General features: G+C 43.0%; 1 protein-coding gene and 2 pseudogenes across 1 annotated transcript; 2 read left to right on the top strand and 1 right to left on the bottom strand.

Annotated features, from left to right (window-relative positions):
• The first annotated feature begins 94,274 nt into the window (after positions 1 to 94,274).
• LOC126417046 (uncharacterized) lies at positions 94,275 to 422,096 on the top strand. Its single transcript, XM_050084937.1, has 3 exons — positions 94,275 to 94,473; positions 417,239 to 417,385; positions 422,080 to 422,096. The coding sequence occupies exons 1-3, from the start codon at positions 94,275 to 94,277 to the stop codon at positions 422,094 to 422,096; spliced, it is 363 nt and encodes a 120-aa protein (XP_049940894.1).
• LOC126417375 (5S ribosomal RNA) lies at positions 109,939 to 110,056 on the bottom strand (annotated as a pseudogene).
• A 33,277-nt stretch (positions 422,097 to 455,373) lies between the features above and the next one.
• LOC126417449 (5S ribosomal RNA) lies at positions 455,374 to 455,490 on the top strand (annotated as a pseudogene).
• The last annotated feature ends 121,226 nt before the right edge of the window (positions 455,491 to 576,716 follow it).

Genomic DNA, 576,716 nt, shown 5'->3' with positions numbered 1-576,716 from the left:
TGCAACCGGTTGCACCCAGTTCACTCGTTAGCCGCCAGCAGGGTCTCCTCCAAATCACGGATGAGACCTCCCGGTAAACATACCGAAGGCACACTGGAATCTTTCCCGCCTTGCCTGCCAAATCCCTCAGTGGCTCCATCACCCACCTAACATTGGAGCCCCCAATGACAAGCATATCCACCCTGTGTACTTCTTCGGACTGGGAAGGAAAACCGACCGCTGGCCCCCCAACTGGACAGGCCTTGCTGGCTCAGAGTTATCATCAAGACCGTGTAGCACCTCGTACCTGTTGTTAAGACGTAGGGGGCCCGCCACACAACCTGCTATCTCTTTCGCCTCCTCCCACCCCCCCCCACCCCAGGGACACGAAAAGCCACCACTGTCTGCCACCTACTCTGGAGTGAGGACGGACCGGTCAGATGTTGTGTAGCAGAAGCCGCGGCGATGTCCGTGTCACCAGGGAATTCTAGTGTCACCAGAGGTGTCGCAGGTCTCGTCACTGGCCTCCTGACGTCACCGCTACCTTGAGCATCAGCTAAAAGCTTGTCGACAGTAGCCCATGCTGCTTCCAGCTGTTTACGGATAGCAGCCAACTCTCCTTGTAACTGCTCACAACAAGCACAGTCCCTAGTCATATCGTACTGTGTATAAAATAGATATAAGGTCTCAAATGGCACTACTGAGTTATAAAATATACCAAAGGAGGATAAAGTAACACTAAACGTTGCTGTGATGCTTTCTCACTGTACTCTGAGACCGCAAGCTTTTAAACAGAAATAAATTTCTCTACTGAAATTAATGTATTTACAGATACCTGTTATTAGAAACCCTGTTTGCCGAAAAGTTACTGCACGAGAGAAATATTGAAACTAAAATACCCTTATCTAAACTGTATACAGTCTGCTACCACAAAATTAAAACTTAGTGACGTGACGGTGTTTGTGGTGACGGGAAAATTTACAGTAGGAAGCCGCCCAACATAATAATATTCGCAAGACTTACAGAGCAACAAAATCTAAGATAAATTTCTAACCACCAGTCTACACAGTAAATTACACGCGTACAGTTCACTTCTTTGCAGAAGCACGTGAAAAAAAACACTTAATTAATTTACAGTTTATCAGGCAAGTGCTGCTGTTGCTCTGCTGCGCGTACTCTCGGGCCGGCTGCTGGTGCTGGACGCATGGCACATTCCGTTTCGAATATCGTTATGGAATACAGTATTCCGATATCCACAGTGACAAGAGTATAACAGACACTGGACGGCTTACTTACGTTGTAGCAAATTTTATCAGTGTTCGTTAACTCAGTCGGTACTGAACATTTAGTTTCCTAGGATTTGTTTCTGCGCTTCGCCGAAAGACCGAAACTGCAAAACACCTACGCAGTCTCATGAAGAACATAACGCAGACCTTTTCTGAGCTGTGAGAGGAACTAGATGACGTGTCTGTAGACGAAGGAAAACCACCACTCATGTAGCAAATATGTTAAGTTCATAGACATCATGCATGCCTCTTTATTTGTGAGAAACAGCATAAATTGATTCCCGTGGTAGTTCAAGGTCTTCTGCCATTCTTCAGCACAACAAACATTCTGCACTACATTAATACTAACAATGTGGATTAATATTAATAATATCGACAATTCGTTATCAGAAGGACCTTTGGGACATATTTCCACCAAAATAAGTTACATTACTTTTAGGACTTGTAACACTGCCGCTGAACAACAGATTTATTCTTTTATTTCTGGTGTATTAAAACTTTGCTGTAATTGTGCTGACTTTTCAACCAAACCTGAATCTGGCGCAAAGGAAAAAACGAGTGATGTAAATGATAAAGGGTGACACTGTGCATTAAGAAGTTCGTCGGACCATGATTGTCCCCACACATTCATGGATGCAGTTTCTGATATTATACACTCGATAACGAAGAGTACAAGGTTGACGAAAATGAATACGTAGCGTAGAAGTTTGTGTGCTCTAAAATAAAATAGCTGAAGTGAGGGCAGAGTCGTTAGATCACTGTATATTTCTTATAGATTTTTAACACCACTGGTTTTAAACCGATTCCTTAATAAAGGTAATAAATAAATAAAACACTTTTGTATTCCACGTTGTCATTTAAATCATTTATTTACTTCAGCCCTGCACATAGTTTTAGTGCTCACTCTGCTCTTTTTCTGTTACCCTGCTCATGTTGTAAGCTTATATTCTTGTAGGTGCCCATGATGTTTGCGACTTAATATGGCTGGCTCTGAGCACTACGGGACTTAACATCTGAGGTCATCAGTCCCCTATACCTTAGAACTACTTAAACCTAACTAACCTAAGGACATTACACACATCCATGCCCGAGGCAGGATTCGAACCGGCGACCATAGGCGACTTAATACCAAACCTTTATGTAATAAGAGGCGTTAGTGGAAACAGATTCACATAAAACACATCTGCTTGTGACTCAAGTTTACAGCCTGAATCCCAATTAAAAATACACACATCAAAAAAAGTTTTTCATCACCCCGGTTCCCAGAACTCCTGAAGATAGACGTTGACTCTTTATATTGTACCACAGACACAGTCGCTTTGACTGTTCAGAGATGAGCCGGCCGATATGTCTGAGCGGTTCTAGGAGCTTCAGTCTGGAACCGAGCGACCGCTACGGTCGCAGGTTCGAATCCTGCCTCAGGCATGGCTGTGTGTGATTTCCTTGGGTTAGTCAGGTATAAGTAGTTCTAAGTTTGATGGGACTGATGACCTCAGATGTTAAGTCCCATAGTGCTCAGAGCCATTTGAACCATTTGTTCAGAGATGTACTGAACCCGCCCAAAGATGTAAACAACCATGAATGAGCAACGCCTATTAGACGGAGGGCGTCCGACAGCAGATCAAATGCTTCAAACGGCTCTGAGCACTATGGAACTTAGCAGACTGAAGCACCTAGAACCACTCGGCCACACTGGCTGGCGACAGCAGATCAGTTCCAGTCATTGCATCAGGAAGGAGGTACACTGCTCGTGTTGTCTGTAGTTGAACCATGTCTAGACGATCAATACCGCGGTTCGGTGGCTTCCGCATTGTTACTCTGTGCCAGGAAGGGCTCACAACAAGGAAAGCGTCCAGACTTCTCGGATTGAACCAAAGCGATGTTGTTCGGACATGGAGGAGATACAAAAAGACAGGAAATGTCGATGACATGCATCGCTGAGGCCTCCCAAGGGCTACTACTGCAGTGGATGACAGCTACCTACGGATTATGGCTCGGAGGAACCCTTACAACAACGCCACCATGTTGAATAATGCTTTTCGTGCAGCCACAGGACGTCGTGTTACGACTAAAACAGTGCGCAATAGGCTGCATGATGAGCAACTTCACTCCCGACGTCCATGGCGACGTCCGTCTTTGGAACCATGACACCATGCAGTGCGATACAGATAGGCCCAACAATGTATCAAATTTATCGCTCAGGATTGGCATCATGTTCTCTTCGCCGATGAGTGTCGCATATGCCTTCAACCAGACAATCGTCAGAGATGTGTTTGGAGGCAACCCAGTCAGGCTGAACGCCTTAGACACACTGTCCAGCGAGTACAGCAAGGCCGAGGTTCCATGCTGTCATTGGGTGGCATTATGTGGGGCCGACGTACGTCGCTGGTGGTCATGGAAGGCGCCGTAGCGGCTGTACGATATGTGAATGCCATCTTCCGACCGATATTGCAACCATATCGGCAGCATATTGGCGAGGCATTCGTCTTCATGGACGACAATTCGCGCCCCACCGTGCATATCTTGTGAATGACTTCCTTCACGATAACGACATCGCTTGACTAGACTGCGCAGAGTCCATGAACCCTATTGAGCATGCCGGGGATAGATTGAAAAGGGCTGTTTGTGGACGACGTGACCCACCAACCACTCTGAGAGATGTGCGCCGAAACGCCGTTGAGGAGTGGGACAATCTGGGCCAACAGCGCCTTGACGAACTTGTGGATACAGGCATGCATCAATGCAAGAGCTCGTGCTACTAGGTATTAGAGGTACCGGTGTGTACAGCAATCTGGACCACCACCTCTGAAGGTCTCGCTGTATGGTGGTACAACATGCAGTTGTGGCTTTCATGAGCAATAAAAAGGGTGGAAATGATGTTTATGTTGATCTCCATTCCAGTTTTCTGTAGAGTTTCCGGAAGTGTCGGTACCGAGGTGATGCATTTTTTTATGTTTTTTATATCTGCAGCATTCCCAAGCTGTTTGAAACTAGGTGCAGATGCACGAATAATATCTCACAGCCGACGTTGTTGGTTAGCTAGATTTACCTGTGTTTCTGAAATGTTTCGTTTTCATATTTCTTTATTTCAAATAATTAGAAAAAGAATACAGTCAGTATAGAGCTGTCTTTCAGCTTCAATACCTCACCTTCTGGTCGTACCAGTGGTGTTCAAAATGGTCACTATACACCGTCAGTTAAAAAGTTTCGAGACTGGATTAATAAAAATGGAGAATCATTGGTTGTTTTAATTTTTCAAGTGTTCCACACGGTATCCCTCCACTTCAGCTCAACGCAAAGAACGTTCGCAGAAACGTGTCATTGCTTGGGATAGTGTTCAATTCGCACGTCACATTGGTTTTAATGTTGATTACTTAGTCAAAGCGCTGGCCCTTCATTTGAGTTTGTGCGCTTTCATGTTTTGTGGAAGGTTCGTATCGACAACACCTTGACCATTTATGTGAACTTTTGCACTTCGATATTTTGTAGAAGTTTCGTGTTGATAGCACCGAGTTTCGTCACCCGTGATGATTTTTTCCAGAAAAGAATTTTCTACATTTTCAAGAAAGTTGCGGCAGGCGTCTACGTGTCGATATTTCTGTCCTGTAATCAAGTTTTGCACCACAGACTTTGTACTCACTTTTATCTTCTTGGAAACAATTCGGACAACGTCCTGATCACTTGATTTAGAGATATTCTCCCAACACTATTTATGACACAACAGTGTTGACACGTTACGTTGATACGTCCACTACTTAACACTGCCTGCTCACAGCTTGCTTGTCGAACGCTGTTTACAATTGTTGGTTCAAGGTGCCACCGTAGTTACTCCGCTAATGTCGCGAATAAGACTGGTCTCGGAGCTTTTTGTTCGAAAATTGTATTTCTTTGGTGTCTAGTGCCAGTAGTTTCTGCATAGAGTGTGCCATCATTTATGTACCCTGGAATGAATGAGAAAATCTGAAACTGTTTTACATTTACGTAAAGCAGTAGTGCGTCTCCTCAATGCCCTTGCCGCAGTGGTTCCCATTAGACCACCAAAGTAAAGCGCTGTCGGGGTTGCCTAGGACTTGGATGTGTCACCTTCCGGGTGTACCGAGTGCTTTTGGCAAGCGGGGTGCACTCGGCCATTGTGAGGCCAATTGAGGAGGTTCTTGATTGAGAAGTGGCAGCACCGTTCAGGAAAACTGACAACAGCTGGGAGAGAGGTGTGCTGACCACATGCCCATCTGTAGCCGCATCCGGTGTTGCCTAAGGGCTCAGGATGTCTCGTCAGCCGGCCACTAATGCAGGGCCTTCAAGGCTTGTTTGGACAGCGTTTTTTTTCTTTCTCTTATTAGTGTGTCTTAGATTACTGTTTCTTTCGACTACACTGTTTAAACAATCTACAATAGATGTTGTGATGGAAGGAATATGATTTCTTTACATTTTATAGATCGTTTTCCAATATTTATTAGCAAGGCCCCAGTCCTGGGGCATCAACATGTCGGAACGTAATATTACCGTCACAGCCAGCAAAGGATCTTTAGGCAATTCTCTTGAATCTATCATTAACAGTTCATACATGAGTAACAGATACGCAGCTGATCAGTGCATATCTCTGTCGGAACGAATCACACCAATGAATGTTGAAAAAGAAACGTGACTGGGGCCGAAAAAGGATTATTTTATGAATAGTTTTCTTATCTCCGCTAATGGTTCATACACACCAGTTTTCAAAAAAAAATGGTTCAAATGGCTCTGAGCACTATGGGACTTAGCATCTGAGGTCATGAGTCCCCTAGAACTTAGAACTACTTAAACCTAACTAACCTAAGGAGATCACACACATCCATGCCCTAGGCAGGATTCATACCTGTGACCGCAGCGGTCGCGCGGTTCCAGACTGAAGCAACTAGAACCGCTTGGCCACACCGGCTGGCACATCAGTTTTCAATTTAGGATTTAATGACTATTACGTTGGACAATTAGCTTGCAAAAAAGGTTTTTCCCTACCACAGTAATTCCACTCGAAACGGAAACAAAGCTCTTAGTGCCGTCAGACGGCTGTCCTAATAACACAGCAGTAGTTTTAAAATCCTCACGAGGGTTCCACTGGTGTCTTGCGTTGGTTACACCGGTATAGCGCAGCATATTGTTGTGTTTCCTATACGTACTAATGGCTTCGCTTGCGTCAGGCGGTCGTCGAAGTGTTTCAGTGTGCTCTTCCTGTTCAAGTACGTGCCTTTTAACGCCGTATGGCTGTTAGACAGCTTTTAGTGCTGACACCGGCACATTTCTGCCACTTTGGGAGAATTAAGTCCGAAGATTCTTGGTGGATTTTAGGTGTTTCCTGAAGATGTTCCCTCATAGAGAAACTAGTCATGGCGCAATAAACGTAACTGAGATACAGCTGAGGTGGTTTCAATTAATTTTTATTTGTTCTTTTTATTTATTTAACCTGATCTGATTAGGTCCATGAAGCCTTCTCTTACACTGGAGCGGGTTGTCATACGTACAGTACCTTTTTTACACCGGAGTTTCCTAAGAAGTAACAATTTTAATATGAAAAATAATATTAAAACGGTTTGTGCGTCTCAAGCGGCAATGTGACTATATAACAATGATTGTAAACTAATAAAGTTAGTACTTGGAGTACTTCACAACAGCAGCTGCTGCCACTAATAGTAGTAACAGTAATAATAATGATAATAATAATAATAATAAATCCCGTGGAGGCCCGGGAAAAGAATAGGCCTCCGGTATGTTCTGCCAGTCGTAAAAGGCGACGAAAAGAACAGACCACTAATAGGGCTAACCCCCCTTTTAGAGTGATTAGTTGGTTCATGACAGAACTAAAGAAGCCTCGGACAAGCGCCGTCATGGTCGGGGACGACACTTGAACCCTATGCCCGTCCACAATGGTAACGACACTGCTAGCCAACTGGAAAATGATTCAAATCCAAATAGAGGTGTTTTGCAGGATATGCTTCCTGCAACCACCCTAGAAGGAAAACAAAGACAGAGGGTGAGATGGTCAGATGAAGTTAATCGACACCTCATGTTCTGTTATTACCAAGCAACAAACCTAGGAACCAACACAACTGGATACAGATCACAAGTATACACAACATTTATTACCAGATACCCAGAATTAAAATTTTTAACAGAACAACGACTAGCTGATCAGATCCGTGTAATAATTAAAAATAACGGGATACCCCAGTGAGAATTAGAAAACATCAAACAACAAGTACAACAAATACTGGAACAAAATAATGTGCAATCAGAAGAAGAAGAAAATACAGTAATGGACTCAAATATCCCAGAGCAAACAAACAAAGAACAAGACGCATCAATTAAACAGTCAGAGGAAAACGAAATCTTAAGACAGCCACCAGAACAAGCACAAATAGAACACGAAGTGACACGCATATTAGATATAGAAGAAAAATTTCAGCTGACATATATAGAATACAAAGACACAAATACAGACATTAGACCATTCTTGAATAGACCGCCAAATAACCCACAAGTCGAAACAACAATAAAAACTATCAACACAATCATACACAACAAAATAAATGAAAACACAACTATGGAAGAGTTACAACTACTGGTTTATATAGGAGCACTCACTACACTAAATATACACACTAGGCAGAGATCAGAACCAACCAACACACAGAAGAAACCCACAAAACCAGCATGGCAACACAGGCTACAGATCAGAATAGAAAAACTGAGAAAAGACATTGGACAGCTAACACAATTTATAAGAAATGAAATGTCGGAAAAAAAACGAAAAAGGTTAGGTAAAATCTCACAACAAGAAGTGATAGAGCAATTAGATGAAAAGAGGCAGAAATTACAAGCATTGGCCAAACGACTTAGAAGATACAAAAAAAAGTGAAAATAGAAGGAAACAAAACCAAACATTCAACACAAACCAAAAGAAATTTTATCAGACAATAGATAACACACACATTAAAATATACAATCCACCAAACATAACAAACATGGAACACTTCTGGAGCAACAAATGGTCAAACCCGGTACAACATAACAGGAATGCACGGTGGATACAAGCAGAACCAGAAACGTACAAGATAATACCACAAATGCCTGAAGTGATAAATTTGCAAAATGAAGTCACTCAAGCAATTAATTCTACTCACGATTGGAAAGCCCCTGGAAAAGATAATATAGCAAATTTCTGGCTAAAGAAATTCACCTCAACACATTCACATCTAACTAAATTATTTAACAGTTACATTGCAGACCCATACACATTCCCTGATACACTTACACATGGAATAACTTATCTGAAACCTAAAGATCAAGCAGACACAGCAAACCCAGCCAAATATCGCCCCATAACATGCCTCCCAACAATATACAAAATATTAACTTCAGTCATTACACAGAAATTAATGACACATACAACACAGAACAAAATTATCAATGAAGAACAAAAAGGCTGTTGCAAAGGAGTACGAGGATGTAAAGAGCAACTGATAATAGATGCAGAGGTGCCATATCAAGCTAAAACTAAACAAAGGTCGCTACACTATCCATACATTGATTACCAAAATGCTTTTGATAGTGTACCCCACTGATGGTTACTACAAATATTGGAAATATACAAAGTAGATCCTAAATTGATACAGTTCCTAAACATAGTAATGAAAAATTGGAAAACCACACTTAATATACAAACAAATTCAAATAATATCACATTACAGCCAATACAGATTAAGCGTGGAATATACCAAGGAGACTCATTAAGTCCTTTCTGGTTCTGCCTTGCTCTGAACCCACTATCCAACATGCTAAATAATACAAATTATGGTTACAATATTACTGGAACATACCCACACAAAATCACACATCTGCTATACATGGATGATCTAAAACTACTGGCAGCAACAAATCAACAACTCAACCAATTACTAAAGATAACAGAAGTATTCAGCAACGACATAAATATGGCTTTTGGAACAGACAAATGTAAGAAAAATAGCATAGTCAAGGGAAAACACACTAAAAAAGAAGATTACGTATTGGATAACCACAGCGACTGCATAGAAGCGAAGGAAAAAACAGATGCCTATAAATATCTAGGATACAGACAAAAAATAGGAATAGAAAATACAAATATTAAAGAAGAACTAAAAGAAAAATATAGACAAAGACTAACAAAAATACTGAAAACAGAACTGACAGCAAGAAACATGACTAAAGCTATAAATATTTATGCTCTACCAATATTGACCTACTCATTTGGAGTAGTGAAATGGAGTAACACAGACCTAGAAGCACTCAATACACTTACACGATCACAATGCCACAAATATAGAATACATCACATACATTCAGCAACAGAAAGATTCACATTAAGCAGAAAGGAAGGAGGAAGGGGATTTATCGACATAACAAACCTACATTATGGACAGGTAGACAATTTAAGAAAATTCTTTATAGAACGAGCAGAAACTAGCAAAATACACAAAGCAATCACTCATATAAATACATCGGCTACACCACTGCAATTTCATAACCACTTCTACAACCTTTTAGATCACATAACATCAACAGATACGACGAAAGTAAATTGGAAAAAGAAAACACTACATGGTAAGCACCCGTATCATCTAACACAGCCACACATCGATCAAGACGCATCCAACACATGGCTAAGAAAAGGCAATATATAAAGTGAGATGGAAGGATTCATGATTGCAATACAGGATCAAACAATAAACACCAGATATTACAGCAAGCATATTATTAAAGATCCCAATACCACAACAGATAAATGCAGACTTTGCAAACAACAAATAGAAACAGTAGATCACATCACAAGTGGATGTACAATACTAGCAAATACAGTATACCCCAGAAGACATGACAATGTAGCAAAAATAATACATCAACAGCTTGCCTTACAACATAAACTTATAAAACAACATGTTTCCACATACAAGTATGCACCACAAAATGTACTGGAGAACGATGAATACAAATTATACTGGAACAGAACCATTATAACAGATAAAACAACACCACATAACAAACCTGACATCATACTCACCAATAAAAAGAAGAAATTAACACAATTAATCGAAATATCCATACCCAATACAACAAATATACAAAAGAAAACAGGAGAAAAAATTGAAAAATACATCCAACTGGCTGAGGAAGTCAAGGACATGTGGCATCAGGATAAAGTTGACATTATACCAATTATACTATCAACTACAGGAGTCATACCACACAATATCCACCAGTACATCAATGCAATACAGCTACATCCAAACTTATACATACAACTACAGAAATTTTGTAATTATTGACACTTGTTCAATTATCCGAAAGTTCCTAAGTGCAGTGTAACATATACCGTACAGTTAAAAGGAAGACACGCTTGATCAAGGTCCGCATCACCTTCCATTTTTAACCAGACATAACGTCTGAGACAAGAAAGAAATAATAATAATAATAATAATAAAACCCGTGGAGGCCCAGGAAAAGAATAGGCCTCCAGTAAATTTTGCCAGTCGTAAAAGGTGACGAAGAGAACAAACCACTAATAGAGCGAACCCCCTTTTTGTGTGATTAGTTGGTTCAGGATAGAACTAACGATGCCTTGGACAAGCGCTGTCATGGTCGAGGAGGACGCTTGAACCCTATGCCCGTCCACAATGGTAACGACGCTGCTAGCCACATGGAAAATGATTTAAATCCAAATAGAGGTGTTTTGCAGGATATGCTTTCTGCAACCACTCTAGAAGGAAAACAAAGACAGAGGATGAGATGGTCAGATGCAGTTAACCGGCACATCATGTTCTGTTATTACCAAGCAACAAACTGAGGAACCAACACAACTGGATACAGATCACAAGTATACACAACATTTATTATCAGATACCCAGAATTAAAACTTTTAACAGAACAACGACTAGCTGATCAGATCCGTGTAATAATTAAAAATAACGGGACACCCCAGTGAGAATTAGAAAACATCAAACAACAAGTACAACAAATACTGGAACAAAATAATGTGCAATCAGAAGAAGAAGAAAATACAGTAATGGACTCAAATATCCCAGAGCAAACAAACAAAGAATAAGATGCATCAATTAAACAATCAGAGGAAAATGAAATCTTAAGACAGCCACCAGAACAAGCACAAATGGAACACGAAGTGACACACATGTTAGATATAGAAGAAAAATTTCAGCTGACATATATAGAATACAAAGACACAAATACAGACATTAGACCATTTTTGCATAGGCCACCAAATAATCCACAAGTCGAAACAACAATTACAACTATCAACACAATCATACGCAAAAAATAAATGAAAATACAACTATGGAAGAGTTACAACTACTGGTTTATATAGGAACACTAACTGCACTAAAAAATACACACTAGGCAGAGATCAGAACCAACCGACACACAGAAGAAACCCACAAAACCAGCATGGCAACACTGGCTACAGATCAGAATAGAAAAACTGAGAAAAGACTTTGGACAGCTAACACAATTCATAAGAAATTAAATATCAGACAAAAAACGAAAAAGTTTAGGTAAAATCTTACAAGAAGCGATAGAGCAATCAGATGAAAAGAAGCAGAAATTACAAGAATTGGCCAAACGACTTAGAAGATACAAAAAAAGTGAAAATAGAGGGAAACAAAACCAAGCATTCGACACAAACCAAAAGAAATTTTACCAGACAGTAGATAACACACACATTAAAATAGACAATCCACCAAACATAACAGACATGGAACACTTCTGGAGCAACATATGGTCAAACCCAGTACAACGTAACAGACATGCACGGTGGATACAAGCAGAACCAGAAACGTACAAGATGATACCACAAATGCCTGAAGTGGTAATTTTGCAACATAAGTCTCTCGAGCAATTAATTCTACGCAATATTGGAAAGCCCCTGGAAAAGATAATATAGCAAATTTCTGGCTAAAGAAGTTCACCTCAACACACTCACATCTATGTAAATTATTTAACAGTTACACTGCAGACCCATACACAGTTCCTGATACACTTACACAAGGAATGACTTATCTGAAACCTAAAGATCAAGCAGACACAGCAAACCCAGCTAAATATCGCCCCATAATATGCCTCCCAACAATATACAAAATATTAACTTCAGTCATTACACAGAAATTAATGACACATACAACACAGAACAAAATTATCAATGAAGAACAAAAAGTCTGCTGCAAAGGAGCACGAGGATGTAAAGAGCAACTGATAATAGATGCCGAGGTGACATATGAAGCTAAAAATAAACAAAGGTCACTACACTACGCAAACATTGATTACCAAAAAGCTTTTGATAGTGTACCCCACTGATTGTTACTACAAATATTGGAAATACACAAAGTAGATCCTAAATTGTTACAGTTCCTACACATAGTAATGAAAAATTGGAAAACCACACTTAATACACAAACAAATTCAAATAATATCACATCACAGCCAATACAGATTAAGTGTGGAATATACCAAGGAGACTCATTAAGTCCTTTCTGGTTCTGCCTTGCTCTGAACCCACTATCCAACATGCTAAATAATACAAATTATGGATACAATATTACTGGAACATATCAACACAAAATCACACATTTGTTATACATGGATGATCTAAAACTACTGGCAGCAACAAATCAACAACTCAACCAATTACTAAAGAGAACAGAAGTATTCAGCAATGATATAAATATGACTTTTGGAACAGACAAATGTAAGAAAAATAGCATAGTCAAGGGAAAACACACTAAACAAGAAGATTACATATTGGATAACCACAGCGACTGCATAGAAGCGATGGAAAAAACAGATGCCTATAAATATCTAGGATACAGACAAAAATAGTAATAGATAATACTAATATTAAAGAAGAACTAAAAGAAAATATAGACAAAGACTAACAAAAATATTAAAAACAGAATTGACAGCAAAAACATGACAAAAGGTATAAATACTTATGCTCTACCAATATTGACCTACTCATTTGGAGTAGTGAAATGGAGTAACACAGACCTAGAAGCACTCAATACACTTACACGATCACAATGCCACAAATATAGAATACATCACATACATTCAGCAACAGAAAGATTCACATTAAGCAGAAAGGAAGGAGGAAGGGGATTTATCGACATAACAAACCTACATTATGGACAGGTAGACAATTTAAGAAAATTCTTTATAGAATGAGCAGAAACTAGCAAAATACACAAAGCAATCACTCATATAAATACATCGGCTACATCACTGCAATTTCATAATCACTTCTACAACCCTTTAGATCACATAACATCAACATATATGAAGAAAGTAAATTTGAAAGATAAAACACTACATGGCAAGCACCCGTATCATTTAACACAGCCACACATGGAACAAGACGCATCCAATACATGGCTAAGAAAAGGCAATATATACAGTGAGACAGAAGGTTTCATGATTGCAATACAGGATCAAACAATAAACACCAGATATTACAGCAAGCATATTATTAAAGGTCCCTATACCACAACACATAAATGCAGACTTTGCAAACAACAAACAGAAACAGCAGATTACATCACAAGCGGATGGACCATACTAGCAAATACAGAATACACCAGAAGACATGACAATGTAGCAAAAATAATACATCAACAACTTGTCATACAACATAAACTAATAAAACAACACGTTCCCACATATAAGTTTGCACCACAAAATGTACTGGAGAATGATGAATACAAATTATACTGGAACAGAACCATTATAACAGATAAAACAACACCACATAACAAACTGGACATCATAATCACTAATAAAAAGAAGAAATTAACACAATTAATCGAAATATCCATACCCAATACAACAAATATACAGAAGATAACAGGAGACTAAACTGAAAAATAGATCCAACTGGCTGAGGAAGTCAAGGACATGTGGCATCAGGATAAAGTTGACATTATACCAATTATACTATCAACTACAGGAGTCATACCATGCAATATCCACCAGTACATCAACGCAATACAGCTCCATTCAAATGTATATATACAACTACAGAAATCTGTAATTATTGATACATGTTTAATTACCTGAAAGTTCCTAAATGCAATGTAACATATACCGTACAGTTAAGAGGAAGTCACGCTTGATCAAGGTCCGCGTCACTTTCCATTTTTAACCAGGCATAACGACTAAGAAAGGAAAGATGATAATAGTAATAATCATAATGGCAGTAATGATGACAACAATGATATCATCATATATAAAAAGAATCTCTAGGTGAACAAGGTAGATGTTTTCTGACATAACGAGTTCTGAGAAAAGGAAATTTAAGGGGTCTGCACCTGCTAAGGAACACTGATTGGAAATGAGGATGTACGAGTGTAACAAAGGAGTACAGGCAAAATGATAGTCCTTATTGTTACTTTATTAGACATGTCATTAAATATTTTCTGAAGCTGGAAATGTTATTCAGTTCTCTAATATAATGTAACACGCTTACACTGAAATATTCTGGTGACACTGCTCACCATCGTTTACATGATCACAGTTTGCCGCCAAGAAACGATAGTGTCACTGCAGAAAGTGGGCTTTCGGTCATGACACAAGTATAAAAATAGTGAGGACCCGAGTGATGGACAGATGGCTGGGCAAATTCAACGTGAATTGACGAGCAGACGAAAGCGTTCCGATAACGATGAGCATGTTCATGTTGCCTGACAAGGTAGTCGCGCTGTTGTATGATTTTGTAATGAAAGATTTCTGTTTTATGTGGTAAACATGTACAGCAAATATGTCCAGTAACTGAATAGTAATGAAATTTCTTGGATGACAAAATAGAATTTTTGTAAAACATGGGTCCTATTTCAAATATGGATCAGCTCTTATTAGTCAGTGTACAGAAAACAGTAAACTACATCAGACATAAACTACCAATAAACAGTACCGGTATGTAGAACATAGGAGTAAAAGAGATTATGATAAAGGATGGAATGTCGCTGCAGCAGTAGCCTTAATCACTAACTGAAGCTGCCAATAAAAGCAAATAAACTGTGCATTGCCACATGTTCTTGTATTGTATGACTGTGTAGTGCCACACAATTACAGTAGCACATATTGATATTTCAGGTTGTTCTCTTCTGTTATCAAATTTCAACTGTACACGTGTATCGTGATATTGTACAGTGTACAGTCACTGCACCAACTCTGTGAAGTGGAAACGATATAAAATGCAAATGCATCAAGTCAGTCACAGATTATTCATATTTGGTATGGACTAATTACCAGTTTTCTTGAAAAGAGCTTACAAGATGAATATCAAGAAAAATAAAACCAGAATAACGCAGTGCATTCGAATTAAATGTTAGGATTCTGCGAGAATTAGACCAGGAAAAGAGAGGTAAAAGTAGTAAATGAGTTTGCCTATTTTGGCAGCAGATTTCTTGTAACGGCCGAAGTAGAAGGAATGTAAAATGCAGTCTGACAACAGGAAGATATGCTGAAACATGGGCGATAAGGAGTTTCGACACAGAGAGAATAGAAGCTTAAGAAATGGGGTGCTACAGAAGAACGCTAGCGTTAGATGAGTACATCGAATAATTAGTGTGGAAATACTGAATGGGGAAAAAGATATTAATGGCTCGATTTGACTAAAAGAAGTTATCAATTGATTGAACACGTATCTAGGCATCAGTATTAGTCAATTTGGTGACTAAGCGAAGTGTGGGGGATAAAAGTTGTAATGGAGGACTTAGGCATGAATAGAATACAGTAAGCAGGTTCAAGTGAATGTAGGTTGCAGTAGAGACTGATAGGTGGAGATGTTTGCAATGGATAGACTAGCGTGAAGAGCTGCATGAGACCAACCTTGAGACTCCAGATCACAACAACAACAGTGATGACGACGGCGACGACGATTGGCGACGACGACAATATTTTCTTTTCTTTATTGGGAAGGGCCCCTGTGGCTAACACCAGAGGATATTTTGCTTGTATTATTCAAAATAATTGTCGTGGTTACGAAACCACGTAACAGATGCCACATTTGATCTAAGAAAATGAATCTTGTTGTTTTGTGCACTGTAAATCTAAGTCCTCGATATAGTTTTTGATATTCGTTACAAACGCTCAATACGTGCGCTCATTGTCAACAGAAACACAGCTGCACGATAGTATAACTCTTCCCACATGCACACCTCAGTATGTCAGTGGCGACATCTAGAAAGCCGACTCGACTGCGCTACTACATTACAACAATTCTTCCGGAATATTCGCCGGTAGAATAAGGACATATATTTGATCCTTAACGCACCCTACACGAAAAAAATCCCACGGTGTCCGGACCAGTGAACATGATGGTCAGGATAAAAGTATATGATCACTGTCCGTCTCGCGTCCAATCAATCGCTCTGGTAGATGTTGGTCTAGAAAGGCTTTACCTCTTTGTGGAAACGAGGTTGTGAACAATCCTATTGCAGTACAGGATCGTCACTATCTTCACTCAACTGCGGTAACAGCCACTCTGGAAGCGTGTTCTGTGGCGGCAGCCCAGACACTGCCTGTTCAACACAGCTTCTGTGGATTGTTCAACGCTTGGTCGTTTACATAACCAACCGACGTAAACAATTTAGTATACCATCTGCGAAGAGAGTAATCGGAGGGAGTGTCTTACACTGGCCCTGTTCTGAGAAAACGGACTTGGTGACATTCAAAATACTTTTCCCTTATCGCTAGCCGACATCTTGTAAACACGCTGCTATAACTGCCATCTGACGGGAAGTGAGGTAACCATAATCGATACAGAGCAAGATTTCGACTATCCTTCTCTGCTACGACAAAAAATCGTATGTTCTTCATTGCTTCTAAAAAATCACTGATCATACAAATACATACACTCAAAGACAAACAAAAGAAGCAGCGCAAAGGCATTATCGGAATGGAACGAAAATCGGTAAATGTGATGTACATGTGGAGACAAACAAAAGATTACTGTTTGAGAAAAATTGGATGATTTATGCGAGAGGAAAAGATTCACAAATTCAGCACGTCAACAATATGCTGGTCGACCTTTGGCTCTTATCAAAGTAGTTCTTTGCGTTGGCATTGACGTCTTCATGACGAATATAGTACCACATTCTGTTCCACTGGTGCGTTAGATGGACAAAAGCCCGAGCTGGTTCAACGGGGCTGCCCATAATGCTAAAAACGTTCTCAATTGAGGAGAGATCCGGCGACCTTTCTGACTAAAGCAATGTTTGGCAAAAACGAAGACAAGCAGTGGTATCTCTAACCATGTGCAGATGGGCATTATGTTGCTGAAATGTAAGCCCAGGATGGCTTGTCATGAAGGGCAACAAAACGTGGTGTAGAATAACGTCGACGTATGCCTGTGCTGTAAGAGTGTCGCAGATGGCGCAAATTGGTCCTGCTATGAAGTGAAATGGTACTACAGACCATCACTCCTGGCTGTTGGGCCTTATGGAAGGTGACAATCAGGTTAGTATCCCACCCCTGCCCAGGGCGTCCCCAGACACGTTTTCACTGGTCATTGTGGCTCACAATGGGCTTGTCGGTGTACAGAGACCAGTGGTAGTCGGTGTATGGGACGCCGTGAGCTCGACCCCCCCTCCCCCCCACCCTCGTTCCTGTATGTTTGCTGTTTATGGTCCTTGTGGTCACTAAAGCACCCGTTGCACGCTGGATCGATGACGATGATGATTCCGGAGCTCTGAGAGCTGCCCTGACGATTGCTGCGTTGCAGCGTCACACATTCACCCATCGGTAGACAAGATTTGCAATTTCGTGTTGTAAGTAGGCTGTTTAGGTTTTTATGTTGGTAACACCACGTAGCGCTCTATATGAAAATCACTGACTGTGCTGTGTGAAGGCTGTCGTTGGTTTGCATTGTTGGAGTATATGCTATTGTAGTGTTGGGCAGTTGGCTGTTAACAGCGCGTAGCGTTGCGCAGTTGGAGGGAGCCGCCAGCAGTGGTGGATGTGGGGAGAGAAATGGCGGAGTTTTGAGAGCGGATGATCAGGACGTGTGTCCTTCAGGGACAGTAAATTTGTAAGACTGGATGTCATGAACTGATGTATATATTGTGACTTTTGAACACGATTGAGGTAAATACATTGTTTGTTCTCTATCAAAATCTTTCATTTGCTAACTATGGCTATCAGTAGTTGGTGCCTTCAGTAGTTTGAATCTATTATTTAGCTGGCAGTAATGGCGCTCGCTGTATTGCAGTAGTTCGAGTAACGAAGATTTTTGTGAGGTAAGTGATTTGTGAAAGATATAGGTTAATGTTAGTCAGGGCCATTCTCTTGTAGGGATTATTGAAAGTCAGATTGCGTTGCGCTAAAAATATTGTGTGTCAGTTTAGTGTTGATCAGAATAGGTAAAGAGCGAAATGTCTGAGTACGTTCTGTTCTGCTTAGCTGCTTGAAAATCAAATAATGTAAGAGGTTTATCAGCACAATCATTCATAAATTTTTCTAAGGGAAGGTTTCATATAGCGACCCTGCCAAGATTCTTAAATGTTTTGAATTTACGTGTAGTAATGAACAGCTTATAGTCAAAATCATCGTGTCGGCGAGTCGCATATCGGTCATTGTTACGTCATGTCGGCGGTTCCATCTCAAACTTCGGTGCACCTTGCCAATTTCTTTCATAATTTCCGAAATGCCCTGTGTTATTATATTGTGGCTTTTCCGTATTTCTAAGTCCCTCTTCCCGTGTTGGAGCGCGAGTGTCCTCTGAAATATGTAATTCTTGTATTACATGTGCCAACTGATCTTGTACTTCCCGGATTTCTCTTTGGTGTTGCGTATTAATTTGATTCTGATTTTGTTTGAATTTCCTAATTTGTTCGTACTCTTCTGTGTCATTAAAGACTACCGGTTTTGTGTCATTCGGATTATCATCTATCTTCGTAGATAAATTATTTAGCTCATCCGAAAGTTCGACTACTTTCTCTGATAATGAACTAATTTCTTCCATGTGTCTTTCTGAACCAATTTTCAGAGTATCTACTGTGTCCTTTAAGTTCTCCTGAGTTTTTACAAATAGCGTAACCGAAACGGTAGATGCAACTGAGTCAATTTTATCCCGCAAGGTCTTATGATTTTCATGAACAATAGTTTGCAGTTCTTTTATGGCTGCTTCGTGATTCTGTAATGCATTTTCATGCCGCGAAAAAATAGGTTGAAAATGCTCACAAATTTGTGTTTTTACGTCATTACAGACTTTTTGACATTTAGATTCAATGTTATGTAACTCAGTAGTTAAATCTTCACGTGTTTGTTCAAGCGTGGTGTCTAACTTTTGAAGATTTTGTTCCATTGTGTCTAACTTCCGAAGATTTTGTTCCATTGTGTCTAACTTTTGAAGATTTTGTCCCATTTGTTTCTGATTTTGTTCAAGCTTTGTGTCTAACTTTTGTAGCCTTTTCCCCATTTGTTGCATTAACTGTAATTATAATGCACTGGTGTCAGAAACAAGTTCCTCAGTGCTATTCGGCAGTGCATTTGAACCGGAAATATTCGCATTTTGAAAAGCAGAAAATGTGTCTTGACTTATCTGAGAAAACGATGAGGACTCAAAACCTGAATCTACAGTATTTGCAAGATTGTGTCCTGTCATTTCGGATTCCTGAGACGAGCTATTGCCGACCGATCGATCGATAATGCTTCCCTGTTCACTAATTGATTCACTATCTAGACCATTATTTGCAGCCCCCTCCATTTCCCTATGCACAGTTACCAAATTACTACTTTGAACATTACTTAATTCACTGCACGGTGGCACTAACACACTGCTTTCGTCTTCACTGTCATTTCTCAGTTTACTTTGGAGCCTAGTATTACGTTTTTCACACGCCATTATTGTGACAATATTTCACACGATAACACAGACAAGCACAGTTTGAAGAGCAAAATAAGAAAACACATTAACATAGCATTGATAATAATATCTCGTTAATTGCAAGCGCAGCTGCGAAATACTTGGTGCAAATCTACATGCATGCCACAACTGTTTTACTGTACAACAATGAAAAACTACAACTACAAAGGAAATTCTCTCTATAATTACACGCTAGCAATAAACAATAGCTACACTAATTACACAAACTACAAGAAAAAAATCAGAAGATTTTCTCTCACTGAAAAAAATACTATTTGGTACCGGGACGAATAAGCACAGTTCTAATTCAATTATTTGAAAGAATCGCTACTGAATGCGCCAATACTAGCTCATCCAGATCTGTCACAAGATTTCTACCTTAGCACAGATTCTTCTAAAGTCGGTCTTGGTGCCCATTTATTTCAAGAAGCCGTAGAAAATGACACTACTGTTCAGAAAACCATTGCTTTTGCTAGATGAGTGTTAACAAAATCTGAAAAAAGTTACTCCGTTACTGAATTAGAAGCTTTAGTTATCGTTTGGACATTTAACAAATTCCGTTTCTTTCTTTCTGGTAAGCACGTAAAAGTATACAGTGATCATCGTGCATTACAATTTCTTATGTCTTCAAAATTAAATCATGACAGGTTAAAACGTTGGGCATCGTTTCTGCAAGAATTCCACTTCACAATAGTCTACATTCCCGGCAAGGAGAACATTGTTGCGGACGCACTGTAACGCGAACCGGCTGGGCTTGAGAAAAGTAACACAGAAGGCAACCTCGAGAAAAATTTCAGTATTCTTTACATTCAGAAAGCCGCCTTTCAAAACTTCATCACCACATCTTTAAAGCACATTGCTCATGAACAAGATAAAGATCCGATTTGGAAAGACATCAAACGTAAATGGCATGAAAAGATCAGATTCGGCATTATTATCTAGTTAGAAACAACATACTCTTCAAACGCTGCACTGTTGATGACAAGCTATGGGTACTTTGCATTCCAGACGATTTTGTTAATAAGCTCATTAGGTACATTCATTTCAGCTACGCACATTTTGGTCCACGAAAATGTTATCATATTCTTCGGATGACTTGTTATTTTAACAATATCGGAAAGAGAATTCGAAGAGTCTTGTCTATTTGTAAACTTTGTCAAAAGGCTAAACCATCTACTGTCTCACATCATGCTCCGTTGTTTCCAATCATTCCTTCTAAATTAAAAAGATTTGCTGCTGTTGATCTCTTGGAACCCCTTGTCAGAACATCTAATGGATTTTCGTACGTTCTAGTTGCTGTTGAACTTACTTCAAAATTTGTTTCTTTCACACCGTTACGTAAAGCCACTGGACGGTCTGTATCCAACGCCTTTGTTAAAAATTTCTTACGTAAAGTTGCACACGTTAATAAAGTCATCTCAGATAACGGACGGCAATTCAGGTCTGCTGTTTGGTCACACATGCTTCTGAATCATAAAATCAAACCTGTTTTTATTTTATTGTACTCACCACATTGTAACCCATCTGAACGGATTATGAAAGAAATCAATAAGCTTTGCAGACTTTATTGTCACGGAAAGCATCAGCATTGGGACAAATATTTACACTTATTTCAAAATGTGCTGAATGAAATGCCTCATGACTCCACTGCTTTAGCACCTATTCTTGTACTGAAGAATGAAGAACCACCGAAAAGAATCAGAGAGCTTGTACCTTTCCAGAATACACGTAAACTTTGACACAAAGACATAATTGATTTGGCTATTAAAAATATAAAATCTGAAGCAGACAAAAGGAGGAAACCACACGGTAAAGCAAATGCAAAGAAATTATATATTGGTCAGAAAGTTCTCATTAAAGCTCATTCATTGTCACATAAGAAGAAACACCTGAGTCACAAATTCTTTCTGATTTACAATGGACCTTACAGAATCGGACTTATACCACATGATAATTGCGTAGAAGTTGAAACTCTGCGTACTAGGAAGAGTGAAGGATTGCACCACATATCACATGTGACACCGTTTATTGAAAGATAATCTGCTTTTTAACTTAGTCTTTGCCATAAAATTTTTCACTTCACGCTACTAGTACAATTTGTCACACTAAGAAACTTTTAACATGCAACAATGTTTTGAAGTTAACTGCCCAGTCTAGAACCTAGGGTACATATTTAGACAGTATTTACGAGTGCATTGTTATAGTGAACAGACGACACAGTGTTATTGTGTGTGTACATTCTAGCATGTTAGTTGCACGATTACATAACGACTATAAGGCTCACATACTTAGAACATATACCGGTACTGCTAATGAGATTTTAATGCAACATTTTGGTGTACTTGAAAATACAGTCTGGATTTAAAGTACTTTCTGAGAGATACCAGATGACACAGTGGTTAGTTTTTTTGACAGCTACACGGTTATATCACGACGCTATTAATGAGTGACACAATTTATATTATTGCTTTTGCACTGTATCTGTTTTATATCTGCACAGTTTTTCTGTATTATTCTGGAAAGTAAAACATGTTTTAGTAGTAACTTTTGTGTTATAGCTACAATGAGACAGCCTTTTCTGTAGCACAACAATACGTTACAGCACAGTACTTTCTTCAACACGGCAATAAGCGTAATAACTAAGATATCTATACGCAAAGCATTTCACTTTTGTTTATGATGAGGTGAGTACATTGACTTCAACAGAACTTTGCTTACAGAGGACGATAACTACGACACTTCCACAGAATTATCTTACAGCAAGACGCACATTTAGCGCCACAGGACACGCATTTGAGTGATTAATTTTGTACTTAAAACATTTATTTTTAAAGATTATTGAATCACAAAGATACAAAGAAAATTTTCGTTGCTACATTTCATTCGATTGCTGTAATCTGTAACACCTGAGGGTATAATTGCACTAATGCTCAGGGGGTACACACCTACTTTGTGTACCATGTGTTTGCCAAGCACAATGAGCCATAGCTAATATGGTATTTGCTTATACAACTTTACACATCGGTACCATATTTCTCTAACACATAAATTACACACAGAGACAAACATTTTTTTTACTACGTCAGTGACACATGTTTACGCAATTACACAGTTGGATAACTTCACACTTATGAAATTGTATTTTGTCTGTACTTTGTGAACTCTTCATATTTTTTCAGAACCACTGTGATACTATGACAGCTTTGAATGTCGTATTTGGTATGGCATCATGATTTTTAAAGTACGTTTGAGGTAGATGACACTATTGAAATGAGCAGAGAATTTTTCTTACTTCTTGAAATTATTGCTAGAAGCTGCGATGATTTTGAGGTGTGATTGATCTGTTATGATGTTATTATTACGATGACGATGTGTATTATGCTGTTGAGGTATGTTTATGATCAATAAACTGATGCTATATGAGGAATTTGATTATGCTATGTATTTATTATGATGAAATATTGAAGACGTGTTGATGAATATGAAATGTGTGTAAATGCGTGAATGCATCACAATTCCACCAAAACTTTTTTGGACACTGTTATATTTATAGGATTTTGATTCCACACATTTGCAACACAAATTCTCCATCTGTGAAATTTTTTATATGAGACTGTCACTGTAGTGCAAACTGGTGTCGTAAATATTTCGGTAAGAAAGCTAAGTGACCTTGACATAATGCGTTATCGGCGACCAGCTGTGCCAGTCGCCTGGAGAAAAAACCATTAGGTGAAAAAGAAAAAAGGAGGCCATTAACCTCGCTATTGACCTTTCTTTGTAGAAAGCATTTCAAATAAGACACGCTCACACTTGAAACATATGATTACAGTTTTGATCTCATACTTTCTGATATTTACTGAAATGCCTAATGAAATGATGAGAAATATTTTATGTCTATACACCTGATTATGACTACTGACTTTCTACTTGAGAGATTTTTTTACTGCCTTATGAAATGCCATATGGCTAGTGAATGATGTTTCATGCTTTGCTTTGTATATATATTTGCTCATTTCGTTTAATATCTAGTTTCTAGCTGCAGTGCAGCAATGGTTAAAATAAAATTTAATATATGTACTAATACAGATATTTTATGCCTACAGATCCAGTAAATTATAATTTTATGATCTACTTCACAGGAGTTGCATAAATAATTTTTTTACGATTTGGTAATTTGTCTGCTAGAGTAAGTTATCGTGATGCATCACTCTAGTGTTAAGGTGTGACATAGGTATTAAACATGGCCATTTTTACTGTAATATTTTTTATGCTTGAGCTTTGTCATGTTTAGGTATAAGTTGTAGCATTTGCTGCTGCTGTTTTCCAGGCTTAGTTCTACTGAATTTTACATTGTATTAAGCCAGTTTTACTAATGATTTATTTTTCTTTTTGCTGCACATTGGCTCATATTAGTTGTAAAGTTGCATTTGCTTTGCTAATTTAGATATACTGCTGCTTGCTTTGCCAATTTGCACATTTTTGTCATTGCTGTTTGTGTTCATTGTTTTGTGCTGCTGCATTGCCTCGTCCCTTAGTTTAAGCATCTGAGCTCAGTAGATTTAATTTAGCTTAAGATGGGGTAGGCTATATAAGAGAACGAGTTGTGATGAATTGGAAGAAATGCATTGAGAAACTATAAGAACATCGTTTGGCGAAAAAAGGATTTTGAAAGAGGATATGAACAAAAAAGTAGGGTTTAGGGACAACAGGTTTAGGTAGTATTTTCTTGGAAATAAATGATGAGGTAAGATAATGGAAAATAAATAATGAGGTAAGAAATGTGTGAACATATAAATACAGAAAGCATGCTTGGATAGGATTTTTTTGGTGGAAACAAATGTTGAAATTAGAGGAAAGATCTATAGAATGAAGTTTTGGGTTGGACTGCAGTACCAAATGTTATACTGAAAACAAATCCTGACCTGTCCTTTTGTGTTATTTCACTATGTTTTTGTGTACCTTGTGTATTTGTGTTCTTCCTGTTTTAATGTGTTTATCTGATAAGACTTATGTTGTAGAATTTTTCTAATACTCAGCCACATTCAGTATGATGAAGAATACTGTTATTCTCAAATATAATTTGCATTTATAATATGTTATTTACTTTGTAAAGATGTTTAGACATTATTTATTCTCTTTAGTTTTAATGCTCACGTAGGAAGATGATGTTTCGAAAGTTATTCAGAGCTTTTATGTATTTACTTATGTCATAATTCCTGTAACACTGATGTATATGTTATTTCGATTCTTTTGTAAAGTCCGTATTACCACAAACTTTATCTGTATTGTTATGTTCTTTAATGATATATTTTGTACCTTTGTAACTGTATTCTCATGTCGTAAATCTAAAATTGTAATTGACACCAGTTCATCAAATATAGTAACTTATAAGCATTTATTTCAGTGCACACATTTCTGTTGGTTATATTATATGCACAATATGTGAGAAGTTCGGACTGTTAGTGCTTGCACATGTGTTAATAATTCAGCAAGGGACTGGTTACAGCATTGCGGGTTCTAACGACAATTCCAAAAACTTTGTGAGTGCACTAGTCGTGGTTTATAGACTTGCTATATTCTACGCAAGACTCTTCGATGGTGATTGTGTACCTGCACAGTCGCAACAGATGGCTGCTGGTCGTCTCTACAAGGACTACAGCGGGTCTGCATCTCTCATGGTCCACCACTACCGTAATCTCTACCAGGACTACAGTGGCTCTGCTCTGCGATGACCTACCTACCAATATTCTTCAAAACTTCGACTGACTCTGATGTGGGTTTGCTCTGTTGTGGCCCATTACCTGTCTGCATGTCAAGAGTGAGCGCTGTCTTTCCTTGGAAGGACAACACTAGTTCTTCAAAACTGCATGGAAATCCACTACTTGCATATTCTTTTACTGCTCAGACTTTGTGCATAACATTGTAATTAATACTGTGATGAATGATCAGGACTGTCTTTACGGACTGTGAGAAAATCTTTGCTTTTGACCAACATTGTATCGATAAGTGTGTGCATTTGATTTCTTTGTTATTGTAATGATGAAAAATTTTTTCAAATCTGTATTGGTCACTGCCCAAAACAATTTGTAGAATTTTTTGTCGGGAGCGTGGAGGCTATGTAAATAGGCTGTTTAGGATTTTATGTTAGTAACACCACGTAGCGCTCTATATGAAAATCACTGACTGCGCTGTGTGAAGGCTGTGGTTGGTTTGCATTGTTGGAGTATATGTTATTGTAGTGTTGGGCAGTTGGCTGTTAACAGCATGTAGCGTTGCGCAGTTGGAGGTGAGCTGCCAGCAGTGGTGGATGTGGGGAGTGAGATGGCGGAATTTTGAGAGCGGACGATCTGGACGTGTGTCCATCAGGGACAGTAAATTTGTAAGACTGGATGTCATGAACTGATATATATATATATATATATATATATATATATATATATATATATATATTGTGACTTTTGAACACTATTAAGGTAAATACATTGTTTGTTCTCTATCAAAATCTTTCATTTGCTACCTATGCCTATCAGTAGTTAGTGCCTTCAGTAGTTTGAATCTTTTATTTAGCTGGCAGTAGTGGCGCTCGCTATATTGCAGTAGTTAGAGTAACGAAAATTTTTGTGAGGTTCGTGATTTGTGAAAGGTATAGGTTAATGTTAGTCAGGGCCATTCTCTTGTAGGGATTATTGAAAGTCAGATTGCGTTGCGCTAAAAATATTGTGTGTTAGTTTAGTGTTGATCAGAATAGGTAAAGAGTGAAATGTCTGAGTACGATCAGTTCTGCTTAGCTGTTTCAAAATCAAATAATGTAAGAGGTTTATCAGCACAATCATTCATAAATTTTTCTAAGGGGAGGTTTCAGTATTTTCCGTCTATACCTGTTTGAATATCACTTTCTAACCAATTTGCATAATTCCTTCGTGATGCGTCTTAGAGTGTATTACATAAATATCATCTTCAGCGCTGGCGTAATAGATTTTCGTGTGGTTAAATGGACTGGTGCAAGTCTTTCTATTGGACGCCACTTCGGCGACTTGCATGTCCCTAATCAACGCCAGTTATCCAAACTGGGATAGAGGACTACAGTTTAACGTAGAATCCGATCCACGTTTCGTTACTGGAGACTCTTCGCATCGTTGTGAGGTGAATGCTAGATTAAAGACAGAATGAAAATTTCCGTGGTCCGGCCGGCATTCGATCCGGTGACTTTTCGATTTCGAGACATGTGCTTTACCGTTAGACCGATATCACCGGGCCTGATGCTTGTAACAATTGTATACGTTGTATACCTAATTACCGGTGGGTGAAGGGGGGATGAGAGGGAGGGAAGGTCATCTAATTATCTGAGCCGATACATGCAGTAACTGCCTCCATTGTAACGTTGTTGTTGTATGGCATGAGCTGCCCCTGGTGAGACATCAAATTATTTGGGCCAGTGTTTGTATTAGCTCCAGGTAATCCTTGGTATTTAGGAGTCAATGACATCCCTTAATTGGTCTATTAAGCCAATCAGAGCCTGTTGCAATAACGCTGATACGCGTGCCAGCGGAACCCAATCAGACGTCTCATTTCGGTAGCATTGTTCTCTATCGAAGCGATATTTACGCCTAACACAAAAAGGGAAAAAAAGCATTATCTAAATTAGGTGTTATTGTATTCTCTCTGAGTCTGAAAAAATTATGTATGAATATGTCTTTAATGCAAATAAACAAAAGGCGTCACACAGTATCAAGGCCAATAATGTCGGTTTTGTTGTTGAAATAATAACTCACATCAATTTCTCTCATTATTTATAGAACGCCTACCTGGAAAGAAAGGTCCGTTAGCCTGTAGATGAAGTACTGTAATAGTTTATCCATCTTTTGGAAGAAACATAAACTACATCTGTGTATTACTTCACCATATATTTATCATTCAGATCTGAGCATATTTGTGTCTCATAACAAGCTGAAAAATTTCACATCTTAAAATTCTGTCGCAACTGACTGCATGCAGCCCGTAACAGCATCTTTAAGTTATTCGTTGAAATTAAAATGTTGAGGAGGAAGCAAGAGGAGGTGAGCCAGACGCGGGCTGTGGGAGCGATGTTCAAAGACATCCTGTTTGAACTAGGGCCACACTTCTTGCATTTACCTGGCACGATGTTGTAGAACAATGCCGTTCTTCTTTTAAATACGTAGGCGTAAATATACATGGAACAGAAAGAGTGTAGCAGATGATAAGAATAACATTAGAAAAGGCAAACATGGTACTTGACATTTGAACTCAATCTTTGGAGTTGTTGTTGTTGTTGTTGTTGTTGCGGTCTTCAGTCCTGAGACTGGTTTGATGCAGCTCTCCATGCTACTCTATCCTGTGCAAGCTTCTACATCTCCCAGTACCTACTGCAACCTACATCCTTCTGAATCTGTTTAGTGTATTCATCTCTCGGTCTCCCTCCACGTGAGGCAATACTAACCTTACGACTTATGTTAGAAGAAAGATTAAGAAAAGGCAAACCTACGTTTCTAGCATTTGTAGACTTAGAGAAAGCTTTTGACAATGTTAACTGGAATACTCTCTTTCAAATTCTGAAGGTGGCAGGTATAAAATACAGGGAGCGAAAGGCTATTTACAATTTGTACAGAAATCAAATGGCAGTTATAAGAGTCGAGGGGCATGAAAGGGAACCAGTGGTTGGGAAAGGAGTGAGACAGGGTTGTAGCCTCTCCCCGATGTTATTCAATCTGTATATTGAGCAATCAGTAAAGGAAACAAAAGAAAAACTCGGAGTAGGTATTAAAATTCATGGAGAAGAAGTAAAAACTTTGAGGTTCGCCGATGACATTGTAATTCTGTCAGAGAGAGCAAAGGACTTGGAAGAGCAGTTGAACGGAATGGACAGTGTCTTGAAAGGAGGATATAAGATGAACATCAACAAAAGCAAAACGAGGATAATGTAATGTAGTCAAATGAAATCGGTTGATGCTGAGGGAATTAGATTAGGAAATGAGATACTTAAAGTAGTAAAGGAGTTTTGCTATTTAGGGAGTAAAATAAGTGATGATGGTCGAAGTAGAGAGGATATAAAATGTAGACTGGCAATGGCAAGGAAATCGTTTCTGAAGAAGAGAAATTTGTTAACATCGAGTATAGATTTAAGTGTCAGGAAGTCGTTTCTGAAAGTATTTTATGGAGTGTAGCCATGTATGGAAGTGAAACACGGACGATAACTAGTTTGGACAAGAAGAGAATTGGAGTTGTAAGATCGCAAAACGAAGAAAATTATATAAAGAACAAATGTAGAATGACTATACGTTTAATTACATGACAGAAGTTTGGAAGATAAGAACGAGAGGAAAAGGATAGAAATGGATTACTGGAGACGATGTTCTGCACTCTTAATGTTACACTGCATGACAAATGTAGACATCAGAAAACTGATGGAAGTGGAAAGGAACATAATGGAAGTTTTTGTCAAGAAGAGGTTGCTGTAGCACGGCCATTTAGATGAATGAGTGATAACAGACAGCCAAAGAAGGTGTGGATCTGAATCCCATAGGGAAAAAGGAAATTAGGTCGACGGCCTAGAACATTGGTAACAGATATCTGGGAAGCTATCTGTAATGACCCTGACTTATTTTTTCCCTAAAATTTGTGAACTTTTCTCGGGTGTTTCACAAGAGGCATGTAGCGTCTGCTGAGTAGCGTTACTCTGTTATAACTTTTAACATTTACTGTGCCGTAAGCTTCAGACTAAAAAAGTCTAATAAAATCACACTTCTACACGTTTGAGAAATGTTTCTACTGAAACTAACTTCAGTGGAAATAAACTGTTTGTAAAACCTGTGTGACTATCGTAAAGACTACCATTATCGTCAGAAGGGTCTTAATGGACTTTGGGGGTGGGGCGGGGGAGGTTGGGGGTGGGAGTCGTCCTACGACAAAACAATCACTCTTAGGCACTTCACTGCTTCTTAGTTATTGATGAAATCATTCAGTTTTTACACCATATTACGATGGCAGTATTTACAACAGGGTCAGGAATCAGTGCAAGCTCTACTAGAATATAATCCTCCTGAAGTGAATAACGTATGTAGAAATCGGTCACCAGTCGTGAAGAGAGAAACTTTACAAAAGTTCATCTAAACTTGAAATCTTAAGCGAAATATTATTTGAAAGAAGGCAGCTACGCTTTTACTACAAGAATTAAAGCAGGAAGACATTTAGAATCATTATGACAATCAAATTAACGAAGCTTTTAAAATTGAAGAGAAACTACACCCTTGGGCTTATTAAATTTACTTTAAGATTGAGAAACTAAGTAACTCGAAGTAACCATGGACTTTTGCAATGCAACCTTGCATAGTTATTTGGAAATTTTCTTGTCAAACTACAACACAAAACTTAGTACTGTCAGAAGTACTTTTTAGTTAATAAACTACCTGAAAAGTACCTAGAAAAATACTTAAGGTACTTAAAAATGATGGTAACGCATGTTACTGCAGTTATTAAACTATTGTTTCCAAAAGGACACATCACCGCACTCTCTCTAACATGTCTGTCTTTCCTGCAACAGTTTTAAACGTAAATTTGAAAGTCGGAACTTTATCTTTAAGTTGCAGTGCAGTTGTGTTCTGCAGAGTAGCTTACACGGTACACAGTACCTTCACGACTCGCACTAGATAGACAAAAGCATACAATATTGTCTGCATCACTGTCCAATGCTTGATGTACCTGTAATGCAACCCATTGCCTTGAAATACACTACTCTCCATTAAAATTGCTACATCACGAAGATGACGTGCTATAGACGCGAAATTTAACTGACAGGAAGAAGATGCTGTGATATGTAAATGATTAGCTTTACAGAGCATTCAGACAAGGATTGCGCCGGTGGCGTCACCTACAACGTGCTGACGTGAGGAAAGTTCCCAACCGATTTCTCATACACAAACAGCAGGTGACCGGCGTTGCCTGGAGCAACGCTGTTGTGATGCCTCGTGTAAGGAGGAGAAAAGCGTATCATCACGTTTCCGTCTTTGATAAAGGTCGGATTGTAGCCTATCGCGATTGCGGTTTATCGTATCGCGACATTGCTGCTCGCGTTGGTCGAGATACAATGACTGTTAGCAGAATATGGAATCGGTGGGTTCAGGAGGGTAATACGGAACGCCGTGCTGGATCCCAACGGCCTCTTATCACTAGCAGTCGAGATGACAGGCATCTTATCCGCACAGCTGTAACGGATCGTGCAGTATGTCTCGATCCCTGAGTCAACAGATGGGGACGTTTGCAAGACAACAACTTTCTGCACCAACAGTTCGACGACGTTTGCAGCAGCATGGACTATCAGCTCGGAGACCATAGCTGCGGTTACCCTTGACGCTGCATCACAGACAGGAGCGCCCGCGATGGTGTACTCAACGACGAACCTGGGTGCACGAATGGCAAAACGTCATTTCTTCGGATGAATCCAGGTTCTGTTTACAGCATTATGATGGTCGCATCCGTGTTTGGCGACTTCGCGGAGAACGCACATTGGAAGCGTGTATTCGTCATTGTCATACTGGCGTATCACCCGGTGTGATGGTATGGGTTGCCATTAGTTACACGTCTCGGTCACTTCTTGTTCACATTGACGGCACTTTGAACAGTGGACGTTACATTTCAGATGTGTTACGACCCGTGGCTCTACCCTTCATTCGATCCCTGCGAAACCCTACATTTCAGCAGGATAATTCACGACCGCATGTTTCAGGTCCTGTAGGGGCCTTTCTGGATACAGAAAACGATCGACTGCTGCCCTGGCTAGCACATTCTCCAGATCTCTCACCAACTGAAAACGTCTGGTCGATGATGGCCGAGCAATTGGCTCTTCACAATAGGCCAGTCACTACTCTTGATGAACTGTGTTATCGTGTTGAAGCTGCATGGGCAGCTGTACCTGTATACAAGCTCTGTTTGACTCAATGCCCAAGCTTAACAAGGCCGTTATTATGGCCAGAGGTGGGTGTTCTGGGCACTGATTTCTCTGGATCTATGCACCCAAATTGCGCGAAAATGTAATCATATGTCAGTTCTAGTATAATACACTCCTGGAAATGAAAAAAAAGAACACATTGACACCGGTGTGTCAGACCCACCATACTTGCTCCGGACACTGCGAGAGGGCTGTACAAGCAATGATCACACGCACGGCACAGCGGACACACCGGGAACCGCGGTGTTGGCCGTCGAATTGCGTTAGCTGCGCAGCATTTGTGCACCGCCGCCGTCAGTGTCAGCCAGTTTGCCGTGGCATACGGAGCTCCATCGCAGTCTTTAACACTGGTAGCATGCCGCGACAGCGTGGACGTGAACCGTATGTGCAGTTGACGGACTTTGAGCGAGGGCGTATAGTGGGCATGCGGGAGGCCGGGTGGACGTACCGCCGAATTGCTCAACACGTGGGGCGTGAGGTCTCCACAGTACATCGATGTTGTCGCCAGTGGTCGGCGGAAGGTGCACGTGCCCGTCGACCTGGGACCGGACCGCAGCGACGCACGGATGCACGCCAAGACCGTAGGATCCTACGTAGTGCCGTAGGGGACCGCACCGCCACTTCCCAGCAAATTAGGGACACTGTTGCTCCTGGGGTATCGGCGAGGACCATTCGCAACCGTCTCCATGAAGCTGGGCTACGGTCCCGCACACCGTTAGGCCGTCTTCCGCTCACGCCCCAACATCGTGCAGCCCGCCTCCAGTGGTGTCGCGACAGGCGTGAATGGAGGGACGAATGGAGACGTGTCGTCTTCAGCGATGAGAGTCGCTTCTGCCTTGGTGCCAATGATGGTCGTATGCGTGTTTGGCGCCGTGCAGGTGAGCGCCACAATCAGGACTGCATACGACCGAGGCACACAGGGCCAACACCCGGCATCATGGTGTGGGGAGCGATCTCCTACAGTGGCCGTACACCACTGGTGATCGTCGAGGGGACACTGAATAGTGCACGGTACATCCAAACCGTCATCGAACCCATCGTTCTACCATTCCTAGACCGGCAAGGGAACTTGCTGTTCCAACAGGACAATGCACGTCCGCATATATCCCGTGCCACCCAACGTGCTCTAGAAGGTGTAAGTCAACTACCCTGGCCAGCAAGATCTCCGGAGCTGTCACCCATTGAGCATGTTTGGGACTGGATGAAGCGTCGTCTCACGCGGTCTGCACGTCCAGCACGAACGCTGGTCCAACTGAGGCGCCAGGTGGAAATGGCATGGCAAGCCGTTCCACAGGACTACATCCAGCATCTCTACGATCGTCTCCATGGGAGAATAGCAGCCTGCATTGCTGCGAAAGGTGGATATACACTGTACTAGTGCCGACATTGTGCATGCTCTGTTGCCTGTGTCTATGTGCCTGTGGTTCTGTCAGTGTGATCATGTGATGTATCTGACCCCAGGAATGTGTCAATAAAGTTTCCCCTTCCTGGGACAATGAATTCACGGTGTTCTTATTTCAATTTCCAGGAGTGTATATTTGTCCAATGAATACCCGTTTGTCATCTGCATTTCTTCTTGGTGTAGCAATTTTAATGGCCAGTAGTGTATCTGGTATCCAAGGTTATAATTTATTGAAGAGTACTTACTACTGTAAAAGAAGCTGAACTACTGATTTCTTCCATAAGTAGCGCTATATTTCTGCGCAAACATCGGCTTTGCGAGAGGCGCAAGTTTACCTGGACTACACTCAAACAATGCCTGGTAGTGGCAGCGTTTGCCTGGTGGCCACCTCGCTCAGAGAAAAGGTGTCCATATACGGAAAAGCTAGGTAAAACGAGTTGCTCTTAAATAGCGAAGCAGTTCCCATAATCTGGTTGCTGAAGCCCAGGCCCTTTTCTTTAGAATTAATTCGTCTTTCCTCAGGAGAAGAACAGACGTTTAATAAATGGATTAATGAAAACAACTATACATACAACAAAACTGTAATGCAGATAACTGTGAAGTACACAATATTTACACATGAGCCTATCGTCCATAGTTTCGCAGGACCTAAGTGTCAATATATGATCGATGTTGACTTGTTATTATTAGAAACAACACAATATAGAGCAGGTAAACGTAATTCTGCTTCCTTACATTTGGAGTCGCGGACTCTCAAAGTGGGGGATCGGGAATAACGTCTACTATGGAGGTTGAGTGGTGAGAAACAGCTACAACTGGCAACAACTGACAAAATAAGGGAGCACACGGTAGGTGGTCAAGGGCCCGAGTCACTTGTTAGGAGTGGCTCTTGCCAGTTCTTATTGTCTCACAGTATGCTTCAGAATTTGTTACAGTTCCACGTTCGATAAAATCCACAAACAAAACTCCGATACCTTCCGAAAGAGAAGTGCCATAACCTTTCTGGCCTACAGAGTAAGACCTGGTTTCCTTAGTTTGTTGGTACGACCTCATACGGTTGGCTGCTGTTTTGTCTGCTTGTTGGTATAGGAAACCCATGTTTTGTCACTAGTCACGATTCTGATCATTAGGACTTATCCTTGCGCATCGCATCGAGAAAGAAAGTACAGAGAAATAGATCTTTCGTCGAGTTTTGTTGTTCATGGAGACGAATTTTGATGTCCAACGAGCACGGGACTTAGTCATGATCTCACGCAATACCCTGAGAAATCTATGGAACGTCTCTTAAAAGTCTAAATACTGAACCGCTGGTTTTAACAATTTTTTTCGTCAGTTTTATGCGTCTATTCTTTCAGACTACTGACGGACAGTAACTCCTGTCATTTTTATGAAAACTACGGCTCTCAATACCATGAAACGTTGTAGGCCTTCCATCGGGTTCTACAAAACCGAATCAGGTCGTGTATCGGATACTCTAGGATCTTTTGCTTTGTATCGGGTTATTCACCCGAAATTTACATCTACAATTGTTGGCACAGAAAACCCTCAGCGTGTAATGGGACTTTTCCTCAGCAGCAGTTGTCGATACCAGTATTAGTTTTCGAATTCTGGACAGAGCAATATTATGTCAGTTGCTTTTCTGAAAACTTTCATATAATTTTATACACAGTGTGTTATATTTCAAGCTAAAATTTATGAAAAGGAATTACTTAATAAAATGTTTTAGTTTCGATGATATAATCGATAAATACTAGTTCTGAATGTACAGCTAAAATTATTTTTATAGAGACAATTGAAATTAGCAAATATTCGCACACTTAAAATTTCTGTTGTTAATTACGCAATCCTCTGCTGTATGCTATTTTTATTATTGGATTCACTTATGAAAGAATAATTGAAATTAATAATGTAACGAAAGATAGTAGGAATTCATTTGTTAAGAAAATTTGTAAACCCTTTGGAATATTCAGAGAGTCTTAAGCTTGCCTCTGATGTGATCGGACGTATTTTTGTATAACAGGTGCGAACAATGTAATTTCGACTTTTTTAATGTGAAAAATCAAAAGGCTGTGTGATATACTAAAATGTGAGAAAATATATTTACGTACAAAATTTCTACAACAACATTTATTTAGTTCAAACCAACCGTGTGTACCTGATGTGAGATTTTCAGCCTCAAGGATCAGACGCCAGGAGCCATTTCAACATGACAGGCTAGGTAAATTTGAAAGTTTATTGTAATCTTCGCTCCTCTCAAAATTTTATTAATTACTTGGACTAGGCATTGTTTAATGCGGACAATAGCTGGAAGGAAGAAGGAGAGGGGGAGATATTACAAGAAGTAAACAGCAGAATACCGTCTTTGACATTTATTTTTACGCAAATTTTGTAATGCTCAGTTTATATTCTCACGAGTTACTAAATGAAAGAAAGGTTTCAGACAAACTGTAATTATAAACATGTCTGCGACGTCTAAATATTTAAAGATAACATTTTGAGAAGCAATTTAACTGTGGATAATACTTGATTTACTTCAGTAATGACAAAATCTTTTGTAAGAAACCGAGGAACAATCCAAACTATTACAGAATTCAAAATTAAACAGAATCTGACGAAATATCTAGCTTAAAAATTTACATATCTATCAAAATCATTACTTTTTGATGATATATAGCTCGTTGGAAAGCATAGAGAACAGAATATACACATTCCACTCCAAATCAGTCGAAAATGATTGTGTTTTACTTTCTGGATAGTCTCAGTAAGTTAAAAGACTAGTACTTCAGAATAAAAACACTCTTGGTCTCCGTTTAATGTCAATGACGCTTTTCACCCTTTTGGAGCATCGTAAGATTGTTTAAAAGTAGATGGATAGGAAATCCATCCATTATACAGTCATATAAATTGGAAAATGGATTAAACAGCGACTAGATGGATTACGCGTCCAGTCAGTGTTCCGTCCATTTTACATGGCTGTATGACAAACGGGTATCATTCCAGCTAGTTTTATATAATCTGATGATGCCCCAAAGGTGAAACGCGTCATTGACATTAAATAAATTTGCAACCAACACTGTTTTTGTTCTGAAATACATTCGAAATTGATTGCTGTCCCATCCTGCCACGGAATGGAATAATTTTTAAACGACTAGTTCAGTCGACTGTTTCGGAACTTAGCCTTTATATTAAGTAAAAATTGCGTCTTTAGACACAGTCCGTCACGAACCACTGTTTCAAAATGCTCACTGACGTTCACTGAAAAAACTGTTACTGAAGACAATCTACAAGATATGTTATTCAACATTACGTTCACTTATCGTTGTCTAATGCGACCAACATTGCTGCAGTGCAACTGATGGGTTTATTTCCTAATTTAACGACTCCTTCTACTGTCGTTGCGGCAAAAGATCCCTGACTTCTAAATCGTGTTTCGCTCGTTTACCACAAACGACCACGCAAAGCGATTCTGTACACGTCACTATGGCAACGCATCAGTGCTCAGTGACGCAGATAAAAGATTCGGTTCTAAGGACAGCAGACGTTTCGCACTTCGCAGTGAAACTTGGGAGAAGTGCTGCGACTCTCTCGGTTTTTCTTCCGTCATAGGAAGTGTAGTCAGTATTAAGAAACAGTAATGGGAACAACATAATAGTGCGACAAACGTCATAAACAACTTGCGAAATTTTCGAACTTACAAGACAGCTTTGATAGCGAAAATACAGTACATCGGGGAAAAATCTAGTTCAAATTGCAACTATTATGGGAGGAGAGGGGAGAAGTAGAGGGACCAAAACTATTATGATCGATCACATATTAATGCGAGAGACATTTATGTAAAGAAGACGAATTGTATATCTCAGAAATAAGCTCTACAGCTGTAATGGACATCCCGAGAGTACAAGCTAAAGAAAATATTTGCTGTAAATAAATGGTAGGTAGCATCGAAAAATACATTTAACCTATGTAGCTCACGAGAAGATAGTCAGTTTCGAGTCTATGTAGTCTACTTTCCACAAGTAAATCGTAAAGAGTTCGACAGGAACAGCCTGTACAGACTAATGTAACAACAAGTGTAGTGGAAACACTAACTGAAATATTTTGTCACAAATAAATGGTAGCTAGTATAGAGAAAAAGAACTTTAGTATAAAAAATAATCTTTAGCTACGTAGCTCAAGTGGAGACTACGATACTCAGTTGCAAACTTACGCGTCAGAATTAAATCGGAACGGTTATCACAAAAGTAACTTAAATTATTTATCAGTATGAACACGTGCCGAGTACCATAAAAATAAAACATTTGTAATGGGGGCAGCGATAAACAGTACAAATTTTGAAAAATGTGTATCGCAAAAGCAAAAGACAGAAAAATCGACTGCATTTTGCTGTTTCCTCCGAAACAGAACAGAGAGCATTTTGTTTCTCATACACGGCAAATATTAAAAACGCAGTTTCTCTCGTAACCAACGAAAGTATATCAACAAGTAGTGGTATAAAAAAATGCACGTCGAAATGCGCGCCAAGACAATGTCAGCACAGCAGCCATTACCATTAGGTCACCGTTCAAAGGTGAAGGTTAGTGTTACAAATTCCTTTTCATCCTAGGATGGTTTCGAAATATGAGGATGGATTGATAAAAATGGTACAAAGTGAATTTTTCTCAAGTAGCATTATTGTCGGTAAGCGAGATTCTTGTTGCCGTTTTGCTTCAGGTTTCAACCACTGTGGCACCGAATAGTTTTGTTGGAAATGGTATTAACCAATCCCTCTCATTCTGGAGAAATTATTGAAAAAAGTCTGTGTGTTTTGGTCTAAGTCTGACGACTGGGTAATGCAGCTCCCCACGCTTGTGTATCTAGTTCAAGCCTCCTCTTCTCTGCATCACTATGGCAGTCTACAATCATTTGGATCTGCTTATCATAGTTAAGCCTTGGTCTTACAATTTTAGTCCCACAGTTCCCTCATTTACCTAACTGTCTTGTTCTTGATACCTCCGGATGTTTCATCCGACCTCTTATCTAGATAAGCTGTGCCACAAATTTCTTTTCTGCCCAGCACGATTCAGTAACTTCTCACTAATTATGTGACCTACCCGTCCGATCTTCAGCATTCTTCTGTAGCACCATATTTCAAAAGCTTCTATTCTCTTCTTGTGCGGGCTGTTTATCTACCACGTTTCATTTCCATACAAGGCTATACAGTGAGGTGATGACAGTCATGGGATAGCAATATGTACATATACAGATGGCGGTAGTATCACGTAATTAAGGTATAAAAGGGCAGTGAATTGATGGAGCCCTCATTTATGCTCAAGTGATTCATTTGAAAAGGTTTCCGACGTGATTATGGCCGCACGTCGGAAATTAACAGACTTTGAACGAGGAGTGGTAGTTGGAGCTAGATGCATGGAACATTCCATTCAGCAAATCATTACGGAGCTACAGTGTCAAGAATGAGAAGTTGAGGCGTTACCTCTCAGAACGTACAACGTAGAGGACGACAGCATTCACTTAACTACCAACAGCAGCGGCGTTTGCGTAGAGATGCCAGTACTAACAGACTAGCAGCACTGCGCGAAATAAACGCAGAAAGCAATGTGAGATGCAGGACAAACCTATCCTTTAGGACAGTATGGCTAAATTTGGATTTAACGGGGCTATGGCAGCCGACGGCCCAGGAGAATGCCCTTGCTAACAGCGCGACATCGCCCGCAGCACCTCGCCTGAGCTCGTGACCATACTGGTTCGACCCTAGACTACTCGAAAATCATGGCGTGGTCAGATGAGTCCCGATTTCAGTTTGTAAGAGTGTGGCGCAGACCTTACGAAGCCATGGACCTAAGCGGTCAACAAGGCGCTGTGCTAGCTGGAGTTGGCTCCATAATGGTGTGGGCTGTGTTCACATAGAGTGGACTGTGTCCTCTCATCCAACTAAACCGATCATTGACTGGAAATGGTTACATTCGGCTACTTGAGATCATTCGCAGCAAACAAGGAGGAGATTGCCATGTCACTGGACCACAATTTTTTGCGATTGGTTTGAAGAACATTCTGGACGATTTGATCGAATTATTAGGCCAACCAGATAGCCCGACGTAAATTCCATCCAACATTTATACGAAATAAAAAAAATTCTGCAACGGCAACAAAATGGCTCTGAGCACTATGGGACTTAACAGCTGAGGTCATCAGTCCCCTAGAACTTAGAACTACTTAAACCTAACTAACCTAAGGACATCACACACATCCATGCCAGAGGCAGGATTCGAACCTGCGACCGTAGCGGTCGTGCGGTCCCAGACTGTGCCGCCTAGAACCGCTCGGCCACTCCAGCCGGCAACGGCAACACTACCGCAGTTATCACGATATTGGGAAATATCTCATGACTTTTGTCAGCACAATGTAATCCCGACAAATACCTTCAACAACAACTTTGTAATACTGAAATTTGTATTCCGCCTGCTTAGCTGGGTGGTAACGTCCTCGCCTCCCACACAAGCGGGCCCGGGTTTGATTCCTGGCTGGGTTGGGGAGTTTCTCCACTCGGGGACTGGGTGTTGTTTGTCCTCATCACATTATTTCATCCTCATCATCGCCGAGCAAGTCACCCAATGTGGCGTCGAATGAAGACTTGCACTTAGCAGCCGAACTTCACCGAATAGGGTCCTCCCGACCAACGATACCATACGCTCATTTTCTTTCTTTCTTTTTTTTTGTATTCATCTTGTCCAGAAATGCTTTATTGCTGTTATGAGTATGTATTTTACATCTTATCTGCTTAGGGCATTGCCGGCCGATGTGGCCGAGTGGTTCTAGCCGCTTCAGTCTGGAACTGCGCGATCGATACGGTCGCAGGTTCGAATCCTGCCTCGGGCGTGGGTGTGTGTGATGTCCTTAGGTTAGTTAGGTTTAAGTAGTTCTATATTCTATGGGACTGATGACCTCAGATGTTAAGTCCCATAGTGCTCAGAGCCACTTACCGCACTGTCAGTTATTTTTTCTGCACAAATAATGAGACTCAACTACTACTTTTAGTGCCTCATTTCTTTATGTAATTCCCTCAGGGTCACCTGATTTAACTATCGTAGATTAACAGAAAAACTTTACTAAAAAGCGGTCTTTGACCCTAATATTAACTGAACTGGTGAAGGTCATATGAATCGTTAAGCAATTAAAACAAGCAACGCAGATTTGGTTTCGCGTTTATTAAATGCACACGCTTAAGTAACGCTGTTTCGTTCTCCTTTTAGAAAACCAGTGACAATTTAGGTTTACTAAGCCGTCGACTATGCGGACTTCTTGGGGGTTGAGCTCAAGCTGGTATTAGATAAGAATGGCGAAAGAAATCGACCAATTCTTTTTCGATGAGACCTTTAGAATATTCACTTTAAGCGATTAGGGGAAACCACTGGAAATCAAAACATGAATGTCAACTACTGCGTCACTACATAGGTTTTCTAGAAAATTTGAACCGTAGTACGAAGGACTTATTTTTCTTTTTCTCCACGAATTTATCTGTGTGTCAAACTTTCCGTCTCTCAGCAGCACTTATACCACACGTCCTCAGTTATTTGTTGAGTGTATTCCAGTCTTTGTCTTTCTGTACATTAGTGACCTCTACAAGCCCCTGTAGTAACACGGAGGTGACTCCACGTAGTCTTAACACAAGTACTATAAGCCTGTCCCTTCTTCTTGTCCGTATTTTCCATATGTCCTTTTCCTCTCCGATTCTGCGGAAAACGTCCTCATTCCTTAGTTTTTCAGTCCATCTTATTTTCAACATACTTTTGTAGCACCACATCTCAAAAGCTTCGATTCTCTTCTATTTCGGTTTTTTTCACAGTCCATGTTTCACTATCACACAATGCTGGGCTCCATTCTCAAAAATTTATCCCCCAAATTACAGTCTTTGCTTGATACTAGTAGACCATTGTTGGCCAGAAACTTCCTATTTGCCGGTGCTATTCTGCTTTTTATGTCCTTCTTGCTTCTCCCCTCGTGGATTACTTTGCTCTCAAGGTAGCAAAGTCCTTTCCTTCGTCTACTTCATGATCACCAGTTTTCATGTTAAGCTTCTCGTTATTCTCATTTCCTTTACTTCTCATTACTTTCGCCTTTCTTCGTTTTACTATCAGTCCATGTTCTGAACTCATTAGACCATTCCATTCAGTGGATCCTGTAATTCTTCTTCGCTTTCATTGGGGATAAAAATGACATCAGGAAGTCATATCATTAATACTCGTTTAGAGCAAACACATGTTACGCACTTCACCAACACTCCATGGCTATTTCACTTGTTTCCATGCCAAAGGCCAAGTACCCCGCTCCTACAACCAACATGGTAAACAGATAGCTCTCAAATCTTTCCGCTTTTCTGCCTTACCAGATACTTCGTCGTGAACCAGCTTCTAGCTTTCAAGTCATCATCAGACAACTTAAAACTGCGGGAAGTGGCAACAAAACGCATATAAACGGTGGTGTGTAGAATTTATGAGACCAGCGATATATCATCAGACTTTCGGAAAAACATCATCCACACAATTCCCAAGGTTGCAAGAGCTGACAACTGCGAGAATTACCGCACAATCAGATTAACAGCTCTTGCATTCAAGTTACTAACGAAAATAATATACAGAAGAATGGAAAAGAAAATTGAGGATCTGTTAGATGACAATCAGTTTGGCTTTAGGAAAGGTAAAGACATCAGAGAGGCAGTTCTGATGTGCATTGATAATGCAAGCAAGACTGAAGAAAAATCAAGACACGTTTATAGGATCTGCCGATCTGGAGAAAGCGTTCTACAATATAAAATGGTGCAAGATGTTCTAAATCCTGACAAGATAGGGATAAACTACAGGGGAAGACAATTAATATACAATATGTACAAGAACCAAGAGGGAACAATAAGACTGGGAAACCAAGAAAGCAGTGCTCAGATTAAAAAGGACGTAAGGTAGGGATGCATCCCAACTGTTCAATCTATACATCAAGAAGCAATTAGTGAAATAAAAAGAAAGGTTCAAGTGTGAGATTAAAATTCAGGCTGACAAGATATCAATGATAATATCCGCTGATGACATTGCTATCCCCAGTGAAAGCGAAGATGAATTACATGATCTGTTGAATGGAATGAACAGTATAATGAGCAATAAATAACCCATGACAGACGGCTCAAGAGGACATAAAAAGCAGACTAGCACTGGAAAAAGAACATCCCTTGTCAAGGGAGGTCTGCTAGTACCAAAAATAGGTCTTAAGTTGAGGAAGAAATTTCTGAGAATGTATGTTTGGAGCACAACATTGTATGGTAGTGACACATGGAGCATGGGAAAACCGGAACGGAGGAGAACGAAAATACGGTGTTCCAAAAGAATGTTGAGACTTAAGTGGACTGAAATCGTAAGAAATGAGGAGGTTCTCCGAAGAAAGGGATACGTCGAGCAAATAACTAAAGATGTAGGTTGCAAGTGCTACTGTGAGCAGAAGAAGTTGGCTTAGGAGAGGAATGCATGACAAGCTGCATCAGATCTGCCAGAAGACTGATGCCTCAAAAAAAGAAGTTCTATCTCACTGACCTGTATGTAATTTGCCACACAAATTGTAGGAAATCCTAGAATTTTCTTTCTGTTCCAAGGGTGGTATCTTATATTTACTGTGTAAGAAAGTGTGGGTAACAATATTTCTAGTGTAGAATGCTTGTGTTCATTTCTTGGCCTTAGCTTGTTGGCAAGTACCTGTGAAATCCCACCTACTTATAACATATGGTCACATTTGTTATCAGTGTGATTTTTTGCTGTAACATGGGGCAGTTTGATACAGTTCTTGCTTTAACATTGGACAGTTTGTTACAGTTTTTGCTGTAGCATGGAGCAGTTTTCAGAATTTTGCTATAATGTGAAGTTATTTGTTGGAATTTTGCTGTAACGTGGGTAAATTTCCTACTATTTTTGCTTTTATATGGGGCAAATTGTTAAAATTTTTGCTGTAAAGTGGCACTGTTTTTTATAATTTTGTTGGAACATGGAGCGATTTGTTACAATTTTGCTGTAAAATGGGACAATTTGTTACAATTTTGCATCATTATTGCCCCACCCTGAAAAATGATTATCATTGGCACACCCAGTAAACTGACCAACATTGCTTAACCTGTAAATTGACCTCTCTGTCCTACCTAAATTGTGTTTGGAGTTACAGTAGTCTCCATACATCAGCCGACCATCACTGAGCCTGAACAATGTTCAGGGTAATGGTATTCACTATATGTCTGCTGTGCATCATTACTCTCCAATTGGGTTTGTGACCATCACTGCAACCATCTGCATTTGGGTTAATGGTAGTTTCTGTGTAAAAGGAGAATCATTGTCCCCAGAGAGCACTGGTAGCCACCTGTAAACTGATGGTGTTTGCTCCCATGGTTTAACAGTGGTCACCCCACAAAATGACCCATGAAATTACAACCAGATGGTAATGATGGTCATCCTATAAACTGATTATCATTGCTATAGGAGTTAATGGAGGTCTCCCTGTAAATTGATTATCATTACTGCAGACAATAATATCCACAGGCAACAGTGGTCGCCATTTAAAGTGACCATCATTGCCCCGGATTGTAACGGTGGCTACCTTGCAAATTGATCATCTTTGCCTCTCCCCCCCCCCCCCCCCCCCCCCAGGGATTAATGGCAGCCACCCTGTAAAAATAACCATCATTGCCCTAGGAAGTAATGATGGTCCACCTGTAAATTGACCATCGTTGTCCCCAGGGGAAAAATAGTTGTCAACCTGTAAGGTTACTGTAATTCCCATGGGGGGAGGGGGGGGGGGGGGGGTTAATGGTGGTCACCCTGTAAACTAAACATCATTAATCAACCACAACCAATTGTGTTCATTAACCAACCAACTGTATCTAGAGGTTACAGTGATCACCCTTTGAACTGACCATCATTGTCTCCAAGTGTAATGTTGGTCACCTTGTAAATTTCCCAACATTACTCCTAGAGGGGTAATAGTGGTTACCCTGTAAGCATCACTGACCCCATGGGTAGTGGTGGTCACCCTGTAAACTGACCATCATTATCCCACCTAACAGTGTCCAGTGTAATGTCGTTAACCTGTACACTGACCATCACTGCCCCACAAAGCGATAGTGGTCACCCTGTAAACTGGTAATCATTACCCCACGCTGTAAACTGACCACCATCGCCCTATCCTGTAGAACGACTATTTTAAGCTCAAATAGCTGACGCCCACTGCACATAATCAGCTGCTGGTGTTACAATGCACTTACTCATATAGGATTCAGCAACTGACATTTACAGTCACCATGCATTTGGGGTATTGGTAGCCACCATTATTGGGGTAATGGCAGTCACCATATCAACTGATCATAATTGCTCCATTCTGTTACAACAAACCATTTTATGGGGCAATTTTCTATTACCCTAGCATAGTGTCACTATAATTTTCGGGTGGTTGTACTCGAAAGTACAGCAACCCTCTTTTCTTGTATTAATTACTGGTGATTGAAGTGTCATGCAGTCTCCACTGACAGCATGATTTAGCACTGTCAGCAGGAGATGACGTACGTTTTTTACTGACCAATAAAATAAGCATGGTGCCAGTACAATGTCTGGCACTCTTTGAAATCAGTTTTAGATGAACTAAGATGAGTGTTTGACAAATTTAGCTGTGGGAATAACAGTGTTTACTTTGATACCAAAATAGAACTATTCTAGTCGATAGATGCACTTCAAGCTGTGATTCGGATCAGCAGTAGCGTCCTTGTGTTCTGTGATTTTGGAGTACTAAGCTCTTTGCATTTTGGTTCCTCAGAATGCATGGTACAAAGATCGAATTAAATTGGCCGACTAACCGATAATTTCTTTCAGTAGTGCCATAAAGTGAGCCACGTGTATTTTGATACGTAATACAGAGAAGTAACATGTCTAAATATTTAATTTGAAGGCCCAGTGAGTCTTGCAAAGTGTAGCACACCAGTCTCTGGTTGTGCCGGTGTACCTCAACTTGTAAGTTTTCTCAGTAGTGCTAGCAAATAAAACCCTGTCTATTTATTTAATATTACATAACGCTTTACAAAGGTATTGCCATGTACGTGTTGTGCTCGAAATCTTGAGTACTGCGCGGTACTCGTCTTTCACGTTTGCGTAGCTGGCCTCTGCTGCTTGCCTGTTTGGTTGTTTGGTGCCCATACTCTAGTATGACACGGTGTTCTTATCTCCCCTATTGGATGCTGTGGTTGAATGGCGCGTGATAATATTTCGTGTGAGTATGGCAGTGATTTTTTAATTATTGATAAGACACTAGTGCACGCGACTGATAACAAGAACATACACAGAACCAACGCACTCAGAAACGGGGGCGGTAACCGCTAGCATTTCTTCAAGCCTATGCCCATTTTCCTACTGGCTTATCAAAAAAGGGGCGAATGCCGGTTGATTTTTTATTATTTACTAAGGTACTAGGGACTTCTTACTCTTAAAATTATGGATTTTAGCTGTGGAAGACGAGAGGGGTAATTGTCTATAACTGAACATAGTTTGGAATCAGTGGTCACTACTATTATGGGTGCTGACAAGTATTGAAGGCTGGCCGTTGTAGTCGAGCAGTTCTCCGCTCTACAGTCCGGAACCGCGCTGCTGCTACGGTCGCAGCAGGTTCACATCCTGCCTCGGGCATGGATGTGTGTGATGTACTTAGGTTAGTTAGGTTTAAGTAGTTCTAAGTCTAGGGGACTGATTACCTCAAATGTTAAGTCCCATAGTGCTCAGAGCCATTTGAGCCATCTGACGTATTGAAGTATCTAATTGGTCTTGTATTATAAGCCGATCAATGGTCACACTGTAGGAAGGCTGAAGGGAATTCATTAGCACACACCACGGCACAACCCTTCCATGATCGCCACGCTGAAGCACACCGCGAAGCACTATGCGAAATGCTGCTACTACATAAATTAATGTAAAAGCGCGACCGCACAGAGCTGGGAAGCTACCCGCAGAGATACCTGAGCACATAATTTTCTAGTACGCTCATGAGACGAGCCGAAGAGGGGAGGTTGGTACGCGAACTCATTGATATACTGCATTCTACATCCCACCACCTTCCAGGCGGAACGCCTTCGCACTGCGTCGTCTCCTCAGCACGTGCTGGCTACCAGTCTACGCTCCACGCTACCGATCGACCATCCTGGCCGTTGTTCGAACTGCCAGGTTCCTGTTGGCTGAAGGCTAAACTTCGCCCACTACACTCCTCAGAACCAATCTTTCCGAAGTGCCTCAAGCAATCCCTGTGTTTATATTCCCTAGCTTCTCCTTTAAGAAGCCTACAACATCTTCTGACAACACTTTTAAACAACCCTTCACCTTCCTAAGTCCAACACATTCACACAGCATGCCTCATACATACTGGAGAGGTACAAAGATTCAATTCTCTCATTTGAGATCTGTACGACAAAGAGATATCGAAGTTTCATTTTTGTATGTGGAACCTTGTTCCACCATTGTTACCATATTTACACATTGAAGGTTTGCTAGCACAGTGTGAAATATGAAGTTTAATATAACAAGGCGATAAAGATCTCGTCAAAATACTTTATTTCCTTCCTAAAATAATGATTGTTGCACAGTTCGTTTTTCTTTTGCTATATTGTGATTTTGCATCGCATATTTTGGAGCGTTAAAATTACATATCGGTATTATTCAGCTACTGATTAAAGGAAATGCGGCCTGTAAATTCGTTATAGAGCCTTGGCACCACAGTTCTGATAGGTAAATGCAGCAGCCTTTCTCAAACGTTGTTTTTGTTCATAAACTAGGATATCCTCTGACCATTTTAAATGAGAAAATAACATTGCGACACCTGACATAAACGCTACTTTTTTGTATTACTGAAGCGCTGTTGCGGACATTTTAGATGTGGAATTAAATTGTAACACTTGACAAGTTACACGGAAAAGTTTACATGTGGAAATACTTAAGGGTCCAGTACGCCTCACATCTGGTACATCTACATCTACATCTACATCATACTCCGGAAGCCACCTAATAGTGTGAGGCGGAGGGTACTTTGGGTATCACTGTCTGATCCCTCCAACCCAGTTACACTTGCCTCTGTACTGGCCTTAATTTCTTAAATTTTCTCCTCGTGGTCAAAAAGCGAGATGTATGTGATGGGGGCGGGGGGGGGGGGGGGGAGTAATATGTTGTCCGATTCCTCTTGAAAAGTGCTGCCCCGAAATATCAATAGCAAATCTCTCCGTGATGCACAACGCCTCTCTTGTAATATCTGCCAGTGGAATTTTTTTAGCATCTCCGCAACCGTCACTCGCATGCTAAACGATCCCGTGACGAAACGCGACGCTCTTTGTTGGATCTTCTCTATCTCCTCTATCAGTCCTACCTGATAGGGATCCCAGATAGGTGAACAATACTCACGCCTTATTAGCCACTTCTTTCGTGGATGAGTTACATTTCCTTAAGATTCTTCCGATGAATCTGAGTCTGGTGTCTGCTTTTCCCACTGTCTATTTTATATGGTCATTCCACTTAAGGTCGCTCTGCGTAGTTACGCCTAGATATTTTACGGCAGATGCAGTCTCCAGCTGTTTGTCATCAATGGTGTAGCTGTACAGTAGTGGATTTCTTTTCCTATGTATGCGCAATATGTTATATTCATTTACGTTCACGGTCAATTGCCAGAGCCTGCACCATTCATCAATTCTCTTCGGGTCTTTCTGCAAATTCTTACTATCTTCTGGCGTTGCTACTTTGGTATAGACAACTGCATCATCTGTGAACAGCCTTAAAGAGCATCCGACGGTTTCTACTAGATCGTTTATATATATTGTAAACAGCAACGGTCCTATCACATTTTCCTGTGGTACTCCGGATATTACCTGTACATCTGTTGACTTAGTTCCGTTAAGAGCGACGTGTTGAATTCTATCTGCAGGAAACTCTTGAATCCAATCGGAAGTCTGCCCTGATACTCGGAAAGGTCGTATTTTTTCATTAAACGGCAATGCGGGACGGTGTCAAATGCCTTGCTGAAATCTGGGAGCACGGCACCAACCTGAGCGCCTTTGTCCACTGCGCTGTGGATCTCATGGAGGAAGAGAGCGAGCTGAGTTTAGCAGGATCTCTGTTTGCGGAAACCATGTTAATTTTTATAGAGAAGTTTCTCGTTCTCAAAAGACGTCATAATTTTTGAACGTAAAACATGTTCCCTAATTCTAGAACGGATTGACGTCAACGATAGAGGTCTGTAATTTTGCGGATCTGTCCTACAGCCCTTCTTAAAAAAAGGAATGACCTGCGCTTTCTCCCAGTCACTAAGTATGCTTCGATGCTCAAGCGATCTACGATAAACTATTGCTACAAAGGGAGCAAGTTCTTTCGCATAATCTTTGTAGAATCTTACAGGTATTTCATCTAGTCCTGACGACTTTCCACTATTAAGCGATTGTAACCTCTTTTCAATTTCGCGATCGGTTATCTCAGTATTTGCCGTTTCGACGTTCGTACGACGATTTTTTTCCAGTCGTTAGTTACCTTTCGTTGCTCAAGCGATCTACGATAATCTACTTCTAGAAGCGGAGCAAGTTGTTTCGCACAACCTTTATAGGATCTTATAGGTATCTCATCAGGTCCTAAAACCATTCCGCTTTTAAGCGATTGTAACTGATTTTCAGATCCGCGATCGGTTATCTCAATCTCCACCACTTCCTTGCTCGTACGACGATTAAAAGGCGGACAGTGTTACGATCTTCCACGGTGCAACAACTTCGGAAGATCGAATTCAATATTTCGGCCTTCTCTCTGTTATCTTCCGTTTCGGTGCCGGTCTGGTCGCTGAGAGAATGAATAGATGAATTTGATCCACTTACTGATTATACATACGAGCAAAATCTCTAAGGGTTTTTACTCAGGTCGGCTGACAACGTCTTACTTTCAAAATCATTGAACGATTCTCTCATTGCTATCCTTAGGTCTACGCCCATTTTCGCATCGTTCAGCTTTTCTTTCTCAACTAGATTTTTACTTCTCTTGATTCTGAGATGAAGTGCTTTTTGTTTACGTAGCGCTTTTCTAACACGGAATTTAAACCATGATGGATCTTCCCCATCCCTTAAAACCTTACTTTGAACATATTTTTTTAGGGCATATTAAACGGTGCTTTTGAATTTTTTCCATTTGTTCTCCACATCTTCGTTTCATCACCGAATATTTGATGCTGATTGCTGAGATATTCTGAAATTTGTATCCTGCCACCCTTGCTGAGCAAATATATCTTCCTACGCTTCGTAACATTACTTATAGGATACGTCGTCATAGGCGCTGTCACTGCCTTATGATCACTGATACCTTCGTCTACGTTAACTGATTCGATAAGTTCAGGTCTGCTTGTTGCCAGAAATCTAAGACGCTACCCTCACGAGTTGGTTCTCTAACTATCTGGTCAAGGTAATTTTCGGACATCTAGAACAATGCCACACGATTCCCTGTCTCTGCCACCAGTTTTGATGGCATAACACTCCCAATCTATACCTGGAAAGTTGAAGTCACCCCCCATTACAATGGCATGATCAGGAAAATTAGTAGTGATATTCTGCAAGTTCAGTCTGAAGCGCTCTACAACTACAGATCCTGACCCAGGCATTCAGTCATCATTTTTGGCAGTTCTTTGATACTCAATTTCATCCATATTAATTCACATTCGGAATCCGTGAAGACGTCGCTAGATTTTATCGATTTTTTTTACTGCAATAAATCCGCGACCACCATATGCGACTAACTTAGGACTAGCATAAACATAACAATCTGAAGATTTCATTGTCACTGAGTCAGGTTTCAACCAGTTTTCTGTTTCCAATACGATCTGCGCATTATAACCTTCAGTAAGCGATACTATTTGTGGGATCTTTCCTTGGATGCTCCTGCACTTTACTAAAATCATATTAATATTTTCTATCTCTGATCTGTGAGGAACAAAATTCTCTGAGGTCATTGTGGTTGATTTAAGAGGCAAATTATCTTTTATCCCAAGGGAGGGATTCTCTAAACTAAAAATAAAAAAAAATTGCACGCCACACGTACTTCGCTACCCCAGTAGAGCCTGACATATTAAGGGGAACCCTACAATTCTGCACGCGATAGCGGAGATCGCGAAATTCGCATCTGATATCGTCGCAGTCGTCTGAGCCTCTAGTTTCGATATTCCACTCTGCTCCAAACCAGAGGACCGCGATCAACCCTGGGTACGATGCTACAAATAGACAGCTTAACTAGCTTGCGTTGCTAGTTGCCTAGACCAAATCAGCCAGCCACGGAAAGGAGCTGAGGACGGCCTCAGAACCCAAGTGGCAAGCGTTATTCGTGCCGGCATGTGCCACTACATGCAGCCAGTTGCACCCAGTGCTCTCGATAGCCGCCGGCAGGGCCTCCTCTACATCACGGATGAGACCTCCTGGCAAACTTACCGAATGCACACTGGAATTCCTTCCCGCCTTACCTGCTAAATCCCTGAGTGGCTCCATCACCCGCTTAACACTGGAGCTCCCAGTGACGAGCATATTCAAATTAGAATGCACTGATCTAAACTTCATGCTGTCTACTAGCACAAAATTAAAACTTCGTCGTGTGACGGAGTTTCTGGCGATGGGAAAATTTACACTAGCGAGCCGCCCTACACGAGAACATTCACAGGACTTACGCAAAAAGAAACTACGATTAATTTTCCATCCACTAGTCTACACAGTAAAACACACACGTAGAGTTCACTTGTTTACAGCAGGACGTGAAAAAAAAATACCAAATTAATTTACTGTTTATCAGACAACTGATGCTGCTGGCTTCACTGCTGCGCGTCCTCTCGGTTCGGCAGCTGCCGCTACATTACTGTGCAGAAATCGGACTATGTACATTCAAAAGTGCTGCTTGACCAGTAAGTTCATGGTATAAACGTTGTGTGCTTATGTTTTTAATAATAGACAAAATACCAGGCTTTGATTCTAGGAGGGGATATGTCTTACTGCCATCTTGGTTTGTGACATCAGAGGGCATGGGCACAACCTTCCGAAGTCCGAGGTTCCACCTGACACAGACCGAGCAACTGCTGGTATGCATATTTGCATGCTTTAGATTCCCACTAAAAACATTTCTGACAAAAAAAGAATTTGTTAAAATGTAATATAAACTTAAGAGAAAATTCACAAAAAAACAGAGAAAACATATGCAAGTGCGATGCTGATGATGCCACTCAGTAGAGATACAATCCAAACGCTCGTGCACCTGCAATCGCAACAGCCTAAACAGTGCAACAAAATACTTCGTTCATAAAGTGAAAAACAAATAAAGAGGCAAAGGTACTGCAAGTAAAACTAACGACTTTAATAAACTTCATCAAAACGAAAATTTGTATAAGGAAGAACAAGCAAACCAATAATCTACCCTGGAAATCACTGGACAAAGTGTCGCGAGAAAGATAATCAACGACAAAGAGATGCAAGAGACTCTGATTTGTGAACAGCCTAAGAAAAAGAGGCGTTAAATGATACTGTGCGACACACCAGAGGACGTAGACGTAAAGACAGTAAAGAAGAAAATATTCGTAGAGTCTTAAAGATGAACTGACCAAGGAATCTTCAAAGGCGGACAGGACCAATGGGAAAAAAAGTGAGCTGTTATGTTGTTGAAGTGTGCTCTGAGGTTAAAAATGCTCACACGAAGCGGCAAAAACTATATCCGGATTTTCGTTCCGTTTCAGTGACAGACTATCTTGTCGTGAGGCGGTGCTTTCAAAGCCAATATCTTGTTCGTCTGGCAAAACATTGTGATAAACAAGTAGTAATTTGTGAACATTGTAGGGAATAAGGCCATGCCAGAAAAGACTGCAATAAAATCAAACAAGTGGCAGCATGTCTGGCATATAAGTATAGGTGCAAAAAGTGCACAGAGACAGAGATGAATGTAACACGTATGAAACCATCCTAACAAGGCAGATTTTAAGCGCGATCTATGGGTAGGCGTCTCTTAACACTAAGAAGCAGTAATATCACCATCAAGTGCCGCATATGTGAGAAACATCAACCACTATCGAGGAGGAGAAGGCACGTATAAAGAGCGAGAAATTTCTCCCAGAAATTGGGCAGTAAGAACCGTGGAAAAGAATATGCGACACAGACCGAAGTAGAGATTCAAGCACCAACGAAAAAGTACGAAAGACATTTTTGTCGAAAATTCCGAACTATGTGGTATAACACAGAGACTAGATCACAGATTGATGTAGGATTCACATACGATACAGGCGATCGTTTTAGTGACAGAAACTGGATAGTTGTATGTAGAATGAGACAGAATCAGAACCTGACCACAATACTGCGCTGCCTACAGAAGTAAAGGAAGATTCGCCAATGTAGGGTATGGATGTGCAACAAAAACCAGTACGAGACTCAGAGCCAATTAATACAGCAAACAAACACCTAAAAACAGTAATATCAGAAAACTGAGTCCGCCTTGATGCAAAACAGCTTCTTATTCGGCGACAAATATCACCATTATCAGTGGGGTGTTTTAAATCTAAAACATGCAGAAAATAGCATGGTTATACAAACACAGTAGCACATTACTACATTTTTACTATTCGTTTTTTGAAATATAGTTTTCTATGGATACTTTCATACTACCTTACTTATTGTATGTTACAGCATGTTTTAAGCAATTATTGTAGCTGTTTGCGTGATTTTTTCTGTGCGCTTTATTTCTGTTGCCGTTTTTAGCGAACATCATGTCATCTGCAACCATGTGAGCGGCTGTTAGTAAACGAAATACTAAAAGGTGAACTTCGTATGTCAGCAATATACAGGGTGAGTCACCTAACGTTACCGCTGGATATATTTAGTAAACCACAACAAATACTGACGAACCGATTCCACAGACCGAACGTGAGGAGAGGGGCTAGTGTAATTGTTTAATACAAACCACACAAAAATGCACGGAAGAAAGTTTTTTAACATAAACCTACTTTTTTTAATGGAACCACGTTAGTTTCGTTAGCACATCTGAACATATAAACAAATACGTAATCAGTGCCGTTTGTTGCATTGTAAAATGTTAGTTACATCCGGAGATATTGTAACCTAAAGTTGACGCTTGAAACATTGTCCTCATTTCATTGCAGGGGCCCAAACAGCTGCAACATACATCGCGTTTCTACAGAATGATCTGTCAACGTTGCTCGAAAATGTCCCACTGGAAACGCGTCGACGGATGTGGTATCAGCATGATGGTGCACCTGCACATTCCGCAATTAATACTAGGCTGACCCTTGACAGGATGTTCGACGGGCGTTTCATAGGACGTGGAGGACGCATAAATTGGCCAGCCCGTTCTCCTGATCTTACACCTCTGGACTTCTTTCTGTGGGGTACGTTAAAGGAGAATGTGTACCGTGATGTGCCTACAACCCCAGAGGATATGAAACAACGTATTGTGGCAGCCTGCGGCGACATTAAGCCAGATGTACTGTGGCGTGTACGACATACATTACGCCAGAGATTGCAATTGTGTGCAGCAAATTATGGCCACCACATTGAACATCTATTGGCCAGACATGTCGGGACACACTCTATTCCACTCCGTAATTGAAAACGGAAACCACGTGTGTACGTGTACCTCACCCCTCATGGTAATATACATGTGCGTCAGTGAAAAAGACCAATAAAAAGGTGTTAGCATGTGGACGTAATGTGCTGTTCCAGTCTCTTCTGTACCTAAGGTCCATCACCGTTCCCTTTGGATCCCTACGTAATTCGGTGCTCTCCGATACACACGATCGAACAGCGGAGGAGTAGTACTCAGGTACTCAAGCGTCAACTTTAGGTTACAATATCTCCGGATGTAATTAACATTTTACAATGCAACAAGCGGCACTGATTACATATTTGTTTATATGTTCAGATGTGCTAACAAAACTAACGGGGTTCCATTTAAAAAAACGTAGGTTTGTGTTAAAAAACATACTTCCGTGCATTTTTTTATGGTTTGTAGTAACCAATTACACTAGTTCCTCTCCTCATGTTCGGTCTGTGGAATCGATTCGTCGGTATTTGATGTGGTTTACGAAATATATCCAGCGGTAATGTTAGGTGACTCACCCTGTATACTTGGGGTTGTGGTAGTGATGTTCGCTAAGTAAAAAACGGCAACAGAAAAAAAACGAGCAGAAAATATGTCGCAAACAGCGACAATAATTGCTTAAAACTTGCTGTAACATACAATAAATAAGGTAGTATGTAAGTATCCATAGAAAACTATATTTCAAAAAACAAATAGTAAAAACGTAATAATGTGCTACTGTGTTTGTATAACCATGCTATTTTCTGCATGTTTTAGATTTAAAAAACCCCACTGATGATGGTGATATTTGTCTCCGAAACTAGTTTGGGAGAATAAAGAAATAAACGAATAACAAGGTATTTTGATTCAAGGGACACTCAATTTTCTGATATTACTGTTTTTCTATGCAAACACGGACTAAATGGATGAGTTCCAAGATAAAATCATTGAACAAACACCTAGTACGGAGAGGTAAGTAACGGAACACAGACCGCTGAAGACACGCGACTGGTTAATGAAAGCATAGAAACTGTGATGCAACTCGCTGGACTGGAAGGGCATTAAGACATCTGGTCATTCCATTTTCGTTTTCCATAACTCTTCCTCAAAACGTTTTCTAGTAAGGAAATGCATCAAGAAGGAGAGTATGTTACTTTTCCTGTACCGGTTTACGTAAAAAGAATCCATCTCGAAGTGAGCAATCTGCCAACAAAAATGAAAAAAAAACTGGAGAAGTTACTGAAACAGGTTTCTGCCAGGAGAAATGAATCATTCTCCTTAGATACATTACACAAGCACTTCGTGATGACGCATGCTCGTATAGTGTGGGATTGCAGAGAGAATATGTACTCGTCATCCATGATGGAGATAAAAATAAGGCAGTTTAATGCCATAAAAAGTGCCGGCATATTGCATGAGACTAGAAGAGTGGCAGAAGAGTTGTAGTTAGATGTATCGTGCTTCCAAGACCCGTACACTAAGGCAGGAAAGGTCCCCATTATGCCAATAACTGCCCAGATAATCACACGACGGTATCGTTCTATGGCAGAAATAACAGTATTTCAGAAAGCAGTAATAGTGACAAAATCTATGTATGTAAATTGAAGGGGATCACTGCTGTCAGCTGCAGCGGGACATTACGCGGAATTAGGTCCGACGAGCGTAAATGTGTACCGGACTAGGATTCGAAACCGGGCTCTCCTGCTTACCAGCCAGGTGTGTTCACCACTGCACCATGCGGGACACAACGTTAGCGCAACTGTGCAGACTATCTCGTCACGCCTTACGGGCGATCCACATTCTCACCGAGTCCCTGTCCATTATACTCACTGTTCGCTAATCCGAGATATCTGCAGGAGGTAGGACATATTTGTGCATCCGCACTGAAGAAGGTAGATCCTTTGCGCAGCTAGGTGTATCAATTATATGAGTGCGTGGTGTCTATTCTCTCGGACATGTCCGAAAGAACACACACCACGCATCCATATAAGTAGAAAAATACCACAATATTGTTTAAAACTCGTTATCTGTTTGCAAATATTAACCTGAAAAGAGAGTTGCAGCCTGGTTTCCATGTATTTTCAGTTCAGTGATGAGATCCACGAGGATTTTAGTCACCTAGGATGAATTAAGTGTCTTGTGTACTCCACAGATGCAAATGCGAAGTCAGTATTGTGGCAAAGCCGTCTCATTGATGACCATGGGAGACAACTAGAAAAAGTCATTATTAAACTCAACCTACAGGTATTGAATACACCTCGCAGTCCGTGAGCTTATGAAGAAGCGTCGGAGCAACATCAAATGTAGATGTCACTCTAGCACATGCGACAGCAGTGCGCCGTGTTAAAGACTGAAAGGTCGAGAAAGGAATGACATCGATTGATCACTGTATCACACACTATACCTTTATTTGAACGGAAATCCAAGGCGCCACAGAAAGGCCTGAGTAAAACACCAAGGAGGCTAACATTTCCTCTTATTCCGCCTCAGTTACACTATTTCGGCGATTGCTGCGCAAACACCGTTACCACGTACGCGTACATCATAATTATTCTACCACGTCTAGGGTCGAATCGCACAACAACCCTGGGTTCGGTTTGGGGCGGCGGTGGGGTGGGTGGACTGCTGTGGGGTTGTGAACCACTGAGGGCTACGGCGAGACGAAGCCTCTCCGTCGTTTCTAGCTCCCCTGTTTAATACATACATACATACACACATACATACAAGGAGGCTAGTTGGGAAGAGCTGAGAAATGTCTTCCAGTGTCCAGGAAGTACATCGCTGGGTGATGATGAAGATGTTAAAGCACAAGCCATGACAGTGGCGATACATATAACAATGGAGACATCACAAGAGGTCACTCTAGGAGAATAACTTGCACCTGGACTAAGGCGCTGCAGAAATTAAGATATGAAAATATTTCGAGTAGATTTCCCGACCATGTTATAGTTTTGAGTGGAGATTTTAATTTACCAGATATAGACTGGGAGACTCAAACGCTTATAACGGGTGGCAGGGACAAAGAATTCAGTGAAATTTTTTTAAGTGCTTTATCTGAAAACTACCTTGAACAGTTAAACTGAGAACCGACCCGTGGCGATAACATATTAGACCTTCTGGTGACAAACAGCCCCGAACTATTTGAAACAGTTAACACAGAACAGGGAATCAGCGATCATAAAGCGGTTACAGCATCGTTGATTTCAGCCGTAAATAGAAATATTAAAAAGGGTTGGAAGATTATTCTGTGTAGCAAGAGTGACAAAAAGCAGATTTCGGAGTACTTGACGGCTCAACACAAAAGTTTTATCTCAAGTACAGATAGTGTTGAGGATCAGTGGACAAAGTTCAAAACCATCGTACAATACCCATTAGATGAGTATGTGCCAAACAAGATCGTAAGAGATGGAAAAGAGCCACCGTGGTACAACAACCGAGTTAGAAAACTGCTACGGAAGCAAAGGGAACTCCGCAGCAAACATAAACATAGCCAAAGCCTTGCAGACAAACAAAAATTACAAGAAGCAAAATGTAGTGTGAGGAGGGCTATGCGAGAAGCGTTCAACGAATTCGAAAGTAAAGTTCTATCTACTGACTTGGCAGAAAATCGTAAGAAATTTTGGTCTAATGTCAAAGCGGTAGGTGGATCAAAAACAAAATGTCCAGACAGTCTGTGACGAAAATGGTACTGAAACAGAGGATGACAGACTAAAGGCCGAATTACTAAATGTCTTTTTCCAAAGCTGTTTCACAGAGGAAGACTGCACTGTAGTTCCTTCTCTAGACTGTCTCACAGATGACAAAATGGTAGATACCGAAATAGATGAAACAGGGATAGAAAAACAATTAAAATCGCTCAAAAGAGAAAAGGCCGCTGGACCTGATGTGACACCAGTTCGATTTTACACAGAGTACGCGAAGGAACTTGCCCCCCTTCTTGCAGCGGTGTACCGTAGATATTTAGAAGAGCGTAGCGATCCAAAATATTGGAAAAGGGCACAGGTCATCCCCGTTTTCAAGAAGGGACGTCGAACAGGTGTGCAGAACTATAGACCTATGTCTCTAACGTCGATCAGTTGTAGAATTTTGGAACATGTATTATGTTCGAGTATAGTCACTTTGCTGGAGACTAGAAATCTACTCTGTAGGAATCAGCATGGGTTTCGAAAAAGACGATCGTGTTAAACCCAGCTCGCGCTATTCGTCCACGAGACTCAGAGGGCCATAGACACGGATTCCCAGGTAGATGCCGTGTTTCTTGACTTACGCAAGGCGTCTGATACAGTTTCACACAGTCGTTTAATGAACAAAGTGAGAGCACATGGACTATTAGATCAATTGTATGATTGGATTGAAGAGCTCCTAGATAACAGAACGCAGCATGTCATTCTCAATGGAGAGAAGTCTTCCGAAGAAAGAGTGATTTCAGGTGTGCCGCAGGGGAGTGTCGTATGACCGTTGCTGTTCACAATAATATAAATGACCTCGTGGATAACATCGGAAGGTCACTGAGGCTTTTTGCGGATGATGCTGTAGTATATCGGGAGGTTGTAACAATGGAAAATTGTACTGAAATGCAGGAGGATCTGCAACAAATAGACGTATGGTACAGAGAATGGCTATCGAATCTCAATGTAGACAAGCGTAATGTGCTGAGAATACACAGAAAGAAAGATCCTCTAACATTTAGCTACAATATAGCAGGTCCGCAACTGGAAACATTTAATTCCATAAATTATCTGGGAGTAGACATTAGGAGCGATTTAAAATGGAATGACCATATGAGGTAATCGTCGGTAAAGCAGATGGCAGATATGAGATTCATTGGAAGAATCCTAAGGAAATGCAGGACGAAAACAAACGAAGTAGGTTACAGTACACTTGTTCGCCCACTGCTTGAATACTGCTCACTGGTGTGGGATCCGTACCAGATAGGGTTGATAGAAGAGATACAGAAGATCCAACGGAGAGGAGCGCGCTTCGTTACAGGATCATTTAGCAATCGTGAAAGCGTTACGGGGATGATAAATAAACTCCCGTGGCAGACTCTGCAAGAGAGACGCTCAGTAGCTTGGTACGGTGTTTTGTTGAAATTTCGAGAGCATACCTACACAGAGGAGTCAAGCAGTATATTGCTCCCTCCTACTTATATCTCGCGAAGAGACCATGAGGATAAAATCAGAGAGATTAGAGCCCACACAGGGGCATACTGACAATCTTTCTTTCCACGAACAATACGAGACTGGAATAGAAGGGAGAACCGATAAAGGTACTCAAGGTACCCTCCGCCACACACCATCAGGTGGCTTGCGGGGTATGATTTAGATGTAGAGTGAAGATGCTACACCAGAGCTGCATTATTCAAGAAGAAAGAGTCCGAAGACTGCATAGATACATGTATGTTAAACAACGTTTTAAGGATGAAGTCTGGAAAACAAAAATGTAACAAAAGAAGCAATTCGTGGAAGCTAGATTAGAAACCGATCCCTGCGGTATACCATATAAAACAGTCAGCGCGTAAATAAAATAACCAACAGCCTTACCCACGCTCGAAAGGAATGATGGGACGGTAACAGAAAGCTAGGAACAGTCAGCTGCCCGGGTAATGGAAACACTGCATGCTGGCGACGGAGAAGAAGGCCAGATAGATGATCAGCGTAGTTACGAAAAAGAAAAAAATTCCAAGACCAAATAGGACCCCAACCGAAGTTATACTCTCTTGAAATTACAGAAAAACAGTATGACCTATTCAGCTAAAAGAGCTTCACAAAACGTACGTATCAATGATGCTTTGGTCCATCTCTGGCCATAATGCAAGCTGTTATTCGTCTTAGTACTGATTGATAGAACTGGTGGGTGTGTTCTTGTGAGATATCGTGCCAAATTCTTTCCAGTTAGCGCGCTCAATCGTCAAAACCCCGAGCTAGTTGTAGCAACTTGCCCATAATGCTCAGCTGGTGGGAGATCCGGTGACCATGCTGGCCGAAGTGGTATTTTCCAAGTACGAGGACAAATGTAGAAACTCTCGCTCTATACTGCGTGCTCACTAGATCATCACTCCAGGTTGTTGGGCCGTTTTGGGGGTGACAGACGGGTTGATATCCCACCGCTGTCCAGGGTGTCTCCAGAGACGTCTTCGGTCTGAAATCTCATTGGCTGGAGTAGAGCTGTCGTCAGTGATGAGTCCCGTTCCGAAATGAGCTCCAATTGACATAGACTTTCCTGGAGACGCCGCAGGCAGCGTTGGAATACCAGCCTGAGTGACGCGCGCTGTACGTTCCGACGACCAGGAGTGGTGGTCGTCATCAAAATGGTTCAAATGGCTCTGAGCACTATGGGACTTAACTTCTGAGGTCGTCAGTCCCCTAGAACTTAGAACTACTTAAACCTAACTAACCTAAGGACATCACACACATTCATGCCCGAGGCAGGATTCGAACCTGCGACCGTAGCGACCGCGCGGTTCCAGACTGTAGCGCCTAGAACCGCTCAGCCACCCCGGCCGGCGGTGGTCGTCATCCGCGGCACCCTTACAGCCCAGCGGTACGCCGACCACATTCTACGTCCCGTTTTGTTGCCCCTTATGTCAAGCCATACTGAACTTACATTTCAACAAGAGAATGCTCACTCGCACACAGCAAAGGTTTCTGCTGCTTCCCTTCATCCTTGCCAAAACCTACTTTGACCGGCAAGGTTGCCTGATTTCTCCCCAGTCGAGAACGTCTGGAGTACTATGGGCAGGGCCCTTCAACCATCTAGAAACTTCGGTGATCTAACGCGCCATCTAGACAGATTTTGGAATGATAACTCTCAGGAGAGCATCCAAAAACATTGTCCACCGATGTCAGAGGCGTCTTGCTTAAGAGCCAGAGGTGGACCAACGCCTTATTGTCTTTCTCAGTTTGTGAAGGTCTTTCTCTTGAATAAATCATACACTTTTTCTGAATTAGTAAATATTTGAAACTTCCTGGCAGATTAAAACTGTGTGCCCGACCGAGACTCGAACTCGGGACCTTTGCCTTTTGCGGGCAAGTGGTCTACCATCTGAGCCACCGAAGCACGACTCACGCCCGGTACTCACAGCTTTACTTCTGCCAGTATCTCGTCTCCTTCGGTAGCTCAGACACAGTCAGCCTTCGGCGGCGCAGCGGTTCGGACGGTGTTTACGTCCCTGCCGCACGTCTGCGCGAGAGGTGTTTACGTTACGTGTGTAGCGGTGTGTCGCGGTAATACATAGAACGAATCATGGCCTTGTCCTTCCGCAAATCGACACTGAAATTTAGTTTTGTTAACGAATATGCTCGACCGAAGGCTTACGAGATCGAACGTTATTTACGGGACGAGGTGAAAATCGAACCTGACGTTCTAGTTGGAATCCACTTATCTATAGTCAGCAGCGTGGTTTATGTCAAGCTTATAAATGAAGCGGCATGTGACGAACTACTACTTCGACACAGACAAGGACTTCGTTTCTGTCATTCGGACGGGAATGTTGGAGCGGTAACAGTTGAACACGCCGGCATGGGACTCAGAACGATCCGCGTCTTTGAGCTTCCATTCGAAGTGCCAGAAGAATTGGTGACAGACGCCCTGCGTCCTTACGGAACGGTCCTATCCCACGTGGCTGAAAAATGGGCGAGCTTCAAGACGTATCCTGTCCTCAATGGCGTCAGACAAATACGGATCGAACTCCGAAAACACGTCCCGTCATACTTGTACATCGCCGGTTGTAGGGCGATTGTCATTTACGACGGACAACCAAGGACGTGCTCTGGATGTGGGAAGGAGGGACACATACGTTCTGAGTGTGCTCAACGACGGTTATTACAGCTGCCACGGGATGATCCACCCCTCACGCCGCATCCGACTGTGCTCCCCATGACTTACGTCGCCGCATTACGCGATGACGTGGGCCGCGAGACAGACGCGTACCAGAACACACAGACAGCGGCGGATCGTGGCGAGCCACAGAAAGACGACGTTGCGCTGGACCGCCTGCAACAGTCACAGGACGCCCTCTCTTCGGTTCCGCTTGAGGCCCCTTCAGATAAGGCACTTGGAGACGTCGAAAATACGACGGCGCACGATTCTGACGTCCCCCACGAACAACTGGAGACCATGCTGACCTCTGATACCGAGGCCCGGCAACGTAAACAGCGCTCACCAAAACGCCGGAAGAAGCGCCGCCTCACGGTGGAGAACGATCACTCTGATCTAGTAGATAATTCTGAGAAGTTTACGGGTACAGAACAGACGACCATGGATACAGAAGAACTACCTCGCGTGGATGCAACGGTGGCCAGCGGGACGGCGGCACGACCTAATGCTGACGATGCTCCAGACACAGCGAAGGAGCTCGATAGACGGCAACAGGATACTGAGGAGGCTACGGCGCCTGCATCGCACCACAACGATGGGACACTAGGGGACTGGTCAGAAGAGCCACCCCCTTGGGGAACAGATGATGCCGGAGGAACTGCTCCCACGCACTCTCCCGGTGTAAGACCGGCAGGGTGCACGTAATAATGGCAGACTATATGAGGGGACGGCGGGGGACGTTAGTCCGACAGCAGCCTATGTACGGCAAAATTAGCGACCGCACGGTACCCTATCTACGTTGACCGCCATGCACCAAGCTTATCGGATAGGGTCTGTTAACATCAATCGCATTGGGACGCCGGTGAAAATCAAGATGCTCAGTGACATGATAAAGGCTGCGGATTTAGACATCGCACTATTACAAGAAGTTCGGGTACTTCCCCCCTCGGACTTTTACGGTTACGACATTTACTGTTCCCCGTGTGACGAGAGAGGCGTTGGTACAGCTATACTATTAAAGGAAGGGATACGTGCAGACGAAGTAGAGTATTTGCCTTCTGCCCGTGGTACGGCCGTGACCATAGGAGGAATACGTTTGATCAACATATACGCACCGTCAGGTTCGGATAAGAGAAGGGACAGAGCAGATTTTTACGCCCATGAGGTTGCACCGTTGTTCCAGGGACGATACGATGGTTGCATACTCGGCGGAGATTTTAATTGTGTGCTTGACAGAAAGGACCAACAACCTAACTATACTACTAGCCAAGAACTTAGGGAGCTGGTCAACGGGATGGAATTAGTCGATACATGGGACCTGAAGTATCGCAACCAACCAGGATATACATTTTTTACTAGCCACTCCGCGGGCCGTTTGGATCGAATCTACGTTTCAAGGGCGTTAGCAGTGTCGACGGTGGACGCAGAAATATGGCCGACAGCGTTTACAGACCACGAGGCATATATTTGTACAGTTAACCTTGATAGACAGCAGGTGTGGAGACGGAGGGGTAATTGGAAGATGAACGTCTCCCACCTGCGAGATGCAGAATGCCGACGCATGGTGGCGGACGCGTGGCATGGCTGCCTCCGTCGACGAAATTCTTTCGGTTCTATCCTGCAGTGGTGGATCGAGTGCGCGAAGCCAGCTTTACGGAGGACGTTAATAGGTTATGGGAAGGAGGTTTCTCAATGGCAGCGCACGACCACTGAGTTTTACTTTACGGCTCTCCGGGAACTGTTAGCTCAACCACCTACACCAGAACGCCAGACGGCCGTCCACCGAGTTAAGGCGAAGCTGGTACAACTTGCGACGCAGAGGATGGCAGGTACGATGATACGCGCGAGGTCGCAGGATTTCCTGCCCAACGAGGTTCCCTCGATGCATTACGTGATAAAGGAAAGACGAAGAAGACGCAGGAATTTAATACATGAGATCGATCTCGGCGATGGACGTCGTTATACAACACAAAGGGGCATAGCACAGGCGTTCACGGATCATTTTAGCAGATTCTATGCGAGCAACGGGGAGGGTCAGAGGGAGCTGGGGAACGTCCTGGAAGAGATCCCTGACGCGACGACTGTGAACGGGGAAGCAGACGGGTTATCCGAAATTACGTGTGAAGAGCTGGAAGAAGCGATTACACGAGGTGCTTGCAACAAGTCCCCAGGTCTAGATGGATTCCCGTTGGAATTTTACCGTGCCTTCGTGACCATTATGACACCGATGTGGCTATGTATGTTTAATGAGCTTCTGCGGCAAGAAGTACCGGTTCACATTCAGTTCACGGAAGGACTCATGATACCGATACCGAAGCCCCGTGGTGGCAAACGGCCTTGTGATTATCGCCCCTTGACCCTCCTTAATAGTGACTACAAGATCTTCATGCGCATCCTGGGAAGTCGTATCAAAAAGTCGCTGGAGCATCGAATACATGCCGATCAGACTTGTCTTGGCGGCATCAGTAATATCCACACAGCCTTGGGATACTATCGTGACGTCGTCGCCCTCGCGGCTGCATGCCGCCTCCGGGGGGCGATGGTTGCTGTAGATTTCGATCATGCTTTTGATCGCGTGGATCATGTGTACCTCGCGGCGGTGATGAACAGGATGGGTGTCTCGCCATTATTGACCAATGCTGTGATGCGGCTGTTGCACGGCGCCAGATCAGCGATGGTGGTCAACGGAGGGAGAACTTAGTATTTTAAGATCTTAAGATCAGTGAGACAGGGTTGCCCCTCGTCGATCCTCCTTTATGCGATTGCCTTAGAACCGTGCCTCGCAGGCCTTCGCCGCCGTCTTACCGGGATCTCCCTACGGCATTTATCATTCAAATGCAGGGCATATGCGGATGATATTGTGTTCCTCGTACGGAATGAGAGGGAGACTCAAACAGCACTGGATTGGCTACAGACGTATGGGATGGCAGCTGGAAGTGTGGTCAACTACCGAAAATCACAATTCATGCATGTGGGGCGTGGCCTAGAACCAGGAACGGAAGGACCCTTACCTGCGGTGGAAACCCTTCGCTGTTTGGGTATCACCTTTCATAAAGAGACAGCGGGAACGGCTGCGGACAACTACCGAAGATTGTTACTCAGAGTCCGCACGGCAGTACGACTAAACGCCCTACGGTCGATGGATATGTTGCAGCGAGTGTTACTCGTCAACCTTTATCTCGCGCCCATGATGTGCCACCTGACACACCTTCTCCCCTTGACGCGTACGATGGCTATGAGGATTCAGGCGGCTTTTGGGTACTATGTGTGCCTGGGACAACTCTTTAAGGTACAGTACAACACGCTTACCCTCCCAGCGCGAGAGGGGGGCGTTGGTTTAGTGAACGTGCACGAGAAGGCGCGTGCCATGTTTATTAATACTATGCTCAAACGGTGGCGCAACAGGGACCACTCGCTTACGGGGACGATCATCGAAGAACTCGTACCAACATCGCATCTTCCTCCAGTCAGTGTCGGCCACATATCGCCCCCTTTAACGTATGTGCGCACGTTCATCGTGGAACACAGTTACGTTCGAGAGCGTTTACCGACGACCCGACAGTCGACATCGAAGGACGTGTACCATCTGCTCCTTCGACAGATCGCCCGGAATAGGGTGGAACGCAAACATCCAGCTGTTAATTGGCACGTGGTGTGGCGCACGGTCCACCACCCCCACCTACCTACATCAGTCAGATCAACATGGTACCTTGTCGTCAACCGAAAATACCCTACAAATGATAAAAAGTACGCAATACATTTGGCGGATTCGCCCTTGTGTCAGCAATGCGGCGTGCTGGATACGGACGACCATCGGCTGGTCTGCGGCGAGGCATTGGCTGTCTGGATTCTCGCAAGAAAGATAATAGCGTTCATGCGGCTCACTATCTATACAGCAGTCTCTTCTGACATAGTATTTTTTCCAGAGGAAACGTATTTTCCGCGTCATAAGACGAACGCGGTGGCGTGGATCACAGGTATGACGGTCCATTACATCTATAGAGACACACGTACGAACTTACTGAACGTCCTGGATTACTGGCAATACTTGCAAGATGGACACACAAAACTATTACGGCTACAAAAGTACAAGGATTGGTATGCCAATTTCCTAGTAACGGTTTTTGCGGACCCGCCATATACCTGGGGTGTGCCGGGTGCGCAAAGATGAGCGGCGGTGCTGTCTTGTGAAACCGACCAAGTTAAAGTGATCGACTAAGAACACTATGCGAGTATGCGACTTGCGAAAAACTCGCGCTTGAACAGTTATCAAATGGATGTATTTCAAATTTTGTTTTCATATCCAAAATACTTTTCTTTAGGGTGCCGGAGGTGGCCCCACTTCGATTTTGTTGTTATTTCATGCTGCATGGTAGGACGGCAGCAAGGATCCTTACAGAACAGTTATCATGTGACAGGACGTACTATGTTTATTTTGTGAATAATAAAGGTTTATGTTTCTCCTAAAAAAAAAAAAAAAAAAAAAAAAAAAGATGGATAGAGCGTAAAAAAAAAAAGGATGGATAGAGCGTCTGCCATGTAAGCAGGAGATCCTGGGTTCGAGTCTCCGTCGGGGCGAAAATTAAAAAAAAAAAAAAAAAAAAAAAAAAAAAGACGGCAGAGCACTTGCCTGCGAAAGGCAAAGGTCCCGAGTTCGAGTCTCGGTCGGGCACACAGTTTTAATCTGCCAGGAAGTTTCATATCAGCGCACACTCCGCTGCAGAGTGGAAATCTCATTCTAGTAAATATTTATTTCTCTGTACATGTACTTCTCATCCACCAATTTTTGTCCGGTTCGGATAGTCCCTTAATGGGGCGTCGTTTCTTCGTTTTTCTCTCCCTCTCGCTCTCTCCCTTTGTGTCTTAGAGTGTACAAGCTCTATGTGACCAATTAAATATGTTCCTGTGTGAATTGTAGTACGGGAGTCTGTCGCCCTGCACCGTGGAAGACAGGTGAAGTGGACAGGATTAGTAAAATGGAAGACAAGGATCCCATGATACCCATGTCATTCAGATGAATTTCTCTTTTGAATGTTCTCTGCAAGATGTTTGAAAAACTATTATGTGAGAGATTACAAGATCATGGACTACTACACGGATAAACCCTGACAAGTATGGGTTTAGAGCCAGCCGAGGTGACCGAGCGGTTCTAGGCGCTACAGTCTGGAACCGCGCGACCGCTACTGTCGCAGGTTCGAATCCTGCCTCGGGCATGGATGTGTGTGATGTCCTTAGGTTAGTTAGGTTTAAGTAGTTCTAAGTTCTAGGAGACTGACGACCTCAGAAGTCCCATAGTGCTCAGAGCCATTTGAACCATTCTTTAGTAGCACTGGAGCGCATACTATATAGAGTGAGTCACTAACCATTGCCACCTAGAATAACTCCGGAAGTATGATAGTAGCTGAAACGTTTGTGGGACAAATCTTGCATGGACAATGGGGGCCATAATGTGAGAGATATGAAGGTCAACTTTGTTTTTTTAATGTGATGATATAGTTTGGTATTTATTTTTTGATAGCGGCTATCGAGATGAATCCAATGGTGCGTCTTTGAAGGTCAACAAAGGTAAAAAAAGCTGGTATGAACGTCCATTTACAGAAGGTGTTCGAAGTGATGACCATTGGTATCAATGCAGTGCTGCAATCTTCTTATGGACTGAGTGGCACTTTTATCACTTCTGCACTTATCGAAGCACATGCCGTGACAATTCCCTTTCGTATATCATATATCGTGCATGCCTCAGCGATACATATAGCCGTCTCGTAGGGGCAACCCACAACGGAAGAGGTACCTGTTGAGAGGCGAGACAAACGTGTGGTCCCTGAAGAGGGGCAGCAGCGTTTGCAGTAGCTGCAGGGGCAACAGTCTGGATGATTGACTGATCTGGCCTTGAAACACTAACCAAAACGGCCTTGCTGTGCTGGTACTGCGAACGGCTGAAAACAAGGGGAAAGTACAGCCGTAATTTTTCCCGAGTGCTTGCAGCTTTACTGTATGGTTAAATGATGATGGCGTCCTCCTGGGTAAAATATTATGGAGGTAAAATAGTCCCCCATTTGGATCTCCTGGCGGAGACTACTTAGGAGGACATCGTTATCAGGAGAAACAAAACTGGCGTTCTACGGTTCGGAGCGTGGAATGTCAGATCCCTTAATCGCGCAGATAGGTTAGAAAATTTAAAATGGAAAATGAATAGGTTAAAGTTAGATACAGTGGGAATTAGTGAATTTCGGTGGCAGGAGGAACGAGATTTCCGGTCAGGCGAATACAGGGCTATACCTACAAAATCAAATAGGGGTAATGCAGGAGTAGGTTTAATAATGAATAAAAAATAGGAGTGCGGGTAAATTACTGCGAACAGCATAGTGAGCGCATTATTGTAGCCGCGTTAGACACGAAGCCCACACCTATCACAATAGTACAAGTTTATATGCCAACTATCTCCGCAGATGACGTAGAGATTGAAGAAATGTTTGATGAGATAAACGAAATTATTCAGACAGCGAAGGGAGACGAAAATTTAATAGTCATGGGAGACTGGAATTCGATAGTAGGAAAAGGAAGAGAAGAAAAGTAGTTGATGAACATGGACTGGGGGTAAGGAATGAAAGAGGAAGCAGCCTGGTATAATTGTGCACTAAGCATAACTTAATCATAGCTAACAACTGGTTTAAGAATCATGAAAGAAGGTTGTATACGTGGAAGAGGCCTGGAGACACCGGAAGGTTTCAGATAGATTATATAATGGTAAGACAGAGATTTAGGAACCAGGTTTTAATTTGTGAGACATTTCCAGGGGCAGATGTGGACTCTAACCACAAACTATTGGTTATCAGTTGCAGATTAAAACTGAAGAAACAGCAAAAAGTTGAGAATTATAGGAGATGGGACCTGGATAAACTGAAAGAAACAAAGATTGTAGAGAGTTTCACACAGAGCATTAGAGAATAATTGACAAGAACGGGGGAAAGAAATACAGTAGAAGAAGAATGGGTAGCTTTGAGAGATGAAATAGGGAAGGCTGCAGAGGATCGAGTAGGTAAAAAGACGAGGGCTAGTAGAAATCCTTAGGTAACAGAAGAGATACTGAATTGAATTTATGAAAGGGGAAAATATAAAAATGCAGTAAATGAAACAGGCAAAATGGAATACAAACGTCACAAAAATGACTTGAAAGTCTTTTCGGGTTTGCTGCCGGATCCTAAAATCAACTTGACTCGATATTTCGGCGATCCAACTGTTCGCCATCTTCAGGGAATCCCTGAACAGTTGGATCGCCGAAATATCGAGTCAAGTTGATTTTAGGATCCGGCAGCAAACCCGAAAAGACTTTCAAGACTTATTACGCCGGGAAAGCCTACGTAGTCACGTCACAAAAATGAGTTCGCCAGGAAGTGAAAAATGGCTAAGCAGGGTTGGCTAGATGACAAACGAAAAGATGTAGAGTCATTGAAACGTCTCCTTAAAAAAATTATTGAATTACTGTGCTTATTCTGATCATCACTAAACTGACACACGATATTTTTAGCGCAACGCAATCTGACTTTAATAATCCCTACAAAAGAATGGCGGTGACTAACAATAACGTATAACTTTCATGAGTCACTTACCTCACAAAAATCATCATTACTCGAACTACTGCAATCCAGCGAGCGCCAATACTGCCAGCTAAATAAAAGAATCTAACTACTGAAGTCACTAACTACTGATAGGCATAGTTATCAAATGAAAGATTTTGATAGAGAAGAAACAATGTATTTACCTTAATAGTGTTCAAAAGTCATTATATATGCCGCCAGCAGTGGTGGATGTGGGCAGAGAGATGGCGGAGTTTTGAGAGCGGATGATCTGGACGTGTGTCCATCAGAGACAGTAAATTTGTAAGACTGGACGTCATGAACTGGCCTTTCATCAAAAACGTTTTCATACATTAATAATAATTCATTGAGCTGCTTCTTCTGATCTTCGATAATGCAGTCGGATTCATTTAACTTTTCAAATACTAATTGACCGAAATCTTCTTTGACTTGGAACTCATTAATTACGTGCTCTTTCGAATTTTGGGCCGTCCTGATTACTTGCACACTGATCCCACAATTATATTTTCTCGTAAGGCTTTTTTTTTTTCAACAACTCCAACTCAATTTCTTGTTTATTAACATTCAACCAAATTTTTCCTGTTTTAAAATCGATTCTGCATCCGTATTGACGTAGGCTGTCGACTCCGATAATGCAATCTAGCACCAAATTTTTCACAACAAGGAATGTGCTTAATATTGCTACATTTCCGAATTCCACACCAAGTAGTGACTGCACCTTTACATTAGCCGATAGAGCCCCAACGGCGCCTATTATTCTGCAATTTTGAACTGGAAATACTGGTACTCGTCTTATATTTCTGATCCTGTTGAATAGTGCCTCCGAAATAACATTTGTGGTTGCAGCTGTGTCTAAAACCACCACCATAGGTACGGTCTCCATAATGACTTGCACTTCGGCTACTGCCACCTGTTCCTTATCCTCATCTTGTGGTTCTAAGTCCTCAGTCAGTTCATCTGCCAGTAATCGTCCATCATTATACGTTAGCATGGGTACACATATCCTGTTGCCCCTCAACCAATTGTTGACCGCTCCTCCGGGGCACGAGTGGGTCCTTACAAGTTTGTTGGATTTTGATTTGTCTGCTGGTTGACATCATCCGTCACTTCGGTAATTACCGGTTGATTCGCAGATTTCCGTCCCCACTGATGTTGGCTATTTGAATTCATACCTACCGGTTGATTCCACTTTCTATTATCGTTATTATTCCAGGCTTGGGGTCTGAAATTTCTTTCGTTCCCCCACACGGGATTGTATCTTTTCCCGTTCCTGTTGATCCTTGAATAGCCCCTCGCAAGACCATTGCCGGGATTACTATTGAGATTTTGAGGGGTTTCTCCATTATTTAACGATCTCTGTTCATTCCTTCTAAGTGTCGATTGATCGCCATTGGTATAACCCATACTTCCACCTTGCCTACCGTTTGGCGGAGGTTCTATCTCTCTGTATTGTAATCTGTTATTAAGAGCTTTCTGGTTGTTCTCTTCGATAATATCTATATGGTCTAACGTCGTGAGGAACGACTCCAAGTCTTTGTCGTTGCCGTAAATCAATTGATTCCGGATGCTAGTTGGTAGTCTTGCCTTAAGTATGTTTATTATATCGGGCAAGGGCATAGGTCTGTCCCAGTATCTCGTTTTATTTATATATTTTTCGAAATACTTTCTAAGGCTTCCTTTCGAAAAGGAGAACGGCTCTGGGTAGAGCACCTCCTGCCTTAGGCGTTCCTGTGCCCCTTCTGACCAGAACTTTGCTAAAAACGCCTTCTCAAAATCGTCATATGTCGGGCAAACAGAAGTTATGTCCGAGGTCCAGATCGCCCCCGAACCTTGTATATATCCTGTAACAAAACTGATCTTCTGCCACTCCGACCAATTTCTGGGTAGCACTCCTCTGAAACTTCGAATAAAAACAATTGGATGGACCCCCCTTTTGTCAGGGTTAAAAATCTGGAATGGAATGGTCTAACATCGTGAGGAACGACTCCAAGTCTTTGTCGTTGCCGTAAATCAATTGATTCCGGATGCTAGTTGGTAGTCTTGCCTTAAGTATGTTTATTATATCGGGCAAGGGCATAGGTCTGTCCCAGTATCTCCTCTGAAACTTCGAATAAAAACAATTGGATGGACCCCCCTTTTGTCAGGGTTAAAAATCTGGAATGGAATGGTCTAACGTCGTGAGCAACGACTCCAAGTCTATGTCGTTGCCGTAAATCAATTGATTCTCCGCTCACGCAAGAGTACTTCTGGTCTACTTTCTTATGTACATATACAGATAAATGCAACTGGGACGGGTCAATCTAATTACATCTAACATGAATATAACTAATCAATGTTCAAATGCTTTATCATTTTTTCTTCGGCATGGCAAAGGCTTTCGTAATCTCCGTTAGATAAGAATTCACGCGAACAACCAGCTTGTGGCAATTTAATGTTTGAATTACTTGTACAAGTCTGTATTGTGTGCGAATGGCCAGTAACAGGCTCTATAGTCGCTGCCAACTTCTGCTGCTGCCCTGTATTCATTTGTTCTGAGCTTTGTTGTGAAGCGCGCATCGACTCTTCTATCGTTTGTTTCCAATGCTCCTAATCAGCACCTAACTGCTGTCGCATCTCCTCAAGTCCTTTCGAAAACAAATTCTCTTCCTGTTTGCCAGATAAACTCTGGAATGCTGCCTTAACATTTTGCTCAACGTTTTCACACATTAGCCTTTTGTTTTCTAATGTGATTTCGGATAATTTACCCGTTAATACGTTAATTTGGTGGTCTATGACGTCTTGTCGCTCTGTCAGATGTTCTACGCTTTCCTTTAGGTTAGTCTGTGTACGTGCCAATTCAGGAAGTTGCGCAATTGCACATGACATGGCGTCTTGCTTTTATACTAACTGTGGAACCATTTCCACTTGTTCCCGTACAGTATCTATCTTAATAGCCACATACTCCTTCATTTCGACACGTACACGGTGAGTAGATTCCTCACATTGTGCTTTCACCAATTCTATTTGTGCAGTTAATTTTCGTTCCGTCTCTTCGGCCTGATCTTTGAGTTCCTTGGTCCTCGCCTCTATCCGCTGCTCTAATTCGGAAAAACTGTCTTGTAACTGCTGCTTAATCTCAGTCTGGACTAATTTCATTTCTTCTTGAGTTTGAGTGACTGTCACTAATTGTGCTTTAATATCGGTTTTCAGATTTTCCTGCCCTTCAGTAACTGGGACTAATTTCATATTCAAATCATTTTGCCCTTCAGTAACTGAGGCTAATTTCGCGTTAATGTCGGTTTTCAGATTTTCCTGCCCTTCAGTAACTGAGGCTAATTTCGTATTCAAATCATTTTGCCCTTCAGTAACTGAGGCTAATTTCGCGTTAACGTCGGTTTTCAAGGTTTTCATGCTCTCGGTTATCATCTGCATCTGTCTCATGATAATTACCAATGGATCTAATCCCTGCTGCGTACTTGCTGTTACACCTCCAGCCGTGTCTACAGGGCGTTCTATTGCGCTATCTGTAGCGATCGGTCCTACAACACTTCTTACTGCATCATTATTATCAGTGCTAACAGCTGAAGGCTGTTGCGTGCTGCTATGCTCTGCTTGACTCATCCTAAACATTGCCCTAGTTAAAACCATATAAATGTTCTACTGTCACTATATATAACTCACTTCTACTGTCACTATATGTAACTCCACTCACGCAAGAGTACTTCTGGTCTACTTTCTTAATGTACTTATACAGATAAATGCAACTGGGACAAGTCAATCTAATTACATCTAACATGAACATAACTAATCAATGTTCAAATATCAAATAACACTAATCAGAAAAGCGTATACTTCAACTATACTAGCAAGCTTTGATAACATAAATATAGATCTGACCTTTTATCTGCACCCAGTGTCCTGTCTCTAGGCTTTATTTTTAGATCTAATTATATCACCTGCGAGTCTTTCCTCTCTTTTCCAAGCGTCAGTTAGGTTAGCTCGTTGTAGTTCACATGAAACAGAGAACAAAATTATTTTAGCAACGTCCAAAAACGTGTCCTGTCACGGTCGCCATTTTAACATTTTTTAAAATGTTAAGGATAATAAGTTGCCGTCTCTTCATGTAAGAATAGATGATGAATGCAGCTAGCCGCTAACTTAGTGTAATGTCTTGTCTGTATAGACGTGTATCTGTTGCCTTTAAGATCCCTTCACCTTTACACATAAATCTATACAGTAAAGTAAGGGTGTCCCATTTCTTGGCTGATCCGTGATAAGACAGGCGAAAAGTTAGACTAATGGAGGATTATTAGTATTATCTCTATTTTCATTCGCTCTCTCTCTCTCTCTCTTTCTCTCCTTTATCTATGTACAGTTTTTATTATAATATTTCATTACGTGAAATCAACCAAATAGAATCTTTGGTGGAGTCCTTCGTCTTGGTAATCAGCGGCTGGCTTGCTGTAAGAGATCTTTACATTTATTATTACTGTTAAACACTGCATTCAGTCGGGAGAATCAATCGTGTGGACAATTTGTTCCTTTTACGAAAGATTGCGAATTCCAGATGTGCACGAAGCCTTTTTGGACGATTTAACACAGACTCAGTGATTGCAGGCTCTCTTCGACACAGCTGAAACTTCCCCACTAATTACAGGGCCAACGTGATCATCAAATGATTCAGAAAAAACTCATTCGTTCATTCACTCCAGAACAAAAAAGTCACAAACCTTATTTATGAAGGAAATTGTGTATTAAATCAATCTCAATTACATGTCCAGACCTCCGGTCATTCCACGTCTTAATTATTTTCCGTTTACAGTCTCTTTCTCTTCAAACAAACCGCTAGCGGCACAAATGTTAATTGGCTCGCTTTAGCGAGAAGAAAAGCAGAATATGTATCTCTCAGAAACACGTCAATCCCTCAACAGATACTCCAGAAGCTGTCCTCGTTACCACTCTAACAACCATGGAGAATGCATATATGCATCTCTGTTATTTCAAAGAATAAACGCACTAGAAAATACTTTGGCGTCGTCGAGCTGTCGCCGCATATGTTACGAGAAAATCAGATCAGATACTTTTCCAAAGTGAATGAATGTGGATGGTTTGATTGACAATGATTAATTGGTGTGTGGTAGAGGGTATTTTCTGTGGGGACATTACAAGGGGAAAGCAGAAAGGTGGAAGGAGTATATAGAGGTTCTATACAAGAGCATTGTACTTGAGGGCAATATTACGGAAATGGAAGAGGACGTAGATGAAGATGAGATGGGAGATACGATACTGCGCGAAGAATTTGACAAAGCACTTGAAGACCTAAGTCGAAACAAGGCCGTGGGAGCAAACAACATTCCATTAGAGCTACTGATAACCTTGGGAGAGTCAGCCCTGACAAAACTCTACATCTGGTGAGCAAGATGTATGAGACAGGCGAAATACCGTCAGACTTCAAGAAAAATATAATAATTCCAATCCCAAAGGAAGCAGGTGTTGACAGGTGTGAAAATTACGCGACTATCAATTTAATAAGTCATGGCTGCAAAATACTATCACGAATTCTCTACAGGCGAATGGAAAAACTTGTAGAAGCCGACCTCGAGAAGGATCAGTTTGGATTCCGTAGAAATGTTGGAACACGTGAGGCAGTATGACCCTTCGACTTATCTTAGAAGATAGGATAAGGAAAGGTAAACCTACGTTTCTAGCATCAGCTGAAAAACATTTGACAAAGTTGACTGGAAAACATTCTTTCAAATTTTGAAGGTGGCAGGTGTCAAATACAGGGAACGAAAAGCTATTTAAAATTTGTACAGAAGCCAGATGGCAGTTGTAAGATTGTAAGAAGTGAGGTCCATGAAAGGGAAGCAGGGATTGGGAAGGGAGTCAGACAGGATTGTAGCCTTTCCCTAATGTTGTTCAATCTGCATATTGAGCAAGCAGTAAAGGAAACAAAAGAAAAATTCGAGTAGGAATTAAAATTCATGGAGTAGAAATAAAAACTTTGAAGTTTACCGATGACACTGTAATTCTGTCAGAGACAGCAAAGGACCTGGAAGAGCAGTTGAACGGAATGGCCAGTGTCTTGAAAGGAGGATATAAGATGAATGTCAACAAAAGCAAAACGAGGATAATGGAATGTAGTCGAATTAAATCGGGTGATATGGAGCTAATTAGATGAGATAATGAGACACTTAAAGTAGAAGATGAGTTTTGCGATTTGGGGAGCAAAATAACTGATGATGGTCGAATGAGAGAGGTTATAAAATGTAGACTAGCAGTGGAAAAGAATGCGTTTCTGAAGAAGAGAAATTTGTTAACATCAAGAATAGACTTAAGTGTCAGGAAGTCTTTTCCGAAAGTATTTGTACGGAATGTAGCCACGTATGTAAATGAAACACGAACGATAAATCCTTTGGACGAGAAAAGAATAGAAGCGTTCGAAATGTGGTGCTACAGAAGATTGCTAAAGATTAGATGGGTAGATCATGTAACTAATCAGGAAATCCTGAACAGAATTGGGGAGAAGAGGAATTTGCGGCACAACTTGACTATAAGGAGGAATCTATTGGTAGGACATGTTCTGAGGCATCAAGGGATCACCTGTTTAGTATTGGAGGGCAGCGTAGAAGGTAAAAATCATAGAGGAAGGCCAAGAGATGAATACAATAAGCAGATTCAGAAGGACGTAGGTTGCAGTAATTACTTAGAGATGCAGAAGCTTGCACAGGATAAAGTAGCATGTAGAGCTGCATCAAACGAGTCTTTTGACTGAATAGCACGACAACAACAACAACAACCACATATAGTGCAAATACAAATATTCGACGAATACGGCGTATCCAACTAACGTGCCATCGGCATATAAACACCATTCGACGGTTTCGCAATACAACACATTTGGGAACTGTTAGACTAGTATCGTCAAATCAAGCGAATGCGAATGATGTATTCCTTCGAAGAATAAGTCAATATGCTTCTCATTTACGGAGAACGCCAACGAAATTCAGTGAGAACTAGAGACATTCACGCTGAAAGACTCACCCTACACCTCGTACATTGAAATATGTGTATGATTAATTGAGAACAAGTGGATCCTTAACGCGTCGGACACATATCCGGCAAAGGGAAGTTACTGATGAGGTAACGGAAATTGGTTTCTTGCCACTGTGGTTATAGATCCTTATGTCAGTTGGCGTCAAATCACAAGGGAATCTGGCATGAACCAGAGTAGTGTTTTTCGTGTTCTGCATCACGATAAATATCGTCCTTACCATATGAGTCTCCACCAAGAATTAACTGTATGGATTGTATGTGTCGCATAGAATTCTGCCTATGGGCTCAACTTCAGATTCAGAGTTATGACACATTTATTAATTTTATTTTATTTACTGACGAGGCTACATTTACGAACCATGGAAATATTAATTTGTATAAAAAGCTTTATTGGGCAACTGAAAATCCGTGTTGGCTGCAGCAAGTTGCACACCAAAAACTGTAATCGGTGAATGTATGGTGTGGGATTCTGGAGGACAGAATTATAGGTCCCTATTTCATCGAAGGAAATCTTAATGACAGGAAGTACAACACATTCCTGCAAGAAACATTAGGTCTGTTATTGGAAGAAATACCTTTAGGAACAAGGAACAGAATGTGGTATCAACACTATGGGTGTTCGGTACATTTTTTGCTGATGGTTAGAAATGAGTTGCAGATAATTCCCAAATCAGAGGTTGAAAATACCGCTTCAGTTGAAAAGTTCTTTTATTATGACACGACCGGTTTCGGGCTCTTATAAGCCCATCTTCAGGCTCTGCCTATGAGCGCTAAGGTAGCACACTGCCCCTAGTACACGTCTACCTCTGCGCTCTGGGGCTACTGCACCAAGTTACGACACCTGAAGATGGGCTTATAACAGCCCGAAACCGGTCGTCTCATAATAAAAGAACTTTTCAACTGAAGCGCTATTTTCAACCTCTGGTATAATGCTCAGTTGCGGATGTTCCTCCAACCGGATTGTTTGCAATTCCAAAATCGTTGGATTGGACGCGGAGGCATGGCGTGCTGTTCATTGTAAGCGGTGATTCCAGGAGAATTATGGAGGACAAATGTAACGTGGCGCTCTATGAATTTGAAGGTTGGTGTCGAAGTGCCGAATCGTCACTAGCACCTCAAAAAATTACGTACCTCCTTCAAACGGAACTGGAAAGAAACCCTAAAATAAAATAAATTAATGTAACTATTAGAAGAAGAGCAGTAACGAGATTTCTGCAAGAATCAGTGTGTCGTATAGAGCTTTCGGTTGTAGCACTGGAGCCCATACTATATAAGCTAGAGGTATTTCCGAACGAACGTCTTAACTTTGCTCCTAATGTAGAGAAATCAGGCAGAAAAGGTACAAACGTGATAGATAAAATTATAGCCGTTGCAAACACACAATTATTCCGATTTCCCTTTAAAACAATCACAGCATACCACCAATCTGTATTGGCATCAGTCGTAGGTTGTGATGCGAGCGTTTGGGCTAATAGACTGCATCTAGCGAAGCCGGCTCCATTAGTGAGAAGAATTCAGCGAGGAGTGCTACTGGCACCTGCTGCACTACCCTGAATGATACTTTGATAGTGTATCCAGGAATATGCCCAATGGACTTGGATATAGGATAACGAGGGCCCTTTACTGTTTACAGAAACGCCATGAAACCGAAGTACGAAGGAAGGTTGAAAGTGAGGCCAGTAAGAGGAAGTTAGTAAAAGATAGCCTATTACAGCTCTGGCAAAATGAATAGGACACTTCAGGCACAGGCAGGAAAACATACGAACTTCTCCCCTAACATCAGTGGGAGACTAAAAGTGAGACTTATTAATAAGTCGAATGGACTAAAAAATTAACTGAACTGTCATGGCCCTTATGACACGAATCTATACAAAATAAAAAGACAGATCAATGCTAGCTACGCCTTCGGCAGTGTGGGGCAGAACACACATTGTGGGAATGCGCGGTCTACGAAGTTGCGGATGTTGGATCCGAAAGTAGCACGGAGGAGAGACGACCACCGAATGAAATTGTTTCTCGAGAATATTACACTGCGTCGGTGAAAGTGATCATGGAAGTGTGGACTCCGAGACGTAACAGTGAATAATGGAACTGCTTTTTGTAGTGGAACTTCGCTTACTGCAGTGCTGCTCGACGCCCAAGGAATCCAGCAGATAACTGCAGTTGACCGCGGTAGTATGAGGGCAGATCCAGTAGCGTAAACAACATTTTCCATCTTAAATGCAACAAAATAATTTAAAAAGGAACAGGATAGATTCTGTAGTGCTAACAGTAGTATTAATAGTTAAGGGTTTTATCGTAGTTTTGTAGTTGTAGAATAAAAAATTAATTATCAGGTAAACATTTAATATATAAATTTATTAATATACAAGAAAAAGTTATTTGTATGGCCTATTTTAGTTTTTCAGATAACAGGCTGTATTGTGAAGAATAAATAAATAATAAGTTTAAGGTTTAGGAAGTCTTTTATGGAGGTATTTGTCTGGATTGTAGCCTTGTATAGTAGTGAAACATGGACGAGAGGCAATTCAGGCAACAAATGTGATGCTACAGAAGAAAGCTGATGATTATATAGGTAGTTAGAATAACAAACGAGGAAGTACTGAATCGAATTGGGGAAAAATCAGTTTATGGCACACCTTGGCTAAAAGATTGGATCAGTTAATAGGACACATTTTGAGGCATCAAGGAATTGCCAATTTGGTAATGGAAGGGAGGGTGGTTACGTGGAAAGTGTAGAGGGAGAATTTGACGTCAATACAGTAAGCAAGTTCCGAAGGATGTAGGTTGAGGAGGTTATGCAGAGCCAAAAAGGCTAGCAGAGGACAGACTAACGTACAGAGCTACATCAAACCAGTCTTCAGACTTGAGATTCAAACAACAACAACAACTACAACAACTACAATGCGATATGAAATGAAATAATCATGAAGCATTAGGGAAAGCAAACTGAAGGCTTAGTTTTTTTGGACGGGTGCATGGTGCATCAGTAAAAGAAACAGGATACAAGGCGCCAGTTCTAGAATACTGTTCCAGTGTTTGGAGTCCTCATCAAGTAGGCTCGACAACAGACATCAAAAGAATGCTGAGACGCGATGTTAGAAACGTGACAGGTTGTTGTAGCCCATAAGAATATATAATGGAAAGCCAATTCGGTAAATTCAGAAGAGCCTGTTTCGAAGACGGTTGTACTACCACTGTGCTGCCAATAACGTACTGGTTTATCTCACGTAAAATGGGAATAAAATAAGAGAGATTAGCAGAAAACAGAGCCATAAAGATATTCGTTTTTCCCTCGCTCAGTAGGCAAAGAAAAAAAGGAAAGAAAACCGAGAATAATGGTACGATGTATACTTCACCATGCAGTGCACAACAGATATCTTTGAGAGAGTGTAACAAACTTGTACACGTCGTTGCAATACATGCATCGACACTTGCTTCAATTTAAACACTTCCTATGAGCTTAAATTGTCGCTGTTCGTTGCTATTAAGTTGTTTATGGTAATAAAAAATATATATAAATTTCCGATCATTATTTCCTTGCCTCATGCGTACTCAGTAGCTTCAACTATGCTCTAAGGTGACAAAACTCACGGGATACCTCCTAACATCGAGCCGGATCTCCTTTTGTCCGGTGTGGCACGGTATCAACGTGGCAAGGAATCGACAAGTCGTTGAAAGTCCCCAGCTACTGAGTAATGCATACTTTATAGCAGTCCATAATTACGAAAGTGCTGCCGGTGCAGGAATTTGTGCAGAAACTGACCTCTTGATTATTTGCCATAAATGTTCGATAGGATTCATGTCGGACGTTCTGGGTGGCCAAATCATTCGCTTGAATCGTCCAGAATGTTCTGCAAACCAATGGCAAACAGGCGTGGCCCGGTGACAGGGCGCACTGTCATCCACAAAATTCCACAGTTGTTTGAGAACATGAAGTCCATGAATGGCTGCAGATGGTCCCCAAGTAGCCGAATATAACCATTTCCTGTTAATAATCCGTTCAGTTGGACGAGAAGACACTGTAAATTCCACGTAAACATAGCCCTCACCATTATGAAGCCAACATCAGCTTGCACAGTGACTTGTTGACAACTTGAGTCCATGACTTCTTGGGGGTACGCCACACTCAAACCCTGCCATCAGCTCTTACCAACTGAAATTGGGAGTCATCTGTCCAGGCCACGGTTTTCCAACCGATAAGGTAACGAGCCTAGCAGAGACCCTGCAGGCGATGTCGTGCTGTTAGCAAAGGCACTCGCGTCGGTCGTCTGCTGTCATAGCCTACTAACACTACATTTCGCAGCACTGTCCTAACGGATACGTTCGTCGTACGTCCTACATTTATTTCTGCGGTTATTTCACTCAATGTTGGATGTCTGTTAGTACCGACAGCTCTACGCCACGCCGCTGCTCTCCGTCGTTAAGTGAAGGCCGTCGGCCACCGGTTTGTCCGTGGTGAGGGGTACTGCCTGAAATTCGGCATTCGCGGCCCACTGTTGACACTGTGGCTTTCGGCATATTGAATTCCCCAATGATTTTCGAAATGTCAAGCTACATCTACCACTCCCCTTTCAACGTCTGTTAATTCCCATCATGCGGCCAGAATAATGTCGGAAACGTTTTCACATGAATCACCTGTGTACAAACGGTAGCACCGCCAATACACTGCAATTTATATCTTGTGTGTGCGATACTACCGCAATCTATATAAGTTGACATCGCTATTACATGACTTTAGTCACCTCAGTGTACGTCGAATTGTACCCTAACCGTTAGGGAGATTCCGCATATGCAGCTAAACTAATGCACGACAGCTGGTCTCCGCTCTCCAACAAAACACACACACACACACACACACACACACACAAAAGTCGTGGAGAGTCAATTTACGCTCCTTATGTTACTGTTGTACTGTATATGACCATTAACAATATATCTGGGAACTGATTGGTGAGCTCGCTAACATTCATAGTAAATAATTGTTTTTGCAAGTATAAAAATAATGTTTAATATTATCTCAATTGAAATCAAAGCATTTGGTTGACCATGTTTGCAACCGTTTTATTCGCTTAGAAAAGAAATCTGGTCCAATGGAATTATACACTTCAGAAGTCAGATAAATTGATTCGACGATAATTTTTCCTCTCCAAGCCAATTGTTATTTTTTTTCTGAGTTCAGAAAGCAAAAAACTCATATGCAGCAAACTCTGTGAGCAGTGACGTCTCGTAACAGGAGGCAGTCTTTATCTTACTCTCTTGGACGTGGTCAGACTGCTGACACTCTGACAGTCCAGTAAAACAACCGTACTCGCTTTTCCCGCACACAGAGCGGTTTTTGCATTTCCGCCGTGAACTTTCACGTTGGACAACTCACCGTTACGATCGCAATTTTGCCTGCGCGTGTGCTGGCGGATCATTGCTTGTTTTACAACCTCGTAACGCCACCATTAATGGAAACAAGATTGAAGAAGGATTTGTAGACCAGGAAAAAGATTTCGACACTGTAAAATATTCTAAATTCTCAGACAAATAGCTGAAGAGAAAGACAGGTAATATGCAACATGTACAAAAAGCAAGAGGGAAAAATAAGTCTGGGAGGCCAAGAACGAGGTGCTCGGATTAAGAACGTAAGACAGGGATGCTGTCTGTCGACCCTACTGTTCAATCTATACATCGACGAAGTAATGCGAAACGATACTAAAGAAACTCGGATAGATTTGTTGGAACTCAACGCGCTTCTGTTAGAATTTAATTTACCCCAGTGCCTCCTGTGCTATGTTCCAATGCTATGAATTTTTGTATGAGAAACTTCGAAGCCACTGTAACACCACAAAGAGAAGAGACAAAGTGTAAAAATGACGCAGGACCCAAGAGAATATTGATCGTGTTGATGAAGCTTTACAAGGAAATCCGTAAAAATCAATTAAATGGCACAGCGCAGAGCTTGGTGTCGGCAGTCAATCAATTAGAACAATTTTGATGAATGAACTACACGACTACCCATGCAAGGTGCAGATTGTGTAAGTCCTCTAACGTCACAATAACTGCATACGATTTTAACCCTGAGACAATATGTGTGAAATGAAGGACGCAGTTTGATTGACACCACAATCATATAACAACTTTGAAGGCAAACTATTAACGTCCATTTGTGTACACTATGTATCCCCACGACCCAGTCTTTCGGCAGAATACTATTAGTCTTCAACAAAAGTAAGCATAATAATAGAACTCAGTATCTTGACTTCGACGGCGAGTTTTTATCAGAGAGATCGTCAGGAGTGCCCAAGACAAGTGTGATAGGACCACTGTTGTTCTCTATGTACAAAGGGCGTTCAAAAAGTTTTGTACAGTCGTCTCCAATTTTTCTTTATTTTTTGCAGGGGAAGAATGAAAGTTTTTGTGAACATATATGGAACATTTAGCTATAAGTTGGTACATAGAAGTATTTTCTTTTATTTGCAGGTGAGCCATAACGGACCGTGAAGTAGATGTCAGGTTGCGACAAAGGTCAGTGATGGAGGTCCTCTTCAAGACCGGCGATGAGTCTGCTACATCGATTCACAGGAAGTTGCTCCCGGTTTTTGGGGGGGACGCAGTGGATCGCTGCAGTATCCAGTGGTGGTTGCAGAGGTTTAAAGAAGGTGATTTCTCTCCACTGGTCAATCCACGATGCGGTAGACCATCGTCGGCAGTGAGTGATGTGAATAAGGAGATCACTGATCAAATCATCCAAAATGACAGATGGCTAAAAATGGTTCAAATGGCTCTGAGCACTATGCGACTTAACTTCTGAGGTCATCAGTCGCCTAAAACTTAGAACTAATTAAACCTAACTAACCTAAGGACATCACAACATCCATGCCCGAGGCAGGATTCGAACCTGCGACCGTAGCGGTCGCTCGGTTCCAGACTGTAGCGCCTAGAACCGCATGGCCACTCCGGCCGGCAAAATGACAGATGTGTGACAACACGACAACTGCGACGTGCCATTAAGACCCTTATTACGCAGGAGAAAATCAGGGAAATAGGTTGGAAAATTGTTCGTTATCCTCTTTATGGTCCGGACTTCGCTCCGCCTGATTTTTACCTCTTTGGTCGTCTGAAGGCCCACCTGCGCGGTAAAACATTTGATAGTGAGAAAGACCTTAGTTCCTGTGGCAAGCAATGGTGTAAAAATCAATTCCCAGAATTTTACCAAAGTGCATTTACATCATGGAAAGAATGTTGGTCCAGATGCGTCACAGCTAATGGAGGCTACATTGAGTAGGCTCAATGTAGAGCTAAATGTTCACAAAAAATTTCATTCTCCTCCTGCAAAATATAAAAGAAATTAGAGACGCCTGTGCAAACCTTTTTGAACAAAAGATTTGTGAATATATCTTTCTGGTTTTGTTACTGGCGCTTGCGCTCATGACAGAGCGCTCCTTACATAGACACGTTCCATTTTCTCGAGACTGGAGACAGAGATATCCTTCAAAGTTAAAGGAATAATTTAATATGTTATCTACATTTCACAACGCAGCAACATATGACGTAACATGCACCAAACCCAAATGCAACCCTCATTTCTCACTGAAAACTTAGAGAATTACTTACAGTGCTTCACCTAATATGGAAATATCACAATAACTATGATCACCAGTGATGTGATAGGCACTTCATCATGAAGCTGACAAATTAAGATGTGTGAGAATCAGAGTTTATTGCCAAATAGTTTCTTTAAAATTGTTTGAGAAAGATCGCAGACTGGCCGGTTTACACGGCTTGCAGTTCACGCTGACAGGGATGCTTGAGCTCCGAGTAGGGATAGAACTATCATAATCTGCTGGCACGTTCAGCACACGTTGGCAGCTACGCTTCCGTCGACTCGCTCCGTACTGAACTGTCAAAAGTCGCTAATAATTTTAAACGTACTATACAGGATGATTCACGAAGACACGCAAATATTTTAACACGTTATTCTACAAGTAAAACTAAAGAAAAAAGTACATATAAACATAGGTCCGCAAATGTTTAGTTACGGAGTTATGGCTAATAAAAGATTTTGCTTCAAATAGAGCCTTTGAAACGTCCCCTTTGAACAATTATACAAGACTGTGCTTAAACTGACACACAATATTTTGTTAGCGCAACGCAATCTGACTTTCAAAATTCCCTACAAAAGAATGGCCCTGACTAACATTAAACTATACCTTTCACAAATCACTTACCTCACAAAAATCTTCGCTACTCAAGCTACTGCAATACAGCGAGCGCCACTACTGCCAGCTAAATAAAAGATTCAAACTATGGAAGGCACTAACTACTGATAGGGATAGTTAGCAAATGAAAGATATTAATAGAGAACAAACAATGTATTTACCTTGATATCATCATATACAAATATAGCAGTTCATGACAAATTTCAAAACTCCGCCATCTCTCTCCCCACATCCACCACTGCTGGCGGCTCACCTCCAACTGCGCAACGCTACGCGCTGTTCACATCCAGCTGCCGCTGCCCAACACTACAATGGCAGACAACAATGCAAACTAGCCACAGACTGCACACAGCACAGCCAGTGATTTTCATACACAGGTGGCGTTACCAATAAAAAAACCTAAACAGCCTACTTACATAGCCCCCATGCTCCCCACAAAAATTTTTACAAATTGGATTGGGCAGTGGCCAATACAGATTTGAAAAAAAATTTACATAATTACAATAACAAAGAAATCAAATGCACACACTTATTGATACAATGTTGGTCAAAAGCTAAAAATTTCTCACAGTCCATAAGGACAGTCCACATTGTTCATCACAGTAAAAATGCAGAGTTTTTCTCAAAGTCTGAGCAGTAAAAGACAATGCACACAGAAGTAGTGGATTTCCATGCCGTCTTGAAGAAGTAGTGTTGTCCTTCCAACGGAAAGACAGTGCTGACTCTTGATATGCAGACAGGTAATGGGCCACAACAGAGCAAACCCACAGCAGAGTCAGTCGAAATTTTGAAGAGTATTGGTAGGTAGGTCATCACAGAGCAGACCCACTGTAGTCCTGGTAGAGATTACGGTATTGGTGGGCCACCAGAGGTGCAGACCCACTGCAGTCCTTGTAGAAATAATGGTACTGGTGAGTCAGCAAAGACGCAGACCCACTGTAGTCCTTGTAGAGACGGCCAGCAGCCATCTGTTGCAAATGTGCAGGTGCACAATCACCATCGAAGAGTCTTGCGGACAATATAGCAAGTCCATAAACCACCACTTGCGTACTCACAAAGTTTCTGGAATTGTCGTTAGAACCAGCAATGCTGTTATCCAGTCCCTTGCAGAATTATTAACACACGTGCAAACACGAACAGTCCCTACTTCTCACATATTGTCCATATACTATGACCAACAGAAACGTGTGCAGTGAAATGTAACTAACAAGTTAATAATATCATGAATGGTGACAATTACAATTTTATAACATGAGAATACAATTACAAAGGTACTAAATACATCATTAAAGAACATAACAATACAGATAACATTTGTAGTACAGGCTTTACAAAAGAATAGAAATAAACATATACATCAGTGGAATTATGACATGAGTACATACATAAAGGATCACAATAACTTTTGAAACATCAACTTCACACATGAGCATTGAACAGAACAGAATTAGTAATGTCTAACATCTTTACAAAGTAAATAACATATTATTAATGCCAATTATATTCGAGGGTAACAGTATTCCTCATCATAGTGAATGTAGCTTAATATTAAAAGAAGAAAAAATTCTATGAAACTACACAGAGACGGGAAGAAAACAAATACTCAAGGGTACACAAACACATAGTGGGATAACACCAATAGGAAAGGACAGGGTTCGTTTTCAGTGTAACATTTGGTACTGCAGTCCAACCCAAAACTTCATATATCTTTCCTCTTATTTCATCCTTTGTTTCCACCAAAAAAATTCTATCTAAGCATGCTTTCTGTATTTATATGTTCACACATTTCTTACCTCAACATTTATTTCCAAGAAAATGCTACCTAAACCTGTTTTCTCAATGCATTTCTTCCAATTCATCGCAACTCATTCTCTTAGAGGCTACCCCCTCTTAAGCTAACTTAAATCTACTGAGCTCAGATGCTAAACTAAGGGACGAGGCAATGCAGCAGCACAAAATAAGTAACACAAACAGCAATGACCAAAAAATTGGAAAATTGCAAAGCAAGCTACAGTAAATCTAAATTACCAAGCAATGTAACATTACAACTAATATGAGCCAATGTGCAGCAACAAAAAAATAAATCTGGCTTAGCAGAGTAACACAAATTAAAGTTCAGTAGCACTATGCCTGGCAAACAGCAGCAGAAAATTAAATAACTTCTACCTAAACATGACATAGCTAAAGCAGAAAAAATAATACACTAAAGATAACAATGCAGATAAGGGAAATGTATATTCACATCTTAATGTCTATGTAATTAAAGTGGTGCACCACAACAACTGATTGTAAAAAGAAATATTACCATGTACTTGAAAAGAAAATTATGTGTTACTGTTACTAGTTCCTTCTTATTGTTCTTTCCTTTCCAAGTGCTCCTTTTTTAAAGAATGTGGATCATAAAATAAATATTTAATAGATCTGTTGACAGAAAGTGTTCACATTAGCAAATGCATTTCATTTTATAAAAGCAATGCTGCAACACAGCTGGAAACCAGATATCAAATGAAATAAGCAATTACGCAAACCAAAGCATAAGAACATCATTCAATAGCTATGTGGCATTTCGTAAGTCAGTAGCTCTCAATTCTCGTAGAAAGACACTTGTCATTATCAGGTTTGCAGATGTAAGAATATTTCCAAGGATAATGGCCTCCCCTTTTTTTTGTTCTACCTGTGCCGCTGAAAAGGGCTCGCAATAATGGCTTTTTCTCCAGGCGTCTGACACAGCTGGGTGCCCGCGACGCATTACGTGCAGGTGGTCACTTAACTTTCGTACGGAAATATTTACGACAGCAGTTTCTGCTACCGTGGCAGTCTCATATAAAAATATTTCACAGGTCAAGAATTAGCGTTGCAAATCTGTAGAAACAAAATCCTATAAATATAAGTGTCCAAAAAAAATATTGGTCAGCATTGTGATACAGTCACACATTTCATAACTCTTAAAGTACGTTTCTTGGTTTGCAACATCCTTTTCATAAATCAGAGTCCCTAAACACTACTCATTATTCCTTACCTCATTATACATATACATATTCGTCGACACTTCTTCAATATTTCATCGTGAGAAATACGTAGCATAATAAACATTCCTCAACAACATAATACACATCGTCGTCGTAATAATAACATCATAACACTTCAGTCAAATCTCAAAATCGTCGTAACTTCCTCCAATAATTAAAAAAATTCTCTGCTCATGTCAAAAGTGTCATCTGCCTCAAACGTACTTTAAAAATCATGAATCCATACCAAATACATTCAAAGCTCTCATAGTATCACAATGGTTCCGAAAAAATATGAACAGTTTACAAAGTACAGACAAAATACAGTTTCATAAGTGTGAAGTTATCCAACTGTATGATTGCGTAAACATGTGTCACTGATGTAGTAAAATAAATGTTTGTCTTTCTCAGTTAAATAATCAGATAGCTGTGTAATTTGTGTGTTAGAGAAATAAGGTACCGATGTGTAAAGTTGTATAAGCAAATACCATATTAGCTAGGGTTCCTTGTGGTTGCCACACACATGGTACACAAAGTAAGCGTGTACCCCCCTGAGGATTAATGTAATTATACCCTCAGGCGTTACAGATTACGCCAATGGAATGAAATATATCACGGAAAACTTTCTTTGTAATTCAAAAATCTTTAAAAATAAATGTTTTAAGTATAAAATTGATCACTGAAATGCGTGTCCTGTAGCGCTAAATGTGCATCTTGTTGTAAGATAATCTCTGTGGAAGTGTCGTAGTTATTTTCCTCCGAAAGCTAAGTTCTGCAGAAGCCAATGTACTTACCTCATGATAAACAAAAGTGAAATGCTTTGCGTATAGATATCGTAGTTATTATGCTTATTGGCGTGATGAAGAAAGTACTGTACAGTAACGTAATGTTGTGCTACGAAAAAGGCTGTCTCATTGTTGCTATACCACAAAAGTTACTACTAAAACATGTTTTTCTTTCCAGAAGAATTCAGAAAACTGTGCAGATATAAAACAGATACACCGCAAAAGCAACATTGTAAATTGTCACTCATTAGTAGCGTCGTGATAAAAATCGTGTAGCTGTCACATAAACTAACCTCTGTGTCATCTGGTATCTCTCAGAAAGCACTTTAAATTCAGAATGTATTTTCAAATAAACCAAAATGTTGCATTAAAATCTCATTAGCAGTACTGGTAAATGTTGTAAGTATGTGAGCCTTATAGTCGTTACGTAATCGTGCAACAAACAAGCAAGAATGTACACACACAATAACACTGTGACGTCTGTTCACTATAACAATGTATTTGTCATTTCTGTTTAAATAAGTTCTCTTGGTTCTTGATTGGATATTTAACTTCAAACATTGTTGTATGTTAACAGATTCTAACTCTGACAAAGCATATTAGTAATGTGAAGCGAAAAATTTTATGGCAAAGACTAAGTTAAAAAGCAGATTATCTTTCAATAAATGGTTTTACATGTGAAACCTGGTGTAAACCTTTACTCTTCATAGTACTCAGAGTTTGAACTTGAATGCAATTGTCATGCGGTATACGTCGGCAAAGAATACTGGAATTTTTCTCAAGGTTAGCGTCTATGTTATTTTTCTCTGAGCCAGCCGGCGCACGTGGGTGCCTGCGGCGCGAGTCATTGTCTGTCTCTTTGTTGGCGCGCGTTGTTATTGGGATTAGGAGACCTAACTTCTACAAATTCACGTTGTCGAAAGTGCCCTGCTCTGTTTGAATCCCGCCAATTCTGATGCAATTCAGGTCTGTCGTTACGATCACATCGTCTGTCGTCATGTCGGTAGTTCGTGTAGTTTCTTTCTTGTCGGTTAAGTGGTGGAGAATTTCTCCCTGAATCGTACCTGCGGGCTGAACTGTTGCGTCTGATGTTATTCTGCCTCCCTTGACAATAATTGTTTTTGTTCCCATATTGTCTGTTTCTCTGATTGTCTCTGTGATAGTCATTACTGCGGAGAGGTGATCTTTCCCTGTAATTATTACTACTCTGCCAACGGTTGTAATACGGGTGGTGTCTGTTTCGGTCACGATTTGTATTGTGAGGATAGCCTTGTCGCGTCCAGTTATTATTTCTTTCATCGCGGAATTGTGACTGATGTGATCTGTAATTGTTGTGTTCCTGTTTTCGCGTTCCGCGATTGTCAGTGTCAATTTCCAGTTCTTGTAACAGTCCCTGAAAGGCTTCAATGTCGTCTTTGCAACGTCCTGCTAAAATAATATGCCGTAAATGTTCAGGCAATTTGAGTAAGCAAATGCGGATGAGTTCTGAGGGGCTGTATGGGTTTGAAAGATACTGATTCTTATGCAACATGTCTTCAAAATATTTGGCAAGACTGGAAAATTCAGATTGTTCAAAGTGTTTCATCATCATGATGCTATGTTTTACACGGTCTTGTGTGGCTTGAGACCAATATGCTGAGAGGAAGGCATGGTAAAATTCTCCCTCACTGTGGCAATCGTGAATGACCGATCGCATTCTTACAGCTGGTTCATTCTCTAAGTAGCCACACATAAATTCTAATCTGTGCTCCAATGACCAGTTGGGAGGAAAACAATGAGAGAATTGATGGAGCCATGCTTGTGGATGAATGTCGTTGCCAGAATTCTTAAATGTTTTGAATTTACGTGTAGTAATGAACAGCTTATAGTCAAAGTCATCATGTCGGCGAGTCGCATATCGGTCATTGTTACGTCGTTTCGGCGGTTCCATTTCAAAATTCGGTGCACCTTGCCAATTTCTTTCATAACTTCCGAAGTGTCCTGTGTTATTATTTTGCGGCTTTTCCGTATTTCTAAGTCCCTCTTCCCGTGTTGGAGCGCGAGTGTCCTCTGAAATACGTAATTCTTGTATTACCTGTGTCAGCTGATCTTGTACTTCCCGGATTTCTCTTTGGTGTTGTGTATTAATTTGATTCTGATTTTGTTTGAATTTCCTAATTTGTTCGTACTCTTCTGTGTCATTAACGACTACCGGTCTTGCGTCAATCAGATTATCATCTACCTTCGTAGATAAATTAGTGAACTGATCCAAAAGTTCGGCTACTTTCTCCGATAGTGTACTTATTTCCTCAGTGTGTTTTTCTGAACCAAGTTTCAGAGTATCTACTGTGTCCTTAAAGTTTTCCTGAGTTTTTGCAAGTTGCGTAACCGAATCGGTAGATGCAACTGAGTCAAATTTAGCTTGCAAGGTCTCATGATTTTCATGAACAATAATTTGCAGTTCTTTTATGGCTGCTTCGTGATTCTGTAATGCATTTTCATGCCGCGAAAAAATAGGTTGAAAATGCTCACAAATTTGAGTTTTTACGTCATTACAGACTTTTTGACATTTCGATTCAATGTGATGTAACTCAGTAGTTAAATCTTCACGCGTTTGTTCAAGAGTTTGTTCCAACGAGTCTAACTTTTGAAGCTGTTGCTGTGTTTGTCTCTGATTTTGTTCCATTGTGTCTAACTGTTGCTGTGTTTGTCTCTGGTGTTGTTCCATTGTGTCTAACTTTTTGAGATTTTGTTCCACTGTGTCTAACTGTTGCTGTGTTTGTCTCTGGTGTTGTTCCATTGTGTCTAACTTTTCAAGCTTTTGTCCCATTTGTTGCATTAATTGTAATAACAATGCACTGGTGTCTGAAACATGTTCCTCAGTGCTTTTCGGCAGTGAAGTTACACCGGCAACATTCACATTTTGACAAGCGGAAAATGTGTCTTGACTCATTTGAGAAAACGGTGAGAACCCAAAACCTGAGTCTGCAGTATTTGCAATATTGTGTTCTGTCATTCCCGATTCCTGAGGCGAGCTGTTGCCGACCAATCGATCGATAACGCTTCCCTGTTCACTACCTGTTTCACTGTCTACACCATTGTTTGCCGCGCGCTCCATTTCCCTATGCGCAATTACCAAATTACTACTTTGAACATCAGTTAATTCATTACTCTGCGGCGCTAACACACTGCCTTCACCTTCACTGTCATTTCTCAGTTTACTTTGGAGCCTAGTATTACGTTTTTCACACGCCATAATTGTCACAATATTTCACACGATAACACAGAAAAGCACAATTTGAAGAGCAAAATAAAATAACATAGCAATGGAAATAATGTCTACTTAATTGCCAGCGCAGCTGCGAAATACTTGGTGCAAATCTACATGCATGCCACAACTGTTTTACTGTACAACAATGAAAAACTACAACTACAAAGGAAATTCTCTCTATGATTACGCGCTAGCAATAAACAATAGCTACACTAATTACACAAACTACAAGAAAAAAATCAGAAGATTCCAGTGAGGTATCCTAGGCTAAGGGTCGACATATGAAACGTCCCCTTTGAACAATTATACAAGACTGTGCTTAAACTGACACACAATATTTTGTTAGCGCAACGCAATCTGACTTTCAAAATTCCCTACAAAAGAATGGCCCTGACTAACATTGAACTATAGCTTTCACAAATCACTTACCTCACAAAAATCTTCGCTGCTCAAGCTACTGCAATACAGCGAGCGCCACTACTGCCAGCTAAATAAAAGATTCAAACTATGGAAGGCACTAACTACTGATAGGGATAGTTAGCAAATGAAAGATATTAATAGAGAACAAACAATGTATTTACCTTGATATCATCATATACAAATATAGCAGTTCATGACAAATTTCAAAACTCCGCCATCTCTCTCCCCACATCCACCACTGCTGGCGGCTCACCTCCAACTGCGCAACGCTACGCGCTGTTCACATCCAGCTGCCGCTGCCCAACACTACAATGGCAGACAACAATGCAAACTAGCCACAGACTGCACACAGCACAGCCAGTGATTTTCATACACAGGTGGCGTTACCAATAAAAAAACCTAAACAGCCTACTTACACCTTCGCTAATATGCAGCCATCGCAAAACTGTGCGAGGTTAAATTAAAGCACGATCTCCATTTATTTTGTTGTTATTGGTCTGATGAATGCAATAAAACATGTCCCAGACGTGTATCTGGAGTAGTTTTCCAGAACATCCAGAGAAGCAAAGATTATTATACAAGTAAATTTGTTTACTTTCCATTAAGAATGTAGTAACGTTTATGTCACTGTTGGCAACCGTTAGAGAGTTGTTTCAGTCGTTTCCTAACGAGTTAGTTTTCTGTATTGTTCAGTGAAAGAACATAATAACAACAGTGTATGTAAGTGCAACCAAATAGTAACCGTTGCAGTTTGCAGAACGTCTGACTCATTCATACAGTTTCAGTTAACGTTATTACCGTCATTTTTCCAAAATTAAATTCTCTAGAACATCTGTTGAAATATTTGTGCAGTTGTTTGGAATTTAAAAAACAAATTGGGCCAAGTAGTTAAATTAAAAATTTTACAAAAATTACCTCTTCGCTTCCTTTGATGTTCTGGAAAACTACTGCAGATACGTCCGCCCCTGTTGGCTGAGTGCTGAGCGCGACGGACTGTCATTCCTAACGGCCTGGGTTCGATTCCCAGCTGGGTCATAGATTTTCTCCGCTCTGGGACTGGATGTTGTGTTGTCCTTATTATCATCATTTGAACCCCATCGACACGCAAGTCGCCGAAGTGGCGGCAACTCGAAAGACTTGCACCAGGCGAACGGTCTATCCGTCTGGAGGCCTTAGCCACACGGCATTATTATACTACAGATACACGTCTGTGACATGTTTTTTATTAGCTTCACCAGATAAATGACATCAAAAATAAATGAAAATTGTGCTTTACTTTAACCTCTTTCAGTTTTGCGATGGCTTCATATTATAGAAGTTGCTAAATTTCAGGCAAAATCTTCTACTAGCCGTAACTTCGTAGCTAAAAGTTTGCGGACCTATGTTTGTATGAACTGGACCTATGTTTGTATGAACTTTTTTCTTTACTTTTTATTTGTAGAATAACATTTTAAAATATTTGTATGTCTTCGTGAACCACCCTTTCATAGCTCTCTGGGGAGAAGTTGCACGACGTCTATTTTTCTGGCAGTGGGAAAGTAAGCTAATAAACGTGCCTACCGAGGTACCAAATGACGCCTAAGTCGTAACGGCGCCCTCATCCGACGCTATCTGTATGGATACGTGTGGGAACTGCTCCGGACGTGGAGTTCCGCACGCCGTCTTACATAGACGGATAGACGGCGGCCACGGCCCGTTCTGCCCGACCCCTGTGCCCGAGTAGGCCGCGCGGGCCCTGCGGCCTTGCTCCTTGACTTCTGCGCCGACCGGGAAGCACGAGGGGAAAGGTGGCGCGGTGGTGGGGGTGGCACGAGTTGTAGCAGGAGGAGGAGTAGGAGTAGGAACAGGAGCAGGAGTAGGAGTAGGTGGGTCAGTGGGTGGAAGGGGGGGGGGACGGCGAGGGGCGGGGAGGGGGACACGTTTCGGCGCGGCGCGGCGCAGCGGCCGGCCCTGTATGCAGTCGCACCGCGTCTTCCGAGCCGGCGACACCACCTGTGCTGTGCTTTCGCTCTCGTCTGTCTGTCTGTCACTCTACCTGCCGCTGCCGCCGTTGTTTGTGTGTCCTCTGTCACGTGCGAAATCGCCGCGTCCTCTGCCAGACCGCCACGTGCCCGCCCAGAGGTTGCTGTCGGTTATCGCGCCCCCTTCTGCACGTGAGTACGGCGACGCACTGTGTTGTTGTTGTTGTTGTTGTTCCAGAGAGTGCGTCTGCGTAGTAGACTCACAGCTTCCATCCAAGTCACCAGTCGTGGCCACGCACGCCGCACCGCGAATTCTCTGTCAGCAAACCTGAAATTACGTCTTCTTTTTACGCTTCGATGTTGTTAGAACAGAAACATTAAAACAACTTTTATTTTCATTCATGACACGTTTCGAGCGTTTACATCCACTACCTTCGGTGGGACAGTGCATTAAATTATTACTCCTTTTCTCAGCTGTAGTAAATTGTCTCTCTAACCGTCATTTCGCAACAAATAAGTTACCGCGTATCACTCATTATCGTATTATTGCACCGAAGTCATAGATTATTTACAATACCATAGATACTTAATAGATGTTCCAATAAAATTTACGATGTGGATCGTCGTAAATCTAAGGTAGAAAACCACGAAACAAAATCACAAACAGTCTGGAGGTCACGCAAAAGTCGTAGACCACCCTCAGATCTTTCCGGTGGAATAAGTTGTAAGTACCCCTGGCATTGTTTATGATATGACTCTAGTACCATAATATGAAAACAAGTGGCAACCCCCCAAAAAAAACACTAATGTGAGGCAAGGGTCTACCATGAGAATGAGGAGTGTACGCCCTCGAAACACATCGGAAAATAAAATAAAGGTTAGTGACACATGTATTTGTTTTCGTTTGTGTTTTACATCATAAACAGTGGCAGATCGCAATTCGCAATCTAATATGGAGGACTTAACGTTCGACGTTATTGTTCCTTGTGGTTCTGCTATTGTGTCGTGCCTGGACTTTATAAACCATAACAGTGCATAACATCATTCTTCCAGACTATCTTGCTTCTAATCGTTTAGACTGTACCAGGCTTAGCCTGTTTCAGACGTGTTTTTGTAGTGCACTGGCGGAATGAACGTAGGGAATTTCACTTCCTTATAATTTCATCCACTTTTCAACTTGTGGGGAATGTCAACAACGATATTCGTAAACAGTGAGCGCATCCGCGGTTTCTCCCGAGCTTACTGTGGGTGCTGGTCATCCCCTGTCTCTAGATCTGGACTCTTTCACTGGTACTGTCACACACTTAGTCACGTGACTGGGTAAGGAACACGTCGGCCCCTAGATACGGTTATTATTTACATTTCGTGAGGAAGAGTATCCACATGATATTAATCACAGTTTCCTATTTAGAATAGTGTTGGATTGTGGTGGATATTATTGCTAAGTTACTTATCACTAGGAAAGTTACTAAACAATTAAATTTTATGGTAGAAAGTCATGAGGTTTCAGGAAACGTGCCGAAAGTTCTGACAGAAAATAGATAGGGCCTAAAAGCCAGTTCATGTTTCCATAGTGAGGATAAAATTCATCTTCTGTGGATGGAGAAAGAACACAATAACGTGATACATATGTCATCCGCAATGCCAAATGTGACATTTGCATGCTATTACGTGAACGAACTGTCCTTAAGTGTCTTCTGGGCTTTTACTGAATTGTTTGTTTGCATACAGGTTTCAGAGCAGTGTGCCTCTCTATGGAATGAGAGAATTCATTTCGTTGTTTTAGGGTTCTTCAAATGTCGTGCTATTGTCATACCAACCAATCAGCCACCAGTAAAAAGTACATGCGCTCTTGTGAACATCATACGTACAAGAATGAAAGTAAAAATACAAAATTCTGATGTCTGGTTCCCAAGTTTTCCTAAAGTGAAGTACTTATTAAAGACATACAGCGCACAATAATACAGCTATCCATCATCATAAAGGCTTGTAGTTCTATATGAACTTGGAGTTTCTGTCAACTAGAATCCGTGTCGAGTGAATATTTACGGGTGTTGCTAGAGATTGTACAACAGTAACATAGTATCCCAGCTAATAATACACAGCATACAGTTCTGCTAAAAAACTTGTCTTTACTTGACACACGAGTTGAACTCACGACTTTGAAACACAGTATTTAATTATAGCATTCAGGCTGAAAAGCACCATACGAGGGCAACGGTCATTTAATAATCAAAATACTGGGATTTTGCCACCGGGAGGAAATAACTTTCAAACGCTGCTTGTAGCTACAGCATCTGACGTTGTGTGGTAAATAATAGCTACTGCTGTCGCTGAAGAACTGGAATACAATCCTCTCGTCGCAGGCTATCGGTAATATGATGTGCCGTAAGTAATAAGAAGGACCAAACAGTTATTATGGTCTCTCGTTATGACTTTTATAGACTTCTGATCCTACCATAGAGCTGAAAAAAAAATGCTTATTTCTGCGATGCGGTTGAATTCTGTAACAGCGTGGAAGACCGGCCAATGGCAGCACGCTCCACCACGCGGCCAGTCCTAATTGCTAATTATCATCTGCCAACTGTTGCGTCTGCGTCGAAAACGCTTAAGCCTGTTCGTGTTTTAGCCGTAAAAAGATACTGCTCCCTGTACAAAAGATTTTTGGTGGAAAAAAATATAATTACTTGTTAATGGGAATCTCATGCTTCACAAAACGACACCTGATTTGTAAACGTCTTTCTAATGCCGCATTATTATTAAATCAGCTGGCTGGAGTAAGTAACAAGTGAACAATTCTGTTCGAAATGAATGATCTGCTGTGGCACTGGTACGAGAATAGTGTGTACGCCACACACACACGGATGGAGTGAGTGGCCTTCGAGGGGTGAGGGATGCAGCAGGAGGAGAACATACATCCCTTCATTTGATTGACGTTGTCAACAATTGATGCCTGAGGTTATAAATTCTGCGGTCTACCGCAGATGGAAAAACCGAGGCCTCCTGTTAGTATAAAATAACAGCTGACAAGACTATCAGCGTGGAAACAAATCTGCCAGCAGAAATTGAGCGAGTGCATCAGTGCTGTTTGTTCCTCTCACTGAACCAGTGCTACTGGCAATTTTGTCTCTGGCTTACAGAGAGAAAGTCCGTTCAAGATACGTTATCATGCTAATAAATGACAGCTTGTAAATTCTAAATGAAAACTTCATACTATCACTTTTTTAAAAGTTGTAAACTAGCCTTTTCTTATGTGCTCTGGCACTTGTCATTTCCTCTTATGTAGTGTTTCTCATATGTTCAATAAGGTATTTTTTTGAATATATTGTGAGACCTGTTTTTTAAATCTCAGTTCGCACTTTTCATTAAGCTGACAGCTCAATATTACCTACACATCATTCCTACAATATTTCAGTCTGGTATTATTTATAAGAGAAAATTTGTAATTATATATCGTATTTATTTGGATTTGATGTGTATTGTAATTTATAACGAACTGGCAACTAATATAAGGGGCGCTTGATATTCTGTATGTGACGAAGGCTGTTGCTTGCTGTGTGGAATGTAAACAGCACCCTCAGCGTGAACAGGACTATAGGCACGTAAAAGTCGTTTTGAAAACATGTACGTTAAGCTTTCTGGGTCTGCATGACTCGCTAGTAAACGGTATGTTTGTCTTGTCATATCACATTTTAGCTGCACAACTGCTAAACTGCATCCTGCTGTATCCCGTTCATATGTCTGATTCCTATGTTTCTTACTCTTTTAGCAGTTGCGATGCCCATACTACAGCTGAAATCTAGCTAGTTCTGCAATAAAACAGAAATTTCTTTGCGACCGGTTGCTGTGCAATAAAATCCATATGGGGTTGTTTGGTGTGTCCATCCCCGATACAACATTTTCGCAATTGCTGAGCACAATGATTCCCATGGCACTCAAACTGAAGTTTAGAATTTCTGTGTTATAAGGTTTTGGCAGGTGCTATAAAATTGTATACACGCAGTTTCAAAAGAGTGTCGCATATTCTTACAGGATGAAAATTACAAATCTAAAAATAACCTACAAACAGATGTCTGGTAACAAAGCCTTGTTGAAACTCTAGTGGCATTCATCTATCTGTTGACACTACTAGAAATGCTCAATGTGGCTACTTTTTTTATCTCTCTCATTCTTCAGCCGACAACTTCGGTTAAACAAGAACTCATGTACACACATCCAGTTGCCTCGTAGTTGGTCATGCATGAGCCACACGATCCGGTAACGTATGCCTGTTGTCAATGGGTGTGGGAGCATACCAGTGACTTATAATGTCCTTATATCCATAAGGCGCGGGGACTAAGGTCAAGTGAACTGGGGAATACTACTGGACATGCTCTACCAATCCATCACTCATGCTCGTTACAGGTGTAGAGAATCGGGTGCTCCTATTCGTGCAGAAACCTCACCCGTTATATTTCTGCCATTTCCAGAATGAAACATCGGGGCTCCGTTTCGGTGTTTATGTTGTTAGCTCAAAAATGTTCAAATGTGTGTGAAATCTTATGGGAATTAACTGCTAAGGTCATCAGTCCCTAAGCTTACACACTACTTAACCTAAATTATCCTAAGGACAAACACATCCACCCATGCCCAAGGGAGGACTCGAACCTCCGCCGGGACCAGCCGCAATGTTGTTAGCACTCCAGGGAATCACTAAAATCACTAATCTTGCCATGACCCCACCACAACCTCCAAACGACGCATACGGACTCAGATGTACGTGCTATTTCTAACATCAGAATGACAGTGAGAGGACTCAGCACGGAGGCAAAAACAAGCAACAAGAAATCAGTAACTGACGTCAATAGTAAGGCATCTTACATAAATGTTTGCCGACCTTATACGACACAGGTAAAATGGCCCACCTCTCAACAAGAATTTGCTTCCATACATGTGTTTCGAGACGTTTTCTTCGTTGTTTTGACCAGCATTCTCTCTCTAAGAATATGAAGCACTTTAATACCAATAGCACCTTGTATTTCTTCGTGCTGTACACCAATCTGATCGTCTCTACACGTTAGTAATAGATATATCATTTAGTACATATCGTGATATGTATCCCGTCTCTTCTTCTTCCCAATATCTGTACGGAAGCTAATGTCAGGTCAGAAACGTTCCCATTTCCCTTCAGATATACCTGTTGCATAACTGTTCTTCAAGGAATCAAGACACGCTTCTTTTCAATGGAGGCTTTAAAGAAGTACTCCATTTTTTCTCGTTTGCTCTGCACACTGTTTCACATTTTGCTGTGTCACGTGGATTTTGACATCTTACTTCTACACCTGCTTTCAGATATTTCCCACGTTTTTGGTTCCATTTGAAGCACACGCTTGTGAAACAAGTTCTAGATGATCTATCAACCAGTGGTATCAAAGATCAGCACTAACACAGTTCTCTTGTAGAAGATTACTTCTTGTCGGTGAATGTACGATTCCTGATTATTCCGTACTGGCCCAGTTGATAACCTGGTTAAAATGCTCCTACAAATCGTTTGGAGGATCAGCATTCAGTACTCTATCTTTGGACGTAACGCAATCTTCTCCTCCCTGATACATAGGTTACGCTCAGAGGGACCGAGCGAGGTGGCGCAGTGGTTAGCACACTGGACTCGCATTCGGGAGGACGACGGTTCAATCCTGATTTAGGTTTTCCGTGATTTCCCTAAATCGTTTCAGGCAAATGCCGGGATGGTTCCTTTGAAAGGGCACGGCCGATTTCCTTCCCAATCCTTCCCTAACCCGAGCTTGCGCTCCGTCTCTAATGACCTCGTTGTCGACGGGACGTTAAACACTAACCACCACCACCACGCTCAGAGGGTGTTATAGAAAGACGATTTATAATGTGTATCACTTCAGTTTTGAGCGCTCGTCAGTTGTTCAACAGCAGAAGCACTGAGATACAACTAGACTTGTTACTTTTGTTAGCACCTTTTCGTCATTCAGTTCCGTATCACGTGTCACTGAACAAATGCGAACAGAGCAACTTTCCTACGAATATTTGCAACTAGGGCACTGACTCTAACTTTAAAACAAGAGCGCGCCAGTACAAGACAACAGACAGCGAAAATTCACACAAGAGAACTCGGAACAGAAGCGGTGCTGGCGCTCAGTGCCAGCTGCCACCTGTATGTTGCTGCATTGTTGTCACAGAGCGTTACTTCCTACAGTGTTCACTCAGATGAACATGTTCTCCTGTGATCAGGGCCCGTTGCATAATATTCTTCACCGCTATATGAAATGAACATCAATAAAAGCAAAACGGAAACGAGGATAATGGAATCTAGTCGAATTACACTACTGGCCATTACAATTGCTACAACAAGAAGAAATGCAGATCATAAACGGGTATCCTTTGGACAAATATATTATACTAGAACTGACATGTGATTACATTTTCACGCAATTTGGGTGCATAGATCCTGAGAAATCAGTACCCAGAACAACCACCTCTGACCGCAGCAACGGCCTTGATACGCCTGGGCATTGAGTCAAACAGAGCTTGGATGGCGTGTACAGGTACAGCTGCTCATTCAGCTTCAACAGCTTCAACTGAGGACGAAAATGCGACTATATATGTTTAACTTAACAGCAACAGGAATAGCGTTAAATTTTTCCGTGTCTTCTGCTGCTGCTAGTGCAGACTTGTATTGCAGTAAACATTATGCGTTTTGACCTGTGTTGCTGTACTTTCTCAAAATAACGTTTCTATTCCTGCTGTAAGTAACACAGGAAAACCAAAGCGTTTCTGCAGCACAACGTTGTAACTGTACAGACTCATTGTTCTTTGTCGTCCAGGAAAATAAAAATACTGCGCCATTGTTTCAAAGATGGCATAAGTAATCGTGTAATAACTAATACAAAAATATGGAAAATAGCGTTTACCTCATACACACGGCCTACATCAAGAATGCCCAAATCCGCAAGCATACAATACGTAAGCAAATAGGTGAGCGTAAAACACCCAGAACACAGAACACTTTGGTTACATCAGAAGCAAAATCCCATTTCTCACAGATTGCTCTCTGGAATACACGCCATTTCTTCGATACTACGTGAATGAAAATAGTTACTGAATGTTTCGTGAATGAAACTGTTGGTGCAACCAAGAAGCAATAAATATACAGTATATAGCTAACTCTGGCGCTGGATCTGCGACTGTTTCTAGTTTTAAAGTGAAAATAACTCTTAATGCAATTGTAACTTAAATGTGATTGTAACTGATTCCATGTACCACATGCGGAAGAGAAACACGAGCCTCAGATCAGCGTAGGGCGCGGTCATAACATCGAGTGCTGTGCGTCGTAGCTCGTGGAGCCAAACGTCAAAGTATATTCCTTACTTACCCGGGAATGGAGAGAGGTATCGCTCTGCTCCTACCACCAAACGTAAGCTGGACAGAAACTACATACCTCACTGCAAAGTTTTCAGAATATGCCCATTGTTTTACTGGTTTGGAAAGTATCCCAATAGCCATGGGCAATAATAAAAATAAAGCTAATTCACTATCAAGCTGTGAGTTCATCAAAGTCCAGTGAGAAATAATGCATTGGGGAGAATGTGCGTGAAACCCAAAACAGTGGTCTGTCAGCAGAACTAACTTTCAACATCCTAGGACTCAATCAAATCGACCTTCGTCTCCTTGGTTGGGTACGTGATTATGTGGACACGGCAATTGGGCTACGGAACTCATAGCTCTACATTTCGATAACTTAACCAAAACTTCCAGTCGGTGTGATGAATGGTAGGTAGTCTCTAAATGTGGAAAAATGTAAGTTAATGCAGATGAGTAGGAAGAATAAACCAGTAATGTTCGGATAGGGTGTAAGTAGCATCTTGCTTGAGACAATCGAGTCGTTTAAATATCTGTGCGTAGCGTTGCAAAGCTGCATGAAACTGAACGAGCATTTCAGAACTGTGGTAGGAAAGGCGAATGGTCGACTTCTGTTTATTGGGAGAATTTTAGGAAACTGTGATTCACTAGTAAAGGAGACCGCACATAGGACGCTGGTGCTACCTTTTCTTGAGTACTGCTCGATTGTTTCGGATCCGTACCAGGTCGGATTGAAGGAACACATCGAAGCAGTTCAGAGGCGGGCTGCCAGATTTTGTCACCGGCTCGTTCGAATAACACGTGAGTGCTACGGAAATGCTTCGGGAACTCAAATGGGAATCCATGGAGGGATGGCGACGTTCTTTTCGAGAAACACTATTTCGAAAATTTTGGAGAACAGACATTTGAAGCTAACTGCCGAACTGTTCTGCAGCGGCCATCATACATTGCACCTATGGACTACGAAGATAAGATACGAGAAATTAGGGCCCATACGGAGGCATATAGATAGTCGCTTTTCTCTCGCTCTATTTGCGAGTGGAACAGGATAGGAAATGACTAGTAGTGGTATAGGGTTCCCTGCACCACGCCGGCCGGAGTGGCCGTGCGGTTCTGCGCGCTGCAGTCTGGAGCCGAGCGACCGCTACGGTCGCAGGTTCGAATCCTGCCTCGGGCATGGATGTGTGTGATGTCCTTAGTTTAGTTAGGTTTAATTAGTTCTAAGTTCTAGGCGACTGATGACCACAGAAGTTAAGTCGCATAGTGCTCAGAGCCATTTGAACCATTTTGAACCCTGCACCACGCATGCTACGGTGGCTTGCGGAGTATCTATGTACATGTAGATGTCGTGCAGGGCTGCACACGAAATAGTTTAAGAGCCATATAGTTTAAGATATTGATAATCCACCGGTTTTTCTTCTAAGTGTTTGCAGATATTTGTATTTTTACCATATTTAGGCCCGCAGATGAATCGTAGGTGAATACACCCACAATATAGGATGACAGTGTTCCTCACATTCTGCTACAATTGCTCTAACGTGTGGATTTGAATGAAGTGTTAGCAAGCCTTCACTGGTCAAATGCAAATTTACTATTGAGAATAAAATTTGTGCAAGTTAAGGGTCTGTACGTCAGTGAATTAAGGACGGGTGGCGGGGAAGTATAATTCAGTCATGTTTGTGCTCTGCTAGGCGCTGCAATTATCCCTTTCTGTAGCTCATTAAAGGCTGTACAATATTGCAATATTGCAAAACAACGGCAAGACCGCTGCCACCATAAGAAAACGGTACAGCTTCTCGCAGACAGCCTGACAACCAAACAATGCAATATTTACTAAATCGACTGTCTTAACCCATGCACGCGGCTGAGCACACTCTGGGAAAATTATTTCCACGTAGAAACACATGAGAATTTTGAAACTAACAAAAGTCTGCCACAGATATCAGGAGGAGCAAGTTCTCCCTCTCCTCTCCCCTCTGCCCCCTCTCCCACTACCCCCTACTCACTCCAGCCCCGTTACAGATGCCTATGGGAACGTGCATGGCAAGGATTCTTCCCATTCCAGATCATTTTTCCATTCTGTGCGCATTTGGAGTGCGTGGAAAAAAGCCTGCTTAAATTCTTCTGTAAGGGCTGTAATTAGTCTAATCTTGTCTTCGTTGTTCCTTGAAGACCGATACAGTGGAGACTTAACATCGGTTCTTGAACATTTTAAGCACCCTTTTCTTTTTGATAAATTTAGCGTCTGTCTTCAAGTACCTGAGAATTCGGGTTCTCCAACATTTCCGACGTACTCTCCCGTGAGTCAGACGAACCTGTGACTTTTCCTGTTGCCTTTCTTCGGATACGTCGAAAATCTTCTGTTACTAGTATTTGGCACGAGTCTCACATCAGCGGTATTCTAGGCTGGGCCATACAAGTCTTTTGTAACCAATCTCCTTTGCTGACTGATTTTATTTTTCCGGCATCCTACCAGTAAATGAAAGTTTGCCACTTGCTTTGCCTACGACTGAACTATGTGATCGTTACATTTCATACTCCAACAAATTGTTGTCGCCAGTTATTTATATGAGTTGACTGATTCCAACTGTGCTTCACTGATACTGCAATCGTAAGATAGTAGGGGTCAGCGTACATTGAGACGGGAACAATTCAGACTCGTAAATTACGTCTTCTTCTTCTTGTTTTACGGCCTCTGTAGGACCATGGGTAGCCCCTTCGTGGACTGCACTTTTCTCTTCTTCTCCCAGAACCTCTTCATTCTTTCTCTTCTTCTCTCTCACTCTTCTTCCGAGATCTTCAGTGTCCTTTTCTCCTGTCGGCTCCACTGGTGACACTCTAATCTTTTCCTGTATTCTTCTCTGTCGTTGATCTCCGGCATATTGGTCAGTGCATATTCGCTCCTCCAATTTTCCTTTCCTTCGACCTTGAACTCCATTTCCAACCAGTCCTTCCGAAGTTCAACAACCCACTTGGTTCCTGTTTCTCCCCTTGTCCTCCCTGTTGTTTCCCGCACTCTCTTCGTCATTCTGTCCATACTCATCCTAACTACATATCCAGCAATCCTTGCCCTTTTGAGTCTGATTTCCCCGGATATTGATCCGTAAATTACATCTCCACATCTTTTTAACCTGAACGTGCTCAGATCTCCTCACTTTGTCTGGCGTTCACTGCGTATGGACATAACTTTTGACCAGAAAAAGCATTTTATCCCATGAACAGACAAAAAAAAAATTAAAATATTGGGAAGTAGTAGGAGCACTGTCACATCTCTCCCTAGAATGTTTTGGAACATTGTTCCAAGAAACAGCGATGTAATAATATTATGATGTATTTAGTGAACACAGTCGTGGCCGCATATAAGTTACTTTTTATTTTTAGATGACCAGTTTTGATCTACTACAGAGAATATCATCAGATCTACATTCCATGGGGCAGACCAGTCCGTACTGTCTTGGGGAATCCTGCTCTTGTTGTCCACTCCAGCACGGACGGGTCTGCTCCAAGGAATATAGATCTGATGATGTTCTCGGTAGTGGATCGAAACGGACACCTAAACACAAGAAATAACAAGTTTTATGGGACCACGACTGTGTTTATTAAATGCAATATAACCAAGAAGTCTTAGCGGATAGCTCATTTATCTGTGACAGTGAGCCGGCCGGTGTTGCCGAGCGGTTCTAGGCGCTTCAGTCCGGAACCACGTGGCTGCTACGGCGCAGGTTCGAATTCTGCCTCGGGCATGGATGCGTGTGATTTCCTTAGATTTGTTACGTTTAAGTAGTTCTAAGTTCAAGGGGACTGATGACCTCAGATGTTAAGTCCCATAGTGCTCAGAGCCATTTGAACCATTTTTTGTGACCGTGAGCTTTTTGGAGGAAAACGAGTGAATTTCCTTCTGACAGGATTTTGCTTGATGAAAAGAATCGCTAGTAGCTGTAAAAGTAACGAAGTATTAACTTACTTTTTTTAATGCAAGAAATGATTCTCAGCGCAGAACTGTCATATCTTACGAGAACATAGAAAACTAACAACTGGGTACCGCTGTCAGCAGTTACAAAAAATGGTTCAAATGGCTCTGAGCGCTATGCGACTTAACTTCTGAGGTCACCAGTCCCCTAGAACGTAGAAATACTTAAATCTAACTAACCTAAGGACATCACACACATCCATGCCCGAGGCAGGATTCGAACCTGCGACCGTAGTGGTCACGGTTCCAGACTGAAGCGCCTAGGACCGCACGGCCTCTCCGGCCGGCTCAGCAGTTACAGAGCCCGGGATACAGCGAGTGACAAAAAAAAAACAAAAAAAAAAAAAAAAAAACGAGCACGATAGAACACACCATTTAATATTAAAGAGGAGAGAATTGTACGCAAAAGTGGAAAGAAAAGTATCAAGTGATATACGTATGGCCGCAGGGTTTGACTCTTTTGTTGACGCTTCTGTCTACCTCTTCCTTTCTCACAAGTGACAGCTCCACTGCAGTTTCACACCGAAAGAAAAATAAAAAATTCTGCGCTATACTTTTTACAGTAACCAATGTATATCTTCAGGGCTATGAATATTACCTTGAGTGTGTCAGAACCGCGTTTCAGCAAGTTGTAAGCCTGAATGAAAATCTGCAGGCAGGAATACCGACAATAACAGGGCCCTCGTTCTGGGTTCTCCATAAAGCAGCTGCAGCCGGGGCCTAAATAATTCACGCGGCTCACAGGAGCCACGCTCAGAGGTGAATATGCTGCATTGTGGCTGCCAGCGAGGTGCTGCTAATGCAAGAAATGGCAAATTCAAGGGCTGCCGACTTTTTTTTTTTTTTTTAAGAAAAGAAAAGAAGAAAGATCTACACTCGGCTGATTAAAACTGTATGCAGGTGCGGGATTCGAATGTAGACTCGTGTTGCGCCGAGGTAACACTATTAACTGAGCTCACCGCACTGAGTACTGAGAGGGTGAATATCCGAACTCGACACCCCATCTAGCACACAATTTTAACTTTGCGGAAAGTTTATTTTACGACAAACGTCCTGACTAAAATTTCATTGAGAATCAACGTACATTCCTCGGCAGGTCATGCCTGGACATGAAACATGCAAGGAAGAACGGAAAGTATTTCAAGCGATATTGACGAGGCGCTATCTCTGATGTGGTCAAACTGCTAAACAGGTCAATCAGTTGGACTCAGCGCACAGCTCTTCCAAAATGAGGTTCGCAACTGCTCCATCTTGATCGGTAACATATTTCCAAGTCCAAGGACGTCATACCGACGGCGTATCTTCAGTCCCCTAGACTTAAATTATTCAAATTTTTTATCAGTCATATCGCGTATGATTTGTAAGCTATATCTGGCTTCTATAACGCATTTAAATAGAAATAGCTTTATTATCTATATCTTCATTTTTAACCGTTCTCATATATAACCACTAGCTGGCACCGCAGTTGCTTGTCGTATTCTGCCAAGGCTATCTGAACGTAATTAGTATGTCGAAACCACTTATGGATGTATAAATTACACACGATTATCACTGATAATAAAGCTACTACACTAATAGCTATACCAGCCTATGTTAGATATAAATGGAATGATCAAAGTGATTCCTCCGTTTTCCATAGTGATTGGGGCCGTCTGGAGACTGAAAACGGCACAGAGAATGGCGTGATACAAGTCATTACTATGATAGCTAAAGGCAGAATCATCAGCAAACGGTTCGCGAAGAACGGCAGCATATGATAGTGGACTTAAAACGTCTCACACCCATGAATTAACTACATTACCACACTATCAGATGTTAGTACGTAATAGAGCTTCTCTGGACATACGTATTTTTACGGTGTTAATAAGATCATCAAGGATAGCGTTTCTGAAGAAGAGAAATTTGTTAACATCGAATATAGATTTAAGTGTCAGGAAGCCGTTTCTGAAAGTATTTGTATGGAGTGTAGCCATGTATGGAAGTGAAACATGGAAGATAAATAGTTTGAACAAGAAGAGAATAGAAGCTTTCGAAATGTGGTGCTACAGAAGAATGCTGAAGATTAGATGGGTAGATCACGTAACTAATGAGGAGGTATTGAATAGAATTGGGGAGCAGAGGAGTCTGTGGCACAACTTGATAAGAAGAATGGACCGGTTGGTAGGACACGTTCTGAGGCGTCAGGGGATCACAAATTTAGCATTGGAGGGCAGCGTGGAGGGTAAAAATCGTAGAGGGACACCAAGAGATGAATACACTAAGCAGATTCAGAAGGATGTAGGTTGCAGTAAGTAATGGGAGATGAAGAAGCTTGCACAGGATAGAGTAGCATGGAGAGCTCCATCAAACCAGTCTCTGGACTGAAGACCACAACAACAACAAGAACAGCCTTTGCACTTGACGATAGCGAAGTTGAAATACGTGTATTCCTCTTGTCAGTCGGAAGGTTTTGGCGATAGGTTTTATGTTATCAGCGTGTCCCTTGTAAGTAAAAGTTCTGAAAAATTGAGTCAAATGTGCGACAATGCGGCAGTAATATTGCTTAAGAATTCCGTATGTCACTTGTGAAGTTCTGGGTTGAGAGAGACACTGCAGTAGAAGTTACCCAGTGTCCAATACCTGTCACAAAACAGCAATCCACTATGCACAAAAGAAGTCGGCTTACTATAAGATGCACATAAAACGTAGTTGACTGTAGCTTTAGACTGTAATTGAATGGAATAGTTAGGAGGACGCTTTTGTCCGTCGGTGAATGTCGACGAACTGATGATGATAAATATGATGCTGAAATACTAAAAAGATTTCATTAATATCAACGACACCGGGAGCATTTACATTTCCCTTGTATCATGACCGCAAATAAGGCAGTGTTTACGAAAGAAGGCTAACACAGAATGACTAGACTCCATCTAAAAATAAGCAGCCGATAGCAGAACCCCATTTACTTCAACTATAAGTGACATAACAGCGTGGAGGACTACCTCCATCTTTTCTATCGCAATCAAAAGTAGTACAGAAAGGACCAATCCATCGGACTCATCTTGCAGGTCGCGAATGCAACGATGCCTGGCGGTTTCCGCCTGAGTCGGCTTCATTTCCCACTCCAGCTGGAACCTCTGTGCTCATCCTTATTTTCCATAAGGGAGAAAAATTTACGGGCCTCGCAGTGACAGATGTGAGCTTGGAGTTGGAACGGTTAGGTATGTATGCCAGAAAAAACTGAACGCAATTAAAGATACGTCTCTTGTTAGTCACGTGAAATTTTCCACAAATCAATACTCCGTCGACTGTGAACACTAAGATGACGGAAAAGGAAGACGTTCAAGATTTCTGAATCTACAAACAGTGTTTGATATCTCCGACAGAAATCGATATGAACGGAAACGAGGTCGATAGAACCAGGTGGGCGCCACAAAGCTTGATTACTGGTGTCGCCGGCTGCTGCCACGTGGGATGATTCTCCGAATACTGACTGGGGAGTCGTACTGCACCTCACATGATCCTAATGTAGCATTTACGATTGCATCTTTTGTACTGCTTACTCGCTTACATCAGCATCTCATGAGGTCCTGAGAGTTACGACAGGATAACCAGGTGAGTACAGCATTTCTCCACCTCTGAAAAGAATTTGGCTCAGCACCACGCCGTAATTTATTAGCAAAAGGACGGTCGTGTGGAGAATCAAACAACACTTGCGAGCAGATTGCGGAATCCTTTGAATGGAGATGCAGTGTTTTTACCTTGGCTGGAGAGCCAGCGGAAAGAGTAGAAGTAACAACAGAGTTGCCTTAGAGAGGAGTGTTGATACCCTTGCTGCTCACTTTGTATGTTAATGAAGCTCTAGCCAATGTTAATAGTAATCTCATGCCTTTTGCAGTTGATGCAGTTATTCAAAATGAAGTACTATCCGAAAAAAGACTCCAGAAATATATACAGGAATGTCTAGATAAGATTTAAAAGGGCTGCGCAGATAGGAAACTTGCTTAAAATGTACAGAAATGTAAAATAATGGGCTTCACAAAACACAGAAAAGATGTGCTGTATGACCACAATATCAACGAGTCACAATTGCAATTAGTCAACTAATAAGAATAAAAAAATTAAACTAAACTCCTCCCGCACAGGCCATGAAGGCCCAAAGGTACCGACTGGCTGCCGTGTCACCCTCAGAACACAGGCGTCACTGGATGCGGATTTGGAGGGGCATGTGGTCAGCACACCGCTCTCCCCGGACGTATTTCAGTTTCGGAGACCGGAGCCGCTACTTCTCAATCAAGTAGCTTCTCAGTTTGCCTCACAAGGGCTGAGTGCACCCCGCTTGCCAACAGCGCTCGGCAGACCGGATGGTCACCCATCCAAGTGCTGGCCCAGCCCGACAGCGCTTAACTTCGGTGATCTGACGGGAACCGGTGTTACCACTGCGGCAAGGCAGTGGACGTAATATTTTGTGGGTAGACAAAAGGGAATGCAGCCGCCAAAAATAATAAGATTGACAGGAAGATTGATCCACCAAGCGGGAATGGCTGACGAGAAAAGCAGACCATGTGGCAAGCCAGTACTAAGCAAAGAAGGGTTAGCTGAATGGTGGAAGGAATATATAGAGAGCCCATTTAAGGGAAACAAACTTAAGGACAGTATTTTGAAGAGATAAGAGGAAGTACTTGAAGATAAGATAGGAGACACGAAACTGCAAGAAGAATTTGATAGAGAACTGAAAGAGCTGATTAGAAACAATGCCCATAGAGTAGAAGGCACTCCCTCAGAATTATTGAGAGCGTTGGTTGACCCAAGGTTGATAACACTATTTGTCCTTGTGTGCAATACATGTTAGAATTAATGTTTAGGGAGAACAAATAAAGACTGTAAGGTTTGTCAGTAACATCGTAATTCATTCAGAGACGACCAAGTACTTGGAAGAGCAGGCGAACGGAATGGATGGTGTCTTAAAAAGAGATTAGATTACTAAAATCTACAAAGGGAAAACAAGGTTATTGGAATATAGTCGAATTAAACTAGGAGATGCTAAGGGATTTAGAAATGAGATACAACAAGTGGGAGATGAGTTTTCCTATTTGGGCAGCGAAATAACTGACGATGGCCGAAGCAGAGACGAAATAAAATGCAGATTGGCAATAACAGGAAACACATTTTTGAAAAAGAGGGAATTGTTAACATCAAGTATAAATGTTACAAGGTTTTAACTGGAGATATTTGTATGAAATGTAACCTTGCGCGGGAGTGAAATGTGTATGGTAAGCAGTTCACACAAACAGAGAATAGAAGCTTTTTAAAAGTGGCGCGTCAAAAGAATGTCGGAAGTTATATGTGTGAGATGAGATATCAAATCGAATTGAGGAAAAATGAAGTTTGTAGCATAACATTACTAGTACAAGGAAGCGGTTGCTAGGAAACATCCTGAAACATCAAGGAATCGTCAGTTTGGCAAGGGAAACAAGCATGGGGGAAAAATTTGTAGAGAGAACCGAGGCTTGAATGCATTAAGCAGTAGGTTGTAGGCATGTAAAAATGAGGAGGCTTGCACAGGATAGACTAACGTGGACATCTGTATCTATCATTCTTCAGGCTGAATAAAGTGGAAGGAACACATGTACCCACTCGCAGGTAAAACATGTAGCGAACTTTTGTTATGATTCTGGTAAAGTACAATCTACATCTACATCTATACTCCGCGAGCCACCTTACGGTGTGTGGCGGAGGGTACTTATTGTACCACTATCTGATCCCCCCTTCCCTGTTCCATTCACGAATTGTGCGTGGGAAGAACGACTGCTTGTAAGTCTCCGTATTTGCTCTAATTTCTCGGATCTTTTCGTTGTGATCATTACGCGAGATATATGTGGGCGGTAGTAATATGTTGCCCATCTCTTCCCGGAATGTGCTCTCTCGTAATTTCGATAATAAACCTCTCCGTATTGCGTAACGCCTTTCTTGAAGTGTCCGCCACTGGAGCTTGTTCAGCATCTCCGTAACACTCTCGCGCTGACTAAATGTCCCCATGACGAATCGCGCTGCTTTTCGCTGGATCATGTCTATCTCTTCTATTAATCCAACCTGGTAAGGGTCCCATACTGATGAGCAATACTCAAGAATCGGACGAACAAGCGTTTTGTAAGCTACTTCTTTCGTCGATGAGTCACATTTTCTTAGAATTCTTCCTATGAATCTCAACCTGGCGCCTGCTTTTCCCACTATTTGTTTTATGTGATCATTCCACTTCAGATCGCTCCGGATAGTAACTCCTAAGTATTTTACGGTCGTTACCGCTTCCAATGATTTACCACCTATGGCATAATCGTACTGGAATGGATTTCTGCCCCTATGTATGCGCATTATATTACATTTATCTACGTTTAGGGAAAGCTGCCAGCTGTCGCACCATGCATTAATCCTCTGCAGGTCCTCCTGGAGTACGTACGAGTCTTCTGATGTTGCTACTTTCTTGTAGACAACCGTGTCATCTGCAAATAGCCTCACGGAGCTACCGATGTTGTCAACTAAGTCATTTATGTATATTGTAAACAATAAAGGTCCTATCACGCTTCCCTGCGGTACTCCCGAAATTACCTCTACATCTGCAGATTTTGAACCGTTAAGAATGACATGTTGTGTTCTTTCTTCTAGGAAATCCTGAATCCAATCACAAACCTGGTCCGATATTCCGTAAGCTCGTATTTTTTTCACTAAACGTAAGTGCGGAACCGTATCAAATGCCTTCCTGAAGTCCAGGAATACGGCATCAATCTGCTCTCTAGTGTCTACGGCACTGTGAATTTCTTGGGCAAATAGGGCGAGCTGAGTTTCACATGATCTCTGTTTGCGGAATCCATGTTGGTTATGATGAAGGAGATTTGTATTATCTAAGAACGTCATAATACGAGAACACAAAACATGTTCCATTATTCTACAACAGATTGACGTAAGCGAAATAGGCCTATAATTATTCGCATCTGATTTATGACCCTTCTTGAAAATGCGAACGACCTGCGCTTTCTTCCAGTCGCTAGGTACTTTACGTTCTTCCAGCGATCTACGATAAATTGCTGATAGAAAGGGGGCAAGTTCTTTAGCATAATCACTGTAGAATCTTAAGGGTATCTCGTGTGGTGTCACCGCCAGACACCACACTTGCTAGGTGGTAGCTTAAATCGGCCGCGGTCCATTTAGTACATGTCGGACCCGCGTGTCGCCACTGTGTGATCGCAGACCTAGCGCCACCACAAGGCAGGTCTCGAGAGACGATATAGCACTCGCCCCAGTTGTACGAGGAGATTGCTAGCGACCATACGGACGAAGCCTTCCTCTCATTTGCCGAGAGCCAGTTAGAATAGCCTTCTGCTAAGTCCATGGCTACGACCTAGCAAGGCGCCATTAGCCTTACCTACTTTGAGAGTTATAGTATAAATGTCTCAAGAAGAATGCTGTAGTCATCAAATAATAAAGTTAAGTATAAAGCAGCTACGTACTTTTCTTGCTACCATTCAATAGTTATCCTGTTCCAGAATTGACGCCCGTCGGCGTGAGTGTGTACGCGTGCCTTTCTATCGGCTACCCGTCACTGTGGACTGGCTGCCTTGTCAGTCCACTTCATCTCGTCTGGTCCGGATGCTTTTACGCTACTAAGTGATAACAGTTGTTTTTCAATTCCGATATCGTTTATTTCAATATTTTCCATTTTGGCGTCCGTGCGACGGCTGAAGTCAGGGACCGTGTTACGATTTTCCGCAGTGAAACAGTTTCGGAACACTGAATTCAGTATTTCTGCCTTTCTTCGGTCGTCCTCTGTTTCGGTGCCATCGTGGTCAACGAGTGACTGAATAGGGGATTTAGATCCGCTTACCGATTTTACATATGACCAAAACTTTTTAGGGTTCTTGTTTAGATTGTTTGCCAATGTTTTATGTTCGAATTCGTTGAATGCTTCTCTCATTGCTCTCTTTACGCTCTTTATCGCTTCGTTCAGCTTTTCCTTATCAGCTATGATTCGACTACTCTTAAACCTATGATGAAGCTTTCTTTGTTTCCGTAGTACCTTTCGTACATGATTGTGATACCACGGTGGATCTTTCCCCTCGCTTTGGACCTTAGTCGGTACGAACTTATCTAAGGCGTACTGGACGATGTTTCTGAATTTTTTCCATTTTAGTTCCACATCCTCTTCCTCGGAAATGAACGTTTGATGGTGGTCACTCAGATATTCTGCGATTTGTGCCCTATCACTCTTGTTAAGCAAATATATTTTCCTTCCTTTCTTGGCATTTCTTATTACACTTGTAGTCATTGATGCAACCACTGACTTATGATCACTGATACCCTCTTCTACATTCACGGAGTCGAAAAGTTCCGGCCTATTTGTTGCTATGAGGTCTAAAACGTTAGCTTCACGAGTTGGTTCTCTAACTATCTGCTCGAAGTAATTCTCGGACAAGGCAGTCAGGATAATGTCACAAGAGTCTCTGTCCCTGGCTCCAGTTCTGATTGTGTGACTATCCCATTCTATACCTGGTAGATTGAAGTCTCCCCCTATTACAATAGTATGATCACGAAACTTCTTCACGACGTTCTGCAGGTTCTCTCTGAGGCGCTCAACTACTACGGTTGCTGATGCAGGTGGTCTATAGAAGCATCCGACTATCATATCTGACCCACCTTTGATACTTAACTTAACCCAGATTATTTCACATTCGCATTCGCTAATAACTTCACTGGATATTATTGAATTCTTTACTGCTATAAATACTCCTCCACCATTGGCGTTTATCCTATCCTTGCGGTATATATTCCATTCTGTGTCTAGGATTTCGTTACTGTTCACTTCCGGTTTTAACCAACTTTCCATTCCTAATACTATATGCGCACTATTTCCTTCAATAAGAGATACTAATTCAGGAACCTTGCCCTGGATACTCCTGCAGTTTACCAATATTACGTTAACTTTTCCTGTTTTTGGTCTCTGAGGACGGACGTTCTTTATCAACGATGATAATGTCCTCTCTGGTAAGCCGTCAGGTATTTTATCGTTTCGCCCAAGGGGGGGTCCCTCTAACCTAAAAAACCCCCGTGTGCACGCCACACGTACTCTGCTACCCTAGTAGCTGCTTCCGGTGTGTAGTGCACGCCTGACCTGTCTAGGGGGGCCCTACAGTTCTCCACCCAATAACGGAGGTCGATGAATTTGCAACCATTATAGTCGCAGAGTCGTCTGAGCCTCTGGTTTAGACCCTCCACACGGCTCCAAACCAGAGGACCGCGATCGACTCTGGGCACTATGCTGCAGATATTAAGCTCAGCTTGCACTCCGCGTGCGATGCTGGCTGTCTTCACCAAATCAGCCAGCCGCCGGAAGGAACCAAGGATGGCCTCAGAACCCAAGCGGCAGGCGTCATTCGTTCCGACATGTGCTACTATCTGCAGCCGGTCACACCCAGTGCGTTCAATAGCTGCCGGAAGGGCCTCCTCCACATTACGGACGAGACCCCCCGGCAAGCACACTGAGTGCACACTGGCATTCTTCCCCGACCTACCCGCTATTTTCCTGAGGGGCTCCATAACCCGCCTAACGTTGGAGCTCCTTATAACTAATAGGCCCGCCCTCTGTGACTGTCGGGACCTTGCCGGAGAATCGGCCACTGGCCCAACAGGCGAGGCATCCTGTGGTGGCTCGGAAACGATGTCATCACCACTAGGAAGCACCCCGTACCTGTTGGAAAGGGGTAAGGCAGCTGCCACGCGGCCAGATCCCACCTTCGCCTTTCGGCCAGGCACGCGCAAGTCCACCACTGTCCGCCATTCACCCTGGAGTGATGGCTGACCGGTAAGATGCTCACTGCCGGAAGACGCAGCGACATCAGGGGTTCCATGTGATTCCAAGGCCACCGAAGTAGGCATAGGTCTCACCACAGTTGCCCCAACGCCACTACGAGCCGACGCCTGCGCCTCGAGCCTAACAGACAAAGCCTCCACCTGCCCCCGAAGAGTGGCCAATTCTCCTTGCGTCCGCTCACAACAACCACAGTCCCTACACATGACTATGTTTACCCTACTCTATACGGTGACAAATTCCCAAGATAATCTTCTGATGAGCTACTCTGATAATCAAGAAACACTCACTGAAATACGAGACGCGAAAACTACGCTAGGTTTTCCCAGAAAAACTATTTAAAAGCTAAGCGCAGCAAATAAGTACAAAAACGCTTTATACAAACAGTACTCGCTGCTGCTGGTGCTCTCGCTCTGGCTGTCACAAGACAACTGCTGATTCAAGTGACTAGTGGCTAACGGCCGCGAAACAAACAAAAGACGGTTTTAGGGCGCTTTCTGTTCTAAACGATCAAGAAAACACTAAGAAATCTAACACGAAAACTACGTAAAGTTTTATCAAGAACTGTTAGTTACTATGCAGAGCAGATAAACACAAATAGAATCCCTTCCTTAGTGGAAGGTCGTAAACAAAATGCAAAACAAACGCTTTATACAAACAGTCTGATTACAAATGAAATTGTTTAAAAAGCATTAATGCAACGCATCCTGGAATAATGCTCAAATGTGTAGGAGCCATATGAATTAAGTTTAAGAGGGAGTATTGAACGTATATTGCAGTATCTTTAGCGCTGGAAATTCAGTGATTTGACCTCAGACCGGACATTATTTTGAAGTGAGTTGCATCGAAAATATGAAAACATAAAGTTTTACTTAACTGATTACCTTGATGTTGGTGTCATTGTCTTCTTTAGGGCCGTGGTAACTTCCGCAGGTTTTCTTCTAGTACGGAGCAAACTAACTAACGAAAGGATTGTGAAAATAGGATAATTTTCGAAATACTAAATGAAGTAAAGTATCTGAACCATTAAACGTTTGTATTCAGCAACATTTTACATACTATGAGAGCACAATTTGAACTAACAAAACAAATAATGTATCTGCCTTCGTTAGCCTCACAAAACGACTCGACTTTCGTTTACACCCGCTTCCCGTCAAGTCTCTGCACAATGAAGAAGACCAGAGATATTACAGAAAGCAAAAAGTTTAAAGTTTTGTCAGAGACAATCACTGGTACATATTTAGCAGCATGTATAGAAATCAATTTATATTACTTTAAATACGTGGAATTTAAATATTTAGGCCTGAAATAATTGGTGTTTTTAAATACGTGGAATATAAATATTTAGGCCTGAAATAATTGATTTTTATATGGTCATATATTTTTGTATGAATTTTACAATATGTAATTGAAGATAGCAATTCCGTATGGTATCTTGGGATTCCTAATGCGTCATTACACTGATTGCATTATAATACAAAGAAGGACAGCACGGAAGCTCACAGGTTCATTTGGGTCACTGCAGAGTACCACATAAATGTTGTATACTGAATTGGAGACACCTGATAATAGACGCCAATTATTCCACTGTTGGTGGACGTGGTTGAAAATATTTGAGTATTGGATGTATGGATTTTGGAAGCAATCATAGTTGATTCGATCGTGTTTGAGGCTAATAGTTATCTTGCTGTTGAATCTAAATATTAATGGCTTTTAGCACTGTCACTGTGTTATCATTCCGCAGCGAATGTCAGTTGATTAGTTCATTAACGCAACACGAACAACCGTCGTTCTACAATTAGCCATAGAGGGTAAACTTGGGGATAAGCCAGCATATAGACGAGATAATATACATTTAGACCATCTTAAAATCATTCTCGCAAACAGGGATTGTGACGTGGTGACAAAAAACCACTACCAACTACAAATAACTCATAGATTACTGATGTCGCATTGGTTGTTGTATTGTAACCTCCCCACCGCAATTTTGAAAGAAAATACAGCAATACTTAATAGAAATGGGAGCCAAGTGTAACCTCCCCACAAAAATTTTAAAAGAAAAGGACGATACTAATTAGAAATGCTGATGGACATGGCTCTATGCGTAACCTGCCCACAATGAAATATACTGACAATGGCAACAAAAATGTGAAATTCGCAATCTGACTCAAATATAAATCCTTCAAAAAATTAAAGTCCATTCAGTGACAAGAAAATTCAATTAAACCGAAATATCGGTTTTTGGCCCTGTGTAAAACAATCAGAATTAAAGTCTTACCTCAGAATAAATGGATGTCACATATCTGCTCTTGTTGTTGCGCACCGTTTGGAGGAACTGCATTGCAAATAATAATATTGTCTTTTTTTTTTGTGATTCTAGTGAAATTTTTCTTCAAAAGAAGTGGAATGAAATGGGAAGTGCAACGAAATCTTGAGTTCAATAAAAAATTAAATTTTTGAGAAAATGCTTTTGAAATAAAAAATTATTATTGGGAGACTTGTCGGAGAATAATTACAATAAATAAAATTTTTCATTATCTAATGATTATATTAATTAACAGTATACCTTATTCCTCATCTTGACCAGTGTTGCCGACCGCCTACATCACACAACCGCACTGGGCTGCTACTACTGACCGACCGCTCTGCATGACGACTACAGACTGAGTACTGCTCTCAACTAGACCGAGCTACCGACTCGCAACGACTGACTGACTCGACTGACTCACAACGACTACTGACGGACTGAGCACCGCTCGCAACACTCGCGCGGTCAAGCGCATACTCTCTGGTCACAGATGCTACAATGCCTCGCCATCGCTGCTATGTTACATACGTGTTTCATAACCCTCCACTGGGGGGGCAAAAATTTGGCAGCGATGGTGAGTCATTTGGACTTGCCAAGCGCGGCAAAATTTTTCTTTAATTAACAAAATCCTACAACTTACAGAATATTTAAATGTTGTACACACGCACTAAGTACAAAATATTATCAGACAAAGACAAAATGTGAATACTAAACATAGTAGCAAATCAGAAAAAAGTATATACAAATTTTTTGACAGATAAAGTGCACAGGCACTGAAAAAATTCTTTAGCATATTCAGAACAAATAAACAGACTGGCAAAAATATTATGTTGACAAGTGACATAAGTGTACTCGCATTGGAGTTCAGCGAATCGAAAAATGTATAACCTATGAACATAAATGATGTTACCAAAAAAATTTTTTCTTTATGTGACAAGAATCAGGATAGGAAAGGGAAGGATTGCATCATGGTTGTAGCACTTTAGATTGCACACAGCTGCTCTGAAAGTCCATATCTTTCCACAGAAGTACAACACCAAGTGACACAACTTGAAGATCTTTTCCCATCAGAATTTATCAGTGTAGCCAAGACACTGAACTGTCGTAGTAATGTTCCATGTTTTCATTTTGGCAGTACATTACATACACCAAACAGTGGGACCATAATAATGTCTTCATCGCTCATGGTGGTGGACAGCATGTCGTGTCAACACCACGCTCTTACAAGGCACACCAACGTAGAATTAGTGCAAAACCAAATATAGTGCTCCATGATCACTGGGATAAACAGGACAAATGGACATTGCAGTAATTCAGGGTAGTTAGCTTATGAGTATAAGCACATTATGTCACATAATATTGACAATTACAGACTTAATTAGTAGTTTGTGGCATTCATAGCCCAGTTATTGAACATTTCTGTACCAAGTATGTAGTATTACAGAAAAATGTTCATTAATTGTTTTACATAGAATCAGTAGTCTTCTTTTCCTAGTTACAAAATGTAGCATGGTTAATTAATCATTTGTCATTCCAATATAGTAAGAATCATTAGCCTTCTCCTGATTACAAAGCATTATGAAACAATCACATTCTTTTCCAGTTACAGAGTATAATTAAGAATCATTAGCCTTTTCCTAATTACAGTTAATTAATTATTTGTCATTAATTAATCATTTGTCTAATTACAGATAATTAATCATTTGTATAATTACAATTAATTAATCATTTGTCGTTAATTAATCATTTGTCATTCTAATATAGTAAGAATCATTAGTATTCTCCTAATTACAAAGCATTACTAAACAGTACCATAGCTAATTAATTGTGTCATTCCAATGTAGTAAGAATTATTACCCTTCTCCTAATTACAAAGCATTATTAAACAGTAATTAAGATTCATTAGCCTTCTAATTACAAAACATCCTAATGACAGTTAATTAATCATTTGTCATTCCAATCTATTAAGAATCATTAGCCTTCTTCTAATTACAAAGCATTATTAAACAGTCACATTCTTTTCTGGTTACAAAGTATCAACATTGGAAACAAGAGCTAATCAATGGCATAATTAATCACAATTCGTGGAGTGACATTAATTATTGGCACTCAGTGGCCAGCAAGTATTGAATAGAATCATCATTCAGTATTATTCAGATTATTACGAAGTCATTATTAAAAATCAGTTAATTACAGTCAAATCATTAATAATCACAGGCATTATAAGTGGTAACATTACAATAAACAGTGTTCCTCCTTCAGTAGTATTCAGACCATTACAAAGTCATTATTAAAATCAGTTAATTACAGTCAAATCATTAATAATCACAGGTATTATAAGTAATATCATTACAATAAACAGTGGCAGTTATCAGCTAGTGACAAAGCATTATTTTGAATATAGTCTCATTAAGAGGTCATTACTCAAGTGACATGCTATTCAGAGTTGATCAGTATTATTCAGAATTATCATAAACTAGTGACATTATGTGGGACTGGCAATACATTTTTTTGGTAGCAATGCATTGCGTTGGGATCGATAATTAATTGCTGAAACATAACACTATTTGCTTTTGACCTATTGCAGCAAATGAGGATAGGTAACGTCATTCGTCATGAGTCAGCTGTAGCAAGATTATGTAACAAGGCAGTACATGTGATCACATTTATAAACGATAGACACAAATGGGTAAAAATATAAAAATGCAAGTACTAGAACAGGTATAATAAGTAACAGGTTTAGTAAGTGTCATGAAAAACTTCTCCTGGAAAAAATACAAAAACGGATTATTGACCTGAAAGAAGAAACGCACACTATGCTGAAAAGTAGTGAACTTCGAATTAACGGGTAGTGAAATGTGTATAAAATGTGTTCCATAGCTGTCCTTTCCAAAACTTTCCATCATCCTACTATGCAATATAACACCTGCTGTCAAAGCAAACTGCAACAAATACTTAAATAACTACATAGCATAAATACATAACTTCAACATTATCCTCATCTGTAAAGAAAAAAAAAACTTCATTATCCATATCATCATAACTTCACCATTATCATCACCTGTAAAGAAAAACTTCATTATTCATAATACCATTTCCTTCATCATTATTCATCAGTATTCACTATCATCTGCAAAAAATCACTTCATTACTCATTACATAACTATTCCTTATCTCTAGCATATCTCATCACTAAAACTAAGATGTGTAGTTCTCTCTGACAGCCTGCATCAATCACCTTGTATTCTGAAAGAAAAAATTAGTTACGACTGCTATTCTATGATGAGTATTGTATATTCTTGTTAATGTTTGTTAATCCTGATCCATTTACTCTTCCTCATAAAGTTATTGCATCTCCTTTCGTTTATTCCGTAGGTGAAATTCCCATTTCTGTTGGATTTATTTCTTACATACATCATTTCTTACTGAAATTGATGAACAAAGATTAATGTCTTGCATTTAAATCATATACCCACTAAATAATGACTGGTTTATAGTGACACAATTAACCATACAGCATAGCATGACAGAAAACGTAATATGTTAAAGACGTTGACAGTGTTCAGATGCAAAAATGTACACAGAATAATACAATGCAGTAGCAAAAAAGATGTGAAACAGTCACGATGTTGAGATGTCATAAGGCAAAAAATGTCAAAGTCGACTGGTGTGTGTTATATCTTAACTATTTCATAGTGCATACAAACAAAACTGGAGTACAGTCATATACACAAAAAAGTGGAAAATGTGCACGGTCTGATGTGTAACGACAAGAAAAGCGACCTGCTAACCTTACCTTGCCGGGCACTTGCCAAGAAAAAATACGATAATCATCAATAAGTAGTCACATAAATATAATTGCAGAAATAGTCGTAAATGTGTAAATTCATCTGGAAAAATATGCACGGTCTGATGTGTAACGACAAGAAGAGCGACCTGCTAACCTTACCTTGCCGGGCACTTGCCAAGAAAAAATACGATAATCATCAGTAATTAGTCACGTGAAATAATTGCATTAGTAAATGGCATCATAGTGTGTTGAATCATACAGTGGTTTCACTCAATAAACGGTTTAATGTTTGATATATGGTGATTGCCTTTCGATTTTCTAGTTCTCAAAGTTTCGACATGTACAACATTGGGGTGAGGGATGCTGCGAATCCGATATGGACCTGCGTATAGAAGTTCAAATTTACTGCACTTACCTTTTAATTTACTGGATAAATAATGTGTACGTACTAATATTTTCTGTCCAACGTGAAAGTCTCGGCGTCTACAAACCTGTTTTTGCTGTCTTCTCCGGCGCTCTGCGGCACATTTGATGTTGTTCAGCGCAATGTCAATTATTTCGTGGTGTCTTAGTCGACGACATTTAGGGAAGTTTACTAATTCTTTAATTTTGTTTGGTGGTTCAACGTTTTTCAGTATAACAGACGGAGATAGCATAGTGGATTCATTTGGAATGGAATTAATTACATCTTGGAATGAGAGTATGTGTGTATCCCAATCAATATGTCTTCTGTGGCAGTATACTCTACACAGTTTACCAATTTCTTTCATTAACCGTTCACAGGGGTTCGAAGAAGCGTGGTACTTGGATATATAGATCGGAGAAATGTTTCTGGCTCGTAACATGCGTGTCCATACACTACTACGAAATTGTGATCCATTGTCAGAAATTACTTTCATCACATGCCCTACATGAAATAGAAAATGTTTTACAAATGCTTTCGAAACAGTTTTAGCAGTAGCTTTGCGTAATGGAGTGAAAGTAACAAATTTTGAAGTGAGCTCAACAGCGACAAAGATGTAGCAAAAACCTCTGTTAGTTCTCGGAATCGGACCAAAAATATCTACTGCGGCCATGTGTCTTAATTTAACAGGTATAATGGGATATAATGGAGGAATATGTGAAGTGGTGTCTGATTTAGCTTTCTGGCAAATTTTACAAGACGCTAAAACTCGTCGTATACGTTTCTCCATGTTAGTAAAATAAGAGTTCTGTCTCAGTATAAGAAAACATTTTCGTGCTCCGTAATGTGCGTAACTTAAATGAGTGTACCAAATTAATTTGTTAACCAGTTCGTCAGGAATGCATAATAACCAATTGTTGCTGTCAGGATGAGAGCGGCGAAACAGAATGTCATTGCGCACAGTGTAATGGTTTCTAATCGTAACATTATTCTTATCTTGCCAAAGGTGTTTAATTTCTTTCCACACATTGTCTTTATTTTGCTCCTTTGATATGTCCTGTAATGACGATGAAATAAAGTTTTCAAATGCAACTTGCTGAATGTACATGACACTGAAATTTGTTTTACAGAAGTTGGTTGCTACGTCTTGCTGATTGTTGCCGAGAGAACGCGATAGTGCGTCTGCTATAACATTTTGTGTGCCGGGAATGTGAACAATTGTAAAATTAAATTCCTGTAAATAAAGTTTCCATCTACTTAACCTGTCGTGAGTAAATTTAGCCGAGAGTAAAAATTGTATCGCTCTGTGGTCTGTGTAAACGGTGGTATGTCTGCCATAAAGAAAGTGCCGAAATCTCGTAAAAGCCCATACAACACATAATGTTTCCAGTTCTGTGACGGAATAATTTCGTTCAGCAGGTGACAGAATGCGACTTGCAAATGCGATGTTTTTGATTACTGTAGAGCCATCTTCTTCTATTTCCTGGAAAATATGTACGCCTAAGGCGGTGTTGGAACTGTCGGTGGCAATGGAAAAGTTTCTAGTAAGATCTGGGTGCGATAACAGTGGAGCATTCAACAAAGCATGTTTCAGGTTCATAAATTCAGAATGTGCTTGCTTATCCCAAGACCAAATACTGTTTTTACCTGTTAATTGGCATAATCTGGGTGTGTCTAAAGCAGAATGATGAATAAATTTACGAAAAAAGTTAATTAAGCCCAAAAAACTGCGTAGTTGTTTCTTTGTCGTAGGAACACTAATGTCACGTAGAGCTTGAAGTTTTTCCGGATCAGGTGCAATGCCTTCTGCTGAAATTACGTGTCCAAGAAATTTTATAGAAGTTTTGCCAAAATGCGATTTACTGAGGTTAACTGTAAGTCCTTGTGCATGGAAAGTTTGCAACAGTTGTTCAAGAATCAGATTGTGTTCAGACCAGTTAGCTTCTGCGATAAGAATGTCGTCTACATACGTCGTAATTCTGTCTTTAAGTTCTGTCGGAAGTATTGTGTTCAAACCGCGAATAAAAGCTGCAGAAGAAATAGTTAAGCCGAATGGTAATTTGCAAAATTGATAACAGTCGCCAAAACAGAGAAAAGCTGTATATTTTCTGCAGTTCGGATGAAGTTGAATTTGCCAAAATCCCGATTTCAAATCTAGTGTAGAATAAATAGCTGTACCATGAAATTTCTGTAAAAGTTCCTCTAATGTCTGTGGTCGATCTGTTTCATTAATAATAATGTCATTAATGTGACGTGAATCAAGTACAAGGCGAAGTGAGCCATCTTTCTTCTTAACAATATGTAGCGGGTTTATGTACGGACTAACTGCTGGTTCAATAATTCCTTGATCAAGCATATCCTCCAATTCTTTTTTAACCTGTTCTCTGTGAATATATGGAATGGGATAATGCTTTGCTTTAAATGTGTCGTGCGGTTTGACTTGAAATTCATACATAAAGCCGGACATAGTACCAGGAATGTTGTCAAAAACTGGAGCTTGCTGTAAAAGAATTTTGTGTAATTGCGTTCGTTCGTCGTCTGTACTTGCACTGCTCTCTTTAACCTTATCAGAAATCAATTGCATTACGTCGTAGTCAGCTTCGTCTGCAGTATTATAGTTGTGTACGTACGTATCCGTGAACAATGTGGGATTACAGTCTATGTCACGTGTTGCGGAAATGACCTCTGTGCGGTTGATTGTTTGTTCTTCCGCAGATAATGAGTGCTGAAATTCTAAAGCAAGTTGTACATTTTCATCCTTTAACATTAAATAAGAATTCTGAAAATCAATAACTGCGTCGTGTTGTACCAGAAAATTCGTACCTAAAATAACGTCTGTTGTCAATAAAGGCACAATCCAAAAATTAGAGTGAAAAGTATGACCTCCAATACAAAATGATAAATGCGTCTGTAATTTAACGTCTACTCCTTTACTCGATACTGCTCCCTTCACTTTTGTTTTGCCTAAAGGTAATGTCGGATAGGTATTCTCTTTGTTGCACTCATTAAAAGTCTCCTCATTTATTACTGATATAGGTGAGCCGGAATCAATTACTGCTGAGAATTTTGATGAACCAATTTTAATTTCGATAACAGGATGTGAAATGGTTTTCTGAATAACTGGTCTTTCCTGTAAAAGAGTGTCTCTGATGTCGTCAAAAGTAATTACATTTTCGTGAACAACATTTTGCGTGTCTAAGGTAGTGCTTGTATTATTGGAAGATGCGTCCTGTACATTATCTAGTCAGATTCTATCTGACGTGTTATTATTATTAGGAGGATTCTGTGGCATTTCGACTATTTGAACTGTCCTATCACTTCTTCCAGACGTGTTACGCTCTGGATGGTATCTACTGTCGGGTTCATTCATGAGAATATGTTCTTGTGAATAATTTTGCTGTTGGTGAGACCGACTGTTATTATATGTACGCTGATAATTGTGCTCGTCGTTTTTACGTCTGTCGTAATAGTCATTCCTATACGGTGTATTGCGATGAGAATTGAAATACTGTCTTCTTTGTACATAGTTGTTTCTCTGCTCCCGTGCGTTACTATTTGTTGGACCAGGGACTATGCGTCCACGCGGCGAAACATTAAAGCCTGGTTGACCTTGTGTATTCCATTGTTGGTTAGGTATCCTAACCGGCTGGTTTTGATGTTGTTGTTGTGAAACACCTCTATTGTTACTAAAGTGTTGTTCCTGTTGCTGAAAATTTTGACGGTATTGATAATTAGAATTTTGCCTGTTATTAAAGTTTTGGTAGTTGTCGTTCCTAAAGCGTCTGTTATCTTTCCGATTGAAGTTACGTCCCTGATCATAATTGTAGTACTGTTGTTGACCTTGGTTGTTACACGAAAAGTTTTTGTTTACAAAAGAATAATCGGATTGCTGTACCTCCAAGAGCTGTAAAAGATCTCTGAACGCTGAAATATTTTCTTTTTGCTGACCTGTTAGGAGTGACACTCGTAATGACCGTGGTAATTTGGAAATGCATAATTGTATCAGTGCGGATTCACTGTACGGTTCACTTAGGTACTGGTTTTGTTGTACCATGTGCTCAAAAAATTGCGTTACACTGGGAAAATTTGAGTTTTCATAGTTTGGCAAACTAATTAGTTGATCTTTAATTCCGCGCTGTGTCGTCTTCGACCAGTACGCTGACAGAAAAGCATTCTGAAATTCCTCTACCGAGTAACACTGTCTCGCGATCGGTCTCATACGAGTTGCCGGTTCGCCTTCCAAAAAACTGCAAATAAATTCAAGTTTATGTGTTACAGGCCAAGTCGGTGGAAGAGCAAAGCTAAACTGTTGAATCCAATCCAGTGGGTGAATCTGCGTTCTATCGTTTTTAAATATTTTGAACTTTCTTACTGACAGAAAATGTTTATAGTCGAAATTATCATCTCTGTGTAATGAAACAGGTTCAGGATCGTAAGAGAATCTATTGAACTGCGGTTGATCGGAATCTAAGTCCCGTACTCTCTGTAGATTACCCAAATTATACGCGCTGCGTGAGTCTGACACATGTTCATAAAGTGGCGTCTGTTGTGGTATGTTATTAACTGACATGTTTTTCATCTCTGTTACTTCTTGTTGTAAATTTGATAACTTCCGACGTAACGTGTTGTTAGATGAATCGATTTCATTAATTGTCTGCTGTAAATTTTGAAATTCAGGTGTTTGGATAAAAGAAACCGGTGCAGTATCGTCTGATTTATTGTCATTAGTATTTTCGATAACATCAATACGACTGGCCAATTCATCACATTTTTCAGTCAGTATTTTAACCTGATCATCGGTTTTAGAATCAGACGCATTAATCTGTTTTTGCAACTTGCGCGTAGTTTCGCTCAGTTTTTTAACATCAGCTTTGATGACATCGCAATCCTGTGTTAGATCTAGTTGTTCGAATCTATCTGTCACTGTTTGAATATTTACTGTGTGTGTATCTGTTTTTGCTTTAAGATCAGAAATTTCATCCCGTAATTCCGCGTTCAATTGTTCTATGGTATTAATTTTATCGGACACTGTAGTAATATTATTGTCTACATACGTCTTCGCTTTCGCGAATATTTTACGTTTGTCCTCTTGTCTCTGTGCAGTGATTGTTTCCATGACTTGTCGTTTTACTTTGTTTTGATCTTGAATAAATCTGCGGAAACGCGTATCACTGTTCTGTATGTGCTGATTAAGGCGCTCGTTAATCTGAGTGTTTTGCTGTTCGAATTTCGCGTCTATCTTTGCGTCCACTGTGCGCGAAAGTTCTACCGTCATTGCTTTAAACTCGTCCCGTAATTGTGCAGCTTTTTCAGAGCATTGTTTAGCGACTCCGCTAATTTCGTCTCTGAGTGTTTCTGTTGCGGCTGTTTGCATTTCCCTTAATTCTTGCGCAACAGACTTAATTTCTTCGCTATTTTTTTGAGAACAAGCCTCAATTTCCACGCGCAACTGTTCCTTGGTGTCATGGCACTGCGCGGCAACGTCTCTAATTTGTTCACTAAGTTGTTTGAAATTCTCTTTAAATTGTTTGTTATCTACACTCTGTTTGTCTAATTTTTCGTTCTGTTGTTTGGAATTTGCAGTAAGGTCGTTCTTAAACTGTAGCATTATTGCCATAAATTGATTCACATCAAAAGTAGCAGTTGCATTCTCAGTGCTCTGTGATGGAGTACTTGCAATTGTCTTGCTCTGTGCGACCATTTGGTCATTCTGTATTTTAGAAAAAGGTTTGCCAGTCAAATGTACACTATCAGTCATTGTTTCGGAATTAAATAAATCCGCCCTACTTTGTGTGATCTGTTCATATTCATTAGACAAATTTGTCTGTTCGTTACTTGGGTTTTCCAAATCGGGTGTGTTAAGCTCTGCAGCGCTCATTACAATAGAGCATTCTGCGTCATCAATTGTCGTCAAGTTAACAGACGAGACAATTGAGTTCGTTTGTTCATCATTAAGGTGAAAGTCATCATTAGTGGTTGGAATGCACTGATTGTTAGTGAACGCAGGATTGTCATCATTACGTTGCGTATCACAATTACTATCGGTCACGTTGTTTAAGTCGGTAATTTCATTCACAATACTTCGCGATACACTATTCACAGTCTTTCGCGGCATTTTTACAATAGTCAAAATTTTTCACAAAACAAATCAACACAATGCAAAAGCAACACACAAATACAACAAAGCAACAAATTGCCGTTGACCTGTAGAGAGAAAGTCACAAGATTAATAAAAGCGTAGCGCCAAATCCTAATTATACTTAAGCAAATAAGAGCAGATATCTGACTGTTGCTCAAAAGACTCTCAACGAAATACGATCCTGGACTGGGTGTCGCCAAGTGTAACCTCCCCACCGCAATTTTAAAAGAAAATACAGCAATACTTAATAGAAATGGGAGCCAAGTGTAACCTCCCCACAAAAATTTTAAAAGAAAAGGACGATACTAATTAGAAATGCTGATGGACATGGCTCTATGCGTAACCTGCCCACAATGAAATATACTGACAATGGCAACAAAAATGTGAAATTCGCAATCTGACTCAAATATAAATCCTTCAAAAAATTAAAGTCCATTCAGTGACAAGAAAATTCAATTAAACCGAAATATCGGTCTTTGGCCCTGTGTAAAACAATCAGAATTAAAGTCTTACCTCAGAATAAATGGATGTCACATATCTGCTCTTGTTGTTGCGCACCGTTTGGAGGAACTGCATTGCAAATAATAATATTGTCTTTTTTTTTTTTGTGATTCTAGTGAAATTTTTCTTCAAAAGAAGTGGAATGAAATGGGAAGTGCAACGAAATCTTGAGTTCAATAAAAAATTAAATTTTTGAGAAAATGCTTTTGAAATAAAAAATTATTATTGGGAGACTTGTCGGAGAATAATTACAATAAATAAAATTTTTCATTATCTAATGATTATATTAATTAACAGTATACCTTATTCCTCATCTTGACCAGTGTTGCCGACCGCCTACATCACACAACCGCACTGGGCTGCTACTACTGACCGACCGCTCTGCATGACGACTACAGACTGAGTACTGCTCTCAACTAGACCGAGCTACCGACTCGCAACGACTGACTGACTCGACTGACTCACAACGACTACTGACGGACTGAGCACCGCTCGCAACACTCGCGCGGTCAAGCGCATACTCTCTGGTCACAGATGCTACAATGCCTCGCCATCGCTGCTATGTTACATACGTGTTTCAGTATGTATGGTATATTTTGTAGGGGCTCGTCGTCGGAGATGAATCGCTTTGCGGCCAAATGTTCTTTTAAGCTAGGGAACAGGTGATGGTCACTGGGCGCCAAGTCATGACTATAGGGTGGGTGGGTGGGTGATTATGTTCCACTGAAACTGCTGCAGGAGAGCAACGGTTAGCCGAGCGATGTGTGGGCGAGCGTTGTCATGGAGAATGTGTGCGCCCTTTCTCAACATTCCTCTTCTCCGGTTCCGAATCGCCCGTTTGAGTTTTTTCAGAGTCTCACAGTACCTGTCATGTTAATTGTGGTCCCAGTGCGCATAAAGTCGAACAACAATACCCCTTTCCGATCCCAAAAAACGGTTGTCATGACTTTACCGGCCGACTGTGTTTGTTGGAATTTCCGCGGCTTTGGCGAAGAAGGATGCCGCCACTGGCGTGATTGTTGCTTGGTCTCAGTTGTAAAGTGGTATGCCCAGGTTTCGTCACCCGTGACAACTGAGTCCAGAAAGTTGTCCTGTTCGGCTCCAAGGCCGTGAAGAAATGCGCGGGAAGCATCAAATCGTTGCCGTATATGGTCCTCAGTCAGCATGCGTGGCACCCATCTTTCGCACACCTTCCGGTAGTTCAATGTTTCCGTTAAAATTCTGTGAGCGGTGCTTCGGGAAATCTCAGGAACCAAGGTGCAGAGATCATCCAGGGTGATCCGCCGATCCTCACGCACGCTTTGCTCAACCTTCAACACTGTCTCCTCAGAAATAGACGGTCTCCGGCTCCTTTGTTCGTCGTGAATTTCGGTCCGACCAGCTGCAAACTCTCTACACCACTTACGAACATTTTTGACATCTATGCACGACTCACCATACACTTCCGTCAATTGCCGACGGATTTCAGTCGGTGCAGTGCCCTTTGCGTACAAAAACCTCAATAAGTGCGCGCAATTCGCACTTGGCGGTAACACCCAACGGGAGCTCCATTCTCAATGACTGCCAAGCCAAGACAGCGCTTCAGTGCGGCGTGTGCATGTTTATACATAGCGCGTGAAGCACTCTTCTTAACAGTGTGACCAACTGCCGCACAAACAGTTTTATACTTATAAAAAAAATAAACTTTACTTTTAGGGTTATCCTCGTATATAATGATGTTAGCTCAACAGTCGCTCAGACTTCCTCGAATGCAGGTTGTCTAACTTTATTCAAATGATTCACTCAGAACTACTCAATTTTTCTTCTAAGAATTCTCACATAAGTCGCTGTGGAGTTTTAATAAACTTTTAAAAGGGCTATATGGATTAATTAAGAACCTAGCAGCACATGCTCACATTCAGCCAAATTCTGTCGTTCTTAGGACTATATTCTAGAACTGGTCCCACTAGTGCCTTGATTGCGAGTTTCTTTAGAGATGCATAGACTTTCCCAGAACCTTTCCACCAAATCAAAACCTTTCACCTACCTTCCCTAACACACAGATTTTATGTTGTTACCAGCTATTACCCCTGGCTGCACTCACTTATCAGTTTTGTTATAATGAGCGATGTTGAATTAGTAAGCTACAGTACTTGCGGTAACATCAGCTATCGTCACGTGTCTGCCTGTCTGGATAGCTAGATAACTGCCCCACCCCTCCCCCTAACAAGCTGCCCCAGAAGAGAATATAGGCGCCGCTCCTGCCAGCCTCGGCAGCACAGTACTAGACCGGCACCAGCAGGCTGGCACCTTAGATGTCGGGCACTAGCGGAGCAGTTATTAGTGATCCATATTCATGGATATTGTATATAGTCAGGGACAGTGACTTATTTGCATGTCGCCCATCGCTTGCGACAACTAGTTGCAAATACGAAGTTAAGTATTGTCAATCTACTTTAATACAATAAAAACCATTAATGTGATTTGCTTGAATTGTTCTATACCTGCCTGAGAAAGCAGCATCCTTTAGGCACCCTATAAGAGACGAGTGGGGAGAACCCCACAATGTGAAAGTATGTATTAAATGCATTGAGGAGTGTATAAGAGTTCTAGTCATTATTTTGAATCGTACCATGTAGCACACATTACCCAGTAAAACGTTTACATAAATATAATAGAGATCAAAAGTCAAACAAGAGTAAACAGCTTTCTCAAAGAGTAAATATTGTCCATAATTCTCGTAATACTCTTCAAATAAAAAGTATCTTCTAGTACACACTTTGTAAACTAGGCTATGTGCTTTATCATCATTGAAGCAACCTACCACCAAACCAAATTTCCACCAAATCTTTTGGTCAGGTTAGCCGTGAAAACTTAACAGATGGAGGTGATTTTGAATTTATAACGTTAGCATGGATAAAAATTTCATTTACGATATCTTTCTTTCTGTGATCCGATATTGATGAAGTAAAGCCTTTACGGTGCTCCAAACTATACTCAAGTTATCTGCGGAAATCCCATGATAGTTCGTCTCACATTTGCAGAAGCGCGTTCAAACGGGCAAACAGACAGATACGACAGTTTTGCAGATTTATTGTTAGTATAGATTACATTTCATATCACTTCTTTGTATTACCCGTAAATATTTACACGGTGTGACATGCTGAAGAAGTTTGTTACTAATCTTGTAATCGAATACAATCGGTTTCTTTCACTTTCTTATGGGCATTATCTTGACCTTACTTGAATTCAAAGAAAAGTGACATGTTTACACCAGTGGAAGTTTACTTCAAGTCTCTCTGCGTTTCCAAACAATCACACAACGACAGTACGTAACAGCATCACCAACGAACGATCTTACAGACCTGCTTATCCTATATCATACATCGTTCACGTACACTCAGAAAATCAGAGATCGTATTAAGTTTCCTTGACCCATCACTTTCGCTTCTGTAGAGGATTCCCCGTCCAGTATAACATACCGGGTTAACTGAGTCCAATATTCATCGACCCGTTCACGATCACTCCGTCTGATCGTATCTTGGTTAACACTGACGTGTGGTTAAGCGTCGAACCCTCTCAGAAGTCTGGAAAAACTGACTCAACCAACTCAAATATATCTACTGCTCTCAAAGTATCGCGTATCAATAAAGAAAGCTGTCTCCAGAATGAATTTTTCACTCTGTAGCAGAATGTGCGCTATTTCGAAACTTCCTGGCACTTTAAAACTGAGTGCTAGATATTGATTAGAAATTGAGACTTTTGCCTGTCGCGGGGAAGTGTTCTACCGGCTCAGCTATCAAAGCATAGGTTTGATGGCTCTCCTTTGACAATTCATTAACAGTGGTAAGACAGTGTCATGATGCGTGCATCTACATCTGCATCTATATGAATATTCCGTAATTCATACTTAAGTGCTTGACGGAGGGTTCATAGGATCAATTTTAGACTGTTTCTCTACCGTTCCACTCTCGAATAGCACACTGGAAACACGGACACTTAAATCTTCCCGTGCGACTTATCATTTCTCTCTCTTTCTCTTTTTTTTATAACTGAGGTCGTGTCTCCCTATTTAGGTGAGAGTCAACAAAATATTTGCTTATTCAGAGGAGAAAGTGGATGATCAAATCCCGTGAAACGATCTCGCCGCGAAGAAAAACGTATTTGTTTTAATGACTGTCACCCAAATTCACGTACCGTACACTCCCCTACTCCGCTGTAACAGACTACCTGCTGCCCTTTTTTGAACTTTTTCTATGTCCTCTGTCGGTCCTGTCTGCTATGTGTCCCTTACTACGCATAAATACTTCAGAAGAGGAAATACAAGCGTAGTGTAGGCATCTCCTTAATAAATTTCTCGAATCTCCTAAGTATTCTGCCAGTAAAACGCAGGTTTTTTTCGCGTTCCCTACAGCATTTTCTATGCGATGGTTCAAATTTCAGTTGTTAGTAACTGCAATCCTTACGTATTTGAGTCGATAAGTCTTAAATCTGTGTAATTCGCCACGCAACCGAAATGTATCACATTCCTATTAGTACGCATGTGGAGGACCTCACACTTTTTGTTGTTTAGAGACAGCTACCACTTTTCGAACCATGCAGATACCTTGTCTAAATCATTTTGCAATTGGCTTTGATCTTCGGATGGTTTCAATAGGCGTTAGATGACAGCATCATCTGCAAACAATCTAAGAAGGCTGCTCAGATTGTCTCATAAATCGTTTATATAGACTGGGAACAGCGGAAGGCCTACAACACTTCCTTGGAGAACGTAAGATATCATTTCTGTTTTACTCTATTACTTTCCATTAATTGCTACGAACTCTAACGGTTCTGAGAAGAAATCACAAATGCAGTCGGGGAACTGTGACGATCTTTCGTGAGTAAAACAATTTTAAACCCGAAATTTGATAGTTTTTCTTTAATACTTGGAGTATTTTAAATTTTCATTATTATATTTATGAATGAGATTACGTTACTTTGATATTAAAAGTCTCTAAAAGAATGTTGAAATGAAAGAAGTATAATATACTGTGTACATTCTGGTATTACGGAATTGAAAATAAAGTTCAAAGCGTAATTCTGTTGGCAATCCAGCCTCATTCTGTATAATGTATGCAAATGTACGATAGTTTCGTCTGTCACTGAGATTCTTAACAACCCAAAATAATTGGTTTTGTGTAAACGGTTGTGGGTATCACTAAGTATTTGTCAACTGACGGCGTAAACTTCCAAAATGCCACAAAATCTCTTTTTCCATATTTTTCGGGATATCTACCTCTGGTACTGGGCCGCACAACACTCTCATCACATTCTGATATAGTACCTGATGGATCAGCTTCCCAAAGCGATAAAGAACTATCCAAATAAATTAGTACCATTCTGACACGAAACTGACGTGTGAAAGACGATGAACCAATTCATCTCTTATTTCTGTAGCTGGTAACAAAATTTCTCCTGAAACTACTTCAATGGCAATCGAACCCGTCACTGAACTCGAACACGCCTGTACATCCGTGAGTGGAACACGAAGCGGGCTTGGCTTCTCTTTCATCTCTTAGAAACAATGAAGTCCTGTAAACACTGCAGCTGATAATTTGTGTCCAGCTCCTGCTTTCGGATGAAAGCGAATCGAGAATCCCACGGAGGGCAGACACTGCACGGAGTTTGTTATTGTTTGGCGTACCTGCAGTAGTTACTGTGCGGCGTCCACTTTTAGCCCAGGCGGACAGAACCCAGGCGCTGTGCCTAAACACGAGCAGCTCCATCTCTGACGGTCTGGCATGCTTGCTGTTGCCTCAGTGGACAACATGAGAGCTGTTTTCCGCATAACCTTCTCACACCTCTGCGACCAAAGCAAATGCTAAAGCATGTACGATAAACAGGGCATATGCATGTTTGACCATTAGTTGACCACATCATTACTGCACCTGGCAGCGAAGGCGCTGTGGTCGGCGAGTTTTTATTCTGAAATTTTACGAGGACGCGCTGAACCACACATCAAAAAAATTTTGCATCACCCATGTTCCCACAACTCTTGAAGATAGCGTTGACTGTGAATATTGCTATCATGGACAGTTCCTTTGGTGTTCAGAGATGTAGCTAAACCCGCCCTAAGATGTAAACAACCATGCATGAGGAGCGGGTATTAGACGGAGGGGGTCCGACAGCCGATCAGTTCCAGTCATTCCATCAGGAAGGAGGTATACGGCTCGGGTTCTCTGTAGTTCAACCATGCCTAGACGGTCGATACCGCGGTTCGATCGCGTCCGCCTTGTTACTTTGTGCCAGTAAGGACTCGCAACAAGGGAATTGTCCAGGCGTCTCGGATTGAACCAAAACGATGTTGTTCGGACATGGAGGAGATATAGAGGGACAGGAAATGTCGAAGAAATGCCTCGCTAAGGCCGCCCATGGGCTACTGCTTCAGTGGATGACCGCTACCTACGGATTATGGCTCGGAGGAACCGTGACAGCAACGCCACCATGTTGAATAATGCTTTTCACGGAGCCACAGGACGTGTTGTTACCACTCAAACTATGCGCAATAGGTTACATTACGCGCAACTTCCCTCCCAACGTTCATGACGATGTTCAGCTTCGCAACCACGACATCATGCAGTGCGGTACAGATGGGCTCAACAACGTGCCGAATGGACCGCTCAGGATTGACATCACGTTCTCTTTACCGTTAAGTGTCACATATGTCTTCAACCAGACGATTGTCGGAGACGTATTTGGAGGCAACCCAGACCGGTTGAACGCCTTAGACACACTGTCCAATGAGTGCAGCAAGGTGGAGGTTCCCTGCAGTTTTGGGGTGGCATTATGTGGGGCCGACGTACGCCGCTGGTGGTAATGGAAGGCGCCGTAACGGCTGTGCGATACGTGAATGCCATCCTCCGACCGATAGCGCAACCATATCGGCTGCATATTGGCGAGGCATTCGTCTTCATGGACGACAATTCGCGCATCCATAGTGCACATCTTGTGAATGACGTCCTTCAGGAAATCGAATTGCTCGACTAGAGTGGCCAGCATGTTCTACAGGCATGAAACCTATCGAACATGCCTGGGATAGGTTGAAAAGAGCTGTTTATGGACGACGTGACCCACCAACCACTCTGAGAGATCTACACCGAATCGCCGTTGAATAGTGGGACAATTTGGGCCAACAGTGCCTTGATGAACTTGTGGATTCTATGCGACGACGAATACAGGCATGCATCAATGCAAGAGCCCGTGCTATTAGGTATTAGAGGTACCAGTGTGTCCAGCAATCTGGACCACCATCTCTGAAGATCTCGCTGTATGGTGGTACATCGTGCAATGTGTGGTTTTTCATGAGCAATAAAAAGGGTGGAAGTGGTGTTTATGTTGATCTCTATTCCAATTTTCTGTACAGGTTCCAGAACCCTCGGAACCGATGTGATGCAATACTTTTTTTGATGTGTGTATATGAGCAATAATATCGAAACCATTCAGAACGCGGTGCGCTTTCCTTGGTCACCACTGCACTTGTGTACTGAAATTTCACCGCGTGTTTCCGATGACGACTACGGGAGGCCAGCTACAATAATATTGTGGTCGGGTAGTGTATGACAATAAAAGCACCGATCAACTTGCTTTTACTATACCCAAATACTAAATTCTCACTGTACATTTGGAACTTCGGAAACAATTACTTTCGGTTTAACGTTATACATTACGGATGTGAGGTAACGACTGTTAGAATTTTACAGCAATAATTGGGTAGCATTCACAGTATTTTCGTCAACACATAGCGACAATTCGTTTAGAGAGACAATGCTATCAGCATTAGCTCATGAGTTTAAAATGGAAAAAAGTCTACCTATACATTTGCTGCATTCATCAAGTCAAATGGAATAGAAGCACACTGGACTATGGGTCCTCGTCTACAATGCGGTGTGAGATGTACGGCCACTGACAGAAGTCGTAAATTTTGATGTAAGACAAGGATCCATCGTCCATTGTCTTTTTTGCCATTTTATTTTATGAATGACGCAGTTACGTTAGTAGAGTTTTTAGCATTTAACCTCCTGAGCTAAGATTTACAAAAATGTATACATTTGATAGGTGCCTATTCTGTCAGGCTTCTTATCGCACGTTGGAATGCAATTCCGTCGGACATGTCTCACAGAACAGACGCCACTCACATACATTTGTATATTTCTGTAAGAGTCAGTATGTAAAACTACCGATGTTACCGTCACTGTTGCAAGTGATCCCCTTCAGGCTGTCAGCAAACAAAAACACCCTGAAGAAGATCACCTGCAACAGTGACCGAAACGTCGATAGTTTTGCATATTGACAATGCGGCCACAAACCCAGAAAAATTTTACTGACTATGATGGCGCAGAAGCGTACGTTTATATTTCTGTAACAGGACGACGGCTCCTTGACGTTTGTTTCAGTGCGGAAGCAGTAATATCGTCCGAACTCCTACGGGAGTCAATAATTTGCGGTAGGGGGTTAATGGGCGGGGGGAGCCGCGTTGTAGCTTGCGGTAAGTTGGGAATTTAGGTCGGTCAGGGACCGTGTCCAGATGGACGAACCGGTTAAGGGAATCGCTCATGAAAGGCGGTAAATACGAGTTCGAATCCTGCCCTGCACAGATTTTCAACTTGCTCCACTGCATTACTACAATGCCCTGTGCAGCTGGAAGTCACAAATTACTACTCATCACTACTCTTGTCTTTCCTCATTCTCTGTTTCATATAAATATAAAATTTACAGTGTGATGATGAGAGCATTGTTTCCGAAACGCTATGTTGATCTGTGTATACGTCAAAAATACGTTTCAATGCTGCTAATTATTAGCGTAATTGCTTTCGGAGCGGGAGAGTACCTGATTACACGATACAGTGATTTAGGACCGGAGTTGTGCCGGCAGGATTTACCGTTCACAGCTGTGGCCTGACCATATTAGGTGGATATTCCAATATTAACCAAAGTAGAAGTCAATTATAATGATACAACAACGTTATGTTTATCGTGTAGGTAATAATAAATATTACCTGTTTCTTGTAACTGAATATTTCTTTTCTTTCCAATCGGTCATGATCCACCAGTTAAAATTAGGCAACAACAGATGATTGTATAACTAAGCGTAGTTTGTTATGATGCATCTAGTGTTTCCTGCAGCAGGTTATTTAGTATTTACAATCGTAGAAGTGTGATTTGCCACTTATTTTTGTGTTTCGTATTTTTAGTGTATTCAGAAACATAAAGCAAGTGGCATTGACAGCTCTATAACTGTAAATAGTAAGATAACATTAACGTGCTGCCAGGGAACACTACATGTCGCATAGCAAAGTGTGTTTAGCCACACTATTATCTTTCACATTATACATCACTAATGATACCTAATATGGCTAGGTGAAACATCTTTGATTGAAAACTAAACAAATCTCCAGTTCCAATACACTGATAAAAATTATTCTTAACTACATGATAAACATAATTGAAGTAGCAATTGAGAACGGATGGATATAGGTACTATAAGTATTACAATAAAATCTTTAATTTCTAGCAAACAGCATTCGTACAGCCTCAGAAGATATTAGCTGCACATTAGAGTTATCTGCACCGCAGGTTCCGAGCTCTTAGACGCTGTGAGCGTGATTTTGTCCATCCGAAGCACATTGTGAGAAGTTCAAGTAGACTACTTACGACTGGAGCTGTTCTATTTTAACAGCATTATTGGAATACTCTGAAACGCACTACTAATATTGAGAAATGTACTGATGTTGGTACATCATACAAGGCCACCTTATGAAATAACAATAACTTCAATAGCCAACAATGAATTCAGGCTAAATTCAAATTAATTATTTCTTATCTCTACTTTGTCTTCTCTTTGGTTGCTCGAAAATTATTAAATGATTTTGATTTGCTTTAGCTTACATTAAACGAAAATTTTATGGTCTGTGTATTATTTGAGGAAACTAACCAGCTTAATCTTGTAGTCCCTTTGAGAAGAGTTGGTATTTTATTTCACAGTTTATTGTGCCATTTATCGTGGAATTATAACAATAATTGTTATTCAGTAATAGTTCTTAGCCTATTGTATGATATTCTGGAAGACTTACCTCAGCAATACAAAACAGTGTAATGAAATATTGTAACGTTGAAGATATAAGCCTAGTTTTCGGGGAGCATGAGGTACAAAACACGACCAGGCAATCTAAACGTGGGGTTCGTTTTTTTAAAAAGGGAATTGCCATTTATTTGATGCCTATCGCTCACCAGAATGCCTTTCTTTTGACCTTAATGTTGACGACATCCTAAAGGTTTACTATCCTATTCTTTTTCAGAAGCCGTCATGCGTAATCCGTATAATGTTCTTCACTGTCCTGAAGTTATGCTTGATTTTGTACGATGATTCGTGCAAGCGTTAACTTTATACTGTAGTTTCACAGGCTTACAAATTTATTTCGCGTAGAGTCATCTATAGCTGTATAAAAGCGTGAACCACGTATGAAACAGAACTAACTCTTTAGTCTCACGAAGTAATGAGTGCTATCGAGAGGAGATGTCAAACTGATTTCATATTTTAAGGTTTCCAGGAGGATTTTAACACCATTCCTTACAAGTGACTTCTAAAACAACTGCGTCCGTACGGAGATTGTGCGACTAGATTTGTGATATCCTCTCAGAAAGATCGAAGTTCATAATAATTCACGGGAAGTTATGAATAAATCAGAAGACGTTTCCCAAGGAAGTGCTGTAGGACGTCTGCAGCTCCTGCTCTAGGAGGTAATCTGAGAAGTCCTCTTATACTGTGCAGGTGATGGTGTCACTTCCTGTTTTTTAAAGTCACCAGATGATCAAAACCTACTGCAGAATGATTTAGTGTATATATATATATATATATATATATATATATATATATATATATATATATATATACGATAAATCACACAGATTTATTGATGAGGATGATGATGATGATGATGATGATGATGATGATGATGTTTGGTTTGTGTTGTGGGGCGCTCAACTCCACGGTCATAAGCGCCCCTACACATTCCCGATCTGAACACAGTCCAGCCACTTTCAAGAATGATGATGGAATGACGAGGATAACACAAACACTCAGTCCTCGGGCAGAGAAAATCCCAAATCCGGCCGGGAATCGACCCCGGGACTCTGTGATCCAAAGGCTCTGAATTCTATTAAATACCTGCGGATTGCAACTACGAATACCTTAACTTGGAACGATTACATACATCATATCGTTGGGAAAGCGAACCAAAGACTGCGACTTATTGGTAGAACTCTTAGGAAATGCAACAGATCTGCTAAAGAGACTGCTTACACAAAGCTTGTCCGCCCTCTTCTGGAGTACTGCTTGGTGGTGTACGATCCGCATCAGATAGGATCGACAGAGGACATCAAAAAAGTTCAAAGAATGGCAGCTCGTTTTGCATTATCGCAAAACAGGGGGCAGGGTACCATGGATATGATACGGGAATTGGGGTGGCAATTATTAAAACAAAAGCGTTTTTCTTTGCCACAGGATCTTCTCATGATATTGCTATCACCAACTTTCTCCTCAGAGTGCGAAAATATTTTGTTGGCGTCCACCTATGTAGGGAGAATAATCATCAAAATAAAATAAGACAAACCAGAGCTCGCACGGAAAGATTTAAGAGTTCGTTTCACTCGCGCGCTGTTCTAGAATGTTCTCGAGTGGTGTTTCATGACCCCTCGGTCAGGCACTTATTTGTGAACTGCAGAATAATCATGTAGATGCAGTTATAGAGTACTGGCTGGGACTTATATCCGACTGATGTGAGTTTGTCTCCAGAATCAAAGATTTTATCTACGATTACTTTTAAGCTTACTTGGTGGTGTTTTCTGAAAAGGAAGGAAGGGGAGAGTTCTTTTTAGCGCCACGTATTTGTCGAACTGTTTACCTCTTAATGCGGAAGATGAAGTATTGGGGCCGTTCTGTAATACTTTCTTCATCGCCTCGGGACACCAGCCCGCTTCGTGCGGCGTCGCTGAAATGATAGACTGCAACACAATAAACGCGGAATCCAGCAAGCAGCACAAGTGTAGCGGTAAATCACGAGGTCTAAGGACCCCTCCCGCGGCCCGACGTGGATCCCAGAGGCGCAATAATTTGTTCCTTCTGCCGCGGCTTCCCTCAGGACGTCTCTGGAAGCTGCTCGGCTTTCTGTCCAATGAACACCCGGAAGTGTTCCCCAGGCGCCTGGCGGACGCTCCAAGAATGTGGCAAGCAAGAAGGAAAGAGAAAAAAAAAGAAAAAAAAGAAAGAAGTAACGTAGAGAACGTTCCTGTTTTCAGTTATCACTTAAAGGGTACATCAACTACCGTTGTCAGATTCCAAGTATTATGTCAACTAGACACGTATCGCATTGACTGAAGTGTAGTGTAGTAGAAATACTAGGTCGTGAACTGTATCATCAACAAATAACTTGATCATGCGGAAAATGGGGGACAAACAGCATACACATGGTGAGTCAGGAGGTATTAGTGATTCTTAACAAAAAACTTCATTTGGATATACGCCCTGTTCTGAATGGTTTCCAAGATATAATATATTTAATATCACTTGGCATTTTTTCTTCAATAACATGAAAAACGGTGCTTAAAGCGAATATGTGTCGCAGTGCAAACTTAAACTACATTAAATTCCCTACAAAAAAGGTCTCTTCATTTTTTTTCTAAGAATACTAGTTTGTGCGAAGAGAGAGCGAGAATACTGAAACTCTCGCGCGATAAATTTCCTGCAGAGAAGGTCCTATACATTTTTTTTCTCTAGGACTAATAGCTTGCACGAAGAGAGCGCGAGAATATTGAGAATCTCTATAGCTTAGGTAGTTCATGTAGGCCAGATTGAGGTAGTTTCCCTACTTGATAGACCACAAGCGTCCTGCATCAAACTATTCGTCTCAACTTCCTCTACACTACTGTGGAAAGTTTCAAGCAATGACAATGTTTGTATAATACAGAAAATAACAATGTGCATTAAATGTGTTCTGTCTCTAAAACCTTTCGGAATAGGGCGTACTCGTATGTCCATATCTTTTGATCAGAATCACCGATACCACCCTCCCCCAAAGCCTCTTTGAACATTCATTCACTCTCTGTTAACGTTGAATGACAAGCTATTAGGACAGGAGTTTATTAGCACGACATCGAATTGTAATGGCGTTATATACTACCTTCAAGGGAATTCCTTAACTTGCAATTTTGTTCTTTCAAATATGCTTAGAATTTGCATTATTTAAAGAATTGTTTTGTTAACTGTGAGTCAGATTAGAAGTGATGTCACTAGTTCTCGTAAATTATATTCCACAAATATTTTCGAAATGATCGGTGGATTCTTTCTTTTATAGTGCGTCTTAATAAAGATTATATCAACGAAATGTACGAAGGGCTCTTGCTACTCTAAAATCTCTGCATTAAAACAGAACAGACATTTTGCCTATATTGGGAAGCATACGATGAGAAGAGATTACTAGTTATTTTGGTTGGGTAGCCCGACATGATTCTACCGCTGTTTTTTTCTTTGTACACAACTTCGTCACGTTAAGATAGAATGACAAGTACTGCTTATGTCATTTGTCAGTTTATCAGAGAAACTCAGGCTTCTAAAAAACAGCTTCATGGAATCCACGTTCTTTATCTATGTAAGTAATTACAATCGATATTCTATTGAAGAATACAAACATTGTATTTTACGAAGTAATGTAATTGTTACCCTCTCTGTTTGCGAGCAACTTGTGCATGCAGTGAATAGCATCGGTTGAAACCATGAGATACTACGCAATGAAATGAATGACTTCTAGAAACCAAATAAACCAGTAATTAAGAGACAAAATAAAACCAATAACCCACTGACGGCCGGAAAATTTTTCTGCATCGCCTGTGGTGGAAGAAACTGAGAAGACTTCAGGGTTTTAAGAAATCAACGCTAGCCGATTTCTACAGTTCCTTCTGCTATGTCTTATAAGAACTGTCACTCAAAACATAACCGTACTCATATGTAGTTTTTTCCAAATTCACTTACCTTTATTGTGGAAAAAACAAACACAATGAGGATTGTGTAACAACAACGAAAAATGCGTAAGGAGCAGTAAAAGAAAAAGACAGAATCCTAAAATACTGTTTATTATGAAAGCAATCAAAAACACAAATAGAGAACTTGTTCCGAAACGAGTGTACAGACGGATATAGTGTTTAAGAGCTGCTGAATTAAGTTGGCTCATAAGGCACAATTGACTGACTACGTTAGATATTCACCTTCTACTGCATGCCATGACATAGGTAAATATGCAAACAAGTAAAGCGTTCATCAATAAAAATGTCTCTGAGTACTATGGGCCTTAACTTCTGAGGTCATCAGTCCTCTAGAACTTAGAACTACTTAAACCTAACCAACCTAAGGACATCACACACATCCATGCCCGAGGCAGGATTCGAACATGCGACCGTAGCGGTCGCGCGGTTCCAGACTGTAGCGCCTAGAACCGCTCGGCCACCCCGGCCGGCGTTCATCAATACCAAGTGAGAGGTTAAATTAAAAAGTAATAGCGTGCAACTTCTAAACGTGCCAGTGTGTACCATGTAGTAAATAAAAATGTGAAATAAACAGAGGGACTGATAAAAAACTGGTCTTATTGCCATATTTTCGTTTGTGAACAAATACTCCTGTTATTTGCTAAGCAGTTATTTGCTAAGCACTCTCTGTTATTAGTGTAAACACATATCTTCCCATATTTAAATAAAGCTTATACTTTTTTTGATCGAGAACAATTACAAAATCATTATTTATATTCAAAACTGAAATGAATGTGCATACACCATTTGTTTTCATTTCCTCCGACACGATTGACAGTTTCACTGGGTACGCAGTGTACACGATATTACCCATACAACGCCTCCATTCCTACCACAATTTTTCACATTCGTAACAATATGAAGCGGCAACACTAACGGTACATGCAACCCTAAAGCCATCATAGACAATATCTGATCAAAAGTATCAGGAACCATTTCTGCGTCGGCCGGGATGGCCGAGCGGTACTAGGCGCTACAGTCTTGAATCGAGCGACCGCTACGGTCGCAGGTTCGAATCCTGACTCGGGCATGGATGTGTGTGATGTCCTTAGGTTAGTTAGCTTTAATTAGTTCTAAGTTCTAGGAGACTGATGACCTTAGAAGTTAAGTCCCACAGTGCTCTGAAACGTGCTTCCATGCTGGCCACATGGTTAGTAAGAGATTCTTGTGGCAGGGCGTTTCATTCCTCCACCTGCGCTGTTGACAAATGATGGATGGTCGTTGGTGTAAGTGAACGTACTGCAATACATCTGCCCAATGCGTAAAGAACGTGCTCGGTGGAATTTAGGTCGTAGCAATGGCAGCCCAGTCTATTCGACGGATGTCCTCACGTAGGAAGAGCTCCCCCTCTAGCGCTCTTCGATAAAGTCGCACAGTGTCATCTACAAAACTGAAGTCAGGCCAGTGCACCCCTAAAAAGACGCACAGGGGAAGTACAGTGTCGCAGTAACGTTGATCGGTGAGTGTACCGCGCTCAAATACTTTGTGACTAGTACTCTGATGCAATACTATGCGTCTCCACACCATAACACGTGGACCACCGAAACGACCACGTCGACAATGTTACTAGCAGCATTATATGTCCCTTCCTCTCGCCATATGAGTGGACGTCCAGAATCACAGACTGAATCTGCTGTCATCTGAGATAACCGCGTGACCCAGCTCTTACTTGGTCCAGTGCTTATGCTTTTGGCACCATAACACAACATGCTGGACGTCGGTCAAAGAAACCATCCACATGCAGCCACCCCGCCACTATGGAGGGTGAGATTGCTTGAGTTGCAGTCCTGTTAAATGTTGTTGCAACTGCATCCGCTGCTTAACATGGGTCTTTCCTTGCCCACTGCGCAGTACAGCGCACATCTGCTGCTCTACTTCACCATGGTCGACCATCTCCTCTCCAATGGGCAGCAGTGCCTGTGGTTTGGAACGCTCCCCACGCACGGCAAACAATGCTGTGATCAATACCAAACTGATGGGATACACTAGTCTCAATTCATCCTTCTTCCAGTTTCCCAATGATCCTTGCTCAAGTGAAGTCACCGATTGTTGTCTCCGGGCCTGTTTTTTTTTTAAGAACAAAGAACGACACGACAGTGCACCGTACCTACTCGCTGACTGATACAGACTGTCGTTTTCTGTTTTTCAACTGCCTTGTGTTTCGGAGCCAGCCCCATTTTCCCCTAAAGTCACACTGACATCACTCTCTGTGACTGGGAGACGTCTGGCGACAGGCTCCAGCACTTTAATTCATTTTCTCTGCATAGGTGAAACGTTATGTCACTTTATCTGGCTCGTCCTCAAGTTTCGCAAAGCAGTGTAGTTTCTAAGACACAAAGGAATTACAGAGATTTGTTACGAGTGGGCATTGATTTAAATAAATGGGGGAAGTTGAAAATTTGTGCTGGACTGGGTACGAACCCAGCTCTCCAACTTACTAGGCTGCCCACTGTGCAATCCAGATGCAGTAGTCGTCGCAACTGCATGACTACCCTAGCACGCCTCCCGTGGGACGTAAATTCACAAATCACCCAAAAAAGCCACCATCCAAACAAGCCTTGAAGGTCCAACGTAACCGACCGGCCGCCGTGTCTTCCTCAGCACCGAGGCGTCACCGGATGCGGAGGGCATGTAGTGGGCACACTGCTGTCCCAGCTGTAATCAGGTTTCATGACCACTGTCGCTACTTCTCAAGCAAGTAGTTCCTCAGTTGGCAACCCGACCTCCAAGAACACTCAGCATATCCGGGCGGTGACCCATCCAAGTGCTAGCCAAGCCTGACAGCCCTTCGGTGATCTGACGAGAACCGGTGTTACCACTGCGGCTAGGCCGTTGGCCTCAACTTGCCACACATTGATAATGTAGTAGACCTTGCCATTTATTCTTATTATTCGTGGCATTTCTCCAGTTCCCATAAGACCTCGAGCCTGGTGTGTATCGAGACTGAAGAGGTCACTGGCCGGCTTGTTTCGTTGCTGGTGCACATCAGTCTCGAGCTCTTGCGGTAATCGGCGAAACGCCACGAGTAATGAGGATAATGGGTGAGTGGCACTACATCACTAGTGTGTGCATAAACTGAGAATTTGAGTCCGATGGGAGGCTTGATAGGGTAGACTGTGCAGTTGTAATGACCACTGTGTCCAGATGGCGCAGTGATCAGCATATAGAGGTTGCCTAGTAAGCAGGATCCCCCGGTTCGCCACAAATTTTCAACTTTCTCCATTATTATTATTTAGCGTATGGCTAATACAGACATATCATGCAATTAAATTACATTTACATACATACATATTGACACACAAGAAACTTATGTTTGTCTTTACAACTGAATATCCAGTCCTTCAATCCAGCGCACTGCATCTGGAGTTGCTAGCAGGAAGTCCTCTTCAGCACCGTGATAGGTTCGAATCCTGCATTCAATGACAATGTGGTGAACAGTCTGGTAAGGAGCCCCGCAGTCACAGACTGGATCAGGCAGCTTCTTCCACTTAAAGAGAGCATCCCTGCATCGACTATGGCCGGTACGAATTCTGTTGAGAGTAGTCCAGGTCTTGCGTGGTAGGTCGAATTCACTTGGAAGTTTAGCATCTGAGAAGATATTATGCAGGTGCACATCTGTGACTGCTTCCCACCGACCTTTCCATTCTTCAAGAGGTTTGAAATCCTTAGCAACCATGTCAGCAGCATCGCACAGAGTTGGATGGTGCGATTTCAGTCTCTTACGATTTAAAAGTGGCAGGTCGCTATGCACGGGTAGGTTAGCATTCCTGGAGATCTTGTGGAATCCTCTCATAAGGGCAGTACATCTGCGTAGATCAGGAGGCATTATACCGGTTGACAGTGGAAGCCAATAAACTGGAGTAGATCTGATTGCGCCAGATATTATGCGCATTGTCGTATTCAGCTGGGTATCAACAAGCCTTGTATGATGACTGTTCGTCCAAACAGGTGCACAATACTCAAACATGAGTACACCAAGCCGAGAGCTGAAGATCGCAGGGTGGTTGCTGAAGATCCCCAGGTAGTTCCGCATAGCTTATGGAGGATGTTGTTTCGAGTCGTCAACTATTGAGCTAAGTTAAGAAGGTGTTGTTTGAAGCATAGTGTACGATCCAAGATGACACCAAGATATTTTGGGTTCCAATTATGACGAAGAATTCTGCCTCTGAAACTTACTTCCAGTTTTACGTTCGCCAACCGGTTATTCAGATGGAAGCAACATACTTCTGTTTTACTTTCTCCATTGATTTAAATCAATGCACGATCGCAGCCAGTGTCTGTAATTCTTTTGTGTCATGTCCGAAAGAACAGACACTACATATATGACCGAGCGAGGTGGCGCAGTGGTTAGCACACTGGACTCGCATTCGGGAGGACGGCGGTTCAATCCCGTCTCCAGCCATCCCGATTTAGGTTTTCCGTGATTTCCCTAAATCGTTTCAGGCAAATGCCGGGATGGTTCCTTTGAAAGGGCACGGCCGATTTCCTTCCCAATCCTTCCCTAACCCGAGCTTGCGCTCCGTCTCTAATGACCTCGTTGTCGACGGGACGTTAAACACTAACCACCACCACCACCACCACTACATATATGGAGTGTGGTTTCTGTTTGTGGAATTTTCCATTTGTACTGTAGCAGCACCTCACATATGGGAACCCGGGCCTTATCGGCGAATTTCATTGCCAGAGAAAGTTTTACCAGTTTCTGTGGTGTTCGCCTCATCCTGCCTTGTGGCGTCATACGCCTGTAACAGCAGCCACTCTGAACTACGACGTCATACGAGGGAATAAAACAATGGTTCCAAGAGCCAGAAATGTTGAAAGATACACACATCTCCCTAAGTCTGCTATAGACTACTACGATGCCAGCAACCGGAGGCTACAGCGCAGCGACTATTGTTAGCTCTCAGTGGGGCAGTTCGGGGAGTAAACTCAACAAGCAAGGAGTCATCGACAGAGAGAGGAGAGAGCGAGAGAGAGAGAGAGAGAGAGAGAGAGCGCCTTCCGCAAGTTGGGCTCAGCGCACGCCCACAATGCCACCAATTTGTGTGGCCGGAAATTACGCAGCTCTGCTAGGGTCGAGCCCTGGGCGGACAGAGCCAGCGGCTGTAGCGGCGCCTGCGTCTCTGCCGGCTTTCCTGCCGTTCCCTGTGCGTCTGTGTGTGTGTGTGTGCGTTTGTTTGCGTGTGTCTGTGTGCTCACTGCGGGCATCAACAGGCGCGAAACACCTTTCCAGGTAGCGCCGTTCAGCTCCTTTACCGTGCGTTAGTCAAGACAACAGTTGCGCCGCAGTGAATGGATCCGTTTTAAAGCCGTTGTTCAACGGGTGGTACCTTAGCGCGTACAAGGTGCTTGCATTCTTCACAGACAGCTGCTACCCGTTGTTAACGAAGAATTTTTAAGGGGCGTAGGACGTCAAACGGGCCGACTTGGAGCAGGAGAGGCACCACATGACATTTTAATTTCCACTGTCTGTACTTTTAAAAATGAATTCATAAAACTTTGTCAGCACGACGAGGAAGGATTCAGGATTGACACTCATAGCAGTGGAAGCTCAAATACATAACAAAATAACTTTTTTACATGTGAAATTTCTTCATTTTTTCACTTACTATTGGCTGCATTTGTCACTATAGGTACACTTTTCTTCATAAGTAAGAGAAATTCTGCTATAAATTTAGCACAGCTTACAAACTATACTTACAGGTGTATGAAACTCTAGAATTTATTTAATTCATGAAAAACTGAATGAGTTGTTACATTGTAAACTCCATGTTTAGAAAAAACTCAAATTTTATAGTTCATTATCTCAATTTTAACCACAGTTTTTAATAGATTTGGAAAATTCTACAATGTCAGACGCTTCTAACTATGGTTTGTATGCTGTGCAAAATTCATCTATGAATCCCTCTTACTTATGAAGAAAGGTGCACCTATAGCAACAAATGCGACTAATAGTATGTGAAAAAATGATGAAATTACACATGTAAAAAAATTATTTTCTTATATTTTTGAACTTCCACTGCTATAAGTGTGAATCGTGAATCCGTCCTGGTCTTGCTGTCAAAATTTTATGAATTTATTTGTAAAAGTGTAGACTGTGCAAATTAAAATGTCCTATGGTGCCTCTTCTGCTACAAGTCGGCCAGTTTGACGTCCTACCCCCCTTAATGTGGGGATCACAACAGAATTAAGCTATTTATTTATTTCTGTAGGCTTGAATCACCATTTCTACGCTACTGCTGTTAATTTGTAGTAACTACTTCTTTTTATTGGGTTCATCTACATCTACATCTACGTGGATACTCTGCACGTCACATTTAAGTTCAAAAAATGGCTCTGAGCACTATGGGACTTAACAGCTATGGTCATCAGTCCCCTAGAACTTAGAACTACTTAAACCTAACTAACCTAAGGGCATCACACAACACCCAGTCATCACGAGGCAGAGAAAATCCCTGACCCCGCCGGGAATCGAACCCGGGAACCCGTGCGCGAGAAGCGAGAACCACATTTAAGTGCCTGGCAGAGGGCTCATCGAACCACCTTCACAATACTCTATTATTCCAATCTCTTATAACACGCGGAAAGCATCAACACCTATATATTTCCGTCCGAGCTCTGATTTCCCTAATTTTATCGTGATGATCGTTCCTCCCTATGTAGGTCGGTGTCAACAAAATATTTTCGCGTTCGGAGGAAAAAGTTGGTGATTGGAATTTCGTGAGAAGATTCCGTCGCAACGAAAAACGCCTTTCTTTTAATGATTTCCAGCCCAAACCCTGTATCATTTCTGTGACACTCTCTCCCATATTTCGCGATAATACAAAACGTGCTGCCTTTCTTTGAACTTTTTCGATGTACTCCGTCAGTCCTATCTGGTAAGGATCCCACACCGCGCAGCAGTATTCTAAAAGAGGATGGACAAGCGTAGTGTAGGCAGCCTCCTTAGTAGGTCTGTTACATTTTCTAAGTGTCCTGCCAATAAAACGCCTTCCCCACAACAATTTCTGTGTGTTCTTTCCAATTTAAGTTGTTCGTAATTGTAATTCCTAGGTATTTAAAATCGCTGTAGGCAAATGCCGGGATGGTTACTTTGAAAGCGGACGACCGACTTCCTTCCCAGTCCTTCTCTAATCCGATGAGACCGATGACCTCGCTGTCTGGTCTCCTCCCCCAAACAATCTAATCCAATACCTAGGTATTTAGTAGAATTTGCGGCTTTTAGATTAGACTGATTTATCATGTAACTGAAGTTTAACGAATTGCTTTTTAGCACTCATGTGGATGACCTCACACGTTTCCTTATTTAGGGTCAACTGCCACTTTTCGCACCATTCAGATATTTTTTCTAAATCGTTTTGTTGGTGCGTAAGTTTGTAGCGTTTGTCCATAAGTTTTAATAAATACAACAGATACACATTACAGAGAATTTATTCACCATATCACGTGTTTTTCAGGCGAAGAACTCGTCGAACCATCTTCTGAGCGCCGCTTCATCTGTTGTTCGATAGAGAGCGGAGGCGGAGGGCGCAAGACAGGTGAATGAGGTGGCTACAGAATGACTTCAAAATCCAATTCCTGTAGAGTGTTTTCTGTCAGTCTAGCAGAATGCGGGGGAGGGGCGAGCGGGGGGGGGGGGGAGTGAGGCGTTATCGTGGAGTACCATCACTTCACGCAGTCTTCCTGGTTGCTATTCTTGACTGCGTCTTCCGGACGTCTCACTTGTTGTTGGCAGTGAAAGTCAAAACTGATGGGTACACCTCGGAGGCCGGCCGGAGTGGCCGTGCGGTTCTAGGCGCTACAGTCTGGAACCGAACGACCGCTACGGTCGCAGGTTCGAATCCTGCCTCGGGCTTGGATGTGTGTGATGTCCTTAGGTTAGTTAGGTTTAAATAGTTCTAAGTTCTAGGGGACTGATGACCTCAGATGTTAAGTCCCATAGTGCTCAGAGCCATTTGAACCATGTGAACACCTCGGAGAATCAATTCGAACTACACCACACCTTAGCTGTTCGACCAGATGCACAACTAGCTCTTTATTCACATGAAGTGCTGAGTGCTATTGACAAGGGATTTCAGATCGATTCCGTGTTTCTAGATTTCCGGAAGGCTTTTGACACTGTACCACACAAGCGAGTCGTAGTGAAATTGCGTGCTTATGGAATATCGTCTCAGTTATGTGACTGGATCTGTGATTTCCTGTCAGAGAGGTCACAGTTCGTTGTAATTGACGATATGTCGTCGAGTAAAACAGAAGTGATATCTGGCGTTCCCCAAGGCCCTTTGCCATTCCTTATGTATATAAACGATTTGGGAGACAATCTGAGCAGCCGTCTTCGGTTGTTTGCAGATGACGCTGTCGTTTATCGACTAATAAAGTCATCAGAAGACCAAAACAAACTGAAAAACGATTTAGAAGAAATATCGAAATGGTGCGAAAAGTGGCAATTGGCCTTAAATAACGAAAAGTGTCAGGTCATCCACATGAGTGCCAAAAAGGACGCGTTAAACTTCGGTTACACGATAAATCAGTCTAATCAAAAAGTGGTAAATTAAACTGAATACCTAGGAATTACAATTACGAACGATTTAAATTGGAAGCAACCCACGGAAATGTTTGTGTGGAAGGCTAACCAAAGACTGAGTTTCATTGGCAGGACACTTAGAAAATGTAACAGACCTACTAAGGAGACTGCCTACACTACGCTTGTCCGTCCTCTTTTAGAATACTGTTGCGCGGTGTGGGATCCTTACCAGATAGGACTGACTGAGTACAGTTCAAAGAAAGGCAGCACGTTTTGTAATATCGCGAAATATGGGAAAGAGTGTCACAGAAATGATACAGGATATGGGATGGACATCATTAAAAGAAAGGCGTTTTTCGTTGCGACGGAATCTTCTCACGGAATTCCAATCACGAACTTTCTCCTCCGAATGAGAAAACATTTTGTTGACAGCGGCTTACAAAGGCAGGAACGATCACAAGGGAAATCAGAGCTCGTACGGAAAGATATAGGTGTTCATTCTTCCCGCGCGCTATACGAGATTGGAATAATAGAGAATTGTGAAGGTGTTCGATGAACCCTCTGCCAGGCACTTAAATGTGATTTGCAGAGTATCCATGTAGATGTAGATGTAGACATTATCTTTTGTAGGTGCGTGCAGGTCTTTGTATGATGAGCTTCTGCTTTGTTTGGACTCAACCATGCCCTTCTTTTCCTTGTATTGGCTTAAGGACACCGCTTCTCGTCACCAGTAACGATACAGGATAGGAATGATATGTGTTGTTCACGAGCCAATTGATGAAGTGCAGACTAAGACACACATACGGCCTCCCGTTTATTTTTGTGATTTGGTCTTAGGGCATGCGGTACCCATACACCCGACTTTTGGGCGTTCCCCATTGCATGCAAATGTCGCACGATGGCGGAAAGATCACAGTTCATTATATTTGCCATTTCTCGATTACACTGAACTGGATCATTGTGAATTAATGCGTTTAAACGGTTTTCATCAAACCCCGTGGAGAGTCACTAACGGCAAAACGATCCTCGAAACGGGAAAACCATTTTCTTGCCGTGCTCTGTCCACTGGCATTATACACGATTATTTGACAATTCATACAGTAAACAGTTGTTCAACCACGGATGTTAAAACTATTAAATTATGAAACTGAGTGAATACACCGCTGCAGCTGTATTTATTTAAGCCAATTATAGACTAACACACATCTGTACAGAAATTTTTTTTTGAGTTATTGCTTTGATAATGAGCTGAAGTTAAATGACGTGTCTTAAAGTGTTGTGTCATATGGTATAGAGTGTAGTTACAGAATGCGGCAGAGTAACAGTTGGCCCGGCTAGGCAAAATTCTCAGCCATCCCCAACTAATAGAAAAATCATTGTGAATGGTAAATATCGTGTATAAAAGCGAAAGAATAGAATTGGGGATCAGAATTGGTACTCGATTAAAAAACAGTGAAGCAGTAACTCAATTGGAAAAGAGATGAGACGGTCCCCAAGTAACGTTGAACAATTGCCAAAAACGGGACCGATCTGTTTTAAAGTCACAAACTGTCATCACTTTACCGATTAAAATTTGTTCTTGTCAAGTAGCAGACAATGCCCCTCATAGATATTATCGCAAGAAAGTTCTGAGTCCTGTAGTGATTGAGGAGTGAAATAGTGTTAGCGATGAAAACTGATAAAATTAATATATTAAAACCAACTGAAAATTATTTTAACTGTTTTGGGGGTCACTAACGACCGAAAACAAGAAACTTATGCTGCTGGTTGAACTTACCGAAAGCCGACACCCTCATGTGTTTTTCACGAACATAGCAGCTTCACAACATATACTAGCGTCCCCGTGTGTCGTCGAAGCATGTGCGTTGGGCGCCGTCCTGGTACTGAGACGGCGACGGCAATTGAACTAACGTGGACAACACGGAAGATAAAAGAAGCGAGACGTTAGTGCTCTGCTGAGCAATTGCGGTCACCGCCCCAACTATTTGGCTCGGTTGTCTTGGAACTACTTATTACTGAACCATTAAAACAGTGTATACTTTAAACGGCTCATATGACCTCCAAGTGGACCGTCCGCAGCTCGTGGTCTAGTGGCTAGCGTTGCTGCCTCGGATCACGGGGCCCGGGTTCGTTTCCCGGCCAGGTTGGGGATTTTCTCTGGCTTGGGACTGGGTGTTTGTGTTGTCCTTATCATTTCTTCATCATCATTCGTGATAGTGGCTAGATAGGACTGGGTACAGAGTTGGAGTGTTACAAAACTGGGACATTTTACGGGCGTTGATGACCGCGCAGTTAACGCCCCATAAACCAGACATCGTCATCATTATCCAAGTGGACCTGCGGTGGGAATAAACAAGAATATTAACATAAAAAAGCTGTAGCAAGCTAATTAACTAGTCAGATGCTGGAATCTCTAACTTCAAGAATTCAGATGGTCAAAATTGGCCAGTAAAACTCGGTCCCTTACCTCTTTTTGGTTATCGAGAGTATTAGCAGTGGACTGTTTTATGGACTTTATTATATATATCTCCTCAAGCACGTTAAAAAACCTCCCTTTCTTTCTTTATGTAGTATCTGCATGTTATTGTGGACATCGGAAATAGAGTGCTGATTATCACGTAGTTGAGATGTTAGCTAGGATTTCGAATTACTCGTGTTAAGATGTTCTATAAAGCGAATTTCGAAATCTCTACCCATTCGCTCAATTTACCTCTGAGAACAGGCAGTACAGAAACTGAATAAACCACTGTGTTCTTACATGGTTTGCAGATTGTTTCCTGTGTCTATACATGGCATCTACAGTCTGTGGAATAAAAATACGCAGTATTTTATGTTACCCTTTTTTCAATGATTACGTATCCTTTCTTAAATGGGATCTTGGTAGGAAATTCGGTGGTAGATTTTGTTGTCCTGCCTAACACATAACAAAGTGTAGACAGCGTAGAGTGGTTACTGGAAGAAGTTTTTTCATTACTCCCTTATTAATATTGCCAACAAAATTTATATCGTAATGATTAGCAAGTGCAATACTTCATATAACCTATTATTCTCGGTCGAAAACCTGGAGGATTAGGGATACTTCATAAAGGCGGTAGAGAAGCGAACGAAAGGCAGCCTTTTAATTTTTATGGAATTATCTCCATAGACGGTTCAAATGTTTCGGCTGCCTCCGCTTTTGTCATTCCTCTATTGAACACAAGCAGAGGAATACGTCGGAAACGTTACGATTTCTGCACTTTGCACTCCATTTTGTTGCGTCGTCAGCTCCACTCACTACCTCCAAATGATAAATGACAGTAAGTAAACTCAAATAGCAACAGTGAACTACAAATAGAAAACGACGACTAATGAATAAACCTTTAGTAACCGGAATACCAATATGTTAAACACAAAAGCTACGAACTGATGCACTAACCTAATATACAGGATGAGTAACTAACTATTGCCACCTAGAATAACTCCGAAAGTATGACAGTTGCTGAAAAGTTTGTGGGACAAATGTTTAATGGGACAACGGTGGCCATAATATGACGTTGGTTTTTTGTTGCTAGGTAGGGTCGCTTCAGAGATATGAAGGTCAACTTTTTTTTAATGGTATGCTAAAACTCGGTACTTATTTTCTGATAGCGGCTATCGAGACGAATCCAATAATGTGTAACAGTATGGTCTTTGAAGGTCAACGAAGGTCACAAACCTGGCATGAACGTCCATTTTAAAAGAAAATGTTAATTTTCATAACATGCATTATTGGGCAACTGAAACTCCATGTTGGCTGCGGCAAGTTGCACACCAAAAACCGTGGTCGGTCAATGTATGGTGTGGGATTCTGGAGGACAGCATTATAGGCCCCTTGTTTCATCGAAGGAAATCTTAATGATAGGAAGTGCACCACAATCCTGCAAGAAACAATAGTTCTGTTATTGGAAGAAATACCTTTAGGACCAAGGAACAGAATGTGATATCAACATGATGGGTGGCCGGCACATTTTTCGCTGATGGCTAGAAATGTGTTGCAGAGACAATTCCGAACTCGTTGGATTGGATGCGGAGGAGATGTGTCGTGGCCGACTCGTTTGCGAGACTTGACGCATCTCGATTTTTTTCTTGTGGGGATTCGTAAAAGACACTGTTTATAAAGACGTTCCAACAACACCTGAAGATATGCGAGAGAGATCTGTCAGAGCATGTGCTTCGATAAGAGCCGATGTGATAAGGAGCACGACTCAGTCCTTCGTACGAAGCTTGTAGCACTGCATTGATACCAAGCTGACCTTCATATCTCTGAAGCGACCCACCTACCAACAAAAAACGAACGTCATATTATGCTCCCTGTTATACCAGCAACTTTTGTCCCACAAACTTATCAGCTCCTATCATACTTTCGGAGCTATTCTTGGTGGCAACAGTTAGTGACTCACCCTTTATACCAGAGCAAAGGGAGTGTTAGGCTGGTTGACAATGTGGGTTATACTTAACAACTTTTATCGAAACAAAAAACACCAGGCAATAATTCTCAGACGCTTCTGGCAAGAAACAAAAGCGTTACAGATTCATGCAGTAAGACCGAAAGCGTTATGGCGATGCTCAGCCAAGTCCAGTGACAGTCATTGCAAGAGAGGCCTTCTGCATCATAGGGCGCTTTACCATTAAAGCTCCGAAAACGTAGGTTCCTAGACGAGTCCACCAATATATTGGTTCCTCCTAAGTATTTCCGGCGAAGATACCACCAAGGTAAAATTAGAGATATTCGAGCTCACGCGGAGGGTTACCAGCGGTCGTTCTTCCCTCGAACCATTCATGATTCGAACAGAAAAAGTGGGAAGCGGCAGTGGGAAACAAAGTACCCTCCGCCGCACACACTGAGATGGCATGTAGAGTATACAGGGTGTTTCACAAATCATCTTACAGAAATTGTAGACGTTGTAGCGTGGACTTAGTAGATCAGGTATTGCGTAGGAACACATGTCCAGAAACGTCATCCAATGACGTCACAGAGCGTCAAACTTATAGGCAACGGCGTCTGTAAATGAGTGCATATACAGGGTAATTCCGTGATGATGTTACAAACTTTAAAGGGCAATGGAGAAGGAAAATGTATCAGTTTAGGGTGAGAGTCCCTATACCGAAAACGAATGAGGCGAAAGTTATAAGCGAAAACCGTTCTGAAATCTCTGAGAGTGGAATAAATGTACACTGTTGGTACTAAGATTGTAGGGTATAAAACTTTCAGAGGTAGTAGTAGGAACAAGACTGCAAAAAAAGTCTAGTAAATATGGGCTGTAAAATGAATACCTGAGGAACTATGAGCGCTTGTTCATTTTCACTCCGGTGAAACTCATTTCCTGTACTGAACTAGTGCTCATAGGTTTTAAGGTATTTACTAGGCACTTTACCTTGTTTTGCTCATTACTACCACCTCTGAAAGTTGCCTTGGCAACAATAGAATCCTTACATGTATTCCACTGTCGGAGGTATCGGAACGGTTTTCGCTTGTAACTTTCGACTTGTTCATTTGCGCTACAGGGACTCTTACCTCAAATGAAACAGTTATACTTCTCCTTCTCCCTCGAAGGATTCTAATTTCATCGTGGAATGTCCATGTATACAGGGTGGAGAAAAATTCGCGAACTCGGACTTTGAAGCACAGTTCTTCACATAACACAAAATGTCTGTCAGAAAGTGGCCTCTGTGAGGAGACCGGAATCTTGCTGTGCAGTTGGTGCAACGGGTATAACATTTTGGGTTAGCATGCAGGAGGTCGAATGTTCGGGTCCTGGGTGGAGGAGTATTTGTTTTTATTTGCTAAATGTAGACTGGGTGGCACGGTATCTGTCGTCTTAGTCGTCATACAGTGATTACATTGGGTCTTCTACAAAACATTTGCACCTACATACTATGAACACAGTTATGGAGGTGTAATCCTTTTCATTGGTCACCTTTTAAAGAAGACTTTTGCAAGTTGTGGAAGTGAATTGTTCCGCACCACTGTATGTTCTAGGTTCTAAACCCGTTACCTGCGCACCCTCCCCCCGTAGTCCCATCGATTAGTACCAAAATATTATTCTTGCCACGTTCAGGTCCATTACATTTCGTTAGAGCCTCTGTAGGGCTGTCCGCAGCTCGTGTTCTCGCGGTCGCGTTCTCTATTCCCGAGCACGGGGTCCTGCGTTCGATTCCCGGCAGGGTCAGGGATTTTCCCCTGGCTCGAGATGACTGGGTGTTTGTGTTGTCCCCATCATTTCATCATCATTCACAAGAGTGGCAAGATTGGACTGAGCAAAGTTTGGAAATTTGTACAGACGCTGGTAACCGCGCCGTTGAGCGCCTCACTACCCAAACATCATCATCATCATCTTGCAAATAATTTCCAAACTCGGTTACCATTTGTGTGTATTATCATCATGGAACCACTCTAATTATGCCTTTCAACAACGAGTCTGATAAGCAGACGCTGTTTAGTAAATAGCTCCATGCGTCACAATTGGCGGAACGGCACACAGAAAACAGGTTTGGAATCTAGTAGATGCAGGGTGTGAAACAAATCGAGTCCACGACATGCAAAAGGCTTCTTTAAAAGCCGACCAAAGGAAATGATTATACTTGTGTTTCTGTGTTCGTAGTATGTCAACGCAAATGTTTTGTAGAAGAGTCATTGTAATCGCTATATGCCGATTAAGACACCAGATACCGTACCGCACAGACTATATTTAGCTGTTGATGTAGATGTAACAGCATGGCAGACGAATTGTATGCTCAAGCGTCAAAGAATCTGGTATAGGCATGCGTTTTCAAATACAGAGATATGTAAACAGGCCGTAGCTGTAGATGTAACAGCATGTCAGAGGAATTATATACTGAAGCTTCAAATAAACTGGCATAGGCATGCGTTTTCAAATACAGAGGTATGCAAACAGGTGCTGCGGTCGGCAACGCCTATGTAAGACAAAAAGTGTCTGGTGCAGTTGTTAGATCGGTTACTGCTGCTACAGTGGCAGGTTATCAACTTTTAAGTGAGTTTGAACGTGGTGTTATAGACGGCGCACGAACGATGGGACAGAGAATCTCCGAGGTAGCGATGAAATGGGGATAATCCAGTACGACCATTTCACGAGTGTATCGTTCATATCAGGAATCCGGTAAAATATCAGATCTCCGACATCGCTGCGGCCGTGAAAAGATCCAGCAAGAACGGGACCAACGACGACTGAAGATAATTGTTGAGCGTGACAGGAGTGTAACCGTTCCGCAAATTGCTGCATATTTCAATGCTGAGCCATAAACGAGTGTCAGCGTGCGAAACATTCAATGACACTTCATCGATATAGGCTTTGGAAGCCCAAGTCTCACTCGTGTACCCTTGACGACTTGACAACACAAAGTTTTACGCCTCTCCGAGGCCCATAAACACCGGAATTGGACAGTTGATGATTGGAAACATGCTGCCTGGTTGGACGGGTCGCGTTTCAAATTGTATCCAGCGGATGGAGGTGTACGTTGTGGAGACAACCTCATGAATCCATGGACCCTGCATGTCAGCAGAGGACTGTTCAAGCTGGCGGAGACTCTGCAATGGTGTGGGGCGTATGCAGTTTGAGTGACATGGGACCCCTTATATGTCTAGATACGACTGTGTAAGTAACACGTACGTAAGCACCCTATGTGACCACCTGCGTCCATTCAATTCCATTGTGCATTCCGATGACTTGGGCAATTCCAGCAGGACAATACGACACCGTCATGCGTCCAGAATTGCTAGAGTGGCTCCAGGAACACTCTTCTGAGTTTAAACGCTTCCGCTGGCCACCAGACTCCCCGGACATGAACATCATTGAGCATAACTGGGATGCCTTGCAACGTGCTGTTCAGAAGAGATTCCCACCACTCGTACTCTTACTGATTTATGGACAGCCCTGTAGATTCATGGTCTCAACTCCCTCCAGCTCTACTTCAGACGTTAGTCGAGTCCATGCCACGTCGAGTTGCGGCACTTCTGCGTGCTCACGGGTCCCTACGTTATATTAGGCAGGTGTACCAGTTTGGCTCTTCAGTGCATACGTGAGAACCGCGCTGAAACAGACGGCACGCAAAGTGCACGAGCGGCGCGTGCTGTTGATCTCTTAAGCAGAGGAGCTCCAAGAATATAGGAGCCAAAACGTGCAATTTGAGACCATGTAACTGCGCAGCGACCAACAGGCGAGGCGCGGCCATTAAGCAAGCGGTGGCGTAGTGGCCACTCGGTCTCTGGCGAGGCTTCGCCGTGCCTTACTGGTGCGTGCCTCGGCCGGGTCACGACGCTGCCTGCCCCTGGGTGGGCCGCTACTGGCTTGTGGGAGGGGCTCCGGTCCTTACTGAGCGCTCCTGTCGCAATGCGCCGCTGAGCGGCAGACTCACTAAGACTCATATCCGCTTCCTCCGCGGCCGGCCTTCACCGCTTGCAGCATTTCTCCCTTTCACTAAGCAACACTGGTCGTACACTACCATCCGGGCGGTTTTTCTTCCCACGCCCGGGTCGCACAGCGGGGAAGTGAACCCCACGAGGCATGCACGTCAACGAACAGCGCATTAGCGTCTCTGTCTGCACAGAGCTCGTTATGACCCCAGTACCATAAAGACGGCATGCAGCTGACCTTATTCTGTGTACGGAGTGACCCAGGTGGTATGGTTGGTATTCAGCGGTATGACAGGAACATTCATTAAAGCAAAATAGTCTAGTAAACATTGGCTCCAAAATGCGTACCTTTAAGAACTATGATCACTTCTCCTTAGTGTGAAAAAATCTCTTCTACCCTCTTCACTCTCGAGCACATATTAAAAGTATATGTGAGCTACTTTTGTGTTAAAAAATGTTAATGCTAGTTAATAATGATTGACGCACAACAAATTCTTCGGGACTATAGTAGACCTTTTTATAGACCGTATCTTTTACACTGAAGTGCCAAGGAAACTGGTGTAAGCATGCGTACTCTAATACAAGATGCGTAAACAGGCAGAACACAGCGCTGCGGTCGGCAACGTCTGTGTAAGACAATAAGTGTCTGTCGCAGTTGTTACATCGGTTACTGCTACTAAAATGGCAGCTTATCAAGATTTAAGTGAGTTTGAACGTGGTTTTACAGTCGGCGCACGAGCGATGGGACACAGAATCTCCGAGGTAGGGATGAAGTGAAGATTTTCCAGTACGACAATTTTACGGGTACACTGCAGTCTCAAAACGTACAAAAGCTAAAAGGATACGCTTGCCGTTTCTCAACCTATCTTCTAAGAGATGTAATGGGGTGTTACCTCGGGTTCCTGCATATCTTCGGAATCCAAACTGATCTTCCCTGAGGCCTGCTTCAACCAGTTTTTCCATTAGTGTTTTGCAACCCGGCTTATTGAACTTATAGTTCCGTAATATTCGTACCTGTAAGCACCTGGTTTCTTAGAAATTGAATTTATTGCATTCTCCTTGAAATCTGAGGATATTTAGTCTGCCTCATACATCTGGCACGTCATGTGGAATAGCTTTATTATGGCCGGCTCTTCCCAGGTGTTCATGGTTCATGGGAGGCAGCTACTACAGATTTTCAAAATTACTTGTGTATGGCTCAGTGGAAACGGTACCTGGATTTATTTACTCATTGAAAACACTTTTACCATGATCCGTCGCAGCCAACTCTCTCTATATAATGAGATTTCTTCTCGCTCCATTCGCGAGTGGAAACCATTACAGGCAGTCGTCACATATATGCTTCTGTGCCTGCTATCATAAACAGAATTGTATCTCTAGAGGAGCAGTATGTAAGGGATCAAAAAATACTCGTTCTGACTTAGACAAAGTTCCTCGAAATCTCTAAACAGGTTTGAGGGAGACATCGTCCGTCTTTCGTGGAACTTAAGCCAGTTGACTTTTCTCTTCCACGCTACCACCCTTTTTTACACGCTCGATATCATCGCTTAGTGCTCTTTGATAAGTTTCCCACACAGTATTTCAGTATAAGCCGACCAGCTGACACCAAAGCGATCTTGTATAAAGACTGCAGTTCCTCGAAAGCAAAGCTGAACATCTTACATGCAACAACTAAGCCTATGGCTTCGTTACAATTCATAGACATCTATAAGGATGACTCGAGTTGTAAGTCGTTCGCCATGTCTCCATAGTTATCACACCGTTCTCAGTAGCACTAAGCTTTACCTTTCTCTCTACACCGGACTGACGTATTTTTCCGGATGCCATTGGATAGTATCACAATGTAATTGGATAACATTTCCTCGTAATGAGCGCATCATCATCGAAATTTGTTGGCAGCTAATCGTGTCTGCAGTCTTATTAATGAACAATTTGAAAAATAGTGTTACTACCACACTTCCACGGATCACAACCGAAACTGGTTCATTATCTGTTGTTGATAAGAAGGTGCAATTTCTCTCTCCAGGGTATCACAGGCATAGGGTTCTGTAGACCTTAATGGCCGGTTCATGCGGCGTACATCTCCACCTGCGAGAAATGCATGTGGTTGAGTAATTCGCTTGCCGACGGACTTTATCATCCACGGAGACAAGTTCAGCGCCAATTGCACCTCTGAAAATTTGCACGTACGGTGGCTGTACCTTATCAACGAACATAGGAAAATTAATAATTTTCTTCCCATCACTAAAAAAAGCCCTAGGGATTTGTACTCATTCCAGAAACCACCACCATCAAACTGGCCTCTTTCAAAGATGTTTTTATGATTGTGCCGAATACCACTTTCCCTGCAGAAGAAAGTGCGACGAAAAACATTCTTCAGAACTGAAGAGCACTTTTCTCCTTCTCGAATAGGCCATCAGAGGAGCACATGTCAATTTAAATTTCGTTGTTCTGTTATTTTCGTGCTATACTGTCTCATCACTACAATGCTTATTCCACCCTTTTAACCACACCGGACTAGATTTTTTTCACAACCTGCAAATGGAATCCTTCCACAATTTATCTTTTTTTCCCTAAACACGTCTCTGTCAATTGTTTCTTCAGATTTTATATTATTTTTCTATAAATCGTTCCTTATTTTGTGGATTCAATTTGTTGCTAACTTCTTATCCCACAATTATTTAAAGATGTTTTTAGTTAATCTACTGTCTCACATTCAATATAAATCTCAACCAAATACCAATCTCCTTTTTCTAATTATTTCTGATATCGACAAACTGCCTGTTGGCTTCGGTCTCGATTTCTTCGGCCGACGTTTGTTTGACGATTTCTCTGACGTTTCGCCAACACGAGTGGCTGGCATTGTCAAAGCTTCATCCTCTACTGCTGGTGGTGGACTGGAGCGAATTCGCGGCCGCAGATTATATATATACCTGGCGCGCCAACGTCCAAGGACTTTTTCGTGGTCATTCCCGGCGCGATTTTCCTCTTGCTACCTGCAACGGTCGTTCGTTGCGGCACGGAAATCCAGGATCGTCCATCTTGAGTCTTTCTTCTTTCGTGCTAAAGCTATTCTCGTGTTTGTGTATTTCTATAGCTTCTCTGAACAATGTTTTCTAGGTTCGAATAAATTTAGTCGTACTTCGTAACTTCCAACTTTGTATAGTTTCTTTTCTACAACACAACTGAAAAAGGTTAGGGATGGTCCATCACCTTGCCCTACACCTGTACTTATTTCGAAGGTTTGAGATATTTCTCCCATAATTTTTACTTTAGGTACTGTGGATGTAGTAAGTGTTTATGAATTAAATTTACTAATTTATGCCTTACATCTAATTCTCAGATTGTTTTATCTAAAAGTGCAGTATTCTTTGAACTGCCGCTCCGTGAGTGAGACAAGTAACAACCAGATGTCTGGCGTGCAGACCTGCTGCTGTAAGCTTACAGTAAAATTCTTTTAGGTGGGGGACAGCAACTTCTGAGGCAGCTCTAAGGTACTGCGAAATTGACATGTACGCAAATAATTGTACTCCCTTTTATTGCTACTAGTGCTTTATGACCTGCCGTCTGTAGCTTTACGGCGCGTCGTTGCAGCCGCAAGGTCTTCTAACCTTTGCTTCTGTTCGGCCTACTTGAGTCGTTTCGACAAAGCGCACCGTCACCTGTGTCCCGCCAACGTGCAGGTAGCCAATTATACTTAGTGGCCTGTTAGGAGTAGAATATCTGCTACATCTGTTATAAGAAAAAATTGTTAATAGCAGAAAATTACGAGGGTCGTTCAATAAATAATGCCCTACATTTTTTCTCAGAATATATTTATTGTTAAGTCAGAATATGGTGACAATATCTATCAACATGCCTTGTCCATGCCCTATTTTTCTACGTAGTGTCAATTACGTTCTATGGCCGTACACCAACGTTCTGGAAGAGCATGCATTCCCTGCTGGTCAAAGCTCTTGTCTTGTAGGCGCAGCCATGTTTTCACTGCATGACTGACACTCTCGTCATTTTCGATGTGTGTTCCCTGTAGAGATATTTAAGCGGCCCAGAGTGACGGAAGTCCGAGGGTACCAGGTCTGGACTGTAGGGTGGATGATGGAATGACGTCCAACCGAGTTTGGTGATCAGTTCCTGGGTTCTCAGACTAGTGGGTGGGCGTGCATTGTCATGTTGGAGCAAGATTTCTGCTGGATTCCTGTCTGATCGAACAAGTCGATTGAATTGATGGTTGACACTCTTGACATCACATAGACGAGAATGACGCCATCAAAATCCCAGAAGACTGTCACTGTGACTTTTCCGGCAGAGGATGTTGTCTTGAATTTCTTCTTTTGTGGTGAATGAGGATGATGCCACTCCATGGACTGCCTTTTTCTTTCCGGCGCCAAGTGGTGTATCCAGCTCACTTGTCCTCTTCAGAATTCGGCAACTTTATTCACTTTATGGTGTTACTTGAAACAGCTTCCCGAATACAGTATTCGTGCAAGTTTTGCCATATTAGTAGGTGATCAGGTGTCCAGAATGCTCCGCAGCTGCAGTTGACGTCCTCATAATACCCTCATGTGACCAAATCTGTTTCGCACCTTGAGACTCTTAAATCTATTAAGGGATCTCCGAGTAGTTAGCGTAAAGTGTAACCGCAGCTAACGTGTTCCGTTGGAAAAAGCCTTACTTTCTTGACACAGTGAAAAACGTCTGACGTATCACTTCACATCTAATGGTAATGTTCGCTGCAAAAAAGCTTTTCCAAGACGCGAGGAGACATGTTGGAGGTGTCTAATTGTACATCAGGTGTCTCGGGTTTTCAGTGTGCATCTTCCATCCTATTGCGGCCACCAATCTATGTCTTATGAATGGGGATGCAATGCCAGAAAAGGGGTGGGTCTTTTAGACTGGGGTTGCTCTCGAGCATCCTGTAACTAAGGCGGCTGATTTAAGGCCACGTCGACTTTCCTGATGTAAACCGACACTCCTCAAACTGGTGCTCCAGACTCTCCCACAGAAAAACAGAGACCCAGCGCAGCTGATCGGAGTACATGAGTATTTTCCCTCCTCATAAAAATTATCGTCCGCGCCCGATAGCTGAATGGTTAGAGTGACAGAATGTCAATCCTAAGGGCACGAGTTCGACTCCCGGCTGGGTCGGAGATTTTCTCTGCTCAGGGACTGGGAGTTGTGTTTTCCCAATCATCATCATTTCATCCCCAATGACGCGCAAGTAGCCGAAGTGGCGTAAAATCGAAAGACTTGCACCCGGCGAACGGTCTAACCGACAGAAGGCCCTAGTCACACGACATTTACATTTAGCAGTTGTGTAGTTGCATAACGGAAGCTCAGAAAGCTTTTGCCGTCGATGAAGCGAGATAATTTCTTAGTGTGTGATTTCTTATCTGTTTTATCGTTCTTAAGTACACTGCATTTGGCGCTACTAAGGAGAATTCTAAATGTCGTTTTTTCTGATGATTGTCTAAACCCGATAGTTGACATACACTCGTGTTCCTCTGTTCTCCTGTTTGAATAAGGAGAGAGGGTTAGCAAATATGGGCAGGCAGGTTACCCACAAATAGCCACTTGTATCGCTGATGTACTCTGACGAGGTTTTCTGCCTTTGCGCAGCTGCTGTGTCCACGCTGGACGAGGCTCGTAACAATTGCTGCGTAGGAGGTTAATGGGTTACTGCGGGCGGCGTGGGAGGCGGTGAAGCGCGCCCGGGAAAACACACACAATGGACAGCTCATCGGGCCAGTGCTGGAAAGTTTGCGTCGCGCAGCTCGCGCACTAATTCGTGTTTGAGACTGAAAATACACAAGGTACTCGTACGTCGAAAGTAAGGTCTTTGTACGCGGGGATCGGAGCCTTCGCTTATAAAGAGAAAGAGGAGCCCACATCAACACGTGTGCGGAAATAGTGCTCGAGTTATGATGCATTCATTTGCGTTTCTCTTGGAGGTAGTACAACACGTGTTATATGGCCAAATTTTCTGACTGCGATTGTGATCATTCGTACTATCCACATCTACATCCACACACCGCAAGCCACCTGACGGTGTGTGACGGATGGTACCTTGAGCACCTCTATCGGTTTCTCCCTTCTATTCCAGTCTCGTATTGTTCGTGGAAAGAAAGATTGTCAGTATGCCTCTGTGTGGGGTCGAATCTCTCTGATTTTATCCTCATGTCCCTTCGCGAGATATACGTAGGAGGGAGCAATATACTGCTTGACTCCTCGGTGAAGGTAAGTTCTCGAAACTTCAACAAAAGCCCGTACCGAGCTACTGAGCGTCTCTCTTGCAGAGTCTTCCACTGGAGTTTATCTATCATCTCCGAAACGCTTTCGCGATTATTAAATGATCCTGTAACGGAGCGCGCTGCTCTCCGTTGGATCTTCTCTATCTCTTCTATCAACCCCATCTGATACGGATCCCACACCGGTGAGCAATATTCAAGTAGTGGGCGAACAGTGTACTGTAACCTACTTCCTTTGTTATCGGACTGCATTTCCTTAGGATTCTTCCAATGAATCTCAGTCTGGTACCTGCTTTACCGACGATTAATTTTATATGGTCATTCCATTTTAAATCACTCCTGATGCCTACTCCCAGATAGTTTATGGAATTAAACTGCTCCCAGTTGCTGACCTGCTACATTGTAGCTAAATGTTAAAGGATCTTTCTTTGTATGTATTCGTAGCACATTACACTTGTCTACAATGAGATTCCATTGCCAATCCCTGAACCATGCGTCAATTCGTTGCAGATCCCCCTGCATTTCAGTACAATTTTCCATTGCTATAACCTCTCGATGTACTACAGCATCATCCGCAAAAGGTCTCAGTGAGCTTCCGATGTTACCCACAAGGTTATTTATATATATCTTGTGAATAGAAACGGTCCTACGACACTCCCCTGCGGAACACCTGAAATCACTCTTACTTCAGAAGACTTCTCTCCATTGAGAATGACATGCTGCGTTCTATTATCTAGGAACTCTTCAATCCAATCACACATTTTGTCTGCTAGCCCATATGCTCTTACTTTGTTCATTAAACAAAGTAAGAGCATATGGACTATTCACTATTGACCGAATCTGACTGCTGTGAAGATTCCAAGCCGTAGCTGCAAAGACCGGACCGGAATTGCGGGCGGTGGTAACAAAGAAGGAAACAAATAGATAAAAAATGGAGCAGATTACAAGAAGTGTCGCTTATAAAGTAAACTTACTTACGTGCACTTTATAAGATACCACCAAATTACCCATTCATCAACATATGGCAGACAAAGGTATGACTTACGAGTATTCATGCCTTTTTATTACTTTTTATTCACCAATCACTTACGTGTCTCGTACTGCTGGCGGACTAGCAGCGTCTAAATGGCCACTCTTCACTCACAGTAGTACATCAATACACTGGTGCGCAAAACCTGTGGACGAAAGTAGCTTGTGCGTGATGGGTCACTGCCAAGTAGTATAGCTGGCTGAGACTTGGGTCACACATACAAACAAAAGTCCGTGCACTTCATTCTCACACCCTGTGTCACTGGTGCAGCAGTCGTTGTAATGTTATACAGAGATTTCAGTTGTGGTTGAAAAAAGATAGTTTTATTAGTTCTTCGTTTGCGACGCGTTTCGCCTGCATTTGAAGGCATCCTCAGACATTCGAGCTGTAGGTAAATAATCATCTCATGGAATGAGGAGTCAAACGCACAAAATTACACCCAGGCAAAAATGGGCCAGGTGCATGTATTACGCTAAAATACGGAACATTGTTGATAGTCGTGAATTGTACTTGTAGAGGTGACAATAGTGTGGTCATAAACCAACAGCAAGCAACGGTAATAAATGGAAATTCTCATATGGTAAGGTGAAAAATGGCTTTTTAAAAATACAGGTTCTGTCAACAGCATAAAAAAATCATCAGATGGGGACGACGCCCATTAATTACAAAATACGCCTGTTTAAATCTGTCATATATGTACACCCTTAAATAATCATCTCATTTCGTGAGTTCGATTGTCTCAGGATACCTACAAATACAGACGAAACGCGTCGCAAATGAACTAATAAAACCATCTTTCTTGCAACTACGACTGAATTCTCTCTGGGACATACAATGAACTACTACAATACAGCACTGAACTTAACTGAAGAACATACGCAATGAGACCAACATAAACGACACTTGTATTAAAAGACAATAATCACACTGAAATCGCCGCGATTTCCGATAGTCCCTTGGACACTGCAAAAGACGAGACGTGGTTCTTTATAGCGTGTGCGATTAGTGTCATCAACGGATGCTCTGCAATGTACTTCCATGTTGACCACAAAATTGGTAAGTAATTCTGTTCTGAAGCGTTCCATTCTTCCACCAAAACGCATTCCACACGGGCTCCTTGGAATTTAAGTCGGGCGATCAGGCAGGATACTCTATTTGTCGAATATCCTCTCGTTCCAGGAGCGTCTTCACCTGCGCAGTTGGATGCGGTCGCGCATTTTCATCCATAAAAAGTCAGGGCCAAATGCACCACTGTAGAGAGGCACATGGAGACGTAGTACAGTGTCACAGTAAAGTTGGCTGGTGAGTGATCTGCACTCAAACATTTGGATCTCAGTAGGCCAATGCAACATTATGCCTTCCAGCACCATAAGCGCCACCAAATCCATCATATTTGACAATGTCTCTGGATGCATTACGCGTTCCCAACTCTCGCCATAAACATAATGCGCCCAGCAACATTGTCTGGCATGATCGTTTTGGTGGTCCAGCTGTAATCGTGTGTGGAAGCGTAATGTTCCATTGGCGTACTGACTTCCACATCTTTAAACACGGCACATTCACCGGTCAACGCTGTTGTTACACTGTAGTTCATCCCCACGTGCATCTTTTCTGGGTTGCATTCGGCCCTTACTTTATCTTTATGTATAGCAATGTTCGACCGCATCGAACAGGGCTCGTGGAGCAACTCTTGGAACGTGAGGATATTCGACGAATGGTCTAACCCTCCCGTTCGCCCGACGTAATTCCATCGAGCATGTGTTTGATGCGGTGGGGAGACGTATTACAACAATGACCACACAGCAGTTGTCATCCTCGCTGGTGGGGGGGGATGGAACGCTCAGCCACAAGGACTGCTTACCAACCTTGCGGCCAGCATGGGAACTCGTTGCAGGGGATTCATTCTTGTCCGTGATCACACATTCTATTAAGAACCACGTCTCACTTTTTCTAATGTCCACGAGACCAACATAAATAGCGCTGACTTCAGTGTAATTATTGTATTTGAATAAAAGTGTCATTTCCGTTCGTCTCAGTGCGTAGGATAAGGTTGCCATCGATGGACCGGTTCGATTTCACTGTGGGTATGCTAGCGGTCAATAAGTGTACCCCTGTTGTCGAAGATTCGCCATCTTAGCGGTGATTTGTACCACGAAGGCACAAAGCAAGGGTGAAAAAAGGTAAAATTTCCACTATGTTCTGGCAGTGGACTAGGATAAATGATTGTAACGTACTTGCGGTAGGGTAATAATGATTGAAGTTCTGCAGCGATCATTAAAAAGCACGAGCAATTCATGCCATTTTGTCCTTCACATTACAAAATTACGTGCTGTGCATGGAGACTAGGTAATGTTAATCGACGCAGTGCGAGTTCCCTTGAATTATCCACATCGAATTTTGCCTAAACTTAGGCCCAAGTAGACCGTAGTGGAGAACATATATGTAACACTTTTCATTATACAATAATGGAAATAAGTATTCATACACTAGAGCGTGGAAAAGTACACTGCCTTTATTGACAATACGAAGCCTAAAATAAAATAGTTCAAATGGCTCTGAGCACTATGCGACTTAACATCTATGGTCATCAGTCCCCTAGAACGTAGAACTACTTAAACCTAACTGACCTAAGGACATCACACAACATCCAGTCATCACGAGGCAGATAAAATCCCTGACCACGCCGGGAATCGAACCCGGGAACCCGAGCGTGGGAAGCGAAAACGCTACCGCACGACCACGAGCTGCGGACTTCTAGGAAGACCCAAGGCATCAATACTCTGTTGTAAGTTCTGTTTGAGAATGTTCATATACACAAATCTGTCCATGGTACCTTCCAGAAACAATAATTTTCCGACACCGGAGGCTGACATACAGATCCATACCATCACTCCACCACCGCCGCCGTCCTTCACCGTGGGTTGAATGTTGTTTCGCTCGAGGTCTGTATTCGGTCTTCTCCAAACCAAGATCCTACCACCATTGTGCACAATGTTAAATTTGCTTTCATCACTAAACAATATAGTATCCCAGAAGTCTGCTGTCTTGGATACATGCTGTTTCGCGAATTCCATCCGCCACTTCCTGTTCTTTTTGCTGATGTAGGGCATTCGTCTCGGGACCCTGGCTGGCTCTGTAGCCCGAACGATTGAGAATGGTACGAACTACCCTTGGAGTGATGTCCTTACGGAAGTGGTCATGTACATATGCGGATAGTGCCAACGCTGTCGTTTTCGGGATTTTGTTGGTGATTCTTAGTAGCATTCTGGTCTCTGTCGTTGTAAGCTTCTGTGGACGACCGTGTCGTTCACTGTTTATTACTACATGTCTGTCCTTATATCGCTTAATGATAGATTGCACAGTCGCTCGGCTCCGTCCTACGATGTTCGCAATTTCGGCATACGACTTGTGTTGAAGATATTGGGCGACAACGATGTTTCGTTCATGAATGGTCGTTTCCTTCCCCTTGCGGCCCATTCTGCTGTTCTACGGTACCCACGTCCAACGTGCTGTTGCTTCGCGGCCGCCACACGACTACACGAATGTGGCATGCACTCCGGAGCTGCGTCAGCCGTTTGTTTGGTTTGAAGTAGTCCGCTGTATGAATACATTTTGCCCTGTCGTAGACCGTGCGGAGTCTTAACATATTTTATTTTCCCAGAATAGATTCATGGCGTACGGGAAGCTTCATTACCAAGAACATGGTTATCTGACGCTACATCATCGTACTTATTCGTACCGGCGCTGTGGGTGATTTACTATCCCAACACACCATCGTAGTTTGTCACCACCTACTGTATGAATAGTTATTTCCATGACCGTATGTCTTTTAATAGTAAATGCGTTGGTAACCAGTCAAATGAGTTTGTTTTCTTATAAGGCGACATTTCTGCTTTAAGAGTCTTTTGTTTTCTAATACAAGTTATTCGGTTTCGGATGTCAACAAAAAGTCCTTAAAATAATAAAAATATAAAAGTGTTGATATTTACTTAGAAGTCTTTATTACTTAAGAGCTATTACACTATAGCTCATTCACGAAACCTGTCTGGCCCAATGAAGGAAACCGGTCTATGTTTTGGGCCGATGACACATGTTCTTATTTTTTGTAATTTTATTAACAGTGACCGTTATGAATTTTGTGTCTATTATAGTGGAATGCAAAATATAATGTTCAATGTACTCTGAAAATAATGGCAGAGGATTTCATCACACAATCTCTTTAAGTGGCCCATCGATAGCAACATTCCTCTATTTCTTTGAGTTCTCTTCTGCACTATACTATAGTAGTTATTTGTATATATGCTCCAAGTTTCAGCGAGCTATGTTACTCGTCTGTGACACATAATGCGAAAGTTATTTCCATTCTTAAGTTCTGCACACGAGCGTGTATGTAGAAAATAGTCATTCTGCGAAATAAGACCGGAATAAAAAAAACCAAAATTGTTAAACCATTATTGTTACGATTATTGCGGCTGCCTGCTAGCCCTAGGGAACGAACGATGTTCACGAACGCAAATAAAAATAACATATCGTGAAAGAACTTAAAATGAGTAGGTTATCCCCTTATCAGATGGTTCAAATGGCTCTAAGCACTATAGGACTGAACATCTGAGGTCATCAGACCCCTAGACTTAGAACTACTTAAACCTAGCTAACCTAAGGACATCACACGCCGGTCGGGGTGGCCGAGCGGTTCTAGGCGCTACAGCTGGAATCGCGCGACCTCTACGGTCGCAGGTTCGAGTCCTGCCTCTGGCATGGATGTGTGTGATGTCCTTAGGTTAGTTAGGATTAAGTAGTTCTAGGGGACTGATGACCTCAGAAGTTAAGTCCCACAGTGCTCAGAGCCATTTGAACCATTTGACATCACACACATCCATGTCCGAGACAGGATTCGAAACTGCGATCGTAGCAGTAACGCAGTTCCGGACTGAAGCGCCTAGAACCGCTCGTCCACAGTGGTCGGCTCCCCTTATCAATACAATTTATTTATGCCTACTTCTATTAAAAAAATTTTTTTATCGATTTCGTAGCATACACATCACTGTAGTCACCCAGTAGTCCAAGGTTCGAACACCACTGCGACATAGAATTTTCTCCGGCACTGGGCGTGACTTTCTCTTCCGCCCAGACTTCGTGTGTGGGAGGAATTCCAGTTCGCTGAGCTTCAAGTTCTCCGAAATTGGTTTGACGAGCAGTTTTACTGCTGAGGAAACACCTTGCCATAGCATCTTCAGTACAAAAAGGTGTAGCTAAATTCTTTATGGTCCAACCGGTATTCTACTTCGTATGTCTGTAGCTTATTTCTGTTGTTTAAAGCATGACTGTAGCAACAACAGAGAGGTAATTTGTAGCAACCCGCACTTAAAATTAATACAAATTTCTTCTTCGCTGATTTTCTCACCGCTCGTGTTTAACTGCCACAAAATGCTGGGATGCAGACGTACAATTTGAAGAAATTCTCGTTGAGTTCCGAGGTAAAAGTTGACAGTTGCAATGCTCCTCCGGTGAAATAAGTTTCCTGCCTGCATGGAAGTGTGCGCCTTACATTTTCCTTTTTCGAGCTTTTGATGATTCGCATAATACTCGAGTCTGTCTGTTTTCTCGCAGATGGAAAGGGGAATATTCGGTTGTCTACTGCCAAAGTGATCAAAATTTCGGGATTTAATACCGGTTATCAACTGATTTTTTTTCTTTTAATTGAGAAATGCCACTTAGATATGTCTAATCTTTTCTTAATTATGTTTTTATTGTGGCCTTCATTTCAGAAGAATGGTTTGATGAAGTTTCCCAGGCTTGTCTACCGTGTACGAACCTTTTCATTTTTGCTTAGCTGTTTCCAAACTGCAAGTACTCCAACCTGCTTACTATAGCCAAACCTTAACCTTCCCTCTATAATTTAGACCCCTCTTCCACAGTTCTCTCCATTACCAGATTTACGATTCCGTAATGCCTATGGATATGATCTGTCAACCGATTAATGTTTTTAGTCAAGTCGTATCACAAATTTCTTATATCCCCAACTCGATTCACTATCTCCGACCGACCCATCTAATCTCCAGCATTCTTCTGTAGCAGTACATTTCAAAAGCGTTTGTTCTCTTGTTGTCTAAACTATTTATCGTCCATGTTTCACCTCGCGACAAGGCTACATTCCTTACAAAAATCTTCAGAAAATGCTTTTTAGCACTAACGCTTATATTAACAGATTTCTTCTTTTTTTTATTAGAGATGCTTTTAGTGCTATTACAAGTCTACATTTTATATACTTCGTCAATTTACAGTTTCCTTACTAGCCAGATAACAAAAATCTTTTGCTACTCTCAGTGACTCATTTCCTAGTCTAATTCCCTCACCCTAATTTTACTTAATAGGTTTTCATTTATTTTATTTTATCTGATATAATATCTCCTCAAGATACTATACATTCCATATAAATTGAGGGATGAAAAGGGGGCGGGGAGAAAATATAAACTGAAAGGTGAAAAGGGGGGGGAGGGAGAATAGGAAAGCAAAGGAGAGGAACTGACGACATCAACTGCATCGAGACTTCATGGGTAATGGGCGGCGATGAGTGAAAATGTGTATTGGATCGGGACCCGAACCCCGGAATTCCTGCTTACTCGGCAGCCGCGTTAACCACCTCGCCATCTGGACACAGTGTTTATCGCAATTGCGTGGTCTATCTCGGCACGCTCGGCCGAACCCTCTTCCCACCCAGCACCCCCGTCCCCGCTCGTGCCCTCCGTGTTCGCTAATTTTAGATTCCCACCGGAGTTCGAACGTTATTGTGCATCCACATTGAAGTTTGTGGACTCACTGCCCATCGAGGCGAATTTACGTAATATGTACCAGAGGTACGGATTTCGCGTGATGTGTGTTCTTTCGAACATGTCCTAGAGAACAGAAACCATCCATTCATTACATTATCCATCCCGTTGAACAGATCTTCACAGTGCTTTGCTGTCTCTGGTAGAATTACAATGCTTTCGGCAAATATCAAAGTTTTAATAACTACCACCGGAACTTTAACACTCTTTCCTAAATTCTCATTAGTTTCTTTCTCTGCTTATTCGGTGCACAGCTTCAGTATCATCGAGGATAGGCTGCTGCCCTGTTACACTAGCGTCTCAACTACGACTTCCATTTCACGTGCCCTCAAATGCAATTTTATCTCTGTACAAAGTGTAGATAACCTGTCGATCCTTTTTTTTACGCTGCTACATCCAGAATTGCAAGGATAATATTCGCTAAAAGAATAGATGGAGTATTCCGATAAGAGATCTAAGATAACTTTGTGTTCCGTGGACTACGACGCATACTTTGATTTATCACGCCGATAAAGCAACAAACAAGAGAGCGATGAGTAGATTTTTACACACTTCGGTATTCTGTTTGTACTAGTAAACAGAACGGTTGGCGAAGAACATTTTGTAGTTCCCCTTGAAACTGTAAGTGGGCAAAAAAATAGCAAGCCTGGTGCAACCAACTAATAGGTGTTTAATTCTTTCCGCATTTCGCAGCTGTGAAGATGATTGTGTTCAGTGCACAGGAAATATGAATACAAACGCCTGCTATCACAATTCTTTCCTGTTTTATTGAATTACACGATGCATTTCAGTCCTTGGGGTTCATCGTCTGGTGCAGATCATCTTCGTACGTAACTGAGTTCTACTTAGACATAGAAACGTATGCTCTTGTTATGGGAAGGTGAGATGTTAGGTTTTTATTTCGTGAATGAACTGCAGAAAATATGGTGAAAAACAGTGAAGAAAAAAGTGAAAACCTTACCGAATAATCAGAGAAGTAAATTTTTAACCTTTTAATAACAGTAGACGTTAATTTATCGTTTTTGTCACTGCATATCACGTGGAGGCACATTTGTTTATACATTTTAAAAACGCTTCACAGATGTAGTTTAGCCGGACGAAGTGGCCGAGCGGTTCTAGGCGCTTCTATCTGCAACCGCGCGACCGCTACGGTCGCAGATTCGAATTCTGCCTCGGGCATGGATGTGTGTGATGTCCTTAGCTTAGTTAGCTTTAAGTAGTTCTAAGTTCTAGGGGACTGATGACCTCAAATGTTAAGTCCCATAGTGCTCAGAGCCATTTGAACCATTTGTAGTTTAACATGATGTGATTAAAGATGAAATTTGTGGCGTAGTTTCAGAGAAATGAATATTAACTAAATTGACATTTGCAGATAAACATGATGCATTTAGATCCATCTTACACAGAGCACGCTCACTTGAATTGGAAGAAACCAGCATTAGGACAGAACTGGATGCAATACACAGTGGCTACATAGCCAAAACAATTGATAAGTTAGACAGAGAAATACATAAAAATAAGAAAAGAACTTTCCACACTGAGAAATAAAAGAAAAAAATTCCAGCATCCCATGCGTAGGCCGATATATCACTAAAAACTGGTAACCTATTTAGAAAAGAATTTAACAAATGCTTTCTCCACTAACAATAGGCTAACACTCGAGCTAGACATCATGAAAAAAGGTGCCCAAAAATTCAAAAGCATTCGTGTGTATAAAGTACCATGCTCCAGTGGTCCTGACTACTATGCACGGAAAACAGGCTGAAATTTAAAAATCCGTTTCCAAAAACACATATATGCTTTCAGACTCAACAACTTTGAGAAATCAGTCATTGTGCAGCATATGCTGGAACCCAAAGACATTATTAACGCCACAGAAAACAATTTGATAGTACTACGCAATGAAACCAAACCCTAAATCTATTAGAAGTACTGGAAATATACCTACATAAAGTTAATGAAACTGGATAAAAATGAACAGACAGATTTCTATAGCCATAGTTATTTCAGTTATTTTAAAAACTTATTTTAAATTTACTCATTGCATATGTCAATACAGTTACTACACAGATCTATGACACAGCGTGATAAACTTCATATTTGGTCATATGTACGTCCATTACATACATATCAAGCTGGTAAAGCAAGATTCGAAGAAGCTACTCTTGTCTTCTTCCTAACTGCATGAACTCCGGTTCGTCTTGATTCACTTTTAGCCCAATGTTCTGTGCGTAGTTGTCCATTTTCTGGCACATTTCTTTCATATCACATTGCTTAGCAGTACTACACTACTAGCCATTAAAATTGCTACACCACGAAGATGACGTGCTACAGGCGCGAAATTTAACCGACAGGAAGAAGATGCTGTGATATGTAATTGATTGGCTTTTCAGAGCATTCACACAAGGATGGCGCCGGTGGCGACACCTACAATGTGCTGACGTGAGAAAAGTTACCAACCGATTTCTCATACACAAACAGCAGTTGACCGGCGTTGCCTGGTGAAACGTTGTTGTGATGCCTCGTGTAAGGAGGAGAAATGCGTGCCATCACGTTTCCGACTTTGATAGACGTCGGTTGTAGCCTATCGCGATTGTGATCTATCGTACCGCGACATTGCTGCTCGCGTTGGTCTAGATCCAATGACTGTTAGCAGAATATGGAATCGGTGCGTTCAGGAGGGTAATACGGAACGCCGTGCTGGATCCCAACGGCCTCGTATCACTAGCAGTCGAGATGACAGGCATCTTATCGGCATGGGTGTAACGGATCATGCAGCCACGTGTCGATCCCTGAGTCAACAGATGGGGACGTTTGCAACACAACAACCATATGCACGAACAGTTTGACGACGTTTGCAGCAGCATGGACTATCAGTTCGGAGACCCTTGACGCTGCATCACAGACAGGATCGCCTGCGATGGTGTACTCAACGACGAACCTGGGTGCACGAATGGCAAAACGTCATTTTTCCGGATGAATCCAGGTTCTGTTTACAGCACCATGATGGTCGCACCCGTATTTGGCGACGTCTCGGTGAACGCACATTGGGAACGTGTATTCGTCATCGGCATACTGGCGTATCATGCGGCGTGATGGTATGGGGTGCCATTGGTTATACGTCTCGGTCACCTCTTGTTCGCATTGACTTCACTTTGAACAGTGGACGTTACATTTCAGATGTTTTAGACCCGTGGCTCCACCTTTCATTCGATCCCTGCGAAACCCTACATTTCAGCAGGATAATGCACGACCGCATGTTGCAGGTCCTGTACGGGCCTTTCTGGATACAGAAAATGTTCGACTGCTGTCCTGGCCAGCACATTCTCCAGAGATCTCACCAACTGAAAACGTGTGGTCAATGGTGGCCGAGCAATTGGCTCGACACAATACGCCAGTCACTACTCTTGATGAATTGTGGTATCGTGTTGAAGCTGCATGGGCAGCTGTACCTATACACGCCATCCGAGCTCTGTTTGATTCAATGCCCAGGCGTATCAAGGCCGTTATTTCGGCCAAAGGTGGTTGTTCTGGGTACTGATTTCTCAGGATCTATGCACCCAAATTGCGTGAAAATATAATCACATGTCAATTCTAGTATAATATATTTTTCCAATGAATACTCGTTCATCATCTGCATTTCTTCTTGGTGTAGCAATTTTAATGGTCAGTGGTATATGTCATCTGCATTTTCGAGACAGTTGAGTGGTTCAAATGGCTCTGAGCACTATGGGACTTAACATCTGTGGTCATCAGTCCCCTAGAACTTAGAACTACTTAAACCTAACTAACCTAAGGACATCACATACATCCATGCCGGAGGCAGGATTCGAACCTGCGACCGTAGCGGTCTCGCGGTTCCAGACTGAAGCGGCTAGAACCGCTCGGCCACACAGGCCGACGAGACAGTTGAATTTACCATTCATTTGCACTCAGGCCCATTCCTATTGCCTACATTCCCCTATTACTTTCTCTAAGGTGACACATAACAGAACGCGAGACAGATATGAGACGTATCTCAACCTCGAACGTTTCTGACGTGACGCATCGGAAACGCACTGCTGTCCTTGACCCATCCATACAAGTCTGCACCATCCTCACTAGCCTCAGGGATTCTGAAGTCACAGAGTGCATTGTATAGGCTATTCCTGTGGATTCTGTCATATAAATGTTCATCGCATCATGTTAAACTATGTGATGTGTTTCCTCTATACATCTATATCTACATCTACATCCACACTTCGCAAGCCATCTTACGGTGTGTGTCAGAGGGTACCTCGAGTACTTCTATCGGTTCTCCCTTCTATTCCAGTATCGTATTGTTCGTGGAAAGAAAGATTGTCGGTATTCCTCTGTGTGGGCTCTAATCTCTGATTTTATTCTCATGGTCTCTTCGCGAGATATACGTAGGAGGGAGCAATATGCTGCATGACTCCTCGGTGAAGGTATGTTGCCGGCCCTGGTGGCCGAGCGGTTCTAGGCGCTACAGTCTGGACCCATCGACCGCTATGGTCGTAGGTTCGAATTCTGCCTCAGTCATGGATGTGTGTGATGTCCTTAGGTTTAAGTAGTTCTAAGTTCTAGGGGACTGATGACCTCAGAAGTTAAGTCCCATAGTGCTCTGAGCCATTTGAACAATTTTAAGGTCTGTTGTCAAAACTTAAACAAAAGCCAGTACCGAGCTACTGAGCGTCTCTCTTGCAGAGTCTTCCACTGGAGTTTATCTATCATCTCCATAACGCTTTCGCGTTTACTAAATGATCCTGTAGCGAAGCGCGCTGCTCTCCGTTGGATCTTCTCTATTTCTACTATCAATCCCATCTGGTACGGATCCCACACCGGTGAGCAGTATTCAAGCAGTGGGCGAACAAGTGTACTGTAACCTACTTCCTTTGTTTTCGGACTGCATTTCCTTAGGATTCTTCCAATGAATCTCAGTCTGGCACCTGCTTTACCGACGATTAATTTTATATGGTCATTCCATTTTAAATCACTCCTGATGCCGACTCCCAGATAATTCGTGGAATTAACTGCTTCCAGTTGCTGACCTGCTATATTGTAGCTAAGTAGTAAAGGATCTTTCTTTCTTTGTATTCGTAGCACATTACACTTGTCTACATTGAGATTCAATTGCCATCCCTACACCATGCGTCAAGAGGTATTCAACAACAGCGGAAGAAAACGGAGCGCACTTCCATTGAAAAATGGAAATAAATGTTGTAAAGGATAGGACACGTTATTAAGCGACGTCTTGCAGAATCATGGAGGAAGTGTAAACGGATGATTCACTACTCCTGGTTTTCGTATGGGCGTGCGAGAGGGTTCCACGCAGCAGCAACATCAATCTCAGTCGGACAGCTATCGCTTAATGCCCGCCGTTTTGGCGGTGTGGGCGTGACGGCGTCCTTCGACCGAAAGGTGGCAGCGCGTGTTCAGATGTTTACGCCGCGCACGTGGGCGCGGGTCGAGCGAAGCTCCGCCGCACCAGCCAAGGCTGCGGAGGTGGCGGCGCAGCAAGTAGATGCGGGCAGCGCCTGCCTGGTACGGCGCCAAGTCCTGACGGCTCCTCACCACTTGTGTCAGCTTGTGCAACTCCCCACCCACTGTCCGCGGTCTCACTAAGCACAGGCCGTCATATGTCTGTGTCTGATACTCCGAAGTTGTCCTTCACCTGTACACGTGGCCTGTAGACCTGAGAACTTTTGCGTTAGGCATGTGTGGGAGGATGTACCTTTAGAAGTTTTACCTTTAAGACCTTGGATACATATGAGCTTCTAAAAACGTAAATGGTGCTGACATGTCCGAGAGAACAGACACCAGATACGTATAATTAAGGCGAGGACGGTCAGTGCGGATGACACCAGGCTCGAACTCTTATGAGAATCGAGGATATGCTGCGACTAATGAGAACAATGGGCAAGGGGCACTACATCCGTAGTGTGTGGACAGGCTGGCGGGTGGCGAGCTAGGGTAGTCCGTGCAGTTGCGATGACCACTGCTTGAATACTGCTCATAGGGTTGATAGAAGAGATAGAGAAGATCCAACGGAGAGCTGAGCGCTTCGTTACAGGATCATTTAGTAATCGCGAAAGCGTTACGGAGATAGATAAACTCCAGTGGAAGACTCTGCAAGAGAGACGCTCAGTAGCTCGGTACGGGCTTTTGTTGAAGTTTCGACAACATATCTTCACCGAGGAGTCAAGCAATATATTGCTCCCTCCTACGTATACCTCACGAAGAGACCATGAGGATAAAATCAGAGAGTTTAGAGCCCACACAGGGGCATCCCGACAATCTTTCTTTCCACGAACAATACGAGACTGGAATAGAAGGGGAACCGATAGAGGTACTCAATGTACCCTCCGCCACACATCGTCAGGTGGCTTACGGAGTATGGATGTAGATGTAGACGCGCCATCCGGATGGCACAGTTATAGCGCATCCGCCTAGTAAGCAGAAGACCAGAGTTCGAATCCTGGTCTTGCACAAATTTTGAATTTTCAATACCCCCTCGCAGCCAGTGTCTGTAATTCCTTGTGCCTTATGTCATAGTTGGATCAAAACGGTATGTAGATATAACTACAGTTTGTTTTCCGTTTTCACTCACAAAACTTTCTTTACATTCGCCAACCCCCCCCCCCCTCCCCCCGCACCCCCTTCTTTTCCTTTAGCGTGGTTGGAGACTATGGACACACGTTCGTCTGCCGTCGTTTATCAACCAGGTTAAGCTGATTCTGTATTCAGCGGTGGTGTGCTTCCACCCTTGGGCGACGGTCGATCCACCACCACCCATCACATAGAAATTCGGTAATAAAGACTGTGGCCCACTGAGCTGAAGAATTGCTACTTCTACGAATAGTGTTCCGATGGAATGGGTACTCAGATCGTCAGTTTAAGGGGGTGGGCCAGGGCGACGAATTAAGAACCGATATTCATGTTTTTCAATAAAAAACTAACAAATTACAAAACTGACTTCAGACCTTTATTGTACATCCTTAAGAGAGTGCCCGTCGTCTAGGGATAGCGTCTTTGATTCATAATCAAAACGTCCTCAGTCCCGGGTTCGAACTCTGCCACCGCTTGTAATTTGAACAAAAATCATTAGAAGTCGCTGCCGAAGACACTCGGCGTAAGATATCACCCTCACTTTGCCAACTGCCTTTTCAAAAAGGGCGGAGAAGACGGCAGATGTTCAGGGCACTTTCTTGCCCTTGGGGAGGAAAACTGCTCCTAGAGACGGAAGAAACAGCAATGACCTGTAGCATGAGGAAACAAAGGCGACGGAAACCACTGCATTAAAGACACATAATGTGTATCAACAGAACATGTGACCTGTAATTGAAAAAGTGTTCTGGTGACCTCTCCGTTGGCAAAGTAGTTCTCTATATGTATCTCCGGGAGGGGACTACCAAGGAGGACGTGACCATGAGAAAAAGGTTGAATAACAAGTGCAAGCATAATGTTCTATGAGTCGGGGCATTTAATTTCAGGACTTCAAACGGGATAGGACAGCTTGAAAATCTCAAAAGAGGAATGCTAAGGCTCAATCAAGATATAATGGATTCAGTGAAATTTGGAAATTTATGGTAAGTTCCTATAGGACCAAATTACTGAGGTCATCACTATACGAAATGTTCATTTTACGACACTCATTTACTAAGATCGCATTAATGCACTGAATTTCAAATTGAAAAGGTAATAAACATATAGTAGAACTGCTACAATACTTATTTACAATGAACACATTAATGCACTGAAATGGTGCAGTTCATTCTACTGAGAAATTCATCAATGGAGTAGGAGGAGTTGGCCATCAATAAATCCTTTACGCTTCTCTTAAACTGAATTTCATTGGTTGTTAAGCTTGCTATGGCTGCTGGCGAGTTATTGAAAATGTATGTTCCTCAATAATGCACACCTTTTTGTACAGGGGTAAGTGACTTTAAATCCTTGTGAAGATTATTCTTATTTCTAGTATTGATTCCACGAACTGAGCTGTTGGTGTGAGAAAGTGATATATTTTTGATGACAACTTTGATTAAGGAATAAATATGTTGGGAAGTAGTAGTTAGTATCCTAGTTCCCTAAACAGGTTTCTGCAGGATGTTCTTGAGTTGACACCACATATAACTCTTATTGCACGTTTTTGTGCTCTGAAAACTTTAACTTGGTTTGATGAATTACACCAAAAAATAATCCCATATGTCACTATGGAGTGAAAGTAAGCATAGTATGCCAGCTTTTTCATTTTTATATCCCCTGTGTCTGACAGAATTTGCATTGCAAATAGAAATTTGTTTAGACTTTTCAGTAGTTCTGTGGTGTGCACCTCCCAGTTGAATTTGTTATCAAGCTGTAATTCCAAGAATTTAACACTGTCCACTTCTTCTATCTGCTTGTCATCATATTTTAGGCATATACTCGTGGGACACCCGTTACAAGTTTTGAACTGCATGTGGAGTGTTTTTTCAAAGTTTAGTGACGAAGAATTGGCTAGAAACCAGTAGTTAATGTCCACAAATATTTTATTAGCCGTTCTTTCTAAGACTACACTTGATTTGCTATTTATTGCAATATTTGTATCATCGGAAAACAAAACGAACTTGGCATCTTGTAATGTTACTGATGAGCAGTCAATGATATACACAAGTAAACGTAAGGGCCCGAAGATGGAACCTTGTGGGACCCCACATGTAATTAGTTCCCATTTGAATGATGTCTGATAGCTTAATACATGTCTCTTTCCTAATAACAAATTTTGTTTCCTGCCAGAGGTATGAGATTTGAACCTTTTTGCAGCATTTCCTGTCACACCATAATATTCTAATTTGCTTAAAAGCATATTGTGATTTACACAGTCAAGTGCCTTTGACAGATCACAAAATATACCAGTCGCCTGCAATTTTTTTGTCTAATGAATTAAGTTCATTTTCACTGTAAGTGTAGATACCCTTGTCAGTATCAGAACCCTTTAGTAACCCAAACTGCGGACTTGACAGTGTGTTATTTGTGATAAGATGGTTATAAAGCCGGCTGTACATTACCTTTTCTAAAATTTATGAGAATGCTGGCAAAAATTGGGCGGAAGTTTGACGCTATTTCTTTATCTCCCTTCTTAAACAGTGGCTTAATGTCAGCATATTTCAACAATTCAGGAAATATTCCACTGATAAACGAGGAGTTATACACACAGCTCAATATGTTATTTAATTCAGAATCAATTCTTTAATTAACTTTGTTGATATTTCATCATACCCACTAGATGATTTTGATTTTAAAGATTTTATGATGGACATTACTTCTGCTGGGGTAGTGAGGCTCAAATTCATACTATGGAAGTTACTTGAAATATCTCGTCTGAGCCGGCCGTAGTGGCCGAGCGGCTCTAGGCACAACAGTATGGAACCGTGCGACCGCTACGGTCGTAGGTTCGAATCCAGCCTCGGGCATGGATGTGTGTGATGCCCTTAGGTTAGGTTAGGTTTAATTTGTTCTAAGTTCTAGGGGACTGATAACCACAGATGTTAAATCCCATAGTGCTCAGAGCCATTTCTCTCGTCTGAGGTACTCCATGGCAGTATCTACAGAACCCGACAACCCTATCTTTTCAATAACAGTTATAAAATGTTTATTAAAAAGTTCAACAACACTATACACATCTGTCACCAATGTATCATTTACTCTTAATGCTATTTGGCCCTCTTCATGTCTGGTTCTAACGGTCTCCTCCTTCACTATATCCCATATTGTCTTTATTTTGTTATCTGATATGACTATCTTTACCTTGTAATATATTTACTTTGATGTCCGTATTAAAGTCTTCAATATTTTGCAGTATTTCTTGTAATGTGCTATAGCAGCAACATCAGAGCTGTTTCGGAGTGACAGATACAGTTTTCTTTTTGTTTTTCAAGATACCTTTATTCCTTGAGTAATCCATGGCTTCCTTGTAGACTTAGCTCTAGCCTTGGTTAGCTTTGGGGGAATCCAGTCTTCAAATAAGGTAAGCACTTTATTAGCAAAAGTGCTATATTTTTCCATTCATGCCATGAGCACTGTAAACATCACTCCAGTGAATGTCTCTGAGGAGTGTCCTAAACTAATCAGTTTTTGGTTTATTGTTTACCCTCTGAGTTCATATTTAACAAATTTTATATTCTGTTCTGTGTGTACATTTAACAGAAGGAACTGCATGTCATGGTCTGAGAGGCCATTGACTATTGGTTTTGTAATATAATTTTGTTAATTGGACTTTTCTATAGAGATATTTCAATGAATGTTTGTGAGCAATTGGGTACCGTAGTTGGGAACTTAACAGTGGGAATTAAGTTGAATGATAGCGTTACTAATCAAATAAGTTCTTATTAGGAGAGTCTTTAAGGAGATCTACATTGAGGTCGCCAACAACCACTCTTTCTTTGTTTTTGGTTGTTAAATGGGCCAATACAGCTTCAAGTGGTTTATGAACAGATTAAAGTTACCCTGCAGGTGCTCGATATACACTTAATATTATGAAGGTTTTTTTATGAAATTCTACTTCTGTTGCACGTGCTTCCATATCCTATTCTAGGCAAAATTTATGAATGTTTATGATCTTAAATTTATGACAGTTCCCGACGAATATGGCAACTTCTCCTGTCTCCATTTCTGCTCTACAAAAGTGAGATGCTAACCTAAATCCTATAACGCTTAAAATTCTATACCAGTCGTCATTATAAAGCCAGTTGTTTATCAGAAACACCATTTTCTTTCTCTAGTTGGTTGTGTTATTTTTCTCCTCGTATGCCTCTCCTTTTCCGACCGCAGTCAATGACCTAATTCTTTTGTTTGTGGGCGTTACAGTTCATCTAGCGATGCAGTGCGTTCCCATTTAGTTAGGGTGACACGCGCTGGTAACTGAAACACGTCAGTTCTTATTCTTTACGACCTCTTTTTCGTAAATTTTACTTACTGTAGAAGCCTTACTAGAATTTCACGTTACTCCCTCGCTATTTCGTTTCAGAGTGAAGTCGTCCGCGCACCGCTGCTTGTGAAAATTGCGTGCGAAACGAGAAGCGCGATTTAACGCGTGAAGTTACCTCGGTAAGTAACTAACAATCAAACCTCCATAGGTGATAAGGCTAATAGTGTCTTCACTCTAGTGACTGGCCATCAGCAACGTGTGCACCGCACCGCCCGACCTTGGGTATAAATAGCAGCTCATTGAAGAAGCGCTATGAGGGTCCGTAATTTCACGGAGAGTACCAAGTAAGAAACAACGTATTGGCACATCGCCCACAACCACGCTTCAGGGTATCGGCGAATGCTTGCGATCCTGCCTGGTACACAAGGTGGTGGCTCTTTGACTGCAAAACACTACACTGACAACGCACTTACGGGGACTATAATGTTTCCTTCAACGCAATTCTGCCATGGTTCGCCGGCCGATTATTCCCTGACCTCACGTTAGTTGGTCTGTCTGAAAGGTCTTCCGCGAACCGATGACTCGCTCCTTCTTAGTCACGCCTGCCGGAGCAGTTTCACATTTTCTTCATCTGACACTCCCGTGTTGCATGTCGTCGTCCATGTGCACTCGCAACTCTATGGTCTGGCAATAAACCAACTCGTACGTAAATGCCTCATGAGGAGTACAACAGCAGCATTTAATCATCATCCTGTTGAGTCGTATTTAGCCACAGTAGAGACGGTGCTTTCTAGCATTGCTTTTATGTTTTCTTAATTAGAAACTTCTGCAGTGTTTTACACTTTGGACAATTCATCGGTAAAACACTCAATTTCTTTTCAAGATAACACTTGCATGACGGCATGCTCTTCAAGTACTATTACGGAAGATAGAGCATATTTATTCTCGAAGGCAATTGCTGCAGTCTTAGTTTCACGTACTGACGGTACACAATATTGAAAAACTGTCATTTTGATACCGGATTTTTCAAATCGTAATCAAGGCAAGTGCGTATAAAAATAGTAGTTAGAACAGTACCGGGATTCGTCTAATATTCTATTCTTTTCTTCCGCTCCCTTGAGGAGGAGAGGAGATTAGGGATTTCGTCCCGTCGCCGTCATAGATTGAGGAAAGAAGTCGGTAACGCACTTTTCAATGGAACCACGCCGATTTACAAAAATCACATTTAGGTATACCACGGGAAACCCGAATTTCGATGTGTGGCTAGGGATTTGAACAGCCGTCCTGTCGAATGTGTGTCCAGTGTGGTAACGATTGTGCCAGCTTGCTAAGCATGCTCTTTAGAGAATAGCGTGTATATATTCTAAATATAGCGAATGTACGATAGTTTTTATCTGATCTCCTTGTTATTTACGAATTCTTTTCAAGTTAATCTGTCTAATGGTACCCATGTCGTGTGATAGTCTCTCCGAAATAAACGTCAGTTACTTGTCTGGGACAATCCTCTTCACTCCTGCCCAGATTTTAGTTCATGTGACGTGTAAGCTGCACCTAAAAAACTTCAGTTACTTGTCTGGGACAATCCTCTTCACTCCTGCCCAGATCTTAGTTCATGTGACGTGTACGCTGCACCAAGATCACGAAAAATTGCGAAATGCGTATGTGATTTTTTTGAGAACTCTTACTGTTACTCTGACTGATCCATATTTGAAGGCAGAAGCCGTACGGTCCCTGAAATGTACAGACGGGAGAGTCTGAGAGTACCCCAGCGCCTCCAATCCGTGTCGTTCCAAACCTGACAGAAAACCATTACAGGAATCAAGAGCGCTTGAAAGGTTCGTAGATTGGATGGGGAATCTATAGCTCACCCACGGAAAACATGTAGTTACTCGTAGTGCCAAAGCTAGCATCAGGACATGACAGGTAATTTGATTTGCCTACATTTCCTCAGAATTCATGTTATAATTCCACTTTTCGATGAACATTATCATGAAGATGTAACAGTATGTACCTCGGTGCCTCTGATATGTCACAGGTAGTTTTCGCTGTTCGCTGTTAACACCTGATCTTACGGCAAGTTGAACTAGTGAGAGAGAGAGAGAGAGAGGGGGGGGGGGGGGGAGAGAGGGAGAGAGAGAGGGTGGTATATATGTGCGTACAGTAAACTCCTTTCCTCGAAAATTTCCCTACTTCATACTTCCTGTGTTACGAAAGATGATGTGTCAGTGATCTCATTTGTACTAAGATTGCAGTATACGCAAGTTGCCTATTTGCTCCCACCCCGTGAGTGGGATGGATAAGTTCTAATAAATGTTCAGTCTTCTGTGTTCAGTCTTTATAGTTGTTGTCTCTTTCACAGAAAACAGCACTTAGGTCTTGAATCCGTTATCTTGGCAAGGAACTAATATTATGTGAATAATAAAAATTTTCAGTTATTTTGTTTATACGGGTGACATTCGCTTTTTACTACTAGAACATGAGAAACTGCACAATTACATTCCACTTTAGAGTCTCAAACAATTTCGATTCTTCAACAAAATAATGAACTGTACATTTCCGTAACTATCACACTGTTGTCAACTATTTGTCCAAATAACCAGAATTGCTAATAAAGCCTTAACTGGCACCAACCGCGGCAGACAACGTGCAACATGTCTGTCCTCCGAGGCTGGCGAACCAGCAATGATCTTACAGCCGAACTACTTCGCCCGCCATCCAAGTTAGGCCCGATCCGCAGATTACCGAAATGCTTCTTCTGGCTTTTCGTTTTGCAGTTGTTTATTATTCTGCTGGTTATTAATACTTGTGAAATAATGGAATGATAGCACGCTGTTAAGAGATGCTTCAGTATGAAATGCAAGTAAATACGCTGTTTTGTTTTTCTGATGTTGATAATAGAAGATTAGCATTTTGGGTGCAACTTCCGAACACAGCAGCCAATCGCAGAGGAGGACCACAATTTAGGCGGTCTTACTCACGATACCCGTACCGAACGAACCATCTGTCGTCGGTACCTCACACCACATTACGTCATATTTCCACTGCTGCCTTCTCAACTGCTCTACGAAGATCTTCTTGTACCTGAATGTGCTGGCTGCAAAGCCAGAACATTACAATCTCCAGTAGCCATTCAGATACTCTCGAGAAATTTGAACGGCAGCCAATAAGCGGTGACCAGCCGCGACCCCTCACGGCTGTGTGTCAGTATTCACGAGGCCGACAAGAGATTGGGGTCGCCACTACCAAAACTGAAGTGTTGATGTTGTTATGCGCCGTTCTACAGTCAGTATGGTGTTCCAGGCTACACTCCAGGTAACGCGCTTACGCCGTCCTTGAATACTGAATCCCGGTAATGCGTGGCGTGCACCAGACTTTAATACTGGAAAGAATTTACATCTTATGGAAGTCACAGTGTGTTTATATTTGTTTAACCAAGAAGTCCCACCACTATGCCGCACGGGATTAGCCGAGCGGCCTCAGGCGCTGCAGTCATGGACAGAGTGGCTGGTCCAGGGGAAGGTTCGAGTCCTCCCTCGGGCATGGGTGTGTGTGTTTGTCCTTAGGATAATTTAAGTTACGTAGGGTGTAAGCTTAGGGACTGATGACATTAGCAGTTAAGTCCCATAAGATTTTGTGGTGTCACCGCCAGACACCACACTTGCTAGGTGGTAGCTTTAAATCGGCCGCGGTCCACTAGTACATGTCGGACCCGCGTGTCGCCACTGTCAAGGATCGCAGACCGAGCGCCACCACAAGGCAGGTCTCGAGATACGGACTAGCACTCGCCCCAGTTGTACGGACGACGTAGCTAGCGACTATACTGACGAAGCCTCGCTCCTTTGCCGAGCAGATAGTTAGAATAGCCTTCAGCTAAGTCAATGGCTCCGACCTAGCAAGGCGCCATTAGTAACATTGCATGTATCTAAAGAGTCTCACTTGTATTGCCACAATCTCCAGATGTACCAAAAGGATGGATTAAAGTTAAGTATTCCCGAAACTACGTACTTTTCTTTATAGCCTTCATTACGTATCCTGTTTCAGACCTCACGCATCCGGCTTTAGCTTAGCGCGTGCCTTTCGGCTTCCTCTCATTGTGTCTAGGCTGTCTTGCCTAGACACAACGTTTTTCACACAGATTATACTTTATCCACCACTATATGTCCCATTCTCAGGGGGTTTTAGGTACTTTACAGTTGCGTGACGCTGCCAGATATTTTCGGTTGTAGCTTCATATGTACCAGACTTCATGCGTATACAAGCTTCTTGTTACTTCCTTAGCAGGGGAAAATGGATACGATAGCTGCGAAATGTTCTGTAATGGTGAACAACGTGTGTTCTATTACAGCATATCTTGCAGTTAGGTGTGTTTATTGCTTTAATTTGTTTGCGATCGATTTCGAAGCAACTATGGTTTCATCTTTCAAGCAGTTTGGCACTGTTATCGGTATGCTATACCGTCGCAAGTATATGCTGTTATGTACCACGGTAACTTCTGGTGCTCGAACTATAAGACTACCAGCTTCATATTAAATGGCTGCTGTAAAAAATATTTGAAAGCTATACCGTTTTTTCTTTGCCATAGAGGATATTGGGGAGACACTAGAAGGATATAATCGTGGACGCATGGCACATCGATAACAGTGCTTAAGTGTCTGAAAAATGTATGAAGCCGTACTTGTTTCGAAACCGGTTGGAAAAATATTACATCAGAAACCATGGCTCAGACGAGTCTTAGAAATGACTTAAATAACTTTCTATTGGGCAACTCCTTTAGATTAATTTATAATTAGAATAAGCATTGTAAAACAGTAGCTGGCCGCGGTGGCCGAGCGGTTCTAGGCGCTACAGTCTGGAACAGCGCAACCGCTACGGTCGCAGGTTAGAGTCCTGCCTCGAGAATGGATGTGTGTGATGTCCTTAGGTTAGTTAGGTTTAAGAAGTTCTAGGGGACTGTTGACCTCAGAAGTTAAGTCCCATAGTGCTCAGAGCCACATGAACCATTTTTTTGTAAAACAGTAATGTAATGCTATTTCACTGTACTGCACTCAAGAGAAATTAAATCTGCATTCTTGACTTCTTTAGATGCCGCATAGTTCATTTACCGAGTGATCCGTGGAATACAACTAACATAAAAGTCAAAGAAAAACAGTGGGAGAGTACCCTTATACAGTTTTTCGTAGTTTCTGATGCTGTTATCTTATTTGCCGTTATATTAGATGCGTTAAAACACTCAATTTATTCGCTATCTCTGTTTCAACAGCTGTTGTTGTTGTTGCTGTCTTCAGTCTTGAGACTGGTTTGATGCAGCTCTCCATGCTACTCTATACTGTGCAAGCTTCTTCATCTCCCAGTACTTACTGCAACCTACATCCTTCTGAATCTGCTTAGTGTATTCATTTCTTGGTCTCCCTCTACGATTTTTACCCACCACGCTGCCCTCCAATGCTAAATTTGTGATCCCTTGATGCCTCAGAACATGTCCTGCCAACCGGTCCCTTCTTCTATTCAAGTTGTGCCACAAACTCTTCTCCTCCCCAATTCTGTTCAGTACCTCCTCATTAGTTATGTGATCTACCCATCTAATCTTCAGCATTCTTCTGTAGCACCACATTTCAAAAGCTTCTATTCTCTTCTTGTCCAAACTATTTATCGTCCATGTTTCACTTCCATTCATAGCTACACTCCATACAAATACTTTCAGAAACGACTTCCTGACACTTAAATCTATACTCGATGTTAACAAATTTCTCTTCTTCAGAAACGCTTTCCTCGCCATTGCCAGTCTACATTTTATATCCTCTCTACTTCGACCATCATCAGTTATTTTGCTCCCCAAATAGCAAAACTCCTTTACTACTTTAAGTGTATCATTTCGTAATCTAATTCCCGCAGCATCACTAGATTTAATTCGATTCCTAGTTTTGCTTCTGTTGATATTCATCTTATATCCTCCTTTCAAGACACTATCCATTCCGTTCAACTGCTCTTCCAGGTCCTTTGCTGTCTCTGACAGAATTACAATGTGAACGGCGAACCTCAAAGTTTTTATTTCTTCTCCATGAATTTTAATTCCTACTCCAGATTTTTCTTTTGTTTCCTTTACTGCTTGCTCAATATACAGATTTAATAGCATTGGGGTTAAAATACAAACCTGTCTCAATCCCTTCCCAAACACTGCTTCCCTTTCATGCCCCTCGACTCTTATAACTGCCCTCTGGTTTTTGTATAAATTGTAAATAGCCTTTCGCTCCCTGTATTTTACCCCTGCCACCATCAGAATTTGAAAGAGGGTTTTCCGGTCAACATTGTCAAAAGTTTTTTCTAAGTCTACAAATGCTTGAAATGTAGATTTACCTTTCCTTAATCTATTTTCTAAGATAAGTCGTAGGGTCAGTATTGCCTCACGTGTTCCACCATTTCTGCGGAATCCAAACTTATCTTCCCCGAGGTCGGCTTCTACCAGTTTTTCCATTCGTCTGTAAAGAATTCGCGTTAGTATTTTGCAGCCGTGACTTATTAAACTGATAGTTCGGTAATTTTCACATCTGTCAACACCTGCTTTCTTTGGGATTGCAATTATTAAATTCTTCTTGAAGTCTGAGGGTATTTCACCTGTCTCATACATCTTGCTCACCAGATGGTAAAGTTTTGTCAGGACTGGCTCTCCCAAGGCCGTCAGTACTTCCAATGGAATGTTGTCTACTCCCGGGGCCTTGTTTCGACTCAGGTCTTTCAGTGCTCTGTCAAACTCTTCACGCAGTATTATATCTCCCATTTCATCTTCATCTACATCCTCTTCAATTTCCATAATATTGTCCTCAAGTACATCGCCCTTGTATAAACCCTCTATTTACTCCTTCCACCTTTCTGCTTTCCCTTCTCTGCTTAGAACTGGGTTTCCATCTGAGCTCTTGAAATTCATACAAGTGGCTCTCTTTTCTCCAAAGGTCTCTTTAATTTTCCTGTAGGCAGTAATCTTACCCCTAGTGAGATAAGCTTCTACATCCTTACATTTGACCTTCAACAGCTACACATGCGTTTTATCGCGGAAACACAACGTTTCTGCCATTAGTTCATGTTCCATCGTAGTTTATTTTCTTAAGGTAGTTTTCTGGAGCATTTGTTCTTCTCACGCTGTCTCCGCTTTATATCTAAATGATTCAGCACTCAGTTTTTTCAAACTTTTCCTGTGGTTTAAAATAAATAAATAAATCATGGGTTAATAACTTTCACGTTTATCCCTTAAAGAATAAAGAAGTTAATATTATATTTAAAAAATTAACTATAAACAAATTAACTTAAAATTTTTTTTTCTTAAGAAACTAGATATTTTCTACAAATAACTTAGACTTATTCACATTAAAGTAGTACACGATAGTAATACATGTATCACTTGATTGTAGCTTAAATGCGAGAAGAAACTTAATTGCTGCTATGAAATTTGAGTGCTCTTAGTTACAGTTAAATCAGTTGATTAAAAAAATTATTGTGTTAGCTCTTAATTTCATTCACCAGTCTTATGTAATTGTGTCATTGCACTGTGAATCATTGAAAAATTCGACTGGTGGCTCTCACTGTCGCAGTAAAGAAACTGTTTCGTCATATGCCCGATAACAGGTAATATAGTTGCAATACCCACAGTAGGAAAATTGTAAGTGTCAGTTATCACATTTTTTGGCTGGAAGAAGAAATTTGCATGTTTTTATTTATTCACTTTGAATTATCCTGAAATTTTCATGATACAGGATGGTCCAAAACCTTGAAAAGAGGCAGTGGATAGCGCTATGTTAGTACCCCCGGTTTATCGTTGTCGTAACAGTGATGTAAAAAATACTTCAGAATAGTGCTCTAAGTTTACTGGAGGCGCATTTGAATTTTGTCGCTCAGCAACGTCTCCACTTCAGGTGATGGCTACGTTGAGACTCACATTACCACAGTGGACGTTTCAGTGGGCGAGCAAGCGTTACAAACTTGAAACCGAGAGCTGTTCGTACCACCATTCGCCTTACTCTTAGCGACTTTCCACGAGGCGCTTCTCATGCTAATAGCGCATTTGCATATTTCGCCCATACATATTAAAGCCATATTTTTGCAGTAGGTGTGCACATGCATAGGGAAATGCTAGCGAGTAGGCTCAAGATGTGTCGCGTGTTTTCTTTTTTTATACATTTTTGCCAGTCCGCAGGGAAATGTTGCGGCAGTTATAATATGCTCTCGTTTATCATACAGATGACGGATCGCAGTCTCCAATATATTATGCTAACAATGGTTTCATATCGTATATCCTCATTTAACCTTGCACCAAATAGTCTTTCATACTTTGCATCGCCGCGCGGAGTGGCCGTGCGGTTTTAGGTGCCATGTCACGAATTGCGCGGCCCCTCCCGCCGGAGGTTCGAGTCCTCCCTCGTTGCATGTATGTGTGTGTTGTTCTTAGCATAAGTTGGTTTAATTAGTGTGTAAGTCTAGGCACCGATGACCTCCGCAGTTTGGTCGCTTAGGAATTCACACACATTTGAACATACTCTGCCTCCCTCAGTTCATGAATGAATTTTCAATCTGCAGCGGAGTGTGTGCTGACTTGGGGCTTCCTGGCAGATCAAAACGTGAACCCAGAAACTCACTGATGCCTTACTGGCAGAAATAGAGCTGTGCGGACCGTGCTTGGATAGCTCATTAGGTAGGGTACTTGCCTGTGTTAGGTAAAGGTCCCAGATTCGATTCTCGGTCCCATACACAGTTTTGAGGTGCCAGGAAGTTTCATCCCTTGAATTGTTCTAATTGTTCTCGGATACTAACAATTATGAAATACGGGACACAAAGGAAATACGATTAAAACCGCGACATGTGGTACTATGCTGACAATATTGTACATAAACTCTGTCCATGTTGTATCTACTACATGGAAAATTAATAACTCACTTCCGAAAAAGAACTTGCATATTAGGGGAGAGACATTCTTTTGCAGCACCTACGTACCTTCCGAATCGATAAGGGTGGAAGTAACTCAGTAGTAATAGTTATACCGAGACTTTTAAGTCTAGACTGCAACTATTTTATTTTAAAATTTTGGAATCGCCGCCGTTAGAACGGTGAAAAGAGGAAAGCATGTAGGGAGGAAATGATACAGTGTATAACACTGGATAGCGAATGACGAATACGTACCAACAGAAATATAGAGGTAAAATTTCTATCAAAATTACTGTACAGCTCAGAAGTACTTAAGACCGTGCAGTGGTAAAGCTGCTTCCGTTTGCTGAGGAGGCACGTTACTTCATAATGCTTTTTATTTAAATTTTCATTTAAAACGAGCGATTGAAGGATTTTAAAAATATGACGCCATTGTGTTATTGTACTACAATTACAATTGGCAGTCTCTATCCCTGCAATGGTGATCTAATGTTAGTACCTTCTGAAATCATCAAATAGTACTAAGAACAATACCAAATGCCAGTATTATGAAAGGCGAGTGGAAGTCTTAGATTTGTTGGAAGGGTTCTGGGACACCTGCAGTTTTCAGAGTCACAGTAGGAGGATCGCAACTGGTCGGTTTAGCCAATACGAGCGGGAAAGACGAATGCTCGGAAATATTTAAGGGGAATCTTAGGAAGCAAGATGACGTTTTCGCGAAACCCTCTTGGGTAAAGTTAGAAAACCTGTATTCCAAGAAAGTGTGAGCATTATGCTCTCACCATCTTATATCTGCCCCGGGGGTCAAATGAAGCAGACAAGAAACGTTAGGCTGCGTACAGAAGCATCAGAGAGTTATTCCTCGCCAGGTCAGTACGCAATTGGAATATTAAAGAAAATCGACAGTATGGGTACGATGTACCCTCCTCCATGGACAGTTATTTTCGCTCGGTCAATACGCGGATGAAACTGGAAATAAAATCGATAATATGGTTCTACGTGCCTCCGTCCATGAATTGTACAGTTGTTTGCGGAGTAATTTACATTTTTTATTAACTGTATGGTATAGACACATATAAAGAAAAAGTACTGCGAATGCAGGTACGTTTTAATGATAAAAGGCAAGCAAGTGTAAAGTCACAAATAAAATACAGTACAGGCGTTAAGGTATATACTAATTCCTAATGGTTCCATCCACGTCATCACAGCTGGAGATAAACTGAGCATGTCCGTCTTGTCACCTTCATAGGCTCATTTTTAGCACTGTTGAGCAACATGGAACAGTATCTGCCGCTCCGCTTCAGAGTCACATTGGAATGTAGACAGTTCAGCCCATTTAAACAATAAATCCGCACGTCAGCCAAACCATGTGCGTATTCTGTTGACGATTTTACTTGGCAGATCGAAGCCATTAGGTTTGTTAGCCATCCTAATATGGCTACTAATAATTCCTAATGCTTTGCTCCATACATCTGCCCACTCACGTTGGACTTTAAAATTGGTAGTGTGCAGATCCTTAGCTAACCTAATGGTTGGATGGAGGGCCTTCATTCTTGTTGGGGTATTGCACTAGCAATGTGTGTGTGAGGATAGGAGCGGGTCACTACTGATCATCTTGTATTCATGTAGCAGAGATTCTTGCCGGAGTAGCTGGGGGGCAGAAATGTTGCTCACAAGGGAAACTCTCCTTCGCTCCCTCCACAGATTTAGTGGTACAATGGCCCAGTGGATTGGTCGCCGAACACTGAACACAGATAAAGCATGAAAACAGGAAGAAGGTGTACCGAACTCTGAAAAGAGAAGCAAAGTAGAACGCTCCAAGATCGAGATGAGCAACATCGAGCGAATTCCAACAGCCACGGCTTCGTGGTTATGTGGTCACATTGTTGGAATGAAAAATGGGAGATCCACGTCCATCTCCCTGGCGCCCAATCTTTCTTTTCACAAAATTATTAACTGTCCTTTCGGTGTTCATATGAATGTCAATATAATCACTTCCAAAGAAATGATGAAAACACAATAATTTGTCACATAAGCTGCAACAAACGAACGCAACCGTTACAGAAAGACACAGTTTTCCCTGTACTCTATCAAAACATACCTTTTTATCGTTTTTGAAGTTTAGACTCTTGAATTCCTTTGTAATATGACAATTAAAAAGACTACAGACAGAGAACAGATACGCCAATGATGGGACGATCAGGTCAGAATTTTGAGAAAAAAATAAGGATACGGGCGAGGGTTGAACACCCATCTTCCGCTTTAGAGTCAAACGCCGTGGCCATATAACCACGGCATCGCCCAGTGTTTGCAGATTTTGATCTTGGACGTACACTGTTTCTATTTTGCTTCTCTTTTCACAGTTCAGGACACCTTCTTCCTATCTTCATGCTTGATCTATGCTCAGTTTTTGACGGGCTTTTCAATGTGGCACCTTACCATTAAATCCGAGGAGGTGAATTGGGAAACATTCCTTGTGATTACCGGCAGCAAATCCGTACGAGTGGGTTTAATGCAGCTAATGATGATTCTCATTGTTGTGCTAAACTGAGTAGTTTACTAACATGATGGTAGTTGAGCCATATTGGTGCGTCACATTCTCCTGTCATATACACTAGACCTAAGGCTGAGCATCGGAGAGTTGTTTCCGATGCACTAAATGTCGATCCGCAAGGTTTTATGTTGTCCATAGACGTAACCTTCCCACCTGTATTCGTTACCTGCTGTTTGTCGGTGAGGCTCCTGTCCAGTAAAACAAACGGATATTTTGGGCGAGAATAATATTTTATTTCAGAGTCATTAAAGTTTATTTGCAGTTTACGGTTACTCATTTTGTTATTCATGGGGAAGCTTAAGCATTCCATCTTGCTTGTGTGCATCCGTCTCATTTTCTGTAGTACTTTTCAAGTCTTACAAGACTATTTGATAATATAAGGGGCTGACAATAGAAAACGAGACAGTTGAAAAAAAGTAGCTAAATTGTTTATTATTTCAAATTTAATCGCCTTAACTGATAATACATTTATCCCGCTGTGAGACAAGGGAGGCAATGCTGTCATTGAAAAATGTTTGCGGCTGCCTGTGGAACCATGCAGGCGAGCCCACATGCTACAGTGTAGTTTCGATTAGAGTGCAAAAATCCGCTGGGAAGCCTTTATTCATCCTTCATACAATCTTTTCCCTTGAGAGTTCCATTTCTTTTTTTTCCCGCACTGAAGAAAGACATTCGAAGCCATCGATTTACTTCAGACAAAAGTTCCAAACCTGGGTTCCATCATGATTCCGTAGGCAACTGCAAACGTTTTCCCGCGAAGGCATTGACTGTCTTGCCTGACAGTGGGATAAATGTATTAAGTGTAACCGTGATTACTTTGAAGTACTAGAAAGTTTACTTCCTTTTTTCCATCTGTCTCTTTTTCATTTGATTGCCCATTACACTTGTTTAGTCGTCTCAATTCAGTTATGCCTGGTTGCAATTATGGTATCATATGCATATTTTCTGGATACTTTTTTCGAAAATGTCAGCTCTAACTTATAGAGGTTGAAGAAAGTTGGGGATCAGTACAGAGCCGTGAGGTAGCCCATTACTCAGAATCTTCTGCGAGCTTTTATTAGGTTGGTGCATAACTTCGTAGCATTTTCCCATAAGTTTGATAAACGCAACAGATACACATAACGAAGACTAAAGTCATCATTAGTATATTTACCTTCACTATTTACAAAGTTCTGCCAACGTTGGGGTAACTTTTAGATTCCGCGACTGCAGGAAACGCGTGGTTTTGAGACGAAGAAATCTTCGAGCCATGTTCGGAGCGCATTCTGATCTGAAGAGAAAGTTCATTGAAGGTTGTTCGATAGAGAGCGGAACATGAGAAAACCCGAGGACGTAAGAATTAAGTGAATAAGGTGGGTACGGAATGAAATGCCAACCCAACTCCTGTACAGCGCTTTTTATCAGTCTAGAAGAATGCGGGTGGGCGTTATTGTGGAGTAGCATCACTTCACGCAGTCTTGCATAGCGTTTGCAAGATCTCTCAGTTGTTGATAGTAAATATCAGCAGTTATGGCTACACATAGGGAAAGCAATTCGTTTTTGCATTGAGTGGACTGGATCCTGATCCAACTCAACCGATCATTGACTGGAAATAATTATGTTCGGCCACTTGGACACTATTTTCGGGCGTTCATGGACTGCATACACCCAAAAAACGAAGGAATCTTTGTGGATGACAATGATTCATGTCACTGGGCGATAATTGTTCGCTATTGGCTTGAAGAACATTCTGGAAAATTCGAGAGAATGATTTGGGCACCCAGATCGCCCAACATGAATCCCCTCGAACATTTATGGGATATGATGGAGAGGTCGGTTCGTGCACAAAACACTGCGCCGGCCGAAGTGGCCGAGCGGTTCTAGGCGCTAAAGTCTGGAACCGAGTGACCGCTACGGTCGCAGGTTCGAATCCTGCCTCAGGCATTGATGTGTGTGATGTCCTAGGTTAGTTAGGTTTAATTAGTTCTAAGTTCTAGGCGACTGATGAGCAAAGTCCCATAGTGCTCAGAGCCAGCCAAAATCCTGCACCGGAAACCCTATCGCAATAATGGGTGGCTATAGGTAAAGTATTTGTGGATGCGCGCAGGTCTTTGCACGCGGAGATGCTGCTTTGTTTCGGTTCAACCATTCCTATCACTTCCTTATGTTAGCATAAAGACACCATTTCTCGTCATCAGGATCGCTACAGGATGGGAATGGTCGGTGTTGTTCAAGAGCCAGTTGATGAAGAGCAAACACGAATGCACATATGACAACCCTCTGATTTTCGTGATTTTGGCTGAGAGCATGCGCTACCCATACACCCGACTTATGAACCATCCCCAGCCGGCCGCGGTGGTCCAGCGGTTCTAGGCGCACAGTCCGGCACCGCGCGACTGCTGCGGTCGCAGGTTCGAATCCTGCCTCGGGCATGGATGTGTGTGACATCCTTAGGTTAGTTAGGTTTAAGTAGTTCTACGTTCTAGGGGACTGATGACCACAGATGTTCCATAGTGCTCAGAGCCATTTGAACCATTTAGAACCATCCCCATTACACGCAAATGTCGCACGATGGTGAAATGATCATAGTCCATCACATCTGCCAGCTATCCAGTACAGTGACATGGATCATTAAACGGACTCCATCAAACCCCGGAGGTATTCCTCAACGCACAGAGTCACAAACGTCCAAACATTCTTCGTTCAAACGTGAAAACAGTATTTTTGCCGTTCCCTGCCCATCGCGATTATCCACATACACGGCGGAAGTGTTACTGGCTGCCTTCACTGCTGTCAGCCATCTACTGAACTCAGACAGAAGAATATGTCGTAAATGTTCCTCGTCCTGCACTTGGGACTCCACTTTTTAGCGTCCAAAGTTCCACTCATGATCTCCGAATCAAAAATGACAATATGTAAAATCAAATAGTAACAGCGAATTACAAATTAAAAATGCCAAGCGGTAAATAAACCCACAACAACCGGCATACCAGTATGCAAAACAAACACGCTACGAACTTATGCATCAATCTAATATTTTGGTCCAGAAGTACTTGGTAGTATCTGCCAGAATGCATTTTGTCCAAGAGCCTGACTGGAATTTAGTATATACACTGGAGAGCCAAACAAACTGGTAAACTGGTACACCTGCCTAATATCGCGAAGGGCCCTCGCGATCACGCAGAAGTGCCGCAACACGACGTGGCATGGACTCAACTACTGTCTGAAGTAGTGCTGGAGGGAATTGACACCATGAATCCTGCAGGGCTGTCCATAAATCCGTAAGAGAACGAGAGGGTAGACATCTCTTCTAAACATCACGTTGCAAGGCATCCCAGATATGCTCAATAATGTTCACGTCTGGGGAGTTTGGTTGCCAGCGGAAGTGTTTGAGCTCAGAATAGTGTTCCTGGAGCCACTCTGTAGTAATTCTGGACCTATGGGGCGTCGTATTGTACTGCTGGAAATGCTCAAGTCCTTCGGAATGCACAGTTGACATTAATGGCTGCAGCTGATCAGGAAGGATGCTTACATAGACGCCACCTGTCAGAGTGGTATCCAGACGTCTCAGGGGTCCCACATAACTCCAAATGGACGTGCCCCACACCATTACAGTACAATGCCTCCACCAACCTGCTGACATGCAGGGTCCATGGATTCACGTGGTTGTCTCTGTACCCTTACACGTCCATCCGCTCGATACAATTTGAAACGAGACTCCTCCGACCAGACCAGCCATCAACAGTCTAATGTCACTGTTGACGGGCCCAGGCGAGGCGTAAATCTTTGTGTCGTCCAGTCATCAAGGGTACACAAGTGCGACTTCGGCTCCGAAAGCCCATAACAACTATGTTTAGTTGAATGGTTGGCACGCTGACACTTGTTGATAGGGGCAGCATTGAAATCTGCAGCAATTTGCAGAAGGGTTGCATTTCTGTGAGTCGGAACGGTTCTCTTCAGTCGTTGTTGGTCCCGTTCTTGCGGGATCTCTTTCCGGCCCCAGGGATCTCGGGAATTTCATGTTTCCTAATATTCCCGGTACACTAGTGAAATGGTCGTAAGAGTAAATCCACCCATTATCGCTGGCTCGGAGATGCTGTGTTGCATCGCTCGTGCGCCGACTATAACACCACGTTCAAACTCACTTAAATATTATGTAAGTCTGCAGGCTTTCGTGGCCGTTGTCACTGAAGTTAAAATCTTCTGGGTTATTAGGCCGCGTCATGTTTCTTCTAAAATGTTCGACATTTCGACCCCTCTGCTGGGATCTCCCTCAGGATCTTTTGGTGTCCACTACTGCTAGAACACAGTTCTCCCTCAGGATCTTTTGGTATCCACTACTGCTAGAACCAATATATCTACTGCGCCAGGCACTAGTTGTCTTATATAGGCGTTACCGACCGTATCGTCGTTTTCTACCTGTTTTCATATGTCTACATTTGAATACCCATTCCTACAACTGTTTCTTTGGCGCTTCAGTGTGTATGTGGTTGCAGAAAAACAGTCTTGCACACAACTCTTGAAATTTATCCGTTGTCTCTACATGTTGTTAGACGCTATTGTACGTGGTAGCACTGTGCCGACAGACAGGCAGTACGTATGTGCGTAGTTGACAAGCGGCCGCGGCGGAAGCCCTTCACCTCCAGCGACGGCGGCCGGGCTGACACGGTGACCTGTCGCCACGAGGCGAGGCGAGGCGAGGTGCGCGCGCTGGGAGCCCCTGGGTCAGGCGGCGCTGACGTCACCGGTCGCTAATGGCACGCGATGAGGCGGTCGCCGGCCCGTCCTGTCGCAACGCCGCCTCCGCCTCCGACGCCACCGCAGCCGCCGCTGCCGCTGCCGCCTCCGCGCACACGCCGGCACCTGTTGACAGTGGCCGCAGCGCCGACGCTGCACTCAGCAGGACTGTGAAACGTAGCTCGCGCCAGGATGTCTCGTACGTCTAGCTGCATTAAACTGTTACGAACACTTTGTGACACATACACACACGCTTCGCCGGGCAGCGGGCTGTATGTCCAGATATACAGGTTGGTCCATTGATCGTGACCGGGCCAAATATCTCACGAAATAAGCGTCAAACGAAAAAACTACAAAGAACGAAACTTGTCTAGCTTGAAGGGCGAAACCAGATGGCGCTATGGTTGGCCCGCTAGATGGCGCTGCCATAGGTCAAACGGATATCAACTGCGTTTTTTTAAACAGGAATCCCCATTTTTTATTACTTATTCGTGTAGTACGCAAAGAAATATGAATGTTTTCGTTCGAACACTTTTTTCGCTTTGTGGTAGATGGGCTGTAGTGGTCACAAACATATGGCTCACAATTTTAGACGAACAGTTGGTAACAGTTAGGTTCTTTAAATTAAAATACAGAACGTAGGTACGTTTGAACATTTTATTTCGGTTGTTCCAAAGTGATACATGTACCTTTGTGAACTTATCATTTCTGAGAACGCATGCTGTTACAACGTGATTACCTGTAAATATCACATTAATGCAATAAATGGTCAAAACGATATCCGTCAACCACAATCCATTTGGAAATACGTGTAACGACATTCCTGTCAACAGCGAGTAGTTCGCCTTCCGTGTTGTTCGCACAAGCATTGACAATGCGGTGACGCATGTTGTCAGGCGTTGTCGGTGGATCACGATAGCAAATATCCTTGAACCTTCCCCACAGAAAGAAATCCGGGGACGTTAGATCCGGTGAACGTGCGACCCATGGTATGGTGCTTCGACGACCAATCCACCTGTCATGAAATATGTTATTCAATACAGCTTCAACCACATGCGATCTATGTGCCGGACATCCATCATGTTGGAAGTACATCGCCATTCTGTCATGCAGTGAAACATCTTGTAGTAACATCGGTAGAACATTACGTAGGAAATCAGCATACATTGCACCATTTAGATTGCCATCGATAAAATGGGGGCCAATTATCCTTTCTCCCATAATTCCGCACCATACATTAACCCGCCACGTCGCTGATGTTCCACTTGCCGCAGCCATCGTGGATTTTCCGTTGACCAATTGTGCATATTATGCAGGTTTACGTTACCGCTGTTGGTGAATGACGCTTCGTCGCTAATTAGAACGCGTGCAAGAAATCTGCCTTCGTCCCGTAATTTGTCTTGTCGCCATGGAATTCCTGGTACGTAGAAATATGGTACGGGTGCAATCGATGTTGATGTAGCATTCTCATCACCGACGTTTTTGTGATTCCCGATCCTCGCGCAATTTGTCTGCTACTGATGTGTGGATTAGCCGCGACAGCAGCTAAAACACCTACTTTGGCATCATCGTTTGTTGCAGTTCGTGGTTGATGGTTCACATGTGGCTGAACACTTCCTGTTTCCTTAAATAACGTAACTATCCGGCGAACGATCCGGACACTTGGATGATGTCTTCCAGGATACCGAGCAGCATACATAACACACGCCCGTTGGACTTTTGATCACAATAGTCATACATCAACGCGATATCGACCCATTCCGAAATTGGTAAACGGTCCATTTTAACACGGGTAATGTATCACGAAGCAAATACCGCCCGCACTGGCGGCATGTTACTTGATACCACGTACTTATTCGTATGTGACTATTACAGCGCCATCTATCACAAAGCGAAAAAAGTGGTCCAACTAAAACATTCATATTTCTTTACGTACTACACGAGTATGTAATAAAAAATGGGGGTTCCTGTTTAAAAAAACGCAGTTGATATCCGTTTGACCTATGGCAGCGCCATCTAGCGGGCCAACCATAGCGCCATCCGGTTTCGCCCTTCAAGCTAGACAAGTTTCGTTCTTTGTAGTTTTTTCGTTTGACGCTTATTTCGTGAGATATTTGGCCCGGTCACGATCAATGGACCACCCTGTATATATATATCCATTGCTCGGGGTCTAGGGGCCAGCGCTGCTGCCGCTGATCAAGGTCACGGGGTCCCGGGTTCGATTTCCTGCCGAGTCGCGTATTTTCTCCGCCCGGGGACTGGGTGTCTGGGTGTTTCTGTTGCCCTCATCATTTCATCGTGATTTGGGAAATGGCGAGACTGGAAGCGGAAGAATTTGAAACTTTTATGGGCGCTGATGACGACGGTGTTGAGCTGCCCGCAAACCATCATCATATATGTATCATATATAAGCCAGAGAAGTGCGAGTAAGACTTGTCCTATGAGGACAAATGTAATTATACGGGGTGGCTATAATTAAACTTTCCCAGTTTAACACGTTATAACACGGCAATTAATTACCATACGAGTACCAAACTTGCATTAATGTCAAGGACACGGTGAGGAGAAGTAATGTAGAATCAATTTAATGAAATACTTTTAATGTCCTACTACGGTACATCATACTATTACATACCGGTGCACTACTGCTACAGAAGGGGCTCAATATGCCGCCCTCAGCGTCCGCGAGAGTCTGAAAGCGCAGGATTGCTTTCTCCTCAGCAGAACGAAACATGTTCCTAGGTATGCTGGCTACGTCTCTTGATATGCTGCGCTTTGGATCAGTACGTGTATGAATGTTCCCCTGGTAAAACCTGTCCTTCAGGTGGCCCCACAACCAGAAATCACAGATAATTAGATCAGGTAATCGTGCCGGCCAAGTATTTGGAAACGATCGGCTAATTATTGGATCAGCCGGGCGCAGTGACCGAGCGGTTCCAGGCGCTTCAGTCTGGAACCGCGCGACCGCTACGGTTGATGGTTCGAAACCTGCCTCGGGCATGGATATGTGTGATGTCCTTCGGTTAGTTAGGTGTAAATAGTTTTAAGTTCTAGTGGACTGATGACTTCAAGTGTTAAGTCCCATAGTGGTCAGAGCCATTTGAAGCATTTTTGATAATGGGATCATTTCCAAACGTGTTTTGGAGAAGCAGGTGATGTTCATTGGCGATGTACGGTGGGGCCCCAACTTGCATGAAAACTGTTGATTTATGGTTCTGAGCACTGTGGGAATTAACTGCTGAGGTCATCAGTCCCCTAGAACTTAGAACTACTTAAACCTAACTAACCTAAGGACATCACATACATCCATGCCCGAGGCAGGATTCGAACGTACGACCGTAGTGGTAGCGCGGCTCCAGACTGTAGCGCCTAGAACCGCTCGGCCACTCCGGCCGGCAAAACTTTTGAGTTCAATGCGTATCTCTCCAGCAGGGCGGGTATGACATGCTGCCGAAGCATGTCGCATTAACGCTGGCCAGTCACACTGCACGTCTTTGTTCCCTGAGCGCCAACCTGCTCAAAAAAGGATAGGCCAGTGATGAACGTAGCCGTCAAGCCTCACCATATGGTGACACGTTCACCATACAGAGAGACTTCAGAATTCCAGTCACACATGACTATAAAATTTTCGTCTCCCATCACTGTCTGAATAATTTCTTTTATCTCGTCATAGATTTGTTCAATCCTTTCGTCATCTGAGGAGCTAGTTGGCATAAAAACTTATACTACTGTGGTAGGTGTGGACTTCGTGTCTATCTCGACTACAATAATGCGTTCACTATGTTGTTCGTAGTAACTTACCCACACTCCTATTTTTTTATCCATTATTAAACCTAGTCCTGCACTATACCTATTTGGTTTTGTAGTTATAACCCTGTATTCGCCTGACCAGAAATCTCTTTCCGCCTGTCACCGAACTTCACTAATTCCCACGATATCTAATTTTAGCCTATCCATTTCCCTTTCTAAATTTTCTAACCTACCTGCCCGATTAAGGGATCTGACAGTCCGTAGAACGCCAGTTTTGTTTCTCCTAATAACGATGTCCTGCTGAGTAGCCTCCGCCCGAAGGTCCGAATGGGGGACTATTTTACCTCCAGAACATTTTACCCAAGAGCACGCCATCATCATTTAACCATACAGTAAAGCTGCATGCCCTCGGGAAAAATTACGGCCGTAGTTTCCCCTTGCTTTCAGCTGTTCGCATTACCAGCACAGCAACGCCGTTTTAGTTAATGTTACAAGGCCAGAACAGTCAATCATCCAGACTGTTGCCCCTGCAACTATTGAAAAGGTTGCTGCCTCTTTTCAGGAACCTGACGTTTGTCCGGCCTCTCAAAAGATACCCCTCCGTTGTGGTTGCACCTACGGTACGGTTATCTGTATCGCTGAGGCACGTCGTTCGCTATAAGAAGTATATTATTCCTGTTATACGTTTAGATACCTTCAAGTGTTTTCCACCGTTCGTAATAGAAATTGTAGTCGAAAAACACTTGGTTTACTTTTACCCTTCGCAATAATGTAACTTTAAGGAGCTCTTCTTTCCATTTTCTGTAATTGCTTTCTTTGCTCTCCACGTCAGTTTTGCAACACTTAACACTAGTTTATTTACCTGTTTTGCATTCAGTACTGTAATTTTGTGTGTTCATTTATACTGATTTCAAAAGAGCTGAATTCAAAGTAGTATTTCTGTGAAGAAAACTTACATGAAGTTTTACAACAGAGAAGTTCAGGGACAGGCTGCATTAAAAAAAGAAAAAAAAAACTCTTCTTTTATTATTTGATATATCTGATCCTCAGCTATCTTCCGTATCACAATATTTCGAAATTTTCTGTTCTCTTCTATACTCCCTATTGTCCACATTTCACTCCCATATGACGCAACACTCCACAAAAATATCAGAACAGGCTTGTCAACACATTTTCGTTCAGTATTAATACATTCTCTTTTTCCGAAAAGCCTTTCTTGCTATGGCCAGGTTGCGTTTTATATTCTGTTTACTTCTGGCGCCGTCAGGTATTTTGCTGTTTCAGTAAAACTCGTCGACTGCTTTTAATATCTTGTTTTCTAATCTAATTTATGTGTCATTACCTGAATGAATACTAGTTTGCTCCAACACTCTTGTTATATTTTATTCATACTCATCTTATTACCCCTCTTCAAGATGGCACTTATTCCGTTCAGTGGATCTTCCTAATTCTTAGCTATTTGTGACAGAATTACAAATGCCATCCTGAAACCCTTAAGTTTTTGTTTCATTTACATGAAATTTCATTCCTTATTTAAATTTCCTCTTATTTCCACTTACTGTTTGCTCTGTGTGCCGAATGATGACGTGTAGGATATGCTGCAAGGCTACGTTACGCCTTTACCCAAATACTGCATTCCTCTTATATCCTCAGACTCTTTATCACTGTAGTTTCCTTCCTCGTGCAAGTCGTAAATAATCTACCACTTCTTATATTTTAAAGCCGATCACTTCAGAATTCCTTGCGTGTTGCCAGATGTAACCCCACAGAATCATAAATCACAACATGATCCGTCTACAGTACTCCTTGCTTTCTGCGTGACCGCTAGGTACTGTTACTGAACACCTTCTCAGTTTTGTATCTTATGGGGCTCTGTCCCGTTCACTATACATATTGCTTCGGAATACGTCTTTCATATTTTAATCCAAAATCCAGATAGTCCTTGTCAGAAACTGTTGAAACTAGATATACACTGGTGAGCCAGAACAATTATAACCATCGATCTACAATCGATATAAACCCGCCCAGGCGATAGCAGCTTCATCTGCAGAGGAATGACTGCTACTCAGACGAACGTACGGTGCATGTAGTAACAATGAGCATGCTATCTTTGTGTAGAATGGAGAAGGAGCGCGATCTATCTGAGTGATGGCCTGGAGGCAAGGCACTAATATTTCGGAAACTGCACGATTTTTCGGGTGTTCGAGGAATGCTGTGGTGCGTGTCTTGAACACATGACGAAACCAAGGTAAAACTTCGTCCAGACGTCGTGGGGCAGAGTGCAAGTGTGTCTGGACATACAGTGTACAGTGCACCGAACACTCCTAACACCGGGTCTCCGCAGCTAACGACCCATTCATGTGCCAATTTTAACACCACGACATTGGCAACTGCGACTGAAATGTTCACATGAACATCGACACCGGGCGCTGGCGCGGTGGCAGTGTGTGGCATGGTCAGATGAATCACGATACCATCTTTATCATGCCGAAGGGAGAACGCGAATCCGACGTCTTCCAGAGGACCAGCTCCTTGATACCTGTACTGCGGGACGAAGATAAGCTGGTGGGGGCTCCATTATGCTCCGTGGAACATTCGAGTGAGAATCATGGGTCCATTGGAGCTCGTGCAAGGCACTATGACGACCGACGAAAATCATGCAATGGTTGCAGACCACGTACGCCCCTTCATGACGATCATGTTTCTGACGGAAATGGTATTTTTCAGCAAGCGAATGCGTCATGTCAGAAGGCTCGGAGTATGATAGAGTTGTTACAGGAACACTATGGCGAGTTCCAGTTGATGTCCCCCTCCCCCCCCCCCCCCCCCACCACGCCCCCCACCCCCTTCTCACGCCACCAAACCCCAGATCTGAATCAGCTCCTTCCCTGGGATTTACAGGAATTAGATGACTTTAGTGTGCAGATTTGGTACCAACTTCCTCCAGCGACCTACCTAGGCCCCATTGCTTCCATGCGAGGACGCATCGCCGCTATTATTCGTGCCAGAGGTGGTTATAAAGGCTCATACGATGGTGGCCATAATGTTCTCGCAGATCAGTATATCAATATATTTATTTGCAGGAATCTTAAGACGGAAAGACCGGTAATAACTGATATTTACAGCCGCTCTATTCTCTACCGTTATCTACAACTACACTACTGGCCATTATAATTGTTACACCACGAAGATGACGTGCTACAGACACGAAATTTAACCGACAGGAAAAAGATGCTGTGATATGCAAAAGATTAGCTTTTCAGAACATTCATACAATGTTGGAGCCGGTGACGACACCTACAACGTGCTGACATTAGGAAAGTTTCCAACCGATTTCTCATACACAAACAGCAGTTGACCGGCGTTGCCTGGTGAAACGTTGTTGTGGTGCCTCGTCTAAGGAGGAGAAATGTGTACCATCACGTTTCCGACTTTGATAAAGGTCGGATTGTAGCCTATCGCGATTGCGGTTTGTCGTATCGCGACATTGCTGCTCGCATTGGTCGAGATCCAATGACAGTTAGCAGAATACGGAATTGGTGGGTTCAGGAGGGTAATACGGAACGCCGTGCTGGATCCCAACGGCTTCGTATCACTAGCAGTCGAGATGACAGGCATCTTATCCGCATGGCCGGCCGCTGGTGTCCAAGCGGTTCTGGCGCTACAGTCTGCAACCGCGCGACCGCTACGGTCGCAGGTTCGAATCCTGCCTCGGGCATGGATGTGTGTGTTGTCCTTAGGTTAGTTAGGTTTAAGTAGTTCTAAGTTCTAGGGGACTTATGACCTCAGCAGTTGAGTCCCATAGTGCTCAGAGCCATTTGAACCATTTATCCGCATGGCTGTAACGGATCGTGCAGCCACGTCTCGATCCCTGAGTCAACAGATGGGAACGTTTGCAAGACAACAACCATCTGCACGAACAGTTCGACGACGTTTTCAGGAGCATGGACTATCAGCTCGGAGACCATGTCTGCGGTTACCTTTGACGCTGCATCACAGACAGGAGCACTTGCGATGGTGTACTCAACGACGTACCTGTGTGCACGAATGGAAAAACGTCATTTTTTCGGATGAATCCAGGTTCTGTTTACAGCATCATAATTGTCGCATCCGTGTTTGGCGACATCGCGGTGAACGCACATTGGAAGCGTGTATTCGTCATCGCCATACTAGCGTATCACCTGGCGTGACGGTATGGGTTGCCATTTGTTACACGTCTCGGTCACCTCTTGTTCGCATTGACGGCATTTTGAACAGTGGACGTTACGTTTCAGATGTCATACGACCCGTGGCTCTACCCTTCATTCGATCCCTGCGAAGCCCTACGTTTCAGCAGGATAATGCAAGACCGCATTTTGCACGTCCTGTACGGGCCTTTCTGGATACAGAAAATGTTCGACTGCTGCCCTGGCCAGCACATTCTCCAGAGATCTCACCGATTGAAAACATCTGGTCAATTGAGGCCGAGCAACTGGCTCGTCACAATACGCCAATCACTATTCTTGATGAACTGTGGTATCGTGTTGAAGCTGCATGGGCAGCTGTACCTGTACACGCCATCCAAGCTCTGTTTGACTCAATGCCCAGACGTATCAAGGCCGTTATTACGGCCAGAGGTGGTTGCTCTCGGTACTGGTTTCTCAGGATCTGTGCACCCAATTGCGTGAAAATGTAATCACATGTCAGTTCTAGAATAATATATTTGTCCAATGAATACCCGTTTATCATCTGCATTTCTTCTTGGTGTAGCAATTTTAATGGCCAGTAGTGTACGTTGGTGGTCATAATGTTCTGGTAGATCAGTGTATCACTGTATTTATTTGCAGAAATCTTAAGACGGAAATACTACTAATAACTGATATTTAAAGCCGCTCTCTTCTCTACCGTGTTATCTACAACTACATCTACAGCCACACTCTGTAAACCATCCTAAAGTGCATAGCAGAGCTTACCGCGTGTTAAATACTTCTTTCCGTTTCGCTGTGGTATGAAGCCCGGTGAGAACTACCCTGAGGCGACAACAGCCTTGGAGTACCTCCTAATATTGTGTCGGACCTCCTTTTGCTCGGCGTATTGCAGCAGTTAGACGTGGCATGGATGCAACGAGTCGTTTGAAGTCCTCTGCAGAAATACTGAGCCATAATCATGTTGAGGTGCAATTCTTCTTGTTATGTCTGTGCTTGCTACGAAAATGGGATGAGAAATCCCGCCTTATGCAAGACACCTTTTTTTTCTGTTTTGTTCACCCATACATGTTTCAGCACTTTTGTGCTATCATCAGTGTGTTGTATTTTTATTTTTAACTTACATGATGCTATTGTCCATTTATTTTGGTAGCTATTCTGCTACACAATATACAACTTGTCTATATACAACTCTGCCTATGTTTTGAGAAATCGAAAAAGTGCAGTGCCAAGCGTCCATAGGTCACGAGATAAGCCTATTTACTTCGCTAACAACGCAGGAGACCCCACCACAGCTTCAAAACTATGACAAGATGTATGTTGTGTAGCAGAATAGCTACCAAAATAAATGGACAATAGCATTATGTAACTTAAAAATAAAAATTAAACCTACTGATGATAGCACGAAAGTGCTGAAACATGTGTGGATGAAACAAAACAGGGAAAAAAGGTGTCTTGTATAAGGCGAAATTTCTCACATACATCTACATCTACATCTACATTTATACTCCGCAAGCCACCCAACGGTGTGTGGCGGAGGGCACATTACGTGCCACTGTCATTACCTCCCTTTCCTGTTCCAGTCGCGTATGGTTCGCGGGAAGAACGACTGTCTGAAAGCCTCCGTGCGCGCTCTAATCTCTCTAATTTTACATTCGTGATCTCCTCGGGAGGTATAAGTAGGGGGAAGCAATATATTCGATACCTCATCCAGAAACGCACCCTCTCGAAACCTGGTGAGCAAGCTACACCGCGATGCAGAGCGCCTCTCTTGGAGAGTCTGCCACTTGAGTTTGTTAAACATCTCCGTAACGCTATCACGGTTACCAAATAACCCTGTGACGAAACGCGCCGCTCTTCTTTGGATCTTCTCTATCTCCTCCATCCCGTCTCCGGCCATCCTGATTTAGGTTTTCCGTGATTTCCCTAAATCGCTTCAGGCAAATGCCGGGATGGTTCCTTTGAAAGGGCACGGCCGATTTCCTTCCCCATCCTTCCCTCACCCGAGCTTGCGCTCCGTCTCTAATGACCTCGTTGTCGACGGGACGTTAAACACTAAGCTCCTCCTCCTCTATCTCCTCCGTCAACCCGATCTGGTACGGATCCCACACTGATGAGCAATACTCAAGTATAGGTCGAACGAGTGTTTTGTAAGCCACCTCCTTTGTTGATGGACTATATTTTCTAAGGGCTCTCCCAATGAATCTCAACCTGATACCCGCCTTACCAACAATTAATTTTATATGATCATTCCATTTCAATTCGTTCCGCACGCATACTCCCAGATATTTTACAGAAGTAACTGCTACCAGTGTTTGTTCCGCTATCATATAATCATACAATAAAGGATCCTTCTTTCTATGTATTCGCAATACATTACATTTGTCTATGTTAAGGGTCAGTTGCCACTCCCTGCACCAAGTGCCTATCCGCTGCAGATCTTCCTGCATTTCGCTACAATTTTCTAATGCTGCAACTTCTCTGTATACTACAGCATCATCCGCGAAAAGCCGCATGGGACTTCCGACACTATCTACTAGGTCATTTATATCTATTGTGAAAAGCAATGGTCCCATAACACTCCCTGTGGCACGCCAGAGGTTACTTTAACGTCTGTAGACGTCTCTCCATTGATAACAACATGCTGTGTTCTGTTTGCTAAAAACTCTTCAATCCAGCCACACAGCTGGTCTGATATTCCGTAGGCTCTTACTTTGTTTATCAGGCGACAGTGCGGAACTGTATCGAACGCCTTCCGGAAGTCAAGAAAAATAGCATCTACCTGGGTGCCTGTATCTAATATTTTCTGGGTCTCATGAACAAATAAAGCGAGTTGGGTCTCACACGATCGCTGTTTCCGGAATCCATGTTGATTCCTACATAGTAGATTCTGGGTTTCCAAAAACGACATGATACTCGAGCAAAAAACATGTTCTAAAATTCTACAAGAGATCGACGTCAGAGATATAGGTCTATAGTTTTGCGCATCTGCTCGACGACCCTTCTTGAAGACTGGGACTACCTGTGCTCTTTTCCAATCATTTGGAACCTTCCGTTCCTCTAGAGACTTGCGGTACACGGCTGTTAGAAGGGGGGCAAGTTCTTTCGCGTACTCTGTGTAGAATCGAATTGGTATCCCGTCAGGTCCAGTGGACTTTCCTCTGTTGAGTGATTCCAGTTGCTTTTCTATTCCTTGGACACTTATTGCGATGTCAGCCATTTTTTCGTTTGTGCGAGGATTTAGAGAAGGAATTGCAGTGCGGTCTTCCTCTGTGAAACAGCTTTCGAAAAAAGTGTTTAGTATTTCAGCTTTACGCGTGTCATCCTCTGTTTCAACGCCATCATCATCCCGGAGTGTCTGGATATGCTGTTTCGAGCCACTTACTGATTTAACGTAAGACCAGAACTTCCTAGGATTTTCTGTCAAGTCGGTACATAGAATTTTACTTTCGAATTCACTGAACGCTTCACGCATAGCCCTCCTTACGCTAACTTTGACATCGTTTAGCTTCTGCTTGTCTGAGAGGTTTTGGCTGCGTTTAAATTTGGAGTGAAGCTCTAATTGCTTTCGCAGTAGTTTCCTAACTTTGTTGTTGTACCACGGTGGGTTTTTCCCGTCCCTCACAGTTTTACTCGGCACGTACCTGTCTAAAACGCATTTTACGATTGCCTTGAACTTTTTCAAAAATGGCTCTGAGCACTATGGGACTCAACTGCTGAGGTCATTAGTCCCCTAGAACTTAGAACTAGTTAAACCTAACCAACCTAAGGACATCACAAACATCCATGCCCGAGGCAGGATTCGAACCTGCGACCGTAGCGGTCTTGCGGTTCCAGACTGCAGCGCCTTTAACCGCACGGCCACTTCGGCCGGCTTGAACTTTTTCCATAAACACTCAACATTGTCAGTGTCGGAACAGAAATTTTCGTTTTGATCTGTTAAGTAGTCTGAAATCTGCCTTCTATTACTCTTGCTAAACAGATAAACCTTCCTCCCTTTTTTTACATTCCTACTAACTTCCATATTCAGGGATGCTGCAACGGCGTTATGATCACTGATTCCCTTTTCTGTACATACAGAGTCGAAAAGTTCGGGTCTGTTTGTTATCAGTAGGTCCAAGATGTTATCTCCACGAGTCGGCTCTCTGTTTAATTGCTCGAGGTAATTTTCGGATAGTGCACTCAGTATAATGTCACTCGATGCTCTGTCCCTACCACCCGTCCTAAACATTTGAATGTCCCAGTCTATATCTGGTAAATTGAAATCTCCACCTAAGACTATAACATGCTGAGAAAATGTATGTGAAATGTATTCCAAATTTTCTCTCAGTTGTTCTGCCACTAATGCTGCTGAGTCGGGAGGTCGGTAAAAGGAGCCAATTATTAACCTAGCTCGGTTGTTGAGTGTAACCTCCACCCATAATAATTCATAGGAACTATCCATTTCTATTTCATTACAGGATAAACTATTACTAACAGCGACGAACACTCCACCACCGGTTGCATGCAATCTATTCTTTCTAAACACCGTTTGCACCTTTGTAAAAATTTCGGCAGAATTTATCTCTGGCTTCAACCAGCTTTCTGTATCTATAACGATTTCGGCTTCGGTGCTTTCTATCAGCGCTTGAAGTTCCGGTACTTTACCAACGGAGCTTCGACAGTTTACAATTACAATACCGATTGCTGCTTGGTCCCCGCATGTCCTGACTTTGCCCTGCACCCGCTGAGGCTGTTGCCCTTTCTGTACTTGCCCAAGGCCATCTAACCTAAAAAACCGCCCAGCCCACGCCACACAACCCTTGCTACCCGTGTAGCCGCTTGTTGCGTGTAGTGGACTCCTGACCTATCCAGCGGAACCCGAAACCCCACCACCCTATGGCGCAAGTCGAGGAATCTGCAGCCCACACGGTCGCAGAACCGTCTCAGCCTCTGATTCAGACCCTCCACTCGGCTCTGTACCAAAGGTCCGCAGTCAGTCCTGTCGACGATGCTGCAGATGGTGAGCTCTGCTTTCATCCCGCTAGCGAGACTGGCAGTCTTCACCAAATCAGATAGCCGCCGGAAGCCAGAGAGGATTTCCTCGGATCCATAGCGACACACATCATTGGTGCCGACATGAGCGACCACCTGCAGATGGGTGCACCCTGTACCCTTCATGGCATCCGGAAGGACCCTTTCCACATCTTGAATGACTCCCCCCGGTATGCACACGGAGTGCACATTGGTTTTCTTCCCCTCTCTTGCTGCCATATCTCTAAGGGGCCCCATTACGCGCCTAACGTTGGAGCTCCCAACTACCAGTAAGCCCACCCTCTGCGACCGCCCGGATCTTGCAGACTGAGGGGCTACCTCTGGAACAGGACAAGCAGCCATGTCAGGCCGAAGATCAGTATCATCCTGAGACAGAGCCTGAAACCGGTTCGTCAGACAAACTGGAGAGGCCTTCCGTTCAGCCCTCCGGAATGTCTTTCGCCCCCTGCTACACCTTGAGACGACCTCCCACTCTACCACAGGTGAGGGATCAGCCTCAATGCGGCAGTATCCCGGGCAACCACAGTCGTAGTCCGATCGAGGGATGCGTGGGACGAGCTGGCCGTCCCCGACAAACCCCCATCCGGAACCCCACAGTGATGCCCATTGGCAACAGCCTCAAGCTGTGTGACCGAAGCCAACACTGCCTGAAGCTGGGAGCGAAGGGATGCCAGCTCAGCCTGCATCCGAACACAGCAGTTGCAGTCCCTATCCATGCTAAAAACTGTTGTGCAAAGAACGTCTGAACTAATCTACAGAGAGCGCAAACAAATCGACACAATATTTAAACGGTTATTAAAATACAAGATTGCCTAGTAGATGCAGTAATGCTGCTACTTGCGCACTGCTGACACACTGCTCGGCGGCGGAAGGAGACTACGCGATTTTACACTATTCAGGTACTAAAACGCGATGCTACAACTCTCAAATACTATAATACGCCCGAAATTTATGAATTAAACAATGCAAGTACCAAAACCACGCAAAGAAATTAAGAATTAAACTATGTAACAAATGAGTGAGGTAGGAGTATACGACTTGCTGCTGCAGCTGCTTATCCAACTACGGCAGGGAGCACACTGACTGTGACCAACCGACACTGGCCGTTCAAAACAAAAACAGAAGACAAACAACTAAGCGAATTTACACTATTCAGGTACTAAAACGCGATGCTACAACTCTCAAATACTATAATACGCCCGAAATTTATGAATTAAACAATGCAAGTACCAAAAACACGCAAAGAAATTAAGAATTAAACTATGTAACAAATTAGTGAGCTAGCAGTATACGACTTGCTGCTGCAGCTGCTTATCCAACGACGGCATACTGAACCACGCTGCCTCTAAGGCCGTCCATAGCTGCGAAAGTATTTGCAGTGCTGAATTTTGTGCATGAACTGATCTCTCGATTGTGTTCAATAAAATTTCAGTGGCATTCATGTCGGGCGATCTGGGTGGCAAGATCATTCGCTTGAACTGTCCAGAATGTTCTTCAAACAAATCGCGAACAACTGTGGACCTGGGACATGCCGCATTACCATCCATAAAAGTTCCATCTTGGTTTACCGAGCGAGGTGGCTCAGTGGTTAGACACTGGACTCGCATTCGGGAAGACGACGGTTCAATCCCGCGTCCGGCCATTCTGATTTAGGTTTTCCGTGATTTCCCTAAATCGCTTCAGGCAAATGCCGGGATGGTCCCTTTCAAAGGGCACGGCCGACTTCCTTCCCCGTCCTTCCCTAATCCGATGAGACCGATGACCACGCTGTCTGGTCTCCTTCCCCAAAACAACCAACCAACCATCCATCTTGGTTTGGGAACATGGCTGCACATGGTCCCCAAGTAGCCGAATATAACCATTTCCAGTCAATGATCGGTCCAGTTGGACCCAGAGGATTCGGTGTATTCCATGTAAACACAGCCCACAGCATCATGGGGCCACCACCAGCTTGCACAATGACCTGATTACAAATTGGGTCCATGGCCTTAGTGAGGTCTGCGGCACACTCGAATCCTACCATCAGCCCTTACCAAGTGAAATAGGGACTCATCCGACCAGATCAAGGTTTTTCAGTCGTCTAGCGCCCAACCGACATGGTCACGATCCCAGAAGACGCGCTGCAGGCGATGTCGTGCTGTTTTGCGGATGTTTAATGTAGTGCAGTTTGTCAGTAGCACTGATAACTCTATGTCATTAAGTGAAGGCCGTGTGCCATTCCGTTGTCCGTGGTGAGATGTAAGGCCCGAAATTTAGTATCCTTGCCATTCTCTTGACACTGTGGATCTGGGAATATTGAATTCCCTAACAATTTCTGAAATGGAATCTCCTATGTGTCTGGCTCCAACTACCGTTCCGCATACAAAGTCTCTTAATTCCTGTCATGCGGTCACACGACGGAAACCGCCTCACATGAATCAGCTGAGTACAAATAACAGCTCCGGCAATGCACTTCCCTTTATACCTTCTGTACATTACAGTACCACCTGTATATATGCATGTCGCTATCCCAGGGCTTTTGTCACGTCAGTGTATACGCGATTTGGTGTAAATAGATAAGGATTATCTCGTGATAGAGCGAGTGACTGAACCTCCAGTCTAGTTTAGCTTCACCTAAAACAACCAGAAACCATAAAAATATGCTTTATGATACCATCCACGGCCCTCCAAAGCGATACAGCACTTTTAAAGCCGTGGATGTCAAACTGTGCAATAACAGTTTCAACGGCAACCGCCTCTGCAGCCTTGCTGTTACGTGGAAGCGGTTCCTCGACGTTGGGAGCCTTCAGAGAGGTACTCGTTTCCACAGGGTGCTGTTGGGCTATAAAAGTTCCTCCATAGCAGACAGTTACATAATCTGTGAAAGCAGACGCGACTTCTGCGAACTGTTCGTGTCGTTACAATGACGTAGGTAGGCGAGACTTATCACAGTCTTTCGTTATTAAAGTCACTCCCTACCGCCCCCTATCCTTCATATATTTTAACAGCCGCGACAGTAATTTGTTCCTTATAATTACGATGAAAGAAATCGTTTAAAGTCTGAGGTTTACTCAAGTCTAGCTTGGCCAGGAGTTTGAGTATATCTCATCCAAGAAATGTCGTGTGAAACTTCCTTCTGAGGTATAAAGTTTCTTAAACATTGTTGTTTTCCTGCTAATTACCACACAAGTGCTCGTGTGTGGCAGAGATGATGCCAGTGACATTGCGAAGGTTACGCTTCTCCGCATCTTCCTCCTCGCTGAAAGACACCGGCGACCTGTTTACGCAAGTGCCTCGGCGGGTGCCCGTCTGCCTCAACGCATTCAGTAAATTACTGAACAACACCCCAGCGCTTCCACAGCAGGTCGCTGACATGGTACTACAATTACACAGAAGCGTGCCCTCATCTCATTCCGCTAATGGTAAGGCTGCCTTCACTTGTCATGAAGGACAGACCCCGCGGATGCGGCATTCACTTGCGTCATATCCCCGACTTGTCAACAGCGATGCTACATGTCTCGCGTAGGGCACTCGCATAATGCGTGCGCATTGCGGATGGAGTAATTCTCAGTTAGCAGTGGATCGGTGCATATTGTAACTGTTTGTGACAGAACGGTACGGGGCGACAGGCATAGGAATCAACACGAATCTCCAGTACTGGTATCTCCATCGCAAAAAGGTTCACGGTCAGGTTTCTGCACGAAATGTTGAACTCAGGTTTGCGTTTTGCACGTACACAAGATTTTAACACATGAGTGGTTCGACAAAGTACTCAAAAATCACATCCAATAATATTATAATTTTGTAACTTTTTCCTCAGTTCACTCGCATTGAAAGAAACGGGGAAATACTTAATTCACTGTGAGTACAGATTATTCATTCGGCGATAGTACTGTAAAAACAGGAGCCTACCATCTGACATTTGAGTAAAATATACACTGAAAAGCCTAAGAAACTGGTACACCTGCCTAATATCGTTTAGAGCCCCGCGAGCACGCAGAAGTGCTGCAGCACGACGTGGCATGGACTGGACTAATGTCTGAAGTAGTGCTGGAGGAAATTGTCACCATGAATCCTGCAGGACTCTCTATAAATCCGCAAGAGTACGAGGGGTTGGAGATCTCTTCCGAATAGCACGTTCCAAGACATACCAGGTGTGCTCAATAATGTTCATGTCTGGGGAGTTTGGTGGCCAGCGGAAGTGTTTAAAAATTGGTTCAAATGGCTCTAAGCACCATGGGACTTAACTTCTGAGGTCATCAGTCCCATAGAACTTAGAACTACTTAAACCTAACTAACCTAAGGACATCACACACACCCATGCCCGAGGCAGGATTCAAACCTGCCACCGTAGCGGTCGCGCGGTTCCAGACTGTAGCGCCGGTGGAAGTGTTTAAACTCGGAAGAGTGTTCCTGGAGCGATTCTGGAAGTGTGGGGTGTCGCATTGTCTTGCTGGAATTTTCCAAGTCCGTCGAAATGCACAATGGAGATGAATGGATGCAGGTGATCAGACAGGATGCTCACGCATTTGTCACGTGTCAGAGTCGTATTCAGACGTTTCAGGGATCCCATATCACTCCAACTGTACACTCCCCACTCCTCCACCAGCTTGAACAGTCTCCTGCTGACATGCAGGATCCATGGATTCATGTGGTTGTCTCCGTACCCGTACACGTCCATCCGCTCGATAAAATTTGAAACGAGGCTCCACCGACCACACAACATGTTTCCAGTCATCAACACTCCAATGTCGCTGTTGACGGGCCGAGGCGAGGCGTAAAGCTTTGTGCCGTGCAGCCATCAAGGGTACACGAGTGTGGCTACGGTTCCGAAAGTCCATATCGATGATGTTTCGTTGAACGGTTCTCACGCTGACACTTCTCGATGGCCCAGCATTGAAATCTGTAGCAATTTTCGGAAGGGTAGCGCTTCTGACACGCTGAACGATTCTCTTCAGTTGTCTTTGGTCTTGAAGGGTCTCTTTCTGGCCGCAGCGATATCGGAGATTTGATGTTTTACCGGATTTCTGATATTCACAGTACACTCCTGAAATGGTCGTTCGGGAAAATCCCCACTTCATCGTACCTTGAGAATGCTGTGTCCCAACGCTCATACGCCGGCCAAAACACGTCCCAATTCACTTAAATCTTGATAACCTGCCATTGTAGCAGCAATAACCGATCTAACAACTGTGCCAGACATTTGTTGTCTTATATAATCGATGCCGGCTGCAGGGCCGTATTCTCTCTGTTTACATATCTCTGTATTTGAGTATTCAAGCCTATACCAGTGTCTTTGGTGCTTCAGTGTAGATTATAACACTAAGAAAATTTTAGTGATCTACATTGGAATGGCATTGTTTGCTGTAGTGTTTCCTACATTTTTCTACAGGGTGACAATTACTGAATTACGTCAAATAAAATCATCATAGCTTCTGGTGATGCATGATGGGAATTAGTAGGCGCATGCAAGGTTTGGTTTAGCCACGGAGCCCACTTTCATTTGGATGGTTTCGTCAATAAGCAAAATTGGTCCATTTGTCTGACTGAGAATCCGTATTTCACGATCGAGAAGTATATTCACCCTCAACGGGTGACTATGTGGTGTGCAATGTCCAGTCACGGAGTAATCAATGCGATATTCCTTGATAGCACGGTGACTAGCGAGCGGTACGTGAAGGTTTAGGAAGATGATTTCATACCCATTATCCACACAGACCCTGATTTCGACAAGATGTGGTTCATGCGAGACGGAGCTCGACCGCATCGAAGCAAGAGAGTGTTTGATGTCCTGGAGGAGCACTTTGGGGACCCTCTGGGGTATCCAGAGGCCAGTGGCATGGGCCTCGATTGGCCGCCATGTTCTCCGGATCTGAACAAATGGCTCTGAGCACTATGGGACTCAACTTCTGAGGTCATTAGTCCCCTAGAACTTAGAACTAGTTAAACCTAACTAACCTAAGAACATCACACACATCCATGTCCTAGGCAGGATTCGAACCTGCCACCGTAGCGGTCTCGCGGTTCCAGACTGCAGCGCCTAGAACCGCACGGTCACTTCGATCTGAACACATGCGACTGCTTTTATGGGGCTATATTAAAGACAAGATGTACAGCAATAAACACAAAACCATTTCTGAGCTGAAAACAGCCCTTCAGGAGGTCATAGACAGCATCGATGTTCCGACACTTCAGCGGTTCATGCACAATTTCGAAATTCGACTGCGCCACATCATCGTCAGTGATGGCAGGCATATCGAACATGTCAGACATAAAGCAGAACATCTGTATGGACCTTTAAATGTTCCATAAATTATGTGCACACTCTAGTTTGTAGCTAATTTACGTTTCTTTCATATAGTTCAACAACTGTCACCCTGCACATGTAAATTACATTTTTTATTTCAAATACTAAAAATTAAAAAGATAATTTCTATTATCTCGATTATGGTGTTATGTGCATCTATACCTTTTATCTCGCCCGTGTACCCCAGTTTATTTCTGTATACATCCTTTATGTGCATCAGCCTTTAACCCCTCCCTTCTCTACTTAGGAGTGCCTTACTTTCAGAACTCTTGATATTCACTCAGCTACACCACGCATAGGGTAATTTTTTTTTAACTCCGTCAATTTCTTAAAAATGAACGTCACCACCGCGAGAAATTTCTTTTTCTACATGAGGTTACAGGTTTAGGCCTGTTTTAGACCATCTTCAGACCTCACACCATGATGGTAGACGATGAGTGTGAACGGAGCAGGCACTACGACTCCACAAATGCCAAGTGATAAAACAGACTGCTCTCCAAGAGGAATGATCTCAAAAATTTCTGATTCACGTCAGTTTCCTCCATTGTACCCAAAAGATGGCCTGCAAACTTACTGGTTAATAGGGTGGAAAAGTGTAGCGCCACGCGATGTCACGCGCCGAAGATCCAAACAACAGGGTATTGTCGACATATGCGAAAAGAACGTCTGAACTCAGAAGTTCATGTGAGGTGTAAGGTGGGTCAAATATAACAACAATTCTGCCCAACGCCACCACGGACGTGTCATACAGTGGGATAGGTCGTGAACTTCCCCTCCCCCTTACCCACATCTGACTCCTTATCTTGACCCCTTAGCAATGCAGATTACAACCGCGACACCCAGCGCTGAAATCACGTGGTTTTCTTACGGGTGGCCTAGGAAAACGTTTCAGACACGCCGATGCTGAAAGTCGATAATTTTGGAAATTTGTCGTGAGGTCTTATGGGACCAAACTGTTGAGGTCATCGCCGGCCGGAGTGGCCGTGCGGTTCTAGGCGCTACAGTCTGGAACCGAGCGACCGCTACGGTCGCAGGTTCGAATCCTGCCTCGGGCATGGATGTGTGTGATGTCCTTAGTTTAGTTAGGTTTAATTAGTTCTAAGTTCTAGGCGACTGATGACCTCAGAAGTTAAGTCGCATAGTGCTCAGAGCCATTTTTTTTTGTTGAGGTCATCGCTCCCTAAGCTTACGCACTACTTAATTTAACTTAAACTAACGAACACTAAGGACTACAGACACACCCCTGCCCGAGGCAGGACTCGAACCTTCGATGGGGGAAGCCGCACGGACCGTGAAAAGGCGCCTTAGACCGCTCGGCTACCCCGCGCGGCTCAAAACCGATACAAAAGGCTTCAGGAGATGGCATAGAAGGCGTCAACGAAATCACACCTTCCCCTAGGGCGTTCGTATATGAACATCTTGCGACCGAAAACAGCAGTTTACAGTCTGACGTGCAACAGGACGTCGACGACGACGATTTAGACAACCTTCGAGGCTGCAGACATTCCCCAGATGATGCAGTCCTTCTCTAGGAATACAGTGGGGCTGCAACTCCGATGGACATGATCTGAGCCCTCTGGAGTGAACAGAGACGCCAATTTTTGCTTTAGTGTACAGGGATAAGCTACTAGCGACCGTTAAGGGTATTCGGCGAAATGTGAACGTTATCCGAAGCAGCGTAAGGTGTTAATTCTTTCGTGGTCCTCATGTTTCACTACCATCTTGATATCAGAACGGGGAGGGTACAACGTTAGCAGATGTGTAACTAAAATGTCGAACGGTCCCTCTAAACCCTCCAATTCGGCAAAACCCCCAGTGGCACCCAAGCATCTTTTGTGAGCACTTTAAAAACGTACCTGTAGAGCGACAACTCTTGACCAATTCGAACTATCTTATTGGCTGGAAACCCCTTAAATTTCCCCCAGATTGCACACGCCCGCAACCAGATGCTAGGGAAGCAATGCAGCACCACTCAGCTGGAGATCGCAGCAGGAGATGCCTGACCCACAGGTGCCTGGGAGTCAGTGTATGGTTGTCATTCTAAAGATATATTTCCAAAGTGCTCAACAAAGGTCTGCAGGTGGCACCAGGGAAGTTCATGACCTGGGTGGTCTTAGAGGAACCCTTTGTCATTTTATTCAGACGTGTGTCGCGTACTTGTCTCAGGAGGTTGCGAAATAAGGTAGCTGCAAAATCATTAACAGCCTTTCTGCTTCAGATACGACGTTCAAATCGAATCGTTTTTAATGGCCCCTAGTGTTTTCTTCCTGTACACTAGAGGAAAAACTGCGTTCTCACATAATGTCAGAGAGGTCAGACTATTTTTATTGGAGTTGCAGGCACTCATTGTTCTTAGAGAACCGCTGAATCCTCCGGGGGAGATAGGCGGTGTTGAAGGTTGTGAAGAACGTTGTCCTGTTGCGCACCACACAGCAAACCGTTGTGTTCGGCCGCTAAATGTGTGTGATACCCCCTGCTTCTACCCACAGGACAGGACAGATAGTTTAATCTGTGGAAAGGGGCCAAAATGAGTGGCTGTCAGTTGCACTCGAACGTACTACTTTCTTCATTTGACAAACATTACAAGAGTAAAGGAAACATTAAAAACAGACCAAGCCAAACATTAGAACTTACTTCACGGCTAAATACGCCATTCAATTTCACGCCTTAAGGGCGAAACACCTTTAATTTAAAATCGGCTAGAAGCCATACATAAACAAACAACAAGGGCAAATAAGAAAAGGCAGCACATCAAACGGCGCTCAGAAGTTTCCAAGGGTTGGCCTGGAATTCAAACACTAACGCTTGTTTAGGTGAGACAGGCAGTCGGCCCAACAATTCTCAATCCAACGGCAACCCAACCAACAGACAGTCAACGGACCAAGCGACATGATAACTTCCGCTCCACCCGACCACCACACAACAGGGAGTTCAATGGAACAACGCAGAAGGTATCAGCGTCCCCAACCAATTACACATTCGGCTGTCAAACTACACGCCATACTGGACAGGAAAATACACTGCCTGAATTTATGTCAATGGCCAGGGCAGGTAATCGGAACGTTTATGGCCAAAAGGCAGAAGATTCCGCTGGTGCACTTCAATTCAGAAATAATCAAGTTAAGTTAAATTACACAGGAGGGAGGCTAGAATTTCGCCAACTTGAAAACACACATTGTTGCTCGCGGGAATGTTCCAACAGCCCACAACGAAATTCGAACGACACAATGTGAATAGTAGGAGCTGGCTGGTAGATTAAGTAAAGACTCAACTTTCGTGTCCGGGATGAGTGAGCCACGGACCTCGTAGTAATGGGAACAGCACCTCACACTCCGATCTCGCGTGGACGCTGCCAGCGGCCCCGAGCCAGACATGCGCCTCGGAGACTTCCTCGCTGCTCCACGCCAAGAGACCAACGGTGAAAGGACCAACTATACGTCGGTCGATGAGAAGACCAACCGAACGACCAACCAACGGTCGTCCTGTTCCAATTTCCCTCCGTCGCTCGGACAGTTCATGTGTGTCGCCAGTGGTCGGCGAGCACTGGCTGTCGGCGCCTCACCGGCGCTCCGTCGCTGACTTCACTGCTGCTGCGTCCCGACTGCACTGCTGGTCCGTCTCTAACTTACTGCCAGACACACGACGACCCGGAAATACTATCGGTCGCTCCAGCGATGGTACGACAGTGCACTTATCGATACGCGCTGCTGCTGCCACTTACGGGCAAGTAAGGCAGGAAGTTAGTGACGGCAGTAAATGGAATAAGGAAACGAGGCGGCAGTATGGTAATAGAAGGTGACAAACAATAAATGGCATGAACACGAGCCGTGCACGGCTTAGTGTGTAAGTGGACGCTCCAAGGAAAGAATTGGTTTCACTGATTCCCTTTATGCCACTCCTTTTCGCGCCGTTTCTGTCTGGTGGTGTGGTTACCCGTAAGATAGCCGCGTGACTTTGACGGTGGGGGTCTCGATTCTGGCCTCCACTGCAGTGTCGCCAAGATAAGGAGTGAGATGTGGGTAATGAGTTGGGGTCAAGACCTTCTCATCGTGTGATACATTCGCGGGGGGGGGGGGGGGGGGTAGGAATTGTGGTGAAGTTTGGTGTCAATGTGACATCATTAACTCACATTACAACCCACCCCTCGGCAGTTTCTGAGCTCTCCCCTTTTTCTCGCTTTTATCAACACCTTGCTGTATAAGCGTCGCCGAACCCGTGGGTGATGTTGCAGGGCGCCAAGCTTTTGCATCCTTATAGAGGAAGGTTCTAGGGCACCTCTGATCCACGTCTCTCACTACTGCGTTGCGCACTGGAGTAAAATGACGGGGTTTCAAAAAAGGGACCTGTTTTTCTTTTGTGCAGTGTATTTCACTTCTCACCAAAATTTTCTTCCATTTTCCTATTGACGGCATCTATTTTTCCCATAGTCAGGCATGATCCTACAGCTCTGCATTTCTCCTCCAATCATTCCTGCTTCGTCATTTTGCAATTTCTGTCAGTATCAGCTCATAGACATCTGTATTCCATTTCGCCTGCTTCATTTGCTGCCTTTTTGTTTTTTCCTTTCATGATTGGAGCTCAGTATCTCCTGTGTTAGTCTAGAACTTCTGCTAGATCTTGTCTTTTCACCTGTTTGTTTCTTTGCTGCCCTCACTATTTCACTACTAAAAGCTACCCATTCGTCTTCTAATGTATTGCTTTCCCCTGCCGATCAATAATTCACTTTCAGGAATTTTCTGTTGGCAGACAAAAAAGGGAAGAAGAAGGCGGTACACTGAACACTGTGTTATCACTCAAATATAGTTTACAAGGCACCTAGCAGTACAGGATGGGCACATTCAGACAGTTTTAGAACTTCTGCTGTAGTTCAACATTGCAGTTTATAACACTGCATTAAGTTAATTGGAGACTGCGGACTAGCTTATGTGGTCAAGACCATGGAAGAAAATGTGCGTTTTCCTTGTGGAAGAAAGTGTCATTTCCGTCGTTTAGAGACATTTTCAAAATACCTTCCTCAAGATGAACTCTCATCGGTATGAATACGCCTCTCTCATTTAAACTGTATCTCGGTTAGTAATTCTGAGTGGATGCTGATATCGTGTCCTACTGGCTACAGAATATTATAAATTACTGCTCACTTCACTGACACCCATTTTCGGAAGCATTTTAACCTGTCTTAGGTAGATGTCAACATGTGTGCTTAGGACGAACGAGGGGTCATTGATACAAAAGGCTCCTGTTCTGCGTTCTGTGAGCTCAAATGAAGCATTAAAAATACTCGCTCTTTCTCCTCTACGAAACAAAATAAAAATCGCATTAAAATTAGTATTATTGGCTGAAACAAATTTTCCATCAAAAGTGATTTAAACTGAATTGAGCGGCAATTTGCGAGTGCGTAGCTCCATTTTTTCCCGTGCAACATGCCAGGTGCGTGAACGTGCCAGTTAATTTCACCTTTCATTGCTCTTACTGCTTCGTTTCGTTCGTAGACTATTTATGTCGCGTAGCACAAAGTAACGCTACATCGGATGGTGAATAATTTAGCAGGCTCGAGGTTATAGGAGAGAATCTGGAACTTAGGCTGAAGCATATGAGAAATATACACAACTTTAAATAACATATTTTACGTTATTTTGCAAAGGTAACCGTAGATTTCCAACTCACATATTTTGCAAATGTTACGTTTTGTCTTATAGTTGATTATGATTCAAATCAAACGCAGAGTGGAACTCAGCTCTAGAAGCAATACATAGTCTTTTCAATATGTTTCTGGAACATAAAAACGTTTCTACGTCCCTACCATTATGAAGTATTTTGTGCTATTAGAGTTATGCCATCAGTACGATCGAAAATAATCGCTGAGGAATACGATACTTACCGCGCTCACATTTTGCAACCGCAATAGCAATAAACATTAATATCTCTGTCAAGACAGGGCCATAAGTAAATAAGACTTCAATAATTCCACGCAGTACAATGATATTACTTCACCGTTGCAAATGAATCATTAACTTTGATGTTCAAGGGCATTTACTGATTCATTTCTGAGTGAGGTTCTTGGCCCTGGAACATTGAGTCATGTCTTTTTCTAAATTAACAATTACCTGTCACACAAGAATTATTATTTTTGGTCATTTTGGTTTAAAAATGAACTTGACATTACTATGCGTTTACTTAAAAGTATACTAAAACAATAAATCCAAGTTAATTACAATTAAATGACTTCACTTTGCCAAAGTTAATAACGACTTGCCCTCACCTGTAACCTAAAAGCCCACTATCCAGTTAACCTAAAAATAAATACTAATCATGTCAAGGGAACAGATAGCTGTTCGTTGGTATTTTGCAGGTGCGTTCTGCAGATGCAAACTGCTCTCTAGCTCATGTATTTGTTCACACCATTTATTATGTAGCTTGTGAGGTTAAATCACTTGCCATGCCTTCTATAGTCATGATCTTCCCCATCATTTTAGAAGGAACATGTTTTATGGGGAACGGTAGCTGATAAAGTATTTATCCCTCTCTGACCTGCGGAATGTCCGAATCATACGCTCTTGCCTCTCTTTAAATTATTCATCTATGATATAACTATTACCTTCAATGAAACTCCTGCACATTATCACAATTCGATCAAATTTCTGGCTTATGTGACAAAACCGGATTAACTATCACTGGACAGTGGGACTGATGACGTCGCTATTTAGTGCCTTAACCCCCTCCTGACTAGCTAACTAACCAACCAGCCAACCAACCATCCGACGAACCTGCAAACAACAGTTCCAGATTTACACATTTATTGCTTCTTTTTATTTCTTCCTTCGCTTTGTTTTTTGAGTAGCAGCCCCATTCTCAAGCACTCAGTCTCGTTTATATCAGCCAAGCTGTTACGCTGAAGTCTGGCATTATTATTGCCACATTGCAACTGGAAGATAGGGCTACGATCGTGAAAATACTAGTGAACGAATAATTAAAAATTAAAAATTGCTTCAAAACGGAATGTGATTCGATAGACAGAGACTGCGTCATCGAAACCTTGAAAGAATTTTCAGTAGATGGGAAAACTCAGATAATAACTAGACAAATTCATACGAACAATCTAATGTTAAATTTCGTGGAACAACTTCTCGTCCCTTCCAAATTGTATCACCTGTCAGAGAAGGGGGCGGTTTTTCACAACTATTGTTCAACTGTATGCTGAAAAAATTTGTAATAGAATAGCAATTAGAAGAAGAAAAACAAAAATATAGTTAAATAAATGTGGCTAAATCGAAAGAAGGAATAAAATGTTTAGCCATTGCAGACTCTCTTGTGATAATAGACGGAACCCTGTGTGTGATTGGAGCTTATGGGTACTCAACGGCGGGGTATCACGGGATGGAGCCTTCGGCAGTACCAAGAAAGGACTGGAACGTCTGAAGGAAGCAGCTGAAAAGGCATGCCTTCAAACATCGTTTGAAAAGACAGAATACTCGTACGTGACCAATGAAGAGAACTTAGCAAGAATATTAAAAAAATCAAGTATAGATACAGGAAGAAAATGGACTGGCTGAGAGTATAAACACAAGAAGTGAAAAAAATCAATTAAAATCAGACTTTTTAAAATGAAAAGAGCATTCATACGTGAAAGTGAAAAACCTGTACAACAAAAAAATTATTCTCCAGACATGTTATATTAAGGCACTATAATACGGCTGTAAAACCGGAAATCCTCTATGGGTCGGGAAGACTACTTTTACCTGAATGTAATATGGCGTTAGAAGGCCTGGGAAAGATAAAAAGAGGCAATTAATTGTTTGGCCTTTGCAGAAAATCTTTCGAAAAATATTAGATCTGCTACAGAACAATGTTGGCAATTGGATCTTGAGACTAAATAAGGAAATATACTCATTCTGCTCTAAAATAACAGATGAGATCAGGAAATGACATGTTAACTCTATGGACATTTAAAGAGAATGGAGAAAAACAGATTAACAAAGAATATCCATACTTTCTCCCAAAATGGGAAAACAGACAAAGAAAATGGATGAGGAGGCAATACAGAAATGACTTAGAAGAAGCGTGTTAAAAGGAAGACAAATACAGACTAGAAGTCGAGAAATTCAAAGGTCTTCATAAGATAAAACAAAAAGGAAGACTAGACTCTAACGGTCAGGTTAGAGAAAAAGACCTCTTACCGAAAAAAACTTAAAGAGTTTAGGAGAAGGACAGAAGTATGAAGGAAAAGAGCAATAAACAATTATCTTAACGTGGTCCTTATGTGGCCTGAAACGATATAATGGAATGGATTGCTGTGGGATTGTTATTTACAGGAAAAATACTTACCATAGCTCCACAGTGCTTTTCTTCATGAACTGACTGCAAAGATTTCCGACTTGTACACATTCATTTTCGAAGGCGTTCAGATTGTCAAATTGAATATATGGACCAGTAACATCTCTCTTTGTTTCAACAGAGCACCAGCACTCATTTTCCGATGATTACGATTGATATGAAAAAGTTTTCAAATACCGCTACCTTTTCATATTTTTTAAATAGTCAACGTCGAGTAATGGTAAATATGGCTTCTAAGTATTGCGAATGATATCAGTCTAAGAAACTGACGCTAAGAGGGCCTTCCTGCAGTAGCTACATTTTGTGTAGACCACCTGCGGAGAGATCCTTTAAGAAGACGCGTACCGACCGCTCTTCCGCAGGATACTGTCCATTACGACATTCCTTTTCCACGCCAAAGATAAGCACTAATTGCCAGGGCAGAGATAACATTGTTCGTGGCCGCTCTCTGGGCGCGTCCGTTTATCTGACCTATCTGCGGGCTTTGCTCGGGACGGTCCGCTGTCAGAGGTCGCGACTCGCAGTCCCTCCCACACCTCCTCCCTCCCCCTCTCCTGCCCGCAACTTCCCCCACTACCAATCCCATTGCCTCACTACCTGTTGCGAACTTCGCGCGAGGGAAGTGGGACAGCAACGGCCCTTATTGTTCCGACAACTTTCTTTCCTACCAACGTATTTATCCTCGCAACCGACGGGTGCTGGTACATCTTCCATTCATGGCAGCCGGTGTACGTAATTTGCTTTTGTGTCATTAGCAGAAGACAATAAATTAAGCTACTTTTACCAATACAGAAATCCGAATTATTAAATTCTGCATTTAAAAAAAAAGTATTTACTCTATCGTAACAATATTTAGCCGCCGCACTGGGAGAGACTGGTAGTAGCGCATCTGCAATTGAAAAGCTATTACAATGATCTAAAACGAATAAGGGACAAGGGCCCGACAGTAAAATTAGAAACTGTATTACAATACATGGCGTAACCATTCTGTTGAGCTGAACTGAATCACCGCGTCATCGATAGGGCGTCAGTCATAGAGAAACTGTTGGCTTTTCTTCAATATGCGACTTACGCACTATCCGTATTTTCAGAATTAAAGAAACCATTGACGACAGTTGAACAAAATTCCTTTGCATGCAAAAAGTAAAAATGCACCTTAATTAAGGACATTTCAACATTATCATTGTTCCATCCCGACTATATTTATCTATGATTTTAATTGCTCATCATCCTGTTGAAAGTTGCGTGTTAAACTACTCTCTCAGTTCTTGCTACATTTTTGTTTCTGTAATTGGCGATCTAGTCTTCGCATGTTTTCGAAAAAGAAAAAAAGATTCGCTAACCAGTATCGTCATGTATTGCAGACTCTTTGAGTTTTCTTTGCATGTCCATCCATGTATGAGAAGGTTATAAGGACTTCAGATATTCAATATGAAGTGGATGTTAAAACACCTGCAGCCGCCTCTTTTGCATTTAATTTATTTATGCAATTAGTTTCTGTGTCCCATTAGACCATCGGTTGATGAAGAACGAGATAGTGTTATGTAAACGAGAGATCTACGGACACCGAGTATTTAATATTCGCCCTTGTAATGACTGCACACGAGATTGGATTCCTATGAATTTATGTGTGTCACAGGGCCTGAAGATGGTGAAATAGAGCACCGAAACAGGTTGCGTAAATAAATTAAATGAAAAAGAGAGTGTGCAGGAGTTTCAATTTTCATTTCTTTGAGTTGTGTCTCTCTGAGATACTGCCAGATACTGTATTTAACTTTAGTTAGTTTTGCAGCCATCCAACCAAGGAGAATGTTTGACAGCTTGGCCCATACTTTGGAGTAACTTAACATCAGACTTTGTGCCGGATTATCGAGCGAGTTGTTCAAATGCCTCTGAACGCTGTGGAATTTAATATCCGAGGTCATCAGTCCCCTAGTCTTACAACTACTTAAACCTAACTAACCTAAGGACATCACACACATCCATGCCCGAGGCAGGATTCGAACCTGCGACCATAGCAGTAGCGCGGTTCCGGAATGAAGCGCCTAGAACCGCTCGGTCACAGCGGCCGGCGGAGCGAGTTGTTGTGGCAGTGGCGGCAGAGGGTAGGGGACTGGTGGGTTAGTTTCATTGATTTCGTTCGTGTGATACTCGTATCTCACGGTATATTTAGCTATCATTTCGTGTGCTGTATTGTGATGAATTGTGGATGTGAATCGACAAGCCCGGGATATTACTGAGATTCAGAGTCATTGTGCTTTTCCTAAGTTGGAAACTGGTTACTAGATCATGTTGAAGTCTTTCAGTCCGAAGTATTATACATTCGGTTTTGTCGTTCCCTCCTGCACTTCAGGTTGTTGTATGCTTTGGTGGAGTAAAAACCAAGTGGTTTGGGTACACTATTGTTTGATCCAAAGTCTATATATTACTCCATTTCAGTATTCCGTCTTTTACATTTCGTTTTCCTACATCATTTATTGCATATTTCTACGAATATATAGTACTGTCGTTGTCGAACTCGATGGGTCCAAGGAGCTCAGAGAATGAAGTCAGTTGGTATACCTCTTTCTCTTAAATATCCCGTTCTTTGCAGTTATAAATTTTGGGTGTCAAGATAAGTTCTGACGTTAGTTCCTGCATGTAGACTTGTAGTGTCAGAATTTCTCTGCAATGTGTGTATGTTAATGTTCCTACGAAAAAAAAAATTGGTACTGATTCTTTAATGATTTCTTTTCGAAGTCAGACTGCATTTCAGGATACATTACTGGATCATGAGTTTATTGATACTGCGTAGTTTAGTTAAATCAGGGTCTAAAGTTACTGTTGGCTATGGTAGTCCAATTTCTAAAACAGTGGCCCACTTGCAAGGTACTTAAATCACTGAGGCTTAGCCTATGTGAAATTTATTTTATTTTCACAAAGGAGAAGGGAAGGGATTTTTGGTTTAAGGATGTCATTAGTGGCTCGCCATAAACTCGAATGGGGCAAGAATATCGCCCACATACCTCTTAAATGAGAAATACCTGCATTAGCCTTACGCAACCTGGGGAAGCTATGATGAATCTAAATCTGAATAGTCGGATGGGGAGTTCGATCGTCGTTTTTCGGAATCAGTGTTCAGTTTTCTACATCTGCGTCATCTCGCTGGGTCTTTTGCAAACGTTTCCGTCAGTACTGTACAATAACATGAGAATTTACCACAACAAAATACAGTATAAAGGGTAGCGAGAAACAAAGTTTGTACGGGTGTTGCAGCGGTAGATTGTGCTGCGAAATATCAGTTAAGAAAAATATTCGTTACTTTGTGCTGTTTCCGAGTTGATTAGCATTGAAGTTAGCCAATCACGCCGTCGCGAGCGTAAATTCAAGCGGCCCGCCAGATACAATTAGTTGATTTCGTGGCTTAGACGATAGCGCAAGGGGCTGCTCAGCCTCTAGCTAGGGTTCGATCCTTTCTATAGTCCCATGTCAGAATTTTGTATCACTCTGTTGTAAGGTTTTAGGAAGCCAAGTGAAGAACACTTTTGGCGGCACAGTCTCTGGTGGGCCGCTTCGATCTGCGCGCGCGACACCCTGATTGGCTAACTTCAATGCTAATTAACTCGCGAAGAGGGCAAAGTATCGAAATTGTTCTTAGTAATTATTTATCAGCGCACCCTACCCTGCAATAGCCTTACAAGCTTTTCAGACTGTTTCTGACCGCGCCGTCTAACGTGATCCATAATTAGTACAACGAACTAAATATTGGTCAGATTTATCATTCTTTTCATAAACAAACCGTAGAATATATATTCATGTCTGAATGGACGTATAAATAAATTTCATTGTTCCGCTTTTCTTTCTATAGCCAGAAACATGTGAGTTAAGTCAACTTTCTCCGCTAATCTCGCCAGCCGAAGTGGCCGTGCGGTTCTAGGCGCTGCAGTCTGGAACCGCGAGACCGCTACGGTCGCAGGTTCGAATCCTGCCTCGGCCATGGGTGTGTGTGATGTCCTTAGGTTAGTTAGGATTAACTAGTTCTAAGTTCTAGGGGACTAATGACCTCAGAAGTTGAGTCCCATAGTGCTCAGAGCCATTTTTTGAACCGCTAATCTCCTTCCTCCTGGAATTTATCCAACCATAGTGCGAAAGAAATGGCCAAACACAACTGCAATTCTCGTGTGTCATCACATTACCTTTCCCCGGTGTTGTTTTCACCTTTTAATTCTTGTCTGATATGGATATTCAACCGCCAAGAGCCTCCTTGTCCTGCAAGGGTGGCCAGAACTGAGAAGTGCTTCGAGAAAGCCTCCTGTAACGCTCACTGAGCAGCCGAATTTAGGCGATCGTGAACTGAATTGGCATTTCATCTGTGCAAAAGACGTCACTGAGCGACGCACAGCGTTCATTCATCACTATTTGGACAACAATTACTTAGCAAGTGGTACCCGGCAACAGCTTGAGAATTAGCAGGCAGCGACGTCGAGAGAGATTAACAGCGCGTGTGTAAATAAGGCGACGCGCCTACTTTGACGCGCAGCTAGCACTTGTGAGATGTGAAACCGTCCTTGGAGCGTGTCACTAAAGCGAAGAGGAACTCGCCGTCCTTGAGGACGAGCTAAATCCATGGCGCCGTCCGGCTGCCCCGAGTCCTCTTTCATACGTGTTTATGCTTCACAGGTGCGCGGCATCCGTTTGTGCGCGCCCCGTGCTCGTTTCACAGACAAAATATCAACGGTCACGTAAGCTTCCAACACAAACTGAACTTTTCCTCGAAGAATATGCTGAGTGTCTCTCACTAAAGACCACCACAGAAAAAAAAAGGTAGCTGAATAATTAGCTTCTCTGTTGTCCGGGAAGAGTCGGACAACGTATTACTACTTCCTTCCACATACAATTCGCGAAATGACCAGGGCAAGAAAATTCGAGAAATTAGAGGAATTGGAGAGGTTTATCGATAATTATTCCTCTTCCCACGCGCTGTTTACTAGTCGAAGAGGGAAGGAGGATCAGATAGTGGTACCAGAAGTACCATCCGTCACTCAGCATTAGATGGCTTACGAACTATGATGTAGATGTAGATGCCTTCAGTGAGGAAGGGCCTGGGTTCGAGTCCCTGTACTTCCTCGGTTTTTTTCTGAGGTAAAGGATTCTGGAACGGGTCCCAGTCAACCTTGTGATGCCAGATGATAAGCTGCTTTAATAAAGAAGCAGTGATATAATCAGGATTCATCTGCTGGCCGTGAGTCAGATATATTGAAGCATGCTGCCTCTATAGCCGTCCTTAATTGCGAAAGTTCTGCGATGCTTTGATTTTGTTCACAAACTGACTTCTCGATTATCTCCCACAAATATTCGATGCGATTATTGTCGGGATATCTGGGTGACCAAGTCATTCACTCGCATTGTTCAGGAGGTTCTGCAGAGCGATCGCGAACAATGTTGTGGCCCAGTGACATGCCGCTTTGTCTTTCATAAAAATTCCGTCACTGTTTGCGAACATGAAGTTCGTGATGGCTACAAATGGTCTCCAAATAGCCAAACGAAGTCCAGTCATTTCCAGACAGTAATCGATTCAGACAGACCAGAGGACCGAGTCCATACCGTGTAAACACAGCCCACACCGTTTTGGAGCCACCACCAGCTTGCACAGTGTCTTGTCGACAACTTGGTTCCATGGCTTCGAGGGTTCTGCGCCACACTCGACCCCTGCCATCTGCTCTTACCAACAGAAATCGGGAATCATATGAAAAGCCAACGGTTTTCCAGTCATCTGGGGTCCAGGAGAGAAGCCGTAGGTACTCATGCCATAAACCACTAACGCCAAATTTTGTCGCACTCTCCTAATGGATACGTTTACCGTATGCCGCACATAGATTTCTGCGGTTACTTCACGCAATGTTGCTTGTTTGTTAGCACTTACAACTTCACACAAACGCCGCTGCTCTCGGTCGTTAAGTGAAGGCCGTCGGCCACTGCGTTGCCTGTGGTGAGAGATAATGCCTGAAATCTGGTATTCTCGGCACACTCTTGACACTGGATTTCGGAATAATGAATTCCCTAACGATTTCCGAAATGGAATGAGCCATGCGTTTAGCTCCGTCTACCATTTCGGTTTGAGTGTCTGATAATTCCCATCATGCGGCCATAATCATGTCGGAAAACTTTCCACATGAATCAGACAGCTCCACCAATGCACGCCTTTTATACCTTGTGTACGAGGTGCTCTGTACAGGAGCGTATCGCTTTCCCTCACATTACAGTGTATTTGTATTCTGGCCCGTAAAATTTAAACGTCGTCGACATAGAGGCAATTATTGGAAAAGCTATAGGTAACTGGAGATGGGTGGTGGAAGGAACGGTATGTGTCTGCTCGAAGAACCATTCCAGCATTTACACGAAATTATTCTTGCACGAATTGGATACATTGGATGGATAGACGGAAATTTAAAAGTTCGTCCTTCTGAATGCGATTCCAGTGGCTTTGATCAATGCTTGGAGTTGTCAACTCTACAGGTTTTTGTGTTGAAACAAATCTGGTTCTCACACAGATCTGGCGAAAGTAATTGACTGGCTCAGGAAATGAAATTGCATAACAAACGATGTTAAAATTATCTTCTTTCCTCTCAGATGAAAGTTTTTCCTAAATTTCTTGAACCTTTTTTGGCAGACAGCGTGAAGTATTTTTCAGCAAGTCTATGTCTCATCTTTTACTCGATTCATGCTTAGCAGAGCAAACACTTGGTATCCAAAGACTTTGCTAGCGGCAGATATTCAGCTACAACGTTTCTTTTCTTCAATTTTGATACGTTTTTGTTAGATCGCTTATTGTGTCCGTTTGTCTGTTCGGTACAAATTTTGCATTTGGTTTGAAACTAACTTTTCGATGAGCTAGTTGATTTAAACTTCCAACATAGCTAACAATCAAATGACATTGAAATATTAACTAGCTTTCGTATTTGGTATGTGGCGGAGTGTATCTGGGTACCACTGATTCTCATTTTCCTGTTCCATTCGTGAATGGTTCTCAGGAAGAACCGTTGATGGTAAGCCTCCGTTGGTCTCAAATCTCTCTTATGTTATCTTCATGGTCTTTTCTCAAGATATGCCTAGGAGGAAACAACATATTGGTTGACTTTTCCAGGTACGTACACTCTCGGAATTTTAACTGTAAACAACACCATGTCGGTCTTGCAACGTCTGCTGAGCATCTCTATGAAGCTTTCGCGGCTACTGAATGAACATGTAAAGAAATGTGCTGCTCTTCTTTGGATCCTTGGATCACTCCTATCTGAGACAGATCCCAAACTGACGAGCAGTACTGAAGTTTTGGTCGAACGGGTGTCTTTAAGCTAGCTCCTTTGCTGATCGATTGCATTTCCGAAGGATTCATCCAATGAATCTCGAGTTGGCATACACCTTATCTGCGATTGATTTTACGTAGTCGTTCTGGTGCAAAGCGCTCCATATGCAGACTACTAGGTAGTTTATGGAAGTAGTGTAGTATAGTGCTTGCGTCCCAAATTTTTTGATTCACATTTTACAACTTTTATCATAGTTATTAAAAGTTCACGAGCCTGTGTGGGGTTAGGAACCTATATGGAGCTCGGAGAAATTATTTTATACTTTCTAGTCCATTTAAAAACGTGTTCTATTAAAATGTTTTTATTTAAATAATTATTACACTTTCTACACGCTATTCAAGATCAGTTCACGAGCGGCACTTGGATACCGTTGTAGTTTTTGCAGTTGGGCAGTAATGTTAATGTGGCTGTGTTATGCATACTTTACTAATACATCTTTGAGAGACAACGCGCGTTATCTCTTTATTACTATTGTTTGAATGACTAGAGGTGACAAAAAGAACGACCATGTATCAGGTGGTATAAGAAGATATCCTTAGGTTGAAGTAGAGGTCGTGGGAAAACCAAGATATCTTATCTACAAACAAAATTACCTATTGGCTTTGCCCGCCGGAGTGGCCGTGAGGTTCTAGGCGTTACAGTCTGGAACCGAGCGACCGCTACGGTCGCTGGTTCGAATCCTGCCTCGGGCATGGATGTGTGTGATGTCCTTAGGTTAGTTAGGTTTAATTAGTTCTAAGTTCTTGGCGACTGGTGGCTTCTGAAGTTAAGTCGCATAGTGCTTAGAGCCATTTGAACCTATTGGCTTTGCCGTTAGTTCGCGTACTAAAACTCGGGTGACCTTACAAGTATGCATTTACGTGTGACGTAAGAATCTGCATATACTCCGTCCTTCGCGGAAGGTCTGCGGAAGCGCTACTGATTGCTTGACCAGAGCTAAAGCGTACGTCGCGGTTGCGCCATTCCTTGTAATAATGGATCCCTGGTTACGGCTCGTGCTTCTGACATCATGGCGTCACTCCTCCTCTGTGATGAGCAAGGCACGTACTGTACGCGCAATGATTGCGATTAACATGTCAGCATTAATCAAGCACTTTGCAGCGTCTAGGAAAAAGTAATTTCATTTAAAAAAAGGAAAAGATGTAAAGCAGTTGTACACCATTCAAGGATTGTTCTCGAACTTGAATTCACTATGCAAGTCACCAAGAATAATTTTTAGCCCGCAAACATAATATAGCGTGACTGGTATATGCCCAGGAAATTCTTCAGAAGTAGCATTTCGTCTCGACCTTCACTGAAGCAGTGCATCTCAACTTCTGAGATTCAACCTCAAAGGATGGTGAGACACTGAAATTTACGTGTGGTTCCCTAGATGTATGTTACATTTCCTTAAAGAAACAAATAGGCGTAATAGAGCGGAGGACACTAGGAAAGTAACGTAAATACTTAAACATTTTTAAATCAAATTTCGTAATAACCGTAGAGATGACTATGAGAGAACAACGGGCTATTGCAAAATAGTGCCAATTCAACTGCTATAGTCGTCGTGTAAGGCCTCTGTTACGTTGTGTGATTCTGTGTCCTCAACTCAAATTTAAACTACGCGTAACTCTTTATTTCGTTAGTCACTCACCTATACGCAGATAGGCTTTCTGTCATTATGACAGTTGTTTCCAGTATTTCTCTCTTCTTTTCAGCCACATGTTTTTCATCAACGTGCTGTGTCTAGCAAGGCAGCCATCTGACCATATGACATCAGATGATCGCTTCTAACAGCGTCACTGCAGCTGTTCTGAAAATGTCTCAGTTTTCGCGTCTTCCTATTTTATACCAATCTCTTCTGTTTTTAACTTTCTTGTTTCCGATTTCGAGCAAAAATATGTGGAAGATGTCTTACGTCCATCTGGAATCGCTCTCTCCTGTTTCGTGACCAAACACCGAAATAGGTGTTTGCGCAGTGTGTGCGCATTTTTTTACTAATTTAGACTACATTGATTCTTTAATTTTTTTGTTTACGGGCATGGATCCATTTCCATAATTTACATTAGTGTGTTCTTTAAAACCTTCCTCTTTCCTTTCTAATGCTGCTAGTCAGCATCTCTCGTGTTCAAGGCACTCCAATGAGGGACACTGGTTTTACAAGAGTTTTACTGGCGAACTCCTAAATTTATAGGAAAGCACTTGCGCTGTAAATGATTCGCATGGTTTGGGAAGCTATTGCCTTTTTTTCCTTGCTTAACCCTTTGGCCATAGACTTCGTACAGTGAAGTTCGTACTTATTTATTTATTTACTCTCCACGCCACTCACGTTCAGTAATTTCCTTTTTTGCTTGTTTGTTGCATTTTTGTTAGGCTATGTTGTCCTTTACTGCAGCATGTCTTATTTGTTTCTTTTCCATAATATACACCATCGTTCTAGACTCATAAACTCGAATGTGAAGTCGGCTTTCGATACTGGACATGGCAGGTCGTAGTTCCTCTCGTGGTAGAGCGACGATATGTTCCTCGGTTCTCTTTGTCTGAAAGTTTTTAATCGCTGGCTTCCTTCCACAGGTGTTGTTGCTGTTAAGAATCTGTATCGTGAATCGAATCTATGCCTGTCCGGTTGATAGACGGGAAGAGAATCTTTGTTCCTTTCATTAGTTACTTTTATTTGTCTCCTAAGCACAGTCCCTCTTTATACTAGCGGTTCGGATGACAGGCATAGAGTTTCGGGGGTGTTCTGGAGTTCGCCTGAGATGTAACGTTTTATTTGAGACAAAGCGTACTTTAAATGGAGTGCTAGACTCCACGCAGAAAGAAGAGGAATGCCAAGGATAATGTCGTCAGGATGGAGGGATCAGCATCAGGGATCAGCTTACAAGTTTTGCATCCTCACTTACGGAGGAGAATGTTTGTGGCATCTACTTTGCTGCTTGACATTAGATGTATACTAATAACGATACTCTTTCATAACCAGTAAGTAAATTTAGAACATAGTACGATATACACCCTTCAGTTAAAAAAAAATGTACTTTTTTAAAATCATATTTGGTTCGGATTTTCATCCGCCATCAGGTGCTGTATCCACGAAATGATAGCGCGTTGAACGCTGATATGTTTGAGCGTATATTACTGTATCAATCGCATTACATGAACTTCTTTTTTACTATAAAGCATTTACCGTCGTCTTTTTGTGTCAAAATAAGACTGTAGAGACTCTCGATAAGGACCAAGTGACGAAAGGGTGTGTTTCAGAAGGTACACGAAACCTTGAATGAGCAAAGCGTGACTGTAGACTTTTAAAATTTCAACACCGATGTTCGTCGCTCAACATTGATAAAATGAATATGGAATAGCCTGTAATGTGATGATAGTAGATTTTTGTCCTAAGACACTACAGGAGGTAGAAGGTATATGAAATCTCAATAGAAACAGAAGAGGAACTGTTTGGCAAAACAGTAGCTAGCTGCCTGTCTCTTTGTCAAACATGCAGCAAAAGCATACAGCAAGAGTATGTGAGAGTCTGGTGTACGGTAACTGGGTATTAGTGTCTGTGCTTTTATTTTTAAGAGACGAGCGTGGATAAAAATTGAGAATGGTAACCTTCAGCAGGTATTAAAATCCAAAAGTGCCCTAAAACATGCATACACATTACTTAAACCATAAATTTTAGATTCAAATATTCAGCAGAGCCATCAGTGCAGAACATTTCACCGACTTTTTTTTAATTGTTCATAGAAACATATGACAGCTAAAGCAGTCGCAAATGGCATTTTTTTGACACTCATTGATCGTTATGCCTCAGGCAACATACAAGTTTTCATAGTGGAGTTTGGAAAATTCCTGTTGATTACTGTTCAGTTGCTTTAGTGTTTCGATCGCAAAACAGATATTCAAAAAAGTGTATGTTCTAAATGTCACATATCTCCACCTAAATATCAGAAAAAAAGCAGACATGATTGAGAAAAATCATATGCTCTTACCGATCACATTGTTGTTATCTGCTGGACTTAGCAGAAATCCAAAGGCGAGCGCGGTTGTTCTGTTTTCTCTTAGCAACAGCAGCTACTCAGTAAGTATCCCGAAAGTGGTGGCTCTACGTATGTAATGGGTCCCGGGATCGATTCCCGGCGGGGTCATGGATTTTCACCTCCCTCGAGATGACCGGGCGTTTGTGTTGTCCTCATCATTTCATAATCATTCATGAAAGTTGTGAGTCTGGACTGAGTAAGGGTTGGGAATTTGTATGGGCACTAATAACCGCGCAGTTGAGCACCCTAAAATCCAAACATCATCATCATCTACGTATGTAGTGACACCTTCTCCTTTTTACGGTAATTATAATGTTACATGAATATTCCAGCAAGAAAACATCATGAGCTTCACCAAGGTTTCGCTAGTGATGAGCTCTGATGGTAGCAAAAAACTGTGTGTGGAAAGTTAAAACAGAATCGAGGTAGTATACAATCTGCATTGAGTAAATTAGGTGTTCTCACTGGTACATATATTGCTGACTGTTAAGGGTGACCATCATGGAAACTATAAGGGGCGATCAAAAAGTTCCAGTTCGAAGGTCGTACAGTTCAGAAACCGTATGTCAAACAGGCGAAATCGTCATGAGCATATAGGAAATCATGTCCCTGACGCAACAGGTTGAAGATATCATTTTGGTAAAACACTGTGCTCAGCTGTGTGAAGAAGTCCGTAACTGTCTGATGCATATCCTTTTTCGACAGGAATCGTCGATCCTTCAAGATAATGTTTTAAGGGACCCAAGGCTTGATAATGGCATGATAAGAGATACAGTGCCTTAGGACGGGTGCCCAAGCGTCCCACTTGGATTGGCGTAACTTCTGCATAAGGACTTTTGCAGTTGTCTTGAAGCAGCAACACCCCTTGGTGCGCCATTCCACAACAGCGGTTTTCGACAGACTTACTGCCCCACACACATTCTTCATTCTCTGATGGGTCTCTTCTGGTGTCTGTCCTTCGTCAGCCAAGAACAGAATAGTAGCACGCTGGTCCTGTTTGGACACATTCGGTAATAACGTCGCCATAGTCCGTATTTTCGTGTTTACTGGAAGCACTTCGGAAAGAATGCCCAGTAATGCCCTGCCGTCATGTCGCTGTTTATATACGCGCATCGGCATCGCGCTACGTCGCATGTACGCTGCACTGACGGCCTCAAACATATATTTTGATCGCCCTGATATCAAAAGCTGATAATTCAGTACATATGTTTAACTACAGATGAAGATTTTGGATATCGTCACGAAGCAATGTTGCAAGTTATTCATCAGGCTCTGGACGAGTACATGACTGAGGAATTGTCCATTAGCTAAACAGAGCAAAAAAATTTATGGACATTTTGCTTCCGCAGCAAAAGCGTCTACAGTGTGTTGATGTTACAGAATACAGTACTTCAACAACTTTCAGCAGGCTTCCAATAGAAGTGTCAATGAAAGAGAAAGACTTCATTTTCACCGAAAATAAACACCGATCTCTAGCTGTTGCTCTGAAGCAGTACTTTCCGGATACCTTTGGTATGCCCGGCCAAGCCAACTGAAGACCCGGTCAGGGTGACCCAACTGTCGTGTTTTCGCCCACGAAACAGGTGCTCGATTTAGTAATAGCGTACACTACGATGGTATTACCAGAAGAGTGCTGTCACACGCTACAGGTCCATTCGCTGATGTTCCACATAGCACAACAAAAAACCACTGATTTGCATTATTGTTTGAGAATATGCCTCACACTCTGTCACTTTGAAAACACATGTTAACGACGTAATGCTTATGCATCCGTGTTTCGTGTGAATAAAGCATTTTCCGTAAAAATATAAGGTAGTACGCCATTTTTGAAACTGTAAAAAAATGTCGTGTGACTAGGGCCTCCCGTCGGGTAGACCGTTCGCTGGGTTCAAGTCTATCGATTTGACGCCACTTCGGCGACTTGCGCGTCGCTAAGGATGATATGATAATGATTAGGACAACACAACACCCAGTCCCTGAGCGGAGAAAATCTCCGACCCAGCCGGGAATCGAACCCGGGCCCTTAGGATTGACAATCTGTCGCGCTGACCACTTTTGTTGTGCATTTTGTTCGTTATTGATCGTTGTGTTTGGTCGTTGCGGACGTCGCAAAACATCCTGTTCAAGTTCGGTGGTTGATCCTTCCACTCAGTTTTTTATTACAGAGTCCAACCGGCTCTCTGACCGAACACGCTGAGCTACCGTGCGGCATTACTCAGCTACCGGGGGCGGACTTTGAAACTGTGATGTCTCGCCTGCAAATGATGATTCCTTTATGTGGGGTCTTTCAAGCTAAATCCCAACAATTTTTCTAAGCGTCTGCATGCTAACCTAAAAGCCATTTCTGTGCGGCGAAAGCTATGAAATTTTCGCAAAATACGCAGTCTGATAAAAGAAAAAAAATTAAGCACTCCCAAGAGGAGAAGAAAACGAAATGAAACTTTACCGTCTGAGACGGTATGTGATGTTATTTCAAGTATTACAAAATAGAGTCAAATTTGCAAAGAACTAGGCCGCATGATCCCACTTGCCATTATAGCCTTGCGCCCGTGTCAGGCCAGACTGAGTACCAAGAGTGTCATAAAACCACTGTATCTCCTTCTGAGGCAAGATGGCAAACAACAGACACCCTTGCTACAAAAGCGACAAAACTGAAATATCGTTTACGAAGATTTTTGCTTTGGTCATTTTTGAAGCAAGGATGCACGGTTGTATCTGTACTTGATATCCTGGATACTAACACTGCCACGACGTTGATGTCCGAGCTGGTCGCAGACACTTTCCATGATCATCTTGCAGGCCATGGGGGAACCTCAACATCACGCAGAGAGAGCCACGTGTCAAGTGTGTACGAGAATTTGTCCTACTGGAAAATTGCACCACGATACTGTTGCTTGACCTGAAGTCATACCCAATGGATCCGCACACTATGACGTCAGGAGTGACACACAATAACTCTAGGAGTAATACTGCTGTATCTAGCCAAAACATTGGAAGAATGAGCCCACTGCCCAGGTCGCTACCACAGTAGTCGATGATGTTCATCCGTGGTAGTGCAGAACCGTTATTCAACGTTGGACACAACAAGACTCTGAGATGAAAGTTGATGGTTGGAGCTACAACATCGTTGTTACAGGTAGTCTGCGAAAATCAGTTATAGTTGTTGGCCACTGATGAATCGTGTATACGGATGGTGTTCACCCCCTCAGCACCAGTTAAGTCCTGAGGATGCTGAACTGAAGCACCAAAACTGGTAGCTATGCAATAAATGACACTGTAATGGCAGCTGTAGGTGTTCTATTTTATCACGTAAGTGAACGGCCAAAGTCCGTCAGACCTCCAGAAAAAAGGATGGACTTACAAATTAAAAATAAATAAATAAAAATAAGACGTCATTGGTCAGCAGTGGTTCACGGTCATACCACCACTCAAGAAGCAGTAGTTTTTGTTGTGGAGTTAATGGAAACCTACACATGCGACAGCAATTCGTAGTCCGGCGGTGTGATACAGAATGTTGTATAAAGTCCATTATTTGTTCTCAGACGGCAGGCCCGTATGTGTGAATGGGTTACGACGTGCCCGGTGCACAATAAAGTGGTCCTGTCTTGTGGCGTTCAACGTTGGTTGACTGCAACCTTGACGACGAGTATGATTCCCCTAAGGTTGCCATGCAGCCCAACGCCGAGCGATCGTCACATCCGAATGCTGCCAAATCTGGATATTGCACGATTCGACCAGCCTGCCAAACGGAGGCCCGTTTCAAACGCTTGTGAGGTGCTGATAACGCAGTTCTCACACGGGTACACGGCATCTCCGTGTCCTTCACATTGATCACTCAACATCTGATGGCGATCACGCCACTTATATACTCTACCACCATGCCTGGTAACAATACTAAACACGAACACCGCTAATGCACTTTGGTGAGGATTGTACCTGCCACAGAGAAATGCAACTAATCATTTATATACCCGTCGACGGTATGTACATATACTATTTTTACACATTATCTTGTAGGAGGGGCAGCCATAGCCATAATTAGACATCTGGAATAGTAAACGCTTGGCTGCTCCTGTAAATAATTTATTTAGCGATTGGTTTCGTAGTTTAGTAGCCACATTATCTGATTAAATATGGTAAATCGTGACATTAAAGTGGCAACATGGAAGGGGCCGAACACTTCTTGACTGTGAATAAAGGAAGCTATTAGCGGATCATCAGGTAAGCGTAAACTATGGTACCTGAAGGGTGTCATGAAGCCGAACATAAGAGGTTGACAATTAGATAAAGGGGTACAATCCATCCATAGTGCTATAGATACAGCAGATCGCCCATATATCTAATTTGTAACTGGTTACGATCGGCCTACTGTCGTGCGTTTGGATTCATGGCAAGCTTGAGGAACTGTGATCCCATACTCTCCGCTTACCTGACGATCCGTTAATTGCGTCATTTATTCATAGACAACGAATGTTCGGTACTGTCAATGTACCAACTTTAGTGTCATATGTAAACAAACGTAACCTGATGATGTGGCTTCTACGCTATGAACCCGGTCGTTGAATAAGTTATTTACTAGAGCAGCCAAGTGGTTGTTATTCAAGGGGTTCATGACTTTACATTGACAGCAGACCATGTCTTCTAGATATTTCTCTTTTTTGTCATTCAATCCACTCAAAAGTAAAGCTTTGTCAATCACCACAAAGGTGAAGATATACAACACTATCATCTGCCCCATAGTACTGTACGGCTCAGAAAGCTGGACTCTTACGAAGAATAAAAGAGAAAAGCTGAATGTTTTTGAAAGAAAAGTAATGAGAAAAATCTGGGGACCTGTGTTGGAGAATGGCATATGGAGAATTCGAAAGAACAATGAAATTTATCAGCTACTGAAGCAACCAACTATCATCCAGAAATTAAAAAGGAGGAGACTGCAATGGGCAGGACATGTGGCTAGAATGGAAAACAACTGAACCTCGTACAAGGTGGAAAGATGACATAGAGATGGACATTGCAGCATTAGGAATTTCCACAGGATGGAGAGAAACTGCGAAAGATAGAAGATGGTGAAAGCTGATAGTTGATGCAGTCTAAGGGCCTGTGGCCACTGAGTAGAAGAAGAAGAAGACGTGTATGTACGAGGGTTATTCGGAAAGTAAGGAACGATCAGTTGCGGAATGAAAAATACAGTGAAAATCTGATGAAGCTTTCACAGATGCGTTGGGCACTGTGTCTAGTTCGCCCATAGATCGCATCATGTCGCTCTTTTAAGTTCTGAGCTCACAGCGAGAACGTAAAGCTGGCTAGAATTTAGCGTCTGCTGCGAAGTATGAGGGCCTGGCGAAAGATTTCGCCTGAAGCTATGCAATCCACATAACATAGCTGTCATGCGGTTCGTTCTACACGACAATTCTCGGCCGCACTCTGCAGGGGCAATGAAGATGCTCCTGCAGCGTTTTGGTGGGAAGAGTTTGATCACCCACGATACAGCCCGTAATTTTCTATGCTTGAGGTTCATCTCTGCTCAAATGAACCGCTGGCTATGAAGACAGTACTTTGGCACAGACAACGAGCTGCAGTGCAGAGTAGAAAATGGTCGAAAAGCACTGATGGCTATCTTCTATTACAAGGGAATTGAAAAGTTGGTACAACGCTACGACATATGTCTAAGTCTCAGCGGTGACTGAGTGGAGAAGTAGCTGGAAGGTGCAGCTAACTGTTGCAAATAAAACAGTTTTGATTTTCACTGCGGTTTCCATTTCGCGACCTGTCATTCGTTACTTTCCGAATAGCCCTTGTATTTCTTTGTGTTATTCACAATATCTCAGCAGTTTCTGGCCAGTATTATCCATATCGTAACCGGTATGTTTATTACATGCACTTTTTTTCAAATGGTTCAAGTGGCTCTGAGCACTATGGGGCTTATCATCTCAGGTCATCAGTCCCCTAGGACTTAGAACTACTTAAACCTCACTAACCTAAGATCATCACACACATGTCCTTAGGTTAGTTAGGTTTAAGTAGTTCTAAGTTCTAGGGGACTGATGACCTCAGAAGTTAAGTCCCATAGTGCTCAGAGCCATTTTCTTTTTTTACACCACACACATCCGTGCCCGAGGCAGGATTCGAAGCTGCAACCGTAGCAGCAGCGCGGTTTCGGACTGAAGTGCCCAGAACCGCTCGGCCACAGTGGTCGGATACTTTTTTTCCATCTTCTTTGGATATATATTTGAATTTCATTCCACTGAGCATCGTGTACCTTCTGCCACAATTTGCAAAAATCGGGTTTCTCAGATTTTAAAATTTTCCGTTTTTCACCTTTCCCGTTTAGCGTTGTCAACCCTCTCTCCGTCTCATCATGAATAAAATTATTCACGTTAGCAGCAAGCCGTCAAGGTAGCCCGAAATTGAAATTTCCCGGAATCGTTTTCAGCGCTGGTTCCGCAAGCTAACCAGCGCGTTCTAGTTTGAATTGGAAACCGGCTGACGAACTTAGTTCCCACCGCAACCGCACTGACGGTTCGCTCGGCAGAGTAATATCTGCCCAATTGACGTGCTGTTGTTTGCTTATTATTATACAAAACCAATAACGGCCGTTTCTGCAGGTGGGTGCTCCCCAGAGGCATTGAATTTCGGCGGCGCTCGCCGGCGCTTGGCACCGCACCTGCGGAGGCAACACACTTCTGCGGCTGTTTTCGGCGCTCATCACGGCGCACCCAACGAACAAAGCGACAGCAACAACAGCGCCAGCCGCGGGCAAACAGGGCTCGAATCAGCAACGCAGGACGCGCTGCAACCTGGCGGCCCGCCCCATTGTGCGCCGCCCGGCACCTCTCCCAGAGCGCGCCGCGCAGACGCGGGAGAGTGCGTGCGAGTTCGCGGCGCAAATGCGTGCAAACTGGCGTGCGTTGTTCCTCCGGGGACATCATCGAGTAGGGCCTTTGATCAGGTCACGCCTTTGTACGGCCATTGTTACCTGAAACACCGTAGCTGCACGGTCGCCTACACCGCCGTATCGAGCGAAGCGGGGACCTGGGCCCGGAACAACGAGAGCAGCGTAACCGCCATCCGCGTCTGTGGTGTATCTCTCTATTACGTCACAACAAGTGAAACAAGTGTTTAAGACGGGCGTACTATATTCATCCATCATGCTTCTGGAATGCCTGCAACAGTATCGATGATTATAGTAACAGAAAAGCGCTCCTCGTCCAGATCGTGAAGCCCCAAAGCATGTCTACCGACCGCCGTGTCATCCTCTGCCTTGCGGTGTCATGCGGATGCACGTGTGTGTGTGTGTGTGTGTGTGTGTGTGTGTGTGTGTGTGTGTGAAAGTGCAATATGACTTCTGCACCATTTCAGTGCAGTAATGTGTTCATTGTAGCGGGCCGGTGTGGCCGTGCGGTTCTAGGCGCTTCAGTCTGGAACCGCGTGACCGCTACGGTCGCAGGTTCGAATCCTGCCTCGGGCATAGATGTATGTGATGTCCTTAGGTTAGTTAGGTTTAGGTAGTTCTAAGTTATAGGGGACTGATGACCACAGATGTTAAGTCCCATAGTGCTCAGAGCCATTTGAACCATTTTTTTTGTCCATTGTAAATAAGTATTATAGTAGTTCAATTACACGTTTATTACCTTATCAATGGAAAAAAAACTTTTTTTCTTTTAAATTCAGTGGATTAGTGTTTGTAAAATGATTCTTTCATATAGTGTTCATTAAAAACTGACGATGATTCTTGGGACATGTGGAATTGTACGTTAGCCTATTTGTTTCAGCTGTAAATATTTGTCATGTAGTATTATTTTTATGACATGTTCTACATCCTGGAGGACCTCCTCACTACGGATCAATTGGAATGAAAGTAAATCTAATCTAATCTCTCGACCGTTTTGCAGACTTTCTTGAATGTGGAACTGCTGCTATTCGCTCATGTAGCTACTGTGTAGCGTTTCTGGATGAGGTATCGAATATATTGCTTCCCCCTATTTATACCTCCCGAGGAGATCACGAATGTAAAATTACAGAAATTCGAGCGCGCACGGAGGCTTTCCGGCGGTCGTTCTCCCCGCGAACCATAAGCAACTGGAACAGGAAAGGAAGGTAATGACAGTGGCACGTAAAGTGCCCTCCGCCACACACCGTTGGGTGGATTGCGGAGTATAAATGTAGATGTAGATGTAGATGCACTCAGTTGGCATCACGAGGCTGAGTGGTCCCATTACCTTTCACCAAGGAAAAACCCTTGGCAGTATCGGGAATCGAACACGGTTCCTGACCATGGCAGCTGCCTATGCTGACCACTAAGGTGCGGAGGGTGACTATAACAAAAATATTTTCTGCTCCATTAACTGGCGGGTATAGCAACTGTTATGAATTATTAAAAAAAGAAAACAGTGTTGATCACGTAATGACGATTTACGAACTTGCAGCATGCTGCAGGTGAAAAATATATCCGCAACTTCCTTTTTATAAAACTAAACTCTGCCCTAGTAGGCCATGAAGGTCCACCGGTACCGACCGGCCGCCGTGTCATCCTCAGCACACAGGCGTCACTGGATGCAGATATGGAGGGTCATGTGGTCAGCACACTGCTCTCGCGGCCGTTTTGTCAACTTACGAGACCGGAGCCGCTACTTCTCAATCCAGTAGCTCCTCAATTTGCCTCACAAGGGCTGAGTGCACCCCGCTTGCTAACAGTGCTCAGCAGACTGGATGGTCACCCATCCAGGTGCTTGCCCAGCCCGACAGCGCTTAACTTCGGTGGTCTGACGGGAACCAGTGTTACAACTGCGGCAAGGCCGTTGGCAACTTCTTTTTTTTTATAATTGAAATAAATTTATTTCAGAACAATCATTATTTCATAAACATTTCGCCGCTTTGGAGCATCAGATTACGTAGTGTTGTGCAAACAGGCATTCGCTCTATGTCGCACGTTTTGACGAATACTTATTCGCAGAGTTCTACATAATCTGATGATGTCCCAAAAGGGTGAAACGTTTCATTAAACAATTTATAATTAGGGACCAAGACTGTTTTCTTTTTGAAATTGTTATAATAATAGGGAAAAACAAATTCGTATGACGTGACTGGATGACAAGAGGAAAGCGCCGACACGTCAGCACTGATTTTGTCCAAATTTATGGTATATGCATGGCTTGATGAAAAATAAAAGTAACAGAAGACGGCTAAGCGTTTTGAAAAAACTTGCCTCTTTGGCACGGGTGGGGCTACACGTGAGCAATCTATGTTAGCTGATATTTCAGGCAGCGAATAGCTGAGCGCTTCTCCGACGCACCGACGACTCCACGATCATGATCGACGCGTTATTTTTCCCGGACGATGTCTTTTTCCCCTCACAGAAAACGTCGGCAATCCGCTGGATTGGAGTACACGCATCGCATTACGTGATCTCGCGGTCCGTGGTATCGGGCAAGGACTATTGGCATTATCTACTAGAACAACGCGTAATCATTGACGTCCTCTAAATACAAAACGCACTTTGCGAACTTTCTAGGAAGTATGTTTCATGGCCCTCCGAAGCGGCGGGGAGTCCCAGGTTTACGTAGTTCCGCGGTATAGGACATTACTCCCAGTGAAGTGACGAGGGTGTCACCTAGGCCCTATATTTATTTCCTTTCTTTTTCACATGTGACCTTTTTCTGGGACATTAAAATTAAATAAATAAAAAAAATAAAGAAAGAGTTACATAAATGCGCAATATTTCCTTCCCGCTGCCTCTCCCTTAACCTGTAAGGAGACGTGGACCCGTGGCCAGGCTTCCAGGCACGGCCCCTGCCCACTCTGGTCCCTGATCTATACCTTAAACAAAAAATAAAATAAAATAATAGCGGAAACAGTACGGAACGATAATCTGAGGGCCGTGAACTCGAATCCCTAAGCGAATTCTTTTTTAACTATTTTATTTTCATTTTTCACGTTAGTTAGACTGCGAATCCATACATACTATAAAAACTGATATATTTATGTGTCTATCTACCACACCTCTTCCTAATAAACTAGACCGATTTGATACAAACTTGGTACACATATACTTTACTGTCAGGGAACAATCGCTGTATGGGTAAGAACCACCTACCTATCATGGTTGAGGAGATATGACGTCGTAAACAATAAGATGCGCTAAAAACTACCCCATCATGTACAAAGGTTTATAAATTTATTTTTTAGTACTAAGGCACTCGTACTGACACACTTCTACTGTCGGGTCAACTTAAGGAAATCCCTGATACCTAGCAGCACGTTTGACAACTTTCAAGTGCGAGCCATAAACAGCTGTAGGCGAAAATAATAGCCGACTAAGAACTAGGGAGAGACGTTGCCATAGGGAGGTTTACAAAATCGCGTTGTGGACACACAGTTGCGGCCAGCGTACAAAAATTGTCCGAACTTACACATTTCTACGTTATGCATATATCTTTGTACGACTGTTTCACAATTTCAGAGAATTTTTCACGAATACATGGAAATGAATTTTTTTCGACATTACACTACAAATATTTTTTTTATTTTCGTTACTAATACAAAAATTGGCAAAATGAATACACGGGCAATTCCGGGATTGTCAGCTATCAAACCTACATAATGCTCAAAATACTGCATTCTTATTGGCCACTATTTTCATAAACGGCATGGAAAGGAAACTCAAAGGAAAATTAGGGGTTGCAAATAAATTTCCATGAAAGAATTGTACTTGCAGCATCTAAGATAACTCTGCAACTAACTTTGCAATAACAGCCTGTAATTAAAACATAACGGACTTCGTATTCTGGTAATTTAATTTTGATTTTCGAGCAAACCACTGAAGCTGCACACCAGCAATAGGTTCCCGGTGATGATGCCGAGATAATTGCTGCTTCCCCAGTCTTTACGATGAATATCACCCCAGCAAGTGCAAATCACTAAATTTAAAATAATGGTTCAAAAATGGCTCTGAGCCCTATGGGACTTAACATCTGAGGTCATCAGTCCCCTAAAACTTAGAACTAGTTAAACCTAACTAACCTAAGGACATCACACATATCCATGCCCGAGGCAGGATTCGAACCTGCGACCGTAGCGGTCGCGCGGTTCCAGACTGAAGAACCTAGAGCCGCTCGGACACTCCGGCCGGCAAATTTAAAATAATAAAACTGTATAATTCTATATAGATAGCTCTCGTGTATGCCTTACAGCCGATTCCTGCAAATTGATTTGCAGTCCCAAATTCTTCCTTTGCCCCTCCATTTCACACCTTTCATGAAAAGATTGATGACTGCAAAACATTGAGCACATTTCGGTTTATTTGCAATATATGTAATGTAAAATTTAAAATAAAATGTGTTACTGTGTCCCCACTACCTTCAGATTATCGTTCTCTACTCATTCGGCTGCGTCAACGGCCACCTGGAAACTGCGCTAACATAAATGGCTCATGCTACGTCCTACCCGCGCCAAACACGCTATTATTTTCTTCTAAAAACTTATTCAAAAGAATCTCCCATTTCCATAATTTTTATTTCTGGCCAAGTCCTGCATATACCTTAAATTTGGACGATATCAGTGGCGACGTGTAGGCGCGTTCGCCTTGTTAATGTATATCAAGAGGGATGTTTAGCCGCTTGGTGCAAGTTCTTTCAATTGGACGCTGTATCGGCGACTTGAGAGTCCTACACCAGTAATCCTACCAGGGAAAGTGGGCCTATAAATCATCCGAAACGCGAGTCGTTCCTAGCATCTCTTCACATATTTCATAGTTGAAGGCTGACCTCAGAGGCAGACTGAAACAATCCGATCCCACGACCTTACGATTTTCAGGCTCGCGCTAAACGCTAGGTCATAAGAGCGGACATGATGGAGGTGATAAGAACTCGAGAGTAACGGACGCTGAGAGAAGTACACTCATGCTCATTAATTAAGGATAATGCAGATAAATGGTGAAAAAACGCTCTGGTAGGCGGTTTGCGGGTTTAAATCACCTCGGGGTACGACTATGCGGTGCATTTGACCTGCGGTCGTCGCACGGTGGCGCTGGCAGCAGTCCACATACGCAGAGGTTTGTTGGTGCATGTCAGAGTACGGTGCAGCGAGTAAGTGTGCAGACGTGACTGTGTGTTGAAAATGGCTCAAAGAACACATATTGATGACGTTATGAGGGGTAGAATACCAGGGCGACTGGAGGCTGGTCAAACACAGCAGGTGATAGCACGGGCCCTCCGTGTGCCACAACGATTCCAGCAGACAGAAAACGTGTCCAGGCGCTACAGTACGGGACATCCACAGTGTACAACACCACAAGACGATCAATATCTCACCATCAGTGCCCGTAGACGGCCACGGAGTACTGCAGGTAGCCTTGCTCGGGGACTTACTGCAGCCACTGGAACAGTTGTCTCCAGACACAGAGTCTACAGACGACTGTGCAGACATGGTTTATTCGCCCGGAGACCTGCAAGGTGCATTCCACTCACCCCTGGTCACAGGAGAGGCCGTAAAGCCCAGTGTCAAGAACACAGTACATGGTCATTGGAACAGTGGTCCCAGGTTATGTTCACGGGCGAGTCCAGGTATAGTCTGAACAGTGATTCTCGCCAGCTTTTCATCTGGCGTGAACCAGGAACCAGATACCAACCCCTTAATGTCGTTGAAAGGGACCTGTATGGAGGTCGTGGTTTGATGATGTGGGGTGGGATTATGGTTGGTGCACTTACACCCCTGCATGTCTCTGACAGAGGAACTGTAACAAGTCAGGTGTATCGGGGCGTCATTTTGCACCAGCATGCCCTCCTTTTCAGGGGTGCAGTGGGTCCCACCTTCCTCCTCATAGATCATAACGCACGGCGCCGCCGAGCTACCATCGTGGAGGAGTATCTTGAAACAGAAGATATCAGGCGAATGGAGTGGCCTACCTGTTCTCTAGACCTAAACCTCATCGAGCACATCTGGAATACTCTCGGTCGACGTATCGCTGCACGTCTTCAAACCCCTACGACACTTCAGGAGCCCCGACAGGCACTGCTGTAAGAATGGGAGGCTATACCCCAGCAGCTGCTCGACCACCTGATCCAGAGTATGCCAACCCGTTGTGCGGCCTGTGTACATGTGCATGGTGGTCACATCCCATATTGATGTCGGGGTACATGCGCAGGAAACAGTGACGTTTTGTAGCACATGTGTTTCGGGACGGTTTTCTCAACTTATCACCAATACTGCACCACATTCTGCAATTATCCGTAATTTATGAGCATGAATGTAGATTAGGGTACGAGACTTTTAGATGTAATATATTAATTTTGAGATTTGGGCAGGAAATTAACTGGCGATGGGCGAAGTAGAGTGCGTATGTAGACTGACAGGAGCAAGAGAAACGTTTCTCAGAAAGAGAATTCTGATCACATCGACTATAAATTTAAATGCTAGGAAGTCGTTTCTGAAACTATTTGCCTATAGTGTTGTCTTATATGGAAGTGAAAGTTCGATGCCAACCAGTACAGAGAAGAAGAGAACTGAGTAGAAGCCTTTGAAACATGGCGTTACGGAATTATTCGGAAGGGTCGCTCGGATTAATAATGAGGAAGTACTTTCGGGAACTAGGTAGGAAAAGAAAATATGGCATACGATGACAATAAGAAGATGTACTTGATAGGACATTTCCTGACGCATTAAGGAATTGCTAATTCGTTAATGGAAAGAAGTGTGAGGGTTAAAATGGTAAAGCGAGACCAAGGACTGGCTACAGTAAAGAGGTTCAAATGAATGTAGGTTGCAGTAGTTATGTTAAAATTAAGGTTGTACAGGACAGTCTAGCGCGATGAGCTGTATCAAACCAATCTTCCGACTGAAGACAGCAACAGAAACAACAATAGAGTTACTGCACCAGTTACGTATTTCCAGGCGTAGTACCACGACACGATTTGTTAACTGACTCCCACGACGCTACGTATAGAAGAAACGTAACAATAACAATAATAATAATAATAATAATAATAACACCTACCGCCAAATAATTTAGTATTAGATATTGGTCAAATAGGACAAGTAAAACAATTCAGTAATAATTTTAAAAAAATATTTAGCAATCCGAAATAGAGGAAAGAACCCGTAAGATAAAAAGAGCTTGTAGTATAGCGAAGAATGTTCACAACACTCAATATTCGTCTACGTACCATGAAATAAAGTACTGTCATAAAATTCTGTTACTGCAGTTACTAAGACATATTTAGCTGATTTCCTTTTTATGTATTTGGGCTGGGAAACAAAATTTTTATGTTGGACGAGATAGGAAATCCTTCGAAATTTGTGATCAAACACACAATGATATGGAGTTTCTTGAACCCATGACCTTACTTGCAGATGCTGCGTAAGTAGTTGAGGTGTACTGGTGCGATTCCATACTTCTCAAATATCGCAAGAATACAGTTTGTTCAATCAGAGTCGGAGACTATCTCGAAATGGTCAAATCTCAGGTAAAGTTCCATCTGAAATCCATTTTGTTTGAAGTAGATGTCAAACTGCAGATTGTCCATTTGACAACTAAAACTACAATTTTCCAGCCCTGATGGCCTGACATTTATTTTCGCGGTTTAGCGAGAATTTGCTTCCGTTATCGGGTATCATTTTCGTACAGAAAACGTCTGTGAGTTAATTAAATTGATGATGTTATATTTATTGGACCTGTAATAGAGAGCAATAATAATTAGGGAATACTATATAATGATGAAGTGCACAAATCACACAATGTATCAGATATAGTAGCAAACAAAGACAAAAAATTGCGATGGATAGCGCATGTCACTAGAACACAACCAGGCAGCGCCATCAAAGCAAAACAGAAGAGCTTACCACTCGTACAAGACTCTTGGGTATCAAGGTAAAATGCAGCTTATCAATTTAATAATTGTATTTTGCAAGCAAGAATTTAGGCAGAGTATAGACTGGAAAATTATTTGTTGGAACGCATCTCAATATTTTCCATTCAACATCGAAGACATAATGCCGTAGGCTTCCGCAGCCAGAGTCAGTCGACATAAAAGTTTTCTGGGTATGATACTGCGTCATAATGAAAAAAAAAAACTACTGCTGCTGGAGAAAAACCAACGTTTCGGCCACGGTTGGAGCGGCCTTCTTCTGGGTCTACTGGTCCCAGAAGAAGGCCGCTGCATCCGTGGCCGAAACGTTGGTTTTTCTCCAGCAGCAGTAGTTTTTATTTTATTTTATTTTACCTTATGACGCGATACCGTACCCAGAAAACTTTAATGTCAACATCGAAGATATTTCATGGCTTTTACAAACCTAATAATAACAATAATAATAATAACATCTACCTCTAAATAATTTAGTATTTGTTATTGGTCAAATAGGATAAGTAAAACAGTTAAGTAATAATCCAACAAAGACAAGTAAACCAATTCAGTAATAATTAAAAAAAAATGGCAATCCGAAATAGAGGAAAGAACCCGTAAGATAAAAAGAGCTTGTAGTATCGCGAAGAATGTTCACAACACTCAATGTTTGTCTAAGTACCGTGAAAGAAAGTATTATAATGAAAGTGGTGCAAGTGCCAGTGAATTATGAGTTGGATACATAAGAAACATTGGAGAGAAGGATTATAAGCAAAATACTGAGTTAACTATCCTCGAACATAAAGAAGTAATGGGGAAATTTATCAGATATGCATAGAAAATATGTACGAAACATGTCAGAAACAATAAGAAAGACTGATGCTCTTTGGTCGGTTGTGCAGCATCAAAGACAAATCAAACAAACGTCATTGAATACCTTTGTGCACAAAAGGTCAACTACAAGCTGGATTGAAGAGGTCAAGAAAGATTTACAAAGAAAATAAGAAGAAACAGGAGATAGGGGCAGTTTTAGAAGAAGAGTGTTACAAACAAAAGAATTCTGGAAGGCAAAGACTACAGGTTCTATATGAACTGAGGAGAGGAAAAAGCAACACAATAACAGAATGAAGGAATATGGAGAGAAAGGATAGAGAGAGAGAGATATGAAGGACTGAGATTAGGCCGGGTTATTCTGTACGCCTAGACTAGAGGGAAATATTTGCAACAATACTTGAAACTTGTGAAGTTAAAAACGTAGGCCTCGTGATCAGCAACTGCCTTAACGCCTATTTGAGCGTAAAGTATATTGCAGGTGATTACTTTATGGAAATTCTCTTTAATCTTGTTAATCTTCTACGGAGTGCAGGCTGCTCTCAGCATGGACAGCAGGTTAATAAGCTGCGAGGCGCCTGCGGTTAGGAAGCGCCGGTGAACTTTGGAAAGAGTCTGGCCTTCCTGCTTTCACTTGCACTGCATGCAGTCGTGATGGGCCATCTCAGGATCGGGGACCACCCCAAGTTTCTCCGCGTTATTCGTGGAACTTGACGACCATGGAGCCTTTCATCGCACCTTAAATGCGCGTAAAATACTGCCGATAAGCCCAGAAACTTAGAGGTACTGTCGGAATATGTATTACGTGACCGTTTTGAAACAATAAGAAACACTGTAAGGGTTTACAGTGACAGCGATTAAGAAGTCGTACAGGCGCATTACTAAATCGGAATGGACAAGCATAAGGAAAGCAATCTATCATCTCCTCGCCATGGGAAAGACCACGGCGTTTGCCTCAAGCAATGTAGAAAAACTACGAAAAACCTAGAGCAGGATGAAAAGACAGGTATTTGATAAACGTTTCTTCCGAAAGGTTGTCAAGCACTTAACCATAGTCCCACCTCGCTAGCTAACGTTTGAGTTAGATGGAACTTTATCGGTCTGAATGTTTTGTCGACGAATATGGAAAAATCCAAGTCGAAGATTTTGCAGGGAAGATAATATAATACGTGTGGCAGTAAATTCAGTTATCTCTACTGCGAAGTATTGAGTGAATCATAAGTAACTGTCACATTACAGCTTTTCACCTGGTTAGTAGCTACCGTCCTTAACCTTTCCAACTTCAGAAACAATATGAGACTTAGAGACGGGTATTGGAATCGTTACGTAATGCAAGTTGATAGAGGTGGACTGAATAAAATGAGAAAGTGAACTGGGTGACGAGATAGTTTGGTGACACATTGCTTTGTTTGTCCACCGAACCTTCGTAACTAATCGTTTAAAAATATTTTGTGTAGGAGGTGTTGATCAGCTTTTAGGAAGGTTAAAAATTGCATTATGAGTTGAATTACATTGTCGCGTTTGTTGTTAGTGTTGATAGTGTTATGGCACTGCTTTCGAAACATCACTTACATTTTGTAGCATTTACTAACATGTAAAGATATAGGATGGTGTATGTTCAACACAGGTACATCTGTGTTATTCAAAATAATTTTAAAGCAATTTGTAGAGTATGACAAAAAACTTTGACGCATCTGTCACCTTATAAAATCGTAAGTTTTATTTAATTAGTAATAGATTCGCTCGTTTGTTTCAAACAGATTTTTTCAGTGTTATTTAGTTACCATAAAAATAATAAGTTCATTTTTTCATTAGTCTAATTGTATTAGTGGGCATCTGTGATATAGTGACAACTCGGCTGAATCAGTTGTCATTATGTCTCTGGAATTCAAAGCTTATGACGTAAGATATTTGGCGTATTCAGTTCAGAACATGATAACAGGGCGCACACAATTACATCTGATGTTAACTGGATATAAAGGTCACGTACAGGCAGTTAATGATAGTTAACGTAACAGTCTGCAAATTACGGTTTGTATTTCAACTATGAGAATACGTAGCTGAGTTGCTTTTGTAAGTACTCTTTGCGTTTGTACAAGATGGTCTACATGTAATGTCTATACGCATAATAATTACGGAAAACAACTGTGCACATTTGTCGTCTGGTTTCCTCCTTCTGGTGCAGGACATATTAGGACGGCCTGATGTTGGACCGAAATCGACATTCTTCAATAAAAGTAATAAGTGGTACAGCTGCCTGGTTCATAATACGTTTCTGAATATTTTATAGTTGCAGTGTTTTATAATTATATCGTCGTCGCCTTTGGTTGCTAAAATTAATTATTTACAGAATTCACTACTGCAATTTCGACCATTACGTTGTTTTCATGTTTAATACGGCCAACTTTTGCTTTAGTATATGTGCAAATTTTAATGATACCAGACATTTATACATTACGTCATCAGATCCTTATGTTGATTATTTAATTTTGTGATATTTATCGTAATGGCGCTGTGTGCTACCTTCATAAGGGGCTAAACAGTTGTTTTGCTTTGTGTGGTTGTTTTTTGGAGTGTTTCTTGGCAGGACAACAACGTTTCGGAACATAATCTCACTGTCACACACAGCCAGATATTTGCGTATAAGCAAACATTACGTACCTGATGGTGATAGTACGCTGTCGAAACGCGTTGTTCCAATAATATTAAAAAGCAAACGTGACCACAGACCAGAAAACGTTACTTTATGAATTTAGCAATACAGTCGACAACGTCATCGAATTTCATGCAACTTGGACAAATTTATGGGTGTTTGGTGTTGTTGGCATTATTAGCGTAAAGAATGTCAAACAGCTCCACATGTCAATTTATTGTGGCTTTAAGTGCTTATTACCATGCTAAGCCTCTGTATGACGAACAGGTGATTGAAGAGATGTCTATATTCCGAAGTGTTAAATATATAATTCCAGTGAAATATTCCGAGATGTAACTCTAAAGGACAAGCAAGTGAATTCGTAGCCTACTGCCATTTAATTCCGCGTACACAATCTACGTAATGATGACAGATTTCCGTCAGGCCATTCATATTAGTTTCTCCATTGTATCTCTACACTCCCCCGCCATGAACCATGGACCTTGCCGTTGGTGGGGAGGCTTGCGTGCATCAGCGATATAGATAGCCGTACCGTAGGTACAACCACAACGGAGGGGTATCTGTTGAGAGGCCAGACAAACGTGTGGTTCCTGAAGAGGGGCAGCAGCCTTTTCAGCAGTTGCAAGGGCAATAGTCTAGATGATTGACTGATCTGGCCTTGTAACAATAACCAAAACGGCCTTGCTGTGCTGGTACTGCGAACGGCTGAAAGCAAGGGGAAACTACGGCCGTAATTTTTCCCGAGGACATGCAGCTTTACTGTATGATTAAGTGATGATGGCGTCCTCTTGGGTAAAATATTCCGGAGGTAAAATAGTCCCCCATTCGGATCTCCGGGCGGGGACTACTCAAGAGGATGTCATTATCAGGATCGGAACGTGGAATGTCAGATCCCTTAATCGGGCAAGTAGGTTAGAAAATTTAAAAAGGGAAATGGATAGGTTAAAGTTAGATATAGTGGGAATTAGTGAAGTTCGGTGGCAGGAGGAACAAGACTTCTGGTCAGGTGACTACAGGGTTATAAACACAAAATCAAATAGTAGTAATTCAGGAGTCGGTTTAATAATGAATAGGAAAATAGGAATGCGGGTAAGCTACTACAAACAGCATAGTGAACGCATTATTGTGGCCAAGATAGATACGAAGGCCACACCTACTACAGAAGTACAAGTTTATACGCCAACTAGCTCTGCAGATGACGAAGAAATTGAAGAAATGTATGATGAAATAAAAGAAATTATTCAGATAGTGAAGGGAGACGAAAATTTAATAGTCATGGGTGACTGGAATTCGAGTGTAGGAAGGAAACGTAGTAGGTGAATATGGATTGGGGCTAAGAAATGAAAGAGGAAGCCGCCTAGTAGAATTTTGCAAAGAGCACAACTTAATCATAGCTAACACTTGGTTTATGAATCATGAAAGAAGGTTGTATACATGGAAGAAACCTGGAGATACTAAAAGGTATCAGATAGATTATATAATGGTAAGACAGAGATTTAGGAACCAGGTTTTAAATTGTAAGACATTTCCAGGGGCAGATGTGGACTCTGACCGCAATCTATTGGTTATGACCTGTAGATTAAAACTGAAGAAACTGCAAAAAGGTGGGAATTTAAGGAGATGGGACGTGGATAAACTGAAAGAACCAGAGGTTGTACAGAGTTTCAGGGAGAGCATAAGGGAACAATTGACCGGAATGGGGGAAAGAAATACCGTAGAAGAAGAATGGGTAGCTTTGAGGGATGAAATAGTGAAGGCAGCAGAGGATCAAGTAGGTAAAAAGACGAGGGCTAGTAGAAATCCTTGGGTAACAGAAGAAATATTGAATTTAATTGATGAAAGGAGAAAATATAAAAATTCAGTAAATGAAGCAGGCAAAAAGGAATACAAACGTCTCAAAAATGAGATCGACAGGAAGTGCAAAATGGCTAAGCAGGGATGGCTAGAGGACAAATGTAAGGATGTAGAGGCTTATCTCACTAGGGGTAAGATAGATACTGCCTACAGGAAAATTAAAGAGACCTTTGGAGATAAGAGAACCACTTATATGAACATCAAGAGCTCAGATGGAAACCCAGTTCTAACCAAAGAAGGGAAAGCAGAAAGGTAGAAGGAGTATATAGAGGGTCTACACAAGGGCGATGTACTTGAGGACAATATTATGGAAATGGAAGAGGATGTAGATGAAGATGAAATGGGAGATACGATACTGCGTGAAGAATTTGACACAGCACTGAAAGACCTGAGTCGAAACAAGGCCCCCGGAGTAGACAACGTTCCTTTGGAACTACTGACGGCCTTGGGAGAGCAAGTCCCGACAAAACTCTACCATCTGGTGAGCAAGATGTATGAAACAGGCGAAACACCCTCAGACTTCAAGAAGAATATAATACTTCCAATCCCAAAGAAAGCAGGTGTTGACAGATGTGAAAATTACCGAACAATCAGTTTAATAAGCCACAGCTGCAAAATACTAACACGAATTCTTTACAGACGAATGGAAAAACTGGTAGAAGCCGACCTCGGGGAAGATCAGTTTGGATTCCGTAGAAATACTGGAACACGTGAGGCAATACTGACCTTACGACTTATCTTAGAAGAAAGATTAAGGAAAGGAAAACCTACGTTTCTAGCATTTATAGACTTAGAGAAAGCTTTTAACAGTGTTGACTGGAATACTCTCTTTCAAATTATAAAGGTGGCAGGGGTAAAATACAGGGAGCGAAAGGCTATTTACAATTTGTACAGAAAGCAGATGGCAGTTATAAGAGTCGAGGGACACGAAAGGGAAGCAGTGGTTGGGAAGGGAGTAAGACAGGGTTGTAGCCTCTCCCCGATGTTATTCAATCTGTATATTGAGCAAGCAGTAAAGGAAACAAAAGAAAAATTCGGAGTAGATATTAAAATCCATGGAGAAGAAATAAAAACTTTGAGGTTCACCGATGACATTGTAATTCTGTCAGAGACAGCAAAGGACTTGGAAGAGCAGTTGAATGGAATGGACAGTGTCTTGAAAGGAGGATATAAGATGAACATCAAGAAAAGCAAAACGAGGATAATGGATTGTAGTCGAATTAAGTCGGGTGATGCTGAGGGAATTAGATTAGGAAATGAGACACTTAAGGTAGTAAAGGAGTTTTGCTATTTGGGGGGCAAAATATCTGATGATGGCCGAAGTAGGGAGGATATAAAATGTAGGCTGGCAATGGCAAGGAAAGCGTTTCTGAAGAAGAGAAATTTGTTAACATCCAGTATTGATTTAAGTGTCAGGAAGTCATTTCTGAAAGTATTTGTATGGAGTGTAGCCATGTATGGAAGTGAAACATGGACGATAAATAGTTTGGACAAGAAGAGAATAGAAGCTTTCGAAATGTGGTGCTACAGAAGAATGCTGAAGATTAGATGGGTAGATCACATAACTAATGAGGAAGTATTGAATAGGATTGGGGAGAGGAGAAGTTTGTGTCACAACTTGACCAGAAGAAGGGATCGGTTGGTAGGACATGTTCTGAGGCATCAAGGGATCACCAATTTAGTATTGGAGGGCAGTGTGGAGGGTAAAAATCGTAGAGGGAGACCAAGAGATGAATACACTAAGCAGATTCAGAAGGCTGTAGGTTGCAGTAGGTACTGGGAGATGAAGAAGCTTGCACAGGATAGAGTAGCATGGAGAGCTGCATCAAACCAGTCTCAGGACTGAATACCACAACAACAACAACAATCTATACACTGATTATGACAAATGTGGAGGGCCAGATACTTTCAGTAGAGGCACCACAAATTTCCTACCCAATTCTCGTCATCGTCAGCCCCAGTTCTTCCTCCTCGGAATAAAAAGAAAAGAGAAGAACGAACAAACCAGTGGCAATAGACACCACATTGCTGTGTAAATGAGTGAGGACTGAGAAATTCTGAATGGGACGCGACAGTGGCTTCATTTCCGTCTTCTGTATGACCTTCGTACGCAAGGCCAACTGGGAAGTTGGCACCTAGGCTCTCGCACCATCCATCAAATTCACGCGATCTCTGCAGCAAGCCTCTTCCACTTTTAAGAGGTCGTGAGCCGCCGCTCAGGGTCACAGAAAGCGTTCCGTGTGGCAGAGTAATGACAGTCTGTCGTATATTACTGTTTCCATGCACCATGGAAGCTTAAAGGCAGATCTGTAGCCGGCAAATTTCTAGTATGAGCAGAGTAATAAAACAATCAATAACAAAGGAAAGAGACCCGAATATGACTCATTTGACTTACGATAGTATTGTGTTCCCGTCCAGTTAAACTGGTGTGTAGTGCCCAGGCTTCCTGGCTGGTAAGCATGTCGAAAAGGTGCGACGTGCTGATGAGCGTCGCACTCTTTGTTGTCTGGGATGTTAGTTGCAGTACGCCAAAAGGTGATAATAGTGACATTCATCGTAAATGTTATGTCTTTCCGACGCGCTTAACCTACTACAACTCCGAGAACTACATAGAGTGGTATTAGTTTGAATATGATTCGAATTCCTTTACTCCCCGGGGTAAAACTAGCTTTCCAATGTCCGTGAATTAATTAAAAGCTTACATACACACAAGAATAATGCAGAAAGAGTGCAGTGTTTCTTACGTCGTTTCTACACTTCAAATATTTCTTAAATGGTTCGGTTTGTTTTCGAAGAATATCGGAAAAAACTTAAAGTGTGTGACACACTGATTGCCTTGGCAATGTCATGAGCCATTAAGTATTAAGTTTTGTTTGCTGCTGTATCAGTTCAATGTATCGGCTTTTGAGAGGGCGGTCTTCGAAACAGAATTCGCAAAATTGGGCCAAGAAATTCTTTTTAGCGTGTCCTGACCTCAACAAACATACTGCAGAGATACTGCCATCAGACGAAAGGTAGAATGTCGCTGGGTAAAATACGGCGAGATGGGGTTTATGTTGAGAACTTCGTTGTAGTTTATGGAAAAAAATGCTTAAGCATCTTCTCAGTCCACTTAAAAGGCAATATTGTCGACTGAACAGTGTCAAATAAACGTGTGGAGAGCAGCGTACTGTGCAATATAACACGAATTTTTATACTCACATACATTACGTGTCAGGTACTCAATGTCAGCGACGTTAGTAGTCATTAGACATCATAAGAGAGCAGAATGGGGCGCTCCGCGGAACTCACGGACTTCGAACGTGGTCAAGAGATTGGGTGTCGCTTGTGTCATAAGTCTGTACGCGATATTTCCACACCCCTATACATCCCTAGGTCCACTATTTCCGATGTGATAGTGAAGTGGAAACGTGAAGGGACACGTACAGCACAGAAGCGTACAGGCCGACCTCGTCTGTTGACTGACAGCGCCCGCCGGTAGTTGAAGAGAGTCGTAATGTGTAATAGGCAGAGAACTATCCAGACCATCACACAGGAATTCCAAACTTCATCAGGATTCACTGCAAGTACTATGGCAGTTAGGTGGGAGGTGAGAATACTTGGATTTCATGTTCGAGCGGCTGCTCATAAGCCACACATCACACCGGTAAATGCCAAACGACGCCTCGCTAGGTGCAAGGAGCGTAAGCATCGGACGACTGAAGTGTAAAAACGTTGTGAGGAGTCACGAATCACGGTGCACAATGTAGCAGGGTGTGGGTATGGCGAATGCCCGGTGAACGTCATCTATCAGCGTGTGTAGTGCCAATAGTAAAATTCGGAGGCGGTGATCCTATGGTGTGGTCGTGGTTTTCATGGAAGGGGCTTGCACCCCTTACCGTTTTGCGTGGCACTATCATAGCACAGACCTACACTGATGCTTTAAGCACAGTATTGCTTCCCACTGTGAAGAGCAATTCGGGGATGGCGACTGCATCTTTCAACACGATCGAGTACCTGTTCATAATTCACTGACTGTGGCGGAGTGGATACACGACAGTGACATCCCTGTAATGGACTGGCCTGCACAGAATCCTGACCTGAATCCTACAGAACACCTCTGGGTTGTTTTGGAACGTCGACTTCGTGGTAGACCTCACCGACCGACATCGATACCTCTCCTCAGTGCAGGACTCCGTGAAGAATGGGCTGCCATTCCAAATGAAACCTTCCAGCACCTGACTGAACGTATGCCTCCGAGAGTAGTAGCTGTCTTCAAAGCTAAGGTTGGGCCAACACCACACTGAATTCCAGCATTATCGATGGAGATCGCCACGAACTTGTAAGTCATTTTCAGCCAGGATACTTTTGATCACATAATGTACGTATGTCACTACAGCAGTAGTGTTATTTAAATCGTTGACGACTGTGGGAGATTGTCCTCGTTCGATTCTACAAAGTCTGCAGTTACATATTTAAATGACAGGCGCACATTGTATACACATCCATAGAGGGTGACTACCTAGATTTGCAAGGATACGGTAAGCACTTCAAAATCACAAACGTCAAAATCAGCTGATCATGAGCAATAAATGTGTTCCCGATCCAGCCGCGGTGGGAAATAGAAATGCCCTTTAATAAGTTTTGGCTGTTGCACATGATATAAAAAAAAATCTTATTATCACACAATGTTCGTGGGTTTGATGGTCATAGAAAGGCCGATTCTTCACGATAAAGAATCACAGCAGCCCAAAGTTACTGAAATGCTTTCTTGGCGCAATGTTAGTGAAAGCGCTTTCCCTCTCGTTTCTTCTGACCAGCGGGTCATTCATCACGTTCTGAAGTGTCGGCGTTGATGAATCAGCATTTGTGTATTGGAATACTGTGTGTGGACTGAAAGTAAGGAAGAGAGAGAAATGCTGCGTCATCTCATAAGCACATACAATGAGGAAAAAATCAAGCCAGCCAGTGTTTAATGTCCATTTTCGTCGAAAGCGCCACGCTTGACAATAACTGCCTTGTAACAGGGCAGAGATGTTTCAAATAGCCATTAGAACTGCAAACAGTAACTTTTCAAGTTCGTTGATTCTCGGCTAGTTTTATACTATTTTCTGTCTTTTCCTATCTTGGATTAATTTTTCAAACGTATATGATTACTGCAACCAACATCCTCTATGTATAATCTGTTTTGCAAATACTAGTCCTTATCCACCCCTTCAAATTTTCCCCCAACTGCTCCTTCCAGACCTAAGCTAACTGCTCCTTGACGCCATAGAAAACAGCCTATTTCCGTGTCCCTTATTCTGTTATGTGTGTTCTTTCTTGCGCTTGTTCTTTTCTTACTTTATCTCTCCATTTAAATTGGAACGTTCGATGAGGGGAGGTTCGTGAGAACGATTAATTAAGTTGGTTTTCCTGTCTGTTACCACATCCCTATCAGCAAACAAGACATCTTACCTGCAGATCCTCTGTCCGTGGCCATAGCAGCATCGAAGGTCGACCCTACACCAGGTGTTCCCTCTAGTAGAATTTATATTATAAGGAGCAGGAGGAAGATTGTTCAAATGGCTCTGAGCGGCTCTGAGCACTATGGGACTTAACATCTATGGTCGTCAGTCCCCTAGAACTTAGAACTACTTAAACCTAACTAACCTAAGGACATCACACACATCCATTCCCGAGGCAGGATTCTAACCTGCGACCGTAGCGGTCACGCGGTTGCAGACTGAAGCGCCTACAACCGCACGGCCACATCGGCCGGCCAGGAGGAAGAAATCAAAACTCAACAGATAAGCAGTAAATCAAAGATATAAATATATATTGATTATTTAAAAACGCAGTTGAATGCGAGGTAGCCTCGTTAGAACATGGGATGACATCAATCCACAGTTCAGGATTGTTCGTTGGATAGCCAGTCCTCTGCAGTAATTAAAAGTTAAAAACAATAGAACAAGAAATAAAGTTCATCCAGGCCGTAGATATTCCTGGTTGTTGAAACGTGGGAAAGCATCATAAAGAACAGACAGGAGATATCTTTGTTGACAATGAGAGATAAGAAATTCGAATACAAAGGTTGGTGAGCACGGCAACTCTTACCTCAACAACGTTGGTGAGTGGTGTGCAGACAGCTCGCAAAGCAAACTGCGTGCACGCGTAATTACGGCGGCCGAGGAAGTTGCGTGCATATTCCGCCAGGTGAGTGGATTTCTACCCGTGTGATTTTACACGTTACTGATTCCAAACTAATGTTAGCCAATTGATGTTAACTAAAGATGGTAGCGGCTTCCAAACTAATAATTTAACACACTTTCGTGAACCTGCTTCTAAATTGGCTCCGTCTGAAATCTGCAACCGAAGTATAGCTGAAGAGTGGCTCTCCAATGTTTTATTGCGTAGGAAGAACGAGTGAAGTCGTTTCTCTGGAAAGTTCTTGTAGCTAACCTTAGTGTGAGGGGGACGGAGGGGGGATCGAGACCACTTATCATTGTGTGGCCTGTAGCTTTTTGGGCATAGGGGAAGAGAAAACTCCCTAGCACATAAGTTGGTCATTCTGCGATCGCTCCAGAAGGGCGAAGTTCGTGGAAAATGTAAGAAACGTCCCTTTACGTTCTGGTGCGTTTGTATCTTCAAGCTGAGCGCAATGGATCCTTTCTTTACGAATTTACGCCTTCTTGGGACTTGTTAACCTATTTATTAGTTTGGTATAAAAATTAATTCACCCTAACCATCTGACGGTCCTGTATCTAGGCAACACATTGACGGATCTAGAAAACTGAGAAATATTAATATTTTAATAGGTATTGGCAATTACGTTTTCCAACTTGTTGGATATTCACACAGTCGGCCCACAATCACGGTCAATGGATTTTTAATTTTATCTCCTGTATGAACGCATGATTGAAAATAATATGAAACGATTAATTAAGTACGCTTTTCTTGTAAGGGCAGTACGACACAACCACTGTGATCTCCCCACGTGTGGGTGATACATCCCGCAAGGGCCTCCAGTTTACAATGTGTAGCACCAATTTGCATATGCTTACACCGTCTTATCAGGATTTCTGATGGTCTACGTTCCACTTCTGTAGAATGCTCTGTTACTTTCAGGAACTTTTTCTTCATTTCTGTTACAGTATCTGATAATAGTACAGTTATTTTCTTCAAGAAAACTATTTGTCTGTGCTGTTCTTCATCCGATTTCGTCATTGTTTTGGCTGTCCCGTGTAATAGCGCTTCTTCGCTAGGATAACTCTTTTTACTTCTTCCGCCTATAAATAACCAGCTGAATTTCAGAACGGAGAAACTTCTTTCCATACTAAAATTAGAATCGCAAAAGCTTCTCACCACACTGTTTGCTTCACTATTCCACAAGGTGGGGACCTCAAATTGGGCTAAAAATAAATAGATATAATTTCCTTTGTCACTCTATTGAGTAGGTACCACTTGAATGTCCTTTTTGACCAGGCTTCTCACTGGTTTGTTGCAGCTCACCATAACTTCTTCTACTGTGCCAACGTGTTCAACCCATATTAGCACTTCACCTTACGTCGTTACGCCTAATGTAAAAAAATAATATAAAATTAAAATAAAACAAATAAAAAAGCAGAAGTGCTAGTAAGACTCGTGTAAATTCAATTATGTATATAGATAACAGTAATAATTTCATATGGCGCAGTGACTGGGGAAAGCCTTTCAATTGAACCCCACTTCGGACCTAGCCCAGTTATCCAGCCGGCCAAAGAAGACCTACCGTTTAACGAGGAATTCGAACCACGTCTTGTTACTGGCGACTCCTCACATCGTCGAAAGGTGGAGAGTGGGCTAAAACGAAGGCTGGAAAATTCGTGGCCCTATGGAAATTCTGTCCTGGAACCTCTCGATTTCCAGGCACACGCTTCACTGCTAGACCACCAGATCTGCAAGTGTGTACATAATTCACGTACAGGTTTTGATGAGATAGTCTACTGGTATCAAAATAGCTTACATACTAAAAGATACACATAGGTAATCTAAACGCCGGCCGGTGTGGCCGAGCGGTTCTAGCCGCTTCAGTCTGGAAACGCGAATCCTGCCTCGGGCACGGATGTGTGTGTTGTCCTTAGGTTAGTTACGTTTAAGTAGTTCTAAGCTCTAGGGGACTGATGACCTCCGATGTTAAGTCCCATAGTGCTCAGAGCCATTTGAACAATTTTTTAATCTAAACAAAAACATCTGATGTCAACATATTCCTAAGGTAGTTAAAATGTGTATGTATACAGGGTGTTGAGGAAGAAACATTCTGTATTTTCAGAGGTGTGACTATGCGCTGAAACAAGAGAGAAATTGGCGGTAAACGTGGGCTCTAAAATGCATAAATTAAGATCTGTGAGCGCTTGTTCATCGTAGTTACTGGGAAACACGTCTCTTCTACTGAACAAGTGCTCATAACTCTTAAGATATTCATTTCAGAGCCCATGTTTACCTGGACGTTTTTCTTGTTTTGGTTCATACTATCATCTTTCAAAATATGAAATAGCATTTTAAAAACCTGAATATTTCGTTAACAGCAAAAGAAAAATCCACAAGATTCCCTAATTATGATGAAACATGTTTGAAGATTAAACAAAAAGAAATTGTATTCTTGCAAGAAAGCTGGCCCTCTTTAGCTCATTATTTCCTCATGTCTCAACACGTTCTATCAGCCTCAACCTTCCCCTGGTTAGTGTTTGCCATTAGTGTTTTCTACATATTCCTTTCCTCGCCAGTTCTGTGGAGAACTTCCTCATTTCTGATCTTAGCAGTCCATCTAACTTTCAACATCTTTCTACATTAGCCCATTTCAAACGCTTCCGTATTTTTCTTTCCCCATTTTCCACAATCTATAATTTACTTCCATTCGGTGTTAAATTCTATCTTCATAGAAATTTCTTCACCAAATTAAGACACTATCATACTTCTTCTACCGAGGAATGACCTCTTTGTCGGTGCTAGTTTTTGTATTCTCCATACTTCAGTCAGCCATGCGTCAGCTTGACCTGCTGGAAAGCCATGTTGGCTGTTATTCGATCGTGACTGGTTGTTACGATTTATAAACAGTGTTTTCTAAGGCGACACAACCACACAATTCTTTGTTCACTTGGTTGAATTAATTAATATTGCATCATGTTCCAAACTGTGACCGCACAACCAGGGAAACATGCAAATGGAATAGTTGCCCGTCTTGGCTTGTGTTATAGTTCGCTTTGTTAATCAGAAATGGTTGTCTTCTTGTGGGGTATTCATTTTCTACAACTGGTGCAACTTTATGGTTTGTTGTTGCCCGTTTTTTACAAACTTGTGAATAACGTGTAAGGAAAGGCTAGCTCACGAGTGGAGCGACGGGTATCTTAGAGACCACGAGCGAAGCACTGCTGCATGTGCTCTACGTCCACCGAGTGAGGTGGCGCAGTGGTTAGCACACTGGACTCGCATTCGGGAGGACGACAGTTCAAACCCACGTTCGGCCATCCTGATTTAGGTTTTCCGTGATTTCCCTAAATCGCTTCAGACAAATACCGGGATGATTCCTTTGAAAGGGCACGGCCGACTTCCTTCCCGATCATTCCCTAATCCGATGGGACCAATGACCTCGCTGTTTGGTCCCCTCCTACAGATCAACGAACTAATGTCTACGTTTTGGACGACCACACGGGTGTGACACGGGGATTTCCTCTTACATAAACAGCCAGGATCTTGAAACATATTGCGTCTTTGTCGAATTTTATGAGCTCAATGAGGTAGAGTTTCTTACCATCGTCAAAACTCACTCCGCACTGCTGTAACTATATTGCACCTGTTGAAACAGGAGAACGCCAAATGCATTTTGTTGTTAAGTTATAACAAGTTATGCCAAACGCACTGGCTGTGAAGATGCAATTCATGATGATGATTTGTGGGGCACTCAACTATCAGCGCCCGTACATATTCCCAACCTTTGCTCAGCTCAATCTCGGCATTTTTCATGAATGATGATGAAATGATGAGGACAACACAAACACCCAGTCATCTCGAGGCAGGTGAAAATCCCTGACCCCGCCGGGAATCGAACCCGGGAACCCGTGCTCGGGTAGCGAGAACGCGACCGCGAGACCACGAACTGCGGACAAGATGCAACTCAGTGGCATTACGAATCTGCGCCTGAGCGCACGTATGGTGATGAACGATTGAGGAAGCTGCCTGCACCAAGGAAAACCGTACCGTTAACCACATGTACAGGCAACTTCCCAACTTGGTACCACGATGAACAAGTTCAAATGGTTCAAATGGCTCTGAGCACTATGGGACTTAACATCTGAGGTCATCAGTCCCCTAGAACTTAGAACTACTTAAACCTAACTAACCTAAGGACATCACACACATCCATGCCCGAGGCAGGATTCGAACCTGCGACCGTAGCAGTCGCGCGGTTCCGGACTGCGCGCCTAGAACCGCTAGACCACCGCGGCCGGCGATAAACAAGTAATTCTGTCTCAGACAACCAGTATTTCTACCTGACAATGACTGAATCCACACTTCGGAATAACACTAGGAGTTATGTTTGCTGTCTGCTGTGTATGTACGGATTGTTGGGCAGAATTAGTTAATTAATGGGCCGCCCCAAGCGCACTACGACAATTTTTCGAAAGACCTGTGACCAGTATGAGAACTTCACCATCACATCTATTGTATATTCCCCTTGCTAAATATTTATCGACCAATTATTCCCATAATTTATCGCATTGATCTTGTTTTAATGCACATATGCAGACTTCGACCGATTTGCGAAACTTACTGTAGATACCCCAGTATTACCAGTAACGAGTCAGTTTGAGTGTTCCCAAATATTTCCTTCCGAGAAGAATGCTTTTCGGACCCTATGCCCGTGGCCACGCTTCACAAGTTTCCATGCCAATGCATACCCACCCGTCTACTGTTACATGAAATTCGTATCCTCCTGACTGGATGCCACGCTAAATATCGTTTTAGCATACGATAACTTTTTTTCCTCTCGATAACTACTCTGTTACTTAACTGAGCCTTAACTCTACTTCGGGTCACAAATAACAAGAATCCACTTGTGTATGAAAACTTTATTACGGCGTTCCGGGTGTTGACCATCTTCAGAATCAGAAAGGAGCGTGATGCAAGTAACATACCAGTGCTCAGCAAGTTGTCGAACGCCACTAACAGCTCGCTCGATGAAAGATAAATACCTAAGGAACGGAAATTTGCACAAATGATGCCAGTACGCAAGGAAGGAATATAGAGGTAATCCGGTGAACTTCAGACCCATATCACTGACACGAATTTTCAGTAGGGCTTTGGAAGGTACCACGTTTGATCATCATGAATAATAAGGGACGATCAGAAAGTTTCTTCTGCGGGCGGTGCCGCAGCGTATGTGCAACCCAGCCTGTCTCCGATGTGGGTCTATAAACACCGACATGATTGCTTCAATGCTAACGGCTATATTGCCTGAATTTCATGCCGATTCTGGTCTGTTCGACCTTCGAATGGAAACTTTTTGATCGCCCCTTACACATCCCGCAAAACTCTCACAAGCGACTTCTGATCAGATTACGTGCCTACTAAGTATCGTCGCAATTACGAGAGTGTATTCGTGATATCTTGTCAGAAAGGTAATGGATGGAAAGTCATCGAGTGAAACAGAAGTTAAATCTGGCGTTCCCCGAGGAAGTGTTATAGGCCCTCAGCGGCTCATAACCTACATAAACGATTTAGAAGACAATCTCAGCAACACTCTTAGACTGTTTTCGCTTGATGTTGTCATTTACAGCTTGTATTGTATTGTATTGATTGTTTACCAGGGGCCTAGAATCGACGCAGAGGCTCCGTCCCCGCCGCAGCCGCAGTGATCCAGGACTACCGCAGTCCATTTCACCCCTCTGCCGCCACACACAGAACCAATCTTTCAGTGTTATTGTGCGGTTCGGCCACCGATGGGCCCCTCCCCCCCCCCCCCCCCCCCCCTTCTCCTATGTTTGCGTGGTAGCGTAAGGTGGTGTACGTGGAGAACTTGTTTGCGCAGCAATCGCTGATATAGTGTAGCTGGGGCGGAATACGTGTAACCAGCCCGCATTCGCCGAGGCAGATGGAAAACCGCCTAAAAACCATCCACAGACTGGCCCGCTCACCGGACCTCGACACAAGTCCGCCGGGAGGATTCGTGCCGGGTACCAGGCACTCCTTCCCACTCCGGAAAGCCGTGCGTTAGAGCGTACGGCTAACCGGGCGGGCTTCTTTACAGCTTAGTGACACAAAGAAAATTTCGTGCGGAAGGTGAACCGAAGACTGTGTTTCAGTATCAGAACACTTAGAAGAGCAACAGATCTACTGAAGAGACTGTCTACACCGTGCTTATTGGTCCTTTTCTGAAGTACCGCTGCGCGATATGGGATCCTCAATAGTTAGGGTTGATGGAGGACATCGAAAAAGTTCAATGAAGAACAGCTTACTTTGCATTATCAAGAAACAGTGGGGGAGAGAGTCACGGATAAGGATCGCGAACTGTGGTGCAATCATTAAAATAACGCGGTTTTCGTTGCAGAGGCATCTTCTCACAAAAGTTCAGTCATAATATTCCTTCTCCATTGTAGTAAAATAATAAAAATTTGACCTCGGGCCTGAAGATTTAGTTGTTCGCTTTTCCCACTTGCTACTCCAGAGTGTAATGGTTGAGAAATTGGCTGACAGTTGTTCGATGAACCCTCTGCGAAGCACTTAAGTGTGAATTGCAGAGTAATCGTCTAGTTGTATGCAGATTTACCAATTCTCACAATAATCTGTATTAGATTTGTATACTAACGACGTTCGTATAAGAAGTAGATTATTGTTTTTAGCGGCCTGAGGCAATGCTAAGAGCGTTCACAGTTAATCGCGTAAGTGTTACGACATTGTGTCCCTAGCTATCGGGAGTAGGCTTTTGGGATTCGCTATCACTCCGAGGAGAGCATCCTCGGGAAACGTTGCAACCGCAAACTTCACGGCGGAAGAAATTTCCGAGTTGCATCTGGTGGCTTCCCGCGGCTTGCGATGAGATTGCTTCGGGTGTGGCTGAAAAATGGAGTCTGCAGTGTCCACTGATAGCGGCAGCCTTCTCCGGACAGGCTGGAAGCGCTGGAGCGGTATCATAATGCGCGGTGCCGACCGGCGGAAAGGCGGCGCAAAGAAGACGGATGGAAGAGATGTGCGGCCGGCCGCGGGCAGCGTGGTCCTCCCGTGATTTATGAAGACAGCTCACTGCGCACGAGCGCTAAAACATGTCCGGCGTGCGCATGCGCGGCCGAGGAAGCGCCCAATCCGAGACTTAGGTCGCGACAGAAGAAGGCACTGGACACTGCGAGGCCTACGTTCGTGGGGCATTTATTACGTGTCTCCCTTCTTCTGTACCTCCACAGACGGCAAGCTAGGCATTTACTTGACGTCTTTATCTCAAAACGTCGCTCCGTAATCCACTCTCCTCAAGACATATCCAAAGACAAATCACAGTGTACCATTCACATAAGCACGACGTTGCTTAAAAAGCAACACACAACAGACTTTGACTTGTTTCAATTGGAACACAGTGCATGTCACCTAGGTAACGTACCTCGTCCACTTGCTTGAATTGCGCGTAAAAGAATGGAAACACAAAGAAAATGCATCGTCTTCAGTTAAAGATTATTGTGACTACAATGTACTATCGTCCGGCAACGAAGAGAAGGTAGAAAAGCTACTCACCTATGAAGTATGCACTAATACTATCTCAGAAAAAAAAACGTCAACACATCACGAAGTAACTCTGCGAATGGTTCAAATGGCTCTGAGCACTATAGGACTTAACATCTTAGGTCATCAGTCCCCTAGAACTTAGAACTACTTAAACCTAACTAACCTAAGGACAGCACACAACACCCAGTCATCACGAGGCAGAAAAAATCCCTGACCCCGCCGGGAATCGAACCCGGGAACCCGGGCGTGGGAAGCGAGAATGCTACCGCACGATCACGAGCTGCGGACTATTCGAATGGGATGGAAATCAGTAGATGTGCTGTACATGTGCAGACAAACAAATGATTATAGGTCCAGAAAAATTGGATGATTTATTCACAAACTGAGCAAGTCGGGAACGATTTGATACACTTTTCCCCTTATGCAGTCAGTTATAAGGCTTGGTATGGTTGGATGGTCTCCTGACAGATACTATGCCAAATTTCGTCCAGTTAATGCGCGAGATAGTCAAAATTCCGAACTACCCATGATACTCCGAATGTGTTCAGCTGGGGAGAGATGCGGCGACCTTGTCGGCCAAGTTAGGATTTGGCAAGCAGAAAGACAAGCAGTGGAAACTCTCGTCGTGGGCGGCCAGGCATTATCTTGCTGACATGTAAGTCCAGGATGGTTCTCGGGCCGTTTGGCGTGCGATAGTCAAGTTGATCTTCGTACATCCATAGTTGAAATGGAGGACAGTGGGTCGTCAGGTAGTATAAATTTATATTAAAAATGAAAAGATTCCTCCAGCTGTATTTAAGGTGTCTATTTTATTTTGGCAACTAGTTTCAACGTTGTAACAACGTCACCTTAAGACCCATACACTTGTTGTAGATACTAGTTACTAACCACCTTCCACACGGAGCACGTCCGTATCTCACCACTGACATCTAGTATCAGCCGCACGCAGTTGGCGTCAACAAGTGTATGGGCCAGAAGATGACATTGTTACAACATTGAAACTATTTGGCAAAATAAAATCGACACCTTAAATACAGCTGGAGGAATTTCTTCATTTTTAATATAATGTCAAGTTGTTTGGGGGTGTCCGGGTGCTTTTGATCACACAGTGTAGTTCCCCCGGATTACTCTTCTTCACTGCAGCGCTTGCTTGATGTGCCCACTACAACCCCATTTACAACCAAGTTAAAATGTATGCACTACACTTACTGTTTGTAACTTACTTGATTGCAGCATGCTTTACTTCTGAACTGGCTGAACTGAAAGACATCAGGCTGTTAATGCCTTGTGTCTGACAACAGCCACTAATAATAATAATACTGTGTACAACACTATACTAGCTCTTATGTTGTTATTGCTGTGTCGTGCTGTCAATTAAGTCATTTATCTGTTTCGATGCGAGTAACGAGGCAATTTCGGGACTACTGCAGGTACTATCTATAACTTGGAGAAGATATTTTCTTGAGATATTAGCATTTGTTACGTATATGTCTCACTTTTATCGTCAACGATATATGGGACAAAGCACAATATATGTATGTCGTGGGTGGACTATTGTAAGTAGGCTGTTTAGGTTTTTATGTTGGTAACGCCACGTAGCGCTCTGTATGAAAATCATTGGCTCTGCTGTGTGCAGTCTGTGGCTGGTTGGCATTGTTGGAATAGTCGCTATTGTAGTGTTGGGCAGTTGGGTGTGAACAGCGCGTAGCGTTGCGCAGTCGGAGGTGAGCCGCCAGCAGTGGTGGATGTGGGGAGAGAAATGGCAGAATTTTGAGAGCGGACGATCTGGACGAGTGTCCATCAGAAAGGGTAAATTTGTAATATTGGATATCATAAACTGATATATATATATGATGACTTTGGAACATTACTAAGGTAAATACATTGTTTGTTCTCTATCAAAATCTTTCATTTGCTAACTATGCCTATCAGTAGTTAGTGCCTTCAGTAGTTTGAATCTTTTATTTAGCTGGCAGTATTGGCGCTCGCTGTATTGTAGTAGTTCTTGTAACGAAGATTTTTGTGAGCTAAGTGATTCATGAAAGGTATAGGGTATTGTTAGTCAGGGCCATTCTTTTGTATGGATTTTCGAAAGTCAGATTGCGTTGCGCTAAAAATATTGTGTGTCAGTTTAGCGTTGATCAGAATTAGTAAAGAGAGAAATGTCTGAGTACGTTCAGTTCTGTTCAGCTGTTTGAAGATCAAATAATGTAAGAAGTTTATCTGCATAGTAATTCATTAATTTTTCTAAGGGAACGTTTCAATATGTCTCACTTTTATCATCAACCGTACACAGGACAAAGCCTAACATTTGTATGTAGTGGGTAGACTATGTTAGGAAGCTGTAATCTCCATCAAATTAATGCTACTAATTGAGAAAAAGTTATTATTGACAATTTATACAATCATTATTATAGTCTTACAAAATCTGAAAACAGTTTAGTTTCGTGACTGAAACAGAATCGAATCGCTTAGTTTTTAACCCTCGAAAAATTTCATTTTACCCCTCAGGGGGTAATTACCCCCAGGTAGGGAACTACTGTACAAGACTGCTAGGAAATGAATGTACTTAATAACAAACAAGATAGCACCTGTCCGAAATAAATATATTTAATAACAAACAAAATAGCAGATATACAGCATGTTTTGAGTAATGATTCCTCAGCCCTGTCTCTACCCACAAGGTCAGAACTACCCAGCACAGTGGGCGGCGTCCAGAGAGGTCGCCAGAATCAAATGAAAGGCTATTGAGCTCAAGTGACGGACGGCGTGAACGTGCCGTGTCAGAACAGCCGCGCCTCGGGTTAACTCGCCTGCTACTGGCGACGAGGTCGAAGGAGGGAACGCCCGCTGCTCTCTCTGGGAGCACCTCCCTCCTTCACTTGGATAAATCTAAAGGAAATACGTGCTCCAGAATGGCTCGCGCGCCTTTAGCGTCCTACGGTCCATCAGTCACTTTCGAGAAGTAGGTAATTATATTGAAAACCTGTTACTTAAGAAAATGGCGTGGTGATGAGGACAGTGAAGTAAATAAATTTACAGAGTGTATGCGTCAAGATGAGACAAACTATCGGCGGTGATGGAGAATGTCAAAAGTAACAACTTGGCGCAGACTAGGCTGCTGTGGTCTAGAAAAGACTTAGTTAAAAGGTGTAAGTGAAAAATGACAAACTTTCAGGTTTAACTTTGGTCTGGTGAAGTTAAAAAGTAATTAGTCTTTTTTGTTGCAGTAATTTAATTCATCGACCCAGCTTTCTCCAGCTGATTCTTCACAATAGATCAAAGTGGTGGCCACAGCTTTCGTGTAGTTGAGGTATCACCGCTCAAAATTCTGCCGCACCCTTTAGATTAGGCACAGAATTTAGTGCGTAAGCTTCCGCGTGCAGTTTCAGTTAGAGTAAAATCATTCTGAGCAATAGCAAGCTTACAGAATGAGATTTTCACTTTGCAGCGGAGTGTGCGCGGATATGAAACTTCCTGACAGATTAAAACTGTGTGCCGGACCCAGACTTTAACTCAGGACCTGTGCCTTTCGCGGGCAAGTGTTCTACCATCTGAGATACCCAAGCGCGAATCATGCCCCGTCATCACAGCTTTAATTCCGCCAGTACCTCTTCTCCTACCTTCCAAACTTCACAGAAGCTCTCCTGCGAACCTTGCAGAACTAGCGTTCCTGAAAGGAAGCTTCATTTTAAAACTTAAGAAAAGCTATTAACAGCGTTGAGTGACCAAGACGCCTTGAAGAGGACCGCTGTAAAGACATCAGATTGACTGATTGATCGAGGGGAGTTATGGGACTAATCGGCGCGCTCATCAGTCGGACATCCGAAATGTCGGTTTTAACACGATGCCAGACCAAAAAAGTGAAGCACCCAGGAGAGATGGGCGGATGGCACTGTAACTATGGCACTGTAACTTTGTACCCGTATACGCCATTTGGCTGGTACGTAAATGATTGTAGAGTTGCAATTTTCTGTGACATGTAGAAAGGCCGCCAGGTTACCTTAGTGTAGTCGTGTTAAGGACACGACGATGACGTATTCTCCTGTGACGTAGCGTTATCAGCAGCTTACAAAGTTTGAAACAAGCCTCATCATGAGTCTCCATTTGGATTTGTGGGGCAATTGAAGGTGACAGTGGCCGATACTGGGCTGGATGGGAACTTGAGGACAGGCGAAGCTTCCAGTCGACCAAGTCTCACCACCACAGTGTAGGGTGACCGTATTCTGCACCAAGCACTTCTTAGGCCCGTCGTGTCTGTGCGTACCATCCGAGAACAAAGAAAGAGCTCCCAGAAACATTCTGTGTCATCCTTCACTAGTAGGAGACTGTCAGCAGCGGGTCTAAGGAATTAACGTCCAATGAGTAGGGTACTGTTAACACCACAAACAAACGGCTGCGTTTGCAGTGGTGCAATGGGTACCGATGAATGATGTCGCTCTTTGTTGACGGCTAAATCGAGGTTTTGCGCCTTCTAGCAATTTGCATGTTCTGAAAATATTTGAGCTTTGGAATTAAATAAAGGGGATCCTGTTCCATTCGACTATTCCTGGGAAACTATCACGATATTTTTTTTAGTGACTACAGGTGCCACTGTGTCCTTCGCACGGGAGTTCGACATCGAGAATTCCGCAGATAGTTTCTGATTACTGAACGGCATGTGGGATAACAACACGGCCCTCGCGGCGGACGGACTCTCTCGTGTCAATAACTGCACACAACGCAAGCAGGCGCGGCGCGTGTTCGCACGTGTGCTTCACGTGGGTCGCCATCTGCATATCTAATCACACAACGCCGGCCGGCAACGCGTGCATTACGTGGCCAACGGCCTGCGGACATCCTGTAGTGGATGGGTGCATTCCCCTTCTCTCTCGCAACGCAGCAAGCACCAGACGCCCTCAGTCAGGAATTATTACCACATTTCCCTGCCATACAGTATCTTAGCAGTCCTCCCTGGTATATATGGCCAGACTATCAGGTAAGTTACGTAACAGGTCCTTCACTGTTCCGAAACTGAAGCAGCGCCGTAACACTTTGTTCAAATCGTTGAAAGAAGGAGGAAATCCAAAGTGTTGTATCATCATATTGTCTCAACTGATGTACTTGGCATTGAGGCATGGAGGCATTGAGTTAAAATTTACATCTACCTACATCTATGTCTCTACTCGTCAAACCACTGTGAAGTGCGTGTGAGAGTGTACGTTCAATTGCCCCAGTGATTAGCGTTTTTTCGCGTTCTGTTCACGTATGGAGCGCTGGAATAATAACTGTTTAAATACTTCCCTGCGTGCAGTAATTAATCTAATGTTTTCCTCATATTCCCTATGCGAGCAGTATGTACAGCATTGTAGTATACTTCTAGAGTCGTTATTTAAAGCCGGTTCTTGAACCTTGCTAAGTGGGCTTTCTCAGGTTAGGTTACTTCTTTCTTCAAGTATCTGCTAGTTCAGTTCTTTAATGTCTCTATGACTCACAACCACGGGTGAAAAAGACCTGTGGCCATTCGTGCTGCCCTTCTCTGTATACTTTCAGTACAGCTGTTAGACCTATTTGGCGCGGGCGCCACATACTTGAGCAACTTTCTAGATTAGGTATTTGTGAAAAATCTGCTTTGTAGACTGATTGAATTTGGCAAGCCGGCCACGGTGGACGTGCGGTTCTAGGCACTTCAGTCCGGAACCGCGTGACTGCTACGGTCGCAGGTTCGAATCCTGCCTAGGGCATGGATGTGTGTGATGTCCTTAGGTTAGTTAGGTTTAAGTAGTTCTAAGTTCTAGGGGACTGATGACCTCAGATGTTGAGTCCCATAGTGCTCAGATCCATTTTGAATTTCGCAAGAATTCTATCGCTGAACTGAAGTCTGCTACCTGCTTTAGCCGTGACTGAGTCCATGCGACCGTTCCATTTCATGTGCCTAGCGAGGTGCCGCAGTGGTTAGCACAGTGGACTCGCATTCAAGAGGACGACGGTTCAAACCGCGTCCGGCCATCCCGATTTGGGTTTTCCTCGATTTCCCTAAATCGCTTCAGGCAAATGCCGGGATGGCTCCTTTGAAAGCGGACCGCCGAGTTCCTTCTCCATCCTCCCTCAACTTTCTGTATAAGTTTAGCGACTCCAAATGCAACTCATTAGTTCAAATGGTTCAAATGGCTCTAAGCGCTATGGGACTTAACAATTGAGGTCATCAGTCCCCTAGACTCAGAACTACTTAAACCTAACTAACCTAAGGACGTCACACACATCCATTCGTGAGGGAAGATTCGACTCTGGGACCGTAGCAGCAGCGCGGTTTCGGAATGAAGTGCCTAGAACCGCTTGGCCACACCGAAAGAGCAATTCAGGTTTTAACCAGCTTTCTGCACCAAGTATTACGCGAGCTTCACTGTTTTTAGGACTCTTCAAATTCTGGGTCTTTGTTGTGAAAGTTTCGTCAGTTAACCGCTAGGATTTTAATACTGTCATCATAGAATTAACTTTTCAGAAAGGTCATTCTTAACATGCAGTTAGCTTTAGACGCAAAAGTAACTTCGGGCGTAACCCTTGGGAGTGTTACAGCACCATTACTTTTCACAATATATATGTAAATGACCTAGTGGGCAACGTCAGAAGTTCCTTGAGACTACTCTTGGATGACGCTGTTGTATAAGGGAAGTCACAGTTCTAGGAAACTGTAAGAAAATGCAGGAAGACCTCCACAGCTTGGCGCAGTGAGTGGTAGTTAAGCTTAAACGCAGATGTTATGTATTACGCATAAATAGAGGGAAGTATGCGTTATAGAATGCTTACATGATTGCAGAACAATTATCACATCCATTAAATAGCTGGGAGTATGCTTTCGGAGCTATTTAATTGTAAATACCACATAAAATTAATCACAAGATAAGCAGATGGGCAGAGCGGTCTAGGGCGCTGCAGTCATGGACTGTGCGGCTGGTCCAGCCGGAGGTTCGAGTCCTCCCTCGGTCATGGGTGTGTGTGTTTGTCCTTAGGATAATTTAGGTTAAGTAGTGTGTGAGCTTAGGGACTGATGAACTTAGCAGTTAAGTCCCATAAGATTTCACACACATTTGGACATTTTTGATTAAGCAGATGACAGACTGAAGTTCACTGAAATACTCTCAGGTAGTGTACTCCGCCCACGAAGGAGGTAGCTTAGAAAGAGCTTGTTCGACGAATACTTGAATGTTTTTCGGCGATCTGCCAGATGTGACTGACAGAGGAAATAGAGAAGCTACAAAAATGAATAGTAGTGGTTTCGTAAAAGGTACATTTGGTAAGTGAGAAAGCGTCAAGGAGGTTTTCAACCAACTACAGTGGCGAACACTACAAGAGAGGCGTTCTACACCACGGCGTGATTTACTGTTAAAATTCAAGGAGCGTAAGGTTCTAGACGAGGCAACTAATACATTGTTTCCTTCCATTTCAGTCTTGCCAAAATACCATTACAGTAAAATTAGAGATCCTCAGGATAACACAGAAACTTACAGACAACCGTTTTTCACGCTTACCGTTCGCTACTGCAATAGAAAATGTGGGTTCGGGTGACCAGGGACCATGGCAGGAGGGAGGGGGTGGGGGTGGGGGGGGGGGGAGGTGACATTGGTACACGAAGTGTCTACGGCACACACAGTAAGATGGTTTGCGAAGTACAGATTTCGACGTAGGTTTTCCTTGATGGTTGAATCTCAGCAATGCACATGTAGTGAAGTTATTGGAACTTAAGAGGGATGGGGACTATTGCTGAAACAACCGGTTTTTGGTACATCTATTTTCTTCCGTGCCAGTTTAACCCGACTGTTAAAACCGCTCTAAATAACCGGTTTCTCAAATAACCGATATTCGGCTTTTTATTCCTGTTATTTCCTGTAATAAACGTAGAAAGAGAACAAGGACCGAAAAATTTTCACTCTCTCAGTCTCAAGATACATACAATGAAAATATTAAGTTAAATAGGCAAACAAAACAAAACTTAGTCCGCCCACGGTTCGTTGCTTCTCTCGAAAAATGAGAAGTGGTTGAACACTACAAAAAGTCACCAGTATTCTCCTATTCATTCTAATTTTTCGAAACTCAGTTCAAAAATCATATTGTAAATGGGGATCACACCAATATTTCGGCACTACGAAGAGCCAGTGGTAAAGAATGTGCACTGTGGTTGAAGCACTCTATTTTTCGTGTTACTTTGTCCTTTATCAAGGGCTAAAAGCAGATTATACAGACACACGCAACACATGACTTCTAGTTTTATTGTATACTGTGAACAAATTTCTGTTAACTTTGTAATTTATAGCTGTTACCACAGTTTCCTTCCTCTTTTATTAGAAATGACAAACAAAGATTTACTCCTCTAAAGGAAATGATGGCGTTGTACTTCGTCGCTACCTCTCTTCCTAAAAATATTTCCAGAATAGGGTTGGTACCATTCTACAATACAAGGGACGTTTGGCAACGACAGCGAGAAACTACCGTATAGACCAAGTGGGGGCAAGCCCTGCACGCTGCACAGACTCGCGTGACTTACGCCACGACACACAGCAACAAGGATATCATCGTCTCAGCAATACTGTACCCATTTTTATGCCAGATGTTCATCGTCGTTCCTGTCGAAATTGTTATTAAAATAGCACTCATCGCTTTTCTCTTGTTCTATAATAACGCAGTATTCCAAACCAGTGCAAATTTTACGAATATAAGTTACGCCTTTTCAAAAAATGGTTTATCTAGAAACGAACAATTTTAGCACTGGTACTGTGGCTAAATGATATTGCGGTATTTTTATTCGGTTATTTCTAAAAAATGAAAACACCTGTTTTAACCGAGACAAAACAAACATCCAAAATTCCGATTATTCAGAACTAAAATACCAGTATCGGTTGGAAATACTTGAAAATAATATAAAGGACATTTGCCCCACCCATCTTATAGGAGGAGTATCACAATTCCAAGGACTAAAACCGAATAAAAATTGTTTTAAAATACGAATAAGTGTTTCCTACTACCGGTCAAGGTTATGCGCCTTTGAAATTCCGCATTTATGTACAATAGATGCTGAAGGTTTACAATTCTGAAAATTTCCTAACACGGGTCGCTGAAGAAATAACACCGCTTAGCAGACAGTTACGACCAGCAGATTCAGAAGAGTCGTAAGTGAAGTATTACTTGGGAAGAAACTAAACGCGTATTTCAAATAACACATGTTAACTCATGCAGTAATTAATAGTTCGTGTGTTGTCGTACGCCCTTCACTTATTCTTCATCGAAGTAGAAACTGATTAAAACACACGGAAATGAAAAGTGTTAAACTGAAGTTCTACGTTTATGGAGCTTCCTAGGTTCTGAGCTTCCATCCGAATATGATCTTACTTAGAAAGAAGTGACAAAGTGGAGTGATCGTCATCGAGCATCTTCTGTCTACAGCTCCTTCACGGCAGGAATTTGGCTCATAAGCACGTTAGAGACAATGGTTTGAACTGAAAGTAACGCCGCCTTTATTTAAGGGCTCTGTCGACTTCATCATGTGAATTGAAGTTAGCCTAATAAGAAAAATATACATGTTTGTGCCAAGGCTATTGTCGTAACTGCGAGCCGTGGAGATTGATTCAAATATCCAGTTTACTACTTGCGTGGAGGCAACATTGATTAAATGAGGAAGACCTTTTAAAGTCGTGATAGCATTAGGAAATATAGATTAGCTTTCTTTGAAGTAGAATGTGAATGAGTGAATGTTCGACGTGTTGCCCTTCAAGAAAGTTTCATAATAGCAACCTAGCACCTCATCTAGAGTCTCTCTCTCTCTCACACACACACACTCTCTTTCTTCCTCTCTCTTTCTCTCTGTCTCTCTCAGTTTCAAATTTTCAGCAATGCTTCGCTTGTGAAATGATATAGGAAAATCATTTGCATCTGCAGACTGCTCCAATAACAGCCTGTGCATCCGAACGGCTTTTATTCAGTACCACAGGAAACAACAAACTCGATCGTAGTGAACACCAACTTGACCTCGTTATGAGGCATAGGTATGTTCAAGTTCAAAGAAGTGCGCACTATTGCTCTACAGTGAAACAAGTTTTGTGACCAGGCGCAACGGCTTGCTGCAGTAATTACTAAATCTGTTGACAATGAGAGGAATAAAAGCACGAGGGTGGCAAAGGGGGTAGTAACGAACAGGCTTACTAAATATTTCTGTTGAGTGGATAAGATGTGCAAGTGAGAGGAGTGACACGACTTAGGAGGAAATGTGATTCCAGTTCAGAAGAAGTAGAAAAGGAAGAAATCAGCCCATTCCATTTGGAAGGTGTGTTAACGGTCTCGCTTTCGGAAGGTGCGATGTTCAAACCCTCGTCGGGCTATTTTGGCTATGGCGTCCCTAAACAGACTAATAAAAAATACCGAGTTGGTTCCTTTAAAAATATACTACTGATTTCCACTTCCTTTCCGAGCTTGTACTCCCCCTCTACATCTACATTTACATCCATACTCTGCAAGCCACCTGACAGTGTGTGGCGGAGGGTACCTTGAGTACCTTTGTCGGTTCTTCCTTCTATTCCAGTCTCGTATTGTTCGTGGAGAGAAGGATTGTCGGTATGCTTCTGTGTGGGCTCTAATGTCTCTGAATTTATCCTCATGGTCTCTTCGCGAGATATACGTAGGAGGGAGCAATATACTGCTTGAATCTTCGGTGAAGGTATGTTCACGAAACTTCAACAAAAGCCCGTACCGAGCTACTGAGCGTCTCTCTTGCAGAGTCTTCCACTGGAGTTTATCTATCATCTCCGTAACGCTTTCGCGATTACTAAATGATCCTGTAACGAAGCGCGCTGCTCTCCGTTGGATCTTCTGTAACCTGCTTCCTTTGTTTTCGGATTGCATTTCCTTAGGATTCTTCCAATGAATCTCAGTCTGGCATCTGCTTTACCAACGATCAAGTTTATATGATCATTCCATTTTAAATCACTCCTAATGCGTACTCCCAGATAATTTATGGAATTAATTGCTTCCAGTTGCTGACCTGCTATATTGTAGCTAAATGATAACAGATCTATCTTTCTATGTATTCGCAGCACATTATACCTGTCTACATTGAGATTCAATTGCCATTCCCTGCACCATGCGTCAATTCGCTGCAGATCCTCCTGCATTTCAGTACAATTTTCCAATGTTACAACCTCTCGATATACCACAGCAACATCCGAAAAAAGCCTCAGTGAACTTCCGATGTCATCCACAAGGTCATTTATGTATATTGTGAATAGCTACGGTCCTATGACACTCCCCTGCGGCACACCTGAAATCACTCTTACTTCGAAAGACTTCTCTCCATTGAGAATGACATGCTGCATTCTATTATCTAGGAACTCTTCAATCCAATGACACAACTTGTCTGATAGTCCATATGCTCTTACTTTGTTCATTAAACGACTGTGGGGAACTGTATCGAACGCCGTGCGGAAGTAAAGAAACATGGCATCTACCTGTGAACCCGTGTCTATGGCCCTCTGAGTCTCGTGGACGAATAGCGCGAGCTGGGTTTCACACGACCGTCTTTTTCGAAACCCATGCCGATTCCTACAGAGTAGATTTCTAGTCTCCAGGAAAGTCATTATACTCGAACATAATACGTGTTCCAAAATTCTACAACTGATCGACGTTAGAGATATAGGTCTATAGTTCTGCAAATGTGTTCGATGTCCCTTCTTGAAAACCGGGATGACCTGTGCCCTTTTCCAATCCTTTGGAACGCTACGCTCTTCTAGAGACCTACCGTACACCGCTGCAAGAAGGGCGGCAAGTTCCTTCGCCTACTCTGTGTTATGACACTGTCGTCGACGCGACGTTGAATCCTAACGTACATAGCCCTGATGCGCATAAATATATTATTAGGAGCAACTCGAAAGAAAGTACTGACCAACATTTAATTGTCAGGAGATCTTTATCAGGTGACAGCTCTCCGCATGTAAGAATACTGAAGTGTGTGCTGGTTCTAACCCCTTCTGTTTCTCGTGCGTAAAAATAACGGTGCTGTCATATTGTAGCGGACTTGTTCCCCTTCTCGGTTGTTAGGCTTTATGTAGTTAATTTGCAGCTACGAAGACGACAGAGCATGCTCTTAGGCTATGCAAAAGGTGATATTCTTCGGTCAATAACAAACGTTCGCGACAAATTCAGTATTATTCCTTGTGCCACACATGTATACGACAGGGAAGTCTAGCAGTCAATGTCGGACTTCCACACGGTTAACCTGATTTCGATACCTGATATTGCTTAGCAATTTTCTCTGATGGAAGTACCGTAACTGGATTCTCTTGTTGTTATACGGACAACTAAAACAAGGAAAATTGCCTGGAGGCTGTAATTAAACAGACTGTGTTCTGAGTGCTGCACTGCAGGTGTACACATCGCAGGACGCTGAAACATCGTAGGTATATTCATTAATCGATATGCTGAAAAAAGTAATAGTTCCACTTTCCGGCACCACATGAAAATACGGTGCTGTAAGCAGTAAGAATGTGGTACGGGTGCAGGAAAAGAAGAGGAACTATCAAACACATGATAAAGGTGGTTCTGGCACAAGTTACATGTGTTAGGTTTGGTCTTCCGACTGAGCAAGACGCTGCATTCGTAACACGGCATGGTCGACAGTTGTTCGCAGCATAGCCGGTGTAATCTGAGTGATACATCGTCGTATGCTATTCATTAGATCATGAAGCGGCCGGGTACATCCCTGATCGACGCGATCTTTCACATCTCCTTACAACCAAAAGTCAAATGAATTTAGGTAATGAAATCTGGAAGGTACGTCTTGAAATTTCCTAGAGATAATGCCGTCGTTACCGAAGTTTTCTCGAAGCAAATCTTTTACTTGGCAAGCGACACTGGGGGTCTCCCCATTCTGCATGAAAACAGCGGTGTGGACACAGTTAGGTTCTTGCAAAACTGCCCCAGCTGGTAGGCAAATCGACAGAAGTATCTGTGATATCAGCTTTCGAAACAGACGCGAGGAACAGATATAAGAAGACAATGTGATGTGATAAATACTGCAAATAAATGAACACATGTTGCACAAGGAGGTCATTATAAAGTGCAGCTGTCACTGTACACCTAACAGGTCCGCGAGGTGTCTTCTCCTCAAAGAAAAACGAACCCAGAATGAAGGATCTTGTGAAACCACACCCCACAGTCACATACGCTGAGTGCAGTGGACGCTCCTGCACAACATGTGCGACAGTTCTGTGCGTAAACGACACTATGCCGAGTAAAATGTGCCTCGTCCTTCCAAATAATATTTCCTTATCACGTGTCGCCCAGTTCCATACTTACCAAAAAATGAAGGGCAAAGCCACGGCGTTGTAGAGTGTCTTGAGCTTCAATTGGCGCACATTCTGATTCTTGTAGAGATATCAGTGTAAAATGCGCCTCAAAATCTTTACAACTGTTCACAAGAGGAGAGAAAATTCCAGTAACACAGCTCGAGCACTGGCTGCAGAATCTGAGGCATGTGTTGCAAAGTCACGTATAGCTACAGCAACTTCATCAGCAACTGCCATAGAAATGGGCCGCCTCCCTTCCTTCGTTGCACCACCTGATTCACCTGTTACTTCAAATTTCTTGATCATATTTTTTAGCCCTATTTTTAACATGGGGCCTCGTCGCAGCTGATTCTAATGGCGATATTCCTGCTGTGCAGAGCTGCTATTAATGCTGTTCTGATTAAAAGCATTACCTGCAATGTACGGTTATAGCCACTGCGTTTCGTAAGGAAACTCCAACTTTCTGAACCCTTTACATCAACAGTCACTTCACAGAAGGGCTGAACACGCATCGCCAGGTGACAAAGACGATACTGACGTTGAAACAGAAAACGTTTCACATTATTTCTGCCTAAATCGCCTTATTCCTACCTGGTGGCATAAAGCGATACTATTACATTTTCAGCATATTTCACGAGTGCTCCTATTAATGAACATACCTCCTATGTTTCAGTGCCCTGCGACATATACATCCCACACTGTAGCACTCGAAGCACTGTCAGTTTAATTATAACGCCGGGTAGTTTAATCAGTTGCAACAACCGGTATAACTGCCAGAGCGGTAAATGGCAAGCCGCTCAAGAGACGATTTATGGCAAAAAAGTAAACAACCTTAAGGCAGCACCGGTTCCTTAGGCCTGATTGTGCAATTAATTACTGCCCCAGTTGGTAGGCAAATCGACAGAAGTATCTGTGATATCAGCTTTCGAGGCAGACGCGAGGAACAGATGTAAGAAGACAACGTGATGTGATAAATACTGCAAATAAATGAACAAAAATAAAATCATTAACACAGAGGTGCTTGACGAAAATGATTAGTAATACTACTACGTCTAATAATAATAATAATAATAATAATAATAACAATAATAATAAAGGAAAGATAGTTAACGGACGAAAGGGATATTTACAGCATTCTGGTTCGAATCCAGACAGCGAGTACCCATGGTAAAGTTACCCGCAGCACCTCAACAAAACGATTGCGTAATTCGTCGAAATATTGTGCGGAATCAACGCCTCTCTTGAGCGTTTAAAAGCACATCATTAATCAATTACTTCGAGAAAACCCGAGAGATAACATTCATTAACGCTGTTTTACCGTTTTGGATTCCTGTGTGTCGAACTGAAGACCATCGCATGGATCCCAGTATGCACTGCTACGCTCAAGATCGATTTTAGCGAGCACGAGACAGCCATTCGTCAGCGAGTTTACTTGGGAAACATAGAAAGAGAAACGGTAGCCCCTTGCGCAAAAACTAATTTTGCAGTTCGTTAAGCCAGTACCCAGAAACCCCAAAGGGAGTCTACAGATTACGAAATATCTTTCTATGGAGGTCCGAAAGTCCAAGAGAAGGAAACTGATGTGTACACGAAGCTACACATCCATAATGTACTTGCAGAATGGTCAGAAATAAGAAAGTGTAGTTACTGAATTACCGCACCTTTTGCCGTGCAGTTATCTGCGTATTTCTAAGACAAGGTTCAAATGGCTCTGAGCACTATGGGACTCAACTGCTGAGGTCATTAGTCCCCTAGAACTTAGAACTAGTTAAACCTAACTAACCTAAGGACATCACAAACATCCATGCCCGAGGCAGGATTCGAACCTACGACCGTAGCGGTCTTGCGGTTCCAGACTGCAGCGCCTTTAACCGCACGGCCACTTCAGCCGGCTCTAAGACAAGGAACACATCAATATACTTCTCCATCTACCCTGAAGAAAACTGCTTTCGCGACACAGAAACTAGATCTTCAGCAAGTATCTGATATCCAATTATAAGACAGCCCTGTACTTACTTTCCACTAATCCCATATGTAATGCGTGCAAATGAAACTTCACAGAATTCCTCGAATCTACAGAATTTTGGTCGTAGAAACCAATCACGTCTTGCAGCATAAATCGATTGGTTTCGACGGTGCACTTTTATCATTGAGTAAGACAAAAATTATGCAGGAGAGCAAACTTTTTAACAAAATCGGAAGTTTTCACTCGCTGGTCGTAAAGACTGCTAACTTGAAATTTCAAGTATAGGAATATCGATTAGAAGAATCCTTTATTCATGAACTAGTGAATGAAATTTGTAGTTAAATTCAATTTGAGACCAGCTCTCTGATGATAATGCCCAACACAGATGTTACTCCTTAGCCTGTCATACCTGCTGCTGCACCAATCAACTCGTCTGCGACGACAAACAACATGTTCCAAATACTTTATCAATTATTCAAACATTTAGTATCCATTATTATCGTATAATAAGAACATTGCTATAAGAGTGAAACAGTTGTTTTCATTTCTCAGTTGTGTTCCCAGAACGGAATAATTTATCCTGTTTTTTTTGGAGACATAATCATGTAGAATTTTCTAAATTAAGTGCTTTCTTCATTTACCTGTTCTTTTATTTATTTTGGACACTTCTGCAATTTCGACTCTGTAGCCATTACATAGTTACTCATTATTATCCAGTCGTAGTTAGTCACACTGGGCGCCACAGCACATATCACGAATATAATCTGCAACATTTGACCATACAGCGAACATTATCTCAACGCCACTAAAAAGGTCAGACCAACATTAGTTCCCAATTCAACATCAGTCCAACTGAAAACTTTAACCTCAGGCACAACTACTGACATATTTCATCACTGACACAGTTTTAAGTGAAGGTATGGTGTAGGTTGTCCACAACTCCGCATGATACCTACAAGATACATTAACACTATACTGTGTCAGCGATGTTATACTTGTATAGAATTCTGAAATAACAAAAGATATATCAGATTTATTGAAGCTGCTAGGCATTGACAATATTAATTTGAAGGCTCTCACTGTTCATTCATTCTGCAAATGCGCCTCGTATTACGTTGTAAGTCGTACCGTTGCTGGATTGGGGAGCCAATGTTGGTTTCACATAGCATATAAGTGGGATCGACATGATGTTCCCTACATGTTCAGTTGTTGCATTTGGTGTCACTGACATGCGCTGGGGCATTGACGTGACTAATTACCATAGGATGATAATGAAGCACTTGAAAATGGCTGCAGTCTTCAAACTGAAATGAAAGGATAGTTCAGTGGCTAAAGTATCATAATTTAGACCATCGCAAATCAGTAATCTCAATTACGGATTTCAATTAATTGTAATAATCGCAAGTTTACAGCACCTGTTGCCACAACAAAAGTCAATATTGTATTGCACAACTTTCTCCGTTAGATGATGTGAAGCTTCTCGATAATCATTTGAGTTATTTTCTCCTACTCGTGAGAGTTACTGTTTGATTTTCAATACAGTTACGATTTTAACATTATATTAAATATAGATCTATGGAAATAATAAGTGACACAAAAATTAGGTAGTACTCGGAAAATTACACTTTTTTAAACTTACGTTGGTACAATGTGGCGCCGGCCGCGGTGGCCGAGCGGTTCTAGGCGCTTCAGTCCGGAACCACGCGGCTGCTACGGTCGCAGGTTCGAATCCTGCCTCGGGCATGAATGTGTGTGGTGTCTTTATGTTAGTTAGGTTTGAGTAGTTCAAAGTCTAGGGGACTGATGACCTCAGATGTTAAGTCCCATAGTGCTTAAAGCCATTTGAACCATTTTACAATGTGGCGATCGTGCTGTAGCCGAACGTATTATGGAAAGCAGCTTCAATTTTCATCGCAGTGCTGTCTTTGACACAGCTGTGAACAATTCGGTTCGTTTTTCAGGAGAATTATAGTTTAAATGGTAATAGGCATATTTCTCACTGGTAGAGCGAATACTCCGATGCTAGTTTATTTGTTGGTAGTTTACAAGATGCTCTTAATGCTAAAATTTGGAGTAGTAAGGGGTCTATTCATGCGATTGCAGTCTTTCTCGGCGAATTCCAATGATGAATTCTTCTCGGGTTATCAGCCGAGTGGTGGCGTCGTCTTGTCGCAACGTTTCGATGAGTTTCGTACCCAACATCTTTCGGCGAAGATGATGAGTAAGAACTCATCGAAACGTTGCGACAAGACGATTCCACCACTCGGCTGATAACCCAAGAATAATTCATCAGAAATAACAACATATTTGTCAGATATATTGAAGCTGCAAGGCATTAGCAATATTAATTTGAAGACTCTTACTGTACATTTACAAGAGACGCTAGATTCGTATTAGTTCTATAGTTGGAGACTTGAGAAATGCCGTGGGGTAAATATGCACAATGTGTGGATTCTGGCCACTTTCCCATGGATTTGTTACTGTCACCGAAGCAGTATGGACGTTTTAATTTTATAGTACAGAACTGCACTGTCTAATTGTTTATTTAATAACCGCTGTGTTAGTGGTGTTACTAGAGTAGAAACGGTTGTACATCATGCTGGGTCCAATGGTGAGCAGATAGCCACGATGTATGTGGTAGAACTGCGCGTGTGTTATGGTCACGAAAATTCCTTTTTATGGTCTATAACTGGGTTCCTGGAAGAAGCACGTTAATGGTTTTCAAGCCACGTTGGCGAGAAAGCGCATGAACTGCAGATGGGCTTCCGTACAGTAGAGATGTACGCTGAATAAGTAAATAGGAGTGCTCGTAGCAAGCGAATTTACTTCGAAATGCTGCGACAGGATACTGAGTTTTAGAGTCATATTCTTTGTGCAGCTATATCTTGTGCATGCTTTAGTCTAGCGACCTACACAAATAAACGGACTTTTCTACATTATTACAAGTTCAATATCGGTAAGGCAAGAGAGATATCTCCCCGTAGTCGCTAGAGCACGAACATTGAAGTTGTGGCTTAAAAGATTTCTGTTTCTCCGTTAAAAATAAACGACTTTTTCCCGTGTGTCGTACCATGTTCGATGTCTTTGGGATATACCAAAACGTATCCCCTCCCTTGCCCCCCCTCCCCCCCACCCCACCCTTTAGCAGAGACATGATAGACCTTCACAGTATAAAGTGCTATGTACGGGATGAACTTTGGCTTCCTATAGACAGAGATAGAACTTACTATAAGATAATCAATTTGACACGAACGGGAACAGAAATACTCTCAGGTGTCACATGATGACCGGACCTCCATGAGATTTTTTGTTTGTTTTCTGCTAAAAACAGGTTTTTAATATTGATGAATCTTATTGCGTACTTTCTTCGTCATAACTGAATAATCATTGGTGGCCAAATGTCAGTCGTAGTGTGTATTCACTCGAAGTCTTCGTTAATTTATCAATTTGTTCCCTTTACGATCTATTCCGAGTCCTCCACACTTTATCTCCGAGTGGCATCGTTGGCTGCGAAACTTAGCGAAGGTACCCGTCACGCATACCATTTTATACTTATTCTGACACTAATCCAGCACAAGACGCGTTCGATATTAAATTATCTCTCTCTCTCTCTCTCTCTCTCTCTCTCTCTCTCTCTCTCTCTCTCTCTCTGTGTGTGTGTGTGTGTGTGTGTGTGTGTGTGTGTGTGTGTGTGTCTGTGTGCGTGCTATTTTCACCGCCAACCTTGTTCTACCAATCGCCCTCCCACTATCAGCCTGTCCACTCCGAATATTTCGTGAAGATCGGTTTCATATTCCGCTTGCATCAGTGTCAACATAACCATCCTGCCTTGGACTTACTTCAATAAGTATTTTATTTCTGCTTTCTACAGCTGGTGGTTTCGCTCTTTATGGATACATTAAATTAAATGTTATTAGGAAATTAGGTCCTTAGGTTATATTCTGTGGCTAGATGAATATTTAATTTTGTCTGTTAAGTGGCTGGTGCTCTAATAATTACATGTAACATGTCCCAATTTATAAATGTCATAGTGACTTATATGCACTATGTTTATCAGAAAAGTATTATAAATTTCCCTAGACCTGCATGAATTTCTACTCATGAAGTAAGTGAGAGAGTTCTGTTACTTGCATCAGAAGAGAGCTTCACAATCTATTAGGAGAACGCTCCTAGTAGGAAGGGCCCGGCTAGAAAACGTAGTGCAGGTTTCAGCTTGACATAAGGCGTGAAAGCCGTTAGTGAGAGGTGGGTAGCTGGGAGTGGGATGGAGTGGCTGTCTATTTGTTGACAGTATTGCCGTCAAGAAGTGCCCTAGGCAAGCAAACAAGGAGAATGCGATAACAAACAGACGCTGAAAAAAGGTTCGGTAAGAGAAGTATAAATTCGTTGCGCTCAAGCTCCTCGAAAGCAGGATGGATATGAACATCACAGAGAATGTGATATCACACTTGCTCATACCGAACCCGTTAAGTCCAGTTCTTTCAATCTGTCTCCTTCCTGTAGTAGTTAATCTATTCGTGGCAGTGTCTTGCAATACAGAAGATCAGTAACTATAGATAAGTTATCTGTATTTAAAAAATACTAAAATTTAAAAAAAGGAATATTTCAATTTTACGCTAAGACGCAACGACTTTGAAATGTTTGCATGTCGTCTGTTTACTTACATATGTAGCGAAGTTTATTATGTAAAGCGTATTGCGGTAGCTTAAACACAGGCACGTTACTACGACCTTGAAATACAGCTCTCCTCGATATTCAGTCCAGGAGAATGTTCGAATATTTGAGTAAACAGCAGCTGGTTGCAGATGGAGTCTGTCTCTCTATGTTGTCCAACGGAAATACATCGTATTTTACCACGAGACGCTTGAAAACCTGCGTGAATTAAACCAGCTCTGAATTTAAAGACCGTTAATTTCTACCTTTGTACATAGAACTAGCTATACCCGGCGAACTTCGTTCCACCTCTGAAAACCTTTATATGTTATAGCTGACCCGGCAAACGTTGTTTTGCCATATAAATTACGTCTAGTCTACAAGAATAATGTATACCTGCAACACAATAGCCGTTGTTGGCTTGAGCTAGTTACACAAACAATAATAATGGCCGAAAATTGTGTAGAGAGTGAGAAAAGTCTTACTGGGAAGTCCGGCAGCATCGGCCACTATTAGTTCTGGCGTTTCTACGGTAGATAGCGCGGATTTAACAATTGCAGCCGATACACGGCTCGTCCACGAGCATACAAACATAGCGGCAATTTCGAGTCGAGACGTGTTCGCCAGCATTATGAATTAGGCCAAGCGCGCAAGCATCGATTTTTATCGTATGTAAAAATATTGTACGATTAAATTCTTTTAGAGGAACAAAGGAGAGCATAGGAAGTTCTTTGTTCCACTAAAAGAATTTGATCTTACGATATATTTCCGTACGATAAAAACCGATACGTGTGCGCTAGGTCTAAATTGTCGGTTTGCCGAATGACACGTGCTATCTAGTTAAACTTCTCGGTCTAGTTACGTCGATTCAAAGAGGGACATTCGAATCATTGCTTTTGGTACGTTTTCTTCAATTACCTACCCGGCGGGGATAAATGATAAACTGATAATTGATCAGTTATAGACCGGGGTTGAAAATTATTAAATTACGAAAATCGGTATTAAAAATAGGGTTGGTGGTAGAAGGGTGAACATTTAGGGTTGTGTGTATTTTTTAATGCCACATTATAAAAAAATAAAAAAAAACTTCTGTCCAAAAAATAAGAAAAGTTTTAGGGATGGACCACCCTTATCACTTAGGGGTATGAAAAATAGACTACGACCGAGTCTTAGACCTACCGAATATACATTTAAAATTTCATCAGAATCGATCGAGCCGTTTCGGAGGAGTATGGCAACTAACACTGTGACACGAGAATTTTATATGTTAGAATGTACAATTCTTCAGTGCTTCTCTCGAGAACTGCTTCTTGTGGAGACGATTTATATTTCATAGAATAAAACATGTGAGACCATGACTGAATCACTGGAGAAAAAACGACTGAACTTCTGTGATAAAAATAAACGACTTTCATCTCTTTTACATTGTGATAGAAAAACAACTTTTGTGGCACCACTGAAACTACAAAGTGAACAATTTCTGCTTAAAGAGAGCCTGGTTGTGGCACTCTTCTTTATCTTTGTTTTCACATTTGCCTTGTTTCTCAGATGATACGCGTGGAGGCGCCACTTACCGAGAGAGAGAGTGTGCTTTGACAGTTCTGCCAGCGTCACTTTCGACCGACGGACTTGAAAAAAAAAATCTGTAAAAGTACTGAAAATATATGACATAACATTGTGTTGTCTAAATATTGTCATCGAAATTTCTGAATTTGTGGCATAAAATACCGTAAGGCTAGAAACGTCCCCTTAGAAAAATTTATGAATTACTGTGCTGATAAACCTCGTACAGTATTTGATTTTAAAACAGCTGAGCAGAACTGAACGTACTCAGACATTTCGCTCTTTACTCATTCTGATCAACACTAAACTGACACACATTGTTTTTATCGCAACGCAATCTGACTTTCAATAATCCCTACAAAAGAATGGCCCTGACTAACATCAACCTATACCTTTCACGAATCACTTACCTCACAAAAATCTTCGTTACTCGAACTACTGCAATACAGCGAGTGCCACTACTGCCAGCTAAATAAAAGATTCTAACAACTGAAGGCACTAACTACTGATAGGCATAGTTAGCAAGCGAAAGATTTTGATAGAGAACAAACAATGTGTTTACCTTAATAATATTCAAAAGTCATCATATATATATCAGTTCATGATATACAGTATTACCGATTTACTGTCTCTGATGGACACACTCCAGATCATCCGCTCTCAAAACTCCGCCATTTCTCTCCCCACATCCACCACTGCTGGAGGCTCGCCTCCAACTGCCCAACGCTACAATAGCAAATATTCCAAGAATGCAAATCAGCCACAGACTGCACACAGCACAGCCAGTGATTTTCATATAGAGCGCTACGTGGCGGTACCAGCATAAAAACCTAAGCAGCCTATTTACAGGCTTAATGTGACGTTGCGCTGGTTGCAAATCACACTGGGTAGTAAAAAAGGGAAGCACCCAGACTGGAAGGTGGAACGAAATGGAGTTTCACGGGCTGAGATGACACGTGATGTTATTCCAGTGATTACAAGCTCCAGTGAAATTTACGCAGAAGCTGACAGTATGAGCCCACTTATCACTATACTTAGTCCTGCATGCAGGCACTGATCCGGTTGAGAATGATGTCTCAAAGGCGTTGTGTTCTGTTCTGGAGAAAACTGGCCCGTAACTGTTAAAACCGGTCTCTGGTATGGCGTATATTTGCAACTGGAGCGTCTTTGACGTCCGAGGTGGTCCCACACATGTTGTGTCGGGGACGCGGGTACCTCAACGTCACGTAGATTTTTCATAGACACACCTACTGTGTGTGGACATGCGTTGTCCTGTTGGAAAATGGCACCACGGAACTGTCGCACTGAAGGCAACACTTGTCGACGTGGGATGTCCGTGGGTACAGTTGTGCCGCCAGTTCCTTCAATCTCCACCATCCGCCAAGTCATACCCGACGGCTTCCCACACCAAGACGCCACAGGAAACACTCTCAAAAATATTTGAAGAATGCGACTGCCCCATGTCACCTCCATACTAGCTGACAATGGGCATCAAGAACAGCGTAGAGCCACGATTCACCGCTGAAAAATTCTACGGCTTTCTTCAGAGGTCCATCTTCCCGGTCGTAGAACGACTCCGAACGCTGCAGTTTGTGGAGGCAGCCTGCGCTTGGGACAGTAACTGCCTAGGCCGACGGCGGCTCGTCTCCAACCAATTGTGCCGGATTTCTTGAAATATTGTAGGGAGTTCACTGTTCCTGGATTTCAGGCGCAGATGGGTGGAGGCTATGTAATCAACCTGAGCCTGGTTACGAATAAGGCTACCCTCACGTCCCCAAGCACACATCCGAATGCTCCACAAATCTGAATGTTGCACTGTTCGACCAGCCGGCCAAATGTAATTTCACAATATTTCGCCAGGTGCTTATAACGCACTCCCATAAGGAAACGTTACATCTCTTTGTACATCTAACGCTGTTCAAGGGTGTAATTGCCCTACTAGCTCTGGCAGCAACACCAAACAGGAACAACGCCAGTGTACTATGTTGGCCGTTCTACCTGCCACAGAACATTGCAACTCTGTAATCATTTACATACCCGCCGATGGTGTGTACGTGTGCGACCTTACATTGATACCTGACCACGTATTCTGGGTGCCTGACTCCTCTTTGTCAGCAGTGTATATACGAATCCTCTTTACAAATATTACTGCTTGCAACATGTGGCATCAATTACGTGTTCTATTAACATTTTTTATCGATTCAGAAATCTATGATCAAAGCATTCCACGGCAATTCATTTCCAGTAAAAGACAATTTTTTGAACCTCTTTTGGTTGGTGTTAACAGTCATGTAAATTTAACACACCAAGGTCGTCTTTGACTGCAAAAATTATTTTTCGTAAGAGCCGTAATTGCAATTTCGGGTCGGCCGGAGTGGCCGTACGGTCCTAGGCGCTACAGTCTGGAATCGAGCGACCGCTACGGTCGCAGGTTCGAATCCTGCCTCGGGCATGGATGTGTGTGACGTCCTTAGGTTAGTTAGGTTTAATTAGTTCTAAGTTCTAGGCGACTGATGACCTCAGAAGTTAAGTTCAAAATGGTTCAAATGGCTCTGAGCACTATGGGACTTAACAGCTATGGTCATCAGTCCCCTAGAACTTAGAACTACTTAAACCTAACTAACCTAAGGACATCACACAACACCCAGCCATCACGAGGCAGAGAAAATCCCTGACCCCGCCGGGAATCGAACCCGGGAACCCGGGCGGGAAGTTAAGTGGCATAGTGCTCAGAGCCATTTGAACCATTTTTGCAATTTCGGCCGTTTAGCTCTCACGAAGTACTGCGAAAACGTCCTTCAGCACATGTCAAAATCTTTTCATTTATCTGATATTTATACGTACAAGGCACCATTAATTCCTTAGCATTTAACATTGTTATCATCTTTTTGTACAAATAATTATACCTCACAGTACACGTTTGTTGCATAAATGCATTAATAAAGTGAACACGCTTATGCTTGGTGTTGCACTGCGTGTTGCATATAAAATATTTAACTGCCCGAGCGGCATCCAGGTATAGCGCCTATCGTCCGTGTCGTACATTATGTACCATAGAAAATGATCGAATGTCAGTTACAAATTCTCTATGATATCAAAATCGATGTTGATCTCACAGTACATAGGCGGTCGTGTCAAAAGTTAAAGGGTGACATTTGCTGAACCATCTGTGCACGATCATCATCGATTTTGACATCATAAATAATGTATAATTGACACGCACGAGATTTGATGTGGAGGTACAAAAAATATGTCACTGGCGATGGACTCCAATGCCCGCTTACCGGCCTGGCAATTAAATACTTCATATGAAACACACGGTGTTAAAGACATCTTTGTTAACAGTGAAAATCTGTAGTGGTTTAATGTTATTTCTGTAAGAGAATAGATTAAGGATAAGTGTCCACGATCTCTTTTACTAAAGGCAGTTTTTTAAAACGCAGATAGATACACAGAAAAATCATCAATCTTGGAAAACGCGCGTCTCTGTAGAACGCATAATTCACGTTTGGTTAACTTTCTTCTTCGTGACACAATAACAAGATACAGTTTTTTTTAGATGTATGGATCAAATATTGATCCGAACTAGTTTGTGCAAGTTTCAAGCTATTTTATTAACTCTCTGCTTGTTTACTTCATCACGTTTCCTTGACTGAAGGGTTATTTCACATCTATGTCTGTAGTCTATAGACTGTTAAGCGTTCGTCGCAGTCGCATAATACATTCTTCTTCCGTACACAATGAGTAATACTCTGTGTGGATTTTTGCGTAAGCTGTATCCTCATTTTATTACTGTGACTCTCACACGTGTATGAAAGATTGGGAAGAAGTTGGAGGAAAGTGATAAGCAGTTACAGAAATTTTAAGAAGTGCTCGGTGGCGTCATTCTTCCAGGATACCCTACTACAGTTTCGTTGTCGTCTATTTAACGCTCAAATGTATATGAAAGAGATGTTTGCATTTCAGTCAGCTGTTATTAGAAATGTTTGAGTTTGATTACTCTTTCCGATTTGATACGAACCAGCATCTTGCCATACTAAAATATTGTCGGTTTATTCAGTCGTAGGAAACGCTACACCGGCACACGATCTTAGCTATGAACTACAGTTTAGTGTCTGCTCTTCCCACTGTAAAAGTCTTACATCAACTGTCATTTCGACACATCTGTAAAAGAATTTTAGATTCACATTTAGTGCCGTGGGAGAGTCTCCTTGAGCTATATGCCAAAGACACAAAACTTCCTCACAGACTTACAGTAACGCGCCTTGCATTTCACTTGCTACCGAGTGAGGCGGACGTGTAAGTACTCGCAAGGTCATCGGTTCACATCCTCGTCCGGACAACCAGTTTTAGGTTTTCCGTGGTTTCCCTAAACCGTATAAGACAAATAAGAATATTTGGAGATCCAGAAAGCGTGTTGTCATAGTTTTCCTTTATTTCCCGAAAGACCAGTTCCTACAGAGTCTAGTTCTAATCTTCGAATGTTCTGAATATGACATTAAATGGTTCAAATGGCTCCGAGCACTATGGGACTTAACATCTGAGGTCATCAGTCCCCTAGAACTTAGAACTATTTAAACCTAACTAACCTAGGGACGACACACACATCCATGCCCGAGGCAGGATTCGAACCTGCGACCGTAGCGGGCGCGCGCTTCCAGACTGAAGCTCCTAGAACCGCTCGGCCGAAGATGGTATTACTGTGCATGAATCACATAACGAGGGCACACTTCTCTTATGAAACAATGTCGGTACATTGGCTTGTCAAATACAGAGTAAATAAAAGTACGTAGCACCAATAGTGTGCCCTTCAATGGAGTCGGATTCGCCAACGAAGCCGTTATAGCTTCTCCGCATCAGTCTCCATTGACCATCTCACCTCCACTCCAGGTACACTCTTGGTGCTACGAACTTTTTATTTTCTCTGTTTTGTGAATCAGACAAGCCATTGAGGCCATATTGTTTAATAACTGTAGTGTACTCTCGTTATGTTAGTGCGATTCATGCACAGTGATGTTATTTACAGAAGATCCGAAGATGACAGATAGATCCTATCGAAACTGGTCACTGGGGAAAGAAAATAAAAATATTACAAAACGCCATCTTGGTTGACAAATATTTTTATTTACCAAATATCAGATCGCTCCCAGCAACATGTGCAACGTAAGACAAAGGTCATGATGATTTATGTGGAATGAACACGGCCGATTTCCACCCCTCTACTCCCTGTGTCAAAGTTTCTTCTAAGTCTCTAATGACCTCTTCGTCGACGGGCCGTTAAACCCTGATCTTAAGCCTGACATTAATTAAATTTTTCTTTTAGGTAGTGACCTCATCCTGCAATAAGAGTTAATTTTTCATACCAATCCCTGAAAGCCTCGCGGTCGGTTACGTTGTGCTTTCTTACTCTCTATGTTCATATTACTCGAATACTAGCCAAAATTTAGACATTTGTAGACTCGTAGTTTGTACTGTTCTTTTACGATCCTAAAGGAGTTCCACAGGTTCCATGTATCTATACGGAAAAAAACTGTTACAGAATTGCTACGACACTCATTCTCATTGCTTCCATTCTGAAGGGGGATTTCCTTCTGGATGTTTTGTTCTCAATAATCTGCAACTTAATCGGCTTTCGATATAATTGATCACGACTGCACCCCGTATTACAGGGATGAAATCCAGCGGGACTGAACGAGTGGCAATAGAGTTATGACTGTTAAATATGAACATTCTATCTGAACTCATCATCAACGAGTTTTATCCGAACAGAGTGCTTAGCTGCAAAGAAATAAGGTTGAGACTGAAACTCAGGAAATTTTAGAGGAGAAAGAATCTTCCATTTTTTAAAAAAAAGAATGTAGCCTTCAATGTGGATGATGTATGGGAGGCGACTTCGAATAATTTCGCGTCAAGTTAATTTTGTAGTTTTTGAATACTCCTGGAAATATTTATTGTCGTCCTTGCTCCATTATTACAAAGGTCATTCAGAGGTTCTCGTGCACAGACAGGTAGAATGACGCCCATGGGCGGAAGTTTTTTCTAAAATGAATCTTTCACTCAGTATCGGAGTGAATACCGTTATGGAACCCACTAAAAGATTAAAAATTCGTGCCACTACAGCCTTAATTAAACTCTTAACCCAGTCTTCTTCCGTGAAATGCTCTATCCACTTCATTTCTCCTAGAGGGTGTAACGAACTACACTTTTATTAGTCTGGTTATGCGCTAGAATCTCTTTTAATTTAAGTATCATAAAAATCATACGTGACCACACAAGATATCAACTAGCCACAAATTCACATGGTTTAATTTATGTTACAGCTTTGGCGAGTTTTGCCAGCGGCACACAGATTGTTATAGACGGAAATATATCGCAGACATGGTAGTAGGATATAATTTGTCTACTCTGAGCAACTACCTTGATTAAAGTCTACTGTAAAACTTTTGATTGAATCTCTGCTTGTATGTTTCTGTCTCCGTGTAGTCTGATAACTTGCCAGAACGAAGTCGTCGGACGGGCTTGAACACTTGTTAAAAACGATTACAATGGTGTCTGTTAACATGAAAGGACAAGAACATTTCTTTTGTGAACATAGATCACAAAAATTCCCATCTGCGATCAGTAATGTCACCACAAGAAACATCAGTGCGATTCCCCCAAGTTACGCCGTTTACCGCAGAGCAGATGGAACACCGTTTACTGCGTCTTAATAAAATATTTACATGATCAGTTAGTGCCCAAGTGTAGGCAGATAGCCGAACAATATGTGCATGAGAACCACTAAGGAAGTGGAAATACACGATAAAGATTCTGACGTTATGAACTGTGTAAACTATGATGCGTGCTTGAATAGGCTCTGGTAACAAACGTATTGCCAATGAATGCCAAGGACCAGAATTGAGATTCCACCTCAGTACAATTTTAATCTGTCTCGAAGTTCTATAAGTGAGAAATTACTCAAAGTCTGCCTATGCACTGCGCAAGTCACTGTAGTGTGCATGGCGTAACGTACACCGTGTCAGTAAAATCGATTTCCTTTTTTATTTCTCACACTTCTCTCTCTCTGTCTCTCTCTCTCTCTCTCTCTCTCTCTCTCTCTCCCTCTCTCACCCTCTCTCCCTCTCCCTCGCTCTTTTATTTATTTAGTTTTGCAGCTCTTTGGGCCGTTTCTCACAAGCTCATGTCCGAGCTTCTCCATCCATGTATAGCTTTTCTTTCAAATTCCTTTTTTGCGTATCCTCCTCCATTTGATTTTGCGATCTCCACTCGGTCTGTCTTTTTCTCTCGCATAGCGGTTGCGGCACAGTAGTTTATTCGATCATCGTTGATCCTATAATCTCATTACGCACCATAAAATTTTAAAGCCTCGTCGGTGATATACGTTATGAGCTCGAAAAAAAAAAATAACTGTCTGTGTCCGTACCAACTTATTCTTATGATCACTACGTATGCGATGGTGGGAGCAGATCTATAGCACAGTCTCCTTCGCATGCAAATTGTTTACATCTAACGACAATGCTTTCGTGTGAACTAAGTCCTCTTTCTTCCATGCGTTGCCTATTTTCACGAACAAATCTTTTACACTTTGATATGGGCTATACCGATCCGTTGTGATTGGAGCAGCGCGTCGCTGAAATAGTTCGATGTCTGTTGGTGTACCGGCTTGACACCTACAGCAAATACTCGAATGGTATTCTAGAAGTGATTGCACTGTGATAGTTTATGCTGTGTCTGCGTCGGCAGTGACCCTCGACCTGTCTTATGGTATTACGTTGCTATGAAATGTTGTTTACATAGTCTAAATGCAAGGTCGTCAGCCATATATATAATCCTGCTGTGGATCGACAAAGCTCTTCCTAGTCAATAAAAAGACATACAAATGAATAAAATGAGCAGCATGTGCACTGCTCATTACATTCATTGAGTTGGTCCACTGCACACAAGGATACCACCATCACTGTGAGAACCACAAGCTTAGCTGTGCAACAGATTATACGTATTATTAGTGGAGCGCTTAACTGTGGAAAAGTTGTAGGGCAATTTAAGGATCTTGTAATTTGCCTCAGGTCTGAGTATAACGAATCTTAATTTTCTCTAATTATTGAACACGATAAAAAATAGTTAACAGAGAGCAAAGTTCTCTGAAAATCTGGATTGAATTGAGACAAAAATGACGCTAACACTGCAGCAGGTACCTAGTTATGTTGGAAACTGCGTGGTAACAATGCAACAAGTTATCCTTGTCTGAGCTGCTCGCAAATTCAAAATGTGACAAAATCGTAAATTATGAACAAATGGGCAAGACAAGTTCCACGCTAGAACAAGTAAGTAGCTAGCTGCTATGGATCACACGGCCGCAACCTGCGAAATTTACATTTCCCCAGAGTCAGGGAAGTGTGCACCCATCTACACCACGCTATGGCCACGAATCAAATTGCACTGTGGCCAGAATATAAACGCTATGAAACATACTTCTTCGTCCTGAGCTCCCTGCTTTCACAGAACTCTACATGGAGGGGTTGACTCAATTCTGTTGCCAGTGTGACATACCAGAAAATGGCTTATTTCATAAAAAAACAGGGGGATGCTATAGAAACTTACCATTCTTGGTGTATAAAATCTGTATTAAGAGAAACGAAGTTGGTGCTGAACTACAGAAGTGCCCCTCGCTTGGTTGGCCTCTTTGCGGCGAGCATGACACAGGTGTGTCTCAGTTCACCGAATGCAAAAATTTTGGATCGAAAACAACAGTTTTTTCTCAGCCATCTAGGCAGTGCTGCAGCGTCGCGGCCTGAGATGTTCATGCAGAAAAGACAAAGATGTCGTGCTCTGTTATTCTCTGGGAACAGCAGTGTGGTCAAGGCATCCCTTGCCCTCCGACAGGCCAGGTGTCGGCTCTAGCCAGGAGAGCACTAAGCAGGTCGTAGTCTGAAGAAGGTTTGGTTATCCCGACTGAAACCAAGGTAAATTTAGGTAATCCATGCAACTGAGGCTGTTGGTTTAAAATTAAAATAAATATTTATACAATTGCTGACAGGGCCGCGAAATGTTGAAAATGCTATGAAATAGTTCATTGATAATGGCTAGGCACTTGCTGAAATCTAGATTTGCTTAATGAACGAAAGAAAATGACGACTGATTGCTGTGCTCCATCATTTTGAAAGTCATATCACAGTCGCTGAGTGCATCCACATTCTTAATGGAGGGTAACTTGATGATGACCTGGCTGTCCGAATCACCCAACCAACCACTCACCAGAGACTCAGCCGGCCGGGGCGGCCGAGCGGTTCTAGGCGCTACAGTCTGGAACCTCGCGAAAGCTACGGTCGCAGGTTCGAATCCTGCCTCGGGAATGGATGTGTGTGATGTCCTTAGGTTAGTTAGGTTTAAGTAGTTCTAAGTTCTAGGGGACTCATGACCTCAGAAGTTAAGTCCCATAGTGCTCAGAGCCATTTTTGAACCAAAGACTCATCAGTACTGTGCCGTGCTATGAAAGAGCGCTTTTGGCGGCAGGGAATTTTGTTTTACCCGGAGGGATGCGCTGCAAAGAGTGTGAGTATCCACTCCAGTATTGCGGGAGCAACTGAAGCACACGTAACAAAATCGCTCCTCTGCCGCTTTGACACACTCCTGGCACGGTCGCCAAGCCAGGGCAAAGTGTTTACAGGCGACGTCTCGCCGCTGCGCTGCGCGCACAGGCGCTGCGCAGCGTGAGGTGGCGGTGCAGGCGGCGGTGTAGGCGGGAGGCGGTGGCTGCGAGACCGCCGCACTCGTCTGCGTGGAGTACCGGCCCGTAAGCAGGGTCCTCCAGCCGCAATGAATGGCCGCTGCGACGCCGCTAGGCCGCTCGAGGGCCGCCGAGGACGGCTCCGGCCGCAGCCCGCGGCTGCGCCGCTCTGCGCCACGTGCCGCTGCTGCAAGACCTGCCCCCAGTCCGCAGGCTGGCCACCTGAACAGAGCAAAAACGTGAATTCCAGCATTAAATTATCTACAAAACAACGGAAACACCGCGAGGAACGCATGTTTGAACATACAGGGTGACAGTTATTGAACTACGCTCCTGGCCACTAAAATTGCTACACCACGAAGATGACGTGCTACAGACGCGAAATTTAACCGACAGGACGAAGATGCTGTGATATGCAAATTATTAGCTTTTCAGAGCATTCACACGAGGTTGGCGCCGGTGGCGACACCTACAACGTGCTGACATGAGGAGAGTTTACAACAGATTTCTCATACACAAACAGCAGTTGACCAGCGTTGCCCGGTGAAACGTTGTTGTGACGCCTCGTGTAAGGAGGAGAAATGCGTACCATGACGTTTCCGACTTTGATTAAGGTCGGATTGTAGTCTATCGCAATTGCGGTTTATCGTATCACGACATTGCTGCTCGCGTTGGTCGAGATCCAATGACTGTTAGCAGAATATGGAATCGGTGGGTTCAGGAGGGTAATACGGAACACCGAGCTGGATCCCAACGGCCTCGTATCATTAGCAGTCGAGATGACAGCCATCTTATCCGCATGGCTGTAACGGATCGTGCAGCCAACTCTTGATCTCTGAGTCAACAGATGGGGACGTTTGCAAGACAACAACCATCTGCACGAACAGTTCGACGACGTTTGCAGCAGCACGGACTATCAGCTCGGAGACCGTGGCTGCGGTTACCCTTGACGCTGCATCACAGGCAGGAGCGCCTGCGATGGTGTACTCAACGACGAACCTGGGTGCACGAATGACAAAACGTCATTTTTTCGGATGAATCCATGTTCTGTTTACAGCATCATGATGGTCGCATCCGTGTTTGGCGACAATGCTGGGAACGCACATTGGAACCATGTATTCGTCATCGCCATACTGGCGTATCACCCGGCGTGATGGTATGAGGTGCCATTGGTAACACGTCTCGGTCATCTCTTGTTCGCATTGACGGCAATTTGAACGGTGGACGTTACATTTCAGATGTGTTACGACCCGTGACTCTACTCTTCATTCCATTCCTGCGAAACCCTACATTTCAGGAGGATAATGCACAACTGCATGTTGCAGGTCCTGTACGGGCTTTTCTGGATACAAAAAATGTTCGACTGCTGCCCTGGCCAGCACATTATCCAGATCTCTCACGAACTGAAAACATCTGGTCAATGGTGGCCGAGCAACTGGCTCGTCACAATACGCCAGTGACTACTCTTTATGAACTGTGATATCGTGTTGAAGCTGCATGGGCAGCTGTGCCTGTACACGCCATCCAAGCTAAGTTTGACTCAATGCCCAGGCGTATGAAGGCCGTTATTATGGCCAGAGGTGGTTGTTCTGGGTGCTGATTTCTCAGGATCTGTGAACCCAGATTGCGCGAAAATGTAATCACATGTCAGTTCTAGTATAATATATTTGTCCAATGAATACCCGTTTATCATCTGAATTTCTTCTTGGTGTAGCAATTTTAATTGCGAGTAGTGTATATTACATAATGTCATCGTAACTTCTGAACGGTTTGCGCTAGATCGTTCAAACTTCAGTTTAACAGTGGGGAACGATGGGAATTAGTATTTGTAGCGTTTAGGCTTTAGCCACTAAGCCCACTTCCATTTGAATGGGTTCGTCAATAAGCAAAATTGGTGCATTGGGGGGAATTGAGAATCCGTATAACACGATCGAGAAGTCCTCTCATCCTCAACGGGTGACTGTGTGGTGTGGAATACCCAGTCATGGGATAATCGGTGCCATATTCCTTGATGGCACGGTGACTACCAAACGGTACGTGAAGATTCTAGAAGATAATTTCATCCCCACTATCGAAAGTGACAGTGATTTCTACAATATGTGGTTAATGCAAGACGGAGCACTACCTTATCGAAGCAGGGAAGTGTTTGATGTTTTGGAGGTGCACTTTGGGGGTCGTGTTCTGTCTCTGGGGTACCCAGAGGTTACTGGCAGGGGCCTCAACTGACCGCGGTATTCTCCGGATCTGAGCACATGCGACTCCCTTTTGTGCGACTGTATTAAAGACAAAGTGTACAGCAATAACCCCAAAACCATTGCTGAGCTATAAACAGCCAATCAGGAGGTTATCGACAGCATCTATGTTGCGACACTTCAGCATATCATGCTGAATTTTGCTATTCGTCTGCGCCACATCATCGCCAGTGACGGCAGGCATATCTAACATCTCATAACATAAATCCGAATATCTGTATTGACGTTTACATGTAGAATAAAGCGTGTGCACCCCGTAGGTTTTAACTAATTTTCGTTTTTTCATATAGTTCAGTAACTGTCACATGCAGATACAAGCCAAGCGTGTGAGTTTCGCTGTTGTGTTTGATCACGAACGGCACCTGTGCTATGTTCTCAAGACGTTGCAAGCAATGGTGGCTCGTAAATATATATTCTGCGTGTTCGGAAATTTTTGAAATTCAAATAAATGATGAAAGTGTAAAAGTAGCCGCATCTGCTATGTAACTGCTACGCTTATTAACATATTTGTCAATTACAGTCACTGCCAATATTAATAATAAAAACAGTAATAATAATAATAGTAATAATAATAATAATAATAATAATTTGCATAATTTGTTTGAAAAAGAATTGTTTGTGTGGAATTTTGTTGTCTTGTATATAAATGTAAATGTAAATGTCGTGTGGCTACGGCCTCCTTCCGGTTAGGCCGTTTGCCTGAGGCAAGTCTTTCGATTCGACGCCACGTCGGCGACTTGCGCGTCGATGGGGATGAAATGATATTGACTAGGACAACACAACACCCAGTCCCTGAGCGGAGAAAATCTTCGACAAAGCCGGGAATCGAAGCCGAGCCCTTAGGATTGACATTCTGTCACGCTGACCACTCAGTTTGTATATAATTAAGTACAGTTAAGGACACGAACGAAATAATGTTTATGCTTTCGCTACTCCCCGTTTCACATTTTAGTGAAAGTCGGAGTTTCCGTGCTTTTTATTTTTTCGGAAATGTAAAAGATGCCTAAAACCTGTGTTTGTTAACGAGTTAACTTGCAGGCTGAAAATCAGACCTTCTTACATTGCACCCACACAAGTTACACTCATTATACACTTCTTTGTCAAATGTTTGCTTGCAGTCACACAGATTTCGTCTCTTTCTCAGTCTATTTCCTTCGCTGTTAACTTTTCCTGGCCTTTTCTTTTCTGTTAGTACTCGAAACATATTCAACGGAGTTTATGATGATATTGCACACGAAAGCCGGTTCATGCACAGTAAAAAATCACCTGCAAACACAAATTGCCGTTTGTGGGAAGGATTAGATTGAAGTAGTGCTGTCTACCGGCATGATCATTTGACTGGAATCTAAACAATGCACTGAGCGCCCAATGCACACCGTCTTCGATTCCACATTTAAGTGAACATTAGAAAAACGTGTGGGACAGATTTTCGTGAAAGTTCGTATATACATTGTGGGGCTAGAGCACAGATAAACATGACCCAGTATAAGATCAACAGGATTCACATGCGTGAATAAATGCTAGAGTATCACATTCGACGATGATGTGCTTAATGGTTCTCAGCGCCTCAATGGATTACCGTATGATAAAACCCAAGACGTTTTATTTCGAAACTTCCTGGCAGATTAAAACTATGTTCCGGACCAAGACTCGAACTCGGGACCTTTGCCTTTCACGGGCAAGTGCTCTACCATCTTTTTTTTCTATATATTGTTCGTTTAATTTGTTCGTGGCGGACGTCCGATGACACTCATTCAGGTTGTTCGTTGACCCGTTTACTCAGTTTTTTTTATTACAGAGGGTAACTAAACCCTCTGACCGAACACGCTGAGCTACTGTGCCGGAAAAATGCGAATTGACTTACATTTTCGTGAAACATAGACAGATGATGATGAAGACCTTGAGAGAGCGTAGGGGAACTATGCGGGAGACCCGCACCACCGTACTAGGCAAGGTCCTAGTGGAGGTGGTCTGCCATTGCCTTCCTCCGACCGTAATGGGGATGAATGATAATGATGAAGTCGACACAACAACACCCAGTCATCTCGAGGCAGGTGAAAATCCCTGACTCCGTTGGGAATCGAACTCGACCATCTGAGCTACCCAAGCATGACTCACGACCCGTCTTCACAGCTTCAGTTCTGCCAATACCTCGTCTCCTACCTTCCAAACTTTTATCTCATTCAGAATCTCACAGTACAAGTTTATATGCTAGTATAACTACGAGCGTCACTCCAAAAGAAATTCAAACTATTTTTGTAAAAATACAGTTTTTATTCTGCATGTGTGAAAGATTTACACTGTGTAGATACATCCTTCCCGCTTGTTTTTAAACTTAGTTCAACCTGTTCCCGTGAGTGGCGACTTCACAGCATGTCTTCAAGATGGCTGCTACTCTTGACGTTCGTCAGAAGCAACGTGCTGTCATAGAATTACTGTGCTGTGAAAACGTGGCAGTGGGAAACATCCGCAAGAGGTTGGAAAAGGTGTATGGAGATGCTGCTGTCGATCGCAGTACAGTTAGTCTGTGGGCAAGCAGGTCACGTGATGAAAGCGGGCACGGCAGTATTGAGGATTGTCCTCGCAGCGGCAGGCCTCGTACTGCACACACTCCAGACAATGTGCAGAGAGTTAACGAACTGGTGACTGCTGACAGACGCATCACAGTGAACGAATTGTCACGCTGCGTTTTGATCGGAGAAGGAAGTGTTTGCAGAATACTGAAAGTGTAGGCGTTGAGAAAGGTTTGTGCCAGGTGGGTTCCCAGGATGTTGACAGTGGCTCACAAAGAAACAAGAAAAACGGTATGCAGCGAACTTTTGGAACAGTAAGAGAATGGTGGAGATGAATTTCTTGGAAGAATTGTGGCAGGTGATGAAACATGGCTCCATCATTTTTTAACAGAGATGAAGAGGCAATCAATCGAGTGGCATCATGCAAATTCACCAAAGAAAAAAATTCAAAACCACACCTTCTGCTGGAAAAGTTATGGCTACGGTGTTTTTCGATTCCGAAGGACTCTTGCTTGTGCACATCATGCCAAGTGGAACCAACATAAATTCTGATGCATATGTGACGACACTGAAGAAACTTCAAGCCTCTACTGAGTCGTGTTTGACCACATCGGCAAAAGCAGGATGTTTTGCTGTTGCACGATAATGCATGGCCAAATGTCAGTCAAAAACCATGGAAGCGATCACAACAACACTGAGACACCCGCCTTACATAGTCCTGACCTCGCTCCATGTGACTGTCATTTCTTTGGGAAACTGAAAGACTCTCTTCGTGGAACAAGGTTTGAAGATGATGACTCCCTTGTGCACGCTGCCAAACAGTGGCTCCAACAGGTTGGTCCAGAATTTTACCGTGCGGGTATACAGGCGCTGGTTCCAAGATGGCGTAAGGCAGTTAAGAGGGATGGAAATTATGTGGAGAAATGAAAATAGTGTTCCTAAAGAATGTTTCTACACACTGTCATACTTTCAAACATGTAGAATAAAAGGTGGATAAAAAAAATAGTTTGCATTTCTTTTGGAGTGATCCTCGTGTAACATATACTCATTTTCGGTCTGCTTTTTTACTACACAGTGAGTGAATTGGCGTATCTGAGGGGAGTGCAACGGTGTAGCGGGATTTATGCCAAGCGAACCGGGATACAGTCTGCTGCAGTGTGCTGCCACCTGGTGGCACTGATGTAAATTTGTAGCTTAGTGGTAAGGGCTAGCTGTGCGACCCGAGAACCGTGCACATTGTTTATCAATTACCTATGTTTAAACTGAAGGAGAGGGGAGGGAGAGAATGGAAAGGGTTTCGTGATATCACCTGCATCTGGACATCACACGGAATCAGTGGTCACAGGGATTCGAACCCGGGCTATCTTGCTTACCAGTCAGTTGCGTTAACCACTGCACCACCCTGTTTAAGGCACTTGCGCGGACTGTCTCGGAACGTCTGACGGTCGACCCACACTCCCACAGACGGCCATCTGTCCGCAGTCCCTGACCAGTTTCCTCGATGCTCGCTTCTCTGAGATTCCCACAGGAGGTTGAACGTACTTGTACAGCCGCCTTGAAGAAGGTCCGAACTGAAAGTGTGTTCGCGACCCTGATGTCAAGTTTCATTGAGTCTAGAGGAGTAGCAATGCACCAAATCGTAATAGATTGAGTGCCGTGTATTTCACATTATCGCATCTACAACAGCATTCAAAGAAAAATAACCACTAAATCCGCAAGGTGTCAAACATTGGGGAAGTTCATGTGCTCTTGCGCTGTTACACAACAGCCACTGCTGGTAGCACGTGTCAGTCACGGTCAGAACAGTGTTCTGCATAGTTGTGGGTGTATTATGCCGGAGCGACGTGAATTCAAACGTGGGCGAGCTTTACGTGTTCGTATGGTAATAGTGGGCGTCTCCATATCCAAGGGAACCGAAGTCTTTCGTGATCCAAGAGGCGCCGTATCGAACATTTATACCGCGTGTAATGTAGCAAATTATACCGTGTTATTATAAGTGCAGTAATGTATGGAGCCGTGAGCAGCTCTGGTCCAGTAGCTGCAGGAGATTTGCTCATTTCCTTGTTTAGTCAGAACTCTAAATATCCAAAGGCCTTGCCGCAGTGATAACACCTATTCCCATCTGACCATCAAACTTAAGCGTGTCATGCTTGGCTAGCTCTTGGAAGGGTCGCCGTCTGCCGAGTACTGTTGGCAAGGAGGGTGCCCTCAGCCCTTGTTAGGACAATTGGAGAGGTACTTGATTGAGCAGTAGTGGCACCGGTCACGAAAACTGGTAACGGAGGGAGGGTAACATCCAGTGACTCCTAAGGGCTCAGGACGACACGGCGGCCGATCGGTACCGTTAGACCTTCAAGGCCTGGTCGGACGGTGTTTGGCTTTATTAATCCAAATAAACTACATTAGTTAGTCTCTGATATTGTTCAAAGTTTACACACTGCTTTTTGTTAATGGTAAAATGATACTGTTCAAATTTCATTTAAATATTTATCATAGTTTCGAAGATAGAAAATTTTACCTATAAATAACAAAAACCCATTCTGGTATTTCAAAAATGATGTAGTAACGGCATTAGATTAGCTTCCAACGTCATTAGGAGTTCAGTTCCTAAAAATCGACTAACTAGAATCTTTCACTTTATAACATTTGTAATTTTATAATATTGGAACCTTTTAAAATTAATATTCAGTTACATTTTGTTATGTGAGTGCGTAGGAGTGGTTGGGAGAGTGAATGAGAAACATATGAACATTCTAAATGTTTTATTTGTGAAGATCTATGTGAAACCCAAACCGTGGCAAAAATTCCTGGGAAGAACGACGAGCGACGTCACATATATCTGAGAGAGCATGCTTTTGTAAAAGGCAGTCAGCAAAGAAGCTAGGAACGGAATAAATTTCTTATTTAATTTTGGAATTATTTGATACTTTATTTGGTATATAATTAAATTTCATATAGTAAATGGATGTTTTGTTTGCATACAATTAGTTTTTAAATTGTGATTGGATAAGAGAGGACTTTGCCGCGAGAATTATCTAGAATGAATGTTTTGATTGATCATCCAGATCGACAGCCAATCAGAATTGAGAGCTTCCCGCGGGGACAGAGGAGTGCTGTTTGTACGAGGACACTGCCTGGGGGATTCGCTTCCGAACCACCACGTTAGACGGCTCTTCGGAAATAGTATGCAATTAGACACGTAAATTCGGTTCAGTTATCGCTAGCAGAAAGTGACTGGAGTGGGAAGCATTTTAGTGAAGGTTTGGTAATTTTATGCGCCTACGCGTGAAAGATAACCGCGTGTGTAATATTCTGGTCGAACTTACATAATCCGCGTGACAAGTTTTGCATTCGTGACGAAGTAGTATGACGAACACTTCTGTAAAGGAAGGCCCCTGAATCCACCGGACATTTAACTTGCGTGAAGTTGAACCGAACTTGCAAAATTCTGGTTACTTTCGTATGACTATGTGAAATACGTCTTTATAACTGCGAACTTACAGATACAATATTAGTGCAGACGTAAATACGGACTTGAGAGCCATTTCATGAGTCTTAGTGGCAATAAATAGTCAACAGATCTTTAAATATTGTGTAACTGTGTTTTGGTGAAGTGCAAAATGCTTTTACGACCTTATTTGTGAAAATACGTGCTATATTTACGCGTGCATCACGACACCTCACAATTATGCTGAGAATAAAAGGGCTTGCCACACGAAAACATGACAAGCTACCTGTAATAAATAACACACAAGTGATCCTGAAAAAAACATGCACACCAAGTGTTAAGATTAAATAAAACGGAAACCCACTGATGATGCAACAGTTGAGCTGAAACATATTTGGGTGCCCGAAAAAACAATGTTTTGCATAACTTGCGGACCTGACATCCTATGATTTTAACTGCAAACACGGGACACACAAGGAGCTGCAAATCCAAATGATGAAAACCCCAAATTGTTTTGAAGAGGAACAAAAGTAGTATTTGTTTGACAGTGAAATTCATTCATCACAGTTACGCTATGATCTCAGATTTTGCTATTAGCGAGATGGCTTAGATTTTGTGTTACCCTAAAACAACGCTAAAGATTTGTGGGTGGCAGAGAATGCAGTCTTTGCTAAGCTATTTTTTAACTTTCCGTATTTCTGCACACAGAAAACGTAGTCTAATGAAAGATCGAGCCATATTTCGCTCTTACGTACATGTGCATGCCTGGAACTAGTGCTGGTAACTGTCCCATATAGGATTTTCTATGTATCACGTAAATGTTCAAATGTGTGTTAAATCTTATGGAACTTAACTGCTAAGGTCATCAGTCCCTAAGCTTACACACTACTTAACCTAAATTATCCTAAGGACAAACACACACAACTATGCCCGAGGGAGGACTCGAACCTCCGCCGGGACCAGCCGCACAGTCCATGACTGCAGCGCCACAGACCGCTCGGCTAATCCCGCGCGACCATGCATCACTTAAGATTAGTGCCGGAGCACTTTCAGTCGACTGTATGAGTGCTACTCTTTGTGATTTATCCGTCACTCCTTTGTTGCTGTGTAACATTTATTTACACTGGAACGGGAAAATGTATGCCGTCCTAGGACGATTCAGTCGGTGAAAGCGGCGTTGGGGTAGCTGGAGGTATCTTTTTATTTGCATCTGTTATTTGCGTACAGCTCGGAATAATAGGCTCTCCAGCTCTCTTTGTCTTGAAATCTAGCTGCGGATGGCACTGCGAGAGCAGAGCCGAGTAATTTACTGCGGCCGCAAATAGAAGAGCGTTCTCGTCCACGTGACGTCTGCAGTGCGGACGCGGTTTGTCACTCATTCCAGCAGCAGCTGCGCGCTATTAGAGAGCCAGTCAGACGGGGCCTATCGTCGTCACAACAGAGGAAGAAACTTGACGACGCTAGTTGACGCACAAACACACAGAAAGACAAAATGCGTGGCTGCGTGTATGTCTGTGTGTGTGGGTATCTCTTCACCCAACCAGTCCACCTATCCTTCCTCCCTCCCACCTTCCCTCCCTCCCTGATCTCTCTACCTTGCACGTACATGCTAACGTCATGGCCGAGTGGTTCTAGGCGCTACAGTCTGGAGCCGCGCGACCACTACGGTCGCAGGTTCGAATCCTGCCTCGGCCATGGTTGTGTGTGATGTCCTTAGGTTAGTTAGGTTTAAGTAGTTCTAAGTTCTAGGGGACTGATGACCTCAGAAGTTAAGTCCCATACTGCTAAAAGCAATTAACGTCATGGAAACAACATTGGCTCATTTGAAGTCATATGTGGGTGCAAGCTTTCTCGGCGAATGTCATGTATGAAGTCTTCACGGGTTGTCAGCCGAGTAGCGTCGTCGTCTTGTAGCAACGTTTCGATGGAATGCGTCTCCATCATCTTCAGGCGAAGATGATGGAGACGCGTTCCACCGAAACGTTGCTACGAGACGACGACGCTATTCGGCTGACGACCCGTGAAGACTTCATATATCATCTGAAGTCGCTTCCGCTGACTTTATGCAAGACAGAGAAAAAACTAGCTGAATCTGAATAGGATTCGCCCACTGAAGTTTCTTAACAAGCTTAATTATGTGTACAGACAGTTCATTCCTTCTGGGAACTGAGAATCTCGAGCATGTTTGCCTGTTATCGTAATTGATATTGTCAATATACGGGTCCTAGGGATTCCAAGATCATCGAGAAAGTTTAGATTTCACTAATACACTGAAACGCCAAAGAAACTGGTATAAGCATGCGTATTCAAATACAGAGATATGTAAACAGGTAGAATACGCAACGCATATATAATACAACAAGTGTCTGGCACAGGTGATTGATCGGTTACTGCTGCTTCGTGGTTGGTTATAAGATTTAAGTGAGTTTGGACGTGGTGTTATGGTCGGCACACGAGCAAAGGGTCACAGCATCTCCGAGGTACTGATAAAGTGGGGATTTCCCCGCACGACCAATTCACGAGTGTACCATGAAGATCTGGGATCCGGTAAAACATCAAATCTGCGACATCGCTGCGGCCGGAAAAAGATCCTGCAAGAAGGAGACCAAGGACGACTAAAGAGAATCGTTCAACGTGACCGAAGTGCAACCTTTCCGCAAATTTCTGCCGATTTCAATGCTGGGCCATCAACAAGTGTCAGCCTTCGAACCATTCACCGAAACATCATCGATATAGGGGTTCGGAACCGAAGGCCCACTCGTGTACCCTTGATGACTGCACGACACAAAGCTTTACGCCTCGCCTGGGCCCGTCAACACCGACATTGGACAGCTGATGACTGGGAACATGTTGCCTGGTCGGACGAGTCTCGTTTCAAATTGTATCGAGCGGATAGACGTGTCTGGAGTATGCGGGTATGGAGACAACCTCATGAATCCATGGACCCTACATGTCAGCAGGAGACTGTTCAAGCTGGTGGAGGCAGTGTAATGGTGTGGGGCGAATGTCGTTGGAGTGATACGGGACCCCTGACGCGTCTAGATACGACTCTGAAAGGTGACACGTACGTATTCATCCTTTCTGATCACCTGCAACCATTCATGTCCATTGTGCATTCTGACGGACTTGGGCAATTCCAGCATTATAATGCGACACCCCACACGTCCAGAATTACTTTTCTGAGTTTAGACACTTCCGTTGGCCACGAAACTTGCCGGACATGAACATTATCGAGAATATATGTGGGATGCCTTGCAACGTGCTGTTCAGAATAGATCTCCACGCCCTCGTACTCTTATGGATTTATTAGACAGCCCGCAGAATTCATGGCGTCAATTCCCTCCAGCACTACCTCAGACATCAGTCGAGTCCATGCCATGTAGTGTTGCGGTACTTCTGTGTACTCGCGGCGGCCTACACTATGTTAGGCAGGTGTACCAGTCTCTTTGGCTCTTCAGAGTACAAGTGTGATATAAAGTATTGGAGGATTAGTCTGCGAAAGTCTGTTTGAAACGCAGTATCTACGTGCAGCAATCGCTCCTGCATGTCTGTTGATGATAAGTTCTGAAATGTGTCATATGATCAATAAAGTATAGTCATTCCTCGCTTGATGTTTCACTTTTACCATTGCGAACTAATCAGCCTGAATGCAGAACTACTGATTCGACGTCGGATAACAAATGACTAAATGTTTTTTTCGTGTCATGTAATTACAAATTAACAATTCTTGGATTTTTTTTTAATTAGTTGTACTGTGAAACCTCGTTTCTCGCCAAATTTCATGATTATAGATCTACGGGAAGTACACTAAAGGTTTTGATGTGTGAGTTTGCGAGAGTTAAAATATGTGGCATAAATGACCTTGTAGTTTGGTTGGAGTGACTTAGAAGCCTACATCTATTACACTGCCATGGGACCATAGACCATAGTATGTGAAATAAATTTCAACTTGATACGTCATTTCATTCTTCAGAAAAACGAGACTTAACGGACGGATGAACAGACAGCGTCAGATTAATAAAAAAGCGATATAATTACAAAGTTTTTGGATTTTTTCCATCCGCTGTGCTTTGAGTCCATACTTTTCGCAAAATATCATGATTCTAGGCCGCCGGGAAGTTTACTATAGGTTTTAATGACTGAGTTTGGGAGTATCAAAATATGTGTCATAAATGGCCGTATTTTGTTACTACATTGACTTAGAAGCTTCAGTTTTTTACACCGGCATGTATCGCATTTGAGTCTGTATATTCCTGTTTTACCGTAGGGACTCTTGGAGGTATATTCCCAAAACCTACATTGGACAGACAGGCAGAAGTTTTGAAATTAGATACAAAGAACACATTTACGCTTTAAGGCTTGCAACTTGAACATATCGGCATTTGCAGCCGATATTGCTGAAGAAAACCATTCAGTGAGAAACACAGAGAAGAACTCAAAAATTTTACATCTAGCAGAAAAAGGAGCCACTGTGAATATATTAGAAGAAATAGAAACACACACAAAAAAAACAGCACCCCAGACTACATCCTTAATGAACAAACCGAGATATCTAAAACCCCTTTCCTGAAAAATTTCCAAACATTATTTCCCACCCTCCAAAGCAAATAATGTTCTAACGCCTATCTGCAGATCAAGTAGCAGATTTATATGTTATTATAATTCTCATGATGCTCAAAAAGGAAAAAAAAAGGAACAACTTTATAATTAATGTAACAGTATTCGCTCTAAAACTCACAAAATCGATGTCTCTCTGTACTAGTGTAAAAGGCGTTTCACTTGCATAAGTGAATATATGATCTTTTGCCAGACATAGGACATCTTCAACTGTTACCATATATCATAGCATCTTTGACACTCACATCTTTGTATGTATCGAAACATGTGGTGCGTGGTAGAAATCTTTTCTGTGACAAATCTAAAGTGCTCAGTTTGAAAAAATTCCGTGTGCAACGATAAGAATGCAGTGGGAATGTATTCACATCTGTTGGACGAATGTTATGAAAACAACAACTCCAAACCGACATTTCACGTAAGTCACACCCAATGAAAATCTCTAACGCAACCATCTGTGTGGGGTGCTTATAATTATGTATTTTTTATATTTTAGGACAATTAATCTTTAAAGAAACGTACCACATGTTGTAAGGGAAGCATGAAAACCATCTGAAGAGGAATCGTAACGATTCGAAACCAGTAACGGTACCCTTTGAATAAAGTAACTGAAAGTAAATTTGTGGCTAGTTGCTGTCCCAACACAATAAACTTAGAAAGTGTATTTTTTGGGCCAACATACACTTTTTTAACGGGACAATGCCAATGGACGTTAACAATTAAAAGTAGGGTAAAGTAGAATGTCAGTGGTGTTTGTTGCAGGATTGTAGTGGGAGTCGTTTATGAAATATCGTATTTTGAAAAGTTCCCACTCCGGCACTTCTGCAATACCTGTGGTAGCGCGCACTATAGAACAACACAAGTGCGTGCACTAGTTACGTAGTTTACGACCAGTAACGAGACAGCTGACCATCATAGGTTGTGTTCAAAATGACCACCGGCAGCGGCAATACACGCTTCCAGTGTTGAATGGAACGACTGCTGCAAACGTGCTGGCATTTCAACGGAGATGTCCGAACAGGCTGCAATAATACGTTGTTGCATAGCGTCTTTCAACTTTACCCACAGAAAAGAAAATCTACAGGTGCCACATCGAGGGAACGGGCCGGCCAAGGTACAGGTGCTCTGCGACCAGTCCAATGATTTGGAAATAATAAGTGGTTACATGTTGCGGTGCTTCGTGCACTATGGGCTGGACATCATGCGGTGACAGCATATTCCTCCTAATCTGCAGAGGGACGTCTTCCAGCATCCGTGGAAGACGGTCTGTTAGGAGGCTGCGATACTAATGCCCGTTCAGTGTTCCGTCTATGAAAAACTGGCCCATGAGATGATGGTTAACTACGCCACACCACACATTTGCACTCCATGGACGCTGATGAAGCCAATGAGGATTTTCAACAAACCAATAGGGCATGTCTCGGTGGTCTACGTGGCTGTGATTGGTAAATGTAGCTTCATCGCCAAACAAGATGCATCATCGTACATTTGGAATATCCTGTCTTAAGTCCCATATATAGAAGTTCTACGGTCGTTTACATGCAACTCTTGTAGTGAAAGATATGATGGGTATGGAACGTATGACGATGGAGAGTGCGTAGGACACTTGCCTGACCCGTGCCACTTCGTCGTGCGATCTCGCAGGACCTAAGGTGTGGATCACCTGTAACAGCAGCAAGAACATTAATTTCCGCATCTTCTGTAGTCAATTGTTTCCTTCTGTTACGTCATCTAGGTGCCGCACTACCTCTTTCACGTAACTGCTTGAAGAGATTGGTAAATAACTGCCGCTGTCCAGAATGAGATTTTCACTCTGCAGCGGAGTGTGCGCTGATATGAAACTTCCTGGCAGATTAAAACTGTGTGCCGCACCGAGACTCGAACTCGGGACCGGGACCGAGTTCGAGTCTCGGTCCGGCACACAGTTTTAATCTGCCAGGAAGTTTCATATCAGCGCACGCTCCCCTGCAGAGTGAAAATCTCATTCTGGAAACATCCACCAAGGCTGTGGCTAAGCCATGTCTCCGCAATATCCGTTCTTTCAGGAGCGCTAGTTCTGCAGGGTTCGCAGGAGAGCTTCTGTAAGGTTTGGAAGGTATGAGGCGAGGTACTGGCAGAAGTAAAGCTGTGAGGACGAGGCGTGAGTCGTGCTTGGGTAGCTCAGTTGGTAGAGCAATTGCCCGCGAAAGGCAAAGGTCCCGAGTTCGAGTCTCGGTCCGCATACAGTTTTAATCTGCCAGGAAGTTTCAATTGCCGCTGTGGTTGACATCGATTGGGATATCTTACCGCGTACATCACACAAGATTGAACTGCATGCTTTCCACATTCTCTCGTACGCCACGAACAAGTCGACTTTCCCGCGCTATAAACTCCATCGTCCACTCAGGACTTACTGCTTGCACTGTTACACACAGACTAGCAATTCACAATGCACTTACGGAACACACAGCACGCTATAAGCAAAGATAAAAACATCGTACCAAGAAACTAAGCTGGTTAACTGACACAAAAAAGTGTCGGTGTGGAAACTTTCATAATACACTATCTCGTAAGCGAATCACACTACGATACTGCAACAAACACGACTGATATTCTAATTTACCCTACTTTTAATCTGTTAATGTCAATATGCGTTGTTACATTCAGAAAAGTGTATGTTTTCGCAAAAATACATTTTCTGTTATTACAATCTGTTGATTTCCTAAAATATGAGCCCCTGACTTCCAGTCCAATCTGTGAAAATCGAACATCAACAGCAATTTCCACTTACGTAACATTTTCGATGCAAGTTTTAGGTGAAAATAAATGTCGCGTGACTAGTGCCTCCCGTCGGGTGGACCGTTCGCTGGGTGCAAGTCTTTCGATTTGACGCCACTTCGGCCATTTGCGCGTCAACGGAGGTGAAATGATGATGATTAGGACAACACGACACCCAGTCCCTGAGCGGAGAAAATCTCTGACTCAGCTGGGAATCGAACCTGGGCCGTTAGGATTGACATTCTGCCGCGCTGACCACTCAGCTACCGGGGGCGCTCAAGCTCTAGGTGATTTGCCCTGTATAAATACATACTCAGGAAAATATATTTGGGATAAAGATGTATGGTGTCAAAAGTGTCGAATATTTGGATGGTGGCTGGGTACACAGAAAGAAGAAAAAATGTTAACTAAAGGTGATTCCACAAACGCATAATCTGAGTTGCATCCCTCTACCCTCTCCCGTAATGAATCACAATTTCTTTGAAGTTCACCTGATTGTTATTGTATCTGCTGGTAAGCAATGAAGATGAGATTTTGTAGTGTTTGAACATTGTCGGTGATAGTAGTGTAGACGAATTCTTGTGTATGTACCTACAAAAATGAGTATCAAGGTCTGGGCAGGGGGGAACGTGGAAGCCAAAGTGTCGGATATACCCGACCACCGGCTTCAGTTTTTTTATGTATTACAAAAAATAATAACTGAGGATGTTGAATGTAAATGCTGCTCTAAGACGAAGAGGCTGGCACGATGGTACACAGCCCCCTGTGGTATTAACTCAAACCTTCAGATTGATGACAACTTTACTTTCACTTTCCTGATGAGCAGGCCGGTATTGCAAACACAGACTAACGTGCTGAGTACTACGTCTACATATTCTGCTTATAAAAATCCACAACCCCATCTCTTGTACGCCTCACGACATGTGTAAGAAAAATTATTAGATGTATACGGTGGATCTGCAACACACTTCTAACTGAACTACAACCTGCCAAGGTGATCATGTGACCTAACAGCCTCGAAGCGCTCAAGGTATTTTAAATACAGCAATTGTTTATTGATTAGCCCCCAGGCAAGTGGATGGTTCACACCTTCCGCTACTGGTAATCATCACACAGTGGTTTCTGTATTTCCGCCCATTGAATGTCGCACACGCTCCCGCACATCGGGCATATTGATTGATGAGACCTTCCACAACTGACCTTCTGGCCTGCTGGAAAATCCAGCCGAACCAGTTATTAGATAGTACTCTGCGGCGTTGAAATTTTTCAGCGTGTAAGCCAGAGGCTAACGAACTATAAAATAACTTCTGTGGTCATTAGTCCCCTAGAACTTAGAACTAATTAAACCTAACTAACCTAAGGACATCACGTACATCCATGCCCGAGGCAGGATTCGTACCTGCGACCGTAGTGGTCGCGCAGTTCCAGACTGAAGCGCCTAGAACCGCCCGGCCACTCCGGCCGGCTAACGAACTATACACCATTTTCTAAACGATAGCAGAAAATCGTATTCGCCATAGCACTTGCTGAGTAGCAGGCTTCCAGTACCAAAAAGTGGAGGAAAAACGGAACGGAAATTTTCTGCACCACTTGTGCGGGCAGACAGCACAAAAAAGTAAATACCTAAGTAAGCTCACTTGTTTGAGTAGATATAGACCAAACTTGTAAGTAATTTACTGTACAGTGACACACACAAAATCACGACTGGGATCACACAACTGACTGCAGTCGACCAGATGTTCGAGAGTGCTGTGACTCATGAAGACATTGGAACACTCTGCTGACCATTCTGAAATTTTTTTGGAAATTTGTGGTAAGGACTATGGGACCAAACTACTGAGATCATCGTTCCCTAGGCTTACGCACCACTTAATCTAGCTTAAACTAACTTACGCTAAGGACAACACACACACCCATGCCCGAGGGAGGACTCGAACCTCCTACGGGGGGAGCCGCGCGAACCGTGACAAGGTGCCCTAGACCGCACAGCTACAACGCGCGGCGACCATTCTGACGGAGCACCAATACAACGATTGTGCTCATATCCGCATCCAAACGTGATTGAGACCGTCATATGAACAAATATTGAAGTATCATACGTTTTCGGAAATGTTTGTTGCACCTGAATTTCTTGCTGGAATGAGAATAACCACACTTCGAAATGTTCAACACGTTCTTTAACATACTGTGTCTAATCATTATCAAAACCAGACACACACACACACACACACACACACACACACACACACAAAATTCTAAAAGCTAATAGCTTCTTGATTCAACATCCCTGTTTCATCATTCGCTATTCGCTTCAGTTCGATGTAGAGGTCGCGTCGCATCCTCAATGTTTTCCACATACTTCACCCTAGGCCGTTCTCATCTTTCCTTTCCCTGCAATTTCTCTTCAAAACTATTAATGATGAAAATTTTATGTCTGATGACATGTCCAATAAATTTTATTTTACTCTTTTCCATCTTCTCTCTTCATTTCCTTTCCTCAAGACTTCCAGATTGATTTTTCTTTCCGTTCACCCCGTTCTCGTAATTTTCTGCCATATCCATATTTCAGCACCTACAGGTCGATTCATTTCCAATTTGAGCAGACCAGCTTTCAATTCCATAAAGCACTGTACTCCATACAACACATAATTTGCAAAGGAATCACAGACACCAGTACGTTTGCTGGTTGATTTTTGTAAGTTTCCGATGCGCACGTCAGAGAGACATCAAGTTATGTTACTTTTAAACAGCCTTTGGTGTTGTCGTGGCACAGTCTTTGCTTCTGCGCAGTCTGATAAATTCTTAGTTGAAGTGTGGTAGGTGATGGACGAATTCAGTTGTGCTTTCTTGACTTGTGACTGTATGTAGCTGATAGATGAAGCAGGATTTATTGTGAAGGACGGCATGGATGAATGTGATCCATTTATTGAAAGGGAAAAGGAATGTAAATTTTGAACAATGTTTTTTTTTTCTTTTTTGAAGAGAACAAGTCTGAGGTAAGACTCCAGCACTGCACCTAATTTGTAGAAATGATTATTGGCTGCTGGTTAACTTTGTTCACTTGCTCAGACCTGAGAGAAAGACCACCCCACTTCCCTCAGTCTGGCATTAAGATATCAAATCGACAAGCTGTTTCATTTTCATAGAAACTATCCGTTAACATGGTATCATCTTTAAATCATTGTTCACTTACTTAAGCAAAGGTAATGTGTGAAGATCACATGAAGTTTTACTCAGTCTGTTTGGATACCTACTTCATTCTAAAATCGTTGTCTTGGAATATCATTTTATAGGAATAAATATTCTCCCCATCTCATTGTATATCATTACACATTACCACATTGCATCATGTGGTATGCAACAGTTTGAAAATGGTTTGGAAATTGTATTTGGAAATAGAAATCTAGCTTAGCCGTTGCCTGCTTGCTGTTTGCTATCATGCTTTCGAGAACTCTTGCAACAATCTTGTCAAGATGAGAGGTAAGCGGAAATTTTGATTGGGGCCAAATTATTGTTTTACTTCAGTTGCGCACTTAATACAAAGAGAAGTTATACTGAGGCAAGTTACAATTCAATTCAAATTGGGTTCTCTTTAGTCAAGGGTTAGCATACGAGTTTAGTAGGTTGGATAACAATTTCTGAGTACAGAGTTTTGCTAATACGAAGATCTTTTGCAGAGCGGGAAGCAAATTTTTGCTAAATTTCATACTGAAACAAGTGTAATGGAAGGTTACAATTTTTCTTAGTCATAAATCCCTGTTTTGCCAATTTAATCCTTCTCTTCATTTCATTAAGCATCTAGTGTCCTCCGTGATTATACTACCTCGACAACAAAATTGTTGCACCTGATCAATTCTGACGTCAACAAAATTCATATTGGTTTTAATTTTTCCCATATTTTTCTGTACAACCATTAAATTTAACTTCCCTTAGCTAAGAGTGTCTGCTAATACTTGCAACATTTTATTTATTTATTTATTTATTTTTACTGCAGCTATCACGATGTCACCAGAAAATCTAATACGATTACAATGTATCCTTTCACCTTCGTCTTTTATTCCCTTAGTCTTTTCCTTCATAGGATGAATAAGCTAACTCAATTAAAACATTAAATAAATGTGGGGAAAGGGGACATTCTTATATAACTTATTTTCTAACCCTGGCTTCTTCCTCCACCTTATTGATGTTAATTTTTGTGCTTTGGTTCTGATACAATTGTTTAATCATTCTTCTATCCTTCCAGTGAAGTTCTATTTTTCATACGACTATGTCTCTTCGAGGTATTTAAATATCAGCCCAAACCTCTGGTTTGCATGCTACATCTTCCTGCACTTTCAAGTACTTCTGGGTAATCCGTGGCATGCATGTAAGAATTACTGTGTCGAAAAACGCTTTTGAATCTGTTCCACTCAACATTTATCACGGTATTACAAAGTCTGTCTCTGACACATTACAGAGACTTTTAGTTGCGGCTGTGAGCACAGCTTACTGCAGTAGCTGCGCTGCAAGACCTAACGAGGTCACTTTTGGAAGTAATCGATACGACGCCTTTATTTCGCGGCCCGGCGTCCCCACGTGTTCCGAGTACATATTCATGCGGGCAACGTCTTAATGCGGGCGGAATCTTATCGGCCAGTATTCCCGTGGTGGCGCTCTCACCACGGTGTCCCCATTTGGTGTTAACGTTTGTGTGTGTATGTATACACCACACCAGCCCCCAGTACGGTCTCTGCTTGCACTCTGTAGTCTCGGCGGCGCGCCTCAAAATTTTATACCTGGATGTGAACCACAACATGTAATTTCGAGTAGCAGAGAAGAAAGCTAAGACAGCTGTTTAGTTTAGTATTCTGTTTCCAGACGCGAACTTTACTTGGGGTTCTCTGACCACAGCATATTACATGTTGTGCAGCCCTGGGAACGTGCCAGTATCTCCGCTATAGTAACTTATTTCTTTTATACATTATTAGCAAAGTAAATGGTTTTTGCGCCAGGGAGAATCCCAGGAATGGTCTGATTTTCTACTCGTACCATTCGAGTAAGGAAGCTCAGAGAAATGTAAAATCAAACTGTTTCTCCCCACACAGTGTTTAAGTCTTGAACTGTAATTACCGCTGTGATCGCACCAGTTTATGCACCATCCAATGTTAGTAATTAGCGTCAAGGCTGATCATGTTTGCCATGTTACTTACAGAGAACAGCAAGGAACAAATTTCTTTAAAAAATAACGTTTATTGCAGTCAAATACCTGCAGAAAGTCCTTAGTGGCTAAACCAGTTTGTCACTTTTCAGTTTCCATGGATAATTATTTTCCTAAGGTTCGTGAGAGACCCAGTTGTGTAAGGCTCGTACGAAAAGAATGGCAGGAGGTTTCGGTCCCCTTCACTGTCCTAATAGTAGTGATGAAAAATTGTTCCACCTCCTGAATTTTAACTAACTACCTAATGTCAGACATCTACCCAAGGCTATGGCCAGCTATTGGTATAGAGCTTCCAGCTGCGACGGGTATTTGCTGCTATTCGTAGGTCCAAGTGGTAAATAGTTGGAGTCGGGTGGTATTTTATTTGTGGAGGATAAGCCAATTGTTGCGAAATAAATACTACTGCAGAGTCTGAAGGCGCGAGCGGATCACCCGACCGCAACCTGCTAACAATGCGAGCCGTGCATCAAATGCGGAGCGGTTGCGTCAGTCCACCACGGGTGTCGACATCCCTACAGTAGTTCCCGAGACTAGACCGTACATTCAGACAGGAGCGAGATGGGAACTTCAGTTTATATATGCAGAGAAGGGAAGAGACGCATATAGCAGCTAGCAGCCGATTCCAGACACACACGGACATACGAGGATGGTTTGAAAAATTCTCAAAACGGAATAGAAAAAAGAGTGCTTACATAACTGAAACTGTTTTTATTTTTCAATGTAGTCTGGTTGTAAATTAATGCACTTGGTCCAACGATGTTCCAGTGCCTTGATCCCATCTCGAAAGTGAGTTTCCTCCAGGCCTGCGAAATAGTTATCAACTCCGGCTATCAATTCTTCATTTGAAGTGAATCATCTTCCACCAAGAAAAATTTTCAGTTTTGGTAAGCAATGGAAGCCTGACGGATCCATATCAGGTGAATAAGGCAGGTGTGGCAACAATTCATACCTTAGTTCGTCTAATTTTGCTATGGTGACGGCACATGTGTGTGGGCGCTCATTGTCTTGATGGAAAATGACTTTCTTCCTTGCTAAACCTGGTCTTTTTTCGCGTATATTTTGTTGCAATTTGTCCAGGAGGTTAGCAGAGTATTCTCCAGTAATTGTTTGCCCAGTGAGGAGATAATCTACAAAAAGATTTCCTCCGCTTTCCAGAACTGTGATGCCACGACCTTTCCCGCCGAAGGAATTGTCTTTGCTTTCGTTGGTGGCGGAGAATCAGCATGTTTCCACTGCTCTGACTGTTGTTTTGTTTCTAGTGTATATTAGTGCGCCCAAGTTTCATCGGTGGTCACAAACCGGTGCAAAAAGTTCTTTTCGTTTCTCCCAAAACGGGTTAAACATTGTTCCGATATGTCCATTGTCATGCGTTTTTGATCCAGCGTCAAGATTCGCGGCACCCATCTTGCAGATAATTTTTTCATTTGTAATTCTTCAGTTAAAATTTGATATACGCTTTCAGATGATATCTGGCAAGTTTGAGCAATTTCACGCTCTTTCAATCGGCGATTGTCCATTATCATTTTGTGGAATTTTGCAATGGTTTCTGGAGTAGTGACACATCTTGGCCGACCACTGCGCGTATCATCATCCAATCTCTCCCGACCAAATTTAAATTCATTTGCCCACGTGGCAACAGTTGAATGCGAAGGATCAGAGTTCCCCAGTGTATTCTGGAAATCGGCATGAATGTCCTTCACTTTAATACCTTTCTTTATGATGTACTTAATCAATGCTCGAATCTCGATTTTTTCCATCTTCGGAAATCACTACACAGGAACAACAACAGAGCCACGCCACCGCCACAGCTCTCTTCCAAGAACACTGACATGGCACGAGTTTACAGGCTATAGTCCAATAAATATCACGTGAACAACTCGTTGCGCTGGCGCTGACCTCTCGTGGTGATTTCGATAACTTTTTAAACCAGCCTTTTTAAAACAGAGCGGGGTCTTTAACTTGTAGCATACATAGAAGGAGAATGTATATATATATGTTCATATTTTGGTAATAATAATAATAATAATAATAATAATAATAATAATAATAATATCATGTGGCTCAAAATCCTTGTGTAAGTCTTTCAGTCGGACGTCACTTCGGTGACTTGCGTCTCCTTACCCAGTTATCCAACGGGGAAAATGTGACCTGCAGCTGAAAGCGGAAAGCGAAACACATTTCTTGCGAATCTCCACCGTCATTGAGGGGTGTTCGGCCGAGAATTCGATCCCACAACTTCCCGGTTGTCAGTCACGCGCTAGACATCCAGGTCCAACTCGGGTTCTCGTCAAGCTTCGCTGCTGTCTGGAATTGGAGCAGCGGTACCGCTAGATGGCAAAGTCCTCGTTGTCACAGCGGTAGCGGAATTTAATTCATCGTGGTTCACCCGGTTGTAACAAAAGATTCACAAATTATGTACCGAGCCTTTCTCCTGAATCAGTGTCAAAAGCGGATCAAAATCCCTACAACAGGTTCTGAGATACTGAAAGAAGCGCGGAGGGAACTTCAAATAATATCAACAAACATTAAGAGCTTCCTACTTGCGGAGACAGTAATATTTTAAGACGGGCTTAATTTTAACTGACGTTGGTGAATTCGGCCATGAGGTTAAGGTGGCCCCTTACCTCTGCGGCAGAGGCGTAACTACTAACGAATGGTTTAAATGGCTCTGAGCACTATGGGACTTAACATCTAAGGTCATCAGTCAGCTAGATTTAGAACTACTTAAACCTAACTAACCTAAGGACATCACACATATCCATGCCCGAAGCAGGATTTGAACCGGCGACCGTTGCAGCAGCGCGGTTCCAGACTGAAGCGCCAAGAACCCCTCGGCCACAGCGGCCGGATAACTACTAACAAGGCAAACTCCCCATCGCAACCCCTATCAGATTTAGTGGAAAAGTGACCCAGTGGATGGTCCGTCATATGCTGAACACAGATCAAGCATGAAAAGAGAAAGAAGATAAACTGAACTGAGAAAAAAGAAGTATAACAGAAAAAGGAAAAGGTCCAAGCCATAAATGTGTAAAATTGAGGGAACTGTTTGAGACAGGGCGTCGTGCTTATGTGGTCACGATGTTAGACTGCCATCCGCGATATCCGTATTCGAAGCTCTCTCGAGCCCATTTATTTTTCTCACAAAATTATGAACTGCCCGTCCGGTCATTGACGGGTCCGTTCACTGTATTCAGATTTGTGTCTGTGTCGTGGTGTAACGTCCGTTTGCAACAGCGAGCTGTAAGGGAGGGACCTCCAGACGTACGTATCTCCTATTTGTTCAACGTAAGTACCGCATGTTATGATTCTTGCGTTCCATTTTGGAAGTTTTGACTCTTGAATTCCTTTGTTGTAACATAATCCACACCCAATTATTTGTTGTTTTCATTTCTGTGAGAGGTCTATGCGGCAGCTCACCTTCTCTCACTATTCATCACATTTACTTCCGACGTAATACTTTCTTATCACATGACTATATCCTATAACCAATGTATAATATGACGATTGAGAGGACTACAGAAGGAGAACCGACACGTCAATATCCGGACGGAAAGTTCATAATTTTGTAAAAAAAAAAGAAAGGGGGGCATAAGGGAGGTGGCATAAGGGAGGTTTGAACACGGACATCCGGCTTTGCACCCCAACACCGTGACCACACAACCAGGATCCGCAAGTCTTGTACTTTACTCGATGTTGCACATCTTGAACTTGGACCAATCACTGTTTACGTTTTGCTTGTTTTTTTCTTACAGTTCAGTACACCTTCTTTCTAATACTAAAATGTAAACTTTCACTGCCGGAAATATCATGTCCATTATAATTATCCGGGCTGTTATGCCGTGGTTGGTTGATGAATTCTGAGGTGATTCCCAACGTTTCGTCTCCGACTGCGGGAGACATCTTCAAGGGGGTCCGTAGCTTGATGGAAGGTCCAACACACACACTGGCTCGCTACTGACTGCCGCTAAATTCCGTGTCCGCGCGCCCCCGCGCCGCGGCGTGACGTCACGTGTTTTGAAAACGTCTGTGCAATTGGCCGCTGTCCGTCGCCGTCGATCGCCGCTGCCATCACCCAGTAGTGGACGAGTGGTACACATCTTCTTTAACACCGGCATCCATATACCGTTTAATTTGACGCCCTCCTCCTTTCGGTTGAAATTATTTGGGTGTTTAGCGATTTCGATTGACTCCCTGTAGAGCCTTTCGTAGTATCCGCTCGTGGCCGCTAGTACTTGCGTCTCCTCGAAACGAATATTGTGGTTCCCTGGCTGGAAAGCATGCTCCGCAACAGCTGATCGTTCCGTTTCTCCTCTTCTACAATTTCCCTTGTGCTCTTCCAAACGTTTAGAAACAGTTCTTTTGGTGGTACCCACATAAACATCACCACAGCTGCATGGGATCCTATACACTCCAGATTTTTCCAATGGTTTGCGAGCGTCCTTGGCAGGCCTAAGGTATTCCTGTATCTTCCTGGTGGGCTTGTAAATTACGGTAATATTCCGCTTCGTCAAGATCCTCCCTATTCTTTCCGTTACATTTTTAACAAACGGCAGGAAAACCTTAGATTTTGCAGTAGCCTGTACGTCAGTATGATTTCTGCGTGGCTGCCTCAACGCACGTTTTATTTCGGCGGACGAATATCCGTTCTTCGTTAGTGCATTGTGGAGATGTTCCATCTCAGCGTCGAGCAACTCAGGTTCACAAATATTTCTAGCTCTGTCCGCTAACGTCTTGATAACACCCCGCTTCTGTTGTGGGTGGTGGTTCGAATCCCGGTGCAAATAACGGTCCGTGTGCGTGGGATTGCGGTACACTGAGTGGCCCAAACTACCATTTTCGTTTCTAAACACAAGCACATCGAGGAAATGTAATTTGCCGTCTACCTCCTCCTCCATAGTAAACTGAATTCTGTTCAGATGTTCGTTGGGAATCACCTCAGAATTCATCAAGCGACCACGGCATAACAGCCCGGATAATTATAATGGACACCTTCTTTCTGTTTTCGTGTTCAATATTTGACTGACTATCCACTGGGTCTTCTTACCACTAGATCTGAGGTGCGATGGTGATTTTCCCTTATTGGTAGGGCGGTCAGTGCAGGGTTAGAGGATGTGAGAGGGCGGAATGTTTTATTGCTTGTTTTCCAGTACTGACAACTCACAGGCATTCGTGACTCGTACGGATCAGCTGCTGTGGTATAAATTTTTGACAAGGATGTAACATGGATTTGTGAAGGTGCATTATAGAGACGCTCAGTTGCAAATGTGGTACACACAGGGTGTTTCAAAAATGACCGGTATATTTGAAACGGCAATAAAAACTAAACGAGCAGCGATAGAAATACACCGTTTGTTGCAATATGCTTGGGACAACAGTACATTTTCAGGCAGACAAACTTTCAAAATTACAGTAGTTACAATTTTCAACAACAGATGGCGCTGCGGTCTGGGAAACTCTATAGTACGCTATTTTCCACATATCCATCATGCGTAGCAATAATATGGCGTAGTCTCTGAATGAAATTATCCGAAACCTTTGACAACGTGTCTGGCGGAATGGCTTCGCATGCAGATGAGATGTACTGCTTCAGCTGTTCAATTGTTTCTGGATTCTGGCGGTACACCTGGTCTTTCAAGTGTCCCCAGAGAAAGAAGTCACAGGGGTTCATGTCTGGCGAATAGGGAGGCCAATCCACGCCGCCTCCTGTATGTTTCGGATAGCCCAAAGCAATCACACGATCATCGAAATATTCATTCAGGAAATTAAAGACGTCGGCCGTGCGATGTGGCCGGGCACCATCTTGCATAAACCACGAGGTGTTCGCAGTGTCGTCTAAGGCAGTTTGTACCGCCACAAATTCACGAAGAATGTCCAGATAGCGTGATGCAGTAATCGTTTCGGATCTGAAAAATGGGCCAATGATTCCTTTGGAAGAAATGGCGGCCCAGACCAGTACTTTTTGAGGATGCAGGGACGATGGGACTGCAACATGGGGCTTTTCGGTTCCCCATATGCGCCAGTTCTGTTTATTGACGAAGCCGTCCAGGTAAAAATAAGCTTCGTCAGTAAACCAAATGCTGCCCACATGCATATCGCCGTCATCAATCCTGTGCACTATATCGTTAGCGAATGTCTCTCGTGCAGCAATGGTAGCGGCGCTGAGGGGTTGCCGCGTTTGAATTTTGTATGGATAGAGGTGTAAACTCTGGCGCATTAGACGATACGTGGACGTTGGCGTCATTTGGACCGCAGCTGCAACACGGCGAACGGAAAAACGAGGCCGCTGTTGGATCACCTGCTGCACTAGCTGCGCGTTGCCCTCTGTGGTTGCCGTACGCGGTTGCCCTACCTTTCCAGCACGTTCATCCGTCACGTTCCCAGTCCGTTGAAATTTTTCAAACAGATCCTTTATTGTATCGCTTTTCGGTCCTTTGGTTACATTAAACCTCCGTTGAAAACTTCGTCTTGTTGCAACAACACTTTGTTCTAGGCGGTGGAATTCCAACACCAGAAAAATCCTCTGTTCTAAGGAATAAACCATGTTGTCTACAGCACACTTGCATGTTGTGAACAGCACACGCTTACAGCAGAAAGACGACGTACAGAATGGCGCACCCACAGACTGCGTTGTCTTCTATATCTTTCACATCACTTGCAGCGCCATCTGTTGTTGAAAATTGTAACTACTGTAATTTCGAAAGTTTGTCCGCCTGAAAATGTGCTGTTGTCCCAAGCGTATTGCTACAAACGGTGTATTTCTATCGCTGCTCGTTTAGTTTTTATTGCCGTTTCAAATATACCGGTCATTTTTGAAACACCCTGTATTTGCAGCAAGGAGTCTGAAATAAAAGTAAAGCTTCTGTAGAAGAAAAATGACATTCTAAACATTTGTAATCGTATGACATGTCGCATAATGCTTTTAAATACAGCACAGTTACTGTTATTAATCAATTACTCATTAGTTCACAAAAACGATACAACAATAATTCGTCAGGAAATCACAGTGTCCCAGTTATGGGGTCGGTGAGGGAGGTAATCACCTAAAACAGAGGGCAGTCAACACGAAGTGTGCCGAATGTTATCGACATTTAACCACAGACGTAGGGCAAATTGCATTCGTTTACGTAAACATATATATCTCCAAAAATACCACAGGTAAAATAGTAAAACTTAAGGCTTTTTTGTACAACATAATGCTTGATATTCTGTGCAATTTTTGTTTGAAAATGGGCATCGACATACATTTTATAAAGTCTTGAACTTTTAATTACCTCTGTTTCTATACTGTACCTTTTCTTGTAAACTAATCAAGCAATGAAACTGGAACTTCACAGTTTACATCTGCACACATTTTTTTTAAGGTCATAGAAGCTTTGAAATTAATTTATCATTTCTGTTACCCGGGACTGCCCTATTTTCTTCAAATTTTAAAGGAGAACTTTTCTCAAAGAAAAACATTGAGAGCCGGCTGGAGTGGCCGTGCGGTTCTAGGCGCTGCAGTCTGGAACCGAGCGACCACTACGGTCGCAGGTTCGAATCCTGTCTCGGACATGGATGTGTGTGATGTCCTTTGGTTAATTAGGTTTAGTTAGTTCTAAGTTCTAGGCGACTGATGACCTCAGAAGTTAAGTCGCATAGTGCTCAGTGCCAACCAAAAATAACGGGAAGTTCTGCACAGGATAATTCAGTAATAAATTCTTAAGGCCATTGCCAAATTTCAGGTTGTTAGCTTTTATAGTTCCTGAGAAATGGTTACATTATAGCTCAGAAAAGTCAGTTTAGAGCAATTCGCATTTAAAGACTTCATTTCAGTTTTTGAGACTATTGCTATACATCTACTGACTAATGTGGTCCATATTCACAATCTTTATTTTCTTCCTCGTCTTCCTGGAGTAATCTCTCCCCCTGTTTCCTTTACCAAGCCAACTTCTGCAGTTTTTCTTCTGTTGCTTGAGCTTTGTCCAGTCGCGCTTCATCGATGCTTTTGAGCATCTTCAGTGTCGCCTGGACACATGGAGAAGTGGGTATCTGGAAGTCGCAAGATCGAGGGACAATCTCCTTAAATGGAACTTCCACTGCCAAATGCCAACACAACACTGTGCGAATGCGGTGAATTGCAGACAACCTGGCATCTTTTCAAATGTAACTCAGCATGAAGGACTTAACGTCTGCAGCACCCAATGCTATCAAAGTTGCCCAATTCTGGGTGAATACTACATAGTTTTCTTTGTATGTATTGTATATGTGTTCATTTTAGTGTACCTCTGAGACGAATAAAGAAAGAGTGGGATGCAGCAAAATGGAAGCATAGTTTCTGCAGGCACTTGATCATATTTATATTTCCACTATCGAACACTTGACAGGCATCACATGCAGCTGTCTTCACAACAATTGAGGACACAAATACTGTTTTTGGACAACTCATTCATATCAGGTGATTGTAGCTCTCATTTGTATTCCGTGTTTTCCCATGTACACATTTTTTCAGCAGGTCCGGATTGGCTAGGTACTTGAAAGTTGGTTTCATAACATCTAAAACAGAAAGTGATAAACAATGTTTCTGGGTGTATGGCTTTCCACTGGCTTCTGCCTGGAGAGATTTGAACCACGATATATCATAAATACACTGAGATTAGCGGGAAACCTATCGCTCGCTTACTATAGCTACCTTGTTGGGGGTCATGACACATTAATTTATTTTGATTACCAATTACACTACTGGCCATTAAAATTGCTGTACCACGAAGATGACGTGCTACAGACGCGAAATTTAACCTGCTGGAATAAGATGCTGTGATATGCAAATGATAAGCTTTTCAGAGCATTCACACAAGGTTGGAGCCGGTGGCGACACCTACAACGTGCTGAAATGAGGAAAGTTCCCAACCGATTTCTCATACACAAATAGCAGTTGACGGGCGTTGCCTGGTGAAACGTTGTTGTGATGCCTCGTGTAAGGAGGAGAAACACGTACCATCACGTTTCCGACTTTGATAAATGTCGGATTGTAGCCTATCGCGATTGCACTATATCGTATCAGGAGGGTAATACGGAACGCCGTGCTGGATCCCAACGGCCTCGTATCACTAGCAGTCGAGATGACAGGCATCTTATCCGCATGGCTGTAACGGATCGTGCAGCCACGTCTCGATCCCCGAGTCAACAGATGGGGACGTTTGCCAGACAACAACCATCTGCACGAACAGTTCGACGACGTTTGCACGAAAGGCAAAACTTCATTTTTTCGGATGAATCCAGGTTCTGTTTACAGCATCATCATGGTCGCACCCGTATTTGACGACATCGCGGTGAACACACATTTTAAGCGTGAATTCGTCATCGCCATACTGGCATATCACCCGGCGTTATGGTATGGGGTGCCATTGGTTACACGTCTCGGTCACCTCTTGTTCGCATTGACGGCACTTTGAACAGTTGACGTTACATTTCAGATGCGTTACGACCCGTGGCTCTACCCTTCATTCGATCCCTGTGAAACCCTACATTTCAGCAGCATAATGCACGACCGCATGTTTCAGGTCCTGTACGGGCCTTTCTGGATACAGAAAATGTTCGACTGCTGCTCTGGCCAGCATATTCTCCAGATCTCTGACCAATTGAAAACGTATGGTCAATGGTGGCCGAACAACTGGCTCATCACAATACGGCTCTTGATGAACTGTGGTATCGTGTTGAAGCTGCATGGGCAGCTGTACCTGTACACGCCATCCAAGCTCTGTTTGACTCAGTGCCCAGGCGTATCAAGGCCGTTATTACGGCCAGAAGTGGGTTGTTCTGGCTACTGATTTCTCAGGATCTATGCACCCAAATTGGGTGAAAATTTAATCACATATCAGTTCTAGTATAATATATTTGTCCAATGAATACCCGTTTATCATCTGCATTTTAATGAATAGTAGTTTATTTTCATTACCAATTATTAATAATAAGATTGGTGCATATATGGCTCGATGTGCCTCTCCACAATGTCAAATCAGCACTTGAGCAAACTGGTCTGAAGCATGGCATCGTGGGGAGGAGAGCTCGGCCGTTACTGCTCACGGAGGGAAGCGCTCCTGCGGCGCCTCCTCCCGCTGGAATCGGCGCAGAACGGAACGGAACAGAACGGCTCAACTCAGCACGCAGCGCGCCACGTCACGCGCCGCATTGGCCTTTCCATTGAGCACAATTTGTTACTTAACCCGCCGCTCTGCCGGCCTTCGCCTGCGGAATTTACGCCGCATCCGAACCATTGTCCGACGAGAGGCGAGAACGAGAGCGGCTAGCAAGTTGTTGCGCCAAACAAAGTACTCGCCACGTCCGCCGCTTTGTTCAGAGTGCAATTTATTCGACCGGAGAAGTGCAGTAGTCGTTAGACGCGGGAACACGGAGGGTGACGCACAAACCTCGTTTGAATGACGCACCACAGCCCAGTTGCAGCGTAAAGTATGAAGCGCTTTAATACAGAAGGCAACATACGTAAACCAATTTGGATGTATTACTTTTTCCACTCTTCATTCTCTACTCCAACGCAGAGAGAGGGCTGTTTGGGATTTGAGTAATATGTATGGCTAATACTCCCTACGCTGAGATCTCCCACATATTAAATATGATGTTTGTTTACCACACGACCGCTAGGTTCGCAGGTTCGAATCCTGCCTCGGGCATGGATGTGTGTGATGTCCTTTGGTTAGTTAGGTTTAAGTAGTTCTAAGTCTAGGGGACTGATTTTTTTATGTTCGTTTATTGGGAGACAGTTATTCCAGGCAAAAGAATACGGTATATGGAAAGGCTGATGTTGTCCAATGTCGAATAAACTGAGCTTTGCGTACAGATCACGGGTTGGGAACTTCGATACAATGAAACAAATGAGAAATATGTTTCCACGTCTCCCATATGCCGTCCAGAATACGCCCAGATAAGTAAGCGTTGCCTTTTACGACCTCTGATTGGTTGAGTTTTGAGAACAGAGACCGCAGAACAGCATGGCGTGAAAGGTCGGCTTCTGCCTGAGGGTGTATGTGCATTTATAAGAATCAACGTAGTACAAGACTGAAATTCGTTCTGTTTCAGTTGTGTGTCATTGTTTTCAACGTGCCAGTGATTACAGGTGATTTCACAGCAGTAGTTCTCGCTACGAATAAAAAATATCGTGGTGCCCCTACAAAATTATTTAAAAGTGAGTTGCCAATTGCCAAGCTGCCTATGGAACTTTATCCTCACTGCATTTAACGTATGTGCTATCAGTGAAGCTATGACCATTGCCACGTCTTCTACATAGAGGACACAGCTGTATGCTACACAACCTAAGGACATCACACACATCCATGCCTGATGCAGGATTCGAACCTGCGACCGTAGCGGTCACGCGGTTCCAGACTGAAGCGTCTAGAACCGCTCGGCCACCAGCGGCCGGCGATCCTATACACTCCAGCTTTTTCAAAACACGTGACGGGACGCCTCGGCGCGGGAGCGTGCGGACACAGAATTTAGCGGCAGTCAGTAGCGAGCCAGTGGGTGTTTTGGACCTTCCATCGAGCTACAGACCCCCTTGAAGATGTCCTCCGCACACGGGGACGAAACTTTGGGAATTAACACAGAATTCATCAACCGACCACGGCATAACAGCCCGGACAATTATAATGGACATGACATTACCGCCCGTGAAAGTCTACATTTTAGTATCAGTGTTACATTTGCGATCTCTCTTAAAGCAGCGGCTATGTCGACAGGATAAGTAAGCTCTAATCCTCTCTTTATCTTATTTTCGTTCGTAAACAGCTAATAAAAATGTCACATCCGGTATGCACTGAGAAGAGAACGTACGTCTGTACTTGCACGGCTGGAGAACATCTCATGGCGCCGACTCCGTTTCTGAATACAATGGAGACGTTCACGCCAGCTTTCTAAAGGGCCGGATCCATTGTTTGTTGGCTGGCTAAGTGAAGACAGACTTTTAAAGTCTTGTTTCCTTAGTAGGCTAAACGCACAAAGCGTATCTGGATTTTAATATAATAGCTGACGAGACAGCAGACGTTTAGGAAGAAGACATAAGAGGATTGTTGTAATTTCCCATTGCAGACTGAGGATAGGACGTGCGGAAATATTAACATGCTCACAAACGTAAAGCAAAGGAGCAGGTGAGCGACACTACATATAGGTTTACACGCAAATCTGTAAAATCGGAGTGATATTGATATCTTCGAGGGTTTCTATTAACTAATGCATTTTTCTTGTGGAGTTTCGGCATATTCTCCAACGTTTGATTTTGAATCTATTGCATGGTCCTTGTTTGCAGACAAAATTACTAGATTTCAGATCCGCTTGTTATGCAGACAACTGTTTCTTACATAACACAAACATGTTTCAGTACATTTGTGACATCGTCAGTCACAGGGAGCACTGTGTTTCGTAAAGTGAAAAAGTGTTACTTGAGAGTGAAATTTCGCAAAAAAACATATGATGAGTTTGTGCATTTCAACAACAGATGACATTGAACATGAGAATGGACATCTAGAAACTAACTTTGACAAGCTGTCATTGTATAATGATGCACGTAAGGTCTTACAAAGCCCAGCAACGTAGAAAAATTAAAAACTGAATAAAGAGACTTAATTTCGTTCATCATATTAGATGTTTCGGGAAAGAAAACAAGAATAAGAGGCACAATTTCAAAATATACAGAAAAAAGACAACCTCTAACAACACAAACCCTGCCACATCATGTCACCCACATGTCCACAAGAAAGCTGCATACAAAACGAAGATACACAGAGGAAATAAAATCCCAACGGACAAAAAGGACAGTGAGAAAATATTAGATACCATTAAGCAAACTGCAGTGGCCAAAGACTTCCCCAGCTCAGTGGTGGACACTATACACAGCCGAATAAGAAAAAAGAAAGAAATTCCTGGCTCTTTAGAAGGAATCAATAATGCAGTCAAATGCATGGCTAGCATACCTTACGTAGGTAACATTTCTAAATAAAAAACACCTCAAACAATAAAAAAGATAAATTGTAAGACTTAGGAATATAAAAATAACGTGTAAAACTTGTTCAAGATACTACGTGGGACAAACTGACAGGAATTTTCAAATTAAATGCACTGAAAACATCAACTGACTCGCACACAACCAGTTTACAAAATCGGCAACAGGAACAAACATAAAAAACACTGGACACTCATTCGAAAACACAGAAGAAGACCTAAAAGATACTCAATCACTACCAAAAAGCTCTTACAATGGATTTAATGAAGGAGCTTGAAATTCATTTAAACAAATGCACAAATGCACTTGAAAATGAGAATAAATTTTCGAAACACGTTGTGCTAAGCAGTAACTGGTGCAATTTTCATTATTTAAATCATGAATAAAGGGATGTCACAAAGCCGGCCATAGTGGGCGAGCGGTTCTAGGCGCTACAGTCTGGAACCGCGCGACCGCTACGGTCGCAGGTTCGAATCCTGCCTCGGGCATGGATGTGTGTGATGTCCTTAGGTTAGTTAGGTTTAATTAGTTCTAAATTCTAGGGGACTGATGACCTCAGAAGTTAAGTCCCATAGTGCTCAGAGCCATTTTTGATGTCAGAAATGTGCCAAACCATGTTTTGGTTTAGTAACTACAGTTTGCATAGCAGATGGAACTGAAATCCAGTAACTTCAGCATGTTCTTCGTTTCATAAGGTATCAGTGATAATAACTGATAGTGAAGTACGTTAATCGTTGCATTGAACTTTACTTGAGAGTATAACGTGCAACCCTGCTAGTTATATAGGAGAATGTTTGTAAAGTTTGGAAAGTAGGTGAGAGATATTGGCAGAATAGAAGCTGAGTGGGCAGGTAGTGAGTGATGCTTGAATAGTTCAGCTGGCAAGCGCAGTGCCTGTAAAATGACAAGTCCCATGTTCAAGTCTCAGTCAGGCCGAAAGCTTTAACCCATCAGGAAGTTTCAAAGTTCCGTCTTGTCCTACGGAGAAATAAGATAGTTTGTGTGTATTACCAAAGCCCGTTGCCAAGCTAACCACAAATATTGAAAAACAAGCTTGAAATCCGCAATCGTAGTGAATATGCATCGGAAGTGCAGTTGGTGCACAGCAGTAATGCTGCCTGATAACGGCTGTGTGTTGATAGATTTTGATGGTGAGCAGGTTTGCCCATGAGACACAACAGTGCGATTGTACGTTATATTCTCGCGACGCCGTAATAACCCTATCGATTTCTGTGGATACTCCTATGTAGGCTGCCTGACAAGACTCAGGTACCCAGAAGTGGAGGAGGAAACAAAACTAAAATTCACGGGTTGACACGGAATCTGATACAATTGTTGTACCGGGTGATTAAATTTTCCCTATTTCACACGTTATAACACGGAAACTAATTACCTTACGAGTACCAAACTTGGTACTATTAATGTCAGGGACATGGGTAAGAAAATTTGTGGTACGATCCCATGGGACGAAACTGCTGAGGCCATAGGTCCCTAAGCCTACACACAACTTAACCTGACTTAAACTAAGTTAGACACACATAACAATGCCCGAGGGAGGACTCGAAACTCCGACGGGGGAAGCCGCGCGGGACGTAGGTAAAAGAAATAATGCGGAATCAATTCACGTACACAAGAGACGGCAATTCTGTAGCCTAGCTGCTGCTAATCTTCGACCAATATTGCGGGGAGACGCAGAATGTAGTAGGGAATCCATTACTTGTTCATGGTCGATGACAGGCGCGTGGTGTGAAGGTGTTACGATGTGCTTGGTGCACAATACCGCGGTTCTCCCCTTTGCTGGTCACGCGTGTTCATACCAGTACCTTGACGAGAATACTTGCTTTGCCTTCGCTTACGTTCCAGTGAAGTCCAAAATAGGGCCACTGTCCGATCGAAATGCTCCACAAATATAGACAATGCACGACCCTACTATGCGGGACACCCAATGAGATGCCTTTCAAGTCCTGTCAGGTGCTGATAACCCTGTCTCATACGAGTACGCGCTATCTGCGTGTCCTCCACAGTGATCATTCAATACGACACTGGTAACGCCCATTGTATGCTCTACCAGAACTGGTAACAATACAAAACATGGACAAAACTAATGAATTGGTAGCCACCATACCTCTCACAGAGCATTGTAAAGCTAGTCATTTTCGTGCCCGACGATGGATTGTTATTATACGAAGTGTAACTTTTATACTTCTGACTGCCTATATGAAACTACTGGATGAGACTGCTCGCGACTTCCGTATTCTAATGTCTACAGTTGTGATGATGTTTGGATTTGGGAGGCGCTCAACTGCGCGGTTATCAGCGTCCGTACAAATTCCCAACCTTTGCTCAGTCCAATCTCGCCACTTTCAGGAATGATGATGAAATGATGAGGACAACACACACACCCAGTCATCTCGGGGCAGGTGAAAATCCCTGACCCCGCCAGGAATCGAACCCGGGCCTCTGTGCTTGGGAAGCGAGAACGCGTCCGCGGGACCACGAGCTGCGGACCTCTGTATCCAATCTCTATAGACCCTAAAAATCTGACTTTCTACACTGCCGTATAGCTGTACAAACTTTATGCGTTATCTCTACATTCGAACTTCTAACACACAACATTTTACACTCTTTTAACTGCACAACATCGGTGTATATGTTAAACAAACTAAGGTTTGCATACGTAGGTGTGCAAGATACTTGCATCATGACTGAAGTAATCACTGCGCGGCCCCTCCCGCCGGATGTTCGAGTCCTCCCTTGGCCGTGCGTGTGTGTGTTGTTTTAGCATAGGTTAGTTTAAGTTAGTTGAAGTAGTGTGTAAGTCTAGGAACCGATGGCCTAAGCAGTTTGGTCCCTTAGGGATTCACATACATTTGAACATTTGAACTAATCACTGAATGTAAAGTACACCTATCCACTACTATGAATATAGAACAACACGGTATTTTTTATAGCACACTACTTTGAATACGATAGTGCGTCTGGCCTAAAAGCTGTAATTTATAGACATTCATGATAAACATATATAGCAGGTGAAATTAATATGAACCTCTGGAAATTGAATAATCACGAAATTTAACCTAAACGCACTAAACAATATATGAATTAGGCCCTGAGAATGATATGGCTTATCTGTGCAACAACGGAAACGTAGCTCTCCTCTGCAATGCTTGCCTACGCGCCTACCTCAACTGAAATCATCTGCAGTAAAATGAGCTGGAAAAAATAACTCTGCTCTTGAGATTACGTAAACAAATCTGGCCAAGTGCAATGCTGTGGTCTGTAGTCTAGTGACTGAAAAAATTAAGCTAACTCTAGCTGACAAAATTCTGGTGAGGAATACATCGTGTACGCTACGGTCGAATCACCCTCTTCTCCGTGGCATGTGACAACACTACCTTGCTCTAGAAAGACGACGACAACGTCCAATACTGTCTTTTCAGTAGGTCAAAAGCGCAGCACGGACATGAACTTCTATTTCTGTGTTTTTCTCGTGAATTAACAGAATTAGAGTGATCAAAATTTAACAGTCATGAACTTCCCTCACTCCTCCCGCTGTTATTGATCTTCCGTTAGAGGTTCTGCGCTTTTTGTGTTTTTGTGTATTGTGGATTCGCCACTCGTTTCTGTTCTCAGATGTACCTCCCAGCTTAGTCGTATTTAACAAAGAAATTTCTTTGACACCGCATGTCTACGAATCGCCAACTCGTTCTGTACGATGTGCTTTAGATTCGGAGTTCTCGTAAGCTGACTGGCCTAAGGTCACGGGAAGGGCTGTCAAATTTGAAGATATTCCACGCACGACGCCCACATGTTGCAGCTAGGTGCGGTGTATAGCACAAACATAGACAAGATACCTGAACAGCTTGTTACAGACAGGCTTTAGTGAAGGTGATACTCCGCTGCTGGTTTTCCGGCTTCCACGTGGGATGATATCGGTGTAATACGCATGAGTCACAGCATATCCAAAATTATACAATAATTAATGTCAAATGGTTCAAATGGCTCTGAGCACTATGGAACTTAACTTCTGAGGTCATCAGTCCCCTAGACTTATAACTACTTAAGCCTAACTAACCTACGGACGTCACACACATCCACCGTAGCGGTCGCACGGTTCCAGACCATAGCGCCCAGAGCCGCTCGGCCACTCCGGCCGGCTAATTAATGTCTCCACCGTCAACAACGTCTAAGGTGAATTCTCAGTATTAATCTTTTCACACATGGGAGTGACAACAGGTGTCTGACATGTTTACGAAGTCTTCACATGCCACTTGCCTATTTAAAAATTCCAATTTGTGGCGGCGATCTGTACACACATTCCATATCGCGTGACTCGATTATTAGAGAATAGTCTAATGAAGCTGGGGTGATTCGTTTATGGGAAAGAGCTTCACGAACGGATCAGGTCAATAACGCGTTCGTTCATCCCTCACCCTGATGCAAGCAATTTTTCGGCTTAGCATTGATGAATAAAACTGCTGGATGTCCTCCCAGGGGGTATCGCGCCAAATTCTGTCCAGTTGTTGCTTTAGATCGTCAAAATCCCGATCTGGCTGGAGGACAGAGCCTATAATTCTCCAAAAGTTCTCAGTTGAGAGGAGATCCGGCTATCTTGCTGGTCAAGGTAGGGTTTGTCAAGTACGAAGGCAAGCAGCAGAAGCCCTCTCCGTGTGCGGACGGGCATTATCTTGCTGAAATGTAAGCCAAGGATGGCATGCCATTAAGGTCAGCAAAATGGGGCGAAGAGTATCGTTGACGTACCCTCTGTTGTAAAGGTGCCGCGGATGATAACCAAAGGGGTGCTGCTATGAAACGAAATGGCAACCCGGACCATCACGCCTGGATTTCGGACCGTATGAAGAGCGACAGTCAGTATGCTGTCCCACCACTGTCCGGGGCGTTCCCAGACACGTCTTCGGCCTGGAATCTCATTGACTGGAGTTGAACAGTCTCCAGTGATGAGTGCCGCTTTGAAGAGAGTCCCGATGATCAGCGAAGATGTGCGTGGAGACGTCCTGGACAGCAGTGGGATACCAGCCTGACTGTTGCGCACCATATAGCCATACGTGTTGGTCTGGGGTCCCTTTCATTCCATAGCAGGATCTTTACGACACAGCGGTACGTCGAGGATATTTTTCACCACGATTTATTGCCCTTCATGGCAAGCCATCCTTGGCTTACATTTCTACATCTACAACTACATTTATACTCCTAAAGCCACCCAATGGTGTGTGGCGGAGGGCACTTTCCATGCCACTGTCATTACCTCCCTTTCCTGTTGCAGTCGCGTATGGTTCGAGGGAAAAATGGCTGCCGGAAAGCCTCCGTTCGCGCTCGAATATCTCTAATTTTACATTCGTGATCTCCTCGGGAGTTATAAGTAGGGGGGAAGCAATATATTCGATACCTCATCCAGAAACGCACCCTCTCGAAACCTGGGCAGCAAGCGACACCGCGGCGCAGAGCGCCTCTCTTGCAGAGTCTGCACTTGAGTTTGCTAAACATCTCCGTAACGCTATCACGCTTACCAAATAACCCTGTGACAAAACGCTCCGCTCTTCTTTGGATCTTCTCTATCTCCTCTGTCAACCCGACCTGGTACGGATCCCACACTCATGAGCAATACTCAAGTATAAGTCGAACGAGTGTTTTGTAACCCACCTCATTTGTTGCTGGACTACATTTTCTAGGGAGTCTCCCAATGAATCTCAACCTGGCACCCGCCTTACCAACAATTAATTTTATATGATCATTCCACTTCAAATCGTTCCGTACGCATATTCCCAGATATTTTACAGAAGTAACTGCTACCAGTGTTTGTTCTGCTATCATGTAATCTAAAGTAAAGAATCCTTCTTTATATGTATTCGCAATACATCGCATTTGTCTATGTTAAGGGTCAAGAGCAAGATAATCTCCACCTGCACGCAGCGTGCGTTTCCAATGCTTGTCTTTTTACTTGACAAACAATACCTTGGCCAACAAAGTCGCCGGACCTCTCTCTAGTTCAGAAGGTTCGGAGCATGATGGGCAGCACCCAGCAGCCAGCTCGGAATTGTAAGGATCTAAAGCGACAATTGGACAGAATGTGGCGCGGTATCCCTCAGGAGGACATCCAACATCTACATCTACGTGGATACTCTGCCGATCACATTTAAGTGCCTGGCAGAAGGTTCATCGAACCACCATCACAGTTCTCTATTATTCCAATCTCGTATAGCGCTCGGAAAGAACGAACACCAATATCTTTCCGTACGAGCTCTAATTTCCCTTATTTTGCCGTGGTGATCGTTTCTCCCTATATGGGTCGGTGTCAACAAATATATTCTTATTCTGAGGAGAAAGTTGGTGATTGGAATTTCGTGAGAAGATTCCGTCGCAACGAAAAACGCCTTTCTTTTAATGATGTCCAGCACAAATCCTGTATAATTTCCGTGACACTCTCTCCCATATTTCGCGATAATACAAAACGTGCTGCCCTTCTTTGAACTTATTCGATGTACCCTGTCTGTCCTATCTGGTAATAACCCCACACTGCGCAGTAGTATTCTAAAAGAGGACGGACAAGCGTAGTGTAGGCAGTCTCCTTAGTAGATCTGTTACATTTTCTGAGCAGCCCTATGCATCAATGTTACGCCAAATAACTTTTTGTATCTGAGCCAGGGATGGATCACACGTCACTGACTTGACTTTCTCAATTTGTGAAGGTCTTTCCTCTAAACGTATCATCTAATTTTCTTGAAATTGTAGCAACTTAAATTGGAAGAAACGCATAAAAAATGTTGTGGGAAAGGCTAACCAAAGACTACGTTTTATTGGCGCCCTGCCACGTTCGGGCCGCGCCTCCCCCCGTCGCGGTCGGAGGTTCGAGTCTTCCCTCGGACATGGGGTGTGTGTCTGTGTTTTGCTTAGCGTATGTTAGTTTAAATTAGATTAAGTACTATGTAAGCCTAGGGACGGATGACCTCAGCGGTTTGGTCCCATAGAATCTTACCACAAGTTTCCAGATTTCCTGAAATTGTGTTCAGTTACTTTCCTGTACATGTACATCACATCTACTGATATCTTATAGTGTAGTTTTTACGACAGATGATAAGAAGATAATCGAAATTTAAGTAAAACCGTCAATAGTACTTATAAACACTCAGATAAAACAGATACACTTTAGCTATTTATTAAATTCTGACTACTGTAATATTCCAGAATGAGATTTTCACTCTGCAGCGTAGTGTGCGCTGATATGAAACTTCCAGGCAGATTAAAACTTTGTGCCGGACCGAGACTCGAACTCGGGACCTTTACCTTCCGCGGGCAGGTGCTCGACCATCTGAACTATGCAAGCATGGCTCACGCCCCGTCCTCACAGCATTACTTCTGCCTGTACCTCGTCTCCTACCTTCCAAACTTTACAGAAGCTCAGCAAGGTTCGCAGGAGAGCTTCTGTAAAGTTTGTAAGGTAGGAGGCGAGGTACTGGCAGAAGTAATGCTGTGAGGACGGGGCGTGAGTCGTGCTTGGGTAGCTCAGATGGTAGAGCACTTTTCCGCGAAAGGCAAAGGTCCCCAGTTCGAGTCTCGGTCCGGCACACAGTTTTAATCTGCCAGGAAGTTGCTGTAATATTGTTTGTACTGAAAAAGACAAACCAAACTTACGAAAAAATACTCGTGTACGTAAATACGCACACAAATAAGAGACTTACATTACAATACAGTCGTCACTTTTATCTTCGAGTTGTTATTTTTTGCTCTAAAAGCAGCTGTTCAAAATGCCGGTGCGTTTTCTTGAGAGCCGTGTGCGATTCCATAATCTAGCGCCATATCTTGGATGACCTGGAAGACGACAGGCCGTTTAATTTTTACCTTCGTTCTGTAGTTAACACTTACTTCGCGCCTTCGTAATGGAAGCATACGCCCGTTGTCTACTCCAACATCGACGCTCCGTCGCACGAAGCAGTCATTAACCACTCCTCCTAGTGGTCGTGTGAATCGTTTTCAGCTGTAGTCGATTTGCCGGGTGAGCGTCGTTAGTGAAACTGCTACCGGAGGGACTGCGAAAGCCGCATCCCGCATCGAGTAACGGTGCCACAGCCGGATTTACTGATCCGGCGGAGCAGTGCTGCGGTCGTGAGAAGCGAAATGCTCCTCAGGGCGCTCGTGCCTCTGAAGTTTCACAAGCCAGAGCGTGAACCATGAGAAATACAGAGAGAGAGAGAGAGAGAGAGAGAGAGAGAGAGATGAAACGACCAGCTGAGCCTCCCAGCAAGTCGTCGCACGGATCTCGGGCGCACTTTGCCGCTAGTTTTCACACAATTACAACGGTGCACAGGAGCGTTTCCTGTGATCCGTTAACCAAGTTCCATTAAGTTGCTAACTGCTCTCTCACAGAATGGAGTAGACTTTCGTACCTGCTGCGTTACTGTCAAAAAGCTGATGGTTTCTGTCTGTACGTACGTTTTTCGCTCCGAAACTTACAGAATATCAGAGCAATCACCATTGTCATCAGCGTTCTGACCAAGGGCAGGTCTTCACATGTAGCTGTCAACGCCTGTCATTTCCTATATTCTTCGTTTTCTCAGGATTATTTGCTGTCCTTATACTATACAGCAACTCTTATCTTGTGCGTTTCTTCTTCTTCTTCTTTTCCCATTCACCGTTCCTTCCACAGCATCCATCAATAAACTTTCTCATCTCATGTCCAAGTCAATTGTGTTTCCTCCTCATGATAACCTTTAAAATTTCACTCTCCTCCCCCATTTCCCTTAACGCCTCCTCATTTCTCACTTTATGTACTCATTTTATCCCTTACATCTTCGCCAAAATCCACATCCCAAATGCTTCTATTCTTTTTTCTTCCTCTTCCCTGTGTCTGTGTCTCAGCTCCATATAATGCAACGCTCCATAGAAAGCACTTCGCAAATCTTTTCCTCAGGTCCCTGTCCATGTACCCACATGACCTTCTTGGCAATTGCTATACACGTTTTCATCTCCTTGTTACTTCTCATGTAGTCCGCTATTGTACTTCCCAGATGTCCGAAAGCACTAACTTATTCTGTAGCTTTCCGTCCAAACTTCATTGTGTTCTTACTTTTCTTGCACTTATTGCCATAAGCTTTGTCCTTCTCTTATTAATCAGAGAGAAACATGAATAAATGTTCCCTGTTAGGTTGCCAGGAACAACTGACCGTCATTTCCCTGTATTTTAGTCATTTGTCTTTGTCGTTTGCTACTTCCGAAATCAGCTTTATTGTAGCAGTGCACACTGGCATTTTTCATTTCAATAACGGTTTTGCAAATTTTCCGCCTATTCCTCAGCAGGTACTTTCTTACATAGGGTGGTTTTGCTGAAGGGAACAAACTGTAGGAAACGAATCCTGACAGGATAATGAGTAAAACGGGTCATACGACCACATGGTGTTCCAAGAGAGGTATACCAGCTTGAAGGTGGATGTGAAAGACCTTTGGCACTGTGTGTTTCAATGATAAACACCACGCTTGAGAACACACCAGGCGATTGGAAATGCTCTGTCTATACTAACGTTTTAACTCAAGAGGACAGTGAGCTACAGTACCATCATGTATTAGCCACCTTATCCTCTGTATTACAAAAGGGACGTCTTCCAGCAGGGGAGGCGAAGTCACCCACAGGAAGTATAGATATGCTTTGCCTGTGACGTGGTGTGGAAGGATGACTTGTCCCACGAGGTGGTCGCCAATAATCCCCATCCACACACTGAGGCTGAATCAGTTCAAATGGCTCTAAGCACTATGGGACGTAACATCTGAGGTCATCAGTCCCCTAGACTTAGAACTACTTAAACCTAACTAACCTAAGGACATCACACACAACCATGCCCGAGGCAGAATTCGAAGCGTCTAGAACCGCTCGGCCACAGTGGCCGGCGGCTGAACCAGTGTTGATGGTTCACTGTCACCATACAGGTGGGTGTTTTCGAGGTTAAAGATACCGCCACCAACGGGGATTGTTCCGCGTGTGAATAGGATGGATGACAGGAATCCTAGCGCAGAGGCAGGTCCGCAGGTAACAAGGTCAGCACACATCGCAAGTGATACGGATGGTCTCAGCTGTCAGAGAATGTTGCACATGGTCGTCTGAATTTTACACTACGTCCAAGCGGAAATACCTCACTTGGGACACCATATGTCGGTAAGACCTTCTGTTGCTCCATTTCTTCTCAGGGATCGTTTAATAAAGTTTGTGCTGATTTAACAAAATCATCCTATATCTTATCGTTTCTCATTTTGATCGGAGTACTATTTCGGAAGCTATAAACATGAAAAATTACTTCCCTTCATCATAAAATTCATTGTATTATCCGCTATAATGTAGCGAATACTATAGTCCGAAATATTTACTCACTCTGCGTACATTTGGGGGTAGCATGCCTTAGGCTGTCTAACCCAGCGTATTCATTTTAGACCGTTCTGTTCACGCAAAATGAACAACGCATGCGAGCCTGCTGTGTACCAGCTTTCGCAAGTGACATCCGCAATGTAACATGATTTAGCCAAATCGCTGGGTTGCGGGGGGTGGGTCAGTGGCATCCGCTGTTAGCTGCACAATAGAGATCAGAAAAAGGGCAAATATGAATCCTTCATTGCGGGTTGCATACAAAAAGGATTCAAAATGCCACTTTTATATCAGTGCAATACCGCCTTCCTACCTTTCCGTTTTTCTACTGCAAATATGACGAGTATCAAAACAGAGTGGTTGCGATCGCCTCCAGTTCATCGACTCGTTTCCTCTTATTAAACCTAGCATATGTGTAACACCGTAACGAAACGCATAGTCTGGTTTTTGTAGTGTAGCACAGATAAAACGAAAATGATATACTTTAGAATCGGATGGCTTCTAATGAAGCTGTGTTTTGTGTGGCTGTAAAACGAAACTTAAATAATGCAGCGTATACAATTGAATATTTTCTCTTAAAGAGGAAGAGTGATGTCTCGAAAGGGTGACGCTTCGGAAGAAAAACCATAAAATTTGTCCAGTGCAATGGTTGTATTCTTGTTTACTAAATTTGCAACTATCTCCGAAATTTTCAAACAGTCACACACTCCTAGAGTCTCCAGGCGAATTTTCTCTGGTGTTTCAGCAGATACTTGAAATTTTGTTCCGGTATTGTGCAGCTGGAGTCAGTTCGAACAAACAGCACTTGTCAAGTCCTTCACGCGACCCCCGTTGTCGACGGAAAGCGCCGGTGTGTTTACCATTACAAACGAAATGATTTTTAAAGAGGAATTTTACGTGCCCATTCAACAGAGTGATCCCAGATTAGTCTAGTGTGATACTTGTTTTATTGATATGTACGGGGTGTTCAAAAAGTCTCTCCGCAGTGCCGTACGATTGTTAGCCGCGCGTGCCGTGTGGCACAGTGAATATACCGAAATGAAACTCAGTGAAATACAAGTTATTAATTTATTGAATATTCATTTTTACTTACAAATTTTCGCATTAAATGTTGAAAGTGTCCCCACTGTTGTTGAATACACAATTCAATTCGCCTAATCATGTTTCCAGACACAAGATGTAACATTTCTTCTAACAGAAACAATGACAGTGGATACTGCAGTTTTCAATTCATCGATGGATTTTGGACGGTTTTTACAGACAATTTCTTTCGCTGCACACCCGAAGAAAAAGCCAGGTGGTATTAGGCCAGGCAATCGTGGAGACCGAAGTCCCTGTGGAACCTTATGCGATCAGCAAAAACATCAGCAAGCAGTGACATTGAAACGCGGGCTGTATGCGCGGTTGCACCATCTTGTTGAAAATAACCATTGAGTATTTCAGTTAACACAAGTTCTCCTATGAATGGGTACAGAATATCACTGCAGTATCGTTGTGCGTTTATTGTTTCGTTCAAAAATATGGGACCCAGAATCCGACGTCTAGAAATTGCAATCCACACTCCTATTTTCACAGAATGAAGTTGTTCCTCAAGAATACACAGTGGATCTGCAGTACTCCAGATACGAGAATTTTGCCAGTTCATGAACCCGGATAAATGAAACCACGCTTCATCGGTGAAAAACGTTTCATTAAGAAAATACCTTCCATTTTCTTGGAAGAAATTTTTGAACAATTGACAATAATGCAGTATCTTGCCATTATCAGTATTTTCAGTTCTTGCGCGACTGTCGCTTTGTATGGGAAAAGTTCTAATTTTTTCCTTACAGCTGCTTGGGCCGTTCTGACACTAAAATCGATTTCCTGGGCGAGTTTTCTTACTGACTTGTTCGGACTCATGGACATTTTATCGGAAATATCGAGTAGTTTATCTTCAGACAAAGCGCTAGGACGCCCACTTCTCGGTGCATCTGTCGCTGAACCCGTACTTCGAAATTTGTTAATCAACTCTCGCACAGTATCGCGATGTGGGAGTGTTGTCTCCGGGAAAACGGAATTAAATGTTTGACGAGACCGTGTATTTACCGCAAGCTTTGAACACTCGTTCGACTACAAACACATGTTCTTCAATGTTTAGCTTCTTAACAGTGACAAAAACGAAACAAACGAACAAAGGAACTAAACTTAAACGTTCACGTCAACACGTAACGACACACACCAACGATGCTACTGACTCTGGCTGAGATAGAATAGAATGTCGTGTGGCTAGGGCCTCCCGTCGGGTAGACCGTTCGCCTGGTGCAGGTCTTTCGATTTGACGCCACTTCGGCGACCTGCGCGTCGATGGGGATGAAATGATGATGATTAGGACAACACAACACCCAGTCCCTGAGCGGAGAAAATCTCCGACCCAACCGGGAATCGAACCCGGGCCCTTTGGATTGACAGTCTGTCACGCTGACCACTCAGCTACCGGGGGAGATAAGCGCAACAGTGGAATGTTGGGAGAGTCCAATTGAAGGGAAGTAATCCAGGCAGGTGAACAATCATACTGCACTGTGGAGAGACTTTTGAACACCCCGTATTAACAGAGACAGCAAAACTCGAAGACTACCCAGTACTCCAGGAGCGACAACACTGCCCTGTACCGTGCTGACTGCTATCTCCAAGTATGCAGCGATGCTTAATCGCTGCTGGATTGCTGTTTATTCTTTGTGTTTACTGTCCCTGTTAACACATACTGATAAAGCAAATATTGGGGCTACACTAATCTGGGACTACTCTGCCGAATGCACACGTAAATTTCAGCTTTAAAAATCATTTTGTGTGTAATGGGAAACACACTGACGCTTTTCGTCGTTGATGGGCATCGCATGGAAGACCTGATGAGCACTGTTTGATAGGGCTGACTCCTTCAAATATCCGTTGAAACACCAGAAACAAGCAGGCTAACTTGTGAGGAAAAATAATTGAGAGAAAAGAATGCTATACGTTGCGCCGATTCCGAGTTAATTAACATTGAAGTTAGACAGTCTGGCCGTTGCGAGCGCAAATTCAAGCCTGCCCGTCACAGACAGTGTTGCCAAACGTGTTCTTTATTTGGCTCCCTAAAACCAGACAAGAGAGCAATACTAAAATTTGATGGGACGGTAGTAAGGATCGAACCCGAGCCAAAGGCTGAGCTGTCTCGGGCACTCTAACGTTCTCTGTGAGAACAACTGACTGTAACTGTATCTGGAGCGCCGCTTGAATTTGCACTCCCAACGGCCTGATTGTATAACTTTAATGCTAATTATCTCGGAAACGGTGCAACGTATCGAACTTTTTCTTTACAATTCTAAGTACAGCCTACCCTGTAATATCCTTAAATGTATTTCTCAAACACACACACACACACACACACACACACACACACACATATATATATATATATATATATATATATATATATATATATATATATATTACCGGTCAAACCCGATTTTAGGATGAACTAGTTTCACGCAGGTCAAACTCGTTCATCCTGTTACCGATAGGATAAAACAGTTTAGCCTAGGTCGAGTCGGTTTATCCTAGTCAGAATTTACATGCTTTAGGATAAACTGGTACGTCCTAGTTTAACTAATTTCACCTAGTTTGTATCTTCTATAAGCTTTTCAAAGTAAACTGAATAAAGGAATAGCAATAAAATAGTCAATATAATTCAATAAATTTATTTAATTTCACATCTATCACTAGATCAACTTACACATTTCCATCCATGGAAATTACCTTATCTGCAGTTTGCTTATTTACTTATTTTTGCAAGGTTTACTTTGGTGGCTCTTAGAATTGCAGAGTACTTTGTTTTTCTTGCGATTGCATTTGTTTGTTGTACAGTTTTTCATGCAACTGCATTTCATGAAGCCTTGCCCTGATCCAACAGAATGTTTTGTCGCTGCAGCCCTTAAAGATATTTCAATATCCTGGTTAATATCTCCCACATCTAAAAATTTCTGACTGCAGACGTCGAAATCACTTCTAAAACATTAAAAAAGATGTTAAAACAAATACTATTTAAAATTTTATTACAAAAAATTATGGAAAATTTTAACAAAATTGTACCTGCAATAATATTTTTGAAGAACACCATGTTTGGTGCCAACTTTGTAGAGGCCCTCATCAGTCTTTTGAAGTATTACTCCAATTATGTTTCGAAAGTCACCTCTGCCTTTATCTGCATCTGGAATAGGTATGGTTACGTTGTATCCAATGCCAGCTGGTGGATGGGATTTGTCAGAGGAAGCTTTCATTCTTTTAGCTTGTTTTTTAAATTTTCTGTCGCAATTTTTCTAGTATTTTGAATGCCGTTTGTGTCAATTTTCACAATGTTATCATCATCACTGTCTTCTACTGTTCAGTACTGCTGTCATCTTCGATTGCCTTCCTTCGGTCACCTTCATCCTGAGTGTCATTTATTATTTCTTGAGGCAACGAGGAAGTGCAAAGTACTACTCTAGGTTCGATTCCAAATAATGTTTTGTAAGGTGATTGTTTTATGCTAGAGTGCTAACCTCGATTTTTCATGAATTGGACATACCTTAATCCTTCCGACCACTTCGTCGAATTGTTGTCCTTTAATCAACAACTTATCATATTTTCAATGTCTTGGGAGGCACGTTCAACAGAACCCTGACTTTGGCTGTACCTTGGTTTTCCATGCAAAATTTTCAGTTCCCATCCATAACCAATGAGGAAGTATTGAATAGGATTGGGGAGAAGAGAAGTTTGTGGCACAACTTGACCAGAAGAAGGGATCGGTTGGTAGGACATGTTCTGAGGCATCAAGGGATCACCAATTTAGTATTGGAGGGCAGCGTGTAGGGTAAAAATCGTAGAGGGAGACCAAGAGATGAATACACTAAGCAGATTCAGAAGGATGTAGGTTGCAGTAGGTACTGGGAGATGAAAAAGCTTGCACAGGATAGAGTAGCATGGAGAGCTGCATCAAACCAGTCTCAGGACTGAAGACCACAACAACAATAACAACAACCAAAGATTTGCGAATTCACTTATAACTTTATTGACAAGTTCTCTGCCATTATCAGATTGAAGAATGCACGGCGCCCCTACAGTTAGGAATATGTCATTCAAATGATAAGCCACTTTTTTAAGCACTCTTTGATGTTAATGAACAAAGGGGAACAAATTTTATGAGAAGGTCTTGGTAAACTAGATGAATTTTAAATTTCCTTCTGGTGGTATTTGGAAATAAATAAAATCGACTTGGCAACTGCTATTCATTTCCGAATGGAGAATTGGCTTTGAAACTAGCCCTCTTTTCTTTTTTGCCTTCTTTTGTTGAAAAACATCACACAAAAATAAATAGATGCATATCATTTCCTTTGTGATATTGGCATATTTTTTGATGGTTCGGCTAACATCCTATCGCGACCACCATGACCCACAGCTACATGAGCCGCATCAATCACATCATAAAGTTCATCAATTGGAACAAAGTATTTTATATTCCCTTCACGCTGCGCAATGAGTTTTTTCACATCGTCAGTTTTCAAAACAGCACCGTTTCCGCCTTGTTTTTTGTAATGATGTTCTTTTTTCCTACTTTTCCGCGTCTTCTACTTGTTTAACCAAATCCGCATATTCGTCTATAGATAACACATTCTAATGAGGAGCTTTTTGTTTTCACTCTGCAAAATTTCCTCTAGAAACTTTTCTCTCCACAGCTTTTGATTGGCTTGTCGACTACATGACGGCTCATCCACGATGAAACGACTCACAATAATTATACTCAGATTATAATAAACTCTTTTAAACGTAACCAGAAACTTAACATGCACACTTGTCCATGCAAAATACCGTTCAAAACAATGAACAGTGCGAGCGAAGAGCGGTTGAGAGGCGCGAGGGGCGAGCCAGAGATGATTCGGAGACAGGCAGCGACATGCGTTCCGACTAGCCAAAATTAGTTCAGACTAGGACGTACCAGTTTATCCTAAAGCACGTAAATTCTAACTAGGATAAACTCATTCGATCTGGGCTAAACTGTTTTATCCTATCGGTAACAGGATGAACGAGTTTGTCCTAGGCGAGACTAATACATTCTAAAATCGGGTTTGGCCAGTAACACACACACACACACACACACACATATATATATATATATATATATATATATATATATATATATATATATATATATATTCTTGTTTTCGAGCCGGCCGAAGTGGCCGTGCGGTTCTAGGCGCTGCAGTTTGGAACCGCGAGACCACTACGGTCGCAGGTTCGAATCCTGCCTCGGGCATGGATGTGTGTGATGTCCTTAGGTTAGTTAGGTTTAGGTAGTTCTAAGTACTAGGGGACTAATGACCGCAGAAGTTGAGTCCCATTGTGCTCAGAGCCATTTGAACCATTTTTGTTTTCGTCCATACTACCACTTCCCAAAATATGGAAGGCAAAGAGCTTGTAGTAAAAGAGATCTGTGAAGAGATTTGTCTCAAAACATCGAAGATCAAGAATTGCTCACAGCTCTCAAGGTATGAGTTTTAGAGCCCACGTTTATTTGAATTATTTGTTTCTAATAATCATTGCATTCATGTCCGTGAATATTGACCACCGTTTCTGAAATATCATATAGGGTGATTCTTACTAACGTTTAAAAACCCCAGAAGCGATGCAGGTAACGCTGAAACAAGTAATTTAATGTAAGACACGTGGGGTCCCAGATGTCGGGAAATACCAAAAAAGTGAATGAGCTAGGCTATTCTTTTTTCGAACACTTTTTGGAAATGTGATCTGCTGTAAAAGTAGAAGTTGCACAATTACTCTCCCCGCTGGAACCATGCGAAAACTGTTACAATTTTGTGTTTCTTTCCTTCTGTCCCTTCTTTCTCCTTGTTTACCGACTTTATTTAGTAAAGAACGCGCAGGTTATTTACTGTTAGCGATGCAATTCGGAACTTTTTAGTTATTTACTTGTGACGCAATACGATAGGTATCTGCAGTTCTGTACCCTCCAGTTAACCAGCGGAGACCGCGAGACCGTTAAGTAAATAATAAGTCTTACTTCAATGTAAAATCATAATTGCTCAAAGCATAGCAAAAGAATATTGCTGCCTGCCAGAAGCAAGACTCGAATCCTGAGCCCCCGATGTGAATATTTGAATTCTGTAGGGGTGATCAGGTGCGATAGATCAATAGGCTCCACCACTGCACGTGCAGCGAGTTACGTCATCTGGCGACGTCACATGCTCCACGTTCGTCATTTACTTTTGAAGTATTTCCCGACATTTGTGGACCCATGGTCTTACATTAAACTACTTGCCTCACCTTCATTTACATCGTTTTAAGCGTTAATAACAATCACATCCACACAATTCTGACGGTTGCAATAGCTGATAAGTGCGAGAATTATCGCACGATCAGCTTAACAGCTAATGCATCCAAGTTGCTAACAAGCAAAGTATACAGAAGAATGGAAAAGAGAACTGCAGATGTGTTAGATGACCATCAGTTGGGCTTTAAGAAAGGTAAAGGCACCAGAGAGCCAATTCCGACGTTGCGGCTGATAATGGAAGCAAGACTAAACAACCAAGACACCATCATAGGATTTGTCGACCGCGAAAAAGCGTTAGACTATGTAAAATGGTGTGAGATGTTCGAAATTCTGAGAAAAATAGGGTAAGCTATAGGGAGAGAGGGACAATATACAATATGCACAAGAGCCAAGAAGGAATAATAAGAGTGGACGATTAAAAACGAAGAGCTCCGATTGAGAAGGGTGAAGACAAGGATGTAGTCTTTCGCCCCTACTGTTCAATCTGCACATCGAAGAAGCAATGACGGGAATAAAAGAAAGGTTAAAATTCAAGATGAAAGGAAATCAATGATACGATTCGATGATGACATTGCTGTCTTGAGTGAAAGTGAAGAATTACATGACCTGCTGAATGGAACGAACAGTCTACTGAGTACAGAACATGGACTGAGAGTAAATCGAAGAAAGACGAAAGTAATGGGAAGTAGCTGAAATCAGAACTTCAAGAGACTTAACAACAGAATTGATGGTCACAAAGTAGATGAAGTTAAGTAATTCTACAATCTACACAGCAAAATAACCAATGACGGACGGAGCAAGGAGGACAAGAAAAGCAGACCACAAGCAAAAAGGGCTTTTCTGACCAAAAACATTCCTTAATGTGAGAAAGAAATTTTTGTGAATGTACATTTGGACCACAACATTGCACGGTAGCGAAACTGGAACGGAAGAGAATCGAAGAATTTGAGATGTGGTGCTACAGACGAAAGTTGAAAATCATTTGGACTGATTAGGTAAGGAATGAGGAGGATCTGCGTCGATTCTGAGAGAAAAGGAATACGTGGAAAACACTGACAGGGAGAAGGGAGAGGATAATAGGATATCTATTAAGACATCAGGGAATAACTTCCATGGTATTAGAAGGAGCTGTAGAGTACAAGAAGTATACACGAAGACAGAGATTTGAATGTATCCAACAAATAATTGAGGGTGTACGTTGCAAGTGCTACTTTCCGTTGAACAGGTTGGCACAGGAGAGGAATTCGTGGCTGGCCGCATCAAACCAGTCAGAAGATGACTAAAAAAAACGGTGTGAGAGAGAAAACGATCACTTAATACGAGGCCTATTCGGAAAGTTAGGTCCGATCTCACGCAAAATGGAGACCTCTGTGAAAATCACAGCAGCAGTTAGCTGTACCCTCCAGCTACTTCTGTACATAGTCGTAGCTCCGATTTAGACATTGGTCGTAGCGTTGCACCAACTTTCCAGTACCTTTGTCGTAGAAGGCAGCCTCCTGTGCTTCCAATTATCTACGCTGGTCTACAGCTCGTTGTCTGCGCCAGAATATTCTCTTCATAGCCAGTGGTTTATGTGAGCAGCGAAAACACTGCAGGAGCATCATCATTGCCCCTGCAGAGTGCGGCTGAGAATTGTCATGCAGAAGGAAATGCATGACAGCTATGATATGTAGGCTGCATGACATCAGGCGAAATCTAACATCAGGCGCTCATACTTGGAGGGAGACACTATTGTTCTAAGTATCTTTACATGCTCACTGTATGCTCAGAACTGAAAAGAACGACATGACGCGATCGACAGGCATACTAGGCGCACTGGCCAATGCATCTGTGCAAAGCTTCATCGGATTTTTCGCACTCCATAGGACCTTACTTTCTGAATGTATACTACTGGCCATTAAAATTGCTACACCAAGAAGATGAAGTGCTACAGACGCGAAATTTAACGTACATGAAGAAGATGCTGTGATATGCAAATGATTAGCTTTTCAGAGCATTCACACAAGATTGGCGCCGGTGGCGACACCTACAAAGTGCTGACATGAGGAGAGTTTCCAACCGATTTCTCATACACAAACAGCAGTTGACAGGCGTTGCCTGGTGAAACGTTGTTGTGATGCTCCGTGTAAGGAGGAGAAATCCGTACCATCACGTTTCCGACTTTGATACAGGTCGGATTGTAGCCTATCGCGATTACGGTTTATCGTATCGCGACATTGCTGCTCGCGTTGGTCGAGATCCAATGACTGTCAGCAGAATATGGAATCGGTGGGTTCAGGAAGGTAATACGGAACGCCGTGCTGGATCCCAACGGCCTCATATCACTAGCAGTCGAGATGACAGACATCTTATCCGCATGCCTGTAACGGATCGTGCAGCCACGTCTCGATCCCTGAGTCATCAGATGGGGACGTTTGCAAGACAACAACCATGTGCACGAACAGTTCGACGACGTTTGCAGCAGCATGGACTATCAGCTCGGAGACCATGGCTGCGGCTACCCTTGACGCTGCATCACAGACAGGAGCGCCTGCGATGGTGTACTCAACGACGAACCTGGGTGCACGAATGCAGAACGTCATTTTCTCGAATGAATACAGGTTCTGTTTACGGCATCATGATGGTCGCATCCGTGTTTGGCGACATCGCGTTGAACTCACATTGGAAGCGTGTATTCGTCAGTGCCATACTGGCGTATCACCCGCCAAGATGGTATGGGGTACCATTGGTTGCACTTCTCGGTCACCTCTTGTTCACATTGACGGCACTTTGAACAGTGGACGTTGCATTTCAGATTTGTTACGACCCGTGATTCTACCCTTCATTCGATCGCTGCTAAACCCTACATTTCAGCAGGATAATGCACGACCGCATGTTGCAGGTCCTGTACGGGCTTTTCTGGATATAGAAAATGTTCGACTGCGGCCCTAGCCTGCACATTCTCCAGATCTCTCACCAACTGAAAACGTCTGGTCAATGGTGGCCGAGCAAATGGCTCGTCACAATACGCCAGTCACTACTCTTGATGAACTGTGTTATCGTGTTGAAGCTGCATGGGCAGTTGTACCTGTACACGCCATCCAAGCTCTGTTTGACTCAATGCCCAGGCGTATGAAGGCCGTTATTACGGCCAGAGGTGGTTGTTCTGAGTGCTGATTTCTCAGGACATATGCACCCAAATTGCGTGAAAATGTAATCGCATGTCAGTTCTAGTATAATATATTTGTCCAATGAATACCCGTTTATCATCTGCATTTCTTCTTGGTGTAGCATTTTTAATGGCCAGTAGTATATATTGACCCATCTGTATAGCATAGTGTGGCTACGACAACAGTTATGGTGCCAGCCGGCTTGTATGTGGTGTTTAGGTGGTTTCACACGTCCCACAAAGTGAATACCGGTGTGATACCGATACACCATCCCATTTACACGAATCGCAAACATTTAGAAAACACCATCCCAGGGGGAAGTGGTTGCATCACCAAGGGCATCCGGCCATGTTTTCTGTTAAACGGTCAGCGATGGAGACCGGCGACTGGAGTTTCCGAGTACAGAGACAGCGAGTTTGGAGAGAACGTAGTAGGACTCGCTGGCGAATTTAAGACGGGTACACGGAGCTCATTTCTGACCTACCGCGTACAGACCCTAAGAGACGTCAGGTCGTGTCGCACTGGAACAGCCGGTAGACGTCACGGGAGGGATGGCCGCTGGTTCTGCAGTCGGGTCACGCGCCGGACGGCCGGCTGCTTCCGACCTCAAATATTTACATCGGGTGTTGCTGGCAGAAGGAGGGCGCGGGGAGGGGGGGGGGGGACGAGGGAAAGCCCTCCTCCTGCCCCCCCCCCCCTCCGCCAAGAAGAGCGCTAGGCGCCCCTCCGTGGCCTATCCTATACGTAGCGAATGCGTGCTGCATTATTAACTCGTCCACCTAGCCCAGCTTCTTGTGCTGGCCTCCGAAGTCGTACGCTCGTGTGCATATCCCTCGGAGTTTTACACAGCGGACGTAAAGCACAGGTGACGTACGTACTTGCTGTACGGCCGCGCCGAGCTGCTACGTCGTTTTCGTTGCCACAAGAACGTCATTACTCTTTCATTCTGTTTTGCAGTATGTATCACACTCGAGGTACTCCCCCGGTACAGAAGAACCAATAGCGTAGCAGCTTTCACGTTTAAACCAAGCACTGTCTCCGTGGGCGCGCGAGGAAACCTACCACGCAAAACAGCAGTTGCGTTGCTGGTGGGAGGTCTTCGAGCGTCCTGCATAGAATAACCGTAGGACTTCTCATTGCTTGTTATAATCCGAAGGTTGCAGTATCTTGTTTCCACAAATATTAAAAGTTGTCTTTGATAATGGCCGGTCCAGTATTTAGTGTCAGACTAACAGCTCACCTTACTCCTCATTCCATTTCATTCAAAGGCACTTAGTGTAACTGGTGAGAATTTTGAAATACCCAATATCAATTTACACTGCCTGACAAAGCTAGTGAAACACCCAAAAGACATGGTCGGATGTCAACATAAATGTGTGTGTGAATTCCTAAGGAACCAAACTGCTGAGGTCACCGGTCCCTAGACTGAAACGCTACTTAAACTAACTTATGTTAAGAACAAAACGCACACACACACACACACACACACACACACACACACACACACACACAACACATCAACACACCGATACCCGAAAGAGGACTCGAATTCAGGAGGGAGGATCAGCGAAATCCGTGACATGGAGCCTCTAACGGCCCAGCGGATATCAACGTAACTTCCCACTCGTACATACCGTCGGCGGATATGTAAATGATTAGAGTTGTAGCTGTCTGTAACAAGCAGAATTCCAACCAGAGTGCATCAGTGTTGTTAGCTGGCCTATAAGGGTACATAAATTACGGTAACAGCGTCAGATGCTGAGATCCCACGTACTTCTGAGAGACAGCTTCATTCTCATCTGACGGTTGGAAGTTGCTTCCCTGCGGATCTCCTTTTAGTCGGCCGGTCAAATGGCGCAGTATCCAGATTTGTGGGGCATTCGAATGTGACAGTGGCGTGATGTTAGGCTGCGTGATAACCGGTATACTCGTAATCAAGGTGGTGGGGATCACCGTATTGTGCACCAAGCACATCTTAACCTTTCGCAACTGCACTTGTCTTCTGGGAACACGTAACGACTCCATGCAACATTTTGAGGTGTCCCACGCCATTGTTCTGGCACTTGCAGCAGCCGGACCAAGGAATTACCATACTGTGTGTAGGTTGGACAGCAGGCTAGCACAAGCGGCTGTGTCTGGAGTGCTGCTGTGACTTGGAAGCAGGGACTGTTGATGCATGGCGTCGCATTCTTTTTAGCGATGAATCGTGGTTGTGCACTACCAATCATAACCACCGTCCCAGACTATGGTGGCGACGGGAAGAAAGGTTCCATTCGTCCAATCTTTTGGACAAGTTCAGTGCTGTTACTCCTGTCGTCACAGTGTGTGTGTGTGTGTGTGGGGGGGGGGGGGGGGGCTCATTTTCGTAAGTGTTATTTATTAACTACTTTAACCCAAACATAACAGCGCCACGGGACTTGTATTCATGCACATTTGTGCATTTCACTACAAAGTGGTATAGGGTCACTGCATATGTGAGAGGACATGCAGCTCCTTTTGTTTACGCATTTTCAGACAGGCCAGCCTAAACTAAGCATCTAACAGAAAAACTCTGACTGAAACTCATTTACATGGTGATTCCGTATTGATGTTATGGACTTTGAGGGATAGTGGAGAAGGGTAACTGTACCATTTTGAACTAAGGGGCCCTTTACCAGAAAGACAGAATCGGAAGTTTACGAAAACTGTTCTGATACCTCCGACAGTGAACATTTTCTGCTGGAAGCTTTCTGCTTTCCATCTTTTGGGAGCAGGTAGCATGGACTAAAACAAGAAAAAAATTATCTAGTAAACATGTGCACCAAAATGTATATCTTAATGGCTATGGACACTTGTTTGAAGAGATGTGTTTACAGTAGCAAAGATGAACAACTGATCACAGTTTCAGGACTTAAAATTTACTAAATATTTTAATAATTAAAAGCATTATTGGTAAGCCGCAGGATATGTGCGCTTACACACTATCTGATCAAAAGTATGCGGTCATTTGTTAGTGGACAGTAATATGCAGTATATTCTCCCTTCGCCTTTATGACGGCTTCATCTATGCTGGGGACACTTTCTCCGAATGTCTGTTGAATAATGTAAGCCCAGTCTCCTTCAAGAGTCGAAACAGGGAAAGTACTCACGCTGGTCACAGGGGCCTAGAGCGAAGACGACGCTCTAAGTGATCTCAATGGCGTTCCATTGGGTCCATATCGAGGCTCTGGGTAGACCAGCCCATTTTAAGATGCTTACTGTCTACAGATAATTACCTCACAGAAGCTGCTGTATGACAGGACGCATACTCAGGCTGAAACCAACCATCATCTTCGAGTTGTTTCTCTACTGTACACGGTACAAAACGCTGTACAAAGTGTCCATATCCTTGGGCATTTAACGTTTCCTTAGGTGCAATAAGGGGACCACACCCTAACGATGAAAAACACTCCCATACCGAAACACCACCTCCTCTGTACTCGAAATGGTTCAAATGGCTCTGAGCACTATGGGACTTAACTCCTGAGGTTACCAGTCCCCTAGAACTTAGAACTACTTAAACCTAACTAACCTAAGGACATCACACACATCCATGCCCGAGGCAGGATTCGCACCTGCGACCGTAGCGGTCGCGCGGTTCCAGACTGAAGCGCCTAGAACCGCTCGGCCACACTGGCCGGCTTCTGTACTTCATTGTTGCCGCAACGTATGACGGCAGGCGACCTTCTCCAGGGACTGGCCAGACGCGGGCACATACGTCTGATTTGCACAGGTTTCAGGATAATTCATCACTCCAGATTACTCGCTTCCAGCCATCCAATCCAGAGGTGTCGATCTTTACACTGCTTCTAGCTTGTCTTAGCACTGACTACAGAAACAGGAGAGGAAATTATTAGTGTTACAAGATACCATACCCCGTGCACCGCACTTTGGTTTGCGGAGCACGTATGTGTATGCAGCACCTGATACTTTTTTAAAACCCTATGCAGACTCACTGTGCTAACTGGACTACTAGTGGCACTGTGGATCTCACGGCTGATTCCTTTCGCTGATTTCAAGTGACTTTTTACAACCACCCTCGGCAGTGCTCGGCGGTCCGTCTGCGTCAGAGCATGATGTCTGTTTAGTCTTGGTTTCCTTTCCTTGTTCATTTGCGCTTCGACTCCACGTCACATCATCAAAAGTCGACTTGGGTGGCGTTAAAAGAGCTGAAATGTCCGTGATGGATTTGTAACCGAAATGACATCCAGTGACTAGTCCACTTTCGAAGCCATTGAGCTTTCCTGACCGACCCATCTTACGTTTCTGCTTGCGTACTGACAAGACGGTAATCCCCGCCACCTTTTACTGTGGCGGGCCCGTCTCTATCTGGAGGTGAATTCCGCATTAGTGGTGTGCAGATGGTTCTGTTTCGGTAGTGTACATTCCAAGTGTCGATGTGGTTATGAGATGGAGCGGTCCTGCAGTTCTCCCTCCCTACCGTATTAATCGACATCTGCGTCCTATCTTCTCAGAGGTAAAGTGACGTCAGACAACTAATATAAGTGTAACTTTCATCTGATGCAAAGTGTTTGAGCGCTTATTAGTGGGAATTACTGTGGGCTGTGTCCACCCTTCGCCTTGGTAATGGCTTGAACTTTGCTGAGGAAGCTTTTCATAAAGTTTGTGAATGTCTATGGAGGCATAGCAACCCCTTCTTCCCCAACAGCCGAAACCAGGGAAGGTAGTGATGCTGGAGGCCAGGGTCTGTAGTCAACATTCTACCTCATCCCAGAGGTGTTCCAGTGGGTCCAAGACGGCACTCTGAGCAGATCAGTCAAAAAATATCAGCAAATGAATGTGGCAGTTATAATGCACCTCTTTCTCCTGGTGACGAATATGAATTATTATCAGTAGTAGTATATTAAGCTACAAAGTATCATTTTAAACCTGTGTGGTCTCCCTGGTGTGCCTAGTCGACCACAAGTCCCCGTCACGCTGTTCACTCTAACAACAGAGTACATACAGGGTTGAAGACATGGAGAAAGAAAGGTATCATCACAATTTGGATTTAGAGTAATATAACTTACTTACCTTTATTGGTCGTTGTTGCACGCTCGTGGTCTAGTGATGAATCTCGCCATACGCTGTTTGTTAAATCATTTTGAGGTCCAGCGTGTGTATTCTGCTGCGTAAAACCTGACACATATTTTAACTTCCAACTTTTATTTTATAAAATGCAGATCGTGACGATATTCAATAAGTTTCAATGTAACAGCTTTTCCGATGCATCATTTCGTCCCCTCTATCCTTGACCTTTTCAAAGAAAACATATTACAAGACGTCTCAACACCAACCGCCCATTGTCTCTACACCCGCCAACAACCGGCTCCTGTTCACAGAGCTTACAAACTGTGCAGTACTCCCAACCTTGGTTGTACATCGATATTTTACACATCGCACGTATACATATATGAAAAACATAGTATGACAAATGAAAAGTGTTTATAATATAGTTCTGTGGCAATATATCTCATTATTGTCCTCATATTAACAGTTTTATAACAAAATAATAATATGTTTATGTTTACGTAGTTAAAGTTCACTTGCTCCTTCAAGTTGATTGACGGCACCGCACACCTCGCCAGCCGGTGGTATCGGTAGTTTCAGTAGTCCGTTACATTACACAGTGCACAGCAGTTCGTGACCACAAACATACACGGATGTGGTTGGTTCGCTACATTCCACGTGCAACTGAATACTGTAATGGTTATTTTTGATTTTTCGGTAATACTGTTGCCCACGAGCCACGTGTCCGCGTCTGAAGACGCTGTCCAGTGAGTGCAAGAGGGAGCGCCGTTTTCGACAGCCGCGATCGAAATCGCCCGAACGCTGCAGTCCATGACGTGGGCCTAGCCGACTGCGGGTGGGCGGCGCCTGTGGGCGACACCTGAGGGGAACAACCTGCTTGCTGCCTGCCACGCGCGCGTCGCCCCAAGTCGTTTCTCGCTCAGTGGGACGTTACTACGGCGCCGGCTGTGTATGCTTGGCAAGTTCAGACCGTCCACGTTTCTGAAACGAACCTGGGAAAGTATTGCGTAAGCTGCGACATTGCGCTGTGCACTTCTTACTGCGGCTTTACGGTAAGTGGAAGCAATTCCGCCATGACTGTGATTTACACCGAAGGAACACCTCAGGTGTCGAATGTTTCTGACAACGATCCGAACCATAAGTAGCACCTAAATCATTGCTTTATCACGTAAGATTCGAGGAAGAGCCTTCCAAGACGTTCTCCATTATATTTGAAGGAAAATTACTTTATTTATCTTTCGCTGTTAGCAATTACTTTCAGTGTTAGTAATCACTCCTACCATCACCCAAGCAGTAAGACTGGAATCACGCATAACCACTAGTCACAGACAAACTTAAATCTCTTGGAAGTGAAGATGTCCCCTGCTTCGAATATCAGTGTATTAAATTATACCCACAACGACTGTTTTGAGACAGTCACTGACCGAGAATGTGTACGCCTTTGTAAAATTATATGCCGTAGACTACACAATACGTGCATATTCTCGCTGGCCAGTTTAGCTGATTGCTTGTTATTCTGAATCACACAAGCGGCAGCCCCTTACGATGTTCAACGAATCAATGTAGCCATGAAAATGTATTAACCCTTTCAGACCTGGAGGAAGGAAAATTTTTCTTTATGTGATAACGCTCTTAGCTGATTTTTTAATGATTTATAGAAAATATATACCTGTTTTCAAAACATACTTTGTACACTTGGTTCATTTTTTATAGACTAAAATGACTAATTACGAAATATTCTCAGATGTAATAAACAGTCAAATGATCATTCAATAAATACCATTCAGAATAACAATAACAATATTCAGTCTTGTCGCAGCTAAACTCTTAAGTTTGTGACAAATGCGTACCGGATCGGCAATAATTTGTCGGGCATCTCGAATCCTACTAACCGCGCAAGATCTGTTCGTCGATGCCATGGTCCTCGTTGAACGAAAGAAAAAGAAAACCACAAACATTTTCTAGTATTTTGAAACGAACATTTGCTGTTTCAAAATTATTTGCTTTGTTTTAGACAGGAATTCCTTCAAGGGGTCTACTACGACCACATTTGCCTCAGATCTATTTATTGTCTTCGTCGCAAAGTTTCTTTATTTTTCTCTCCTTATGACTTGTTTTGCTTTACAGCATCATCAGATCTGATCGTCAGATACGAAGAGTGCAAGGTTTTGTTAGACATTTGTGTATTATTAGTATGAAAGGAGTGTAGTATGCCAAGATTGGCAAAGTTTTACAGAAGTTCGAAATATGGCGTGTACATCAATGCGAGATGCTTTTAATAATTTCCACAAAGAAATTCTGTCTCGAAATTTGGCAGAAAACCCAAAGAGATTCTGGTGATACATAAAGCACACCAGTGGAAAGACGCAACCAATACCTTCACTGCGAGATAACAATGATGAAGTCACTGATGACATTGCCACTAAAGCAGAGTTATTAAACACGGTTTTCCGAAACTCCTTCACTAAAGAAGACGAAGTAAATATTCCTGAATTCCAATCAAGAACAACTGCCAAGAGGAGAAACATACACGTAGATATCCTCGGTGTAACAAAGCAGCTTAAATCACTTAATAAAGGCAAGGCCTCCGGTCAAGAATGTATACCAGTTAGGTTCCTCTCAGAGTATGCTGATAAAATAGCTCCATATTTAGCAATTATATACAACCACTCGCTCACTGAAAAATCCGTACCTAAAGACTGGAAAATTGCTCATGTCACACCAATACCCAAAAAGGTAAGTAGGAGTAATAAGCTGAATTACAGGCCTGTATCACTAACTTCGATTTGCAGTAGGGTTTTGGAACATATACTGTATTCGAACATTATGAAGTACCTCGAAGAAGACGATTTATTGATAATTAGTCAGCACGGATTCAGAAAATATCGTTCTTGCGAGACACAACTAGCTCTTTATACTCATGAAGTAATAAGTGCTTTCGACAGGGAATGTCAAATTGATTCCATATTTTTAGATTTCCAGAAGGCTTTCGACACCGTCCCTCACAAGCGTCTTCTAACCAAACTGCATGCCTACGAAGTATCGCCTCAGTTGTGCGACTGGATTCGTGATTTCCTGTCAGAAAGGTCGTAGTTCGTAGTAATAGACGGAAAGTCATCGAATAAAACAGAAGTAATATCCGGTGTTCCCCGAGGAAGTGTTATAGGCCCTCTATTGTTTCTGATCTATATTAACGAAATAGGAGGCAATCTGAATAGCCGTCATGGATTGTTTGCATGTGATTGTGGTGTCACCGCCGGACACCACATTTGCTAGGTGGTAGCTTAAATCGGCCGCGGTCCATTTAGTACATGTCGGACCCGCGTGTCGCCACTGTGTGATCGCAGACCGAGCGCCACCACAAGGCAGGTCGCGAGATACGGAAGAGCACTCGCCCAGTTGTACGACGACTTTGCTAGCGACTACACTGACGAAGCCTTTCTCTCATTTGCCGAGAGACAGTTAGAATAGCCTTCAGCTAAGTCCATGGCTACGACCTAGCAAGGCGCCATTAGCCTTACATAGTTTGATAGTGATCGTATGAAATGTCTCATCAAGAACGTTGTATTCACAACAAGGATAAATAAAAGTTAAGTATTCGAGGAGCTGCACACTTTTCTTATTAGAATTCACTACTTATCCTGTTCCAGAATTCACGCCCGTCTGCGTTAGATAGCGTGCATTTCAGCCTCCTTCTATCTACAAGGTGTTGGCACATTTGCCAACACATCAGTGATGCTGTCATTTACCGTCTTGTAAAGTCATCAGATGATCAAAACGACTTGCAAAATGATTTAGATAAGATATCCGTATGGTGCGAAATGTGGCAATTGACCCTGAATAAGGAAAAATGGTTCAAATGGCTCTGAGCACTATGGGACTCAACATCTGAGGTCATCAGTCATCTAGAACTTAGAACTACTTAAACCTAACTAACCTAAGGACATCACACACATCCATGTCCGAGGCAGGATTCGAACCTGCGGCCGTAGCGGTCGCGCGGTTCCAAACTGAAGCGCCTAGAACTGCTCGGCCACACCGCCGGCAATAACGAAAAGTGTGAAGTTATTCACATGAGTACTAAACGAAATCAGCTAAATTTCAATAAGTCACACAAATCTGAAGACTGTAAATTCAACTAAATACATAGGGATTACAATTACAAATAACCTAAATTGGAACGATCACATAGATAATATAGTGGGTAGAGCAAACCAAAGACTCCGATTCATTGGCAGAACACTTAGAAGGTGCTACAGGTCAGCTAAAGAGACTGCTTACACCACGCTTGCCCGCCATATTCTGGAGTATTGCTGTGCGGTGTGGGATCCGCATCAGGTGGGACTGACGGATGACATCGAAAATGTACAAAGAAGGTCAGCTCGTTTTGTATTATCGCGAAATAGGGGAGATAGTGTCACAGACGTGATACGTCAACTAGAGTGGCAACCATGAAAACAAAGGCATTTTTCGTTGCGACGGGATCTTCTTATGAAATTTCAATCACCAGTCTTCTCCTACGATTACGAATTCTGTTGGTACTCACCTACATAGGGAGAAATGATAATCGCGATAAAGTTAGAGAAATCAGGGCTCGCACAGAAAAATTTTAGTGCTCATTTTTCCCGCGTGCCGTTAGAGAGTGGAACGGTAGAGAGACAGCTTGAAGGTGGTTCATTGAACCCTCTACCAGGCACTTTATTGTGAATAGCAGAGTAATCACGTAGATGTAGAATCGCGGTGTGGCGTCCGCGTGTGCCAGTTATGGGCCGAGCTAAACACCTGCTCTCCATCCCCCTCGCACCCCCCCTCTCCCCCACCCTTGGAGCCAGCGCCGGGCGGGGTGTCCGGCGCGTCGGCGGCTGCACCAGCGAGCCTGACGCGGCTTACAGCCTGTCCGCCCCCGCATCGGGTGTCCTTGATCTTTGGGTGCCGGAGGCCCTCCGCGTCACCGCGCAGGTTTTTGCTGGTCCCTGCCGTTGCGGCGCATCCGTCGGCGCTCATTAACCAGCGCCATCCAGAGTTATTAATGACGATCCGGCGCGGCCCTTCCCACCGTTGCTCGCCACCAACAGTAACGACCCCCGTCAAGTCCGCTATTCTGCGCCGTAAGAAGCCGACGCGCTTTCTGCGCTCACGGGTCGCAGTAACTCGCCGCTCAAGGGACGCCTACATTCAACAAGGCACACTTTTATTGTAATTATAGAGCCGCCAAATTCCAGAGTCTCTCCTCTCTTTTTCTCCCCGTTCTTATCGTACGTCTTACAGGCATTTTGTGGATTTCAACACGCTCAGAAGAACACCTTGCGTGCCAGTTATTATTAGTAAACAGTCACAACGGTAACGGTTTGAATGGGAATGTGCTTGCGCAATCTTTCACAGTATCAACTCGCCAAAATTAAAGTTTAATATGCCACGGCTGCAAAATACTAACACGGATTCTTTACAGACGAATGGAAGAACTGGTCGAAGCCGACTTCGGGGAATATCAGTTTGGATTCCGTAGAAATGTTAGAACACATGAGGCAATACTGACCATACGACTTATCTTAGAAGATAGATTAAGGAAAGGCAAACCTACGTTTCTAGCATTTGTAGACTTAGAGAAAGCTTTTGACAATGTTGACTGGAATACTCTCCTTCAAATTCTAAAGGTGACAGGGGTAAAATACAGGGAGCGAAAGGCTATTTACAATTTGTACAGAAACCAGATGGCAGTTATAAGAGTCGAGGGGCATTATAGGAAAGCAGTGGTTGGGAAGGGAGTGAGACAAGGTTGTAGCCTGTCTCCGATGTTATTCAATCTGTATATTGAGCAAGCAGTAAAGGAAACTAAAGAAAAATTCGGAGTAGGATTTAAAATCCATGGAGAAGAAATAAAAACTTTGAGGTTCGCCGATGACATTGTAATTCTGTCAGAGACAGCAAAGGACCTGGAAGAGCAGTTGAACGGAATGAGCAGTGTGTTGAAAGGAGGATATAAGATTAGCAAAAAAAAAAAAAAAAAAGAGGTTCAAATGGCTCTAAGCACTATGGGACTTGACATCTGAGGTCATCAGTCCCCTAGAACCTGGAACTACTTAAACCTAACTAACGTAAGGACATCACACACATCCATGCCCGAGGCAGGATTCGAACCTGTGACAGTAGCGGTCGCGCGGTTCCAGACTGAAGCGTCTAGAACCGCTCGGCCACTACGGCCGGCTATACAAGATAAACATCAACAAAAGCAAAACGAGGATAATGGAATGAGTCGAATTAAATCGGGTGATGCTGACGGAATTGGATTAGAAAATGAAACCCTTAAAGTGGTAAAAGAGTTTTGCTACTTGGGGAGCAAAATAACTGATGATGGTCGAAGTAGAGACGATATAAAATGTAGACTGGCAATGGCAAGGAAATCGTTTCTCAAGAAGGGAAATTTGTTAACATCGAGTATAGATTTAAGTGTCAGGAAGTCGTCTCTGAAAGTATTTGTACGGAGTGTAGCCATGCATGGAAGAGAAACGTGGACAATAAATAGTTTAGACAAGAAGAGAATAGAAGCTGTCGAAATGTGGTGCTACAGCAGAATGCTGATGATTAGATGGGTAGATCACATAACTAATGAGGAGGTATTGAATAGAATTGGAGAGAAGAGGAGTTTGTGGCACAACTTGACTAGGAGAAGGGATCGGTTAGTGGGGCATATTCTGAGGCATGAAAGGGTCACCAGTTTAGTATTGGAGGGCAACCTGGAGGGAGACCAATAGATGAACACACTAAGCAGATTCAGAATGCTGTAGGTTGCAGCAGGTACTGGGAGATGAAGAGGCTTGCACAGGATTGAGTAGCATGGAGAGCTGCATCAAACCAGTCTCAGGACTGAAGACCACAACTACAACAACACTGTTCACAACTTTCATATCAGCTCGAAGCTACCACGTTCTTACTCACCAGTCTTCTGACTGATTTGATGCGGCCCGTACGAATTTCTCTCCTGTACCAAACTCTTCGTCTCAGAGTAGGACTTGCAACCAACGTCTTCAACTATCTGCTCGATGTATTCCAATCTTTGTCATCCTCTAGCGTTTTTACCCTCTACAGCTCCCCCTAGTACCATGGAAGTCATTCCCTGATGTCTTAACAGGTGTCCTATCATCCTTTCCTCCTCCTTGTGAGTGTTTTCCACACTATCCTTTCCTCTCCGATTCTGCGCAGGACCTCCTCATTCCTTACCTTCTCAGTCCACCTAACTTTCAACATTCTTATGTAGCACCACATCTCAAATACATCGACTGTCTTCTGTTGCGGTTTTCCCACAGTCAATTTTTCACTACCATACAATGCTGTGCTCCAAATGTACATTCTCAGAAATGTCTTCCTCAAATTAAGACCTGTGTTGGATAGTAGCAGACTTCTGTTGGCCAGGAATGCCCTTTCTGCCAGTGCTACTCTGCTTTTTATAACCTCCCTGCTCCGACCGTCATCGGTTATTTTAATGCCTAGGTTGTAGAATTCCGCAACTTCATCTACTTCGTGATCTTCAGTCCTGACGTTTTCTCGTTGTTCGCATTTCTACTATTTCTCATTACTTCCGTCTTTCTTCGATTTTCATCTGTTTCCATAGCTTAAAAAATACCTTCGTGGACTTCACCTTGATGGTCGTGAAGCGGTGCAAGCAGAGGTGAGGTTGTCGTTCTGTCAACAAGGGCAAGCGTTCAAGACTGACAGTATCAAACTGGTCTATTGTTGAGAGAAATGTGTTCACGCCAGGGTGACTTCGTTGAGAAATAAGTATTTCGACATGAAGAATAAAGATGTAGAAAGTTAATAACGTTTCTTTTATTGAAAGAGCATAGTGAGTTTATACATAAAAAATTCGGAGGCATTACTCTTCAGAAAGCCCTCGTAAGCTACAGACTGGTGTGGCAACTGTCGTCGTAGAGGAGGAGGAGGAGGAGGAGATTAGTGTTTAACGTCCCATCGACAACGAGGTCATTAGAGACGGAGCACAAGCTCGGGTTAGGGAAGGATGGGGAAGGAAATCGGCCGTGCCCTTTCAAAGGAACCATCCCGGCATTTGCCTGAAGTGATATAGGGAAATCACGGAAAACCTAAATCAGGATGGCCGGACGCGGGATTGAACCGTCGTCCTTCCGAATGCGAGTCCAGTGTGCTAACCACTGCGCCACCTCGCTCGGTGTCGTCGTAGAAAAACTGGACAGGAGCAGAAACGATTAGCGAACAAATAATACAGCAGGTGGAAGATTTACTTGCACTTTTCCAAACGTACGAATACTCATTACAAGTAACACAGCAAGAAACGGGGTGCAGCTACCACAATGAACACAAAATAAGTCGGCCTGTACTAAAGCATGAAGGATGAAGACGGAGCCGCGATCAGGTGGTGTCTACTCAGTGTCCCGTTGCGAAGTGCCCCACGCCGCTACTGGTCCGTCTCGCTGCTGCCGGCTCTAATACATTGCGGCGGCAGAGGGCGCTTGTGGTACGTTGCCACTGAAGGCGCGGCTCAGCGGGCGCGCATTGTTGGGTCAACAGGTCCTGTGCGACTGCTATTTGCGTCAGACGGGAACTTTGTATTCCACTGGTAATTTAACGCCGATAGAGTGGTATCGATACGTGAGACCACGAGTTGTACGAGAAAGAAGAAGGGAATATTAACGATCGAAGACCAAAAATGAAGTGCTCGGATTAAAAAGGGTGTAAGACTGGGATGTAGGCTTTGGCCCCTACAACTCCGTCTATGCGACGAAGATGCAATAACGGAAATAAAAGGAAGGTTCATGAGTGGGATTAAAATTCATGGTGAAAGGACATGAATGATAAGATTCGCTGTTGACATTACTGTCCACAAGAAATGAAGCAGAATTACAGGACGTGCTTTATGGAATGAACACTCTAATGAGTACAGAATAGTGATTGAGGGTAAACCGAAGCAAGACAAAAGTAATGAGTAGCAGAAGAAATGAGGTTAGAGAGAAAGTTGACAGTTGAATTGCGAACAGTGAGCAGACGAAATGGAGGAAAGTAACGTATGCTGGACAAAGCATGGAGATGAAGAGCAAACTATCACACACAACGCGGACATTCAAGGCCAAAACGAAGTCTCTGGTGTCAAACGTTTTCCTTAATTTGAAGAATAAACTTCTGAGAATGTATTGTAGGAGCACTGGGTTATATGGAAGTAAATCGTGCACTATGGGAAAACAGGAAAAAAGAATCGAAGCGTTTGAGATGTCACACCAACAGAAGGACGTTGAAAATTAGATGGACTGATAAGATATTTATTTATTTATTTACTCGTCAAGTTCCGTAGGACCAAATTGAGGAGCAAATCTCCAAGGTCATGGAACGTGTCAGTACATGAAATACAACATAAACGTAATAACAGATAAAAATAAATGTTCATGAACCTGAAAAAAGTCAGTCCATATGTTAAAGTAAACGCTATCAGCAATACAATAAAAATCACCTTAATTTTTCAAGGAAGTCCTCGACAGAATAGAAGGAGTGACCCCTGAGGAAACTCTTCAGTTTCGATTTGAAAGCGCGTGGATTACTGCTAAGATTTTTGAATTCGAGTGGCAGCTTACTGAAAATGGATGCAGCAGTATACTGCAAACCTTTTTGGACAAGAGTTAAGGAAGTCCGATCCAAATGCAGGTTTGATTTCTTCCGAGTGTTAACAGAGTAAAAGTTGTTTATTCTTGGGAATAAACTAATATTGGTAACAAGAAATGACAATAAGGAATTTACGTATTGAGAAGCCAATGTCAAAATACCCAGACTCGTGAACAGAGGTCGACAAGAGGTTCGTGTACTAACACCACTTATTGCCCGAACCGCCCGTTTCTGAGCCAAAAATATCCTTTTAGAATGAGAAGAGTTACCCCAAAATATAATACCATACGACAATAGCGAATGAAAATAAGCAAAGTAGACTAATTTTCGTGTCGAACGAACACTCACTTCTGATACCGTTCGAACAGCAAAACTGACAGTATTAAGTCTTTCAAAAAGATCCTGAACGTGGGCTTTCCACGACAGGTTACTATCAAAATGAACAAATTGTCAGCAGAATCGGCGAAGAAAGGGTCATATTGAAAACACTGAAAAGAAGAAGGGTCACGAAGACTGGATATGTGTCAAGCCGTCAGTAAAAAATTAGAATTGTGCTAGAGGGATCTATATAGCGAATTGTACAGGAAGACAGAGATTGAAATGTATCAAAAAATAACTGAGGGCATTGAGTGTAATTGTTGCTCTTACAAAAATTCGTTGTGGGCCCATCAGACTAGTCTAAGACTAATGACACACAAAAAAGAAAACTAACACTCATTCATAATAAGGACTTAACTGCAGCTATAGGAATACAATCCACATTGTCTTATTCAAAATGTGGTTTTAAAAGGCAAATTCACTCCTCTCCTGCGTGGTCTTAGATAGCATAAACGTTTACCGTCTGAACAATACTTAGTCGAACTTCTTGGTCAGTTCTCTGTTGTTGGAAAGACCCTATCTTCACAAGTTCGTTACACTCATGGCGATAAATTTCTGCGAATTATGACGACACCTGTTAGGAAACTTTAGCGTGTACCAGTGTCGGGCTTTAAAGGCAGTACGTCCTACTGCAGCATGCATAAACTTCATTTATGTAACTTGCTGCGGCAAGTAATGCACTATCTGTAACAAAGAGTCATGAACTCAAATGTGAACACTCGCGAGTTCACTAACTGATCAAAAGTGTCCAAACACCGCTATGTAATGCGGAACTGACCACTAATTGTGATAAAGGGGCGGACCCGTCAGTACTATTTGAGTCAGTGTAGAAGGGAAACTATTTACCGCTTGGGTACACCATTACAGGAATGGTGCCCAGACTGTGTGCTGCAGGGTTTTGCGTTGTCAATAGTGTTAGTGTCGTGACTTGCCGTTAGGTGCCTATACTGGTACGGAGACATAGGTTTGAAACACAAGCATCAGTCTGCACTACAGTTGTGGACAGTGATTCTGGGTCTCGACAAGGTAAGCAGGGCTTTACTTGTTAAACCTGTTTTATCGAATCAACAGCAATAGGTCTGCTGCTCTTCGAGTGTATCGACGCATTTCTCGTGAGACAACTCGGTTACTCCGTAGCACGTTTGTGGAAAAACGAACCGTTGAGTGATCATTCCAGACTGCATGGTCGCCAAGATCACCAGATTTGAACCTGTGCGATTTCTGACAGCGTTACGTGAAGGGCAAAGTTTATCGACGAGCAGTATAATGAAGGAGGTAGCCAACATCCCACATGAGATGATTCGGACAGCAGCAGAGCAATATCCGTTGCGGTTCCAAGCCGTCGTAGATGCAGATGGTCATCACATTGACCAGCGTTTGTAACGTGGAACGTAAACATGGTCGCGTAGTATAACGAATGTTAGTCTCTCATGTGTAAATTAAAATACATTTCTTGCAAAGTGTTTTTCGATATTTCTCTTCCGCATTTCCTTACATCTGTTTCCACAAAGTTTCACTGTTCTGCGCCGGCCGCGGTGGTCTCGCGGTTCTAGGCGCGCAGTCCGGAACCGTGCGACTGCTACGGTCGCAGGTTCGAATCCTGCCTCGGGCATGGATGTGTGTGATGTCCTTAGGTTAGTTAGGTTTAAGTAGTTCTAAGTTCTAGGGGACTGATAACCACAGCAGTTGAGTCCCATAGTGCTCAGAGCCATTTGAACCATTTCACTGTTCTGCGACTCTTCGTTCAGCATGGGAGCCCTCTAAAGTAGAGAAAGCTGAACTATAACCATCCTGACTATTATCTTATCAATAAAGAAACACTAACAGCAGAATGGCTCAGTCCGGAGAGCTCCGTAACTTCGAACGTGGACTAGTCATTGTATGTCACTTGAGTAGCAAGTCCGTCAGGGACATTCCCACCCTCCTAAAGCTGCACGAGTCGACTGTTCGAGATTGAGAAGTGGAAACCAACACCAGGTAGACACTATGAAACGACTCGAAGGGACTGTCGAGAGTTGCAGAGGGTGACTGAAAATAGTGAGTTCCAAAGTGCTATAGCACTCCATCTTGCACATTGACTGTGGGTAGGGTGTTAAAAGAGTGAGGTAGAATGGTCGAGGAGCTCCTCTTAAGGCACAAGTTTAAGTAGTCACTGCTAAGAGACGCTTGAGTAGGTGTAAAGAGTGACGCCACTGGTCACTGAATGATTGGAAACTAGTGATTTGGAGCGAAGAATCACGCTGTACCCTGTGGCAACTCGATGGTAGGGTTTCGCTTTAACGAAAGCCTGGAAAACACGTGACATCATGTGTAGCGCCAGCAGTTAAGTATAGAAGTGTTGGCGTCACGGTATATGGATGTTTTACAAGTCTAGGCTGTCGTCCCCATATTGCGCTTAAGAAAAGGCTAAATGCGGAAGGACTTGAATGCATTTTACATCGTTGTGTACCGAGCACAGTACGCAAAAGCTTAGAAGGCGTTGACTGTATTAGCAGGACAATGCACCCTGTCATAAATCATAATCCGTGAGGCAATAAAATTCCTGAAATGGATTGGCCTGTCCAGAGTCCCGACTTGAACCAAGGAACACCTTTGACATGAGCTAGAACGTCCCAGCGTCCTACATCACTACTTTTGATATTCTTGAGGACAATATTATGGAAATGGAAGAGGATGTAGATCAAGATAAAATGGGAGATACGATACTCCGTGAAGAGTTTGACAGAGCACTGGAAGTCCAAAGTCGAAACAAGGCCCTGGGAATAGACAACATTTCATCAGAACTACTGATAGCCTTGGGAGAGCCAGCCCTGACAAAACTCTACCAATTGGTGAGCAAGATGTATGATACAGATGAAATACCCTCAGACTTCAAGAAGAATATACTAATTCCAATCCCAAAGAAAGCAGGTGTTGTCAGATGTGAAACTTACCGAACTGTCAGTTTAATAAGCCACGGCCGCAAAAAAACTGGTAGAAGCCGACCTCGAGGAAGATCAGTTTGGATTCCGTAGAAATGTTGGAATACTTGAGGCAGTACTGACCCTACGACTTATCTTAGAAAATAGATTAAGGAAAGGCAAACCTACGTTTCTAACATTTGTAGACTTAGGTAAAGCTTTTGACAATGTTGGCTGGAATACTCTCTTTCAAATTCTGAAGGCGGCAAGGGTAAAATAAAGGGAGCGAAAGGCTATTCACAATTTGTACAGAAACCAGATGGCAGCTACAAGAGTCGAGGGGCATTATAGGAAAGCAGTGGTTGGGAAGGGAGTGAGACAGGGTTGTAGCCTATCCCCGATATTATTTAATCTGTATATTGAGCAAGCAGTAAAGGAGACAAAAGAAAAATTCGGAGTAGGAATTAAAATCTATGGAGAAGAAATAAAAACTTTGAGGTTCGCTATTGTAATTCTGTCAGAGACAGCTAAGGACCTGGAAGAGCAGCTGAACGCAATGGGCAGTGTCTTGAAAGGAGGATATAAGATTAGCAAAAAAAAAAAAAAAAAAAAAAAAAAAAAAAAAAAAAAAAAAAAAAAAAAAAAAAAAAAATGGTTCAAATGGCTCTGAGCACTATGGGACTTGACATCTGAGGTCATCAGTGCCCTAGAACCTAGAACTACTTAAACCTAACGAACCTAAGGACATCACACACATCCATGCCCGAGGCAGGATTCGAACCTGCGACAGTAGCGGTCGCGCGGTTCCAGACTGAAGCGCCTAGAACCGCTCGGCCACTACGGCCGGCTATATAAGATAAACATCAACAAAAGCAAAACGAGGATAATGGAATGAAGTCGAATTAAATCGGGTGATGTTGACGGAATTAGATTAGGAAATGAGACACTTGAAGTAGTAAAGTGGTTTTGCTATTTGGGGAGCAAAGTAACTGATGATGGTCGAAGTAGATAAGATATAAAATGTAAACTGGCAATGGCAAGGAAAGCGTTTCTCAAGAAGAGTAATTTGTTAACATTGAGTATTGATTTAAGTGTCAGGAAGTCGTTTCTGAAAGTATTTGTATGGAGTGTAGCCATGTATGGAAGAGAAACGTGGACGATAAATAGTTTAGACAAGAAGAGAATAGAAGCTTTAGAAATGTGGTGCTAGAGAAGAATGTTGAAGAATAGATGGGTAGATCACATAACTAATGAGGAGGTATTGAATAGAATTGGGGAGAAGAGTAATTTGTCACACAATTTCTTTAGAAGAAGGGATCGCTTGGCAGGACATATTCTGAGGCATCAAGGGATCAGCCATTTAGCACTGGAGGGCATCGTGGAGGGTAAAAATCGTAGAGGGAGACCAAGAGATGAATACACTAAACAGATTCCGAAGGATGTAGGTTGCAGTAGGTACTGGTAGATGAAGCAGCTTGCACAGGATAGAGTAGCATGCAGAGCTGCATCACACCAGTCTCTGGGCTGAAGACCACAACAACAACAACTTTTTCTGGTTTCGGTTTTGAGGAAGTTGGTATGCAGTTCCTGCACAGATGTTCAGAAACCTCACTGGAGTTTTCCAACGGAATACTACCAGTTGTCATACGATGGGAAGTTATTTGCAAAAAAATAAAGTTGGGAATTTCACAAGCAGGTGCTTCACACCCAGTTTCTACGCAGCACCTCGTAGCAGCAGCGCCTTCCTTACCTCCTTACCCTAGAGTCGCATACTGTCTGTATAACTTTGAAGCTATAAAATTAAAGTTCCTTTTATACAGGAAACAACACTGTAACGGTATAATGTTGAACGAGGGAACCACAATCCCGCGTTGGAGAGGCGTGCATACCTGCTAACTGGAAACGGAAGCGCCGTTTTAATAAACTCGACCCAGTACTGAGCTACAGGCAGAAAAATAAGACGTAAAAACGAAGTCAGAGATCGTGGTAACGGCGCCGACAGCCAGACCCGCTAGACCGTAATGAAGGGAGGCGTCACCCCAGCTTCGGTTCCGGTGCCGCGTCTGAGGCGATTACATCGTTCAGAAGGCGTTACCGCGCAGATCGGGCCTGACCTGTTTCCCTGGAGAGTACCGGGTCTGCGCTCTCGACGTAGCGGAAAAGTGGCGTAGGACAGACTGAGGCAGTGGACGTTAATAGACTGAAGATTTGGGCAAGCTTCAAGATTTGCAATGGTTACAGTAAAATACAGGGAGCTCAACACTGTTTACGACCCATACAGAAATCCGACTGCAGTTATAAGAGCCAAAGATCACGAAAAGGAAGCCACGGTTAAGAAGGCAGTGAGACAAGTTTGTAGCGTAACTCTTATTTTATTCAGTCTGTAAGCTGAGCAAGCAGTAATGGAAATCAAGAAGAAATTTGGGGAAGGAATTAAAGATCTGTGAGAAGAAACAAAAAAAATTGAGGTTTGCCGATGATAAAGTATTTCTGTCAGGCTCGGCAACGGACATGGAAGAGCAATTTAACGGAATGGATAGTGTGTTGAAAAGAGATTGTGAAATGTAGACGATTAGAAGTTCAGACAAAAATAGAATAGTAGGTTTTCAGACGTAGCGCAGGAGAAGAGTTCTGAAGGATTAGATGGGTAACCGAATGACTAATGAAGTGGCACCGACTCGAATTGGGGAAAGAGAAACTGAAGGCACTACTTGACCAAATGAGGGGATCGCTTGACAGGCCACATGCTGAGGGATGAATTAATAGTCACATTGGCATTGAAGTGTAGTGAGCTAAAACTGCAGATAGGACAAAGACTTGACAATAATAATCAGCTTGAAGTTGATGTGGGTTTGAGCGGCTATGCAGCGATGAAGAGGCGTGCTCTAGATAGACTACAGTGGAGTGCTGTATCCAACCAATCTTTGGACTGATCTTCAAATCATAAGATGCATTCAGTAATCCACTGCAACCACTGAGAAACCAGGTTGTCAGTGGTTGGAATGGACTATTGAATCCAACTTGATATGAAGATTCCCGCTGAAAGACAAAAAACAATAATTTCCTCTTTATATTTTGTGTAATTGTGGTGGGGAAAATGAAACATTTTCTAAACAACTATTTGAACAAGTAGGGATGTCCCAATGTCCCAGTACGACCGAAATGACAACCTTCCAAAAAAAAGTGTTTGGAAAGAAAAAATTTCGGAGGTAAGAGCTTATGTACTGGCGGAGGTAAAGCTACGAGGCGGGTCGTGAATCGTGTTTGGCTAGCTCACTTTCTGGAGCACTTGCTGGCGAAAGGCAAACGTACCATGTTCGAGTTCCGGTCCGACAGAGTTTTGATCTTGCCCGGAAGTTGCAAACCGGCACACACTCTGTTGCAGAGTGAAAGTTTGTTCTGGAAGAAAATAATTACTTTTAAAATTTAGGGAACATAGTGGAAATGGAAGTATTATTTCAGTATGTCGATTACTATTTAACCTAAATTGCTTACTTTGTGGCGAACAAGACTTCCAAGAACATAAAAAATACAGCCTTTATGCTGTAGACCATGGGGTGAATCCGTCCTCTCCATGCAGCAAATTGTGTTCTGTTTAGGGTATTAGTCATGTGTGGTGGAGTGTCGATCAGGGATTGCACTGGCGTAAGGAATTATATACGTAACAAAGATTAGTATCCATATCTCTACAACCCTTCACTATGTGAAGTTCATCCGGGATGAAGCCACTGCGTAAGCGCCTCTAGTAATTAAATACATATCGGTATTCGTTTTGTTATAATATTTGATCGCGTTGCCTATACTTGAACAGGGGCATAACCAAATAACACGTGCTTGGTACATTTGTATATTCGCTATTTGCCAACCGGAGCACGACACAGTTTGTTCCAGTCACTCACCTTTCGGTGGCACACAGGTTGCATGCTCCCATTGTCCACACTCTGTTAAACCATAGATGAAAAGTTCTAAATACGTAATGGTACGTGGTACTTACTGGAATCAAGGAAAACGTGGGAGGGAGGACCCAAAAATATAACTTTATTTTCACACAACTTGTTTAATTAACAATATATAAACTGTGTTTTACAGATAATCGAAACATTTAACCATAAAATTTTCTTCAACGAAATGAACAAATTTGCAAAATTCTGTTGAACTTAAGCCTTAAGTTGAATAAGCTTTTAATCGTTGCAAATGAAATCTAAAGTGTTGTATTGCAAAACAGAAAACAATATGACAATGATTACAAGACGGTCGGTCCTGCAACTCTCCCGTTATCGGGTGAAACGGCGGTGTTTACTACCGCACTGGACACAGTCTACCTTATTAAATGTCCTTCTGCAACGCACGAAAACTACATAAGCACCATTGATGGCAGGAGTGATTCACTTACTCAAAACAGATGACTTAACTTTTAATTTGAAAGCTGTATGTCGAAAGGTTCGGGGTTAAGATGCGCACCTGTGCTTAAAGGTTAAACAGATGAGCAAACAATATGACAATGATAAGGCTTACTTCAAAGCAACGAACCTTTTAAATTCAATCGGCAACCAAGGTGCGACTGAACCCAACCCCTCCGTTCTGACAGTTAACTAAAGCCCTGGTCACAGTGAGCAGTTAATATTTTCAAAGTTAAACTGATTGTTACTTATTAAGTCCGCTGTGAAGGAACGTCTTAAAACATTACTTGTAAATCTAAATGACGTGTGACTAGGGCCTTCCGTCGGGTAGACCGTTCGCCGGGTGCAAGTCTTTCGATTTGACGCCACTTCGGTGACTTGCGCGTCGATGGGGATGAAATGTTGATGATTAGGACAACACAACACCCAGTCCCTGAGCGGAGAAAATCCGCGACCCAGCCGGTAAACATTACTTGTGAACAATCATTACAAGTGAACTCCCTCGGCGGAGCCAAAGATCCAGCTAAAATACACCAATAATGAACTGGTCTTTCAAACACAGAAACGAACAGCTTGTTACAACAGGTTTTTCAGATTATAGATGATGACTGAGAAATGCAATTACAATCAAAGAACTGAACCGGTTAACAGCTAAATCTAACGACAGGGTCCTTCTTTGTTTAAAGGCAACCTGTTCCTTAGTACAATTGTTCCGGCTGTTTTTACGTTCAAGAGCTGATTAATTATGACATTAATGATCGGGTACAAATCAGAGAGGGAAGAAAATACAATACCGGGACAAATTTTTACACGACAACGTAGTACGTACTACTGCCTATATTTACGATCAAATAGCCAACGGAGTAAAGCTATGAGGGTTGGTTACAAACCAGAAAATAATAAAAGCGGCTGGTCCCGGCGGAGGTTCGAGTCCTCCCTCGGGCATGGGTATGTGTGTTTGTCCTTAGGATAATTTAGGTTAAGTAGTGTGCAAGCTTAGGGACTGATGACCTTAGCAGTTAAGCCCCATAAGGTACCCGTGGTCTAGGGGTAGCGTCTTTGATCCATAATCAAAAACGTCTTCGGTCCCGGGTCCGAAACCCTCCCTGCCTAAATTTTGATAAATAATCAGCATTGGCGGCCGAAGACTTCCGGCATAAGAAGTCAGCCTCATTCTACCAACGGCCTTGTCAAAGAGGGCGGAGGAGCGGATAGAGGTTCAGGGCACTCTCTTGTCCTAGGGGTGGGAAATTGCCCCTAAAGGCGGAAGAATCAGCAATGATCAACGACATGAGGATGCAGAAGGCAATGGAAACCACTGCATTAAAGACACGTAACGTGTATCCACAAGACATGTGGCCTGTAATTCAAGAAGTGTCATGATGATCTCTCCATTGGCAAAAGATTCCGGAATAGTCCCCAATTCGGATCTCCGGGAGGGGACTGCCAAGGGGGAGGTTACCATGAGAAAAAGATTGAATAATCAACGAAAGGATAACGTTCTACGAGTCGGGGCGTGGAATGTCAGAAGCTTGAATGTGGTAGGGAAACTAGAAAATCTGAAAAGGGAAATGCAAAGGCTCAACCTGGATATAGTAGGGGTCAGTGAAGTGAAGTGGAAAGAAGACAAGGATTTCTGGTCAGATGAGTATCGGGTAATATCAACAGCAGCAGAAAATGGTATAACAGGTGTAGGATTCGTTATGAATAGTAAGGTAGGGCAGAGGGTGTGTTACTGTGAACAGTTCAGTGACCGGGTTGTTCTAATCAGAATCGACAGCAGACCAACACCGACAACGATAGTTCAGGTATACATGCCGCCGTCGCAAGCTGAAGATGAACAGATAGAGAAAGTGTATGAGGATATTGAAAGGCTAATGCAGTATGTAAAGGGGGACGAAAATTTAATAGACATGGGCGACTGGAATGCAGTTGTAGGGGAAGGAGTAGAAGAAAAAGTTACAGAAGAATATGGGCATGGGACAAGGAATGAAAGAGGAGAAAGACTAATTGAGTTCTGTAACAAGTTTCAGCTAGTAATAGCGAATACCCTGTTCAAGAATCACAAGAGGAGGAGGTATACCTGGAAAAGGCCGGGAGATACGGGAAGATTTCAATTAGATTACATCATGGTCAGACAGAGATTCCGAAATCAGATACTGGATTGTAAGGCGTACCCAGGAGCAGATACAGACTCAGATCACAATATAGTAGTGATGAAGAGTAGGCAGAAGTTCAAGACATTAGTCAGGAAGAATCAATACGCAAAGAAGTGGGATACGGAAGTACTAAGGAATGACGAGATACGTTTGAAGTTCTCTAACGCTATAGATACAGCAATAAGGAATAGCGCAGTAGGCAGTACAGTTGAAAAGGAATGGACATCTCTAAAAAGGGCCATCACAGAAGTTGGGATGGAAAACATAGGTACAAAGAAGGTAGCTGCGAAGAAACCATGGGTAACAGAAGAAATACTTCAGTTGATTGATGAAAGGAGGAAGTACAAACATGTTCCGGGAAAATCAGGAATACAGAAATACAAGTCGCTGAGGAATGAAATAAATAGGAAGTGCAGGGAAGCTAAGACGAAATGGCTGCAGGAAAAATGTGAAGACATTGAAAAAGATATGGTTGTCGGAAGGACAGGCTCAGCATACAGGAAAGTCAAAACAACCTTTGGTGACATTAAAAGCAACGGTGGTAACAATAAGAGTGCAACGGGAATTCCACTGTTAAATGCAGAGGAGAGAGCAGATAGGTGGAAAGAATACATTGAAAGCCTCTATGAGGGTGAAGATTTGTCTGATGTGATAGAAGAAGAAACAGGAGCCGATTTAGAAGAGAAAGGGGATCCAGTATTAGAATCGGAATTTAAAAGAGCTTTGGAGGACTTACGGTCAAATAAGGCAGAAGGAATAGATGACATTTCATCAGAATTTCTAAAATCATTGGGGGAAGTGGCAACAAAACGACTACTCACGTTGGTGTGTAGAATATATGACTCTTGCAACATACCATCTGACTTTCGGAAAAGCATCATCCACTCAATTCCGAAGACGGCAAGAGCTGACAAGTGCGAGAATTATCGCACAATCAGCTTAACAGCTCATGCATCAAAGCTGCTTACAAGAATAATATACAGAAGAATGGAAAAGAAAATTGAGAATGCGTTAGGTGACGATCAGTTTGGCTTTAGGAAAAGTAAAGGGACGAGAGAGGCAATTCTGACGTTACGGCTAATAATGGAAGCAAGGCTAAAGAAAAATCAAGACACTTTCATAGGATTTGTCGACCTGGAAAAAGCGTTAGACAATATAAAATGGTGCAAGCTGTTCGAGATTCTGAAAAAGTAGGGGTAAGCTATAGGGAGAGACGGGTCATATACAATATGTACAACAACCAAGAGGGATTAATAAGAGTGGACGATCAAGAACGAAGTGCTCGTATTAAGAAGGGTGTAAGACAAGGCTGAAGCCTTTCGCCCCTACTCTTCAATCTGTACATCGAGGAAGCAATGATGGAAATAAAACAAAGGTTCAGGAGTGGAATTAAAATACAAGATGAAAGGATATCAATGATACGATTCGCTGATGACATTGCTATCCTGAGTGAAAGTGAAGAAGAATTAAATGATCTGCTGAACGGAATGAACAGTCTAATGAGTACACAGTATGGTTTGAGAGTAAATCGGAGAAAGACGAAGGTAATGAGAAGTAGTAGAAATGAGAACAGCGAGAAACTTAACATCAGGATTGATTGTCACGAAGTCAATGAAGTTAAGGAATTCTGCTACCTAGGCAGTAAAATAACCAGTGACGGACGGAGGAAGGAGGACATCAAAAGCAGACTCGCTATGGCAAAAAAGGCATTTCTGGCCAAGAGAAGTCTACTAATATCAAATACCGGCCTTAATTTGAGGAAGAAATTTCTGAGGATGTACGTCTGGAGTACAGCATTGTATGGTAGTGAAACATGGACTGTTGGAAAACCGGAACAGAAGAGAATCGAAGCATTTGAGATTTGGTGCTATAGACGAATGTTGAAAATTAGGTGGACTGATAAGGTAAGGAATGAGGAGGTTCTACGCAGAATCGGAGAGGAAAGGGATATGTGGAAAACACTGATAAGGGGAAGGGACAGTATGATAGGACATCTGCTAAGACATGAGGGATTGACTTCCATGGTACTAGAGGGAGCTGTAGAGGGCAAAAACTATAGAGGAAGACAGAGATTGGGATACGTCGAGCAAATAATTGAGGATGTAGATTGCAAGTGCTACTCTGAGATGAAGAGGTTAGCACAGGAAAGGAATTTGTGGCGGGCCGCATCAAACCAGTCAGTAGACTGATGACCAAAAAAAAAAAAAAAAAAAAAAAAAAGATTTCACACACATTTTGAACAAATAATAAGGAGGGCAGTTAGACTATGGAACAAATCACCACGAGGATTACAGGATGTTACTCCACTTTACCAGCAAGCAGTTCCATGGATCCATGGTGTGTCGCAGCGGCGACTGAGTGGTGCCTATGAAATCCAGGTAGAAGAGGGCAGCCAGGCCACGAGCGGTCGTACGGCACGATAGTTGCCAACCAACCGACGGGATGTCGGCCTGCTGCTTGTAATCGACGCTGACCCCGGTGAAGTAATCCGGTATCTTCGCTCTGCGCAGGCCCTCCTTGCGCAGCTCGTGGCTGCGGCCGCTCGAACCTCTTGAGCGCCTAGAGGTCGCGACGCTACCACCAAGCCACAAACTTCGTGCTTCCCCTCACTGACCAGTCAACCCCGTATACATATCGGCAAGTAAAGACCTTTTAAGGACACAACCCACAGATACCATCTCATCCTCATAGATATTGGCAATGGGGCCGCAAGAGCTCCCTACACCTGAGCCAGTGGCGCCAAACAGAACAGTCTACCAACTGAATGGTGCCACGGCTCACGGCGAGTTTCGAATAACGAACCGTTAATGCCAAAACGCCCTTAAATATATTCTGAAAAGCCTTCTACAAAATAAGCAGTTTCACTATACATTTAACAACAGTTAAACACACGTGTATCGACGCAACTAATTCTTGACTGTCCCTCGTTGTACGAGGGCCATTCGGAAAAATGGCTCTAAGCACTATAGGACTTAACATCTGAGGTCATCATTCCCCTAGACTTAGAACTACTTAAACCTAACTAACCGAAGGACATCACACTCATCCATGCCCGAGGCAGGATTCGAACCTGCGACCGTAGCAGCCCCGTGGTTCCGGACTGAAGCGCCTAGAACCGCTCGGCCACAACGGCCAGCGCTCATTCTCAAATATTGGGGGAATATGATCTGCTTATTTGCGCACGGCGAGTTACACTGCTTCAAATTATTTACTGTTTCAAACCGTAATACCTGTCTTAATCACCGAGCGAGGTGGCGCAGTGGTTAGGCACTGGACTCGCATTCGGGAGGACGACGGTTCAATCCCGCGTCCGGCCATCCTGATTTAGGTTTTCCGTGATTTCCCTAAATCACTCCAGGCAAATGCCGGGATGGTTCCTCTGAAAGGGCAAGGCCGACTTCCTTCCCGATCCTTCCCTAATCCGATGAGACCGATGACCACGCTGTCTGGTCTCCTTCCCCAAACCAACCAACCAACCTGTCTTAATGCGTTAAACCTCTATCATAAGACGATATTTCTTAATGAGTCGATTATGACAGGATTTTAAGTTTTTAAATTTGGACAATAATTATACGAAATGTTGAAGATCAAGTTTTTTTTTTGCCGAAGCCGTTAGCTAGTCAAACTGCAACTGCAACCAAAAACCATGGAACGGGATAGCCATACACAGTAGAATCGTCAAAAGAAGGTTGTAAGGGGTTCACCACCCTGCTGGAGCAAATATAATCTCGATGTATTGCTCACTTGCGCGAAAGACAATTCACAGGCGCTGCCTGAGACATAAAATATCTTTGCCCTGTTAAAAGAGAGCTGCAACAGCGTCGCAGGTCAGAGCAGTCTCTGCCGCAGTTGCAGTCGCTAGAACCGCTCGGACACTCCGGCTTGCCAGAATACCAACATGCAAAACAAAAACGCTTCTGTCTTACGCACCTAGCTAATACATCGGAGTTGGATTCTTTAGAGAATCAAGGGTTTACGGCTGAAGTTTATAAGTACTGGTTTCCTGCTGACAGTAAACACGTTTGTACACAAAAAGCTAATTTCAGTTTGGTAACGTTCAACTTCTCATTTGTTAGCGAATGGGGGACACTTCTGTTAATATATTTTCGTCCGATTCTTCGAAAATTTCGAACCACATTGTAACAAAACATTAGTAAAAGAATTGCCACGTTCCGTAAAATGCGATTTACTTCACGATACGGAACGATGTAGCTGGTTACGTGGGTACCGACAAACACTGGCTCCTTTCTTGTAGAGGGAAGCTTGTTTCACCTGAAACTTACCCCAAAATGACGTGTATTTGTCCACCACATTGCTGACTGCCATGGAGTTTTTTGGCCGCATCGAGTTTTAAAGAAGTAAGGCATGTGAATGGATCCTCGACAGTCGAGACAAATTCATAAGAAAAGGCGAACTGTTTGTGCCAAGGAGGACTATAATTGTCACAGGCAAGAAAACGGATGTGATTGCTACTCGTTTCAGTCTCAGCAATTCAATCTTATGTTTTTGAATCTGACTGAAGTCACAAAGTCGAACGAACTCCTCGTCCTGAAAGAGAGTGTACTTACTCGTAAGTGCAACTAATGTCAAATACTGCAGAGTTAGAAAGTCTCAGAAACTTTTACAAACGCGAAAATGTACAAAACGATATTAGAACATAGCACGCCTGAAACACATTTCTTTCAACTCTGTTACTCCGTGTCTCTCTAACCATTACAGCTTTCAACAATAGTGTCTGTCATCTTACGATCTCCTGAAGGCTTTTGCAACCGATGTATCATTACCTGACTTTTCGTTGTAACAAGTCGCATCGAGAGTGAAGTGTTTGTGATAAGAGCTTCGAAGTGTCGTTGTCTTGAAACGACACACCGTCATAATACACAAGTTATATAATAATACGATAACAGCGAAATCCAATGTGCCATCTCCAAAGTTCTTCATTGTTCGACTGCTATTGAGTTACGTGGTCGTATAGATAGATCTTTATGGAAGACTCGTCATTTCAAACTAAGCTTCTGGTGAAACTAGCTTTCCCAAATTCTCGTAGGTGCTGAAGTGGAAGAAAAGAGCCTCATGATGACTGCAGAATGTGCCATTAGAAAGTGCTCGTAAAACAGTTCAAGAAAACACATCGCTTGAAGGACGCGCAGCAAAGTACCTCATGAACCGGGAGATAATAACTTGTAAAGAACATTTTCTCTCTGTTGTGACGTGGCAGGGTTGTTTAGTAGCCGTGCGGAGTGAGTTACATTCTCCACACCCGTGTGTGTCGTTTGTGAGATGCACGTGGCAAATCGCTGCTCGCAAACATTACTGCTCTTTTTATTGGATTCCAGAGCTGGAAGCTGTTTGCGCAGAAAAGCGCAGGAAACACCTAGACTATGAATTCATTAACATAAACAGTCATTACAAAAAATGGCTCTCAGCACTATGCGACTTAACTTCTAAGGTCATCAGTCGCCTAGAACTTAGAATTACTTAAACCTAACTAACCTAAGGACATCACACACATCCATGCCCGAGGCAGGATTCGAACCAGCGACCGTAGCGGTCGCTCGGTTCCAGACTGTATCGCCTAGAACCGCACGGCCACTCCGGCCGGCAGTGCAGTCATTACACTTAAGTAATTTCTTACCCATACCTATTAATCTAACAAGATCCTTGGGAAAGATCCATTAATGCAAAGGATTGTTAGGAAAACACTGTGTAGTACTTGGACCATTAAACACTTCGGTAAAAATAATGAGAGCATGTTTCTGAGATCATAGATTTAACGTTGTCTTAGCACTGTTGAGATTACAATACAAGTATTACCATATAGATGTAAAAATTACATAAAGAGTTCCGTTGTTGCCGGAATAAAAGGCAGCGGTAATGGCGCACCACCAACTTTAGCAGGCAAGATCGAAGTTTTTGAAAAAAAAATGAACCGTTGCCCATTGTTCTAAGATTGGAAAGGGGGACTCAGGGTTACAATCACCACATTAAAGTGAAAACACGCTAATAAAAAGACCTGTTGAATCGAAATAACAGATCACAGCAAATAAATAAACGCAACAATAAAAGCAGATGGACAATCAGTAACTTTCAACTTTCTTTCTGAACAGTCGGAACCGACAGAATGAAGACGTAGTGCGTCCTACAGATTTCCGTTGCTTATATAATACCTTCCTACTAAAGTAATGTAAAGATGATGACTACTTTTATAACATTTTGATTTACTGTGTATACTTAGCAGGCGGCAAAGGTGTTGTTGTTATGGTTGTTGTTGTAGTTTTCAGTCCGAAGACTGGTTTGATGCAGTTCTCCGTGGTGCTCTATACAGCAGAAGCTTCTACATCTCTGAGTAACTACTGCAACCTACATCCTTCTGAATCTGCTTACTGTATTCATCTCTTGGTCTCTCTCTGTGATTTTTTCCCCACGGTGCCCTCCAGTACTAAATTGGTGGTCCCTCGATTCTCAGACTGCGTCCTACCAGCCGATCCCTTCATCTAGTCAGATTCTGCCACAAATTTCTTTTCTCCTCGATTTTATTCAATACCTCCTCATTAGTTACGTAATCTACCCATCTAATCTTCAGCATTCTTCTGTAGCACCACATTTCAAAAACCTCGATTCTCTTCTTGCGTAAACTGTGTATCGTCCGTATTTCACTTCCATACATGGCTACACTCCACACAAATACTTACGGAAAAAACTTCCAGACACTTAAATCAGTACTCGATGTTAACAAATTTCTCTTCTTCAGAAACGCTTTTTTTGCCACTGCTAAGACATTTTATATCCTGTTTACTTCGACCATCATCAGTTAATCTGCTGCCCAAACGACAAAACTCATCTCCTACTTTAAGTGACCCATATCCCAATTTAGGTCCCTCAGCATCAAGTGATTTAATTTGACTAAATCCCATTATCCTTTTTTCGCTTTTGCTGATATTCATTTTATATCCTCCTTTCAAGACACTGTCCATTCCGTTCAACTGCTCTTCCAGCTGCTTTGTTATCTCTGACAGAATTACGATGTCATCGGCAAACCTCCAAATTTTTATTTTTTCACTCTGGAATTTAATTTATGTTCCAAATTTTTCTTTTGTTTCCTTCGCTGCTTGCTCAGTGTACAGATTGAATAACATCGGAGATAGGATACAGCCCTGTCTCACTTCCTTCTCAACCACTGCTTCCCTTTCATGCTGCTTGACTTTCTGTACAGATTGTAAATAGCCTTCCGCTCCCTGTATTTTACCCCTGCCGCCTTTAGAATTTGAAGACGAGTAAGTGGCGAATTTATTATCGTACGCAAGCAGTTTTTAACGTCTGTAGCTGCCGATTATTAAAGGTTTATTTATTTTTTAAGTGGATGTATAACATTATTTGTGCCACTGCAAAGAGCCAACGGGCTGAACATAAACAACTTTGTCACAGATAGTAACAAAACGACAGAATCAAAAACATCATTCCCGGTTTCATTCATCGTTGTTGACACGAAGCTAATTCTGAATATAATTTTCAAAAATTTCTTTTCGGCAACTGCTTCTATTCCACAATAGGCTATCGACACTTGTTGTTAGGTGGGGACTTCAGAAATTAAGTTACACATACCGTCCTACGCTAAGATCATTGCGTTAGAAGAGCGATGCATTGTCAGAACAGAATAGACATTTCGCGTGTCCTGCAGACAAATCTGTACTGCGTTAGAGGTAATAAGTGAGTCGCAGTGTGCCAGTGAAATGGTTCGGCAGTCAGAAACTTACTATAGAGATGAAGTACGTGGGACTGTACAATTTCTGTGTTGAAAAATTCTCAATTGCGCACAGATTCACCGTGACATTTTAGCTCCATACGAAACAAGTGCAATGTCACGCCCAACCGAAATGAATCGGTGCCAACAGTTTGACCAAGACCGCACAAGCGTTGTTGATGCTGATCTGCCACGCAGTCCGCTTTTTGCACCACTCCCGAATGCGGATCCAGTGTGCCTACTACTGCGCAACCTCGCTCATTTACACTCCTGGAAATTGAAATAAGAACACCGTGAATTCATTGTCCCAGGAAGGGGAAACTTTATTGACACATTCCTGGGGTCAGATACATCACATGATCACACTGACAGACCCACAGGCACATAGACACAGGCAACAGAGCATGCACAATGTCGGCACTAGTACAGTGTATATCCACCTTTCGCAGCAATGCAGGCTGCTATTCTCCCATGGAGACGATCGTAGAGATGCTGGATGTAGTCCTGTGGAACGGCTTGCCATGCCATTTCCACCTGGCGCCTCAGTTGGACCAGCGTTCGTGCTGGACGTGCAGACCGCGTGAGACGACGCTTCATCCAGTTCCAAACATGCTCAATGGGGGACAGATCCGGAGATCTTGCTGGCTAGGGTAGTTGACTTACACCTTCTAGAGCACGTTGGGTGGCACGGGATACATGCGGACGTGCATTGTCCTGTTGGAACAGCAAGTTCCCTTGCCGGTCTAGGAATGGTAGAACGATGGGTTCGATGACGGTTTGGATGTACCGTGCACTATTCAGTGTCCCCTCGACGATCACCAGTGGTGTACGGCCAGTTTAGGATATCGCTCCCCACACCATGATGCCGGGTGTTGGCCCTGTGTGCCTCGGTCGTATGCAGTCCTGATTGTGGCGCTCACCTGCACGGCGCCAAACACGCATACGACCATCATTGGCACTAAGGCAGAAGCGACTCTCATCGCTGAAGACGACACGTCTCCATTCGTCCCTCCATTCACGCCTGTCGCGACACCACTGGAGGCGGGCTGCACGATGTTGGGGCGTGAGCGGAAGACGGCCTAACGGTGTGCGGGACCGTAGCCCAGCTTCATGGAGACGGTTGCGAATGGTCCTCGCCGATACCCCAGGAGCAACAGTGTCCCTAATTTGCTAGGAAGTGGCGGTGCGGTCCCCTACGGCACTGCGTAGGATCCTACGGTCTTAGCGTGCATCCGTGCGTCGCTGCGGTCCGGTCCCAGGTCGACGGGCACGTGCACCTTCCGCCGACCACTGGCGACAACATCGATGTACTGTGGAGACCTCACGCCACACGTGTTGAGCAATTCGGCGCTACGACCACCCGGCCTCCCGCATGCCCACTATACGCCCTCGCTCAAAGTCCGTCAACTGCACATACGGTTCACGTCCAAGCTGTCGCGGCAAGCTACCAGTGTTAAAGACTGCGATGGAGCTCCGTATGCCACGGCAAACTGGCTGACACTGACGGCGGCGGTGCACAAATGCTGCGCAGCTAGCGCCATTCGACGGCCAACACCGCGGTTCCTGGTCTGTCCGCTGTGCCGTGCGTGTGATCATTGCTTGTACAGCCCTCTCGCAGTGTCCGGAGCAAGTATGGTGGGTCTGACACACCGGTGTCAATGTGTTCTTTTTTCCATTTCCAGGAGTGTATTTCTTTTATTTTTATTAGAATCAACTGATTTTTGCAACTGATCACCTCCACTAAAACTGATGAATTTTATTTCTGTAACTGCATATTCGAAGAGCCTGGTGGACGCCGTTCAGTACCGGAAGGGAATAAACAACAACAATGAGGTTCTTCAGTTGAGTACGTGGAATTTTAGAAGTTATGAAGTCAAAAAGCTGAAGAGGAAGTTGGGTGATTTACAGAAAGAACGAAAATTAGGATTTAGAGAGAAAAAAAAGCACCCTCTGTTACGGCAATTTAAGGATAATTTCTGCAGCCCCAATGAGTGACGAACTGATTCTCGAAAGGGTATGAAAATGGGGGTAACCAAGCAAACGAGTCACTGCAACGGGCATAGTATTATCTCTGTGAATACTTTCACGTCTATGTCGTAAGATTATGGCGAAAAAATAGAGTACTCTAAAAAATTCGGAACTTAATAAAATATGCAGATATTTGGAAGTCATGAGGTAGTGGGATACGTTAGAGGAAATAATGCGAATTGTACCACAGAAAATGTTGGGAAACGTAGCAGATGAATTAATACAATGTAAGGGCAAGAAGAGGTACTAGATTACCATAAAAATGAAGAGTAAGCAGGAAATGAGAGAAAGAAAAGTTGTAACTAATTCCACGACTAGGAATAATTAAAGCTATTTCGCGAAAACACCGCACGAAGTTGGAAAACGCTCCTCTACACATGGGAAACACCTGTTGAGTGAAGAGGAAACAAATAGGAAATCTTAATAACGCGTCCTGCAGGGCACAGTTTTTTCTTTTCCCGAAGCTGCTTACTCCATTTGACATCGTGAGATTATGATGACAGGACGCAAAGAATAATAGGTGTCAGAAATGGCAACAATGATGACCTCTGAAAATTCTTGAAGCATCGCAGACTAAAATTTAGAGGAACTCCCGAGTAAAAATGCATGCACAGCTGCATTATAAAAGCCACGCATTCTACCAGCTATAATAATCATCTCTTTATCTGACCTTCGCTTTAAGAAATCAAAGAAGATAGCACTTAAGAAGAGTCGCAGATATTATATTCAATGGCAGAAGATAACCAATTCCATAAAGGAAACTAGTGTACAAATTCAGATGGACGCTGCAATATTCCCTTTTGTATTATGTTCACGAACCATAGAGATGGTTTCATGCACAACAGTCATGACTTCACAATACGGCTATAAGATAATTAGAAATAGTGTGTTGTAATGATGATTATGTTGCAGTCCCATACTCCTTGACAGAGTGTAGGGGACCGATGCGGGAGACTCGCACCGCCGTGCTAGGCTAGGTCCTAGTGTAGGTGGTTTGCCATTGTCTTCCTCCGACCGTAATGGGGATGAATGATGATAATGATGAAGACGACACAACAACACCCAGTCATCACGAGGCAGGTGAAAATCGTTGACCCCGCCGGGAATCGAACCCGGGACCCCGTGCCCGGGAAGCGAGAATGCTATCGCGAGACCACGAGCTACGGACGTGTGTTGTAGAACACATATAGAAATGTAAACGGACCTCATTTTGGTTCATTTCCATACATGCGATATCCAAAGTTTGTGATTAAGTTTAATTTGGAAACAACGCCTGTTTTGCATCTCACAGTTACATTGTGTTGCTTTGTCAGCATATGGTGCAAGACGGTTGCTACACTCGCACGTAGCCGAGAAACAAAAGACAGTACGTGCGAAGAACTGAAATCTTCTGAATTAATCATGATCGTATGTATAAAATGCGAAAATTCCATCTTCCTATTCATTATTATCATCGTGGCTGCAATGCGAATCGACATGACTGTGTGAAATTCGTGATTCATCCGTCACCAGTCGTAATCGTTGGTAAACGTTTTTTTCCCGCTGTACAGTGACAGTTATCCTGTAAGACTCTGCTCATTCACTCAGTTCTTTAATCTTGTTATTAGTAGTTAGTCAGGTTTGTTCTGTACACCCGGCGCTCTTCAACCTGGGTAACGTCATATGAATCTTATTAACAAGTAAGCCGGACCAGTATCGGATTAAATGTCAGTCTTCAGCATAAAACATCATTATTTCGAAGCCACTCATGTTTTCAAATGGTTCAAATGGCTCTAAGCGCTGTGGGACTTAACATCTGAGGTCATCAGTCCCCTAGACTTAGAACAACTTAAACCTAACCAACCTAAAGACATCACACAAATCCATTCCCGAGGCAGGATTCGAACCTGCGACCGTAGCAGCAGCACGGTTCCGGACTGAAGCGCCTAGAACCGCTGGGCCACAGCGGCCGGCTACTTAAGTTTTATAATGTGTACAATCCATTAGGTGATCTGGAACCACGGGTACGATTTTCGACGATTAAGCAAACCCTGATCATACACCGCGCTGTGCATAGCATAAAACGTAAAAAATTCTAAATTCAGGTGAAGATTGAGCTCTGTTCCACCAAAAGTCCGGTGAAATCGTAAATAAATAAACTGAAGTGCAGCTTTTGCCGAAATCTGGATCACATTGACATAGTCTAAATTAGATTTTTTTGCTGCCGTGATGTATGAGACGATTTTATATGATTTTTCTTCCAAAAGTACACGAATAATAATTTATATCTAAATCTATAGACACATTGTTACAAGTTCTGTACACCTATCAAGAAAATTTTCTCAGTCTGGAACCGCGTGACCACTACGGTCGCAGGTTCGAATCCTGCCTCGGGCATGGATGTGTGTGATGTTCTTAGGTTAGTTAGGTTTAAGTAGTTCTAAGTTCTAGGGAACTGATGACCTCAGATGTTCACTCCCATAGTGCTCAGAGCCATTTGCAGTTACTTTCATTTATTTGACCAGATGACAATCTAAGCGCATAAGCACATCACATTATGAATACAATAGATTTTGTTTAAAAAGTAACACAGCTGTTTTAATTTTACTGTTGTTATGTTAGTTTTTGTTGGTTTCACTTCTTGTGTTCATTGATCAGACATTCGCTGTAGCTGATATTTGACGGCGTGACTCAAAAGTACTAAAACTTTTGTTAGTGCTGGTGTATTCTGTTCACTGCAGAACCGAGTTTAGTATGGTAAGAATCTAGTTGCGTAAATAAGGAGCAATGAATCTTCGTGCCCAATTACTCATCATATACGCTGCCCTCGTGGCCTATCGCGTTGACGAACAGCCGTATCGGGTTCTTGTTTTCCGCCAAGTAATTAGCGCTGCGGGTTTTCTTGCAGTCTTTCTTCCTTCTATTTTTTCGTCTGCGACGAAGCACGAAGACAAAGAGCGTCGTCAGCGGAGTGCTGATTGGATCTACACCGAACCGGCATCCAGTAACACCAAGAATTCAGTTACCCCAGAAAAGACTTTCTGCTTTCCTGGCTCCTGCGGGAAAAGTCTTTACGTGCCGCGTTTCTCTCAGTTCGTACGTGGACTCGAGCGCAAGTGCAGTGCTTTGTAGAACTCGTTTGAACGTTTTTATTTAATTTATGAACGACATCTAGATTTTACACGTTTCTCGACTTGCGCTGCTCATACTTCCTCACCGCGCTCGCATTAGTGAACCCTTAGAACCCGATACTCCGTTCTACATTCGTAGGTGTTTGTGGGATGTGTCGAAATATTGACGGATTAATTCCCTTTCTGCTGCTACTGTGTCACGCGTGTATATAAGTCGTGGCGACTATTGTTGGGCCGGCCGAAGTGGCCGTGCGGTTAAAGGCGCTGCAGTCTGGAACCGCAAGACCGCTACGGTCGCAGGTTCGAATCCTGCCTCGGGCATGGATGTTTGTGATGTCCTTAGGTTAGTTAGGTTTAACTAGTTCTAAGTTCTAGGGGACTAATGACCTCAGCAGTTGAGTCCCATAGTGCTCAGAGCCATTTTGACTATTGTTGTTAGTTTTTAAGATGGTCGCTATTTGGTTTTTGGCACTGTGGCTGACTGCGAAGTTGAATGTAAACATATCATGTGGCAATGGGAAACGTATTCCGCTCATATAAAATTTCAGAATCAGCGATGTTGTATGACCTCAGTCAAAAAGAGAGTACAGAGATATATGGCATTAGCTCAAGACCTTGATGACAGCGAAGTGTTCGTCTCGAAATTTTTCTCCTTCCTTGTCTAATCTAGGGTCGAAAATTTCTTCTACTACGGGAATTCGAACTAGTTAGCTCAAGACATTGGTGACAGCCAAGCGTTCATTTCGAAATTTTCTCCTTTCCTTGTCTAATCTAGGGCTGAAGATTCCTTCTACTAGGGGGATTCGAACCGGATATTTCAGGAGAGAAGGAAGGAAGCAAGCAGGGATATAAAACGTCGTCAGGGCAGTTTGGGACAGAGATTTACTTACGTTGAGCAAGGGTGGAGCAAAAAACCGGTCATCGTCTTATGGACGAACCACCTGGCACTCGCCTACAATGATACAGGGAAACCTAAAAAGTCCTGAATACGATGTTACGTACAGAGAATGAAAGGGAATGTACTTGTTTAGCAGAAAGGTAACAAATTTCCCTACTATGCTGAAAAGCGCAGGTTCTGGCTCCTCGATTGCCACAGCTGGTGAAAATATAAGGGGCGATCAAAAAGTTTCCGTTTGAGGGCTTTGGTGCAGCGTATACGCAACACAGCTCGACTTCGGTGCAGGTATATAAGCGCCGACATGTAGGCTGAAGATCATAGCGACATTCGTGTCTTTTCGAAGTGCATGCAGTAAATGCAGAAACGTGGACTATGACGACGTTATTGCCAGATGCGTCCAAACGGGACCAGTGTGCTGTTATTCTGCTCTTGGCAGCTGAAGGACAATCGTCGCTGGACAAAAAAATGTTCAAAAATGTGTGAAATCTCGTGGGACTTAACCGCTAAGGTCATCAGTCCCTAAGCTTATACACTACTTTACCTAAATTATCCTAAGGACAAACATACACACCCATGCCCGAGGGAGGACTCGAACCTCCGCCGGGATCAGCCGCACAGATCATGACTGCAGCGCCCACGACCACTCGGTTAATCCCACGCGGCGTCGCTGGACATCCATAGGAGATTGAAGAACGTGTCTGTCAAAAATCAACGTTGTGGAATGATGCGTCATGTTCCCAAGGGGTGCTGCAGCTTCATAATAGCGCTCTTCCCCCTATTGCAAATGTCGTAACATAGAAATTATGCCAACTCAAGTGGGAAGCTTTTAATCTGATTCTGACAGGTCACCAAAAGTAGTCACTAGCAACTCCCTTATTTTCGTAACGCGTTTCCGGCGTTATTCATCATCAGATGCCCTGCACAATGCAATAAGACCACACTGCTGCGACAAAGAGTTTCTGCGACTTCTTATTAGACATGAAGTTACTCCATTCACAGAAAGACAGAAATACTGATATGACATATAGACAGTTAGCAAATGATGTGGTAACTTCGTGTCTTGTAAGTCGAAAGACCTCTTTGTCACAGAATTTTACTCATATTGCAGTGTGCTGGTCATCTGATGATGGGCCACTCCCGAAACGCGTTATGAAAATAAAGGAGTACCTTTAACATCTAGTGACTACTTTGCACCACCTATCAGCTTTGTCAGATTCATAATAGACACCAGTAAAAATGGTCGCACACCTCACTCACGTGATTTCCCTAAATCGCTCCAGGCAAATGCCGGGATGGTTCCTTTGAAAGGGCACGGCGGACTTCCTTCCCAGTCCTTCCCTAATGACTTCGTAGTTTGGTCTCTTCCCCCAAACAACCCAACCCCAACCTCACTCACGACTTTGAGTCGCACTTACAGTATCACGTGGTAGGCACTCGAGAACCCGTTCTACACTTCTTTTCTCTTCTCATGCGGTTATGATGCATTGGATCCCTTAAAAAGGCCTTGCAGGATCGGACGAGGCAGTGCAGCGGGCAGTTATGCACTTCTTCACGCAGCAGGGCACCGTGTTTCACCAAACGGTTTTCTTCAACCTGGTGTGTCTGTGGAATAAGTGCCTTAACGCTTATGTCGGTTTTGCCCGATAGGCATACAAATCCTGGACTATACGGCTTTCTAACAGTCTTCTTAATTGCCCGTTATATTACTGAAGAGAACCTGGCGTGTTAGTCTTCATACTTGCGGCAACCGCAGTAGGATTTTACAAGATACTGCCCGCGGCGTTTCGTGCAGTGACGCTCGTCAGTAGCGGTGTGCGGAGAATCGTTTGTTACCCACCTGAGATACAATCTTCTTTTCTGCAGCAGCTACTGCCGGCTGCTAGTGTGGGAAGCTCGTGGTTGCCGCTAAGACATAGCGGAAATCGTCACGCGATGTTGCTTGCGCTTGTAGAAAAGCGCACGAGAAGAATGGAGCGGAAAATCAAGAGTAATTAAGTGAGTTATTAAAGATGTTACTCCCACTGCGAATTACTCCGACTGTGAAGACAGGCGCGTGGAACATACGTTGAATATTTGTACAAACGAAGCAGGAAGAGAAAGGAGAAAGATGAATAAAATTGGATACTGGAGGCAGCGCTGAAATAGTTGAAAAGATTACGGTATGTGGCAGATAAACTTCATAGCCGAGAAAATGCCCTTTCATGGAAGAATCAGCTGTATAGCTTGAATATCTTATGACGTGCGACTAACAGAAATTGATATAAGCAATCACAATGATAGGTCAATACATCTGTTCACGTTCCTGCCATGGTCTTCAGTCCGAAGACTGGTTTGATGCAACTCTCCACGTTACGTCTATACTAAGAAAGTCTATTCATTTCTGCACAACTACTGAAACCTGCATCCATTTGAACCTGTTTCGAATAATTAAGCTTTCGTTGCTTCTACAATGTTTACCCTCATACTTAACGGGATGGTTCAAATGGCTCTGAGCACTACGGGACTCAACTGCTGAGGTCATTAGTCCCCTAGAACTTAGAACTAATTAAACCTAACTAACCTAAGGACATCACAAACATCCATGCCCGAGGCAGGATTCGAACCTGCGACCGTAGCGATCTTGCTGTTCCAGACTGCAGCGCCTTTAACCGCACGGCCACCTCGGCCGGCTACTTAACGGGAGACTTCACCCAAATATATAACTTTTCTTCTGCTTTGACGATTTCAACCGAATTATATCATGTCTATTACGTAAAGATGTTGCAGTACCCAAGGTTTCAATTCCAGGACTTCATTGGTCTTTGAGTTTCGATCTTTAATATGAATTTCAACAGTAAATACCTTCAACATTTCGGGGCCCTGTCAGCAACTGTATAAATATTAATTTTAGTTTTAATAATCAACAACCTCAGTTGCAGAATTTCCCTAGAATTTACCTAGGTTTCAGTTGGGATAACCCAACCTTCTTCAGTTCCAATACAGCACTTATGGCTGCCGCATCGCAGTCGCGAAGTGGGGCCGAGGCAGTTTCAGATAAGTTTCTACAGTCTGACGATAATTTATGGATTTGTAGTTTTAGCTTGACGATGTTCACAATGGACAAACGGTAGTAACTGTTATTCTGAAGAAGGTTGGGTTATCCCGACTGAAACCTAGGTAAATTCTAGGGAAACGGTGCCACTGAGGCTGTTGATTATTAAAATTAAAATTAATTTCAACAATATTTTTGAGCTTTTGATACTCGCACCTCAGTTTTCATGTTCCAGATTTTTAAATACATTCACAAGATACTGTTCATCAGTTCTATGTATTCATGTTATGAGAAATGTTATTAGTTCATTTTCAGCACATTTTTCGAGTTTCAAACTTAAATTTTCTGTAAGTATCGGTACATAAATGTGATAATAGCAAAACTACGTTACCGATATATTAATGGAAAGGGACATGCAAATACATCAAGACTACTTCCTGCAAAAATTTAACAGATTTGTTAATATTTAGGATAACATAATTAGTCAAACAAATTCACGCAATATGGATTTAAAAATTTTGTAAAATATGAATACTAGTACAAGATACATATCCATTAAAATTCACCAGCACCATACTTTTTCCATTCCTGTTCCTGTAAGGCTTCGTTTTCTTGTAATTTCGAGCCTAGGTTAGACTTTTGCTGAATTTTTACTTCCCCAGGTAGCATGTTGTGGACTACCTGATCTGTCGTTGATCTTCTTTTGTGATTGTAATAAAGGAGTTCTGGATTTCAGCTTTCTTCAGTCTTCAAACAGTCCATATTGAACCGAGAAACGGCTTCTGCAGCACCCAAAGTAACTTTGTTCTCTTTGGGACACTTGAGCCAAACGAATTTATGCAAACTTTCATTTGCATTTTGTGTGCTGCCATCAGAGTGTCTTGTCAGTAGTGCATCAGATACAAGTCTCTGATAAACGGTACTATCTTAACCACTTTGTCGGCTGTCAGTGCCGCAGCCCCTGGTGCCGTCCATTTTGCAAGTATCTCTTAGACGTACTTGTAGCAGCCAAATCGTTTTGGGATCTGAATCTAAACACTCCAAAGATGTGAAATAGTTGTTACACTCTTTTTTGAAAAAAACTGAGGTTTTAGGATGAAGTCTGCCCCAACCGTATTACTTAATGCGTCAAACTGCGTCCTGTGAACTATTACCCGCTGTTATTCAAGTTGTATCATAAATTTCTTTTCTCCACAATTTCATTCAGTACCTCTTAATTTGTCTTTCGATCTACTGATATAATCTTCAGCATTCATCTCTAGCGCCCTAAAACTTGTATTCACATCTTGTATGGAACTGTTTATCTTCCACTTTTCACTTCCGCGCAAGGTTGTACTCCAAAAAAACTTATTCGGTGAAGGGATCATAACATTTACACTGATATTTAATGTTGACAAATTGATCTTTATCAGAAATGCTCATCTTTTTATTCCCTGTCCCAGCCTCCTTTGGCCATAGTGATTTATCTTGCTGCCAAATAGTAATACCGTTTTTAAGGTCACATTTCCTAGTATAGTTCCCGTCAGCATAGCCTGATTCAGTATGCGAACATTCCATTACCCTTATTTTAATCCTATTGATAATCGTCTTTAACCTCCTTCCAAGGCACTACCTACGCTCTGCTATGCCGTCTGTAACTTAAGTTGTGGCGGTTCTCCCGTCCTTTAAGCGCTTACTGTACTTGGGTGGCAGATATCTGATCCACCAATTAGCTCACGGAATCTAGACGCAGCATGTACGAGTCACCGACCTAGGGAGATGCCACACAATAAAGGGACTTGCACAAATCCCTTGCACAAATGCTACCTAATAACAGGAAACTCGATCTTGAATTAATGAAAATCTGTCTGCGTACTCTGAATCGAAGGGTGAGAGAGCCTATAGCTGCACTATCAAAGGTCATCAAAACCACCGAATAACAGTCTTCCACAGAATAAATAGCTTGTCACTTACATAAAAAAATTTTCAAATGGTTCAAATGGCTCTGAGCACTATGGGATTTAACATCTATGGTCATCAGTCCCCTAGAACTTAGAACTACTTAAACTTAACTAACCTAAGGACATCACACAACACCCAGTCAAATGTTTAAACTCCCTATTGAAAATGCACTCATCCCATCAATTCATCTAAACACATTTCTAAATTTAGAATACGAATGAAAGACAAAACTAGTTTAAACACACATCACTATATTTTCTTTTATTTATGCAGCAGTGCGCCGTTACTATTCTCTGACGTGAACGCACTCAAAAGTTACAATTAGAAATCTGTTCGAACTTGGTACGTACGTATATCCCTACAAGACCACGTAGAACAGAGGAGTTTTATTTTACAATATTTTATATAAGCTCAATCTACGGGCCGTGAAGTAAGGTTCTGTTTGACGGCTGCATCATTCTCGCCGCACCGTCGGATACACGCTTTTAGTGGCCTGGTCCACTAGACCGGCCAACGGGGTGCACACACAGCGGTGCCGATTTACTTAAATCGCTCTTTGTGCAACGTCTTCTTTCTTTTATTTTTATTTTTACTGCTACGATCTGAGACAGAAATTCCCCTTCATTAAAGACCGTGGTTGCTTTCTCACTGGGTCAGGGATTTTCTCTGCCTCGTGATGACTGGGTGTTGTGTGATGTCCTTAGGTTAGTTAGGTTTAAGCAGTTCTAAGTTCGAGGGGACTGATGCCCATAGCCGTTAAGTCCCATAGTGCTCAGAGCCATTTTTTGCTTTCTCACTGCCTCTACAATAAACAACATTCCAAGTCAACTAGAATAATTTGCTGGGTAGCAAAGTAAATTAATATGGTATGTATAAGCAGACCATTACAAAATAAAATATCTTCGGCTCACCTCAAAGCTTTTATTTCTTCTCCCTTAACTTCAATTCCCTTTCCACGTTTCTTCTAGGTTTCGTTTAACGCTTGCTCAATGTACTACTGAATAGGATCCGGGATATGCACTCACCCTGTCTCACTTTCATATTAAGTATTGTTTTCCTTACGTGTTCTTCGGCTCTCGCAAATGCAGTCTCGTTTGAAGATGATCTTTCGCTCTCTGCACATGATCCCTGCTTGTGTCAGAATTTCAGATACTGTATTCGACTTAAAGGATTTGTCTAAATATAGCAGTTCTGTAAGGCACTGAATAAGAGTCCAAATAAGATGCCAGTGAGCTGTCAGCAGCGTTCTTCTACCGTGACAAATTGATTCAAGAAGATGTTGAATATATAACAGGGACATTGTCTGTTTTTACTTTCTATCTCCTTCTTACTAGACTTCAGATTCTGTGAGCTGTGACCGCATACCCTCATCAGTGGAGTGTTCAAAAAATGGCTCTGAGCACTATGGGACTCAACTGCTGAGGTCATTAGTCCCCTAGAACTTAGAACTAGTTAAACCTAACTAACCTAAGGACATCACAAACATCCATGCCCGAGGCAGGATTCGAACCTGCGACCGTAGCGGTCTTGCGGTTCCAGACTCAGTGGAGTGTTGATAGGTGACAAATACATAAGTTCAGGGCTTCGCAACCTGTGGTCCGCGGACCCCTTAGGGGTCCGCCGGCTCTTTCTATGGGGTTCGTGGCCACCTTTCACCAAATCGTGTAAAATAATGAGTAAAATTATTGAATAAAAATGTGAAAATCAAATTCATCACTTTCCTTTTTGGTGTGAAAAACACGCGTACTTTTACTTCAGGTCGTATCCCCAAGCAGCCTTTGCGGTTCCTAAGTGAGAACGTATACATAGTTCAGTGCCGGAGAATGCGGCTTCTCTGATCGACAGATCGACTGTCTAGCAACAATACTGGGGTCATTTGTGCGCCGACTCACGGCGCTAGATGCGCTGAAACCTTTTACGCATGCGCGGAGCGAGCTTTGTCGACCAATCACAGCTCTCGCTCGCACGTATGCGGCCCCAGGCATCATTAAATGTTAAACTTGCCTTGTCAGTGCACTACCTATTTCGTAAGTCGATTTTTGACCAGTTTATTACTTCTAACATGGATCGGTGGCTGAAGTCAGGATCATTGAAGAAGGCTGCAGTGTCTCCATCGCCTTCACAGCAAGGGGAGTTTCCGGTTGAAATATATGAGGAGGGAGGACGACCAAAGGAAAACTTTCTATACATTTGAACATTTTTCTTCGGATTTCACGAAAAACCACACACACACACACACACACACACACACACACACACACACACACACAGACGACTGTTACGAAATATGGATGCTCCTTACACAACAGTAGCCAAATAGTGGAAGTGAACGGACCATAAGCGACAGCTTGTCAACAGCGAACAGTTTGAACGTGACGTTGATTGCTCTTGTAGAAAGAAAGCTCCATCGTGTGAAATTTCAATTCCCAAGTAATTTTAATTAGGCTGTAGTGTGTTGAACAGAGAGAGTAAATCCACTAGTAAGTGTCTGGATACAGTGGGAATTCAAATTGGATCGTTAATTTCAAGTTGTTTTCATTCATCTCTAAACCAAAGACTATTGATACTTCGGGGGGGGGGGGGGGGGGCGGCATGGGGAACATGGCACCTGCATTAAGAAGCTTTCAGTTCCCATGGGTTTCGCTTTGAAATTTGAAGTTACTGTGCTGTTGACTGACTAGGGATCCGCCATGGATTTTCGACTGAAGAAGGGGTCCGCCAGCTGAAAATGTTGGGAAGCCCTGCAATTAGTTTACTCAGTGTCTTGAGTGTGAAACAAAACATGGAAAAATTGTTTTTAGTTTCCGTAATTTTTAACGCTTCAAATCCAGTCAAAATGTAGGAAAAACTATTTTTAATTGTACTACCTGTTAGAATTGGCTCTTAATCCTCTCATGTAAGGAGTTCCACTAGGATATCTGCGTATGTGACACTGTGCAAGTTACGAGTTTGACATTTGCCTCACGGGTAGTTTGGGAGCTATCTGTGCCGAACTTTGTAAATTGTACAAGTCACTTTGACATCTGTTTCTTAGTGTTTTCTAACTATTTCCTCGATTGATATTATGCTTATTGTATCCAATTTCTGGTTTTTCAGATTTTTGTTACGTAGTCCCGAAGTCCAATAATCCCATGACAATTCGCTCCCACTTGTATGTATACTCTAGGCGTCTGCTGTTGGTCCAATGTTGTATCGGTCACGCATACTTCAGCAATATTTCCCAATCGCCTGTACAGTAGTTAGTAAGCAAACTCTTCTGTAGAAGAGAAACTATAGTTTACCAATGTCCTGCCGTCAGTTCAAAGGTTGATCAAATTAAAATCGAGGAACTGACAGACTCCGTTTCGGAAAGGATAGTGGTATTATAGTGAAATGTTCGAAATAAGCAAGCCTTTTTCCAGAACCGCACGATACACGAAGGCAATAAAACCAATAGGTTAAATGATACAAAGGAACGTTAGTTCTGTGTAGAATCAGATTACAGTGAACACAGTTTGGAATTAAAAATAGCAATGGATTCATTAGAAGATGAAGAATAACCTCGTGACAGTGGTGATAATTACGATGGGAACTGAAAATCAGTGCCAACCTCAAGCACTAGTGTTGAACGTAGAGAGAGCTCTCCAAGAGGTGCTGAGGGATGCTAGTTGGGAACCAACTTGAGGCTATTTTTTGTGCTCGTTTCTTCTTATCATTTTGTGGCTGAGTTTAAAAGTCACTAATATGCCATCTGTCTTCATTTACGGCGATCTGGACTTCACTGTGGATTCAGTCTCGTGTAATTCATTTCCTCTTATCTTTCTGTGCTGAAAATATGTCAGACCAACGTGACGTCGGAAAGTAAGGTATGCCTGCCTGTACGCGGGGTGCGCAATTTTTGGTTCACCGATCGTCGAGTCGTGTCATAAAAATCCTCGGAGGGAAGTCCCGGTGTAGACGAGCGAAGGGCAAACTTTAGACGAAACCATCCTAAGTACCACTATGTACTTCCCCGGTCCGCCCGGTTGGGAGTGCGGTCTAACGCACGGCTTTCCGGGCAGGAAGGAGCGCCTGGTCTCTGGCACGAATCCACCCGGCGGATTTGTGTCGAGGTCCGGTGAACCGGCCAGTCTGTGGATGGTTTTTAGACGGTTTTCCATCTGCCTCGGCGAATGCGGGCTGGTTCCCCTTATTTCGCCTCAGTTACACTATGTCGGCGATTGCTGCGCATACAAGTTCTCCACGTACGCGTACACCACCATTACTCTACCACGCAAACTTAGGGGTTACACTCGTCTGATGTGAGACGTTAACTGGGGAGTCCACCGTGGGCCGAACCGCACAATAACCATGGGTTCGGTGTGGGGTGGCGGAGGGCTGAAGTGGACTGCGGTAGAGGTTGTGGGGTTGTGGACCACTGCGGCTGCGGCGGGGACGGAGCCTCTCCGTCGTTTCTAGGTCCCCGGTTAACATACAATACAATACAATGTATTTCCCCACACAACTGCCGAGTATTGCAGCGTGGTTCGGACGAGTCAGGTACCGTGTCCCTCCCTGATGTAACGTTATATCGGACGTCGGATTAAGCTCCTGAAAGGGCTGGTTCAAACAGCTCTGAGCACTATGGGACTTAACTTCTGAGGTCATCAGTCCCCTAGAACTTAGAACTACTTAAACCCAACTAACCTAAGGACATCCTGCCCGAGGCAGTATTCGAACCTGCGACCGTAGCGGTCGCTTGGTTCCAGACCGTAGAGCCTATAACCGCTCGGCCATGGCGGCCGGCTCCTGAAAGAGGACTGACCAAAGGTAAACTTGTCTTGGACTGTATAGTTGCCGTAATGGTTTGTCCACCTCTTGTACTCCATGTGGAGGTATCTCGCCAAGCCAAACTTTAGCGACGTTCTTCAGCGATTGAAACAGGGACGCTCAGAGTTATGGTGTTTCACCCACGACAGAGAAAGGAGCCTGTGATAAGTGGACACAGGCTCACATTCAACTCCAAATTCGTAACACAACACATACATGCCACTTTTATCCACGTAAATCCTCTTGATTGTTTGAACCTTCGAGATGCGTTATGGAAATACGGAAATAGTTACTGGTTATGGTAAAACTGTTGTTTCATTCGGTATCAACAACAGTCATTATAAAGCCTAACGAAAAAGTTTTCGCATTTACTTCTACAAGTACATCCGTACTCTGCAAGCCACCTGGCAGTGTGTGGCGGAGGGTACCTTGAGTACCTCTATCGGTTCTCCCTTGTATTCCAGTCTCGTATTTTTCGTGGAAAGAAGGATTGTCGGTATGCCTTTGTGTGGGCTCTAATCTCTCTGATTTTATCCTCATGATCTCTTCGCGAGATATACGTAGGAGGGAGCAATATACTGCTTGACTCCTCGGTGAAGGTATGTTCTCGAAACTTCAACAAAAGCCCGTACCGAGCTACTGAGCGTCTCTCTTGCAAAGTCTTCCACTGGAGTTTATCTGTCATCTCTGTAACGCTTTCGCGATTACTAAATGACCCTGTAACGAAGCGCGCTGCTCTCCGTTGGATCTCCTCTATCTCTTCTATCAACCCTATCTGGTACGGATCCCACACCGGTGAGCAGTATTCAAGCAATGGGTGAAAAAGTGTACTGTAACCTACTTCCTTTGTTTTCAGACTGCATTTCGTTAGGATTCTTCCAATGAATCTCAGTCTGGCATCTGCTTTACCGATGATTAATTTTATTTGGTCATTCCATTTTAAATCATTCGTAATGCCTACTCCCAGATAATTTATGGAATTAACTGCTTCCAGTTGCTGACCTGCTATATTGTATCTAAATGATAAAGGATCTTTCTTTCTATATATTCGCAGCACATCGCACTTCACCTATTTAAAGATATTCCTCATAGACTAAAAGACAGTCGCACTCGCAGGGCTAATTTTACGAATTTCACCTCCTTCTGGGTTTCAGTGTCGTATCTTTCTTCAGTTACCACGCTAGCATCAGACACCTCAGTCGGGAAACGAACAACGAAACCAGGACCACCGGGAAGTGATCAGCATAATTGGTCGCCGCGCTCGCAAATGTCACTTGCCTTGGCTATGACACCGCCTCGTTCAACACGAGAAGGTGGGCGGCAGTAAGTGTTGCGGAATAGCAGCACGCCACTGCTTTCAGCCGCCTGGTTCAGAATATGTTGCCACTGCTTGCTGTTAGGTAAATTTCTCAACAGTACTGCAGAAGACAACCACAGCGTACCCGTTGATGCTGAAGATGGACATAAAGGATGTTTATGACAAAAAAAAGTTCAAATGTGTGTGAAATCCTATGAGACTTAACTGCTAAGGTCTCATCAGTGCCTAAGCTTACACACTACTTAAACTTAACCTAAATTATCCTAAGGACAAACACACACACCCATGCCCGAGGGAGGACTCGAACCTCCGCCGGGATCAGCCGCACAGTCCACAACTGCAGCGTCCTAGACCGCTCGGCTAATCCCGCGCGGCTGTTTATGACTGATCACAGTCCGCAGTTATTACGAGTTTGCAGTCGTTTGAATTGAGAACAAGAAAAATAAATGTAAGTGATACGGAGGCTGGTGCAGCATATCGACAGTCGTTGAATGCTGGCTTCAAAATAACGCTATTGACCGTCTGTAACGCCGATATTTTGACTAGATGTGGTCTAATGTCAGTATTGACTAGATATGGCTTAATATCATTCCTTTATTGTTCTACAGCCGCATAAAACCCCAAAACAGTAGATTGCACAGCGAGCTAAAAACTACATCATACAGGGAGGGAGACATTTCTTATGGAGAACAACGTGTGTTTCAGTGTACTATCTCTAATGGAATTATTTCCAGAAGCAGTTTCGGCATAACAGTTTGTCAGAATGAAAGCTCCTTTTCATCGTAAGTCTGTTATCCTGGGCTTAGATTTTTAGCTGAAGCCTCAGAACCAGCGTACAAAAACATACATCTATTACCAAAGACATCAAATCACACATTTTGTACAAACACACGATTATTAGTTTACGGGAACACGGGTACATCATCAGCGGTCGTAAGGTCCTAAGATAGGTGCATTTGTGCCTTAAATCTGGAAAGGAGCTCATGTGATATACAGTACGATTTTTCTTCTCGTACGATATTCTGCAAATAGTAGACTCATGTGAACGGGTAATTTTTTTCCTTCCCAGATATCCAAAACACTCTTACACATTAGTAACCGATACTGTTCTTGGGAAGTATCCTTACAAATTTGTCCTCAGTTCGAATCCGAATTGAAGCAGCTTGAAAACAGAGAATATTTTCAAGGAAGTGTAATTGGACATCTAATGTTCTTAAAAAAACACGTGTTTTATTTTCATATCTCTAACTTATTCTGTAATATTACTCTCTACAGTTCTTCCTGATATCATGTCAGTTATTCCCATAGTCTTAAAATATGTTCTCTCAGCCTGTCTCCTTATGTCAGTATTTTCCATTTATGCCTTTCTTTGCCGATTCTGCAGATATACTGGATTATTGTAAGGAAGAGGAGAAGTACTTAGGCTAGTACTTCCCCTTAGTGTATTAAATAAGAGCTTTTTAAATTTGGATGCATGTAATATTACGCACGTATCGATGAGGAAAAATCGATTTCTGCGAAGGAACTGATTTTCTCGGGGATTCCCCTTCGCCACCACACACAGTCCCGCTCCCTAGCTAGGCGGCCGACGCATATGAGTGTCATGCAGTAGACCCCAAGCTCCTAATATTGCTACGGAAATTTTTTTTTCGTAGAAGGACTATAATTCTGTAGATTCAGCTTCGAGAGACCAGGTGACGAGATGCTTGCGTGTGAAGTTGCAGAGATGGTAGTAGTTACAAGCTCTACTGTTGTATGAAACGCATTTAATTTTACATTTGGAATATCGCACAGCACGGGAAAGTGTTGTATCTTCCCAGACTTCCGCCCTGTAATAGAAGTTCACTATACTTTCATAATACGTATTTTAATAATGGTATCAATTTTTAATGTGCTGGAGCCATTTCTGAAATTATAAAAATTACTATGCAAAATTAAGTTTTTTGCATATGTGAAAAACTTTTCCAAGGTGCAATATTGTTAAGTACCTAGGAACAAATATTCTATTGCCATTTAAAAGCGTTGCAGTTGCAAAAACCTTGTCAGTATTGTATGTAATCGTTTGTCTGATGTACTACTACTCTGCTACACATCAGTAATCAGTAATTGCAGTCAGGTTAGGCATAAGTATTGTCAAAAACGGCTTACAAGTAAAATACATTTTCAGATAGAAACTACTCCATATCAAAACTAATTTCTGTTTTTAAGACAGATAAAACTGTTAAAGAAACTCAGTTTACTTGCATGTATAGCGTGTTCCATGGTAAAAGACCCTCAGTTTCAGGGTACAAAATGGTCCACGACCGATGAAGTATGACTTAACTGTTCAAGTGTTATCATGTTACCTACCACACAGAAGGCTGTTGCACGCAGCGAATGTTATATTGACTTGTAAATAATAGATTTCAGCTATCCGTCGTCCTTTTGAAATTTTATTGGTAGATCTAGATTTCAGCTAGAAAATAGCCATTCTCAATGCACTATCATTTTTGAACAATGCTTTTAATGCCTGTTGGTCGGGCTTCATCCACAGTTTATTGAATACTGATGAACTGTGGATGAAGCCCGACCAGCAGGCATTACATGCATTGATCAAAAATGATAGTGCATTGAGAATGGCTAGTTTCTAGCTGAAATCTAGATCTGCCAATAAAATTTCAAAAGGACGACGGATAGCTGAAATCTATTATTTACATGTTCACGTGTTATATAAATAATTCTAAAATATGTAGAATTTTACTCACCATAAAATTCCGCACCTGAAGAATTAACAATATATTGGAAATAGCTTTAATAATATTATGTAACGCTTAAAAGCTTTTAACGAGAAATAATTACAACTGGTCCACAAAACATAACCTCATGTCTAACAGCACCGAAAACTATGGAAAATGGCGGTAACTGCTTATGGCGGTTTCTAGTGCGCATTCCTTCATGCGATTCTAAAATCAGTCAGTAGACCGATGTACCGACCAAACAACATTATGTGCCCCTAACTACATTATCCTCTACGTACAACTATATCCCCTACTCATATCTATGAGCCATTTCTAATATTGTTATACATTATTCATTAATACGACACCCCGTGTTCCCTCTCTTTCTTCCTTATTAGTAGAGATGAAAATACTGTGAACTTGAGGTACCCCTTCACAAACCGGGAGTCGCTAGTTCAATTATTAGTGAACCATATGACTTATAAAATCTGCGCGCGCAAAGCAGAGAAATCAAAGAACAAGAAAAGAGTGCAATAGCAATATTCGACGTATGCCTTTCTCAGGAAGTAACATCAAGTACGTTTTCGCCAAATTATAAGTTAACCAATAGAATCTGAATACCATAAAAACAGTCGTGTGGTATGAGAGTCCCCTCTAGAGGGATTTTCAGCCGCCTTTCAATTGGGCTCCAGTTCGGCGACTCAAATGTCCCTGACTGACTCCAGTTATCCAAATGGGAAACAGAATGTTCAGTCAAACGTCGAATCTGAATCACGTGTCGTTCCTGACGTATCTTCACTGACTGACATGGTAAAGACAGACAGAAAAGTTTCCAGTTCTAAACGGCATTCGATCTCGCCACCTTTCGGCTTCCAAGCATGCGCTTCATGAGTAGACCACAAAGCCCGAATAATCGGTGTCCTTTGTGGTTCCTAAAATAATAAACCTTTTTCATACATTTACTGAATTTTAAACCACTTTTTGTGTTATCTTGAGCACAAGTGACGAGCGCTAAGAGAATCCCAGCATGATAGCTGGCAATGGATTTTTAAGAAATTCAAAACCTGTAACGGTTAAATGTGAAGGCCATAATTCTGGCTGATTGCTGTACTTAAGCTACAATATTTATAAAAAAATAAAGTACTCGCAGTGACGTCTTCCACTTGTGGACTGTCTTGGGAGATATTAAGATAAACGTTTGCTCTACCCCTGCTAGCCATCATTTCTGACTGGTAACGAGAAAATTTATATATAGTTTCAAAATTTATTCAATAGCTCGACTCAGTTTCAAGTACATCCTCTTGTTGAATAGGATTACACGACTGATTGTTGTTATACTTGAAAGAACGATGTGAAATACACTCCTGGAAATGGAAAAAAGAACACATTGACACCGGTATGTCAGACCCACCATACTTGCTCCGGACACTGCGAGAGGGCTGTACAAGCAATGATCACACGCACGGCACAGCGGACACACCAGGAAACGCGGTGTTGGCCGTCGAATGGCGCTAGCTGCGCAGCATTTGTGCACCGCCGCCGTCAGTGTCAGCCAGTTTGCCGTGGCATACGGAGCTCCGTCGCAGTCTTTAACACTGGTAGCATGCCGCGACAGCGTGGACGTGAACCGTATGTGCAGTTGACGGACTTTGAGCGAGGGCGTATAGTGGGCATGCGGGAGGCCGGGTGGACGTACCGCCGAATTGCTCAACACGTGGGGCGTGAGGTCTCCACAGTACATCGATGTTGTCGCCAGTGGTCGGCGGAAGGTGCACGTGCCCGTCGACCTGGGACCGGACCGCAGCGACGCACGGATGCACGCCAAGACCGTAGGATCCTACGCAGTGCCATAGGGGACCGCACCGCCACTTCCCAGCAAATTAGGGACACTGTTGCTCCTGGGGTATCGGCGAGGACCATTCGCAACCGTCTCCATGAAGCTGGGCTACGGTCCCGCACACCGTTAGGCCGTCTTCCGCTAACGCCCCAACATCGTGCAGCCCGCCTCCAATGGTGTCGCGACAGGCGTGAATGGAGGGACGAATTGAGACGTGTCGTCTTCAGCGATGAGAGTCGCTTCTGCCTTGGTGCCAATGATGGTCGTATGCGTGTTTGGCGCCGTGCAGGTGAGCGCCACAATCAGGACTGCATACGACCGAGGCACACAGGGCCAACACCCGGCATCATGGTGTGGGGAGCGATCTCCTACACTGGCCGTACACCACTGGTGATCGTCGAGGGGACACTGAATAGTGCACGGTACATCCAAACCGTCATCGAACCCATCGTTCTACCATTCCTAGACCGGCAAGGGAACTTGCTGTTCCAACAGGACAATGCACGTCCGCATGCATCCCGTGCCACCCAACGTGCTCTAGAAGGTGTAAGTCAACTACCCTGGCCAGCAAGATCTCCGGATCTGTCCCCCATTGAGCATGTTTGGGACTGGATGAAGCGTCGTCTCACGCGGTCTTCACGTCCAGCACGAACGCTGGTCCAACTGAGGCGCCAGGTGGAAATGGCATGGCAAGCCGTTCCACAGGACTACATCCAGCATCTCTACGATCGTCTCCATGGGAGAGTAGCAGCCTGCATTGCTGCGAAAGGTGGATATACACTGTACTAGTGCCGACATTGTGCATGCTCTGTTGCCTGTGTCTATGTGCCTGTGGTTCTGTCAGTGTGATCATGTGATGTATCTGACCCCAGGAATGTGTCAATAAAGTTTCCCCTTCCTGGGACAATGAATTCACGGGGTTCTTATTTCAATTTCCAGGAGTGTATTATCGTTTCTCAACCAAGAAGCTGTTTGGATAAAGAAAAAAAAGATATGATCTAACGAACGGTTAATGACAAGATATTAAAGAATCTAGTGTTTTAGTCTTGTAACCACCGGTCTCGGTGATTACATTGGAGATAGCAAAAACCCCAAGTGGTAGTAACTGTACTGAACAATGCCTTTATTATCAAGAATTATGAGGTTCTATAGCGAGGAGTTGGGACTTAATCAAATCAAAGAACGATAATATACACGATACCACTAAACAGTGGGGTAAATGAACAGAAGAAGAGAATGTTCGTCGTTTTTTACACATTGTGCCATCGAAAGGAAATAATTTAAGTTTTCGGTCTGGTAACTGCCAACTATTGTAAGAGGTACACTCCAGTATATTCCAGCTTCCTGTTTGCTCTAGATGTAAAACTTAAGACGACAGCCATTAAGGTAATTAAATTAGACATCCAATAAGAAACACGTTTTTCGCTCTATCTCGCAAAGAGACGTTTCAAATCAGCGGCGTCCCTGTGGTAACTTAGCGACTGCACTCTTGTCATCACTTTGAAAGAAAATGGGACGCTATATGACTTCCCGTCAGTAAAAGCTTCAATTTAATTAAGGTTACCATTGAAATATTTGCTTAACGACGAGATTCTTGGTCGTAGCTTTATTCAAGAACAGGAGGGACAGCTGTACATAGTAAAAAGGAAAGAAAGAAAAAAAACAAGCTAAACGACATAAAACATCACAGGCTCTTGCTGGTTGGCAGACACTCCCTTTTGTGACGTAAAGTGCTGAAGGGTGTAATTTAATTCAGTAGGGCAAAAGAGCTTCTGGCTTTAATCACTGTTCTAATAATTAAATGTCACAACTAACTTGCTGAGCAGTTAAGCTGTATTTTTACAGAAAAACAGCACACAAAATGAATTTCGAAGGCAATAGTTACCATTGCAAATTTTATGATAAATAACCCAAGTAAAGTGTGTGAGAGTCATAATTGTTGCTCATGACTTAAATAATGAAAACTGTATCAGTTATTTACTTTTCGATGCGGAGCACAACGCGTTTCGAGAATTTATTCTCATTTTAAAGTGTGTTTGCGCATTTTTTTTACATGAGTATGTTTGGTGATGTTTGCATGTGTGATTTGCTGCCTCACTTGCGTCTTCTTGAAGTCAGACTGCAATCGGAAAATTAGGCAGTGTTCACATAATTTGACTGGACTACGTATTTCAATGTATTTTTACTGCGTAGTTTCTTATGAGGCCTATAGGAGAGTACATCTCTGAATTTGTACCACCGATACCTGCTACTAAGATGTCAAAAAAGACTCGAGAGAGGCAGAAAATCACACACTTGAAAATGAGAATAAATTATCGAAACGCGTTTTGCTAAGCATCAGAAAATAAGTAACTGGTGCAGTTTTCATTATTTAAATTATGAATGACAGTTTAAGGCTTTCCTGAAACATCTAATATGGTGACCGGAATTAAGTACATTACTGTAGCGACTCAGATAACATTGTAGATATTTTCACTTAATTATGGTTCCTAGTGAAGCAGTTCAAATGGTTCATATGGCTCTGAGCACTATGGGACTTAACTTCTGAGGTCATCAGTCCCCTAGAACTTAGAACTACTTAAACCTAACTAACCTAAGGACATCACACACATCCATGCCATAGGCAGGATTCGAACCTGCGACTGTACGACCGTAGCGGTCACGCGGTTCCAGACTGAAGCGCCTAGAACCGCTCGGCCACCCCGGCTGGCTAGTGAAGCAGTAAATATGGAAATTTTAAATGGGGGGTGGGGCGTCGGAGGTTTGAGATTTCTATACATATCTGTGTGTCATACATACATGTGATACGTATCTGACGTTAACTACGTATCTACCAGCACCCTTAATGCTGAAAGCTGTCGTAATGAAGTACCAAAAAGAATGTCACACAGTAGCTGAACAGAGACCAGGGACTGATAACATGAGAACAAACGCGGTTCCGTAGCTTTGTTAAGTATCCTGGCGAAGACGATAACCGTTTTCGACATCAGAGTAGGGGGTACCGATGGGTCAAATTCGGTGATGTCTCTCATGGCCGGCCGAGGTGGCCGAGCGGTTCTAGGCGCTTCAGTAGGGAACCGCGCGACTGCTACGGTCGCAGGTTCGAATCCTGCCTCGAGCATGGATGTGTGTGATGTCCTTAGGTTAGTTAGGTTTAAGTAGTTGTAAGTCCTAGGGGACTGATGACCTCCGCTGTTAAGTCCCATAGTGCTTAAAGCCATTTTTGAACCAGCGAAAACGTATCGTTAAGTATATTAAATTTCCTAAAAAAACTTTCTGTTCATACTTCTATAGGACTAATAGTTCACGCACAGCGACGAAGAGCGACTAGTACAATACGAATACCTCGTATCTGAATTTTGAAGATGTTGCGGGTTGCACAGCCTACAGTAGGGGCAGCTGTGTAGGAAAAATCAAAAATTAATGTAGTGCGAAAAATGTTACTGTATCATGTGATGAAGTTATTGTATGTATAAGTCTGCCACTTGGGCTGTAGGGTCAAAGTAAGTCAACGTTCTTTATCGGCAGGTCCATTCCAACCCGTCAAAAGAAGCACAAGTAAAATGAGTATAGGTGTCCGGGGTATTTTGCACATACATTGGTTCACAATATCAGAACACAAGTTCCTCATAGGCCATTTGTGTTATTCTGCATTGCAGAGTATGGATATTTTCCAATAATAACCACTGTTGTTGCATATTTCTAATGTCATCTGACACTTCACTGGTAGAAAGACCTATAAAATGAAACTGAAGAACGAACCTGTAACATGGCAGGCGTTTCCGCGGAAACATTCGGGTGGCCAGTTCTCCACAACACTTGGCAGCTCCAGACGGCTATCTAAGTGAGCGTTTGGTGTGGTTGCAGGTGCTGCCATGATGGAGGAGAGCGCCTCCGCGGTGCCCGCCGCGTCCCCAGCAGACATGGACACGTACGTGCAGCAGCTGCGGGCCGAGAAGACGCGCCTGGACTCGAACCCCGACCTGTCGCTCACGCAGCGCCTCGTCGCCACAGGTGAGCGCATCTTAGCCTCACAGCAGTTTGACGCCGTAGCAGCGGGTAGCGTAGGTGGTCACCAGTCTGGGCCGTCACATTAAAATGAAGACTGCCGTACGTTTTAACTGATCATTATTGCATCTAAATTCTTTCTATAACTCTCATCACAAAAACAAATTCAGTACATGCTTCATGAATTAAACTGCGAAATGACCTTGAACAGCTCTGTTTACGGAGTGCGCGAACGAGAATCTCCAGAACGAAAAAACGTTGTGACGTCTCCTATTGCTGCCTACTGGCCACTTCCACGATCAGCAAAAAGTGTAACGTCCTTTTTCTGTGCCCAGCCAGTATTCTTCACCTCGTCGATATATGTGAAAGCGAGACAAAACTATCTGTCATTGCAGTCAGCGTTTGTTGGTTAGGTCTGCTCCTTGGACTAATTTCATTAATAAATTTAGATTCAAATTATTACTATCGGCTAGCTTTGTTCTTCAGCGGTTGCCACCAAAGATGCTGATTAACAACGTGTCCGATTCGCGTTTCAAAATAGATTGACAGCTTTGATTTGCGTAGCGGATATGCACCGACTTAATTTCTTCGAAAGTCACAGCGTTCATTTAACATAGCACGATGTTTTGTCCGATGAAAATTATTCCCTTTAATATTAATGTGGAATAAACTACTATTGTTACTATTGTCCAGAGATAATCCAATAGATGATTCATGTAAACAGCAGCCACAATCCAGCGCAGAGGAACGGCGTCCTCAAAACATTGGCTCACACGGCCCGTACCCTGCCTGACAAAGAGAGCCTTAACCAACAACTTGAACATCTGAGGTCGGTTTTCCGGAAAAAACAGCTACTCAGACAGGCAAATTCGGAGAGCTTTACGTCTCACACCGACTGCATAATCGGAGGAAACAGAAGAGGAACCCCAGCAGGGTGGGGGCATAGTATTTATCCCGTTCTGTGGCGCTTTATCCTGAATTCTTCAAAATCGTTAGATGAAGACTGTCTTCCGCCCACCAGTTAAGACACAGGTACTGCTTGGTAATGTCAAGGACGATCTAGAACTACGGAAATCCCTGAGTCTACCAGATCCTCTGCAAATAAGTCATGACGTACATAGGTCCAACGGTGCGTACTACCGGAGATCGACGCCAAGAACATCAACGGCACACGAGGCTGCAGCAGCCTAAAAATTCGTTGGCTGCTGATCATTACCTCTCGGTATTACATAAAATTAATTACGACCAGACCAAGGTTCTGATACAGACGTCCAAATACTGGGACTGTGTCATTAAAGAATTAAAGAATCCATCGAGATTCGAGTACGGGAAAAGCTGATCAATCGAGATAGCGCTTACATCGTTAATAAGATGTGGGAACCCTCTTTGAATCTGATTAAAAACCTGCGCGCGGACCGCGTACGGAACACCTGGGTGGTCGAGGGTAGGGGGGGGGGGGGGAGGAGATAAAAGCCCGGCGCCGGCGCCTCGGCGCTCAGTTCGTCAGCGCACATGATGATAGCAACGTGGTCGCTTGCCGAAATATTGTGCCCGATGGACACTAACACCCGGTTGTTCACCCATGAAATCTTTCGTCAAGTCCAAGAATGTTTTTATGCAAGTTGTCTGGTTGGCGGCCGGATTCGCGAAGATCTCGAACCCAAAATCAATAGGACATTAACAATTCTCACACAATGGTGCCACAACACGAGAATGACCATTGCGCCTAACAAGTCGACATACCTATTACTGAAAGGCCAATTGGCCAGAAATGCAACAGTAAGAATTGAGGGCTCACCAGTAATTCGGCGTGGCGAGGCCCGGTATCTGGGAGTGATAATTGATGAAAGATGGAATTTGGCCAAACGCATCGAAACTGCAACCCAAAGTTCTTTAGAAGCTCTGAACAGTCTTATCATGATAGGACACAGCAGATTTCTTCTTCCACCGGAACTCATTAAACTGTACCACAACACCATTCTTGCTTTCATCGTAGGTTACGGATCTGGAGTCTGGGCACACAGGCTCACGAGGGTCGTGCCCGCTATGTCTGTGAGGAGGGTGCAACGCAACATGCTTCTACGCTCCATTGGAGCATACAGAACATCTCCGGGAGGGGCACTACCAACACTCATGGGGTTGTGTCCCCTGGACATCAAAATCCGGGAGCAGGCGGCCTGGTATTGGGTGAAAAGGGGAGATGTAGAAAAAACTGAGAGCATTTTGGGAGTGCGGGTGGGGGACAAGTTTGCAATTAAAAGAAGAGGAGAAGAGCTATGGCAAGGACTCTGGGACAGAGAGGAAACAGGCAGAAGGACTTACCAACTGCTCCCGAACATCAAAGAACGCCTCCAACTTTCGCATTTCCAACTGAGCAAGGGACTGCTGCACTTCCTCACAGGTCATGGACCGTACCCGGCGTATCTTTGCCGGTTCGGGAGAAGGGCTACCCCATCGTGTGACTGCGGAGCCGAACAGGGTACTCCGGATCACGTGATCTACGAGTGCCCTATCTTCGATGATGTAGCCAGCGACTTAAGAAACCAGCAACCAAACAACGACACCTATCAGTTGATCAGAAACCCGACCACATTCGACATAATAAGCCGCCTTGCCAGCGAAGTATCAGCAAAGGTCCTGCGAGACTATCGAAGGGAAAATACGTGAACCACTAAACATGACATGCCTCAATGCGGCCCATCCCATTCCGCCAGGGCGTGAACTGGCCAATCGCCGTGACGGTAGGAATACGCCACGCTCTGGAATAGGGGGAGGGAGCGCTAACAGCCGAATTCGACAACTGAACACAGATAGTGACCTAGTAGTTAGTTAATTTCTCAGTAGATAGTAGAAACAACATCGCTAAACAGAGCCATTTCTTTTACTCGATAACTGGGGCCACCTATATGGCCCAGCGGTTCTAGGCGCTTCAGTCTGGAACCGCGTGACCGCTACGGTCGCAGGTTCGAATCCTGCTTCGGGGGTGGATGTGTGTGATGTCTTTAGGTTAGTTAGGTTTAAGTAGTTCTAAGTTCCGGGGCACTGATGACCTCATATGTTAAGTCCCATAGTGCTCAGAGCCATTTGGGCCATTTGAAACCATGAGAGACTACTCACACACACACACACACACACACACACACACACACACACACACACACACACACACAGAACCTGCAGCGATTTTCCAAAGGGTCAGTCCGGTGCCAGGGGCGTGCCTACTGGGGGATTAGCTCGGTGGGCACAGCCACATTGTAGGTTTATATAACAACTGGCACGCCTGTAACGATCCAGGAAGTAGCCTTTAGAATAGTTAGTTAAGAGTAGACAGTAGATCTTACCCATTAAGAAACTAACTCATTATTTCCTGTAGCATGTGAGTGTACTAAAACTATAATTAAAAAGAAAAAATGCTGCTAACTTCATTAAAATGTATTGTAGATATTAAGACCCACTAATATATAAGGTGGTGGGTTGTGATGTATGATATTATTGGATTGAATAAAGAAATTTTAAAAAAAAAGAAGAGAGTAGTCTCGAAAGATTTCGGAAGATGCAGTGAGAGGGGAGTCCTGGGTTTCGCTGTTTTGCTTTCCTTGACGCTGCCATTCCTCTTGTGGAAGGAGGCAGGCGGAGTCTCTACTTTTCCAAATTCCTCTCGTCCTGGCGAACGGGCAGACCGCAAGAGGCAGCGATGCGGCGACGCGGCCCTCCGGAACTGGGCCGGGCCCATTCGCCTTGCTGACTGCAGCTCGTCCGCGTCCAGGACTTGATGCGCTTGGCTGCTGCGCAGACAAAGGCGGCAGCCGCTGAGGCGTTGCAGGGACAGCACGAGCGCCCAAACACACACACACACACACACACACACACACACACACACACACACAAACACAGGCACGAGCTCGTGTTTGTGCTCGTACCACTGCTGCTATCTCATTTCTTCAACTGACATTTCGTTATCTTGAAAAGCCCGTGTGAAAGGCAAACTACAAATACACAAAGTGCCTTAGTAGCTTCTCCTCTGGTCTAAGAACAATATTCTGCCAGCCTTCGAGATCACGTTGTTAGTTCGTGAAGCAAATTTCGTGGGTTCCAAAGGGTGAAGGTTCTAAGTGTGGCATGAGAATGTGTATGATTCTGTGTGTGTTCTACAATCGAATAATGTTTCAGTGGTTAAAAGCGTGCATGGAAACGAAGATGTTACGGGACAAAATACTGGTCAGATCATGCGAATTTCATCTAGACTGCACCTTTCAACGATGCGAGGAGTCACCAGGACGACATTAAACTGTAGGGGGTCCCTTTATTTGGTTCGATAACTGGGGTATGACAGCGGTACGAAAGACACCGAAATGGCGTGGAGCTGAAAGATTTTCACCTGGCATTTGAGCCTCACCAAATTATTGTTATACACTTCAACACTCAAACGTGTGCACCGAGCGAGACGACGCATTTTTTAAGACATTTGGCACGCGTTCGAGGGGACAGTGGTTCATATCCAAGACTTGGAGTCTACATTTTGATTTCCCTAATCGCCTGAGGCAAATACCGGCATTATTCTCTTTAAAAGAACGCGTCCGATTGCCTCCTCTTTCCGTCCTAGAATTTTTTCATGTTCTCCGTCTCTACTGATGTTAAATTTGAGTACTTATTATCTTGGTCACATGATACTTTATTGATAACCGGTTGTGTCTTTGCAGACATCATCAGATTGTGATGACCTCAAATCACAGGAAAAATAATTATCAAAATCTGAACTGTGAAGTCATGCAAAATTCTAGTTGGAAAACCACACTCTTTGTTATACTTCACAATTGGTCACGATCCCACTTTGTTTACGAACTGAAAACTCTAATATTCACGAGAAACTGCTCTGAAATTAACCTGAACCAACAAAATTGTGTATATATTCTCTGAAACTTCAGACATCTAAGACAATATCTGGAAGGAATTAGAAAAAGTGACAAAATTTCTTGAATCACACACAATACTGTTCATAATTACATAAACACTGGCGGTTCACCATACATCTACCCACTTTTGAGTATAACCAGTCTCTCTTAATACTACGACTCGTAGCAATAAAATATCAAAAACTTTTATTACTGGGTAAACAGTCCCTATGTGATTTGACAGCTAACATTTATAATTCAGGAAATGCACCAATACAGGAATAGCAGCTTTTATGTTATTGGTCAGAACGCAAGTAATTATGGCGTTCGCCGTAATTTTCGCGCGACGCCATGTTTCGCGACAAAATACTCTTATTAGACACTGTCATATATCTAGTCTCATAACAATACATAAAACTACATAATATAACTACAATAATTTTGACATGCAAGGAGAATTAGTTCTAATGAAAGGAAGAAGTTTACATTTACTAGTGTTTCAACAATGACTACCAGGCAACTTTTAATTCACTGATTGTAATTTTATTTTCGTTAGCAGAAAGCAAACATAAACTAAACAGAGAATTTATTTGAATAGAGTATGTAATTCTTATACTTTTAATAGGGAAAGAAAGTTTCTAGGTCAGGGTATAGCGTTCGGCTAAATCTCTTAACTTTTTGTTGCATACGAAGCGTTGCGTTGGGCAGCACAATGTCGGCGGGTTACGATGATGAGAGCAGGATACAGGCAGTTCCGCTGGTTATTCTTCTCCGGCGAAACGCAAATAAAGTTCCGGCACAGCTGTATCATTAACCCCGTGCTGATTAACAAACCACAAGACGCCAGTATACGACCGTTGTTGACATGTTCTCTCTTTCAAAGTACATTACGTAGACATCGCTTGTTTTTACACTTTATGCACTCTCAGTGACGCTATCGTCCATAATTACACAGTTCGTCACATTCATATAGTCTTAGGCACAAATACACAGTTCATAGAATTGTTCTTGTGTGTGAAGCACACCGTAAACAATGTCCACTCTGTTCTCGCATTTCAAACTTCATTGACGTCACTGAATGTCGTTTATATTGCACAGTTAATTAAAGTCTTCACTTTCACGGCTTGATAGGATGTGACAGACAACCGTTCCATCACCCAAAACCAATACCAGCAAAGTTCATTCGCATAAAAGCACTGTTCGTGTCGGTGACAACAAAGTATTGTTAGCGGCACTTTCATAGTCCGGTTTATTTACTCTTAAAGTTCGCTGGCGATGGCATTACATACCGCAGTGGTAAAGAGAATTAACAATATGATAGTTCGGTATCACTGTCCAAACAATTACGTATGCTTTTCATAAAACACAGTACTATTTTTTCGTCGCACGCTTCACAGACACACCATCCACCATCCCCTCTACTACACAACAACCTTTCGACTATCGATATCACTATCGCTGTCCCCTGTCTATAGATGTTATATCGTTATCGTAAATTACACAAATCTTTATAAGTGTTATTGACTGCATTTTTCACAATTAATAATATTCCAAAAGAGAACTTTACAAACTTTACCACAGGTACAAAGCAAGAAACATATTTATCCATTGGCAAACGAAATAATCACAATTACATCTTCACATTTAAAAACCACAGTAGAATGTTACATAATCACAATTAGAAATGCCAATATGAACGAAAGAAAAAGAATAGAAATCTAAAGAAAATCACGAAAAAAATTTTATATTCATAATTAGCAATGCCTTCACAAGATCTGAGAATTACAGCGGCGTAGTCAAATGATCTTGTCGTCGTCGGCATTTGAATCCCCATCTTCTTTCAGTTTCGATCTTATGGCGTGATCACTGGATACGAAACCCTCCGCCACACACCGTAAGGTGGCTCGCGGAGTATAGATGTAGAAGAAAACACATCAGTACGCTCGAATAACTAAAATGGGCTTGCAAAAGAAAGGTGACTTTTGACTTACATAACTACACGAAAGGAATGACGTTGGTTATCATCCAGTCGGCGACGAAGTAATTACACAATAAAGCCAAGTTTGGATCGCAGAAGGATGGGTAAACAAATTGGCCGTATCCGTTTGTCTGGAGCCTTCCGCACTGCACCTGAAGCGATTTAGAAAATCGCTGGACAATCTAAATCTCATTGGTGAGAATTAGGTTTGGACTGCGTTTCTCATGAACTCCTCATTAACAACTGCGCCACTTTGCTCGGTTAGCTACGTGTAGGTTCGAGAGAACGAGTGCCATTCTAATACGAGGAAAAAGTTTTTATGCAGATCAGACATTTTGCAATATCTCCCCTCACAGAAAGTAGCTGTAAAAGGTCGAAGTAACTCCCCGAACTGTTAATTGTCGTTAATATGACTATCAGGGTCACATTCTGGATGTTGGAGCAAACACGTGGTGCAAAACACTCTAAACATAGGCCAGATTTAGTGAATCTTCCTTCCTTCCGTCATGTCTCTTAATTAAATATGTTATATACAACGTATTTCACCTAACGTTACCGCTGGAAACAGCTCCAAAACCACAAGAAACACTGAATAACCAATTCGCAGACCGAAAGGTGAGGAGAGGGGCTGGTGTAAACCTGTTATTATTTTTAGCACAACTGAAAGCAGAAAAAATACTTAATCAATGCCGTTTGATACATTCTAAAATGTTAATTACATCCAGAGTAACTTGCAACGTAAAGATGACGCTTGAGTAACTCCTCAGCAGGTCAGTTGTGTGTATCGGAGAGAACCTAATTATTAGGGATACAAAAATAACAGTTATGTAACCTATATACAGAAAAGACATGAATAGCACTTCACATCCACATACTAACATTTTTATTAGTCTTCTCCTCCAAAGAATACTATACGGCACTGATTTGTTAGAAGAAAATGTACATTAACATGAGAATGTAGTTGAACTTACAAATTTGTTTTTTTGTTTTCAATTACAAAATGTAAAAGAGTGTGTCCTGACATTTCAGGCCAATAAATGTTCAAAGTGGTGCCCATCATTTTCTGCACACATCTGCTATCTACCGCGTAATGAATGTATTACACGACGCAGCATATCTGGTGTATTGTTGTCACAGGCTGTCTCAATACGATGTTTCATATACTTTGGGATTGTAGACACATCACGGTACATACTCTCCTTTAACGTACCCCACTGCAGAAAGTCTAAAGGCGTAAGATGAGGAGAACGGGCTGGCGAATTTATGAGTCCGCCATGTCCTATGAAACGCCCGTCGAACATTCTGTCAAGGGTCAGCCTAGTGTTCATTCCAGAACCTACAGGAGCACCATCATGTTGATACCATATACGTCTAAGCGTTCCCTACGAGACATTTTCTAGCTATGTTGGCAGATAATTTAGTAAAAACTCGACGTGTTTTGCAGCTGTTTGGGTCCCTTCAATGAAGTAATGACCAATGAGATGGTCACCAATTACTCCACACCATCCTGTCGCTCTACCTGTCGAAGCCAGAGAGGAGGATTTCCCACGAACCAGTAATGCATGTTTCGAAAATTCACTGCACCGTGGTTTGTGGAACCGGCTTCATCGGTAAACAGGTAGAGCTAAAACGCATTCTCTTTTAATGGCCGTTGACAGAAATTCACTCGATTGTTAAGGTCATCTCCATGTAATTGCTTATGCAGCGACACATGACGCGGGTGAAATTTGTAACGATGAAGTATGCGCATTACATTACTTTGACTTATTGCACTGCCTCTAGCGATGTCACGTGAACTCATGTGTGGGTTCACGGCAACAGCAGCTAACACCCCAACGGCACCTGCTTCTCATGTGATGGGTTTGTTACGGACCCGTTTGCGCGTTACGACCATAACTGTTGCATACAATTGTTTGTAAATGCTTTCAAATGTGCGGCGCGTTGGATAATCTCTGTCCAGGTACCATTCTGCATACAATCTGCACGGTGCACCTGCATTTTTTTCTACGCTCGCCACAGATGAGTATCATCTCTGCCTTTTCAGAGTTAGAAAAAACCATTTTCACAGTTCTTGCAAAGCTGTGCAAAATGTACTTCTGCTCTTACTTTTGTACAGTACACTATCACAGACGTCCGGTAACACAGTGTACTACAGTTATTCTCAGTACAAGGACAAATTCAGCAGCCGGCCGGTGTGGCGGAGCGATTCTAGGCGCTTCAGTCTGGAACCGCGTGACCGCTACGGTGGCAGGTTCGAATCCTGCCTCGGGCATCGATTTGTGTGATGTCCTTAGGTTAGTTAGGTTTAAGTAGTTCTAAATTCTAGGGGACTGATGACCTCAGATGTTACGTCCCATAGTGCTCAGAGCCATTTGAACCCAACTAATTCAGCAAGCGCTACATACGGACACTGAGACAGCCAAGCTCGTAAACATCGCAGTCTTCGAAACATACCCCTACAGATCTTGTTACTTACAACACGCGACTGAACGTCTGGGGTTTCAAGCGTCTACTTTACGTTACAAATTACTCCGGGTATACGTAAAATTTTACAGTGTAACAAACGGCATTGATTAAGTATTTGTTTCTATTTTCAGCTGTGCTACAAATAATAAGAGGTATCCATTAAAAAAAAAAAAAAAAAAAAAAAAAAAAAAAAAAAAAAGAAACGTAAGTATGTGTTGAAAAACACACTTCCGGGAATTTCACAGTGGTTTGTGTTAACCGATTACACAAGTCCCTCTCCTCACTTTCGGTCTGGGGAATTGGTTATTCAGTGTTTGTTGTTGTTTGGGAGGTGTTTCCAGGGGCAATGTTAGGTGACTAACCCTGTATATAAATATACTCACATAAAAAAGCTTTGAATCACCCCGGTTTCCACAACTCCTGAAGACAGACGTGGGCTGTGGATATTGTATCACAGACATAGTCCCTTTGACTGTTAAGAAGTGTCACTAAACCCACCCAATGATGTAAATAACCAGCATGAACAGCGCCTATTAGACGGAGGGGGTCAGACAGCCGATCAGTTCCAATCATTCCACCATAAAGGAGGGACACGACTCATGTTGTCTGTAGTTCTACCATGCCTAGACGGTCAATACCGTGCTTCTATCGCGTCCGCATTGTTACTTTGTCCAAGGAAGGTCTGTCAACAAGGGAAGTGTCCAGGCGTCTCGAAGTGAAGCAAAGCGATGTTGTTCGGACATGGAGGAGATACAGAGGGACATGCCTCGCTCAGGCTGCTCAGAGGCTAATACTGCAGTGGATAACCTCTACTTACGCGGATTATGGCTCGGAGGAACCCTGACAGGAACGCCACCATGTTGAATAATGCTTTTCGTGCAGCCACAGGAAGTCGTGTTACGACTCAGGCTGTGCGCAGTAGGCTGTGTGATGCGCAGCTTCACTCTCGACGTCCATGGCGAGGTCCATCCTTGGAACCATGACAACATGCAGTGCGGTACAGATGGGCCCAACAACGTGCCGAATGGACCGCTTAGGATTGGCATTATATTCTCTTCACCTATGAGTGTCGCATATGCCTTCCACCAGACAATCGTCGGAGACGTGTTTGGAGGCAACCCTGTCAGGCTGAACGCCTTAGACACACTGTCCACCCGAGTGCAGCAAGGTGGAGGTTCCCTGCTGTTTTGGGGTGGCATTATGTGGGGCCGACGTACGCCGCTGGTGGTCAGGGAGGGCGCCATAACGGCTGTACGATACGTGAATGCCATCCTCCGACCGATAGTGCAACCATATCGGCAGCGTATTGGCGAGGCATTCGTCTTCATGGGCGACCATTCGCACCCCCATCGTGCACATCTTGTGAATGACTTCCTTCAGGATATCGACATCGCTCGACTAGAGTGGCCAGCATGTTCTCCAGGCATGAAACTTATCAAAAATGCCTGGGATAGATTGAAAATGAAGCTTATCGAAAATGCCTGGGATAGATTGAAAAGGGCTGTTTATGGACGACGTGACCCATCAGCCACTCTGAGGGATCTACACCGAATCGCCGTTTGAGCATTTATTGCATTAATGTGGTATTTACAGGTAATCACGCTGTAACAGCATGCGTTCCCAAAAATGATAAATTCGCAAAGGTACATGTATCACATTGGAACAACCGAAATAAAATGTTCATACGTACCTACGTTCTGCATTTTAATTTAAAAAACCTTTCTGTTACCAACTGTTCGCCTAAAATTGGGAGCCATATGTTTGTGACTATTAGAGAGCCATCTATCATAAAGCGAAAAAAGTGGTCCAACTAAAATGGTCCAACTAAAACATTCATATTTCTTTACATACTACACGAATATGTAATAAAAATGGGGTTCCTGTTTTAAAAAAACGCAGTTGATGTCAGTTTGATCTATGGCAGCGCCATCTATCGGGCCAACCATAGCATCATCTGGTTTCCCCCTTCAAGCTAGACATGTTTCATTCTTTGTAGTTTTTTCGTTTGACGCTTATTTCGTGAGATATTTGGCTCGGTCACGATCAGTGGACCACCCTGTGTAAATATATTATATTAAATAAATTAGAAAATTGCAGGTGAGTTTATACACGTCCTGTAAACGTTTTTTAGTCAACACTCATTTGACTTGTTGGAGGCTCCCCATCACGGCTTTCTTCTTGTTCCAACAACTTCATTCTCGTGCACCACCTGCAGTCATCCTGCGATGACCTGTGTTGTCAAAACTTCCGTACGTTCATATCAATGTACCAGTTCTGTCTAGTGGACAGCCTTGCAGAGACTGATATGCGTACACTCTAGCAGACTGCTGGCATTATACTACCATATAATACGAGGTGTCAGGCTATTTGAATAAAATACTCTACCGCTGTGTGATTCTTGTTCCTGATTTTTTGAAGGAAGCAACAAAATTTTGTCTTCGAATCAGCCTAAAGCATGACAGTTTATACTGATGTAAAATAATCAGAGTGGAGTAAAGCACTCATGACTTGCGACTGATCTAGTGTTCGAAGGATGATATAGTCCACATGCCTGGTATACAGAGGAAACTCATTCAACAGTACAGCTCATTTTTCAAACAAGTGTATGTGAATGGTGCATGTACTTTACTGCTACCTATGGGTTTTTGTGCAACCTACAACATATTCAAATACCACGAGCAAGATTATCATATTCTCCTAGTACAAAATTAATTAAATTGTTCATTTTTCCTGTATGACTAATAGCTCGTGTGTAGCGAGTAAGAGAATGCGAAAATCTCGTACTTGATTTCGGAAGGAATTGCAGGTTGCATGAAATGCATAGATAGGGGCAGCCGACTCTACCTGTACGTAAACTGGAAGACATCATTTGCTTGTTGTCGGTCACAATAACGGCATACGTTTATCGTAAGTCGTTGCTTACAATGCGACTGAATAATATCAGCTGACCTTCAACTGCACAAATAAAAAGTTTCTCGTTTTCTTAACGCTGTACGACTGAATGTTTTCCTATCAACGAACAGTACTAATGTAATAATCAGCTGCTATTTAATATTCTTCATAAGTATTTCTGCCGTCCAGCAGTGTGGGATATGTTGTTGTTGTTGTGGTCTTCAGTCCTGAGACTGGTTTGATGCAGCTCTCCATGCTACTCTATCCTGTGCAAGCTTCTTCATCTCCCAGTACCTACTGCAACCTACATCCTTCTGAATCTGCTTGGTGTATTCATCTCTTGGTCTCCCTCTACGATTTTTACCCTCCACCCCGGGTTCGATTCCCGGCGGGGTCAGGGATTTTCTCTGCCTCGTGATGACTGGGTGTTGTGTTATGTCCTTAGGTTAGTTAGGTTTAAGTAGTTCTAAGTTCTAGGGGACTGATGACCATAGATGTTAAGTCCCATAGTGCTCAGAGCCATTTGAACCATTTTTTACCCTCCACCAATACTAAATTGGTGATCCCGTGATGCCTCAGAACATGTCCTACCAACTGATCCCTTCTTCTAGTCAAGTTGTGCCACAAACTTCTCTTCTCCCCAATCCTATTCAACACCTCCTCATTAGTTATGTGATCTACCCATCTAATCTTCAGCATTCTTCTGTAGCACCACATTTCGAAAGCTTCTATTCTCTTCTTGTCTAAACTATTTATTGTCCATGTTTCACTTCCATACATGGCTACACTCCGTACAATTACTTTCAGAAACGTCTTCCTGACACTTAAATCTACACTTGATGTTAACAAATTTCTCTTCTTCAGAAACGCTTTCCTTCCCATTGTCAGTCTACATTTTATATCCTCTCTACTTCGACCATCATCAGTTATTTTGCTCCCCAAATAGCAAAACTCATTTACTACTTTAAGTGTCTCATTTCCTAATCTAATTCCCTCAGCATCACCCGACTTAATTCGACTACATTCCGTTATCCTCGTTTTGCTTTTGTTGATGTTCGTCTTATATCCTCCTTTCAAGACACTATCGATTCCGTTCAACTGCTCTTCCAAGTCTGTCTCTGACAGAATTACTGGTCTGACAGAATTACAATGTGATCGGCGAACCTCAAAGTTTTCATTTCTTCACCATGGATTTTAATACCTACTCCAAATTTTTCTTTTGTTTCCTTTAGTGCTTGCTCAATATACAGATTGAATAACATCGGGGAGAGGCTACAACCCTGTCTCACTCCCTTCCCAACCACTGCATCCCTTTCATGCCTCTCGACACTTATAACTGCCATCTGGTATCTGTACAAATTGTAAATATCCTTTCGCTCTGTGTGGGATACTAGCATCTAAACTGTAACTCCACTTTTGAAGAATCTTTTTTCTGGTAAGCATTTAACATCTGATATTTCAAGTAAGAGATTTATTGGATATTTCATTTAAAAATCAGTGTCACCAGCCTGAACGTGAGAACATTGTCCTGACAACACTTTAAAAATGTTGCTCCTAGATAGGCATATGTGGCAAAGACTGGAACGTGTTTAATTTTAATTTTTGACTTGAGCATATCTGCTCCAAATTTTGACCATTAGTTTCTTGCATTGTAACTTTACAGTTTTCTAAAATTTCACTCTGATGAAGACATTCTTAGAGGCGTCGTACCTAGGTCAATGTAGCAACTAGTACAGGGTGTTTCAAAAATGACCAGTATATTTGAAATGGCAATAAAAACTAAACGAGCAGCGATAGAAATACACTGTTTGTTGCAATATGCTTGGGACAACAGTACATTTTCAGGCAGACAAACTTTCGAAATTACAGTAGTTACAATTTTCAACAACAGATGGCGCTGTGGTCTGGGAAACTCTATAGTACGATATTTTCCACATATCCACCATGCGTAGCAATAATATGGCGTAGTCTCTGAATGAAATTACCCGAAACCTTTGACAACGTGTCTGGCGGAATGGCTTCACATGCAGATGAGATGTACTGCTTCAGCTGTTCAATTGTTTCTGGATTCTGGCGGTACACCTGGTCTTTCAAGTGTCCCCACAGAAAGAAGTCACAGGGGTTCATGTCTGGCGAATAGGGAGGCCAATCCACGCCGCCTCCTGTATGTTTCGGATAGCCCAAAGCAATCACACGATCATCGAAATATTCATTCAGGAAATTAAAGACGTCGGCCGTGCGATGTGGCCGGGCACCATCTTGCATAAACCACGAGGTGTTCGCAGTGTCGTCTAAGGCAGTTTGTACCGCCACAAATTCACGAAGAATGTCCAGATAGCGTGATGCAGTAACCGTTTCGGATCTGAAAAATGGACCAATGATTCCTTTGGAAGAAATGGCGGCCCAGACCAGTACTTTTTGAGGATGCAGGGACGATGGGACTGCAACATGGGGCTTTTCGGTTCCCCATATGCGCCAGTTCTGTTTATTGACGAAGCCGTCCAGGTAAAAATAAGCTTCGTCAGTAAACCAAATGCTGCCCACAAGCATATCGCTGTCATCAATCCTGTGCACTATATCGTTAGCGAATGTCTCTCGTGCAGCAATGGTAGCGGCGCTGAGGGGTTGCCGCATTTGAATTTTGTATGGATAGAGGTGTAAACTCGGGCGCATGAGACGATACGTGGACATTGGCGTCATTTGGACCGCAGCTGCAACACGGCGAACGGAAACCCGAGGCTGCTGTTGGATCACCTGCTGCACTAGCTGCGCGTTGCCCTCTGTGGTTGCCGTACGCGGTCGCCCAACCGTTCCAGCACGTTCATCCGTCACGTTCCCAGTCCGTTGAAATTTTTCAAACAGATCCTTTATTGTATCGCTTTTCGGTCCTTTGGTTACATTAAACCTCCGTTGAAAACTTCGTCTTGTTGCAACAACACTGTGTTCTAGGCGGTGGAATTCCAACACCAGAAAAATCCTCTGTTCTAAGGAATAAACCATGTTGTCTACAGCACACTTGCACGTTGTGAACAGCACACGCTTACAGCAGAAAGACGACGTACAGAATGGCGCACCCACAGACTGCGTTGTCTTCTACATCTTTCACATCACTTGCAGCGCCATCTGTTGCTGAAAATTGTAACTACTGTAATTTCGAAAGTTTCTCCGCCTGAAAATGTATTGTTGTCCCAAGCATATTGCAACAAACGGTGTATTTAAATCGCTGCTCGTTTAGTTTTTATTGCCGTTTCAAATATACCGGTCATTTTTGAAACACCCTGTATTTACAACCGGTTGGATTTATGATTCCTATGTTGAAAGTTAAAAATAACATTGAAACCATCAGCTTAAGATATCTTCATTCAGTCTAAATGGGCTAAGAGAAGCGTCATAACAAATTGTATTCTATCTGAGGGAAAGTGGGCGACAGCGGTGAAGAGAAATGCCACAGTTTCGGTGTAGCGTGAATCAGCGCCAGAGACGGCAAAGTGAACAGGCGGCATTTTTTAAAACCTCATCTGTTTGGTGCGTATCGCGCAGTTACACCAGGTAATCCAATTTTCTCCACGGGAGGCACAAAGTGAAAGCTTTCAGCAACGATGTATTTGAATGAGTCCAATTGACTGCTCTCTGCAGCAAGCGTATAACCTATACGCTCAATTTCCGCGCGCAGTTTTAATTGGACTCTTTGGACAAAAAAGCCCAGTTTCGGATTTTAATTACTATGCACTGGTCGGAAGAGCTGTGACCGTTTCGAGCCACTCTTTCTACGAACTTGTGATTACTACCACTCGGGTCGGAGGGGTTGTCTTCTGCAGACGACGTTGTTTACAATCGCTCCAGTTAAAGCAAGCCTCGTTGGAAATGAAAAACAAGACTACGAATGAATAACCAGCAGTATTCTTGCATGTAATGCACTAATAGTCATACTCTGAAGAAGAAACGGAAACGAGAATGTAAAGTGGAAACGTCTGGTACTTTTAACCGAATAAACTCCACGTATATCGTACGACGTTAAGCTTTGTTGACAAACTATCATTCTTTGTTCAGAAATATTTGCGGAGTGATATGACATAAGGAACAGGTGGTCCTCAAATGTTTGTGGCCGAATAGCATCAGGTTCCGAGTGATTTAACTATTTATCTATAAAACGGTAGAAAGAAGTAAAAGAAATAGGTAAAGAGAGAAACAAATGATGATGTGTTTAAACGGGTAGAGGAAACAACAAATTTCCTGAAATACACACATCAAAAAAGTTTTCCATCACCCCGGTTCCCACAACTCCTGAAGATAGACGTTTAGCCGGCCGGGGTGGCCCAGCGGTTCTAGGCACTACAGTCTTTAACCGCACTGCCGCTACGGTCACAGGTTTGAATCCTGCCTCGGGCATGGATGTGTGTGATGTCCTTAGATAAGTTAGGTTTAAGTAGTTCTAAGCTCTAGGGGACTGATGACCTCAGACATTAAGTCCCATAGTGCTCAGAGCCATTTGAACCATAGACGTTTCCTATGGATATTGTATCACAGACACAGTCCCTTTGACTGTTCAGAGATGTCACTAAATCCACCCAAAAATGTAAACAACCATGCATGAGCAGCTCCTATTAGACGGAGGGGGCCCAACAGCCGATCAGTTCCAGTCATTCCACCGGGAAGGAGGTATACGGCTCGTGTTCTCTGCAGTTCAACAATGCCTAGATCGTTAATACCGCGGTGCGGTCGCGTGCGCATTGTTACTTTGTGCAAGGAAGGGCCCTCAACAATCAAAGTATCAAGGCGTCCCGGAGTGAACCAAAGCGATGTTCAGAGAGACAGGAACTGCCCATGACATGCCACGCTCAGGCTGCTCGAGGGCTATTACTGCAGTCGATGACCGCTGCCTAAGGATTATGGCTCGGAAGAACTCTGACAGTAACTCCACCATGTTGAATAATGCTTTTCGTGCAGCCACAAGAAGTCGTGTTACGACTCAGACTGTGCGCAAGACGCTGCATGATGCGCAACTTCTCTCTCGACGTCCATGGCGAGGTCCATCCTTGGAACCATGACAACATGCAGTGCGGTACAGATGGGCCCAACAACGTGCCGAATGGACCGCTTAGGATTGGCATTATATTCTCTTCACCTATGAGTGTCGCATATGCCTTCCACCAGACAATCGTCGGAGACGTGTTTGGAGGCAACCCTGTCAGGATGAACGCCTTAGACACACTGTCCACCCGAGTGCAGCAAGGTGGAGGTTCCCCGCTGTTTTGGGGTGGCATTATGTGGGGCCGACGTACGCCGCTGGTGGTCAGGGAGGGCGCCGTAACGGCTGTACGATACGTGAATGCCATCCCCCGACCGATAGTGCAACCATATCGGCAGCGTATTGGCGAGGCATTCGTCTTCATGGACGACCATTCGCACCCCCATCGTGCACATCTTGTGAATGACTTCCTTCAGGATATCGACATCGCTCGACTAGAGTGGCCAGCATGTTCTCCATGCATGAAGCTTATCGAAAATGCCTGGGATAGATTGAAAATGAAGCTTATCGAAAATGCCTGGGATAGATTGAAAAGGGCTGTTTATGGACGAAGTGACCCATCAGCCACTCTGAGGGATCTACGCCGAATCGCCGTTGAGGAGTGGGACAGTGTGGACCAACAGTGCCTTGATGAACTTGTGGATAGTTTTCTACGACGAATACAGGCAAGCATCAATGAAAGAGGATGTGCTGCTGGGTATTAGAGGTACCGATGTGTACAGGAATCTGGACGACCACCTCTGAAGGTCTCGCTGTATGGTGGTACAACATGCAATGTGTGGTTTTCATGAGCAATAAAAAGGGCGGAAATGATGTTTATGTTGATCTGTATTCCAATTTTCTGTATAGGTTACGGAACTCTGGGAACTGAGGTGATGAAAAACTTTTTTGGTTGTGTGTATCACGAAGTCGGAATGGAAACAGTGAGGTGGCAACACTCATGGTGTACCTCCTAAAACCGTCTCCGTCCTCCTTTTGTCCTGCGTAATGCAGCAAATCGAAATGGAACGATTCAACAGGTCGTTGGAAGCCCCTGCAGAAATATTGAGCCTTGCTGCCTCTGTAGCCGTCCATAACTGCGAAAGTATTAGCTGCTGGTAAACCTTTCGGGATATGAGGTCGTGCTCCAAGAAACGTTTCGTCCAGGATTGTGTTGGACATCCTCAGAGGCGCTTCTCCGCTGAGTCTGAGCGTCTCTGAGGATGTCCTGCACAGTCCTGCACGAAACGTCAGGATCAGAAGAATCGCTTGGACCACGACCGCACATCCAGAAGGTTTTAGCAACAGCTATGTTACCTGGTCGTGAAAGAATTTTGCAAAAGTATTGCCAGCGTAGAATTTTGTGCACGAACTTATTTCGCGATTATGTCTCATAAATGTTCGATGGGATTCACATCGGGCGATTCGGGTGGCCATATCATAAGCTCGAATTGTTCATAATGTTTTTCAAACCAATCGCGAACAATTATGGCACGGTGACATGGCGCATTGTCATCCATAAAATTTCATAATTGTTTAGGGACATGAAGTCCATGAATGGCTGCAAGTGGTCTCCAAGTAGCCGAACAAAATCAGTCCAGCCAATGATCACACCATCATGGAGCCACCACCAACTCGCACAGTGACCTGTTGACAAATTGGCTCCTTGGCTACGTGGGGTTTGCGCCATACTTGAACCCTACCATCAGTCCTTGCCAACTGTAATCTGGGCTCCAACCGATATGGTCACGAGCAGAGGCTCTGCAGACTACGTCGTGCTGTTGCCAAAGGCATTCATGTCGTTATCTGCTGCCCTTGCCTTTTAACGTCAAATTTCGCCGTACTGTCCTAATGGATACGTTTGTTGTATGTCGTACGACCCACGTTGATTTCTGCTGTTATTTCACGCAGTGTTGCTTGTCTTTTAGCACTGCCGACTCTACTCAGTTGCCGTTGGACACTGCTTTATACGTAGTGAGAGCTAATGCTTGAAAATGGATAGTTTTGGCACACTTTTGACACTGTGAATATTGAATTCATTAATCATTTCCGAAATGGCATATCCAATGCGTCTAGCACCGACTACCATTCCGCGCTGTAAGGCATTTAATTCCGGTTGTGCAGCACTAATTATGTTACAAACCTTTTCACGTGAATCACCGAGTACAAATGACAGTTTCGCCAATTGAGTGCTCTTTTATAACTTGTGTACTCAATATTACCGCCATTTGGATGTATAGATGTCGCTATCCTATGATTTCTGTCACATCAGTATGTTACAAGGAGGAACTGTTCAAATGGTTCTGAGCGCTATGGGACTTAACTGCTGTGGTCATCAGTCCCCTAGAACTTAGAACTACTTAAACCTAACTAACCTAAGGACATCACACACATCCATGCCCAAGGCAGGATTCGAACCTGCAACCGTAACGGTTGCGCGGTTCCAGACTGTAGCGCCTAGAACTGCTCAGCCACTCCGGCCGGCGAGGAACTGTTTACAGTCATCATAGGGGTAGTGGGACTGAAGGGAAGCACAGCTAGAAGAAGATACGGCATGCTGACAGATTTAAGACATAGAATATCCTGCCAACTAGTAAACGGAACAGAAAAGACATCTTGGATGATGAAGATCAACTGGAACCCGTATTTTGACATGTTTGAGTATAATGATAAGCCACAGAAGCTATCTTGAATGTTTCCTGCTGTGATTATCTGATAATTCTCAAACATACCTGCGTTGAGTGTGAGAGGGCTCCCAGGTGAAACTGAAAGCGATTTCGGGGTACAGTTTAGGCACTGATGGAAAGGGAATGATAGACCTGTACTATAGATAGATGGGTATTGATTTGGCAACGTCGTGTCAAGAGCCTGGTCAACGCATTTTCAGTCGACATTCGCGTATACCTGGGTGCTCTGATCGTAGTAATTACTGAGTCTGCGTACCAGTAGAGTGGAATGGCATAGAGAGACTCTACGATTCATTGCTGTGCAGTCTGTCGTGGTTAAGGTTGCCTTATTGAAGATCTTTTTATGCAAGTGATTCTGTTCAGCAACAGAAAAAGTAGGGACTATAATACAAGGAAACGCTTATGTTTTTCCTGGTGAGTTTCTCAATAATCACTTGATCAGATCTGTTAGTTCCGATTTTCTGTTTTTCTACACCTGGTACCATAAATTACGAATGACTGGGTGAATAAATTACTTTAATTGCGGAAATTCGTCTTGCAGGTTTCTAGGGTTTCTGCCTTTTACTATAGGTAAACAGCTTATGAACTTTTGCCGTTATGGTTCGTAAAACGAAGGAAGGAAGAAAGATTAGAGTTTAACGTCCCGTCGACAGCGAGATCATTATAGAGGGGGCAAAAGCTCGGATTGTGGAAGGTCTGGGAAGGAAATCGGCCGTGGTCTTTTCAAAGCACCATCGCCGCATTTGCCTGTAATGATTAAAGGAAATTACACAGAATTTGATTTTGTGAGCCCAGATGGGCATTTCAAAGGTCGTACTCCCGAATGAAAGTCCAGTGTGCTAACCACTGGGCCACCTCGCTCGGATTGTGTTTCGCAAACCCGTTGCAAAAGTTCGGAAAGTCATGCGAAAGCGATGTGGGTGTAGTTAAGTATAAAAAGTACCTATTCCTATTTGCGAGCTACTTTTCTGGACATTCATCAATGTTTCCGGATGTATATAAACACACGATTACACCAATACATTTATAGAAAGCTATTAGCAAGATGATAAATGAAACCCTAAACAAAGCACACTCGTTTTCCTAAGATAATGATTTTAAATTTATTGTTGGTGAACAGCGCAACCAGGCAAAAACACTTTCAAATTTTATTATTTCAGTGTCACAACCAGTTTCGGGCTGTCGTGTCCATTTTCAGACATGTAAGGTTTCCGTTTACATTGTCTTCGTCAGCGGCATGTAAACTGATCCTGATGTGCATATGATTATTTGATACTTAGATCCACTTTTTTGTCCTTTGGATTGCAAAAATATGTTAATACACTTGTATTTCATTAGATAGAAGATGAAACAGCTGTATCTACGCAAAAATGTTCCAGTGGACGGCGTTTTGTCTTTGTGGTTTTTTTGTTGAAGCAAGAACTTTAGCAGTGCGGACAGTACACACGTTCTAAATATATTATTTTGCCACGAAACGACTTCATACTAACCTTCACGTCAGTTTTAACCTCAAACATGTGCTTTACATTCGATGTTGGCGTGTGCAGTACAAAGATCATCTGCTGAGCAAATAATCACTCATTTGCTATTAAGCAAATATCTGAACCAAGCGAAGAAAGTCTATAGAGATGCAACATGTTAATAATAGAAAAGTGCGTTTACTCTAATACTGACTTATTGTTTATGAACTGCAGACAAATTGCTTCATGGACAGCTATGCTTTTTTTAGCAATTGGTGGCCATGTTTTAATAAAGTATTATAAAGTCCTCAGATTACGTGCTATAAATTAGACATGTACGTTCACACACTATATATATAATCCATCAGAAAACAATGCACATAGAAAAGTTTGAGACAAAAAAGATCATGGGATCCACTGAAAAAAGAAATGGGAAAAACAACCAGGAAACACATGGGAAGAATTTCATAGAAAGGTCATACAAAAAGCAAAAGAACTAATACCACGGAAAAAGGATACTAAAAACCCTTGGTGGACTCAGAGCGTGAAAAGGCACTACTAATAAGCAAACAAGCTTTTCAGGACTTCAATAGCAAAAAATCTCATGAAAGCGCGAGTTGTTTCCAAGAATCAAGAAAACGGGCTGCAAGACTTACTAGGCAAGTACATGAAGGAGCAACTGGATGCTATACAAGTAAATTTCGGCAACCACGAGAGAATTCTACAGGACCTTCTGAAGGAAGATCTGGGGGTACACACCTCAAAATTTTGCTTCAGGAAACCAGAGGGAGAACTAGCACTTACTAACCAAGAGAATTGTCAAGAACTGGCACGTTATTTCTCCGATCTCCTTAACGGCCCGGAACCTATAACAAGATTTCCAGTAAATAGCTGTACCTCCACCCAAGCAGAAACACACCCACCAACATGTGAGGAGATCAACAAAAACATACCTAAACTAAAAAACAACGGTACATCTGCTGAAGGCGGCATCACTGCATAATTACTAAAGAACCTTGGACCAAAGTCACTATACGAGCGTTCGCAAATAATCTCTACCATCTGGCAAACAGAAAAACTTCCTGACGACAGAAATTTGCACTTATCCATCCACTGCATGAGAAAGGATATGGGAGGAATGTGAACAATTACAGAAGAATCTCCCTGCTACATGTCACCTACAAAATTTGCTCAGCACGCTTACTCCAGAGAACACAAGAACAATTAGAACACAAAATTGGTGAATAGCAAGCAGGCTTTCGCCCTGGTCGTTCATCCGCAGAACAAATCTTCAGCCTGAAAATAATTCTAAAATACAAGGCCATCAGGAATGCGCCAATCATTTGCACCTTCATAGATTTAAGAAAGCGTATGATTCTGTTGACCAACAATCCTTGTTCAACGTCTTAGAGGAACAGGGACTCGATCCAAAAACACTAAGATTAATCGGATAGACATTAGCTGACACAACATCGAAAGTTTAATCCTTTATGCTCAAAACTGGAGTGCTCCAAGGCGACGGATTATCATCACTATTATTCAACCTAGTCCTGGACAAAGTAATGAGGGAATGGGAAAAAGAACTGAAAACTCAAAGGCACTGGAAACCAACACGACTAGGAATACGCCGGGACAAAATACAGATATCGAACCTAGCTTTTGCAGACGAACTGACCATACTATCTGACAACGAAGCAACAACAACCAAACAGAGTTACTAAAAGACAGCGCGGAAAAAGTTGGGCTGCAAGACAGAATTTTTCTGCTCAAAATTAAACATAACAAAAGTAGACACATAAAACACGGCAACATAAATAGAGTATCTAGGTGATATCCTTAAACCTACAGGAGGAAAAAAGATCGTACGGAAGACTCAGCTACAAAAAATGAAGAGAGCGTTCGGCAAGACTCAGCACGGGTATAATTAAAAACGCATGTCCATTCACACCAAAGTCACACACTACAACGCAGTAATCAAGCCTGAGATACTGCATGCAAGTGAGACGCTAGACACGGCGAGAGAGGCATGGCGTGCGAAAAGAGAATAGTGCCCTTTCTCAGTAGCGAAGTTCTAATGGCAATCATAATCCTTGTGAGTGTTAGTGTCTTCTCCTGGCACGTATACAGGGTGTTCGGAAATTCCCGTTACTTACTTCTAGGATAATGTTTGAACAAGAACCCACGTCCAGAAAAGTACCGTTCTATCTCTACGACGGTTTCAACCCACATGTTCAACCCATCCTCTTATGCTTGAGAAACTGAATTGGGTATGACGCAGTACGGTTATTAGATACCAATTCGACAGGACACATAACGAAACATCAGTTAATCGCTTAAGCAGATTTGTTTTTAAGCTGTGTGATCAGAAGTATCCGGACACCTCCAAAAACTTTCGTTTTTCATATTAGGTACATTGTGCTGCTACCTACTGCCAGGTACTCCATATCAGCGACCTCAGTAGTCATTAGACATCGTGAGAGAAATGGGGCGCTCTGCGGAACTCACGGGCTTCGAACGTGGTCAGGTGACTGGCTTTCCCTTGTGTCATACGCCTATACGCGAGATTTCCACACTCCTAAACATCCCTAGGTCCACTGTTTCCGATGTGATAGTGAAGTGGAAACGTGAAGGAACACCTACAGCGCAAAAGCGTACAGGCCAACCTAGTCTGTTGACTGACACAGGCCGCCGACAGTTGAAGAGGGTCTTAATGTGTAATTGGCAGACATGTATCCAGACCATCATACAGGAATTCCAGACTGCGTCAGGATCCACTGCAAGTGCTATGATAGTTAAGTGGGAGGTGGGAACACTCGGATACCATGGTCGAGCGGCTGCTCACAAGCCACACTTCACGCTGGTAAATGTCAAACGACGCGTCTCTTGGTGTAAGGAGTGTAAACATTGGACGATTGATCAGTGGAAAAACATCATGTGGAGTGACAAATCACGGTACACAATGTGGCGATCCGATGGCATGGTGTGGATATGGCGAATTCCCGGCGAAAGTTATCTGCCAGCGTGTTAGTGGCAGCAGTAAAATTCTGAGGTGGTGGTGTTGTGGTGTGGTCGTGTTTTTCATGGAGGGGGCTTGCACCCCTTTGTTGTTTTGCGTGTCACTATCACTCCACAGGCCAACATTGATGTTTTAAGCACTTTCTTGCTTCCCACTGTTGAAGAGCAATTCGGGGATGGAGATTGCATCTTTCAACACGATCGAGCACCTGTTCATAATGCGCAGCCTGTGGCGGAGTGGTTACAACAAAATAACATCCCTGTAATGGACTGGCCTGCACAGAGTCATGACGTGAATCGTAGAGAACAACTTTGGGATGTTTTGGAACAGCGACTTCGAGCCAGGTCTCGCTCACCGACATCTATACCTCTCCTCAGTGAAGCACTCCGTGAAGAACGGGCTGCCATTCCCCACTCCAGCACCTGATTGAACGTATGCCTGCGAGAGTGGTATCTGTCATCAAGGCTAAGGGTGGGCCAACAACATATTGAATTCCAGCATTACCGATGGAGGGCGCCAAGAACTTGTAATTCATGTTCAGCCAGGTGTCCGGATACTTTTGATCAGTTAGTGTATAAACACTTAAAAATTATACATGTTTACATTACTGCAAAACAGAAAAGAACCCAGATACTGTACGTACAAAACAGTCGTGATGCATTACAACGGCGGCACGATGTGGCGACCACCAACGTTGTTATAGACATTGTACCTACGAAGCATGTTCTGGTACATACTCTCCCTCCAACCTGGTGGTGTCTGTTTGATTTATAGTGCAGTGGGCAGAACTCGTGCCAGCAGATATTCCTCTGCCTCTACAGGAGTCTCGTTTACTAAACTTCGCATACGACGTTAAGTGGCAGCAGGAGACCGTCTCACGTAGTACACTTCATCCTGTCTACCCTACTCCATACTAGGACAAGCAACTCCGAGACTTTTCTCTTTCTCTCAGCAGACGTGGACGCGTTGCGCTTCTGAAGTGAAACCGCCGTATAGTGGGTACGGCACGTTTCTGGACATGGGCTCCTATTCACAATATTAATGTACTCACTCCTCCGCAGCCAAATGATCTTGTCCTCTTCGGTACTTTAAACCGCGATATTCTTTCCGTTTCGATCGTAAGCTTGCGCACTGGAAACCAATTGATGAAGAAGACACATCAGTACGCTAGGATAATGAAAGTGAGATTGCAAAAGAAAGGTGACTTTTGACTTACATAACTATATGACCGACTGTATGAAGCGAGTCTACAAACCGTAGAAGTTTGTAACGGGAATTTCCGAACACCCTGTGTAATAAATGGCACCTACATTGAAGGACCAAAGAAACATGTATAGCCATACGTGTTCAAATACGGAGATATGTAAACAGGCAGAATACGGAGCTGTGTTCGGCAACCCCTATACAAGACAAGTGTCTGCGCAGTTGTTAGATGGCTGCGCACGAGCGATGGGACACAGTATCTCCGTAGTAACGATGAAGTGGGGATTTTCCCGTACGACAATTTCACTAGTGTAACGTGAATATCAGGAATCTGGTAGAGCATCAAATCTCCGACATCGCTGTTGCTGGAAAAATATCCTGCAAGAACTGGAACAACGACGACGAAAGAGAATCGTTCAACGTGACAGCAGTGCAACCCATCCGCAAAGTGCTGCAGATTTCAATGATGGGCCATCAACAAATGTCAGTGCGCCAACTGTTCAACGAAACATCATCGATATGGGCTGTCGGAGCCGAAGGGCCACTCGTGTATCCCTGATGACTGCACGACACAAAGCCTTACGCCTCGCCTGGGCCCGGCAATGCCGACATTGGACTGTTGATGATTGTAAACAAGTTGCCTGGTGAGGCGAGTCTCGTTTCACATTGTATCGAGCGGATGGACATGTACGGATGTGGAAACAACCTCATAAATCCATGGACACTGCATGTCAGCAGGGGACTGTTCAAGCTGTTGCAGGCTCAGTAATAGTGTGTGGCGTGTGCAGTTATAGTGTGGGAGGGGGGGGGGGCGGAAGGGGGATCCCTAATACGTCTAGATACGGCTCTGACAGGTGACACGTACGTAAGCACTGTCAGATCACCTGCATCCATTCACGTCCACTGTGAATTCCGACGGACTTGGGCTATTCCAGCAGGACAATGCGACGCCCCACACGCTCAAAATTGTTACTGACTGGCTCTAGGAACACCCTTCTGAGTTCAAACTTCCCAGATATAAACATTATTGAGCGTATCTGGTACGCCGTGCAACGTGCTGTTCAGAAGAGATTTCCACTCCCTCGTACTCCTTCGGATTTATTTACAGTCCTGCAGAATTCATTGTGTCAGTTCCCTCCATCACTACTCCAGATAGTAGTCGAGACCATGCCACGTCGTTTTGTGGTACTTCTGCTTGCTCGCGGGGGCCTTACATGATATTAGGCGGATGTACCAGTTTCTCTGGCACTTCATTGTATTTTGTACCTGCTACGAGATCACTATTTAGCTACACGTATCTCTGAGATGTGTGGCTACTTCGCGAGGACTGTACTTTAGCCACTCATCGTTGCTTCGATTCTCAACGCTCGTGCTGCTAAATCATATCTGGCTACTGAACACTCACTCCGTAGCAGCTCCGAGTTACTTTGCGCTCTACATTGCTAGAAGCGCTTTGCGTGTCCCACACTCTGAACAACGGCTTTGTTGTATGGGTGGTGGGGGCACGCATGGGTTGCGTGAGAAGGACGAGTCTTTCCGAGTTCCTTCTATGCCGGCCCAACGCCGTTGATATTTCGCGCGAGACCGCTGATATTTCCAGGCGAGGGGAAAAACCGAGCTCACCTTCCTTCAAAGAGAGGTGCAGCCTTTGTTGCAGTGCGCTCCGGGGTGTCATTTCTTCTTAAAGAAGAAGCTGCGTTAAAGCGGACGTCTTGCACGGGGGTATTTACGCGGTCGCATTCTGCTGCACGCAGCTCCTCCCTGCCCCATGAGAAACGACAGACGGCTTTGCATATAAGTGATGCATACCTTACAGCTCTTCCATCTAAGTTAGCGAACCTGGTACGTGCGGATCACATTGAACAGTTCAGTTCGTACTGTTTGCGATAATACGCCGTAATGGTCGTTTTTGTCGATTTCATTTAAAAACAGCGTCTTGGAAGCTATGGTAGTTAAATGACTCGTTAACCACTTCCATTTACTTAGTGTTATGAAGTTTTCGGTTTATTCAAAAAAACCTGCTATGAGAATATGGGATATATATATTTAGGTATTGAGTTTTTTCGTTTGTTAAATTTGGTTGAAACAGTGACTATCAAATTGCACTTACAGACGATGAAAAATCTTCAACGAAAATTGGGTGTTATGGTTGTGTCTAGCGTGCTTATCCTTACAAAATGGTTCAAATGGCTCTGAGCACTATGGGGCTCAACATCTGAGGTCATCAGTACCCTAGAACTTAGAACTACTTAAACCTAACTAACCTAAGGACACACACACATCCATGCCCGAGGCAGGATTCGAACCTGCGACCGTAGCGGTCGCGCGGTTCAAGACTGAAGCGCCTAGAACCGCTCGGCCACAACGGCCGGCTTATCCTTACAACAAACTATTATTTGAATAAAAACTTTATAAAGTAACAAGTATTTAAAAAGGACTAAAACGTATGAAATAATTTCTTCTAATGCCATACAGATTCCTAACCTCATTCAGATTGAAAATTATTGAGAAAGCGAATTTAAAAAGTGTTGCAAAATGGTATCACCCATTTTAATTAAATTGATGGAAGGAAAATACATGAAATGAAGCAGTTTAAACGGACTACAGCAAGTGATAGAAAGTGCTAAATGGTAAAGAAGGAATGAGGGAAGAAGAAGCGAAAAGCTTAAGAAGCGTACTCGACTGTGGGAAAGACAGATGCCACTAATAGGAAAAGAAAGAGGTCATTCGAAGAGAGAGAAGAAGCTGTACGAATATTAGCTCAGTTAGCAAGCTACGAGGGTTACTCAGAAAGTAATGCTTCGCATTCCTTTTTCCAAGAATTCTTTATTGCACATAATGAGAGTTATACACACGAAAGAATGGTGTTTTATCTACACAACCTGTTTTTTCCCTTTCCCATTCTATGGGCTCTTACTCCAGCGGGAAACGAGGTTGTGTATGCTCTGTTGATACCAATCCTTGTCCCTGCTGGAGGCGTAGCCAGTGCTTCACTGTATGAATCACCCCCTCATCGTCCTCAAAGTGTCTTCCACGAATGGATACCTTTAATGGCCCAAACAAGTGGAAGTCAGAGGAGGCCAGGTCAGGTGTATCAGGTGTGACAGCCGTGGATGGTCTCCCCGACCGCTGCAAATCGTGGAGCTCCGCCAGACCGCCTTCTGCTGACCTCACCCTCCGTGTCCAGCGACTAACTGTGCTTCTGTCGATATCAAATGCTCCATAGACACACGCGTTTGTGAATATATTCCAGAGTTTCTTTCTCTGCAGTGATAAATTCAAATTCTTGTAACGTAAATCACCTACAGAAGCCACTTTGCAACTGTCCTACAGCTACACTATCAGTCGGAAGTGACGGAAAGTTTTCGGCTGAGAAAAAGAATGAGGTACATTACTTTCTGGGTATACTTCGTAGAATTAAACAAAGAAAGCGTAGCTGAAAGGTGGAAGTAATATATATAAAGGCTGTACAAGAGAAATGAATCCGCAAACAGGTTTATGGAAATGGAACAAAAAGCAGATGAAGATGACATGTGAGATATGATACTGTGAATTTAACAAACCACTGAAAGAATTTCATCGAAACAAGGCACCTGTGTTACACGATATTTCCTCACAATTATTGAGATTCTTCCGAGAACATACCATGACAAAACTATTGCGTAGGGTATTCAAGACGTGTGAGACTGGCATAATAGACTTCAAGAAGAATGTAGTATTTGCATTTCCGAACAGATTTGATGTTTCGCCGCTTGCCTGTAGGGACGTTTTGTTAATTTGAGCGATTAGTAGCGTGTCAGCAGAACGAATTACACACAGCTTATTCTATTGCATTTTCTTTCTAAGGCATTTTTGATGCTTTCATCAAACGAAGAGCCTTTTATTCCTTAGAAAGCTACCCATATCTAGCTCCAAGCTATACTGCTACTCATAACTAAAACAAGGAGTACATCTTCATAGCTACGAAACACACGGAAACACAACTGCGAATACATTCAAGGTCTGTTACCTATGAAACAGAAGAGCATGAGATATATCCAAAACACTTGACTAAGTACAAGCTACTCAGGATTTCATGTAACTACATTACTAGTGTAATTTACTATTGTGATGTAAACAAATTTTGAAAAGATAATTGGGGATGATTCATTCCAAGTCAAATTGTGTACACTAATTTTATAATGAAAATGAGGGAAGTCTTTAGGAACATTGTCATGCTTTGGAGTAATCTACGTTCAGCGAAAAAGGCCACTGTAGTGTGCAGTATAATATAATTTATCGAATAATGAGAACTTATAGAGCAAAGTACAAAAATACAGAAACATTTAAGTGAGAGATAAATAATAAAATAGGACAACAGTAAAGATTATGGTATAAACGACAAATGGTGTAGCATTAGTTAGTTGTTACAGTTTTACGATCGTTAAACAAAAAAGCAGTGAAGAGTTGAAATAAAAAATGTTTTTAATTTATTGTTCCAGGATGGGCGAAAAATTAGATAGGTGCGAACTAAAAATACAGTAGCGAGAGTAGGAACAGAGAGGCTACTTTATATGACAACGGAACATAAATAGATTTCAGTTATACCATACCAGTGAATATACAATGAGATGTTCGTGTTATCAAGAACATTGGGTGGAAACGGATACAGAGATAACTTTAAGTTACGTACCTTTCAACAAAAATCTGTGTATTTCCGAACGGTATATTTTTGCCCAAAAATCATAAATACGCAATCTTATTGCCATATGAAAAAGGACAACTTAAACTTTTCACGTTGACAATTTTACCACATCTCTTGTCTGCGGCAAACGTGGACTTTGCTGTTGGTTTTGTAACCAATGGATGGCAGTTAGTGTATACTATACGCGAAGACATAACTTTATTGAGTTTCGATGTGGATACAGACGGCAGTTTAAATAACTTATACAAATATGTAAGATTCCGGAGACGGCGAAAATCACATGAAACTACTTCTGGGTGTACAGGCGCGTCATTTTATAAAAATACTTACAATACTAAAGTACTACTTCTTCAGAGAAAAATATTTGTACGAAGAAGGCCGCTAAAACTGGGACAAAATGTCGGTTTATTTTAATATTCTAAGTATTTTATAAGATGGCACGTCAGTATATCCGGAAGGATTTAAACGAGATTCACACCGGCCGCGAAATCCTGATGCCTCAGGATGAATTTTATCAATAGATCTCTCTGTTTAATCGATCTGAGACACAATCTTTACTTCAGTCATCTTCATTAGTTATTCAATTTATTCATATACTCTTCATTCGTCATCTGAAACACCAAATTTCAAAACCGTCTATTTTCTATCTGCTCGTGCTGTTTATAAGCCACTTTTCACATTCGTATAAGACTGTGTTCCAACATATCTTTTCGGAAAAGATTTACCAACGCTTGAATTTGTATTAAACGTGAACAGGCTCTGAGCAGTATGGGACTTAACTTCTGAGGTCATAAGTTCCCTAGAACTTACAACTACTTAAAACTAACTAACCTAAGGACATCACACACATCCATGCCTGAGGCAGGATTCGAACCTGCGACCGTAGCGGTCGCGCTGTTCCAGACTGTAGCGCCTAGAACCGCTCGGCCACCCCGGCCGGCAAAACGTCAACAGAATTCTCATTTTCACAGAATATTGAATCGCTGTAGCCAGGCAGCATTTTATATCACCATTACTTCTTGTGTCACTGGTTATTTTAGCTGACCAAATTACTAAAAATTCTACTACTTTTGATGTTTCATTTCGTAAAAAAATTCACTCAGCATAGCTTGATTTAATTCGATTACATTCTTGCTTTTTTTGGTTGATGTTCATCGTTCGCCCGAGGTGCAGCGGCCTACCTTAGCAAAAGACTTTGCCCGGAGGAAGGGTCCTGTAAGTAGGCCTAAACGTCGGTTTATTCTATTACTTTAAGCATTTTGTAACGTGATGCGCCAGTACAATGAAAAGGATTTTAATGAGATTAAATTCTTTAGTTTACCAGTGATGCCAATCTTAAGGTGTTGCAAATAGCTTCTCGCACGGGAGGCACTCAGCATCAAGGAAAGTATTCGCTCGTAGGTCACGTTAAGAGAAAATACCGTTGACAAATTGTGTGAAAGTTTCCTACGTAGCCCGCAGTGGTCACTGCGGTGGCACAGCCATCAGCTAGACTTTCTAGCATCATCTGTGGAGAAGGTTTAACTTAACCATTGTGCGGAAGTATATAAAATGTCGGATAGTACACATTACTACCTAATGATCCAGTAGAGGGGCAGACATTTCTTCCAAGTTTTATATTCACTACCATTTAAGACATGGGCCCACCAGAAAACAAAGAATATCAGTGATAAGGCTACTAAGCTCATCAATGATAAAATAACATTCCGTATCACCATAAATCATTTTGTCTGACGTGGACTGTGTGCTGGTTTGAAGCTGCATGAACATTAAAATTGTGGCAGTCTGGGACTGAAACTCAGAACGTTGCCTTTCGTCAGAAATGTTCTACTGACTGAAATGTCTCGGCGTAACACCTCTAGATACATTGCTAGACAAGTACTCCTGGAAGGAAGAACAATTCCGAGAAATGCGTTAGCCAGAAGCCAGTGTTTGATTCCAGGAAAAAAAAAAAAAAACCCGGTGAGAAGTGCCGTGAGGAAAGAAGCGGTTAGGGCTGATCGTCTGTCGTTCCAGGATACCGCGACCGGTAAAGGCATTTCCCGCGAAAGCCAATGTTCCAGAGTCCGGTTCAAAGTTATAATCGAAATTTACCTTATCCATTCTGGAAGATAAACTCTACGATAGTGGTGAAAATAGCGTATGATATTCAGCCACAGCACGTGCATAATACGATGATGATGATTAACTAATCCAGGCCCTTATTAAAGTCGATATGCAGCAGGATTTTGAAACATACATTGTGTTAGAACATTATGACTTATCTCGAAGAGAATGAATAATATGTTGACATATAGTCAATACGGATTTAGAAAACATCGATCTTGTGAAAGAAAACTAGCTCTTTGCTCATATGAGGTGTTGAGTGTTATTGGCAAAGGATTTCAAATTAATTCCGTGTTTCTAGATTTCCAGAAGGTTTTGACACTGTATGAAACAAGCGACTTGTAGTTAAATTGTATGCTTATGGAATATCTTCTCAGTTGTGTGCGTTGTTTTGTGATTTCCTGTCAGAGATATCACAGTTCGTAGTAATTGACGGACAGTCATGGATTAAACGCAAGTGATTTCTGGCGTTCCCCAAGATAGTCTTATAGACCATATGCTGTTCCTTATCTATATCAACGATTTAGGAGACAATCTGAGCAGCCATCTTAGGTTGTTTCCAGATGATGCTGTCATCTATCGTCTAGTAAACTCATCAAAAGATCAAAACAAATTGCAAAACTACTTAGAAGATATATCTGTATGGTGTGAAAATTAGCAGTTGATCATAAATAATTAAAAGTGTGTAGTCAGCCACTTGCCTGCTGAAAGAAATCCTTTAAACTTCGAACACACCTGAAAAAATCAAACCTAAAGGTCATAAATTCAACTAAATACCTAGGAATTACGATAACGAACAATTTAAATTGGAGAGAACACTTAGAAAATGTTGTGGGGAAGGCGAACCAAAGACTGCGATTTATTGGTGGAACACTCAAAAGATGCAACAGATCTACAAAAGAGACTGCCTACACTACACTTGTCCGTCGTCTTTTGGGGTCCTACTGCATAGTTTGGGATCCTTACAAGATAGGATTGATAGAGTACATCTAGAAAGTTTAAAGAAGGGCGGAACGTTTTGCATTATCCAGAAATAAGGAAGAGTGTGTCACGGACACGACAGAGGATTTGGGGTGGAAATCATTAAAACAAAGGCGTTTTTAGTTGTGGCGGGATATTCTCACGTAATTCAAACCGCCAACTTCCTCATCCGAATGCGAAAATATTTTGTTGACACCGACTTACGTAGGGGGAAAATAAGGGACACAAGAGCTCGCACGGAAAGGTACAGGCATTCTGTTTTTCCACGCGCTATTTGAGAATGAAATAATAGAGAATTAGTGCGAAGGTAGTTCGATGAACCCTCTTCCAGGCACTTAAGTGTGATTTGCAGAGTATTCATGCAGATTTACACGAATTCTATACTATATACGATGTGAAGTTATCTCCTGGGATTATGGTGCTGGTGAAAACAACTGTATGTGGGTACAGAGTACCGAATTACGCTCTAACAAGTTAATCTAGCCGTTCTAATCTGCCGGATACGATAGCAACAAGACTAGGTACAATGCAGTGTGAAAGATTCATTCAAACAAACCTTCAACCTGCCAGTGATGCTAATCCTGCAAGATATGCAGCAGAGCTTCTGTTAAGTTTGGAGAGTAGAGGATTGGTAAAATAATAATGGACCGGAAATTATTGCATGCAAGTTAAGGTAGGCAACCCAACTTACATGCCGCACACAAGGGACAGATGATGAGGGCTGCCTATTTTAAGGTGCATTAGTTTTTACCTCCTCCGAAGTAACTGACGCGAAAGAAACCATCAAGATAAAATTCTAAAGATTCTAGCCTACACAGAGGCTTACCGGCGGAGAAATGACAGTCATACATGAAGTACCGTACACGAGAACATGGATTGCGGGGTATATAGATGTAAAAAATATTTTCTAGGTCAGTTTTATTTTTCCCGCCCTGTAGAAAAGAAGTACTGAGTGAAGTGTGGCTGAGGGGGCGTCATGAGTTACGCGTGGCTAGCTCATTCGCTAAATACAGTGCTCTCGAATGACAACATTCTGGGTCTGAGTCTCGACTCAGCACAGTTCTGATCTATCAGGAAGTCTCAGCTTTCCACGTATTTTGAAGTTCAACAGATAGTTCAGGTATTCTGTCTGAAGCCTGCAACTCTGCATGACGGTTTCACTTCAGCAAGCCTCCTCATCTCTGTGTATCTGCTGGAACCCACATTCACTTGAACACAAATCATTTACTAAAGCCTTGAGCTCCCTCAACAGCTCTTACTCCGTCCACCACTACACTACACTCTTCCCTAGATTACCAAATTAACAATTACTTCATGCCACAGCATGGGTGTCATCAACACAACCGTCCATTTAATCAAACTGAGCTATAACAACTTTATCTTGAGTTCCCTTTTTCATTAGATATTCCATTTACCCATACAAACTTTATCCGTCTTCTGAAACACTAGACATCAATAAAATGTATTTTCTTTTTGCTCGTACTCTTTAAAATCCAGTTTTCACATCGATATAAGACTAAGCTCCAGTCATGTATTTTCAGAAAAGCCCTTCCAACGCTTAAGTGTCAATAGCTTTCTCGTTTTCAGAAAACGTTTACTCTGTTACCAGTCAGCATTTTATATCGCCTTTGGTTCTTGGTTCAAATAGCTCTGAGCACTATGGGACATAGCTTCTGAGGTCATCAGTCCCCTAGAACTTAGAACCACTTAAACCTAACTAACCTAAGGACATCACAGACATCCATGCCCGAGGCAGGATTCGAATCTGCGACTGTAGAGGTCGCGTGGTTCCAGACTGTAGTGCCTAGAACCGCTCGGCCACTCCGGCCGGCCTTTTGTTCTTGTTTCGTCAGTTTTACCTGCTGGCCAAATGGCAAAATTCCTCTACTACTTTTGGTGTTTCATTTCGTAATCAGATGCACTCAGTATCGCTGTATTTAATTCAACTTCATTTGATTACCATTGTTTCATTTTTATTGATGTTCATCTTACAACCCATCTCGGTAAATTACTCTATCAAGTGATCTACTGCATCCTTTGACTCCTCTGACGCAATACAATTTCACTGAGAAAACATTAAAATTTTATTTGTTCTTTGTGAGATTTGTCGGTTTTCGAAGTTCCTTCTTGGTTTCATTTACATTGTGCTTTATGTACCTGTTGAATAATACGAAGGGGCTGCCTACAAGAATGTCTGGTGCCCTTCTCCTTTACTGCCCTCTTTAATGTCCTTAGAATCTTAGAATCAACTGTCTGGTCCGTACTAGTTGTAGACAACCTACACAGAATGAATGTAAGGTCGGTATTTACCTTGATCGCCTCAAATAAATTTCGGTCCAGAAGCCAAATAAAACTACAGGGGAACATTAAGTGGCATGAATGACTTTCTTGTAAGTTTGATCGTTACGAAGGAATGAGCTGAAGTATGTCTTTTTTAAATAAAACTCGCGGTCTCAGGCGCCTTGCCACGGTTCGCGTGGCTCCCCCTGTCGGAGGTTCCAGTCCTCCCTCTGGCATGGGTGTTTGTGTTGTCAGCGTAAGTTAGATTAAGTAGTTTGTAAGCCTAGGGACCGATGACCTCAGCAGTTTGGTCCCATAGGAACTTACCACAAATTTCCGAAATTAAATAAAACCGAATTCGGTGATACATTTTCTCTCCCTAATACATGTTCAAAGAGAGAACATTGTACCTTTTGTGTAACCATAACGTTATTAAACATGTAACGTATAACTTATTTACTCTCCCATCTAATTGAACACACAGCAGGTGACGTGAGTAACGTAACTCGTCCATTAGCTGGATTTGTCATTTAATAAATGAAGGCGATAGGAAAATGCACATCAGTCATTCAGTCAACTGTTTTCAGTTTAACGTTTGAATGAGTACAGTGTACATCAGCGGAGGAAACGTAGAACTGATACTCACCTATGGTGAATGTAAATTAGCAGAACAGTAATTTGAATACAGTAATGCGTGCATTACCCTTGTGCTTCCATATTTTAATGTCAGCTCCAGCAAGTGAACGAGTTACGTTACTCGAATACCAGCTTTGTGCACCAGAAAGGAATAGTCAAACCGAATCTTCTGTTACGTTTTTAATAAAGCCATGTTCACGTGAATGTGCGCCGTGATACGTTTTTTAGCAGGTCATAGTTCTTTAGTTAATTTCATGTTCCAAGGATCATTTTTCACGGTAAATCGTAATTATGTGGTACAAGTATTTTATATTCTCGTGGCATATGATTAATTGCCGAAAATGTTTGAGTTTTTTCTAACAATATTTGCTTGAAACCTTTTTTATTTGGCTTCTGGACAAAAACTTATTAGGCGTGGTAAATATGAGACATCCTGGGTAGAATTCGACGTATAGTGAAGAAGAGTATAGTAGCGTTATGTGTTGGGAGATAAAAAGCCCATTCAGAACGCCAACAGTTCACACTGACAGCCAGAACATTATGACCACTAAACCCTACTATCGATATAAACCCGTCCAGGCGGTGGCAGCGTCGCCTGGCGGGGAATGACTGCTAGTCAGATACAGGCACGGTTCTTGTAGTATCAGTGAGCGTGCTAACCCTGTATAGAACGAGGAAGGTGCTCGATCTATTTAAGTTTGGCCAAGGGCAGATTGTGATGGCTCGGAGGCTCTCCACGAGCATTTCAGAAACTGCACGACCGGTCGGGTGTTCGACGGGTGTTGCGGTGCGTGTCTTTAACACGTGATGAAACCAAGGTGCAAACACATCCAGAAGTCGTGGGATTGGGCAGCCAATTCTCATTACAAATGTCGAACTTCGTACACAGGGCGGACTGGTAAAACAGGACAGGCGGGGAACTGTGCCGGAACTAACATCATGGTGGGCAGGGTGCAAGTGTGTCTCAACACACAGTGCACCGAACACTCCTAACGATTGGCCTCCGCAGCCGACGACCCACGCATGTGGAAATGGTAACAGCACGATATAGACAACTGCAACCAAAATAGGCACGTGGGCATCGGCACTGGACGATGGCGCATGGCCTGATGAATCCCGATGCCGACTGGAGGGCGCGAAGCGGCCATCTTCCTGGGGAGCATCTCCTTGACATCTGTCCTGCGGAACGGAGACAAGCTGGTGGAGGTCCCATTATGCTCTGGCGAACATTCACACGGTCCATTCATTCATAGGTCCAGTGGAACTCTTGCAAGGCTCCATGACGGACAAGGAGTATCATACACTGGTTGCAACCATGCACGTCCCTTCATGACGATCGTGTTTCCCGACTGCAGTGGCATTTTTCAGTAAGATAACGCGCCATGTCACAAGGCCAGGAGTGTAGTGGAGTCGTTCGAGTAACTCAGTAGTGAGTTCCAATTGATTTGCTGCCCCCCCCCCCCCCAATTCGCCAGATCTCAACCCGATCGAACACATCTGGGATGTGATTGAACGTAGCGTCAAAGTTCATCGCTCCCCTCCCCGGAATTTAGGGGGAATTAGGTGACTTCTTTGTGCAGACGTGGTGCCAACTGTCTTCAGCGATCTTCCTAAGTCTCTTTGCTTCCATGCTACGACTCGTCGCCGCTGTTGTCCGTGCCAAAGGTGGACATACCAGCTATTAGGTATTATGTCATAATCTTCTGGCAACGGCCTTGCCGCAGTGGACACACCGGTTCCCGTGAGATCACCGAAGTTAAGCGCTGTCGGGCGTGGCCGGCACTTGGATGGGTGACCATCCAGCCGCCATGCGCTGTTGCCATTTTTCGGGTCGCACTCAGTCTCGTGGTGCCAATTGAGGAGCTACTCGACCGAATAGTAGCGGCTTCGGTCAAAGAAAATCATCATAACTACCGGGAGAGCGGTGTGCTGAACACACGCCCCTCCTATCCGTATCCTCAACAGAGGATGACACGGTGGTCGGATGGTCCCGATGGGCCACTGGTGGCCTGCAGACGGAGTGAGTCATAATGTTCTGGCTGATCAGTGTATAAGCACAGCGCCCATCGGAAAAGAAGTACGTGACACTTCCGCGCCTAGGATCCGATGCCTAGTCGTGGTGTGGCGTGCACGAAGGTTACGAGCCTAACGTCGATGCTGAGAGGGGCGCAGCGTTACGCTGTCTCTGTGCGTCGCCGGAGGCACGAGCTGTCTCACTGCGGCGACGTGAGGGGACGTGATGAGCGAGACGAGAAGCGGCGGGCGGCAAAGGCCGCGGCCCCGTGCCCGCTGACGTCACCTTAATTGTGCCTCCTCTAACTCTCACTTAGTCCACTTTAGGCGGACACGCCGGCTGTAAACACTAATTATGCGCCGGCGGCCAGAGGAAGCAGTCTCCACCACCAGCGGCTTGCCTGTCCCTGGAGGGAGCTTCTCAAATCGCAACTTTTGGTTAGAAAATTGCAAAACAGTTTTACTCGTAACTTTTTTCTTTATTTAATTCTTTCCTAGGGTCCATAGACCATCATAAACCTACTCCTCATCCACGTCAACAACAAGCAAAGCACGGTACAGTGTGTGGCCGACGGAATTTTCTGTACCACGGTCGCTTCCTTTCCCGTTCCCGTTGCACCGAGCGGGGTAGCTATAGCCGCCGCACACGGACGAGTTGGCTTAAGCTGAGGTGGCGCTCTATGTGTTTTGTGACGTCACTTCCTACTATTTCGCATTGAGCAGCCATTCCGTTACGTGAAACCCAAAATAAGTTCTGTGATATTTCGACGACGTGTCACGTAAAGTAGAACCAATAGGAAGCAACAACGCTCCCTATGTCACAAGCAGAAAGCTTGAGGTCCGCAGAGCAAGACGCCATATTGTATTTGTTTTGTTCAGTAGAACCCCATGCTCAGTAGAGTTTAAGCTATGCCTCATACCCCATGAATAAATTGTGGAAATTTGTGGTAAGGACTATGGGACCAAACTGCTGAGGTCATCGGTCCCTAGGCTTTCACACTAATTAATCTAACTTAAACTAACTTTGCGCTAAAGAGAACACACACACCCATGCCCAAGGGAGGACTCGAACCTCCGACGGGGGTAGCCGCGCGAACGGTGAACCGTAACAAGGTGCCCTAGATCGCACAGCTATCCCCCCCCCCCCCCCATAAATATATGCTGTATCCTAAGCACCAGGAAATTGAATGTCTCTAGAGCCCATCGTAATTGGTACGATTTGTTGTAATAAAACGACGGGAAACGTCACATTGGTGGTTAAGAAATTTTCGTTGTTCGTTGTTATCGCGTTGTAATTCGCGTATTATGAGAATAAGCGGTTCTAAGGCAACGGCACATTCAAAATTCGTGAAAAACCTTTCTTTCTTGTTAGGATTTGTTACAGTCAAATGTAAATCTATAGCATTTCGGCGATTAAAGCCTATAAAAGACTATTACATTAAATTCAAAGTCTCTTACCACGAAGCTACAGCCTAGCATAGTGAGAAAAGGTACCACTTTTCTAGAAACGAAGGTAGGTCGTTGGACGGTTCGAATTTGGCTGTATACATTTTTTTTTCATCTTTGCGTTTTATAAATCCTTGTGGGACATTCTTACAAATTAATATGAATACTTGATGTTATGATTTTTGCGCCGATAAACAGCGTATCACAATTTATTTCATGACCAGTTCCAGACACCGAAACGAGGCTTTAGACATATGATAGTTCGCAGCGAGAGCTAATCGGAAGCTATGAAACGCATGCTCACGAAGTGGAAACCACAGTAGATATAAGAACTGCTTTATATGCAACAGTTAACCTTGCAGCGCTTCGACTTAAGACATTTTTCGTAGTGCTGTTCTAACATTCAAATACCCTCGTCATAGAAAGCAGCATCATGTGCTTTCCAACAGTTTCTACTCTGGACTACAGCTCGTTGACTGTCACAAAATGTTGTCTTCATAGCTAGCGGTTCATCTGTATGGTGAGTGAGCAAATACTCCTGTCGAAAACGCTTCTTCATTGCCCCGGCAGAGAAGTGTCATGAAGAAGGGACTGCTTGACATTTACGTTACGCGGAATTGCCTGAAATCAGGCGAAATCTCTCGGCAGGCACCCACTCTTTGCGGGAGACACTATTTTATGGGCATCTTTATTCGCTCTCTGAGCTCTCAGAACTGCGACGTGGGCGTACTAGAGACCCTGCATAAGACATCTGTGCAAAGCTTCATCAGATTTTCACTGTTATTTCCATTTCGACACCGATCGTTCCTTACTTTCCGAATAGGACTCGCAATTTTCGCCTGTATTTAATCCTCTTAATTCTTGTATCCAGAGATACTGAAGTTAGTATGGTTTATTTAACTCGAACGATATACATTTTTAACAGCATTCGAAAGCTTTTCAGAAGACGAGTACAGAGATGTATCTGTGGCTGATGTTGCTCTAGAAGCTTTTCAGAAAAATAGCTGACAAATGCGAGAACATTGAAAGACATGGTTGCCGGAAGCAGGTACTGCAGTGTAATGGCTGCTGTGTGGGCGTCTCATGTCAGGATCCGTCGTTGAATTAAGCCTTTTGAACATTTACTTTCTTTAGATAAGCTGCTCACTTAAACATGAGTACGAACATACACATGGGATCACGTTTACAGTATATTTCCTCGGTACTTGGAGGATCATCGACAGATTAAAAAGTGAAATACACAGCATTACGGTTCGTGACCTGCGCGTGTTAGCACTCAGCTTCCGGATTTGGGCAGGCGCGCCTGCTTCGGATAGAATCCGCCTGGCGGATTAACGACGAGGGCAGGTGTGCTAAGCAGCCCGTATGTGATTTTTAGGCAGTTTCCCGCATCCGACGACGCTAATACTTGGCTGGTACTCACGTCTCGCCTCAGTTACGCGCTTCGCAAACATGTAGAAAACATCCACGAGCATTCAAATGGGTAAAGCTGCACACAGAGTATTCGGGTGCGCACATTCTGCCCTGGAAGGAGGTGGGTAGTGGTAAAGGGGTGGCAACAGGGTACGAGGGGTGTAGGTATGAGATGAAGACAAAAGAAAAATAAGACGGTATTGCTGTCGCATAATATAATACAGTGTGTTCATAAATAATCTTTTCAGCTTAAGATTTTAATACCTTTGAAACAATACAAAATATTAACAAATGGTTTTCATACATGCGATAAGCTAACTAGTAAAATTTTCTTCCCTCATTCATAGACATCAGTGTATGGACGCTTAGAGCATTGTGAATGTGTGACTTCAAGTCCTATGGGTCTCTACCCTTGGTTACGTACAGCAGTTGCTTTACAAAAGCCAACAGGAAGAAGTCTGATGCGTGAGGTCAGGAGATCGTGGCGGCCATCGAATTGGACGATCTCGTCCAATTCCCCCCCCCCCCCCCCCCCCCCCATCTGGGAACTTATCAGCTAAAAACTGACAGACACTTACGGACCAGTGGTGTGGTGCCCCATCCTGCTGTAATATGTCGTCAGGGTGCAGGTGTTCGAATAGTGGCGCACAAGACTCTTGTAAAATGTCCAGGTAACTACCACCGTAGATGGCAGACTCGATGAAAAAAATGGATCAATTATGTAGCCGTGCATCAGTGTGCACCAAACATTGACTTTGGCACTGTCTCTTTCCGTTTCACACGTAACATGAGGATGCTGTGAACCGCATATACGAACGTTATGACGATTCAGTTTGCTGCATACTAGAAACGTTGCCTCATCCGTGAAACAAATCTTTTCCAAAATAGTCATTGTTTGCATCAGTACTGTGCAGCATATCCACTGCAAACTGCTTACGTTTTTCCGTAGGCTTTAACACCTGAAGCTGCTGCACCTTGTATGGGTATAGCCGTAAGCTCTTATGCAAGACATTGTGCACTGTAGACAATGTCATTTCCAAGTCTCTGGTCACCGTACTCACTGATTTTGTCAGATTCCTTATACTAACGCCTGCCGTATCTTGACCACAATGGCGTCTGGAACAGATGGGTGACCAGCCCCCTTTTTATGGAGAACGCAACCTGTTTCCATAAATGACGTATGCCAGACTTGAATAGTTGGCCGAGACGGCTGTTGTCTTCTATATCCTGTTCGAATGTTTCGTTGCCCTTTGGTATCGGACGTCGTATTTATTAAGGAGGCCACACACTGAACTTTTTCTGTGGCGTCCACTTTTTCTCAAGTTTTCAAGTTCAATTTTGTATCAAAATTGCTTCTCCTTGGACATGACAAGCTTTGTGAGTTATCATTTAACGTGTTGAAAACTATTTGTTAATATTTAGTATAGTTTTGAAGTTATTAAAGTCGTAAGTTGTAAAGATAAATTACGGGAACCCTCTATATAAAGTAAATATTATTAGTGCGGAATATTTCAAACATTTGGATTTGAATTCCTAAGTTTTTTCTAATGTACTGCTAGTTAGCATGTGGTTCTATTAATAGCTACCCTAACGGGTTATGTATCTTTGCCGCATAAAATAGAGCCAAGAGGAAGTGTGCTTAGTCTTCGTAACGCAAGCCTACTTTCCAGCTAGGTTTATCGACGGAGTCTGGTGTGAGGGTTCTTCGTGGCGTTGTTCACATCGCAACAGCCGACTCCGTCAGCCTTGATTTTCCATTTTAGCTCGTTTTAGGGTACTCTTACGGGGACTTGCAGTGCTAACAGAATTCGTCAGCGTCATATCATGGTACTCAATCGTCTCTTCAAGAACTGTCGGATGCAAAAAAAAAAAAAAAAAAAAAAAAAGACTGAGTCGCATTAAAAGAAAATATGTCTTTCAATAACTTGAGTACGTTGGTTTGCCTATATTTGTGAACTTTCAGCGCAACTGATGGCATGTTCCACTGCTTCAAGTGTGTTCATTATTGCGTGATGTGTTTATGTATGTCGGACGTTGTTTACGTTTATTAACGGATGTATGCTTGAAAACCGCAATAATATTGTTTAAAATAAAGTCGAAGGTGAAAATATTGCCTTTCAATAAATTTGTTGAAACGTTCTCACCGAAAAAAGAATCTTCAATTTTGCTGGGCATTTTACAGCATAATTATTTATTAATCACGCAGAGAAGACAGGAAAAATTACTGTGATATACGAGGGCAATTAATAAGTAACAGAACACATTTTTTGTGGCAGTAGGCTGGTTTTATTCAGGATTCCAATACATCATATGAATCCGCTCTCTTTTGGATACAAAACCCTATTTTTCAACATAATCTCAGTTCAGTGCGACGGCCTTGCGCTACCTTACATGTTACCACTCTACTGACCGAAGTAGGGGCCGGGTGTTGTGTGATGTCCTTAGGTTAATTAGGTTTAAGTAGTTCTAAGTTCTAGGGGACTGATGACCATAGATGTTAAGTCCCATAGTGCTCAGAGCCATTTGAACCATTTTTTTGAAGTAGGGGCCAATGTCTTGCTGCATCAGTAACCACCCCATCATATACGTACTGCTTTCTGCAGGAAGCATCCTTCAATGGGCCAAACAGATGGAAGTCAGATGGTGCGAGAATCGGACTATAGGGTGGATGATGACAAACAGTGCACTGAAGTTTTGTGAACTGCTCTCGGGTGGATAGACTTGTGTGAAGCCTTGAGTGGTCATGGAGAAGATTTAGTTCGTTTGCATTTTTGTGGTGACGAACACGCTTAAGTCGTTTCTTCAGTTTCCTTAGGGTGTGTACGGCCAGTCGCCATGCGGGAGATCGGATTGGTTTGCCCGACCTTGTTGGGATGATGTGACAGAATCACCGTGGTTTTGCTCACTGCCAGGTCCCCTTTGACATTCTGCAAGAGCCTGTTAATAAATGGTTCAAATGGCTCTGAGCACTATGGGACTTAACTTCTGAGGTCATCAGTCCCCTAAAACGTAGAACTACTTATACCTAACTAACCTAAGGACACCACACACATCCATGCCCGAGGCAGGATTCGAACCTGCGACCGTAGTGGTCGCACGGTTCCAGACTGTAGCGCCTAGAACAGCACGACCACTCCGGACGGTCGCCTGTTAATATCTGTGATGTTCTCAGCCTGCAGGCTATCGATCAATACTAATCTTGTCACCCTTTCGTCTCAGCTATCCATGACCTTCTCTCTGCACCTTGGCCGTGCCACCTGTTCCGTTGTCTTTTCTGGGTCCCAAGTCATGTGGGCATCCGAGGGAATGAACTGGCTGACCGTTTGGCAACAGAAGCAGATACTTACCAGCCATTTCCTTTCATGATTCCAGCTGTGGATACGCGGATTTACGTCAAATCTCCCTTTGCCCAAACATGGTGCGCTACTCCTCACAGTAATAAACTCCGCACAATCAAGGTGTCTACTGTAGTGTGGCGCTCTCGCTTCATCTTCTCTCGGAAGGAGTCCACTGCTTTATGCCGTCTACGCGTTGGTCATACCAGGCCCACCCACTGTTTCCTCCTACGTGACGACCCACCCTCACATTGTGATTGTGGAGTCAGACTGACGGTATCCCACATATTGGTAGAATGTCCCCTTCTTTCGGCACTTCGTGCTAGGTATCGTCTTCCAGATTCCTTAAATTTAATATTAGCAGACGGTTCACGGACGGTTTTAACTGGTTCTCAGTTTCCTCCGTGAAAGTGGTTTTATTTCCAGTTATAAGGTTCTACTTTAGTCTTGGAGCAGGGGTAGCGAGGTAGATTATTCCTACACGTCTGTCAGGGGCCTGAATATGGCGTAGTAAAACGCTGAAACTGGTTGGCCAATAAAATAAGATTGAAAATTTATGGCTGAAAGGCGTTTAATTTGTCATCCTCTGGTTGTAGTTGGAACTTATTTTACAGTCTTCTCGGTCTGTGACCCCATAACCGCCCCTTTCTTCCAGTTTTTAGATTTGGTTTCACCTTTTATGCCTCTTACTGTATATGATTAATGTTTATTATTTTATAATTTGCTACCGCTGACTGGATCCGTCCACTTTTAGCGGAGCCCTTTCCTTCTTTGACTAACTTCGGAATCGCGGGACTGATGACCTCTCCATTTGGTTCCATAATTCCTCTCAATCAATCAACCAATCTGCGATGCTCTGGTTTTCCGCCAAAAGAAACTCAAAGGGAGCTCTGCTTGCAACGTACCTCGGTTGCAGAAGCCATTTTGAAAGCTATGTGTAACCACCACCTGTTGGAACTTCTTGAAACTACAGAGTTTGAAGAGGAAATATTCCACAATGTGCCATACCAAATTCAGCAGTTTTTCAGTCGAATTTGGCCCAGAAATAAAATGTGTTGAATTAAGTACTGAATCTCCTTTTACCTAGCTATAGTTCCTTTTCGATGGTCGGGACTGAATTGTCGCTCTACGCTATTCCCTAGGAAAGTAATGTTTAAAGCTACTCCAAGAAAAGAGCTTGGATGTGTTAAATGTGCACTTGATGGTGTACGGCTTATTTGTGCAAAGCGGATATTTATGAGTAATTTTCCTTGGTACTACTACAAATCCAACTTTCCACTTTGCTATTTACTCTTCATTCCGCGCCGGTCCTGCATTCATACCGCCTGCTGTAGGGTAACTGGCTGCCCTCTGCAATGAAAAAACCCCTAATTTTGGAACCGGCATCTCTGCGGCAGTCACGCTCGACGGCAAGGAATTACGTCCGCATTTTCCACTGCAGTCACAGCGGGAAGCGTTTCTGCTCCTCCGCCCACGACGCTGAAATAGAGATCCGCCTCCTCTCTTTCTCATTTGCGTTCATTATGCGCTACTTACGGCTACGCTACTAGCTTCCGCGTTTTGCAGGTCAACAGTAGCCGGAGTCTCTGAGCGCAGGTGACGTTTCCATTCAAGCTGAGGAAAATTTCTCTCACTGGCTCGAAACTACCGGAAGGAATGCAACGCGTCACTGCTGGTATTCCGCGACCATAATTTAGCGAGAAAAGTTTTGGAATATTCGACTCAGAAATTCTAAAGATAGAATTTCATTAATAAAACAAAATGCTTCTGAGTAGTCATAGTGGGTATTTTTGGCGAAACCGAGACAGGATAACGAATGTAAAGCTTAATAATAGAGGCTGTGCTCCACGCGGAAAGAAGATGATAATAATCCACTGCCTGACAAGAAAAGTCAAGCACCCAGAAAGGGAGAAGCAAACGAAGTGGAACTTCACTGGTTGAGAATGTGTGATGCAACTTCAGTCATTAGAAAATCGAGTTAAATTTACAAAGAACTTGCCAACAGAATTTAAAGGAAGACATGGCCATTTGAGTGTTTTATTGTGTACTAAGTACGACCCAGTTTCGGCCTTTTGTATTTTCAAGTACATTATTTTGTGTCTCTAACATATATTACAGGACACTCAACATGTTGGCAAGCTCAAAGTTAGCCATAAATTATGAAAAATATTGGCTCCCCACGAAATGCCAGATGTAAAAACACTATCTTGTATCATATCAGTAAATAATCGTGGGAGCACGTCGTACTTAGGAAAAAGAGGCTTACGTTGGTAAATAACAGATGAGCACTTGCCCTTAAAGCGTAAAAAAAGGAATTTAAAGTTATTCTTTCGTCTAGATTTACAGTTTTAGGTATTAATGCTTTTGAAACTCGTTGAATTGTTTACAATAAATTAAGTTAAGGAATATGTAGCTGCAGTAAAGTCAAACTCGTTAAAAGTGCTGTAACTTGTAATAGGGGCCTAAGTATAGGTATACTGAAATAGTCGCCCTGTTGGCCTATTGTGGTATACTGGACTGACTTCGTTTTTGACGACGTCGTGATGAGCGTTTGTGGAGCTTTTAGGGCTTTGAGCCATGTCCCGCCGACCGATTCGACCACGTTATTACCAGATGATATACACCAATATGATGACAATTGGGCATGGCTGCCAACACCAATCAACGTACAGCAGCTGTAAAATGCCTGATCCAGTACTGATTAAGAACCTACCCACGCAGCCAAGCGGAATGGAACACATTTACAGTTCACACAACTAACGGCTAACAGGATCCAAGCAGTTAAAAAAACGCTTCATAATTTATGGTCAGCTGTGAGCTTGGCAACATGTTAAGTGTCCTGCAATATATTTCAAAGACATCAGATACTTGAAAATGGCATAAAAGGCCGAATCCTTAGTTGTACTTAAATAAACGATAGAACGGCGTGTTCCTTTAAAAAATATGTGTGATTTCGTTGACAACGATGTCATGTTTGTTGTTGTTGCGGTCTTCAGTCCTGAGACTGGTTTGATGCAGCTCTCCATGCTACTCTATCCTGTGCAAGCTTTTTCATCTCCCAGTACCTACTGCAACCTACATCCTTCTGAATCTGCTTAGTGTATTCATCTCTTGGTCTCCCTATACGATTTTTACCCTCCACGCTGCCCTCCAATACTAAATTGGTGATCCCTTGATGCCTCAGAACATGCCCTACCAATCGATCCCTTCTTCTGGTCAAGTTGTGCCACAAACATCTCTTCTCCCCAATCCTATTCAATACTTCCTCATTAGTTATGTGATCTACCCATCTAATCTTCAGCATTCTTCTGTAGCACCACATTTCGAAAGCTTCTATTCTCTTCTTGTCCAAACTATTTATCGTCCATGTTTCACTTCCATACATGGCTACACTCCATACGAATACTTTCAGAAATGACTTCCTGACACTTAAATCTATACTCGATGTTAACAAATTTCTCTTCTTCAGAAACGCTTTCCTTGCCATTGCCAGCCTACATTTTATATCCTCTCTACTTTGACCATCATCAGTTATTTTGCTCCCCAAATAGCAAAACTCCTTTACTACTTTAAGTGCCTCATTTCCTAATCTAATTCCCTCAGCATCACCCGACTTAATTAGACTACATTCCATTATCCTTGTTTTGCTTTTGTTGATGTTCATCTTATATCCTCCTTTCAAGACACTGTCCATTCCATTCAACTGCTCTTCCAAGTCCTTCGCTGTCTCTGACAGAATTACAATGTCATCGGCGAACCTCAAAGTTTTTATTTCTTCTCCATGAATTTTAATACCTACTCCGAATTTTTCTTTTGTTTCCTTTACTGCTTGCTCAATGTACAGATTGAACAACATCGGGGAGAGGCTACAACCCTGTCTTACTCCCTTCCCAACCACTGCTTCCCTTTCATGTCCCTCGACTCTTATAACTGCCATCTGGTTTCTGTACAAATTGTAAATAGCCTTTCGCTCCCTGTATTTTACCCCTGCCACCTTTAGAATTTGAAAGAGAGTATTCCAGTCAACATTGTCAAAAGCTTTCTCTAAGTCTACAAATGCTAGAAACGTAGGTTTGCCTTTCCTTAAACTTTCTTCTAAGATAAGTCGTAAGGTCAGTATTGCCTCACGTGTTCCAGTGTTTCTACGGAATCCAAACTGATCTTCCCCGAGGTTGGCTTCTACTAGTTTTTCCATTCGTCTGTAAAGAATTCGTGTTAGTATTTTGCAGCTGTGACTTATTAAGCTGATAGTTCGGTAATTTTCACATCTGTCAACACCTGCTTTCTTTGGGATTGGAATTATTATATTCTTCTTGAAGTCTGAGGGTATGTCGCCTGTTTCATACATCTTGCTCACCAGATGGTAGAGTTTTGTCAGGACTGGCTCTCCCACTGCCGTCAGTATTCCAATGGAATATTGTCTACTCCGGGGGCCTTGTTTCGACTCAGGTCTTTCAGTGCTCTGTCAAACTCTTCACGCAGTATCATATCTCCCATTTCATCTTCATCTACATCCTCTTCCATTTCCATAATATTGTCCTCAAGTACATCGCCCTTGTATAGACCCTCTATATACTCCTTCCACCTTTCTGCTTTCCCTTCTTTGCTTAGAACTGGGTTTCCATCTGAGCTCTTGATATTCATACAAGTCGTTCTCTTATCTCCAAAGGTCTCTTTAATTTTCCTGTAGGCGGTATCTATCTTACCCCTAGTGAGATAGGCCTCTACATCCTTACATTTGTCCTCTAGCCATCCCTGCTTAGCCATTTTGCGCTTCCTGTCGATCTCATTTTTGAGACGTTTGTATTCCTTTTTGCCTGTTTCACTTACTGCATTTTTATATTTTCTCCTTTCATCAATTAAATTCAATATTTCTTCTGTTACCCAAGGATTTCTACTAGCCCTCGTCTTTTTACCTACTTGATCCTCTGCTGCCTTCACTACTTCATCCCTCAAAGCTACCCATTCTTCTTCTACTGTATTTATTTCCCCCATTCCTGTCAATTGCTCCCTTATGCTCTCCCTGAATCTCTGTACAACCTCTGGTTCTTTTAGTTTATCCAGGTCCCATCTCCTTAAATTCCCACCTTTTTGCAGTTTCTTCAGTTTTAATCTACAGGTCATAACCAATAGATTGTGGTCAGAGTCCACATCTGCCCCTGGAAATGTCTTACAATTTAAAACCTGGTTCCTAAATCTCTGTCTTACCATTATATAATCTATCTGATACCTTTTAGTATCTCCAGGGTTCTTCCATGTATACAACCTTCTTTCATGATTCTTAAACCAAGTGTTAGTTATGATTATGTTGTGCTCTGTGCAAAATTCTACCAGGCGGCTTCCTCTTTCATTTCTGTCCCCCAATCCATATTCACCTACTATGTTTCCTTCTCTCCCTTTTCCTACACTCGAATTCCAGTCACCCATGACTATTAAATTTTCGTCTCCCTTCACAATCTGAATAATTTCTTTTATTTCATCATACATTTCTTCAATTTCTTCGTCATCTGCAGAGCTAGTTGGCATATAAACTTGTACTACTGTAGTAGGTGTGGGCTTCGTATCTATCTTGGCCACGATAATGCGTTCACTATGCTGTTTGTAGTAGCTTACCCGCATTCCTATTTTCCTATTCATTATTAAACCTACTCCTGCATTACCCCTATTTGATTTTGTGTTTATAACCCTGTAGTCACCTGACCAGAAGTCTTGTTCCTTCTGCCACCGAACTTCACTAATTCCCACTATATCTAACTTCAACCTATCCATTTCCCTTTTTAAATTTTCTAACCTACCCGTCCGATTAAGGGATCTGACATTCCACGCTCCGATCCGTAGAACGCCAGTTTTCTTTCTCCTGATAACGACATCCTCTTGAGTAGTCCCCGCCCGGAGATCCGAATGGGGGACTATTTTACCTCCGCAATATTTTACCCAAGAGGACGCCATCATCATGTAATCATACAGTAAAGCTGCATGCCCTCGGGAAAAATTACGGCTGTAGTTTCCCCTTGCTTTCAGCCGTTCGCAGTACCAGCACAGCAAGGCCGTTTTGGTTATTGTTACAAGGCCACATCAGTCAATCATCCAGACTGTTGCCCTTGCAACTACTGAAAAGGCTGCTGCCCCTCTTCAGGAACCACACGTTTGTCTGGCCTCTCAACAGATACCCCTCCTTTGTGGTTGCACCTACGGTACGGCTATCTGTATCGCTGAGGCACGCAAGCCTCCCCACCAACGGCAAGGTCCATGGTCCATGGGGGGGGGGGGGGGGGGAACGTTGTCATATAATTCTTAAATCCTCTTCTGAGGCTATCTGGCCGTCAGTTGCTCCTACCGGTTATTTATGTCCCATATATTGACACTACGACAGAGTCGATCCACACTTGTTCTATCGGGACAGAACTGGGGCGCTCACAGGCCAATGGGATACTTCAACATAACATAGACGGTTATAAAGTTTTCCGTTTCTAAACTGGCACTGTCCTGTTGAAATATGATACCTCAATATTGTCACATGATATGTAACATAAGGAGACGCTAGATCTCCATCATGTATGCTTGTGCCTTTAGAGTTCTATCACTCAAGACTAGCCGTAACCTGCAATCATACCCCATGCATCCCCACACCAAGGCGCCAGAAATAACACCACTACTCTCCAAAACAGTGGAAGAATGGGACCGCTTCCTAGGTCGCCACCATATTCGTCGACAACGGCAAACCAAGGTAGTGCAGAACCTCGATATTCATAAGCAGTCCATCTTCCCGGTCACGGCACTTCTCCAAACCCAGCGGTTTGTGATGGTAACAGCAGCCTGCGGTTGGGAGAGTAATTCCCTGCTAGCCTCCAGTCTCTGGTACAGGATGGGATAGGACATTGTATTGTTCGCTGATAGCAAGCGCCGATATGAATCACTGTGCTTGATGCACAATATGGTGATCCACCAGCGTGGCGGTCAGTCGTGGTTGATGAGTGCGCTTGCACTCAGGTTCCCATGCAGCCCAACATCGGGCCACCGTCACATCTGAATGACCCCATAAATCTCTATACTGTACGATTCGACCGGACGCCCAAACTCATACCCACAATGAGGTCCCTTCCAAACGCTGCCAGTTGCTGATAAAAATGTTCCACATGCGTATGCAGCATCTCTACGTCATTCACAGTGAACATTCAACACCTGACACCATTAACACCCATTATATATCCTGCTAGGCCTGGCAACAGCACCAAACATGCAAAGCATCAAGGTACTCTGATGGCTGTTCTACTGGTCACACTCTAATCATTTACATACACTATGTGATGAAAAGTATCCGGACACCCCCAAAAACATACGTGCATCATATTAGGTGCATTGTGCTGCCACCTACTGCCAGGTACTCCATATCAGCGACGTCAGAAGTCATTAGACATCGTGAGAGAGCAGAATCGGGCGCTCCGCGGAACTCACGGACTTCGAACGTGGTCAGGTGATTGGGTGTCGCTTGTGTCATACGTCTGTACACGAGATTTCCACACTCCTAAACATCCCTAGGACCACTGTTTTCGATGCGATAGTGAAGTGGAAACGTGGAAGGACACGTACAGCGCTAAAGTGTACAGGCCGACCTCTTCTGTTGACTGACAGAGACCACCGACAATCGAAGAGGGTCGCATTGTGTAATAGGCAGACATCCATGCAGACCTTCACACAGGAAATCCAAACTGCATCAGCATGTACTGCAAGTACTACGATAGTTAGGTGGGAGGGGAGAACATTCGGATATCATGATCGAGCGGCTGCTCATAAGCCACACATCACGCTGGAAAATGCCAAACGCCGCCTGGCTTGGTGGAAGGAGGGTAAACATTGGACAATTGAACAGTGGAAAAACGTTGTGTGGAGTGACGAATGATGGTACACAATGTGGTGATCCGTTGGCAGGGTGTGGGAATGGCGAATGCCTGGTGAACGTTATCTGCCAGCGTGTTAGTGCCAACAGTAAAATTCGGAGGCGGTGATATTATGGTGTGGTCGTGTTTTTCATGGAGGGGGCTTGCACCCCTTGTTGCTTTGCGTGGCACCATCACAACACAGGCCGACAGCACCTTCTTGATTCCCATTGTTGTTGGACAATTCGGGGAAGGCGATTGCATCTTTCAACACGTTAGAGCACCTGTTCGTAATGCACGACGTCTGGCGGAATGGTTACACGAAGATAACATCCCTGTAATGGACTAGCCTGCACACAATGCTGACCTGAATCCTATAAAACTCCTTTGGGATGTTTTGGATCGCCAACTTCGTGCCAGGCCCCACCCTCCGACATGGGTACCTCTCCTCACTGCAGCACTCCGTGAAGAATGGGCTGCCATTCCCCAACAAACCTTGTAGCACCTGATTGAACGTATGGCTGCGAGAGTGGAAGCTGTCATCAAGGCTAAGGGTGGACCAACACCATACTGAATTACAGCATTACCTATGGAGGACACCACGAGCTTTTAAGTCATTTTCAGACAGGTGTCTGGACACTTTTGATCACATAGTGTACCAGTCGATGGTGTGTGTACGTGTACGAAGTTACGTTGACATACGGTCATATCTTATTGAAAAGAGAGTAGACGCTTTTACACTTCAGATCCTTTAGTTCTATTTTCTTGGTGCTTTAAAATGACAGCAAAAACAGTCAGTAGAAGATGTGTCTTTGTGATCGTATACAACAGAAACCACAAAAATTCACAGAAGCACGTCTCTGGCGTGTGGACTTCGTAATAGAGGTCTTTCAGAACCCGTTGACGCCGTGATGTTCATGAACGAAGAAAATTCGCTATCGAAAAGAAAGTAGACGGAACTCATTATTAAATTTTCCAAAATAAAAAATCTGTATTTGGAAAAGTAGAATAAAGGAAGATATGGACACACTTAACACTGTTATTTTCATTCCAAAATGAATGCTTTTTTTCTTTTTTTAACAAACAACTGGTTTATTGGAGTTTCATCACACACACACACACACACACACACACACACACACACACACACTATGATTCTCTCTATTTGCTAGGGGATAATCCGCTGTTTACATTTCTTTCTTTTGATTTCGAAGCCGGATACACTTCCTGCCTCTAGAGTCGTCAATTAACTCAAGGAAGAAAGCCATGGGCATCATCTGTCTGAAAATCATCATTCAAATTTCGGGCACGACAGATGTCTATTAATCAGAAACGGTTCATAGACACAGAATGTCTTACACACTGAAAGTAAGTACAGTCTATCTAAAGCCATTTCGGTAAAGTGCTGAAGAACTGGGAGACAAACATTCAAATCCTGGAAGGAACAACAGATCTGACTTTAAATCATTCTCCAAATAAACATTAGCGGGTAGTTGCGCAAGTAGACTTACATGAGGCACGTTCAATAATTAATGAAACACATTTTTTCTGAAAACACGTTTCTTTTGTCCAGGATTCCAATACACCATACTATTCCCCAATCTTTTGGCTACAAAACCGTATTTTGCAACATAATTTCCGTTCAATACAACAGCCTGGTGGCACCATACTGGGCGGCCCGTATCCTCCGACGAGTCAACGTCTTGTTACACCGGTATCCTCCCCACCATCCACGTACGACTTCCCATGAAGTGCATCCTTCATTGGGCCAAATGGAAGTCGTAAGGTGCGAGATACGGACTGTAGTGTTGATGAGGAAGAACGGTCCAATAAAGTTCTGTGAGCTTCTCGTGGGTGCACAGACTTGTGAATGGCCTTGCGTTGTCATGGAGAAAGAGAAGTTCATTTGCCTTTTGGTGGCATCGAGCACGCTGGAGTCGTTCCTTCAACATACTCAGAGTAGCATAGAGCACTTCAGAGTATATCGTTGTACCATGAGGGAGGACATCAAACAGAATAGGCCCTTCGAGAGTCCCAGAATACCGTCCCCATGACTTTACCGGCTGATGACGCGTCTTTCAACTTTTCCTTCAGAGAAGTTGTGGTGTGGCGTCGCTCCATGCATTGCAGTTTTGTTTCTGGTTCGAAATGATACACCCATCTTTCGTCCTCTGTAACGATGTTCGACAAAAATTGTTACGGGCAGCCTCGTAACACGGAAGTAATTTCGTACTTATGGTCCTTTGTTGCTCTTCATGGTCTTCTGTTAGGTAGCGAGGAACCCAGGGGCACACACCTTTGAGTACGCGAAATGGTGGACGAGTGTGTCAGTTCTTGTTAGTCCAGTTGAGAAGCGAGGTGTCTGACTGTGATCCGTGGATCACCTCGAATGAGAGTGTCCGTATGTTCCAACATTGCAGGAGACGAAGCTGTGTGCGTCCTGCGTCACGCGGGAGATCGGACGGGTTTGCGCGATACTGTTACAGTGATGACAGACGCCACGCCCAGCGACTCGCAGTGCTTTTGTTTATAGCCACGATTCCGTAGCATTCTGTAAGTGCCTATGAATATTTTCGGAACTCTTTTTTCCACCAAAAGACGCTCAGTGAGAGCTGTCTGCTAGGAACGCATCTCCGCTACAGACGTCATTTTGAAGGCTACGTTTAGTGTCAACCGCCTATCGGAACTTCATGAAACTATGGGGGCTGAGGTGCGAATATTACACGATGTCCCACAACAAATTCTGTATCTTTTTCAACCGAAATTGGCCGAGAAAAAAAGTGTTGAATTACTTATTGACTGCCCGTCTTATGTCGGTTTCTGCAGACAAAGTAACGCCAAATCCTTTCTAGAATTTTTAAACTAAACTGCTGAAATCTCCTTGCACATGGAAACGGAAGGACTCAAAGTATCTAAAAGAGATAAGATGGGTTGTGCCACATTTCGCCCGGGTTGCAGTTATGTGGGATAACTGAATTAGTTACAGACAAATGGAAAGACTGATTTCCGTGAAAGATAGGAATACGCGAGATCTTTCTGACTCTGCGACACCTAAGAAGATTGCCTGATAGTTGGTAAACCTAAACTTGTAGATTTAGAGGACATTTTCAATATCGTTGAGTGCAATAAGAAACTGAAATTGGTTCAAATGTGACACCCCACACATCCAGAATTGCCACAGGGGGTCTCCAGGAACACTCTTCTGAATTAAAACACTTCCGCTGGCCATCAAACTCCCCAGACATGAACGTTATTGAGGATATATGGGATGTCTTGCACTGTACCGTTCAGATGAGGTCTCCACCCCCTCCTACTATTTCGGATTTATGGACAGCTGTACAGGATTCATGGTGCCATTTCCCTCCATCAGTACTTCAGACATTATCCGAGTCCACGCCAGTCGTGTTGCGGCACTTCTGCGTGCTCGCAGGGGCCCTGTGCTACATTAGGAAGTTGTATCACTGTCTTTGGCTCGTCAGTGTATTTTACTTCCTGCAGTAAAATTTGTCTTGAAAGGACCTTGTAATTAAGGTTCCAGTATCACTGGTTAGAACATTTATTGATTATTACAACAGCTGTTTCGGAAGATTTCCATTTTCAGATGGTTCAAATGGCTCTGAGCACAATCGGACTTAACATCTGAGGTCACGAGTCCCCTAGAACTTAGAACTACTTAAACCTAACTAACCTAAGGAAATCACACACATCCATGCCCGAGGCAGGATTCGAACCTGTGTCGCGCGGTTTCAGACTGAAGCGCCTAGAACCGCTCGGCCACACCGGCCTCTGCATTTTCAAGTATGTCTACGTTGTCAAGGCGTTTATATAACATTTGGTGTGACTGTATCTGGCAAACTGTTCTCTTCACAGTTCACGAGACATTCTAAAATATCGATTTAATGTCGATTGTATGCTGTGTTATACAGTGTGGCGTAAATTTTTTATATATTATTGTAGATATTTCCTGTAATTGTTTTACACTTCACACGACAGTGGTAAATATAAAACATCTATTATGTGTATTGTCAAAAGGGCAGTTCATATCATAGATGTTTTATATTTACCACTGTGGTGTGAACGGTAAAAAAATTACAGGAAATGTCTACAATATTGTATCGAAATATTACACCAAACTGTATAAAACAGCACAAAATCTACGTGAAATCGATATTTTAGAATTTAAAGTGAAATATAGCGAGAACAGTTATCAGATTGAGTCACACAAGATTTTATGTTATATTTACATAGATGTACTTGAAAGTGGAAATCTTCCGAAACAGCTGTTGTATAATCAATAAATGTTTAATGCAGTGGTACTGGAACCTTACTTACAATATAACTTACTTAGAATGGATTCCATTTAAGAGCGAAAGGAACAAGGAGAAATGCAACGAAAAGGAGTATGAATGAGTGCGGTCATTGCTTAAACAACAAAACTCAGGAAAAATAATTTCATGTACTTGCAACAGCAACACAGAAAATGGACGAAACTAGGAAAACAGAAGCAATAGCTGGGTTCTGCCAAAAATTTAAAACGACAAGTGAAATGCGAAATAAGTAGGCGGAAGCCTAAGTCCATGAGAAACATCACACGATAAAGAAAGTGATTGTCGGGCTTGTATAATGTATTCAATAACTGAAGAACTTTATCGCCTGCACCTGAAGATGTCTGTAGTGATACCCTATGATTCTTGGAATTGGATTGATGGTACAACTTGGGCCAAATCAGACTGGTTTCGTGAGGTGGTCACATCCAGACAGACTTCAAAATTTAGTCGACTGAAGATGACATTGCAGCGAGAAACTGTTATTCGACGCCCTGTCATTAATATGACCATTTGGACGATGCTACGATGATGGTCTTGAGTAAGAGACTGAATTTTGCAGCCACGCCATAGGTTCTGCCATTACCTTCCTTTATCAGCGCCATTGAAGAAGCGGGTCGACCACTTCCCTCGGATTCGGCAGAGGAAATAAGACGTGAAACATGGCGTACAATTATGAAGGCTCGCCCACAAGGAGCAATTTATCTGTGGCAGAGAGGGCTGCACTACATAAGCTTCGCCAGGATACTCAGACGGTGGTACTCCCAGCAGATAAAGGTAATGCTACTGTTTTATTGTCTCGGGACGAATACCATGACAAAATGTACAATTTATTGAGTGACAGCATGTACCGAAAGATCAGCAAGGATCCCACTAATTGAGTGGCGAAGAAAACTGCTTCGCTTCTGAATGATTCTCACTTCCCACCAGAAATTGTTCGGAGATTGAAACCAAGTGGTGCGGTGCCTCCTAGATTTTATGGACTACCAAAGATCCACAAGAAAGATGTTCCTCTCCGCCTCATAGTGAGTAACATAGGCTCTCCGACCTATGACGTTGCCAAACACCTGGTACCGTTGTTGAGGCCTCTTGTGGGAAAATGTGCTCACCACTCACAAAGGTTCCCCTGCCAGAATCTCTTCAACTTATTGAAAGAAGTTTTGAGAAAGAGATTTCAGATTTATTCAAACATGTTCTGACTGCAAATAGCTGCCATCATCCTACCCAGACGATGAGTGTTCTCCGAGCTTTGACCCATAGAGCGCATATTATTTCCGACGAAGGCAGTCTGCAAGATGAACTTTCCACTTACAAAGAGTCTTTGAAGACAATGTGTACTCCCCACAGCAAATACAGAAGGCACTGAAAATGAAACCGAAAGAGGCCACAAATAAAGCAGAAGAATACGAAGAAACCTTTAAATCGATGGCCTTCCTTCCATATGTGGGTAGCCTCTCATCAAAAGTGGGACGGATTCTCAGCAGATACAATGTAAAAGTGATTTTTCGTTCTCCACACAAGACAGCTGCACTCGTGGGCTCCGTCAAAGATGATTTTCTGCTCCGAAAATTTGGAGTTTACAAAATTTCATGAGAATGTGGGCTTTCTTACATTCGACAAACAACTCGTACTGTCCAAGAAAGATGTACAGAACACCGCAGGTACACACGACTTTTACAACCTAACAAGTCGGCAGTGGCAGAGCACTGTATTGATACTGGTCACAGTATGTTGTATGACAACGTCGACATTTTGGCAACTACATCATCTTTTTGGGATGGGACTCCATAGTGAAGGAGGCAATTGAGATTCGCTTGACGACAAATTTAATTAATAAAGGTAGTGGTTTCAACCTTGATAAATCATGGAATCCGGCACTTGGTGTAATAAATTCACAAGGACATCGTCACAGTGCAGCTCACTATGGTATATCGACATGCCAACACAGATCGACTGCGGAGTCATAGATGTAACTCGCGCATTGTGCATGTCTCTGCCGCCGACCAACGTCTGCGGTGCATTTGCATCTGTGGCCGCATGCGTAGTTGCGCGGTACACAAGTATAAAGGGACGAAGCGAGCACTGGAGCGGCAGTCTTGCGGCTCACTCTGAAGATGGCTGGACGTTATAAAGCCGAAATATTAGAAGAAGAAGGAGAATTCTTGCGGCTGCGTACCCAAAACTTAGAGGAATATTCAATAGCTGTTCATTAACTGACATCGGCTGGGACAGTAGACGTAAGAAATTTAGGAGACGGTAATTACCGCTCTGTGTCTCTGTAAATGTTAAGGTGCCTGAGAAGATCTAAATTAGCACCGGCCAGACAAAACTAAGGGACGGAGTAAAACCACGCGATAAACTCGTGAAGGAAAAAAAAGAACAAATTCTGCACATCGTTGACTTTCGTACAGTTGGTGAAATTTTAGCCGAAGTAATTTTTGCCAGAATCTAGGAAGAGAGACGTAAGAACCGAAAGACGGGAAGATAGTGCGAGGCATTCCCGTTGTGTTCAGCGTGTCAGTAGGCCAGCGAGTCAACTGCAGGGGCTTCGCGAGCCGTCAGCGGAGTGAAAGAATTACCCGCCTCTTGTGGCAGGTCCGTCGCAAGCGGTGACCCGTTATTACCCGCTCTTGTCTGTGTCCCCGCCCGAGACCGCAAAATATCCAGCCGGCGGCTCCGCCGCCAACCGCGGGAAATTACTTCATGCCGGCAGCCAGAGCGCGCTGTGGGGCACGGCAAGACAAGGGCCCGATTATACAGCGCGAGACGTCGGCCTCCGCCAGTTAGCGCAGGCAGTAGCACACTCAGAACGCCCCGAACAAAAGAGGCGCCTGGTCAGAATACGCTGCCCGGGAAACTTTTGCGCACTTGAGTGAAACGTTATGACTTCTTAACATTTGCACGCATGGATGCACTGCGAACGAGGACTTATCGTCTTGTTCCTGTTTTACATTTCCACAGGTAAAAATCTTGCGACACTAATGTAAGTGCTTCCCGGCGTTATGCTGGGATAATTGGGTTAGTTAATGCATTTTATGGCAGTGAGTAATTTTGTTCGTCGTCGTCTAGTAAATTCGGATTTACCTTTTCAGCAGCGTAACTACATCCCTTCAGAGGGAACTCTGAACCGACCATGCATAATAAGGCCGCCTACCCCATCCTTCGGACCCGCAAGTCCCATTCGCTAGGTGACCGCTCTAAAGTCTGCGACATGGTTTCGTATGAAACTTCTTAGGTATTGAAACGTCCCCTTAGAAAAATTATACATGACTGTGCTTAAACTGACACAATATATTTTAGCGCAACGCAATCTGACTTTCAATAATCCCTACAAGAGAATGGCCCTGACTAAATTAACCTATACGTTTCACAAATCACTTACCTCACAAAAATCTTCGTTACTCGAACTACTGCAATACAGTGAGCGCCACTACTGCCAGCTAAATAAAAGATTCAAACTACTGAAGGCACTAACTACTGATAGGCATAGTTAGCAAATGAAAGATTTTGATAGAGAACAAACAATGTATTTACCTTAATAGTGTTCAAAAGCCATAATATATATATCAGTCCACGATATCCAATATTACAAATTTACTGTCTCTGATAGACACACGTCCACATCGTCCGCTATCAAGATTCCGCCGTCTCTCCCCACATCCACCACTGCTGGCGGCTCACCTCCAACTGCGCAACGCTACGCGCTGTTAACATCCAGCTGCCCAACACTACAATAGCGAACAACAATGCAAACCAGCCACAGACTGCACACAGCACAGCCAGTGATTTTCATACAGAGCGCTACGTGGCGTTACCAATATAAAAACCTAAACAGCCTACTTACAGTATATACGCCACAGATATTAATTACAAATTACTAGGTGCAGTATTAAAGTGTTAATTATCACATCGAAATACACTCAATATCATAAAAAAGCAGGGCACCTTGAACGACTGTGACCCATGAACGACGACATATGGGAGTTTGTGTCTGGTCGTGAGTCGTGCATGGATAGCTTCAGCTGTTAAGGTGACCGCTCGCGTAGAGCGGGAAATCCGGGTTCGAGTCGCGGTCCAGAACAAATTTTCATTATAATGGTTCCATTACACAGCTGTTGGTTATTCTTTCTTGCAACTGCGAATACATTTCATGTATTTCATAACGGCTATAGTCGTCGCAGTGCCTGTTCCTTGGAACTTACATGCATCTCCGAAGGAACATTCTATCTTTCTTCTTAACAACACAGGCATGATTTAAATGTAATCGTCTAGTGTTTACGATTTTTTATAACTGTTTTTAACTAAAAGCGAAGGAAGTCGTATCTGATATGTAGACTACCATTTCATTTTCGTCTTCGAAAAGTTTTAAATTAGTTCTAAATATATCACCTTCCTGCTTATTATTCTTTCATCTCATGTAGACTTTCTTGCCTATCGGCCGAAGAGCGGATTGACTGTACCGCAAACAGCCCATCCCCCACCAATACCGGGCAAGGGAAGATGAAAAATCGGTAAAGGGAAAAAAGAACGGTCACCCATTTCTGTACGCTCGTCTAATATAGTCGGTTAACATCATCTCTGTGCCACGGACTACTGGATAACAACCTCGCTTGGCACTTGGTCTTTCTGTGTGGTTGCGATTAGGATTGAGTGCCTCTTTGGTCTTGGCCTTTTGACATCGTTGTGGCACAGGTTTCCGCATTGCACTTCATTATTTACATAGGTTGCTTTGGTCTTGTCTGTATCCTGTCCGCCGTCGGTTGGCCGTGTTTAGTTCCGCTACCGCTCGGTGTCGTGGTCTCTTCCGCAGGCGACCCTTCCGCCTTGCGACTTCAGGTGTTTCTCTCCTGGGTTGATATCCGGTTGGTTGGCTGGTATGGGGGACGGGACCAAACCAAACGGCGAGGTCATCGGTCCCATCGGATTAGGGAAGGATGGGGAAGGAAGTTAGCCGTGCCGTTCCAAAGGAACCATCCCGGCGTTTGCCTGAAACGATTTAGGGAAATCACGGGAAACGTGAGAGTATGTGGACGATGTGCAGGGGTAGGGTTGGTAGAGGTGTGGCAGCGTGCAAAGGGAACCTATAGGATTATTGGAGTCGAGTCTGCAGATGGTATAGATTGTCGAACGGTGTTCAATATGAGCGAGGAGAGGTGGGAATATTATGAGTTAGTAAGGGATGCATGTGGGGGAAAGTAGAAATATGTAGAAGGGTCGAGGCGGAGTGCACAACATTCAAGGATCTGCAAAGATTTATAGAATTTAGGGGGCGGGAGAGAGGGGGGGGGGGTGTGGATATCCGTGCAAAGTTGTCGTAGCACAGGATGGGTCACCTCAAGATATTATAGGTGTGGATGAGTTGGGAGAAGGGGACCAAACTGTGAGGTCATCGGTCTCATCAGAGGAGGGAAGGAAGTCGGCCGTGCATTTTCAAAGGAACCATCCCGGTATTTGCCTGAAGCGATTTAGGAAAATCACGTAAAACCTAAATCAGGATGGCCGGACGCAGGATTGAACCCTAGTCCTCCCGAATACGAGTCCAGTGTGCTAACCACAGTGCTACCTCGCTCGTTAGTGTGGAGGACAGTGGAGGGATGCAATCCACAGGTTCGGCCATGTAGTAGTTTTAGTCTGTTGTGGGGTTTCAATTGGATGGTTAGCGGATGAGGTTTTCACGTTAGCTGCCGGACTGAACGTTCGCTGGGCGGTCGTATTTAGACCAGCCTAGAGGAACGCTATTGGCCGGCATATTCGCTTGGCGAGACGAATGGCACGCTAATGTTGAAGCGCAGTTCTGCGGCGAGACCGTGTCCTCTACAGGCCATCTGGGTGCATTACCTCCGGTGGGTTTTCAGCTTCTGCAGAACCGGTTACCAGAAGAACCTCTGTGTGATGCGACGCTTGCCATAATCTTCCCACAACGCAACATTAAATGTTGCGCTGCTGTTCCCCTTCAAATGCAGAGAACGAATGAAGCACGATGTTCCACTTTATCAGTGGGCTGGCCACATTGTTTCGGCTCCTCTAGCGACGAGCGACGTTACTGAGGAGCAGGAATTTCAATATGTACCCTGTCTGCAGACATGTACCTACGACAGACAGAAATTGATGATGTAATTTCTATTTTTTCGATGTGATAAACGTAATAGCCATCCATTTATTTCTTCCTATAACTGGGCTACGTTGGAGCCACATTCGGGAACGTACTGTAGAACAGTGCTCTAATCCTTCGCCAATAGTTCCTCTGCTGTCACGTTTCCACTTAAACAACAGAATAACTAACCACAAATTTGCGTTACGTTTCACATCTGCATTATTCTCTGGAAAAGAGCTCCAACATACGTTGGAGTGAACCTGAAGCTATTGCTAACACATAATGTAGGCCGTGGCGGAACTCCGATATAGGAATGAAACTGTGTAACAGCACACGAGGTTCCCGTGACTCTCCTCTCCGAATGTCAGCTCCGAGTCTGCTGTACTCTGCTGTAGAATACAGTGCTCTAAATGATGCCTGTGCAGCCAAAACCGACGTAGAACTAAAATGCTCAAAGTGGATAGTAATTATAACGATGTGTACGCGTATCTATGGGCTACTGACCCCGAATACGATGGGAAAGTTTTCTAGGTATCGGAGAATACACCAAAATATAAAGGAATCCTTTACCCCCAATACATCAGCTGTTGTGAAAATCGCCGGCCGGAGTGGCCGAGCGGTTAAAAGCGCTACAGTCTGGAACCGCGCGACCGCTACGATCGCAGGTTCGAATCCTGCCTCGGGCATGGATGTGTGTGATGTCCTTAGGTTAGTTAGGTTTAAGTAGTTCTAAGTTCTAGGGGACTTATGACCACAGCAGTTGAGTCCCATAGTGCTCAGAGCCATTTGAACCATTTGTTGTGAAAATCAACAAGCTACCTTCCTTAACGCATCAGGAATTAAAAGACAGGAAAGTATCTACCAACAACTTCAATACATCTACAGCCAGACAAAAGCAGTGAAATGAGTCATTATCGGTATGTGCCTCCGATCTTCACTGTACTGCAGAAAAAGTCTGGGCTGTAAAATAAGAACCAACCTCAGCGGGATAAGAACAGACAACAGTGGACGTGCGAAATTGTTGTACCAATGGAAAAAAACAGTTTCACCTGGTTGTCCATGTTATATCAGTAGACAAACTATCTACCGCATTCAAAACAGCTCCCACTTTATTGCAAATGTGGTGTCGTGCATTATCAATATCACACCAGGCAGAACCCAATCCGAGGATGGCAGTAGACCATGTGACGGCCTCGCCAATCCGCGGTCGACTGTACGCGCGAGCAGCGTCACTACCTAGTCGGCTTAAGGAAGACGCAGCACTGATCTCGCCAACTCTGATTACGGAATTTTTCGACTGCATTAGCAGCCTTATTCGTAGCTTCTCTCTACTTTCGTAGCTTCCCTCTAATTTCATTGTTTATGACTGGTTGGCTGCCGCGCGGTTAGAGGCGCCATGTCACGGATTGCGCGGCCCCTCCCACCGGAGGTTCGAGTCCTCCCTCGGGCATGAGTGTGTGTGTTGTTCTTAGCGTAAGTTAGTTTCAGCAGTGTGTAAGTCTAGGGACCGATGACCTCAGCAGTTTGGTCCGTTAGGAATGCACACACACACATTGCTTGTCTCTGGCTAACTGATTTCTGGAATACAATTGGACTTGCTGATTGAAAGTTAGGTAAATACTAGTGCCACTCAGATTACTTGCACCTCTTATTATTTCCGCTTTCTGTCGAAGCACTCTTCTCCTCGGCACTCACCTATTCTTCGGCACCCACCTCAGCAGGTAATAATGTGACACCCAAGATGCAACCGAATACATATAGAATCTGTTCGTTTGTGACCAGATTATTGTCTTCCTCTTTTTGGGAATTTGCAAGAATGATTGTCTATCGAAGTCGCGGGGTCCAAACGACATATTTGTGTAAATCGATCATGCGAGTCTCGTGGCTTGCGTTAAGAGTATGTCTACGGTGGTCACTACAGCAACGACAAAAGAAGAGCGTTAAAAAAATACTCGTAATTACAAAGGAGACGACTCACATTACTCGTGTCGGTGTTGTCGTCATGTAAAAGTCCATGTGATGTGTACGCTTGAGGGACAATTCCCTTTTGGCCATATCGTGGGTAAACTCTGCCAATATCACGTAAGAATATCGGCAGAGTGTCACATGAGTTAACTTTTCCCTGCAAACACAAGTTGGGGAAACAGAGGTACTGAAACAAGTACAGTTCATCTCTTTTTCCTGGACGCACATCTCTTTTAATGGAAGACTTTACAAATTTCCATGTTGTTGTTGTTGTGGTCTTCAGTCGTGAGACTGGTTTGATGCAGCTCTCCATGCTACTCTATCCTGTGCAAGCTTTTTCATCTCCCAGTACCTACTGCAACCTACATCCTTCTGAATCTGCTTAGTGTATTCATCTCGTGGTCTCCCTCTACGATTTTTACCCTCCACGCTGCCCTCCAATACTAAATTGGTGATCCCTTGATGCCTCAGAACATGCCCTACCAACCGATCCCTTCTTCTGGTCAAGTTGTGCCACAAACTTCTCTTCTCCCCAATCCTATTCAATACTTCCTCATTAGTTACATGATCTACCCATCTAATCTTCAGCATTCTTCTGTAGCACCACATTTCGAAAGCTTCTATTCTCTTCTTGTCTAAACTATTTATCGTCCATGTTTCACTTCCATACATGGCTACACTCCATACGAATACTTTCAGAAATGACTTCCTGACACTTAAATCAATACTGGATGTTAACAAATTTCTCTTCTTCAGAAACGCTTTCCTTGCCATTGCCAGTCTACATTTTATATCCTCTCTACTTCGACCATCATCAGTTATTTTGCTCCCCAAATAGCAGAACTCCTTTACTACTTTAAGTGCCTCATTTCCTAATCTAATTCCCTCAGCATCACCCGACTTAATTAGACTACATTCCATTATCCTTGTTTTGCTTTTGTTGATGTTCATCTTATATCCTCCTTTCAAGACACTGTCCATTCCATTCAACTGCTCTTCCAAGTCCTTTGCTGTCTCTGACAGAATTACAATGTCATCGGCGAACCTCAAAGTTTTTATTTCTTCTCCATGAATTTTAGTACCTACTCCGAATTTTTCTTTTGTTTCCTTTACTGCTTGCTCAATATACAGATTGAACAACATCGGGGAGAGGCTACAACCCTGTCTTACTCCCTTCCCAACCACTGCTTCCCTTTCATGTCCCTCGACTCTTATAACTGCCATCTGGTTTCTGTACAAATTGTAAATAGCCTTTCGCTCCCTGTTTTTTACCCCTGCCACCTTTAGAATTTGAAAGAGAGTATTCCAGTCAACATTGTCAAAAGCTTTCTCTAAGTCTACAAATGCTAGAAACGTAGGTTTGCCTTTCCTTAATCTTTCTTCTAAGATAAGTCGTAAGGTCAGTATTGCCTCACGTGTTCCAGTGTTTCTACGGAATCCAAACTGATCTTCCCCGAGGTTGGCTTCTACTAGTTTTTCCATTCGTCTGTAAAGAATTCGTGTTAGTATTTTGCAGCTGTGACTTATTAAGCTGATAGTTCGGTAATTTTCACATCTGTCAACACCTGCTTTCTTTGGGATTGGAATTATTATATTCTTCTTGAAGTCTGAGGGTATTTCGCCTGTTTCATACATCTTGCTCACCAGATGGTAGAGTTTTGTCAGGACTGGCTCTCCCACGGCCGTCAGTAGTTCCAATGGAATATTGTCTACTCCGGGGGCCTTGTTTCGACTCAGGTCTTTCAGTGCTCTGTCAAACTCTTCACGCAGTATCGTATCTCCCATTTCATCTTCATCTACATCCTCTTCCATTTCCATAATATTGTCCTCAAGTACATCGCCCTTGTATAGACCCTCTATATACTCCTTCCACCTTTCTGCTTTCCCTTCTTTGCTTAGCACTGGGTTTCCATCTGAGCTCTTGATATTCATACAAGTCGTTCTCTTATCTCCGAAGGTCTCTTTAATTTTCCTGTAGGCGGTATCTATCTTACCCCTAATGAGATAGGCCTCTACATCCTTACATTTGTCCTCTAGCCATCCCTGCTTAGCCATTTTGCACTTCCTGTCGATCTCATTTTTGAGACGTTTGTATTCCTTTTTGCCTGTTTCACTTACTGCATTTTTATATTTTCTCCTTTCATCAATTAAATTCAATATTTCTTCTGTTACCCAAGGATTTCTACTAGCCCTCGTCTTTTTACCTACTTGATCCTCTGCTGCCTTCACTACTTCATCCCTCAAAGCTACCCATTCTTCTTCTACTGTATTTATTTCCCCCATTCCTGTCAATTGCTCCCTTATGCTCTCCCTGAATCTCTGTACAACCTCTGGTTCTTTTAGTTTATCCAGGTCCCATCTCCTTAAATTCCCACCTTTTTGCAGTTTCTTCAGTTTTAATCTACAGGTCATAACCAATAGATTGTGGTCAGAGTCCACATCTGCCCCTGGAAATGTCTTACAATTTAAAACCTGGTTCCTAAATCTCTGTCTTACCATTATATAATCTATCTGATACCTTTTAGTATCTCCAGGGTTCTTCCATGTATACAACCTTCTTTCATGATTCTTAAACCAAGTGTTAGTTATGATTATGTTGTGCTCTGTGCAAAATTCTACCAGGCGGCTTCCTCTTTCATTTCTGTCCCCCAATCCATATTCACCTACTATGTTTCCTTCTCTCCCTTTTCCTACACTCGAATTCCAGTCACCCATGACTATTAAATTTTCGTCTCCCTTCACAATCTGAATAATTTCTTTTATTTCATCATACATTTCTTCAATTTCTTCGTCATCTGCAGAGCTAGTTGGCATATAAACTTGTACTACTGTAGTAGGTGTGGGCTTCGTATCTATCTTGGCCACAATAATGCGTTCACTATGCTGTTTGTAGTAGCTTACCCGCATTCCTATTTTCCTATTCATTATTAAACCTACTCCTGCATTCCCCCTATTTGATTTTGTGTTTATAACCCTGTAGTCACCTGACCAGAAGTCTTGTTCCTCCTGCCACCGAACTTCACTAATTCCCACTATATCTAACTTCAACCTATCCATTTCCCTTTTTAAATTTTCTAACCTACCTGCCCGATTAAGGGATCTGACATTCCACGCTCCGATCCGTAGAACACCAGTTTTCTTTCTCCTGATAACGACATCCTCTTGAGTAGTCCCCGCCCGGAGATCCGAATGGGGGACTATTTTACCTCCGGAATATTTTACCCAAGAGGACGCCATCATCATGTAATCATACAGTAAAGCTGCATGCCCTCGGGAAAAATTACGGCTGTAGTTTCCCCTTGCTTTCAGCCGTTCGCAGTACCAGCACAGCAAGGCCGTTTTGGTTATTGTTACAAGGCCAGATCAGTCAATCATCCAGACTGTTGCCCTTGCAACTACTGAAAAGGCTGCTGCCCCTCTTCAGGAACCACACGTTTGTCTGGCCTCTCAACAGATACCCCTCCGTTGTGGTTGCACCTACGGTACGGCTATCTGTATCGCTGAGGCACGCAAGCCTCCCCACCAACGGCAAGGTCCATGGTTCATGGGGGGGACAAATTTCCATAGCCGGTCGATATTCTACGTGTGCGCACTAGCAACATCCAAAGACACGAACTCTACAGAGTGGTTCACGAACTCGTGGTCGAATCCTTCAGCTTTCAGAGCCTTATAGGACTGAAACCCGTCTGTAATGACTTTGGTACCAGGCAGCATAAGTGCTTTATCAGACCCACTAAAGTGACCTTGTCTCGGGACAACACTCTCAAATGGTTCAAATGGCTCTGAGCACTATGCGACTTAACTTCTGAGGTCATCAGTCGCCTAGAACTTTGAACTAATTAAACCTAACTAACCTAAGGACATCACACACATCCATGCCCGAGGCAGGATTCGAACCTGCGACCGTAGCGGTCGCTCGGTTCCAGACTGTAGCGCCTAGAACCGCACGGCCACTCCGGTCGGCACAACACTCTCACAACAAACACTTCCGGGACTCTCTTTCTATTCCACCGAATACCCAAATATGATCGATTTCACTCTTTGAAGGTTGTACTCTCTGGTTCTTCCTTCTAGCTATATGAGATTCGCCCACTTCCACAACTTTCCTCGCTCCACCAATTGTTACACTGTCGTTTGTCACTACCACGTAACAGACTTCTCTGCAAAACCCGAAATATTCACACAGGGTATTAGCAGACAACTCAGTTTCCGAAGCTGTTGATTGCAACGTGTAGTGTCGAATCCAGCAAGACAGAAGAATTGTGCTGGCCTGAAACTCGATCGTTTTCCGCACTGTCCTCAATGAAATTGTAACTGTATTTGAACATCGAAACTCCTGTTACGAAGTGTTACACAATTCGCACCACCACAGTCCATACAGTCCCTCCTTTTGTCGTCCGGTAGTACTCCATATTTGCGACAGAAAGTCAAACAATTTTCTACGCTGGATAAGCATGCAATTAGATTTTTCATGTGAGAGAGTCCGCCGAAGCAACGTCAGGAACATCAGACATCACAATCACTATCGACAAAAATCGTCTGGATTTCCCAAGCAACTCACAAATAATTCGCGGTGGAATGTAATTTAGAGCGACTAAAGGAACGACAGAAAACAGATAAAAATGACGATCACAAATAATTGATCATAACGCCCGCCACGAGACTCGCACGATCGATTTACAATCGCACGTTCGAAATTTGTGGTTTGGACAACGTGACTTCGATACGCAATCATTCTTGGAAATTACCCTCTTTTTTATATTTATTGTCATTACGTTTTTTAAGTAGTGTAGTTCATATATCCTGTCGTCTGTACGGAGATGCTTCGGAAATTCAAATGGTAACCACTGAAGGGAAGGCGACGTTCTTTTCCAGGAGCACTACTGACAAAATATAGAGAACCAGCATTTGAGGCTGACTGCAGAACGATTCTACTGCTGGCAACGCACATTTCGCGTAAGGACCGTGAAGAGAATATTTGAGAGATTATGGCTCATACGGAGGCATACAGACAGACCTTTTTTCCTCGCCCTATTTACGAGTGGAATATGAAAGGGAATGACTAGTAGTGGTACAGGGTACCCTCTGCCACGCAACGTACGGTGGCTTGCGGAGTATGTATGTAGATGCACGGCTGTGATTTTTTTGTGTCAAACGAAAAATAAATAAGCAACTAAAGCTTCCAAAAATTAAGGTGTTGTAACAGACATCCTGTCTCGTGTGTTGCTTTGGTGTGACGCCCTGTCAACGTGTCAAGTCACATCGGAACCTCTGGAATGTCGAGTGAAGCCTCAATTTGATAGTTGTTTCTCCTCAGTAGTATATAATCAAAAGATACCGTCTGGGGGAAGTCAGGAATTCAAATCTAGAAACAACGATTGTGGATACTGGGCTGGACATAGTAATACTGGATAACGTTTGCCCTAGGTCTCACAACTCAGCGCCGTTAAGAACTGTTATGTTGGCAGCACAATAGCTCGTTAGTACCGCCAGCGCGCATAGAGAAAAGTTTAGGAAGCTGTTGCCAAAGACCATAATATACCAACGACATTACTTATGTGAAATGCGCTATCGTTGACTGTCATTGTTTAGCCGTTTCTAAGTAACGGCTAAAGGACTAGAACTTCAGCAGTCTCTCCTCTGTGAAGTACGAAAGCGTCATCAGAAAGCATTCGGTGCAGACGGTTTTCAGCGACGGCTCTAACATACCAGGTACGGTGGCGACTGCGTTTTTCAACTCGTCCCTAAAACGTCCATCGCCGACAAGAATTTAGTTCTATTTTCGGTATTACTGGTCGATATCCAGGGTGGTAAAGGTTCAGCTAATATTCTCACCATGCGAATGCAAATGAGTTTACTTTTCTCTTATCTCGCTTCTTTGTTTTTACTTTGGCTTCACTTGTAAGAAAGCTGTGAAGCACGAATCACTAAATTTCGAGTGGTTAGCACACTGGACTCGCATTCGGAAGGACGACGGTTCAATCCCGTCTCCAGCCATCCTGATTTAGGTTTTCCGTGATTTCCCTAAAATCGCTTCAGGCAAATGCCGGGATGGTTCCTTTGAAAGGGCACGGCCGATTTCCTTCCCAACCCTTCCCTACCCCGAACTTGCGCTCCGTCTCTAATGACCTCGTTGTCGACGGGACGTTAAACACTAACCACCTCGTATTTTTCCAGGTAGCTAAAATTTCATAGTGCGAATGTAGAGAAATATGAGACACTGAGTCCAACAACGGCTTAAACTAGGGAAATTTTCCTTATCTGGTAAAAGCTACTGTTTCATATCATTGGGTATTAGTGTACGACTTGTCTACAGTTATCATGTTTTATGCGTACTGCACTTATCAATTTTAGTTTCACGAATGTTACTTCTCTATAAGGTACAGGAGAAAATTTTACTGGGACAGATAGAGAGAGAGAAAGGTAAAACAGTTGTTTTCTAAGAATGTGTTCTATAGTGAGCTCCAGTGAAAGATTCATAGCAGACTGTGCATGTACTTCCCTTCTTGGGGAAATAGAGTGATGATCACATATCTCCAAGTATGACAAGTGTGAAATTTAGTTTCATTGCCATAGTTTTCTGAGGTGCAGAAACGTGAAATGAATTGATTATAATAAGCGCTGTATGAAACTCATTAGTTACTGTTCTTGCGTGTAATCCCTTACTGTGCATTACCAACTGATGCTTGCGTGTAACGTTCTACACTCCTGGAAATGGAAAAAAGAACACATTGACACCGGTGTGTCAGACCCACCATACTTGCTCCGGACACTGCGAGAGGGCTGTACAAGCAATGATCACACGCACGGCACAGCGGACACACCAGGAACCGCGGTGTTGGCCGTCGAATGGCGCTAGCTGCGCAGCATTTGTGCACCGCCGCCGTCAGTGTCAGCCAGTTTGCCGTGGCATACGGAGCTCCATCGCAGTCTTTAACACTGGTAGCATGCCGCGACAGCGTGGACGTGAACCGTATGTGCAGTTGACGGACTTTGAGCGAGGGCGTATAGTGGGCATGCGGGAGGCCGGGTGGACGTACCGCCGAATTGCTCAACACGTGGGGCGTGAGGTCTCCACAGTACATCGAAGTTGTCGCCAGTGGTCGGCGGAAGGTGCACGTGCCCGTCGACCTGGGACCGGACCGCAGCGACGCACGGATGCACGCCAAGACCGTAGGATCCTACGCAGTGCCGTAGGGGACCGCACCGCCACTTCCCAGCAAATTAGGGACACTGTTGCTCCTGGGGTATCGGCGAGGACCATTCGCAACCGTCTCCATGAAGCTGGGCTACGATCCCGCACACCGTTAGGCCGTCTTCCGCTCACGCCCCAACATCGTGCAGCCCGCCTCCAGTGGTGTCGCGACAGGCGTCAATGGAGGGACGAATGGAGACGTGTCGTCTTCAGCGATGAGAGTCGCTTCTGCCTTGGTGCCAATGATGGTCGTATGCGTGTTTGGCGCCGTGCAGGTGAGCGCCACAATCAGGACTGCATACGACCGAGGCACACAGGGCCAACACCCGGCATCATGGTGTGGGGAGCGATCTCCTACACTGGCCGTACACCACTGGTGATCGTCGAGGGGACACTGAATAGTGCACGGTACATCCAAACCGTCATCGAACCCATCGTTCTACCATTCCTAGACCGGCAAGGGAACTTGCTGTTCCAACAGGACAATGCACGTCCGCATGTATCCCGTGCCACCCAACGTGCTCTAGAAGGTGTAAGTCAACTACCCTGGCCAGCAAGATCTCCGGATCTGTCCCCCATTGAGCATGTTTGGGACTGGATGAAGCGTCGTCTCACGCGGTCTGCACGTCCAGCACGAACGCTGGTCCAACTGAGGCGCCAGGTGGAAATGGCATGGCAAGCCGTTCCACAGGACTACATCCAGCATCTCTACGATCGTCTCCATGGGAGAATAGCAGCCTGCATTGCTGCGAAAGGTGGATATACACTGTACTAGTGCCGACATTGTGCATGTTCTGTTGCCTGTGTCTATGTGCCTGTGGTTCTGTCAGTGTGATCATGTGATGTATCTGACCCCAGGAATGTGTCAATAAAGTTTCCCCTTCCTGGGACAATGAATTCACGGTGTTCTTATTTCAATTTCCAGGAGTGTAGTTCCAGCGCGAAGTATAAATGAATCGAGCTTAATGATAAACGATGTCCTACGATGAGTTTAGGAGGAATGGAAAATCGCCGAGTCAACGAGAATTCACGCCAAATGCAGACGTTCCACAACACAGTTCCTTTGCTGCAAATTATCGACATCAGAGAAACTGGGAGTCTCCATCTTGAATATGCTGTCAGTGTATGTTGCTATTGACACCAACGAATTTAAAATAAATGTAAGTAGAAGAGATGACATTCCCATGGCTCTTGCCAGAAATTTAATGGGCCATGGGTACGGAAGTATTCTCATCCAGATTTTTACGAGGTATACGCGTATGTTCACGGATCTCGTACATATACTTACACCGAAAGAAACGGCGAAGTAACTCAAGTGTTTGGCTCATATTTACGATAGTTGGGGCTTAAATGCATGTCCAGGTATCCTCAACTTGTTTCCCAGTAATTGCAGTAATCACTACAGTAAATGCTAGAGTGTAACCTTCTCTCCTATTCTTTTCTTACTGAACTATTGTTCCGTATCCAGTGACATCGTTGGCGACGAGAGGGTAAAATCCAACAATCCTTCTTAAACTGGAAGTGGAGCTGTGTTTACTGAGACGGCTTTCAAAAAATATTTCTTCTCTAAGGTAATAAGAATAGACACGTATTGGAAACCTTGGTCATTTCATTGTACACTCATGTTCAGAAAGAAACAGTACATCTTGAACGACTAGAGATAGGACTTTCTTGTTCAAAGGATATGTATATTAGTATGTTCTGCAGAAATGATTAGCATTTGAATCTTGTCGGTCGGCGGGTTTAAGGTTAGCATCGATATCGCTGAGCAAAACCACATACCGGTAAAATGTGCATGCGCCTCTCGTTGTCACTGTAAACCGAAGATCATGGATCAGTGTGACTTGAGCAAACGTTCAGGATGCCACTAAGGTTCGAGCGAAAACCGTACCGTCAAATCAGTGAGTTTGGAAGAGGGCACATTATTGGCATGAGATAATGTGTTGCATCCACCCGGAATTGTTGCTCGTGTGGGACAAAGTTTTCGGCAGTGCAACGGGTGTGTGCGGAATGGTTCACGGAAGCCCGTAGAACACGACGAGATGGGTGAGGTCGCATCTCCCCGGCCAACCCCCCAGAAGATTGACACCTCATCCGAATGGCATTCCAGGACAGATCTGCAACCTCCTCGGCTCTCGCGCAACGGTGGAACATTGTAACACATCGCACAGTATCAAGGGTGACAGTCCGTCGTCGTTTGTTACGGATTGGGTAACGTGGGCGTCTTCCACTTCTCCGCCTACCATGTTTGTTTGAAAATGACGGCCGCATTTTGGTTCGTCGCAAACAGGGGGAGTGACACCGCGGTGACTGCTTTTGCGTAAGATATACACGTATCTCGAGGCCTTGTGTTGTGGGGTGCTATTGGTTACAGCCAGAAATCACAGCTGGTGCGCGTCCAGGGCCTTTTGCTCTGGCCCTTCAGATCAGACTTGTCGGCAATCGAAAATGTGTGGGATATAGTGAAAAGACAGTGCTACGCTGTGGGGCCCAGTACCAACCATCTCAGATGAACTTTGGAACGAGGTGAAGGCAGCATAGATGGCTATACCAGAGGACACCATTTGTGCCTTATACGCGTCAATGCCATTGCACATGAAACAAGTTATCAGGACCAATGGTGGAGGCTGTCCCTACTGTCCCACTTGCTGATCCGAGGTGACTGAAATGCTAACCATTTCTGCAGAACGTACTAATGTACATGCCTCTAGTCGTTCAAAGTGTTCTGGTTTTTCGAACATAAGTGTAGTTTATTTAATTCTCCATTCACATTTAATCTATTCGGTTTGGTCCGTTAATATGTAGGACTTTTAACACTCCAGGTAGTATTTATTGGAGACAATTCTAATACCTTCACTGCCTTCATCATGGCTGTTGAATAGTTTCCGATTATCCTCATGGTTTGTAATTTGCAAGTCATTCACCTGTCAGCCAAGTTGCAGCCCTCCAGCTGGCTAGCAGTTTTTTGCGCTTTATTGGGAACACAGTCCAACGGAACAAATAGCTGTTCCGAATAATCGCTTTGTTGGCAAAAAGGAAAAAAAAGGCTTAAATGCCTGTCGCAGTTGTTTTCCCTGCTGATTGGTCAGCGCGAAATTCGGTCCGCGATATTAAAGTTCTGCAACATGGCTTTCCTCACCAAAATCTGGCTCTGTATCCGAAAAGTCGTACAGATAAAAAAATAGCGCTTACGAATTCGCTTTTTGTCCATTAGCATTCGATTAACTATTACAGTGGAATGGGCAACGGCGCACATAAAGTCCTGATTGGAAGGAAGTAATGATATTAATGCGTTTGTTTCGGGTCTGTGCCGTTGAACGTCGGTTTAGAGGCAATTCATTCACTGTACTTTGAAATGACAGTGAAACGCGCGTCGAAACTTTTGCTTTCCAAAACATAGGTGCCAAAATGAAACGTAGGTGGCGCAACGGATTTCGCCACGCTCGTGGTGAGAGAAATTTTTCTGCATTACGTGGCAGAAATACTAGCATGTAGCTGCATTATGTAATTTCAATGTTGAAAATTCTGTCCATAGCCAGTGATTACCGTGAAATATTAAAATTCATCATCAAGTGTGATTATTTATCAAAACTAAATACGACTACAGAAAGAAACAGGAAGTAACTTTTTCATTGTTTACTCTATCTCTGCAGTGGATAACAATGAATTACACGACTAGTTTTGCTATGACAAAACCACACTGAACTCTAAAAGATTTGGGGGAATACAGTATATTATAGTATAGGATAATATAAACAGAAGTAGAAACTGGTACAACGGAAGTAAGATTCGTTAAGAATAGAAGAGTAGGGCTGAGACTGAGTTGTATTGTATTGTTTGGAACTGGGGACCTAGAAACGAAGGAGAGGCATCGTCCCTGTCGTAGCCCTCAGTGGTTCACAACCCCATAACCGGCTACAGCAGTCCACTCATCCCACCGCCGCCCCACACCGAACCCAGGGTTATTGTGCGGTTCGGCCCCCAATGGACCCCCTCGGGAACGTCTCACACCAGACGAGTGTAACCCCAATGTTTGCGTGGTAGAGTAATTATGGTGTAAGCGTACGTGGAGATAGTATTTGCGCAGTAATCTCCGACATAGTGTAACTGAAGCGAAATAAGGGGAACCAGCCCGCATTCGCTGAGGCAGATGGAAAACCGCCTTAAAAACCATCCACAGACTGGCCACCAGACCGGACCTCGGCCTTAATCCTCCAGGCGGATTCGTGCCAGGGAACCGGCACGTCTTCCCGCCCGGAAAGCAGTACGATAGACCGCACGGCTAACCGGGCAGGCGGAGAGTGAGTTACTGTGAACACTTTAGTGATACGGCTGTTCTCATTCGAATCGACGGCAAACCAACACCGGCAACTGTACTGCATGTACATATGCAGACGACGCCAGCCGAAGATGAAGAGATAAAGAAGGTATATGAGCATGTTGAACGGGCGATTCAGTACGTAAAAGGAGATGAAAATCTAATATACATTGGTGATTAGACTGTGGTTGAAGGGGAACGTGTAGAAGAAAGGGTTTATTGTATTTGGGACTAGAAATCAAGTAGGAGAAAGACTAATTGAGTTAATCAACAAATTTCAACTAGTAATACCTACCACTTTGATCAAGAATCACAAAGGGTGGAGGTACACTTGAAAAAGGCTGGGAGATATGGGAAGATTTCAGTTGGATTACATCATGGTCAGGCAGAGATTTCGAAATCAGATACTGGATTGTAACGTGCCCCTTGGAACAGATACGGACTCAGATCACAGTTTAATAGTGATGTAGAGTAGACTGAAATTTAAGATACTAGTCAGGTAGAATCAGTGCTCAAAGAAGTAGGATATGGAAGTAGTAAGAAATGAGGAGTTACGCTTTAAGTTCTCTGAGGATATAGACACTGCAATAAGGAACACTTCAGTAGGCAGTTCAGCTGATGAGGAATAGACATCTATGAGAAGGGGAGTCACAGAGGTTGGAAAGGAAAACATAGGTACAAGGAATATAACTGCGAAGAAACAATGGGTGACAGAAGAAATACTTCAGTTGATCGATAAAAGAAGGAAGTACAAAAATTTTCTGGGAAATTTAGGAATATAAAAATACAAGACACTTAGGAATGAATCAAATAGGAAGAGCAGGGAAGCTAAGGCGAAATGGCTGCTTGAACACTGTCAAGAAATCGGAAAAGAAATGGTTGTCAGAAGGACTGACTCAGCGTACGTAAAAGTCAAACAACCTTTCGTGAAATGAAAAGCAAGACTGGTAACGTTGAGAGTGCAATGGGAATTCCACTGTTAAATCCAGACGAGAGAGCGGGTAGGAGTAAAGAGTTCATTGATGGGTTCTCTAAAGGGGGAGACTTGTCTGATAACGTGATAGAACAAGAAACAGGAATCGATGTAGAAGACATAGAGGATCCAGTATTTCAACCATAGTTTAAAAGAGCTTTAGAAGACTTAAGATCGAACATAGCAGAAGGGATAGACAACATTTCGTCAGAATTTCTAAAATCATTGGGGGAAGTGGCAACGAAAGGACTACTCACGCTGAAGTGTAGATTGTATGAGTCTGGCGACATACCATCTGCCTTTCGGAATAACATCACCCACACAATTCCGAAGACTTCAAGAGCCAGTAAGTGCGTGAATTATCTCACATTCAGCATAACACCACATGCATCCAAGCTGCTGAAAAGAATAATATAAAGAAGAATGGAAAAGAAAACTTTGGATGTGTTAGACGACGATCAGTTTGGCTTTAGGGAAGGTAGCGGAACTAAACGAACCAGAGAGGCAATTTTGATGTTGCGGTTGATAATGGAAGCAAGATTAAAGATAAATCAAGAAACGTTAATAGGATTTGTTGACCTGAAAAAAGCGTTCGACAATGTTACAATACGTTCAAAATTCTGAGAAAAAGAGGAGTAAGCTCTAGGGAAGGACGGGTAATATGCAATATGTACAAGAGCCAAAAGGGCATCAAGAACGAAGTGCTCAGATTAAAAAGGGTGTAGGACAGGGAAGTTGTCTTTCGCTCCTAGTGTTCTATATATATATATATATATATCTCGAAGAAGCAATGACGGAAGTAAAAGACACTTCTATGTTTGGGATTAAAATTTAGGATGAAAGCATGTCAATGATAAGATTCGCTGATGACATTGCTATCCCCAGTCTAAGCGAAGAAGAATTACAGGATTTTCTGAATGGAATGAAGAGTCTAATGAGTACAGAATATAAATAAAGAGCAAAACTGAAGAAAGACGAAAGTAATGAGAAGTAGCGTAAAAGGAAACAGCGTGAAAATTGACATCAGGATTGGTGATCACGAAGTAGATGAAGGTAAGCAATGCTGCTATCTACGCAGCAAAGTAACCCATAACGGACGGAGCAAGGAGGACATAGAAAGCAGACTAGCGTAGGCAATGAGGGCATTGCTAGCTATGAGATGTCTACAAGTGTGGAACATAGTCCTTAATGTGAAGGAAGAATTTTCTGAAAATGTTCGTCTGGGGCGAAGTATTGTATAGTAATGAAACATGGACTGTGGAAAAACTGAAAAAGAAGAGCATCGAAGCGTTTGAGATGTCGTACAGCAGACGAACGTTGAAAATTAGGTGGACTGACAAGGAAAGAATGAAAATGTTCTCCGGAGAATCGGCTAGGAAAGAAATATATGGAAAAATGTGACAAGAAGAAGGGACAAGATTTTAAGATGTCTGTTAAGACATCAGAGAATAACTTCCATGCACCTAGCTGTAGAGGGTAAAAACTGCAGAGGAGAACAGAGATTGGAATACATTCAACAAATAATTGAGGACATAGGATACTAGTGTTACTCTAAAATGAAAAGGTTGTCACAGTAGAGGAATTGGTGGCGGGCAGCATCAAACCAGAAGATTGATGACTTTCCGCGTAAATCGCTTTCTACCGCGAGTTGAATACACGACGTTTTGTCCGGTTCGTCAATGAGTATGTGGGATGTTTAGATGGTGTCCCACATCAAGTACCATCCTCAGGAACACAACACAGTTATAACTAAAAAATGGAAACACCTTTGTGAAATTTTATACTATTGAATCCAACCAAATTCCCGCCGTTGACACGCTTCTGTGGTAACAACCACACGGATCCCTTGCGTTTGTGAACCATCAATGACATGCTTCACTCATAAACGCCGAATTTAGAGCGGAATGTTCCATAAAAAAACAGAAGGCAGCTCGTCTGTATGCAACCTACTGGTCCTCAAACTTAGATGTTGAGTTATGAAACTTCATATATGAAGCAAATCCAAGGAAATGTTAGCAATGTTTCACAGATCACCTGAACTCACGTAATTGGACGCAATATAACAATTACTGTTAAATTACTGGCTGAAGTTGACAGCGAAATACCTGAGGACAGTGGCGTTTAAGACGCAATTTGGCTTGCTTTCAGTTGGCACTTCACGCAGGGAGGATCGGAGGTAAACGTGTTTAGCATGTTTCGTAACGCAGACGGGCTTGCCCCACGTTGCCTTAAGAAGATATCTTTTATAATATCTTCATGCGGGCAAACTTTCCACTATGCTTCCATTATATATATATATATATATATATATATATATATATATATATATATATATGTGTGTGTATATATATATATATATATATATATATATATATATATATATATGTATGTATGTGTGTGTGTGTGTGTGTGTGTGTGTGTGTATATGTATGTGTGTGTGTGTGTGTGTGTGTGTGTGTGTGTGTGTGTATGTGTATGTGTGTGTATTCATGGGATTACAGCAGTAATCAAACAGAACTTGACTGTTGTGACCAACGTGACCTTTTTTGCAGGATCACCTACCTACATTCCTTTACGCTTGGTGTCTTCTCCAAAGGTGATGGCATTTTGTTGCAGGATAACAATGAGTGGAACAAGGCCAGAATCGTCCTACTGTGACTTCAGGAGTGCATTAGTGAACTCATGTTGATGTTTTGACCATCAATGTTTACCTGTCCTTGGTTGTGGTGGAACACATCTGGAGCCGTATCAGCCACCAGCTCCGCACCCACGAACGGCAGTCCCATAAAATACAGAAACTGCGTGACATGTGCATATAAATATGTTGATACGTACCTCCAAAAACCTGGCAAGTACATTTCGAATCCGTGATGTGCAAGTATCATTGCTGTATTGCATTCAAAAGGTGGACCAACACGCTGCTGAGTAGGTGGTCGTAAAGTTTTTGCTCATTAGTGCATAAGTTGTGTACGGAACCAAGACTCAAACCCCGGTTCCTTACCTTTTAGGGGGCAACGATCTCGCTGACTGGGCTATTCCAAGACGTTCATGACCAACTCTGGCAGCTTCATTTTTGGCAGTACCTATCTGGTACATTCCAAACTTTACAGAAATTCTCCTGCATACCTTTCTGGACTAGCGTTTCTGGAAGGAAAGATTTTGCGGAAAAGTAGCTTAAGCACAGCCGAGGGGCTAGCTGAATTTCTCACTCTGCACTGGACGGTGAACTGTTTTGAGATTGGAAACGAATCCACGGAAAGCGTGATGTTAGGAAAGCAGTAGAAAGTGGCTCGCAGAAGCTAAGGCACGAGGGCGGGTCGTTACTCACGTCTGGCTAGCTCATGTGTGGAGTGCATGATAAGTGAATGTTAAAGTTCAGATTAACGACCCGGTCTGGTACACTGTTTAATTTGCCAGGAAATCTCATATCAATTTTACGTGAGCTAATGCCACCGTGACTGAACTACTTATGGAAGTAGTAGCAGTAACCCTTCTACATCTACATCTACATTTATACTCCGCAAGCCACCCAACAGTGTGTGGCGGAGGGCACTTTGAGTGCCACTGTCATTACCTCCCTTTCCTGTTCCAGTCGCGTATGGTTCGCGGGAAGAACAACTGCCGCAAGGTCTCCGTGAGCACTCTAATCTCTCTAATTTTACATTCGTGATCTCCTCGGGAGGTATAAGTAGGGGCAAGCAATATATTCGATACCTCATCCAGAAACGCACCCTCTCGAAACCTGGACCGCAAGCTACACCGTGATGCAGAGCGCTTCTTTTGCAGAGTCTGCCACTTGAGTTTGCTAAACATCTCCGTAACGCTATCACGCTAACCAAATAACCCTATGACGAAACGCGCCACTCTTCTTCGGATCTTCTCTATCTCCTGTGTCAACCCGATCTGTTACGGATCCCACACTGATGAGCAATACTCAAGTATATGTCGAATAAGTGTTTTGTAAGGCACCTCCTTTGTTGATGGACTACATTTTCTAAAGACTCCCCCAATGAAACTCAACCTGGCACCCGCCTTACCAACAATTAATTTTATATGATCATTCCACTTCAAAACGTTCCGTATGCACACTCCCAGATATTTTACAGAAGTAACTGCTACCATTGTTTGTTCTGCTATCATATAATCATACTATAAAGGGTCCTTCTTTCTATGTATTCGTAATACATTACATTTGTAACCTTATTTCGTGAAGCTATGTATTGCCATGAACAAATTCATGACTTATTAATCAGTTGTGTAACGCCATCTGACTTCGAAAAATGAAAAAAAGGAAGGTACACAAGTAGCTCCCACATACAAGAAATCGCGCAATTAATGGAAAACATGCGTAGCATGGATATGATTGAACACAATGGAAAGTGAAAATCACTAGTAAGATCTTATCATCAAAATTACAAGAGTGTAATAGTGCTCAACTTATAACCGAACACTGTGCAGTTGTACCGTGGCCCTTTTTTGAAACCGCAATACTCAAATATGAAAGTTGACCAACCCCTAATCGTACTTCTCCAAATCATTTGAATGACGAGGCGGCATTGATTATGCATGAAGTATTATGTAAACCAGAACCCATCAATACAGCGTTTCGCGCATGTTACTCACAGCAATTTCTCACTCAGCAACCGATGATATCTTTCACAGCTGAAAATTTGCGTGCAAATAACTGTTTAATTATTACTAGAAATAATGGGAAACTACACAGCCGGAAAAAGACAGTAAACCTGCAAAGAAATGTTGATTTTTGTCCCATAACGGTGTATACCATCTGGGAGATAGTGGACGTACTGAAAACGGTTTCAACGTCGGTCACTAACAGATAGCGTAGTGGCATAACTGCAAGAGCGCCATCTGTATCTGCCCTTTAGTGGGGAATGCTCACAGCCAGAAGGCTCAGTGTGGTGTTAATGTGCGAAACAAGCAGGCATCCATACCACGAAGACCCATTCGTGCTTCCTACAGCCAACTGAGCGAGTTTGAGAGGGGTCAGATTGTGTGTTTCCAAGTGACGGGACAGTCATTTCAGAGACCTGCCACACAGGTTGGATGTGCTGTGTGAGTTGTGGAACGATGCTGGTATCGGTGGTCACGTGATCATTCTCACACCTGTAGACGAGGTTCTGGACATACGCGTAGAACAGACGGCCGTCAGGATCGTCGTAAGGTCAGCAGTGTCAGATAGTACTGCTACGTCAGCACAGGTTAGTGGATTTGTGAGCTCAGACGTGTTAACGCGAACTGTTGCGAGGCGGCTATTAGCAGTAGGGCTATGGACAAGCACACCTCTATCCCATCTTCCACTCCCCCCATAGCATCAACGAGAAGGCTCGCCTGGTGCCGTCATGAAATCACTTGGAAGAGAGAAAGGCGCGCCGTGGTCTTCAGCGATGCGAGGTAGACCTGGTCAGTGCTATCTCGTAGAGTACACCCGTCCAAAATACACTGACTCCATCCCAGACCTTATAGTCTGGGGTTCTATAAACTACAACTCTCTTTCACTTTTTGGTGTTTCTGATGGGTATTCCAACCGGAGCTCAATACGTGCAGAATGTTGTTAGACCCTTCCTTTTGCCGGTCTTGCAACAGGTAGGTTATGTGTTGCTCCAACTGGCTAATGCTCGCCCACACACTGCCAGCGAAACTCAACGTGATATGCATGACCTGCAGCAACTTTGCTAGCCAATACGATCTCGGGATTTGTCTCCAATCGAGCACGTTTGGAACATGTTTGGACAAGAAGTGACTCTAGTACGACTTGTCAGCCAACAGCTGTTACAGTAATGCGTGAATAGATCTAGCAGACGTGGTGTAAGGATCCCAATATTCACAATTTGCACGATCGACTGGGTGCCAGAGTCAGATACCGCACTGCCGCCTGTGGAGGCTACACTACGTACTAATGTCGGTGTTTCAGCATGGGTCGATACCTGGTATCTCAGAAACGCTTGTGCTGCTGATCTGTAAATCTAATCATTTCATGCATTCTATATGCACTGTTGCAACAACATATGTGGAGTGAACTGAAAACATCTAAAAAGATGTACAAATTTTTTTCCGACAATGTATCGTAGAACTGAATAACTCCGCATCATTACCAAGCACAGCAATTAAGTATGTAAAAAGGAGGCACCATACAGTGCGTAACTAAGAAATGGCGAAAGACAGTGCACGCTCCCGAAATACTCATAATACTAAATAAATGGAATACGAAAATCTAACCGAAAACAAAAAGTGCAGTTAAGAGATACATTGACAATTCAAGCAAACAGAGAACACAAACCACTTGGCACTGAAGGTAGACGTGACTGCATAATGTTTCGGACTTAATCACTAGAACATGATCCAGTAACCAACTTCAAGATCACCGAAAACACAAAGACTCTTAAGTTCGTAATACCACGCCAGAATATCGGTGCATTTTCATTGCAAATTTAACGTGCAAACCTGCTGAAAATAAACAGTAAGACAGGCACCCTGCGAATGAACTGTTGGGAATTCCTTCCCTATGAACAACCATTTCGAATAATTGAAAAGTTCTCATCAACAGCTGCGAACACGCCACGCCCCGTCTGACCTCCGGCCGTACGTAACAGGTATAACAGGACGTGTGTGTTTCGAAATTATCAGCAAGCATGCCCACTTTACCGCCACTACTGTGACTGGGTGAAGGGACGCAGAAGCGACCAAAGGTGTTCATTTTTCCGACACAACACCTCAGAGAAGGACAAGCACAGGACTCAAAGAACGCACTCAGTACATATCGATACCGGTTACAGAAAGTATTCGTTAAGTATCAGCAAAGACCTGTACGCGAAATATTGAAGGCAAAACTTTCGAAAAATTGAAAGTGCCGTTTAACAGGCACGTTTCACAGAATCTCTCTCCTGCTTTCCTAGCTCCCCAAAGGTTCTTACACGTATGGTGAAAAGAAACGATTCGGGTCCGACCCTCACTATGATACGAAATTTTGATCCGTTAGGTACCACTATAAGTGCGTAATGGTAGCTGTCAGTCGTTATGGATTAAATGTCCGGCGGAAGAAAGACCCAGTGTCCTTAAATCTGAGCCGTTGGAAAAGCTGTATCGTTCCTAGAATACCAATTTCGTGGAGTTCTCCGGCTCTCCTTCAGACTGCGGCTCTCCTGGGAAATTTGTGCCTCTAGCCAGCAGATGTGCTGGAGGTTAGTCTCGCAGGACGGAGCTCTGAGTGGAGGAAACCTGTTAGTGGCGGCAATACCCGTCTTAGTTTTCACGTATACAGTAGATAGGTACTGTATGGTCTTCCGATTACCTTACGCTGCATAAATGAGCATATTAGCTCATAGACGAGGTGGGATGGAGGGGAGCTATGGTAGAGGAGACAACTAGCATAGAAAGAGAGATGCCGAAGGCTTTTGCTTTTTATCTCCACATCTATGTAGCAGTACGCCAGCAGGAAATACATCTAAAGATACAGGCGGTGTGCAAAACTTAAGGACGAAAGTAACTTATGATGTGTCGCTGCCACGGACCATATCTCGAAGCAACAGAAAGAACTGTTAAAGAACTATGCAGAAGGTAACTGAAAGAAATACGCTATGAGACGAACAGAAATGGCGCTTTTATTCAAAGACAATAATTACGCGGTAGTAACCGCGATTCATGATGGTCCTCCGGACATTAAAAACTGTGGGATATGCTTCTTAATTGGGTATGTGACCACCACAAACAGCAATACACGCTCTGCAACGTGTTCCCATGCCACAAAGTAGGTGAGGACTTCCTGTGGTAGGGCGTTCCGTTCCTCCGCTAGCGCGGTTGGCAATTGCTGGACGTTCGTTGGTGCATGTGGACGTCTCCCGAATGCATCCCAAATGTGCTGGATGGCATTTAAGACGGAGGAGAAGGGGCAGGCTAGTTTATTCGAAGAATATCCCCTCGTTCCAAAAGCTCTCCCACTATAGCCGTTCGATTCGGTCGCACTTTGTCGTCAATAAAAATATAACCAGGACCGAAAGCACCGATGGAAAGAAGCACACAGAGAAGGCACACCATGTCACAGTAACTGTGACCGGTTAGATGAACCGTTTTCAACGATTTGAATTCAGTACACCTAGGCAACATCATGACTCCCCACGCCTTAGCACCATGACCAGTAAAATTATCATATTCGAAAATGTTCCTGGGTGCATCGCGTGTTCCCACTTTTCGCCATATCAGGATACGTCCAGCATGATCGAACATGGTTCTATTTTCTTCGAGTTATGGTGCTCTGCAGTGACAGATCATGGGAAAGTTGTTTTCGTCCTTGAGTTCTGCACGCCACTGTACTAGTGAGAAACGACTGCCATTTGCTTCGTGCGGATTATTGTCCGTTTCCTTCTCAGAAACGGATCCTGATAGGATTCGAGGGTTGGAGCTTAAATAGTGGCAATTATTTATACACAACCCAAACAAAAGAGTTACATGTTTGCTCCTGTTACTGTCCTTCAAAGTAGCCACCAGCGTTTTGTAGAACCCGTTGCCAGCGATGCGGAAGGCATAATATACCATTAGTAGAGCCTGTTCTGTTGATAGTGCGAACGGAGCGGTCTAAAGTTATTGTGATTCACGTTTATTTAGCTTGTGGCATATAACACATCATATAGAAAAGACATAAAAATCACAAGACACAGAAATAAAGAGTAGTCACAGTGTGTAACATATAGTTGTAGATATAAAAGTGTTTAAAAATAGTGTATATAACAAACAAAAGTTCACAAACAAACATCCAGATTTGTGACATAGTCTATTGCACTTTCAGTCGCGCTCAGAAACTCATTGGGGTCTCCTGCAAAACGTCTCAGAGGGCAATCTTCCACGATGTGACGAATCGTCTGCCGGTCCGCACCGCAGTCACATCTCGGGGTGGTGATTTTACCCCACCTGTGGAGGCTGTCTGCACATCTGCCGTTGTTTGTCCGAATTCGATTCAGGGTCGTGCAAGTTTTCCTTGGCAGATTGAATCCTGGTGGTTGGACATTGATGCGTGGCATATTCTGCAGGTTTTGGGGCACAGATTCTCTCCACCGCGTTTTCCAGAGTTTGCCATAATCCGGGTTGAGAGAATGCGTATTTTTTGCCTTTTTTAAAGAGGGGTGTCTTGAGCGCAATCTGTTCATCTCCAGGGCAGGAACATACTTATGGATTGGCAGTTTCTCGTTGTTCAGCACTTTTCCATACTCGCGTAAGAGAGCGTTCTCTCTGCGCAGGTCCGGTGGGGGAATGTTGCTCAGTATAGGTAGCCAGTGTAAAGGCGTTGGCTTTATTGTTCCTGATATCATCCTCATTGTGTAGTTTAGTTGAGCATCGATCAAGCCTGTGTGTTTACTGTTTAGCCATACCGGTGTGGCATATTCTGCTGTTGTGTAGACAAGTCCCAGATTCGAAGATCTCTGTACAGCCGCGGAAGAACCCCACGTGGTCCAACATAGCTTCTGTATGATATTATTTCGAGTTTTAAGTTTTGCGGCTGTATTACGTAGGTGTTCCTTGAATGTTAGGGCTCTGTCAAAGGTGACGCCTAGATATCTGGGGTAATTATTATGGTTTAGCTGCCTGTTTTCGAAATGAACGTTGAGCTTTCTTTTTGCTTGGGCATTGTCGAGGTGAAAGCATGTCACCTCCGTTTTTGTCGCGTTTGGCCGTAATCTCCATCTTCGGAAGTAATCTCCCAGCTTTGTTAGATCCGCAGTTAATGTGTTTTCCGTTGCCTCCATTGATCTGCCTCTTGCAGCTATTGCCCAGTCGTCGGCATATCCGAATTTTTGAGAAGTGGTTTCAGGTAAGTCAGATATGTAGAGGTTAAACATCAATGGCGCCAGAACGGAGCCTTGTGGTAAACCATTGTTGAGCTTCATTTGGTCACTTTTTAAGTCGCCCATTATGACTCTGAAACTTCTATCTGTGAGCATGTTATCAATGAGGTTGGCCAGCTTATTACATGGTATGACCTGCAGCAACTTAAATATCAGGCCTTGTCGCCAAACGGTATCATAAGCGGCTGATAGGTCAATAAAGGCTACTGATGTTTTGAGTTTTTTCTGAAAGCTCGCCTCTATATGAGTTGCTAGGGAGAGGATCTGGTCGGTGCAACTGCGGTTGGGTCGAAAACCTGCCTGTTCAATCGGTACCACTTCAAGAATTTTTCCGCTTATTCTGTTGTAGATGATACGTTCCAACAGCTTATAGACACAGTTCAGCAGAGCGATAGGGCGGTAGTTCTGGGGCATGTCATTAGGTTTGCCTGGCTTTAGTATCGCTATAATCTTTGCTCGTTTAAGCTGGTGTGGGATATTACCCAATTCTAAAATATCTGTTAAGAAGTTTGCGAGCCATGTTCTAGTATATTTTCCACAGTGAAGTAGGAATTCAGGGTGGATGCCATCGAAGCCGGGAGCCTTGCCACTTTTGATTTTTGACAAGGCTGCTGCAACTTCTTCCGCTGTGATAGGCTGTGAAAATTCGGAGGTAGTCGATGCCCTCTGTTTTGAGGATCTTAATTCACGTTTGACGGTCGTGGTGTGTGTTCTGTCCCTTGGTGCTCTTGAGGTTCTAACTATGTGTGCGGGCACATTGTTAGGGGTTATCGGGTGGGTGTCTTTTATTTTACGTTTACTGCCTCCCAGGTTACGGAGTAGGGTCCATGCTTGCCTACTGGATTTAGTGAAATTTAGATTCTCCACGGTGTCCATCCATTTTTCCCGTCGAGCTGCGTCTAAGCTGTGCAACAGCTCGTGTACGACTGTGATAGTGTTATCCTAACGCATTACGTTCCTCCACGGCAGACCGTCAGTGCACAGTATTGCTGTTCGTTTTTGGAGCATCACCTACGACCAGCTTTGCAAAAGAAGCGGTGACAGTTTCTGCGCAACCCACCCATCATTTTGCACGACAATGCGCGGGCGCATACAGCGCAAGCTGTGGCTGCTCTGTTCGGTCGATGGGACTGGGAAGTACTGTACCATCCACCGTACTCCCCGGACTTAAGTCCTTGTGACTTTGATTTGATTCCGAAGAAGAAGGAACCACTTCGTGGCATTCGCTTCAGAGCTGTTCCAGAGGTTAGACAGGCAGTACACCGGTCAATTCGCACCATCAACAGAACAGGCTCTGCTAACGGTATACTACGCCTTCCACATCGCTGGAAACGGTCTCTACACAACTCTGGTCACTGCTGTGAAGGACAGTAATAGGAGCAAACATGTAACTCTTTTGTATCGGTTGTGAATAAAAAGTTGGCACTATTTAAGTTCCAACCCCCGTATTTGCGTTTGGCATGGTGGTAGCGTGGTCTGCTGCAGCTGTCATAGGAATTTTTGACAATTTTATTTGAGCACTCAGTGCATCATCAAGTTACGCATACTGAGCGCCAACGAACTACCACTGCCGACTAACGAACATGGCCACATTTCTTTCCCCCTTACATAATTATCTTTCTTATTGAATTACAGTGTACAGTGAATGTTATGCATTACGTATGATAACATGTAAATCGTACAGATAGTTCCAGCGTTAACACATTAGTAATCCCTGCCATTTAGAATAACTGTACCTTCAGTCGGTCTGCCAACAATCGAGATCTCTGACTTTTACTTCAGAGTATAGTTAGATTTGCTATGGTAGCTATTGCGGTATTGAAATTCTGTCGATTTTTTCTATGCATTCTAATTCGTAACCATCTCTATTATCGTCTGTTTTTCCACTGTGATTTCCCGTATTTCTGAATAAAGCATGAAAGAAAACAGCATAAATTAATAACAATGCTACGCGAAGCCAAATAGACTGAAAGTTTACCATAGGATAGATAGACTGGAGGAGAGAATGAAACTAGATGAAAAGATGTACGACTGTAAAAAAATTAAAGTATGTGGTATCCCGCAAGTGATGTATAAATATAAACATACTACAGTGTAAAACCACAGACCTGTAAGGCCGCGTAGTCCATCAATGTACAAGGACGTGCTGAAAAGTAATGACTGTGAATTTCTTTATGTGTTTTAAATAAAACAAACATTACTAGCATCACACATCTTTATATTCCATGTCTACGTATTTGCAGCACTCTGACGCTAAACGGCTACGAACAGTAGCGTGCAACATGGCGGTGTGTAACGTAACAATGTGGGTGTGGGAAAACCGCATGTTGTGATCGAGTTTCTAACGAGATGAGTTCGTCCACACATGGAGCACCCTCTCCCTCTCCTTCTGCACGACAACGCCAGACCACACACGAGCGCTGCGACATCAGCAACAATCCGACGCCTTGGTTTCCATGTCATCGGTCGTTCTTCGTGCAGTCCCGACTCCGTCCTATACGATTTTTATTTTTTTTTCCAAATCTTAAAGAACACCTTCGAGGACTTCACTTTGATAGTGATGAAACAGTGGAAGCACAGGTCAGGTTGTGGCTCCGTCAACGGCGTCAAACATTCTCCGGCGACGGTCTCAACAAACTGGTTTCTCGTTGGGGGAAATGTACTCGTCGCCAGGGTGACTATTTTCAAGAATAGACACATGACTGAAGAATAAGGATTTAAAGTGTTAATAACGTCTGTTTTCTTTACGATGGTGTAATAGTTTTTACAAAAAAAATCCGAGCCCTTACTTTTCAGTACGCCCTCGTACTCTAATTTAACATTTCGATCCCATTGTTGGGCTAATATTCAACAATGTCACACTTGTGCATCTCAAGACCGTCAAAAGAGTAGAGAAGGTACCATACGACATTTTTAGGGAAGTGGTCATTAAGGAATATTTAAAGTAACGAACTATAAACGTAAGTATCGATTGTTAAGTGAGGTTAATATTTGAATATGGCGCAAACACTAAAGCATGATGTACATAATTTTAGTAATTTATTGAAACAAAAGCGGAAGAATACAGAGCTAAAATATTGTTTCACGTATCAACACCCACCTAAATCCGTTTTTTTCCGTACCAGTCTTAGTGTTCCCTTACAAAGAGCAATTCATATGCTAGAACCAGTATTCACAAGATAACGGTTGCAGTCGAGAATTCACTGCAGACAGACATATGCAAAGAGCTGTAATTTAAAAAGAAATAATCACGTAGAGATTACAGAGTGGCGGACAACATGCCGTTCCACTAGGAGCTAAATTTAACCTCTTCGCTGCAGAGACTGTTAGTGGAAAGATTGCTTTTTATACCACAGAGATCAAGAAGAGGATCGGTTGAAGCGACTAAGAGTGGCTGTTTACGATGTCTTCTTACTAAGTGACGATGTACCAGGTGGCTCACAGTATACACGAGGCTGCTACAACGCTCCCACCCGAAGCAGCTGCTCGCGTCACATTAAAACGGTGGCGCTTTACCGCGGGCGTTATTACGCCTTCCTTGTGCAAGGTCATTAACAGTAAAACTGCAACGGGGCTCTAGACTGCAAGTACTTGCAGCCAAAAGCGGTAACAGCTAGCGTCTTCCGAACGTGCCATCTAACAGCAACACATGCGTAGGCTGGCAAAGACGCCACAAAACAAACGGCTGCGTCTGGTACCGTGACAAGGAAGCACAGACTGCAGGTGAATGAGGTCTCAATGTGTTCACCGATTAATGGCGGTTCTGTGCTACCCCGGATGACCATCATGGGCACGTATGGTGGAAATCCGCAGAGAGGACCCATTTCTCCAATGTGTAATGGAGGAACAGCGGTATTACTCCTGCCGTCTTGGTACGGAGAGCCATCTGGTATGACTGCAGGTCATGGATGGTAGTAACTGAGGGAACCATGATGGCTCAACGGTACCGGATGGACATCCTGCCTCCTAACGTGTTACCTCTCCTGCAACAGTAACGTGCTAACACTTTTTAACAAGGCAGTGTTCGCTTCCACACGGAACGTGTCTATATGCACTGTCTGGGTCATTTTACGGTACTCCCATGGCCAACAACATCCCCAGATCTGTCTCTGGTGGAACATGTGTGGGTGTAGCTCGGTCGTCGATACCGTCCCTGTGCCAGTTTCCAGAATATCAAGGAGCAGATACAACAGTTGTGGACCAGATTTGCTGATGAGAATATACAACGGCTTAACGAGACCCTTTTCAACCGAATAAGTACATGCACCGAGGACAAACTGGGTGCCACGTAATAGTGATGAGAGGGCTCATACTCCCAAGTCCTTTCTAAATTTGTCTCGACGTTTTAATCATTGAAATAACGTCGCAAGCCCTCTCAATTCGTCAAGTTCTTTTTCGTTTGCTCTTCCTTTTCTGGGTGCCTTCCTTTTCATGTCAGGCAGTTTATTTTGCTAACCAAAAATTTAGGTGCAATCAAATATTTTAATCTGAAATCGGAGGTAAAGTGCGCTATCACTGATAATCAGGTTTCATTTGTTAACGAAGACTTCAGCTGAAAGTAATTACAACACGAAAATCTTATGATCATTAGTAGGTTACTATAGGGGTCAGACGAATGAGGGAGGGTGGGAAATTGCAAGCAATGAGCAGCATTAGTGTAACGCTACTGCGTGTTAGCTAGCGAGTACACCACAGTATCTTGACACTGGAAGGCAACAGCGTTCGGGGATTGTTGAGAACAGTAGTTATTTCCACCTTAACACCACTGTAAATCGAAGAATGCTTTTCTTTACATAAAATTTAAATCCGACGGTATTATAGTTTACTTCGGTAGGATGCCAGCGTCCAGTTACTTGAGTGCGTAGGTGCCACGCTATTAATTACACAGGGCAGATTGCGTGCCGATGACAATCTGACAGCCTTTAGCACGCCACGAGCGCCTCAGCCACAGACATATTAGAGTCTTGTGGAGTCTGCACGCAAGGATAATACTGCTCATACGCCCTCGCCACGACGGGCTGTAATTGTTGGCTCAATGGCTCTGAGCACTATGCGACTTAACTTCTAAGGTCATCAGTCGCCTAGAACTTAGAACTAATTAAATCTAACTAACCTAAGGACATCACACACATCCATGCCCGCGCAGGATTGGAACCTGCGACCGTTGCGGTCGCTCGGCTCCAGACTGTAGCGCCCAGAACCGCACGGCCACTCTGGCCGGCTGTAATTGTTGGGAAGTAGGAGGTAAGGACAAATAAAAAGATCGAAATCATAATGAACCATCAATAATAATTAAAAGAAGCAATGTCCTTTCTGAATCTGCATCTCACGTTAGCAAGGGGTTGATATCTTATTACAGTCATGTTTGGTGCTGTTGTTTTTCACTCGAGCACACAAAAGACGTCTACAGCTGGCGAATAGAGCACACAAAAGACGTCTATAGCTGGCGAACACCACCTCTTGCGTGCTAATAGAGATAGTACATTCAACGGTGTTAATCAGTATCTGTAGTATGAAACAAACAACCACTAATGTAAAAATCTGTCCATTCGTTATCTGTTTTTAGAACCGAAGAAAACTACCACAAGCACTTTGAATATAGACAATGTGTAAACTTGTAAAATAGTATACAATGAAATTTGCATTGCCACACGGCACTTTAAGCAAAGACTATAAAAGAAGCACTTGCTTACCAGAGAGTTATAAGGCTGTACCAGAGGACGAGGTCTTCGAAAAGCGTTAGTAGTTTTAAAAGTAGTGTTCAAACTCAGAACTGAACATTTCTTTGCGGAGCGTTCATATACGCCACCTGCCTGTTCTGGCAGTACCGGCCATGACCTTCTTCTTCTGTGCAGATGCACACGTATTCCCCGAACTCTTACGGAACTTGGTAAGAATGACTTCCACGAGTAATGAGCGTGTTGCGCAGGGACACTACGAATGTAGTGTGTGAACGTACAAGGTGAGATAGTCCCTGCAGTCGCACTGTTATCAAAAATGGTTCAAATGGCTCTGAGCACTATGGGACTCAACTGCTGTGGTCATAAGTCCCCTAGAACTTAGAACTACTTAAACCTAACTAACCTAAGGACAGCACACAACACCCAGCCATCACGAGGCAGAGAAAATCCCTGACCCCGCCGGGAATCGAACCCGGGAACCCGGGCGTGGGAAGCGAGAACGCTACCGCACGACCACGAGATGCGGGCGCGCACTGTTATCTGTGCCCTCGGTGGCTCAGATGGATACAGCGTCTGCCCTGTAAACAGGAGATCCCGGGTTCGAGTCTCGGCAAGGGCACACATTTTCACCTGTCCCCGTTGATATTTATCAACGCCCGTCAGCAGCTGACGGTATTAATATAATTCTAATTTCGTGCCTTTAAGACTGTCGGAAAGCGAATTATTGTTACTAGTGGGCCAGTTCCTCCCCCAGCGTCACTTCCTAACGCACCTACGCATCCGGGCCGTGGGTCACATCAAACATATTCAGTTTTGCAAATGAGTGAACCTGTACTAAATCTAACAGCGGAAACCAGTTCTTCGGTTCTGTCTTCCATTACCTTCTTTAGTACGTTATTAAAATACGTAGTTCTTAATCTGAAGGGTTAAGAAGCTACAGGGACTACTTTACGACGTTCGCGATATATCGAGATATCGCATAGCAGACCTGAAATCTTATTTTTGGGATTCCCTTTGACGTAGCCGTTCCGCGCGCTTTTCAGCTTACGGAAGGCCCACCTACGCCAGGAACATTGTACTTACTCCCTGATTTGCCACGTAAATGACGAACCCACCTAACTTCCGGTCACATTAAGTACAGAAACTTTGTCGCCAGATCGACCCATCGCCTTTTTATACCGAATGTCCACGCAAATGGCGGCGCAATGTCATTTCATGTGGGTTTCTTTAGCTGAATTTCATTATAAGATAGCCCGCCGGAGTGGCCGAGCGGTTCTAAACGCTACAGTCTGGAACCGCGCAATTGCTACGGTCGCAGGTTCGAATCCTGCCTCGGGCATGGATGTGTGTGTTGTCCTTAGGTCAGTTAGGTTTAAGTAGTTCTAAGTTCTAGGAGACTGATGACCACAGCAGTTAAGTCCCATAGTGCTCAGAGCCCATTTAACCATTTTGAACCATTATAAGATAAATACTTTATTCAGTCTCCTTACGGGACTTCTCACTGAACTTAGGTAAAGACTTTTACGTTATTATTATTATTATTATTATTATTTTCATAATACACGGAACAGTCACATTAATGTGACTACCTGCCAAAAGCCTGAGTAACCATCTTTCACAGCGAGGATGGCTCCGAGAGACGCAGGAAGAGAAACAGCGAGGTGCTGTAAGGTACCGACAGGAACGCGGTGCCATGCCGTAATGAGTCCCGTGGACAGCTGCACCAGATTTCTCGGTTGAGGATCTACGGCGCGAGCAGCCCGATCGATGCGGTCCCACAGAGTATCGATTGGGCTTCAAAGCCGGAAGCTTGGTGGCCAGGGGAGTACGGTAAACTCATCCTCGTGCTCTTCGAACCATGCGCGTACACTGTGAGCTGTGTGACACGTTGCACTGTGTTGCTGGAAGATGCAATCCTGCCGAGGAAGAAACGAACAGCATCTGGGGGTGGACATGGATAGACGCGTACATATGTTGATCCACTGTGCCTTTCAGAGTGATGAGATCACCCAGGCAGTGCCACAAAAACATACCACAGATCATAACGCTCTCTCCTGCGGCCTGGACCGTTCAGATGATTGTTGCAGGGCCTTACACGCCGACAGCCGTCTGTGCGATGGAGCATAAGACGTAATTCTTCTGAAAAGGCCACCTGCCGCCACTCAGTGGACGTTAAAATGGGGCATTCTCGTGCAGAGTGCGGATGATGCATTCTCGTGCAAAGTCCCCAAGCGCGCGCTGCGGTGGCCCATGTGCAGCAACGTTCGCTGAACGGTCGTTGAGGAGAAAGTGTCGGTAGCCGCTTGGTCCATCTGGGCGGTCAGTTACTCAACAGTTTCACTCGTATTGGCCAGCACACATCTCCGCACCAGTCGCTCATCCATGTCATCTCTGGTCTGTGGCGCACCACAGTTGACCTGGCGCCGCTTTTGGAAAGCGCCGTTTTGCCTGTTATAACGCCGGAAATGCATATCCTTCTATTTCCATCTATTGTGCTATAGATTTTTCCTTATTTTGTTACCTGAAGATATGACATTTCTGTGTCTTTATATATTGTAATTGTTTTACTATATATATATATATATATATATATATTTATGTCGATGTATAATTGGGTTGTTTTGTAAAAACAATTTGTATTTTTACACTGGGTCTTGCCTAGGGAAAACTATGCTATCGAACGAATACATAGATAGGTCGTGTGGAGAACCAAAGTGTTTAGGATCTTTGGTAGTGTTAACTCTGCCGCGTGGAGCGCGGGCAGAGCAGAGGGAGTCTGGCTGGAGGAGGGCAGTGGAGCAGGTGTGTTCTGTGACACTCCCGCGAGTTGCCGCGCTTTAGGGGTTTGGCAGCATGTAATTGCGCTCGACTTGCTATGTTAGTTTCTGACATGGTGTCGCGGACGGGAAGCGTTAGCTGGCACACATCAAGAGCCCGTTTCGGCTGGAGACCGTGTCGACAAGAAGGCGCGCCAACATCCAGCTTCTGCAACAGCGACAGCCGACAATGACTGACTGTCGCCACCTCCTCGATCGACGACTTAAAACCTTCAATCAACCAACGAGGAAGACTGGTAGCACGTAAAGTTTTAGAACTGTATGGCAGACCTCAGCTATTCAAACTGTTAAATTTTTCTCACTAAATTACAGCAACATAGCATGAATCTTTGTTGCTCATTGTCCCAATTGCATTACCAACCAGGGTCCCTTCCTTTTCCGGAATGAACCCGAGTATCGTTGAAATTCAAACGCCAGCATTAAAGTAATATCACTCGATTTCACTGCTTTAAGTTCAGAGTTCAGTTAAGGTATTCATAGCTGGCTACAATATTTAGATTACACAAGCACAAATTAAGAGTGCGAGTTTTGTTACCGTATTTTAGCTTACCTGTGACTGCAACTCAGCTTGGTACGTACTAAATTTTACTATTGTTAATTGTTCAGAATCATTTAATTCAAGTTCAAAGTTAAATCTCTTATTTCTAAACTGCGTAGATTCAAGTAGCTTTTGAAATGATTGTTGAGGTAGCCCAAGACTAACCGTATTTTACTGAATTTCGATGTGCTTCAGAAACAAAGCTCACTATTAATTTCAGTCACTAAATTAACTTTCAATTTTCTGGTTTTATTAATTCTTTTGCTAAGTCAGTGTAGCGAAATTTATTACTTCTGACAAACTTTCAGTTTTCACACTACACGTGTCAACCTTCAGTTGCCACGCTTCTAGTGCTAATTATATGTGTAATAACCTTCCCTTTTCAGTTACTATAGTAATTGTCCACAGGACTGGCGACCGTAATTTCCCCCAAATCTCAAATGTCTAATTACCACTAGTTAATTGTTAACGTAACGGCCGCACATTTACTTTCTTTATTAACTTCACCCCTTTTGAAAAATAATTTCCACCAGTTTCATCTGCATTTTTCCTTTCATTTAGATGTAACCCTTTCCTCCCTCTTTACCGACGGATTAACTTCAGTGACGATTGCTTTTCCCAAATTTCCATTAGGTACACGGGGTTTAATTTTTCACTGTCATTAAGGTCGATAAGTGAGGAGGAGGTTACACAACCACTGTATGCCTTAAGCGTGGCGGCACGCGAGTAGTATACGAAATTCGCCGTTTTGGAAATGCTTCCCCCCTTGTCCCGAAAGCCAGTGATTGTGCCCTTTTGGACGTCACACAAATCGGTCTGTTTCCACATTACGACAATGAATGCACTGCTTGTTACGTCCCCCGACACGCTTTATATACCCTTCACTGCTAGTGCTGCCACCTGTTGTCTGTGAGTGGCTATTGCACTTTGACGAACATAGGCGGTGCTCGAATTAATGTGACTGTATTTGTAGTACATGTGATTTGAAGTGAAACTAGATGAAAGATAGAGGGAGACGTTTGTACAATATTACGAAACGCAGCTGCTACGTTACTAATTACAACAAGAAAACCTTACAGTATTTAGAATGGTATTATAGCGGCGAGACGAACAGAGAGGAAGTGCGGGCAATGAGAAGCGTTAGATTACGGCGTGTTAGCTACCGCGAAATTATAATTAATTTGATACCTTCAGCCGCTGACGGGCGTTGATATATATCAACGGGTACAGGTGAATATGTGTGCCCCGACCTGGACTCGAACCCGGGACCTCCTGATTACATGGCAGACGCTCTATCCATCTGAGAAACCGAGGTCACAGAGGATAGTGCGACTCCAGCGAGACCCACATTCTCATGTTGTATATTCCCACACTACATTCGTAGTGTCCCTACCCAACACACTCATTACCCGTGGAAGACATCCTTACCAAGCCTCGTAAGAGTTCGGGGAATGTGTGTGCATCCGCACAGAAGAAGAAGGTCATGGCCGGTATTGCCAGAACTATATACTTATATCGATATGGTGTCTGTTCTTTGAGACATGTCCGAAAGAACAAGACACCATATCGATATAAGTATACAGGGTGTCACAAAAAGGTACGGCCAAACTTTCAGGAAGCATTCCTTGCACACAAATAAAGAAAAGATGTTATGTGGACATGTGTCCAGAAACGTTTAATTTCCATGTCAGAGCTCATTTTAGTTTCGTCAGTATGTACTGTACTTCCCTTGCCGGCCGAAGTGGCCGTGCGGTTAAAGGCGCTGCAGTCTGGAACCGCAAGACCGCTACGGTCGCAGGTTCGAATCCTGCCTCGGGCATGGATGTTTGTGATGTCCTTAGGTTGGTTAGGTTTAACTAGTTCTAAGTTCTAGGGGACTAATGACCTCAGCAGTTGAGTCCCATAGTGCTCAGAGCCATTTGAACCATTTGTACTTCCTTGATTCACCGCCAGTTGACCCAATTGAAGGAAGGTAATGTTGATTTCGGTGCTTGTGTTGACATGCGACTCATTGCTCTACAGTACTAGCATCAAGTACATCAGTACGTAGTATCAACAGGTTTGTGTTCATCACGAACGTGGTTTTGCAGTCAGTGCAGTGTTTACAAATGCGGAGTTGGCAGATGCCCATTTGATGTATGGATTAGCACGGGTCAATAGCCGTGGCGCGGTACGTTTGTATCGAGACAGATTTCCAGAACGGAGATGTCCCGACAGGAAGACGTTCGAAGCAATTTATCGGCGCTTTAGGGAGCACGGAACATTCCAGCCTATGACTCGCGACTGGGGAAGACCTAGAACGACGGGACACCTGCAATGGACGAGGCAATTCTTCGTGCAGTTGACCATAACCCTAATGTCAGCGTCAGAGAAGTTGCTGCTGTACAAGGTAACGTTGGAGAGTGCTACGGGAGAGCCAGTTGTTTCCGTACCATGTGCAGCGTGTGCAGGCATTATCAGCAGCTAATTGGCCTCCACGGGTACACTTCTGCGAATGGTTCATCCACTTCAGAGCAAATGTTCTCTTTGCGGATGAGGCTTCATTCCAACGTGATCAAATTGTAAATTTTCACAATCAACATGTGTGGGGTGACGAGAATCCGCACGCAGTTGTGCAATCATGTCATCAACACAGATTTTCTGTGAACGTTTGGGCAGGCATTGTTGGTGATGTCTTGATTGGGCCCCATGTTCTTCCACCTACGCTCAATAAAGCACGTTATGATTTCATACGGTATACTCTATCTGTGCTGCTAGAACATGGGCCTTCACAAGTACGACACAACATGTGGTTCATGCACGATGGAGCTCCTGCACATTTCAGTCGAAGTGTTCGTACGCTTCTCAACAACAGATTCGGTGACCGATGGATTGGTAGAGGCGGACCAATGCCATGGCCTCCACGCTCTCCTGACCTCAACCCACTTGACTTTCATTTATGGGGGCATTTGAAAGCTCTTGTCTACGCAACCCCGGTACCAAATGTAGAGACTCTTCGTGCTCGTATTGTGGACGGCTGTGATACAATACGCCATTCTCCAGGGCTGCATCAGGGATTCCATGCGACGGAGGGTGGATGCATGTATCCTCGCTGACGGAGGACATTTTGAACATTTCCTGTATCAAAGTGTTTGAATTCCATGATTAATGTGATTTGAAGAGAAGTAATATAATGAGCTCTAACATGGAAAGTAAGCGTTTCCGGACACATGTCCACATAACATACACTCCTGGAAATGGAAAAAAGAACACATTGACACCGGTGTGTCAGACCCACCATACTTGCTCCGGACACTGCGAGAGGGCTGTACAAGCAATGATCACACGCACGGCACAGCGGACACACCAGGAACCGCGGTGTTGGCCGTCGAATGGCGCTAGCTGCGCAGCATTTGTGCACCGCCGCCGTCAGTGTCAGCCAGTTTGCCGTGGCATACGGAGCTCCATCGCAGTCTTTAACGCTGGTAGCATGCCACGACAGTGTGGACGTGAACCGTATGAGCAGTTGACGGACTTTGAGCGAGGGCGTATAGTGGGCATGCGGGAGGCCGGGTGGACGTACCGCCGAATTGCTCAATACGTGGGGCGTGAGGACTCCACAGTACATCGATGTTGTCGCCAGTGGTCGGCGGAAGGTGCACGTGCCCGTCGACCTGGGACCGGACTGCAGCGATGCACGGTTGCACGCCAAGACCGCAGGATCCTACGCAGTGCCGTAGGGGACCGCACCGCCACTTCCCAGCAAATTAGGGACACTGTTGCTCCTGGGGTATCCATCGAGGACCATTCGCAACCGTCTCCATGAAGCTGGGCTACGGTCCCGCACACCGTTAGGCCGTCTTCCGCTCACGCCCCAACATCGTGCAGCCCGCCTCCAGTGGTGTCGCGACAGGCGTGAATGGAGGGACGAATGGAGACGTGTCGTCTTCAGCGATGAGAGTCGCTTCTGCCTTGGTGCCAATGATGGTCGTATGCGTGTTTGGCGCCGTGCAGGTGAGCGCCACAATCAGGACTGCATACGACCGAGGCACACAGGGCCAACACCCGGCATCATGGTGTGGGGAGCGATCTCCTACACTGGCCGTACACCACTGGTGATCGTCGAGGGGACACTGAATAGTGCACGGTACATCCAAACCGTCATCGAACCCATCGTTCTACCATTCCTAGACCGGCAAGGGAACTTGCTGTTCCAACAGGACAATGCACGTCCGCATGTATCCCGTGCCACCCAACGTGCTCTAGAAGGTGTACGTCAACTACCCTGGCCAGCAAGATCTCCGGATCTGTCCCCCATTGAGCATGTTTGGGACTGGATGAAGCGTCGTCTCACGCGGTCTGCACGTCCAGCACGAACGCTGGTCCAACTGAGGCACCAGGTGGAAATGGCATGGCAAGCCGTTCCACAGGACTACATCCAGCATCTCTACGATCGTCTCCATGGGAGAATAGCAGCCTGCATTGCTGCGAAAGGTGGATATACACTGTACTAGTGCCGACATTGTGCATGCTCTGTTGCCTGTGTCTATGTGCCTGTGGTTCTGTCAGTGTGATCATGTGATGTATCTGACCCCAGGAATGTGTCAATAAAGTTTCCCCTTCCTGGGACAATGAATTCACGGTGTTCTTATTTCAATTTCCAGGAGTGTATTTTCTTTCTTTGTGTGTGAGGAATTTTTCCCGAAAGTTTGGCCGTACATTTTTGTAACACCCTGTATATGTTAGCTAGCCGGTACATCGCAGTATCTTGAGATGTCGCTGAAGTCGGCAGACAAGCTGTTCCTCTTACGCAGATAATTTACGCCTCGTGAATGGAAAAGCATTAATTATGTATAACAGGCTTTCACTATTGTTATAAGTGCGTGACTTCTCAGTTCAAGACATTCACCAACATGGCGCCTGGCATGATGTTTATTATTGTGGACACTGACTACACTATGCGAACTTTACATGGTGGTTGTGTCAAAAAATGGAAAAGAAACTTAAGATTGGGTCCTCCTCCTGGGCACTGTTCAAACAGCTGGTCGCAGATTGTCAACATACCATCGTGGCTAGCCCTGTTTTTCTCTGATTGCAGCTGCAAAAGTCCGACACTTTGGCTTCGCTGTCTTCCATCATTCTGCATACAGTCCCGACTTGGCCCTATTCGGTTTTCGTATGTTTACAAAAAGAGAAGATCTTCGACGACTTTGCTTTGATAGTGATGAAGCGCTGCAAGGAGAAATGTCGTTGTTGCTCCTACATTAGAGTCAAACATTCGACAGTGATCAACAAACTGGTCTCGTAATGGGAGAAATGCATTCGTCGCCAATGTGACAAAGTAGAGAAATATTATACCTAGAAATGAAGAATAAATACGTAGAATGTAAATAAGATTTGTTTTATTTAAAAAGGTAAAAGTTTTCACATAATAATTCGAGGCATTACTTTCCAGCACGCGCTCGTAATTATCTTACGTGACTATACCATTTCACATCGCTTCTTTGTGCTACCACTAAAAGGTTCACAAGGTGTGACATACTCAGAAGGTTCTCAGGTGATATTCTACACGTATACAAACGTATTGTTTCTCTTTGTTACAATAATTAAATTAGATATGTGGTGTCACCGCCAGACACCACACTTCCTAGGTGGTAGCCTTTAAATCGGCCGCGGTCCATTAGTATACGTCGGACCCGCGTGTCGCCACTGTCAGTGATTGCAGACCGAGCGCCACCACACGGCAGGTCTAGAGAGACTTCCTAGCACTCGCCCCAGTTCTACAGCCGATTTTGCTAGCGATGCTACACTGACAAATACGCTCTCATTTGCCGAGACGATAGTCAGCATAGTCTTCTGCTACGTCATTTGCTACGACCTAGCAAGGCGTCATTACCAGTTTATATTGAGCATATTAATGTACCGTCAAGAGCGATGTACACCAATTATGGATTAAAGTTAAGTATTCCAGCAACAATGTACCTTATTGGCTATATTAATTACATTTAACTGTTCCAGACCTCACGCCAGTCTGCGTGTAATTAAACGCGTGCATTTCGGCCTCCTCTAGCAACACGGTGTTGGCTCTTCTGCCAACACTTCAAGATATATGCACATTTTAAGATAGTTGCCATTCGTTACATCAAGTGGCAATGCTTTCAAAGTCTTTCTGCGTTTCCTTACTTCTTCTACACTCATGCTCATAAATTAAGGATAACTGCAGAATGTGGTGCCACACAACGTGGCAATACACAAAACTGGCGCTAATAGCATAGGCACATAGGGAACACACACGACACAGATCAGTTAGTCCGCGGTATTGGTGATAAGTTGAGAAAACCATCCCGAAACTCATGTGCTACAAAACGCCACTCTTTCCTGTCCATGTACCCCTACATCAGTATGGGATATGATCACCATCCACACGTACACAGGCCGCACAATGAGTTGGCATAGTCTGGATCAGGTGGTCGAGCAGCTGCTGGGGTATAGCCTCCCATTCTTGCATCAGTGCCTGTCGGAAATCCTGAAGTGTCGTAGGGGTTTGAAGACGTGCAGCGATACATCGACCGAGAGCATCCCAGACGTGCTCGATGGGGTTTAGATCGGAGAACAGGCAGGCCACTCCATTCGCCTGATATCTTCTGTTTCAAGATACTCCTCCACGATGGCAGCTCGTTGGGACCGTGCGATATCATGAATCAGGAGGATGGTGGGACCCATTGCACACCTGAAAAGGCGGACATACTGGTGCAAAATGATGTCCCGGTACACCTGGCCTGTTACAGTTCCTCTGTCAAAGACATGCAGGGGTCTACGTGCAACAATCATAATCCCACCCCACACCATCAAACCACGACCTCCATACAGGTCCCTTTCAAGGAAATTAAGGGGTTGGTATCTGGTTCCTGGTTCACGCTAGATGAAAACGCGGCGAGAATCACTGTTCAGACTCTACCAGGACTCGTCCGTGAACATAACCTGCGACCTCTGTTCCAATGACCATGTACTGTGTTCTTGACACCAGGCTTTACGGGCTCTGCTGTGACCAGGGGTCAGTGGAATGCACCTTGCAGGTCTCCGGGCGAATAAACCATGTCTGTTCAGTAGTCTGTAGACTGTGGGTCTGGAGACAACTGTTCCAGTGGCTGCGGTAAGGTCCCGAGCAAGGCTACCTGCAGTACTCCGTGGCCGCCTGCAGGCACTGATGGTGAGATATCGGTCTTCTTGTGGTGTTGTACAGGATGGACATCCCTTAATGTAGCGCCTGCACACATTTCCTGTCTTCTGGAATCTTTGCCATAATCTTGAGATCACACTTTGTGGCACACTGGGGGCCCGTGCTACGACCTGCTGTGTTTGACCAGCCTCCAGTCGCCCTAGTATTCTACTCTTCATAACGTCATCAATATGTGTTCTTTGAGCCATTTTCAATACACAGTCACCATTAGCATGTCTGAAAACGTCTGCACACTTATTCGCTGCACCGTACTCTGACAAGCACCAACACACCACTGCGTATGGGGACTGCTGCCAGCGCCACTGTGCGACGACCGCAGGTCAAATGCACGGCATAGTCATACCCCGAGGTGATTTAAACCCGCAAACCGCCTACCAGAGCATTTTTTCACCATGTATCCGCATTATCCTTAATTTATGAGCATGAGTGTATAATATTGTGGCCTAAATTGCTGTATGCAAACAGGCAGGGAAGCTGTATAACACTCACTGCTGTCGTTTACTATACGCAGAATATATCAGTGTTATCCATTTTACACCGTGTTCGTGTATCTGAAGGGTGTAAGCGACTGGACTGTGAACTTGGTTTCCTAACAAGGCCTCTTTTTAAGAAGAGACAGTGTACGACTAACAGGATTAGAGCCAAGGCTTCTCACGTAATATTAATATAGGGCGAAATATACGGAAACGACTGACAGCCCAGATTTCTCAAATAGTCTCAGAAGATATATTAGTAAATGAAACTTCCTGGCAGATTGAAACTGTGGGTCAGAGCGAGGTCCGATGTGGAGACCTTTGCCTTTCGCGGGAAAGAGCTCTACCGACCTAGTTACGAAATCACGACTCACGACCCGTCTTCACCGCTTTACATCCGCCAGTACCTCATCTCCTACCTCCCAAACTTCACAGAAGCTGTCCTGCTTAACTTGCGGACAAGTACTCCTCAGTCGGTAGACCACATGTACGAGTGCCGAGTGCGAGTCGCAGTCCGGCAAACAGTTGTACCCTGCCAGGAAGTTTCATGTCACCGTATACGCCGCTCAGAGTAAAACGTTCATTCTGGAAAATGTTAATAGCTTTCAAACTTCAAGAATGAAATTTAAAGCTTTAACTTTCTTTAAATTCAAAATGCAAATTAAAAATGGAATAAGATGAGAACATACTAGCAGCATCACTCAGTTACTGTCACCATAAGTTGTCTATCGTTAATCATGAGCGAAGCAACAAACCCTGTCACACTGAAGCATTTACTAGCTGGTGAGTTTAGTAAACACATTGCTCTTCAATCAGAATTAATTTATTGCTGAATCGCGCAGCGTGTGGTATATGCAGATGGGGGTTCTAAAACGCTAAAGTGTTTAACTATACTTTTATAAGCACTTTTCCAATTCACAAACGAACATGCTACGAACATAATACTTGTGAATGAAAGTCGATTAATTGCTGACCTACCAAGCTTATAGAAAATGGGAACCCCGAAACTGCTACGGTTTTCAGTACTACTTTTAGAAGCACCTTTCCTATGCATAACGGTACAGAATGAAAACGCAATGTTCTTTCGTGGAAAGTAATTAATTTCTGGTGAACACAGTGCACAGAATATGAAACCTCTAGACCTCATATGTCTTTCAACAACTCTTTAAGCTTCACTTTCCTTGCTTATAGATATAAAGCACATAAAAAAATCCTTTGTAACACTTATTTAAACAAAAACAAACAAATTTAATAAATATTTTGTGCAGAGGACGGGGTGTGCTGATTGCATTACCTCTCAGATTGAAAGAATGATTTCATACAAGATTTTGAACACTTCAGCGCTTAATGTGATTAACTTTTCAAATAAAGACTTTCACTTTTACGATCACTTGGAAATATTCATAGGTTATGGACAGGACCCTATCACAGGTAATGCGATGTAGGTCAATCATGTACACCTAACACGTGTGATTTAACTTTATTCTTCCATTAATCAAATGCAGTGAAACCATTGATTGACGCATTAGTGCACTTCTGGAAATTCAGTAAGTTGCCTGCGATGGTGGTGTATAGGAATATGCAACTCTGGCTTTTGATACACTTTGTTTCTTGGTGACATCAGAATAATTTAGAGCATTCCACAAAACTCCACCTTACAAAATATATAGGTGATCTGATACTAGTAGACAATTTAGCCTCTCCTTCGACTCCAAATTGTGGACCACTTCGATAACTGGCCACAGGCTAATGGCTGTCCAAGTGTTGACGCTCTGATTCACAACCATCCGCCTTTATCCACCTTTCCTTCTCGCGTGTTTTCAATTACCAGCCAGTGAGGGACTTTCGTATCTATTACAGTTCTGAGATTTCCTCTGCAATAATCAGCGAGTTTACGTAAAATGTTTCTCACATTTAAGATGCAAAATGAAATACATCTCGTAATAACATTCAGTAATATGGATACACAAATATAAAAACCATTATAATTCACAGTAAATTGTTATTTATATAAATATAGTACGAAGGAAATTATATGATAGTTGACACTTCATGCGATGGAGCTGGTTTTCTCCAATCAGAGTGCTCAACGTCACGCCCGAACGTTTGGACGTTGCAGAATACAACAATTGGTCGGTTCACTTCCAGTTACTTGTCCGGAATTGTTTCTTCGTGTTTTTGAAACCCTAATAATAGGTCTGGTACATTTATTTCATGTTTCATCAAACATGATCATTGCAGGGAAAACAACATACGCATACAGTGATGCTAAGGAAGTACATTTCATACTAAACGCCACCAAACATTACTAGATACTTCCGCACAAGACGTGATACAGCATTACATCTACTGTTATAATCACAGTGATCGGCTTACATTAGGTAAGCTTCGCACGACATTGCGTGAAGCCGAAATTTTGAAGGCTGCAATTCATCGTTGCGACTCGTCACCACAGTCATAATAACACGCATTCAACCCAGAGTTTGGCATCCCACAAGTAAAAAGTAGAAGTTTCGAATGTAGTCAAATCTACTAAATTTTTCTTTTCATTTCTAAATCTAATCAAAACTTTACTAGTTTCTTAGCCAATGTCAAGACCTCACAATCTGTAGCGTTATAACCATGTAACTTACAATATTTTGCAGTTTAATTATTGTCCACTGGCTAAAGGTTAATTTCAACGTTGAGAAACACATTTCATGCAAATGGACTGTATCTTTGATTATAATGTTTGGTTACCTAAGAACAAGTGCCCCTTCCACACGTTAGTCGGTTGTTTTCTGAAGATGGCTAATAAGCCAAAAACTAGTTTAAAATAAACAAAAGTCAGTAGAACCAAACACTGTGCTTCTTATTCAACCTTAAATATGGAATTGTTCTACCACAAGTAACTGAAGAGCCCATAAATAAAGCTAATCAAAAGAGTTTAATTGTTATTTTTATTCAGTTAATTGGTCCAAGATTTTCAGAGTTTTCAAAGTATTATCCGGTTATCCTTCCACCCTGCTACCACACCAGCCGGCGGCCACTGTATCGTGCTTCAGCGCTCAGGTGCCCCAACCGTCCGTCTTGGCTACTTACTGTGTTAAGCACAACCAACACACCTGTGCCGGCTTTACCACCCGGGGCATGAGTTACGCCTGCCGTTTCATTTCCACTGGCTTTCCAACGTCCACTAATATAGGCAATCATTCATTACGCCATTTTGATTATAAAGACACTCCGTCACTTTTCATGTGATAAGTGTGAACAACTATTTACAAGGTGTACGTGACAATGTCAGTCTCCTTTAAATATTCATATGCAGGGTGTTACAAAAAGGTACGGCCAAACTTTCAGGAAACATTCTTCACACACAAACAAAGAAAATATGTTATGTGGACATGTGTCCGGAAACGCTTACTTTCCATGTTAGAGCTCATTTTATTACTTCTCTTCAAATCAAATTAATCATGGAATGGAAACACACAACAACAGAACGTACCAGCGTGACTTCAAACACTTTTGTTACAGGAAATGTTCAAAATGTCCTCCGTTAGCTAGGATACATGCGTCCACCCTCCGTCGCATGGAATGCCTGATGCGCTGATGCAACCCTGGAGAATGGCGTATTGTATCACAGCCGTCCACAATACGAGCACGAAGAGTCTCTACATTTGGTACAGGGGTTGCGTCGACAAGAGCTTTCAAATGCCCCCATAAAAGAAAGTCAAGAGGGTTGAGGTCAGGAGAGCGTGGAGGCCACGGAATTGGTCCGCCTCTACCAATCCATCGGTCACCGAATCTGTTGTTACGAAGCGTACGAACACTTCGACTGAAATGTGCAGGAGCTCCATCGTGCATGAAACACATGTTGTGTCGCACTTGTAAAGGAGCATGTTCTAGCAGCACAGGTAGAGTATCACGTATGAAATCATTCTAACGTGCTCCTTTGAGCGTAGGTGGAAGAACATACTGACGAAACTAAAATGAGCTCTAACATGGAAATTAAGTGTTTCCGGACACATGTCCACATAACATCTTTTCTTTATTTGTGTGTGAGGAATGTTTCCTGAAAGTTCGGCCGTACCTTTTTGTAACACCCTGTATACGATGTACAACCTATCAGATGGTACCTAATTCCGGATGGAAATCATGGCAAAGTATGTAGATGAGTGCTTGTAATGTGCGAAATTGTAGCCACCTTACAACCTACAACTGGACGTTAGCTAGAAGCCGTTGTGACAACACTGTAGTGACAGGTGACAGACATCAATTATCAAGCAATTGTAATCGGAGTATATTATACTGGTGCAGCACCATCTGTGGTATAAAACATTTGTGTTCCACGTCCACGTTGTCTGCTTAGGCAACGGCATCTTCAGCGAACAGTCTCGTATTGCTGCAGAATCTATGTGATGAATCGTTCGTGTTCTCTGTTTGCTCTGTCATCGACCAAACGTTTATCCATAATTTTGCTGTCTGACTCTCTTGCAGCACATCGTGAAGACTGCCTCTGCATTTCGTTTACAACTATAGTCTGCGCGGCTGTAGGAAGTCCTTCCCCTGTTGGCAGAATATTCCGCGCCTGAGAGCGGCGCTGTCGACACTTTCAGATCGGCTGTGCGCATGCGTGCGGCGATCCCCCGGCCACTGGTCAGGGGCGCTGGCGTTATTAGCAATTCCCTGGCTAGCCCCCGCTTCCGCCGAGCCTGGGGGGAATCTGCGTCGCAAAACTGGTTATCGGAGGCTGTAGGAGGCCGCCGCCGACCCGCCGCCCCAACTTGCGTCCGCGGGGAATACAGGAAGCTGGAAGGTCCGACCACGGCTTCGTCAGCGCCGGTACGGCGATAAGACGGCAAGCCCCGTATCGCAATAGGAGATGTGCCGCCGCCACCGCGCTACCGTAAAGGCTTTCCACAAAATTCTTTTGCCTTTCTGCTTAACACGATTCATTGATTTCAGTAGCGGAACATATCAGTTTCGCGACTTGGAGATCTCCCTCAAAGAAGGGTGTCAACACATTTTTGGCAATAGTGAGTTTTCACTGTGATAAAGAGGTACATCACATTAGACGTGCTACAGTAGCGATGGATGTGTCTTTTTCTGTTTAAAATTTGAGCTACTTGTAGTTGTTAAACTGACCATCTCTGATGCACTTTGTATATAAGTGAAAATAGCGGATATGGCTGATGCTGTAAGTTTCACTCCGAAGTTGCAGCATTAGAAAATTGCAGCGAAATGCAGGAAGATCTGCAGCGGATAGGCAATTGGTGTAGGGAGTGGCAACTGACACTTAACATAGACAAATGGTAGCAGTTACATCTGTAAAATATCTGGGAGTATGCATACGGAACGATTTGAAGTGTAATGATCATATAAAATTAATTGTTGGTAAGGCGGGTGCCAGGTTAAGATTCATTGGGAGAGCCTTTAGAAAATGTAGTCCACCAACAAGGGAGGTGGCTTACAAAACACTCGTTCGACCTATACTTGAGTATTGCTCATCAGTGTGGGATCCTACCAGGTCGGGTTGACAGAGGACATAGAGAAGATCCAAAGAAGAGCGGCGCGTTTCGTCACAGAGTTATTTGGTAAGCGTGATAGCGTTAGCAAAGTCAAGTGGCAGACTCTGCAAGAGAGGCGCTCAGCATCGTGGTGTAGCTTGCTGTCCAGGTTTCGAGAGGGTGCGTTTCTGAATGAGGTATCGAATATATTGCTTCCCCCTACTTATACCTCCTGAGGAGATCACGAGTGTAAAATTAGAGAGATTCGAGCGCGCACGGAGGCTTTCCGGCAGTCGTTCTTCCCGCGAACCGTACGCGACTGGAACAGGAAAGGGAGGTAATGACAGTGGCACGTAAAGTGCCCTCCGCCACACACCGTTGGGTGGCTTGCGGAGTATAAATGTAGATGTACATGTAGAAGGATATTGTACTGTTAAATAACGTGGTAGAAGAAGAAACAGGAGTCGACAGGGAAGAGATACGGGAACCAGTTTTTCAATCAAATTTAGGAGAGTTTTGGAAGACTAAAGACCAATTAAGGCAGAAGGGATTGATAATATTCATCGTAAATCCTAAAATTATAGGGAGAAGTGGCAAAAAACGACTATTCAGGCTGGTGCGTACAGTGTATGAAACTGACAGTGTTACATCAGACTTTTGGAAAACATCATCCACACAGTTACCAAGATTCAAGAGTCGGAAAGTTCGAGAATTATCGCACAATCAGCTTAACAGATCATGCATACAAATTTCTGACGAGAATAATATACAGAATAATGGAAAAGAAAATTAACGATGTGTTAGATGACGATCAGTTTCGCTTTATGAGAGGTAAAGGCACCAGAGAGGCATTTGTGATGTTATGGTTGATAATGGAAGCAAGACTGAGAATAAATCAAACACTTTCACAGGCTTTGTCAACCTGGAAAAAACACTCGACACTGTAAAATAATGTAAGATGTTCGAAATTCTGAGGAAAATAGGGTAAGGTATTGGGAAAGACGGACGAAATACAATACGTTCAAGAACCAAGAGGGAAGAATAGGAGTGGAAGACCAAGAACGAAGTGCTTGGATTAAAATGGATGTAGTCTTTCGCCCCTTCTGTTCAACTTATACGTCGAAGAAGTAATCACGAAATTAAAGAAAGTTTTAGTAATTGTATTACAATTCAAGGTAAAAGAATATCAGTGATCAGATTCACTGACGACATTTCTGTTCTCAGTGAAAGCGAATAAGGAGTACAGGACCTGTTGAATGGAATGAACAGTCGAATGAATACAGAATATCGACTGAGAGTAAATCGAAGGAAGATGAAAGTAACGAGAAGTAGCATAAATAAGAACAGCGTAAAAATTAAAGTCAGGATTAGTGATCACGAAGTAGATGAAGTTAAAGTATGCTTCTACCTAGGCAGCAAAGTAGCCCATGACGAACCGAGCAAGGAGGACATAAAAAGAACAGTAGAACTGGCGAAAAGGGCATTCTTGGCAGAGAGAAGTCTGCAAATATCAAACACAGTGATCAATGCAGGAAGAAATTTCTGACAATGTGTACGTTTGGAGCACAGTGTTGTATGGTAGTGAGATATCTACTGTGAGAAAACCGAATCAGAAGAGAATCGAAGCCCTTGAGATGTGATGCTACAGAATAATGTCGAAAATTAGGTCGACTGATGAGTTAAGGAATGACGAGGTTCTCCGCAGAATCGGTGAGGAAAGCAGTATAAGGAAAACATTGGCTAGAAGAAGAATCAGGATGATAGGATATCTGTTAAGACATCAGATAAATAAAACTGGAATCCGAATGTCATGAAAAGTAGGAGGAATTGTGGAAAATCTTACACTTTTACAGATGACAAAGACGTGCCTGAAAGAAGTGCATCAAACTTGGTATGTGCAAGAACGTTGTATGTCAATTTGTCTGGTCTGCCGTTGGTTTGGGCAAAACAACAACGGGGCGACAGTTTTGTATAACTACCTGTCACTGTTCTTGAATGAATTAGGAAGTGTGAGCCAAACTTGAAAATCTCTATTATATGGTTGAATATCAATGCAGGTGATACAAATTCAGTTTATCGGCGTCTCAGTCATAATGTGATTCACCCTTGGGCACGTCATTCTCTGTTAGAAACAAGATAAGTCAACCTCAAGTTAACATCGCTGTACCTGTTAACAGGCTTCATGCATCCGCATCTACATCAATCTTTTAGTTCATACTTATGTGCTTGGCAGAGGGTCCATCCAACTAGTTTTACACTATTCCTGCACCCTCCCGCTCTCTAACAGTGCGCAGGGAAATCGAACACTTAAATCTCCCCGTGAGAGCTCAGATGTGTCTTATTTTATTAGAATGATTACTTCTCGGTATGCAGATGAGTGCCAATAAAATATTTTCGCGCTCAGAAGAGAACATTGGAGACAGAAATATCTCTCCGCAATAAAAAACGCCACAGTTCTAATGACTGCTACCCCAACTCCCGTGCCGGCCGCTGTGGTCGAGCGGTTCTAGGCGCTTCAGTCCGGAACCACGCTGCTGCTACGGTCGCAGGTTCGAATCCTGCCTCGGGAATGGATGTGAGTGATGTCCTTAGGTTAGTTAGATTTAAGTAGTTCTGCGTCTAGGGGACCGATGACCTCAGATGTTAAGTCCCATAGTGCTTAGAGCCATTTGAACCCAACTCGCGCATCTTATACGTGACACTCTCCCCCTTCTCTCGTGATAATACAAAACAAGCTGTCCTTCTTCGAACTTTCTCGATGACATCCGCCAGTCCTAAATCCCTTATCGACAAAGAAAATGAGGGGCTTTCTGGATATGTGTCAATACCTTGACGTAGAGTACAGAGAATTTTATGTGAACTTAGCTTCTTAGTGAACAGTTCAGTTTATTTTTCCTTTGTTTAATTTTTTATTTTTGATGGTTTCTTTTCCTGTATAGAACTAGCGCTTTTTAGGGATGTTTATATAAGCACATCGTATTATTTTATTTGTTGTTGTTGTGATCTTCAGTCCAGACACTGGTTTGATGCAGCTCTCCATGCTACTCTATCCTGTGCAAGCTTCTTCATCTCCCAGTACCTACTGCAACCTACATCCTTCTGAATCTGCTTAATGTATTCATCTCTTGGTCTCCCTCTACGATTTTTACCCTCCACGCTGCCCTCCAATACTAAATTGGTGATTCCTTGATGTCTCAGAACGTGTCCTACCAACCGATCCCTTCTTCTAGTTTCAGTATGTTATTGCAGTATGTCAGATAATATATTCTCTCAATACTTCCCATTATTTTTGCCGTTGTAAGATACAACTTTATTCCACATTGCTCTTTTACAGAATACCCATTCTTACATTAAAAGCTACATAGAAATTAAGATAACTCTCTAAATATTATAAAATATGCTTAATAAAAGTTACTGTTGTGTAACACATACGTACTGTATCACTTGATCACAAATAATAAAAAGTACATGTAAATAGTACCAAAGGAAAACAACAAAACCTACATATAAATAATACCAAAGAAAAATAACAATTACTTCCACTTCATGAAAAATTATGAAATTGTGATATAGAACTTTCTCCGAGGGAGACCTTCAGATTAAAACAAAAAAAATGTACTTCATATTTTATTACTAAACGTCGGGCAACTGTCTGTCAAATAACCACCGTATTTGCTTCTGTCCACAAATCAGCACGTATTCAGAAATCATCACTCCTGCGCAGCTCAGCTGCCCTTTTTTCGCACTATATCCTGTGGAGCAGGCATGAGAGACAAACAGGCAGATTTCATACTCCTAGATTTCCAGAGAGCGGTTGACACAGTGCCCCTCTGCGGAACGTTAGCGATCGTACGAAAATGGTTCCCAGATATGTGAGAGACTCGAAGACTTCTTTAGTAATAGGAATACGTTGTTCTGACGGGATCAGAGACAAAGGTCCTCAGCAGTAACCCGGGGAAGTGTGATACCACCTGTGGTATTCTCTGTATACGTAAGTGATCTGACGGATAGGAAGTACAGCAGTCTACCACCTTTTGCTGACAACGCTGAACTATTCGCGAAGATATCGTCGTTGGGTGGATGTAGAATTACAGAGAATAACTTATACAGAATTTCTGTTTAGTGTGATGAACGGCAGCTTTTATAAATGTAAAGAACGCAGATGACTGGGAAAAACAATCCTGTCATGGTACAATGTAGTGTTAGTGGTGGCTGCATGAGACAGTCAAGTCGATTAAATATGTAGACGTAACGTTGCAAAGCGACATCAAATGGAACGAGTTCGAGGGGTCAGTAGTATGGGAGGCGAATTGTCGACTTCAGTTTAATAGTGGAATTTTAGTAAAGCGCCGCTCATCTATATAGGAGACTGCATACAGAACACTAGTGCGACCAAATATTGAGCACTGTTCGCGTGTTTTTGACCCCTATCTGGTCGGATTAAAGGGAGACATCTAAATACATCAGAGGCGTGCTTCGACATCTGTTTGTAGTAGGTTCGGTCGTCATGCGAATATTTCGATTATGCTTCATGAACTCTTGTGAGAATTCCTGAAGGGAAGATGGCGATCTCTTCGTGAAATACTACTGAGAAAATTTAAGGAAATTGCATTAGCGGCTTACTGAAGAACTCACGTATCTCGTAAGAACCGCGAAGAGAAGATAAGAGAAATTAAAGCTCTTACAGAAGCATACAATCGGACGTTTCTCTGTCGCTACATTGTCGAGTGGGATAAGAAAGGGAATAACTAACAGTGGGACTAAGTACCGTGCACCTTACACTGTATGGAGGCTTTGGGAATTTGTATATAGATGTAGACTGTATCTATATACATGTGTGGAATGCCCTCTTTAGAATTTTGTTGTTACAGACATAAAACACAATGGTCGAAAAGTTATCTTCAACTTCTAAAGAATCCAGACTACAGAATAAGTGTCGAAGGAGATGCAACTAAGCCTCTTGTTGTGATGGGAATGAGACACCGTTGTAGCTTGTCGTCCATGTTATTTACTCTGTACGCAAAGCAAGCAGTAAAGGAAATTAAGGGGAAATTCAGAAAAGGAATTGAAATTGAAGGTGAAGATACAAAAACTTCAAGGTTAGCAGGTGACATTTTAATACTGTCAGAGACGGCAAAGGACTAGAAAGATCAGTTGAACAGAATAGATTATCTCTTGAAAAGTGTTTGTAAATTGAACATTTGTAGAAGAAAAACAAGGGTAAAGCAGTGTAGTGTAAACAAATCAGGTGTTCCTGAGGGAATTAGATAAGAACTGAGACACTGGAAGATGTAGACGAGTTTTGTTATTTGATCAGTAAAGTAACTGACGATGGCGGCAGTAAAGGGTATATCAAACACAGATTGGCTATAGGAAGAGAAGGTACAAACAAGAAGCTGTTTTATGTGGTCTTACACAAGAATACTGAAGATTAGAAGAATACATCGACTCATTATGAAGACGTACTGAATTGTAGTACAGGGAAAAAACGTTTGTGACTCAATTTAGCTAAAAGATAGATTAAGTTGATACAAAACATCTTGAGACATCAGGGAACAGTTAATTTGATAATGGATGTCTGTCTGATGGCAAAAAATATGGAGGGATGGGAAGGGTAGACTACAACAAACACCTTCAAATGCATAATCAGTGATGTAGAAACTTGCTCGCCGCGCGGTATTAGCCGAGCGGTCTAGGGCGCTGCAGTCATGGACTGTGCGGCTGGTCCCGGCGGAGTTTAGAGTCCTCCCTCGGGCATGGGTGTGTGTGTTTGTCCTTAGGATAATTTAGGTTAAGTAGTGTGTAAGCTTAGGGACTGATGACCTTAGCAGTTAAGTCCCATAAGATTAAAAAAAAAAGCCTTGCTCACTGCATCACCACAACCATTACCACTAGCACCACCACCACTACCAACAACAACAATAACAACACACTATAGAAGACTGACAACTCTGTCTTAAGGCTCCCTCATGAATTTTAAGAATGGAGCTTCCTTGTATCTTTGTGGAGCAGTTGCACCTGTAGAGAGATTGTATCTGTTATATAAATAATGAAGAGTCCTTGTATGAATGTCCATGATCTCCTCCCAAATCCCTGGATAAATTTCGACCAAATTTGGCTCAGAAACAGCAGGCACAGGGATATCAGCACCACGAGATATACAACCTCATAGCTCCAGTAGGAGCAGAGATATGGTCATAAATGTGTTTTTTTTTCTGGCCCCTGGAACATAGGCTACCCTGCATGACAAGAAGATAACATGAGAACACTATTAGCCTGCCCAATAAACCTGCTTTGCAGGTCAACCTACATGTCAGGAGATGAAAACTAATTTCCAGGCCCCAACATATAGGCTGTTCCGCATTACAGGTGTGTTATTATGGAGTAGTATAAGCCTGCTTTAAAGAACTGTATTAGATGGGCTATATGTGCTGATGAGTATGGCTGGGGATCGGTTGAGATGGAGTGTGGACGGATGAGTAGAGTGAGGGGGAAGAGGATATGGACTGAGGGAAGGGAGAAGAGGGAGATGCATGGAAGATATGGTAGGTGGGTGGGGAGAAAGATATGATCAGAGAGAGGGGGCAGAGGAAAGGGATAAAGAGCGGAGCAAGAAGAGGTGAACAGCACAGAGAGTGGGAAGGAGGAGATAAACAGATAGAGGTGGAAAATGAGACAAAGAAGGAGAGTAGTTGTGTTCAATATATAGCCATGAGAAAATGTTTAGTTGATAAATAAAAACTTGTGAAACGCTTGCACACAAATCTGTTCCCTCAGATCCCTTCATGGGTATAATCTGCGATCAATCATCTAGACCTGTACTGAGGGTCAAAGGAGAATACTAATGCAGCGATCTCCAGATGTCTGTTGCGCTCTTGTTTTGAATAGCTCTCCCAAAGTGTCTACATTGACAGCTCCGGAATCAACAACCATGTTGGCACTGGTGAGTCTGAACAGAGGTCTACACTGAATGCATGTATGGTATTTAGCGCGTAACTGTCGTCTCCCATCCAGGAACTCCAATCCTTTGGTGCTGTAATCCAACGAGATGCCTACAAACCAACGGCAATTGTTACACAACGTAACTTATTGGTATCTAACAACCAGGGGTGGTTAATAGAGATGCGTGGTGGTAGAATCTACGTCACATTTATAGGAATCCAATCCACGTGATCTGGTTGATCAAAATACCAAGAATGCTGCGACAAAATATCAGTTAGGCGTTCGAATACTAGCTAACGCTGTACTCATTCAGCTAAATCGTCTTATTTTAGAAGTAGAGTAAGAGAAATGGCAGTCTGCAACGAACAAATAATTAAGACTGATTAAGGATAGCACAGTTTCATTGACAATTTTAAAAGTATAGTAAGAGGAATGGCAGTCTGCAACCAGCAAATTATTAAGACTGATTAAGGAAAGCACAGTTTCATTGACAATTTTACAAAGAGGCTCTCAGAAAAAAATCTGTTGTGCTATGTAGACTACACATTGAGTTCACCAGGTGCACCAATAATAGAATCCTAAAACTAGAAGATCAATCTCGATGTCAGTGTGGTGCTCCCGTGAAAATGGCATGCACGAACCTGTTTAAGAGGCCGTTTTGGTCAACATGACGGAGGAACTGGAGTTGGATGGCTCCCTACATCTCATTCTTGGGACTAATGACATAGCTGTCAAACGTATCCTGCATTTTATGGTGACATGTTGTTATTATCTCGAACTATTTAGTCCATTTATTTAGTCCAACTATTTAGTTGTTCAAATGTGTGTGAAATCGTATGAGACTTAACTGCTAAGGTCAACAGTCCCTAAGATTACACACAACTTAACCTAACTTATCCTAAGGACAAACACACACTCCATGCCCGATGACGGACTCGAACCTCCGCCGGGACCAGCCGCACAGTCGATGACTGCACAACTATTTAGTCCATCTACATCCATGGTGATGCACACAGTGGGCGTGTAGGGTGAGAACCTCCCCGTAATTTCAACCTAGAGCGCATGACTCCCGCATTCTTCCCTTTCCCAGGCACTCCTACTATTGCACTGCATCAGACAATGTGCCACCCTGCACTTCACTCCGCTCACCGGATCTGTTTGAACTTTTCGCCATCGCGTTTCCTGGTGCGAAAAACAGCCATTGGTTTTCCTTTGGATTATAGGCGACTGGTGAGCATTCCTCTGTCGCAGGAACCGCTGTCGAAGAACGTGTACTCCAGTAAAGTAACAATCATCGTCATCATCACCAACATTATTACTCATCGTCATAAATAGTATGGGAAAGATGAAAGGCGACATAAAACCATTCGATACATGACGATCTCAAAATAAATCCCGGAAGGCGATCAATCCAGATCAGGTCAGCGGAAACGTATGAAATGTAAACACAGGAAGTCTGTCATTCTTCACACACATTTTACAGAACTTTCAGACACCACGAGTTCAGAATTATAATGTTGCACAAGAAACAAAAGCTTTCCGGTCAGACTCCAACACCGGCTGTTCGTGCCATACTCTTCCTCGGAAGGATTTCGTATCCACCCTCGTCAGCTGGTGCTACATGTCATCACTACTGGCGTGCACACTTCACAGGAAAAGCTCTCTCACAAATGTTCCATCTGGTATGTTGATACTTCCTTTATAGACAACACGAGAACTTCAAACATGAAAAAATTTTCCCCGTCTTCTTGCCTCTTTCTTTGAGTACCATCTCACGTTTCCGTCCATCGAAAGAAGCTCGCGGCATTCAGTCTGCGAAGTGGTTCTCAGTTTGCTGAGGATCCAGTTACGTATTTTTATTTGGCGCACTGCCGCTTTCCAATATTATCTCGTTGACGACTATCTGCAAAAGCAGCCTAAAAAGCCACGATGAATTCATATTCAGGAAGAAGGTTATTTACACCTGTACTCCGTCAGTCACCTTCCTTGTTGGCAGGGTGTATTTAAGATAGCAATGTCATCCCCCCCCCCCTCCCCCAATCCCTTTCCTGCTCCTTTTTCGAATGGTGCCTGGAAAGACTGACTTTCAGTAAGACTTTGTATTGGCTCTTAATTTCTGTGACTTTTCCATAATGATCTCTTTATGAGATGTATCTGGGAGGAAATAATACGGTACGTGGCTGTTCTTGTAACGTTCGCCATGGAATTTAATTGTAAACCTTTAATGAATGTAGCGTCTTTCACTGGAGTTTGATGAAAATCTCGATAATGCTATTGCGCGTACTAACAAGTGAAGAAATGCTCCGCTCTGCTTTGGATATCTTGACCCAACCTGAGAGCAATTTTCAAGAAGAATCTTTCGATCGAGTATAACGTAGTCTTTTACACTATAAGTTGCATGATACAAACATATATATATATATATATATATATATATATATATATATATATATATATATATATATAGTGTGGTCCATTGATAGTGACCGGCCCAAATATCTCACGAAATAAGCGTCAAACGAAAAAAACTACAAAGAACGAAACTCGTCTAGCTTGAAGGGGGAAACCAGATGGCGCTATGGTTGGCCCGCTAGATGGCGCTGCCTTAGGTTAAACGGAACCCCCATTTTTTATTCCATATTCGTGTAATACGTAAATAAATATGAATGTTTTAGTTGGACAACTTTTTTCGCTTTGTGATAGATGGCGCTGTAATAGTCACAAACGTATAAGTACATGGTATCACGTAACATTCCGCCAGTTCGGATTATATTTGCTTAGTGATACATTACCAGTGTTAAAATGGACCGTTTACCAATTGCGGAAAATGTCGATATCGTGTTGATGTATGGCTATTGTGATCAAAATGCCCAACGGGCGTGTGCCATGTATGCTGCTCGGTATCCTGGACGACATCATCCAAGTGTCCGGACCGTTCGCCGGACAGTTACGTTATTTAAGGAAAAAGGAAGTGTTCAGCCACATGTGAAACGTCAACCACGATCAGCAACAAATGATGATGCCCAAGTAGGTGTCTTAGCTGCTGTCGCGGCTAATCCGCACATCAGTAGCAGACAAACTGTGCGAGAATCGGGAATCTCAAAAACGTCCGCGTTGAGAATGCTTCATCAACATCGATTGCACCCGTAGCATATTTCTATTAACCAGGAATTGCATGGCGACGACTTTGAACGTCGTGTACAGTTGTGCCACTGGGCACAAGAGAAATTATGGGACGATGACAGATTTTTTGCAAGCGTTCTATTTAGCGACGACGCGTCATTCCCCAACAGCGCTAACGTAAACCGGCATAGTAGGCACTATTGGGCAACGGAAAATCCACGATGGCTGCGACAAGTGGAACATCAGCAACCTTGGCGGGTTAATGTATGGTGCGGCATTATGGGAGGAATGATAATTGGCCCCCATTTTATCGATGGCAATCTAAATGGCGCAATGTATGCTGATTTCCTACGTAATGTTCTACCGATGTTACTACAAGATGTTCCTCTGCATGACAGAATGCCGATGTACTGCCAACATGGTGGATGCCCGGAATATAGCTCGCGTGCATTTGAAGCGGTATTGATAAGCATATTTCATGACAGGTGGATTGGTCGTCGAATCACCGTACCATGGCCCGCACGTTCACCGGATCAGACGGTCCCGGATTTCTTTCCGTGGCGAAAGTTGAAGGATATTTGCTATCGTGATCCACCAACAACGCCTGACAACATTCGTCGACACATTGTCAATGCATGTGCGAACATTACGGAAGGCGAACTACTCGCTGTTGCGAGGAATTTCGTTACACCTACTGCCAAATGCATTGAGGTTGACGGATCATTTTGAGCATTTATTGCATTAATGTGGTACTTACAGGTAATCACGCTGTAACAGCATGCGCTCTCAGAAATGATAAGTTCACAAAGGTACATGTATCACACTGGAACAACCGAAATAAAATGTTTAAACGTACCTACGTTCTGTATTTTAATTTAAAAGACCTACCTGTTACCAAATTTTCGTCTAAAATTGTGAGCCATATGTTTCTATTACAGCGCCATCTATCACGAAGCGAAAAAAGTGGTCCAACTAAAACAAAGTGCCTCAGTAGATAAAAAATTAATTTCTATCACACATATTAACTCGCGAAAAACGAACGTGTTTGTGTGGAGATATGAGCTAATTATACTCTACTGTTTAGAAAAAGTAAAACACAATGACCGACGCATGTGACCACAGTAAATTTTTTCCACAAATTAGGGACATGATACTCCCGGCAAATGATGAAAATGATTAGCATTACACACCTGTACATGCACTGTGATTGTGGAAATTCGGTACGGAGTAGCGCCCCCACGTGCTGCAGTCAGAGCCGCTAGATGTCGTGGGATGGAACCAAAGAGCGCCTTAATATACTACTGAGGAATACTCCGCCAAGCCGTTTGTAGGCGCGTACACAAACTGTGGCTGCAGGAGGCAGTTTCCAACCTACCATATGCCAGATATTTTCAGTGGGCGACATGTGGTGCCCATCGTTCTTCAAAGAAGGCTTGCACATTCCTCGCCACATGTGGCGAGCATTGTCCTCCTGAAATATGGCATGTGTAACGGTGTGCAGAAGCTTCAGTGCCTCATCTCCATGACGTAGCGGTAGCTGTTCAGACTGCCCTCAAGACGTAAGAGGCGAGACTGCATGTAACAGGCAATGGCGCCCTAAACATCACATTTGGCGTTTGTCCGCTATGCCGTTGAACAGTATAGTCTGTCCGATTGCGCTGATAACGACGGTGTTATTACGTATGCCGCCATCGATGTAGGATAAGTTTGAGCAGGATTCTTCCGAAAACACTACATTTTGTGACTCAGCACGCCAGCGTCGGCGCTCACGTGCCCATTGCAGTCTGAGGCTTTGGTGGGTTCTGGTCAGCCCGCAGAAGATGGCGTCGAACCGTCGACGCAGCCATGTTCACACCTGCTGCAGTGCTCCAACGTCGCGCCAACACAGTGAGCGAATCATTCTTGTCTGCATTGATCTCCCGCAATGCCTTAAACAGTGAGCGAAGTTGTTCTGTCTGTGACGGCCAAGCGGGCAGGATGGCTTTCACCTTGCAGTGTAGTCACACTGAATCTTCCAGTGCCCCGCCGGCGCTGCGTATGGCCCTCTTCTCCTCATTGGTTCCACACAAGGCTCACTGTTGAGGCAGCGTGCTCTGTACGAGCCGCAATGTTACGGAACGACAGACACGCCTCCCGGCGATCAATCATTCGGTCCTGTTCGAATGCACTCGCATGCCGATAGCCCATCCTCTGATGTCGGCAAAGCACAGTGGCACTAGATTACGCGTTTCTTCTTCGTATGACGACTCCGCAGCTACTGAGCGTTGAGTAACACTGAGATATCCGGTCACACAAAGGAGGGAGCTGTTGGGCCAAAGTGCATTCCACCTCTCTGTCGGCCGTGCGGTTAAAAGGCGCTGCAGTCTGGAACCGCAAGACCGCTACGGTCGCAGGTTCGAATCCTGCCTCGGGCATGGATGTTTGTGATGTCCTTAGGTTAGTTAGGTTTAACTAGTTCTAACTTCTAGGGGACTAATAACCTCAGCAGTTGAGTCCCATAGTGCTCAGAGCCATTTGAACCATTTGAACCTCTCTGTCATTTAAATCACTTATTACACATCCGCTGCTCTACACGTCCCCTTATCGTGGCATGCTGCAGGCAATTGCTTCTGAGTGTTTTACTTTTTACAGAAAGTAGTGTACAGTGTCGAGTGCCGATGTGAAAAAAAAAAATTAAAAATGAAAATAGAATGAGATTTTCACTCTGCAGCGGAGTGTGCGCTGATATGAAACTTCCTGGCAGATTAAAACTGTGTGCCGGACCGAGACTCGAACTCGGGACCTTTGCCTTTCACGGGCAAGTGTTCTAGGAGACGAGGTACTGGTAGAAATAAAGCTGTGAGGACTGGGCGTGGGTCGTGCTAGGGTAGCTCAGTTGGTAGAGCACTTTCCCGCGAAAGCAAAGGTCCCGAGTTCGAGTCTCGGTCCGCCATACAGTTTTGATCTTCCAGGAAGTTTCAAAAATGAAAATAGTGCATATGTTGTATGTAGTCTATCACTAAGTTTTTAAATTATATTACTGTCATTTGTTCGGATAATTACCTACTACACGTGTTGGTTTAGGCTTTATTTTGTTGGGGATCGTGTGCAAGTGCACATGGAATTACTTGATATTCTTACGGAGAATTCTGGAAAACTTGTGTACCTTCAAATAAGAAGCTTTCTGCCTGTTGGCAGACGTACGGGTCAGCAACGCATACACTCAGTTGCGTATTACCACAATATTCTGGAAACCCCGTACCATCATTCACTTACACTATTACGGTGAAATCAGCTGACTAATTTTATAGCTATAGCAAATGCTGAAAGTGGGACTACGGTAGTGGATGTACATGAGTAGACGTTGTTCTCACTCTTTTTTACATTTATAGAAAATACTGAACTGCAGAGTGAATTAGTTATAAAATGGTGTTGGTGGGTGATATGACTGAAGAAGCTTCCTGAGAATTTAAGTGGTATTACAAACCAGATATGTTGGGAGTAGCGAGTGTCAGTGAATGAACGTTTTGTACAAATTTCTGTGAGATTACTGGAATGTAAATTATATTGCTGGAACACGTTTTCGTAAAATCTCGCTGTAGCATAGGTTCAATTAGGAGGAAGTGTCGTGAAATCCCACAACGCGCAGTAGAAAGCGCCAAACGCTCAGATATGGCTAACGAGCAAAGAGCGTGTGCTGTCTACGCGTTCGTATGCTGATCCTGATCTCATCTATTCGCATGAATATGTATCGCAGCTGTATATCGAGCACGCCCCAGGAAGAGAGAAATCCTATCCAGAAATACACCAGACGATACATAAAGTGCCGTGCGCTGCTATTCTGTGCAATAAATTTGCAGGGGGTTTATACGTGTAGTGTTTCTCTCTGACTACAGCAGTTAACCTAATTGGACTCCTTTGTGTGAGAAGTGCCCTACCTGTCGAAGCAGCTTATCGTTAGCCTAAGGTATTATTTGTGATGACACATATACATATAGTCCAAGGGATATTATTAAAATTTTAATGTGAACCTGCTCAAAAACATCGTTTCGTTATTAACTTTTGTTTCTCTGCTGGTACAAGTCTGCAGAAGGGGTAAATACATAAATCGTCGCGTCACAGTGCCATAGCACCGCCATACACAAAATGGCAGGGCCCCTTTATGTAGTGGAGTATGGGGCGGTAATTTATTTCCGGCAGCAGTGAAAATGTTCCACTGTGTGAGACCAATCCAGACGTTTGAAGACAATATTCCCGTTGCTACTGAAACCATAGTACCGTACGACATACACTATGTGATCATATTAAGTGCATTGTGCTGACGCCTGCTGCCAGGTACTCCATTTCAGCGACCTCAGTAGTCATTAGTCATTAGACATCCTGAGAGAGCAGAATGGGGCTCTCCGCAGAACTCACGGATGTCGAACGTGATCAGGCGATTGGGTGTCACTTGCGACATACGTCTGTGCGCGAGATTTCCACACTCCTAAACATCTCTAGGTCCACTGTTTCCGATGTGATGATGAAGTGGAAACGTGAAGGGCCACATACCACGCAAAAGCGTACAGGCCGGCCTCGTTTGTTGACTGACAGAGATCGCCGACAGTTGAAGAGGGTCGTAATGTGTAATAGGCAGACATCTATCCAGACCATCAGACAGGAATTCCAAACTGCATTAGGATCCACTGCAAGTGTTATGACAGGCGGCAGGTGAGAAAACTTGAATTTCGCGGTCGAGCAGCTGCTCATAAGTCACACACCACGCCGGTAAATGCCAAACGACACGTCGCTTGGTGTAAGGAGCGTAAACATTGGACGACTGAACAGTGAAAAAACGTTGTGATGGGCGACGACTCATGGTACACAATGTGGCGATGCGATGGCAGGGTGTGGGTATGGCGAATAGCCGGTCGACGCCATCTGCCAGCGTGTGTAGTGCCAACAGCAATATTCGGAGGTGGTGGTGTCATGGTATGGTCATGTTTTTCATGAAGAGGGCTTGCAGCCCTTGTTGTTTTGCATGGCACTATCACAGCATAGACCTTAATTGATGTTTTAAACACCTTCGTGCTTCCCACTGTTGAAGAGCAATTCGAGGATGGTGATTGCATCATTCAACACGATCGAGCACCTGTTCATAATGCACGGCCTGTGGCGGAGTGGTTACACGACAATAACATTCATGTAATGGACTGGCCTGCACAGACTCCTGACCTGAATCCTATAGAAGACCACCGGGATGTTTTCGAACTCCGACTTTGCGCCAGGCCTCACCGACCGACATCGGTACCTCTTCTCAGCGCAGCACTACGTGAAGAATGGGCTGCCGTTCCCCAAACAACCTTCCAGCACTAGATTGAACGTATGCCTGAGAGAGTGGAAGCTGTCATCAAGGTTAATGGAGGCAAACACCACATTGAACTCCAGCATTACCGATGGAGGGCGCCACTAACTTGTAAGTCATTTTCAGCCAGGTGTCCGGATACTTTTGATCACATAGTGAATCACTTTATGAATGGGCTGTGCCGTGTTGATTCAGTTCCTCTGCCGGCGTGCTGTATATGGTACTGTGGCGTTGTGGTACTGGTGGTACCAGAATTATTTACATCTATCTTTTCGAGGTGATAACTAAAACTTTATAACTAACACTTCTACAAACGTTGGCTTCACTCACACTCGTTGCTCAGTCAAGAGATCATACCGCTCCAAATACTAGGGCTGCCCAGTTAACAGGCTGCAAAAATGGTGAAACAAATAGATATTTTTGTTCCAAAAAGTTAAACTCTTTCTCAAAATATTCGCCTTAAAATTTATAAAATATTCACATATATAAAAAAGAATCCCAGTAACATTAATCTGGTATGATGTTAGTATCGCTAAACCATGGTTCTTTAAGAGTCAGTTGCTTCGTAAGGTGATAAAAGCTGCTGTTCACGGATTTTTTTTTTTTTTGAACAGAGAGACAAAAGAAGTCGTCTTACGCCAACAGCAAAGTGGTCGGTGCTGCAATATGCATGGTCCACAGATACCACCTTGGGCCATGAATGAAATTTAAGACCAATTATTAGGCGGCGAATTAACCGGAAAGAATTTAAGCAGAGAAGCAGTAACAGGAGATCAATGCGGTAGAGTTCTGAGATTTACAACGTGGAGTGATCATTGGATATTGCCTGAATAACGAATCCAAAGTGACATTTCAATCCTGCTGTCAAAGCCGAATATTAGTGATGTGACTGTGAAGTGGAAATGCGAAGGGACAACCACACCTAAACCAAGTCCAGGTAGGCGTTAAGTATTAACGGACAGGGACCGTCGACCACTGAGGACGGTGATAGTGAAAACCGCACGAAATCTGCAGTATGATGTATTCATTAGTGATAAAGAGGTACCAGCAGTTCATCTAGCGCAATGACTGAGCGTAGGAATTTAGAAAGAATGGGATATATTAGCCTAGCAACTCCTCATATGCTACACGTTACTGTAGTTAATTGTAAGCGACGCGTGAGGTGACCTAAAGAGTGACGTCACTGTAGAGTGAATGACAGGTAACGAGTGGTTTGGGCTGATGAATCGCGCTGTATCCCATAGCAGTCCAATGGAAGGGTTTGATTTTGGCTAACACCTGGAGAACTATAACTGCCATTGTGTGTAGTGTCATCAGTAAAGTAGGGAGGAGGTGATGTTAAGATGTGGAAGTGTTTCTCATGGGTATGTTGTGATCCACTTACTGCGCTTAAGAGAACTCTAAATTCGTAAGGACACGAACACATTTTACAGTTTGCATACTGCGTGCAGCAGAAGAACAGTTAGGGGACGATGGTTGTTTACATCAACATGACAATGCACCCTGTCATAAAGTATGACCCGTGAGGCAGTGGTTTATGGATAATAACATTCCTGAAATGGACCGACCTTCCAGAGTCCGGACCTGGACCCAATGGAACACCTCTTGTATGAATTGGAAAGCGTTCAAACTAGCGTTCAACAGCACCACTTTCTCTGGTTTCTGCTTCTGAGGAAGAATAGGCTCTGTTCCTCCACAGTTATTCAGACCCCTCACTGAAAGGGATCCCACCACAGTTGAAGTCATCATAAAGATGATAAATGGACACACCCCATATTAACGTCCACTGATCGTTGACCGTAAACTATTTATCAGATACTGTAGGGGACAGTCCTATAGGACCGACCGTCTTACAATACCGGCCATCTCTAGCTCTCGATTCTAGTATTTGGTGGCAGCACATACTAGGAATGAGCTGAAAGACGCCATGATCACAGCCCAGATATGTCGGTCATTGTGTCCTGCTCTCGTTTATTTGTGAGATGTGAGTGTTTAATGTTGCTTGTGTGAGAGGAACACGCAAGGAATTACCTTCAAAACTGTGGTACACCTTCACGAGATGAGTAACTGAATTATATTTTACATTCTTCTCAGCTGTATTGTTTAAGGATAACACTTTCAAGGCATCGTGTATTAAACAATACGCAACCGGTATCGTTTTTATTACGTCATCATCGGACAGTCCAGTTGGTTGATTCGGGGGAAGGGACCAAACAGCGAGGTCATCGGTTCCATCGGATTAGGGAAGGATGGGAAAGGAAGTCCGCGTGCCCTTTCAAAGGAAACATCTTGGCATTTGCCTGAAGCGATTTAGGGAAATCACGGAAAACCTAAATCACGATGGCCGGACACTGGTTTGAACCATCATCCTTCCGAATGCGAGTCCAATGACACAGTACCGACCACCTCGTTGTCTTCAGTACTAACGGGTCAGAACGTTAGGAGGAAAATAATAATAACTCTGTCTCTTCACTTTCCAGACTGAAATGGTTGAGAATAGAGGGAAAATGAAAGGAAAATGGACTGAAGGTAATATGAGGTTGGCAATAAGTGAAGTAATATTGGGGAAAATGACAGAAAGACAGGCAGCTGAGTCTTTTCCTGTCCCGAGGAGCACTTGAGGTGATTGAATAAAAGACAGAGAGCAGAGAAAAGAAAGCCAGGAAGAGACTCGAAGTCAGATCAAGCGCTCAATGCGCTCAATAAAGAAACGTCTGATGCATCTAATAGAAGCAGTCATGTAAATAGCTCAAATAGTGATGCAACAAACAGGATGCGTCAAAAGAAGCTCGAATTTGGCAGGGACACACTAACAACGGGCCACGGCACAATATGTGTAATATGCCGTGAATCGTTTGAAGAAGGATGGGTACAATGTGCTAAATGTAAAGGGTGGGCACGTGCTGGTTGTGTAGACCAAGAAAGTATATTGTACTTTATTAGTGATCACTGCAATAAGTGAACAGTGGTTTTTGCAATTAGTGAGTTTTGTTCATACAACAATGTGTTTAATGGTTTTGGCCGGCCGTGTGGCCGAGCGGTTCTAGGCGCTTCAGTCTGGAACCGCGCTGCTGCTACGGTCGCAGGCTCGAATCCTGCCTCGGGCATGGATGTGTGTGATGTCCTTACGTTAGTTAGGTTTAAGTAGTTCTAAGTCTAGGTGACTAATGACCTCAGATGTTAAGTCTCATAGTGCTCAGAGCCATTTAATGGTTTTCTTTACTTGTGTAATGCTAGTTATCAATAAATCCTGAAAACCTTCCTATAGAGATTCTGGTCGGCAGTGGAAGACAATTTTTGCGCTGACTGAAAAACCACTCGTTTTTACTTCTACATGACCTGTCACTTTTGTAAAACTTCTGGGAAATTGTACATATACGAGGACTGCCCAGAAAGTAATGCACCGCATTTTTTTCTCAGTCGAAAACAATGCTACGAATGCGAAACGTTACGTATGTGTTCTTTGAAGTCTCGCGAGCAAGCGCGCCAAGTTTCCGTCACTTCCGACACATAGCGTAGTTGCAGGACAGTTTCAAAATGGTGACTGTAGGTGATGTCCGTTACAAGCAACGTGCCGTCATTGAATTTCTCACTGCCGAGAAATAAACTGTGGGGAATGTTCACAAACGCTTGTGCAAAGTCTATGAAGCATCTGCTGTCGACAGAAGTACAGTTATAGTCGCTGGGCACAGAGGGTGAGGTCGTCAGAAGGCGGTTCGGCGGAGCTCCTCAATTTGCAGCGATCGGGGAGACCATCCACGGCCTACAGCTCTGACCTAGCACCCTCGGATTTCTACTTGTTTGGGCCATTAAGGGATGCCATTCGTGGAAGACAGTTTGAGGACGATGTGGAGGTGATTCACACAGTGAAGCACTGACTCCGCCACCAGGACAAGGATTGGTACCGCCAGGGCATACACGCCCTTGTTACGCGCTGGATGGGGGATCATGATGATGATGATGATGTTTGGTTTTTGGGGCGCTCAACTGCGCTGTTATCAGAACCCGTACAAATTCCTAACCTTTGCTCAGTCCAAACTCGCCACTTTCATGAAAGATAAGGAAATGATGAGGACAACACAAACACCCAGTTATCTCGAGGCAGTTGAAAATCCCTGACACCGCCGGGAATCGAACCCGGGATCCCGTGCTCAGGAAGCGAGAACGCGACCGCGAGACCACGAGCTGCGGACGTTACGCTCTGGAGGAAGGCCGTGGAAAAATAGGGTGTATAGATAAAACACCATTCTTTCGTGTGTGTAGTTGTCATTGTGTTCAATAAAGAATTGTTGAAGAACAAATGCGGTGCATTACTTTCTGGGCAACCCTCGTACATTCATAAGGTAATAATTTAAGTACCACATCACTGCACTAAATTCCCAATTTTTTAAACATTTCACATCTTACAACTGAAAAAGTTAAGGTGACCGGTACTGTAGGACTCTCCCCTGCGTTACTGGAATGCTGTTCCGTCTATTATCGCACATTTCCGCCACTGTCTTTTTTCGATGTACAAGGTGCGTTCCATAAGTAATGCGAACAAATTTATAAAAAATCATTTATTGAATATATTCGTACAAATAATAAAAAATTGTGAAAATAGCACCCTCTTGCGTTGATACACTTCTGAAGGCGGTGTCCCCATGCCTGTAAGGCCTTTTCCGGAATTTCCTTTAGAGCTGATGTAGCATGCACCTGGATGCTTTCAGTCGTGTCCCAATGTTTTCCTTTCATGACTACTTTTAACCGAGAAATGAAAAAAAAAGCGGGAGCCAGGTCAGGGCTGCAGGGAGGCTGGGGCACCTGTGGGGTCCTAGTCCTGGCCGAGAAGTTATTGACAATGAAGGCACTGTGACTCGGCGCGTTGTCGTGGTGAACTTTCCACGTGTCCTTGATGTGGTTTCGGCAGCGCGAGACCCTCCTTTTCAGTCTTTCGAGCACTTCCAAGTAGAAATCTGAGTTCACTATAGTCCCAGTAGGTACGAATTCATGGTGGACAATGCCTCTGACGTCAAAGAAGACAATAAGCATGGTTATGATCTTGGACTTGCTCATGCGTGACTTCTTGGGACGGAGCCGGCCGGGGTCGCCGAGCGGTTCTAGGTGCTACACTCTGGAACCGCGCGACCGCTGCGGTCGCAGGTTCGAATCGTGCCTTGGGCATGGATGTGTGCCATGTCCTTAGGTTGGTTAGGTTTAAGCAGCTCTAAGTTCTAGGGGACTGATGACCTCAGAAGTTAAGTCCCATAGTGCTCGGAGCCATTTGAACCATGTTTCTTCTTGGGACGGGGTGGACATGGGGTGTGCCACTCTGAACTCTGCCTTTTTGTCTCAGGGTCTTACACAGAAATCCACGACTCATCACCAGTGATAACTGAGTTTGAAAAATGAGGATCATTTTCACACATTTCCAACATTTCTCAGCACCGAAGCACTCACATGTGCTTGTGTTCGTCGCTCAACACTTATGGGACGTGTTTGGCACACACCTTCCTCACGTTGAAATTTTCAGTCACAATGCGGAAAACGGTCGTTTTTGACATGTTTACTGTTTGCGCTATCTATTGAAGGCTCAGCCGTCTGTCAGAGTTCAAACAACCGCGCACACGCGTCACATTTCCGTCGACTCGTGCGATTGATGGCCGTCCACTGCGAGATTCGTCGGTGATCTCCTGTCGGCCCTCCATGAACGACTTGTGCCATCGGAAAACTTGTGATTTGGACAAGCTATCATTCCCAAAGGCATGCTGAAGTAATGGAAACGTTTCGGTGGTGGACTTCCCAAGTTTAACGCAAAATTTGATAGCGTACCGTTGCTCTATAGAATGATCCATTGTGCCGTGTTACATAAACTCAAAACGGGGTTGACGGAAACGCGCGTCCTCTCTGGCAGCTCGCAGCCGAATGAGACAAAGAGCGTTTTGAAGCTAACACCCTCCCTCCATTTAGCCCAGCCGGTTACAACATGCTGTGGTGTACCGTTGTGTCAGAAAAAAATTGGTCGCATTACTTATGGAACGCACTCTGTATCTATGATACACACTGCAACGTAGGCGGACACAGTAGTACTCAACAGAAAATATTCAAAGAAGTATCTGCAGCAGTTAACTATCAAGTATACAGAGCAACTAGAGATCTATATCGTCAGGAGTTGTGTTTAAAAAATTGAATGTCCTCATCAGACTCCAGGAAGACATACGAATTGATCTCCAGTACTTCCCAAGACCCAAGGAGAGCTACACAAAGCGAAAGAGCTGCAGTTCATTTCGACAAGGAGGAGGCTGGAGAGCTGCTTCAAGACACTATGGCTGAGGAGCGCTCTGATTCCTGGCCCGTGAGGAGACTCCAGTAATTAGGAAGCGAATCGCGGGCACCGGGAGACGTCTGGGTCGGCGGAGAGGGAAGGGGCGGCCCGGTCGCGGCCCCCACGCCGTAATGAGTTTTTCAATGGCGGCCCCAGCTCGAACATTGATTAAAGTCCCAAACACTTGCCGCTGCCTCCTCGACGACTCCATTCGGCGACACGCCGAACTAATGACGCAAAGGTGGCTGCTAGGAATAATCCCGGCGATCGACAGCTCCACAAGTGATGGCATCTCGGTTTGCCTTAAAATGCGAATCTGTGTTCGGTTAGCTACCTTGAAGTACGACGAGTAGTGTTAAAGTATTACACTAAGGGCCATTAAAATTGCTACACCACGAAGATGAAGTGCTACAGACGCGAAATTTAACCGATACGAAGAAGATGCTGTGATATGCAAATGATTAGCTTTTCAGAGCATTCACACAAGGTTGGCGCCGGTGGCGACACCTACAACGTGCTGACATGAAGAACGTTTCCAACCGATTTCTCGTACACAAACAGCAGTTGACCGGCGTAGCCTGGTGACACGTTGTTGTGATGCCTCGTGTAAGGAGGAGAAATGCATATCATCACGTTTCCGACTTTGATAAAGGTCGGATTGTAGCCTATCGCGATTGCGGTTTATCGTATCGCGACATTGCTGCTCGCGCTGGTCGAGATCCAATGACTATTAGCAGAATATGGAATCGGTGTGTTCAGGAGGGTGTTACGTTACGCCGTGCTGGATCCCAACGGCCTCGTATCACTTAGCAGTCGAGATGACAGGCATCTTATCCGCATGGCTGTAACGGATCGTGCAGCCACGTCTCGATCCCTGAGTCAACAGATGGGGACGTTTGCAAGACATCAACCATCTGCACGAACAGTTCGACGACGTTCGCAGCAGCATGGACTATCAGCTCGGAGACCGTGGCTGCGGTTACCCTTGACGCGGCATCACAGACAGGAGCGCCTGCGATGGTGTACTCAAGAACGAACCTGGGTGCACGAATGGCAAAACGTCATTTTTTCGGATGAATCCAGGTTCTGTTTACAGCATCGTGATGGTCGCATTCGTTTTTGGCGTCATCGCAGTGAACGCACATTGGAAGCGTGTATTCGTCATCGCCATACTGGCGTATCACCCGGCGTGATGGTATGGAGTGCCATTGGTTACACGTCTCGGCCACCTCTTGTTCGCATTGACGGCACTTTGAACAGTAGACGTAACATTTCAGATGTGTTACGACCCGTGGCTCTACCCTTCATTAGATCCCTGCGAGACCTTACATTTCAGTAGGATAATACACGACCGCATGTTGCAGGTCCTGTATGGGTCTTTCTGGATACAGTAAATGTTAGGCTGCTGCCCTGGCCAGCACATTCTCCAGATCTCTCACCAATTGAAAACGCCTGATCATTGGTGGCCGAGCAACTGGGTCGTCACAATACGCCAGTCAGTACTCTTGATGAACTGTAGTATCGTGTTGAAGCTGCATGGGCAGCTGTACCTGTACACGCCATCCAAGCTCTGTTTGACTCAATGCCCAGGCGTATCAAGGCCGTTATTACGGCCAGAGGTGGTTGTTCTGGGTACTGATTTCTCAGGATCTATGCACCCAGATTGCGTGAAAATGTAATCACATGTTATTTATAGTATAATATATACCCGTATATAGTATAATATATACCCGTTTATCATCTGGATTTCCTCTTGGTGGAGCAATTTTAATGGCCAGTGATGCATTAGTTATCTGATCGAAAAGCACAGGCAGCGTCTATTAAACTTGACCAGTAGTCATCGTCTACATCAGTAATTCCCAACATTTCTTATATCATTACCCCTGAGTGCAATCAGGCATTAGCTAATACCCCCCACATTATCACCAACTTTACTGTAGAATGAAAGAAATTGCTTGGAACTCTTTTGCTTTTAAAATGTATGTGTGTGTGCGTGTGTGTGTTATAATGAAGACGAAGGAGTTCGTGGTGCAGCGCAAATGCTACCCACAACTGCTTCTCAGAGAAGAAAGGTAACTATCCACAGTAAGGGTAGACACTTGTTACAAAACATGCTTCCCCTGTATTACTCCTCTCCATTCCAGCCGTTGCTTGACCTGCGCACTGCAACCGCATTTAAAATCAACCGACTTAAATTGCGTGCACTAAACTTACTCTTCGTGTATCGCTTGATTGCTGGACTCTATATCTCTAAACTGGAGGAATTGGAAGACTTCAGGCTGTTAATGTTTTGTATCTGACCACAGCCACTAATAGTAAGAGTAACAATAATAATGATGATGGCAGGTCCATGGACAGCCGGTGACCTCTGAATGCCAAGGCTGTGACGTCAGTGGTGCCTTATTTCTCCATCGGCAGTAGCACCTAAAGCGGCCCCTCGGCTCTGCATGCAGTCACCGTAGCGGAGCGTGGGGACTGCTGTGCTAGGGATTCGACCCACTGTCCACTGGCACTAAGCCCTGTGGGGAACTCAGTGGTGGCGGCAGCTGGTACGGGTGGCAAGTTGGCGGTGCTGTGGCAGTAAGTCCATTGAGCGGTCTCGAACCCATGGCTGCTGCTGGTGATGCCCTGTTATCTCACTGCCTGCATGGCTCTGGCGTCGTGTTGGTGCTGCTGAACTCTGACGAAAGGAAGTCCCCCTGCCTTAAAATTCGGACACATTTAAATCTCCATGAGGCACATTCGTTTCAGTAAAACCTAACACCTCGTCACCATCGCCCATAACGAGAGACTTGGCCTGATATAGTGTCAGTTGCCTGCTACGGGTATTATCTCTGCGTGTGCAGTTTTCCACTGAGCACAGCTAGTCCCTTCTCACAACCCCTTACGTACGAGTTATTCCGACCAGCACGTCGTCACGCTGTATTTTCTGGCCTATTGCTGCTAATGCAACACTTCATGGATGGTTTCTCATTATTCATTACTGCCTGACAATAACCCTCTTCACTGGGGTTTTAGTTTTCTGTCATTTTCCACAGTTACTACGGCCACTTCGTTTGATTTAGGTGCATTGAACGGTCTTTCATGCTCGCCTGCTGGACTCTTATAAACTCGAATTATTTTTTAATCATCTGCGACTATTTTTTCGATTCGATTTTTAAACATTCGTACTAACGCATTATTTTTATGTAGGAAACGTTGTAGATGCGGAAGTATATTTCGATGCAATCCTGTGATATTCAAAGACAGTCTTCGTTTCCTAAAAAGTAAACTTGTAAAAACTTCGGCGTTTAATTTGGAAACGGTGACAATTGCCCAATTTTGTGATATACTTGTCCTTGGATTCTGAACACCAGATTAAATCTTTCCTCCTCGGTTATTGCTGTTGCTCCAAATGATGTCATTTAGAAGCATAGCGCCCCTTTTCTTTTTTCTTTTTTTTTGTTTCGAAAGTCCTTCGATATCAGTGTTTCACCTTTCATATATTCAAAGAAATCAGGTGGAGATAATTGTAGTGCTGGCAATGTAATTCTGCTATTTGAACAGCATATACTTCGTGTTTCTCCTTTACATTTTTTCGCCCTACAATATTTACGTAGTTTATTCAGTCTCCAGATTGCTGTACTTGGATGTTCATTATATTTTAAAGTTGGATCGTAATGATATGCCTCGTTTTTAAGACAGTGACGCCCTCGCCTCGTTCCACATCCAGCATTTGAAGATGTCTTCACTGATTTTGCCGCGACCTGACTTCCTTAACGAAGATTATTTATTAGTTTGTTATTCTGTTCTTCACTTCTGTTTTTCCGTATGACTGCTTTCTTCTAAGATTTGTCTCCCTAACATTTTCACGTTTTTCTTCCGTTATATTATTTCTCCTTCGTTGAGAATTTTGTCGTAACACTGCTGGGCGTGCTTCTCTTTCTTGATCGATTTCGTTGGTATGCGCCATCTTTTGTCTTTTCTACACTACACGGGGTCGCGAAAAGTTTGCTTTAGGTTTGGGCATTTTGCTTCAATGTATTTTCACGCTCTTTATTAATACACAGAGATATTAATTGCTCCTCCTTTAAATGTTGACTTTGAAATGAGTCACAGTTTTCGCAAGCGTTTAAGGTAACACCTTTTTCCTACGATTAGTATAAATAATATTGAGGCGCGCTAGACAGAGATTACACCACACAATCGACCAAAACATCATAGTGCACAATGCTAGACTTAAAGCTACTCCCATGCATAAACGCCATTGGTCTGCTGTGAACAGTTTTAGCGAAAAAGTAAAACACCGAAACGTCACTCAAGCTTCACTGTGGACAACTGTGGTAAGTAGCCGAGCACACTGGCAAGCTCTAGCTTTATTGTACTACATCTTAAACTGTAATTGGCCCCATTTCATACGCAACCAGGATTAAAAATGGCTTCCTCCGGGCCAATTGCCACAGTGCAAGTGTTTGTCAGAGGGAAGGTACTACCATAAGGCAAATATAAAGCAAAAGTTAAAGCTTGATGCTAAGGACCTAAAAAAGCTATATCACGTTGTCTTCCACAGTTACTTTGTTGGGAGACAACGGGAAAATGATGGCAAGTGAAAGTTGCACTAAAGGCTTGTGGTCTATAAAATTTAAGTTTCTGAAATGGAAGTATATGTGATAGAAAGGAGTCGTGTGACGTATTACAGATTTCCTTGTTTTAGGATTACGGTTCCAGCTAGGAGTCGTATAGGTATTATACAACTCGTCCGAGACATTTTGGAAGTTATCATTATGAAGGAATATAACACAATGGGAATCGTTAATTTAAACACATGGTGCAAATAACCAAGTAATGGAGTGGTGACCTAATCTCGTTATGTTACACCGAGTGTGGTAGTGGAGAGTGATTTATTCCACATGTGGAATTCTGAGGTGAGAAGAATTAAATAAAGTTAATTGTGTATGCCAAAAGGAATAAAACTGTACTCAAGCGCTCCCCCTGTCCCCCTACCCAAACATGCAAAAACTAGAATCGAGAAAACTAAATAAACATCATTCTCTAGTATTAAATATGCATGCCATATACATGCCATGAGTGTATAGTGCCTGTGTTGTTGTATAATAAGTATTTATACTCGCAGAAGCGCACTGAGTTATTCGAAATACACCCCAACCCGTGCAGATCGTGTAATGTTGTTACCAGTGTATACTAGCTGCCAATTTCAAATAATAAGCAGACTGCGGCTCTTAGCCAGTGAGCACAAATTACAGTTATGATAGATTCACGAGCATGTGATATAATAGCGGTTTGCAAATTCGCCCACTTTACAAAGTTATTTATTTATTACACGAGAAATAAGAATCTATGAAGCAATACAAATACACTTAATGAATGGGACTAGGTGTGACTATTATTTTGCTAAATAGTAGAAAAATTGTGAGGAGTAATATGAAGCTAAAGCTACCGCTACATTTTGGTACTGTTGCATTGACACTTTCGGAGATCGACTAACTACAGTTTTACGACTGGAACAATATTTTATTTTAAAGACAAGACAGGTACTGCACTACTTTTGCGATTGAGAGGCTGCTTTTATTTAGCAGCCTTCTTCGAAAACGTCCGCTTTTACTATACCTCACCTCGTTGCAGGATTCCAAGATAATCTGGCGACGACGACGTGTGATGTTAGTATCTCAGAATTCTTCGTTGAAAATGATGTCCTCACACCAGTTATATTTCTATGACAGGTAGTGATTAGAGCCCTGCGTTGTTGCAGCTGTATTTGTGAGCGTGGTGCTGTACGATTGCAGGTCCAGAGAGTGCACAACTTGAAATGCTGAGAACCGACGTATTTGCAGAGTATATTCGCTTACACAGTGTGCTACTGAATGGTGCCCGCGAAGCCAGTTTCAGTTCAATGACTGATACGAAACAGTTCACGGCTTATTCACGTCAATGCGTATCCTCGAAATGTTCAAACCTGGCATCGTGCACTTGAATTCTTTCACCATTTATTCAATGATATGCGTCTGTTGGACACGCGAAAACTGTCGTAATTCACAGTGCTTAAAAGCAAAACCCGCAGTTCCCTGTTTACTCCGTGTTAATAACTGTCTTTCTGCAGATTATATCAACACGGCGTACATATTGATTTTAATAATCAGCGTCTTTATGCACCAAAACCAACGCACCAGTCACGCAACACGTTAACAATCACCGTTTTCTTATTCCTTATCGCTCTACCACGTGATTTTTCAGATTCGATAGACGAACACAGGCTCTGTTACGGCAAAGATTTATAAATACAATGTAACATCTACGTCCTGAGAGATGTAATGTTTGAATATATTGACACTTAGTACTAACTACAATTAATAAAACAAAATAATGAATGAAAAGTATATTTACAGAGGCTCTCTGGTGCTATACCTTTACAAGAGGAATATCGTACTTTTTCCTTGCTGTATACTACGAGGGAAACGAAAGCCTATTTGCCGAAGTCAGCGAACGAAGTGATTTTTCACCCTGCCTAACTTCGCCTGGTGGAGTCGCTAGAGCGGTTTAGTATAATGAAGAAACCGTACAATATTCGAATAACGTACTGAATTCTGCCGCAGTATGTCTGATGGATTAAGGAGAGGTGCTCAGTCACTAGATTACCAGAACTTAAAAGGTGATTTGTGTTAACTATATACTTCGTCCCCCCCATGAACCATGGACCTTGCCGTTGGTGGGGAGGCTTGCGTGCCTCAGCGATACAGATAGTCGTACCGTAGGTGCAACCACAACGGAGGGGTATCTGTTGAGAGGCCAGACAAACGTGTGGTTCCTGAAGAGGGGCAGCAGCCTTTTCAGTAGTTGCAAGGGCAACAGTCTGGATGATTGACTGATCTGGCCTTGTAACACTAACCAAAACGGCCTTGCTGTGCTGGTACTGCGAACGGCTGAAAGCAAGGGGAAACTACGGCCGTAATTTTTCTCGAGGGCATGCAGCTTTACTGTATGGTTAAATGATGATGGTGTCCTCTTGGATAAAATACTCCGGAGGTAAAATAGTCCCCCATTCGGATCTCCGGGCGGGGAATATTCAAGAGGATGTCGTTATCAGGAGAAAGAAAACTGGCGTTCTACGGATCGGAGCGTGGAATGTCAGATCCCTTAATCGTATAGGTAGGTTAGAAAATTTAAAAAAGGGAAATGGATAGGTTAAAGTTAGATATTGTAGGAATTAGTGAAGTTCGGTGGAAGGAGGAACAAGACTTCTGGTCAGGTGACTAGAGGTTAAAAACACAAAATCAAACAGGGGTAATGCAGGAGTAGGTTTAATAATGAATAGGAAAATAGTAATGCGGGTAATCTACTACAAACACATTGTGAACGCATTATTGTGGCCAAGATAGATACGAAGCCCACGCCTACTGCAGTAGTACAAGTTTATATGCCAACTAGCTCTGCAGATGAAGAAGAAATTGAAGAAATGTATGCTGAAATAAAAGAAATTATTCAGATTGTGAAGGGAGACGAAAATTTAATAGTCATGGGTGACTGGAATTCGGCAGTAGGAAAACGGAGAGAAGGAAACGTAGTAGGTGAATATGGGTTTGGGGTAAGAAATGAAAGAGGAAGCCGCCTGGTAGAATTTTTAACAGAGCACAACTTAATCATAGCTAACACTTGGTTCAAGAATCATGAAAGAAGGTTGTATACATGGAAGAACCCTGGAGATACTAAAAGGTATCAGATAGATTATATAATGGTAAGACAGAGATTTAGGAACCAGGTTTTAAATTGTAAGACATTTCCAGGGGCAGATGTGGATTCTGACCACAATCTATTGGTTATGAACTGTAGATTAAAATTGAAGAAACCGCAGAAAGGTGGGAATTTAAGGATATGGGATCTGGATAAAATGACTAAACCAAAGGTTGTACAGAGTTTTAGGGAGAGCATATGGGATCAATTGACAGGAATGGGGGAAAGAAATACAGTAGAAGAAGAATGGGTAGCTTTAAGGCATGAAGTAGTGAAGGCAGCAGAGGATCAAGTAGGTAAAAAGACGAGGGCTAGTAGAAATCCTTGGGTGACAGAAGAAATACTGCATTTAATTGATGAAAGGAGAAAATATAAAAATGCAGTAAATGAAGCAGGCAAAAAGGAATACAAACGTCTCAAAAATGAGATCGACAGGAAGTGCAAATTGGCTAAGCAGGCATGGCTAGAGGACAAATGTAAGGATGTAGAGGCTTATCTCATTAGGGGTAAGATAGATACAGCCTACAGGAAAATTAAAGAGACCTTTGGAGAAAAGAGAGCTACTTGTATGAATATCAAAAGCTCAGATGGAAACCCAGTTCTAAGCAAAGAAGGGAAAGCAGAAAGGTGGAAGGTGTATATAGAGGGTCTATACAAGGGCGATGTACATGAGGACAATATTATGGAAATGGAAGAGGATGTAGATGAAGATGAAACGGGAGATATAATACTGCGTGAAGAGTTTGACAGAGCACTGAAAGACCTGAGTCGAAACAAGGCCCCGGGAGTAGACAACATTCCATTAGAACTACTGACAGCCTTGGGAGTGCCAGTCCTGACGAAACTCTACCATCTTGTGAGCAAGATGTATGAAACAGGCGAAATACCCTCAGACTTCAAGAAGAATATAATAATTCCAATCCCAAAGAAAGCAGGTGTTGACAAATGTGGAAATTACCGAACTATCAGTTTCATAAGTCACGGCTGGAAAATACTAACGCGGATTCTTTACAGACGAATGGAAAAACTAGTAGAAGCCGACCTCGGGGAAGATCAGTTTGGATTCCGTAGAAATGTTGGAACACGTGAGGCAATACTGACCCTACGACTTATCTTAGAAGCTAGATTAAGAAAAGGCAAACCTACGTTTCTAGCATTTGTAGACTCGGAGAAAGCTTTTGACCATGTTGACTGGAATACGCTCTTTCAAATTCTGAAGGTGGCAGGGGCAAAATACAGGGAGCTAAAGGCTATTTACAATTTGTACAGAAACCAGATGGCAGTTATAAGAGTCGAGGGGCATGAAAGGGAAGCAGTGGTTGGGCAGGGAGTGAGACACAGTTGTAGCCTCTCCCCAATGTTATTCAATCTGTATATTGAGCAATCTGTGAAGGAAACAAAAGAACATTTCGGAGTAGGTATTAAAATCCATGGAGAAGAAATAAAAACTTTGAGGTTCGCCGATGACATTGTAATTCTGTCAGAGACAGCAAAGGACTTGGAAGAGCAGCTGAATGGAATGGATAGTGTCTTCAAAGGAGGGTATAAGATGAACATCAACAAAAGCAAAACGAGGATAATGGAATGTAGTCGAATTAAGTCTGGTGATGCTGAGGGGATTAGATTAGGAAATGAGACACTTAAAATAGTAAAGGAATTTTGCTATTTGGGGAGCAAAATAACTGATGATGGTCGAAGTAGAGAGGATATAAAATGTAGACTGGCAATGGCAAGGAAAGCGTTTCTGAAGAAGAGAAATTTATTAACATCGAGTATAGATTTAAGTGTCAGGAAGTCATTTCTGAAAGTATTTGTATGGAGTGTAGTCATGTATGGAAGTGAAACATGGACAATAAATAGTTTGGACAAGAAGAGAATAGAAGCTTTTGAAATGTGGTGCTACAGAAGAATGCTGAAGATTAGATGGGTATATCACATAACTGATGAGGAAGTATTGAATAGGATTGGGGAGACGAGAAGTTTATGGCATAACTTGACTAGAAGAAGGGATCGGTTGGTAGGACATGTGTTGAGGCATCAAGGGATCACCAATTTAGTATTGGAGGGCAGTGTGGAGGGTAAAAATCGTAGAGGGAGATCAAGAGATGAATACACTAAGCAAATTCAGAAGGACGTAGGTTGCAGTAGGTACTGGGAGATGAAGAAGCTTGCAGAGGATAGAGTAGCATGGAGAGCTGCATCAAACCAGTCTCAGGACTGAAGACCACAACAACAACATGTACAAAAATATGATGTTCTGTATAAGCTGTCTGTGACGACTTTGGAAGAAGTGTTTTCAGCGCAAAAGGTCCCGCATGCAGGGAAACTGAGCTGCTAAGATGCTCAAGGAAATCCGAATCCAGGACGGTGATGTGACATTCATGTACTGTATCACAATGTCGCAGTAGCTGCTCGTTTCTGTAACGTATTTGTTCTTTAAGTGAAGGCTCATTTAAAGAAGTTTGAGAGTTTCATTCTGTAATTGTATATGGCACTATAGTACATTACGTAAGTGCACTGCCTCTTCTTGGCAGAAGCGCTCCTAGCCACGGGAACATCCGAGTCAAAGATTTAAATCTTACAAAGTAGTCAAAATCTGTGAGAAATTTATTTTCTCACTCCATGGTTCCAAAGTGTTAGCATTATGTTTGAAGTTGAGAGTGTCAGTAACGTGAGAAGAACTTTGTATGAAGGTGTACCCGTTATTTTAATTTTCATCATTGCTCTACAGACCGAGACGATATTCTTTTAACACTTTCACTAATTGTTTGTGTACACCTTGATGTTTTGATATTTATTACGCTTTCATAGATAACCATTACATACTTCAGTGGCCTAGCTAATACGCCGGGATTGCCACACACTGGTGTATCTTGGCATAAGATTCGATAAGTTGAAGTAGTGATGGTCATATAAAAAGATTTTGGCAGTGAGGAAGCAGTCACTGTCCTTACGATAAGTTAAAATAGGACTTGGAATTCTCAGGTAGGTGGGTTCACCAGCAAAACGAACAGTGATTCGCACTTGGCTCAGTGTCTTTATTTCACGCTAGTTTCACGAGCCTCTTGCCCCGGGTGATGTGCCAATTCTCAGTGCCACGTCTCGATTCCGATTCTGATTTCCTGGCCACCAATATAGAACGAAGAGAAGTGAAACGGGAGAGAGGGGAATGGACGGCCGTTGCCTGTGGATGCGCGGCGAGGGATCCATCGATCTCGAGGACCGCTTCTGAAGCACGACGCTTTTCCAGTCTCGAGGTTTGCGACGTAGAGTTGCTGCCTCGTTCACTTTACGATTATAACATGGGTATGGGCTCTAAATACCGTGCCTCTACGTCACAATGTTCATATAAAATGTTAAATGCAGAGATGCTGTGCTTTATAATCTCTACGTGCATTTTGTGCTTACAGAACACAAAACTGACGCTTGTAGCTAATGAACACGCTGCATCCTAAGTTGCAAAATGCCAAATTTAAAAACAAAAATTACAGCACGTTCCTGGTAACAAGAAAAGAAGATTCAGAATTAACTGAAGAATCAAAAGTATGAGAGTATAGACAATCCGTAAAATCGGAGAAGAAATTAAAGAAAATCACGGACTCTTCTAATATATTTAGAGTGGAGTTTAATTGGTTAATTTTCTGCTTCAAGGAGGAAAATGGACAATTGGCACTTAACAACCGAGAAAACAGCGGAGTAATTTGCTGGTATTTTAGGGAGCTCCTAAATTGTCGTGAGCCCACAGAACGACCACCACCAGAAAATCTACAAATCAATCGTCATTCACATACACAAATTAAGCTTCAAAAAATAACAGAGCACTGATGAGGATGGATTTGTTGCAGAAATCCTGAAATCAGCTGGCACAAATACGTTACAGGAAATTACACTGATTCTGCAAAACATTTGGAAAACAGAAAATTCTGGTTGACTGGAAAACTGCATTGATACATCCACCACGTAAGAAGGGAGGCAGAACGTATGTTAGAAATCATATAAGGATTTTCTTTCTTCGTGTCCCATCATCGCCTCCTTGACCGAATATAGCAACAACGTGAAGACAAAGTTGGTGAAAGCTCCACAGACCAAATTTCAGTTCTAATTTTCTGAAACTAACCCTTAGATATCGAAAACTTTACAATAAGAAAGTAGCTTCTACCTACGTAGATTTTAGTAAAGTTTTCGATCCAGACCACCAGAAATCTCTCTTCGAACGTATGAAAGAAGAAGGTCAGCACCGCAAAATGACTCCAGTTATTTCTGAAACACTAAATGATGCAAAATCTGAACTAAATTTCAGGGAAAAAGTTTCCGAATATTTTGAAATAAAACCAGTAATGGGCAGCGAGATAGACTTTCTCAATTACTTTTCAACTGTGGTTTAGGGAATCAAATCTTAAAAGTGACGAACCAGTCAAATTAGGGAGAACCAGTAGTAAGAGAGACGGCTTTGTTTTTTTTCAGAAGACATAGTGATTCTATGACAGGACTATCCAACAACACAAAAACAAATAGAAATTATTAATGATAATGACGAAAGAGTAGGCCTGCAAATATCATTTAAAAAACAAAACACGTGTCTATGAAAAACCCAGCACCCAAAAATCTAAAGAATTTACACGAAAAATTCGCCAACAACTTCTTTGTTCTAAGACTGAAGCGAATCCATCAAGGAAACTGGCATGGAAAAGATTCCTTTCGAAATTCGTTGTTATAAAATGGAAACTTGCAATACTTTGCATTTAAGGCAATGTCTTCTTTTCCAATCGTCTGCTGCACTTCAGCGATGAGAATTTACTTCGCCATGAGATTTAGACCGGACCAACAGGTTTCGGGCGCCCCGCGATGCCGTAAGTCTGTAATGTCGGCTACAGACTGTAACCCGGTGATCGACGAAATTTTCGTGTTCTCCATTTGTGCCGTCCAGGAGAGCCCCCACGGGGACCCTCGTATTGCACGGGAATTTCTTTGCCTCGCAGAGGTCGGAGTTTTCTCGCGCTTATCTGCCGACGTCTACGGCAGCCGAGGTGCACGAAGTTTTTCCGATACCCCAAATCTCCTGTAGCTGTCGGAATTGACAAGCCTCTGTTAAATAAATTTCAAACTGAATCTTCCTGCAGCTGAGGTTTTGTAAACTCTATCACGTCATCCGTCTCTAGCAGGTAGCCACGTTGTTGCAGCTATGGTAAACGATTATTTCCTCTTTAACAGATTTACTAATTTTATAGCTCCTTAAGAATGTTGTTTTTGTGATTCTTCATTTCTCCCGGGAAATATTATGACGAAGTAATTTTCACGGGTGAACAGAAGAATTTCAATATTCTACGGGTACAAATGTTTCGGCAAGTGACCACGTTACTATCATCACATGCTCTGATGAAACTGTTCATCAGCGTATCTGATGATGGAAAACAGGTTGTTTAGCCGGCCGTTGTGGCCGAGCCGTTCTAGGCGCTTCAGTCTGGAACAGCGCGGCCGCTACTGTCGCAGGTTCGAATCCTGTCTCGGGCATGGATGTGTGTGATGTCCTTAGGTTAGTTAGGTTTAAGTAGTTCTAAGTTCTAGGGGACTGATGACCTCAGATGTTAAGTCCCATGGTGCTCAGAGCCATTTGAACTATTTTGAACTGGTTATTTGCCGAAACGTTGCGCCTGTTGGACACTGACATTCGGCCGTTCACCCGTGAAATATTTCTTTAATACTGTTAGCGTTGCTCTTCAGAATGGTTCAAATGGCTCCAAGCATTATGGGACTTAACATCTGAGGTCATCAGTCCCCTAGACTGAGAACTACTTAAACCTAACTAACCTAAGGACATCACACACATCCATCCCCGAGGCAGGATTCGAACCTGCGGCCGCAGCAACAGCACGGTTCTGGACTGAAGCGCCAAGAACACTCGGCCACAGCGGTCGGCTTAGCGTTGCTCTAAATCATTAAGTAATCACCATGTGTTAACAAATTTTTTCTTATTTTGCTCCTAATCTAGTCAACCGAAATTCACGTAGATTCATCCTTTCCTCATTTTATTCTTCCACTACTACTACTACTACTATTGCTGCTAGTGCTGCTAAAACTATTAACGCCAGTAAGAATTAATAATCATATTAATACTATAATTGCCATCACTCTTCCTGCTGCCAACATTAAATCGTTCTGTGACGATTATGGAATATTCTGGCGGTCTTATCTTTCACATCGTGAAATGGCACCTCGAATCCAAGCGCCTTTCCGGAATTTCTCTTTCTGCATTAGCGGGAAGATCTTTAACTGGTAGACTGCCTTCAAAATTCAAAGAAACCAAGATGCCGGAAATGCATAAATATCGCAAGTAATGACTTCACTTTTCAATTTGAATCTTGCAGTACAATTTCTCTTGCTGCATGGAATGTCTGGTTAATGTCATTTACGTTCTATAACACACATTATAAAACCTTGCAGAAAGAATTACAGAACCCTGCTTTTCTACTCTTCCCCTGCACAGTTATTCTTTATCTTCTTTTTTCAAGTTGGTGGTACACCAATTTTTATTCATCTTTGGCTGCCGTTCAGTCTTTAATGAAATTAGTATCTGCCTGAGATGCTATGTGAATAGTTTTACTGCACAACACCTTTCTACGAATTTTTTCACTTAAATGTGAATCGTGTGACACATTTTTGGTTCCGATGTCCTTTGGTGATGCAGCAGCATACATCGAAGAGGTTTTTCTTCTTCTCACCCACAGGATAACTTTCATTTGTGCAACGTGGATGTTATGTCAGTAGTATTACTGTTTCACGTGGTTGCAACAATCTGTCTCTCTCATATCTGACAGCTAATGAGCTACCAGCTGCTTTGTGAAGATGTGTTTCACACCACACGTTTGTCATTTACATGAATTCTTATCATGGAACACTTGATCGGCCGGCCGCGGTGGCCGAGTGATTCTAGACGCTTCAGTCTGGAACCACGCGACTGCTACGGTCGCAAGTTCGAATCCTGTCTCGGCATGGATATGTGTGATATTAGTTAAGGACTGATGACCACAGATGTTAAGTCCCATAGTGCTCAGAGCCATTTGAAGTTTTTGTTCTCTGTTAATATTTAAGTCATAAAGAAACCAATATGACAATGTTGACTACTTTATTCTTGTTGTTGTTGTTGTGGTCTTCAGTCCTGAGACTGATTTGATGCAGCTCTCCATGCTACCCTATCCTGTGCAAGCTTCTTCATCTCCCAGTACTTACTGCAACACACATCCTTCTGAATATGCGTAGTGTATTCATCTCTTGGTCTCCCTCTATGATTTTTACCCTCCACGCTGCCCTCCAATGCTAAATTTGTGATCCCTTCATGCCTCAGAATATGTCCTACTAACCGGTCCCTTCTTTTTGTCAAGTTGTGCCACATACTCCTCTTCTCCCCAATTCTATTCAATACTTCATCATTAGTTATGTGATCTACCCATCTAATCTTCAGCATTCTTCTGTAGCACCACATTTCGAAAGCTTCTATTCTCTTCTTGTCCAAACTATTTATCGTTCATGTTTCACTTCCATACATGGCTACAATCCATACAAATACTTTCAGAAATGACTTCCTGACACTTAAATCTATACTGGATGTTAACAAATTTCTCATCTTCAGAAACGCTTTCCTTACCATTGCCAGTCTACATTTTATATCTTATCTACTTCGACCATCATCAGTTACTTTGCTCCCCAAATAGAAAAACTACTTTACTACTTCAAGTGCCTCATTTCCTAATCTAATTCCCTCAGCATCACCCGACATAATTCGACTACATTCCATTATCCTCGTTTTGCTTTTGTTGATGTTCATCTTATATCCTCCTTTCAAGACACTGTCCATTCCGTTCAACTGCTCTTCCAAGTCCTTTGCTGTCTCTGACAGAATTACAATGTCATCGGCGAACCTCAAAGTTTTTATTTCTTCTCCATGGATTTTAATACCTACTCCGAAATTTTCCTTTGTTTCCTTTACTGCTTGCTCAAAATACAGGTTGAATAACATCGGGGAGAGGCTACAAACCTGTCTCACTCCCTTCCCAACCACTGCTTCCCTTTCATGCCCCTCGACTCTTATAACTGCCATCTGGTTTCTGTACAAATTGTAAATAGCCTTTCGCTCCCTGTATTTTACCCCTGCCACCTTCAGAATTTGAAAGAGCGTATTCCAGTCAACATTGTCAAAAGCTTTCTCCAAGTCTACAAATGCTAGAAATGTAGGTTTGCCTTTCTTTAATCTAGCTTCTAAGATAAGTCGTAAGGTCAGTATTGCTTCACGTGTTCTAACATTTCTACGGAATCCAAACTGATATTCCCCGAGGTCGGCTTCCACCAGTTCTTCCATTCGTCTGTAAAGAATTCGCGTTAGTATTTTGCAGCCGTGACTTATGAAACTGATAGTTCGGTAATATTCACATCTGTCAACACCTGCTTTATTTGGGATTGGAATTATTATATTCTTCTTGAAGTCTGAAGGTATTTCGCCTGTCTCATACATCTTGCTCACCAGATGGTAGAGTTTTGTCAGGACTGGCTCTCCCAAGGCTGTCAGTAGTTCTAATGGAATGTTGTCTACTCCCGGGGCCTTGTTTCGACTCCGGTCTTTCAGTGCTTTGTCAAACTCTTCACGCAGTATAGTATCTACCATTTCATCTTCATCTACATCCTCTTCCATTTCCATAATATTGTCCTCAAGTACATCGCCCTTGTATAGACCCTCCATATACTCCTTCCACCTTTCTGCTTTCCCTTCTTTGCTTAGAACTGGGTTTCCATCTGAACTCTTGATATTCATAGAAGTGGTTCTCTTTTCTCGAAATGTCTCTTTAATTTTTCTTTAGGCAGTATCTATCTTACCCCTAGTGAGATAAGCCTCTACATCCTTACATTTGTCCTCTAGCCATGCCTGCTTAGCCATTTTGCACTTCCTGTCGATCTTATTTTTGAGACGTTTGTATTCCTTTTTGCCTGCTTCATTTACTGCATTTTTATATTTTCTCCTTTCATCAATTAAATGCAGTATTTCTTCTGTCACCCAAGGATTTCTACTAGCCCTCGTCTTTTTACCTACTTGATCCTCTGCTGCCTTCACTACTTCATGCCTTAAAGCTACCCATTCTTCTTCTACTGTATTTCTTCCCCCCATTCCTGTCAATTGTTCCCATATGCTCTCCCTAAAACTCTGTACAACCTTTGGTTTAGTCATTTTATCCAGATCCCATCTCCTTAAATTCCCACCTTTTTGCGGTTTCTTCAATTTTAATCTACAGTTCATAACCAATAGATTGTGGTCAGAATCCACATCTGCCCCTGGAAATGTCTTACAATTTAAAACCTAGTTCCTAAATCTCTTTCTTACCATTATATAATGTATCTGATACCTTTTAGTATCTCCAGGGTTCTTCCATGTATACAACCTTCTTTCATGATTCTTGAACCAAGTTTTAGCTATGATTAAGTTGTGTGCAAAATTGTACCAGGCGGCTTCCTCTTTCATTTCTTACCCCAAATCCATACTCACCTACTACGTTTCCTTCTCTCCGTTTTCCTACTGCCGAATTCCAGTCACCCATGACTATTAAATTTTCGTCTCCCTTCACTACCTTACATTGCCTATGTTATGGTGTCATTCCATATCTTTTGTCTGCTCTCATTTAGTGATTGTAGATGATCGGAGGCAGTAGTGGTAGCACCACTGTCTGCCAATTCCTCGAAAATCCTTACCGTGTCTTCTTTACAACCAGGAATGCATTCTTTGCGATAACCTCGCGGTATGAGTCATTTTAGTGCCCTTGTAAGCACACGCAAAACGCGATGTCTTGCGTATATTTTGGTTTCGTAATGTTTGCATATTTTACAAGGACGTGTATAGCAACCTGTATCCTAAGATATTACACTGCTGCAGAGTGGTATTAGTAGAACGTTTCTCAGAGAGCTTGAGATTTTATAAATAAAATCTTCGTTAGATTCGCTTAAGAAATTCATGCAGTTGTTGACTGCATTGCCATTGTTGTCCGGACAGTTAGCAACTGCTGCGCTGCAACTTGCAACAATATCCGTGACTCTTAAGTAGTTATTAAAGAATTAAATTAATGTTTACACTTTCAGTTAATCTCCTTAGATTCATTGCTGGTACGTAAACTTCGTACTTCCTGTGACAGTGTACATTATGATTCCTCTTCTTTCCGATATTCCGCCCACCGCTAATTTACAAGACAAGAGATGTCGTTATAGTAATCTTCCGTCGAGTCGTATTTCGACTTCAGTATTGATACTGAGCTATCAATGCTTCAGTGGTCCACTTCCGTAGCTGCGTGGTAAGCACGGCTGACTGCCAAACAGGGGGACCCGGGTTCTATTCCCGGTACTGCCGGGGATTTTTCTTTATTTGGTGGACTGGAACTGGGTGTACTCAGCATCGTGATGCCAACATCTAAGGAGCCACTTGAACGATTAGCAGCGGTTCCAAAGTCAGGAAAGCAGAGTTCTGGTCATGTACCTCTCCATACCGCGTCGAATGGCGCAAGAGACAGAGAATGATACGGTGGTCGGTCGGGACCTATCGCCTCCTATACGACCAGAACGCGGAAATTAAGTTACTTGACTATATATTCAACGAACATTTTCTCATTAGACAACTATCACTCACTTCGGATGAAAAAAGTCTTCAATAAGAATTACATGAACGTAAGATACAGTCTGCAACTACGTAAGCAGGCTCTACATTAATTGACAAACGTGTATAATCAAGCAATGCTCAAGACGTACTGAACTCAACTCATACAACATTTTAATAGCATGATCGATATTTGTTTTCTTAAAAATCGACAACGTTGTCGTCTACTCGGCCACAAGTTAGTCCACCAAATCAATGTCAGAAGAGCAGCGTAAGGCTTGCCCACTGACGTCAAGGTTGCGTGTGGTACATGAAACAAAAATAGAAGAATATAGTTTCTTCCATTCCGTTGCGTCAGGGTCATACAGCAACCGGTTTCCAAACATTTCGGAATGAAAACAGTCTTGATTGCGAAGTTATTTAATATCAAAGACACGTTTCACCCTTTTGGTACACCATCAAATTATCTATAAAAACAAAAACAACAATCAATTAGAAACAAATAGAAGAAGGGGAAGGGTCCTATGATGTACGACTATGCAGGTAAAATGAACTAAAAGTAGCAGATTCACAAGCAAAAGGAGCTGGATATGTAAGCCATCTGTCATAAAGCCATATAAAATGGAAAAATGGAAAATCGGCTTAACAGTAACTGGACATGTAATCCACCCGTCACAAAAACGTATAAAAAGTAAAGTGGAAAAAAAGAAATTCGTCAGTGCACCATCAAGAAGGTACAAAAAAGTGGTGGGGAAATTTCAACGACTACTGCATGTTACCTTGAGCTCACCAATTGACTCTGCCGTAGCAGTACAAAATAGGGAAACGCTTACAAAACAAACGCGGTATGAGCCACACAGCACAACGTCCGTTTAGCGCGCACACAAATATTACCTTGACAGTAAAAGGGTGAAATGCGTCACTAATATTAAGTAACTTCGCAAGACGGTTTTATCCCGAAATAAAAACATACATATTACAGTATTTGTTACAAACACTTAATGCAAAAATTGTTAATCATTGATTGAATACTGTAACCTACTCTATCATGTGTTGTGAGGGGGTCATGATCCTTAGTGGAACAGCTACACAGTTGAGTGACTACACGTTGGTCCTGTAGTCTCTGGCAGAAAAGGGTAGTAAGCAGGGACGGCTTTTCAGCGTGCGAGTGGAGTTATTGCTCGTATGCCATAGATATCTCTTCTGGCAGCACACTTTCTCAAGCACCGCACCTCGCTGCCTGATCTTGAGGAAGGGAAGAGGGTTAACTGCGGAAGTGCCACATTTAGATATCAATGCAGATGACTCGATTTCATAATTCTAAACAACACAGATCAAACACAACAATAAATTCCAGTATTCTATATTTATTTTTGGTGCACTGAAGAGACAATATAATTTTTATGTGGTACAAACTGTTGGCATGTGGGCAAACGCATACAATTTCCAAATTTTCGCATTCAGGGTACCTCATAATTCTGAGTTATTTAGTTTCGTAGTCGAAAAAACGTCTTTCAGAAGCATATGTTGATTGAAATATTTTATCACGTTTGGAGGCGTGGGAACTGTTCCCAACGAAAACGACGTAGGCTATCTGGACAGTTATAAACCTAAAGGAATATGTGTTTTAAATGGGAATTACAATGGAAATCCAACTGCAAATATCACAGAGCCACTTTCAACCGAAACAGAAAATGGTGTCGAAAGCAGATGTAAGATTTAAAGTGTACTCAAAAATTATCGAAAATTATCCTTGTAATTCTTTTGAGGTCACAATGAATTCTTCAGGGATCACGTTTCTCTAACGGCCGTGAGATTAGGGAAATGGATGGCGGGTTTTGTCAGAATTTGTCCCTCCACAATGCGATTTTCGTTTTAAATGCATCTCTATCACATCAGAAGTAAGTTGTTTTTCACCATGGGATGTCATACTGTGGGCAGAGAGCAGTAAAGTCCACTTGAAATGCAAAGTCTGCAATCTTTTCCAGGTACTCTAATTTTCGTTCCTGCCCTTTTGTTTTCATTCATAAATTCAACGATGGAGAATTTCTAATCGAAAAATAGTTCAAGGTATGTTCCTTGACTTAACGGACACACTTTGCAGTAATACATAGTCTCTATACTCTTCATTCGGTTCCATGGAAAACTGTTGCAACTGAAAGTGGAATAATGCATGTGACAGCAGAAAATTTACTATTTGTACCACCAGTTTCATTGCATGCTCCATGCCTGCAAATTTAGCAGAGAGTGCTTCTTGATGTACAGTACAATGAACCTTGTCTGTCAATTGTGGCAATTTTTTGCTGTCTCATCGTCAGGTAAATCATTTAATTCTATCTCCGTGGTGTGGTGATGTCGTTCCACAGCAAATTTGGAGCACCCATAGATTATGCTACTGTACATCTCGTAATAGATATTAAGAATTCTTATCCTTCTCTTTTGTCATATCTTTCCACTTTTTAAAAGCCTCTGACGATAGAGCAGTAGGCTGCCTCTTTTTGTGCAAACAGCCAATTTCCTTTATACCACGAGCTAATAGCAAAGGCTAAACAGCACTGGCACCACGATTGGGTCGAAACGAAGAAAGTCGTTGCGATCGAAAAATGACGCACCGCAATGCTAAATTAAATGTCGCGCTGTACCGAGTACTTCCGAGATGTACCGAGCTTCAGACTCTGGTAGAAAGACATCTTCAACTTTTGTAATCCTGTCTTCCTCAGTTGCGTTTAATATTACGGTATATTGATAATTTTTACTTATGGGCCGTCTGACATCAACTGAATAAAACACAATTTTAGTGCCATACGCGTTTCGCCTTTATTTTCTGCAAGGCATCATCAGTGGCCTGGAATATGTACATATGTTAGCTATTTAATTTACATTTTTGTTACTGTGCCTATAGGTTATAAACAGTTCTGGTGGTTGGTATATCCTATTAAGTAGTAATGTTTTGAACTGTACTTACAGGTTCCGTGGACAATTTGTTACATATTACACTCCTGTTGCATTTTTGGTGTTGTTCTTCTTCTTATGAACGCCAATTTGCGGTTTTTTCCACATTCCACAGTACTATGCACTGAACGCTGGTTTTAATGCAATGTTTTGGTTTCTGTTGCCGACTGTCAAATGTTTTTGCCAAAGATCGAATGTTATTGCCAAACTCATGGGTGTAACTATTGAAGTATCTGTGGTCTGTTCGTGTAAGCATTTGTGTGTGCGTTTGTGTATGTGTGTGTGTGTGTGTGTGTGTGTGTGTGTGTGTGTGTGTGTGTTTTGGTGTGATATTAATTTTATTTTATTTTATATATTTATACCACGCCAAAATACAGACACACACACACACACACACACACACACACACACACACACACACACACACACAGAGCACAAAAAAAAAAAAATTAATATCACACCAAAACACACACATACACAAACGCACACACAAATGCATACACGAACAGACCACAGATACTTCAACAGTTACACTCATAAGTTTGGCAATAACATTCGATCTTTGACAAAAACATTTGACAGTCGGCAACAGAAACCAAAACATTGCATTAAAACCAGCGTTCAGTGCATAGTACTGTGAAATGTGGAAAAAACCGCAAATTGGCGTTCATAAGAAGAAGAACAACACCAAAAATGCAACAGGAGCGTAATATGTAAGAAATTGTCCACGCAACCTGTAAGTACAGTTCAAAACATTACTACTTAATAGGATATACCAACCACCAGAACTGTTTATAACCTATAGGCACAGTGACAAAAATGTAAATTAAATAGCTAACATATGTACATATTCCGGCCACTGATGATGCCATGCAGAAAATAAAGGCGAAACGGGTATAGCACTAAAATTGTGTTTTATTCAGTTGCTGTCAGACGGTCATAAGTAAAAATCTGGTAGAAAGAGTTGAGATATTATTGGTTTGACTGCGGAACATTCGTACAGAGGTGTGCAGGAAGTTAGTCGATATATTAGCAGCATCGTTATGCAGTAAGTAATAGAGACAGTAGTTGCGAGACTGGGGGTGGTACGTGCTGCTCATGGCGGTAGCCGGGTCTCATTTCCGGGCCTGGCGCAGCAAGAGTAGCGCCCCCACGGGCCCCGATATAGCCGGGGCCCGAGGAGTCGGCGTCGCGGCGCCTGGCACCGCCGCATCGATCCCCAGCGGTGCGTGGCAGGGGGTGCCTGGCACCGCTGCCTCGCGTGCGCCGCCCCGGCACAAAGAATCCGGCGGCCACTGCGGGCTGCTGGCGATTCATCATCGTCTCCGCGTCCCTGCTGGCCCGTCTGTCCCTGCTGTTTATGATGCCTCGAGGAATGTAGACCCACACCGTCCCCTACACTGCTTGCATCGGGCTCAGTGCTTCCGCTTGCCGTTAAAGTTCTCAGGACCCTACGTACATTCGCCAAAGCCTCCCTCAAAGAGCAGAAGTTCTTAATTTCATTCCAGCAACACCATACGTGTTTACCGAACAAAGCCATGGAATGATCACGGGAGTCTCTACACAAGATAATAACACTTTTTCTACAAATACTTCAGCGGAATACCATAATAAAGCATCGAGGTATAGAGCACCTACGTCATTTTCTAGTGTTACGAAAACTTTATTACGAGGGTAATCCCAAAAGGAAGGTCTCCTATTTTTGTATAAGTATGTAGAGCTGTTTATTTCTACAATGGTTTACATCAGTTTACAGCTTGAACATTTAGCTATTTTCTGACATAATCACCGTTTCTGTCGATGCATTTTTGTAGATGCTGTGGCAGTTTTTGTATGCCAATGTCGTACCAGCTCGCCGCCATGCTGTTCAGAAAGTTATGAACCTCTTCTTTCACCTCGTCGTCTGAGCTGAATCGCTGGGACCACAATTAACGCTGACAGGTACTGTGAGACCCTGAAAAGACTCGAACGGACAATTCAGAACCGGAGATGAGGAATGTTGAGCAAGGGCGTACACATTCTCCATGACTACGCTCGCCCACACATCGCTCGGCAGACCGTTGCTCTCCTGCAACAGTTTCAGTGGAACATAATCACCCACCCACCGTATAGTCCTGACTTGGCGCCCAGTGACTCTCACCTGTTCCCCAGGTTAAAAGGACATGTGGTCGGAAAGCGATTCAGCTCCGACGACGAGGTGAAAGAAGAGGTTCATAACTTTCTGAACAGGTTGGCGGCTACCTGGTATGACATGGGCATACAAAAACTGCCACAGCGTCTACAAAAGTACATCGACAGAAATGGTGATTATGTCGAAAAATAGCTAAATGTTCAAACTATAAACTGATGTAAATCATTGTAGAAATAAACAGGTCTACATACTTATAAAAAAAATAGGAGACCTTACTTTTGGGATTACCCTCGTATTTGACAGACTGCCAACAAATACCTAATATCCCTCCTTCTAACCTACTGGATACAATTGTGTACATTAATATTTAATGTTTATTAGCTCCAACAGAAACATTTTTCCTCAATTCAAACGTTATGTAAACATCGACGAATGTTCAGTGTTTTTCGTCATCCACAAGTGCTTCCACCTATCGGGCATCACTGTAAAAATATCAACAAGTGGATGTAGCAGAGCACAGCAGCTTGTAACCGGCAAAATTCATGGAAGTTGTTGGTCAGTTATACTCCGCTGTGTAACTGAATATTACTATTGTTATTTTGTGTGGAATTATTAAATTGTCAGTACATTTATTGCAAAAATGAATATTTGAAAATTACTTATTTCAGACCATAAAAAGATGCTAAGTGTTCGAAGTATGTATTGAAAACGGGAACATATTTATTATAGACCATGCACCTAAAAATCAATAAAAATTAATCTAAGAGCATTAGAGCACAAAGGAAAACTTTGACTTCCTCCAGAAAAAAAAGAACAAAAAAGATAATCAGGCCTGGAAGGGATATAGTAATCCTATCAAACTTTGTTATATTAAGGATTGTAAAAGAAACTGCAAAACAAATATTCAGCCTAGAAATTTTAAATTTTACAAGTGGGAGACCAATGCATCATTCTTCTAACACATGATAAAGAACATTTCAGAGCTGTCAAATTGTTGAAGTTATGAAATGTAGAAAACAAGGTGGGCAGGCTACCTAATTTCGTTATGACTTACATAATTCTGTGACACTATATACTTCACTTCATGTTTGTGTGCTTAATTCCTTGACAACTTCAGTTTTCATTATTAAAGTTCATTTGACCCACTTTTCATTCATTTTCAGCATCGGTATCACTTTGGCTAACATTTGCACAAATATTACACACAAATACGGTTGCATCAGGTGAATCGATGGAATGATCATTTTCATGGAACCATGGCAGACAAAGACAACACTGAATCGAAGTGCTTTTATTCTTTCCACTGCTGTGGCTCTCTTTACAAGTGGCACAAGTGTCATAATTTCTTTTGTTCTTTAACTTCTGTTTTCCCTTAGACACTGATTTCATTGTGCTACAATGGGTAGTGGATTATTTGGTTAACTTCCAGGCCGACCCTGTTTCCTGCACTTGTAATTTGAAATTACCCAACTTAGCTTCCAGCTTTGTAAGGGTGATCGGTCTACCCATTTCGCCGATGTTCACATTGTCCTTGTCACCATCACTTCGGTGTGCATAGTCGTTTAAAGTACTCAATGGAAGTCAGAAACGTTTAGAAGCTTTGTATATCGACCAATTTTCTGCCAAAACCTTTTGAAATGCTCCACGATGCTCACCAGCTGAATAGGATTACTTTCTCTTTCTGACATAACCCATTTTTGGCTTCTTCTTCTTCTTCGTGCATTTTCTTAGAGATGTAGGCATTGTTTCTGAAATGGACACAAACGTTAATAGTAGGTGCCGTTTTCGTAAGTGATTGATTAAGTATTAAGATACGAGTATTTAAACCTAACTGTGATGACTAAGGTTATAAGCATATTCCATTGGTAATAAAATTGCAAATGAGTGTTTGACTAAGTACTTGAACAGCTTACCTTAATGAAACGGTATTACAGGACCAGAGCAGATAACTACATATTTCCCTCCACACCACATGCAATAATCTATCTAATTAATTTAGAGAGATCGGTTTCAGTTGCCCTACGTGCTGAATCTTGTGCAATAAATTACCTGTTGCGTACACAGGGTTCATTGCCGAGCGAAATGTCTTTCCCATGTACAGACATTCCTTCCATTTTCTGAGCGTGGTTGGAACTGTGTGTAAAAGGCCTACCATACTTAAGAATAAAGATAGTATCTGATATTACGAAATGAAGTTCGTCAAAGAGTTAGGTAAGTTTACCCTAACAGCGATTATATTTAGCTGTTTCACGACATGGATAAACAGCAGAGCGGTGTTTAACCTGAATACTCGCAATGGACAGTATTGACAATGGAGTGCTATTTGACTACAGTGTCCAATGAAACATGTAGATGGGGCTCTTGATTCATATTCTGCGTGAAGACAATCGACTTTGGTGGAAACTAATTAAAATTTCACTTCTTGTCACTTGCCGTCTCTGTTTCTTCCTGGCACCGAGTCAAGTGGCGCAGTGGTTAACGTACCTGCTGTGCTTACCGCACACTCAAGAAGTAATGGGAATGAACAAGCTCATGAGCTGGCCAGCACAGATGCGACACTGTTTACTGAACCGGGATCTGTCCTAAGCATCACCAAGCAGATGATGAAATCAAAACTACACTCCTGGAAATTGAAATAAGAACACCGTGAATTCATTGTCCCAGGAAGGGGAAACTTTATTGACACATTCCTGGGGCCAGATACATCACATGATCACACTGACAGAACCACAGGCACATAGACACAGGCAACAGAGCATGCACAATGTCGGCACTAGTGCAGTGTATATCCACCTTTCGCAGCAATGCGGGCTGCTATTCTCCCATGGAGACGATCGTAGAGATGCTGGATGTAGTCCTGTGGAACGGCTTGCCATGCCATTTCCACCTGGCGCCTCAGTTGGACCAGCGTTCGTGCTGGACGTGCAGACCGCGTGAGACGCCGCTTCATCCAGTCCCAAACATGCTCAATGGGGGACAGATCCGGAGATCTTGCTGGCCAGGGTAGTTGACTTACACCTTCTAGAGCACGTTGGGTGGCACGGGATACATGCGGACGTGCATTGTCCTGTTGGAACAGCAAGTTCCCTTGCCGGTCTAGGAATGGTAGGACGATGGGTTCGATGACGGTTTGGATGTACCGTGCACTATTCAGTGTCCCCTCGACGATCACCAGTGGTGTACGGCCAGTGTAGGAGATCGCTCCCCACACCATGATGCCGGGTGTTGGCCCTGTGTGCCTCGGTCGTATGCAGTCCTGATTGTGGCGCTCACCTGCACGGCGCCAAACACGCATACGACCATCATTGGCACCAAGGCAGAAGCGACTCTCATCGCTGAAGACGACACGTCTCCATTCGTCCCTCCATTCACGCCTATCGCGACACCACTGGAGGCGGGCTGCACGATGTTGGGGCGTGAGCGGAAGACGGCCTAACGGTGTGCGGGACCGTAGCCCAGCTTCATGGAGACGGTTGCGAATGGTCCTCGCCGATACCCCAGGAGCAACAGTGTCCCTAATTTGCTGGGAAGTGGCGGTGCGGTCCCCTACGGCACTGCGTAGGATCCTACGGCCTTGGCGTGCATCCGTGCGTCGCTGCCGTCCGGTCCCAGGTCGACGGGCACGTGCACCTTCCGCCGACCACTGTCGACAACATCGATGTGCTGTGGAGACCTCACGCCCCACGTGTTGAGCAATTCGGCGGTACGTCCACCCGGCCTCCCGCATGCCCACTATACGCCCTCGCTCAAAGTCCGTCAACTGCACATACGGTTCACGTCCACGCTGTCGCGGCATGCTACCAGTGTTAAAGACTGCTATGGAGCTCCGTATGCCACGGCAAACTGGCTGACACTGACGGCGGCGGTGCACAAATGCTGCGCAGCTAGCGCCATTCGACGGCCAACACCGCGGTTCCTGGTGTGTCCGCTGTGCCGTGCGTGTGATCATTGCTTGTACAGCCCTCTCGCAGTGTCCGGAGAAAGTATGGTGGGTCTGACACACCGGTGTCAATGTGTTCTTTTTTCCATTTCCAGGAGTGTATATAACTGGCTTATAAGCCAGCATGGAGAGTATTGGATTATGATCCAGAAACCAAAACATGACAAGCTAATGATGGCAAAACCACTTTTCAAGAGAAGTTCTGTAATCCTAGACTTGAACAGGAGGTCTATTTAACTCATAATGGGACTAATGACCGGTCATGCGAACTTTAAGGTGAGTATAGAGGAGGGGTAGGCAACCATTTTTACTTTCCGCCGACTTCTTTACCTGCGTCAGCAGTAAAATTTTCTAACCGGCCACCGGCTCCACAGCAATGCTGATTTATGAAGTTAGGAAGTAACTATATAAAATTCATTAAGCAGAGTGACAGCATAGTTAAAGCATATAACAACATTCAGATACCAAATACTTCATCAAAATTTTATGAAACACAATATTTTTGTAACTCCTGCCACCTACCGCCCACCTTGAAAGCTAGAACGCCGACTATTGGGCGGTAGGGCTAGGATGATTACCACTAGTATAGATTAAAAGAGCCCCTAAGTGTAGACTTTGTAGTAAGGGTGATGAAACCTCACCACAGGTCAAAAGACACAGAACATTCAGGTCATTAAGTACTGAAGAAATAGTGTCTAATAAAGACTAGTAAAGGGTCTCCATCTACTCTTTAAGCGTGCTCATTGGCTGCTAAAATCACAGAGCGAAACCGCACTATGACCTCAGTTTCTGTGGGGGCAATACTGTGCTAACAGTACTATTATTTTTGTCTCCCTTTGTAAATCAAATAAAAAATCAAATCAGGAGGTTAACTTGTTGGACTCGCTTTCTGGAGGATGACGGTTCAAAACCGCGTCCAGCCATCCAGATTTATGTTTCCTG

This window comes from Schistocerca serialis, chromosome 8 (assembly GCF_023864345.2).
Source record: "Schistocerca serialis cubense isolate TAMUIC-IGC-003099 chromosome 8, iqSchSeri2.2, whole genome shotgun sequence".
In the NCBI taxonomy this organism is placed as follows: Eukaryota; Metazoa; Arthropoda; class Insecta; order Orthoptera; family Acrididae; genus Schistocerca; species Schistocerca serialis.
This window is presented reverse-complemented; position numbering and strand designations above follow the sequence as displayed.

Bases quoted from the DNA above. Each gene is read 5' to 3' on its own strand.
- LOC126417046 (XM_050084937.1), top strand. From the start codon at position 94,275: ATGCAGTCGCACCGCGTCTTCCGAGCCGGCGACACCACCTGTGCTGTG. The intron at 94,474-417,238 runs GTGAGTACGGCG...GTGTGGTTGCAG, and splicing joins TATCGCGCCCCCTTCTGCAC to GTGCTGCCATGATGGAGGAG.